The sequence below is a fragment of the Macaca fascicularis genome, chromosome 20 (genome assembly GCF_037993035.2).
Source record: "Macaca fascicularis isolate 582-1 chromosome 20, T2T-MFA8v1.1".
Classification (NCBI taxonomy): domain Eukaryota; kingdom Metazoa; phylum Chordata; class Mammalia; order Primates; family Cercopithecidae; genus Macaca; species Macaca fascicularis.
Genome location: NC_088394.1, coordinates 17,435,137 through 18,011,852, shown reverse-complemented (window position 1 = coordinate 18,011,852; position 576,716 = coordinate 17,435,137). Strand labels below are relative to the sequence as shown.

Genomic DNA, 576,716 nt, shown 5'->3' with positions numbered 1-576,716 from the left:
TTTTACTCCCACTTTACAGAAGGAGAAACTGAGCCTCAGAAGAGAAAAATAACTTGCCCAGTAGATCACAGTGAAAAGGTGGTGGAGTGGGATGTTTACCCAGACAGTTAGGGGTCTGGGTTCACATGGATAATCATGGGTAACATGATGCAACCTTGTGACCTCTTCTACCAGAAGCTTCCATAGAGGTGTGTTTGTGCCTCTTTGGGGGCCCTTAACATATTGTTGTCTGTCTATTCTAGCAGGTTGTGATATCATTGGCTAACAGCAGAAATCATGTTTTATTTATTGCCACATCCTCGTGTCATAAAACTTAAGTTATATTTATTATTCAACTTTTAAAAGGGAGAAAATTCTGACACATGCCACAGCATGGATGAACCTTGAGGACACTATGCTAAGTGAAGTAAGCCAGACATAAAATGATAAATAGTGTGTGATTCCACTTATGTGAGGTACCTATTACAGTAAAATCCACACAGATAGAAAGTAGAATGATGGTTTCTGGAGCCTAGGGAGAAGGGGGTATGGGAGTGATTGATTAACAAGCATAGAGTTATAGCCAAGGATGATAAAAATGTTCTGGAGATGGATGGCTGTGATGGTTGCACAACTATGCAAAAGTATTTAATGCCACTGAACTGTATACTAAAATTGGTTAAAATGGTAAATTTTATGTCGTGTATGTCTTACCACATTTTAAAATAAATGTTATACTTAACTTAGCGCAGGAGGTTAAAAGCCCAGGCTCAGGGTTCAGTACTATCTGAGTTGAACTATGGTTCAGCCACTTACCAGCTGTGGGATTTGGGGCTAGTCATTTCACATCAATTTCATCAGTAAAATGTGGATGGATGACAATGCGCATATCTTCATGTAGTTGTGAGGACAGAGTGAAACAAGATATGCTAAGTGCTTGGCACAATGGTTTTCATCCCCACAAATGGGGAAGACTTTTAAGACTACCGAGGACTAGACTCTCACAGATAAGTTAAATCTGGCCTCGTGTCTTTAAACTTTTCTATTTAAAAACATTTCAAAGGTACATATAAGTGATAGATAGTTCTCACATAAGCATAATGTAGACTGAACATTTATCAAGATTTTAACATTGAAATATATCACTTTTTTTTTTTTTTTTTTTTTTTTTTTTGAGACAGGGTCTCACTCTATTGTTGTCCAGGCTGGAATGCAATGGCACAATCATAGTTCACTGCAGTGTCAACCTCCTGAGCTCAAGCAGTACTCCCACCTCAGCCTCCTGAATAGCTGGGACTACAGGTGTATGCCACCATGCCTGGCTAATTTTTTTTTTTTTTTTTTTTTGTATTTTTTGTAGTTATAGGGTTTTGCTATGTTGCCCAGGCTGATCTCAAACTCTTGCGCTCAAGCTATCCACATGCTTCAGCCTTTCAAAGTGCTGGGATTATAGGTGTGAGCCACTACACCCAGTAGAATATATCATTCTTAAAGGTGAAAGAGTTACTGGGATAACACATTGTCTGGCACATAGTACTTGTGCAACAGATTTAGCTGTTATTATTACTTTTACGCTCCTCTAATTATAAATTTCATTGCTTTAAGTACCTTGATTTTGAAAAGGGATGCTCTGAATGGGAGAGGTGCCTATTGATGTCACTGTAAATGTATGGCTCCTATTGAAATTGTACCGAGAGGGTTTTCTTCCTTTGTGAATCATCTCGGAAGTATTCTGCATCTCAGATGGACATAAATCAGTTTGAACTAATAACAACTTTATTTCTGATATACCGTACTGCAGTGGAATCTGAGAGTAAGGTAAGATGGAGAGAAATAAATAGCATAGGGAATATCGAGAGGAGATATAGTCATCCAGGCCTCAGGAAAAAGTGCTTTTAATGTGGGAATGTTCTGTTATGGTACTCACCCACTGCATGCCCAGGGCAGACATTACTAATCAATGTGCTCTTTCCCACTGAACCCTAAAGGTGCATTAGAATTTTTAAGACAATGCTCTAGGCACCCACCAACAATCAATGAGACGTGGCATAGGAGATGAGTCCTATTTATTATTCTTTTTCTGTACCCTTTTCTGTGCCTTAGGTAAGTAATGCTACATACCCAGAAGGAAGAAAACACTTTCTGAGAGCAAAACAACTGTCTTTAACTTCCTCAAAATCCACCAAAAACAACAAAGTCATTTCCGTGGGGCTATCACAGGGCCATGAGCCACAGGTCATTCTAAGATGTGGCATCTTAGAATCTATCCAAAAACAGCTAAAGGAAGATAACAATAGCCTGGACCTGGCCTGGATTTCTGCCGTGTTGGCAATTGGTTTGAAATAAAATTGTACCAACACTCTTCTAGTTACAAAAATTAACTTTGCCTCATGCTGCCAAGTGGCTAAGTCTCAAATGCATATTTTTCCATCTTTAAGTTGAAGCAGTGAAAAAACTCATGGAAAAGATTAGGAAAAAATAAGGTCCATGAAACTAGTCCAATAATGGGGCTGAAAATGACAATAATAGTAACAATGAAAATTTGGTGCATATTTTCTATTTGCCAGACTTTGTGCCTAGGTGACTGATGTGATTATCCTCACTTCCTCTGCACAAATAACCTCTGAGATCGGTACTATTTTCATTTGCCTTTCATAGACGACAATCTTGAAGCTCAGGGAAGTTAGGTAACTTGCTTGAGGCCACATGATTTGCCAGTGATGAAGCGGTGGGATTTGAGCCCAGGTATGTGTGATTTAAGATATTTTACTCTTGAAACTATGCATTGGAGGCCAGCAAGGCCTTTCCTTTCAGCAGGAAAAGATGGCAACTAAGAGTTTCAAGCATCTTCCTAACCTTTCTTTGACCTCACTCAAAAGGGCAAGAACTTAAATTAATTCATCATTATCTTTTCCATTGCATTGCATAATACCTGACATGTAATCAGTTCACATTGAGCTGAATTAATATTTGGTGAGGTTTCCAAATCCAGCAGTGAACTCTGCTTGTAGAGCAATTGTGTGTTCTTCTAAATCTTCAGTTGCTTGTCTTGGAGCCAGGTTGAGTATCATTCCTGTGGCTGTGTCCCTTGTATTATTAGCACATGCATTCAACACTATTTATTGAGCACTTGCTATATGCTAGGCAGTATGGTTGCAGGATAGCAGTCAACAGAAAGACCCAGTCCCAGCATTTAGGTTTGTAGTCCAGGAGGGAAGACACTCTTGAGCAAATGATCATATTAGCAATTGATCATATGCTTAATTGCATATGGCAATTAAGAGCAGATGCTACAGAGGTGCTGAAGAAGGGTACCTAGGGGCTTACAGAAAACACTGATGGAGATGGCATCAGAATATCTAATACATACAGTGCTAGCCATGTGCCAAGCACAGATCTTACAATATTACATGGCTCACCTTTTAAAATACTCATACCATGTTGTCAATTCCTAAAGCCAACCTCTCACCACCAATATTCATATGGGGAAACTGAAGCCTAGAGACGTAAGGTAACTCACTCAAGGTCAGGACAGTAAGTGACAGAGATGGACTCGAAGTTGGGCTGTAGCTATAATTCAACCCGTCTCCTAATCTATTGTGCTGAATCTTCCCCTGGGAGGTCTGAAAAATAGTTGGAATTAGCTTTAAAACATAGGAGGGGGGACCGTTCGAGAAACAGGAGGCGGCAGTTATGAAACCCGAATTGGACAGCACTTCGGAAGCTGGGAGGTGTTCAGAACTGTGGCGGTGGCAGTGGCCCGGGAGGGGGTGAGTTGAGCAAGAGTCAGATCTACCAGGCTGCCAGGGAGTGCATCCTTCATCCTAAGGGCACTGGTGAGTTATCAGAGGGCTTTGCCCAGGGAGCGATAAGATCAGATTTATCCTCTAAAGTGCTCACTCTGGCTATTGAGGAGAGAGAGAAGAGAAGGCGCTAAAGACGGAGGTAGGGGGAGTGTGTGGCAGGGCTGGGACTAGGGTGAGACAAGTGAGGTTCCCAGGGCACTTGCACGGCCCTGAGAGTAACCCTCTCCTTCAATTTTGTGCTCTGGTTGCCAATTACATCATCCCAATCTTAGCCCTGCTATTTGGGCGGCTGCTACAAGAATCTAGGCCAAGGTGGTATAAGCCAGGCCCACAAAGGACATCAAGGAAGCTGGAAACTCATAAAAATGGAAAATCCCTTTTTCACCTCCTGGGTAATGATGTTCGTTTTTGACTGTTAGCGCTTATCACACGCAGTTCATTTTATCTTCAACATCAGAAAGGGTGGAAAGTTTCCTGGGATGGAAATCTCTTTGAGGTTCAATAGTTCTTAAAAAAAAAAAAAAAAAAAGGCAGTAGAGTCAGGGGAGGTAACAGAGGGAGAGGGAGAAGAGAGAGCAGTGGAGAGGGAGGGGGGAAAGTATGACATAGGATGAGATAAGAAACTCCTTTGCAAGCCCGAAGCCAAAGGATACATAATGAAAGCCCATTCCAGCAGAGTGGAAAGAAAACAAAATGCTACCTTGAAATGAAAGATCCATTCTAAACATGTGCACTGTGCTTTCTCAGCATTACTACAGTGTTTTTGAGGTCCTTTTGTGAAAGACACTGTTCACAAATCTATGCTTTAATCTTTAGCCACATTTTATCCAAAGGCCTTGGGAACCCGTGGGGTTTGCTAAGACTCCACCAACGTAGACGCTCCTTCAGCAGATAGGACGTTTGACGCTACTTGCTGCAAGCCCTGGGAAGTTCCTACAAATCATAAAGATTAAGGCGTTTTTTGAAGCTGATTTAAATACACATAACACGAGAGTACCAAGCCAAGTATGGGAGAATTTAAACAAGCTGCTCTTTGGAGTTGCTGACACTCATGCGTGTGGGCTCATAATTTGGGATTCTGAACTGGGGAAGCTTCTAGAATGAAGCTTAGAAGAATGAGGTCTACTTTTACCTGTTTTCATTCTATTCTGTCTTTTGTCATTTCTTAGAATGACCTGTGGGCAGCGACCTTGTGTTAGTCCCATGGGAATTACTTCGTGATTTGTGGTGGATTTTGAGGAAAAGGCAGTCGTTTTGCTCTTTTGGAAATTTTTGGGGTTCTTTTGGGGTATGTATTATTGCTTACCAAAGCCACAAAAAAGGGGTAGAAAATGACAGCTGGGTCAACCATACCTGCTTTGATTAACCCTCAACCCACTCGTCCCTTTCATCACTGAATGACATTTTCAAAATCAACCCTTTGCTGGTGCTAAAGCACAACAGCCTGGATTTGAATCCAGTTCTGTTGCATAGCCTCTCCGTGAACTTGAACAAATTTCTCAACCTCTTTAAGTGTGAAATGCGGGCTAATGATGGTACTGATTTCCTGGGCTGCTGGAAGCATTAATCTAATCACAAGAAAGTGCATGCCAAATGCTTGGAATTAGTCCTGGCACATGCTAAGCATTCATTAAATGTTAGCTTTTATTTTCATCAACTATTGGCTTTCACAAAACTTAACAACAGCAAACAAACCAAACCCTGAGGCTTCACTTTTGGGAATTAAATGATTAAATATTATGAGGTCTAAGACATTAACTTTTATTAATGCGTAATAAATGATTACATGTCACTAACAGATTGATGTATATTAATATACATTAAATGATTAGATTAATTACATTTAAAATATATCTCCAATAACTAAGAATTGTATGTTGATTGATGAAATGGGTTAAAATTAAATTAAATGCATTAATATACATGAAGCAGTTAGAACGGGACTCAACATCAGATATACACTCAACTAATTATGTTTTTAATTTGATAATATTTGAACTCTCTGGGGTGATTCCTTTAAAGTCACATCACTTTTGGGGAGAGGACTGTAAGACCAAGGAAAAACATTGGGATTTTCTCACCTAACAATTTCTCCTCAATCCATGTTCCCTCTACCCCCTCAATCTGGTTTTTCTGTTTTGCTCTTTTCTACCTTCCTGCTGGTAGTCAAAGTGAGGGAGAAAAAGCAGAAGTAAGGTGAGGTTTTACCTAACAAATATAAGTGCTTATGGTACCTAATATTTTGGTGACTTTAAATTTTGATATAATTTCAAATTTACAGAACAGTTTTAAGAATAATATAAAGAGCTGGCCGGGCGCGGTGGCTCAAGCCTGTAATCCCAGCACTTTGGGAGGCCGAGATGGGCGCATCACGAGGTCAGGAGATCGAGACCATCCTGGCTAACACAGTGAAACCCCGTCTCTACTAAAAAATACAAAAAACTAGCCGGGCGAGGTGGCGGGTGCCTGTAGTCCCAGCTACTCGGGAGGCTGAGGCAGGAGAATGGCGTAAACCCGGGGGGCGGAGCTTGCAGTGAGCTGAGATCCGGCCACTGCACTCCAGCCTGGGCGACAGCGCGAGACTCGGTCTCAAAAAAAAAAAAAAAAAAAAAAAAAAAGAATAATATAAAGAGCTTTGATTATAGCCTTTATGCAGATTCAACCATGGTTTGTGCTGCTCCACTGACTCTATCGGTTCCTAGCCCTCCCTCCCTGTCTCTTTGCATATGTACTTCTGGATACTTCAGTGTGTATTCCCTAAGAACAAGGTCATCCTTTTACATAACCACAGTTCAGTTCTCAAAGTCAGGAAATGTAACATTGATATATTACATTTATCTATTCCCATAGTCTATTTTCAAACTTTATCAAATGTCAAGTTCTTTCTTTTTCAACCCAGCCCAGGATCCCATCTAGGATCACACATGCTATTTACGTGTTTTGTCTTTTTAATTTCCATCACTCTGAAACAGTTCTTCATTCTTTCTTTGTGTTTCTTGACCTTCGCATTTTTGAAGAGCACAAGCCAGTTCCTTTGTTGAATTATTCCGAATTTGGATTTTTCTGCAATTTCTTCATCCTGAATACAAGTTATGCATTTTTGGCAGAAATACCACTGAGGCATTGTCTGTTGATTTTATAAAGCATCGTCAAGCTGGTGTCAGTAGGGGTACATTTGGTGGCAAGTAAAAGACTCAACTAACACTGGATAAGGAACAAAAAATCTGAGGGTAAGTAGATCCAGACTGGACATGGATTCTTTCCATTTTCTACTCTGCTACCCTCTTCACATTGTTGTATATGGCAGTATATGAACTGAGCATGGCAAGAGGCTTAAAGGAGGATGAAAGGAAAGATTAAAGTAATGTTTTACATTTGTCTTAACGAGGCCAACTTGTTCATTAGAATGCAAACAGAACTGTAATAAATACCTCCATATATTACATTGCCACCCATGACTGATAGCTGATGGATTAGAGACTGCTTCCCCAGAAGCAGACCCTGAGACAAGGATTTATGCACAAGTAGTTTATGTGGGAAGGGATCCCAGGAAGCACCAGTAGGGGAGTGGGGCAGGGAGGGTGAAGCAAGGAAGTATAGCAGCCAGGACAGGGTGTGTTGCTGAGCTGTTACTCCTGTGGATAACCAAGGTTTGGTCCCACTGGGAACCTCTAGGAGCCACTTAGAGACATGCTTCAGGGTCATGCCACCAGCAGGATGAGAAAGTTGGGGTACTGATGTTCCAATCCCTGCCATCATTGGCTGGAGGCTGCTACAGAAGCATCAGCCCCCACTGCGTGCATAGGCTACACATAGTTGGAAAGCCCTTGGCGGGAGGGTCTGCATGCTGACAGTCAGAAGCTGGCCACCTGTGTGATGAGAGAAAGTGATGAGGGGCTCTGGGTGGAGCCTGGGCAGTGTCTGATCTTCTTCTAGCTTAAATGGCACTGAACTCCCTCACTTCTTTGTTGGCACCCATTTTTCTATTGGGTGAGAGGGTTTATCACTGTACACATAAAGCCCTGGTCTTTCTTTTTCTCTCTCTCTCCTTGTCTCATTCAGGCTCTGTTTCAATCTCTAAGACATATGGCCATAGCCTTTCACTTAAAAAAATGTTATTTGGTTACATGCACCTGCTTTTTCTGTTTCTTCCGCAGGGCAAGTGTATGGGCATTGGAGCAAGTCAGACTTGGCTCTGACTCTCTAGGTTGTGTGAGTGCGAGCAGGTGACTGTCACTTTTCTGAGCCTCAGTTTCCTCAGGTGTAAAATGGGGATGGAATACCTGCCTTTCAGGGTTGCAGAAATGAGGACTAACTACAACATCATATATGAGTGCTTGACACATACTTAGAGGTAGTTATTACTCAGAGTAGCAACACACGTGGTAGCCTGCATTGCACTTGGCATAATAAATGCTGGGTAAATGGTGAATGTTTACAATTCAGGGACTGGGAATGTTTTTCTTGAAAGGGTCAGACAGAAATATTTTAAGTTTTGAGACCCATATGGTTCCTGCTGCAGCTACTCAAATCTGCGGTTTTAGGATGAAAGCGGCCACAGGCAGTAGGTAAACAAACAGGCATGTGTATGTTTCAATAAAACTTTATTGACAAAAACAAGAAGTGGCCCAGAAGTCGTGGTTTGCTGATCCCTGGTTTATATGATTATAATGATTATTACAACCATCACCATGATTTATATACAAGTTTACTGTCCACCAATTTGGCAGAGCTTGGTCAGGTTTTGTTATTCATGGTAGTTATGTTCTATAAAGCCACAACGAACACTGAAATAGCAAATACCAAAACATGGCTCTTCGAGGAAATACAAGGTTAGGTTCCTGGGAGCCTCTGGTTGCAACATTTTTCAGCCAATCAATACATAACCTCGTTTTATGTGTGTTTCTGTTTAGAGACACCTTATTTAACAGATGCATGTTTTTGATTCATAAACATTGAACTCAGAGCCAAAAGCAATGTAATTCATGCCTGGGCAAAGCTTATCTAACATACATGTTTTCTCTGAAAGGCATTTCCTAGCCTTTTTACTTTAAGGGACACTAGAGAGCACTTCTGCACTATTCTTGGGGGGTTGGGGGACAGTGTCACTTTAAATAATGAAGGTACCAAAAAGAGAAAGAAAATACAAAAATGTGTCACTAAGTAGACCCCATAAAAAAACACTTGTGGCCAGGTGCAGTGGTTCACACCTGTAATCCCAGCAACTTTGGGAGGCTGAGGCAGGTGGGTCACCCGAGGTCAAGAGTGTGAGACCAGCCCGGCCAACATGGTGAAACCCTGTCTCTACTAAAAATACAAAAATTAGCTGGGCGTGGTGGCAGCCACTTGTAATCCCAGCTAATCTGGAGGCTGAGGCAGAATAGCTTGAACCTGGGATACAGACATTTTAGTGAACCAAGATCGCACCACTGCACTCCAGCGTGGGTGACAAGAGGGAAACTCTGTATCATAAAAAGAAAGAAAGAAAGAAAGAAAAGGACGATTGTCCACTGTGCGCGAGCTAAAACAAGCAGACAGGGTGTCACCTTGTTCGACAGGTCGAGAAGTGCGTCTTGAATGACTCAACGTTTTTGTGCTCTGCACATATGCATGTCTGTGAGTAATTGTGAAAATGCCAGATACATTGATTTTGGGGTTTCAGATAAATTTTGGTATGTAGGCCACTTCACCAATACAATGAAAAATGAGGATCGGGCTGGGGGCATGGCTCACGCCTGTAATCCCAGTACTTTGGGAGGCTGAGATGGGCGGATCACCTGAGGTCAGAAGTTCGAGACCAGTCTGGCCAACATGGTGAAACCCTGTCTCTACTAAAAATACAAAAATTAGTTGGGCATGGTGGCAGGCATCTGTAATCCCAGCTACTTGGGAAGCTGAAGCAGGAGAATCACTTGAACCTGGGAGATGGAGGTTGTAGTGAGCCAAGATCATGCCACTGCACTCCAGGCTGGGTGACAGAGTGAGATTCCATCTCAAAAAAAAAAAAAAAAAAAGTGTGTGTGTGTGTGTATATATATATATATAAAATATATATATACTTTATGTATAATATATATAAAATACATATACTTTATATAGAGAGAGTATATACTTTATATATATATTATATATCTATGGCTTACCCCCATGGACTTTGCGTATGTTTTTAATTTTTATTTTATCTTTGGTTTTCCAGTTTTTAACTCTTTATTTAAGTAACTTCATGAATATATGTTCAACATAAAATCATTAAAATGACACACAGCTATACAGAATAAAAAGTAAGTTATTCTTCACATTCCTTTTATACTAGATTCCAGTTTTCTCTCCAGAGGTCAGACAGCTCAAAGTGTGATCTGTGTGCGATTTAAACACACATGTGTACGTATACAAAACATACTACTTTAAAAAGTAAATGGGCCGCACAAAAACCTGCACATACATGTCTAAAGCAGCTTTATCGGTAATTGCCAAAACTTGGAAGCAACCAAGATGCCTTTCAGTGTGGTAAACTGCGGAGCCTCCAGACAGTGGAGTATTCTTCAGCTGTAAAAAGAAATGAGCCGTTGAACCATGAGAAGATGTGGAGGAACCTTAAATGCTTATTACTAAGAGAAAGAAGCGAATCTGAAAAGGCTGCATATGGGAAGATTCTCACTAAATGACATATTGGAAAAAGCAAAACTATGGTAACAGTAAAAACCCAGAGATAACCCAAATGTCTATCAAGTGTAAAAATGGATAAATTGTGGTATATTAAAAAAGAATTTGCTGTTATTACTAGTATTCTATAGGTTGGATTGCTGAATCAAAAGGTATATGCGTTATAGATCTTAATATCACAAGCGCCTCATCCCATCCTCCAAAACCCTCCGGAAGAAAGGCTCTTTCAATTTCCATTCCCACCAAGAGCCATTGAGACTCCCTCTTTCCCTGCACCCTTACCAGTACTGGGTACTATCCACTAATTTACCTTTTGCCAATCTGATGGGCTCATCCTCCTTTACAACTGAAATTCTTACGACTGGGGCCTGTCATAAAATTGGTGTGCAGGAGCCTTTGAGAAGGCTGTCGGTAAATGAAGCAAAAACTCCATGCTTCTAATTTTCCACACACTGATTTAGGCTCTTTGGAAGATTAACAAATGGTTATCAGGGTAATTCTGAAAAGAAGTGGGGGCAGAGATTCCCACACAGAACCTAATGTTTTCTGGGTTGGCAGGTGGGGGGCTTTGATTTGATTGGCTCCAGGACCCCCCTGCCTGATGTCAGCAAATCACAGACATTCATCTAGCTGAAAGCCAACCTATTCAGTCTTTCTGGGGAACACATTCAGACAGAACCTGGCATGCTTGGCTCAGGGTGGTGAAATAAATAGGACTTAATTTATATTTTAAAGTCTTTTTATCTCTCCGTAAGCCCCTGTGCTTCGCTGAAAGAAAATTTGATCGAGATGGAGAGAGGTCAGAATGCAGCTTTAATAATGCATGATCTGTAATCTTGGCCCTTTCTTACTTTGCCTTAACATTTATTTGGAGGTTTGCCATTTCCCTCTGGTTCCCCTACATGATTTTTGAGTGATAGTCTTGTTCTTCTCCGAAACTCTCTTGCCTCAGCATTCAGACCGTTTTGGGTAGGATTGGAAGGTTTGATATCCACTTTGGTCAATGAGAGACTTTGGGGGCAAACTGGGGCCCCTACCCCTGTCTCCAGGAGCCTTGATCTGCCAGTCAGAATATCTTATGTTGAGAAGATTAGCTGGTAATTAACAGCCCAGCCCAGTCAAGCAGAGGAGACGACTCAATTAGCAGAATGTCACTGCATCTAATTTACTTTGCTTATCAGAGATTTATTCTCTAATGACTACAGGAAGAAGAACAGGGCACCTTCAGAGGAGGGATCAGAAGGGGTTTAAAAACTTCAATATGCTCTAACCTCTCTTTTTCAGCTGGTTTGACTGGCAGCGAGAAGGCTGATAATGCCAATTTGGGGAATTGGCTGGTCTGATACAACTATCTCAAACTTGGGGAGAAAAGAGATTGAATGTCTCTGTTATCCCTCTATCTGATTCTTTTCTTTATTTTTAAGTTTTGTGGGTACATAGTAGGTGTATACATTTATGGGGTACCTGGGGTGTTTTGATGCAGACATGCAATGTGAAATAATCAAATCATGGAGAATGGGGTGTCCATCCCCTCAAGCATTTATCCTTCGTGTTGCAAATGACCCAGTTACACTCTTTTAGTTATTTTAAAATGTAAAATTAAGTTATTGTCTATTGTCACCCTGTTGTGCTATCAAATAGTAGGTTTGTTCATTCTTTCTAACTATCCTCTATCTGCTTTATATTTTTTGAGCTAAGCCTGTTTATCATCTTTGTTTGATGAGAAAACTCATTCCATAGCTACTCAGCTTCAGCTAGAGTAGTAGTAGCAGCAATAACACCACCTACAATAATACTAGACAAGGTATTTATTAAAGCCTCTTGATACCCCAGGCATTGTGTTAAAGACTTTACATTAGACACATAACATTGAATCCTCTACACGACAGGTTGGCAAACATTTTCTTAAAGGGCTAGATAATATTTTAGTTTTGGGGACCAGTCTCTGTTGAAACTGCCTAAGTTTGATTGTATTAAGAGAACAGTCATAGACTATAGATAAATGACTAGGTATGACTTGTTCCAGTAAAACTTTATTTACAATAACAGTCATTTGGCCAGATTTCGGCTGTTGGCCATAATTTGCTAACGCTTGCTTTGAATCTGTTTCTCAAATTTCATATTGTGATCTATTTAGTCACAGAGTCAATGTAGAGGGTTGTAAAACTCATTTTTTAAAAACATGAAATAGAATAAAAACTATGTTGCTGGGCGTGGTGGTTCACACCTGCAATCCCAGCACTTTGGGAGGCTGAGGCGGGTGGATCACTTGAGGTCAGGAGTTTGAGACTAGCCTGGCCAATATGTGAAACCCTGTCTCTACTAAAAGCACAAAAATTAGCCAGCCATGGTGACACATGCCTGTAATCCCAGCTACTCAAGAGGCTGAGGCAGGAGAATCACTTGAATCTAGGAGGCGGAGCCTGCAGTGGGTGGAGATTGCCCCACTGCACTCCAGCTTGGGTGACAAAGTGAGACTCTGTCTCAAAAGGAAAAAAAGAAAAGAAAAAAAAATAAGTAAAAACTACGTGAATGCATCACTTCTAATATGGATAATTCCTATTTTGTGAAATTTTAATTTCAGATGGGCATGTATTTAGAACCATATATGCATATAGATAGAGGTGTATATGTATTTGTGTGCATATGAGTACTGGATTTGAAGTGTATATATTATTGCAGATTATAAGAGTTTGAAAAGTCCTGCTCTTAATTCCCTAAAGTAAGTCTCATTATTACATGCATTTTACAGTTGAGGAAGTAGAGATACAGAAAGAAATTCAGTGACTTGTCCCAAGTTACACAGCCTGAGGAGCTAGATTTTTTGTAAGATAGCAAGCCTCTGACATACAGCATTTTCCCATGCCCATTTGGGAATGGGTTAATAGCAGTGAAATGGTTAAAATTCCTTCCAGTGGAAGGAAAATCAAAGAAAACAAGGGACAGGCATAGTCCACAAATTGAATGGCTTCTTGCTGAAGCGAACAGTAACGTCTCTTTTTCCTTCTTGGTATTTCCATTGCAAATACTATTTATCACAATGTATTTTTCCCCCAACGCATTTTAGAAAGTCAGATGGAATTGATTCGAGGCTCTAAACAGTCTCCTGAATGAAAAAGCAAAGTGTAACCTATTCAAACAGCCCCCCTTCCTTAATCTAGAAACATGGGAGATGCAATTTAAATGATAATGTTAACCAAAACGCGAGAATGCAATGCTATAGTAGGAGTGTTTGTTTTGTTGGTTTTTTTAACCCCCACTGAAAGACAAATGGCCGAGACATTTGTATCTGCAGCACTTATTAAGGAGAAAATGCTCAACCCATTAATTTTATTGCTGTGGTGCTGAACATGAAGCAAAAATGTAGTTTCGGAATGAATGCTGAGGACTCCCACAGTCCTACAAGATGGCGGCCAGGGAGAGGGACTCTGTGGCAACGTTTGAGAAGTCCCAAAATGTCGTCCCTTATCTAACTTTTATCTGGGTGTTGCAGAACAAGTGTTTCTCGAAGTGAGACTTCTTGGAACATTTTCTCTTAAACTGAGGCTTTGGAGTCACTTTGTAAGTTTGTGTTTTAAAGCCAACCCTCTAAAACTTGTTTGCTGATCAATTTAAAGACGGGTCTCCCTGGCAACCATCTTGTACACAGGGTATGGATTATGCATACAGAAGATAGAACGTAGAGTTATCTGAAATAATGTGTGAGTTTCAGTAAGAAAAGAATTAGAAATAAAAGAAAGAAAGCATATAAGGATTTTTAAAAATGTGCCCCAATTTAAAAAGACATCTATAGGAAAGAAGGAAGAATACACACTTTGATGATTCTGCTACCTAACCAGACGGCCATTACTATTTTGTAATGGGTTTTGTTTTTCCATCTTGCTTTTTTTTTTTTTTTTTTTTTAAGTGCTTTGGTTAAGAAGCCTCACAACTCTCCCGAGTTAACACCTTCATAAGGAAAGCAAAAACACAAGATGGCAAACGTACCAATTAGGACTCAGTTTACCTGTGTTTTCGTGCTCCAGAGTGTTTGATACACATTTAACAACAAGGATGTTTAGAGGAGGGAGCCCAAACTACCTCTACGCGTAAGACTCCTCTAAAGTATCTAGGGTATTTATATCATGCCCTAATATCTTACCTGTGCCTTGCAGGTTTTTGCATACCAAGGCTTTGTTGGCAAAAGATCCAGAACTAAACGACATCTACCTAGTCTATGTTGCAGGCTGTGCCTTCCAGTGTCAAGCTTTGCTAACCATGTTTCATTATCCAACAAGCTTAGTTTTTCTCATGGCTACCATGTCCAGTGTGGCTCAGAGAACTTCTAAAACTTCCTATACTATGTACCCCCATTAATTGAATACATATACACATGCATACACACACATGCATGCATACACATATACACACATATTATTTTGCATATGTTTATATATCTTTATATATATAAACATAACATATGACCAAAATTATACATGCATCTACTTTAAAGAGCCAAGGTTCTAAAAAGCTTGTTATAAAGAGCAATAACTTGCTTCTCCTTGTTTCCTTTCATGAGGCAACCACTGTTGTCTCTTGTAGCTGATTCTTTTGGTAACTTTGGATACTTAAATGACATGTTTATAATGTGATGTCTTGATTTCTCATATTCAGGCATTAACCGTTGTTTTTTTCTCAAAGAAAATGAGAATTTTGCTTTCTTGCCCCTCCCTCCCTGCCTCCACGACCTCCACCCACAACACACACACTTCCTGTCTCTGAGTCTTTGCAATGATTTTTGATAGTTTAATATTCATTATTTCCCTGTGTCATGACCATGCCAAATGCCTTCCACAGTTGCATCATGTAATATATGTTCTATGATATTTTCTTCCTTTACTGCACAACTTTTTGTTTTCCATGAAATTAATAATAGTTGCCTTTTAAAAATTTAAGGCCAGGCGCGGTGGCTCACGCCTGTAATCCCAGCACTTTGGGAGGCCGAGGCGGGTGGATCATGAGGTCCGGAGATCGAGACCATCCTGACTAACACGGTGAAACCCCGTCTCTACTAAAAATACAAAAAACTAGCCGGGCGAGGTGGCGGTGCCTGTAGTCCCAGCTACTCGGAAGGCTGAGGCAGGAGAATGGCGTGAACCTGGGAGGCGGAGCTTGCAGTGAGCTGAGATTGGCCACTGTGCTCTAGCCTGGGCGACAGAGTGAGACTCCGTCTCAAAAATAAATAAATAAATAAATAAATAAATAAAAATAAAAATTTGCTTAACGTTTTGTATGATCTCGACACTGGTTCAGTCTCCAATTTTTGGTTGGTTCTGTAACTCTCTGTTTATATCCCACTGTATCACAAAGCTATTAATTCTACCTTCCAGGAGTATGAAGATCCTGGGGCTTCAAGCCTGCTCTCTGCTCCAGGGGTAGCAAACTCTTTCTGGGCAATCCCCTCTGTCCATCCTCTGTAGTGGAGATCCTATTTCTCAAAGAACCTATGTTCTATGTTCTTGGTTTATCCCCTCAATTTCGTACAGTACTTACTTTACTAGCCTTCTGAAAAAGGAGTTATTATTATTATTGGAGATGTTACATAAAGGTGTTGGCTATAGAACCCTAGGTTGGAAATATAAACCCCAAATATTTGGGACAGTTCCCAGTCAATTTAGAAAGTTTATTTTGCCAAGGTTAAGGACATGTGCCGATGACACTTCAGCCTCAGTAGGTCCTGACGACATGTGCCCAAGGTGGTCAGGGCACAGTCTGGTTTTTATACATTTTAGGGAGACATGAGACATCAATCCATATATGTAAGAGGAACGTAGGCCAGGTGCAGTGGCACACGCCTGTAATCCCAGCACTTTGGGAAGCCGAGGTGGGTGGATCACCTGAAGTCAGGAGTTCAAGATCATCCTGACTAACATGGTAAAACCCCATCTCTACTAAGTACAAGAAAAAAGTTAGTCGAGTGTGGTGGCACGTGCCTGTAATCCCAGCTACTGGGGAGGCTGAGGCAGGAGAATCACTTGAATCCAGGAGGCGGAAGTTGCAGCGAGCCGAGATCGTGCCATTGCACTCCAGCCTGGGCAACAAGAGCAAAACACCATCTCAAAAAAAAAAAAAAAGATGAAAACTGGTTCTGTCCAGAAAGGCAGGATGACTCAAAGTGGGGAGGGGACTTCCAGGTCATAGGTAGATAAGAGAAAAAAGGTTGCATTCTTTTGAGTTTCTGATTAGCCTTTCCAAAGGAGACAATCAGATGCGCATTTATCTTAGTGAGTAGAGGGATGACTTTGAATAGAATGGGAAGCAGGTTTGCCCTAAGCGGGTGCAAGCTTGACTTCTCCCTTTAGCTTAGTGATTTTGGAGTCCCAAGATTTATTTTCCTTTCACAGAAATCACTTTCTTCAAAATTTTGAAGACATGACTCCACTGTATTCTAGCTTTTAGAATTGCAACTGAGAAGTCTAAAGCCACACTGATTCTGACTCTTTGCATATAATCTGCTTTTTCTCTTGGTAAATGTGTAAAATTTCTTTGATCCTGGATTTCAAAAATGCCACGGCAATGTGCCTCAGTGTACCTCGGTTATGGTGCTGGTCTTTGGAACCTGGGAACACACGCTCTTCAGTTCTGGAGATTTTCTTGAGTTATCTAATGGATAATTTTCTCCCCTCCATTTTTTTTCTTGTTTTCTCTTTCTAAAACTCTTGTTATTCAGATGTCAGTTCACTATTTTTTTTTTTTTTTAATTCTTCTCACTTATTTTGCCTCCCTTTGTCTTTTTGCTCACTTCTGGAAAAATTTGTCAGTCTCCTCTTTCAACCTTTTAACTAACGCATTCATTTGTGTTATCACATTTTTAACTTCTGAGGGCTTCTTTTGGCTTCTCAGGTGTTCCTGTTTACAATCCCAGGTAGAGTATTTGGCGCAATGCCCTAAGGCTTGGTACAGTAACAGCAAGGAGGATGATGTGCTTGGAACAATGTGAACAAGGATGACTGTGGGAGTCAACAAAGCTATGAAAGATAGTTGGAGGAGGCACATCACATAGCACATTATGGAACTCTGACTCCAACTCATGAAGCTGGAGTCTAAGCCTAGCTTTGTCCCTGCTTTGAAAACTCAGTCTTTCTAAGTCTCAGTTTTCTCACTTGTAAAATTAACTGTTTGAATTTCTAAGAAAACTTACAACTCAAATATGCTCATGAATCTTTGATTACATCAGTATGCTCTCCCTAAAGCAGGTAAATCACAACACTTAAATTTGTGTGTGTATATTTATGCTTTTCTAGATGCCCAAGTATATCCGACTTCTCCCATCCAAGAAAACAGACTTTCACCCTTTAGGAAATTACAGGTTGAGAGTTAAATTCCATAATTAGTAAGTATTGTTTTACTGGAACAAAGATTAGATTTCCCCAAAGTCATAGAAATTAATGGCAAGGTCAGATTAGCATGAGGGTCTTTGGTCTTCTGGTGTTCCCAACTCCTTTGCAGAAGCTCTGAGCAAGTCAACTCTCTCAGGCATGACCAAGAAGCTAATTCATCTGAAGGAAAATGCTGAGCCTGCCTTCAGAGTCCTTCAAAGTAAACCTGCTGCACAATTAGCTGAAGGAAAGGGCCTTGCAGGGAGTCAGCACATCAGAAATACATCATTACTCAGCTAGGGGCTGACATTCAGCAAATGTCAGCCCCTTGTATGGATCCTGGAGTGGATCCCATGAAGAATGAGCCCACTCACACAGCATGGGGTTTACAGCCGCCATGAACCTGGAGGAGAGGACATTTGGACCACAGCATTTTGGCTTCCTCTGCTATTTGAGATGGATTTGTCATACCAGGAGCAAGCCTTTGCTGAGTTCTCCCTCCTTTAAAGAATTGTTTTCTCTAAATTAGTTAAATTGTTGAGAATAAAAAGGGCCAAATTGATGGCACCCAAGTGCATTTGAGAGTGATCAGAAACCGCCAGGAACACCGTACATTCCATAATTAGAAAGTATTTTCTTAAGGGGACAAAGATCAGATTTCCCCATTTCAGAGCTGGAAATGCCCTTTGATTAATTTCCTGCAGCCTGTCTCTTAATGATATGAAATGCAATCAAGATAACTAATCAAGAAAATCAAAGTGTCCTAAGTACTTTAGGTAATAATGACAATAACATTCAACCACTGCAATAACCAGAGTTATATATCATTTGTGCATTTTTAAACCTCATACTAGACACTGTACTAAATATGTCAAAAGCCTTGTCCCATTTAATACCTAGAAAACACCATGAGGTAGAAACTATTCTTCCTGCCATTTTACAGATGACTTCAGGTGACCTATTTAGAAAGCTTTGTCAGATGTCCACAGTGATGCAGCAAGTAAGGGGTGGAGCTGGAATTTGAACCCAGGCTGTCAAAATGCAAAGTCCAGTCCTCTGAACTATTATGCTATAATGCCTCTTAAAGTTTTCTTTCCTATTGTCAACTCTGAACGTCATGTTGAATACAGGAGAGGACGTGTATTTTTCTTTCCCAGTCATCAGGGAAAGAACATTCATTTTGCTATTGTTTTTAACTTCTTCTTTTTTTTTTTGTTGAGACAGGGTCTTGCTCTGTATCCCAGGCTGGAGTACAGTGGTACGATCTTGGCTCACTGCAACCTCTGCCTCCTGGGTTCAAGCGATTCTCCTGCCTCAGCCACCTGAGTAGTTGGGATTACAGACATGTGCCACCATGCCCAGCTAACTTTTGTATTTTTAGTAGAGACAAGGTTTCGCTATGTTGGCCAGTCTGGTCTCAAACTCTTGGCCTCAAGTGATCTGCCTGCCTTGGTTTCTCAAAATGCTGGGATTATAAGTATGAACCACAACACCTGGCCTATTTTGCAATTTTTTCAATGTGGCAAAATATATACAACACAAAATTGACCATTTTAACCATTGTTAAGTGCACAAGTCAGCATTAAGTACATTACAATGTTGTACAATTATCATCACACTATTTCCAGAACTTTCCATCCTCCTAAACAGAAATTCTGTGCCTATTAAACAGTATCTTTCCATTCCTCTCTTCCTCCAATCCCTGGTAACTTCTGTTTTCTGTCTCTGTGAATTTGCCTATTCTGGGTATCTTATACAAGTAGAGTCAGACAGTATCTGTCCTTTTGTGTGTGACCTCTTGGTCTTAGCATGACGTTTCCAAGGTTCTTCCTTCTTTTTTTTTTGAGATGGAATCTGGCTTTGTCTCCGAGGCTGGAGTGCATGATCTTGGCTCACTGCAACCTCCACCTCCCAGGTTCAAGCAATTCTCCTGCCTCCCTAGTAGCTAGGATTACAGGCATGTGCCACCATGTCTAGCAAATTTTTTTTTTTTTTTTTTTGAGATGGAGTTTCACTCTTGTTGTCCAGGCTGGAGTGCAATGGCTCCATCTCAGCTCCTGCAACCTCCAGCTCCTGGGTTCAAGTGATTCTCCTGCCTCAGCCTTCCCAGTAGCTAGGATTACAGGTGTGTACCACCATGCTTGGCTAATTTTGTATTTTCAGTAGAGATGGGTTTTTGCCATATTGGCCAGGCTGGCCTCAAACTCCTGACCTCAGGTGATATGCCCGCCTCGGCCTGCCAAAGTGCTGGGGTTACAGGCATGAGCCACTGTGCCTGGCCTTTTATTATTATTATTATTATTATATTTTAAGTTCTGGGATCCATGTGCAGAACATACAGGTTTGTAACAGGTATACATGTGCCATGTTGGTTTGCTGCACCCGTCAACCCATCATCTACATTAGGTATTTCTCATAATGCTATCCGTCCCCTAGCCCCCCACCTTCTGACAGGCCACGGTATGGGATATTCCCCTCCCTGTGTCCATGTGTTCTCACTGTTCAACTCCCTCTTATGAGTGAGAACATGCGGTGTTTGGTTTTCTGTTCCTGTGTTAGTTTGCTGAGAATGATGGCTTCCAGCTTCACCCATGTCCCTGCAAAGGACATGAACTCATCCTTTTTTATGGCTGCATAGTATTCCATGGTGTATATGTGCCACATTTTCTTTATCCAATCTGTCATTGATCGGCATTTGGGTTGGTTCCAAGTCTGTGCTATCGTGAACAATGCTGTAGTAAACATATGTGTGCATGTGTCTTTATAGTAGAATGACTTATAATCCTTTGGGTATATACCCAGTAATGGGATGGCTGAGTCAAATGGTATTTCTAGTTCTAGACCCTTGAGGAATCACCACACTCTCTTCCACAATGGTTGAACTAGTTTGCAGTCCCACCAACAGTGTAAAAGCGTTCCTATTTCTCCACATCCTCTCCAGCAAGTGTTGTTTCCTGACTTTTTAATGATGGCCATTCTAACTGGTGTGAGATGGTATCTCACTGTGGTTTTGATTTGCATTTCTCTGATGAGCAGTGATGGTGAGCATTTTTTTCATGTGTCTGTTGGCTGCATAGATGTCTTCTTTTGAAAAGTGTCTGTTCATATCCTTCACCCACTTTTTGATGGGGTTGTTTGTTTCTTGTGAATTTGGTTAAGTTCTTGTAGATTCTGGATATTAGACCTTCGTCAGATGGGTAGGTTGCAAAAATTTTCTTCCATTCTGTAGATTACCTGTTCACTTTGATGATAGCATCTTTTGCTGTGCAGAAGTTCTTTAGTTTAATTAGATCCCATTTGTCAATTTTGGCTTTTGTTGCCATAGCTTTTGGTGTTTTTATCATGAAGTCTTTGCTCATGACTATGTCCTGAATGGTATTGCATACGTTTTCTTCTAGGGTTTTTAGGTTTTAGGTCTTTTGTTTAAGTCTTTAATCCATCTTGAGTTAATTTTTGTGTAAGGTGTAAGGAAGGGGTCCAGTTTCAGTTTTCTGCATATGGCTGACCAGTTTTCCCAACATCATTTATTAAATAGGGAATCCTTTCCTCATTGCTTGCTTTCGTCAGGTTTGTCAAAGATCAGATGGTTGTAGATGTGTGGTGTTATTTCTGAGGCCTCTGTTCTGTTCCATTGGTCTATGGATCTGTTTTGGTACCAGCACCATGCTGTTTTGGTTACTGTAGCCTTGTAGTATAGCTTGAAGTCAGGTAGTGTGATACCTCCAGCTTTGTTCTTTTTGCTTAGGCTTGTCTTGGCTATGCAGCCTCTTTTTTTGGTTCCATATGAAATTTAGTTTTTTAAAAATTCTGTGAAGAAAGTCCATGGTAGCTTCATGGGGATAGCACTGAATCTATACATTACTTTGGGCAGTATGGCCATTTTCACGATATTGATTCTTCCTATCCATGAGCATGGATTGTTTCTCAATTTGTTTGTGTCCTGTCTTATTTCGTTGAGCAATGGTTTGTAGTTCTCCTTGAAGAGGTTCTTCACATCCCTTGTAAGTTGGATTCCTAGGTATTTTATTCTCTTTGTAGCAATTGTGAATGGGAGTTCGCTCATGATTTGTCTCTCTTTTTGTCTATTATTGGTGTATAGGAATGCTTGTGATTTTTGCACACTGACTTTGTATCCTGAGACTTTGCTGAAGTTGCTTATCTGCTTAAGGAGATTTTGAGCTGAGACAATGGGTTTTCTAAATATACAATGATGTCTGCAAACAGAGACAATTTGACTTCCTCTCTTCCTATTTGAATACCCTTTATTTCTTTCTCTTACCTGATTTCCCTGGCCAGAACTTCCAATATTATGTTGAATAGGAGTGGTGAGAGAGGGCATCCTTGCCTAGTGCTTGTTTTCAAAGGGAATGCTTCCAGTTTTTCCTGTTCAGTATGATATTGTCTGTGGGCTTGTCGTAAATAGCTTTTACTGTTTTGAGATATGTTCCATCAATACCTAGTTTATTGAGAGTTTTTAGCATGAAGGAGTGTTGAAGTTTGTCAAAGGCCTTTTCTGCATCTATTGAAATAAGTATGTGGTTTTTGTCATTGGTTCTGTTTATGTGATGGATTATGTTTATTGATTGTGTATGTTGAACCAGCCTTGAGTCCCAGGAATGAAGCCAACTTGATCGTGGTGGATAAGCATTCTGATATGCCATTGGATTTGGTTTGCCAGTCTTTTATTGAGGATGTTTGCATCAATGTTCTTCAAGGATATTGGCCTGAAGTTTTCTTTTATTGTGTGTCTCTGTCAGGTTTTGGTGTCAGAATGATGCTGGCCTCATAAAATGAGCTAGGGAGGATCCCTCTTTTTCTTTTGATTGGAATAGTTTCAGAAGGAATGCTACCAGCTCCTTTTTGTACCTCTGGTAGAATTTGACTGTGAATCTGTCAGGTCCTGGATTTTTTGGTTGGTAGGGTATTAATTACTGCCTCAATTTCAGAACTTGTTATTAGTCTATTCAGGGATTTGACTTCTTCCTGATTTAGACTTGGGAGGGTATATGTGTCCAGGAATTTATCCATTTCTTCTAGATTTTCTAGTTTATTTGTGTAGAGGTGTTTATAGTATTCTCTGACGGTCGTTTGTATTTCTGTGGGATCAGTGGTGATATCCCCTTTATCATTTTTTATTGTGTCTATTTGATTCTTCTCTCTTTTCTTCTTTATTAGTCCGGCTAGCGGTGTATCGATTTTGTTGATCTTTTTTTAAAAAACCAGCTCCTGGGTTCACTGATTTTTTTGAAGGGTTTGTCATGTCTCTATCTCCTTCAGTTCTGCTCTGATCTTGGTTATTTCTTGTATTCTGCTAGCTTTTGAATGTATTTGCTCTTGCTTCTCTAGTTCTTTTAATTGTGATGTTAGGGTGTCGATTTTAGGTCTTTCCTGCTTTCTCTTGTGGGCATTTAGTACTATGAATTTCACTCTAAACGCTGCTTTAGCTGTGTCCCAGAGATTCTGGTACATTGTATCTTTGTTCTCATTGGTTTCAAAGAACTTATTTCTGCCTTAATTTTGTTATTTACCCATCAGTCATTCAGGGGCAGGTTGTTCAGTTTCCATGTAGTTGTGTGGTTTTGAGTGAGTTTCTTAATCCTGAGTTCTAATTTGATTGCGCTGTGGTCTGAGAGACTGTTTGTTATGATTTCTGTTTGTTTGCATTTGCTGAGGAGTGTTTTACTTCCAATTATCTAGTCAATTTTAGAATAAGTGTGATGTGGTTTTGAGAAGAATGTATATTCTGTTGATTTAGGGTAGGGAGTTCTGTAGATGTCTCTTAGGTCCGCTTGGTCCAGAGATGTTTTCAAGACTTGAATATCCTTGTTAATTTTCTATCCCATTGATCTGTCTAATATTGACAGTGCGGTGTTAAAGTCTCCCACTATTATTGGGTGGGAGTCTAGGTCTCGTTGTAGGTCTCTAAGAACTTGCTTTATGAATCTGGGTGCTCCCGTATTGGGTGCTTATATATTTAGGGTAGTTAGCTCTTCTTGTTGCATTGATCCCTTTACCATTATGTAATGGCCTTCTTTGTCTCTTTTGATCTTTGTTGGTTTAAAGTCTGTTTTATCAGAGACTAGGATTGTAACCCCTGCTTTTTTTTTTTTTTTTTTTTTTTTTGCTTTCCATTTGCTTGGTCGATCTTCCTCCATCCCTTTATTTTGAGCCTATGTGTGTCTCTGCACGTGAGATGGGTCTCCTGAATATAGCACACTGATCAGTCTTGATTCTTTACCCAGTTTGCCAGTCTGTGTCTTTTAATTGGGACATTTAGCCTGTTTACATTTAAGGTTAATATTGTTGTGTGTGAATTTGATCTTGTCATTATGATGCTAGCTGGTTATTTTGCCCATTAGTTGATGCAGTTTCTTCACAGTGTCAATGGTGTTTACCATTTGGTATGTTTTTGCAGTGGCTGGTACCAGTTGTTTCTTTCCATGTTTAGTGCTTCCTTCAGGAGCTCTTGTAAGGCAGGCCTGGTGGTGACAAAATCTCTCAGCATTTGCTTGTCTGTAAAGGATTTTATTTCTCTCTCTCTCTCTCTCTTTTTTTTTTTTGTCATCCTTTTTTGAGATGGAATCTGGCTTTGTCGCCCAGGCTGGAGTGCAGTGTCGCAATCTCGGCTCACTGCAACCTCTGCCTCCCAGGTTCAAACAATTTTCCTGCCTCAGCCTCCCAGGTAGCTAGGATTACAGGTGTGCACCACCACGCCTGGCTAATTTTTGTATTTTAGTAGAGATGAGGTTTTGCCATGTTGGCCAGGCTGGCCTTGAACTCCTCACCTCAGGTGATCTGCCTGCGTCCGCCTCCCAAAGTGCTGGAATTACAGGCATGAGCCACTGTGCCTGGCCTCTATTTTTTTTTTTAAAATAGTAAGCTGCTATGTGCCTCTCTGTTTAGAAATTGCCTTAACATTGGGTTTCTGTTGACAGAACAGGGGAGGAGTTTGCCTCTGACCTTTCTGAAGCTCCCATTGTACCTGAGGCTAAGCAGCCCACAGTTAATTTTAAGTGGCAAAAGAAATGAGAACAAATTCCTCCAGGATGAGAAGTTACATTTCTGCTAAAACAGTGCTCTCCCATAGGGTATATGAACACATTCAACCCCCTCTAGAAAGGAACCGGAGGGCAGGCACGGGGTGCCAACTGCTAGAAATCTTGCAGTTAGATTAGAAGAGTGTCTGAGTTTTTAGATAATTTTAGGTGCCAGGATATGGTTAAGAGGCTATGTTCAGGGCCTACTCGTGATACTGTTGAAATAAAAACAAAAATAACTGCCTAGAGAACATCCACGCCCTAAAAGACAGAACATGTTTTCTGGGTGAAGGGATGATTTAACTCAGGAAACTCAAGAACACAAAACAACAACAGAAATAACATCCTTGAACATGTTCAACTAGAATGGCAAGGCGTTTTCCAACATAAAACATTGTAATTTTTCTGCTACTCCAAAGGAATCCAATAAATAATGTTACAAAATTATAATCATAACTGGAAGCGATGGCCAGGTGCGGTGGCTCATGCCTGTAATCCCAGCACTCTGGGAGGCGAGGTGGGCAGATCATGAGGTCAGGAGTTCAAGACCAGCCTGGCCCACAGAGTGAAACCCCGTCTCTACTAAAATTACAAAAATTAGCTGGGCGTGATGGCAGGTGCCTGTAATCCCAGCTACTCAGGAGGCTGAGGCAGGAGAATGGCTTGAACCCGCGAGGCAGAGGTTGCAGTGAGCCTAGATCGTGCCACTGCACTCCAGCCTGAGTGACAGAGCTAGACTCCATCACAAAACAAACAAACAAACAAACAAACACCTGAAAGTGACACCGGCCCCCTGACAACACAAGTTACAGGTCCTTGTGCAGTCCCAGGGTTGAGTGGTCCAAGAAAGTCACTCCTTGAGCCCAGCCTGAGGTTTCATCTTTCCCGAATGGGACCGGATAGAGGGTCCACGCTGCTTTGCGGAAGAGGTGCATCTGGTAAGCCCAGGTGGTGAGTGAAGCCAAAGATGATAACACGAGAAGGTGTCAAAGCCGAGGTTTCCTCGTGCTGAAACCAGGCCTTAGGAGGCAAGTTCTTTGGTGGGGCCTCTTTGCCCAAGCTGAAGCAAGTCCCCTGCACCTGTCATGCGGGGAAGAGGTTGGGTGGGCTTTCTCCTTAGCAAGACTTTGCTATGGGGTACTGGTAGGTGTTCTCATGTTGCCTGCTCCGGGTTGAGGTTCTGCATGTGGCCAGGCACGACTCAAAATGTTCTTCAACTGCCATGAAGAGGTTCTGGAATGCCCCAGCTGCCCAACTGGGGAAGCACTCCAAGAGAAGCTGCTTGTTGGGCAGCAGCTGCCGGGCCAGCAGCCATCACAGCAGTATTGCTTTGTGCCAGGGTCGTTGATGTTGCAGCAGCTGCTGGGCCAGCAGCCATCAGAGCAGTATTGCTTTGTGCCAGGGGCATGGATATTGCAGCAGCCGCTGGGCCAGCAGCCATCGCAGCAGTATTGCTTTGTTCCAGGGATGTTGATGTTGCAGCGGCAGTTGGGCTGGCAGAGGTTGGGCCAGCAGCCATGGCAGCAGTATTGCTTTGTTCCAGGGATGTTGATGTTGCAGCGGCAGTTGGGCTGGCAGAGGTTGGGCCAGCAGCCATGGCAGCAGTATTGCTTTGTGCTAGGGACATTGCAGTTGCAGCAGCGGTTGGGCCAACAGCCATCACAGCAGTATTGCTTTGTGCCAGAGATGTCGATGTTGCAGTAGCCGCTGGGCCAGCAGCCATCGCAGCAGTATTGCTTTGTTCCAGGGATGTTGATGTTGAAGCAGCGGTTGGGCCAGCAGCCATGGCAGCAGTATTGCTTTGTTCCACAGACGTTAATGTTGCAGCGGCCACTGGACCAGCAGCCATGGCAGCAGTATTGCTTTGTTCCACGGACGTTAATGTTGCAGCAGCCACTGGACCAGCAGCCATGGCAGCAGTATTGTTTTGTGCTAGGGACATTGCAGTTGCAGCAGCAGTTGGGCCAGCAGCCATCACAGCAGTATTGCTTTGTGCCAGGGACATTAACGTTGCAGCAGCCATTCACCAGCAAATCCTTCCTCTCACAAACATAGTTCATTCATGATGAGGTGATCCCCTCGAATGGAGTTGTGGCACTGATTGCTGGGGTGACTGCCATTGCCCGAGTTAAAATGCACTTTACACAGAATGGGGTGATCGTGGTCTTGAACCTGGAGGAGATTCCTCTCTTTGACTCTCCTCTCCTCCTGCTTGAAGGTGCTCCTGAGGAAGTAGATGACTGACAGCCCAAAGACCAGGGCGAGCACCCACCTCCTCCGCAGACATCGGTGCTACACCGTGGCCTCCTGGTTCACCATCCTGTGTTGTGGAACACAGTAGGCCCAGGGCTCCTACACATCCCGCAGCCCCATCCCTTGAGGCAGGCACTGACCCCATGGCCCGTGGCCAAGTCCCAGGTTTATTTTTCTTATCCCATATATCAGAATTTAATTTCTTTTTATGATGAACGATGTTCCAAAACATGTTCTTTTCTTTCTTTGGTGGCCATCCTAATTGGTGTGAAGCGGTATCCCATTGTGGTTTATTTTGTTCTTTTGTGGTTTTTTAAAATTATTATTATTATTTTTTTTTGAGAGGAGTCTTGCTCTGTCACCAGACTGGAGTGCAGCGGTGCAATCTTATTTCACTGCAACCTCTGCCTCCCAGGTTCAAGTGATTCTCCTGCTTCAGCCTCCTGAGTAGCTGGGATTATAGGTGCCAGCCACCACACCTGGCTAATTTTTTACTTTTAGTAGAGACAGGGTTTCACCGTGTTGGCCAGGATGGTCTTGATCTCTTGACCTTGTGATCCACCTGCCTCAGCCTTCCAAAATGCTGGGATTACAGGTGTGAACCACCATGCCCGGCCCCCATTGTGGTTTTCAGTTGCGTTTCCTTAATGATGAATAATGTTGAGCATCTTTTGATGTGCTGATTGGCCATTTGTGTGTCTTCTCTGGTGAAATGTCTATTCAAGTCCTTTTTTCATTTTTCAACTGTGCTGTTTGTTTTTTGTTGTTGTTGAGTTATAGGAGTTCTTTACATATTCTGAATATTAATTCTTATCAGGAATATGATTAGCAAATATTTCCTCTCATTTAGTGAGTTTTCTTTTCACTCTTTTGATAATGTCCTTCGATCCAAAAAAAATTATAATTTGATGAAGTCCAATCCATGTATTTTTTTCTTTGTTGCCTGTGCTTTTGCTATCGTATTTCAGACATTATTGCCAAATCCAATGTCATAAAAATTTTCCTATATGTTTTCTTCTAAGAGGTTTATAGTGTTAGCTCTTATATTTAAGTCTTTGATCCATTTTGAGCTAAATTTTGTAAAGAGTATAAAGGGGTCAACTTTATTTTTTTGTATGTGAATATCTAGTTTTACCAGCACCATTTACTGAAAAGATTACCCCTTTCCCCTACTAAAAATCACTGGGCCATATATGTAAGAGTTTATTTCTAGGGTCCTTATTGTATTCCTTTGGTGTAGATGTCTGTCCTTATGCCAGCACTACTCTGTTTTGATTACTGTAGCCTTGCAGTAGGTTTTGCAATCAGGAAGAAACTTTTCTTCCAAGAAAAGTCGGTTTAATTCACATGAGATGAAAATTAAAATGTGGGTGAGTCTTAGATTGGTTAATGCAGAGGAAGTAGCACTCAAGCTATTTTGAAGATCAAGGTTCATCATCCAGACCTCCTCAGAGCTCATGCCCACCAATCTTTAATATTACAAATGGAGGAAGGGTAGGGATGGAGACCAAGGATAGTGCTGGCAAGGGTATGAATTGGTCCAACCTTTTTGGAGGGCATTTGGAAATAAGAATCACAACCCTTGGATATGGGTTACAGTTTGACCCAGGAATTATGTTTTCAGGTAGAGTAATATCAAATGGACTTACACAGAAATTTTCCGGCAAAGATGTTCAACCCACACTGTTACCATAGCAATGAACAACAAAAAAAATTTGAGTGGCACTGGCTAAATTATGGTGCAACCCTACAATGGGATACCAGGTGGCTCTTAGAAATACATGTTGAAGCCTATTTGTAGACATGAAAAGATAAGTGTTTAAATTAAAAAAACAACAACAACAAAAACGCCATTATATGTACTACACAATTTCACAATTGTCAGATTTGGAGATCATAAAATATCCAAACACACACACACATACACACACACACTCTGGAAGGGTAGATGCTATTACTAATAGTAGTTATATTAGGTCTGGCTTTCCAAAAGCAGGTCCTAAGAGAAGGATTCATGTGCAACAGATTTATTATTTAATTAATTAATTAATTAATTTTTTGAGATGGAGTCTTGCTCTGTTGCCAGGCTGGAGTGCAGTGGTGCGATCTCGGCTCACTGCAACCTCCGCCTCCTGGGTTCAAGCGATTGTCCTGCCTCAGCCTTCTGAGTAGCTGGGATTACAGGCGCTCCCCACCACACCTGGCTAATTTTTTTGTAATTTTAGTAGAGACACGATTTCACCATGTTGGCCAGGATGGTCTTGATCTCCTGACCTCGTGATCCACGTGCTTTGGCCTCCCAAAGTGCTGGGATTACAGGCGTGAGCCACCACACCTGGCCACAACAGAGTTTTTAAGGGAGTGCTTCCCGGAGAAACAGGTAAGACACAGGACAGAAAAGGATAGGAAGCAAAGCCAGCGTGCAATTTTAGGCCAAGTCCCATAGAGCAGGGGTCCCCAGCTGGTCTCTGGGACCAGTACCTGTCCATGGCCTGTTAGGAGCTGGGCTGCACAACAGGAGATGAGTGGCGGGTTAACGAGTAAAGCTTCATCTGTATTCACAGCCACTTCCCATTCTTCACATTGCTGCTTGAACTCCACCTCCTGTCGGATCAGTGGCAGCTTTAGATTCTCACAGGAGCAAAAAGTCTACTGTGAACTGCACATGTGAGGGATCCAGGCTGTGTGCTCCTTATGAGAATCTAATGCCTGATGATCTGTCACTGCCTCCTATCACCTCCAGATGGGACTTTCTAGTGAAGGATGAACAAGCTCAGGGCTCCCACTGATTCTACATTATGGCGAGTTGTACAATTATTTCATCATATATGACAATGTAATAATAATAGAAATAAAGTGCACAGTAAATGTAATGCACTTGAATCATCCCAAAACCATGTCCCCACCATCCGTGGAAAAATTGTCTTCCACAAACGTGGTCCCTGGTGCCACAAAGGTGGGGACCTCTGCCATAGAGGATAACTTCAGCCTGATCCCACAGAGAAACTCTAAGTGTAAATTACACCTTAGGTTTATTCTAACCCAAGGCAAGGAAGCTGGGCTTTCAAACTCCTTCACTCAGCAGTCATTGGTTAAAGGCCACCCTGGGGTTAGGGACATAAACTCCCAGACAAGCTGAATGCAGCTGCTCCCGTAGCCTGAAGGCAGGTCGCCTAGGCAAAGTCACAGGTGCAGGCCACTGGGAGCAAAAGCTTACCACTGTTGAGGAAGAGATGTGAAGAAATGTAAAGGGATTTTAGGGGATCTGAGTGGAGCACGCCATTTAGCATTCTTTAAATTTTTGGAGACGAGGAAAATCCATTATTTTTGTAATAACAATATGTCATTTAAAAATTACTGTTGAACAAATACCTTTCAAAGTCCTCTGCAATCTCATATCTATTTCACAGAATTATGTTTATTATTCTGTGGGGGGGGGGAGGGAAGAAGGCTTTTTCTTCTTGGCTGAGTCTGTATATTAAAAATAAAGAACAAAAGGCTTTTTCTCATAGCCCTGCTGCAGTGACTGTCTTGGCAATATTCTAATAAAGCTATGAGGCTTCTTAATCCTTATCCCAGAGACCAACCTATATCATTAAGAGTAATAAATATAGTCAAAACAGTCATGACAACAATGACATGTGGAACTATCCTGTACATTAATATTGATAATAGTGACATGTATTGGAGTGCTCTGTGGGCTGGGTCCTGGGTGAAGCACTTTACATGCATTGTCTCATTAAATTATCTGAATAATTCTATTAGTTACCGACAGTGATTATGCCCATTTCCCAGATGTGAAAACTAAGGGCCAAAAAACGTTAAGAAATTTGCTCCAACAAAACCAGTAAAAGGCAGAGTCTGGACTCAGCTCAGGTTTGCCTGGTGCCAAAGCTCATGTTTGAAATCTCTGCACTGTGATACATCCCAATCCATGTGCTTCTCTTATATTTTAAGAAACATTAAGTCTTGAATTCTGATCATGGGCCAGTTCTTCTGTTATATTATGCTCCTTTTTACATATAATCCTGAGAATATTTTTCTGCTGGTTTTCCCAGCCTTAGTGGACAATTCATTTGAACTTCTTTCTATTCATAATCTTGTAGGGAAAGGGCTGATGTATTTGTAAAATTATAAGCAAAAACCTGTCATTGTCCATGAGAATACCTGCCCCAGTGCATGCTGGGTTGAACATTTTATAATATTCAAACTTCAATCACTGCATTCCCCAAATGATAGCTTTCTCCAATCTAACGGGAAACCTTACCTTTTTGTCTGCTGCAAATATACGTGGTAAAATGGACAGAGGCCAACAGGTATATTATAATGTGAGAAAAGCACTTTCTAGGACAGTAGAATAAGGGTGATAATTTTAGAAATTGCTAAATAGGATAAATGGGGGGTTTCTTTCTTTTTCTTAACTGCTTTCTTTTCAACTTCAGCTTCAGTCTAAATTCCTGGCATAGAACTGTACATGACACAGGTTGAAATAAATAGAAACAAGCATATAGTTTAAAAGAAATAGGATTTCTTGTCAGGTTAAATTTCTAGCTAAAGATTCATTTGCTTGCACCAGACTCATAACTTTCCAGATTTCTGTTTGCTTAGGTATGAGGGGGAGAAAAAGCTCAGCAAGGCTGAATATAGTGATTAGTTAAATTGCTCAGACATTCATTATTGAAAAACCTCAATCCCACCTGGAGCTGGGGTTTGTTTGACGCTCACTGACAATAACTTTCTAACTTTCTGCTTGACTGATGGCTACTAATTTTGATAGCGGGATGGGAATGTCAGTCACAAATAGAAATAGACACACAAACTCTAGGACTCATTAAGCTGGTTACCATGCTCACATCCCCAAATGTGTGTTGTTTCAAAATATAGGCTAAAGAGATTTAATTACATTCTGGGATAGGAAACATTTACGTTTCAAGTTTGCACTGGTTGGGGGGGATGCAACAGAGAAAAGAAGAGTAATGAAGCAGAGGGACCTCGGGGAATCAGGAGAGCATCACGCCTGCTGACAGGTGCAAAGAACAGACCTAACATCTGTGAAGGAAAAGTCGAGTACTTAGGAAAAAGGTGGTGGGAAATTAAAGCCCCAAGAGATGTTAAGCTGCTCCAGGAAACAGGCTGGGAGACTGGTTGTTTGTCTCAATCAAGAGATGGCTGCACCTAAAAATAAAGATAGAGCCCATCAGACTTTCTTTTCTCTCTCTTCTTTCAGCCCATTGGCCTTGATTTGGTCTTAAGGCATGAGAGGAATCCTCATGGAGCCCGGCTACATTATCATGCCGTGAAAATGAACACTTAAAATGTAAACAGTTCTCCCAACTGCGTGTGCTCAAGGCAAATGGATTTGGAAGAATTTCACCCACTGTTCTCAGGGAATGGTGGCTCTGTGGGGTGTCTCTGAGACCCACAAGGCCAAGGTTCTCGTTGTGTTTGTTTATTTTATTTTAGTTTTCAGATAAGCAAACCAAGGCTTAGAGAGGACAGAGAGCTTGGGTTGGCAGTCTAGTGTCACCACGCTTAAACAAATGGGCTCAAATTCTGGATCTGCCACTTCTCAAATCCCTGGGTGATTTGAGCAAGTTTCAGTCTCCCTGAGCCTCTGCTTCTTCTATGAAGTGGGAAGAAAAGATGATTGATGACTTAGCATCAGCTATTAGGATTAGCGGAAAGGAGGCATGTAAAATGTACTACGTGTATTTAACGCAGGTTTATTGAGCGCTCACTATGTCCCAGGTGATGTTCTAGTTGCTGTATAACCTGGCTTTTTCTCTGTCGTGGAATTTCTTTTTATTCTTATTTTTCATTATAAAAATTATTTTTATATTTGGTGGGTGCATAGGTGTATATATTTATGGAGTGCACAAGAGGTTTTGATATAAGCATGCAATGTGTGAAAATCACATGGTGGAGAATGGGGTATCCGTCCCTTCAAGCATTGATCCTTCATGTTACAAACAATCCAATTATACTCTTCTAGTTATTTTTAAAGGTACAATTAAGTTATTATTGTCTATAGTCACCCTGTTATGCTATCAAATAGTAGGTTTTATTCATTCTTTTTTTGGGGGGGACCCATTAACCATACCCCCACACATAACCCTTCCCAGCCTCTGGTAACCACTGATTCATTCATTGATTGATTGAGACAAGGTCTCCCTCTGTCTTCCAGGCTGGAGTGCAGTGGCACAATTTCAGCTCACTGCAGCCTCCGCCTCCCGGGTTCAAGTGATTCTCATGCCTCCGCCTCCTGGGAGGCATGTAGCTGAAACTACAGACACGTGCCAACATACCTGGCTACTTTTTTCTTTTTGGTATTTTTAGTAGAGATGGTGTTTCACTATGTTGACCAGTCTGGTCTTGAACTCCTGACCTCAGGTGGTCCGCCCACTTACAGCCTCCCAAAGTGCTGGGATTACAGGCGTGAGCCACGGTGTCCGACCACCATCCTTTATATAACCTTGCTTTTTCCCACTGGGTGAGAGATACAGCTAATAGTCACAGCAACTGACTGTTATCAAATGTCTATTGTGTGCCAAGCCACTGTGTTTATCTTTTTTTTTTTTTCTTTTTGAGATGGAGTCTCATTCTATCACCCAGGCTAGAGTGCAGTGGCGCAATCTTGGCTCACTGCAACTTCCGCCTCCCAAGTTTAAGCGATTCTCCTGCCTTAGCCTCCCAAGTAACTGGGACTACAGGTGCACGCCACCACACCCAGCTAATTTTTGTATTTTTAGTAGAGATGGGTTTTCGCTATGTTGGCCAGGCCAGTCTCGAACTCCTGACCTCAGGTGATCCACCCACCTCGGCCTCCCAAAGTGCTGGGATTACAGGTGTGAGCCACTGCGCCTGGCCTGTGTTTATCTTTTACACACATATCTCATTCTAATAGACAACAACCCTAATAAGAGGCAGGTACTGTTTTTATCCCTATTGTGTTGATAAGGAAACTGAGGGTTAAAGAGACATTGAGTCATTTGCCCAAAGTCACAATTCTAGCAGGTGTGGGACCGGGATTCATTCCATTGTCATTTACAACAAATAATTATTGAGCATCTACTGGGCCACACACTGCACTAGAAACACAGAAGGCAGCAATGAGCAAATAGGTAGGACAAGCTCTCTGTCCTAATGGCACTTACATTCCAGTGGAGACGCCTGCACCAATTCCCGGTGCAACTAAGACTTTGTTGTGAGGGTGGCAGTGTGTGAGGGCTAAGGCTGAGGATCTGACCTGGTTGGGAGGAGTGACATTTAAACTGAGTTCTGCAAAGTGGGGTGTGTGAAGAGTGCTCCAGGCTAGAGGCCATGTTCACAGTGTACTCACTCCTCATGCCTGTCCCCCCAGCCTATTCAACAACAGCATTGGCTCCAACCCTGGTTGGTGGTAACTTCCATTCTCTGCGTTGCCAATTTGTCTGACAGCCCTGGGCCCTGACAGATGTGTTTTCTTTATAAGAGGGATTTTGACATCATTTCCTAGAATCTTTTTGTTGACCAAAGGCTTGTGATTGGCCCTTGGCAAATTGTAAGACTAACGACGTGTGTGTGTGTGTGTGTGTGTGTGCGCGCGCACGCATGCGTGTGTGTGTCTTGTAGCTGTAAAAATCCCATCTTCAATTACATCTCTTCACTATCCCAGTTCTCTATCCTTATTCAGTGGGCAAGCGAAGATGGTTGTTTTGAGTGACAGGAAGAAAAACTGGTGAACTCTTGGCATGAAACCTGAATAACCCTCTTCCCTGCTTAACTACAAACAGAGAAACCCACTTAGCATCAGGGCTGAGGGACAACTGAGTTGGCAAACATGTCCAGGAGAATTAATGAGACCGTTTTTATGTTTTTCCTTTGGGGAAGAGGAAGGACAGGCAGCATTCTCAGACCCGAAGGACTTTGAATTAAAAATAAGAGGTGTGAGAATTCTTTTCAATTTTTTCCCATTCAATCCTGTCACACATTTTATGATCCTTGGTTTGGGGGCCCAATTTTAAGCTTGCCTTGGCTAAGAACTAGGGACTCAAGACATTAAAGACTCCTCTTCCCCATCCTCCCAGGGGATCTTAATTTGGTGCAGGAAATAGATACGTTTAAATAAGCTGCTTTTATACAAAGTAAACTGTGCTTAGGACTCAGCACAGTGCCTGCCCCATTGAGACTGTATTAGCTGTTCCCCTTCAGAGAAACAGAAGAAACGGAATTTATATAAGAAAATGTAGGAAGAAATGTATTGTAAGGATTGGCTTACCTGATTATGAGGGATGAGAAGTCCCATGATACACCATCTTCAAGCCGAAGAACCAGGAAAGCCAGTGGTGTGGTTCCAGTCTGAGTCTCAAGTCCCAAGAACGAGGGGTGCTTATGTCTGAGGGCAGAAGAAGACAGATGCCCCAGCTCAAGTAGAGAGAGCAAATTCATTCTTCTTCTGTCTTTTTGTTCTCAACAGATTAGATACTACCCACCCACATTGGTGAAAGTAATCATCTTTGCTCAGTCTACTGATTCAAATGCTAATCTTTTCCAGAATCACTGTCACAGACACATCCAGAAATAATGTTTTACCAGCTATCTGGGCACCACTCAGCCTGATCAAGTTGACACATAAAATTAACCATCATAGGCACTTAATTAAGTTGTGTAGAATGATTGAGTGTTTGCAGGAATGGATGGATGGATGGATGGATGGATGGATGGATGGATGGATGGATGGATGAATGGAGGTCCATGGGAAAGCGCCAGACACTTGGGTGTGCTTTTAGTGAAGTATATTGTTAGGAGTTTTACGGAGAATTGGGGGTTGATGTATGCAGGACTTTACTGAGTGAAAGAGAAGATAAAGAGATAAAAGGTCATGGAAAAACCTTAAGACTCAGATTTGGCGGCCTAATTTTAAGCTTGCCTGCATCTCTACTTCCCTTAGAATACTGTGGTGGGTAGGGGAGCACTCTGCAGTGATGCTCAAACTTGAGCGTGCATTGGAATCACTTGGGAGGTTTCTTAAAACCCAGATGGGCCGGGCATGGTGGCTCACACCTGTAATTCCAGCACTTTGGGAGGCCAAGGCAGGCAGATCACTTGAGATCAGGAGTTCGAGATCAGCCTGGCCAACATGGTGAAACCCAGTCTCTACTAAAAATCAAAAAATTAGCTGGGCGTGGTGGTGGGCACATATAATCCCAGCTACTTGGGAGGCTGAGGTAGGAGAATCTCTTGAACTCAGGAACTGGAGGTTGCAGTGAGCCAAGGTCACTCCACTGCACTCTAGCCTAGGAGACAGAGAGATTCCATCTTAAAAAAAAAAAAAAAAAAAACACCAAAACACACAAAAACCCAGATTGTGGGGCCCCAACCACAGAGTTTCTGACTCAGAAAGTTTAGGGTAGAGCTTGAGAACTTGCATTTGTGGCAATTTCTCATGTGATGGTGACGCTGATGGTCCAGGTACCACATATTGAGAACCACCAGCCAATTGGCTTAGAACAAGGACTCTGGATTCAAACAACTTGAGCTTAGGGTTGCCCGGTAAAATATGCTCAGTTAAAGTTGCATTTCACAGAAACAACAGATAATTTTTTAGTGTAAGTCCCATGTCAGAGGCATCCTGTATTTTTACTTGCTACGTCTGGCAACCCTATTGGGTTTAAGTCTCAGTGCTGTTACTCTGAAGTCATGCTGTTGAAGGCTGATCATTTAGGCTCTCTGAGTTTCAGTATCCCCCACCTACAAAACGGGGCTGGTAACAATACCAGCTGTCTCCTAAAGTAATTATGACGATGAAATAATCGTATAAAGGATTTCGCACACAGCCTTGCCTGTAGCAAGCACGCAGGAAATGTCAGCTGTTATTATTCACCATCATCCTCAGGTGAGTAACTTTGGGGGTGAAAAAAGCATTATACAGAGAGTGTTTTTTTTGAAAGGATTTTATGATTCAGCCTTTTAAATTTTAAACTAGGAAATATTTCTCCTCTTTGAAAAGGTCCTTGTAGCTGCCCTCGGTCCTTGTAGCTGCCCTCTCTCATTTCTTTAATAGTAGATCATAAAGAATGGATTGGTTGATTGCATCTAAAAGCTCGTCTTCCAACAACTCCCAACCCCACTCAAGGCCAGATTTGACTGATCTCTGGGGGGTGTGTCTGGGTGTAAAATTTCTGAGGGGCTAGTAAAGGCAGGTCCCTGGGGGTAGGGCTGGGTCCTGCCTCTGGAAAATAGGCACAGCTCCTTTCAACCTGCTGCTTGCTATGAATGAAGACAGAATGAGGGTCAGGTGTGGTAGCCTGTAATCTGTAATCCCAACATTTCGGGATGCTGAGGCAGAAGGATCACCTAAGGCCAGAAGTTCGAGATCTGTCTGGGCAGCATAGCGAGACCCTCTCTCTACAAATTAAAAATTAACCAGGCATAGTGGGGCGCACCAGTAATCCCAGCTACTTGGGGAGGCTGAGGTGGGAAGATCGCCTGAGCCTAGGAGTTTGAGAACAACCAGGGCAACATAAGGAGACTCCATCTCTACAAAAAATAAAAAGTCAAGCCACACAGGGTAATGCATGCCAGTAGTCCCAGCTACTCAGGAGGCTGAGGCAGGAGGATCACTCGAGCCCAGGAGTTCGAAGTTACACTGAGCTATGATCCTGCAGATTGTAGCTGCACATCAGCACAGGTGACAGAGTGAGACTCTGTCTCTTAAAAAACAACAACAGCAACAACAACGAAAACAAACAGAATGAGAGGGAGAGGGAGATTGCTTTTTAATATGGAATCGATTCAGGGCTGATTCCATCCCTTGGAATTACATTTTTCCCCTCAATATTTCAAACCTATGTCCATTTTGAGGTTTGGAATCCCCGTTTCCCCTCCGCTTCCTGGAGTGCCAGCCCATGTTGGAAGCTGGAGAGCCAGTGAGGGTCAGCCTGAAATGTTCATGAGCAGGCTGGGCTGCGCTGGGGGCTGAGCACTGGTCTGAAATGCCTGAACATTTCTTTATAAAGTTGACCGCATCAGTATGTTTCAACCTGTAGGTTGTGACCTGTAAATGGGTCATGAAATCCATCTGAAGGGTCATAACTAGTATCCCTGTTTTTAGAAAAGAAAGAGAATGCAACGCAATGGAATAGAAAATATCAGGATGCAGGCCGGGCGCGGTAGCTCATACCTGTAATCCCAGCACTTTGGGAGGTGAGACGGGTGGATTTACTGAGGTCAGGAGATTGAGACCAACCTGGCCAAATCCTGATCCTAGAGACAGGCAAAATCCTGTCTCTCCCAAAAAACAAAAAAATTAGCCAGGTGTGGTGGTGTGTACCTGTAATCCCAGCTACCCAGGAGACTGAGGCAGGAGAATCGCTTGAACCCAGGAGGTGGAGGTTGCAGTGAGCGGAGATTGCACCACTGCACTCCAGCCTGGGCAACAGAGCAAGACTCCATCTCAAAAAAAAAAAAAAAAAAAAAGCAAAGAAAAGAAAATGTCAGCATACACTGCAGTGCATAGGAAGGGTAAGTGTTGTAAACTTTTGATACATATGACATGTATGATAAATATGTAACATACACTATTTACATGTGTAATGAGTCATGGAATATGGTCAAAAGAATGTGGAAGTCATGAAAGCAGGTAATAGCTAAGGCCCCTTGCAATTTTGCAATATGGTGTCAATAAGACAGTGGTTTTTAAGCACGGGCAGTTTTGCTTCTCAAGGGAGATTTCGCAACATCTGGAGACATTTTTGATTGTCACGACTTTGTGGAGAAATTGTGTGCTACTGACATCTAATGGGTAGAGGCCAGGGATGCTGCTAAATGTCCTGCATTGCACAGGACAGTCCCCCACAACAGGGAGTTATCTGGCCCCAAATGTCAATAGTGTGGACGTTGAGAAACCCTGTTCTAAGAGTATGTGTGGATAGAATCACTTATCAGTAGTGGCCTTGTTACTACCAGCAAGGATTTACTGAGCACTTACTATATATGCAGGCATGCTTCTAAGTGCTTACATTAATGAACTCTTTTAATGCTTACAACAGGTGGGAGATAAAAGTGTGTTTCCTTCCTTCCCCCTTTTCAGATGACGAAATTGAGGCATAGGATGATCAAAGGTTGCCCAAAGTTACAAAGTTAGCAGAATTAGGATTCTAATCCAGGAATTCTGGCTTTAATTCCTTGAATCAGCATTTTATACTTCCATAGCACTTCAGTCTCCAAAGCCTTTTTTTTTTCTTGTAGCAAAACACATATAACATAAAATTTGCCATTTCGACCATTTAAAAATATACAAGTCAATGGCATTAAGTATATTCACAATGTCATACAACCCCGTTGATCACCACCATCAATTTCAAAATTTTTGCCACCCCAAACGGAAGCTCTGAACTAGTTAAGCAGTCATTCCACACATTCTTTCCTCTCCTCAGCCCCTGGTAACCTCCCATCTTTTCTCTGTCTCTATGAATTTGCCGATTCTAGATATTTCGTATGAATAAAGTTGTGTGATCTGTGGTCTTTTGTATCTGGCTTCTTTCACTTAGCATAATGTTTTCAAGGTTTCTACATGCTGTGGCCTGTGTCATAATTTCATTCCTTTTTATGACTGATTCATAGTCCATTGTATGGATAGATCACATTTTTTTATACATGTGTCTGTTGATGGACACTTTGTTTGCTTCCACATTTTAGCTATTGTGAATAATACTGATATGAGCCCAAAGCTTTTTTTATACTGAAGGTAGAGAAGGATTGTATCACTGAGAACAGGGGAGAAATTCAGATTGTTTTGGTGACAGACACTGTTCTCAGTCATCTCACATATGCTATCTCATTTGATCTTCACATGAACCCCATGAAGCTCCCCTGTTTTGACAGATATGAACAGAGAGGGTAGGTCACTTGCCCAGGGTCACACAGTGAATCAGTACACATTACTCTTCGTCACGAAGAGAAGTGTGTGTATATTATGCGGCAGAACTCTGAGCATTGGCTGCCTTCTAGAACAGGAGCCGAACTTCTGATTTGCACAGAAATCTAGGTAGGCAAAATTCCTTCAATACTCACATTGCACGATTTCTAGGTGCTGTGTTTAGACATATATGAAGAGGCCTCAATTGGGAGTAAATATAGTTCTCCTTGTGCAAGGAAAAATAATTAATTTTTATCTCTGAGATTCAGTGCCATGACATTCACTCATTCTTGATTTGATGAGGCTTCCTTCATAGCCGGTTTATTCCCTCTGCCTGCATTGATGAAGAACCTACTATGTGCAAGGCACTGCTCCAGACATGCAAGATGGTAGTGAATAGGACAGACCAAGTCCCTGTCCACATGGAGTTTCTTTTCTAGTCGGGGAGACAGGTAATAAACAAGTGAGCAAACACACAAGTGGTCCAGGCAGAGGTGAGGGTTAAGAGTTGCACTTTGCTCTTGAAACATATCTGCTGGCTCTAACGATGTCCACAAGGAGATACTGAATCCTGAGGCTGGAGTGTAAACTCAACTTCCCACCCTCAGCTCACTCTGTTCCCAGAAATGACCACGTGTTCATCATGATGAATTGAGCGTAACATCTTCCCATCATCCTTGGGGTTCCTATTACTGAGAGAGACAGAACTGAAAGCTAGACTCATTCATGTCTGGCTTTTTCCACTCACTTTTTTTTTCTCTGGAGTGGAGTCTATTTAGGAAAACACCTTCAGGGGTCAAGGTGATCTCCTATATCAGAAATCAGCAGACTTTTTCGGTAACGAGCCAGAAAGTACATAGTTTGGTCTCTGTGGGTCATACAGTGTCTGCCGGCGCCTTCTCAACTCTGTTGTTCTAACATGAAAGCAGCCAGAGACTATCGGTAAATGAATGGATGTGGTTGTGTTCCAATTAAACTTTATGAACCCTGAAATGAAATTACATATAGTTTTTACCTGTCAGAAAATATTCTTAACAATTTTTTTCCAGCTATTTAAAAATGTAAGAAAACATTCTTAGCTAGCAGGAGGAGGGCTAGACTTGACCCACGGGCCATAGATCATCGACTGTTCGTGTATCATTCCTCATCAATGGTCCTCTGGCATCTGAATCTTTCCTTTTTTAACTCCAGCCAACTGACTGCATCCTAAGGCAGATCATTCTGCTTTCAGAAAGGTGCTGTTTTTAGAAAGCATCAATCATGTATTGAGTCAAAATATGCCTTCTTGTATCATTCATCCAACAAACATTTTGTAAAGAAATTTAAACATTTCAACTCTATAGGATGGAAGTTTGGGGATATACATAAAGTTAGAGAGAATAGTGTAATGACCCCCTAGGTACCCATCACCCAGTACTGACAATTATCAGCATGTGGCCAATCTTGTCTCATGTCCACTCACCACCCTGAATAGATTCTTTGAAAGGAAATCTCAGATCTCATATTACTCTATCAGTGAATACTTCCATACACATCTCTGAGAGATAAGGACTAAAACATTTTAAGGTGACCTGATTTTAAAATTAACAGTAATTCCTTAAAATCATTAATATTCAACCAGTGTCTAAATTTCCCTGACTTACGTTCTTTGATTGTTAATTTCTTTCAACCCAGATCAAAATAAGATCTGGGCATTGCATTTAGTCAGCAAATCTCTTAAGTCTTCTTTTTAAATAATAGGTTTATTGAAGTGTAATTGGCACACAGTATTTAAAGTGTACAATTTGATAAGCTTTGCCCTATGTTTATAACCACGAAACCATCAACACGATCAAGATAAGGAACATTTCCATCACCCCAAAAGTTTCTGTGTAGCCTTTTGTAATTCCTCCTTCCCACCTCTTCCCACCTCACTTCACCTACCCCCTAGCCCCATGCCAGCAGTAATTTGCTTTCTGTCATTTTAGATTAGTTTATATTTTCTAGAATTTTATATAAATGGAATCGTATAGCAGGTACTGATTTTTATCTGACCTTCTTTTATAATCATAATTAGTTTGAGATTAATCCATGTTGTTGGGTGTAGATAGCTTATTCCTTTGTATGGTTGAGTAACAGTCTGTTGAATGGATATACCACAATTTATCTGTTCATCTGTTGGTGAATATTTGGATCATTCCCAGTTTTTTGCTATTATAAGTAAGGCTGTTAGAAGAATGAAAAAAAAAATAAGCCTGAGACTGGTAGAAAATTTTGCAAAGCATAGATCTAACAAAAGACTTACATCCAGAGTATATAAAGAACCCTCAAAACTCAATGAGAAGAAAATGAACAACCTAATTAAAAATGGGTAAAAGATTTAAACAGCTACTTCAACAAAGAAGATATACAGATGGCAAATAAGCACATGAAAATATACTTAGCATCTTTACTTCGGGAAAATGCAAAATAAAACCAGAAATGAGATACCCGTATTAAAATCGCTACAATAGAAAAAGCTGTGTCAGGCATGGTGGTTCATGCCTCAAACCCCAGCGCTTTGGGAGGCTGAGGTGGAAGGATTGTTTAAGCCCAGGAATTCGAGATGAACCTGGGCAACACAGTGAGACCTTGTCTCTACAACAAACAAACAAAATTAAACCAGCATGGTGGTGCATGCCTGTAGTCCCAGCTACTTGGGAGGCTGAGGTGGGAGGATCACTTGAGCTCGGGAGGTCGAGGCTGCAGTGAGCAGAGATTGTGCCACTGCACTCTAGCCTGGGTAATGGAGTGAGACCTTGTCTTAAAGAAAAAAAAAAAAAGACTGACTATGCCAGATGTTGGAAAGATGAGGATCTCTCATACATGATCTCTCATACTGCTGGTGGGGATGTAAAATGATACAGCTACTTTGGAGAACAGTTAGACAGTTTCTCAAAGAGTTAAACACTGTGGTAGGCAGAATAATGTCTCACCTTCCAAAGAAGCGCACGTGCTAATCCCTGCAACCTGTGAATATATTACATAGAAAAAGGAGCCGGGCATGATGGCTCACACCTGTAATCCCAGCACTTGGGAAGGCTGAGGCGGGCAGATTGCTTGAGGTCAGGAGTTCAAGACCAGCCTGGTCAACATGGTGAAACCCCGTCTCTACTACAAATACAAAAATTAGCTGGGCATGGTGGCATGTGCCTGTAGTCCCAGCTACTTGGGAGGGTGAGGCAAGGGAATCGCTTGAACCCAGAAGGCGGAGGTTGCCGTGAGCCGAGATGGTGCCACTGCACTCTAGCCTGGGCAACAGAGTGAGACCCTGTCTCAAAAAAAAAAAAAAAAAAAGGACATTGCAGTTGTGATTAAGTTAAAGATTTCGAGATGGGAAGATTATGTGGATTATCTGTGTGGTCCAATGTAATTATAAATATTCATATAAGAGGATGGCAGGAGGGCCAGAGAAAGAAATGTAAAGATGCTGCATTGTTGACTTTGAAAAGGAAAAGGGGCCACGAGTCCAGGAATGCAGGTGGCTTCTAGAAGTTGGAAAAGACAAGAGAATGAGTCTTCCCTAGAGCTTTCAAAAGGAATACAGGTCTGCCTATGCTTCCAAAAGTGCTTCCTATGAATTCCAAAGTTCTGACCTTTACAACTGTAGCATAGTAAATTTCTATTGTTTTAAGCCATTAAGTTTCTGGTAATTTGTTACAGCAGCAATAGCAAACTAATACATATTCCTACGTATAATCCTGCCATCTCATTTCTAATTATTTATCCAGGAGAAATGAGGACTTATGTACCTTAGCACATAAATGCTTCTAAGTCTCTTTTAATCTGTAAGAGGTCCCTCTTTCTCATGGATTTCTGCCATTTATAACAAACATCTATTGAGTGCCTACTATATCCCTAAGCCTACTCTTGAGAGAGATACAGTAAATATACTATTTTTCTTTCTTTCTTGTTTTTTGAGACACGGTCTTCCTCTGTTGCCCAGGTTGGAGTGCAGTGGTGAAATCATGACTCACTACAGCCTTGACCTCCCAGGCTCAAGTGATTCTCCTACCTCAGCCTCCTAAGTAGCTGGGACTACAGTCATGTGCCATCACGCCTGGCTAATTTTTGTAATTTGTAGAGATGGGGTCTCACTATGTTGCCCAGGCTGGTCTTGAATGCCTACGCTCAAGTGGTCTGCCTGCCTCAGTCTCCCAAAGTGCTGGGATCACAGGTGTGAGGCATCACATTTGGCTTATTTATCTTTCTTTATGGCATGTTTGGTAGGTGGTTCACACACCACGAGGTTCCCTCCCTGGCATCTAGTTTAAACAATCTCTGTTCTTCCACACAGTCTGAGTGTGTGAAAATTCCTCTTAAGGGACTGTGATACCGACAATTGTACTTAGAAATGCGATGTGATTTGCTTAAGGTGGTTCAGGATGTTATGTGAACATCTGTTTTTTATCTTCCCAGGATCCTTCATCATCTTTGGACAAAGTCATTCCAGTTTTAATTGGGAGCACCATCTTCCTTCAGTTTCCAGATCATGTGACTTTGTTGTGTCTGTGACTGACCTCGCTCCATGGCAACAGGGCAGTCACATGTCCTCGGCTGGCCAATCAGGGAATACCATTGCCCTGGCCCCAAGGGACTGGTTCAGTGATGGTCACTTGGCTCAAGCTGGATCATTGTAGAAATCTCTGGGCTGTCAGTCACTCCTCAACAGGTTACTGGGTGAGCACAACATCAGAGTAAAGAGAATTAGGTGATCCTCAAAGATGTTCACTCATGCTGGAAAGACAAGTTGGCAGCAAATTCTTCTAAAGGGACACATATCTAGTTTTGTGAGAGATGCAGTGTTTCTCATTTAGGGACATTTTTGGAGACTCTTGGAAAAAGCCTGGCAATATCAATGCTTTTGCTCAGCTGTTTGAGTGGTGCATGGAGACACATGGCCTCAGTGTATCAGTTGGCCGGGCTAGTGGCAAGGAATTGGGATTGGCTTTCAGCTTGTTGCATGTGCCCTGCTTAGCTTTCTAAGCTTGAACCTGATGCCTCCTTACCTATCCACCTGCTACTCACACTCTTCCTCCCTTAAATAGAGCTCATCTCTCTGCTTTACCAAATCCACAACACGGTGCGAATCCCTGATCAGCTTTGTTTTCTTCACTGAGAACTCTCTGGCTTCTTCAGTCTTCTAACCAGATTGCAATTAAAGACAGAAATCGTGGCGAATACTTATTTCTTACTGTTTCCTGTTTCTATCCTGGTCTTTCCAACCACATTTTAGGGACTGTACGCCAGATGTGCCTCTTGTTTATATAGAAAGTCCTGTAGTCATTTGATAAATATCTGCTGTGTGCTAAGATTCGAGATGGACAAGGTCCCTGCCTTCGTGAAGTTGGCAATACAGTGGGTGGGAAAATATAGTAAACAAGTAAATAAATGCTCTGTCATATAAGAATGAAAACAAGAACAAGATCAGATAATGGGCAATGGGAAGAGAGGAAACACTCATAAGGTGGTCTAAGGGAGGCTTCTTTGAAAAGATGGCATTTGAGTAGACACTTGAATGGATTGACTGGCTTCTCTCCCTCTTTTTGGTGTTAGCTTGGTGGCTTGTGTTAAAAACAATGGACAGTAGAATTTTTAACTTCCTCTCTTTCTGTCCTTTTTTGTCAAATCTCTTCCAAAGTGCCTGAAGTGATCCAACAGACCACAATAGACATAGTAAGAGAGCCCCTCAAGGATTCCTACATCCCAATATTCATGCTCCGTGGAATCCCTACCCCTTGAGCGTGGGCTGGATTTATTAGCTTACTTCTTGCAAATGAAATGTGGCAGAAGGCCGGGTGTGGTGGCTCACGTCTATAATCCCAGCGCTTTGGGAGGCCGAGGCGAGTGGATCACCTGAGGTCAGGAGTTCGAAAGCAGCCTGGCCGACATAGTGAAACCCCGTCTCTACTAAAAATACAAAAATTAGCTGGGTGTATTGGTGAGTGCCTGTGATCCCAGCTACTCGGGAGGATGAGGCAGGAGAATCACTTGAACCCAGGAGGCAGATGTTGCAGCGAGTCAAGATCGTGCCATTGCACTCCAACCTGGGCAACAAGAGTGAATCTCAATCTTAAAAAAAAAAAAAAAGAGGCAGAAGGGATGAGCTGATGAGCTGTCACTTCAACGTTTACATCATAAAATGACTGTGGTAATGACCTTCGGTATTCCCTGTCTTACTTCCTCTTAGATCACTCACTCCAGGTGAAGCCGGTCTCCATGTGATGAGGCAGGTCTGGGAAGAGACCCATGTGGCAGGAACAGAGGCCTGTGGCCTGCCCAGATCCACCCGAGTGACTTTGAAAGTGAATCCTCTTAAGTTGTGTCCTCAAGCGAAATTTCGGCACTGACAACTGCAACTGCCTAACTGACCTTGAGCCAGAGGCACCCAGCCAAGCTGCTCCCAAGGTTTCAGACCCACAGAAATAGTGTTTGTATTTTTACACCATTACATTTTGGGGTAATTTGCTACACAGCAACAGATAACTACTACACAATCAAAATGGAATGATCATCTATGGGTCTGCATGAGTTTGCCTCTCTCTACTGAGTGGGGCAGATGGCCATAGTATCCAGGAAAATACTCTTCCTTGGATAAAATAGGCATCTCAAGGCCTTTTCACACTGGGTCATAAATGTACATTTAGTGGATCATTTCCATTACTAAAATGTAAGATCCACAAGAAAACTTGCATACTTGTAATAATTCATATACTGTAAGCCCGTGCCCAGCATATAGTTAAGCATTGTACCTTCACCGACTTCCTTTATCTTTCTAACAATTCTATGATAAAAGTATTATTATAATCGTCATTTTTGTAGATGTGAAACTGAGGCGGAGAAGAATTAAGTTGCCCAAAGTGGTGTTACATGTAAATGGAGGAGGCAGGATTTGAACCCAGGCAGTTTGGCTTCAGAGTTCTTAGTAAATATTTGGGTTGGAGTAAATGAGGGAGTAAAACTGTTGGATGACTTCTGATTATTGCCTTGGGGGATGGGTACCTCTCTGTCCTTCATTTCTTTATTGGTGTTTTTATAACCCCTTGCATGGTATTTGTTGTCGACATCTAAAATATATTCCAAAAGCAACCTGTTCTTTTTTTCACCTCGCTGTTTTCTTTGCTAAGGCCTTCACAGGAGGCTGGGCCTTTCTCTCCGTGTTGGGATCTTTTATATTTTAAGATATTCTCTTCGCCAAGCATGTTGACATGTGAGTTGCAAGCAAAGCCTCTGAGAAGCAAAATGTTGAACAATTATCAGTTGAAGACATCATGTCACAAGGAACTTCTCTTTAAACAAATCAAAAAGTCCCATAGCAAACTCCTTTTATCTGAGGATCTCCAGGGACCCCTCTGACACTGGACCATCCCGCCGAGACATTTCAAACACAGACTCTCACCATTTAGTCCGGTTGCTGGGGCCCCAGACTTCTTTAGAATAGATAATGCGGCTTCATTATGGTTCTATGTGAATGTGCCTGGAAAAGGATCATTGCATTTCCTTTAAAAAGCGGTGGCATTTTTTTTTCCTTCCAGCCGCTTAATTGGGGTTGTGATGTAAAAAGAGAAGCGTAGAACAAAACTTCCAATGAAAAAATTTGGACTCACTCTTCATAATGTCATCCAGGCTTGCTTTGGCCTTGATGAATTCAGCACTTTAAAGAGTATGTCAACACAATCAATTTTATGCCCTCAATAAAACTTGTGAATGAGCTCAGTGAGAAATTCCAAGGTCTGGGAAGACAATTAACGTTTGAAATATATATTGAGTTGTTTACTGCGACATTTTATGTGGCCACAGAGCTGTACCCGATGTCACAGGGGAAGAATTTCCCTAGGAAATGAAAGGTTTGCTTTTCAAATAACATTGACATGTCAGATTCCTCCCCAAATACAGAGGAATGTAAGAAATGACTACCAGTGAAAATCCAGTGACATTCTCTGACCACATTGATGTGATTCTCCTTGTTTTCCATTTCAACTGGCAGTTGTCTCCAGAGCGTATCTGTTGTCAACATCTCAGCACCTTAATTTTATTAGACTAATTGTATCACTGGTCTTTGTAGTTCTGTATGCATGCGGGGTGCCTTATTAATTAATTTGACTTGAGTTCAAGCCCCAGCCCTAGCTGTTAGTCAGTGCGTGATGTTATACAAGTTGTATTACCTCTCTGGACTTTATTTCCTGTTGTGAGAATTACAGTCATGCACAGTATGACGTTTCGGTCAGTGATGGACCACATATATGACGGTGGTCCTGTAAGATTATAATGGAGCTGAAAAGGCCAGGCATGGTGGCCAAGCCTATAATCCCAGCAGTTTGGGAGGCTGAGGTGGGCGGATCACTTGAGGTCAGAAGTTTGAGACTAGCCTGGACAACAACAGTGAAACCCTGTCTCTACAAAATATACAAAAATTAGTCGGGCATGGTGGCGCATGCTTGTTGTCCCAACTACTTGGGAGGATGAGGTGGGACAATTGCTTGAATCTGGGAAGCAGAGGTTGTAGAGTGAGCCAAGATTGCACCAAGCACTCCAGCTTGGGCAACAGAGCTGAGACTCCATCTCAAAAAGAAGAAGAGAAAAAAATGGGGCTGAAAAGTTCCTATTGCCTAGTGATGTCATACATAGCCATGGCAGTGCAACACATTACTCTCGTGTTTGTGGTGATGCTATTGTTAACAAACCTACTTTGCTGCCACTCGTATAAAAGTCTAGCACATGCAATTATGTACAGTACAGAGTACTTGATGATGATAGTAAAAGACAATGTTACTGGTTTATATATTTACCATCCTATACTTTTATGGTTACTTTAGAGTATACTCCTACGTATTAAAAAAATAATAACTGTAAAACAGCCTCAGGTAGGTGCTGCAAGAGATGTTCCAGAAGTAGGTATTGTTGTCATAGGAGATGGCAGGTCTCCATGTCATAGAGATGAACACATGCCTGTTATTGCCCCCGAAGACCTTCCAGTGGGACAAGATGTGGAGGTGGAAGGCAGTGATTGTGATGATCCCGACCCAGGGTAGGCCCAGGCTAATGTTTTTCTTTGTGCCTTAATTTTTAACACAAAAGTTTAAAAAGAGAAAAAAAAGTTTTTTTTTAAATAGAAAGCATATATAGAATAAGGAGATATTTTTATACAACTGTACAATATGTTTATGTTTTAAGCTAGGTGTTATTACAAAAGTCAAAAAGTTAAAAAATAAGTTTATAAAGTAAAAAAGTTACAGTAAGCTATGATTAATTTGTTATTGAAGAAATAATTTGTTTTCTTTTGAGACAAGTTCTCACTTTGTTGCCCAAGCTGGAGTGCAATGGTGTGATCTCAGCTCACTGCAACCTCTGCATCCCAGGCTCAAACAATCCCCCGCCTCAGCCTTCCAAGCAGCTGGGATTACAGGCATGTACCACCATGACTGGCTAATCGTTGTGTTTTTTGGAGAGATGGGGTTTTGCCATGTTGGCCAGGCTGGTCTCGAACTCTGGGACTCAAGAAATTCACCCGCCTCAGCCTCCCAAAGTGCTCACAGGTGTGAGTCACCATGCGCAGCTAGAAGTAACTTTTTAAAAAATAAATGCAGTATAACCCAAGTGTACAGCGTTTATCAAGTCTACGGTGTACAGTAATGTCCTAGGCCTTCACATTCACTCAGCACTCACTCACTGACTCACCCAGTGCTATAGCCTCCATTCATGGTAAGTACCCTGTTGGGTACTTACCTTTTATATTGTATTTTTACTATAGCTTTTCTATGTTTAGGTAAACAAATGCTTATCACTCTGTTACAATTGCCTGCCGTATTCAGTATGGTAATATGCTGTACAGGTTCGCAGCCTAGGAGTGATGGGCTATACTCTGTAGCTTAGGTGTGTAGTAGGCTATACCTTCCAGGCTCGTGGAAGTATACCCTGTGATGTTTACTCCATTGACAAAACTTCCTAATGATGCATTTTCCAGAATGTATTCTTATAATTAAGCTATGCATGACTATAAATGCAACAACAGGTTATCAAATAGTCTGCTAATTACGATTTAAGAAGTCACTATTGTTTCCTTTTTTTTTTTTGAGATGGAGTCTCGCTCTGTCGCCCAGGCTGGAGTGCAGTGGCCGGATGTCAGCTCACTGCAAGCTCCGCCTCCCGGGTTCAGGCCATTCTCCTGCCTCAGCCTCCCGAGTAGCTGGGACTACAGGCGCCCGCCACCTCGCCCGGCTAGTTTTTTGTATTTTTTAGTAAAGACGGGGTTTCACCACATTAGCCAGGATGGTCTCGATCTCCTGACCTTGTGATCCACCCGTCTCAGCCTCCCAAAAGTGCTGGGATTACAGGCTTGAGCCACCGCGCCCGGCCCAGAAGTCACTATTGTTTCTTTGGGTAGTATTAACAAGCTCTTTTTGAGGAGGGTGCTAATGCACAGATTGTGAGCAGATCAAAAAATGTCAATTAATATGTATTAGTCGGTTATTGCTGCATCAATGCTGTGTGACAAATAATCTCAGAATTGCATTGGTTTACAACAATATTAATTAAATAGTGTATTTGTCATATAAATTTACCTACTTGTTTATTTTTGCTCATAGGTCTGTGGGTTAGTCAAGACAGCTCAGCTTCAGGCTGCAAATCGGGTTTAAGTTTACTCCCTGTGTACTACCTGGGGCGTGCTCTTTCATGGGCAATGACAGTGGTACCAGAATAGCAATCAGAAGTATGGCCGGGCATGGTGGCTCATGCCTGTAATCCCAGCATAGCAATCAGAAACGTGGCTGGGCGTGGTGGTTCAAGCCTGTAATCCCAGCACTTTGGGAGGCCGACGAGGGTGGATCACCTGAGGTCAGGAGTTCGAGACTGGCCTGGCCAACATGGTGAAACCCTGTCTCTCCTAAAAATATAAAAATGAGCCAGGTAAGGTGGCGCAGGCCTGTAGTTCCAGCTACTTGGGACGCTGAGGCAGGAGAATCACTTGAACCTGGGAGGCGGAGGTTGCAGTGAGCTGAGATCGTGCCACTGCACTCCAGCCTGGGTGACAAGGCAAGACTCTATCTCAAAAAAAAAAAAAAAAAAGAAGAAACACAGAATGCCTCTTACTTTGTAAACTCTAAGCCCACACTTTGACACCTTTTCCTACATTCTATTGGCCAAAGCCAGTCACATCGTCAAAACCAATACTAATGGGGCAGAGATGTTTAGTCTATTTAGGGTAAGAGACAAGGGAGACTTGGGGAAAAATAATGTCACCTACCATGGCAAGTAAGAAGAGGTAAAGAATCGGGAGACCACAAAAGGTACCTAAGAAACACAGAGTTTTCTCTCTTTCATATTCATATCTCAAATCGTTTGAATTGACCTTATTTTCTACAATCCAAGTAAAGATTGAGTTCTTTCTTTTCCTTCTATTTGACAAAATCATAGATTTTCATTCCACCAGTGATTCATTTTTCCTTTCACAAAGTCAGGTAGTTTTTATTCAAGATCTCCAGAAACTCTTTGCCTGACGGTGAAATGTCTATTGTACTGACTCGTCTTTAAATGTCGATGACCAGTCAAGATAATTAAAGAGTTAAGTATTGTTTGCAGAGAAAAGGGAACGCTTATACACTGTTAGGAGGAGTGTGAATTAGTTCAACCCTTGTGGAAAGCAGTGTGGTAATTCCTCAAAGAGCTAAAAGCAGAACTACCATTTGACCCAGAAATGCCACTACTGGATATATACCCAAAGTAATAGAAATGGTTCCATCATAGAGACACATGCACACATACGTTCGTTGCAGCACTAGTCACAATAGCAAAGACATGGAATCAACCTAACTGCCCATCAATGGTAGACTGGATAAAGAAAATGTACATATACACCATAGAATATTATGCAGCCATAAAAAAGAATGAGATCATGCTCTTTGCAGGAACACGGATAGAGCTGGAGGCCATTATCCTTAGTAAGTGATGTATGAACAGAAAACCAAATACCACATGTTCTCACTTATAAGTGGGAGCTAAATGATGAGAACACATGGACACACAGAGGGGAAGAACAGACACTAGGCCTACTTGAGGGTGAAAGGTCAGGGGAGGGAGAAGATAAGAAAAAAATAACTATTGTGTATCAGGCATAGTACCTGGGTGACCAAATAATCTGTACAACAATCCCCTGTGACATGAGTTTACCTATATAACAAACCTGCACATGTACCCCTGAATCTAAAAGAAAAGTTAAAAAAAGTTAAGTGTTTACTCATCTATTCAAATCAAGTGATACTATGGTGTGGGAATCAGGAAGAAATCCGAGATTCTAGTCTCAGCTCTGTCACTAAGTGTGGACAAGACAGTGATGTTCTCTGGGGATAATCTACAAGAAAAAAGGCTGAGGAAGCTGCGGGGCAAATCGTTTAATGACGTTAACTATTTTCAGTAATCTCTCAATGAGAAGTCATCGTCTAAATAAGCATTCCTTTCCAAATGCAGTCTAGCTATTTTGCCTAAAAGTTGGCAGATGTCACTTGCCCCGGGGTAAAGAACATCTTAAGAAAGATATTTTAAATGTGGTGTTTAAACAACCTATAACAATTATGCAGGGGTTTTCAAAGTTCATATAACAATTCTACTGCTTTTTGCTCATTGAATATTTCTGTTTTTCTCATTGTTGATCCAGTGATTTCACTTTTAAGGAAATAATTAGAGATAAGGAAAGAGGTTTATGTACAAAAATCTTCATTGTGGTACTTAAAAAAATTAAAGTAAAAAATTGGACAGAACTTAAATGTCTAATCATAAGGGACTGATTGAGTAAATTATTGTAAATCTATTTAATGGACTATAATGCAGATGTTAAAATCATGTTTTAAACCATTTTAATGACTTGACAATGTTCTCATGGTATAATATTAGATGAAATATGTAAAAGAGGAAAAGCATAATATTTTATGACCATCAATTCTTTAAAAATGCAGTAATAAGATTGTAAGGAAATTCAGAGAAACAGGAATGATGATTATCTCAGGATTGTGACATTTTAAGTACTCTGCATGTTCTTTACATGTTTCTTTTTTTTTTTTTTTTTTTGAGGCAGAGTCTCGCTCTGTCGCCCAGGCTGGAGTGCAGTGGTGCGATCTCGGCTCACTGCAAGCTCCGCCTCCCGGGTTCCCGCCATTCTCCTGCCTCAGCCTCCCGAGTAGCTGGGACTACAGGCGCCGCCACCACGCCCGGCTAATTTTTTTGTATTTTTAGTGGAGACGGGGTTTCATTGTGTTAGCCAGGATGGTCTCGATCTCCTGACCTCGTGATCCGCCCATCTCGGCCTCCCAAAGTGCTGGGATTACAGGCTTGAGCCAGCGCGCCCGGCCTACATGTTTCTACATTTTCTATTTTTGACAACAAACATTATTACATTTTTTTTTTGGTGGGGGGAGACAGAGTCTTGTTCTGTCACCCAGGCTGGAGTGCGATGGCAGGATCTTGGCTCACTGCAACCTCCACCTCCCAGGTTCAAGTGATTCTCCTGTCTCAGCCTCCCAAGTAGCTGGGATTACAGGCATGTGCCAACACACCTGGCTAATTTTTGTATTTTTTGTTAGAGACATGTTGGCCAGGCGGGTCTTGAACTCCTGACCTCTAGTGATCCACCCACCTCGGCCTCCTAAAGTGCTGGGATTACAAGTGTGAGCTACCACACCAGCCTATTTTTCATTTTTATTAAAGTAATTGTCACGTGCGTCCGTGTGAAGAGACCACCAAAAAGGCTTTGTGTGAGCAATAAAGCTTTTTAATCACCTGGGTGCAGGCGGGCTGAGTCTGAAAAGAGAGTCAGCGAAGGGAGATAAGGGTGGGGCCGTTTTATAGGATTTGGGTAGGTAATAGAAAATTCCAGTCAAAGGGGGGTTGTTCTCTGGTGGGCAGGAATGGGGGTCACAAGGTGCTCAGTAGGGGAGCTTTTGAGCCAGGATGAGCCAGGCACAAGATAATGCCATCGCTTAAGGCAAGGACAGGCCATTTTCACTTCTTTTGTGGTGGAACGTCATCAGTTAAGGTGGGGCAGGGCATTTTCACTTCTTTTGTGATTCTTCAGTTAGTTCAGGCCATCTGGGCGTATAGGTGCAAGTCACAGGGGATGCGATGGCTTGGCTTGGGCTCAGAGGCCTGACAGTAATACATTTACATACATACATAGGCAAGCCCTATAGTTTTCACATTCTGGGTCCAGGATTCAGGGTGTCAGAGAAACAGAAATTCCAGGGAGGAGCAGAGTGGAGGTAAGCTCTGATCTGGGGAGAGGCTCTGGGGACAGGGGTGTGCTCCTTGCTGGATATGGGCTGGTCCTGTGTGGATGGCTCCAGAGAGAGGTCAGAAGCCTTTGACAGAACCACTTCTGATCGAGACAGGTAGTAGTCTTCGAACCCAAGCACAGGCTTACAACTTGGACTTGATGAAGACATTACAAAATCACTCTGTATGGCTCATTCTTTCCATCAACCTCTCCTTGAATTCTAGTTGGAGGAAAAAACAAACCAACACAGACTTTAGACACAAGACGTTTTGCAGCCTCTAGATCCGCTCACACTTTGCCACCGGTGTCTACAGGGGATAAAGTCAACTCTGCAGGGCTGGCATATGGCAAGAGTTGCATACACCCAGAAATCACCATTGTGATCTCCGTTTAGAAAGCAGTGTCCCCAGAACCTGCCTGCTGGCCCTATTTTCCCAACAACATATAGGAGAGACTTACAGAGAGGTTCGGGTCTGAGGTCACATGGGGTTTCCATACTGAAATAATTTTGGTGGAAAGGAGACGGCTTCGAAACTCCTGACGCTCTCTATTGTCTTCAAGCAGCTTAAACAGAATGTGCAGGAAATATAAGCTCCTCCCTTTAAAACACTGACCTTTTTTTTCAAATTAGTTTCCCTGGAAGTTTGAACAAAGAATCAGTGGGCAGAGAAAATGATTTGGAATCACAGTTGTACAGCGGGCATTTTTTCGAAGTGTTTTATCATCTTGCCAGAGTGGACATGCCTGGCTGGAGTTAGAGTCTGCCAGTGAGGATCTCAAGCTCAAGAACTCAACACTTCTGCCTTTTTAGAGTTTGATCTACTCTAACACATACCTACTGCCAAGGTCATTGCCACACTTTAGAGGATGATGCTACAATATGGTGTTTAAGACAAACTTGCAAATAGGTTACCAGCCCTTGGAGGAATTGTTTTTTGTTTTTTTTTAAACCAGCCTCAACCTGGGTTTTTTTGTTTTTTTGTTTTTTTTTTTTTTTGAAACGGAGTTTCACTCTTATTGCCCAGGCTGGAGTGCAATGGTGCAATTCCTGTTCACCGAAACGTCCGCTTCCTGGGTTCAAGCGATTCTCCTGCCTCAGCCTCCTGAATAGCTGAGATTACAGGCATGCACCACCATGCCTGGCTAATTTTATTATTTTTAGTAGAGACGGGGTTTCTCCATCTTGGTCAGGCTGGTCTCGAACTCCCGACCTCAGGTGATCCGCCTGCCTTGGCCTCCCAAAGTGCTGGGATTACAGGCGTGAGTCACTGTGCCCGGCCCACCTCAACCTGTTTTTAAGATAAACCCAGGTACCAACATGCAATAAAGCAACATTCCTTTGTTTCCTCAACGTGAAGCTCGGTTGTGACAAGGTACTCTATTGTTACCAAAAAGGGGTTCCGATCCAGATTCCGACAAAGGGTTCTTGGATCTCACACAAGAAGGAATTTGGGGCAAGTCCATAGAGTGAAGTCAAAGCAATTTTATTAAGAAAGTATAGAACAGGACAGGCGTGGTGACTCACACCTGTAATCCCAGCATTTTGGGAGGCTGAGGCAGGTGCATCACTTGAGGTCAGGAGTTTGAGACCAGCGTGGTCAACATGGTGAAACCCTGTCTCTACTAAAAATACAAAATAAGCCAGGCGTGGTGGCAGGTGCTTGTAATCCCAGCTACTCAGGAGGCTGAGGCAGCAGAATTGCTTGAACCTGGGAGGCAGAGGTTGCGGTGAGCCAGGATCGCACCATTTGCACTCCAGCCTGGGCAACAAGAGTGAAACTCAGTCTCACACACACACACACACAAAAAAAGAAAGAAAGTAAGCAAAGAACCAAAAGAATGGCTACCTCTTAGGCAGAACAGTGACATGGGCTATTCAACTGAGTATATGAATGGTAATTTCTTGATTATATGCTAAACAAGGGGTGGATTATTCATGAGTTTTCCAGGAAAGGGACAGAAAATTCCTGGAACTGAGGTTTCCTCCCGTTTTTAGAAGACACAGGGTAACTTCTAGACATTGCATGGCTTTTGTAAACTGTCATGGCACTTGTGGGAGTGTCTTTTAGCATGCAAATGCATTCTAATTTGTGTGTAATAAGCAATAAGGATGACCCGAGGTCACTTTTATTGCCATCTTGGTTTTGGTGGGTTTCTGCCAGCTTCTTTATTGGATCTTGTTTTATCAGCAGGGTCTTTATGACCTGTATCTTGTTAACACCAGTCCTGCCGACCTCCTATTTCGTCCTGTGACTAAGAATGCCTAACCTCCTGGGAATGTAATCCAGTAGGTCTCAGCCTTGTTTTACCCAGCCCCTATTCAAGACGGAGTCGCTCAGGTTCAGACACTTCTGAGAAGATTACACATTTTAACTGGGTCCCTGTTGTGCACTGAATTACTTAGAAGATCATCAGGGCTTCCGAAGACGGTCTCAGATGGTAGAAACTTATGAGTGAGAGGATAAACTAGAAGAGAGTAAGAAGTATTACTCTTGTGGTGGGAGAACTGGGAATTAGGGTACCAGAGGTTCAGCAGGTGCAGCTAGTTCACATAAGCGAAAGAACAGCAGGTCCAGCCAGTTTGCATAAGCCAAAGAACAGCAGGTGCAGCATATAGGCCACATTCCTGCTCCCATGATAACAAGCCACTTCAGCTTCCGATTGGTCGCGGACCAGCCCTTCAAAGGGTGTAACCAATTGGAGGCCTCTAAAGGTCACCTAAGGGGTGTTGCTAAGTTGTTTTGGCTTTATAAAAAGTCTTGGGAGCATTGCAGTAAGCAGGCACTTGAGTTGCTTGCTGGGGCCTGTTAACGCTCTGCGAATTGTCTTCAGTAAATCTGCCCATCGTGTGGCATTTTGTTCAATTCCTTGTCCAATACTCCAAGAATCTGGACAACTCACGATTAGGACCTTCTATCTGATAACGTATTTTGGCGAACCAGTCAGGAGGTAAGACCACATTTTTTTTTTTTTTTTTTTAATATTCCTCTTCTCAGTGGGGCGAGGGACTCTCATTTCATGTATGAATTCTTTATGCATAAGAACCCGGAATTTAAACTTGTTTGTAGGGATGAACCCAGTAATAGTTTCACAGTACATTGCAAGCTTCCTTGTTTCATGAGTTACAGGCCGAAGAAGCTTATTTGACTCAGTAGGACGCAAAGACCTGAGCATTGCATGCGTTGACAAAGGGAATCATAGCCAATTCCATTGCCTGTGGAGGAAAAACATCCTCAGAGATGCCTGACCCCTTAGGATCAGAGGCATCAGCAACAAATAGGCTGTCCTTAGGCCACATCAGTATGGGAAACAACATTCAGACAAGTTTTTCTAGTACCAATAGACGCCTTTGCTGCTGGGTTGAAGCCTGCCCTACCAGAGCAGAGAAAGCTAAGGGGGTTATAAAGGTTCCCTTGAAGGAAATAATCTCCTGGTTTGGATTACCCCAAAACCTCCACCACAAAGTCTCCAAAGTAATAGCCCATCTTTTGTCTCCCAAGTAAGCGGTTGGTAAGGCTATTGGAATACAAGCGACTTCAGCCGCTGATTGAGTGCAGGCCAGGTTTCCACCTCAGCCTCTGATTGGTGGCAGGCCAATCCTTCATGGGGTGTAGCCAATTGGAGGCCTCTAAAGGGATAGAGGTGTGTTGCTGGGCTCTGGTTTCATAAAACTCTAAGGAGTCTCTTTAGCCGCTTGCTGGAGTCCCCTCCCACTCTGAGCTGTCTTCAATAAATCTGTGCTTTCATCACTCCGTTCTGCTGCTTCGTTTTCCATTGCTTCGTTCTTTTGTTACTTTGTTTTGTTCAATACGCCAAGAACGTGGATTACTCTACCCAGTAACACTCTTCGTACTATCTCCATTACTACCGTAATAACTACTATTGCTGCTGCTTCTGTTTCATTACTCTGACTACCACCACGTTACTATTACTACCTTTAATATTGCTGCTGCTGCTACTATTACTGCTACCACTACTCTTGATATTACTGTCACTACTGTGATGGCTACTGCTCTTATTACTGAGGTGACTACCAGCAGCTGCTGTTTTACTTTTAGCGCCTCCTGAGCGCGCATCAGTTTATACATGTGAAGTCACTTAATGCAAATGCCGGCCGGGCGCGGTGGCTGGCGCCTGTAATCCCAGCACTTTGGGAGGCCGAGGTGGGCAGATCACCTGAGGTCGGGAGTTCAAGACCAGCCTGGCCAACATGGTGAAAACCCCATCTCTACTAAAAATACAGAAATTAGGTGGGCGTGGTGGTGCATGCCTGTAATCCCAGCTACTTGGGAGGCTGAGGCAGGAGAATCACCTGAACTCAGGAGGCGGAGGTAGCAATGAGCCGAGATCGTGCCAGTGTGCTCCAGCCTGGACCACAGAGGGAGACTGTCTCAATAAAAAATATAAAAAAAAACCCCGCCAACCAGTGTGAGGAATATTAACTCCATTGTTCAGATGAAGAATCTTGAGGCTCAAAGATTATGGTAACTTGTTTAATATCACCCAGTGAGTGACAGAACTGGAGTGCGAAGCCAGATTTCTCTATTTCTTAACCAGGATGCTCTACTCAGGGTGGGGGTGGGGAGAGAAGAAAACTGTAGCAGAAGATTCACCTGCTGAATGGCTGTAATTCCCACGTGAGGAGATAGGAACAGTGAAATCCAAGGAGACCCTTGTTATAAGGATGCAGGTACAGGGCGCCCTCCCCTTCCAAGCTTCCTGGTTAGATCTCTTGCTTTTTCTCTCATGCATTCACACTTAGATATACACACAGCAAATATTTGAGCATACAATTTCACTTAGCTGACCTATTTTATTTTAAAGAGGAAATGAGCTAATGCCCTAGATTTCAGAGAAGACTGACATATCCCTGTTTATCTTTCTTGTCACTGCTCTTATTCTAAACCCGCAACCTAAGTGGACAAGTTTTCTTAATAGGCTAGGGTAAAGGAAACGTGGGGGCTTCTCTCTGCCTTCCCCTCTCTCCTTCCCCATCCTAGCCTCAACATTGACACATTATCCATTTGCTGCCAAACAGTTCATAAAAGGGAGATCTGCTAATTATTCCATTTGAGAAACATATGCATTGAGTGCCTAATAATAGCTAATACTTTTTGTGTTTTAACCATAAACTAGGCCCTTTGCACATATTATGCATTTCATTCTTACAATGGCCGTGTGAGATGAGACCATTATCACCCCTTAGAAAGGCCAGACAATGAAATCTCAGGTTAAGCGACTTTCCCAAGGTCCCTCAACTTTAGTAGAATTACGACTTCACTCTATTGTGCAAAATAATGATTTGGAAACAGTTTCATGGCATGGGAGATAATATACAGATAAATAAGGCTCAACTCCTTGTGTCAAAGATGCTGAAAGCACGGTTATGGTTAAAGATGGGGAAACAAGCAAACATAAGCTTGAACAAAGGACAAGAGTGGACTAGCAGGTTGGGGGAGGAGTAAGAAAAAGGGCTGAATCTGGGCTGCATAAGAAACTCACCAGCTTTGAGGCCTTAATTTGTATAGTTGGTTTCAGTGTTGAGGGGCCAGGGGGCTGGAGGCAGAAATAGGCAGGACAGAGGGGCCTGCAAACTGATTGTATACAATCTGCTGTTGTAGTATTCACAATACTGAAGGCAGGAATCAACCCAGGTGCCCATCAAGGGCAGACAGGATAAAGAAAATGTGGTACATATATACTGTGGAATACTATGCAGCCATGAAAAAGAACAAAATCATATTCTTTGCAGCAACATAGGTACAGCTAGTGGCCATTCTCCTAAGTGAAATAACACAGAAAACACAAAATACTGTGTGCTGTGACTTACAAGTGGGAGCTAAATCTTGGGTACCATGGAAATAAAAATGAGAATAGATACTGGTGACTCCAAAAGGAGGGAAAGAGGGACAAAGGCTGAAAAACTTCTTAGGTATGATGATCACTATCTGGGTGATGGGATTCATAGAGGCCCAAATCTCAGCCTTGCACAATATACCCATGTAACAAACTTGTATGTGTACCCCCCGAATCTAAAATCAAAATTAATAAAAACTGCCACAGTTTGAAATGGGCCAGCTCCAAGTCTCCCCCTGGGTGCTATTTTTCTTCAATATGATGAAGGGCTGCCTGTACCCCATATGCAGAGGAGAAGTAAAGGGCAGCAGCTCTTTGTCTTAGCCCAGAAACCTCAGGATATAAGCCCTGGGAGGAGATAGTCTTTAGTAAGAAGACCCTCAGAGGTCCAGTGAGCTACTTCAAATTACACCTGGCCTGTGCGTGCTTTTGGGGTTTGAATAAGAGTTAATTGGCTGGGCGCAGTGCCTCGTGCCTGTAATCCTAGCACTTCGGGAGGCTGAGGGGGGCGGATCACCTGAGGTCAGGAGTTCAAGACCAGCCTGGCCAACTTGGTGAAACCCTGTCTCTACTAAAAATACAAAAATTAGCTGAGTGTGGTGGTGGGCATCTGTAATCCCAGCTACTCGGGAGGCTGAGGCACAAGAATCGCTTGAACCTGGGAGGTGGAGGTTACAGTGAGCCAACATCATGCCACTGCACTCCAGCCTGGGGGACAGAGCTAGACTCTGTCTCAGGAAACTAAGTCAAAAGGGAAAGTTGTATCAGGCAGAAGAAACAGATTAACACCATGTCCCATTATTTCCCCTAAGTCAGGGATGGAGGGAATAGCGCCTTTCTCTTCCTCTCTCCCTGTACCTTCCTGCCTTCTCTTACCCTCTCTGCCTGTTCCTGTCTTCACTGCTTTTGGAGGGAATGGAATGCCCACTGGGTTTCTTTGAGTCATTGTTTACCAGTGAGTGGTGATGCTACTGAAACATGGGGAGTTTGGTCTGGGTCCTGTTGCTCACCACACAGACAGCCTATCACTGAGACGACCAGTATTGCTAAGGACGAAAGGTTTGATCCAGTGCTGAGATGGGAGCTCATTCTCAAACCCATCTCCCTCACCAACTAAAACTAGGGGGTTTATATAGCAGGGAAGAAATGTAACAACGTGTGAAAAAGGTAATAGTGAGGGGCAAGGAAGCAATCTCATGAATGAGGGGGTCCCACATTTGCTGTGTGAATGTGGTAATCCGGTGAGTTTCAGTTCTTTGATATTTTTTGAAAGAGACCTGAAGGTCTTTTCCTGCGGAAGAAACTCAGATAAAACAAATGCAAGAGCTGGGCCTGGTGGCTCATGCCAGTAATCCCAGCACTTTGGGAGGCCAAGGCGGGAGGATCACCTGAGGTCAAGAATTTGATACCAGCCTGGCCGACACGGCAAAATCCCGCCTCTACTAAAAATATAAAAATTAGCTGGGCATGGTGGCACGCACCTATAGTCCCAGCTACTTGGGAAGCTGAGGCAGGAGAATTGCTTGAACCCAGGAGGCGGAGGTCACAGCCAAGGTCGCGCCACTGCACTCCAATCTGGGTGACAGACTGAGACCCTGTCTTAGAAAATGACAGATGTAAGCTCGAAGCTTTAAGAACAGAAGGATCAATTTCTGCGTTTATCCAAAAAAAAAACTACTGGTGGGGATCCAACAGATACAAATGTGAATGGATGTCTGAAGTTGTAAAATTCAAGAGAGAAGGCTGGGCTGGGTTCAATCTAAGGAAAACCTTCATGTTTTACCTCCGGCAATGCATTCTGGGCCATCCTCTTCTCAGTAGTCTTTCATCTTGAAAGGGTTTCCTTGCACTATAGCCTCTTCTGAAGGACAAAGACATTTAGGGGATGATTCTTTTACTAATTAAATCGAGGCTGGGTGCAGTGGTTCATACTCGTGATCCTAGCACTTTGGGACACCAAGATTGAAGGATCCCTTGAGGCCAGGAGTTCGAGACTAGCCTGGGCAACTAGCCTGTACAAAAAATAAAAAATGAGCCAGGTGCGGTGGCTCACACCTGAGGTCCCCGTTACTTAAGAGGCTCAGGTGGGAGGATCACTTGAGCCCAGGAGTTCACAGCTGCACTCCAGACTTGGCAACAGAGAGACCCTGTCTCAAATAAAATCCAAAAAAGCAACTGCCTACTGTGGGGGTAATACCATCCATTCACAGGGTCCTGTCTTCATCTCCCCATTCATACACAGACATGTACTTTTTTTTTTTTTTTTTTTTTTTTTTTAATTTTTGAGACAGAGCCTTGCTCTGTCACCTAGGCTGGAGTGCAACAGTGCAACCTCGGCTCACTGCAACCTCCGCCTCCCAGGTTCAAGCGATTCTCCTGCCTCAGCCTCCTGAGTAGCTGGGATTACAGGCACGTGCCACCACGCCCATCTCATTTTTGTATTTTTAGTAGAGATGGGGTTTCACCATGTTGATCAGGCTGGTCTCAAACTCTTGACCTCGTGATCTGCTCTCCTTGGCCTCCCAAAGTGCTGGGATTACAGTCGTGAGCCACCGTGCCAGTCCTAGACACTTACATTTTAAGACCCCGAAACAACTTTATGTATAAGCTTAGTTTGATGCGGTGATGGACGTGAAACCTGGCAAGTCTGAAAGGCAGAAAAAGCCAGCAGAGCGGAAACTGCTTGCAGAGTAACAGATGCAGGAGGCTTGGTCTGCCTGTCTTGGGCATCTCACGCCTCACTTGCCTTGTTGCAAATATCGTAACTCTACCTTGTTCAAGATCCACTAAGACTGATTAAAACCCTTTAAAATGGCTCTTGTTGACAAGATTTACTATAGAACATCTTAATGACTAGACAAAATTATGGTGTAATTTTACTTGATTAAAGACAAAACTAAAACCTGGGCAATCTCCAGTGTATGTGTTAAGATAGCAACTTAAAAACATCTTTAAAGAATTCACAGCCTAGTTCCTGCTGGAGAGAAATGAAGATGGGAATGTGGGCATTGTTCATGAGTTTCCTTCCCCTTATGGCAGCTTCCTGTGTGGCTTTTGTTTCTTTCATCCCCCCGCTGGCTCTGTGTGCTTTTTCCCAATTGTCCAGAGAGCTTGAAGGTGATGACCGTAAAAACCCAATGCTACTTGCAAGCAGGGTTGTATCTCTAGATATTCTCTGGACTTGACTCCGTATCTGACTTCTTACATGCATTTATCAGTCTCCTGTTCAAATTCCTTCTGTGGCTCCAGTTCCAAGCATTCCCTAATATCACAGCACAACCTGTTGATAAAATAAAGCTATGAGTTTATTGCTTACTGCAGTAAAAAAAGGATACCGCCTCATGCCTCAGTAGGGATGGTAAGATCAGAATTTTTTTTTTTTTTTAAGACAGAGTCTTGCTCTGTTGCCTGGGCTGGAGTGCAGTGGCACGATCTCAGCTCACTGCAAGCTCCGCCTCCCAGGTTCAGGCCATTCTCATGTCTCAGCCTCCAGAGTAGCTGGGACTACAGGTGCCCACCAGTACACCTGGCTAATTTTTTGTATTTTTTTTTTTTAGTAGAGACGGGGTTTCACTGTGTTAGCCAGGATGGTCTCGATCTCCTGACCTTGTGATCTGCCCGCCTCAGCCTCCCGGAGTGCTGGGATTACAGGTGTGAGCCACCACACCTGGCCAAGGTCCGAATTTAATGAGAATCAGAAGCTCAACTGAACTCAGGGTCTTCCAAAGTGGGGTCTTGATGAAGGATCGGGTAGGGAGCTTGTTGTAACAACCCGGGATTGGTGGACACACTGAGATGTGGATTTTGAAAAAAGGAATTTAAAATGTTTAGAGTATCAATTGTTGATGTATTCCATGGAGGAGTTGATAGATCTTTTGCAGATTCTTAAAATGAACACCAGTTCCTCTACCTGGCAGATGATTGTTGGAAAAAGAAAGTTGTGTAAATGAAGACAGAGGAATAGCACAAAGTCTTGTTCATGTAGACAGAAAGGTGATGTTTTTGTTCTCAGTGTCCAGGCAGAGAGTGAGGCATTAATAGATGGTTTCCATTCTTACTCTTCGTGGATAAAGTTGAGGGTGTTGGACATATTCCCAGGGTCACATGTGATCTGTCCTCTGCCTTTCCATTTCCATCACGTCTCCATCTCAGCTTGTACTCTGTGACCCATCTCCGTTGACTTGCTTTTAACTTCTTGTTGATGCCCACCCCAGGACCTTAGCATGGGCTATAACTATGCCTGGAATGCCTTTTCTCCTTCCTATTATTTGCCTAGTCAACTCTTTTTATATGTCCTAAACATCACCTCTTCAGGAGAGTCTCACTGATTTCCAAGGTAAACTTGGGTCCTCCCATTCTCAATTGTTTTAAGAGGAAATGAGCTGAACCCCTTTTGACATTCCTTATGTTATCTTCAGAGCACTTATCATAATAGTAACTAAATGGCAATTTTGGAATCGGTTATTTTTTATGCTTGCCTCTGTCTTGCTGCTCACTGCTATATGCCTAGGGCTTAGAAGAGTGATTTGCAGCTAATGGATCCTCAATAGACATTTGTAGAATACATGATTTTGTGAATATGGACTGCATCTCCTTTGATTGATGGGAAAAGCTTTTGTTCCATTGAGATTGAGTGTATATTTCTTATGGAAACCTGTGATATCTACCCCCACTGCTATTGGCAAAATGGTGTCTCTCTGAAATTCATATATTAAGGTCCTAATCCCCAATATCTCAGAATGTGACCGTATTTGGAGTTAGGGTCTTTAAAGAGGCAAGTTAAAATGGGGTCATTAGCATGGGCCCTAATCCAGCATGACTGTTGTTCTTATAGGGAGAGAGACACTAGGGGTGCACATGCCTAGAGGAAAGTCCGTAGGGGACACAGCAAGAAGACAGCCATGTGCAAGCCAAGGAGAGAGACCCCAGAAGCAACTAACCTGCTGACACCTTGACCTTGGATTTTCAGGCTCCAGAGCTCAGAGAAAGTACGTTTCTCTTTAAGCCACACAGTCTGTGCTATTTTAATGGCAGCTCCAGCAAGCTAATACCCCTGCCTGAGACTGGGTCAGGATCCCCCGCTCTGGGCAGCCCTTCTGTTTCTCCACATCAAGACACTTAATTTCTCTGCATTATGACTGGCCTTATCCAACTCGAAGCTTCAGAGCAGAAGGAACTCACCTGTTCCTTCCTGGAACCTGGCACAGGACCTGGCACATAGGAAGTGTCTTCTGTTTGTAAAATGAATGAATGAAAGAATTTGGGAGTAAGGCAGGATGCTGAGGGCTAGCTTTTGTCAAGTATTGCTGTGCAGGAATTTCATTCATTTATCAAGTACTTATTCCATGCATACTATATAGCAGACACTAACCTAGGTGCTAGGACGAATGCAGTATACAAAGGAGATTAAAAAATATCCTTGTCCTCAAGAGTCTTACTTTGTGCTAGATGTAGAGAAATAACAAGCGAGAGAAGTAAACATGCATAGTGGGGCCAGGTCTAGGGTGATACACATGAGGCACTGACTCTGGGTGCAAAATTTAAGACAGCGCAAAAAACTGGAGTAATTAGGATAAATAATTTAATGCAATTTGCAACTTTAATGCAAGTTTTAAAATACAATGCAAAAATATCCACAATGGACAAAACATCAAAATCTTCGGTAAAGAGAAGATGGTCATACAGCCTGCTATGAGAAAAATAAAATTGGGAATGGGAACAGGAAATTTTGCAGAGAGACGTGTTTGAGTTGTAGGTAGAGCGACCAGAGAAGTCCCTACCAAGAAGATGCTACTTGAGCGAAGACCTGAAGGAAGAGAGGAGCAATCCATGCAAATACCTGGGAATAACTTTCTCTGCAGATGGAACAGCAGGTGCAGAGGCCCCAGGGTTGCACCACTTAGAGAGGAACTAGTGTGACTGAAGGCTGGGAGTTCGCAGGGGAAGGGGGTACAGGAGATGAGGTTAGAGGAGTAATAGGCCAAGACGCAGAGAGAATGAGCTGAACCCAGTATTGCCAACCCATTCAAACTTAGAGGCTAGAAATTAGGATTTTAAAATGGTATCTCTTAATTTTTAAAGGAAGTCTACTAATTTGAAAAAATGATTAAACACTGCATGGGCTAAAACCAGTACATTACTGCAGGCAATTTTGCCTCCCACAGGACATCTGGAGATGTGTGGCTGTCACAACTGAGAAGCAGATGCTACTGGCACCTAGTGGATAGAGGCCAAGGATGCTGCTGAAATCCAGCCTTGTGACCGGGAGCGGTGGCTCACACCTGTAAATCCAAGCATTTGGGAGGCCAAGGTGGACAGATCACCTGAGGTCAGGAGTTCGAGAGCAGCCCAGACAACATGAAGAAACCGTCTCTACTAAAAATATGGAGAAAAAAAAAAAAAAAAGCCAGGTGTGGTGGCAGGTGCTTGTAATTCCAGCTACTCAGGAGACTGGGGCAGGAGAATTGCTTGAACCCAGGAGGCAGAGGGTGCAGTGAGTCAAGATCGTGCCATTGCGCTCCAGCCTGGGTGACAGACTTCATCTCAAAAAAATAAAATAAAAAATAAAATAAATCCTGCCTCGCACAGGATAGCCCCACTCCCCCCGCCTTGCAATGAAACGACCTGGCTGGAAACATCAATTGTGCCTTAGCTGGAAAACCCTGTGCTGAATAGAACATGGCTGTGAATGGAAACTGTTCATGAGGTCAGCAATTCCAGGAAAGGATCAGATGAGCCAGAAGCTCCACTACTGCCCTGTTCCCTCCATGCCTCCCAAAATGCCCACCCGTTTCCTTTATGCTGCAGAAGAAGCGATTTTCCACCACACGCCTAACACTCCTCCTCATTAAGTAATCACTATCCAGAGCCACTCTTTTCCATGTCTCTAGCCAGTCCAGGTATAAAAGACGCCTGCCCTGTTCATAAGAGGCAGATGGAGATCAGCCAATTTCAAGGCTATTAGATGAAAATGCAGTGTTTTCCTTATCTTGCCTCTGTGGGCTGCACTCTTCAGGATGGTAGGTTTGCGCCTGTTCAGTCCTTTAGTCCAATGACTGCCCAGCCTGCTTCTCTAATTCTGGCCAGAAGAGCACAATTTCCTATTCTAAATGGAACGGCTCCACTGTTATGTTCTGAGCAGCAGCAATATTCACCCTTTTGCATACTATATTCATAGCTGATTATATGAATCACATTTCATTAGTCTTCTCATTAAAATGATTTGAAAGATAAATAATTTTGGATAGACTTATATTGTTGTGCAAGGGTATGTCTAAAGCAACTGTTTTTGGTGCAATGCACTAGAACAGAAGTCATAAACTAAAAAATCCCCACACAGCCGGGGGAGGTACTGGGAAAATGAGCCGGTCATCAAAACAGAAGGTGGTGGCAACTGGGACAGACTAGAGGGAGCTCACCTAGGCTAGAAGAAACCTCTAGTCCTCAGGTCCAGCCGATACGGCAGAATGGCAACTGGGACCAGTATGGCAAGACTTTTTTTTGACATTTTAATAGAACTAGAAATCTGATTTTTTTTTTTTTTTTTGAGACGGAGTCTTGCTCTGTCCCCCAGGCTGGAGTGCAGTGGCATGATCTCGGCTCACTGCAACCTCCACCTGCTGGGTTGAAGTGATTCTCCTGCCTCAGCCTCCTGAGTAGCTGGGATTACAGGCATGTGCCACCATGCCTGACTAATTGTTGTATTTTTGGTAGAGACGAGGTTTCGCCATGTTAGCCAGGCTGGTCTTGAACTCCTGACCTCAAGTGATCCACTCACCATAGCCTCCCAAACTGCTGGGATTATAGGCATAAGCCACCACGCCCGGTCAAAATCTGAATTTTTAAAGAACTCTGTCTGCTTTAATACAATGAGTGGGAATTCTTTGACGTCATTTATGTCGTGTAGATGTAACGTGTGGGTTATCAGATGGTGATCTCTAGATTCTGGGAACTGTCCGGGCTTTACTTGTGAGAGTAATTCAGTTCAGAAAGTTAAACATGGACTGGGTGAAGAAGGAAGGGATGGTAGATTCAAGGTCTGCCCAACTCAAGAGTGAGTGGTTTTCCTGCCCCCAAAGCAAAGCCTCTTCGTCCTCATCAGTATCATAATGGCCATTTGTGTGCATGGCGTCATAAAGGAAGGGTCTTATTGTTACCTCATGCGTTTCTTAAAACCCCCGGGACCCATTTTGCAGATGAGAGAGCTGACTCTTCATAATCACATGACAAATGAGTGCATACCCAGAATTTGAGCCTGTGACTCTACATTCTGAGCTTTGATCTATTACCCTCTGCTGACTATAGATACAGGTTGGAATGAATTTAGTAAAGTTTTAGGATACAAAAATCAGTAGCATTTCTATGCACCAACAACAGTTGAGCTAAGAACCAAATCAAGAAGACAATCCCCGTTACAATAGCTATAAAAATATATAAAATACCTAGCACTATATTTAACCAAGGAGGTGAAAGATCTCTGCAAGAAAAACTACAAAAGACCGATTAAAGAAATCCTAGGTGATACAAACAAATGGAAGAACATTCCATACTCATGGATCGGAAGAATTAATATCATTAAATGACCACACCGTCCAAAGCAATCTATAGGTGTAATGAATCCCTATCAAAATACCACATCATTTTTCAGATAAAACAGACTTAAAATATTTTTAGGCCAGGCGTAGTGGTTCATGCCTGTAATCCTAGCACTTTGGGAGGCTGAGGTGGACGGATCACTTGAGATCACAAGTTTGAGACCAGCCTGACCAACATGGTGAAACCCCATCTCTACTAAAAATACAAAACTCAACCAGGAGTGGTGGTGCATGCCTGTAATCCCAGCTACTCAGGAGGCTCAGGCAAAAGAATTGCTTGAACCTGGGAGGTGGAGGCTGCAGTGAGCTGAGATCACGCCACTGCACTCCAGCCTGGGTGACAGAATGAGACTACATCTCAAAAAAAAAAAAAAGTTTTTAAAAAAGGCCTGGAAATTGCGGCTCATGCCTGTAGTCCCAGTGCTTTGGGAGGCTCAGATGGGAGAATTCCTTGAAGCCAGGAGTTTGAGACAAGTCTGGGCAACAAAGTGAGGCCCCGTCTTTAGATAAGTAGAGTTTTTAAAAAGACAGATATAGTTTGGCAGATTATTTCCTTTACAATGTAAAGACTCTAGAGAAAGCTGAGGATGAGTGTTTCTGAACTTGAAAAAGGTGTTTTATAGTTTTTGGCCATATCGCTATAGGTGGAGTGGAACAAAGTCGATTAGACAGCCGTCTGAGAGTTCTCTAGACTCATGAAAGGCAAGAAGACAGCAAAGTCAAAGTTGGCCAAATCATTTTCCTCAATGGCTCTTAACCCATGACCTATGGGAGTTAGTATAGCAATATCCAGCTCCCTCACTACCCTCAGGTGCCTATCCTATACCATTCACCAGAGCTTTGCAGCCCTGGTTGCCCACAGGAGTCGCTTGACTGATAACACTGTACACTGACTTCTTTCCCTTTTTTAACTCACTACTTTCACCTCTCACATCAGCTACAAATGGGTGTCTTAGGGTCTGCTCCTGAGAGAACCCAAACCAAGACACAAGAAAACCTCAAATTTGGTTTTTGTTTAACTTGCATTGTGTTTGCATCTTTTTCAATGAGGCTAATCATGTCATCAAGTTTATCCATCTGCGTTCAATTAAATTTTTAGAGGTCCCTTTCTGTTGCCCGGACTGGAGAGCAGTGGTATGATCCAATCACAAATCACTGGAACCTCAAACCCCTGGGCTTGAGCAATCCTTCTGACTCAGCCTCCAAAGTAGCTGGAACTACAGGTGCATGCTACCACGACCAACTAGTTCAAAAATTTTTTGTAGAGACAGGGTCTTACTCTGTTGCTCAGGCTGGCCTCAAACTCCCAGCCTTAAGTGATCCCCCTGTCTTTGGAATCCCAAAGTGCTGAGATTACAGGCACAAACCATGCCTAGTCCCATCTGCATTTGTTATGCAATGTCTAGTGTAATCATTGGGCAGATGATAACATAATTTAGAACTAGTTTTAACTTAAGCTTACTAGTAGAATAATTCTAAAATGGAAGGGGAGGCAAGATATAAATCAACAGGATTTGGTTAAAGAGAAGATACTTGTATTGCTATAATTCCTGCCACGTTACCATTGGTTGAAATATGATTGATTGTCTACAGTGCAGCCTTACCAGTGATAAGGGGCTTTCTTTTTTAATCTTCCTTTTTAATTTGCTTCCTAATGACTTTAAAGGAAGAACTCTTTGGCACTGAAAATTACTCTAGTTTGTAACAAAAAAAGATCCAGGACCTTTTTTTTTTTTTTTTTCTATTTCTTTTAATCGTCATTCAGGGGCATAGTATAATTGAATTAAGACACTTCCAGTGGGTGAATTATAGGATAATAATTCAGACCTTTGTGTTTAATAGGGGCTGGCCTGTGGCCTTGGGTCCACTAGATCTGAAGGGTGAATTACTGCTCCATAACTCACTAGCTCCTATTTAAAGAGACCCTGGTTAAAGAGAATTAACATCAACAACCAAGTCAGGAAAAGGCAACCCAAGACCTAAGAGTAAGAGATGAGGAAAACACAGAAATGAATTTGGAAAGTTGACTTCTCACTTTGAAGAAGGCAGCCTTCAGAGAATAATATCGGACCCTCCGTAAAAACCAAAGGCCTCTCTGCTCAGCAGAGCTCTGGCTATTTTCTCACCAAAGCCTGGCACACATGCCCAGATGTCTCAAGCACTCATCCTTTCAGATCTAATAAAATGACTAACTTGGCTTTAAACCTAGCCTGGATATGGGTGAGGTGTCCGGCAGGTACCTGCACCCTGAACAGAGTGAACAATAACACCCAAAGTCCTTCTCTCTGTCCTTCCTAAAGTGTTTTCTTTATTGATTTATTTAGTCTCACTCTGTCATCCAGGCTGGAGTGCAGTGGTGTGATCTCAGCTCACTGCAGCCTCTGCCGCCTGGGTTCAAGTGATTCTTCTGCCTCAGCCTCCCAAGTAGCTGGGATTATACGCATGTGTCACCACGCCCGGCTAATGTTTGTGTTTTTAGTAAACATGGGGTTTCACCATGTTGTCCAGGCTGGTCTCAAACTCCTGGCCTCAAGTGATTTGCCCACCTCAGCCTCCCAAAGTGCTGGGGTTACAGGCGTGAGCCACGGTGCCCAGCCCCTGATGTGATGTTTTTCTAGCTGATTCCTGAAATGTCACCATTAGCATTTTTTTTTTTTAAGTAAAAGCTGACATCCTTCTGTTTCCTGTTTTTTCAAAAAAGAGTTCACAGTGGACATAAGTTAAATGTTATGGCACTTATAGATATGAATTCAGGTCTAAACTTCATTAACTGTGAAGTCAAAGGGAAATTGCCTACACTCTCTGGTTTCAAGTTTCTCATCTATAAAGCAGGGATTGTAATAGTCCCAACTTCTTAGGGCTGTCATGAAGGTTAGATAAAAGAATAGATGTGAAACATAGAAAAATGTCCGACGTGGAGCAAGACTTCAATAAAGAATAAGCATTATTCCACTGCACTCCAGCCTGGGCAACAGAGTGAGACTCCATCTGAAAAAGAAAATAAGCATTATTATCGAAAAATATCCTTTAGAGACTGAGGCTGTGAAGAATTGCATTGCTGATTTTAGTTTCTAGAATAAGAATGTCCAGTGTAAGAAAAAAGGGATCATCAATTCAATGTGGTTCTTAGATATCATTCTCTAATATGGCATGAATTGATAGTTCACTGTCCTCGGGGTAAACCCAACTTTTGTGAATTTCTAAAATCCAAGAAACAACCACCTAAGCTGCAAAGGATCTCATCTAGCTTAGGTGGTCAGTAGCCTCTCATAGGACAGCTCCCATTTTCACTTCCTCTGAGACATCTAACCTGTCTTGCCAACCTTTTGCTATCTGTCCCAAACTTTTACTTAAAGATAAAAAGAAAATGCTTATCATTCATTACAGTTCATTAAAGTGAAAATAAAATTTATTTTGCATCAAAATGAAAAAAATGACTCATTTATTATTAGCATATAAATGGCATTTTAAAATGTCACTCTGCCTCAAAATCACTTACATTTTCAGTGATCACAGCACACAAAATTAATTTTTGATAGCCTTTTGTGATTTGGCTGGAAATTCTTATTTCTTTTTGTGCTTTAAACAGCAAACTGTATCCACTGCTATTCATAGCAAATTTTAGATAATGAAGCAATTAAAAATACATGGATTTAAGATCTTATCTCATTTTTCCTTTGGCCTATTTCTGCTTCATTATTCATGAAGGGATATGTTTAATTCAGAGTTAGTAATTGCAGATATATCTAGTATAAATTGTGCCTCGTATTCTTCACCCATTTCAATTTATTTTAGCAAATAGATCTCTGTTTGAAAAAAAAGTCATTGAGAGGGGGTGAGTATGACAGAAATGCAGAAATCTGTGTGTATGTGTATATTGATTGACATATCCAAACCAGATCTCAAATATGTTAATAACCACATTTCCTGAGGTTTTACCAAGAGCCAGGCACTGTGCTGAACAATTTTACATAGCATTTCACTCAATCCTAAGAGTAACTTTAGGAGGGCTGTATAGTTACTGCTCCCATTTTTTAGATATGGAGACTGAGGCTCAGGTCACAAAACTGGCCTGAAGTCACATCATTAGAAATGACACAGAACCAGAATTGGAACTTGGTTTTTCTGTCTGGTTTGTCTGTCTCCAGAGCCTCTGTATTAGACCATTCATCTCCTGTGTTCTAGAACAAAGTGTATTAAAGCCTCAAAGAGATTTGTCAAAGGCTGCTAAAATCATCCTACAGTTCCACCTAACAGCATCTGTTCATAAAGTTGCTGGTCTTAGGAGCCTGTGACTTACTTGGTTTCCATGAGCTCTAAATATATTTTAGGAGTTTGTCCTGGAGAAATAACAGGTACACATGGTTTCTTTGTTTTGTTTTGTTTTAATTTAAGTTCTAGGATACATGTGCACAACATGCAAGTTTGTTACATAGGTATACATGTCCCGTGTTGGTTTGGTGCACCCATCACCTAGTCATTTACATTAGGTATTTCTCCTAACGCTATACCTCCCCCAGCTCCCCACCCCTCAACAGGCCCCAGTGTGTGATGTTCCCCTTGCTGTGTCCATGTGTTCTCGTTGTTCAGCTCCCACTTATGAGTGAGAACATGCAGTGTTTGGTTTTCTGTCCTTGTGATATTTTGCTGAGACTGATGGTTTCCACCTTCATCCATGTCCCTGCAAAGACATGAACCCATCTTTTTAATGGCTGTATAGTATTTCATGGTGTATATGTGCCACATTTTCTTAATCCAGTCTATCATTGACGGACTTTTGGGTTGGTTCCAAGTCTTTGCTATTGTGAATAGTGCTGCAATAAATATATGTGTGCATGTGTCTTTATAGTAGCATGATTTATAATCCTTTGTGTATATACCCAGTAATGGGATGGCTGGGTCAAATGGTATTTCTAGTGTTAGACCTTGAGGAATTGCCACACTGTCCTCCACAACCGGTTGAACTAATTTACACTCCCACCAACAGTGTAAAAGCGTTCCTCTTTCTCCATATCCTCTCCAGCAAGTGTTGTTTCCTGACTTTTCAATGATTGCCATTTTAACTGGTGAGAGATGGTATCTCATTGTAGTTCTGATTTACATTTCTCTGACCAGTGATGATGAGAATTTTTTCATATGTCTGTTGGCTACATTAATGTCTTCTTTTGAGAAGTGTCTGTTGATATCCTTTGCCCACTTTTTGATGGGGTTGTTTGTTTTTTTCTTGTAAACTTGTTTATGTTGTTTGTAGATTCTGGATATTAGCCCTTTATCAGATGACTAGATTGCAAAAATTGTCTCCCATTCTGTAGGTTGCCTGTTCACTCTGATGATAGTGTCTTTTGCTGTGCAGAAGCTCTTTAGTTAAATTAGATCCCATTTCTCAATTTTGGCTTCTGTTGCCATTGCTTTTGGTGTTTTAGTCATGAAGTCTTTGCCCATGCCTATGTCCTGAATGGTATTGCCTAGGTTTTCTTCTAGGATTTTTTATGGTTTTAGGTCTTACATTTAAGTCTTTAATTCATCTTGAGTGGATTTTTGTGTCAGATTTCAGCTTTCTACATATGGCTAGCCAGTTTCCCCGGCACCATTTATTAAATAGGGAATCCTTTCCCCATTTCTTGTTTTTGCTAGGTTTGCCAAAGATCAGATGGTTGTAGGTGTGTGGTGTTATTTGAGACCTCTGTTCTGTTCCATATGTCTATATATCTGTTTTGGTACCAGTACCATGCTGTTTTGGTTACTGTAGCCTTGTAGTATAGTTTGAAGTCAGGTAGCATGAGGCCTCCAGCTTTGTTCTTTTTGCTCAGGATTGTCTTGGCTATGTGGGCTCTTTTTTGGTTCCATATGAAATTTAAAGTAGTGTTTTTTGTTTTTGTTTTTGTTTTTCCCCAATTCTGTGAAGAAAGTCAGTGGTAGCTTGATATGGGGATAGCGTTGAATCTATAAATTACCTTAGGCAGTACGGCCATTTTCATGATACTGATTCTTCCTATCCATGAGCATGGAATGTTTTCCATTAGTTTGTGTTCCCTCTTATTTCCTTGAGCAGTGGTTTGTAGTTCTCCTTGAAGAGGTCCTTCACATCCCTTGTAAGTTGTATTCCTAGGTAATTTATTATCTTTGTAGCAATTGTGAATGGGAATTCACTCATGATTTGGCTCTCTGTCTGTTCTTGATATATAGGAATACATGTGATTTTTGCACATTGATTTTTAATCTTAAGACTGCTGAAGTTGCCTATCAGCTTAAGGGGATTTGGGGCTGAGACTATGGGGTTTTCTAGATACACAATCATGTCATCTGCAAACAGGGACAATTTGACTTCCTCTTTTCCTAATTTAATACCTTTTATTTCTTTCTCTTGCCTGATTGCCCTGGCCAGAACTTCCAATACTGTGTTGAATAGGAGTGGAGAGAGAGGGCATCCCTGTCTTGTGCCAGTTTTCAAAGGGAATGCTTCCATCCCTTTATTTTGAGCCTAGGTTTGTCTTTGCATGTGAGATGGGTCTCCTGAATACAGCACACTGGGTCTTGACTCTTTATCCAGTTTGCCAGTCTGTGTTTTTTAATTGGGGCATTTAGCTCATTTACATTTAAAGTTAATATTGTTATGTATGAATTTGATCCTGTCGTTATGATGCTAGCTGGTTATTTTGCCCGTTAATTTATGCAGTTTCTTCATAGTGTCAATGTTCTTTACAATTTGGCATGTTTTCGCAGTGGCTCGTACCGGTTGTTCTTTTCCATGTTTAGTGCTTCCTTCAGGAGCACTATATAAGGCAAGCCTGGTGGTGACAAAATCTCTCAGCATTTGCTTGTCTGTAAAGGATTTTATTTCTCCTTCACTTATGAAGCTTAGTTTGGCTGGATATGAAATTCTGGGTTGAAAATTCTTTAAGAGTGTTGAATATTGGCCCCCACTCTCTTCTGGCTTGTAGGGTTTCTGCAGAGAGATCTGCTGTTAGTCTGATGGGCTTCCCTTTGTGAGTAACCCGACCTTTGTCTCTGGCTGCCCTTAACATTTTTTCTTTCATTTCAACCTTGGTGAGTCTGACAATTATGTGTCTTGGAGTTGCTCTTCTCGAGAAGTATTTTGTGGTGGTCTCTGTATTTCCTGAATTTGAATGTTGGTCTGCCTTGCTAGGTTGGGGAAGTTCTCCTGGATCGTATCCTGAAGAGTGTTTTCTAACTTGGTTCCATTCTCCCCATCACTTTCAGGTACACTAATCAAACATACATTTGGTCTTTTCATATAGTCTCATATTCCGTACAGGTTTTGTTGGTTTCTTTTCACTCTTTTTTCTCTAATCTTGTATTCTTGCTTTATTTCGTTAATTTGATCTTCAATCACTGATATCCTGTCTTCTGCTTGATCGAATCGGCTACTGAAGCTTGTGTGTGCTTCCCGAAGTTCTTGTCCTGTGGTTTTCAGCTCCATCAGGCTATTTAAGCTCTTCTCTACACTGGTTATTCTAGTTAGCCATTCATCTAACCTTTTTTCAAGGTTTTTAGCTTCCTTGCGATGGGTTAGAACATGCTCTTTTACCTTGGAGAAGTTTATTACCGACCTTCTGAATCCTACTTCTGTCAACTCCTCAAACTCATTCTCTGTCCAGTTTTGATCCCTTGCTGGCGAGGAGTTGTGTTCCTTTGGAGAAGAGGCATTCTGGTTTTTGGAATTTTTAGCCTTTCTGCTCTGGTTTCTCCCCATCTTTGTGGTTTTTATCTACCTTTGGTCTTTGATGTTGGTGACCTACAGATGGGGTTTTGGTGTGGATGTCCTTTTTGTTGATGTTGATGCTATTCCTTTGTTTGTTAGTTTTCCTTCTAACAGTCAGGCCTCTCAGCTGCAGGTCTGTTGGAGTTTGCTCAAGGTCCACTCCAGACCCTATTTGTCTGGGTATCACCAGCAGAGGCTGCAGAACAGCAAATACTGCTGCCTGGTCCTTCCTCTGGAAGCTTCATCCCAGAGGGGCACCTGCCTGTATGAGGTGTCTATCAGGCCCTACTGGGAGGTGTCTCCCAGTCAGGCTCCACGGGGGTCAGGGACCCACTTGAGGAGGCAGTCTGTCCATTATCGGAGGTCAAACACCGTGCTGTGAGAACCACTGCTCTCATCAGAGCTGTCAGGCAGGGACTTTTTTCACATGGCATCTTTTAATACAAGTTGTCACAGGGTTTTAGATACCAGTAAAAAAGCAGGCAAGAGGAAAGAAAAAAGGAAATTTCAACGATGTTCATTTATGTGTCCTGATGCATTTATTTAGTATTATAGCACATCAAAAATGAGTTGCGAGGCCGAGGCAGGTGGATAGCTTGAGTCCAGGAGTTCAAGACCAGCCAGGGAAGCATAGACCCCATGTCCACAAAAATAAACAAAATTAGCCAGACATGGTTGCACGTGCCTGTAGTTCCAGCTACTTGGAAGGCTGAGGAGGGAGGATTATTTGAGCCTGGGAGGTCGAGGCTGCAATGAGCTAGGATGGCACCACTGCACTCCAGCCTGGGTGATAGAGTGAGATCCAGTCTCAAGAAGAGAATCTTAGTTTACTGATATGTAAAAATGTTTCTGCAGGTTATAAAAGTGCAGGTACATAAAACAATATGTGTAATGTATTCCTTTTTTTTAAAAAAAACTACATATATGTAGATATATATGTAAATTAGGAAAGAGAGAAGCTAGGACATCTCAGCTTTTCTGAGATTTTGCCCAACAAAAGTATAACATAAGCCACATAAGTAATTTAAAATTTTCTTTTTTCTTTTTATTTTATTATGTTTTGAGACAGAATCTCTGTTGCCAAGGCTAGAGCATAGTGGTGCAATGTTGGCTCACTGCAACCCCTGGCTCCCAGGTTCAAGTGATTCTCCTGCCTCAGCCTCCTAAGTAGCTGGTATTACAGGCGCCCACCACCATGCCCCACTGATTTTTCTATTTTCAGTAGAGACAGTCACCATGTTGACTAGGCTGGTCTTGAACTCCTGACCTCGGGTAATCTGCCTGCCTCAGCCTCCCAAAGTGCTGGGATTATAGGCATGAGAAATTTAACTTTTTCTTTTTTTAATTAATTTATTTTTTATCATTATACTTTAAGTTCTAGGGTACATGTGCACTATGTTCAGGTTTGTTACATATGTATACATGTGTCATGTTGGCTTGTTGCACCCATTAACTCGTCATTTACATTAGATATATCTCCTAATGCTATCCCTCTCCCCTCCCCCGACCCCATGACAGGCCCCGGTGTGTGGTGTTCCCCTCGCTGTGTCCAAGTGTTCTCATTGTTCGATTCCCACCTATGAGTGAGAACATGCGGTGTTTGATTTTCTGTTCTTGTGATATTTTGCTGAGAATAATGGTTTCCAGCTGCATCCACGTCCCTACAAAGGGCATGAACTCATCCTTTTTTATGGCTGCATGGTATTCCATAGTGTATATGTGTCACATTTTCTTAATCCAGTCTGTCACCGATGGACATTTGGGTTGGTTCCAAGTCTTTGCTGTTGTGAATAGTGCTGCAATAAACGTATGTGTGCATGTGTCTTTATAGCAGCATGATTTATAATCCTTTGGGTATATGCCCAGTAATGGGATGGCGGGGCAAATGGTATTTCTCGTTCTAGATCCTTGAGGAATCGCCACACTGTCTTGAACAATGGTTGAACGAGTTTACAGTCCCACCAACAGTGAAAAAGTGTTCCTATTTCTCGACATCCTCTCCAGCACCTATTGTTTCCTGACTAGCTGTATTAAAAAGTGAAAAAACAGGTGAAATTAATTTTAGTAACATTTTATTTATTTAAAAATGTATTTTTAAGTATTTAAACTTCAGATATTAGCATTTCAACATGTAACCAGTCTAAAAATTATGAATGAGATACTGTACTTTTTTCTTGGGTTCTAAGTCTCTGGAATCTGGCATGTCTTTGGCACTTACAGCACATCTCAGTTTGGAGCAGCCACACTTCCCGTGCTCAGCAGTCACGTGGCTGGTGACCACCAAATAGCGCAGGGCAGGTCTAGCAAGATTCACATGTACTGTTAGATACAGGGGACTGATCTCTGGCTGGTGTAGTTGTGACATTTTTCCTTCCTTTGTGCATACTTTACTGAATTTTCTGAGTTTGGTTTTTTTTTTTTTTTTTTAATAAAACAAAGCTGATCATCAGTACAGCAATAATGCTATTTCCAAGTGGGGGACACGTATCTCCCTGGATCAGGTAAATCACTTGTCCAAAGTCACATAACTAAGACTTTGTGGATGAGGAGTCTATTTTTTTGTTTTTTGTTTTTTTTGAGATGGAGTCTCGCTTATGCAGTGGTACAATCTCGGCTCACTGCAACCTCTGCCTCCCGGGTTCGAGAGATTCTCCTGCCTCAGCCTCCTGAGTAGCTGGGATTACAGGTGTGCCTCCCCATGCCCAGCTAATTTTTGTATTTTTAGTAGAGACAGGTTTTCACCATGTTGGCCAGGCTGGTCTTGAACTCCTGACGTCAAGTGATATGCCCACCTCGGCCTCCCAAAATGCTAGGATTACAGGCCTGAGCCACTGTGCCCAGTGAGGATTCTATTTTTTTAAGGCATTCTTATATTTGCCATTTATTTATATAAATGTATGATGTACAGGTGCAATTGTGTTATATGCATAGATTGTATAGTGGTCAGGTCAAGATTTTTAGGGTATCCATCACCCAAATAATGTACATTGTACCCATTCAGTAGTTTATCATCCACCTCCTCCAACCCTCCCTTTCTTCCGAGTCTCCATTATCTATCATCCCACACTCTACATCCATAGGCGCACACTTTTTAGCACCTGTTTATGAGTGAGAATATGCAGTATTTGACTTCCGTGTCTGGCTTGTTTCACTTCAGATTGTAACATCCAGTTCCAGAGGGTGAGGATTTGAATACTGTAGTCCAATCATAGAGGCCAAGCTCTTTACCAGCGTCTATCCTAGCTTACACCAAGAGGGATGTGTAACTCAGGGAATGTCCCTGGCCTTGGTACTTCTCACGGGGCAGGGCACTCACACTTTTGAGTCGTACCTTCTGCTCCACGTGCCAAGCCTCAGAGTCCTGGGCCCTCCCACCGCAGGACTGACCGCAGCTTCCTTCTCAATCCTCTCTGGATCCCAGCCCAGATCATGAGTTCTCCTCCAGCATCATGCCGCTCAGGCCTTGCCTTCTCTGTGGTGGCAAAATATCACTCTCATTTCTTACTTACACTCTGATGTGGCCCTGTTGGCATGGCTCCTGAAAGAAAACTAAATAAAAAGTATCTTTAAAAAATTATTTGAAAAAAATTATTAAGTTTTGTAATTTTTAATTTTTATGAATACATACGTATATTTATGGGGCTACATGAGACCTCATAAATATGCACACTTATGTACTCATACAAATTAATATTTTGGGGCCAGGCGCGGTAGCTCATGCCTGTTATCCCAGCACTTTCGGAGGCTGAGGCAGGTGGATCACCTGAGGTCAGGAGTTCGAGACCAGCCTGATCAACATGGAGAAATCCCATCTCTAATAAAAATACAAAAATTAGCCGGGCATGGTGGTACGTGCCTGTAATCCCAGCTACTCAGGAGGCTGAGGCAGGAGACTTGCTTGAACCCAGGAGGCAGAGGTTGCAGTGAGCCAAGATTGTGCCACTGCACTCCAGCCTGGGCGAAAGAGTGAAATTCCATCTAAAAAAATTAATATTTTGATACAGTCATGCAATGTGAAATAATCAAATCATGGAGAACGGGGTATCCATCCCCTGATGCATTTATCCTTTGTGTTACAAACAATCCAATTATATTCTTTTAGTTATTTAAAAATGTACAATTAAGTTATTGATTATAGTCACCCTGTGTGGTATCATAGAGTAGGTCTTATTTATTCTTTTTTTTTTTTTTTTTGGAAACAATCTTGCCATGTTGCCAGGCTGGGGTGCAGTGGCACGATCTAGGCTCACTGCAACCTCTGCCTCCTGGGTTCAAGCAATTTTCATGCTTCGGCCTCCCATATAACTCGGATTTCAGGCATGCAGTACCATGCTTGGCTAATTTTTTATATTTTTATAAGAGATGAGGTTTCACTATGTTGCCCAGGCTGGTCTCAAACTCCTGAGCTCAGGCAATCCACCCGCCGCAGCCTCCTAAACTGCTAGATTATAGGCATGAACCCACCATGCTTTTGTACCCATTAACATTCCCCCATCCCCCCACTATCTTTCCAGCCTCTGTTAACCATCCTTCTACTCTCTATCTCCGTAAGTTCATTGTTTTTGATTTTTGGATCCCACAAATAAATGAGAACACGCAGTTTGTCTTTCTGTGCCTGGCTTATTTCACTTAACATAATGACCTCCAGTTCCATCCATGCTGTTGCAAATGACAGGGCCTCATTCTTTTTCATGGCTGAATAGTACTCCAGATGGAAAGTCTCTTTAGTGATCTTCTGACTCAGTCAATAAAATGCATCAATATTCCCCTGGGTATGCACGCCTCTATTCTAGATGCTGGAGGTACTGGCGAAAACGAAACAGGCAAAACTGCCACCCTCACGGAGCACGAGTTCTGGTAGGAGAGACAGAAAAAAAAAAAATGCAAGGAAATATGCAGTATTTCAGGTGTTGATGAGCACTATGGAGACAAAGGAGAAGGGAGACCAAGGCATTCTAATGAAGGATGATCAGGAAGGCACATGTTAGAAGGTGATATTGTGCAGAGACCTGGGGAAAGTGAGTGAGTGTGTCTTGAGGCTGAGAGACAACCGTCTCGCAAGTCCACAGGCCCCTAAGCAGAAACAAGCTTGGTGTGATGGAGGAATCATAAGGGGCTGTAATGGCTGGAGCAGAGCTTACCCTCCCAGCTGAGGAGGTAGGAAGTAGAGATTGAGATTTTGGAGTCGTGCAGACCTGAGGTATCTAATATACAATTTTAAGGTACTGGTGTTGCTGTAATAGAACCTTTCTGGGTCACCCCAAAGTACTGACAATGACAAATATATTGGGCAGGTGGTGTGGGAATGTCAGAGAAAGAGGCTGGGTTATTCTCTGGGTCCACGCAGTGCAGAGACAAGAGAATAAATGTGAGACGGAGGGAAACGGGAGCAGGAACTTGGAGGCAGAAATAACCAAAAGAAACAGGAACCCTGAGGAATTTGTAAAAGTCTCAGCAAGCTGTTCAACTCATAGGATGTGTGATGTAAGCTCGGGTCAAATTTGTTTAAAATGCAAAGGAACAGGTGACCACAGCTTACCTCTGGGCCAAGCTTATTTAGGACACCAAATATTTGAAGAATCATTTCATCTTAATTTGGTTTGTTCTTACTAGATGCTCCCAGTGGTTTAAACCTGCATTTCAAGCTGTTTTTTTTTTTTTTTTTTTTAAAACCTACACTAAGGAATACATTGGTGGGTGAAAAGAAAAGGAGGCTTTGTGAATGAGCTTTTTTAAATAGTGAGATTCCTTGGCATGCATAAATGTTATTTGGGGTAGACGAAAGCTTGATTTGTGAAAAATCTTCCCTAGGCCACGTAGTGCGGAATCAGAGGACTGTGGCGTCGCAGCCCGGCATGCAAATAAACGTTTCCAGCAATTCTTTAGAGTATGCATTTCTTGATTTTTGGCTGCAGAAAGGATGTTATCCAAAAATTAGGTAGGTTTGGCTTTGCGTTCCAATTGTTCATGGAGCCAGAAAACAATGCCATCTGGATGTCATTCCTGCACCTAGAGTAAGGCTCTGTCACCATGCATAAGCATTACAACATAATCTCTGGGTTACAGTCCTGGCTGGCACTGACTAGCTCGGGAACTTCACCACAAATCCCTTGAGTCTCACTTCTCCCTACTGTAAAGGCAGGATAGTTACTAATTTGAGAACACATTTGGTTGTACTGAGGATTCAATAAGAGAGAATGCTTAGCAGAAAAGCTGGCCAATGGTAAATGGTATTCAGTAAATAAACACATTTAGGTCATCAGCAGAGAGCTACCTGGATTTTATTTCCTTCCTTTTTTTTTTTTTCATAGAGAAAAATTACAGGCATTCACTTTCTAAGAAATTACACTATGTTCAATGACTTCCCATCAAGAGTAGGCAATGTTCCGTATCCTGCCATTGGTAAGTATCAAATGGACCCATGTCAGACAAGTCATGGCTTTTAATCTCCCTTTATTGGCCACGTCACCTGTCAGTGACCTTGACTGTTGCCGGCTGTCTCAAGTTCTGCAGTTTCCTGATAAGTGTGTTTACGGCTTTGGAAGTTATGTCTGCCGAAAACCACACCTGGTTCACCGCCGCCTCAACAGACACATAATGAAATATAAAAGTCTAATTCTTCGGTGTATACAATCCATGTCTCTTCCCCCAGAGGACTCCAGATGGAGTGAACTCAGGAGAGGCGGTGCTTCGACGGCTGATGATCTTGCGGGGAGGAGGAGAGAGGAGCATTAGCTATGGTTTTAAGTCCTGGCTGAACTGGCGGGGGTTACATGACCTCAGACGCAGGGATAAGCAAGCAAGCCCTTGCTCCGGGAAGGGCTACGATGCCTTTCAACACCCATACGTCTCTGTTGAGCTCATCAACACCCTTTGTGCAGAGGTGGGTTGAGATTTCTCAGACTCAGAGTAGTCACATTTCCTACTCTAGTAGTCTCAATTGATAAATATAATTTTAATATGGGCATCAGAAGGAATTCTGGTATTATGAGTGGTGGGAGAAGCATTTTATACTTTATTAGGGTATGAGTGACAACATCTTTATTTACTTTTAACTTTTATTTTAGGTTTAGGGGTACATGTGCAGGTTTGTTACAGGTAAATTGCATGTCACTGGGGTTTGGTGTACAGATTATTGCATCACTCATGTAATGATCACAGTACCCAATAGATAGTTTTTTGATGCTCACCCTCCTCTTTCCCTCCCTGCTCAAATAGGCCCTGGTGCTATTTGAACATGTGAGATTAGATTTTCTGTGCCTGAGTTAGTTCTCTTAGGATAATAGCCTCCAGCTTCATCCATGTTGCTGCAAAGGATGTAATCTAATTCCTTTTTATGACTGTATAGTATTCCAGGCTGTATAATTACCTCATTTTCTTTATCCAGTCTACCACTGATGGGCATTTAGGTGGATTGATTCCACATCTTTGCTATTGTGAATAGTGCTGTGATGAACATACGTGTGCCTGTGTCTTTATGGCAGAACAATTTATATTCCTTTGGGTATATACCCAGTAATGTGATTGACAACATATTTATTTAAAAATCGAGCCCTTATTTTAAAAATCTTAAGTGCTTTCTTCATTGGCTGTGAAAACTGTATGAGGTAACTGTAAATGTCATTAGGTCCATTGTACACATGCTTAAAGAGTAAAGCAACACACCCAAAGATGGTCAGTCCTTTGAACGTGGGCTGTTTGAAGTTTGTGACTATTACATAGATGTCATTTTTACTGAGTATATGTCTAGCAGCTTTATTGCTGGGTCACAGGCTGGACATATGTTTTGTTGCTGGAGATTGCCAACTCATTTTCCAAAGCTGTTACACCCATTTATATCAATTGATTCCAAGCAGCAGAGCCAGATTTGAAGCTGGGTCTGGCTGATTCCAGTTATTTTTGTTTTTTTTTTTTGAGAGAGGGTCTCAAAGCTTTGATCTCCATGGGCTCAAGTGATCCTCCTACCTCAGCCTCCCAAGAAGCTGGTACTGTAGGTATGCTCCACCACGCCCAGCTAATGCTTGTATTTTTTATAGAGAAGGGATTTCATCATGTTGCGCAAGCTGGTCTCGAACTCCTGGGTTCAAGCAACATGCCGAAGTGCCAGGATTACAGGCGAGAACCACCACGCCTGGCCCCTAATATATGTGTATGTATTACATATGTATATATAATGTATTATACATATTTCTATATTATATAAATTTTGCATATATTTCACATATATTTATTATAAATATTTACACATATATATTTACATGTATATTTTACTTGTGTATGTTTATATATTTTTATATATTTTACATATATTTTAATATATAAAAAATTAATAGCAGGCAAGAACAGCCTCTAATATTTTGAACCATTGTACTGTATTCTGTAAAAGTACTAAGTATAAATAGGAAAGCCTTCCCAGAGAACCTTTGCTCCTGGCAAGTAGAGGGTTTGGTTTTTGAAGATGGTTTTGTTTTGTAAACATCTTTATTAATATGTAACATTCATACAAGTGCATAAATCTTAAGTGAGCTGCTCAGTGAATTTTTACAAAGTGATTATTACCATGCAACTACCACCTGACCAAGATATAAAGCATTTCTAGCAGCACTGACAGCCTCCCTCCAACTTTGTTCTTGTTCCAAATTATCTTTACTCTAGTGGACCCTTCACATTTCCACATGCCGTTTAGCATGATGCAGTCATTTTCCACAACAAAAAAATTCCTGCTGGGATTTTGATTGAGATTGCATTGAATTGATTGATTAATTTGAGGATTTTGTTAGATTGGTTCTTTCTTCCCTAAGTACTCAAAATAATTCGCTGGTAAAAACACATAGGCCTGGGGTGGTTGTGTGCGTGTGTGTGTGCGTGTGTGGTGTGGAGGGGCTGAGAGAAGGGATTAATTATAATTACAGATTTAATTTCTTTTTTTAATTTTTAATTTTTTGGGGTCAATTGTAGGCGTATATATTTTGGGGTACCCAGGATATGTTGATACAGGCATCTGATGTGTAATAATCACATTAGAGTAAATGGAGTGTCCATCACCTCGAGTATTTATCCTTTCTTTGCGTTACAAACAATCCAACTATATTCTTTTAATTATTTTAAAATGTACAATGAATTATTGACTGTAGTCACCACGATGTGCTATCAAATACAGATCTTACTATTCTGTTGAACTCTGTACCCATTAATCATCCCCCCAACCACTAGCCTCTGATAACCACGGTCCAACTCTCTATCTCCATAAGTTCAATTGTTTTTCTTTTTAGCTCCCGCAAATAAGTGAGAACATGGGAAGCTTGTCTTTCTGTGCCTGGCTTATTTCAATTAACAGAATGACCTCCAGTTTCATCCATGTTGTTGCAAATGACAGTTATGGTGGAATAGTACTCCATTGTATATGTGTGCCACACTTTCTTTATCCATTCCTCTGTTGGTGGACACTTAAATTGCTTCCAGATCGTGGCTACTGTGACTAGTGCTGCAGTAAACATGGGAGTGCAGGTATTTCTTTGATATACTGATTTCCTTTCTCTTGGGTATGTATCTAACAGGGAGATTCCTAGATCATAGGGTAGTTCTCTTTTTAGTTTTTTGAGAAACCCCCTAGATTTACTTTATTAGCTATAGGAGTATTGGGTTTTCTGATGTTTCTTATGTCAGTTTTGCTAGGTCATTTTTAGACAAAAATTTCCATTTTATCTAAATCTTCCAATCTATTGACTTACAGCTGTTCTACAATACATCAAAGAATTATTTTATGTGATGGATATGTTCTATGTGTTGATTGTGGTCATATTTACATGGGGGTATACGTTTGTCAAGTCTTATTCAGCTGTGCACTTAAAATGGGTATATTTCATTATACGTAAATTATAGCTTAGTGTAGTTCAATAAAAACTTCCAATTGATACTATTTTATTTTTACCTGTACTCACGAAAAAAGTTAAAAAGTTTAATCATATCAAGTGTTGGCAGTAAGATAGGCTACACTGCAAGAGAGGGTATACATTGCCACAACCACCTGGAAGAACAATTTGGAAATACCATTTATTTATTTATTTATTTATTTATTTAGAGATGGAGTCTCACTCTGTCACCCAGGTTGGAGTGCAGTGGCACGGTCTAGGCTCACTGCAACCTCCCCCTCCTTTGTTCAAGTGATTCTCCTGCTTCAGTCTCCTGAGTAGCTGGGATTACAGGCATGTTCCTCCATACCCAGCTAATTTTTCTATCTTTAGTAGAGATGGGGTTTCACCATGTTGGCCAGACTGGTCTTGAACTCCTGACCTCAAGTGACCCGCCCCCCCTTGACCTCCCAAAGTGCTGGGATTACAGGCATGAGCCACTGCACCTAGCCTGGAAATTCTTTTAAAATGGGAAATGATTATATGCTATTACCTACAAGGACACATTTTAGGGAGATCCTCCCACTTATGCTCAAAGAGATGATGCAACATTTGTTGCAGTTCTGTTTGTAAGAGAGAAAAAAAAAATAAAAAAATGTAACTATCATTCAGAAGGTGAATGGTGGTAAACATACGTGGTAAAATAGCTCTTAAATATAGCAAATTAGAATTCCACATTTGCAACTTGGACAAATTCCTCAAAGGAGTGAGGGAAAAAAAAAGGGATCACAGTTGATGCCCTTTATATGTACATTTTGAAAAGCACTATTTTTCCCCCTGTGTCATAAAAATTTTAGCTGGGTGTGTGGAAATCCAGAATAACGATTTCCTTGCAGCTAGGTGTGCTCATGTTCAAGCTATGTTCAACAGGATCTGAGGCATGTTGTTGAATAGTTCCGGAAACCTTCCCTAAGTGACAGCTGAGGAAAACCTTTTAAGTCCTTCACTTCCTCCTCCTACTTATCTTTCCCCCTTTTTCTTTCTGTATTGGTTTCCCAGGGCTACTGTAAGCAGACAGGAAGAGGCTCCAGGGATTGTAGGAATTTAATCCATTTGAACAATCAGCCCGTTTTACAGCCTCCTGCCCTGCAGACTGGTCTTCCCCAGCCCTGGGTAGAAAGAGGTCATCTTGTTGGTTTAAACCAGCTCCTGACAGGTGATGAACCCAAGTGAATGTTCCTTATTACCATGCTCAAGTCTCTACCCTGGGAAGAGCTATAGCTTCATTACTATAACATGCAACCTATGTGCCAGCATGATTGCTCACTGCCTCTGCACATCTATGTGGGGTGAGGTACCCTCTCTCCTCTCCATCACCCCATAAAACCCTCGTCACTTTCCCTATGAGAGACACTGCTTGGGAGAATCCTCCCAGCGTTGTCCTTATTTGAGCCAAGTAATAAAACGCCCATTGATCCAATCCTGCCTCCATGTGGAGAGTCATTTCTTACTCGTCAGGGGAATGAACCCTGGTATTTTTCGAGTAACGCTACTGTAGCAAAGAGCCGTAAACGACATGGCTTTAAACAACAGAAATGTATTCTCTGACAGCTCTGGAGGCTTTAGAAGTCTGAAGTCGGTGCTCTCTGGGGGCTCTAGAGAACAATGGATTCTGTGCCTTGCTCCTGGCTCCTTGTGTTGCTGGTGATCTTTGACCCTCCCTGGCTACAGATACGTCCACTATCTGACCCTGTCTTCAGATTGCATTCTCTCATGTGTGTCTGATTCTGGGTCTCTCCTCTTCTTATAAGGACACCTGTCACACGGGATCAGGACCCACTAAATCAGTATCTTAACTTGATCACACCTACAAAGACCTTATTTTCAAATAAGGCCACATTCACAGGTATCGGGGGATTCAGACTTTAACATACTTTTTGCGGGGACATAGTTCAACCCACAGCATCTTCCTATCCTCCTCCTATTTCTTTAATCCTTCTAAACCTTTCTGTTGGTTGGAATGTGAATGTGATGGCAGGAGCTATAACAGCCATGTTTCACCATGAAGTAAATTCAGAAATAGACTCCAGGAATGGAGAACCTAAAAAATCAAAGAAAGTTGGATTCCTAACATAATAATGAGGCCACATCAGGTCTAGACTACCTACGAAGACTCTTATATGCAAAATAAATAAATATTTATCTTTTAAACCCCTATTCTCTTTGCTCATATAATTTGTTGGACTCTAAGTGTGAACGTACTAAACTTAAGAAGTGTGGCTATGTTTGAGGAAGAGAGAGTAGAATGGGAAATGATGGTCAGAGGGAACTTGAACTTTCTCTGACATCTTTTATTTATTTAAAAGAAGATAAATATACAAAAGTTTAGTATTGATAGTTAGGACTTACAGATGGTGGAAACCTTTGATAACATTAACCTTTGAATTTAGAATTTTAAAAATTTGTCCTTCCAGAATATCCTCAAATATTGAGGACTCTATTTGCACCTTTTACTCCAGGTCACGTGAATCAGTGTGAAATTCCTGGAATGCACTGGCTTTTTTTTTTTTTTTTTTTTTTTTTGAGAGAGAGTCTCACTCTGTCACCCAGGGTGGAATGTAGTGGTGTGATCTTAGTTCACTGCAACCTCCACCTCCTGCTTCAAGTGATTCTCTTGCCTCAAGTGGTTCTCTTGCCTCAGCCTCCTGAGTAACTGGGATTTTAGGTGTGGACCACCATGTCCAGCTAATTTTTGTATTTTTAGTAGAGATAGAGTTTCACTATGTTGGCCAGGCTGGTCTCAAACTCCTGACCTCGGGTAATCCACCTACCTCAGCCTCCCAAAGTGCTGGGATTACAAGCATAAGTCACCATGCTTGGCTCCTGCACTGGCTATTTTTGACCCTCTCTGCCCCGATTGGACTGTCCTCCTTTTCCTCACTTGGGCATCTCCTAAGCATCCTCCAATCTCAGCTCCAAGTTAATGATGAGTGATGAGACATCTAAGTAAACATTTGGAAAATCAGCGAAAATTAATTTCCATCAGATTCCATAATAAAAGCCCAATAGATGGTTCATTTTCATAATTGCCTGAATTACAAAAGTAACACTTGCTCACTATGAGAAATCCAAATACCAGTATTATAAAACTTGATAACAGCAAAAATTGAAATCTGCCTTTTATCATCTCTATTGTATCCCAGACACAACTAATCTGTATAAAGATTTAAATATCTTAAAACGAAACTATAGAGCACTAGGATAAAATTGGGGACTATTTTAAAAATCCAGTGGCAGGAATGAGTATTTCTTACATGGAACTGAAGGTGGAAACTTTAACCAGATTCTTCTGTAGTTAAAACAGTTTTTAAAATCTTACATAAATGAAAAACTGGGAAAATATCTGCAACATATACAATGGACCAGAATTACGATATCCTTAATATATAAAGGGATATTTCAAATTCATACAGAAAGGACACAACAGGTATGTATGTATATATATGTGTGTGTGTGTGTGTGTGTGTGTATATATATATATTTTAAACTGAGTTGTGCTTTATCGCCCAGGCTGGAGTGCAGTGGCGTGATCTCCACTCTCTGCAACCTTTGCCTCTTGGGTTCAAGCAATTCTTGTGCCTCAGCCTCCCAAGTAGCTGGGTTTATAGGCACCCGCCACCACGCCAGGTTAATTTTTGTATTTTTTTCTAGAGACAGGGTTTCACCTTGTTGACCAGGCTGGTCTCGTACTCCTGACCTTAAGTGATCTACCCACCTTGGCCTCCCAAAGTGCTGGGATTACAGGCGTGAGCCACCGCGCCCAGCCACAACAGGCAATTTTGGAAAGCAAAAACTAAGTGCAACTGATATCTAAAAATAAATAATATCTGTAGATGGGGAGAATGTAGGGGAATTTGCACATTCATGTAATGCTGGTGGAATTGAAAATCAGCAAAACTTTCTAGGAGAAAATGTGACCCTATGTATCAACAGCCTTTAAAAAGATAGAGTATCCCCCTTTATTAATGGTTTGGATGTCTGGGATTTAAGTTACCTATAGAGAGTACAGTAAAATATTTTGAGAGAGAGAAATCACATTCACATAACTTTTATTGCTGTGTATTGTCATAATGTTTTATTAATTTTTTGCTAATCTTTTATTGTGCCTAATTTATAAAATAAACATCATAGGTGTGTACAGACAGAAAAAAAAATAGTATGTATACGGTTTGGTACCATCCTTATTTCCAGCCATCCCCTGGGGGTGTTGGAAAGTATACGCCCCCCCCCACCCCCAGTGGAAAAGAGGGCCTGCTATGCATGATTTTGACTCAATGATTTCACTAGAAATCCCCTATAAGAAAAATTGAATATGGGTGAGCTACAAACCTATTCATTTCAATGTTGCATATAGTAGCAAAGAAAATTGTAAACAACCTATTTATAATCTTCGTTAAACAAATGATGGCATTTGTTCAATAGAATAGTATGAAGGTTATTAAAGTGACTTAATTTCTTCAGAAGATGTTTGCAATGTATTAAGTGAAAAAGTGATGTATATTAATCCATCTTTTTAAAAAGGTGTCCATATATGTATATCATACAGAAGATTGGAAGAATATATATCAATGTGTGTAAGGAGGGTTGTTTCAGAGGGGTGGGACTATGGGCAATTTTCATTTCCTTTTTTTTTTTTTTTTTTTTTTTTTTTTGAGACGGAGTTTCACTCCTCTTGTTGCCCAGGCTGGAGTGCCATGGCACGATGGCTCTCTGCAACTTCCGCCTCCCAAGTTCAAGCAATTTTCCTGCCTCAACCTCCCAAGTAGCTGGGATTACAGGCATGCGCCACCACACCTGGCTAATTTTTGTATTTTTAGTAGAGATGGGGTTTCACCATGTTGGCCAGGCTGGTCTTGAACTCCTGACTTCAAGTCATCCATCTGTCTTGGCCTCCCAAAGTGCTGGGATTACAGGCGTGAGCCACTGCACCCAGCCTCATTTTCTTTTTATCAATCAATGTGTTTACAATGAGGAAAATGTTTATAAGGTCTCAGTTGAAGCATCTCATCCTTTGGGAAGCCTTCCTGCCCTCCAGTCCTTATAAATACCCTTCCTGTGTGTGTTCACTGTGTGTATCTCACGAGACTAGCAGTCTGAACTCTTCAGTATTAATTTCCTTGTTCTGTTGGTTGTTCATCACTAGAGAATAACTTCCTTGAGGAAAAGAGACACATCTTGCCTCGTCATTGCATTCTCAATTTGTAGTTTGAAGAATGTTTGTTGAATGATGAATTGAAAATATCCTTTTACTTGGTCTTGTAAGCAACTATCTGCCAGCATCCCACTGTTTAATAATTTATAAAACTGGAAATCACAAATTTCCAATGGGAGTGAGTAATTGCTTCAAACTCTGGTTTTGCCAATGGAGAAACGGAGGCTGGGGAGAGACGAAGTGACAACCGGTGTTGCATGGTGGGCTTAGGGGCAGGCTAGGATCACACCTGCTTTCATGGTTTACTCTGGTTTTGCCGATGGAGAAACGGAGGCTGGGGAGAGACGAAGTGACAACTGGTGTTGCATGGTGGTCTTGGGGCAGGCTAGGACCATACCTGCTCTCATGGTTTTTCTCCTAAGGCTTTCACAGACCAGACTGCTTAGCAGCGGGCCTCCTGATTTGCTTTTGTTATAAAAGGAAATCTGACACACACAGAATCGTGAGAGGGGATGGATGTTTCTAGTTAAGGCAGGAGGGGGCAGTGAGAAAGGGAGAAACCTGGGTGTCCATAAGAAACAAGTTTCAAAACTAGATTTTATGGTATTCCACCTGTCTCCACGCTCTGAAATCGTGTGTGTGTGTGTGTGTGTGTGTGTGTGTGTGTGCGTGCCCATGTTTACTTCATGGGGAAGAAAGTGCAAGAAAACTTTGTTTCGTGAAGCCTGGCAAATTCAACCTGAGACAGCCACTCTCAGAAATCTGCTCAAGCTGTTCCTTTCTTTTCTCTAATGCACCCTGATGGTCTCCCCACCTCTCGAATTTGCTGGGTCATTGGATCTGTTTCCACCTGGCTGCATCTGAGTAGCCGCATTGTCAGTAAGTGAATTTGGGCTCCCAGCTGGGGGCCTCAGCAAGTTTATCTCTGAAAATGGACCTGTCTTCAAACCTAATCGTGTCTCTGTATCCACCATCTCTGAGCAAACAGCTGGAAAGTGAGTTGAGTCAACCAAGTAGCTGGTCTGCACGGGGCTTTCTGTATGACACATATTTTGATATTTAATCCTCAAAAGGTTTTGATATTCCTCAAAACCATTCTGTGAGGAAGAACTACCATCCCCATTTTGCAGATAAGAATACCGAGTCCCAGGGAGAGAAAGTCACTTTCCCTGGGTTATACAACAGCAAGTGGGTGAGGCTGGCTGAGAAAGCTGAGTGTTTTGGGTAAAAGGAAGTTAAATTTGGTTTCTTTCTGGCAGGTAGCATTTGCAAGGAGCCATGTGTTTAAAAACAAAAAGTGACTTTAGTATTCATAATACTTAGGAACATGCAATAAACACTGAACCTGGTTCTTTACCTTAAATTAGATGACAAGAAATTCAATGTAGTCATTTTTAAGAGACCCTTGTCCCTTCTTGAGGCTATACAAGTATCTTAGGACTTGTGAGTTATTGGGGAAAATGAAGCCCAAGTGGGTCCTGGGTTTTCTGTGGGTGTTGTTGTAGTTATTGAGATGGGGTCTCGCTCTTGTCAGCCAGGCTGGAGTGCAGTGGCACGCTCTTGGCTCAATGCAACCTCGGTCCCCTGAGCTCAAGAGATCCTCCTTCCTCAGCATCCTAAGTAGCTGAGACCACAGATGCATGCCACCACGCCTTGCTACATTATTATTTTTAAATTTTTGTTAGAGACAGGGTTTCACCACGTTGCCCAGGCTGATCACGAACTCCTGAGCTCAAGCAATCTGTTTGCCTCCGCCTCCCAAAGTGAGGGGATCACAAGCGTTAGCCACCGCACCCGGCCCTGTGGGTATCATTATTGAAGGTGCTTTTATTTTCTATTCTGGATGGCTCAGAGGAGATCCTTGAAGAGTCATCTCCACGGACCACAGATTCAGCCACAGATACTCACACCGATGCTCTAGTATCACACACACACTGCAGAGGCCTGCAGCAGTCATTGTTTTTATTGACAAGTATTTGTTATCGAGGTTTCCACCCCTTGCAGAATATCCATGCTAGTCTTGTGGATGTATCATCCTAGCAGTGGGTCACTTCTCTATTCAGACTCCAGAGCCAAGACCCCTGCGACAGAGTAGGAGTGCCCAAACCTGCAGTATCCTACAGCCCTGCTTGCCGTCTTGAGATGCAGATAACATTTTTATCATTCTCTTTTTAAATTTTTCTTATTTTGTTGAGGTATAGCTTATAAACACTAAAATGCCCAAATCTTAAGTATACAGATCAATGGATTTGTACATAGGTATATGCCTTAGGTAATCACCATCCAGATCTAGTCACAGAACATTTTCATTATCTTAGAAAAATCACTCATGACCTATTACAGTCAGTAACTCCATTGTTGGGTGTAACCACTGTCTGATCTCAATCACTGTAGCTTAGCTTTCCTCTTTTTGCCATTCATATAAATGGCATGATCCAGAAGGTACTCTTTTATTTCTAGCTTCTTCTGCCCAAATTGTTTTTGAAAATCATCCATGTTATTTGGTTTTACCATATTTCATTCTATTAGTATTAATGTTTCATATTACATTGTATTTGCATACAGCAATGATCTTTTTTCCTTTTTATAGACCTGTGTATTGTTTCCAGTTCGGGACTATTAAGAATAAAGTTTCTATGAGCATTCTTGTACACATGTTTTTGTGGGCATTCGTGAGATGGTTTGGCTGTGTCCCCACTCAAATCTCATCTCAAATTGTAATCCGCGTATTTCAGGGGAGGGACTTAGTGGGAGGGAGGTGATTGGATCACGGGGGTGGTTTCCGCCATGCTGTTTTAGTGATAGTGACTTCTCATGAGATCTGATGGTGTTGCAAGTGACGATTTCCCCTGCTCTCTCTCTCCTGCTGCCTTGTGAAGGATGTGCCTGCTTCTCCTTCACCTTCCACCATGATTGTAAGTTTCCTGAGGCCTTCCCAGCCATGCAGAACCGTGAGTAAATTAAACTTCTTTCCTTTATAAATTACCCAGTCTCTGGGAAGTTCTTTATGGCAATGTGAAAATGGCCTAATATAATACATACTCATTTCTCTGGGGCATAATCCTAAGACTGAAACTGGGGGTCATAGGGTCTTAGTTAATTTTATTAGGAACTGGCAAATTGTTTTCCAGAGTAATTGAATTACTCTGTATTTTATATTCCCATTTGCAGTGTGTAGGAGTTCCAGTCCCTCCACATCCTTGTCAATACGTCTATTCTTTTTTATTCCATTCCAGCCTACAGGAAAACTGGATGCTTATTTTCTCCATCAGAGTTTTCTGCCATATTGTACTTCCTGCCATATTGTACTTTCTGCCATACTGTATATATGTCGGTGTTCCTACTGGCGACATATACACCAAATTTTAAGGTCGTGGTTTTTCATTTTCACTCTGGATTTCTCCTAACGGCCATCCACCTTTCCTTCTCCCCTACCTTAAATCTTACTTTAATTCTGTTTGGAAAAGTGGAAAGGAATATAGATCAAGTAGCTATCTCCTATTATATTCAAAGTAAAATGTATACTAGAGAAGTAGGTATAAGAAAATCTTCATTTAGGGCCGGGTGTGGTGGTTCATGCCTGTAATCCCAGCACTTTGGGAGGGAAAGGTGGGTGGATCACCTGAGGTCAGGAGTTTGAGACCAGCCTGGCAAACATGATGAAACCCTGTCTCCACTAAAAATACAAAAATTAGCTGGGTGTGGTGGTACATGCCCCTAATCCCAGCTACTTGGGAGGAGAGTTGCTTGAACCCAGGAGGCAGAGGTTGCAGTGTGCAGAGATCGTGCCACTGTGCTCCAGCCTGGGCAACAGAGTGAGACTCCATCTTAAAAAAAAAAAAAAAAAAAAAAAAAAAAAAAAGGCTTCATCTGGGGGCAGTCTAGTGTAATGGAAAATTCTAGGCTTCTGGGCTCAGATGGCCCTGTCCCTTACTGACTGTGACTTTAGGCACATCACTTAATAGCATGGAATTTCAGATTCATTGAGTATAAAATACAGAGAGTAAAAATTAAATGACATAAGGGATATAAAACAGTATGCTACAGACTTGGTGATTCTTCTCAAGTACATTTCAATTTTAGTTTGCATCAGTCAGGATGTGCTCTGGTAACATGTAGCCCCCAAATCTCAGTGGTTTAGCATGATGGAAATTTATTTCTTACATTCTATTTCTAACCCTGGTTGTTGGAGCTCTCTCATCAGTCACTTAGGAACCTAGTCTAAAGGAGGCATCACTTTGGCTCCAGGTTGCATGAATAATAGCATTGAGTGCTAGGGGGGAAGGGGGTGTGGTGGTAAATTCAGATGTCCAGTCGGCAAATGTGTGCTGAGGAATCTATTCTGTGATAAACATTGGAAAGACAGAAACAAACAAGCAAAAAATACTGTACCTGCTTCCAGGAGCTCACAGCATAATAATAACAACAATAACAAAGATAACAGCAACTGCAGCTGCAGCAGCCAAAAGTTCCTGGGCACTTATGAAGCCCGGCACTGTATCAAGAACTTATTTTATGCTGCAGATATTTTCCCCGTCAGAAAACTCAGATAAGGGAAAACAGAACTTTATTTTTCTGTAACTGAATTTCATTTTACTCTTAAGCACCCATTTCCACTGCAAAATTGAATTAGAGAAAATGTAATCACTTCTGGTTTAAAACTCAGTCTCTTGTGGATACTGTTCAGTTGACCCAACATTCCCTCCCTTGCATTTCTCTCTTTCCCACTGTGTTTAAAGTTCCTGGCGTGGGGTGCAGGCTTTAGTATTAAGGCATGCCAGACTTTGGGGAGAAGTACCTTCTGTTGTTACCTGTCCCCACCTAGTGTAGCTATGTGTCCCTTTGTTTCTACCACTACTGATTGATCAGGGTTCTGTAGTAGCCTTTTGTTTTGGGGTCAATATATCCATATCTCTAATCCCCAAATGTGAGAATGTTTTTGGTCCTCTGGTTCTCACGGCTGCTTCTGTGCCCTTCTTGGAAACTTAGGTGCTTCCGGCTGCTCTCTCCACACCACACTGGCATGAGGATCTGCAAGGCTGCCCTCAATCCTCCTCACCCAGAAAATCCCCATAGCCATTTCTACTCTGTGGCTTGGGTATCATGTAGGTCAAAGAACTTCTTTATAAATTGTACAGACTCCTGGGAACCGTAGCAGTGGCTCCCCTGCTCTAGGATTTCCCTAAACTTTCTTTCATCATCCTCCTCCTCCTAGACCGTAGTTATTCTGTTTATCCAGGATCAACATATACAAGCCTAATGGTTTTAAGTGACCTTAAAAAAACTGCTCCTGAAAAGACAGACCAATCAGTGTTCCAGCTGAAGATGGAAACTAATCAATACTATTTTGTAATATGGATAATAACAGTGCAAGTTCAGGACTGAAATACAATCAAAGGCCTGAAGCTAGAATCAATATGAATTAGGATTCTGTGTCCATTCATCATGAAGGCTGATCAGTTGTTGGCTTTGAACAGAAGGTGCATGCCTTGATTAGAGCTGTCAGTGGTAGGGAGTAAATTAAAATGTGTTTGTGCTCCACTAGTGTGTTTGAATTTTAAATCACTGGAAATCCCTGTGTGGCCTAAACTGGAAGTTTTCTCATATGCAAAGGGACAGAGTTGCAACAGATAGTTGATCCCTAAGTGCCTTTCCAGCTATGAGGTATTCTGTTTCAAAATAGGATGTCGGCCGGGGGCGGTGGCTCACGCCTGTAATCCCAGCACTTTGGGAGGCCAAGGCGGGCGGATCACGAGGTCAGGAGATCGAGACCATCCTGGCTAACACGCTGAAACCCCGTCTCTACTAAAAATACAAAAAATTAGCCGGGTGTTGTGGCGGGTGCCTGTAGTCCCAGCTACTCGGGAGGCTGAGGCAGGAGAATGGCAAGAACCCGGGAGTAGGAGCTTGCAGTGAGCCGAGATCGTGCCACTGTACTCTAGCCTGGGCAACAGAGAGAGACTCCGTCTCAAAAAAAAAAAAAAAAAAAAAAATAGGATGTCTAACAATCTTAACTCATTCCTTTGTAACTTAATCTTTCTGCATCAGGGAGAAATAGCAGCCAGCGCTTGGTATTTAAGGAAAACATACATTTATAATTCATTTATATGCAGTCATATACATTATAAATGGGAGTCCAAAGGATACCTCCCTTAATAAGCAAGTGAGAATTTATGAACTCCTTTGCTTCCAACCCACTACTATTATTTGTCTTATATTAATGGCCTCTCTACCCAGTAGACTATAAGTCTATTAACTTTTTTTGTTAAATGGAATCTTTCAGATTTGGTGCAAACCATTGGGCTCTCGGCTCATTTGCAATTTCTCCATTGTTTATGAATACACTGATTTATGTCATGGGGATGTCATGGCTCATTTTGGGTCTAATTTTGACTCCCACTTGAATTCAAGGCATCTGAGCACGTCTTAGGGGCTCAACAAGTATCTAGTTGAATGAATGGATTTTCGTGATGACAGTTGTAAGGGGCGATTGAGAAGGTGGTTTATAAACAAGGCCTTGGGGAGAATGACATAGTTATAATGACTGCTGGCTTTGGGGACAGACACTCTTAGTCCCATTTTCTATCTCTAATATTGAGGGAGATTAACTAGATTTGGGGGGCCTTGTTTATGTATCTACAAAATAAGCACAATTACAACCAAGCTTTTACGGTGGTATTAAGAGTTCAACATGGTAATGTATGTAAAGGGGCTTAACAACTTGCCCTGCACAGAGTAAGTGTTCAATAAACTTTAAATGCTATTGTAATGTCTACCCCACACTTGGGCCCATGAACTTATTTCTGAACTTTTCATCAAGGAGGACTGTAGGGAGAAGCCAACAGAGCTGTTTTCACAAGGGACCATGTGAAATGTTAAGGTGGGTCCAGAGGTCCTGGAATTTAAATTTAAAGCCAGGATCTAAAATAAATGAAAATTATTACTGTTCATGACCTCATTTGTCCCTCGGGCTGGTGAGGCTTAGGGGAGCTCAAGGTACATTTATATTGGCTTTCTTGTATCTATACCTTTCTTTTTGTCTTGGTGTTTTTCATATTGACAGAGCCACAAACTAACTAGAAAACTACATACTCCTCAGTAAGAATAGTGAACATTTGCAGCATGTACTATATGTCAGGCACAATCCTATGTGCTTTTACAGGAATATCTGATAGAATCCTCACAATAATCTTTTGAGGGAGATCATTATTTTATAAATGTAAAAGGAGAGGCTTAGGGGGATGAAACCGTTTTTGGTTTGTATCAATCAGTATGAACTGTGTTGTGTTGTGGTAACAAGCAGCTCCCAAATCTGTGATTTGGCATAATGGAAATTTATTTCTTACTCTTACTGTATTTCTAACACTGACTATTTGGAGTTTTCTCATCAGTCATTTCGGAACCTAGGCTAAAGGAGACTACACTTTGACACCACGTTGCACAAATGACAGCACTGAGTGCTAGCTGGAGTAAGTTCAGGTTTTCAGTCATTTATTCAACAAATGTCATCAGTAAAAGAGGGAGCTGGCATTAAAGTCTTGCCTGTCTAGAGCACCCAATCTTAGCCACCCCATTGTGAACCTAATCCCACAGCCCTCAAAGGCCTCACCTTTTCACCAACTAGTTCTGTTCCTTTTGTGATTGATGATGCAATTTCAGTATTCTAAATGTTGTATTTACATAGATTGGGGCTACTCAGATCATTCACACAAATACATCTAGCCATAAATTCCAGAGAAACCGTGCCATGCAGCTCCAAATTCCTTCACTTCTCCCACCGGTACAAGGGCTTCATATGAGCAAAGATTTGCAAATGATGTTCACATCCAGCACTTCACATTTCTTATTTTTAATCGAGACATCTTCTGCTTGCCACTTTTGGCACTCTGCTAGTGCAGCCTTCTTTAGTATCCAGACAACAGCTATTTTCTCTGTTAGCCAATTACCCTCCACTGAAGGTTCCAGTATCCTCATACCTGCAGAAAAAAATTACCTGGAAAAAATGCACTTTTCTCAGAGCCCAGATGGTGATGGATTGTACCATGATGATTTTTGTTCATCTACACTGGTGGATTTTCCTTTCCTGCTGAAGGAAAAGATCTCACTCTGCAAATGCACCAATGATGTGTAATTATCATCACTGCAAGCCTTCTACACGTCTCAGCTAATGGTTCCAGCTTCCGTGATGATTCTCATATTTTACCCAATTCCGTACTTGAATGGTTCTGTCCTGCTCCTGGTAACAGTAACAGTTGGCTTCTAGATAAACTTAAATATCCTGGCTTTATATACCTGGCTCATAACATGTGATGATAATAGCAATCACTACATAAGTTTCAATCATATCTTTACTCACAGAAGGGAGATACTCTTGGTTGAATATTTAATTCAGTTTTGTTAAAACTTGAAGTCATCTTAAAACAGCCCTGCCTGACAGAAATATTTAACATCAGGAATTCATGAGCAATGGGACCCCAAGGTCAAAAAAAGGGAATGTGTAGTCAAATCCAGCCTTGCTTGTCACAGCAGACTGGAGCTTTGGGAATTATTAAGCAGGCAGTGGGAAAAACAAAGGAGATAATGTTCTTTCCTTTGAAGTAATTTTTCTCAATGCAAAATGCTTTTTCGGAGTCCATGTGGGGTAATTTCCACCCATTTTTGCATTTAGGAGATATGCATCCAAGTCCTCAGTCTCAGAGTTGGAAGAAATATTTTTTCTTTATTGTCCTCAGTCTCAGAGTTGGAAGAAATATTTTTTCTTTATTTTCCTTATTTCTACTAAATTTCACCCCAAACTCTCAAACAAGTTGGTTAAAATAAAAAAAATTGTGGTCAATACTGAGGCTTCCCTATCCCTAGAGTTTGTTTATTATAGTATTTATTGAATTGAATACTTGAAATATGACTTTCTGTTGACATGCACATGACCTGAAACCATCTTCTATTTTAAGCTTGGAGCCCAAGACCCTTTTGTGGGGTTGCTGTCCCCTTACCCTGGGGTCCTGCTTTCAGAGGGGTACTTGATAGCTTGTCCTTTGATATCTAAATTTCTTGGGTGCTGCTCCTTCATAAAGGCCAAAGTTCCCACTGTTTGTGAGACACACTCACTTTGCAACTGCAACCCCCTTTCCATTTCTAGGGGTGGAAATCCTGCCTCTTTCTGCTAGTTTCCCCTTCCTGGGTCTGATAAATCCAGTTCAGGTCTTTATCTTGTGAATCCTTTGCAATTTGCTGTGGCAAAAAATCCCTAAGATCTCTTTGAGACGGAAGACCAAACATACAGCAGAGAAAACACAGATTAATAATTCAAAAACTTATCTGCCACTGGTAAAAAAAAAAAAAAAAAAAGAAAGAAAATTAGAATCAAACCATTAATTTCTCCCTACACTTTCTCCTGCAGCAGTGAATATAGTACAAGACTTGGATTCTATGATAATTAGAATAAGGCTTACAGAACTATATTCCATTTCCTAATTGGATCATTAGCAGTTCTTCAACCATCTTATCTCATGGGTATCCACCCTGCCTTTTATGGTTGGGGTGGTTTTCTTTTCCTCCCCCTCTTAGATCTTAATTTTGCAAATAAGGACTGAGAAGTGGCATTAAGATCAGCCTCATTATCACATTGCAGTTTGGCACCATATTTCTCTCTCTCCATCTTTATTAGCAGAGTCTCTGATTTTTTAAGCTCATTTGCATAATTTCTAACATCCTGGGTTTATTCAGAAGGCCTTTTTAATGAAGAAATGAAGGTCTTCTCTACCCCAAAGTGCTTCATTAGGGCACAGTGGAACACAACACCTAAGAACGCAGACTCCACAGGCAACTGAAAAGCCTGGATTTGAGTTCTACTTATCTGCTTCCTGGCTGCGTGACCCTTAGGAAGTTGTTCAACGTCTTTGAACCTCAGTTTCTCCATGTGCAGCAACAGCAGCTACATCTCATGACCAATTCGAATCGCTCCATGGAAAATGCAACAGTGTCCTGTTCATACTATTGGGCATTGTTGTCATTATCCTTTTCTCTTTATTAATGTAAACATTTTACTGAAGAATGACATACATACAGAAAAGTGCCTGTGTCAGAAGGATAAAGCTCCAGGGGTTTTCAGAAATTGATACCAGCATCTGAGTCACCAGCATCCAGATCAACAAACAAAGCATTAGCAAAACTCTAAGAGCACTTTCACAGCTCTTTCCTGCCACTAAATCCTTCCCCGCAAGGAGTAACCACTCTCCTGACTTCTAACAATTGCAGGTTAGTTTTACCTATTTTTGAACTTTATGTAAATGGAGTCATACAGGATATACTATTTTTGTCTGATTTCCTTTTCCTGATATTTTTCATGAGATTCATTCTGTTTTAGTCAGCAGAAATAATTCATTTTTCATTGCTATATAGTGCTCCATTGTGGGAATATGCCACAAATTTTATCCATTCTACTTTTGGTGGACATGTGGGTTGTTTCATATTTTGGGCTATGAAATATAGCAGTGTGACAGTATATTCTAATGCATATCTTTTGGATAATTTGCATATGTATACATTTTTATAGGCATGTATTTAAGCATGAAATTACTGAGTCACAAGTTATGGATCTGTTTAACTTTAGTATACACTGCCAGTGTTCCCAAGTGGTTGTAAAATTTACACTCCCTCCAACAGTGAAAAAGAATTCCAGTTGCTCTACATTCTCACCAAGGTTTGGTGTCATTGATCTTTTTCATGTTAAACAATATGGTGGGTGTGTAGTCATATCATATTGTGGGTCATCCCCAATCAAAAATCTTCAAAAAATTGAAAAATTTTTTCAACTTTTTGTTTGGAAATAATTTCAAACTTATGCTCTTCACCCATATACATCACCTGTTCATCATTTTCCACATTTGCTTTATTATTTTCTCTCTGTAGGCATACACATACTGCTTTTTAAAAATATGAGGTAAGTTTCAGATATCATGCCTCATTTACCACTAAATGTTTGAGTGTGTGTACCAAGAACCATCTCTTAAATAAACACAGTATAGTAATCAAAATCAAAAACTCAACACTCATATGATATAATTACGTAACCTATAGATCTTATTAAAATTTTTCCAAATGTTCCTATAATGTTTTTGTAGCATTTTTTTTCATGCTCTGGATTTAATCCAGGATCATGCCTTATATTTAGTTTTCATGCCTCTGTAGTCTCCTTTAATACGGAATGTTTCCTGTCTCTTTGTCTTTCAGGATATTCACATATTTCGAAAAGCCTAAGAATTACTGTAATTTTGGCTTATTGGATGTTTCCTGATTAGATTCAGGTTATACATTTTTGGTGAATTATTATACAAGTGACTGTGTGTTCTTCTCAGTACAGGATGTTGGCTTGTTCTATCACTATTGATATGGACTTTAATAACTTTATCAAAGTAATGTATGCCAAACTTCTTCACTATAAAATTGCTTTCATCCCCTTGTAATTAATAAATAATTTTAGGGGATATACTCTGAGGCTGTGTAAGTACACTGTACTACATCAAACTTTCACACACTTACTTCAGCATCTATTGATGATACTTGCCTGAATCAATTATTACTATGATGGTTGCAAATGATAACTTTCTAATTCCATTGCCCCTCCATTAATTAGTTTGCATTCTACAGTAAGGAAGTGTTTTCCCTTTCCTCCATTAATTAATCACTCATCACAATAAGGAAATAAAGACATTAAACTAAGAAGAACAACACAGTAATATATGCTAGAATAGTGGGCATGACAAACGAAGCGGCACTTGAGATCTGAAAGACAGCTAAAAATTAGGCTATCAAAGAGGACCAGAGAAAAGTGAGGCAATAGGAAAAGCACAAGCAAAGGCTGGGAGTTCAAAGAGAGCCTGAGAAAAATTCAGCGTGGTTGGGGTGTAGCAAGTAAAGGGAGACAAGTGAAGGTTGAAAGCCTGGAAGGAAAGCCTGAGGCAATCATTAAGATTAACTCCTCATTCGTGACAGTGGGTTTTTCTATTTGGAAAGAGTTATTTCACTGTGTCTGCCTATGTCAGGCCCACCCATACTCAAATTCTCATCTATTTCTTTTAACTATTGCTTTTAAATAGAAAATCTCCAAGTTTAGTGGCTTAAAACAGTGACTTATGTTTTGAGCTTTTGTGGGTCAGCAGTGAGGGCAGGGTTCAGCAGGGTGATTCTTCCCCTCCATGTGACATTGGCTGAAGTTTCTCACTTGGCTGCCTTCTTGATTGCCTGGACTGGGTTTGGAAGTCCAAGAAACTTCTCTCTCATTTCTGGGGACTTGGTGCCTCTTCACATGACCTCACTCTCTCCATGTGACAGCTCATTGGTTAGTAGTCAAGCCCAAGCTTCTTTACAGTGTCGCTGGTCCTTCTAAGAGCAAAAGTGGGAGCTGCCAGGACTCATAAAGGTTATTACTGGCACCAGTCACTTCCATTGCATTCTATTGACAAGTTACTAGGCCAGCCCAGATTTCACTGGGAGAAAAAAATGGATTTCATCCCTTGACAAGTAGGGAAGGAATCTTCAGAGACAATTTATCATGCCACCTCTTCCAGGAAGTCTTCCCTGACTTCTCCAATCTCATTTTCTACCAATCTATCACAATTACTGTTCTGGACCTTTGTTAGGCTCATTTTATATAGTGCTTTGTGGTATTTCCAAAATTTTCCAAGTGTCAATATTTTAGCTTTACTGATTCCTGAAGTAGGCCCTCATTTACTTAAGTGCAGTAATTAATACATTTAGATAATAATAATAGGCTGTCATTTATTGAATGATAACCATGTATCTGGCCTATGCAAGATACTTTACCTTAGTTGTCTAATTATATCCGATTAAGAAGATAAAACTGTCTTTATTTTTTCAGAGAAAGAAAACCAAGTCCCAGAAGGAAAACACAAATTGTTTAAGGATGTCTGACAAATTAGGGGTAGAGTCAACATTGAAACCGAGGTCTGTGCAATTCTAAAATTGTGTTGCAATCTTCCTACATATAAAATAATCATTTATTGAGCACAAACTATATGTTAGTCTCCTTGCTTAGTACTAGGGATTCAGAAATGTGTAAATGCCCTTAGTCTAACAGAGAAGGAAGACGTGTAAACAAATACTAACTACACAGTGTTTAAAGGCAAAGCATGTTAAATGCTTGAGTGGAGTTCCGAGACTCCAGACCAGGGTTCATCAACCCTGCCAGGAAAGGTTGGGGAAGGCTTGACCATGGCAGGGACATTTGAATTGCAGATTGAAGGATAAATAGGAATTCACTAAGGAGAGGAGGAGGGGAGGGGAGATTGATGGGAGATGAAATTGGAGAATTAGGTTCCAATTGTAAAGAAAGGGAAGGAAAGGAAATCAATGCCATTGAGCATCCCTTGTAAGCTTTCACATGCCTTGTTCCATTGAATCCTAAAACCTGCTCTGAAAAGCCTTTTCTCATATTTCTGTTCTTATAGATAAGAAAGTGAAGTTCAGAGAGAGCAAATCATATACCAAAGGTCACATTACATAGTTTGGACTTTATCTTGTAGGTGTCAGGAAGCTAAAAGACACTTTCAAAACCAGTACATGACCTGACCTGACAGAGAAATGAACATTGTTGTCATATGGAGATGGGAAAGAGTGGGTAGAGGGTAGTAGTGTAGAGACCAGATTTAGGGGGTTGTTCCTACTCCCAGCCATGAATCGATGAGGACCTTGATGAATTCAATGTCAACAGGATGGAGAGAAGGGGCTGAACAGAACTTAGGGTATATGCTTCCTTCGTATATTTACTATTCTCTGCAATTAACTTTGGTATTATGTGTTGTGTGAGAACAAGACATAATACGAATGTGACCTCCATAAGCACAGGAGCTTTGAGAATCTTATTTATAGTCTGTCTTCCTAAGACCTAAGAGAGTTCCTGGCCTGTGGAAGGTATCTAATAGACATTCATTGAATGAATTAATTAATAAGAGTTGATATTCATTGCCATGAGCCGAGCTTTGTGCTCAGCACCATTCGTGGATTAGCTCATTTAAGTCAGCTAATGAGGTAGGTAACACTATTATCTTATCTGCATTTTTGGGCATGGACAAGTGAGATTCAGAGAGAATCTCTGAATCTTGTGAACCAAGTAAAGGCCATCAGTTGAGCTCAATGACTCCCATAACCCCATTGATGGGGCTGAGAGATAAAGGGAAGCTGTCAGGAACGCTTTAGACAGGGAATGGGTTCTTAACTGTAAGTGACCTGCCCCACCGTCACCCAGTGGACATTTGGCAATGTCAAGAGACATTTCTGATGGTCACAGCTTGGAGGGAAGTGCTACTGGCATCTAGTAGGTAGAAGCCAGGGATGTTGCTAAACACCCTACAGTGCACAGAACTGCCCCCCAGTGCAAAGAATGATCTGGTTTCAACTGTCAGTACTGCTGAGATTGAGAAACCCTGAGACAGGGTTATGAAAGAAAGTCTTTTCAATGAGGGTATATTTGGGCTGAAAGAGAAGAGAAGGAACAGGTCATGAGAAGAGCTGACCGAGAGCATTTCAGAAAGAGGAAAGAGTAACTGCGAAGTCCAGAGGAGGGAAAGAGCTTGTATTCAGGGATTAGAAAAGAGACCAAGTGGCTCGAACACTATAAGGATGGGAGTTGGCATGTGCAGAGATGAGAGAAGTTAGCAGCTGGATTATGCAAGATCTTAGAAGCCACATAAAGTGTTTGTCTTTTATTTTAAGAATACTAGGAAGCCTTTCGAACACATTGATATAAGACGCACCCTCTGTTCAGTTTTACATTTTAAAAAACTCATGCTGGCTACATCGTGGATTAAAGAGAGTCAAAAAAAATCAGAAGGCTCTTGCAGTCACTCATGCAAGAGATGGTGATGTTGAGGCTAGCGTTTTATCAGTGGAGGTGGAGAGAAACGGACAGGTTAGAAATATGCTTTGAAGGTAGAGGAGACAGCACATAAAGACATCAGATCCCAGGGGTGAAGGAGATGAGAAATCAAGGATGACTCCTAGGTTTTTTAGCTTAAGGCACTGAGTAGGTGGCGGTGGTGTTTATTGCGTTGGAAAGATGTCAGAAGGAACAACTTTGGGAGGTTGTTTTGGACTTACAGGTTTGAGATGCTAATTTTTAATCCCAGTGAAGACGCAAGTATGCAGACAGCTGGATATACAGATCTGAAGCTACTGGGGGAGGTCAGGGCTGGATAAGTAAGTTTTATTACCGTTATACATTACAACATATTTTATAATATAATTCCTTCTTGCTGAAGCCTCCCTGTATATCATCCTGCATGCAGATGTCTGAAGTCTCAGGGAGGCATTTTCTCAGAATCATTGCCAAGCCCAACACTGTGATATTTTTAAAGTGTCACATCCTCCATGCCCCTCTTTGAATTGAGTCACACATTTAATTAAGTTTCCACTTACAACACAAGTAAAGGGGAAAAATAACCCTAAGGAATTGATCCGTGCCTGCAGAGCTTTGGAATTTTAGGTGGCTACCCCTCTCTGCTTCTCTCTTCCTTTTTTCTTTCTTTCCCCCCAGCCCCCCACTTATTTGCCAGGGACATTTTCATTCTCAATTTCTGATCAGTTTTGGAAGTGGGGGTCTTGCGTTAGACAGTATTGAGGAAGCCCTGTCCTTAAGAAGACAAATCTTCACAGATGATGTCACTGAATGGCTGAAATGCAGCAGAAGGATCTCTGGGTTCGGATTCAGACCTGAGCCCTCAGCTTGGTCTAACCACATGCTAACCATGTCAACTCAGGGCATGGTCTCAGCTTCCTGTTCTTTTGTAAAAATGGGAGATAATCCCCAACTGATATCTTTATGAAAATCATATGAGATTATATGCCTAAGGTCTGGAAAGCATGCACATTTTCCAAAAGCCATCACTTCCCCACCCCCTCCATCAACACCACCCTCATCCAAGCCTCCGCCACGTGTTCTCCTCATTACTACAATATTCTCCTGACCGCTCTCCGTGGTACTGCTCCTGCCCACTACCTCTGCCAGTCTGTTCTTTACAGCCAGAATGATGCCATGAAAATATGTCACATCATGTCACTTCTCTGCTCAAAACCCTCCCACTCATATACTACTCACCTCCCACTCACGGTGACATTCGGAGTCCCCATGCAACACTACTTACCATTCAACAGCTCTCACTCACATCCACTGCTGGGTCCACATCAGCCACACGGCCTTCTGATATTCCTGGAACACATTAGGCAGAATCCCACCCTGGGGCCTTTGGACTTGCTGTTTCCTCTGTCTAGAAAGTCCTTTTCTCAGATAGCCACGTGCTTCCAATGCCTCCTTCCCAGGGAGGCTTTTCTTGATCTCTTTAACACAGATTGCCACCTCTCCCTCCTGCCCGACATGTACTACATTCTCCTTCCATACTTTAATTCACAGTCTTTTACTTCCAGACATTTTCTCCTTCCTTCTGTCCTTCCATCCATCCTTCCATCCCTCTCTCTCTCTTTCTCTCTCTCTCTCTTTCTCTCTCTCTCTTTCTTTCTCTTTCTCTCTTTCTCTCTCTCTCTCTTTCTCTCTCTCTCTCTCTCACTCTCATTCTCACTCTCACTCTCTCACTCTGTTGCCCAGGCTGGAGTGCTGATCATAGCCCATTGGAGCCTCAAACTCCTGGGCTCATGTGATCCTCATGCCTCAGCCTCCTAAGTAGCTGGGACTATAGACTCAAGCCACCATGTCAGGATAATTTTTAAATGCTTTTGTGGAGATGGGGTCTAGCAATGTTTCCCATGCTGGTCTCAAACTCCTGGCCTCAAGCAATCCTCCCACCTTGGCTTCCCAAAGCACTGGGATTACAGGTATGAGCCACCATGTCCACCAGCCCATTTTCTTTATATCTTCTGTGTTTCATCCGTCTTCGTCTGATGAAAAGTAAGCTCAGTGAAAGACAGGACTTTTCTCCCCGTTTTGTTCAAGACTGTATCCTGCCGCGCCTGCAACAGTGCCTGGCACAGAGAGGTGCTCAGTAAATATGAAGAATGGATAGACGAGAAAATGGAAACACAAATAATTAAAATAACTTGCCATAGTTACAATTGGGAAAAGGGTGTGTTCACATCCAGACACCTCCACTTCCTCAATGGACAGGTGAAGGTGATCATGTCTTTCCCGGTTTCCTCACTGGTCATTGCTAGAAGCCAAAGGAATGTGTGCCTCATCCCCTCAGCACACACTACCACACGGAGGTACCTGGAACTCAGTGAGGCCATGAGAGGGTACCATTAATAGGCTTGTGTGTGTGTGTGCCTGGAGTATATCCCTTTGGCTCATCTAATTTCAGAAGTGGACAACTTCGAGCATGCTCCAGGTGTCTCACCTCTGAGATATATACAGGTATATATACCTCTGATATATATGCCTTGTGTATATCTCAGCTTTTCTGTCCCTGAGCATAATATACCTCTGATATATATGCCTGTGTATATCTCAGCTTTTCTGTCCCTGGGCTTTCTTTGAGCAAGGAATCTTAGTCCATGTGCAGAGCAGCCTGGCTGTGAGCAGGAGAGGATGTTCCCAGGGAACCTGTCCCTCAACCAGTGGGTGCTGGTGGATAAATGTTCCAAGGTCCTGCCCCTTGCTGGGGTGAATCTGAGGCACATGTTGTGTGGCATGTACCTGCATTACAGAGGATCTTGGCAGGATTGCACCCCTCTGTTTTTCACTCCTGGCTCTTAAAGTCCCCTCCAAAACATATTACCTGCCTCCACACCCACGTTGCAGACTTTGCTTTCAAGGAAACCCAAACTAAGAGAGTGCCTGCAAAGGGGAGCTCGGGATTTGGGTCCAAAGTTTCAAATCCCAGTTTTGCCATTTGCCCTTGTGAGCCTGAGCATGTTCCTTAACTTCTTCAAACTTCCCCAACAAGTGAAGACACTAATATGAAGCTTGCCTGCTTGGAGGAGGAAGGAATATAGGCAGTGACTTATCCCGGTGCCTGGGACATAATATAGTATTAAAAATGGATGCTGATATTACTATAATTACACAATTATATATTATATAATAATTATTATAAATATGTATTTTTGTATGTGTTCATGATGTGACCAGTCACGTTCATGTGTATGGATGCGACTCAACATATTCTTATTACTCATCTTTGTTATTCAAGGTAAGAAAGAGGACATGGGAAGGGAAAAAAGGAGGTATATCCTAAGGGAGGAGATTAAAGTACCCCTAGACTCTACAAGTTCCTAAGCTGTTATGGTAGAGAGCAGTCCACCGCTTTTTGAAGCTCTTGTCAACCCCTCAGCATCTATACTTATGACATATTCCATCAACCTGTGCATTAATATGGCTCATATTTCTAACAAGTGCTCACATGGTGCTTTCATTCTGGCAGAAATGGTTACAACTTCTTAACACAGAACAATTCTTTATCCCTATGTCACAGATGAGGAATGTGGAGCCCAGAGAGGTTGGCCAACCTTCCAAAGGTCACACAGCTAGGAAAGAGCAAAGCTGGGTTTGGACCTAGGTGGTCCGGCTTCAGAGTCTATGCTGGTAACCCCTCTGCTGTATTGGCTCTTTGCCCAAGATCAGCAGAACCTAGGGAGCAATTTGGCCACCATCCCAGCAGCCTAGGGGAAAGGAGGCATCATAGTTTCCTTATTTGGTAACTTCATAAATGATGGCATTTAGTGCAAAGCAGCGAGGTACTCCAGAAGAAGCCCAGTCTTCTCATCTCTGCAAATTCCACGGATGGCCTTGTCGTGATGTCTGAGTTGCCGTGATCTCCACTTCTGCCTTCAGTTTGTTCCCATGGCCAGATGAAACCCTCTGGAAAGAACAAAACTACTCTATTCCTGTGATAGAGAAGAGTGTAGTTTTATAGAAGCTAAATGATGTGGAACCATGGAGCTTAAATTATGAGGGTGTGTTGGCTCCTACCACCTAGCAGGTGGAGAGAGAACAGCAGATAGAAAAGGCTGACTCCTAGCAGCTATTGAGGTCTCTTCTCCTTGTCAACATAGACTTTCATGGTAGAAGTGGAAAATGGGCATTTGAAAATTATAGATAAAGAATGGCAATGAGTTTAGCGAAAGCAAAAAGATGGGATTTTTAAAAACCAACATTTTGCTAAGTCAGTCAGTGCTGGGAACGATTTTACCGGGAAGTAAAAATAAACTCTGGTTTATATGTATTATGGAATGTGTTATGTCTCTTCTGCTGCATGTTGATGGCTATGTGAGGGCGAGAGCTACGTTGGAGGCCGACTGGAGGTGCTATGTGGAGAAGAGGGATGCAGGATGTGGAATCAAATGGTCTGGATTCAAATCTTGGCTCTTAGCAGCTGTGGAGGCTTAAGCAGATTTTGAATGCTCTCTAAACCTCAGTTTCCATGTGTGTTAAGTGGATAATTTGCCTTTTCTGTAGGATTATACTGAGGATTAAATTACATAATCCACATATATTTAGCACAGTACTGGGCACACGGCAAGCTCTCAGTAATTGATAACTGTTATGATGACAAAGTTATACAATGGGTGAAGTCCTATATCTGGTTTCAAAGGATACACACTGAAAGGATGAACCACAGCAATGGTATATAACAGCACTGAAAAGAAGTCTAGGCCAGGTGTGATGGCTCATGCCTGTAATTGCAGCACTTTGGGAGGCTGAGGCAGGTGGATCACCTAAGGTCAGGAGTTCAAGACCAGCCTGGCCAGTATGGCAAAACCCCGTCTCTACTGAAAATAGAAAAATTAGCTGGGCATGGTGGCGCACACCTGTAATCCCAGCTCTTTGGAAGGCTGAGGCAGGAGAATCACTTGAACCTGGGAGACGGAGGTTGCAGTGAGCTGAGGTGGTGCCACTGTACTCCAGCCTGAGTGACACAGCGAGACTCCATCTCAAAAAAAAAAAAAAAAAAAGTTTACACAGGAGGCCATGAAACTTACTAATTGTTTTTCCTACTGAAGATTTTTATTCATTATTTATATCATAATTGTTGAGAATTTTGATCTTGACATCAGACAAATAAGGCTTTAAATTTTCATTCTATTCACTCACCTTGGGCAGTCACTTAATCTCTCTGAACCTTAGTTTTCTTACCCACAAAATGAGGATGATAGTACCAAACTCCTGGGGTTGTGTGAGGATTAACTGAGAGAGCAGATAAAAGGCATTTTGCATACGAATTGATGTTATTGATAATATTATAAACATGTATATGTGTATGTGTTCCTGACTTTTTTCCAGCTTTAAATATAAATAAAAATATTCTATACATTATGGTTCACAATGTGATATTTTAATATATGTATACATTGTGAAATGATTACCACAATCAAGCTAATTAATACATCCATCTCCTCAAAGACCTAAAAATGGAAATACCATTTGACCCAGCAATCCCGTTATTAGGTACATACCCAAAGGAATAGAAATCGTTCTATCATAAAGACACATGCACGCATATGTGCGTTGCAGCACTATTTACAATAGCAAAGACACGGAATCAACCTAAATGCCCATCAATAAGGACTGGATGAAGAAAACATGGTACATATACACCATGGAATACCATGTAGCCATAAAAACAATGAGATCATATCCATTGCAGGAACATGGATGGAGCTGGAGGCAATTATCCTTAGCAAACTAATGCAGGAACAGAAAACCATATACCACAAATTCTCACTTATAAGTGGGAGCTTAATGGTGAGAATACATGGACACACATAGGGGAACAACACACAGTGGGGCCTATCAGAAGGTGGGGGGTGGGAGGAGGAAGAGGATCAGGAAAAAGAACTAACGGATACTAGGCTTAATACCTGGGTGATGAAATGATCTGTACAACAAACCCCCATGACGCATATTTACCTATGTAACCTGCACATTTACCCCGAACTTAAAAGTTAAACTATATATATGTAGTTATATATAGTATATATAAGCGTATATACATATATAGTATATATTTATACTATATATAGTATATATACAATATATTAGTATGTAAAGATATAATTAGTATATAATATATAATTATATATAGTATATACTATATATACTATATAGTATATACAATTATATATAAATATAATACAACAGTATATATATAGTATATACTATATATTGTGTATATATATATAAAGTCACCTCACATACTTAATATTTTGGTGGTGGTAACATTTAAGATTTGTTCTTTTAGAACTTTCAAGTATACAATACATTATTAACTACAGTCGTCATTCTCTACATTAGGTCTCCAGAATGTATTCATTCTGTTTAACTGAAATTTTGTATCCTTTGACCAACATTTCCCCATTCTCCCACCTCCACCCCACCCCAAGCCCCTGGCAACCACCATTGCTTTGCTTCTACTCTTTGCTTCTGAGTTTGACGTTTTTAGATTTCACATATGAGTGAGACAATGCAGTGTCTGTCTTTCTGTGCCTGACTTATTTCACTTACTATACTATCCAGGCCCATTTATGTTGTTGCAAATGACAGAATTTCGTTTTATTTTTTTAAGTCTAAAAAGTATTCCATTGTGTGTGTGTGTGTATACACACATACACGTTTATACATGTCTATCCATGGGTGAATGGATAAAGAAAATGTGGTATTCACCCATTGATAGACAGTTCAGTTCATTCCGTGTCTTGACTATTGTGAATAATGCTGCAGTGAACATGGGAATATAGATCTCTCTTCAATTTCATTTCCTTTGGACATATGCCGACTAGAAGTGGGATTGCAGGATCATATGGTTAGTTCTATTTTAAATTTTTGGAGGAACCTCCATAATGGCTGTACTAATTTACATTCTCATCAACAGTATACAAGGGTTCCTTTTCTCCACATTCTTGTCAACACTTGATATCTTTTGTCTGTTTGATAATAGCCATTCTAACAAATATAGGGTCATCTATTTCATTGTGGTTTTGATTTGCATTTTCCTGATGATTGGTGATGTTGAGCATTTTTTCATATACTCATCAGCCACTTATATGTCATTTTTTGAGAAACATCTTTTCAAGTCTTTTGCCCATTTTTAAATCGGGTTGTTTTATTGCTATTGATTGAGTTCCTTACACATCTTGCATATTACCCTCTCATCAGATGTATGGTTTGCAAATATTTTGACCCTTTATATAGATTGTCTCTTCATTCTGTTGATCATTTTATTTGCTGTGCATAAGCTTTTTAGTTTGATTAAAAAAATTTTTAGTTTGTTGCTTTTGGAGTCATATCCAAAATATCATTGACTGGACCAATGTCAAGAGGCTGTTTTCCTATGTTTTCTTCCCATGGTTTATAGTTTCAGGTGTTATGTTTCAATCTTTAATTCATTTTAGTTGATTTTTGCCTCAACTAAAATGTGGTATAAGAATCCAATTTCATTCTTCTGCATGTGGATATCTAATTTTTTTCAACACTGTCTATTGAAGAGACTGACCTTTCCCTTGTGTGTTGTTGGCACCTTGGTTGCAGACAAATTGACCATAAACACGTGGGTTTTTATGGGCTCTTTATGCTGTTCCATTGGTCTATATGTCTATTTTTTGCCAGTACCATGCCGTTTTGATTAAGATAGCTTTGTAGTATGGTTTGAAATCAGGTTGTGTGATGCTTTCAACTTTGTTCTTCTTGCTCAAGATTGTGGTGGCTGCTCAAGTTTGTGGTGGCTATTTGGAGTCTTTGATGATTCAATACCAAATTTTAGGATTTTTTTTTTTTCTATTTCTGTGACAAATGCCAATGACATTTTCATAGGGATGGCATTTAGTCTATAGATAACTTTGGGTAGTATGAACATTTTCACAATATTAATTCTCCCAATACATAAACACAGACTATCTTTTCATTTATTTGTGTCGTCTTCAATTTCTTTAATCACACTTATACAGTTTTTAGTGCACAAATATTTTACCTCCTTGGCAAAACTTATTTCTAAGTGTTTCATTTTTTTGTAGCAATTGTAAATGGAATTTTAAAAAAGTTTTTGGATTATTTATTAGTAGATAAAACACTGTTGATTTTGTATGTTGATTTTGTATCCTGCAACATTACTTCATTAATTAGTTCTGACAATTTTTTGGTGGAGTTTTAGGACTTTATAAGATTATGTTATCGGCAAACAAAGATAATTTTACTTCTTCTTTTCCAATTTGGGTGCCTTGTACTTCTTTCTTTTGCCTAATTGTTTGGGGTAGGACTTCCAGTACTGTATTGAATAGAAGTGTCAAGAGTGGACATTCTTGCAGTGAGCCGAGATGGCGCCACTGCACTCCAGCCTGGGTGACAGAGCAAGACTCAATCTCAAAAAAAAAAAAAAAAAAAAAGAGAAAGAAAAAGAAAAGAAAAAAGAGGGGATATTCTTGTCTTATTCCTGGTCTCAGAGGAAAAGCTTTCAGCTGTTCACCATTGAGTATAATGTTATCTGTGGGGCGTTATTATGCTGAGGTACATTCTTTCTATACTTAATTCGTTGAGAGTTTGTAATTAGGAAATAATGTTGAATTTTTTCAAATGCCTTTTCTGCGTCTGTGGAGATGATTATATGATTTTAATACTTTATTCTGCTAATGTGGTGTAGAATACTTACTGATTTGCATATATTAAACTATCCTTGCATCCTGAGGTAAATCCTAATTGATCATGGTGTATAATCTTTTTCATGTGCTGTTGAATTCAGTTTGCTAGCATTTTGTTGAGGATTTTCTTATCTGTGTTCCTAAAACATGTTGATCTATACTCTTCCATTCTTGTAGTGTAACTTTTCTGGCTTTGGTATCCTGGTAATGTTGGTCTTGTAAAATGAGTTTGGAACTGTTTCCTGTTCTTTAATTTAAAAAAAAAAAAGAGAAAATGCGTTGTTAATTATGTTTTAAATATTTGGTAGAATTCACCAGTGAATGTCTTGTGTTTTTCTTTGTTGGGAGCTTTTTGGTTATTAATTTAATCTCCTTACTGATTATTTTTCATATTTTCTGTTTCTTCATAATTCAGTCTTGGTGGGTTATATGCGTCTAGAAATGTATTCATTTCTTCTAGGTTATCCAATCATTCATAGTATCTCTATGATCCTTTATATTTCTATATCATCTGTAACATCTCTTTCATTTATAATTTGAGTTCTTTTTTTCTTAGTTTGTCAATTTAGTTTTATCTTTTTTAAAAACAAAACAACTCTTAGTTTCATTGATATTTTTTATTGTTTTCTACCCTCTTTCCGCTGACTTTGGGCTTAGTTTTTCTTCTTTTCTAGTTCCTTGGTGTATAAAGGTTGTTTGTCAGGTTGTTTACTTGAGATATTTTTTCCCTTAATGTAGGTGTTTAGCACTCTAAACTTTTAGAACTGTTTTTGCTGCATTCCGTAAGTTATGGTATGTTGTACTTCTATTTCATTTGTCTGAAGTTATAATTTGATTTCCCTTTTGATTTCTTCTTTGACTCATTGGTTGTTTAGGAGCATGTTGTTTTAATTTGTCAGTATTTGTGAATTTCCCTATTTTCCTCTGGTTACAGATTTCTAATTTTATACCACTGTAATTAGAAAAGATGCTTGATATGATTTCAGTCTTCTCAAATTTATTAAGATTTGTTTTGTGGCATAATCCTCCTATTCCGGGGAATGTTTGGTGTTCACTTAAGAATTTTTATTCTGTTGCTGTTTGATGGTAGGCTCTGTATATGCCTGTTAGGTCCATTTGGTTTATAGTGTTTAAGTCTGTTATTTCCTTATTGATTTTTCTGTGTGAATAATCTACTGTTGAAGGTGAGGTAAGTCTCCTACTACTTTTGTTTTTTTAGTTTGGTTTGTTACATAGATATATTGCATGATGCTGAGGTTTAGGGGACAGATCCTATCACCCGGATAACTAGCTTACTACACAATAGGTAGTTTTTCAACTCACAATCCCTTTCTTCCTCCCAACTTTAGTAGTCAACAGTGTCTATTGTTCTCATCTGTATGTCCATAGTTACCTAATGTTTAGCTCCTACTGTGTGGTATTTGGCTTTCTGTTCCTGTGTTAATTGTTAGGATTATGGTCTCCAGAAGCATCCACGCTGCTACAAAGAACATGATTTCATCCTTGTTTGTGGCTGTGTAGTGTTCCATGGTGTATATGTACCACATTTTTTTCATCCAATGCACCATTGATGGGCACCTAGATTGATTCCATGCCATTGCTATTGTGAATAGCACTGTGATGAAGAAATGAGTATATGTGTCTTTTTGGTGGGAAGATTTATTTTTTTTTTTTTTGAGTATATACCCAGTAATGGCATTGTTAAGTCAGATGATAGCTCTGTTTTTAAATTCTTTGAGAAACCTCCAAACTGCTTTCCATAGTAGCTGAACCAATTTATATTCTCATCACCAGTGTATAAGCATTTCTTTTTCTCCACAGTCTCACCAGCATGTGTTATTTGATTTTTTAATAGTAGCCATTCTGACTCATGTGAGATGGTATTGATTTGCATTTCTCTGATGATTAGCAATGGTGAGCATTTTTTCATATGTTTAATGGGACACTTGTAAGTCTTCTGTCTTCTTTTGAAAAGTGTTCATGTCCTTTGCCTATTTTTTAATGAGGTTATTTGGTTTTTGCTTATTGATTTAAGGTCCTTTTAGATTCTGGATATTAGACTTTTGTCAGATGCATAGTTTGCTAGTATTTTATCCAATGCTGTAGGTTGTCTATTTACTTTGGTGATAGTTTATTTTGCTGGGCAGAAACATTTTAGGTTAATCAGGCCCCACTTGCCACCTTTGGTTTTTTTGTTGGAATTGCTTTCAGGGACTTAGCCAAAAATTCTTTGTCAAGACTGATATTGAGAAGGGTATTCCCTAGGTTTTCTTTTAGAATTTTTATAATTTGAGGTCTTACCTTTAAATCTTTAATCCATCTTGAATTAATTGTTGTATACGGTAAAAAGTAGGGTTCCAGTTTCATTCATTCGCATACGGCTAACCAGTTATCCCAGTACCATTTATTGAATAGTAGGAAGTCCTTGCCCTGTTGCTTGTTTTTGTTGACTTTGTCAAAGATTAGATGGTTTTAGGTGTGTGGCTTTATTTCCGGGTTCTCTATTCTGTTCCACTGGTTTATGTGCCTGTTTTTTTTTCACCAGTACCATGCTGTTTTGGTTACTGTGGCCTTGTGGAATAGTTTGAAGTGTGATACCTCTGGCTTTGTTCTTTTTGCTTTGAATTATTTGGGCTATTCAGGCTCTTTTTTGGTACCATATGAATTTTGGAATTTTTTTTCTAATTCCGTGAAAAGAACATCAGTAGTTTCGTATAAATAGCATTGAATCTGTAAACTGCTTTGGGCAATATGGCCATTTTAACGATATTGAGTCTTCCAATCCATGAGCACAGATTGGTTTTCCATTTTTTTTGTGTCATTTCTGGTTTCTTTCAACAGTGTTTTGTAGTTCTTGTAGAGATCTTTCACTTGGTTAGCTGTATTCCTAGGATTTCCATTTTTGTGTGTAGCTATCATAAGTGGGATTATGTTTTTGATTTGACTCTCAGCTTGAATATTATTGGTGTGTAGATGCTACTGATATTTGTACATTGATTTTGTCTCTTTGTCCTTCGTAATAGTTGTTTGTTTAAAGTGTGTTTTATCTGATGTAAGAATAGAAACTCCTGCTCTTTTTATTTTCAACTTGCATGGTAGATTTTTTTTTTTTTTGGGTCCCTTTACTTTAAGCCTGTTCATGTCCCTTTATGTGAAATGGGTCTCCTGAACACAGCAGAGAGTTGGCTCTTGTCTTTTCATGCAGCTTGCCACTTTGTCTTAAGTGGGGCATTAAGTACATTTGCATTCAGGGCCATTATTGATACATGAGACTTTGATCCTGTCACTGTGTTGTCAGCTGGTTGTTATGTGGACTTGTTTGTGTAGTTGGGATATGTGCGTATCCCATAGATACTATAAAGTATCTACTAAAGCAATAGTGTTTTTGTAGGAGCAGGTGCCATTATTTGGATTCCATATTTTGCACTCTTTTAAGGACCTCTTACAATGCTTGTCTAGTTGTAACCAATTCCCTCAGCATTTGTTTGTGTGAGAAAGATTTCATGTCTCCTTTGATTATGAAACTCAGTTTGGCAGGGCACGAAATTTTTGGTTGGAATTTCTTTCCTTTAAGGATGTTGAAAATAGGCTCCCAGTTTTTTCTGGCTTATAAGTTTTCTGCTCAGAGGTTTGTCTATTGCTAGCCTGATGGGGCTCCCTTTGTACATGACCTGATCTTTTTCTAGCTGTCTTTAAGATTTTTTTTTTTTTGCATTGATCTTGGTGACTCTGATCACTGTGTGTCATGGGGAAGGGCATCTTGTGTAGTATCTAGCCAGGGTTCTCTGTATTCCTTGAATTTGAACATCAATCTCTCTAGTGAGACTAGAGATATTTTTTGTGGACTATAGTTTTGAATACATTTTTCAAGTTGCTTACTCTCTCTCCTCAGAAATTCCAATGAGTTGTAAGTTTGGTCTGTTTACCTAATCCCATATTTCTTGGAGGTTTTGTTTATTTTTAAAAAATTCCTTTTTCTTTATTTTTGTCTGAATTAATTTGAAAAACCAGTGTTTGATCTCTGAGTTTCTTTCCTCAGCTTGGTCTATTCTACTATTAATGCCTCCAGCTAAATTATGAAAATCTTGTAGTCAGCTTTTCAATTCCAGAAGTTCAGTTTGGTTCTTTCTTAAAATGGCTATTTTATCTTTCAGCTCTTGAATTATTTTATTGGATTCTTTGGATTGAGTTTCAACTTGCTTCTGAATCTTGATGAGCTTCCTTGCCATCTAGATTCTGAATTATATGTCTGTCATTCAATCATTTAATAGTTGTTAAGAAGCATTGCTGAGGAGCTAGGGGGCTCATTTGGAAGTAAGGGGACACTCTGGCTTTTTGAATTGGTAGAGTTCTTGCACTGATCTGAGAGGGCTGGTGTTCCTTCAACTGTGCTGTAAGTTGAGTATTTTCAGCTGGATTCATTTCTGGATGCTTTTAGAGGGCCAAGACTCTGTACAGGATCTTTATTTGTGGGTGAATGCCTGTGCTTGGTTTCACAGGGGTATTAGCCAGATAATTTTTGGCGATGTAGTTTGAGCCATGGTCCAGTAGATGGTGCTTAAAAGTAGTGGCCAGCAGGTAGGGTCTTAGCCATGTGGCTCTTTTACATTTCCTCATGTTGGCAGGCATGCTCTGCCAAGGAGAAGGGAGATGGGGAGAGATGACCTCCTCACCAGATCCACTCCTGGGCCTTTGAGGATTCACCTCTGATCACTGGCACCACACCCACATTTATTTTGTTAGGTATTCAGGGCCACAGGGCTCCCTTGGGCAGAGGCTGTGGCAGGGAAACAGGCCACATTCTTTCTGGACTGGCCCTGTAGAGGGAGGTATGCCTCACTCCTTTGCCAGCCCATGAACTTGGAAGTTTTGCCATTCTCAGTGCTCTGAGTGTGGGGGCTCCTCTCCCACTCAAGTTCTGGCCGCAGATCTTGGCTCAACACTCACAAGCTGTGTACCATGGCTGAGACATCAGGATGGCCCAACTGTGGTGGTGGATTTGAAGTGCTCCCAGGTTGATGGGAAAGTATTCAGGTGGAGCAAAACACTCAGGCCGGGCAGTGGAGGCTGTGCAGTGCAGTCTGTGCTGTGCCCATGGTCCTGTGGGGCAGGCAGGTAGAAGTCCTGGGAAAGGCTAGTGGGCAGAAAGTCTTATAGATCACATGTGCCCCAGTCCTGTGGGAAGGCTGACCCTGCTCTCTTCTGGCCTGGTGGTCAACTGCGGCTAGAACCTCTTGGAGGGAGATGGGGTATGCGTGCCTGTGGCTGTACTCTGCCAGAACTACATTTCTGGGCTCTCTGGTGGCTGAGGCCCTGACTCTGCCTATTACCTGGGCAGATCCCCCTGCCTGCTCACATGTCCGTGGGGAATGTAGGGCCCCCTGTTCTATTACTTTTGTATTGCTGTCTGTTTCTCCCTTTAGTTGTGTTAATGTTTGCATTATATATTTAGGTGTTCCATTGTTGGGCACATATATATTTAAAATTGTTATATCTTCTTAAGTGAATTGACCCTTTTATCATTATTTAATGACCTTCTTTATCTCTATCACAGTTTTGGACTTAAACATCTATTTTTTTTCCTGATGTACATATCTCTGCTTTTTTGATTACTATTTTATTTGTTATAGCATATAGAATATCTCTTTCCAGCCCATAATTTTCAGCTTATATGTGTACTTAAAACTAAAGCAAATCTCTAGTAGGCAGCGTGTAGATGAGTTTCAGCTTTTTACTTCATTCAGTCACTCTGTCAGTTGATTAAAAAATTTAACCCATTTACATTTAAAGTAATAATTCACAGGTAAGGACTTACTACAACTATGTTGTTAATTGTTCTCCATTTTGTATTTCTTTTGTCTCATCCTTCCCCTCTTGCTATCTTTCTGTTTTGTTTTTGTTTTTTGTTTTTTGTTTTTTTTTTGTAGGGGTATGCTTTGATTATTTTCTCTTTATCTTTTGTGTATTCACTACATATTTTTTCTTTGTGGTTGCTATGAGGCTTACATAAACATCCTGTAGTTATAATAGTCTATTTGAAGCTGATAACAATTTAATTTCAAATAGATACATAAATATCTACAGTTTAACTTCTCTTCCCCCCACATTTGTGTCATTGATGTCACAATTTACATCTTTTATGTATCATGTATCCATTAACAAACTTGTACCTATATTTTTAATACTTGTGTCTTTTAACTTTTATAGCAGAGTCAGAAATTATTTATGGACCACGTTACAGTTTTAGAGTATTCTAAATTTGACTATATTCTTAGCTTTACAGTGAATTTTATACTTTCATATGTTTTCATATTGTTAACATCCTTTTCTTTCAACTTGAAGAATTTCTTTTAGGGTTTTTTGGTAAGGCAGATCTAGTGGTGCTGAGTCCTCACAGCTTTTGTTTGTCTTGGAAAGTCTTTATCTTGCCTTCATTTCGGAACGATGACTTTGCTGGGTATATATTCTTGGTCGATAGTTCTTTTTTTTCTTTCAGCACTTTGGGTAATACCATCTCATTCTCTCCTTGTCTGCAAGGTTTCTGCTGAAGAGTATCCTCAAAGTTTTAGGGAGGTGCCCTTGTATATGATCAGTTGCTTTTCTCTTGCTGCTTACAAATTGTCTCTTTGTCTTTGACTTTGACTTTTGAGAATTTGATTATAATGTGTCTCAGTGAACATATCTTTATAGTGAACCTACTTGGAGTTCTTTGGGCTTCATGGATCTGGATGTTCATCTTTCTCTTCATCCAAATATAGGAAGTTTTCTGTCATTATTTATTTAAATTAGCTCTTTGCCATTTTTTTGTTTTTTGCTCCTTCTGAAACTCTTATTATGCATATATTGGTTCACTTAATGGTGTCCATAGTCCTGTAGGTTTTCTTCCTCATTTTCCCTCATTTTCCCTCATTTTCATTCTTTTTGTCCCCTTAGCTGGGTAATTCCAAAGGACCTGTCTTTGAGCTAATTATTCTTCTGCTTAACCAAGTGGATGTTGAAGCTTTCTGAAATTTTTCAGTTCAATCATTGTGTTCTTACTCAAAAATTTTTGTTCGGTTCTTTTTATCGGTTTGTATCTCTTTACTGAACTTCTCACTTTGTTCATGAATTATTTTCACGATTTGATGTAGTTGTCTATTGTGTTCTTCTGTAGCTCACTAAGCTTCTTTAAGATGATTATTTTTTATTGTTAGGCAATTTGGAGATCTTCATTTCTTTAGGGTTGACTACTAGTCCTTTATTTTGTTTCTCTGGTGATGGTATGTTTCCCTGATTACACATAATCCTGTGGTCTTGCATTAGTAGCTGCACATTTGAAGAAGTAGACACCACTTTCAGTGTTTAAAGACAGGCTTTGGCAGAGAAAGCACTTTACTAGTTAGCCTGTTTAGAGACTCTGGGAAGGCCATCTGGCAGGGTTCGTGGGTTGCCTGCTGCTGGAATCCTCAGGTGGGCTGGGAGCATTGTTGTCTATTGGAGTGGGTCTGAACCTTGAGTCTGTTGGAGCCTGGGGCTCTGGAGACAAGCCTGGAACCTGGGATGGACCTGGTGGCTGAGCCCACAGTGGTGAGCCTGGGTCCTGGACCATTAAGAACAGTCATAGAGGTTAGATTTATAAGGAGCTAGCCTAGTGCCAGGTGGGCCAAGAGCCTAGATTTGGAGTGGTCAGCCTGGAGGCTGGGCCTACAGGTGCTGGCCTGGTGCTTGGACTGTGGTAACCAACATTGTGCTGAGGTAGGTCTGGAGGCTGAGTCTACAGAGGCAGGCCTGAGTCCCGGGCCTGTGGGAGTCATCCTAGAGCTTGGAACTATAGGGGATTCTCTGGTACTAGGGATTGGTCCCCAGGCTGTGGCAAGCCTGGAGCCTGAGTCTGCCAGGGTAGGCCTAGATCCTTGGGATTATAGGGGCTGACCTGGTACTGGGGTGGGCCTGGAGGCTTGATCTGTGAGTACTGGCCTGGGGCTCAAGGCCATGGGGCTGACTTGGTGGCAGGTTTCACTGGCACAGGCCTGATGCTTCGGTCTGTGGTAAATTCACATGTTCACTTCACTCTCCTTCCCCCACAGGGAGCACACGTCTCCCTGGGGTTGGGAAGGGGTGGAGTGGTAATGTGAAACTGTCCTTATTACCTTCTTCAGTGCATTTTTTTCTTATTTCTAAGCTACACCTAGGTGCTGTAATCTCTCACTTGAATCCCTTAGTTCTTGTGAAGGTATTTTTATGCATAGATTGTTGTTTAAACTGATGTTTCTGTGAGGGGATGAGAGCCAGAAAGTTCTATTCTGCCATATTGCTGGTGTCACTCCCCTAGGGACCTGTTCATGAATTCATATAGTGTGTAAAAATATTGCTTTTACCCAAGAGAATCAGTTTTACTAGTTTGTTTTGGGGTCTGCGTGATGGAAATCAGTAAGCCAACTCTGAGTGGCAGAGTCTGCTACATTGGTGTTAAAACCCAGTCTATGTTGTACCGGTGTTTAAAAAGATTCTGAGGTCACATTTGGGATTAGTAGGAAAGAATGCTCTGATTGATTGGTGATGTCTTGGAGCATTGGCATGGAAATGGAGAGTGATACTTTTTTTTTTTTTTTTTTTTTTGGAGATAGGCTCTGGCTCTGTTGCCCATGCTAGAGTGCAGTGGCACAATCTCCGCTCACTGCAACCTCTGCCTCTCGGGCTCAAGGAGTCTTCCTATCTCAGCCTCCTGAGTAGCTGGGACCACAGGTGTGCACCACCACACCTGGCTCATTTTTTTCTGTTTTTGTAGGAACAGGGTTTCACCATGTTGCCCAGGCTGGTCTCAAACTCCTGAGCTCAAGCGATCCGCCTGCCTTGGCTGTCTCTTGTGTTCCCTATCCCTCAATCTCTTTCTGTCTCTTGGTCTTGAATGTGTCTATTTTAGATCTCATTCTTTCTTTGACAGCTTCCTCTTTGGCTTGGTATTTTACCATTTTTCTTAGCAGCTGGGATTCTCTGGCATTTCTAAGTCTATTTTAAACACTTTGTAAGGTTTGATTTAGAGGAAAATCTGATTTCCATAGTTTGTGCATTGGTGCCTCAGGGGACTCTTAGTTTGATTATGTCCTGAAAAGGTTGTGATAAGCTTGGGCTCTGGCAGCCCTGATAGCCAGGGCTCAGTGGCCTTTCAGCTGCTTTGGTCTGGGGTATGGAAGCTTTTTAGGGGCCCAAGAGCACCAGGCTCTTTACCTCATGGTAGATTTCCAGTCTCGTTTTTGTTTTGCCATATCACCTGGGGAACTGATTAAGATGAAGGTTCCGATTCAGCACATCTAGGGTTAGATGTGAGATTCTGCATTTCTAACAAACAAACGTGAGACGGGCACGGTGGCTCACGCCTGTAATCCCAGCACTTTGGGAGGCCGAGGCGGGCAGATCACTTGAGGTCAGGAGTTCAAGACCAGCCTGACTAACATAATGAAACCCCATCTCTACTAAAAATACAAAATTAGCTGGGTATGGTGGCACAAGCCTATAATCCCAGTTATTCGGGAGGCTGAGGCAGGAAAATTGCTTGAACCAGGGAGGCGGAGGTTGCAGTGAGCCAAGACTGTGCTATTGCAATCCAGCCTGGGCAACAAGGATGAAACTTCATCTGAAAAAAAAAAAAAACAAAACAAACAAACAAAAAAAAAACAACAACAACAAACCAGGCAAGAATGCTCCTTCTGTGTTGAAACCAAATTTTCACCTGGCAAATGGAGTTTTTCCTTCTATGTGCTCCCTTTGAACCCCCAGGACATTTTATAATTTTATAGTATTTCTGATGGCCTTCTTCCCATCTTGGACTCTAATAATCTCTCTTCATTTCTCTCTCCAGTTAGATCAAGTGCCACTCCAGGGCTTGCCATGGAAAAATACAAAATAGAACATTCCAGGCCAGTACATGTAGTAAAGACCGTCATGATGCCAAACATGACAACTATAGCCTTCCCCAGTGTAGTGATGCATGTTGCTGTGAAAAGCAGCAGCCTTGTTTAAAATAGCTAAAGCTCGCAAGCAATCCAAGTGTCCCTGGATGGACGAATGGATAAGCAAAATGTAGTACACACATACAAGGGAATATTAGTCTGCCTTTAAAGAGAAGGACCTTCTTTTTCTTTTCTTTTCTTATTTTTTGAAGACAGAGTCTCACTGTGTCACCTAAGCTGGAGTGTAGTGGTACGATCATAGCTTTCCGCAGCTTTGAGCTCCCAAGGTCAATGGATCCTCCCACCTCAGGCTCCCAAGTAGCTGTGACTACAGGTGCATGCCTGGGTAACTTTTTAAAAAAAAATTTGTTTGTTTGTAGAGATGGGGTGTCACTATGTTGCTCAGGCTGGTCTTGAACTCCTGGGTTGAAGCAGTCCTCTTGGCTCAACCTCCCAAAGTGCTGGGATTACAGGCATGAGCCACCATGCCCAGCCAGGAAGGAACTTCTCACACATGCTACAACATGAATAAACCTTGAGGACATTATGCTAAGGGAAATAGGCCAGTCACCAGAGAACAAATGCTGTATGAATAGTCACATGCATACAGAAATCTGAATGGTGGTTTCCAGGGGTTTAGGGAAGTGGAAATGGGGAGTTACTTTTTAATAGGTGTAGAGTTTTTCTTAGTTTTACATGATGAAAAGAGTTAGTGAGATGGATGGGATGATGGCTGCGTATTATTAATGCTTTTTTTTTTTTTTCTTTTTTTTTTTTTTTTTTTTTTGAGACAGGGCCTTGCTCTGTCTCCCAGGCTGGAGTCAGTGGTGCAATCTCGGCTCACTGCAGCCTCAACCTCTCAGGCTCCAGCGATCCTCCCACCTCACCGCCCCTTCCTTGTAGCTGGGATTACAGGCATGCACCACCATGCCTGGATAATTGTTGTATTTTTAGTAGTGATGGGGTTTCGCCATGTTGACCAGGCTGGTCTTGAACTCCTGGGCTCAAGCCTTGGCCTCCCAAAGTTCTGGGATTACAGGCCTGAGTCACCACGCCCAGCCTATTAAGGTATTTAATACTACTAAACCATACACTTCAATGGTTATGCTGGTAAACTATATTTTATATGTTTTTTTTCCTCTCCCTTCTGGTTTTCCCCTGTGGCCTCCCACAGGAAAAAGAGAGGACCTATATCCTTCTTCTATATCATCTCTATCCTACAGCTTGTAGGATGTGGTACAGCTTGTGGGATATTTTTACCACAATAAAAACTTTTTATAAAAAAGCATTGGCCTTGCACAAACAGGCCAGAATTCCAGCCTTTCCTGGCAGGAATGCACTGCACTGGGATCCCTTGAAGCCCTAGACTAGCCCCGACATGTAGGAGATTTGGAATATCCTCACTAGACGTCAGATGAACCAGGGGTCTGTGTGACTTCTTTAATTTTCCATCACGGATCTTGTCTTGCCCTAAGTTTCCATTCCTGCTGATGCCTGGGACAGACATAAGAGAAACTGGTTTTACATAATTTTTTCCATCGTAAATTCAGTCTTGGCAAAGAATCAAATGAATTCTTTCCCAGGATTATTTCCCTTCTCTAGGTCTCTTTCTCCTTTGTGTCTTGAAGGTGACATCTGAGCTCATAAAACAGTTTGTTTCTGTCCGTGTGCTGGACATCGTCCTTTCTGGCCTCTGCTGCAGAATTCTGAGTGTCAACTTGACCCTGAGTGTCCTGCACTGGTGTCCACTGCAGAGAAACTGCTCCTTCCTGATATTTTTTGAGCATGTTACTGACAGCCCCTACTGACATTATAGATCTCTGCCATTGGCTCTGGTCCTAAGGTTGCCTCACTCTGTGATCTCCTCACCCTAAGCCAGGCCTCTTCTGCTCTATCAATTCTCTCAGAAATTCTGAGCCCCTCTAAAAGCAAGGAGGCAGGGAATCTTGTTAGGTGTTTCTGCAGGATGGCTATGTTGGGGAGACACCGTAACATCCTAATGTATGTCTGGGGTTGGCAAACATTGGCCCAAATGTTGCTTGTCTCATGATTTTGTAAATAAAGTTTTATTGGAACAGAACTACACCCACTCAGTTACATATTGTCTATGACTGCTTTTGCAGTACAGTGGCAGAGTGGATCGTGGTGACAAAGGTTATATAGCCTGCATGGCTAAAATGTTTACTATCTGGCCCTTTGCAGAAAAATTTGCTGGCCTTTGGTCTTTGTGGTGGAGTCCAGGGTTGTACAGGACATATCCTGTGTGACTGTATGTGACATCCCTGGCTTTCTGTACCAGGCTGTACCAGGTGGGACTCAGTGAGGTCCCTCAGCCATGGCTGTCTGACCAGTGCCATTCCATACCAGCTTGGGGAATGTTGCAAGGAGTTTCTTTTTGGATTCCAGCTTCCTGTCATACCATTTGGGGTTTCCAACTTCAGTTTGAGGGACCAGGCAGTATCTTCATCTTGCTTTCTCAAAATGTCGTTTTTGTTTTTTTTATAATTGGAGTCTTACTCTGTCACCCAGGCTGGAGTGCAATGGCGTGATCTTGGCTCACTGCAACCTCCGCCTCCTAGGTTCAAGCAATTCTTGTGCCTCAGCCTCCTGAGTAGCTGGGACTACTGGCACGTGCCACCACGCCCAGCTAATTTTTTTGTATTTTCAGTAGAGACGGGGTTTTGCCATGTTGGCTAGGCTGTTCTTGAACTCCTGACCTCAGGTGATCTGCCCGCCTCAGCCCCGAAAGTCCTGGGATTACAAGCGACAGCCACTGTACCCAGCCTCAAAATTTCTTTCTCCTGTTGTTTTCTCCCTTTGGACTCCCACCCCTTACCCAGGGTTGGAACTACTTATCTTCTTTGTAACAGGTAGGACCTATCTCCTTCTTCTATATCATCTCTATCCTACATACATCTTGTAGAAGTTGCTATGCTCAGAACTCTAAGGGTTGCTTTAGAATTTAGAGGTATACCTTTCTCTCTCAAGAAAGCGTGGACTATTGTCTCATGATGACACTGACAGACTATTTTGGAAATCAAAAGGTGGACATTGCTCCATTCTCTTTGTGTTTCTGCTGTAACTATCCTAATCCTTCCCAAAGCATTAGATTCTCTGATTGGGGAGGGGAGGCATTCATATATTGTAAGAACATCATCTTCTTTGAGTAATTATATCTGGCACTGTGCCTGGATCAGAGTACCTGATAAACAAATATGATCTTGTGGCAGAGGGCTACAGGAGAGCGTTAGCATCTAGATCCCTTGATCTAATATGAAACCCATCCAAAGAGAATGAGATATTCTGAAGAATCATTCTTTATAGCAGGAAACAAATTCTGCCTTAGAGACTGGACCCTACATTTGGTAAAAGGGACCTACGGCCATGACATCATCCAGGTGTGGCCAAGCTGTCATGGAACTCCAAGGAAGCTCTGGTTACAGCGACACATTCCCACCTTTCCTTTGACATTCACCCACTCATAGGGGGATAGCCTTCTTCTCTCACCATAACCACAGCCAACTTACACATTTGTCTCTTTGAAATTAATCACTCTTTAGACTACTTATTCTAATTCTTGCTTCCTGAAGGCAGAGCCAGCAGGCATCTCCACATGGTTTCTCAGTTCTCCAGCTGGAATTTCTGAAGGACACTGTGAGGCCACTTCCATTTCCACTGCCTCCTGACCCTCTCCTACATCCCGGAGTCTACCTTACATCTCATGAATGGACAAGCAGTGGCTTGTCTCTGACTGAGTGGGCTCCCTGCTGTCAGAAGGCACTTGCTGTCAACAGAAAGCAGGTGTTCTGGGAAGACTGGAGGCGCTGTGGGTGGTGAGGCAGACGCTGGGCTTGGCTCTGGAAGCCCGAACTCAGAACATTAAGCCGAACCATCTGAAGCTTCTCCACAAAACAGGTTGTGCAAATCTCTCTTCCCCCCTCTATGGGTTCATGCATATTCATAATTAGAACAACTCCAGGCCGAAGATAATGATTCATGCAGGAAGCGCCATTCTGAACATTATTATCTGGGAGTGACAAATGAATTTCTAATTTAACATGTGTATTGCACAAATAGATCACAAGAACTTTAAAGTCAAAACATCCTTTGGAGTCATGCAACTTCTGTTGTAATGTAGCATAAAATGATAGGGGAAGGAGGGGGTCTCCCACTGGTGGGCTGTGCATAGCGGTTCCCTTCAAAGCAGAGGAGAAATAAAAGGGGGTGAGATTTCAAACACCGTTTGAGTCTGCTATAGAAGCCAATAATAATGACCAAGAATAAAACAACAGCGGCAACAACAAAAAACCAGGCACTGGCACAAAGCAATACCGTTGTTTTGAGTTATTATTTGGGCATCAACAGAATCCTCCCTATTTTTTTCTCCTGCTGACAACAAAAATGGAGTGTAGGCCAGTTGGGTTCATTGGTCGCTCAATAAGAATCAGAGGGCAGTCACTGCAAGGCAAGGCTGAAGAGGGAGTCGCAGAATTGATTTGAGTTGCATTTCAATACCAGTTTCATGTTGAAATGCTAATTTATAGCATGATAATATGATAGCAACACTGTCTGCCTGGCTGCAAAGACTGGCCGCTTCCAGCTTGTCAAAGCTGACAGTCAAGCGTAAAATGGCTACTGTCAAGGAGTGGCAGCTCTTTCAAGACTGGGTCTTAAGCCATTTCTTAAAGTTCTGTATTTCTGTCATCACTGTCCCCCATCTCCCAATCCCTTTTCTTTCTAAATGCTAGAATAAACTGACTCCACATTCTCCTACGTACTACAGCATTCACCCAAAGCCTGTGGAAGATTCGTACTCTACTAGAACCTGGATATCTGCTTTTGATCTCTCTCTCTCTGTCTTTCTCTCTCCTCTCCTCTTCTCTATTTCTTTTCTTTCTTAGCTAATAATGTATTTTAAAATGTTTACTAAGTACCAGGTATTGTGGTAAAGCACATTACTTTCATGACCTCATTACATTCTCACAACAACCTATGACAAAAATGCTACCCTGATTTGCTGATGAGAAAACTGAGGCTCTAAGACATAAAGTGACTTGCCCGAATTCACAGAGCCTGTGATGGCAGAAGAGGGAGTAGTGGAAACCAGTTCTGCTTGACTTCAGAGGCCACTCCCATCATTCCTAAACTATATATATTTAATGCTGAGGAGGCATGTCTTTTTAAGAATGTTTGTACAAATATTCATCAAGTGGAACCCTGGTGAAGGACCTTGTTTGGAACTGGACAGTCAGGTTCCCTGGCTTCCTTCAACTGCCTCCCACCCTGTGGGATGAGGTGCTGACAAAGCCCGGAGGATGTGCTTGTCCGGGACATGGATCCCTTCTGCACCATGCTCTGGGAGAGCCAGGCTTGCAGCCTCACGACTCCAGCCCCGCAGAAAAGCTTCTGCTTATCTCCCGGTAGTCCCATCTCTGATTGGAGGACCTCCCCATAACTAAACCAATCACTGAGCCGAGGCAGGGGATGTGGGGAAATGGGGTGCTCTGATTGGCCAGGTAGTCACATGCCCCTTGCTGGAGCTGTGAATGAAGTTATCACCGCCTGAAAATGGTAGTCTGAGAGTAGGAGAGAGATCTCAGTATTTCTCAGGATGACTAAGGTGTTGTGAGCAGAAGTGGGAAGAGATGACCCCGACAAATACCCACTGGACTTGTGAAGCTACCCTGCCTCTCAGCTCCTCTGGGCTCTGGGATTGTAGGAGAATGTATTAGGAAGAGACGTAGAAGGGAATGGAAGATAAGAGAGAAACAGGCCAGGTGGCCTCACACCTGTAATCCCAGTACTTTCGGAGGCCAGGAGTTTGAGACCAGCCTGAGCAATATAGTGAGATCCCATCTCTAAAAAAAAAAAAAAAAAAAAAAAAAAAAAAGCCAGACGTGGTGGTACTTGTAGTCTCAGCTACTGGAGAGACTGAGGCAGGAGGATTATTTGTCTTCAGGAGTTAAAGCCTGAAGTGAGCTGTGATTGTGCCACTGTGCCCTAGCCTGGATGACAGAGCAAGACCCTGTCTCTAAAAAATTAAAAGGAGGGAAATACAAAAGAATCCTTTCAGGTAAGTTTGCTCACAAACGGAAACACAGAATTGGAGAAGAATCCGAAAGGGTTCCCTTCAACTCGAGAGAGAACACTTAGGAAGAAATGCTTTAAAAGCCCAGTTCTTGGTGGCGGGCATCTGTAATCCCAGCTACTCAGGAGACTGAGGCAGGAGAATCGTTTGAACCCAAGAGGCAGGGGTTGCAGTGAGCTGAGATCACACCACTGCACTCCAGCCTGGGCGACAGAGCAAGACTGTGTCTTAAAAAAAAAAAAAAAATCCTGTCTTATTCCCACATCCCACATACCCTGCAGACCATAGAGCGGTGGTCGTCCACTTTTGTCCTGCAGATAATTAGGGCTGTGGGAGAATTCCTCAGGATTCTCTGCAAAGAATGGAGGTTGGGGTTCAGAAGGAAGCTCAGTGGGTAGAGCTCACACTCTCTCCTGTTTCCACCAGAGCATCCTGTCATTCATCACCCATTTCTGCATTTTTCCATAAGACCTTGTTATTTTGGATTTTTTTTTTTTTTTTTGAGGTGGAGTCTCACTCTGTCCCCCAGGCTGGAGTGCAGTGGTGCAATCTCCATTCACTGCAACCTCCGCCTCCGGGGTTCAAGCAATTCTCTTGTCTCAGCCTCCTGAGTAGCTGGGATTACAGACGACTGCCACCATGCCTGGCTAATTTTTGTACTTCTAGGAAAGACGGGATTTCACCATATGGGCCAGGCTGGTCTGGAACTCCTGACCTCAGGTGATCGACGCATCTCGGCCTACCAAAGTGCTGGGATTATAGGCATGAGCCACCGCACCCGACCTGTTGTTGTTTTTACAAAGGCCCCTTTTCTAACCATTGCTCTACACTGAGATAGTCTCAAGAATAAAGTTCTCTGGTTACCTCTACCTGGTGCTTGGTGTGGTGCCTGACACACAGTAGGCACTTAATAATTGTTGAGCTGTCAAATGGAGCTGAAATGCTGAATGAAAACCAGGGAAAGGTAATTATGAGTGAAAACTTAAGTCATAGAAAGTAAAGTAACAGCCTTCAGGGCACATGGAGAACTGATGATGTCCTTCATGATGGTATGACCATACACAAGGCTGGTGTACAAAGGCAGCCGACCATTTACTGCATCCTTTTTGGCTCTGACAAAGCTGTAACTAAACAGGCTCAATGTTTGTGATGGGCCACTGGTTAATAATAATAACACTCTTTGAACAAGAACTAGATGCTTGTGCATTATCTCATTTAACTCTCATAATGGCCCCATGTTGTTATTATGTTCCTTTTATAGGCTGGAAGAGATTAAGTAACTTGGCCAAGGTCACATGCCTCTAACAGGGCAAGACCAGGGTATAAATCCACCGGTCTGATTCCAAGGTCCCAGTAGTTAAGCACTCTGCTACTTACCACATGACAGTGCCGTAACGGTGGTCCTGCAAAAGTATTTTATGGTTTAGAGTTCAGGCAACACCAGTGAGAGGAACCACTGATAAAGTATCTATCTTAGGAAACCAGATTAAAGTGATGGAGGGATGGATAGAGAACCTTTGTGGGAAACGAGTCTTTTTATCAGGGAGAATGAAAAGTCCCTCTAAGAATAAGAAGCACCTTCAGGTCCCTTGGGGACCGTCAGGGAAGCAAGACCTAGATTTGTTTTGGGTAGTTTCAGGCAAAACCTAGAAATGTCATGTTTTCTCTTAAGTTGACAGATTCCCATACAGTATGAAGGACATCTGACCCAGGGCTTCTCAAACACGAGTGTGCTTATGTATCACCTAGAGAGCTTGTTAATGCACACACTTCTCAGCCCCACTCCCCAAAGAGATTCTGATTGAGTACATCTGGGATGGAGTATGACCCATTGCACTTATGATAAGCTTCCATGTGCTGCTGCTGCTGTGCCTGGGACCACACGTTGAGTAGCAGTGCCCTAGACCAGCGGTCAACAAACTTTCTGTAAAGAGCCTGGTGTAGTTTGGAGATTTGTCTCCTCATTTTGAAATACGATCCCCAGTGTTGGAGGTGGGGCCTGGTGGGAGGTGTTCTGGGCATAGGGGTCCATCATGAATGGCTTGGTGTAGTCCCAGCATTGAGTGAGTTCTAACTCTATTAGTTCATTAAGATCTGATGGTTAAAAAGAGCATGGCACGCCTCCTCTCCCTCTCTTGTTCTCTGTGTCACCATGTGACTTGCCTGTTCCCTCTTTGCCTTCCTCCATGGTAAAAGCTTCCTGAGGCCTCACAAGAAGCAGATGCTGGTGCCAGGCTTCTTGTACAGCCTGCAGAACCATGAGCCAAATACACCTCTTTTCTTTATAAATTGCCCAGCTCAGGTATTCCTTTATAGCAATGCAAAACAGACTAATACCTAATAGTTACTGAAAGTAACTATTTTAGGCTCCCTACACAACTCTTTAGTTGTCATGCAAAAGCCGCTATACACACAAAGTAAATGAATGAGCATGTGTTTCAATAAAATTTGATTTACAAAAAAAGGCAGCTAAGCCCTTCTGCATCAGTTGGCAGCGACAGTAATCACTGGCTAGTTTAATGAGGAAATGAGTTTCTTACAGCTTCCCTTTGGGCTACCACGGAGCCTATTACCCCAATACTACTGATGCTTTAAGAAGACCCAAGTCCCAGGCCGGGTACGGTGGCTCATGCCTGTAATCCCAGCACTTTGGGAGGTTGAGGTGGGTGGATCACCTGAGGTCAAGAGGTTGAGACCAGCCTGGCCAACACGGTGAAATCCTGTCCGTACTAAAAGTACAAAAATTAGCTGGGCATAGTGGTGGTGGGTGCCTATAACCCCAGCTACTCGAGAGGCTGAGATAAGAGAATCACTTGAACCCAGGAGGCAGAGGTGAGCGAGATTGTGCCATTGCACTCCAGCCAGCACAACAAAAGCGAAACTCCATCTCAAAAAGAAAAAAGAGAAGAAGAAAGAAGACCCAAGTTCATCTTGCTGGCTAGTCATCTGCTGCATCTTAGATCTCAGCTGGAAGACAGCAGGAGGGGGTCTGTTGTGTCTGCAGGCCTGTGTGTGGCTGACACAGGATATTTGTTGCAGACACTCAGAGACTCTCCAGAGAAACCTGACTTAGAGGCCATGGATTCAGGAACATCGCTGAAGCCCTGTGCTGGTGGAATTCCCACTATTCATACCTTGGGCCAGGAACTGCATTCCAGGAACCAGCACTGGGTATGGGACGCTGTTGAAAGGATTTCTGCCTTTGTCATCTCTGGAAGCTGGACATTCCTACTGCTCCTCTCTCTGGGATAGATTCCGTGTGGGAACTAGAGGAGCAGTCTCACACAGATAAGACTAAATGGTGGACCCTATGCCATGCGCCTCTGCCCTCTCTGCAAAAGCTTCTAGGAAAGAAAGTTTAAAGCTTCTGCCACAAAGTGGGTAAATCTTCAAGTGAAAGAAGGGTACACAAAGAAGCAGAGTGCTAAAGAGGGATTTTACAGTGCCCACGATTCCTCTGAAGATAGCTTTTTGGGATTAGGTTCAAAGCATCTAGGGTCTTCATCCAGTGTTTTTTCTACTTTTCCCCTCTCTTTAAATTAACTTCAAATTTCTACCATATCCTCTATGTTCTTGAGCCCTCAACACGCAACGCACACACGCGCACGCATGCATGCACGCACACGTGCACATACGTACACGCACGCACATGCACGCACACGCACGCACATGCACACGTGTGCACGCGCACACACACACCAACTCACTACCAGTCCCTCAGGAAGGGCTTAGCTTAGTCATAAAAATGAAACCCAAATAATTAGCAAACCAAAATCTGCTTCTCTCCTTCCTAGAGAGAAGGAATCCTTCAGTTCTCAAAAACACGTGACAGATAGTTACAAAAAATTGAGAAAGAATTTGAGTTGAACAATTCATATTATAATACAAGGTTAACTTCAGACCATCTAAGGATCAAAATTGCAAGCAAATTGGTTTGAATTGCAGAAAGATAGCTTGTTGGTTTTCAGGCTTGTGGCAACATGGAATTCCTTTCCTGGAGGTCTTTAGGGAATTGGCTGGATCTACCAAGTGGGCTGGCATAATTATGTCATCTTTGGGTGCGGAGATAGAGAACTCGATCAAATAAATGGCCTTCACATGTCCCTGCTAGCCTTGCTTGAATACTGTTAGTGTGCAGTACCCACATCTAGGAGATAGCAGTGCAATGCTAAACATTCCAGCGAGGACAGACTCACAAGTGCTCACATGTCTGGTGGGAGAGGCAGAGGTAGCTGGAACCAGGAACAAAGGATGGAGTCTGGGTTTGAGTTAAACACTGCTTATTTTATTTTATTTGTTTTGGTACAGAGTCTGACTCTATCGCCCAGGCTGGAATGCAGTGGTGTATCTCGGCTCACTGCAACCTCCACCTCCCAGGTTCAAGTGATTCTCTTGCCTCAGCCTCCTGAATACCTGGGACTATAGGCACTCACCACCATGCCTGGCTAATTTTAGTATTTTTAGTAGAGACAGGGTTTCATCATGTTGGTCAGGCTGATCTCAAACTTCTGACCTTGTGATCCGCCCACCTCGGCCGCCCAAGTGCTGGGATTACAGGCGAGAGCCACCGTGCCCTGCCCTGCCCTACTGCTTATTTTATCCCCAGTCCAACCCCAATAAGTTTTGCGATTTCTAGAGACCCTGAAATTGCCAAAGAGAAGTTGAGGAGTACTCTAACTTAATTTTCTTTGACTCTTACTTAAACATTGGCAACTTTTCCGAGACTGTAAATTTGATTGGGGCCTAGCCATTTCTCTCTTTGTAGTCTGTGAAAATTAACTGAGTCTGTAGGGGCTGCAATCACCGCCAAAAACCCCAAGTGTGGGCTGTTCCTCCACACTGACAAAAATAACAGTTAATTAGGCTGCAACACCCAAAGGAAAGTGAACTTACGCCACCAATCGCAGGACGGCATGCAAAACGTCGCCATGACAACTGGCATTTACAGCTCTTCAATTTTAATATATCAAAGGCTAAGGGTAATTTCCCAGCGAGAATACGGGAGGGTGAATTTCTCCCCTCTTTATTCTTTCTGCCGGTCTTTTGCCAGTACTGCGAGTACGGAAGCTCTATTCCTGTGGCAACAGGTTTAAAAGGAAGAGAAGCCTTGTGAAAGCATGAAACACCTGGCGTGGGACTCCTGGAAATGCTGGATGCCTTGGGAGGCGCAGGGAGAAAGACATGGTATTCTTCTTAGAGTCTAGGCTGGGTGAACAGAGCTGAGAGGAGGTGAAGTGTGAGCTGTGAACTTTTGCCCTCAATTGCAGGTGAACTTTCTGTTTGCATAAAAATGTTTTCTTTTCTCCCCTCCCCTCCCCTTCCCTCCCCTCCCCTCCCCCCTCCCCTCCTTGCCTCTCTCTCCCCTCCCTCCTCCCCTCCTCGCCTCTCTCTCCCCTCCCTTCCTGGCCTCTCTCTCCCCTCCCTTCCTGGCCTCTCTCTCCCCTCTCCTCCTCTCCTCCTCTCCTCCTCTCCTCCTCTCTCTCCCCTCTCCTCCTCTCTCTCCCCTCTCCTCCTCTCCTCCTCTCCTCCTCTCTCTCCCCTCTCCCCTCTCCCCTCCCCTCCTCTCCCCTCCTCTCTCTTCCCCTCCTCTCTCTTCCCCTCCTCTCCTCTCTTCCCCTCCCCTCCTCTCCTCTCTTCCCCTCCCTTCCTCTCCTCTCTTCCTCTCCCCTCCTCCTCTCCCCTCCCTGCCCTCCCCCACCCCTCCCTGCCCTCCCCCACCCCTCCCTGCCCTCCCCCACCCCGCCCTTGCCCTCCCCTCCCCGCCCTTCCCCTCCCCTCCCCGCTCTTCCCCTCCCCGCTCTTCCCCTCCCTTCCCCTCCCCTCCCCTCCCCGCTCTTCCCCTCCCCTCCCCGCTCTTCCCCTGCCCTCCCTTCCCCTGCCCTCCCTTCCCCTCCCCTCCCTGCTCTTCCCCCCCTCCCCTCCCCGCTCTTCCCCCCCTCCCCGCTCTTCCCCCCCTCCCCTCCCCGCTCTTCCCCCCTCCCCTCCCCGCTCTTCCCCCCTCCCCTCCCCGCTCTTCCCCCCTCCCCTCCCCGCTCTTCCCCCCTCCCCTCCCCGCTCTTCCCCCCTCCCCTCCCTGCTCTTCCCCCCGCTCTTCCCCCCCTCCCCTCCCCGCTCTTCCCCCCTCCCCTCCCCGCTCTTCCCCCCCTCCCCTCCCCGCTCTTCCCCCCTCCCCTCCCCGCTCTTCCCCCCTCCCCTCCCCGCTCTTCCCCCCCTCCCCTCCCCGCTCTTCCCCCCTCCCCTCCCCGCTCTTCCCCCCCTCCCCTCCCCGCTCTTCCCCCCTCCCCTCCCCGCTCTTCCCCCCTCCCCTCCCCGCTCTTCCCCTCCTCCCCTCCCCGCTCTTCCCCTCCTCCCCTCCCCGCTCTTCCCCTCCTCCCCTCCCCGCTCTTCCCCTCCTCCCCTCCCCGCTCTTCCCCTCCTCCCCTCCCCGCTCTTCCCCTCCTCCCCTCCCCGCTCTTCCCCTCCTCCCCTCCCCGCTCTTCCCCTTCTCCCCTCCCCGCTCTTCCCCTCCCCGCTCTTCCCCTCCCCGCTCTTCCCTTCCCTTCCCTGCTCTTCTGTTCCCCTTCCCTCCCCGCTCTTCCGTTCCCCTCCCCCTCCCCTCCCCGCTCTTCCCTTCCCGCTCTTCCCTTCCCGCTCTTCCCTTCCCGCTCTTCCCTTCCCGCTCTTCCCTTCCCGCTCTTCCCTTCCCCTCCCCTCCCCGCTCTTCCCTTCCCTTCCCTTCCGCTCCCCTCCCCTCTCTTCCCTTCCCCTCCCCTCCCCTCCCCTCTCTTCCCTTCCCCTCCCCTCCCCTCCCCTCTCTTCCCTTCCCCTCCCCTCTCCTCCCCTCTCTTCCCTTCCCCTCCCCTCTCCTCCCCTCTCTTCCCTTCCCCTCCCCTATCTTCCCTTCCCCTCTTCCCTTCCCCTCCCCTCTCCTCCCCTCTCTTCCCTTCCCCTCCCCTATCTTCCCTTCCCCTCCCCTCTCTTCCCTTCCCTTCCCCTCTCTTCCCTTCCCTTCCCCTCTCTTCCCTTCCCTTCCCCTCCCCTCTCTCCCCTTCTCTTCCCCTCCCCTTCTCTTCCCTGCTCTCATCCCCTTTCCCCTCCCCTCCCCTTTTCTTCTCTTGCTAGCCATTCTGGTTTTATTGAGTGCTTACTCAATAGGCATTCTCTCATGTATTCTTCATCACTACATTGTAAGATAAACACTATTCTTATTTTAGAGATGAGGACACTGGGATGACGAGTCCTAATCTCACCGTAAGTTGCAGAGCCTGGATTTAAGCCGAGTCAGACCTCACAACCCAGGACCCTTGTAGTTTGTGTCTCCTCCGTATAAAAACTTACTCTGTATAAATGGAGGTGGATACATTTATTAAAGTCATTGCCATCACCATCATGGGTTGGCCAACTGTTGCTGCATAACAAACACCCACAGAATCTTAGTGGCATGCAGTGAATAAGCATCTACTTTGCTCCAGGATAGGATGACTCTGTGTTTATTCTGGGACTCAGGCTGAAGGGGAAGTGCTTCTAACGCTGATGTTAGTCACTAGAGGGTATGCCCAACTACGTAAGTGCATTTCAAATCTATCCCATGTTATATCTGCTAATATCCCATTGGCCAAAGCAAGTGACAAGGTTGAGCCCAAAGTCAAGAAGTGGGAAAGCATACCCTCCCTTTTGTTGAAGTAATTGCAAATTTTTATAGCAAAGGTGTGAATACAAAGAGAGGTAAGGAATTGGGGCCCCGAAAACAACTCTAGTAACTGTCTATTGTCATCATCAACTTCATGATTTCTATGAACCAAGCTTCTCTTTACCTTTGTCTGTGTTTAAATAATGAGTGATCTCTTTACAAAGTTCTTCAAAGAGGACAGTCATTCGATTGAAGCAAAATAATTATTATTGAGTACATGCTATGTCCCAGGTGCTGCACTGGGGCTACATCAGTGAACACAACATCCCATCTCAAAACAACTTACCGGGAACCCTAAAGCCCTGTGCCAGACATTGAGAAGGCCACGAGAAATTCTAACACATGCCAAAACCATTCTAAATATTTCACAAAGGATGCCTGTGCATCGAAGTCATCTGAGGAACTTGTTAAACACCAAGACTTTCAGACCTTGCCACCAACAATTCTAGGTCATAGGGTTAACTCTCAACCTATCCCATTGAAAACCTTGCCCCAAACTACAGTGGAGTTGTAGGAAAAGAAAGTTACAGGAAATAAGCTACACTTACGCCCTCTTCTTTGGCTACTTCTTGGGCAACAGGCTTTGATTAAAGTTTCCAATAAATCTCTCGCAGTCCCCAGTCCCCATTCCAGCAGTGTCCGTGAAACCAGGAAGTTGGAGCCACATGTGATGAGGAAAGACACAGGTCGCTTCTTCCTGTCCCTCTATGGAAGCTTGGAGAAATGTGGGGCTCCAGTCTTAATCTGGCTAGGAGTGAGAGACAATTTCTGTTGAATTCTAAATTACCAGACTCTGTAGTGAGCATCAGGATCATCATCATGACTCTAGAAGGGAGGTGTTATGAATCCTATTTTGGTAGTCAAAAATGCAGACACTGAGAGAAGAATCTCAAGGATCTAGAACTAGAAATACCATTTGACCCAGCCATCCCATTACTGGGGATATACCCAAAGGATTATAAGTCATGCTGCTATAAAGACACATGCACATAAAATGTATGTTTATTGCGGTACTATTCACAATAGCAAAGACTTGGAATCAACCCAAATGTCTATCAGTGACAGACTGGATTAAGAAAATGTGGCACATATACACCATGGAATACTATGCAGCCATAAAAAAGGATGAGTTCGTGTCCTTTGTAGGGACATGGATGCAGCTGGAAACCATCATTCTCAGCAAACTATCACAAGAACAGAAAACCAAATACTGCATGTTCTCATTCATAGGTGGGAATTGAACAATGAGATCACTTGGACACAGGAAGGGGAGCATCACACACTGGGTCCTATTGTGGGGAGGGGTGGGGGGAGGGATAGCATTAGGAGATATACCTAATGTAAATGACGAGTTAATGGGTGCAGCACACCAACATGGCACATACATACATATGTAACAAACCTGCACGTTGTGCACATGTACCCTAGAACTTAAAGTATTAAAAAAAAAAAACTCACTGTGATCACATAGCTAGTAACCGAGTCCAAATCAGAGTCCAGGTGTTCTAAATTCTTTCTTAGATTTCTATCCTAATAGCAGCACTGCCCATGAGCTCAATGAGCTGGGGCTTATTACTTAATTTGACCCCAGTTTCACATTTTTTAAAAATGGGGATTGGTGCACATAGTTATCAATAATTTCCAGAGTTAAATATATGCAAAGTGCAAACTACAGCCCCTGGCACATGTGATAAATTTAAGCAACAAACACCAGTGGTGGTAGCATTTACCTGTGATTTTGTGATCAACAGGTAACAAAAAGTTGATACTGCTTCACAGTGGCTAAAGACATCTCAAAATAGTATTAATGCTCATCACTTCTTCAAATTCACACTAATTTCAGACACACCATTAGTTCTTGTTATTTAGTAAATTAATGAGGGAGCACACTTGGCAAGAAAGGAAACAAGCAGCCTTCTGGGGCAAGTGAAAGATTTCCCATTTCTTTAGAAGTGTGAGTTACAGAACCATATCCATTTGTCAAAATTGTTCAGTTCAGAACTGTGGACTCGCATGGAAATTTTTCCTACATTGAAGACAATGAGAAAAGGGCAATTGGTGTTTTCTGCAAGTTTCAGGAATATATAAATACATTGCAAGGCCATGTTTAAACAGTTTTTTTTAGAGCACTTTATAGTTCAATCATCAACAATATTGATATGCCAATTTCAATGCTTTTTTTCCATCAAAATCTGTTCGTTATAGCAGATCTTCTAAAGGTTTCTTAACAGTTACTGCACTAGAACACTAGGGCAAATTTGTATTGTAAATGTAAATTTTGCATATATTGGAGATTTCAGCACCTTAAAGAGTGGCAGGATATTGATGATTGTGGAAGGTGGGAAATGGGTACGTGGGTTCATTATACTATTCTGTTTATTCTGTTTATGTTGGATATTTTCCGTGATAAATTTTTTTAGATATTTTTAATGATAAATTTTTAAAAGAATCTCATATATTAGTTTATCACAACTTAAAAAAATATTGTGATAACTGTAGTTCAATATAATTAGTTTTTTTCTGAGTTACGATGCATTTTACTTTATGCGTAGTAAAAACCTACTTTCTCTCAGATGAGATCCCTAGGCTTCACCAGACAACTGAAGATTTCCTTGACACTAAAATATTTAAGATCTCTTCTCCATTTTCATGCTTTCCCTGAGCAGGATTTTTCAGCTTGCTTCAGAATCACAGCCTTACACGTTTGCAGAGTGCTTTACAGTTTACAAAATCTTTTCCCCCATCTTCACGCATCATCTGCCTAGCTGTGGGGACTTGCAGATGGTACCTAGGACTAAAGATCAAGTTTCCAAAAGTTGTTACTTTGGAAAATGAGGCACTTAACACAAATGCTGACAATCCCAGTATCTGAACCTAATAAGTAATCTGTGAGATTAGATGAGAGGTAGTCGGTTTTACTTTGAGAATCATCTGAAAAATATACATTTTTAAAGTTAATAACAATTTCTTTGCGTGCCCTGAAGATCTATGTTTGTAAACCTCAAAATCTTGAAAACACCTCACTTGTGTTAAATTATGAAATTATTTCATAATTTTGAATTATGAAATATATTGAAAATGCAGTATTATTTCTTTTAGGTCCAACCAGACTTTCTAACTAAGTTAACAGAATGTTGCCCTAGTGTTCTAGTGTAGTATCTTTTTTTTTTTTTTTTTTTTTTTGAGACAGAGTCTTGCTCTGTCGCCCAATTTGGAGTGCAGTGGCGTGATCTCGGCTCACTGCAAGCTCCGCCTCCCGGGTTCACGCCATTCTCCTGCCTCAGCCTCCCGAGTAGCTGGGACTACAGGTGCCTGCCGCCCACCCGGCTAATTTTTTGCATTTTTAGTAGAGGCGGGGTTTCACCGTATTAGCCAGGATGGTCTCGGTCTGCTGGCCTCGTGATCCCCCTGCCTCAGCCTCCCAAAGTGTTGGGATTACAGGCGTGAGCCACTGCACCCGACCTAGTGCAGTAACTATTAAGAAACCTTTAAGCCAGGTGCAATGTCTGGCCAAGATGGGTGGATCAGTTGAGGTTAGAAAAGTTCGAGACCAGCCAGGCCAATATGGTGAAACCCTATCTCTACTAAAAGTACAAAAATTGGTCGGGTGTGATGGCGCATGCCTGTGGTCCCAGCTACTTGGGAGGCTGAGACAGAGGAATCGCTTGAACCTGGGAGGTGGAGGTTGCAGTGAGCCGAGATCACGCCATTGCACTCCTGTCTGGGAAACAGAGTGAGACTCCGTCTCAAAAAACAAAAAACAAACAAAACCCTTTTTTAAGCTGCTATAACGAACAGATCATCATAGAAAAAAAGCATTGAAATTGGCACATCAATGCTGTTTACAACTGAACAACTATGAAGTGCTCTAAAAAAGTTTATTTAAACGTTCTCTTGAAATTTATTTATATATTCCTGAAACGTGCAGAAAACATTATTTGCCCATTTTTCACAGTCTTGTTTGATATGTGTCCCTTGCGTTTAGTGAAACAGCTAGTACAGGTATATGCTCCATAAATATTGACTACATTAACGAATGGGAATTTTTGGAAGGGCAAGTTCCAGTTCTGGAATAGCTCAGATGGTTCATAGAGTCGGAAGATGTGAGTTTTCCCCGATTTGTAGGCAACTCTGCTGAGAGGGGTGGGGCAGATCTGGAATAAACAGAAAAGCAGCAGATGAAAAGGCCATCCTTGTTGCAATGACGCACATGCGATTATTTGGCACCATGCGATTATTTGTTTTCTCTAATACAATGTGAAAAGTGCTAATGGGATTAGCCTTTTGTGATGAATGCTAATATGATATGAAAACAAATGCTAATATGCAATGTGAAATTGCTAACAAAGGAGAAAATTGCTAATAAAATTCAATGGACCTCAATGACAAATGCTTCATACATCTCCCTCATCTGGCCAGGGCTGTCTCATAGCACAGCAGTGAAAGTGAACTGGGGAGAAATGCTAGCCTACGCATTGCTTGGTGACACGTGGATTTCAGTCACTTCCTCTGAAATGACCTCTGTGTGGGTGGGGACAGGAGAGAAGGTACACATTGGACACACACACATGAGCTCCAAGGGCTGAAGGCTCCAGCTAGAAGATATCTGTACAACATGCCCATTTCTGTTTCTGTATTAGGCCTTTGAACTTTTCTAGAATGCTCTCCTATCTTTTGCACTGGTTGGCCTTACTACAACCTTGTGCAATTGGTTGGGCAGACACTTAGATTTTTCAATCCCCCAAATGGAAAAGCAGCCACAGAGAGAAGGGACTTGTTTATGGTCACTAAAATAGCAGTGCCAGAACTAGATTCCACGTCTTGGGTCCTTCCCTTCCCTTCCTAACCCAACTTGCCACTTCTACATCCTCTCCCTCCTCTCCCTCCTCTCCCTCCTCTCCCTCCTCTCCCTCCTCTCCCTCCTCTCCCTCCTCTCCCTCCTCTCCCTCCTCTCCCTCCTCTCCCTCCTCTCCCTCTATCTCCTCCCCTCTATTTTCCTTACTCATCTCCTTCCTCTCCATCATTCCCTTTCTTCTCTTTCTCTTCCCTTCCCCCTTTCCCTTCTCCACCCTCCCATTACCCACCTCTTTCCTCTCCCTCTTCTCTTTTTTCTACTTCTCCTCTGTCTCTTCACCGTATCCTTCTCCATCTTCTCTTTCTCCAAAACTGTTGATTCTTGTTATTATTGTCCAAGGGTCATTGGTATACCAGCAAAAGCTAGTGATTGTGAACAAGGGCTTTGGTTGGGGAGCAGCCCACTTTGAAATCAAAGTTAGAGTGAGAACCTGGCTCAGCTACTCACAAACTCTCTGACGATGTGTAACTTCTCTTAGCCTTGGTTTTCCCATCTGTAAAATGGGTTTCTTCAAAGGATGGATGTGAATGGTTAATATGACAATGTGAACTAAAATTGTGACTATTCAAAAGTGGGCATATGTGGGGGAGAATACTGGGAAGGAACATTGAAAAGCTGAAAATAGGTTATTAGGGTGATTTTTTTTCTTCAAAAATGTCCTTTATTAATGTTTCATGATATTTTTATGATTTTCAACACTTTCAGGCACAATGCCTTCTTTTCCTTTTGATATTTATTAAATGTTTTATTTTAAATAATTGTGGCTGGGCGCAGGCTTATGCCTGTAATCCCAGCATTTCGGGAGGCTGAGGCTGTTGGATCACGAGGTCAGGAGTTCAAGACCAGCCTGGCCAACATGGTGAAACCCCGTCTCTACTAAAAATACAAAAAAATTAGCCAGGCACAGTGGCAGGCGCCTGTAATCCCAATGACTTGGGAGACTGAGGCAGGAGAATCTCTTGAACTCGGAGGGCGGAGGTTGCAGTGAGCTGAGATCGTGCCACTGCACTCCAGCATGGGTGACAGAGTGAGACTCCATATCAAAAATAAATAATAAATAATCGAGGATACATAATTCAAAATATTTATGTGGTGCATATGATACCTTGATACAGATACAGTGGCATCTGTTTAGTATCCTGAAATAAAATTCATAGATTATATAACTGACATATAATTTCATAAACATTTAATGTTCTAATGGTATTATAAAGGAGAGTGGAAGGCAAGTAATTTATATAAAATAATAAGTATTTTAATATGCAAATACTTGGCCATGAATATGGAAGACATACTGAGGTAGGTAGATGCTTGTACCTATGTTGGGAATCACCATGAATGGGAGAGCCACAGAAGCCCACTGATGCAGGTGTGTTTCATTGATAACTATAGTACCATATGTGGCATTGCCAGCAGTGGTGCTGTTTTCTGAATTGGTGCACAACAGCTGGTCAGGTTTCGAATAACAAAGTGAAATTTACGATTGAATCCCAGACCTGGAAGTTTCATTGTAAATTAAGACCGTGAAAAATAACTTTGTGTTTATGGGAAAAATTGAGTGTGTAAGTAGGTTTGCCATCTACCTGAGTGTCCAGAATGGCATTTGAAAGTTAACCAGGATATGGGACAGTTCTGCACGGGCTGAGATTGGCCTCTCTACCACATGGGCCTGAACCTCTAAATGTCTGTAGTGACCCCCTCCTACCATTTTGGCAACAAAAAGCAATCTCATACATTCCTAAAATATTCCTCCTGAGAGACAGAATCTTCCCTGCTGAGACCACTGCTGTATTTTAAAAATAATAAGAAAGCAACCAAAGAGAAAACCATCCACTGCTTTGTGCAGTCTTTGGCAAACTCTTGGCTTTTCTGTCTCCCACGCACCCCCCCCACCGTCTCTCATTGAGGCTAAAAGTAAATGAGAATGGTGGCACTGATCCCACATCTAGAAAATTGAAAAATAATCCTTTTTTAAAAAAAATTTTTTTTTATCATCGAACCTGACAGATTCGGCATGTTTCTTCTGTCACATTTCTGTCTGTCTTCAGAGTTGTTGAACAGAATCTTTCCACGGATCCATGTTATTGCTAATAGGATTTGTCTCAGAGTAAGTGTTCAGCCTCCCCTTGTTTCCTGAGACCACAGTGGACACTCTGCTCTTCTCCCTAAGCCCAACCTTCATTGTATTTCAGCTAGTAAAATAATTTCCTGCCAGATGGTGAGGGAAAACATAGCCCCTGGGAGAAGTGATGGTGCTGTCATGAAAGACTGAACTGGTCACGATGCATTTGGATTAAAGCCAGCCATTCCAAAGGTGAGATTGGCAATTGGATTTGCAACAGGCAGTCCCATCTGGGCAAAGCAGACACTCCAGGACATCAGATCTTGCCGGTGGCAAACGGGCTTTATTTCATGCAATGGGTTCATAGAAGTCTTTTCCCACATCAATGTTCTGTCTGCTTCAGAGTTCGGGGGATTTTCGTAGGACTTGGAATTTCACAGGGAAAACATTTGGCTCAAGTTAGAATTTAAGGTTCTTGGAAAAAAAGATTTGTATTCAGTCCTGTGATCCCAGCCCCAGCCTGGGAGAGGCAGAATCCTTCATTCCAAGCCATTTTCCTGAATTATATTATCTTCTAAGTTTCTTTCAGTTCCTTTTTTGAGACTTTGGACTAAGTTTCCTGTTCTTTAGAGTCTTAAAGGAAGGTATAGTTAAGGACTATTCCTCTCTCCTCAACTTTCTCCAAAATACTGTCTTGCAAGGGTTCCCATGATTACTTCTAACCATTTAAATGTTTATTAAAGGCAATCAGTCATTTCAAAGCAAAAATCTTAGATCTCAGTGAAATGAGGTTCCTTTTGTTCCTCATGACATTCTGCTCTATTTCCTCTAGGATATGATGTTACACAAATCCTGCCACTCATCCTTGAACCACAACTTAATCACTCATGCAAAAGTTAAGATTTGATCATTTGTGTGAAAATTAAACTGACCTTTTCCTTTACCTGTAAAATAGAGGCGGTAATAGTATTTACCCTTAGGAGAATTGTGAGGATTAAATAAGATTCAGGTGTACAGTGCTCGTTGCCGTGTCTGGCTAATAACAAGCCTTCAGTCTGGCTTCATGTTAAATCTGTGCAGGAAATCTCATCTCCACTCAACTCTTGGGCTCCAAGCATCCCAGTCCAAAAGTTGCTCCAGCCAAAACTTAGGATTCTTTTCTTTTGCTCATGCTCTATGCATCTAACTCATTGGTAAGTGCAGTGAGCTCTATCTCAAAAAAGTCTGAGTCCATTTCTGTTTCCTAATCTCTGCCACCACCAACACCCACTTTCCTCCTCCACCTTCCATTATCTTGGCTGTGCCAATAACATCCTAATCGATCTTTCTATTTTGACTCATGGCTTTTTAAAATCTATTTTCTTCATTGCAGCTGAGTCATCTTAATTTTTTTTTTTTTTTTTTTTTTTTTTACATTTTACTTTAAGTTCTGGGATGCATGTGCAGAATGTACAGATTTGTTACATAGGTATATATGTGCCATGGTGGTTTGCTACACCTATCAACCCATCATCTAAGTTTTAAGTCCCATATGCATTAGGTATTTGTCCTAATGCTCTCCCTCGCCTTGCCCTCCAGCTCCCAACAGGCCCCAGCATGTGATGTTCCCCTCCCTGTGTCCATGTGTTTTCATTGTTCAACTCCCACTTATGAGTGAGAACATGCGGTATTTGGTTTTCTGTTCCTGTGTTAGTTTGCTGAGAATGACAGTTTCCAGCTTCATCCATGTCCATGCAAAGGACATGAACTAATTCCTTTTTATGGCTGCATAGTATTCCATGGTGTATATCTGTCACATTTGTTTTTTTTATCTAGTCTATCATTGATGGGCATTTGGGTTCCTAGTCTTTGCTATTGTGAATAGTGCTGCAATAGTCATCTTTTAAAAATTGAACTTTCATCACTTCTTTCTTTAAAACTATCAATGAGTCCCCATGCCTCTTAGAATTAAATTTAGACTCTGTACCCACATTTTCATGGTTTCATGTGATCAGATCCCTGCCCATATCTACAATCTCATCTTGTGCTTTTCCTTTTCCTCATCATGTTCCTGCTACACAGCTCCTCTGTAAGAGACTCATTTCTCCCTCCAGACTTTGCACTTGGGTTTGTGAACCCAGAAGTATCTGAGACAGGTCTCAATCAACTTAGAAAGTTTATTTCGCCAAGGTTAAGGACACACTGTGACACAGCCTCATGAGGTCTTGATGACACGTGCCCAAGGTAGTCAGGATACAGTTTGCGTTCATAGATTTTAGGGAGACATGAGACATCAATCATTACATGTAAGATGCACATTTGTTCGATCTGGAAAGGTGGGACAACTTGAAGCAGAGGTTTCCCAGTCATAGATAGACTTAAAGATTTTCTGATTGGCTGTTGGTTGAAAGAGTTACCTGAAGACCTGGAATCAGTATAAAGGAATGTCTGGGCTACAATAATGGGTTGTGGAGACCAAAGCTGCATCATGCAGATGAAGCTTCCAGGTAGCAGGCTTCTGGGAGAATAGATTGTAAATATTTCTTATTAGACATAAGGTCTGTGTTGATGTTAATGTTGGTCAGCTTTTCCTGAGTTCCAACTAGCCTTTCCATCATGGCCTGAACTGGTTTTTCAAGTTAGCTTTGGATTGCCCTTGGCCAAGAGGAGAGATCTGTTCAGATGGGCTGGGGGGCTTAGAATTTTATTTTTCATTTACAAGTTCTTTCAGCCTAGGATGACTTTCCTTTGGATCCTCCTATGGCTGGTTTATTGTCATATTCTGCCTTGGAAGAATTGTTACCTCCTCAGGTCTTCTCTGCCCACTTACCTATGGTCTCACGTAGCTATAGAGTGACAGGCATTATGCTATGGTCATTTATAAGGTGACCATATAATTTATTGTTCAACCTAGAGCACTTATAAAGGGTAAAAGGGACTTTTACTCCAATTCAGCCAGGATGGTGAATTTAAAGCAGTATAGTCCTGGATGAATTGAGATGTGGTCACCCTTCCTGTTTATTATTCACACACTCTCTATAATACCATGCTTTATTATCTCCATAGCCCTTGTCATTAGCTGATATTTATGTCACAGGGCAAACCCCAAAATTGGGGTTCAGCCCAGAAGACCACGTGGGCTCTTGGCTTCACACAGGAAGGAATTCAAGAGCCAGTAGACAGTAAAGTGAAAGCAAGTTTATTAAGAAAGTAAAGAAGCAAAAGGATGGCTACTCCACAGGCAGAGCAGTGATATGGGTTGCTCAACTGAGTATATTTATGGTTATTTCTTGATTATATGCTAAACAAAGGGTGGATTATTCATGAGTTTTGTGGGAAAGGAGCAGGGAATTCCTGGAACTGAGGGTTCCTCCCCTTTTTAGACTACGTAGGATAACTTCTAGACATTGTCATGGCGTTTGTAAGCTGTCATAGCGCTGATGGGAGTGTCTTTTAGCATGTTAATGCATTCTAATGCACGTATAACAAGCAGTGGGGATGACCAGAGGCCACTTTTGTCACCATCTTGGATTTGGCAAGTTTTGGCTGGCTTCTTTACCATATCCTGTTATCAGCAGGGTCTTTATGACCTGTATCTTGTGATACCAGTCCTGCTGACCTCCTATCTCATCCTGTGACTAAGAATGCTTAACTTCGTGGGAATGCAGCCCAGCAGGTCTCATTCTCATTTTACCTAGCCCCTGTTCGAGATGGAGTCACTCTGGTTAGAGAGCCTCTGAAAAAGCAGGAAATACCTGGAATTGAGGGTTCCTCCCCCTTTCAGACCATATAGGGTAACCTCCAGATGTTGCCATGGCATTTGAAAACTGTCATGGCACTGGCGGGAGTTTTCTTTGGTATGCTAATGTATTTTAATTACTGTATAATAAGCAGTGAGGATGACCAGAGGTCACTTTCATCACATTTCTTTCTTTCATCACCATCTTGGTTTTGGTGGGTTTTGGCCAGCTTCTGTAGTGCATTCTGTTGTATCAGCGGGGTCCTTGTGACCTGTATCTTGTGAAACCAGTCCTGCTAACCTCCTATCTCGTTTACATACTTGTCATCTCTTGGCTTAATGTAAACTTCAGGGGGAGGAGGATATTGTCTCTCTGGTTCACCATTAAATCTTCATCTTCTTGAATATGTTTAGCACGTAGTAGGGATTCTATAAATATCCGTGGAATAAAATGTGTTGAATGTCAGGTCCTTTGATTATTGTGGGTTAGGTAGCTATGGATTAGTTTTCCTTGCTACACCTCTTTTGTCATTTTGAATGGTGAGTCGTAAAACCTGTCTGTCTGTGCTGATCAGGAATCATGTTCTTTTCCAAATCGGGAGATTCCAACCAAAGTTGGCTTGTGGAGCAAACAGGGCTTCTCTAAAGTTGCTTACTTCCCTTTAGTGAGCCCCTTGTTTGAATTAGGTTTGATAACCACAAACAAGGAAATAGTTCCAGCAGTGAGAGGCACTTACTCAACCTGCATAGAAGACGTCATATTTTCCCAGCAGTCGGGTCCATAAAATAAGTGGTCTCCCTTCTTATGGACTGGAAATGCCAGAAATGCAGTGTTGGGAATAATACCACAGGATCACTGAAATAATTAGTGTGGGTCCTGATTGTGTAAAATCTGATTATTGTGGAGTGGGGATTGGATTGCATGTTAATTAATATTTAAGTCCTTTGGAAATGGCACTGAAGGAAGAACCCTCCCAGACCATTTGGTTCCTCCAGCTCATCCCCCATGAGACGGGATTTCTTGGAACCCAAACAGAAATCCCCTTATCACATGCAGCACAGATTGCAGGCAGGGCTTGCACTTGCAGTATTTGCATTTGTATAAAGAAAGGGCCTGGTATTATGTAACTGCATGTGGGTTCTGAGGGCTTCTAATGGGCCTCCTTTTGTACAGTCTCTTAGCAACCAATTGAAGTTTGTAAGCTGAAACAAAGAGACTGGAGTCCATCACTCCTTTAGCACATTCCTCTGAGTCCAGCCTGCCTCTAAGAGAGCCAGCCTAGTGGATGCATGCCTTTTCTTCCTTGCCAAAGCTCAACAATCCTTGTTCAAGCATTGCTTCACCTGGGGAATAAAAGGAATTGAGAGTCTGAGAGAGAGGCTACGGACCAGTTGTGTTGTGTTTAGAACTTCAACTGTAGTCAAGTAAAGTCTTCAAGGCAACTGACCTGCACTCATTCATTCTTAAAAGAGGCAATATTACTTGACAGTTAAGAGTGTTCTTTAGGGTCAGAAGGAATCCTGGCTCTGCCACTCAAGAGCTGCATGTCCTTGGACAAATTACATTATGTTTCTGGGCTTCAATTTCTTCATTTTGTTATGCACAAACAAAAAAAAGTACCCTTCTCGTTGGTTCACTGAAAATATTAAGGCATGTTATTAATGTAACAAATATTCGAGGGTAGGGTTCCCTATGTGTCCAGCACTGTCCTTGGTGCTGAAGGCACTGAGGTAAATGCAACAGGCAAAAATACCTGCCCATGATATGCAAAAATAACACTATGGAGGGAGACAGAAAAGCTGATGGTATTAATGACAGCATCATGGAATATCTCATTGAAAATGTGACCATTGAGCAAGACTTGAAACACAATCCCAAGTGAAGGCCTTAACATGGTACACAAAGGTTGTAAATGCTAAGTACATGTTAGCTCTTATTTATTAACTAATGCCGTTATTTATCTACTTATTTATTCATTTGGCTAATTCTGAATTACTTATTCATCCATCCACCTGTCCATCCATCCATCCATCCACCCATTCATTCTTTCATCTGAGATTACCTGAAGGATATGAATAACATTATTTCTATATTCAACATACCAAGAGCCATAATAAAGGCAGATGTAGATGAGGTTTAGAGCAAAATTTCTTAACCTCAGCACTACTATCCCATTTGTCCTTATGATTCTTTGTGTGTGTGGGAGGGGTTGTCCTGTGAATTATAGGATGTTGACAGCATCCCTGGCTTCTATTCACTAGATTACCATAGTACTCCCAAGCCATGACAATCAAATATGTCTCCAGACATTGCCAAGTGTCCCGTGGGTAGTTGAGGAGAGGAGGAATTGTCTTCAGTTGAGAATCCCACATTTAGAGGAACACCTTTCTCAGGAAGGAAAACTAATCTGCCTTTCTCTAGAAAGGAAATGAATGTAAGACTTTAATTTCAGCAGAAATAACAGCATTTTCCGACATTTTGTTTCTTAGAAGCATATTTTCTTGTGCTGAAAAGCAGAAGGTACTTGGGGACTATTTGAAATTGAAAATAGACTCTTACCCCACAGGAACTCTTTGCATATCCTTTGAGAATTGTGGCTCATTCAAAAAACATCTCCAAGGCTTACTGAAGAAGTGGTTACAACAGGGAAATCTTCACTAACCTGAAGGAATGCAGGCTCATGCTTGGTGCCTTTGGAATTCTTGTGTGATTTTATTGATGACTCTACAACTACAAAGCTCAGCCCAAGATTCTTCAATGGAATAACAAACAGCAAGACTTTCTCTCTAAAGAATTCTGTTGAGAGCAGCCATGTGACTTGATTCCTTGGAAAAAGAACCGTGCCTCATAGAGTATCATGTTGAGGCCAGAGCAGCCATCTCTGCCTAAGGGCCCCTTTCCAGGTCAACCTCTTCCAAGGACAGCTCCTGAATACTAGGAAGGTAACTTAACTTGCCTGGTTTCTCACTGCCCTGCATATGTCTATTCCTGGAGACATCTATGGTGCAAGCAGGTTGTCTGGAAATCCTGCAGTGTTTTAAGCAGCTCTTGAATCTTACCATTTCTTTCCATTCCCACTGTATCTCTTCTTTCCTCCTCTCCCATCGTGGTCAAGTCCCATTTGGTCAATCACGGTAGCTGATTTCTATGGAGGGTTGCTCACTTCCATCTATCTGCTGCACAGCACAGTTCAGTCTTTTCACTAAACATAGACTTCAGTTCAAGCTCCTAACTCTGGCCTGCAGGGTAGTGCATGATCTGCCCTTCTCTCCAGCTTCCACACCAACCACTCTCTCTTAGTGCTCAATCTGCTTTTGTCCCCCCAGCCTCCTTAGCTCATTCACACTTTAAGACACCTATAGGATTATCTTGTCCCCTCCCAGCACCCCTCAACACCAGTCAGATCTTTTCTGGTAGCCGATTGTTTTGTGGCTAAGAATCCTAACAAGGCCTCCAAGTCCACCACTGTCTACTGTAACATCATCTTCCACTATTTCCCATCCCTGTGGTCCAGCTGCTGTGTCTCCTCTGCCCCTCAGGTGCACAGGGCTCTTCCCACAGTAGGGCTCATGTGACTGTCTACACTCTAGAAGCTCTTCCCTTCCCTGCATGCTGTTTAAGCCTTCACCATGTATCAAAGCTCAGATTCAGCCTCTATTTCTCATGAAGATTTCTCTTACCTCCCTGACAAGTTCCTGTGCCCTTATTATACATTCTTATAGCATTATATTCTCTCATTCACTACTTCCTAGTTGCAATTTTATATTTATTTACAAGCTTATTATATTAGCGCTCATCTATCCAGTTTCTAAGCACCTCAAGAGATGGGACCTTATTTGTTATGTTACCATTTTGAACTCAGTATAAAGTGCCACACACGTAGTAGGCACTGAACAAATATTATATAGTTGGGAAATTGAATAAATGCACCCCAGCACTCCTCAACTACAAAGACTTATGTTTGCAAAATTAGACTAACGTGAGCTTTTCTGGAGCCATGGGGGAAGGGTTGAGGATGGAATAGACTAGAGAATTTGTAATGGAGGAGGTATGAGAGCAGGTCAAAGTATCAGGAAATTATATTACTTGACATTTTCTTACTCCCTTTTGTGTTTGTACCTTCATCTTCCATTATCCAATATTACAAGCCCCTTGAATGTAGGCATAGAGCCTTTTATTTCTAAAATTACAGTCAGCACCTAGCCCACGACCTGGCATATAGTAGGTGCTCAACAAAGCTGCCCCGAGTGAATAGATGTCATGCATTCTGGATTTAATACAGATCTTACCGTCTAAGCTGAGGTTCATTCAGGAGGGACTGGGAAAGGAATGTGAAGGCTGATGATTGTTATTTATTTATTTATTTATTTATTTATTTATGAGATGGAGTTTCGCTCTGTTGCCCAGGCTGGAGTGCAGTGGCATGATCTCGGCTCATGGCAACCTCCGCCTCCCGATTTCAAGCAATTCTTCTGCCTCAGCCTCCCGAGTAGCTGGGATTACAGGCATGTACCACCATGCCTGGCTAATTTTTGTGTTTTTAGTAGAGGCAGGGTTTCACTATGTTGGCCAGGCTGGTCTCGAACTCCTGACCTCAGGTGATTCGCCTGCCTTGGCCTCCCAAAGTGCTGGGATTACAGGCGTGAGTCACTGCACCCAGCTGATCGTTATTTATTTATTCATTTATTTGAGACAGTGTCTGGCTCTGTTGCCCAGTGCAGTGGTGTGATCATCTGTCTCTGTACCTTCAAACTCCTGGACTCAAATGATTCCCCACCTCAGCCTCCCAAGTAGCTGGGGAGTACAAGTGTACACCACCATGCCTGGCTAATTTTTTATTTTTATTTTTTGTAGAAACAGGGTCTTGGTATGTTACCCAGTCTGGTCTCAAACTCCTGACCTCAAGTGATCCTCCTGCCTTAGCCTTCCAAAGTGCTGGGATTACAGGTGTGAGCCACCATGCCCGGCCAAGATGGTTATTTATTAGGAAAACATGGTACATTGAAGTTTTTCACAAAACATATGACAGAAAGAGCCTGGATAGTTTTTTTTTAAGCTAACATTTATCAAGAACATATATATTTTTTTTTTTGCCAGCTCTGTGATAAATGCTCTATATGCGTTATCTAGCTGATTTGTAGATGCTGCTAAATTTGCAGATGAGGAAACGGGGGCTTGGAGACATTAACTTACCAGTCTAAGGCCAGAGAATAGTGGCAAAATTAACATGGAAACTTGGGTCTGATTTTAATATTCATGGGCTTAGCAAGTTTGCTACAAGGACCCTTTCACTAAATCTGGGTTCATAAATGAGTCATCTAACACCTTTTGCCTTCATGCCGTCACCCATCAGATGGATGAATCCATTCCTACTCATATCTCAAGGCTGAATGAAAGACCGTTTGTTCGTGAACAGGCATCAGAACACATATAACTGGAAGGGGTGCCATAATTCATTCACTGGGTTCTGGCTCCACACCAGCCTAACAGGGCCTGTTATTATGTGACCTCCCATTGCTTAAGCCTCTGATAAGACAGTAAGTCTGTATACAAGGTGGCCATGAACTGCTACCTGCTTTCCAATTCCTGCTAGAAGCCCTCCTTACACCTTATGAGGCTAAGAAGCCAGAAGAGGTATTTCACTCTGGTTTTCAGCAATTTGTTCTACTCTGTGAACTTCTGTGTCTGCTTATCCAATTTCATGAAAATTAGATTAGGAAGCGCTAATTAGTGCTGACTCAGCTAGTTTAAAATGGACAGTGTCAAATGGAAGAGGAGCCTGCCAGTGTGATGTTTGGATCCCAAATCTGCTGGGAATTAAGTTTCTGCATGGATGCCAATATCATAGGTTACTTGTGGCAGCTTGCTCCAAGCTACTTTTATGGAACACGGTGTCCGCCCCACAGACTTTTGAAAGGAGGAAGGATGCTTTTTCCATTAGCACAAGAAGAGGATTTGCTTCAGATGATTTGGTCAAAATGCTCATTCATTTATTCATTCAAAGAATCTTTTTTGAGCACCTATTATATGCCAGGCTCTGTTTTGGACTCAGGGGTACCAGTGGTGAATAAAACAGGCAAAGTTCCATCCACATCAAGCTTACATTCTAGCTGAGGTTGGTAAACAATAATGAAGTAAATATATGATACAATGTTAAGCAGCATTTCCATCTGATAGTTGTATATTCATTAAATATGAGAAAAAATATATTTTTAAAAAGCTTTGTTTAGATTTGATTCATATACCATAGAAATCATCTGCTGAAAACATACAAATCAATGGATTTTGGTATATTGAGTTGTGTAATCATCACCACAGTCAATTTGAGAACATTTTCATCACTCCAAAAAGAAACTCTGCAGTCTTTAGTTATCACCCTCTTTACCCCATACCTTACCTCCAGTCCTAGACAACCACAAATCTACTTTCTTTATATATAGATTTGTCTATTCTGGACAAAGAAAATATCATGTTTTGTGAGTGAGGAGGCATGGAAGGAGACTTTACTGTCCTCACCTCCCAGATGAGGCCTTTTGGATTTAGTTTTCCTTGGAGCTCCCTCTAAGATCTGGATTTTTAATTGCTTCACAGGCTTAGTTTCTGGGGGATGGCAGGGGTACTGGCCAGTGTCCTGATACAAATCCTCTCTTTTACCACCTTACCTTTCACTTCTAAGTCCTACCTGAGATTACAGGTGCGGAGCCAGTCAGCAAATGCTGACAGTAAATATGCATACACGGAAACAGAAGACACTCCAGTCAGCTGTGCAGTCACATCTTCAAGCAATAAATAAGCACATCATGTTTACAGAAGCCTCACTGTAGTCCAAATTACTATACTCTCTTACCTGGACTGTTTCAGTAGCCTGGTCTCTGTTCTCCCCATGTTTTGTCTTGCCTCTCTCTCAGCCTGTTTCTCCCAAGATACCAGAATAAATGTTTCAAAGTGTGAATCTGACCATGTCACTCTCATGCTGATGAAAATCCTACATGGTCCTCAAGGTAGTCAAGGCTTTCCTCTGTAACCCATGAGGGCCTGCAAAACCTGATCCCTGGAAGACTTTCCAGCATCATCTATCACCATTCTTCCTCCAGTGTCTAAATCACTTTTAATTCCTGCAAAGTGTCACATAATCTCTAGCAGGCGTTTGCCCTTTCTGGAACACTCTTTCCTACCTGTATTACCTGACTAGCTTCCATATGCCCTTCTGGTCCTAGATTAGAGATGACTTCCTTCAGTAGGGGGGCCTTCCTTGTTTCTTCAGGATGTGGTTAGGTACCTGTATTAGCTTTCTACTGCTGCTTAACAAATCACCCCAAACTTAACATCTTAAAACAACAAGCATCGTTTCACATTTTCTGTGGGTCAGGAATTCAGGAGTGGTTTAGTTGGATGCTTCTGGATCATGGTCTCTCATGAGTTGTAGTCATGGTGTTGGCCAGGGCTGCTGTCATCTGAAAGCTTGACTGGGTCTGGAGGGTCTGCCTTGAAGATGGCATACTCCCATGGGTGTTGGCAGAGGGCCTCAGTTCCTCATCTCGTGGGCCTCTTCATAGGACTATTTAACGCCCTTTCAACCTGGCAGTTGACTTCTCCCATGATGCGGTTTGTGTGTCCCCACCCAAATCTCATCCCCAATTGTAGCTCCCATAATTCCCACATGTCATGGGAGGGACCCAGTGGGAGGTAATTGAATCATGGGGACAGTTTCCCCCATACAGTTCTTGTGGCAGTGAATAAGTCTCATGAGATCTAATGGGTTTTTTTCCCCGCCGAGATGAAGTCTCACTCTGTCACCCAGGCTGGAGTGCAGTGGCACAATCTCGGTTAACTGCCACTTCCGCCTCCTGGGTTCAAACGATTCTCCTGACTCAGCCTCCCAAGTAGCTGGGATTACAGGTGTGAGCCACCACACCCGGCTAATTTTCGTATTTTTAGTAGAGATGGGATTTCACCATGTTGGCCAGGCTGGTCTCAAACTCCTGACCTCAGGTGATCCGCCTGCCTTGGCCTCCCAAAGTGATGGGATTACACACGTGGACCACTGCACCTGGCTGATCTGATGGTTTTATAAAGGGGTGTTCCCCTGCACAAGCTTTCTCTTGCCTGCTGCCATGTAAGATGTCCCTTTGCTCTTCTTTTGTCTTCTGCCGTCATTGTGAGGCCTCCCCAGCCATATGGAGCTGTGAGTCCATTAAACCGCCTTCCTTTATAAATCACCCAGTCTTGGGTGTGTCTTTATTAGCAGTGTGAGAACAGACTAATACACCCCAGAATGAGCAATTCAAGAAAGTGTTGGGGGAAGCTGCAATGCCTTGTATGTCCTGGTCTCTGAAGTTACACACTTCTATCGTACTCTATTTGTTAGAAGCAATTCCAGTCAGTCCATCGCACATATAAGGGGGAAGAAAATTATGCTCAACCCATTGAAAGAAGGAGTTTCAAAGAACTGGTGAACATTAGTGCCCTTTGTATCCTGCCCTAACAGTTCCTGCACTTACCCCTAAATTAGCTATTTGCACACTGAATTGTCATTGTCTGTCTCTCTGACTGTGAGTTCTTCAAGGATGAAGACTTACTTTCTTTCACGATATTTAGAATATTTCTAAATTCTATCACGGTTCCTTAAGTACTGTTTAGTAACCACTTATTTGGTGAATCAATGACCTGTCCTAGATGCCTGAAAGGTCTAGATCGGTGCTTTTCAAACATTAATGGGCATCCCTGCAAATCACCCAGGTGTCTTGCTAAAGTGAGGATTCTAATTCAGTAGGTCTGCGGTACAGCCCAAGACTCTGTTTTCCTAACAGGCTCCAAGGGGATGCTGATGCTCTGCTCCATGGAGCACACGTGGAGTGGGTTAGGGTTTAGAATATTCTAGATAAGCTTCTAGTTGTTGAGAGCCACTTCTAGATAAGCTTCATAACCCAACTGGGAAGACACACTTCCCCCAGTAGGACAGCCCAAGGCTGGCCACGAAGCAGTGTCAGCCTAGTCATGGGCAAACCTGCAGTATACTGTGCTCACTTTCCCTCCAGCAGCCCTGGTTGATTGAGAAGATGTCAGTGAGGGACAATCAAGGAGGACGCTGTGTGATACAGGAAGCCTTCCAAATAGGCAGCACATTCTCATTTGGCTCTGGAAGGCAGAGCTGGGTGAGGATCACTCATGTATATGCCAAGGGGTTGCATGGCATGAGCAAGTGTGGAGGGAGGCTGAGTCAACGGTTTGGGGGGATCTGAATGAAAGTTGGGGTTGAGTGGTGATGGAGACCCCATCTCCACCTCAGAGAACTCATGAAGCCCAGACTGTCTGCTGTGGTTGAAGCAGTACTTTTGCTGGAGGCAAAGGGATTGACTATGAAATATATTTGTACTATTCCTCTCAGTTCTTAAGATGCGTGATTCTAAGGCTCTCATTTTAGAGAAAATTGAGCAAATCCAGATGTTTTCTGTTAATACCCTGAATCTCACTTTCATCCTTGCAGTTCTGATTTTAACAAGGTGAGGCACTGGGGGGTGTGTGTGTGTAATCTGTCATCTCAAGAGGGGCATTGTCTTCTTATCACATGAAGGGCCAGTGTAAGCATAGGGTAATAATGATCATCCCCAATGTTTGGGGAAAGGTTTCATATCCATTTAGTCTAGTGGTGCTCAGCTATAACTGCACATTGGAATCACCTGGGAGCTTTAAAAATTACTGATGCCGGCAGGGCTGAGTGGATAATGCCTGTAATCCTAGCACTTTGGGATGCTGAGGCGGGAGGATCACCTGAAATACCAGCCTGGCCAACATGGTGAAACCCTGTCTCTACAAAAATACAAAAATTAGCCAGGCATGATGGTGGGTGCCTGTAATCCCAGCTACTCAGGAGGCTGAGGGGGAAGAATCGCCTCAAACGTGGGAGGCAGTGAGCCAAGATCACACATTGAGCTCCAGCCTGGGCAACAGAGCAAGACTCAGTCTCAAAACAAACAACAGCAACAACAACAACAAAACACCTACTGATGCCTGGGTTCCTCCAGAGATTCTGATTTAATGGATCTAGAGTGTAAGTTGGGCATCAGAACGTTTTAAACCTTCCCAGGTGATGCTATTGTGTGGCATGGTTGAGAGTCACTAGTTTCATCTTACATGAATCCTTCACTAATAAAGGTAAGGGTTCATGTAAGATGAAACTAGTAGCTCTCAACAACTAGATAAGGTGATCTGTCTTTTTTATTTTTAAAGAAATGAAAAAATTGTATCACAGCAATTGATACTGCCTCAAATGAGTGACTGCCTCAAATTCATACAATCAGTAAGTAGGAGGGTCAGAAGTCAAATTCAAGTTAGTTGCTTAGTGCTCGTTCAACTTGCATCACCAATATTGCCTCCAGGTAGCTAGTATTAATGCACATGACAAAGAAAGAGAACTTGAAAGATGGAGACATGAGATATCTGGTTAAAGGTCAGACTTTGAGTTAGGGTGTAGTTAGGGCTCTGTATTTCTAATGTCCCTGTTTGCTCTTCTCCCGTGTCTTTGAAGCCAAGTTTGGGCCAATACCCATATTAGATAAATAAATCCTAGGCTCCTTTAGGACAAAGGTGATATTACTATCTGCTGATCCAGACCATGAATAGTCAAGGTCGAAAAATGAAATTGGCAGGAAGAAGTGTATTTTATTGGACCCAGACCTGGAATGTCAACGTTCTTAGTTCTGAGAAATTCTTGCTCTTGGAATTCATCCACTTTCATCTTTGGATACTTGCAACCTCCCTGCTCACAACCCATCATTGATTAAATTAGCAGATGCTGATGATAGAATGAGACTGAGGCCAGTGATGTGAAAATAATTTCTTGGCAGTGAAGGAGGCCCCAAAGGTTTTACAAAAAAAATTTTTTTAAAGCACTAACTAAGGAATAGAGCTAAAATGCTCAGACACTGCATGGAAGCCAGGGATTGTATTAAATCAGAGTAATTGGGGTGGAGAGGGAGGGAGAGTGTTTTATAGTAATAGTCATCATAGCTGGCACCAGATCTCTCAGGTAAGAACATAGACGCTCGGTACTTACGAGAGAACTTAGCTTTCCAGTATTCTTTAGGTGTGGAATGTGAAGTCCTGAGCGGGGCTGGTCTGCGAAGAGTCAGCAAGGTGAAAAGAGATAACAGAGAGTTTTGGGAGGTGCGTGAGGGCAGACAAAACAGACAGGGAATAAAGAGAGGGAGACGGAAACATGTCTGGAAGCTGGAGATTGCCCAGGCAGGTGGCCATTGAGAGATTTCTAAAACTTCCGAGAATTGAGGGTATGTAATATTCTAAATCATATGAAATCTTATGCCATCCCTTATCTGAATGCCTTGGGGAAATCTGCTTTCCACATAGCTCTACAATTGTATTTTGAGGAATAAAGGGATCAGTGTACTTATTAGGGAGAAGTTATACAGTGCAGAAAGGAGAAAAAAATAAAAACTTGCAGAATAAAAGGGTGATCTGTAAAATGAACCAATTCAGTGGAAATGAGACCCAGGGCTGTAGCTGAAATTGACTCTCCCCAAGAACCTCCAAGGAGATTGGGGGGACAATACTGTGTCTCCCTCAGTTTGGGGTGTTTTGAAAAAATCTCATTTAAATCTCTGAAGTCAAGGTGATGCCACCTTGTCGCAAATGGAGGCTTAAGGAAGATTTCCAGTCTGCAATAGAGAACGTGGAGGCCAGACTAAATGGAACGCCCCTGAGGAAATTGCGGATGTAGCAGCAGTCCAGTTCACACGCTCATTCACTCATTCATCAAACACTGGCACAACATCTTACATCGTCAAGGCATGTAATATGTGCCGAGAATATAGACACTGTCCTTGCCCTCAAGGAACTTTCACCTTTGGAGTGAGAAGGCAGGGATAACTGATATTTATCGAGCTCTTTCTGTATGCAGATACTAGGCTATCTATTTCACACACTTTGTCTTTTTAAAATTCTCCCAGCAGCTTTATGAGCAATTATTATCCCCAACATATATATAGGGAATCCGAGGCCCAGAGACATTAGGGAACTTGTCTCAAATCTGACTTAGCTAATCCATGATTAAAAAAACGAGTGTTGGCCGGGCGCAGTGGCTCAAGCCTGTAATCCCAGCACTTTGGGAGGCCGAGGCGGGCGGATCACGAGGTCAGGAGATGGAGACCATCCTGGCTAACACAATGAAACCCCGTCTCCACTAAAAATACAAAAAAATTAGCCGGGCGTGGTGGCGGCGCCTGTAGTCCCAGCTACTCGGGAGGCTGAGGCAGGAGAATGGCGGGAACCCGGGAGGCGGAGCTTGCAGTGAGCCGAGATCGCGCCACTGCACTCCAGCCTGGGCGACAGAGCGAGACTCCGTCTCAAAACAAAAACAAAAACAAAAACAAAAACAAAAACAAAAACGAGTGTTTGGACACAGAATTATCTGACCCTTAAGTTGGAGGAGGGGTCCTTATTTTGGTCAGAGGCACTTGAAAATTGGCAGTAGGTGGATCAGTCTGGATGTGTCATTTGGCAAATGTTCCCGGTGTTTTTCTGGAGTCTCACCTGATCTGCTCTGATGCCTAATAGCCTGTCCATTACCAGTGCTTTCTACCACGGGGTTAGCCATTGGTATTCTCATCAGCTCCATGTTTTGAAGCTGAACACACTAACTCAACAAGCCACAGATACCACATCATGAATGCGTTGGCTAGCACGAGCATTCTGCGGGCCTGCTGAGGGGACAGGGCGGTGGAGAGCTCAGTGTGGAGCCTGGAATGGTGATGCTCCAGAAACGTGGAGAGAAACGCTGCTCTTCATGGCAGGTACACAGGCCCTGCTTCCTGCAGCAAGTTAGAATCATCCACCATCACTAGAAAAGGGCTGTTAGAAGGGCCTTTTTAACGTGTCCTGTGCCCAGGCTACAAGGAGCAATCCATCATGTTGCATAAGCATAAACACTCCACAGCTAATTAAGTGAGGGTGAAATCATCTGCACCATCCATATAATATTTATTTAACACGATTTGCTTAAGAGAGGCCCAGAGTCCTTCTCCTTAGGGAGGTATAGGGGAACTGGGAGGAGAAAATTTGGGCACTTGAGGAGCAGAAACGAATTGGACTGGCAAGCGGAGAAGCCACCTGGGCCTGCAGTTGGCTGTGACAGTGAATGGACATCTGTTGTTTTTGTCTGTTTGGCTCCATCCTCTCCCGTTGGGGATCCATTTCTCTTCTACTCCTATCAAGTAATGGGGATGGGGCTGCCAATCACAGTTTACCATCCAATCCCCTGGTCACAGGGGTCAGCATGTGATCCAGGTTCAGCCAATCGCAGTGCCTTGTTTGCCTGATCCGAGTGATAGGTCCAGAGTTAGAGCCAGCCCTTTTGGCAATGAGGACAAAGGACACTGATATTTTTGTGTTATGGAGTTCAAAGGACAAGGAGCAGGAACTTCTGGGGCCTTCTTTATTTATCATGTGGAGTTAGCTGTCTGTAGGAGATAATATCAAACAGAGGCCAGCAAAAATGGAGGAAGAGGGGACTGTGAGTATTGGGGTGCCAGTTTCAGTTCTTGAGTCCCCCGCGTGCTGTCCTAGTTCTTATAATTTGGGTTTTAATTGCTATCTTCTAAAGTTTCATGACTCAATACGTTCCCCTTCTGATTACACTTCTGTGAATTGGGTTACTGTTACTCGAAAGTGAAAGAACCTTGACTGACGTAGATGTGAACACCAAAAATCACATCTTGGGAATATTTTCTTGCATGGAGCCGGCACCTTAACATGTTCTGCATTTTGTGCTGGGTAGGAATTGGACTATACGCTTACACGTCTGAACTTGAATGGACCCCAGGTGTTAATGGGTCCCATTCTTCCATTTATTTGGCAGTTGAGGGGGCTGAGACTCATCATGGAAAAGAGACTCGCCATGATCACACAGCAAACCAGGGGCACAACCAAAGCTGTGAAGGGCCTGGACCTCTTGATTCTCAGACCAGTAGTCCCTATCTGGGTTAGGGCTGATGAGGTTTCTGTGCCCAGCAGTGGAACAAAGGAACTAAGTATGAATGCACAGGATCAAGAATCTCCAAACCATGATGGCAGGCCAGGCATACCTCCTTCTTGCCCCAGCTCTGTTTCCACCCTTAAAACTTGCCAACACCATGTGGAGTGAATTATTCTTGGTTTGGTCTTATGCTCAGAGACCCAGCCTAGAACTCAACTTTCAGCACCTTGGCAGCAAGGCCTCAAAGCCAGCCCTACAAAAAGTCTAGATGTTTTCAACATCGGTGTGGTGTGAGTTTCAAAGCATGGTCATCTACATATCCTGTGGAGCCGTGAAAGAGGCGGGCTGCTGGGGGTGGGTGCACTGTCGAGACAGAGCTTTCTACTCCCACTTTACCCAGGGCACCCCTCCTAATCACCCATTTTTAAGTCTTTTTTTTTTTTTTTTGAAATATATATGTGGAGGTTTAAGGTACACTTTGAAAAAGCATTCCCTTAAAACAAAACAAAACAAAACACTTTTGTTTTTTTTGAGACGGAGTCTCGCTCAGTCGCCCAGGCTGTAGTGCAGTGGCGTGATCTCGGCTCACTGCAAGCTCCGCCCCCCGGGTTCACATCATTCTCCTGCCTCAGCCTCCCAAGTAGCTGGGCCTACAGGCGCTCGCTGCCACGCCCAGCTAATTTTTTTGCATTTTTAGTAGAGATGGGGTTTCACCGTGTTAGCCAGGATGGTCTCGATCTCCTGACCTCGTGATCTGCCCGCCTCCGCCTCCCAAAGTGCTGGGATTACAGGCGTGAGCCACCACGCCTGGCCTCAAACACAACCCTTAAAATCATGAATTTAATGAACTTAAACCAAGTAAATAAGCAAGAAAGAAATTCCAAGTGACCCTTCAGTAGGCCCAGAAACCTCATTATTGAAGGTAAAAATCACAGCTTACTTTACAATGACCCATATTTTGACAAATACTATCCATCAAATGATGGTTGTAAAGACAGAATCTTGGACAAATGGCCCCATACCCATATTGTTAATTAAGATATATGGTCTCATTCACTTGTCCGTTCACTAAATATTTACTGAGTGCCCATACGCTGGACTCCCCTGTGCTAAATACTGGAGGCACCACAGTGAACAAGATAGCTGTGATCCTTACTCCTACGAAGCTTTGAGAAATTTATTCTTCTCTTGCAACTGAACTCATTTTTTGAGGACTTATCTCCGGGCAGAGGAAAGGGAGTTTGGGTGTAAGGTCAGGCTGGAAAGAAGTTTTGACAAATGAATCTTGAGTCCATCCATCTTTCTAAATATGTAGTCAGTCACTATCTCTCCTGAGCCAAGCTCAAGGAGGCTGAAGCTGACACAGCTCCCCATATATTTGCCCCTCTGTCTGTCTAATGGGGAGATATCTAGCCTATTTTGTTCTAGCTGCTAAAATCCTATCTGTGTCTCAGTACCTGTCTTCCTTTAAGGATTTTGAAGGGTGAATTAGAAGCATCTTTACAATGCAGGCATCTAGGCTCCCAACCCCTGGGGATAGCCCTCAGAAACCACATATACACGTAATAGTGAGCCAGCCTCAGGGGTGGAGGAACTGGTCTTCCCAATGACTTATGAAAGTCTCATTGGAAGATGGGAAACTTTGGTTCTGGACTTGACCCTGCTGACCATGGGTAGCTTCAAGCAAATCCCTTCACCTTTCTGGTTCTCTTGTAATTTTACTTACGGAGTGAAGGAACTAAAATGTGGATTTTCCCAAAGAAACATTTAAATTTCCATTTCTGATTGGATTCGTTAAGGTAAGGCTAGCTTGCTGTAACTGAAAGTCTCAGGGGCATAACAAAATACGTGTTTATTTCTTTTCATGTCATAGTCAATAGGGGTGACTCTGGTCAAGTGGTCTTTTATGTGGCTATGCAGGGGCTCAGTTACCTTCCAATTTGTGGCTCTGCCTTCCTTTAAGGTAGAGGCTGTGCAAAATTTCAAAAAAGACCACCAGAATAGGTCAATTGAATGAATGCACAAAATCAAGGTGATTCAAAACACTTGAGCTGGCAAATGGGGAAAGATTGAGACAGGAGAGACTCCAGTGGGAAGTTTTAGGGACCAGGGCTAGAGGTGCCACGTACCTATTCTACCTACATTCCATTGGCTTGAGTCAGTCACATGGCCATGGCTAAGAGCAACGAAGTCTGGGAAATGCAGTCTAGCTGTTCCATTGGCCTGACTCAGTCACATGGCCACAGCTAAGAGCAAGGCAGTCTGGGAAATGTAGTCTCTGTGGTAAAGAAGAAAGGAAAACAGGTTTGCCAACCAACCAGTTGGGTATAGGAAACTGCAACTTTCCATGGCGGTTGCTTCTTGTTATTCTCTACTCAGTAAGGGTTTAAAAATCATATACTTCTGCCTCAACCAGAATAAATTACTTATAGGAGGTTGTTGCTATAATCCAGTTAGAAGATGACAGCAGCTTTTATGAGGAAAATCTGTCCACACACCCAGTTTTTCCCAGGAGAGGCCATGTATGCTTGTAGTCTCAGCATCCCATCCGTGTGGTACCTCCTTTTAACTCTCAAAAGTATCCAGTTTGGATGATAAATTATATAGTCATCCTATCTTCACCATGCAGACGACAGAAGAGAATATGAGATTGTATAAAGATGCACAATATTGCTGAAAAGAAGCCACATATAGCCACTGTTCCATAAAGGCAGTATTTTTTTAATTTTAAAATTCTGCATCTGAAAACACAGTATGACAGAAAGCATCTATATACACCTGCAGTGTTTTTGGTATGATACAGTATTTAATACATCCACTGTTTTCTGCAAAAAATTTTGCTTTGTCAGACAGAAACAAACTTCCCTAGACAAAAAAATACAGCTAAGGCACAATTTTGTTGTTGTTGTTCTGCTAAATAAAAAGACAGAAAAGGTGCAAAAATGGGCAGGTAATGCAATCATTTCTGAGAATCACATTCTACCTCAAGGAAAAGCATTCAGATGACTGGAACTTTGATTACTGGTCAATTTCAGATAGTTCAATATCTCTTAAAATACTCCTTTAAATAAATAGCAAAATATCTACATATTTCAGTGTGTGCCATTTGAATTCTTTTTTTAAAACTTTATTTACAGATTCTCTGTTTTTTTAAAATCAACACATTACAAAATATTTCTGTACAGTTTTATGCATATTATGATCTATAACAAAATAGTTATTTTTAAAAACTATATCACCACATGTCTTTGAAAACAACGAAAGGGACGGTAATAACTTAGAGTGAGGCCTCTAAAACAAATACCCAAACAAATGCTATTGACAACGTAATATTACAAAAAAAAAAAAAAAAAAGCAAAAGGACTACAAAGACAATTGCGCACAATTCTAGTGAATTTCCTGTGAAAACCCTGGGGTTGTCTTTGGCCTCCATCAGCACTGGAGCAATGGAAGGGTCAAGAATAGAGTCTGAAGGTAGGAGAAGGGTGATCCCTTTGAGAACCCTACCCATCCGGGAATATTTAGTGCTATCACTTTCCAGGCAGGAAGGACGACGAGATCAATGGAGAACGTCTCCTGATTTACCCTTGAATGAAGTACATAAAGTCACTCAGTCTTGGGGGCAGGGGAGGTTTGCAAAGCCTTTTCGAGCACTCTGCCGGTAATTAAGCCAGCCCATTACAGCGGCAATATGCTCTAAGAGAGTGCTTCAGGAGTTGGCTGAGCTTGAAATGAGCACCCAAGCCTTCATTTTGCCCAGAGGAAAAATATAAGAACATTTTTCTTAAAGACGACATTTGTAAGCAATTTCTATAGCATCTGCAAACTACAGATTGGCAGCCCCTCCCTTAGGAGGCTGCCCACAGAAGCTTCACGATGCTCTTTCTTCTGCGATGTTGGTGGAGATGGGAGGGAAAGGATGGATGGTCAGCTTCCCAAAAATAATGTTAAGGCCACATTTCGAAAAGGAGAAACCTAAGGCTTTTTTTGTTTGTTTGTTTTGAAGGAGGGATGGGAGAAGCAAGTTGGAGGAACATGAGGGATGGAGTAGATGGCATTAGGGATGGGGACAACAAGGTGCAGAACCCGCTTTCTGGTGGTGTCTGTAGGCAGAGGCAGTTGGAATATTCCCAGCCAAGTGGAGAGGGAAGAGAGGCCACATTCTCCCTGCATAAGCTTGGCGAGACCAGAGCCAAAGACAACGTGAGGGGTAGACACAGGTGGCGCAAGAAAGCCCTCCTCCATCTTAAGAGGGTCCTATACAGTATCTTGTTTGCAAGGTAAAAACAAACAAATAAAAAAACTTCTAAGAGAGCCAGAGAGGAAGAGAGAGAGGAGAGAGAGAATTTGCATAGATCATACATTCAGCTCAAGCAGATTTGGACAACTTCGTTCCCCCCTCCCAGGTAAACTCAGCAGACACAATGAGGTAGCGCCTGTGGTAGACCCATGGGCAAAGTAAGGTAACTGAGGCAGAAGCAAACAGGACATCCCATGAGCCAGCACAGCCCTATGTGATTTCCAAAGAGGCTTCCAGGGATGGGGCAAGATGGCTGTCAACGCTTGGGATTTGGAGAGAGCCTGGCTGTTTCACACCCTACCTCCTCCTCCTCCTAGACTGTCTTCGCCGTTTCTGCCTGGTTGGATGCAGTCCCACAAGGGGTAGCCCCAGGCAGATGTGGACCTCTGCATATCTAAGAGGCAGCAGTCCAGATCTCCAGATTCTGTTCCTTCTTCCCTTCAGCACAATCTTGGGACCAGGAGAGCGGAATGATCCATTGCCCCTCTGTGGAACTGTCTCTTGGGGAGGGGAATTTGACTTAGCAAGACGTCCCCATTTAGAGTTCAACATGGGCTGTTATTTTTGCCCTGACCTGATGCTGGCTTTTTTCCTCTTCTACCAGGGCAATGCATAATCTCACTGTAAACCACCTCGCCAGAGAGCAGAGGTTGCTGGCAGTGCACATGTGGAACAGTGGAATTTTTCTTTGCCCACTATCTGTTAAAAAAAAAACAAAAACAAAAACAACGGACATTGAAAAAATCAGATTTTTTTTCAAAAAATCTGGATTTCTGGTTTCCTTTCCAAATTGGAAGATTCCACTACACTGTGCTTACATTTTTAACATACAATGATAGGTTGGGGCCGAGTAGCAGCTGCTCATTCTGGGTAGGTCATGTTCATGTCAGTAAGACCACGGTCCCCATCCCCACTCCCATCATGCCCTTTTGTCTCACACCAACCATTTCACTCATCTGTGCTAGTATCCTGGGCTCCGTAAGCATCTGTAACCCCTACCACAGTGTGTGGCTTTGATCCTGTAGGTCTAGCTTGCTGTCTTTAAAGCGGAGTGCTTTAAAGCGGACAGCTGCTTCTAGAATGTACACCTCTCCACCCCTGGATGCTGCTGGAGAGCTGGTGCTCCAAATCCTCAGTGAAGTTGGTTGTGGAAGGGCTCTTTATTCATACCCCACTCCTGGTAGCTACTGCCCTGCTCTCTGCATCTTTCTGGCAGAAAGCTAAAGGTTCTAACCCGTGTCTTCTATTTGCCAACTAGAGAACCAGAGGGAAACATGGTCTTCAAACACCCAAACTTGTGCCCAAAGTAGAAGCAATTGCAGTGAGCGAGAAGTGGGGGGCAGGTCCTGTAGTTCTGCTCATCCTCTCTAATCCATTTGCATTTTAGAAGTTAAACCCACAATGAGAAATGAAGCCAGAAGGACTCATGATCTCACCAGGAAAGCCTTTTTTTCCCCTGCAAAGGGAGAAAGCAGTGTACTTCTTACAACACGGGGGAATTGCTCATTGCCTCCTTGGAGACACACTGCTTTATGCGTGGACCAGGAAGTGAAGGGGGATGTGGGAAGGCTGGCTGTCTCCTGAGCTCAATTTCTGCCTGAATGTCACTCAGTGAGTGGGACACTATATGGAGGGCTGCAGCCTAAGGAATGCTTCCTTCTCTCCACAAACCAATACCCCAAGGCCCACCGTTAAGCCTTCCTGAGCTTCCAGGGACCTCGTCACTGGCTCAGCTCACAGGTGCTATGCCCTGCAGGCTGTAATAGGTTTCCAGAGACCATGGCCCTATGCTTTTGAAATCTTCCACAACCCAAGCTCCAGGCTGTCTGACAATGGCCTCCAGCAAATAAATCATTCTCAGGCAGGTTAAAAAAAATTTTTTCCCTAGAAAAACATCCTCTTTTCTCAAATCATGCTGGGCTTTGTTTGGGATTTTCCTTTTTTTTTTTTTTTTTTAAACCAAATGTAATATCTGCAACCTTATTCTCTGGTCTCTAATAACATTAGAGAAGGCAGAGGAATACTATGTGTGACTTCTCAGCTCTCCGAATTAGCTGTGGTGAGGAAGAAATGAAGTCACAGGAAAAAGGGAAGGGTCCCCAGAGTCAGCCAACTCTGCCATTTCTCCACTTGTTCCAGGATAAAAGCAAAAAAAGGCAGACATGTTAGTGGGTGCAGGAGGGACCCCATCTTGACGTCCGCAAGTTCACATTATGCGCAGGGACTTGCCACTGCTGAGTCCCCAAAGTTGCTGCAAACACAAAGCACTAGTGGCCCAGCAAAGAGGGTGAAAGGGAAGTTCCTGAAGTGGCTTCAGCAGCCCCAGGGAAACCCTGGCCAGAGGCAGAGGCCGGGAGCAGAAAGAGGATGTGGTACCCAGCTTCTGGCCACCATAGAGTCTGTAAAAGAGATCATAGGGGCTTTCTGAGAAAAGTACCGTGAGATCCCTAGAATCGCTGTTGAGAATGACTATCTCCTGGACTTTGCTGCCTGGATCTGATGACCCTCTTCCTAAGATGGATCTCGCTCAGAGGAGCCTGTTTCCCTCCATTAAGGTCACATGGATGCCCATGATTAGATGGGCCATGGTAGGGCATCCACGGAGCAAGCAGGGATGGCCCAAGCTCTCTGCAGCTAGCACATTCCCCACCCACCCTCCAAGCTTTCTGCCTGTTACCTCCTCGTGCCTGTGGCGGGGGGTGAGTGGGGGGAGGATAGGAGGCTCAGGAATTCCAATACTCTTGGGATCCGAGAGAGAGATGAGGCTGACACTCTGTATAAGGAAAAAGTGAGGCTCCAATGGTCTCCAAGGCGCCCCACTCAAAGTCAGTGGAAGATGCCGGTTGGAGCTTTCTTGGCATGGTGTTCAATGCCCCTGCTTTTACTCTGAGGAGGAGGAGGATGGGGGGTAGACGCAGAGAAAGATAAACCAAGAGAGAGACACCAGAGGGTGGGAAAAGGGGCCTTTTGTGAATAAAGGCAGCTTCAGTTAGTAAGATAACATAATTGACAAGCTGCAAAAACAGCACCTACTAATTAGTCATTGACTAAAACATATAAATAATAAATATCTAAAGTGACCCTTCTCTACATCCTCCATTGCTAACAGGACATCCTGCTTTGCGAGGTTTGGGATGGGGCAAGCACAAAACGAAGGGCAGCCCCTTCAAACCTATGCTGGAGAGAAGTGTCAGGACTGGCTCTCCATGGGAAGGGCAGATGGCTACCAGCGGTGAGCCCTTTTTCCAAGGGAATCCCACCATTCAGGCGAGATGGGATTATAGGAGCAAGGGACGCCTCCTGCGAAGGGCTCTCCTGGTGAACAGGGATGACACTCCAGGGGGCTCGTGGCAGGGAAACCTTTTGGGTTTCTGATAACTCAAACACTTGAATCATACTGTTTTTCGTTGCTTAAATAACCTTCCCACTTGTATGTTGCATGTCCCATTGAGCCTGTTGGCCCCTTGGATTAGGAAGGGCATGAAATTAAAAACCAAATCTGAAATGCTATTTCCTGGATGGGAAAAATCTGGTTCATGCGGTTTGGTCACTCCCAACAGCACCGGCGTGCAACTGACAAAGGGTTTGTGTGTCTGACCTCAGAACAGAAGGGCTCTGGCAGGGGATGGGTGCTGCTATGCTATCTAGCTCAGGAGTTTTGCTCCAAGCATTGCTTTGTGAGTTTCACGGCGTTGCCTTGTGAGTTTCATGGTCACGGCCATCAAAGTTCCCATTTTCAAGGATCAAAGAAGGTCATGGTCTTGAGTTTGGTGCTCACAAACATCATCCTATTTCTGCTACTTTGTGTGGCAGCCTTGAGGGAAGGAGGCCTAGACCCCTGGACAGGTGGCAGTTGCACTTGTGGCTGGACCTTGGCCATGCCACATCAAAAGGCTTTCCCACTTACCTAGTTACTAAGGAGAATAGCTCAACCCAAGGAGGGCCACTGAGAGGCTCAGAGCTCTCCTAAGGCTGCAGTCTCCATGAGAAAGGGACCACGACCAAGGCTGGCACAAAAGTCCCTCAGCCAAGGGAGGAGCAGAAAGATGAACCAAAGGGCGGGGCTGGAGTTTGAACCCATGGTTGGTCTGGGCAGTGCTTGTCAAACTGGCATTTGCAGAGCCCTTGGGTTCTGAAGAGGTACCGTAGGAGATACCCTGGGCAAGGGGACCGACCGGAGGGCTGAGCTTTGGGAAGGGAGCCTTGTACTCTTGAGCTTCAACCAGAGCAGCTTGCATTTCGTCCGCACCCTGAACTCCACTTACGACTGTGCTCAGTAAACAAAAGTTCTGCTGCTCAAAATAAAAGTTTCAAAATCACTCGTCTGGGGGTGGGGTGGGTCACTGGACGGGGAAGACAAGGAACCTGTAGGACTTGAGGATCAACCAGAAGAGGTGAGACCGTCACAGTGCAGGGACTGAGTCGTCCCACCCGCAGCTTGCCAAAGGCAGGTTGTTGGCTGATCCTGCTTTGACCTGCTGACCTTCCCTTTCCATCATTCTATGGCCAGGAGAGACCCATTCTCAGAGGGTGCCCCCCGCAGGGTGGGAGGCCAGGGTTCAGGCCCCACAACCTCTCTGGCTGCTTTCCTGTTGAGATCCTGCTGTGGCCCACTCCTTGTGCCCAGTGCTACCTGAGCCGGCCATCAGGTTTGACCGCCCCCAGCTCCGACTTGGGGTCAGGGCTGAAGGAGCTCCAGGCCGTCTGGCTGCAGATCTGCATGACCCGGCAGGCCGTGGGGCCCGTGGCACAGATGTCCATGGCAGTCCACATCCCGCCCACCAACGAGTCCAGCCATCCCTCCAGCACTGTGCCCGCGGAGGCTGCGTTCCTCCGTGCCTGCTCCACCTGGGCGGGGCTGATGGGCAGGCTGAGGACGGGGTTCAGGCTCTGGAAGCTTTGCTCCATGTAGGCGTTGCGGAGGGGCCCATTGTGCAGCTTCAGTGCCTCCTCTGAAAGACAAAGGGAGCAATTTGAGGATTAGAACAGCCACCAGTAGGATGCCTACTCATACTTAACCCTGTGCCTGGTGCTGCACTGGGCATCATGCATCGCCTCATTTAATTCACATGACAATCTGATGAGGAAGTTCTTTTAGCAGTCCCATTTCACAGCTGAGAAAACTGAGCCCGTAAGGACAGAGCCCACTCTGTACAGGGCATGGTGCATGCCTTTATTCATTCAACACATGTTTACAGAGCACCTTTGATAGCAGACACTGGTTCAGCCAATACATATTTTTAAGCACCTACATTGTGCCAGGCATTCAGTCAACACATATTTACTAAACACCCATGGTCTGCAAGGCACTGTGTCATTTGATCAAGGTATATTAAGTATCTATTAGGTACCAGGATCTATTCTAGGTGCTGGAGCAAACCAGATAGGAAGGTTAAGATCCAGTGGAGGGAGAACAACAACAAAGAAATAAACAAGTAGATAAATAAGGTTATTTCAGGCAGTGGTAAGTGTCACAAAAACAAAAAAAAAAAAAAACAAAAAAAACAAAAAAACCAGAGTATTGAGAGAAGAGGGTTGGCAAACTGCAGCCCTTGGACCTAATGTGGCCTGTGTTTGTAAATAAAGTTTTATTGGAACGTGGCTTTGCCCATGTATTTGCATATTGTCTATGGCTGCTTTTGTGCTACCAGAGCTGAGTACTTGAGACAGAGACTGTATTTTACTCAACAAGCTGAAAATATTTTGTATCTAGCCCTTTACAAAAAAAGTTTGCTGACCCCTGGGTTAGAGAGTGACAGGGTGTTTGTTTATGTTAGACAAGGTGGGTAGGGGAGACCTCTCTGGGGAGGTGACATCTGAGCTGAGTGATGATTAACATACAGATCCTGGGGAAGAGAATTCTGGGCAGAGGGAATAGCAAGTGCAAATCTGAATTAAGCCTCTTTCCCCCAAATCACACAGATGCTGAGTGTTGCAGCCAAAGTCCGTACCCAGGTCTGTTTGGGGAGCCCAGATCTCAGCTGCTGAGTGTCCACCTTGTACTCTGCATAAGTTGGATTTCTGCTTCCTAGAAGCCTAAGACAGGGTGCATGAACTGACCACAGCACAATCACTCTGGAAGTATGAAGTTTGAACCTGGTTGAGGCGGGGTGGGAGTTCGAAGTAGCTCTCAGAACAGTGCTGCCTTGCTGGGCCCCTCCTATGTGCCAGTCACTTTGTGAAGCACTTCATACAAAAGCCCAGGTACTACAGATGCAAAGCCGTCTGGTTTTGCATCCCCACGTCCAACATACCAGGTGTGTGACTTCTGACCTCCATGCCTTGTACCTCAGTTTCCTCATCAATAAAATGGGTAAAGTACTAATACCTTCCTTCTCAGTTTGTGAGGCTTAAATGGGCTGACTCATATAAAGTGTTTACAAATGACACCTAGCATATACTAAGTGCTGGGAAAAGCTTAGCTAGTGATACGGTTTGGCTATGTCCCCACCCAAATCTCACCTTGAATTGCAGCTCCCATAATCCCCACTTGTTGTGAGAGGGACCTGGTGGAAGGTAATTGAATCATGGTGGGTTTTTCCCATGCTGTTCCTGTGACAGTGAATAAGTCTAATGAGATCCGTTGGGTTTTTTTAAAGGGGAGTTCCCCTGCACAGGCGCTCTTGCCTGCCACCATGTAAGATGTGCCTTTGCTTCTCCTTTGCCTTCCGTCATGATTGTGAGGCCTCCCTGACCATGTGGAACTGCGAGTCCCTTAAACTTCTTACCTTTATAGGTTACCCAGTCTCAGGTATGTCATTATTAGCAGCATGAGAACAGACAAATACAGCTAGGATTAATTACTGTTGATATTAGTCCATAATCCTCACATACCTAAAAAACTAGGGGGGCTGGTTTTATCATCCCTATTTTACAGATGGGGAAACAGAGGCAACGGGAGTTAGAGACAGATCTGGGGTTAAATCCAGGACAGACTAACTCCAAAGGCAGTGCTTATCACTCACCATGTTATTCTACTGCTCAGGGTCATCGCCAAGGTCTGATATTTCACTCATGCAAAAATTCAAACAATTGGGCCAGGCATGGTGGCTCACACCTGTAATCCCAGAACTTTGGGAGGCTGAGGCAGGTGGATCACTTGAGGTCAGGAGTTCGAGACCAGCCTGGCCAACATGGTGAAACCCTGTCTCTACTAAAAATACAAAAATAAGCCAGGTGTGGTAGCTGGTGCCTATAATCCTAGCTACTCGGGAGGGTAAGGCAGGAGAATTGTTTGAACCTGGGAGGCAGAGGTTGCAGTGAGCCAAGACCACACCATTGCACCCCAGCCTGGTTGATAGAGTGAGACTCCATCTCAAAAAAAAAAAAAAATTCAAAAAATTGCAACTTCAGGCATAAATGGGTTAAACAGTAACATTTACATGAGAGGGACTATTACTACCTCCCAGGGCTTCACAATGGGGAAACAGGAAGTATAGCAATTTGGGGTGAAGGAAACAAGGTATACACTTCTGTTATTTGTAATATTTTGAAGACATTCACATTCATTGCTTGCTTTATTGCTTAGTAGAAGCACATATTTTTTTATTTTATTTTTTTAGAACGGCTGGCCAGTAAGTCTGATGAGTTGTGCTTTACCAAATCAGGTTTTGCAAGAGCTGAGATAGCTAGGATTATAAGAAACCTTCCAAGATGATTGCAATGTTCAGAAGACAGTGCTTCCTGTTTGCCTGACAGCAGCTGCCACCAAAGGTGCCCAGGATAGCCTGGATGATTAACAAGTGTCCAGAGTAGGCAAGAAGAAGGAAGAAAGACCATATGCTTACCCTTCTAAAAGCAATGAGAATAGCAGATGAATTCAAAATACGCCTTGACTAACACAGACAAGATCGTCATTTCTTTAATTCCCAATGCCCTAGGAAGCAAAAGGGTTGGGTTCTGTGGTTTGGATGGGCACAAGTGGGAGGAAGGAGGTGAGCCATCATCGAGCACATCCTCTGTCTTGCAAGGGTTTAGCAAAGCTGCTTTCTCTCATGGTAGTTAGGAGCCACTGTGTTTGGAAGTCTGGTCCTAACCCATCTTTCTCTAATACAGGGTAGGGTGGGTAGCTCCAGCCCCACCTGCCAGGAGAACAGGGCCTGCCGTCTTTGGTGCAGGCCCTAATTCCTCTATCAGAGCCTCTCAGCACCTCCATTCTGCAGAGTAAGAAAGTGGAGAATGAGGAGATACCGAAACTGACAAAAGGCAGGACATTCAAAGGGAAAAGAACATCTAACAAATACGCGAACACTGGGAACCAAACATTGTGGTTGATGGAAAAAACCCTTATGAGAAATGAGGTTAATGTGGGAAACGCTATTACAATATTAGCTTGCGATGCTCGTCTCTATAATTAAATTTTCCTCAATTCCACCTCATCGGATTTCTTGCGATTACCAGGGATGCATCAATAGAAAATTACTCTTGATGAATCATTTTACAAATTGCATTGCTCCCACCTTCGTGTTCACTGTCATTCGTTGGAATATCGCTAACAAATACAATTACCGAGGACAGGAAAGCTGCTCTCGGTGGGGGTAAAATGACCCCTGGGTTATCCTGGGTGTGTGTGGGGAGATCCCTGCCTTCCTTAGAAACTCTAGAAGAAAACACTGGAAAAATCAGGACCCCATGAATGGCCCCCAGGCTACTCTACTGGCATGGGTGTGTATTCAGGAGCACTGCTTCGTTCTGTCCAGCAGGTGTACCTGAAGCAGCGAAGACACAGCCGTTTACCCCCCTCTCCTCCATGTCTGGCACTGGAAATCCTTAGGGATGCTAAAGATGTGAACTTGATCAAGAAGGAACCTAAGACCTCTAAGAGGGTGGGATTGGGCCTGGCCAGCTCTGGAGGGGCTTTCTTTTGCCTGGTTCATAGGGGAAGAAGGAGCAGGCTTCCAGCTCAAGAAAACATGGGTCTCTATCTTTCTGCTTTCTCTGCACAAAGACAGACAGCAGAAGCTGAGCCTTCACTTTGAGACTCCTATGATAGAGGACTGATTGATTGATTTTTTTTGAGAGGGAGTCTCGCTCTTGTTGCCCAGGCTGGAGTGCACTGGTGTAATCTCAGCTCACCGCAACCTCCACCTCCTGGGTTCAAGCGATTCTGCCTCAGCCTCCCGAGTAGCTGGGATCACAGGCATGCATCACCATGCCTGGCTAATTTTGTATTTTTAGTAGACAGGGTTTCTCCATGTTGGTCAGGCTGGTCTCGAATTCCTGACCTCAGGTGATCTGCCCACCTCAGCCTCCCAAAGTGCTGGGATTACAGGCGTGAGCCACCGTGTCTGGCCTATTTACTTATTGTTTTGGAGATACAGTCTTGCTGTGTCACCCACGCTAGAGTGCAGTGGTATGATCTTGGCTCACTGCAACCTCTGCCTCCTGGGTTTAAGCGATTCTCATGCCTCAGCCTCCTGCGTAGCTGGGGTTACAGGCACCTGCCACCATGCCTGGCTAATTTTTTGTACTTTTAGGAGAGACGGGGTTTCACCACATTGGCCAGGCTGGTCTTGAACTCCTGACCTCAAGTTCACCTCAGGCTCCTAAAGAGCTGGGATTACAGGCGTGAGCCACTGCACCCAGCCGTGATAGTGGTTTTTGTCCATGGTTCTGGGCCCAGAACTCCTGTAACCCTTGTTACAGTCTTTTGTTACATGTTGGGCACTTTAGGACTCAGGAAATGGAATCTCTCTCTGTCTGGCCTCCTCCTGTCCCCCTTCTCCTGCCCAATGCCGGAGTCTAATCAGATTGTGGGTCATAGGACTCTCATTCCAGAGAGGGCCCCGACACACACCCTGGAGGAAGGAATTATTGCACAGAGAGGCCAAGGAGAATCTGAACAGACAGGCCTTGCTGGGTTAGGTCAGACCCTTTTTGTCCAATCACATTTTGACGCAGTTGTCACGCTTCAATCATAGGTAACCAATGAAGTTTTCATAAAAGGCCCAAAGGATAGGGTTTGAGGAGCTTCTGGAGAGCTGAACACATGGTAGCTTCTTCACAGGAAAGTGAGGAAGAAGTTATCCACCTGCCGGGAGGATGGGCACCCCAATGCCATGGGGACAGAAGCTCCTGTACTCAGGGCCCTTCTAGACCTTGCCCTCTGTATAGCTTCATCTGGCTGTTTATCTGTATCCCTTAAAATATCTTTCATAACAAACCAATAAACGTAAGTGTTTCCCTGAGTTCTGTGAGCTGCTCTAGCAGAGTAATTGAGCCCAAAGAGGGGGTTGTGGGAACCCCAATTTGAAACCACTTGGTCAGAAGTTCCAGAGGCCCAGACTTGAGATTAGCAGGTAGGAGGGTGTGGTCTTACAGCACTGAGCCCTCACTCTGTGGTGTCTGATGCTACCTCTGGGTGGAGAATGTTGGAACTGAACTGGGGGATACCCAGTTGGCGTCCACTGCAGAACGGATTGCTTGCTTGCTGATGGGGAAAATTCCCCTACGTATTTTGCTGTCATGGAAGTCTTCTGTGTTGATTATGGCAGTGTGAGAGCAGAGGAAAAAGTGGTTTGAGAGCTTTTCCCAAACAACTCCTTTGCTGGGACTCCAGGCACCTCCTCCCCACTGCTGTGTCCCCATCCCCTTGCGTCATTAGCTAAAGGGCACCCAATCCAGAACTCTTTGAAGCTAACAGGCTGTAATGCATTTCTGGTTTTTGAGTTTGTGATCTGTTAGATGGACATCAACAATTCCAAATATAGAGAGACCCAAACATCCTGTTTCTAAAAGTTTGTGTTATAGATGTGCCTACACAGGGACATACAATTTTATGTTTAAGATTCTTCCTTGTCGGGGCTGGGTGTGGTGGGTGGCTCATGCTTGTAATCCCAGCTCTTTGGGTAGCCGAGGTGGGAGGGTTAGTTAGAGCCAGGAGTTTGAGACCAGCCAGGACAACACAGTGAGACCACACCCCTACAAAAATAGTAAAAAAAAAAAAAAAAAAAACAGCCGGGCATGGTGGCACACTCCGGTAGTCTCAGCTACTTAAGAGGCTGAGGTGAAAGAATTACTTGAGCCCAGGAGCTTGACGCTGCAGTGAGCTTGGACTGCATGACTGCACTCCAGCCTAGGCAAAAGAGCTAGACCTAAATTCCTTTTTTTTTTTTTTTTTTTTTTTTTTTTGAGATAGAACCTCACTCTGTCACCCAAGTGGAGTGCAGTGGCATGATTTTGGCTCACCCACCTCCCAGGTTCAAGCGATTCTCATGCCTCAGCCTCCCAAGTAGCTGGGACTACAGGTGTGTGCCACCACACCCGGCTAATTTTTGTATTTTTAGTAGAGACAGGGTTTCACCATGTTGGCCAGGCTGGTCTCGAACTCCTGGCCTCAGGTGATCTACCTGCCTCGTAATCCTAGCACTCTGGGAGGCCAGGTATGAGCCATGGCACCAAGCCAACCTCAGTTACTTAAAAAAAAAAAAAAAAGACTTTTCCTTGCAGTATTATCAACAACATCATTATCATCATCAACAACAAAAACTTATGTGTTCACCAATAGGGGAACAGATACGTTGTGGTTCTTTAACCCAGTGGAATATCATGTAGCTGGTAGCTTCATATCTACTGACTTAGAAAGTAAAAAAAAAAAAGCAATCTTACAGTACAAAATGTATGATTTCATTTTTAAAAAATATCAAAGGTTTTGTGATTTATGATGTGTGTTATGTTTATGCTTTAAAAGTATTGAAAAACTTCTAAAAGGATTCACACCAAACTGTTGGCAGTGGTTTCTCTAGAGGTAGGATCTGAGCAGGGAGAAAGACTTTCCCCTTAATAAAAGGAGGTGAAAAGAGGGGAAATAGAAGTATAAACGTAAACCCTTTGAATGGACAAAGAAAAAAGGCGGGTTAGGAACCGACATCCCAGTCCCTGTTCTCCATGGGGATGGAAACCCTGACCTGAATTTCGTGTTAATTTCGTGTTTCATTTCCTAACAGCTGCCTTTGACACATGAAATAAGATACTGTTGACTTTGCCTGTTTTTGAACTTGACAGAAATGCATCATAATGATTTATCTATGATATTTCCCCCTCAACACTATGTTTTAGGGACTCATCCAAGCCAACACATGCCATGCTTTACTGATATTCACTGCTGCCTAATATTCCATTGTATGAACAGGCAGCCAATTGCTTTTCCTTTCCAGTGTCAGACAATCAGACTGTTTCTGGTTTTGTGCTATTAAGAATAACTCTCATGTGAGCATTTCTGTACAAGTCTCTATAGCCTATACCTGGGAGTGAAATGTCTATTGTAGGGTGTGTGTATGTTCAGCTTTACTAGGAGATACTAAACCATTTTCTAAACTCATCTCATCTTAGCACTTCACCCTCCCACTAGCACTGCATGAATGCCTGTTACTCCTAGCCTTAGTAACACAGGTTCTTATCTAACTGTCACGCATTTCCCAATAATATGGGTATGAAGTGGAACCTCTCTTTGCTTTAATTTTTCATTTCTCTCATTTTTAATGAGGCTGAACATCTTTTTCTGGGTGAGGGCCATTCATGTTCTCTCCTTCATTTTTTTCCTCTATTGGTGGAGGAGGGTTGGTGGGTTTTTTTTTTTTTTTTTTTTTTTTGGAAAGAGCCAGATAGTAAGTATTGCTTTGTAGGCCATGCAGTCTCTGTCACAACGATTCAGTTCTGCCACTGTAGCTCTAAAGCAGAAGCAGGCAACGTGTAAATGAATGAGCATGGCGACTGTGTTCCAATAAAACTTTATTTACAAAAACAGGTAGTGGGCTGGAATGGCCAACTTCTGATTAATGGCATTTCTTTATAAATTCTGAAGATGAGTACTTTAAAAAAAATGTAGCAAGTATCTTCCACTATTAGGTGGTTCATCTTTCCCACCTGGTGTATCATATTTTTGATGAACAGAAATTCCTGTTCTGGATTTTTTAAAATAGTCAACAAGATTTGCTGATCCTTAATACCTGCCTGGGCGTATTTCCCAGCTTGTCTTCACCATGATCTAGGCCTTCTGGAAATTCAGTGGGAGAACATCTAACAAATAGGTATCTAATACCTGCACAGATGACATCTCAGTGTGCAGGTAGGAAATTAGATGGTTCTCTAGGGAAACGCAGAGAAAAGTACTGAGAGCAAGGAGTGCCGTTCTGCAAGGACGCTGCTTGCCCTACATCTGAGCAGTGCTGCCTACCAACACCAGAGACCCTCAGGTTCCCGAGGAAGGAATATTTTCCCCACAGAGATGCTGGGAGTACTCACCCGGTTTGATGGGCTGCCTGTTGGAGAAGGTCAGAGGCGCAACGAGGAATTTGGTCTCTGCAACTGGCACCCAGTGGTGGAGAATTTTCACTGTCCAGACCCCAGGCCTCAGGGGCAAGTTCAAAGGGGGCTTGTAGTGCGTGAATTCGGCAGTGGACTCAATCAGGATGTCGTAGGTGGCTGCGATGACGTTGACGGGATCCACCCAAATGACGGTCACGGTCACGTTGGGCCCCTTCCCCCACTTCTGCATACCCACCGGCTCATCCATGGGCCCCAGGAGACCCCCAAAGTTGCGGAACAGCCGCTCCTTGGCATCCCAGTCAGTGCCGACCTAAAACAGGGGAGTGAATTCTGAAGTCACTGGGCCTGAACTAGGGTGCTAGGTCTCAGAAAGGCCTAGGATCCCCTGTGTTAGCTTTCATATACCCATTTTACAGATGAAGAAACTGAGGCTCCAACTAAGTCACCTGCTCAAGGTTGCACAGCTTATAAGCAGAAGATCTGGGATCTGGACTCGGTCTGAAGGATCACAAGGCCTGTGGTCCTTTTATTTAAACCACTGGGCCTCCTGTGCCTGGTGTATGGCGTGTGCTTTGAAAAGAAAACCAAACATGGACTGAATGACTGACTGACTGACTGACTGACTGAATGAATGAATGAATGAATGCCTTGCTTGCAGGCCATTCCACAGAAACATACATCCTGCCACTCAACAGGTATAGCTAGTTTCCACTTCCATCCTTGGTTTTCCAAATCACACACCTCCACTGTGTGCAACGGTTCTGAACAAGAATAAAGGTTATGTTATTACAGCTGCTCTATCATACGCTAGAGACCCTGAGCATTGCCTGTCATCTACGGGTTTTCAAATAGGTTCCTTAGGAAGAGACAGCTCTGGCTTTCCCAAGGCACCTAGAGCTGGAACGTAAGCACGAGAGTCATCCTGCGATCCTTCCTTCCTGCCAGCCAGCTGGGGATGTGTGCGGCTGTGACCCACCGCAATCCTCTCTGGGCTTCCCTCCTTCCACTTGTGCCACCTGCAATTTCTTCTATATCCTGTAGTCAGAAAGGCCTTGTAAAATGTCCTCTTACTGCTGCCCCCAGGCTTCTTAGTGCACTCAGAGTCTGAGCTCGCCCCGTCCTCCAACTCCATGACCCCCTCCCCATCTTTCTCCAGGATGCCTTGTTTTAGCCACCTCAATCAAGGCAGGTTCATTTCCAGCTCAGCATTCCCGCACCATCTGCCCTGTGTGGAATACGCCTTCCTTGCACGGCCAGCCCCTTATGTCTAAAGCTGCCTCACAGAGTCTTTACCTGACCACTCCCTCCGCCCCAAATTTCAAATGGACCTTCAGTCAATCTGTGTCATTCCCTACCGCTTTATTTTCTTCCTACCACTGGTATAAGCACTATCTCAGAGTTGTCTGTCGATGTATTTATTCCTTATCTCCTCCAGCTGTAATGTAAGCTCTGTGTGAACGGGGGCTTTACCTAGCAGGTTCTCTGCTCTTTCTTGGTGCCTACTACCATGTTTAGTACACAGTAGGTGCTCGAGCAATGTTTGTTGAACGAACGGGTGAATGGCTTGACCAAAAAAATGAATGAACTCGGGAGATTCCTGACAATGAGCTTTGTTGCTATTTCAAATCAAATTAAATCAGGGGTCGTCTAATTTGAAAAAAGAGATCTCCCCCAGGTGGATTAATTTAGTGGTTTTGAGGACACAGCATGTAGGCATGTTGGGGCAAATAACGGGTACAGTATGAGCTTGCACTGCCTCTGTTGTCTTCCCATAATTAGCATCTCTAATGTGCGTGTGCACGAAGGTCGGGTGTGGATATACACACCTACATTCTGAGATTTCCTATGTGCAGGGGAAATAGGAGCTGATCTAGTTTCTCATTGTTCTTGCAAGAGTTACCATGTCAGTCCATTCTTTACCCAGGGTACAGAGCTCCACTGCTAATATTTGCTGAGGGATTACAGTGTGCCAGGCAGACATGTCCATTCATCTGATACTCCCAAATCCATAAAGGGGAGACCCTTGTCATTATGTTCACTTTACAGATGTGGAAACTGAGTCTCAGAGAAGTGAGATAACTCGCTATGGTCAGAGGGGGCAGAGCCAGCATGGGAACCCAGGAAGTCCAACCCCAGAGGCTGCATTCTCATCCACTATGCTACATATTGCCTCCCATTCATTAATTCATTCACTCTCTCATTCATTCACCCAACACATGTAAACCGAATCCCTACTGCCTACCAGGGGTGGCTGCCATCCGTGTACACTCACTGGCACATATCTTGCTTTCAGTTTTCATCAGGACAGAGACTAAAGATTAGGACTAAGAAAGTATCCTGAGGGCCAGGCGCGGTGGCTCAAGCCTGTAATTCCAGCACTTTGGGAGGCCGAGGTGGGCGGATCACAAGGTCAGGAGTTTGAGACCAGCCTGGCCAATATGGTGAAACCCCGTCTTTACTAAAAATATAAAAATTAGCCAGGAGTGGTGGCGGACGCCTGTAGTCCCAGCTACTCAGGAGGCTGAGGCAGGAGAATCGCTTGAACCCGGGAGGTGGAGGTTGTAGTGAGCCGAGATCAGGCCACTGCACTCCAGCCTGGGAGCCAGAGCAAGACTCCGTCTCAAAAAAAAAAAAAAAAAAAAAAAAGCATCCTGAGAGTAACAGAGGTAGTTACTGCTCTGACGTTCCTGCAGGGGCTGCCGTCCCTCCCAGACTTATGAAATCTTGGTATTTTTCTACTACCCTGTGGATCAGCAGGGACCAGCACCTTCTGTCCCCTCGCCCCTGCCCTGGTGCCTAGCAAAGTGCCCAGAACACAGTAGAAATTAAAAGGATACTATTTCTTGAAGGAATAAATGAATGATCAACAGGATTCAGTTCAGACCTTGAAAGGTCTATGGAGATTTCTCTAAAGAAGCCCGATTTCTATTTTCCTACTTATAACCGCTTTCAGCAACGCCTGGTTTGTAAGTCCAGTTTCTCACCTCTCCTGGAGACCTTTCTGGTTTGGCTCCAGCTTCACCTCTGTCATCTCTATCCCTCTCCCTCCCTTCCACTTGCTCCTTGCTCCAGGCCACCCTGGGTTACTCTCAGCACCCCGTTCTGAAGGGCTCTCTGTTTCCTCTTGATCTTCTGGCCATGATCCGCCTGTTCTCTGGACCGGTCTACCTTTCCCAGCGTCGTCCTAGCCAGCTCAAACTTGTTGTCTAGGTTTTGGCTCAGGTATCACCTCTACTCAGAAGTCTTTCCTGGACAGAGGCACCACTGAGGTACATCTCTAAGCATTTGATCATCAGAGCTTTTCTCCTCACCCCCACAGTACTGCATGTTTTAATTTATAGGTCTCTCTCTCTCTCTCTCCAGCTCTAGACTGTTAACTCCATGAGGGCAGGGCTTGCTCACCAACATGTCTCTAGTGTCTGAAACAGTGCTGAGCATAGAGTAGATGCTCAATATATCTCTATTTCTATATCTGTCTACTGTAGATGCTCAATATCTCTATAGAGATCTAGAAATAGAGATATATTGAGCACCTATTGTCTATTGATCAACTGATGATCTATGCAGATTGATCATCTACTTATGTGTTTATCATCTATCTCTATTAATCTGTCTCATTAATCAGTCAACTCTATTCTACCCATCAATGATCTGTCCATCTGTTTACCTATTAATCTATCCACCCATCTATCTGTCTGTTAATCATCTATCTAGGTATCACCTGTCTATCAATCTATCTTGAACACATACTGAATGAGTAGGGGCTGAACACATGGACTTCCCTCCACGCACTAGTTTCCAACAGATACTAACAAAACAGATGAATGGCCACAAAACTACTTTAGGGTCATATTTAAGGAAGAGATTTTTCACCAGTTAGGGGAAGATGGGAACCCTCCAGAACACTGCCCTTGGATCCTCCAAAGAAAAAATCTGAGTTTTAAAACCAAGATAACCTGGGCAGGAGAGTTCCGGAGCAGCTGATAAACAACCTGGATCTTGTTTCTCAACCGAGGAGCGTGATGGGTGAGGGGTGGGGCAGCCTGAGCTAGGGCTTTGCTGCTGTCACATCCTCTGTGACCTCCAAGACCTTCTCAAGGGGCCTCAGTGTGGAAGTTCACCACCATCCACTGCAGAATGGTCAATTACCCAAATTCAAATATACTCAAATTCAAGCTTAACATACTGCTCCCTGGCTTCCAACCAACCAGTGGCTTTCCATTGCGTTTATTATTATCTTTTTTTGAGTTTATAATATGTGTGTATATGTATATATTTCAATAGGCTTTTGGGGAACAGGTGGTGTCTGGTGACAAGAATAAGTTCTTTAGTGGTGACTTCTGAGATTTTGGTGCACCTATCGCCTGAGCAGTATACACTGTACCCCATGTGTAGTCTTTTATCCCCCATATCCCCCGACCCTTGCCCCTGAGTCCCCAAAGCCATGTATCATTCTTAAGCCTTTGTTTTGTCATAGCGTAGCTCCCACTTACGAGAACATACAATGTTTGGTTTTCCATTCCTGAATTACTTCACTTAGAATAATGGTCTCCAATTCCATCCAGGTTGCTGCAAATACTATTATTTCGTTCCTTTTTATGGCTGAGTAATAGTCCATGGTGTGGAATTTATTCACTCATTGACTGATGGGCATTTGGGCTGGTTCCATATTTTTGCAATTGCAAATTGTGCTGCTATAAACATGCACGTGCAAGAATCTTTTTTTTGTATAATGACTTCTTTTCCTCTGGTAGATAGCCTGTAGTGGAATTGCTGGATCAAATGGTAGAACTACTTGTAGTTCTTTAAGGAATCTCCACATTGCTTTCCATAGTGGTTGTCCTAGTTTACATTTCCACTAACAGCATAAAAGTGTTCCCTTTTCACCACATCCATGCCAACATCTAGTATTTTTTTATTATAGCCATTCCTGCAGGAGTAAGGTGGTATCGCATTGTGGTTTTGATGTGCATTTTCCTGATCATTAGTGATGTTGAGCATTTTTTCGTAAGTTCATTGGCCATTTGTGTATCTTCTTTTGAGAACTGTCTATTCATGGCCTGAGCCCACTTTTTGATGGGGTTGTTTTTTCCTGCTGGTTTGAGTTCCTTGTAGATTCTAGAAATTAGTCCTTTGTTGGATCTATAGATTGCAAAGATTTTCTCCCACTCTCTGGGTTGTCTGTTTACTCTGTTGATTGTTTTGCCTTGCAGAAACTTTTTAAATTAAGTCTTATCTATTTATCTTTGTTTTTGTTGCATTTGCTTTTGGGTTCTTGGTCATGAAGTCTTTGCCTAAGCCAGTGTCTAGAAGGGTTTTTCCAATTTTATCTTCTAGAATTTTTATGGTTTCATGTCTTAAAGTCTGATCCATCCAGAGTTGATTTTTGTATAAGGTGAGAGATGAGGATTTAGTTTTGTCTTTCTACATGTGGCCTGCCAATTATTTCTGCACCATTTGTTGAATAGGGTGTTCTTTTCCCACTTTGTTTTTGTGTGCTTTGTTGAAGATCAGTAAGTATTTGGCTTTATTTCTGGGTTCTCTATTCTGTTCCATTGGTCTATATGCCTGTTTTTATACCAGTACCATGCTGTTCTGGTGACTATGGCCTTATAGTATGCTTTAAGGTTGGGTCATGTAATGCCTACAGATTTGTTCTTTTTGTTTAGTCTTGCTTTGGCTCGGCAGGCTCTTTTTTAGTTCCATATAAGTTTTAGGATTGTTTTTTTCTAGTTCTGTGAAGAATGATGGTGGTATTTTGATGGGAATTGCACTGAATTTGTAGATTGCTTTTGGCGGTATGGTCATGGTCACAATATTGATTCTACCCATCCAAGAGCATGGGATGTATTTCCATTTGTTTGTGTCATCTATGATTTCTTGCAGCAGTGTTTTGCAGTTTCCCTTGTAGAGGTCTTTTACCTCTCCTTGGTGGATTTGGGTTTGTTCTTGTTTCTCTAGCTCATTAAGGTGTGATATTAGATTGTCTGTTTGGGCTCTTTCTGACTTTTTGATGTGGGCATTTAATGCTATGAACTCTGCACTTAGCACTGGCTTTGCTGTATTCCAGAAGCATTGAATTCGGGAGCACGTTATTTAGTTTCCAGGTATTGGCATGACTTTGGCGGTTCCTTTTGGAGTTAATTTCCAATTTTATTCCACTGTGGTCTGAGAAGAGTACTCACTGTACTTTTGATTTTCTTAAAATTGTTGAGACTTGTTTTGTGGCCTATCATATGGCCTATCTTGGAGAATGTTCCATGTGCTGATGAATAGCATGTATAATAGAATTGTTTTACGCAATTCTGCAGTCATTGGGTAAAACGTTCTGTAAGTATCTGTTAAGTCCATTTGTTGTAGAGTATAGCATAAGTCCATTGTTTATTGACTTTGTCTTGATGAAGTGTGTCAATATTACTGTGTTGCTGTCCATCTCATTTCTTAGGTCTGGTAGTAATTGTTTTGGGAGCCCCAGTGTTAGTGCATATATATTTAAGATTGTGGTATTTTCCTGTTGGACTAGTCCTTTTATCATTATGTAATGTCCCTCCTTGTCTTTTTAAATTGCTGTTGCTTTAAAGTTTTGTTTTGTCTGATAAGAATAGCTACTCCTGCTCACTTTTGGTGTCCATTTTTTTCACCTTTTTACCATAAGTTCATGTGAGTCCTTATGTGCCAGGAAAGTCTCTCGAAGACAGCAGACACCTGGTTGGTGAATTCTTATTGATTCTGTATCTTTTAAGTGAAGCTTTTAGGCCATTTACATTCCACAGTAGTACTGAGATGTGAGGTACTATTCTATTCATCATGCTATTTGTTGCCTGAATACCTTGGTTTGTTTCATTGTGTTGTTTTGCAGGACCTGTGAGATTTATGCTTTAAAGAGGTTCTATTTTGGTTTATTTTGAGGATTTGTTTCAAGATTTACAGCTCCTTTTAGCAGTTCTTGTCGTGCTGGCTTGGTAGTGGTGAATTATCTTAGCATTTGTCTGAAAAAACTGTGTCTTTCATTTATGAAGCTTAGTTTCGCTGGATACACGATGCTTGGCTGGTAATTGTTTTGTTTAAGGAGGCTAAAGATAGGACCCATCTGGCTTGTGGGGTTTCTGCTGAGAAATCTGCTGTTAATCTGATGGGTTTTCCTTTATAGGTTACCTGATGCTTTTGCGTCTTAAGATTATTTCCTTTGTCTTGACTTTAGATTACTCGATGACTATGTGCCTAGGCGTGATCTTTTTGCAATGAATTTCCCAGGTGTTCTTTGCACTTCTTCTATTTAGATGTCTAGATCTCTAGCAAGGCTGGGGAAGTTTTCCTCAATTATTCTCTCATTATTCAAACTTTTAGATTTCTCTTCTTCCTCAGGAACAGCAATTATTCTTGTTTGGTTATTTAACATACTCCCAAACTTCTTGAAGGTTTTGTTCATTTTTAAAAATTCTTTGTTGTCTTTGTTGGAGTGGGTTAATTTGAAAGCCTTGTCTTCAAGTTCTGAAGTTCTATTACTCATTTGATTCGATTGCTGAGATTTTCCAGTGCATTTTGCAATTCTCTAAGTGTGTCCTTCAGTTTCAGAAGTTGTGACTGTTTTCTATTTAGGTTATATTTCATGGGAGATTTTTCCATTCATATCCTATATCATTTTTTAAAAAACTTCTTTAAGTTGGACTTCACCTTTCTCTGGTGCTGACTTAATTGGCTTAATAGTCGAACTTCTTAATTCTTTTTCTGGTAATTCAGAGATTTCTTCTTGATTTGAATCCATTGCTGGTGAGCTAGTGTGATCTTCTGGGGATTCACACTTCCTTGGCTGTCCCACGGAGCCTGCAGGGCAATCCACCTCCTTTAAAGGCTCTATGGATTCTCTTGTCTTTCCTGGCATGTTTCTGCAGTACTTCTGGGAGCAAAAGGTCCTGATGTGGGGCTCCACACACTGCTCTGTCCATCCGAGTGGGAGCTGCAAGTTCGTCCTGCCTCTTATCTGCCATTTTCCCTCTATCTTTCCATTGCATTTAAAATAGAACCTGAACATCTTTCCAGGGCCTGCAAGACTCCTCCCTGAGGCCTCTTTCCTACCAGTTTACTTCTCACTTGCTGCACTCAGTGCATTGGTCTCACTGCAACTCGAGTACTCCAACTCATTCCCAGTGCCTCAGGGCCTTTGTATATGCTCTTCTCTCTGCTCCAGATCTCCCCAGGGACTGGCTCTTTTACAGCCTTTAGCTCTGCAGTGATCTCCTTAGAAAAGCCTTCCTAGATGAATCATTCTATCGAAGGTTGTCCCCATCAAGGTCCTGAGTCCCCAGGCATCACATGAATGAAGTTTTCTCTAGAATACCTGTCATTAGCTGAGCTGTTTTTGTTTATCTGTTTGCTCACTCATTGGCTGGCTGCCCCACTGGACTGCAATTCCATGACCACAGGGGCCTGGTTTGTCTGGTTCACCACGATCCCTCCTGAACCTGGCACATTGTAGGCACTCGGTGACTACCTGCAGAAACAATGAGCATCTTTTTTTTCCAAGTCAATAGCATGAGATTCCCATGGATTGGAGAAATGTATCTGAGCTGTTCAGCCACCTGCTGTGAGTCAGGCACTCTGCAAGGCCCTGGGATGGTGCTAACTCCAAGGAGATCCTAAACAGCCTACAGAGTGGCCCTGTGGTTCTTCCTTCCCTTTCTGTTCATTTGCCATTAAAATTAAGACTTTAGAAAAAATTCAAAATACAAGTGAGGGCTCTCTGCATCACATGCTGTTATTTTTGCCAGTGATTTTGATGGTTCTCGCACCAAGGGTACCAGACCTGTGTAGTGAGGACCCTCCCCCAAAGCACTAGCCATGGGGAGGCCAACATCATTTGTCACTGCCAGAAGTACCCAGTTGCCCAACAGCAGGCTGATAAGCAGGGGGAGCCCAGACACGAGGCATTCATCTCTTTAATGGGACATTAATGTTGTCAATTGGCTGCTCAGGCCCCTAGCACAGAATCCAGCTGGGGCAGTATGTAATTGCCCCCTGACACCAGTAATTTATGGAGTGGGCTCCCTTGGCAGCTCACATCCAACAAATCCACTAGGAGTCTTAATTGAAAACAGTGGCTCAACAAGAAACTCTCACTGGTGCCTGTTTTTCATGGGGATACATACATTCACTGGAGCACAGGTTAGGCAGGGCCACAGAAGCTAGAGAAGGACTGTCAAAGCAAACATAAGCAGGTGGGACTCCCCCTCTCCCCAACAAACTCTTAGCCCCTCAAGATGTACCATAGTCTACAATCAGACTCTTGGTCCCTAATCCAGCAGTCAGAACCATTGAGACAAATTACCTCCTTAGCCCTTACAGATGTGAGAAAGGCAGAAACCAGGTGCTGCAGTTCTGTGTGAACAACACGCACCAGGCTTCATCATGCTTCCCCTTCCTTCCTGCACCATGACCCAGGTACACTCACATACTCTTTCAGAAGTCTTACTCAACATCTACAAACACTATGTACTCTCTGTGTGCTGGAGATACCGCAGTGAAGAGGGAGACACAGTTCCAACTCTCCTGTGAACAATCAATGAGTGACCAGATAAAGCAACAAGATAATTTTAGATAGTAAATGCTACGAAAAAGTATTAAAATAGGGAAGGGTTGGGTGGAGAATGTAGTTATTGCAGCAGCTTAAGTAGGTGGCTGGGGAAGGCTTCTCTGAAGGTGTATCATTTGGATTTAGATCAGAAAGATCCAAAAAAAAAAAAAAAAAAAAAAAGCTAGCTATGTGACCCATCTGTCCATCCATCCTTCCTTCAATCCATCATCCATCTACTCATCTAATCATATAGTCAGTGATTGATCTGGTACTTCCCTTGAGCAAATCCATGGGTGCTAAAAACTAGGGAGACAAAACCACAACTCAGCATAGGATTTGTGGCCAAAGAGACCCAGGTTGAATTTTGAGCTAGCAATCCAGAAAATCTTTGGATCTCTATCAGCCTCAGTTCTCCATTCTGGAAAATGCGACTAATATTACTGACATTGGTTTAGGAGTCATCACTGGCTAGGATAAAATATTCAGAGGGGCAGAAATTCTACCCTAAAAAATACATCCGTGTTCCAGTTGGTTTCATCTTTCCCTGTTTAAGATGCTGGTGCCAGTGACTGGGGCCAGAGAGCCTTCTCCGGGCACGGGGTTAGCTTATCTTTAGGGCTCTCCAAGTCCTCTTCTCCTCCATCTCCAACTAGAAGTGTCAGATAGTAGAGCAGAATCTGGCCAAGGGAACCGCAAAATACAATGAAATGTGACAAGACCTGGCCTCTTACCTCGGAAAACTGAAGCCTCCCGAAGTCGCTGGGTGGGCTTGCGATCTTGAAGACTTTTTTTGGCATCACCCAGGTCTCCAGAGTCTCCAGTTTGCTCACGGCCAGATTGGTAGCATGATGCTTGATCAGAAAGCCCTGGAAGCGGTCGGCAAGGAAGTAGAGGTGGACAGATGCTGGGTGGCCCATTGGGTAATACCTGAAAACACAGGCGCTCATGGGTTAGGGCCCAAGGTGTGTAGGATCACAGTGAGGCTCCCCACCCACCAAGCTAGTTTTGTTCCTAAAGCAGTCCCCATTGTGTACAGTGCCTACCATTTTCCTTGCATCTGTCTGACAGCTGCTCCCTATGTAGCTATGATCTCAATGACTAGGCATACTTTTTTCTTTTGCTGATTATAAATGAAAACCATGCTGACTGTAGGAAAGTACCACAAAGAAAGTAAAATGACTACTTTCCATGCCTCTTCCCATACATAATGTCAATTCACAGATATTGAGTCCTCTGGTGCTTGGTACTGGGCAGTGAAAATGGGGTGTGAACACTGTCATGTTGATGGATTTCCCTTTGGCCTTATTTCCTATGCATCTATTTGCATAAATACTACATAGTTGGCATCTATCTATCCTAGCTATTATTCTGTCTTCTTTGTATAGGATTTCCTGAGGATTATCACATCTTTGAAAAGTCTCTGAACACATGGTTTTGTATGTGTTGATACTTGGTGTTTCATCATTGTTAATACCAGATTTTATAAAGCAAGTTCCCTATCATTGGATGATAACTCTAATTTTTTGCTTCTCTAAACAGTGCTGCATTCAACATCTTTGAGCAAAACCTTTCATTTGTCTCGCCTCTGTTTAAATCTCCGAGGCTCTTCGTGTCTGCAGCTTAACTGTTGCGGAAGTACTGATTTATTCTCTCACAGTCCTTACCACTCACACTGGTTATCATCATTAACAACGATTGCCAATCTGAGATAAACACACATGCAAAAGTGGCTTGTTGTTTTAAAATGCATGTCTTTGATCCACAAAAGCTTGCTGGCTGAAAGGGACAGGGTAGCGAAGCAGCGATGTCCAGAGAAAAGGGGGAAGCAGAGAGCAAAAGAGGAGAACCTTGGAGGAGGCCACCTTGGTATCTTTCCTACTTGTCAGATAAAAAGCTGCCGCTTCTGCAATGTGTAAATTGCACAGCATTAAGAAGGCGCTTGTGGATCCTTCATAACAGCATTTCACAAATCATTGTCCCTGCTCAGCTAAACGCAGCCTTCCCTCTGGTCCTGATCTGCAGTTTTAAGTCTTTATGTCCAATTATAACAGTTAGGGAAGCTGCCTTCTTGTGTTCACACATCTCCTGAAATCATTGCCTTGTTACTGGATTGCCTTCCAGGGGGCATGGAAAAAAAAACGAAACTTGAACAGTCCTCAGATTGTTTGCTGGGCATTCACAGTTCATGCAAACCTGTTTTAAATCTGGACTTTGGGAGTGGACAGTCCAGGGATTGTGCTGTCATTCCACCACTGCAGCAAAATCTAGGCAGGGCTGTCACGGAAAACCTCCTATGATGACAGAAATGTTTTATTTATTTTTGAGACAGAGTCTCCCTCTGTCACCCAGGCTGGAGTGCAGTGGTGTGATCTTGGCTCACTGCAACCTCTGCCTCCCGGGTTCAAGCGATTCTCCCGACTCAGCCTCCCGAGGAGCTGGGATTACAGGCATCGGCCACCATGCCCGGTGATTTTTTATATTTTTGTAGAGAGGAGGGTTTCACCATGTTGGCCAGACTGGTCTCAAACTCCTGACCTCAAGTGATGCGCCCGCCTCGGCCTCCCAAAGTGCTGGGATTACGGGTGTCAGCCACTGCGCCTGGCCAAAAGTTTTTTATTTCCACGGGATTTGGGGGGAACAGGTGGTATTTGGTTACATAAGTTCTTTGGTGATGATTTATGAGATTTTGGGGCCCCCATCTCCCAAGCCACTAGCAATGTGCTACTGCTGAGCACTTGAAATATGGCCAGCGTGACTGAGGAACTGAATTTTAAATTGTATTTAGTTTTAGTTAATTTACACTGAAATAGCCACCTGTGGCTACCGTATTGGACAGCAAAGATATCGTCAGGAAAGAGCCAGTGGTCGCCCGCATTCATGTCCCCAAATCTCCCATCTCCTGTATCTTATGCTCTCTTCCATGTGACTTTGCAAGTTTCCTTGTACCTAGGAGGCAGAACCTATTTTTCTACCTCTGGAATCTTCTTTGGACAACAGGCAGTGGTAGAAGGGCTGTCCTGTCAGTTCTGAGGCAGGGCCTCAAGATGCCTTGCACATTTCTGTTTGCTTTCTTGCTCTCTTGAGGTCACCATGAGAGTATGCCTGGGCTAGCTTGCTAGAGGAGGAGACATTTGAAACAGCAGAGCTACCCTAGTTGTCCCAGCTGAAGCCATCCCAGGCTCAGGCAACTATTCCCAGCCAAGGACCACAGAGCCACTTCCCGACTTGCAGTTGGCTGCAGATACAGGAGCAAGGCCAGCCCGGACTGGGAAAACTGTCCAGCTGATCTGCAAACTTGAGCGTTACATAAATGCGTATTGTTTGAAAATACTGATTTGGGAGTTGTTACACTCCCATGTGTTATCATGACAGTAGACACGTAAAGCACTGCCAGTGTGTTCTGTGAAGTGAGTGAAGCAGGAGAACTTGCTGTCTTTGGAGTCAAAGGAAGAAAGTGTTTCCGGAAAGCAGCACTCAAAAAAAATGTAGAAGTCAATCTTTGATTACTTGCCTCCCTTCACTTTCTTTTCATTTTTTGAGATGGAGTCTCAAAAATGACTCATGGAGAGTCACCCAGGCTAGAGTGCAGTGGCATGAAATCGACTCACTGCAACCTCTGCCTCCCGGGTTCAAGCAATTCTCCCTGACTCAGCCTCCTGCATAGCTGGGATTACAGGTGTGAGCCATCACACCTGGCCCCTTCCATCCTCTATTCTCCTTATACACTGCCAGAATCCTGGTTCAAGCCACCATCATGTTGTACCTGCGCCTCTGCAGCAGCTTCCTTAACTGTCACCCCCTCTTACTTTTGCCCACTATAACCTGTTCCTATAATAGCCACATTCATCGTCCCCCACTTAAATGCCACAAGCACCTTGCTTCGTGCTTGCAATAAAATCCAAACTCCTTACCTGGTCCACAAAGTCCTGCCGCTTTCTCTAGCCTCCTTTTGTTTCCAGCTACCCTAATCTACCACCTTCTGGCCACTGGGACTTTATTTTGGATTCTTGAACAAGCTACGCTCATTGCTGCCTCTGACTTGTCATTCTCACATGACTTTATCTTCATTTTTTTGCAGAGCATTTCCCCTTATTGATCTTATGTTCTGGTTTACCCGTGCTTAGGTACTGTCTCTCTTTGCACTAGAGTGGGAGGGCTTTGAGGTCACGGGCCTGGTCAGCCTGGACCAAGACTGAATTCTCTGTGCCTAACACACGGTAGCTGCTCAATCAGTACTTATTGAAGGAGTGAAAATTCTAGAAGGATTTTCTCGTGAACCTCATGCTTCTAAGTTACATCTACAGTCCCTGTAACCAAGGAGTGAACACAAAGCCCTCTGATGCCTCATCCTGACTGTATTTGGTATCTAAGTAATGACAACCGTTCATGTCTCAAAACAGAAAAATAATCAAGATGCCATGTAATCATCTACAGGAATGCAACCAAAGTATTCATCTGGCCCAAAGGTGTTTTTCTTTCTTATTTAAATATGAAGAGCACTGAAAAAAAATCAGATTTGGCTGGCAACTCCTAGTCTGCATTCCCACGGAATGTAGTGGGGTTCAGCACCACAGACCTCCAGGTTTCCAAGGTCAGCCCACCCTACAGGGGTCACACTGAGTTAAGATTCTAGTGCTTTGTTCCTGACCCTGGAGGGCATTCGGGGACCTGTAATTTATTTCTGGATGGTGGATGACAAGCAAACTTTATTTTCTTATTCTCTCAATCTGCCATTTCAGAAATTTCTGCAATGCACATGCGTTACTTGATAATGAGAAAAAAAAAATCAATAAACATGATTTAATGAAAGGTTGTATTATGGACTGGAAAGGCACAATTTGCCTAAACTATCCAGATAAAATGAGGCAAAGTTTCCACTTGCCGTTTTCTCACATGCCCCAGGGCTACAGGGCTAGGAATCCATTGCCTTCTGCCTTTTGGGATAAGGGTCTTTTGTCCTGATTTATTTTCAGGCTCCTATTCATAAATACATCGGCTTTGCCCATAGCAAGGCACAACAGTTCCATTACAATAAAAAACGAGGTGGATGCCAGAGGATTCCTGGCTCGAGGCAACGTGACAGCTCACTTCACTCCAAAACGAGTACCAGGAGAAACTTTCAACAACCCTAGATAAATTGGGGGTGTCTTTTGGAATTTCCTGTAAGATCATTTACCTTATACATTCTAGGAAGCCTGCGACTGTAATTATTATGGAACCGACATTTGCCTTCCCAGTGTCAGGCGCTGCACTGTGTTCTGGGGATACTTGCAGGGATTCTGCCTCCAGACTAGCAGCGGGGAGAGAGACTCCCCCCAAGATACCACACATGAAGGTGAAGTCCCTGAACCACTTTCAGCTTGGGAGATGGTGGGCGTGGGGTGAGCTATTTTAATAAGTGTCATAGAGGAGCCTGGTCCTTGGATGGCTTGGATGGCTTTGTTGACTCGAGCAAGATTGTGCAGTGGGAGGCAGTGAGCAAAGAAAAGCACAGGGGGAGAACGAGGAGTTGTTACCATCACACACAGTAGGTTCACTGTTGGCTGCACTGCAATGGCAACTGGCAACTAAGATACCAGCAATGACCTGAACCCCTGAGCAGTTAGGGAGGCCAAGGCGGGCGGACCCCCTGAGGTCAGGAGTTCGAGACCAGCCTGGCCAACATGGTGAAGTCCTGTCTCTACTAAAACTACAAAAAGTAGCCGGGTGTTGTGGCATGTGCCTATAGTCTCAGCTACTTGGGAGGCTGAGGCAGAAGAATTGCTCGAACCTGGGAGGTGGAGGTTGCAGTGAGCCGAGATCGCACCACTGCACTCCCGCTAGGGTGACAGAGCAAGACTGTCTCAAATATAAAGGATTAACACTGTATAACTCATTAGGTAGTTTTTGATGATTATCTCCTTTAAACTTCACAACACCTTATGATACAAAGATGATGAGTACTACTCATTTCACAGATGAGGAAACCGAAGCCCAGAGAGATGAATGCGCAAGGTCAATAGCCTGTAATCAGAGTTTAAACTGCAGGTCCTAGATTCCTAACCAACACTAGTCTCCCTTTAAACTACATCAGAAACTTTACGGAGAGAGAAGCCGAGGGATGGGAGGAGGTGATGGGACAGTGTCACAGTCCTGCAGAAACCTTGCTGGCCAGGGACAAGACACCAGGCGGGAAACCTGCCTGTGTTTTCAGACACTCAGTGAACTTTCTTCTTCCCCCGAGCCCCGTCAGAACCTGAAGATGCTAGGTTGTTTAAACAAACAAGAAAAAGAAGGAGAGTGATTAAGGAAATAATCAGAAAAGAGAATGGGAAAAAAAGGGATTTCTGCGAAAAGATATTCATCAGAACATTGTTTACAATGGCACACTACTGACAATGGCAACAGTGAAGGGCCGGATTAAGCAAACTCTAGAACTTCTGCTCAGTGGAATACTAGAGGCATTAAAAAGAATCATTATCGTTGCGGAAGCTACAGAGCAGCGTGGAGAAATGGGGGCTAAGAGTATCATGCCAAGGGAAGAAAACAGGATACCCAATTCTTGGTGCAATTATGTAAATATCCAAAATGCATATTGCTTCAGAACAAAAGAAAGGGTACACAACATGAAAGGCTCGGCTGGCTTAGGGAAAGAGACGGGAGGAGAAGGGATTATGTTGAATTATTTTCCTACCTCCCCCTCTTCTTTCCACATCTTCTAGAACGCTCTTTCCTGAAGTGTCGGCAGGTAGTGGTAGGTGAGACGATTGTAAGGGGTGGCTGAGAAGTTTCAACAATAGTTCTGCCTATTAATTTTCTTTGTGATATTTTTAGGTGTGATGACATTATGGTGAATGTGTTTCAAAGAGTTATTTTTCAGAGATACATTATTAAAATATTGATGGCTGAAATGATAGCATGTCTGGGATTGACTTCAAACTGATCTGGGAGGAGGCGGAAGGTGGGTGAAGATGAAAATGAAACAGATGAAACAAGATCAGCCCTGAGTTGGAAATTGTCGGGGCTGGGTGATGGGAACATGGGGTTCCACTGTTCTATGTTGTACATCTTTGACATTTTCCATCAAAAAAAGTTTTGTATATTCGTGGCTACCTTCCACTTAAGACAAATGCTTCATATGGTATGGTGACATAAAGCTTCCTGCTACAGTATATATATGTAGCATGAAGAATGAGTAAAATCATTGGGTACATAGGATATCTGGTATCTGAGAAAGTAAAGCACAAAGTGTGGCAATGGCTTGGATTGGAAATGCCATGCACGCTAGGAGGGTGGCGTTAGATGAATTTTGGGCAAAGGAAGACAGAAAGCATAGGGTGGCACTGCACTGCAGATCCCTAAAGAGGAGGAAGGGCCCCCGCTCTGCACCCTGAGCCTCCTCCTGCTTCTCAGCTCCTCTCCCTGCATCCCATATAGGACTCACCGGCAGCTGTTCTCCCCATCCGTGTGCAGGGATGTCTCGGCCCGTCGAAGACCCAGGCGGGCAAAGGAGTGGTACAAGGTGAGTGTCACGTCGCTCAGGCTGTGGATGCCGTCAGGCTCGTCGTAGACATTCTCCCAGTAGGAGCGGAGGCCCGGGGTACCTGCAGGGTAGTTCCCGTACAGGTAATAGTCCAGCTGCCCAATGATTTCCTGATTCACCACAGCTTCGAACTTGCGGGCAAAGAAGGTAGGCCGGGCTGTCTGCTGTACTCATGGGATTAAAAAAAGAAAAACCAAATCAGCAAGTGCTGGGGTTGGGGGGAACCTGCAGGCATATCCTGTGGTTAGAAGCAAAGCTCTGCTGGATCCATGACACTTTTTGCACTTCTGTGTTCTCAGTTTCAACATCTGTAGAATGGGTTATAATAAGGGTGTGAGGAGGGTTAAATGAGTTAGTCTGTGCAGAGCATCTAAAGCAATAAGCATCATTTAGATGTCTGTTAAATGAACTAAATTTTAGATGGTAATAGCTGGGATGGATCTCAGACATCATTTAGGTAGAGGTCACAGGCTAGTAATCTAGGGCAAATATGTATTTTAGCTGGCCATATTTAAAACATGAAAGAATTCACAGAAACTCTTTTGGCTTCTCTTTAAACAGCAATAGATCTGGCAACCCCAGGCCTATACACCATGTGGTAACAACTGGTTAAAGCGGAATGGCAGCTGTTCCTTTAGACAGCACCTAGATTTTTCTGCTCACTGCAGTCTCCACCATGCCCTATTGCCTCTTTGGTATTTCAGCCAACTTGCAGACTCACAAGATTCAGAATCTCTGGGACTTTGAAAAATTCAGATTCCAGGCCAGGCGCACACCTGTAGTCCCAGCTACTCAGGAGGCTGAGACAGGAGAATCACTTGAACCCATGAGGCGGAGGTTGCAGTGAGCCAAGATTGTTCCATTCCACTCCAGCCTGGGTTACAGAGCAAGACTCTGTCTCAAAGTAAAAGGACCTACTGAGTCAATAGCTCAGGAGTGTAGCTAAAACATTAAAAAAAAATTCCCAGGTGATTATGATTCAAACTCTCAAGGAAACAGGCCCAGAGACAGTAAGAGACTTACCTGAGAACACACAGCAAGTCCTTGGCAGAGATGGGATGAAGAGTCAGGGTCGAGGGTTAAAGAAATACTAAGCACCTGTAATCTACGAGGTTTTATACTTTATATTCAGTAAAAGGCCAGACAGTAAATATTGAAAATAGCTTTGAAACCACTCAACTCTGCTTTTACAGCATAAAAGCAGCCACAGACAAGAAACTAAATAAATGGGTATGGCTGTGTTCCAATAAAACTTCATTTACAGAAGCAGGCAGTGGGCTGACTGTGGCCCCCAGGGCTAGAGTTTGCTGACCCCTTGTGCAGGGCTGCAGAAACAAATAAAACACAGGCCTCTCCCTGGAGGAGCTTATTACAGTCTAGTGTTCATTACTGACCTAAATGTGGGTCCAGCCCTGTTTTCATGGTGGTAGATTAATAGTAGCAATAACTACTGACCACACACAATATTCAGGGCAGTGCACTTATATAATTGCCTCTCATTTTCCACATAATTTGGCAAGGCAGGTATTAAGATTTCCATTTTACAGATGAGAAAACTGAGCTCAGAGAGGCAAAGCGGTAGGTACAGACACACACTCCAAATGCATGACTCCAAAATCTAAGCTTTCTCTACTGCATCACTCCAGGATTGAGGCAACTTCGTACCCTTGGTGTTATTCTAAACATCTCATCGCCAATCTGCTTCAGGAAACCTCTCTGTGGTGGGTTCCTTTCACAGTAGCACAGTGGAGAGTTAGACCACCTGAGTTCAAATCCTCATTTGGTTACTGTCTAGCTGTGCAGGTGAAGTCACTCAAACTCTCCAGGCCTCAGCATCCTTAAAATGGGTTGCTAGCATAGTGTCTAGCACACAGTGTAGGCTGATATTTGATTGATTATTATCACTAGCCCCTTGTTGCCAGGAACCCATGTAGGGGCAGAGGACTGGCCTCGGGGGCAGGATAAACTCCTTTCTCTGCCTGCGATTCTGACCATAGCTGGATCTTCTAAAAGGGCATGTTGCTATATTTATTATTCTTTCTCTCCAAGTTCAAGAACTCTGAGTTCCTTACAGGCAGCAGTGTCTTCACTCCAGCTCTTGGGGGATACTCTTAATCTTTGCTTGCTGTGAGCACATGAAGCAGTCTTCATCAGAGGCTACCATGTCCCCGGGATGCCGGGCTAGGATACAAATGCTGGTGCCTGGGGGAGTGTGGGGCTCCGGGAATCACCACACGGAGGTTCTGTGCTCCAAGTGAAGATTCTCTGCAATTAGGACAGTGAGGGACAGGTCCTCTCCAAAGGTGGGAATTCATTGCATAGGTCAAACATTCCCCTGCAACCCTCTTTCTGCAGGGAAGATGTGGGTTTAAGCAGCTCCCTGTCTGCCAGCTTAAGGTGGCTGGAGCTGCTGGGTGGGAACCTTGAGGGGAATACGAATGAGAGATAAAACCTGTATACTCCACACTCATACAGGCACAAAACCAGGAAGGCAGCAGGGACTACTGGAAAAAACCCCTCTTGGAACACCCCTCCATGCCTCAGTTTCCCTACCTGAACAATAAAAGTGACGTCTGCCCCAGTAAACCCAATGACCACACAGCCTGGCACAGAGAAGATCAAACATGAACAGCATCCCAGTCACACATCAGGGGCACCTCGGCTGGGTTATGAGCTTGGCACTGTGTCCCTGCCTTCCCTGTGTCAGTGGTTTGGGAAATAGCTATACCATCTCTACACGGTGGCGCTAGTGACCTCAGAGTGATTCGTTTAACCATTTAGGGGCATTCATATTTGTGCTCTCTGCTGCTAGGTGTGGGGAGGGGTGGAGGAAGAAGCCACCATCCTGGCTTGGAGGGAGCAGAGCAGGAAGGGGTGCCCATCTTGGGGCCACTCTCAGGGCTCATGGTAAGTGGATGACCATTCCCCACCCTCCTGCTCTGCCCTTCCCCAGAACAGTAAATTGTTAGGCTGCCCAGAGACAGCTGTAAAGGGAATAATGTTCTACCTCTTGTTACTCTTTCAAGTATACAGAACACAATGGTTTCCAAACCTGGCTGCTCCTCAGAAAAGTACAATTCATTGAAAATACAGAGTCATCAATATCACTGGAGATCAGTGATTCTCAACCAGAGGTGCTGCTAAACATCCCACCCAGGCATGGGACAGCACCTCCTAACAGGATCATCTGGCCACAATGGCAAGAGTTCTGAGGTTGAAAAGCTCTGCCCTAGATATACTTAAAAGCATATTCCTGGGTATAAATTTAAATATTCTGGGAGATTCTGACGAAAAGGCAATAAAGAGAGGATGACATGCATATGGCCTTTGGAAACTTTTTTTTTTAACCTTTCCGTGCCTCAGTTTTCATATCCCTAAAATGGAATAATAATATGAAAGGTCAGTTGCTTTTGGGTTAATGAGTCAATGTGGTTAGAACAGCCCTGACCTAGAGTAAGTGTTCAATGAACATTGGCTATTGTTGATGCTGTTACTGTTATTTATCAGCAGCCAGGTTTGGCCACCATGTGGTAAGATGACCTGTAGGTCTGGCCTTGGATTTCTGCAGAGGTTTGTTGGAAAGGCATCATTTAGGAGGTTGGCAGGCCAGGAGAAAGTCTCACCTGGAAGCGGTGGAAGTCCTGTGGCTTGAAGTCATTGGGGGAGCAGCCACACCAGTCCACGATGTGCTTGTACTGGCACTTGCAGCCCAGCTTGCGATTCCAGTTGGTGATGCGCAGGTTGTTGTCCACCATGGTGTCGCAGTGGGGGCTGTTCTCCAGGACCGTATGGAAGAAGGACTGCAAGGGAGAGAGGGGCCTAGCCTGAGACCTCTCCCAGCCTCCCACAAAGGGACTGGGGTGGGAAAGGGTGAACTCTTGCTCTGAGTTCATGTAAGAACTGGTTGTTTTAAAGAAGCTGGGCCGCTTTCTGTACAGCTTGCAGAACCACAAGCCAAATAAACTTTTCTTTATAAATTACCAAGCCTCAGATATTCCCTCATAGCGATGCAAAAATGCGTAACACAACTACCCGACATTCAAGGGACTCTTATGTTCTCTGCATGCATTTGAGGTCAGCTGCCCATGTGGTCCAACTCAGAGTGCAGGTGGATGCTCTGTCCAACAGATTATGTGAAATCAAACGGATTCAAGTCTGAAATAGTTGGCTAACAAAGACTAGTGATCTGGAATTTCACCCCGGGGCAGGGAGACCAAATTGATGGTTGCAATAGACCCAGGGCTTCCTGCATTGCAGGACTGCAACATAGGGAAGGGAGTAGGTGGGGCTGCTTGCTGTCCATGGTACTGAACCAGGTGCCATATATTCTCCCTAACCCCAAGACTCTTGGCCAACCTTTTTAAGGGATCTAAGAGGCCATGTTGGATCTGAAAAGAAAAACTAGAGGAGAAACAATCACTGGAGTACTTGAGAGATTGCCAGAGAGTGAGAGAAAGATTTTTATAATATTTCTTATAATATTTCAACACTGTTTTATGACAGTCCCAGGCGAATATACCTCCTCCCTGTTCTCTCTCCCTAAGGGAAGCTGTTGGGGAATCTGTGTCTGCCTCTTATAAGTTTATGGGTACGGTCTTCTGATATCTTCTAAACCAGTCCTCTTGAAGTGGTCTGGGAGAATGGAGGGAAGGCAGAGATGCAGGAGGTGGGACTGAACAGAGACCCTGGAGTACATGCGCTTGTGTGTGCTGGGGCCCGGGAGGGGCAGAGGAAGCACCCACGGAGCTTTGGTCACCAGGATTGAGGTGATGTCTTGATTAAAAATAGCCAAACTCCCAAACAATCTCTTCTAAATGGATGGGTGGGTAAATGAGGCTCCACCCACCACCCCCCGCTGACCTTCCTGTGACGGTAAATGGCATGCCCATGAACCTGGATTTTAAGCTCGAATTGCCTTCAAGCCCAGGGAGGCATATATTCTCCATCAAGCAGTGGGGAAAGTACCCAATCACCAATTGCCCTGTGTCCTTTCATAATGATACAGAAATTCCCTGCAAGATAATGGATGAGGAGGTTATCAGAATTGAGAGAAGAGGTGATTTTTGCTGAAATAGGATTAAAAGCTGATTACTTAACATGTGTGCAGAATAGTAAAACCTGGCCCAGTGATGACAAGCTCATCATCCCTCTGGGTGACCAGGACGCAGTCAGCCCTCCCCGGAGGTTGGCACTGCCCCAGACACAGGCAAGAGATGTGCTGGGTGTCTGGCCTGCAGAAACACACGTAGCCTATGTGGTCCAAGGAAGGAACAAGGGACCATTCATGGGAAATGCCATAGATGCAACAGAAATGGAACCAGCTCTGCACTTTTCTCAAGCTGGTTTGCAAATGAGGATGCAATCAACCTGGAGGTCAGGAAGACGAATCTGGAATCCCCCAGCCCAGCTCTGACCAGCAGGCAGCTATGGGAATGTTAGTGGCAATCCTTCAGAACTGGATCCCCTCCTCACTTCTAGATGGGGCTGTTTTAGAATACTCTGGATTAATGGAGTATGACTCATGAAACCAACACCCTTTTCTTCAGGGAACGATAGGGCAATATTCAACATGAGAAAAGGGATGCTTGGTGTAAAAAGGTGGTCATTGCACGATTGGTCACTGTGAAGGATGTGTCAAAAGTTGATGTGGGGGCCGGGCATGGTGGCTCATGCCTGCAATCCCAGCAATTTGGGAGGCTGAGGTAGGAGGATCACTTGAGGCCAGGAGTTCAAGACCCGCCTGGCCCACATGGCAAAACCCTGTCTCTACTAAAAATACAAACATTAGCTGGGTGTGGTGGTGGGCACCTGTAATCCCAGCTACTCGGGAGGCTGAGGCAGCAGAACTGCTTGAACCTGGGAGGTGGAGGTTGCAGTGAGCAGAGATTGAGCCACTGCACTCCAGCCTGGGGGACAGAGGGAGACTCTGTCTCAAACAAAAAAAAGAAAAGTCGATGTGGGTATGTCCTGAAAAGGTCAGCATTTACAGTTGTGCAGGTTATGTGCTACATACCTTTTAGGGGTGCCGTCAGCATTGTGGATATCAGAAGGGTTTTTAAAATAACAGTTTTCTGGAAAATAGCAGTAAGATTCTTGTTCTAACAAAATCTGTATATCGTGTGATTTTTATGACCAATGAAAGCCAAGTATCTTGAGGAAGAGCTGCCTTTTCTGTTTTGCACAAAGACTGTGTGGACTGCTGGTGGTGGCACCGTGTGTCTACTCCACGCAGCCTCTGTGCAGACTGGAGGGAGATCAGGGACCCTGCTAAGACAGCAAGGATGTCTGGATGTGTAGAGGACAATGTAGGTGGACCCAGAATCTCTTTGCCAAAAATTCAGCATCTGCTTTGCCACAAAGGCTAGAACAAGCCCCTACCTTTCTTGGGAATTTTTTCCCAGATACTCACCTCGGCAGGAAGCAGGGTATAGGAGTAGAACTGTTTCATCTTGGTCACCAGATCGTCTGTGGAGAACGTCACATACTCTACAAACTTCCGGTTTAGCAGGAACCAGTCCGAGCCACCATCCACGGCGATGCCCTCTGGGATCCGCCGATCTCCCAGGCGCCACATGTGAGCGTCGCACTCCAGGAAGAGCCGATCCAGGCCCTGCTTCCGAATGAACCTGGGAGAGAGAAAGCTGCCCTTAGCCCAGAGGTGTCGTGAAAGACAGAACTCCAGCCAGAGTCCAAACAAAACAACACAATCATAGCGATGACGGCATTTTTTGAGTGCCTGCTGTGTGCCAGGCACTGAGCCAGGGCTCTGCGTGGAGTTTATCACTTGATCCCCACAAGTGAGGCACGTCACTGTATTTCTCCCTATGAGGCAGGTACTATTTGACCCCCAATTTCCATATGAGGGCACTGAGGCTTAGAGAGCCCAGGGGATTTACCCAGCACAGCCAGATGACGATGATGATCTGCTACAGCTACTCCTTCTCCAGAGAACTTTGGCAATAATCTCCTTATGCCTAGAGGCCTTGGCAGTTTAGTGAATGCAGACTATGGATCCTTATCTCAGAACAGTGCTCTTCGATGCATACGATAAAATATACAGAGTTATGAAACAGTGAATAATAAAAACCCACCAAAGTTCTGATATATAGTAATGCCTGTGCTTCTTGACTCACACATAATATACAGGATTACAACATTTTTTAAATTTTAATTTTTTGAGACAGGGTCATGTTCTGTTGCCTAGGCTGGAGAACACTGGTGTGATCCTAGCTCCCCGCAGCCTCAAACTCCTGGGCTCACGTGACCCTCCTGCCTCAGGCTCCTGAGTAGATAGAACTGATTTTGAAAGTTATTTTTGTAGAGGTGGGATCTCACTATGTTGTCTAGATTGGTCTCGAATTTCTGGCTTCAGGTCCCCAAAGCACTGGGATTACAGGCGTGCACCACCATGTCTGGCTGCTGCTTAAATTTTTGTAGAGACAGGGTCTCACGATGTTGCTTAGGCTGGCGTAAAACTCGGCCTCAAGCGATCCTCCTGCCTTGGCCTCTCAAAGCGCTGGGATTATAGGTGTGAGCTACTGCATAGGGCCTGGATTACAAAATACATTTCAAAACACTGAATGTATGATTTTATACACACACACACACACACACACACACACACACACACATATAGTTTTTGTTTTTGTTTTGAGACAGGGTCTCACTCTGTAGCTCAGGTTGGAGTGCAGTGGCGTGATCTTGGCTCACCGCAACCTCCACTTCCTGGGTTCAAGTGATTCTCCTGCCTCAGCCTTCCAAGTAGCTAGGATTACAGGCATGCGCCACCTCACCCGGATAAATTTTTTTTTGTCTTTTTAGTAGAGATGGGGTTTCACCATGTTGGCCAGGCTGGTCTTGAACTCCTGACCTCAGATGATCCGCCCACCTCGGCCTCCCAAAGTGCTGGGATTACAGGTGTGAGCCACCACGCCTGGCCTACCTCCTGTAATTCTGAAGTAGTGGTGAGCATAAATGATATTTAGAGGTATCCGCACCAACTATAATGTGATAGGAAAATAGGTGATTCCTACTGGTGACTGAGTCAGTTACTGCTAACACTACTGTGATTTGTTACCTACATTTAGCTAGATTTCAGTTGAAATTTCACTAAAAAAAGATACCATTTTCTTCTCATCCAAAGTCACAAACCTCTCCTGAATTTTTCCCATGAACCCTAGATTAATAACTCCTACTTTAGGAACTATATACATATAATCATCTTGTTTGGAATTTTGCAAGGCAGGCTGGGCAGAGTTGGCATTTCCTATTTTGTAGATGCAGAAACCAAAGCTGTTCAGGTCCCAGAGCTGGTGACATGGGCGTGTAGGAAGGGTAGACAGAGCTAGAACCAAGCCTTTTGACCCAAATGCTCAGTCCATTAGCAGTTAGCATTCATTGCACACGTAATCATCATTGCCATTACCATCATCACCATTTTCATTATCATCACTGTTACTGCCACCATCATCATCATCACCACCACTATCACCATTTTCACATATTATGTGCCAGGTACTGTGCTGGCTCATGGTGGGGGTCAACGAGAAGTAAGGATGATCTCTGCTCCCAAGGAGCTATTTAGATGGGAGCTTACAGTCTAGAGTTGAACCCAGGGATCTTTCTGCTCCTTGAGCCTGCTAGCCCTTACACATGACCAGGACTCTGGACTTTTCAAGCCCTTATAAATAACTCTATCATATGAATGCTTCTCCACACCACCACAGCTTCCTTACACACGTGCCTTCTGGTCATGGATTCTGTATGTGCTGGGAATGATCGTCCTCTTCCTCTCCCCCGAGTGAACTTCAATTCATCGATCAGATTGCAGACCAAAAGTTACTCTCGCAGTCCTTACAGTCTTACAACACTGTGATTTCTTCCACCATCATTGCCATTACCATCGTCACCATTTTCATTATCATCACTGTCACTACCACCATCGTCATTACTACCATCATCACCATTTTCATTATCACCACTGTCATCACCATCATTGTCATCATCACCACCATCACAACCATCATCACCGATTTCAGTATCACCACCATCTTCATTCCCATTATCACTACCACCATCACCATGACAATGAAAACATATGGGCATTATCATTCCAAGGGCTTTATGTGGATTATCTACTTTAACTTTCATGAAAACCCCACAGACAGTACTTTTATTAACCCTGTTTTACATGTGTATGAACTCAGCAACTTGCCATAGCACATTTCTGTGATTACTGTCTAAGACTGTAAGTTTCAGGTAGCTAGGGTGGTTCTTGTTTTTGCTTATCACTATGTGCCTGGCACACAGTAAATGCTTAGTGAGTATTCGCAGAATGGATAGATACTCAATCCATCAATAAGCAAACGCATGTCCAGCACCTACCACACTCCCAGCCTTGTGGTGGGTACAGTGGAAGACAGGAAACACTATAAACAACAGGCTTTATCTTGTAGGAATTCACAGTTTCACTGCACAAATGCGATACAGGCACATGCAACCACAGGTTAAATGAGTTTTGAGGAACTTCTGGAAAAATGGGGACTAGAGCAAGACTGAAAAGCCAGCATGCTGTGGACTTGGTCGGTGGTCAGGAATGGCGTCACGGATGAGGCAGGGCCTGAGTCAGGCTGGGAGGGCTGCAGGGAGGAGAGAAAATGGACATTCTAGACAGAAAACAGACTAATCAGCGGCCTGAGGAGCAGACCAGTTTGGCTTCATTGGGAGATTGCTCTGGGCAGATGACAGACTGGGAAGGTCATACGTTTTTAATAAAGCTGACATCCACACAATGTAAAACAACGAGAGACCAAGAAATGATTTTATGATCAATGGGATCTAAGTGTCTTGAGGAAGAGCTGCCTTTTCTATTTTCCACAAAGGCACTGTGTGGATTGCTACAGGCGGCACCAAGTGCCTATTCCATGCAGGCTCCATGCAGACTGGAGGGGAACCAGGGGCCCTGTTAGGACAGCAGTGATTTAAAATTAAGCATTTTAAGGTGTACAGTTTAGTGGAATTAGTTCATTAACAATGCTATCCAACTGTCACCCCTGCCTAGCTTCAAAACATTTCATCAGTCCCCAAAAGAACACCCCATACACATTAGGCAGCCACTCCCCATTCATGCTAGCCCCTGGTAACCATCAGTCTGTCTCCTGCCTCTATGGATTTACCAATTCTAGATAGTTCATATAAAGGCAGTCATACAATATATGGCCTTTTGTGTCTGCATCTTTTGCTTGGCATAATGTTTTCCAGGTTCATCCATGCTGCAGCAGATGTCGGTGCTCCATGCCTTGTTTTTGCCTGCTCAGCATCCATTTATGATTTCCCTGGGAACCACATGTTGCTTGACTTTGGACTCATCCTTAACTCTCAGTTTACTTGGGTTTGTATCCTCCCTGTAGCACCAGGGGTGGGAACATGACCCAGGATGGATCAGAGCATCCCAACTGTCTGGCCTCCATAAATCAGTTCAGGGATGGGCCATCAATGCAAGCTGGGTCTGAGACTAGGTCTTGGATTGTTGCTGGAGTAACTGAGAAGGAGGGGCTTTTCTATGAGATTTCTGGCACGGAGGATGTGAGCCTAGGGCTGCTGGTAGCCATCTCATCACCATGAATATATAGGTTGTCTGACAATGCAGCAAACTGGAAATAGGAGACAGAAAGACACAGTGCCAAGGGCTTGATGGGTTCACTTGCGATTCTGGATCTCACTGTGCCTGACCCTCTCCCAGACTTGTGTGTAACGTATTTAACGGCATTTTTGAGATGAGATTCCTCACTTGCGTTTGAAAAACTCCTAATACATGCCTGAATGATTTCAACTTCGTCACAACCATGATGTGTGGGGAGGTTCTCAGGCTCGAGACAGGGCAGGTAGCCAGGGCTGTGGCACAAAAATGCCTCCTCTTCCACTAGGCCAGTCTGCTTAGAGTTCTAGAGCTGTCTGCATTTCTACAACAGACCTCATTACTCTGTCTTCAGACTGGAGTCACCTGTCTCCTCGCAGATAGCATTGGTTCTCACTACAACACACCTTGGCTTCAGACTTTGTGCCTCCCTTTCAGGTCCTAGGACAGTGCAGGTCAACTGCTCAAGAAAAGTCTACTGACTTCAGGGTTTGGAAGCTGAAGATGGTCCTGCCTTGTTAGTCAAGCTGAATTCCAGAAAGAACTCCCCCGTCACTGGGCTTCCCACAAATCCACTGACATCTACTCAAGGGAATGACATGAAACCTCATTAGTAAACCTACATTCTTAGCACTTTCTTTTCTGCATGAGCAGAAAGCCTACCTCTAGACATTGGCTACTATGGAAGATAATGGCATAATACATCTAAGTCATCACAAAATGGATGACGGTGTAATGAAACGGCGATGACGATGATGCTGGCAGGGAACAGACTTAATTTGGCTGAAATGTGCCTTTCATCTACGGGGCAGTGTGGCTTTACCTGTCACCAGCTGGGCGACCTCAAAATGTTAAGGAGTCCTCTCTTGAGTTTCAGTTTGTTCCTTGGTAAAATACAAAGTTGGTGTAGATCTGGGTTGTCAAGTTAGATCCCTATAGGGGGGTCAGACAGATAATGGAAGCGTGTGAAGCAGCCTGAGTATGAAAAAACAAGCAGTGATGAAATTAGCAGAGCAATGAAGGACACACATTCTGAAATGCACTTCCATTCCTTTAAAATAAAAAAGTGTCTCTGGTTAAATAAAACATCTCTCTAGGATGAATACAGTCCATAAGCCACCGGTCCAGTCATAATGATACTGGGTTAGGTAATTCCCAAGGTACTCTCCAGCTTTGACATTCTGTAAGTCACTTTGTTATACTCAGGAGAAGGGTGTGGGGCAAACAATACATCTCATATGGATACATGGGAGCCTGGAGAAGACTGGCAACTTTTCTAAGGACACACAGAGGACTCAACATAAGGGCAGAACCAACCAAAATACCCAGGTGTCCAATGTCACGGGTCTTGCTCTTTCTCTAACATATCTTTCCACATGCAAAATCTCAGCTTATTAGCAAAGCCATGTTCTTGCTGGAGAGGAGTCCTCTCTGAGTCTCAGTTTCCCTCTTGGTAAATTACAAAGTTGGGCTACGTCTGGGTTGTAAAGTTAAATCCCTATAGGGGTCAGAAAGACAACGGAAGACAGATAATCCAAGCTCATTAGCAAAGTCATGTTCTTACTGGGGAGGAACTCAGCGAAGATTTTTCGTAATACTCACAGTATTAACCCACTGAAATGTAACCGAGCGCTCACTGGGCCATTAAAGGAAGTCCCTGAGTTTAGGAAAATAAAACCCTGCCTTGAACCTGGCTAGTGCTAATTATACAAAAATGTCCAGTCGGTGCACTTAACCATGCTTGAAACTTTCAATTTTAGATAATTTGTATTCAAACTTACATGGTTACCAGATTAACCGTGAGACAGAGAAAGAGACAAGAAATACAGGTGAGAGGACTAGCAAAATTTTTCTTTCCATGCACCAGGTTTTTAATTTCATGTTCCATTATATGGGATAATAGCATCGTCTTGCAATTTTAATGTGATGTCCCAGACCATAATATTCAAATACAATATTTATGCAGTCATCTCCAAAATGAAATATTCATGGGATTGGGAGATGGGTTGCTGTATTTACTGCATTCAAAAACGGAAATGCTGCAAATGCATGCTTTGGTTAACTAAGAGTAAACGGAGACAGCTAATTCCCGAGGTCTCAGAAGAGTTTCTGGAGTCAGAGGGGTGAACGGGGACTTAGTCTTGGACTAGGAGATGGTGGCAGAGGCCCAGCAACTGGCTATCTACCAGGGGAGAGGCATCAGCTGTTTGGGCAGGGATTTGCATTTTTTCTTCCCTTTCTTTACCGTAACTTGAAAAGGTAAAATTGGAAGGCAAGGTGAGTCAGTGAACACCTGGGTGACTTTTTATAAAATATGGCTCACCGACAAGTGGCGCACGGCTCTCTCACCTGAGGCATGGAGTGCAGATATGTAACAATAAGCACAATATACAAAAGGTGCCCAGTGATGCGCTCTTCCTCTTCATTTCCCATTGAGTAGGTTACCTGGGGCAACTGGGGCAACAGGTGACACTACAGCAAACAGACACTGGGTGATCTAGGTACTAATCCTGCCTCTGTGTTCGCAGGCTATGAGGTGTGGGGCTGGCTTAACCTCTCTGAATGCCAGTTTCCTCATCTGTAAGATGAGCCCCCTGATACCTGTCTTGACAGCCTCCTGAGTCAGCTGCAAAAGTGTGATGGATGATGCTTCTCAGAGGGCCTTGCAAAGTGTTTAGTAAGCGCTGTTCACCCAAGCAATGAACCGACTCAACCATCCCTCCCCCAAACCTGGCATCCTCCATCCTCCTCTCATGCTTTGTATTTCTCCACAGGACTTTTCACTTTCTAACACAATGTACAAGATATTTATTTAGTCTGTTGTCCATTTCCGCTCAATAGATGTAAGACGGCAGAAATTTTTGTCTATTTTTGTTCACTGCTGTATCCATACTGCTTAGATCGGTGCCTACCGTACAACTGGTGCTTGATAAATATTTACTGAATAAGTGAACAAAGGGAAGGGTAACAGCCACACCTGTTGGGCAATCAGGAAGTCACAGACATTTGTTAACTAGGTATCAGATCCTTCTAACACACATGTAACAGAAAAGAAAATTGAAGCTCAGAAAAGTTACATAACTTTCCCAAGGTCACACAGCCAGAAGTCTTGAATTTAAATGCAGGTCTAGCTGGATCCACGGCAAGCTCTTAAACTCTGCCATCTTTGATGCCCTGATTCACCATAGTCCCACCAAAAAGAGAGAAACAACAGATCTGTGATTTCTAATGCTTGAAAGAGACAATGCCCAGAAATGAGAGAGAATCAAAAGAAAAGGGCTTATTGTTGGCTTTGGAAGAATCATTCTGCCAGACCGCTAGAAGACATCTGTCTTCTACCTGAGGTCAGATATGAAATCATTTACATTCAGCTTTACTTCCTAGGCTCTGAGGAAGGGGCAGTTCACCTTCCTGATATTTTTACCTATTAGCACACTATGGGAAAAAGTCACAGCTATATATCATCCTATTGGGACATCCCAGGGACCAAATCTACTCAGCTGACCATCACAGTTAACTAGACAGAGGGTGGGAAGGAGTCCTGATTCTCCCCCATGGGAGAAGTCAGTTTAAAAAAAAACCATCTATGGCTTTTGGAAATAATGTCAGAAAAGGTGGATGATAAAGAAGTTTCTCAATTCAGTTAATTCACTGGCTACAATCTTGGCATATTCATCGAGTGTGGAATTATTCCAAAATTAAGCTGTTCCACTTTAAGTTTTAGAAGGAATAGCTCTGCTCTTCCAGTTTACAGCATGTTTGAGCAAGAAGGAATCTTCGCAAGCAGCCAATACAGCTAATGCTACAAATTAAAAAAAAAAAAAAAAAAAAAAAAAAAGCCCGAGACCGAAAGTACAAATGATACATCCAAAGTCATACTGCCTAGAAAAAACAAAATCTTCCTTTTTCTGTTTTCCTGTCTGGTAATCTGTTATTGAATCTAGATTACTCTTTCAGCTAAGTACAACGTCACGATTTTAGTTAAAAAATAAAGTCACGGAATAAATCATACCCACAACGCATGAAATCAGTCAGCTATGTGAACAGGCTCACACATCTCTTCCTAGGCTCTGAGGAATGGGCAGTTTACCTGCCTGAGATTTTTCTCTATTGGCACAAAGTCGCAGCTAAATATTATTCTATTGGGATGCAGGGGCAAGATTTTGAGACCTGGAGCCAGATTACTTGGCCCAAGTCTTGTGTATTCTACTAACCTTGGACAACTTTAATCATGTGGCACTTTGGTTTCTCACAGGGGAAACGGTGATCACAATACCTAATTCATAGAGCTGGTGTGATGATTCAAATGAGCTTGTATACAGGGAGGGCTTAGCACAGTGCTTAGCACATAGTAAGGGCTCCATGATGTTCATTGTGATGCTTTATGTTTTTTTCCTTTATCAAGGTGAATTTCTATCTGTCCTCTTCTCTCTTCTGGGATTTGGTAGACAGGTACATAGGACACCTCCATGGCTAAGAAGAAATCCTTTTGTCTGGCAGAGCAATGATATTTCAGCACCAAGGACAGAAGCCCTCATTTTTGTTGTACCATAGCCATGGTTGTGGCATGAAGGTGACAAGTGTCTTGGCCATCCTTCTAACTCTGTCCAAGCTCTGGATGAGCTCGCGGGGATTGAGCTCACTGATTTTGAAGTTTGGCAGTTCCACAGGGCCCCTGCTAGCCATCTCTCTCAGGCCCAGGGTAGGCTGTGCCGCTTCCTGGTCTGAACTGGAGTCAACTGTCATGCCTCTCTATCCTACAGTAGCTGGAAGAGCAAGAAGGCCTGGAGACTTCATTCTTTTAGCAGCACTAGAGAGCACCTTCGATATTCCGGGCCCTGCTCTATGCACTGAGAAAACGGTTCTAAATAAGATGGCCATCACCCCTGCCCTTCTCTCTCTTTTAGGTGAGACAAAAAGCCTAAATAATAACAGCTACCATTTATTGAGCATATACTACATTCTAGGCTCTGTTCTATGCCCTTAATATATATTCTTTTGTTTAGAATTCACTGCAGCCCCATGAGGGCTCATTTTACAAACGAAGGAACAGAGACACAGAAAGGTTAAGTAAATTTCCCAAGATCCACACAGCTGGTGAGTGGCAAGGAGGGGATTCAAGCCATAGTAGTCAGGCTCTGCATTCCACACTCTAGCCACAAGGTTCTAATAAGTAAGTAGACATCGAGAAATATGAAACACAAATATACAATTATATGCTACATAGGAACAAATATGGGGGTCATGGTAGAAACTAAAGAGACAGGGACTTAATTAGTGGAGATCATTAAGGAAGGCTTCACTGAGGAGCAGGTGGCATGCGAGCTCAAAGAGAAGGCATCAGTCCTCTAAGGAGTTATGGGGAAGGCCTTTATGAGTGACAGAAAATTGAAAGTGCAAGGGCCCTGTGGCTGACAAAAGAAGCTACAGAGAAGTCCTCAGCTTCACAACCTCTCTTCACAGTGGCTGCCTTGATCTGATTGGTGGAAGGGACATACCACCCACAAGTCCACGTGGCTTGGATATGGAGGGAAACTCCAAAGTCAGCACCCTGAGGGAGTCAGTGCAACACGGTGGTTAAGCACCCTGACTTCAGGCTGGGCGTGGTGGCTAATGCCTGTAATCCCAGCACTTTGGGAGGTCCAGGCAGGCGGATCACTTGAGCTCAAGAGTTTGAGACCAGCCTGGACAATATGGTGAAACCCCACCTCTACTGAAACTACAAAAATTAGTGAGGCATGGTGGCATGTGCCTATAATCCCAGCTATTTGGGAGACTGAGGCAGGAGAATCGCTTGAACCTTGGAGGTGGAGGTTGGAGTGAGCTGAGATTGCACCCCAGCCTGGGTGACGGAGCAAGACTCTGTCTCAAAAAGAAAAATAAAAAGAATCCCGACTTTGGAGTCACTCTGCTTGGCTTCAAGTCTGTGTCGCCACCTATGAGCTGTGTGTTATTTAATCTTTCCAGCCTCAGTATTCCCTTCTGGAAAATGGGCATGAGAATGATCGCACTTATGTCATGGGGTTGTTGTAGAAAGAGTAAATATCTGTAAGGTGCTTACGACAATCAGTGGCACATGTACCAGTTATAATTGCTGCCCTATGTGGAGAAAGCTGACTTAGGTTTGACATTCAAGGAGGGAAGAAAAAGAAGCTCAAGTGGAAATGCCGAGTCAGTGGCCTGAACCCTGAGGCTGGAGTACCTGCGCTTGGTGGCTCACATTCTTCACAGGGCTCACGTCTCTGAATCAGCTTGCACCGCGAAACGTCTAAGTCTGTTGAGGGCTAATTGGTTTTCCGCATTTCATGTATTTTTAAAAACATTGTTTACTGCCTTTTTTTCCGATTATAAAAGGAAGGCAGAGCCTTCATAGATGGCTTGGAACATAAAAAAATGCAAAGAAGAAAATAAAAATCATACTCTACCTTTCAGAGATGACACTGTGTGTGTACTTCCCGTCTAGCCTTTTGTCGAACTTCTTTGTGTATTGTTTGGAAGGAAGAAAAGTTCTAAAGATGACCTAAAAACACAGGCTGAGGCCCAGGGCGGTATGCGTGTGCAGTTTTGTGTGGGTGCCTACATACTGCCAGACTTTATTTTGACGTGGCTGCTATAATTGGATTAAATAAAGTGAACATGCAAACAGTCATGAACGCATCGGCTGGGTTTAAGGAAAGCAAAAGAGAAATGCAATCTGCTTTCCCTATTGGAGATGAGATATTAATTATCTCCTCGCATCAATCATGGAGCTACAAGTTAGCCAGAAAGAGCTCTTCTCTCAATAAGCAAGCTGGCACCAAAGGGCCTCCCGAAAGTGGATTTGCCTGGAGGAGGTTCCTGGCCAGGCTCTCGACTGATTTGCCAACTTTTGGTTAAACATTTGCTTGTTTATACATCAAAGGAGGTTTGGGTCTGATGATGAGTTCAATGTCAGAAAAGGGGAGCTAGGGAGGCAGCTCAGATGCCACCCCAGCCTCCAACAGGAGAGTGCTGCCTCTGGCCGATGGGGTTCAGACCGGAGAAGAGAAACTTCTCTATACCACTTCTGACCTGGGGCTGGAATCTACCTGCCTGGCTTTCGTATATTTGAAATGGTCGCTGTTTCTCTTACTATGCTTCGCCTTATTTTAAGCGTGATATCCATAACTCGTGGGTTGGAGTGGCTAATTTTATAAACTGTCGATACACGTAAGGTCAATACCTAACTCTCATCACATGCCCACTTACAAAGGGCCCAAAAGAATTTCCCATGTCCCCCGTGGACATGAGAGTTGTTGAACATAAGAGTTATTGAGCATTTTTGTAACACCTTAATCATGTGTATATTATCATTAAGATTTTTCTCCTGTCAACAACACCATCATTATCACCACTACCACCACCACCATTATGATCATCATCCACTTAATAGGCACAACTAACTGTCCCCAAGGGCTTTTCCATATATTAATTCGTGCAACAACTCTATGGGATTGGTATGATTATCATCATTCCCATCTTCCAGATGAGAAAACTGATACACATGTAACTCATCTAACTTACCCACGGTCACACACTGTGAGTGGGCATTAGAGCTGGCCCGTGAAACTTCACAGTCTGGCTCCAGAGCCTGGATTCTTAACTGCTATGTTATGTGCTTTATGTAGCATCCTATACAAGAGGCCCCTGAATATTCCGCTCTAAGCCAACTTTATTATTTTTAGAGACACGATCTCGCTTTGTCACCCAGGCTGCAGTGCAGTGGTGCAAGCCTCAAACTCCTGGCCTTAAGCGATCCTCCTATATCAGCCTCCCAAGGTGTTGGGATTACAGGTGTGAGCCACTGCACCCGGCCTCTAAGCCAACTTTAAACAGCTTCAACTGTTTTCTTTCAATGTAGCCTTATTTGAAGCCTAATATCCATAAGTCACGGGTTGGAATGGCTAATTTTATAAATTTGTTGACACACATAAGATCAATACCTAACTTTCATAGCATACCCACTTACAAAGGACCCAAAAGAATCTCCCATGTCCCTGGTGGCACATGAACACACTTTGGAAAAGGCTGACCCTAGAAAGTAGGGGAAGGACCTGTCCCTACCCATGCAAAAAGATATTTCTATTTACATTCAGCAGGATTTTCTTTCATCTGCACACCTTAAGAGCATAAACCTGCAGGTCCTCTCAAATGCAGTCACTATGGAGTAATACAAGAACACAGGCCTTAAAGTCAGACGGAACGAGGTTCCATCTCAGCTCTGTCGTTCACTAGCTGTAGGGCCTTGAGTAAGGTAAAGCGACTCTCCAATCTCAGCTGTATTCATTTCTGAAATGGGGTAACACCTGCTAAATGAGGGTGAAATGAGAAAATGGACTGGAATGCGCCCAGCGCGGGGTCTTCCCGTGGTCAGTGAGGATGCTCCATCTCCCCATTCGCATTATCATTATTTGAATTTTATAAAGATGGAGAAATAGAGGCATGGCCAGTCAAAGCCATTTGCTGACATCCCATGGCAGTGGTCTAGAAGAGCTGGCATTTCGACCCGGGCGGCTGGATTCCAGCATCTACGCTCTTGCGCTTCACACACTGTGTCCCAGGGCTAACACGGGTGCCCTGGTGACCCTGGATGAAGTGGAGAAATTAGATCAACCAGGGAAGGAAAAGGCCCAGAGAAACTCCAATTTTCACTTTCCAGCTCCCTGGAAGGGTCCTGTCCTCACACGCTGAGACTTGAACAGGTTCCAGAGATTTGAAAACCTTCTCTGATGCTCCCTGAACCAAGGCCAGAGACTTGTAGGGATGTTTCCAAAGACCTGATTATTCAGGCTGAGAGTAAATGTGCGGGCACCTGCTTCCGCAAGCCCTGCTGGGGCTGCCTGGGAAAATGACAGTTGTGCTACCTGTCTTGCAGTCTATCTAGAGACTTTACTTTTGGAGGAGAGCAAGGAGAAACAGTGAACACAACCCTCCCCTTCATTTAATAACAGAAACAATCAGGACCAATTTGGCAGCTATTAGAATACTAGTTTGCCTTTATGCCATCTCTTCACAGGGGGAGCCAGAAGTCCAAATTGGTTGCTCAAGGCTGGAGATGAAGAAAGAAGGTCAACACTGCTATTAGGAGCTACGTGGAATTAAAAACCGAGGCACCCTGTGGCCTATTCTGTATTTCACTGCTTGCCTTTGTTCCTCCCCATCTCTCTGTCTTTCAAGATCTCTGCCTCCGTCACTTCCTCTTTTACCAGGGCTGGTCCAGACACATGAAATATCAGAACGGGAAGGAAATTTGGAGACTTTCTCATTCAACCCCCTTGTTTTTCAAAGGGAGAAAATGAAGTCAAGAGAAGCAGAGTAGCTGCCTCAAAGTCACCAGTGCATTGGGAGAAAGCAGACCTAGAACACAGAGAGGCTTCATCACGCGAGAATTATGAGCTTGGACTCCCTGAACACTCACTTGGGCACGAGTGCTGTGAGTTTGACCAAGTAACTTCACCTTTTTGAGTCTCAGTTCCCTTATCCATAAAAGGAGGCTAATATATTGCCAATAATCCCCACTCAGTGCCAGAAAATTAAAAGAACACAGAAAAACAGAACTAATAGAGAGTCTGGGCTTGATGATATAATTTGCGCGGCTTGATTTAGCCATACCTGAAGTCAGCCCTAATGTTTTAGTTACCTGATCTGGCAATGTTCTTTACCCTTAAACTAGTTTGAGCTGGGTTTCTGTCATTTCCCACCAAAAGAGTACTCCCTAACATACCACCAGTGAAGGAATGTGAGCCGAGCCATGCCCACCTCTGGTCACTTGGGAGGGACCACGGATGATGGGCTACAGGTAGGTTTATTCACGCAGCAGGTGAGGCCACAGCTAACAAAGAGGAAAGTGGCAGTGAATGGGACGTTGGCTTGTTCTACTATTAAATGAATGCTAAACTACTGCCCTAACTTCCTGTAAATGAGAAAATCCCAGCTGGGAACTCATGCTCAAGAGTTGGAACTTGTGAGCTATTCTGTCAAGAGACCTTTGGGTTTAGGGTCTTGGAGGGAGGAGTAAGCAACATTTCCTTAGCCTGAGACTTCTTTATGCTGTCCTGCGACATGTGGGTACCACCTGTCAATTACGGATGCACATCAATTATACAAAATGTACTCAGGCACCTAGAGGCACAATTCAGGCCCATTCTCCATCTATTTCTTTCTCCTACCAGCAACAATTTAGTTCTATGTTCATCATAACAATGACATAATCATTGACATCACTATCATCATAGACATTTACTATGCCAAACGCTGCATATGCAGCATCTCCTTTAATCCTCTCAATGACCAAATGAGTATAGGTCTAGTAATATTTTCATATAATATTATGAAACCAGCTCAGAGAGGTGAAGTCACTCATCCAATGCAACACAGTAGATCAGAATTCCAAACCAGAAGGTGAAACCTCACAGTCCCTGCTTTTAACTTGCGCTATACTCAGCTCCTAGCACAGTGCCTGACAAATAGTGCACAGAGAATAAATCCTGACTAGGCTGAAACAAGTAATTCACAGACAAGTTAATTCATTTACAATGGGACCCCTTCTTGAGACACAACTTTGTTTGCACAAATCACCTATTAGCTGCTATCCGGAGAAGAAAAAGGGTTTTTCCTTCTCTACCTAAGGGTGGGGAACACCAATATCCGAGCCACTTCTGACAACTAACCACCTCCATGGAATGCTTGCACAGTCCTACCTTGCTCCTGTGGCTCTGGGGCCAGAAAACCGTGGGTTCAAATTCTAGCATTTAACCAGTGCGTGATCTTCAGAAAAATCAAGTAAACTCCAGAAGCTTGACAAATGGGGAGAATAATTCTTATAGCTGCATTGAGTGGCTGTGAAAATAAATTTGGATCCTATACAAAAAGGGCCCATTTAGTAGGAACACCATACAGAGTGGCTGTGATTCTTCTGACTCATCCAGACAGGCCTCTCTACTTAGTGGCCTGAATGTAGTAAACTAATCTGTGCTAATTTCCAGAGCACCTTCAACCAGAGCACCTTCAACCAGAGCACCTTCAACCAGAGCATCTTCGACCAGAGCATCTTCGACCAGAGCATCTTCGACCAGAGCATCTTCGACCAGAGCATCTTCGACCAGAGCATCTTCGACCAGAGCATCTTCGACCAGAGCATCTTCGACCAGAGCATCTTCGACCAGAGCACCTTCGACCAGAGCACCTTCGACCAGAGCACCTTCGACCAGAGCACCTTCGACCAGAGCATCTTCGACCAGAGCATCTTCGACCAGAGCATCTTCGACCAGAGCACCTTCGACCAGAGCACCTTCGACCAGAGCATCTTCGACCAGAGCATCTTCGACCAGAGCATCTTCAACCAGAGCATCTTCGACCAGAGCATCTTCGACCAGAGCATCTTCGAGTTCAGGTGTTGCAGCAAGGGGCCTCCTTTTTAATGTAAAGAAGGTAGGCTGTGACTAGGACAGGAACAATCCATAAATAGCAGAATGAAATCAAAGTTTCAATCTAGAAAAATGATACAACACAAGGATTCTAGGGTTACTTTTTTTTTTTTTTTTTTTTTTTGAGACAGAGTCTTGCTCTGTTGCCCAGGCTGGAGTGCAATCTCCGCTCACTGCAACCTCCGACTCCCAGGTTCAAGCAATTCTTGTGCCTCAGCCTCCCAAGTAGCTGCGATTATAGGTGTGCACCACCACACCCGGCTAATTTTTGTATGTTTAGTAGAAATGGGGTTTCACCATGTCAGCCAAGCTGGTCTCGAACTCCAGACCTCAGGTGATCCGCCCGCCTCGGCCTCCCAAAGTGCTGGGATTACAGGCATGAGCCACCGCATGCAGCCGGATTACTTCTTAAAAGCTCAGGAGATGGAGCTACCTGCTTGCTTTTGTTCCTCCCCTGCTGTGGATAAGTGGGTAAACTGAGTCACACAGCCCGCCAAAACGACACTCCCACCAGCAATGGCAGAGATTTAAAGCAGAGATTACAAACAGAGATGTGGTCGGGGGCTGGGTTGGGGAACGGGGACAGGCGAGGACTGAGCGACCTAAGATCCAGGAAATAACTGCCATGAGAAAATTCAGGCACAGACTTAATCGACCTTCAGATTTTTTAAGACTGGTTAGAAATCTGGATTTTCATAGGAAATACTGCTGTTTTTAAATAGGGCTATTAATTTTCAAACAAAGCACCTGAATGAAAACAAGATGCAACAAAATACTCTGAGAGCTAAACCATGCATGTTAACAAGCTGAAATTATCCCAAGCACTGCCAAGTGCAATACTAGACCAAGACCCCTGGATGTCAGAGTCACCCTGGACTGGTTTTCAATGTTTCATTTTTTTTTTTTTTTTCTGAGACGGAGTCTCGCTCTGTCGCCCAAGGTGGAGTACAATGGTGTGATCTTGGTTCATCCCAACCTCCGCCTCCCAGGTTCAAGAGATTCTCCTGTCTCAGCCTCCTGAGTAGCTGGGATTACAGGTGCCTGCAACCACACCCAGCTAATTTTTGTATTTTTAATAGAGACAGGGTTTCACCATGTTGGTCAGGCTGGTCTCGAACTTCTGACCTCGTGATCTGCCCGCCTTGGCCTCCCACAGTGCTGGGATTACAGGCATAAGCCACTGTGCCTGGTCTTTAACGGTATTTTCTATTGAAATAGGGAATCCCATCATGTGATGTCACCTACAGGGGGCACTCAAGACCCTATCCCTTCCAGCTGATGGATGGTCATGGAGACTTGGGCTCAGCTCAATGCTGAACTGTAGAGATGCTGTTTTTTGACATTGTTCATTTTAAGCGAGAGAGGTGTGAGGGATCTGGGTTGGGGTTCTGGGTGCCTCCAACCCCTGCTGATGTGTTGGGCACCAGTGAGGGAGTGAGGAGGAAATGGGGCTGGGATTAGGACCCCTGGGTTCAAGTCCATGCTGCTATGACACTCTTTTCCACTGCAAGGTCAATTCCCTGAGAGGAAGGGCTTGGTCTTGTTTGCGGCTAGAACAGTGATTGGCACATGCCCATGCTTGGTAAGTATCTGAATGACTCGCTGAATGAACAATCTGGGGACACTGCTTATATTATGGGCCTCAGTCTTCCCATCAATAAAATGGGAATTAACCGTGGATGCCCTACTGAAAGGGTTATTGCAATGAGACATTGGACTCGTGGAAGTCCTTGAGAGCAAATGACCAAAAGGGCTGTGACACCATGAGAAACATCTATGGTCATCTTTGTCCTTGGCTGACAAGAGGGACTACTTCAGATCCCACGCAGACACGGCAAAGGACAGCTGGTGCCAAGCCTTTCTCCCACCCTCAACTTTTCTGTGGTTGCATGAAACCAGCCTAGAAAATTCCCCAAATGATCGCTCAGGTTTTTGCTTCCATTTGGCACGAGGGGTAGGGGGTTGAGGTGTTACCTTGCATTGTCCCGGCCGTGTGACTTCAAGAAATTCATATCTCGGTATCGGGAGAGAAACGCCACCAACTGGTCATTTGTCCTGTGGAAACAAACCAAGGGGAGAGTCAGGCCAGAGACCGTGGGTACTATCTTCGTCAAAGAAACCCAGTTTCACCGATTATGTCAGTCTGCTCGAAGCACCTTCTCTGATCACTTGCACACGGGTTGATAAGGCATCCTCTTTAAATTGCCGTTTTTATGTCACAGTCACTGACTCTTATCACACTATGTTAAAAGGGGCTGTTTGTGCATTTCTCTCCTCTATACTCCAATATACTGGAGACTCTTTGAGGGCAAGTGGAGTGCTCTACATGTTTGGGAATCTCCAGTGCACGGCATTGGGCTTGGCAACAGCAAGTCATCAGTGTGCGGCCCAAAGCTAAATATACAGCAACCTCAGGACCTTTGCATCTGCTTGCCTGGGAAATTTCTCCCAGTATTGCTGGGTTGGTCTTGTCGTCAGGTCTCCTTTCAAATACCACCTCTTCAGAAAGACCTTTTCCGACCACTTAACCTAAAGTAGTACCTGCCTCCCCTTCTCTCCCCACCTTTATTACATCACTCTGTTTATAATAATTCACTATTGTATAACCACTTGAAAGCATTGACCTTGTTTTCATTAGAATGTAAGCTCCATGAGGACAGAGCCCAGCTGGATTTGTTCAACACTGGCATACAGTAGGAGCTATATTAATGTTTGTTGAATAAATAAATGAATCAAAGTGATGTGTGTTCAAACTGACTCCTTCAAATGCACTTTGAGCAACGAATGCATCAATGAATGGATGGATACCAAGTCCTCGATAACCACGGGCTACTGAATGAGAGAGCTTTAAAAAATATGAAGTGCAATACAAATGAGAGACACCGTTCCCAGCATTGTTATCCCAAATTTATCGCCATCAATCTCGGCACTAGCAGTGTAGTCACAGCTAATCAGCCTGCGCATACAGCTGTGACAGTGTTTTAAAAGGCAGTCACACGGGTCTCCATCTGCCAGAAACGCAGTCGCCTCTTCTGCTGAATAAACCCAAACAGGTAAATGGTGCTGATGTGACAGCTCCTTTATCACCAGCTTTCTCTGCTTCGGAATTTTTACTTCGAAAGAAAGCGTTAACTATTGTTTCAAATGGGAGGAACAGAGAAGAGGGCAGAAAGATTAAAAAGAAAAAAACATCTCTGGGGTTATAATAGAAGCTAGACCTTTGAGAAGCAGGACAGTGCCTTAGAAAGCAATGCTTGGGCAGAAAGAGGAAGATCTGGGGACAGATCCCAGCTCCATGACTGAGTCAGCAGCTGTGTGTCCAAGGATGTCATTTAACCTCACTGAATGGTAGCTTGCTCTGAAGACACCTAGGTTGAGAATTAAACATGCCCAGCACCTAGTAGGTCCATCATGCATATATACTGAATGGACAACTGGGTGGATTTTAAGGGCACACAGTAGGTGTACAATCAATGCACGTACCTGCTCTATCTGCCTCCCAACTGTTTGGTCTGAGCTGCCCCTACTGCTCACCCTCCTCCTTCATTTCCCTGCACCTCCGCAGTCTCGCCACTCCAAGCCCCTGTTCTCTCATTGGATGACTCATGTTGACCAACTCATAATTCCAGCGGAGGGGGCACAAAGCAGTTAAGAGATGCTGCAGTGAAAATGAGCGCTGCTCATGTCCCATCCTATCACTGAAATAAACACCAATTCAAAACCAGCCATTCTAGCAGCGGCAAGCGCCGTGTGTCTGCAGGGAGTTGAATACAGCGCACACACGGAAAGCTAAACCTTGCTGATGGGCACAGAGGTGAACCCAGGGATGTTCGCAAAGGGCTAACCCCACGTGGCCGTACAATGGTGCATCTCCCGCGTGGTTAAACCCCATTGTGCATGCCAAGGTAAAGTCCACTGGTGCCTCCGACTCTGTTACCTGTAGCTCGTGGGGACAGGGCCTCTTTAATAAGTCGCTGGCAGAGGTGGAAACTAAATCGGCCTATAAAAAAAATTTAAGCAATGTTTCTCTCCAAACCATAAAGAGGCCCCATTCTAACTCTGCGTTTTAACAGCTCTTATTTACCAACCCCCTCACCACTCTCTGCGACAGTTCATTATTGTTGTCCTGATGAATACGGGACAAGTTAACCTCTGAATGAGTCCCCGGCAGTTGGAATAATAAATAAGGCCTCTCAGGCACCCTTAGTGGGAGGATTGAAGGGGCCGGGCCGGGGCTCCTGGGCCCCCTTCTCGTGAAGCCTCAGGCCTCCCAGGGTCAGCGGCTGCAGTTCCATTTGGCAACCCCAGAAAGCGCCTTTCAGGGCTGTGAGCTGGGGCCATTTTCACATTTACCGCTTCACCGAGTCCCCATCTGACGGGGATGAATAGGCATTTAGCGAATTTACTTAGCAATGCTTCCACATGAAATCGTCTCAAAAGATGACATCTTAGGGGAGGGAGGGTGGATGAGGAGGGGGCTGAGGTTTCCAGGCCCAGAGCTTTTGGGCAAAGCCGCCTTTCAAAGCCAAGCGTTGTGTGCTTGGCAAAGGATCCTGATGGATTGTCTGGAAGGGTGGGGCGGGGGGACCCCTGCCTATCCCCCTTCCTAGGGGCCCGGGCCCCTTGCTCTCCCTCTGTGTGAAATGCCTGCTCTGAATGCTAAAGCCCATCCCCCCAGTCCTTCTCGAAAGGGAGATGGAAGTTGGCTGAGGACCAAATTCTCCTATTGTTGCTTTCAGACGCCTGTCGATAATTGCCTACATAATATTTAGTTCTCTCCAGATAATTAACAGCTTGCGATCTGTTGACATTTTACCCCGTTCCAGTTTCTCGCTCGCTCGCTCTCTCTTCCACTCACACACATTTCTCACTTCCCTTTCCTGGTGGAGTCATTTGCCAAATGGTTCCCATAGTTCATCCTTTGTATCTGTCTCGTCATCAATTTCCTCCTACTTTTTGCTGAAACGATTAGAAATCACATCTCTTGGTCTATGCCAGTTCCTCTGCTTCCTGAGGATAACTGGGGCCCATTGCTACCACCATTGGAGTCACTGGGAAGTCTCTGCTGAAATAAGTAAGAAATAAATATTAAAACAAACTTACTGGGAGCCATGAGAATCTTGTTGGAAATGAATAAAAAAATGAGTAATAAAATAATCTCCCAAGTCACAGCCATTTACTAAATGTGCACCATGCCCTAAGGTCATGGGAAAAGACTTTTGCCACATTTTATTGCATTTGATATTCACAACGATGCTAAAAAATGTAAATTTCGGCTGGGTGTGGTAGCTCATGCCTGTAATTCCAGCAGTTGGGGAGGCCAAGGCGCGCGGGTCACTTGAGGTCAGGAGGTCGAGACCAGCCTGGCCAACATGGTGAAACCCCGCCTCTACTAAAAACACAAACAAACTAGCCAGATGTGGGCTGGTACACCTGTAGTCCCAGCTACTCAGGAGGCTGAGGCTGAAGAATTGCTTGAACTTGGGAAGTGGACGTTGCAGTGAACCCAGATCGCTCCACTCCACTGCAGCCTGGGTGAAAGAGTCACACTCTGTCTCACAACAACAACAACAACAACAGTAATTTAACTCTCATTTTACAGACGGGCAACCAAGACTCAGAGAAATCATCCATTTAATAAAGTGCAGAACCAGAACTGGAACCCGGGGACAAATGTCACAGCTTGTGTTCTCTACGAGACTGCCTCTACAAATGATAGTGAATGAATGAGTGAGTGAATGAATGAATGAATGTATTCCACTTCAAGTGCAGAAGAAAAAAAATACAGGTGCGATAATGTCTTCCTCTTCATAGCCTGGTCTGCAGCCCACTGCTATTAGAAATGCCATACACTTCAGGCCTCACCCAATACCTATTGAGCAAAAATGTGTTTTTAAACAAGATTCCAGATGATGCACATGCCCTTTAAAGTTTCAGAAGCATTGCTCTAAGTCAAGTATGACTATCGGTAGTTAATTCTCTACTTTCCATCTTTATCTGCTCCTCACGGTTTCTTCTGGAGAGCCTGGACTATGAATGAATTACTTTCATTTCAATAAGCCTTAGGTGTTGAGAGTATTAAATAAAAACAATACACCTAATACCTGTGCCATAGTACTCGGCATACAGTAAGCCCATGATAAATGTCAGCTATTATATAATAGCACTATTATTACCATCTTGCACATCAGAAGCTTAAGACACCTTGAACTGTGGAAAACAGTATAAAGACCCAACCTGATTTGAACCTGGAAGGCCTTCTGTGCATAAGACCCATGGAATGTTCTGCAGAGCATAGTTTAAGAGATGTCCAAGGCCTCTTCCCAGCTGGTGTCAGACTTAGGGACCGGCTCCCAGAGGGCCATGGTACCACTGTGTCTGTCTTATCTGTATAACAGCTCCGGACATTAAGATATGAAGGAAGAGAGGGCAGAGTTCTCAGGTTCCCATAGCACCCAGGAGCCCATGCTGTATGGAAAAGGTGCTCTGGACACACAGAGGCAAGCAAGCCATGCCTGTTTGCTGGTGGCATGTGACAAGAGATGAAGCCTGCTCAGCTTCCACTAGGAAGGAGCCCAACACAAAACCAACTGTACCTCTCCGGGCTCCTGGTGCTCACCTGGCACTCATGCCCCAGAACCCCTTCCCCACTGCAGGATACTGTCAAGGACCCTGCCAGAGGTGCTCACGGTCCAATGGTGGAGGTGACAGGACTAAAGCCAAAGTTACATGCAGGATTTTGTGAATGTCAGGATTCAGGATTTCAAACCTCTGATGCTGCCAAGTGTGCACAGAGTCCAGGGGACACTAGAATTATTCCTCCTGGACTGCAATGAACCAGCCACTGTGGGGCAGAAATGCACATGAAAGACTATGGGGAGGCCGGGCACGGCTGTAATCCCAGCACTTTGGGAGGCCGAGGTGGGTGGATCATTTGCAGTCAGGAGTTTGAGACCAGCCTGCCCAACATGGTGAAACCCCGTCTCTAGTAAAAAATACAAAAATTAGCTGGGTGTGGTGGCACGCACCTCTAATCCCAGCTATTTGGAAGGCTGAGGCAGGAGAATCGCTTGAACCAGAGAGGCGGAGGTTGCAGTGAGCCGAAATCGCGCCACTGTACTCCAGCCTGGAGAAGAAGAAGAGCGAAACTCCGTCTCAAAAAAAAAAAAAAAAAAAAAAAAAAAAAAAAAAAAAAGACTATGCTGTTGCATGAGGGAATGTGAAATCAGGTAAGTCGAGGAAGTTGAAGGTTGAGGGTTGAGGCGCTTTCAATCTGAGCTGAGAATAGGCTACAACTGTTTCCCCAACTTCTGCTTCTAATGTATCCATAATCTTTAAGTTATTTTATATGTATATTTAATTTAAATACCACTTTAGCTTCATCTTATGCACCAATGTTTATGATATTTGATGTACTTTTTTTTTTTTTTGGAGTCTTGCCATCTTACTCATTTTTCTGAGATCAGACGAGGTAGGGTGCGTTCTGGGTGGTATGTCTGTAGACCGTCTTAACCAGTTTTCAGTGTACAGTTCACTGGTGCTAGATGGATTCACACTGTTGTGCAACCATCACCAATATCCATTTCCAGAACTCTTTTCATCTTGCAAAACTGACACTCTCTGTTAAATAATAATTATCTCTCTCTCTTTTTTTATAGCCCCTGGCAACCCCCATTCTACTTCCTCTCTACTATTTAAACCATTCTAGGTACCTGACATAAGTGGAATTGTACAGGATTTGTGTTTTGGTGGCTGATTTATTTAACTAGCTCCGTATCCTCAAGGCTCATCCATACTGTATCATATCTTAGAATTTCTTTCCTTTTTAAGGCTGAATAATATTCCATTCTGTTGTACCACTTGTATGTTATTTTTTCCCCATTACACATTAAAAGCATTAACGACCACATGTCTGTATACTTCCTAAATCAACTGGGCTGCCAGGGGCACACATGGAAGGGGTCAACTGTCCTGGTTTGCCCAGGACTGAGGGAGTTCCCATGACACAGGACTTGTAGTTTTAAAACTGGATGGTCCTGAGCAAATGAAGATGAGTTGGTGACCCCAGGCACATGGCTCCATTGAGGGCTGCACGACCACAGGAGAACTGCCCACTCCACAGAGGCAAAAAGCTCACCTTCCTATGATGAACCCAATGTACAGAAAACAAGATCACAGCAGGGCCTATTGTAACCCTTTCCTATGCTTTTAAAATCATTATGAAAGCTTAGATCACAGCAAGATAAAGACTGAAATACCAGCAATAGCAACATCATCATCATCATCTAACACTTGAGTGCCTACTATGTGGTATTTGCATCTATTAACCCACTTAATCCTCATGACCACCCTAAGAGGTAGATGTCATTATATTTGTATCCATTTGTTATTATATAAATGGGAACATGTATGTACATGGATTTTTGCGTAACGACATATGCCACTTCTGTGACTCATCAGCACATACAGGTGGACTTCACCCTTTTAACAGTTGCACAGGATCTTATAGAATGGGCATAGCCGGCCAGGCGTGGTGGCTCATGCCTGTAATCTCAGCACCTTGGGTGGCTGAGGTAGGCAGATCACGAAGTCAAGAGATTGAGACCATCCTGGCCAACATGGTGAAACCCCATCTCTACTAAAAATACAAAAAAACTCGCCAGGCATGGTGGTGGGCGCCTGTAATCCCAGCTAATAGGGAGGCTGAGGCACGAGAATTGCTTGAACCTGGGAGGCGGAGGTTGCAGTGAGCCGAGACTGCGCCACTGCACTACAGCCTGGGTGACAAGAGTGAAGCTCCACCTTAAAAATAAAATAAAAAGGCATAGCCAATGCCCTAGTGATGAACACTTAGGTCATTTCCATTTTCTCCCCGTTACAGATACTGCTCCATTGAACACCCTTGCATAACTATCTTTTCACATGTGGGCATGACAGGTTTCTGTAGGATCAAATTCCCAGATATGGAATTGTTCATTCTAAGATTATTTTTAAGTCTTTAATTTCAGAAAGCAAACTACATGGAATGAGGCTTCTCTAAGAGTTGAGAATGCCCAAGACTCACACCACTGCACAGAAATCAAGCCTGCGGCTGCCAGGAGCATGGGGAGGAAGAAGGCAATTGCATAGGTGATGGAGTTGGGATGTCCTGCAGAGCTGGCAGGCTCTTGGCTTCTCCAGCAGGCTGGTAGGCTTACGCAGGGGCCTTATGGGTTCCCCAAAGGACCAACCACCAGTGGACCCTGGAAAACAAAGGAGGCTCACATGGAAGTGGAAAGGACCTTCTGTCAAGCAACGAGGTGGGAGCAGAACCATCCTCTACTGTGCCTGGAGCAGCTGCTACAGCTGGTGCCCATCTGTCTGCCAACAGACCCAGCATCTGGACTATGGGGCAGCACCTCAGACAGTGCTTTTCAGGACCATGGCTGTAGTCCTGGGATGAGCAAGCATTGAGTCCAATTCCATTCTTTTTCTCCAGGACCTGACACATTTACTGAGATGCTCAGTAAATATTCACTGCTTAATGCATGCCCAAGTGGAGGCCCGGTATGCAGGGTTCATCTCTGTGGCTACTATGCTCAGCACAGACAGCACCTAATCTATAGGAAAGGCTCAGTCCATCATTCACGTTTTTCTTTTTTTTTTTTTGAGGTAGAGTCTCGCTCTATTACCCACGTTGGAGTGCAGTGGCACAATCTCCGCTTACAGTAACCTCCGCTTCCTGGGTTCAAGAGATTCTCCAGCATCGGTCTCCTGAGTAGCTGGGATTATAGGCATGCACCACAATGCCCAGCTATTCTTTTCTTTTTTTTTTTTTTTTTTGGTATTTCTAGTAGAGATGCGTTTTTGCCATGTCGGCCAGGCTGGTCCTGACCTCAGGTGATCCCCCCGCCTCGGCCTCCTAAGTGCTGGGACCACAGGCATGAGGCCTTGTGCCTGGCCTATCATCCACTTCTGTATCCACATCTCTGTCCATTCCACACCCTCTGCCAGGAATGCCCCTTCCTATGTCTTCGCCCAATGAACTGGGGGTGATATCGGGGAAGAAATCCCAGAGTCAGGGTACTCATGAGAAAATGCTTCATAATGACAACTGCAGAAAGATTTCCCTTTGTTGCTCATCAAGTATTAAGTGCTAGTCCTTCAATTTTACAATAACCCATCCAGGAGGTACTCATTTGCGGATGAACAAACTAGGACTGGAAGAGCTTTCACGGCTTGTGCCAGGTCTTACGAGTGGCGGAGGGGAGATGCAGACCTCAGTGCCCAAGGGCCAGAGCCTGAGTTCTTATCAATCCCGCTTTCCCCGTGGTGAATAAGCTTCAGGAATGTGATCCATTTCTGTAGACACAGAGGCCGGAAACAAACAGGAAACTGCAGCTGCCTTCTGAAGCCTCCTACTTCCCTTCCAGGGGACTTTCGTTGAGTGTAAGTTGCACAACAGGAGTTGACACAGGTAGAACCTCTGTCCAGGGTGTGTGTATTTTTCCTGTGCTCCTGTAAAATCCGAAGTCCACCAAGTTTCCTCCTCTCCCTGCCTTCCATCTCATGAATGGATTCTAACTCACCCTGCCATCTCATGAATGGATTCTAACCCACCCTTCCATCTCGTGAATGGATTCTAACCCACCCTTCCATCTCGTGAACGGATTCTAACCCACTCTTCCATCTCGTGAATGGATTCTAACTCACCCTTCCATCTCGTGAATGGATTCTAACTCACCCTTCCATCTCGTGAATGGATTCTAACTCACCCTTCCATCTCGTGAATGGATTCTAACCCATCCTTCCATCTCGGGAAAGGATTCTAACCCACCCTTCCATCTCGTGAAAGGATTCTAACCCACTCTCCCATCTCGTGAATGGATTCTAACCCATCCTCCCATCTCGTGAATGGATTCTAACCCACCCTTCCATCTCGTAAAAGGATTCTAACCCATCCTTCCATCTCGTGAATGGATTCTAACCCACCCTTTCATCTTGTGAATGGATTCTAACCCATCCTTCTGTGTCCGGAATTGCTAGGTTCTTGGTCTCGCTGACTTCAAGAATGAAGCCATGGACCCTCGTGGTGAGTGTTACAGTTCTTAAAGATGGTGTGTCTGGAATTTGTCCCTTCAGACGTTCAGATGTGTCTGGAGCTTTTTCCTTCTGGTGGGTTCGTGGTCAGGAGTGAAGCTGCAGACCTTCGTGGTGAGTGTTACAGCTCTTAAAGGCAGCGTCTGGAATTGTTCGTTCTTCCCGGTGCCTTCGTGGTCTCACTGGCTTCAGGAGTGAAGCTGCAGACCTTGGCGGTGTTACAGCTCATAAAGGCAGTGTGGACCCAAAGAGTCAGCAGCAGCAAAATTTATTGCAATGAGCAAGAACAAACCTTCCACAGAATGAAAGGGACCCGAGCCAGTTGCTGCTGGCTAGCTCCGGCAGCCTGCTTTTATTCCCTTATCTGACCCCACCCACGTCCTGCTGATTGGTCTATTTTACAGAGAGCTGATTGGTCCGTTTTGACAGAGTTCTGATTGGTGCGTTTACAATCTTTGAGCTAGACAGAGTCACAGAGTGCTAGTTAGCTAGATACAGTTAGCCAGATACAGAGTACCAATTGGTGTATTCACAAACCCTGAGCTAGACACAGAGTGCTGATTGGTCCATTTACAATCCTTGAGCTAGACACAGAGTCACAGAGTGCTAGTCCTCCAAGTCTCCACTAGGTTAGCTAGATACAGAGTGCTGACTGGTACACATACAATCCTCCTGTTAGATCTAAAAGTTCTCCAAGTCCCCATCTGGTTCAGGAGCCCAGCTGGCTTCACTCAGTGGATCCTGCACCTGGGCTGCAGGCGGAGCTGCCCGCCAGTCCCGAGCGGTGCCTGCACGCCTCAGCCCTTGGGCTGTTGGTGGGACCAGGTGCCACCGAGCAGGCAGCTGTGCCCGTCCGGGAGGCTCAGGCCGCGCGGGAGCCCACTGCAGGGGGAGGAGCTCAAACATGGCGGGCTGCAGGTCCCGAGCCCTGCCCCTGCCGGAAGGCAGCTAAGGCCCAGCGAGAATTTGAGTGCAGCGCCGGCGGGCCAGCACTGCGGGGGACCCGGTGCAACCTCCGCAGCTGCTTGCCCGGGTGCAAAGCCCCTCACTACCCTGGGCAGTCAGCGCCTGCCGGAATTCGCACTGGACCGCGAGCACGGCTCTCGGTCCGGGTTTCCGCCCGCGCCTCTCCCTCCACACCTCCCTGCAAGCAGAGGGAGGCAGCTCCGGCCTCAGCCAGCCCAGAGAGGGGCTCCCACGGCCGTGGCGGGCTGAAGGGCTCCTCAAGCACAGCCAGAGGGGATGCCGAGGCCGAGGAGGCGCTGAGAGTGAGGGCTGCTAACACATTGTCACCTCTCACTTCCATCTCGTGAATGGATTCTAACCCATCCTTACATCTTGTGAATGGATTCTAACCCATCCTTCCCCAGGGCTTATTTAGGGGAGGAGACACTGCCACTGCTCTCTCCTCCACACTCCAGAGAGTTTATGCAAGGACCTTCTTGACAACATCTTCTCACCTACTGGAACAATCAGGGAAGTCCAGGATTGGAGAGCAACAGTGAATAAAGGCCAAGTTCAGGACTTACCGAAGAAGAGACAAGAACAAAAGAACTGTAAAAAGGGCAAATCCCTGATTCAAATGTAGTCAAAGAACATGCACTTGTATGTTCACTAAAGCACTATTAACAATACTAAAGACGTGGGATCGATCTAGGTGCCCGTCAATGGTGAATTGAATAAGGAAGATGCGGTATACATACACCATGGAACACTGTACAGCCATCAAAAGAACAAAATCATGTCCTTTGCTGCTACAGGGATGCAAATGGAGGCCACTGTCCTAAGTGAATTAACAGAAGAACAGAAAGCTAAATACCACATATTCTCACTTATAAGTGGGAGCTAAAAATTGGGTTCTCATGGACATGAAAATGGGAACAAATACGGGGGACTACTAGAGAAGGGAGAGGAGGAGGGCAAAGACTGAAAAATAACCTATGTGGGTAGAATGCTCACTTACCTGGGTAATGGGGGCCTTCATACCCCAAACCTCAGCATCACACAGTATAACCCTGGAGCAAACCTGTACACGTACCCCCTGAATCTAAAATGAAAGTTGACGTTATTTTTTTTTCTTTTTAAATTTACAGAGAGACTTATTTTGCTAAGATATGGGGGAAAAAGTATGAAAAATGCTAAAAAGTATATTTTTTCTTGGATTCCATAGGCATAATTCCAGCCACCATGAACAACTGAGGAAAAGAGAAATGGATAAAATGCTGGCCTGGCCTCCAGGCTCCTCTCTACCCCATCCTCCAGGAAGCAGCTGCAGAATCTTCCTAAAACATGAGTCTGACCATGTCACCCTTTGACTCAATACCTTCAGCGGCTCTCCATCATCTGTAGAACAATGTCCTCATCCCTTCACAAGGCATGCAAGGTTGTCTGTGACCTGGCACTGCCTACTCAATCTTTAAAATTACTTGAAGTTTTTTAAATGTTCTGTGTTCTTTTATAACTCTTAAGACTTTGCAAGCACTGTTTGGTCTCCTGGGAAAAATATGACATCCACTTCTTCAATAGGTCAGGCCCTGTGACAAACGCCTGGGACAGGAGTGGGTAAGATGGTTGGGGCACCTGTCCTCAAGGAACGCAAAGAACACTGGGGGAGGCAGACATATAGGTAGGTCCCTGTGATATGAAGTGAGACAGCAGGTGAATTGAAACATGGGCATTCAGGGGAGGCTACAAAAAGTATGCTGGGGACACCAGGGGACAGTACCTCCTTCTAAAAAGGCAGGCGGCAAACTGGAGAATGACTTGGATGATACAACCCAATCAGTTTTAATTGGATTTACCTTTTTATACTGACAAAAATGATGTGGCATTAAAACACACTCATTGCATTTGAATGGACCGGCAAACCATTTCACAAAGCCTCAGTACTTTCACAGGACATTTGTAAGAAACACATTTTTCATTTTAAACATACACACGCCTTTCTAAGAGGCAGTTTATCTGAAGTTCCATCAATGAGAACTCTTAACACACCAGCCCTTCCTTTAGACAGCTGTAATGGAAAGGTAATCGACAAGAATCAGCACCCAGGGGCCATGTAGGAACCTGGGACGCCACCGGAATCATGAATGAACTAAACTGACACTCCGCTTGGTGGCTGGCGGGGGGAGGGCAGGCTGGGGATCGTGTGTGTGCAAGCATGCACATATGTATATGAAGTCTATTTAATTGTATTTTGCTTAAGTCTGCTTATCCTCGTATGCCATGAGGCATCTCAAATGTGCAGAACATTTAGTTAACCAAATTCTGATTCCCATACAATGATTTATTACAGCCAGTTATTTGATTTGATCTTCGGGGAACCAGGGGAGGTCCACTTCAGAGGGCATCGAGAGATTGAATCTTAAAAGTAATACGATTTAAGTAGGAAAGCCAAGAGACGGCTACAAGGAAAGCTGTTTTCAGAGAGGTGTTTACAGTAGTTTCTCTCTGATCCTCGCCACTTTCTTGCTGTTTGATTTTGGGCAAGTTCCACAGGCTTGCTGAGCCTTAGTTTTCTAATCTGCCAAATGGAAGCATTTAACAATGGTCTATGAGTTACTTGTGTTGTTGGCATGGTACATACAGTGCCTGGTGCATAGCAGGTGCCCAGTAACTGGAGTTCCCTGGAAAGAAGTTTCTATATTCTTCGCTAGAAATGCAGAGGGAAAGGTATGCCCACCCCTTGCTAGTTTCCTACCAAACTGTGACATTTCAATTCATACACACCTGTAGTTCCTAGCAAAAATTTAAGTTATGTATGTTCAAGTTGCTTGACTGTAAGCTACCTGAGGACAAGAACTTTATCTGGGTCATCTATGTTTCCTACTGTCCAGCACAGAGGCCTGGAACATGACAGGTTCCATCAGCCTTATGCCTATTTCTCTTGGGGTTCCCAGGCCCATTTCACTGTAGCCCACAGAAACTGCTCAGCACAACTGTGTTGTGAGACAGAATGAGGGCTTTTGTCCATCGCATCCCTAATGCCAGAAACATCCTTCCCACACCTTCACCTAGAAAACTCCTGCTTGCCTTTGCAAAAGCTTGCTCAGTGTCAGTTCCACTGGGAAGTGCTGGAGTATAAATGACCATTGAATGGCACTGAACTGTACTGACATGCCGACCTTTCTCTTTGTGCTTATGGCTGAGAACACGTACCTTTTTCACCATGCATCCTGCCCTGGGTTTGTTCAAATAATCACCATGACCTATAATACTAATTTGTCCATTTCCATTTCACCCACAGGTCTTCCTAATGCACCAACACTAATGTATCGGAATTTGGAGTGGTTAAAATAATGCATATCTGACATCAGAGAAATGTAGGTTTCAGTCCTAGTTCCACCACTTACTGGCTGTGTGGCCTTGGGCAGGTCATTTTTAGTTAGTTGATGCTCAATTTTGTCATTTTTTAAATTGAGGATAATAACACTATGTACTTCATAGAGCTGAAGATGTAATGAAATAAGAGGGAGTAATCTGTTGCTTGCAACCACAAAATTCTAGCTGATACAGAAACTGGTACCAGAGTAGGGTAATGAGCGTTGAGCCAGTGAAAACAAGAGAGATCTACTACAGCTTAGGTAACCTAGCCCACAGAATGCTAGAATGTCAGCTCTTATTATTGTTGTTGTTATTACGAATTCTCTAGGACTAGAGTCTGCACTGTGCCAGGAGTAGGATACAGCAAGGATCTCTAACTCCCAGAACTTTGGGATTGGGTCAGTTTGGATTTCAGCCCCAAGGTGAGATTGAGCTTGAAGGACAGTTGATACTGTCATCAAGCATCTCATTCTCCTTGGGCAGCTTGCCACGTTCACTAGCCTGTATGTATTGGAACAAGGTCAAAATGCATTGCAACACAGACAGGAAGTCATACATGCCATGGAAAAACAAACACTGTGGCTTCTGCAACAGAGAGGTAGATTCTGGAGGATCAGGACATGCTGCGTCCAGTATACTCTTTACTCGCAGATTTCCAAGGTTGCTTGTTTATCTCAGAGGGCTGAGGAGAAATTTAAAACGGATTTTTAAACAGATTTTTTCTTTTTAAACAGAGGGCACAGGGTTTGAAGTAACTTGACAGTTTCTAGGCAAAGAAAACTTCAGAAATGATTTAAATGAGAAGTTACCATATAGATCATCAGTTTTTAAACTGCATCTGGGGGAACCCCAGGTTGGGGCTGGGCAGCTGGGGCCTCAAGACACCTCGGATGAGGTTTCTTTACCGAGGATTCACTTCCACCTATATTGGGTGAAATTTCAATTGAGCCAAAATGCTTTAATAGCCTAAAAACAAATGTTCAAAAATGATTTTAAAAACCCTAGAAGAAAACCTAGGTAATACCATTCAGGACATAGGCATGGGCAAGGACTTCATGTCTAAAACACCAAAAGCAATGGCAACAAAAGCCAAAATTGACAAATGGGATCTAATCAAACTAAAGAGCTTCTGCACAGCAAAAGAAACTACCATCAGAGTGAACAGGCAACCTACAGAATGGGAGAAAATTTCTGCAATCTACTCACCTGACAAAGGGCTAATATCTACAACCTACAAAGAACTCAAATCAAATTTACAAGAAAAAAACAACCCCATCAAAAAGTGGGCAAAGGATATGAATAGACACTTCTCAAAAGAAGACATTCATACAGCCAACAGACACATGAAAAAATGCTCATCATCACTGGCCATCAGAGAAATGCAAATCAAAACCACAATGAGACACCATCTCACACCAGTCAGAATGGCAATCATTAAGAAGTCAGGAAACAACAGGTGCTTGAGAGGATGTGGAGAAATAGGAACACTTTTACACTGTTGGTGGGACTGTAAACTAGTTCAACCATTGTGGAAAACAGTGTAGCGATTCCTCAAGGATCTAGAACTAGAAATACCATTTGACCCAGCCATCCCATTACTGGGGATATACCCAAAGGATTATAAGTCATGCTGCTATAAAGACACATGCACACGTATGTTTATTGTGGCACTATTCACAGTAGCAAAGACTTGGAATCAACCCAAATGTCTATCAGTGACAGATTGGATTAAGAAATGTGGCACATATACACCATGGAATACTATGCAGCCATAAAAAAGGATGAGTTCATGTCCTTTGTAGGGACATGGATGCAGCTGGAAACCATCATTCTCAGCAAACCATCGCAAGAACAGAAAACCAAATACTGCATGTTCTCACTCATAGGTGGGAATTGAACAATGAGATCACTTGGACACAGGAAGGGGAACATCACACACCGGGTCCTATTGTGGGGAGGAGGGGAGGGATAGCATTAGGAGATATACCTAATGTAAATTACGAGTTAATGGGTGCAGCACACCAACATGGCACATGTATACATATGTAACAAACCTGCACGTTGTGCACACGTACCCTAGAACTTAAAGTATAATAATAACAATAATAAAAGAATATCCAAATAAATTATTAAAAAATGGCCAATTTAACTTCCAGTTCTCTTTTGGGAGAGAAAATAGGCTGGCGTCTTACTCAATAGCAGAACTGGCTGAGCTCTGCCCTCACTAACTGCCCAATCTTGGGCAGATGACAATTTTTCTGAACAGCACTGTTGCCTTTATAACAACAGGAATCGCAATATGACATGCCTTGTGGAGTTGTTTTGGGGTTAGAAGGAATGATGTCAGGTTAAGCTGTTAGCATGGGTACCTGGTGTACAGTAAACAGTAAGTATTAGCTGTGTTACTCTTGCAGCTGTGAATTAAATTTCTTTTCCTTTTCCCTCCTTCCTTCCCTCCTCTCTCCCTTTTTTCTCTCTCTCTCTTCCATTTCTCTTTCCTTTTCCTTTCTCCTTTTCTTTCCTTCCTCTTCCTGCATCCTGCCTACTCAATCTTTGGAATTACTTGAAGTTTTCTAAATGTTCTGGGCTTTTTCATAACTCTACGATTCTGCAAGCTCTATCAGCTTTCCTGGTAAATATCATTTCCCACTTCTTCAGCAAGTCAGACCCTGCCATAAGCCTTTGCTGAGCATCTTCCTGTGTGCCAAAGACTGAGTTCATTTCTTTTTTTTTTTTTGAGATGGAGTCTTGCTCTTGTCACCCAAGCCGGAGTGCAGTGGCGGGATGTCGGCTCACTGCAACCTCTGCTTCCCAGGTTCAAATGATTATCCTGCCTCAGCCTCCTGAGTAGCTGAGATGACAAGTGTCTGCCACCATGTCTGGCTAATTTTTGTACTTTTTAGTAGAGACGGGGTTTTGCCACGTTGGCCAGGCTGGTCTCAAACTCCTGACCTCAGGTGATCCGCCTGCCTTGGCCTCCCAAAGTGCTGGGATAACAGGTGTGAGCCACCACACCTGGCCAACTGTGTTCATTTCTGACTTGAGACATGAATTCTGCTTTTTCGACAGCTGGGTATCACTTTGAGTTGTACGGGCTCATTTCAATGAGGACATTTAAGCCTGGGTTTTATTTGACTCTACGTGAGCTCACACCTCCTGCTTCTTGGGTAAAAGCTATTCATTTACAAGTATTTATTTCTTTTCCCAGAGAGGAATGTACTCAGTGGCAATACCTTAGTCCTACTTCTAATGTGTTCCTATGGTGACCGATACAGCGTTTTACTAACAACAACAAAAATCCAAATTAGTAACAAATGTCATCTGGGATCTGACCACATAAACCCTGCCAGGAAGATGCTGATACAAGTTCATTGCTCGCTGATGAATTCTTTTCAGTGCCAGGTCTCTGAGTATTTAAATGGCTGCATGGTAAAAACAGGATCGTAGTATAAATTATCAAACAGGACGTGTGGTAGATGAAGGCAGATTTGTGCACACCACACTATCTCCACGTACTCATTCAGCAAACATTTATGTGACACCTGCTATGAGTCAGATGCTGTTTCAGATGCTGAAAAAACAGCAAAGATGAAGACCAAATCCTTGTGAGAAAGGAGCTTTGGTGTTCTGAGGCATCCATGTACATCCTGGATTAGCTTCCCTGTATGCATTAAGAGCGTAGTCACGTACCATCCTTGCTAGAATCAAGAACACAGGCACTCTGCCCACTTCCTGTGTTTTGTGGCTCAAATGAGGAACGTCAGTTGAGCAAGGCTTGGCTAGCACAATGTCTGGCGTATTATAGTTGCTCAATGCACACAGGGACAAAGGTTGAAAGCAATCTCTAAGTCTGTGCCGGGTTCCTGGTATGGAATTCACAAACTCAGACAGAATTCCTTTCATGCTAAGGCAGACACATCAGCAGGTCCCGCTGAGATAAGCCCGACTGAACAATAGCTTGATGTGCCACTGTTCTGCAGAAACATCATTCAGCAAAAGGTGAAGTAGGTTTAAAGCTCATCTCCACTCCTTGGTCCTTGCAGTACCACCTTGCAGGTTTCTTTATCCTTCTGAGCCTCTGTTTCCTTGTCTGAGTCGTGCAAAGATTTGATGAGACCAGGGGTGTGGAAGACTCAATCCAGTGCCTGCCACATAGTAATTGCTTGATTATCTGGTAGCCCTTGTTTTGTATTTGGCTCTGAGTGAGGCAGAAGGATGGCAGGCTTCCCCAGGCTGCAATGTGCAGTCATCAAAGGTTTTCCCAGGGAAGCTGTGGTCCTTGGGATGTTCTTGATGGACCCAAGAGTTAAGAGACCAAACCAAGAGCTACCTCTCTGTGGTTGGTTCCCTGGCTGGCTCTCCAGAGCGTGGCCAAAGCAAACAAACAAAAAAACCAACCAAACAAACAAAAAACAAAAGAAAGAGATTCATCTAAAGAAGCTGAAATCCCTCTCTTTTTCTACTTTATCTTATTACGTCTTCCCATTTTCTCCTAAGTAGCTGAACCACATATGTTAAGAGTCATTGTAATACTGAAAGGAATGGAAAACAGGTGTTCAAACAAAACTTGTACATGCTATTCATGGCAGCACTATTCACAATAGCCCAAAGTAGAAAGAGCCCAAATGTCCATCACCTGCTGAATGGATAAGCCAAATGAGGTCTATCCAGACAATGGGATATTAGTCAGCCACAGAAAGAGATGAAGTACTGATACAAGCTACAATGCAGATGAACCTTGAAAACATTATGCTAAGTGAAAGAAGCCAGATGTGAAATACCCACGTGTTGTATGATTCCATTTATATGAAATATTCAGAGTTGGCAAACCCACAGAAACAGAAAGCAGACTGGGGGTTGCCAGGAGTTGGGGGTCAGAGGGGAGTGAGGAGTGACTGCTTAATGGGTACAGGTTTTCCTTCTGGGGTGACTAAAATATCTGTAACTAGATAGTGATGATGGTCATACACCATTGCGAATGTATTAAGTGCCACTAATTTCAATTGTATATTATTTTTGGCATATTAAATATAACTTGTTTTTTGAGATGAAGCCTCACTCTGTTGCCCAGGGTAGAGTACAGTGGCGTGATCTCCTCTCACTGCAACCTTCACCTCCCGGGTTCAAGTGATTCTCCTGCCTCAGACTCTCAAGTAGCTGGGATTACAGGCATGTGCCACCAAATCTGGCTAATTTTTGTATTTTTAGTAGAGACAGGCTTTCACCATGTTGGCCAGGCTGCTCTCGAATTCCTGACCTCAACTAACCCGCCCTCCTTGGCCTCCCAAAGTGCTGGGATTACAGGCACACACTGCCGCGTCCGGCTAACATATTTTAATGTTATTATTTATGTTTTTATTTTTATGCCACAATAAAAATATGCCAGTTGAACCCCAAAATTTCAAACTGAGAAAGAAAACAACAGCTACCACAATAACCATGTTTGGTGTATCATCCCTATTTTATATACGCTATCCACCTAATCCTCACAGTCCCCCTAAAATAAGCAGCAGTAGCTCCATTTTACAATAGAACAAACTTCTGAAAATTGGGTAACTTGTCTAATAATCATGATGATAATAACAATAATAAGTATAGGGTATAATAGTTACTTGCTGAAGCACCTGTTATATATCAGCTCAGTTTGCCTTCCCAACATCATCATGATGTACATATTATCATTATCACCCATGTTACAGAGAAAGGTGAACAGAGATGTTAAGGGACTTGTCCTAGGTTAGACAGCCCACAGGTAACAGAAACAGGGATCTGCACCCAGACCATCTGACCTCAGAGTCCACACGCATCACCACTGGAGCCCACAGGATACCAGGCGTGGTCATGGAACCGGGAAGGAATGTGGACACCTGCAGAACTTACCTCCCCGTCCTCTCTCAAGGAAAATGGGAACAGACTAGGTATCTGCTCCATGACATCAAGGGACTGCATGGGATCCAGACCTTCTGCCAGGCTGCGTGGAAGCCAGACAGGTATGATGTGTGAATGTCCCTCTGGCCTGCCAGGCTCCCAGACACAGATCCTTGATATCTGTGCAGGCACCTCCAGTTTACGTGCAGAAGCAGCTGAGCCAACCTTAGGATTCATGAGAACCTACCACGGCTCATTGTCCTTTTGAAATAAACTCTCCAGCTCTTTGGAATGTTTTCCATTTTCATGGCGGTAAAATCTGAAAATGCCTCTAGGTGAAAAGACGTAAGTCAAGACAAAACCCCTCCACTGGTCCTCAATCTAGGAGTAAGCCCAGAGATGTTTTTAATAAATGGGGAATGTAGGCCGGGCACAGTGGCTTAAGTCTGTAATCCCAGCACTTTGGGAGGCCGAGGCGGGTGGATCACGAGGTCAGCAGATCCAGACCATCCTGGCTAACACGGTGAAACCCCGTCTCTACTAAAAATACAAAAAACTGGCCGGGCGTGGTGGTGGGCGCCTGTAGTCCCAGCTACTCTGAGGCTGAGGTGGGAGAATGGTGTAAACCCAGAGGGCGGAGCTTGCAGTGAGCTGAGATTGCGCCACTGCACTCCAGCCTGGGCGACACAGTGAGACTCCGTCTCAAATAAATAAATAAATAAATAAATAAATAAATAAATAAATAAATAAATGGGGAATGCAAAAAAATGCAATAAAATACCAGTGACTCTCATGGCACCTAGGAATAAAGGACCACAGTCACTGCAGCCACAGCAGTGTTACATGGAACAAACACTGAGTGCTCATTTGCTCCTTCATGCCTTACTTCACTAAGTACTGACTGAGCTCTCACTATGTGCCAGGCACTGTGCCAGGAATAAAAGACACGGTGGTGAGCAAAACAGGTGTCACCTCTCCACTTGTGGAACTGTCACCTGGGCAGCTTGAGTCACCATCACTGTCATCGTTTCTCGAGCAGTTTCTCTGGGTCAGGCAAGGTGCTGTACATTTCACAGCTTAATCCTTACAGTAAAGGCTGAGGCAGGTAACTGATGGTTCCCATTTTACAGATGAGAAAACTGAGGCAGAGATAGGTTGAGCAACGCGCCCAAGGTCACGTGGCCAGTAAACAGAACAGCTGGAAATTGAACTCAGGCTCTGCTGCCTCCTCAAGTGCACACTTTCAACCGCTTTGCTACACTGGCCTGATGGCCTGAGCCTTGGAAAATTCCTGCCGAATAGCAGGAGGAGGTTTGTAGGTCCAGTTCCAGATCCAGCTTACAGCGTCTCTCCAGGAAACCCAGGGCCACGAAGCCTAAGAATAAGGTATGCTGCGGGAAAGCTCAACACCAAGAGAAAATAATAGCAACAAAGCAACAGGAGGCATATAGCCTGGTGCAACGTAATTACCTGAGCTATAATGTACATATCCACTAGCCGGAAATACTAGCTATCATATGTTTCCCCTCCTCCAGCAGGCTGGTACAGTCTTCCACTTTTTTTTTTTTTTAATCTTTCTTTTTCCCACTGCCAAGCAACTGATTATAAACTGAAGCAATCTCATCACGGCATTTTCTAATAGGAAACTTTTCAAAGGCTGCCCATTGCTTATAGGATAAACTTGGACTCCTTAACCTGGCTCTCAGGGTCTGGCCCCCACCTGCCTCTCTGGCCTTTTCTATTGGCGTATCCCTTTGCCACATCCTGTCCACGTAAGCCTCTTTTCATTTACTGCAGAAGCCATGCTGTCTCCTGCCTCAGTGCCCTTCTGCATACAGCCCCTTCTCCTTGCAATGTTCACTGTCCCTTTTTTTCACCCAGTTAATTCCTCCTCTTCTTTCAACTCTCAGGAAACCACTGGGCAGAGGGCACTCCAGCCTGCTGCCCATCTCCTTCCTAGTTTTACCTAAAAGGAGGGGGGAACTGATGGTAGGATTACTTAGTGCCAGTGAGATTGCTTGAGACATGGTTATGGGATGGGTGCTTCTCCAGGGAAGCTTTCCCTGGTCTTTTAGAAGAGAAGGGTTATATGCATGTCTGTTTCCTGCATTATATGCATGTAAATTTCTTTCCTGACAATGTCATGAAGATGCCATTATTTAATGGCTTAATCTGTGTACTCCTCAAAGGCAGCGATGTTAATGGTTCTATTGGTGTCTGTAACCCCAGGTCCTGGCAAATGTCTGGTACACAGTAGGTTTCCAAGAAGCATCTGTGGACTGACTAGAATGTATGAATGAATGAACAAATTCACAGCGAGGCCCTACAGCTGATAGTTCATTAAAATGTATTTTGTGGCCATCACCTAGGTTAAAAATCTCTGTCTTCCTGAATTAACATTGCAACCTGAGACGGACTTCCAAGATAAATTACAGGAGGGGAGCCCAGACACATCTAGGCAGTGAGTCAGTAGAAAACTAGACACACAAGAGCAACTGGATTTATGGAAAGTACTAGAGGAACACGTGTCCAGTGACTCTGGGAAATCTCTGAGAATTAGCTGGCATTAAGGCATTAGTCAGCAACTTGCCTGGTCCACCAAGGAAAGATAAACGAGCCCTGGGTTCTAGCGGGGGAGCAGAAACCTGGGGTAAGTGCTGAAATCAATGAGTCTCAGCATTCAATGACATTCACCTTTTTGATTCAGATTGAGGAAGGTGGTGCAGGGTGAATTACAGTGCTAATGAGGACCGGGTATTTATCCTGGGTTTAGGCAGAGAAGGCTGGGTGGTGAGAAAACACAGTATGCTCTGGCTTGCAGGAACTCTGCGGGGCTGGACAGCCACGGAGGATTGTCTGTGTGCAAACTGCCTGTCTCCTCTCAGCCGCCCCTGGTCAGGCAACACTGATGGGTGAGCTGTGTTTCATGTGCTCCTTGTCAGCTCAAGGTCAGAAACGGCACATGAAGTAGGTTAGGAGAACATAAAATAAAAGGAGCCTGCTGTTTAATAAGAGGTTCAGCTACCCAGGACTGGGTGGAAATCCAGGTCAAGGCCTAGGGGAGGTAGACCAGAAGGCCTTGGGGATCTCCATCACTCATTCTCTATCCAGGGTCCTGAAGTCTGAAGCACTTGTGATTCAGATTCAACCCCATCTGGGTTGACAGAATCGTCCAAGATAATGAAGCAAAGGCCATGCCTAGGAAGATGGGTGAGTGGTTTGGCACTAAATTTGAAAGGGTTGAGATATATGTGTTCTGGGCAAGGCCATGATCTCAAACACGGCAGATCTGGCAGAATGATCAAGGGCAAACTATTGCCTGCCACCTGCTTTTATAAAGAAAATTTTACTGGAACACAGTCATGTCCATTCATTTACATACTGTCTATGGCTGCCTTAGTGTTACAATGGCAGAGTTTCATTATCCTCAGAGACTATATATATATACCATAAAACCTAAAATATTTACTATATGACCTTTTATTGAAAACTTTGAGGCTGGGCGAGGTGGCTCATGCCTGTAATCCCAGCACTTTGCGAGGTCGAGGCAGGCAAATGGCTTGAGTGCAGAAGTTTGAGACTAGCCTGGGCAACATGGCAAAATCCCATGTCTACAAAAATACAAAAATTAGCCAGGTGTAGTGACATGAGCCTGTAATCCCAGCTACTCAGGAGGCTGAGATGGGAGGACCACTTGAGCCCGGGAGGTCGAGGCTTCAGTGACCTGTGATTGTCCCATTGCACTCCAGCCAGCGTGACAGAACGAGACCCTGTCTCAAAAAAAAAGTTTGTTGAATGAATGGAGCTGGAGGCTTTTATCCTAAGTGAATTAACAAAGGAAGAGAAAACCAAACACCACATATTCTCACTTGTAAGTGGGAGCTAAACATTGAATACACATGGAAACAAAGAAGGGAACAGCAGACACCAGGGTCTCCTTGAGGAGGCAGGGAGGGTGAGGATGAAAAACTACCTATCAGGTATTCTGTTTATCACCGGAATGAAATAATCTGTACACCAAACCCCCAGGACACACAATTTACCTATGTAACAAACCTGCACATGTACTCCTGAACCTCAAATAAAAGCTAGAAAAGAAGTTTGTTGATCCCTCACCTGATAACTCTCTTTTTTGGGTCATTCACAATCTTCCTCATAACTTTCTGGCATATCCATCTCATCGAAGTGTCTTCCTGACTGCCCCCCGCAATCCTCTTTCCATGCAGTAGCTTTCCTGGTACTCATTTCTATCTGATATATGACCCGCTACTGTCTCTTTCTCTAAATAGCATGGAGGGTGCACAACAGTGCTTGCTTTCTTTACTGCTGTATTCCCAACCCTCAGCAGAAATGGCTGGAGTATAGCAGGCACTCAATAAGTACTTGCCAAATGACTGAAGAGCCACTTACCCCTTGTATTGTTGCCTTGTTAATATTTTCTCATTTAAATCAACTTTTTAAGGAAACTTCAGCTTCCAAAATCTGGGCTGAACATGTTCCTATTCCCCTCTATGTGTTAATATAGATAAACATGGACATTTTTGAAGACTCGCCTGCATTTCTCTTTAAATTACTTGCATACTGCAAGCGGCCCATGGGCCTACTTGGGAAGCCCTGACTCGTTGTTAAGGGCATGGGTGGGTTTAAGCTCCACTGAGCTCCACTTCTGGGTAGCTGAGCATCTGCTCAAGTCCCTTCTCTTGCAAATGGGGACAATGAAGGTACCATCTCACCAGATGGCTGACAGATTAAAGGAGACCATGGGAGAAGCACTCAGCACCTGCACAAACTCAGTGGCAGGGAATTCTCAGGGGTGGGGCCATCTCCTGGTCGCTCAGTTCACGACAAAGCAGTGCCCCTCGGTACTGCAGCCATCACTGTCATGAAGCCTGTCTGAGACACTGCCCCAGCTCCTGAACGGTTCCACCACAACCCGGCAAAGCAATTTGGATTAATGGGACTATTCAGCTGTAGGTGTCCAGAGAATGCATTGTTTAAAGTAACTTGTTAGAAACTTCCCCAGGGTGGCAAACTTTTAAACAAAGATTGACTCTGTAATCAAAAATTGCTTCTGCTTGGCCTTAAACCAGATTCCAGCATCCCAGAGAGCTCGATTAGACTGAGAAAGGGTGGCAACGTTTGTGCCCCTGGCTCGGTTTGCCAAGTAATGTTGACTGATGAATACGATTAAATTGCACCGAGGAGAATCCCTCCCTGGAGAAGAAAGGACACAGGACAGTTGGTGGCTTTTAGGGGCACAGTTTTCATTCCTTCTCCGTAAGAGAACAACCACCAGTGTGGGATTCCCCTTCATCCCCCACCACAGGAAAACTGGTCAGTACTACCAAATGGCCTTCCCCTTCCCATTCTCCACTTTGGGATTAACTGGTTTTATAGGCAGTGGGCCGAGACCAGAATCCAAGTTCTAGAGATACTCAATCTGACCTGCATGGGCCTGCTCCACCCAAGCTGGGTGGGAGTGGGAGGAGGCAGCAGGGGAGACTCAGGAACCACGAAAACTTGCTTTCTGCGTTGGCTTTTGTTCCACGATGATTCCCTCGGAAGCTGACCTGCCCAGATGTCCAAATCACTTTCTGACATTGCCTGGGGCTACCAGGGGAGGGCCAGAGGCACCACACTGGAGCCTGGGGATGGGGTGAGGGTCGGTGAGGTTGGAAATTGGAAGGAAGTTTCTCACTTGAAATTTCAGGTGGATTACAGTTGCATTCAAAAAGCAACTAGAGAAATGTACTTGATTTTCCAAAGTAAGTGGAGAAATGGACTTGAGAAATGGAATATGCTGTTTCACCTCACTGGGGTACAGAAGGCAAATAAACACAAGGGCTTCAAAGAGCCTTGCAGCAGGGAGGGAACATGGGGGCCCGAGTACAGGCAAAGATGGCTCAGCTCAAGGTAACCACCTTCCTCATTCTCATCAGGAACAGACTTCCTCAAAGGCAGGTGCCCCCTGTCCCATCTGCATTTCTGTATTAGTACAAGGTATAGAGACATATAAGAGGAAGAAAGGAGGAGAGGAACACAAAAGGCCAGACCATGTTTTTGTCCAGAATTAATGACTACACAGGATTATTAATGATCATTGTCATCATTACCATTATCATCAAACAATTTCCTTGTTAAAAAATTGCCCAGTTCTGGATGAGGTCCTGTGTTCCACTATCTCTCATGTTTCTAACAATCTTATGAGGAAAGTACTCTGGGGAGGGCACTCCAGCCTGCTACCCATAGCAGACTCTCCTCTGCCCATCTCTCTCCTGCATTTACCTAAAGGAAGGAGGAACTGAGGGTAAGATTACTTAGTGCTGGAGAGATTGCTTGAGACATGGTTACTAGTGGGCTAGATAACTGTTCTGTGAAACCCTTCCTCCCCCCACAATGAATCGCACTTCTTCTTCTTCTTCTTTTTTTTAATGTTTTTTGCCTCAGGTCTGGGTTGTACTTAAGCCTCTTGGGGCCAAGACCAGTTATACCAACCACTTGCTGCAATGGGGTGGGCCCAGTAAGGTCTCCCTGGTGGACTCAACCATCTCTCCTCGCTTTGCACCCATCAGCATGACTGAGCATCCTGGTCCCAATGTTTTGATGGTAAGAAGGTGGAGAGGAGGTCACATGGAGGTGCCAGACCTGAGCCACCATGCTCTGATCCAGCTGTCATCAGAGACCTTGAAATATGCTAAGCTGTGCCTGGAGTCCCACTTGGCTATTCTTCCTTTTACAGCTCCCTGATGGGTAACATGGTCATCTCCTCCTACAGGTGAGAAAATGGACTCACAAAGGTTGGATTTGTTGCTTGAGAGCATACAGCTCTCATACAGGGGGTGAAGACAGGTACCTTGGTCTGCACAGGATGCCATAACAAGACACCATAACTGGGTGGGTTAAACAATAGAGATTTATTTTCTCATAGTTCTAGAGACCGGGAAGTCCAAAGTGCCTGACAATTTGATTCTGGTGAAGGCTCTCTTCCTGGCCTGCAGAAGGCCACCTTCTTGCTCTGTCCTTACATGGCAAAGAAAGAGAGAGCGAGCTCTCTGGTGTCTGTTATAAAGAAGGACAGTACTTCTATAGGATCAAGGCTCCATGCTCATGATCTCATTTAACCTTAATTACCTCCTTATAGGCCCTATCTCCAAGTACAGGGGTTAGAGCTTCAACATATAAATTTTAGTGGGGCACGGTTCAACTCATAGCAACAGAATTCAAATCCAGGTCAGGCTGACACTGCATGACCGCTTCTACATTGTAGTGGAATGACTTGATGGTGTAGAATACACCAGCATTGCTTTGATTTTGCTTTGAAAGAATTAGGCATATGTGGGGGGTAGGGGGAGGGACAGATGCCATTCCTTTCTAATTATGCTTGCATTAGGCTAATATTTAAATGAATGAGAATTCCAGATAGCCAGTTAGGGGAGAGATATGGAGAGTCTGAGGTCCAATGGGGACAGGATTACAAAGGCATTTGAAGGCTGGGGTTGTCCTTGCTAATGCAGGACAGACGGTTCCTAGGTCTATACTTAGAGCACACAGTCAGTAAAGCTTGGATCTTCCATTAATCAGAGAAAGAAAGAGGCCATCTGCAGGTGGATCTACACTGGCTTGGGCAGCCACATCTTACCGTTGGCATCCTTGGGTGACTGGCTTTCCCTCCCTGGGGTCAACCACTTACACAACACATTGCATAAAGCACGGTGAACTTCAAGGTCAGCTGAGCCTGCATTCAAATCCCAGCTTGGCCACGATCAAGTCATGTGACACTGGGCAAGTCACTTGAACACTCTGAGTCCTGATGCTATTCTATATGTCATCTTACCGGGAGGCCATGGGGACTAAAGCAGAAAGTGGGGGCAACGTGGCAATTGGCTAAACATGAGGTGACTCTGGATCTCAGGTTCTGATGTACCCTGCTCATCTCTTGATACCTGGATTCTCATCCAGATACAGAAACCAAGGCTTTAGATGGGGGAGAAACGCATGGGAGGGCTTTACCCCAGATCTAACAGGTGAAATTATGACCTGTTGGCAAAAAACTCAGGTCCTTTCCTCTCTGCCCCTACTCCCCGCGATGAAGGAATCATGCATTTAAATGTTGGCTCCAATCCCCACCAGCTGTAAGACACTGGGAAAATTCCTTTACTTCTCACAGTCTTGGTTTCTTCATCTGCGAAGCGGGATGCAGTAACACTATCTACCTTCTGGGATTGTTGTGAGAATTACATGAGATAATACATAGAAATCACTTGGCCTAGAATCGCATGCACAGTAAGAGGTCAAGAAACATCAGTGAATATGATTAGCTACTGGAGTATGGCAGGTCTTAAAAGGCTTCCCCAGGCATCTACTTTAGGTGGCTACTATTGGCCATGCTGGACAATGACCCAGGGTGGGAGCAAGGGAGAGAAAATACTTGAATGATAATAAGAATAATCCACAGAGTCTGTATGCCTAACGATCGGACCTTAACCCTGTCGTTTGCGTCCTGTACTCAGCCAAATCTTTGCCCTCATCAATTTTTAAAAGGGTAGAAATGCTCTTCCCTCATCCCACTTTTAACACATGTGGTTCCTCCAGATTGCCCTTGAAAAGAATCTTCACTTGCAGTTAGATGTAAGGAACAGGCAAGGGAAGAATAATAGACTCTACAATAAAGACCACCCACATTGTAGACCACCCTGGGCTCGCATCCAAATTCCCAGGATGCACTTGGAGCATCCCAGCATGGATGCTGTCCATACTCTTGGCCACTGGAGAAAAAGTCACATAAAAGATTTTTTTTTTTTCTTTTTCTTGTTGCCAATAAGCAAAAATGCTCAATGCATTGGGCAGGAAGATGCCAGGTTTGGAAACATCCCATCCACAGACACATAGAAAGCCGCTGCCAAGAGGAAGGAGAATTCTGAGATCTGGAGAGGGAGGGATTCGGAAGAAAATACATCGTGCAAAATTCATTGTGCGGTCAATCTGGGATCTGGTGAGGATATCAAATTGGCAGAGGACAGAGATCACATTTATTTCTGTACTGTTTAGCCTGGACTCTCTTTTCTTTTGGGAACAGTAATATAATTCTCTCTAGTGGAAGTGTTTGTACCCCATGGCATCAATGTAAGGTCCATGAGGGCAGGGTTTTAATTTAAATTAAAATCAGATCAAATTTTAAATTTAGTTCCTCAGTCCCACAAGGCACGTTTCGGGCTGTCAATGGCCACATGTGGCTAACGGCTACCTTACTGGATGGTACTTGTAGAACATTTCCATCACCCAGAAAGTTTCACTGGACATTGCTGGTCTAGAGCATTGCCTAATATCTAGCAGAATCTCAATGAGCATTTATTTAATGAATGAATGGCCAAAGTGCTCTATTCTCTGCTAGTTAAAGAATGGATACACGACTCAAGAGAGAACTAATCACATTATTTTCCCCCAGGACTCGGAATCTTTTTTTTTTTTTTTCAGTTGTGAAATAATGAGAAAACAAATAAAACAGCAAGCAAACAAACAATACAGCTAAACGTTCTCTAAGCCAAATGATGGCATCCTGTGGGTGAAGCAGTCACATCAATTCTTGTCCTCCATCACATCCTTCCCAGAAGGTCCTAAGCCCACAGACCACTCTCGGCTTTCTGCAGAACCTTGGTTTTCATGAGAACTCCGAGAACTTTAGGCTCACTCTGCTTGTCCAGCAGATGCTCTAGGTCACTCCTGGCCTTAAGAAAGCTTAAAGAGCTGTTCAGCCTAAAATACAGCTCAGGAGACCCAGGACAACCGGCAAGAGGGAAGCAAACTGCATTTCTGCAAAAGCAGGAGTGTGTGCTCCATCAGCCTGAAAAATAACAGGGCTGAGGATGTGTTTATTTTGCGACTAGAGGCAAGCAAAACTGTTAATGGCAAAATTACTGGCATGTTTTTCCAGTCTCCTTGTGAACAACAGTCTAAGCAGATATACCCTTTCAGACTCACACATTATCTGGGTGGAGCTTTTGTTGGATGGTTTCGAACCCGTGAACTTTGGGATCTCAGAAAGCAGAGTGTGTGTCTCTGAACATCCCAAAGAACAAAAGTGGTTTGGTTGCTGAGAAAGCAGAATGCAGGGGAGATGGTAACACCTAAACATCTGAGTGTTGGGCCACCAAATATGCTTTCCCAAGAAGTACTGAGACTAACATTTTCCAACACAGCATGTAGCTTTTATTTATGTCTCTAACTATGTGACAGATTTCTCTCTCTCTCCCTGGACCAGTGGATTTCAATTCTCACTAGTACAATCACCTGCAGGGTGCGGGACGCTTTAAAAATATATAGATTCTTGGCTGGGCGCAATGGCTCACACCTGTAATCCCAGCACTTTGGGAGGCTGAGGTGGGCAGATCTCTTGAGGTCAGGAGTTTGAGGCCAGCTTGGACAACAGGGTGAAACCTCGTCTCTACTAAAAATACAAAAATTAGCCAGATGTGATGGAGAGTGCCTATAACCCCAGCTACTTGGGAGGCTGAGGCAGGAGAATTGCTTGAACTGACAGGTGGAAGCTGCAATGAGCAGAGATTGCACCACACTCCTGCCTGGGTGACAGAGTGAAGAGAGAGAGTGAAAAGACAGAGAGAGAGAGAGAGAGAGTGAAAAGACAGAGAGAGAGTAAAGAGAGAGAGAGTGAAAAGAGAGAGAGTAAAGAGAGAGTAAAGAGAGAGAGGGAGAGAGAGAAATTGATTCTTGGTGTCCCATGGCTATCACAAGGATAACCCCTGCTGTGTGCTAAGCACTTTACATATATGGACTCACTTAACCCTCAAAGCAACCCTATGGGGTGGTGCCATTATTATGCCCATTTTACAGGTGAAGTAACTGAGGCACAGGAACTGGTGTATCCAACTTCACACAGCTAGTAAATAAAGAAGCTGCAATTTGGACCGCGGTGGACTGGCTCCAGCCATCACCCTTGACCACCACGATGAGGGCAGGGCTGGATATGTTTTTCCTCACCTTTGAGTACTTGCTGCTTAGCACAGCGTCCAACACACAGTAGGTGCTCAATAAATTTTTTTTGGGTGAATGGGTAAAGTCAGAAGGAGCCCCAACTCCTGACCTCATCTGTGGGAGTACAGAAGTATCTTCACTGGGCTGACCTAAGCACTTTCCTCCCCAGAGCACCCCAAGATTGTCATCAGAAGGGGCTTGGTGTTGAGAGAAGGGAGAAGGGAAAAAGGGAAGCTTGGACCTCACACTCTACTCCTCCACATTTCCATCTTCAACCTGAATCTTCCCCGGACAATGAGAATCACTGGGAGTTCCTTTCCCGTTCAGCGGAGGTCCAGGGGCTAGCATGGGTAGAGAAGATCCGGTGTGAATGGAAAAGGTCATCAGGCCAATATGCTCCGATCTACAATCCCTCATGGCCAAGAAGTCATCACGGCTTAACAAGAGTCCTCCAGCACCACTGCTGGGCAGAGTCCCATATGATGGAGCTGCATCTTCTTAAACCAGATGAGGTCCTCAATTCAGGGCATACAGCACAGATACAACATGGCCAGGAGACAGGGGCTTTGGGAAGCTCTTCAGAATGATGAGTATATTGACTGACAATTGGACAAAGATTGTGGTACAACTATATCAACATGATAGACTATCAGTCATAAAAAGGAATGAAGCGCTGCTACATGCTACGATGCAGAGGAACCTCAAAAATATTAAGCTAAGTGAAAGAAGCAGGTCAGCAAATGTCATATACTATGTAACGGCATTTATATAAAATGTCTAGAATAGGCTGGGCGCAGCGGCTCACACCTGTAATCTCAGCACTTTGGGAGGCCGAGGCGGGTAGATCACATGAGGTCAGGAGTTCGAGACCAGACTGACCAACACAGTGAAACCCCATCTCCACTAAAAACACAAAATCAGCCAGGTGTGGTGGTGCATGCCTGTAATCCCAGCTACTTGGGAGGCTGAGCCAGGAGAATCGCTTGAACCTGGGAGGCAGAGGTTGCAGTGAGCCGAGATCGTGCCACTGCACTCCAGCCTGGGCAACAAGAGGGGAGGCTCCATCTCAAAACAAATAGATAAAAATGTCAAGAATAGGCAAATCAAGTCCATAGATACAGAAAGGAGATTAGTGGTCGCAGAGAATGGGGAGACGTCTTTGGGAAGTGACTGCTTAATGGGTACACGGTTTTCTTTTGGGATGATGAAAATGTTTAGGATTAGAGGGAGGGTACGGTTGTCTGACACTGTGAATGTACTGAATGCCATTCAACAATTAAAAGTGGTTAATTTTATGTTACATAAATTTCACCCCAGTTTCCAAAAAAAAAAAAAAAAAAAAAAAAAAAAAGATCGTGGTTCTACAGTTTACTGGCCATAGCCTTGGGTTCAAGTTTCTTAACATTTCTGTACCTCACTTTCTTCATCTGAAAAATGGGGATATCAAGAGTGCATACTTCAGAGTTGCTGTCAAAATAATGTAAACCAGCTTGTCCAACCTACCTTATTTGGTGGTTCTGTTCTGTTTTGTTTTTTTGTTTTAGGCTTTTAGCAGCCTAAAGCCATGGTTTTTAGTTTCTGTCTCTAGTGATGAGCAGAAAAGAGGGACAAGGAAAGGCTTTACTGGCCCAACCAGGAAAAGAAACTGAGGAGCCATAACTGTATTCTCTCCCTTGGACACCCCTGAATTGTAAAGCACTTAAAATAACGCTAGGAATGTACGAAATGCTACATATACATTCACTGTAGTTGTCGCATGGTCTTAACTACAGGAATTCTTTGATCCATTCGGGTCCCACTTAAGCAGACTAAAGGGATGAAAAGTCCAGGAGTGATTGTACACGGATGCTTGGACTTCCATACTGCTCAACTTCATTTCAAATCCCAGAGTGACTGGCATCTGTGCTGAACATTATCAAGGGCTTGGCTCCCTGCAAAGCTTCCTCTGCTCTGTTTTAATACTAATTTCTCTAAACTTACTTACCCAGTAGCAGTTGTGTTTTGGGGGATGGGGATTAAGACAAAATATGTGGTAAAGGGCCCTGAAGAGGGCCCAGCACACAGTAGGTGTGCAGTAAGTGTCCGCGCTGTTACTCTGGAGCTTAGTCTTGCTGGCCTGGTCCCATATAAACTCTGGTCTTTGGGAGATTGTAGAGAAGCCCTGGCCACCTGCTCCGGTCTTTACCAGCTGGTGTTTCCCACTGAGGCACCGCAGAGCAGCTCTCTCCCACTGACAGCCCGCGGCTCTGGTAGTATCTCAAGACAGACATTTGGATCTGCGGTTAATGTAACTTACATGTCCATGTGGTGGGCCCTGATGGTTTGGACTTTGTTGCTGTGGATACCCAAGAGGCAGTAGTAGCAGGAAAATGTCAACATGGATTCCCCTGCCTGGTGGTTTCTGTACACATACACTGCCCCCTGTGTGCACACTTATGTGTACACACCACAGACAGAATGTGAACCCTGGGAGAGGTAAAGGACACACTCAACCCTCCTCTCTTTACATCTGAGTTGCCCCAAGACACTGGCCTTAGGGAAAGACACAGTGTGATGCATGAGGTCTCTTTTTTTTTTTTTTTTTGAGATGGAGTTTCATTCTTGTTGCCCAGGCTGGAGTACAAGGTCGTGATCTCAGCTCACTGCCACCTCCGCCTTCTGGGTTCGAGCAATTCTCCTGACTCAGCCGCCCAAGTAGCTGGGTCTACAGGCGCCCACCACCACACCCAGCTAATTTTTGTATTTTTAGTAGAGATGGGGTTTCACCATATTGGCCAGGCCGGTCTCGAACTCCTGACCTCAGGTGATCTACCTGCCTCGGCCTCCCAAAGTGCTGGTGGTATTACAGGCACAAGCCACCGCAGCCAGCCAAGGTCTCTTACTACAAGTCCAAACCAAGAAACAGGACAAAGTGCTACTGGCTTCATCTCTTCCTGCAGCCAATCTAAAGTATGCCAGGTGTAATTCCCTGCCTCAGTAAATAGAACATACAAATAAAACCATCATACCTTTTGAGGATTCAAGACCTAGCAGGGCCTCAGAGTTTGAAAGTATCCATTTTCCACTTACATTCACGTGTTGGGTACACAACCAGCTCCAACCGGAGCCTACGTGGACCAGGAAGTCATGTCAACAGCAGAGCAGGAACACCTAGAGTCTCTAAACACTCTTGGCTTCTCAGCTTGCATATGCCAAGTTCAGGAATATTCTTTAGGTCCACAAATGAATTGGTTCTATTCTGTTTTTCTTGAAACATTCAGTCTTCACAGCCTATCTTTGCTTTTCCCTCCTTCCTTCCTTCTTCTTTCTTCTTTCCTTCCTTCCTTCCTTTTTCCCTTCCTTCCTTTCTTTTTTCCTTTCTTCCTCCCTCCCTCCCTCCCTCTCTCTCTCTTTCTTTCCGCCTCCCAGGTTCAAGTGATTCTCATGCCTCAGCCTCCTGAGTAGCTGGGGTTACAGGTGCGCACACCATACCTGGCTATTTTTTGTATTTTTAGTAGAGATGGGGTTTCATCGTGTTGGCCAAGCTGGTCTCAAACCCGTAACCTCAAGTGATTCACCTGCCTCGGCCTCCCAAAGTCCTGGGATTACAGTTGTGTGCCACCATGCTTGGCTACTTTTCCCTCTTTTGACAGAGATGTGAGTTCAAGAAATACTTTACTACTCTTTTAACTCTATCAAAGAGAAAAGGGAAAGTAACTCAAGTCCCAAGGTTACTTGTAGCCATGGAGTGATTTGGGCATTTTAGGCGGGACTTAGAGGTCTAAAATATTAGCAGGCAGGTTTTAATGGCATCAAATATCTAGGTCACATATTCTCAAGAGTTTGAGTTTTGAATTGAACCCAAAAAAGGTACAAGCGTGGAAGGAAGGCCTCTCTTTAAAGCTACAAGCAGCTTCTTTCTTCTTCACAGCATGGTCGTTGGGGGCCTTCTTCAGTCCTGGGCTTGGGGGCATCCCCCCATCTGCTGGGAGACCCTAGACTGTAGAAGGCGCTGGGGAGGCACACTCTCTGGTCAGTTTGAACGGGGTACACCTGACACCCGTGAACCTAAGAAAAATGACGGGCACTAGAGTTTTTCTCCACTCTCACATCTTCTTTTTGTTTTTTCTGTTTTTTTTTTTTTTTGAGACGGAGTCTAGCTACGTCACCAGGCTGGAATACAGTGGCACGATCTCAGCTCACAGCAACCTCCGCCTCCTGGGTTCAAGCGATTCTCCTGCCCCAGCCTCCCGAGTAGGTGGCATTACAGGCATGCACCACCATGCCTGGCTCATTTTTATATTTTTAGGATACATCTTAGGACGTCTAAGGACTTAGGATGCCTAAGTCCCACCTAAAATGTCCAAATTACTCCATGGCTACAATAACAGCGTGTATTTATCAACCACTTTCTATCATTAGACACCGCGGTAGGTCCTTATCATGCAAGATTTCACAGAAACTTCCTAAGAGCCCTGTGAAACGGGCACTAATATTGTGTTTATTTTAAGGTGGAGAATTTGAGATGCAGGAAGTTGAAGCAACTCGTGCGGATCCACATGGCCAGCTGGTGGTGAGGCAGCACCTGAAACCAGCATGTCTGTGTCCAGGGCCCAAACAAGGCTAGTGACCAGTAAAGACCAGTGCATCGTTAGTATCTAAGAGAGGAAGAATCTGCCTGCTCCCCTGCACCCTCCACAGTGAAGGTTGTGCGGGGGACACAGGGAGGTGATGTCAAATCACAGAGCTGCTCACAGCGGCCACGCCGGGCTGGCTGGGCCCTTAAGTATCCCCCAAGTTTTCAGTGCCTCTTAGAAGTGCCTGACTTGGGCACTATTGCCCCTTTGAGAAGACTCCTGAGTTTGCTCATTCTTCCTGGGATGGGAGAAGTAGTGGTTTTGGAAGCTACAGATGGGGCGGCAGATGGAAACTGAAAACCTATCAGCATTGCCCAGGATGAAACCATTCATCTGCAAAATTCATATGTTTTTGTGTAGGGCAACTTCATGAAAACAACAGCAAGAGGAACCAGCAGTGCTTGATGCATAAAGTGCCTCTGGCTATGAGGCTGGCAAAGACGAGTGGGCAAAGGAATTCATGGGAGACACCATGGAAATGAGATCAGTGAAGTAGAGGAAGAGGATGAGAAAGGCCAAGAGATACAGAGTGACCTGGGGCACTAAAGCAAAAAAGCCACAAATAAGACAACTCTCTTCTCTGAACTCCAAAATAGGTTGCACGCATGGCCTGAGAAATGATTTCTGGACCTCTCAGAGATACAAGATGAGACCTTGGATGTACCTTACGTATAAATGGCTGACATTCGTTGAGCACCTTCCAAGTGTCCAACAGGCTGCTAGGTTCTATTATTATATCCCAATTTCACAGAAATTGGATTTACTTGCCTGAGGTTACGCTACTAGCTAAGTGGCAGAATTCGGATTCGAGCATTAAGCAGTTTGAGCGCAGGCACTCAGCCTCCTGGGTGCTGAGCGGGAGCTGGATTCTTTCAGGGAAGTGGCCACGCAAAGCAAGCCAACAGTGGCCTCCAGGGGGCAGCAACGCGCATGCCTACCTGGCCTCAAGAGGTGTCTGGCTTAATGCAGGTCCCCAACCTAGCCTGGCATGACCTCTGAGGCCTCCGATGGGAATCCAGAGAAGGAAGAATGTGGGAATTTGAGCATAGCCCTTACCACTCAGGAACAGACAACGGGGGTCCTCCTACGACCATCCTGGACATCCCTGCTGCAAGGCAGTCTAACCACTATTCTGCCCAGCCACAAGCTCATGGGGTGGGACTGTTTCCTTCTGTGCTTTCAAGGTGGCCTGGGGCCATCCTGATAGTCCAGTTCTGCTGAGTTCCCTAAGAGGCCGACTTCAAGTCAGAAAGAATACCAACTTTGCAACCAGACGAAACTGGTTCTAATCCCCACTCCGCCATGCATTCATCACATGACACGGGGCCTTAGTGTGTCCCTCTGTAAAACAGGTTTGTCGTAAGGGTGGAAGCAAGTGTCTGCCACACTTGCTGCTATGCTCAGCATTTTGGGACATTTCCAAACTCATTGCTTTCATGAAAGATGGAGAAGGAATGTTCTAACCCCTCCTTGCCATGTACTTGTCTAAACTCATTTCTCCTCATTGTTTTATTATACTCTATCCATTGTTAAATTTCTCAAACGCAACAAGTTTGTTTCTGTGCTACATTGTGCCCAGGCTGTTCCGTCTATAAGAAATGGTGGTTCTCAAGTGGAGGCAATTTTAGCTCCCAGAGGTCATGTGTCAATGTCTGGAGACATCTGTGGTTGGCACAGGTGGGCAGGGTGTGGCGCTGGCATCTGGTGGGCAGAGGCCAGAGATGCTGCTACGCATCCTACAAAGCACAGGACGGCACCCACAGCAAAGAATTATCCATCCCCAAACATCAGCAGTGCCACTGCTACGAATCCCAGTCTAGAAGGATCTCTTTCACATTTCCTTCCCAGTGGATCCCTTCTTGTCCTCTAGGTCTCGGTTCAAAGCTGAATATTCAGAGGCCCTTCTGACCTCCTGATTATGGCCCTCGAGTTTTTCCCCACTCCCACATCTTCCTTTTTTTTTTTTTTTTTGGTGTTTTGAGACAGAGTCTTGCTGTGTTGCCAGGCTGGAGTACAGTGGCGCGATCTTGACTCACTGCAACCTCCGCCTCCCGGGTTCAAGTGATTCTCCTGTCCCAACCTCCTGAGTAGGTGGGATTACAGGCATGCACCACCGAGGTCAGCTCATTTTTATATTTTTTAGTAAAGACAGGGTTTCACCATCTTGGCCAGGCTGGTCTTGAACTCCTGACCTTCTGATCCACCCACCTTGGCCTCCCAAAGTGCTGGGATTACAGGGATGACCCACCGCACCCAGCCCACATCTTCCTTTCTTTATGGCTTGTTCACACCTTGCTTGATGTGTCTTTGGCATGATCATCTAACCCCATCTTCTCATCTAGGATACACATTCCATGAGCAGGGGAGAAGTACAGGAAGCTGCATTGCTTTTGTTCACAAAATGTACTACTTAGCACGCAGCACGGTAGTTGCTCAGCAAATGTTTGTTGAACAAATGAACACAATTGTGGTAAGTACAACTCTACCAGTAATGTTCTGTAACCATTCCCATCTATCCCCCTGTCCTATGGACAAAGGAAAACAGTTATCTTTCTAGTGCCCGTCATTTTTCTCAGGTTCAAGGGTGTCAGGTGTACCCCGTTCAAACTGACCAGAGAGTGTGCCTCCCCAGCACCTTCTACAGTCTAGGGTCTCCCAGCAGATGGAGGGGGGATGCCCCCAAGCCCAGGACTGAAGAAGACCCCCAACGACCAAGCTGTGAAGAAGAAAGAAGCTGCTTGTAGCTTTAAAGAGAGGCTTTCCTTCCACGCTTGTACCTTTTTTGGGTTCTGATTCAAAACTCAAACTCTTGAGAATATGTGACCTAGATATTTGATGCCATTAAAACCTGCCTGCTAATATTTTAGGCATAAGCATCATTGTGATGCTGTCTTAAAAAAGAGATCTTATCTTTTCTAGATATATACTGAAATATTTAGAGATACAATTATATGATATCTTATATTTCTTTCAAAATAATCCACTGCTGGGGGAAGAGGATGAAAGTCCAGACACAAGAAAAATGGCCATGAATTAACCTGGGTGACATCTATGTGGGAGTGCATTACACTATTCTTGGTACTCTTGTGCGTGTTTGAAAGTTGCCTTAATAAAAGTTTTATCTTTTTTAGGACTCCTTCATCTAGATCTCCTGGGAATGCTGTACCCTACGGCCTTGTGCCATTAGAGGGAGGAAGATCCCCTCTTCACTCCCATACACTTGCCTTTTCACACTTGTCAGCGAATCCAGATGGAAAACACAGTCAAAGGAAAAAGCTGCCCTCCTGAGAGAAAATATCAGCCTGGCACAATGGCTCACACCTATAATCCCAGCACTTTGGGAGGCCAAGACAGGCACATCACCTGAGGCCAGCAGTTTGAGACCAGCCTGCCCAACATGGTGAAACACCATCTCTATTAAAAATACAAAAATTAGCCAGGTGTGTTGGTGGGTGCCTGTAGTCCCAGCTACGTGGGAGGCTGAGGTAGGAGAATCATTTGAACCTGGTGGGTGGAGGCTGCAGTGAGCTGAGATCACACCACTGCACTCCAGCCTGGGTGACAGAGTGAGACTCTGTCTCTCATATATATACATACACACACATATACACACATACATACATACATCGTTCACAATATCATTCAAAGTATCATGCCAGTGGCTTCCATCTTGCTTGGACTAACAGCCAAATTCTAGGATCACCACCATCTGGCCTCAAATTACTCTCTGCCTTTATATCTCTTGTTACGCTATCCCTCACTTACTCTGTTACAGCTCCACTGAGCCCGGCTGTTCCTCACACAAGCCAAGCCTGGACCCATCTCTGGGTTCAGCCCCTGCCTTTCCTCCTGCCTGGACCACTTTCTCTGTAGGTGTCACTCTCTTTTTCATCTTCTTCTGTTCTCATCCGCGAAAACCTTCCAGGTCACCGTTGGTAAAATTACAACTCTCCCCTACTTTTGCCCTGTGCTTTATTTTTCTAAGACATCATTTAACTCATTTTGTTGTATGTCTCCCTACTTGAATGGAAGCTTGTGATGGTTACTATTGAGTGTCAACCTGATGGACTGAAGGATGCAAAGTATTGTTTCTGGCCACGTCTGTGAGGGTGTTGCCAAAGGAGATTAACATTTGAGTCAGTGGACTGGGAAAGGCAGACCCCCCCTCAATCTGGGTGGGCACCATCTAATCAGCTGCCAGCATGGCCAGAATAAAAGCAGGCAGAACATGGAAGGAATAGACTGGCTGAGTCTCCCGGCCTACGTCTTTCTCCCGTGCTGGAGGCTTCCTGCCTTTGAACATCAGACTCCAAGTTCTCCAGCTTTAGGATCCTTGGGCCTTCGACTACAGACTGAAGGCTGCACTGTCGGCTTCCCTGCTTTTGAGGTTTTGAGACTTGGACTGGCTTCTTTGCTCTTCAGCTTGAAGATGGCCTATTGTGAGACCTCACCTTGTGATTATATGAGTCAATACTCCTTAATAAACTCCCCTTCATATATACATCTATCCTGTTAGTTCTGTCCCTCTAGAGAACCCTAATACAAAGCCCCATGCGGGTTGGAGTTTGTCTGTTTAGTGCACTGGTATATCAGCGAACAGAGCTGGGAAAACCATGTGCACAGTCTGTATCTGTTGAATGCGTGAATGAATGAGTGAATGAATCAGTGATTCTCAGGTCCAATCAGAATCCTATCCTGAGAGATCCTGTGGAGACTATGTGTCGGTCTCCTTCTGCCTCATGGGTTCCCAGCCAAGACCAGCCAGAGCAGGACGTCAGACGAGGCTGGTTTGGGGCCCTTAGCTGCCTTACCTGATGGGGTAGTCGGCCGCACTGAGGTTGATGAAGAAGTCCCAGGGCCAGTCGGTCATCTCCAGGAGGTCCCGCATGCTTTGCAGGTAGGTGGAGAGGAGGCTGGCTCCCCCCCAGATGGTGGCCATTCTCCAGGGGGTGACACGGACATTGCTGTACTGCCTGGAGACCTGGAGCACTTGTCGATGCAGGTAATTAGAGCGCTTTTCCCAGAAGAGAAAGGGTGATGACATTCAGTGGCCTAGAAAACACCCAGGCATGCCCCTCACCCCATCCCCTCTCTGTCTCTTCCCTCCTGGTTGGGTACTTCTGAGGACAGTGGCCTTTGCCAAGTAAATGATCCTGAACTGGGGTGTCTTTCTGTATTGCAATTCAAACTTGTATTATTTTTTACATTTCAAATTAGCCATTTGAAATGCAGATTCCCTGGCCCCACTTCTGAGCTAACGGTTCACTAGGCTTGGGCTGGTGGTGCCCAGGACTTCACATTTTTTTAAATTTTATTTTATTGATTTATTTTTTGAGGCAGAGTCTTTCTTTCTTTCTTTCTTTCTTTCTTTCTTTATTTAGACAGAGTCTCGCATTTTTAAAAATTTTATTTTATTGATTTATTTTTTGAGACAGAGTCTTGCTTTATTTATTTATTTATTTATTTATTTATTTATTTATTTATTTAGAGTCTCGCTCCGTCACCCGGGCTGGAGCGAAATGCTGCCAATTTGAGTCTCACTCCGTCACCCGGGCTGGAGCGAAATGCTGCCATCTCAGCTCACTGCAACCTACACCTCCTAAGTTCAAGCAATTCTTCTGCCTCAGCTTCCCGGGTAGCTGGGATTACAAGTATGCGCCACCACACCCAGCTAAGTTTTGTATTTTCAGTAGAGATGGGGCTTCACCATGTTGGAAAGGCTGGTCTAGAACTCCTGACCTTGGGTGATCCGTCCACCTCGGTCTCCCGAAGTGCTGGGATGACAGGCGTGAGCCACTGCACCCGGCCAACTTTGCATTCTTATACATGACAGCTGCATGGGGTCTGAGGAAGATAAGCTGGGAAATATGGCTCTATCTAAACCCATCTATATTTCAGAGGCAGAATTTCTGTTTCCTGTCCCCCTTCCCACTCATTGCTCCTCCATTATCCTCTCACAGGTCTGCTAGAAGCCAACCTTTTGGACAAGACATCCCCCTTTGCCTTCTTGACTAAAGGCATAATTGTGTCACCAATAGAAATCTCAGGGACAAGGGAGCTCAGGATTAGCAGGGCTGATGCAGGTTTTTGTTAATAAAGTTTTATTGGTACATAGCCATGCTCATTTGTTGACATGTTCTCCTTGGCTGCTTTAGCACAGGGCAGTCCTGAGTAGCTGTGACAGACAGTATGTGCCCTGCAATACCTAAAATACGTACTACCTTGCCTTCTATAGAAAAAGTGTACCCACTCCTGGGATGGCAATATGCTTTGGCTGTGTCCCCACCCAAGTCTAATCTTGAATTGTAGCTCCCATAATTCCCACATGTTATGGGAGGGATCACGTGGAAGATAACTGAATCATGGGGGTGGTTTCCCCCATATTGTTCTCGTGGTAGTGAATAAGTCTCACGAGATCTGATGGTTTGATAAGGGGAAACGCCTTTTGCTAGGCTCTCGTTTTTCTCTCTTGCTGCCACCATATAAGACATGCCTTTCGCCATGATTGTCAGGCTTCCCCAGCCACTTAGAACTGTGAGTCCATTAAACATCTTTCTTTATAAATTACTCAGTCTTGGGTATGTCTTTATTAGTAGCATGAAAATGGACTAATACAGGTAAGCTATTCCCACAAAGTATGTGAGAGGCAGGCAGAGGGCAATGGGCAGAAGGGAGAGGTAAGAAACAGCATTTGTGGGCCGGGCACGGTGGCTCACACCTGTAATCCCACCACTTCGGGAGGCCAAGGCGGGCAGATCACGAGGTCAAGCGATCAAGACCATCCTGGCCAACATGGTAAAACCCTATCTCTACTAAAAATACAAAAATTAGCTGGGCATCGTGGCATGCGTCTGTAGTCCCAGCTACTTGGAAGGCTGAGGCAGGAGGCTCGCTTGAACCTGGGAGGCAGAGGTTGCAGTGAGTGGAGATCACGCCACTGCACTCCAGCCTGGCGACAGAGCGAGATTCTGTCTCAAAATAAATAAATAAATAAAAAATAAAACCCAAAAAACAGCATTTATGGACAAAACTGTAAGTCACAGCTGGGAACTTTGAAACCAACACACACATAGAGACAGCACTCTAGGACCACATGCTCTGTGGAGAGGCAGCTGGTCAGCTTCCAAGCCTTTTCTGAAAGCAGGCAGCCCGGACTAGCGATGCGGAAGGAGGGTATCAGAGAGGGACCGACAGACCCTGAAGGAAGCCCAGCAAGCGGCGATCACAGGGGCCTCTCACCTTGTCCACGTGGATGTAGTAGAAGTGGTCTTTGTGGTAGATGGCCTTGAACATGCGCTGCAACTGCCGAGAGGCGCGGCCGTGGACCACCAGGACAAAGGCGATTCTGACGGGGTTGGCCGGCATGTACTCTACAGAGTCCTCATCCCACTGCACGTTCTTGTTGGCTTTACCTAGGGAAAATCCAAGAGACCAGAGAGGAGAAAGTGAGGCTCTGTTATCCTTTGCAGGGGCAGGAAGTTTCTCTGGTGCTTCTTTTGGGGCCTATTTTAGGGGCACGGTCATCAAATTGAGCCCTAAAACATAATTCAATGCCACTAAGCACGTCTTAGATTCTCACACTGTCAGGCACAAAAGGGGTTAGGGGACCCTGGGGTTGTTACGACACAGTTTCCATCCTGAGGAGCTTAAAAAGGCTGGAAGCAACACATGGACACATATTTAGCTACTGAACAAGGCAGGAGGAGGTGAGAGCTATGAGATGTATCTCTGAATCACAGAGGAAGAAGCAGTTAATTTCGAGTTAGTGAATGTAAGATACATGTGTTGTTTTTGCCTGTCAAGAATTCATTCTCCCTTCTTCTAATAGCATCCAATATATTGTTTGTTTTAATGGTGGTAAGAACAGATAGCATGAAATCTACCCTCTTAACAAACGTTTAAGCGTACACTACAGTACTGCTGCCTATTAGTACAATGTTGTACAGCAGGATCTTTACATTTACTCATCTTGCATAACTGAAGCTTCATCATCCAATACCTTTTGCGGCATCATCATCCTCTCCTCTATTCTCAGTCCATATGGGTGGGGAAGACCTAACTCCGTCGTCTATTTCCGGGGTGGACCTATAGCTTAGGCCTGGCCAATGGGAACGCTGACTCTCCATAGCCACAGTATTATTTAGAGATGAACATATGTCTCAACCAAGTTAATTAACCAATAAGACAGAATGCTAGACGTTTGTTAGAACTGCTACATAAGAGAGGTTGTCTCTGTTTTTTTTTTTTTTTTTTTTTTTTTTGAGACAGAGTCTTGCTCTGTTACCCAGGCTGCAGTGCAGTGGTGCGATCTCAGCTCATTGCAGCCTCTACCTCTCAGGTTCAAGCGATTTTCCTGCCTGAGCCTCCTGAGTAGCTGGGACTACAGGCACGCAACACCATGCCTAGCTATTTTTTTGTATTCTTAGTAGAGATGGGGTTTCATCATGTTGGCCAGGCTGGTCTCAAACTCCTGACCTCAGGTGATCTGCCCACCTTGGCCTCCCAAAGCGCTGGGATTACAGACATGAGCCATTGTGCCCGGTGAGAGGCTCCTTCTCTGTTACACAGGAGACTAGAAGATTCTATGAGCCTTTCTGTTCCCACATGGAGATAGGTTGCCTGAGAAGAAAACTAACATGGAGTATGTTGCCAAGTGGGGATGAGGGTCCAGGTGCCCGTGGCCTGCCTTAAGCTCCTGCAGTAGTAAGCCTACAGATCACCCACTGTCATCTATCATGTTCTTTTAAATCCAATCCTATACCACATCCACTTGGATAAATAGTCCCAGACATCTTTTATTTCGAAAATTAGCCCTAAAGACTCCTCTCTTTCTTTCCCTTGCTTCAGATAAAAAGAACTTTCTAGTTGAGTTTATTAAAATCTCAACTAGAAATCTCCTAGCTTTCCTCAGCCTGATTTCGCTTGGGTCCAACCCAATTTCTTATGAGTTCTGGGTTTATGGGACCCAGGACATTGTCAGGGTAGTAACTGCAAGTGTCCCAGCATCTAAACCCGGAGAACTGAGATGGAGACTGCGGGGCTGGGGGATTAGGACATCGGGAGTCTAAGCTGTCATCAGAAGGCAGAATGGTTGCTGAATGAACGAGGCTCTTTCTACGTAGTTCCAGGAGACAGGACGAGATTGACGTAGATAATGTCCAAATCACACTACACAGCCTCTACGGCTGGTGTGATCTAACTACTCAGATCTCTCTGCCCTTGATTGGTGGGTCTCACATTCCATCTTGTCCCCTGGCCTTCCTTCTCTTCCTCGAACAAGCTCATTTCTGCCTTAGGACCTTCTCCCTGGCTTCCTGTGACCTGGAACACCTTCTCCCCAGATCTCTGCATGACTGCATCTTCATTAGTTCACAGTCCAAAAAAGGGACTCACCACCACCTCTTTTATTCTCTTTCACCTCACCCGATTTCAACTTTCTGCATAGCATGTAACACTGTCTGCAACTGTTTATCTGTTTACTTGCTTATTATCTGAACACACCACTAGAACATTAGCTCCAAGAGATGAGCGGCTATTTTGGCCTTGTTTACCATAGAATCTGCAACACTTGAACAGTATCTGACACACATCTGGTTCTGGGTGAAACAAAAGTTACAGGAAGGCACATTTGGGATCAGTAAAATAACAATACCTTTTATTGAGCATTGACCAGCCCTTGACATTCATTAGATAATTTAATCCTTGTAATGATCTTACAAAGTAATGCTATTATCCCCGCTTTCCAAATGAGGAAACCACAGCTTAGAAGAGGCCAAGGGATTGGCTCAAGGTCACACTACTTTAATTAGTTAAGCTGAGATTCAAACATAGGTCTGATTCCAAAGATCATGCCCTGAACCACTAATATACACCATATGATCATACCTAGAGTTTGGAAGGAAAAGTTTCTAACAATTGCTTTTAGTTGCTTGTTGCTAGCCAAATACTTCTTAAGTTAGTTGTTGCAGGCAGGTAGGCATGCACTTAAGGACTAACAGCTATTCCAGTATTTCTGTATTAGATGAGATGCTGATTCTAGGTGATTAATAAGGCTGTATCTTTTCATCCATCCATCTATCCCTCCACCCATTCATTCCTTTATCCATCCCTCTACCCATCCGCCCATTCATTCATCCATTTATTCATCGATCAAAATCCAACCACTCATCCATACACCCACCATTCCACGCATTCATCCAAATCCAACCACTTATCTGTTCATCCATCTATCCACCCATTCATCCATCCCTCCACCCATCCACCCATTCATTCATCCATTTTTTCATCCATCCAAATCTAACCACTCATCCATCCATCCATCCATTTATTCATCCATCCAAATCCAACCACTTATCTGTCCATCTATCCACCCATTCATCTATCCCTCCACCCATCCGCCTATTCATTCATCCATTTTTTCATCCATCCAAATCTAACCACTCATCCATCCATCCACCATTTCACCCATTCATCCATTTATTCATCCATCCAAATCCAACCACTTATCTGTCCATCTATCTACCCATTCATCTATCCCTCCACCCATCCACCTATTCATTCATCCATTTTTTCATCCATCCAAATCTAACCACTCATCCATCCATCCACCATTTCACCCATTCATCCATTTATTTATCCATCCAAATCCAACCACTTATCTGTCCATCTATCTACCCATTCATCCATCCCTCCACCCATCCACCTATTCATTCATCCATTTTTTCATCCATCCAAATCCAACCACTCATCCATTCATCCATTTATTCATCCATCCAAATCCAACCACTTATCTGTCCATCCATCCCTCTACCCATCCACCCATTCATTTATGCATTTATTCATCCATCCAAATCCAACCATTCATCCTTTGCTCCATCCATCCATCCATCCATCCATCCATCCATCCATCCATCCATCATAATCTAGCTACTCATCTGTCCACTCATCCATATCTAACCATTCATCTATCCAAGCATACAGCCCTCCAACTATGCAACCAGCAAAGCCTCCAAGAGCTTATCATCCCAAACACCATCCATCCACTTAAGGTATATGGGGCCTTTGAGATTAACACTTGCTTTTCCCTGTAGCCATGAACATCTTTTGCCATAGTTTTTGAATGAGCAAATTAATGAATGTGTTCTGAAGAAGAGTGGCTGCTCTGATCCAGAGGAGCTGCTGTTTCTTAAGTGCCTCCTATGCATTCACTGTTATTTGACCCTGTGAAGAATTCATTATCATCCTCTGAGTCTCAGAGAGGTCAGTATGTTTCCCAGGTCATACAGTGAGTGAGGACAGAGGTGAGAGGGGAAGCTGAGTGTTGCGGAGTCCAAAGCCAGCCCTGATACTTCCACTTGCTCTCTGCAGAAGTGGAGATTTGGGATATAGAGGATAGGTGTAAGGACTCTATGCTGGTCTTTAAAAAGGGCTTGGATGTTGATGCTGAGGACTTTTGCAACTTCTCTTTAGGGTTCTAAAAGGCAGAACTGATTTACAGACAGACAGACACAGACATGGATGCTTTTCTTTTGGAGAAAGGCAGGAGTCCTGTGAAATCAAAGACAAATCACTTCAGCAAGAGAGCTCCATTGGCTCAAATATAAAGTCATCTTTGGGTCAGACAGTTAGTCTGGGGAGCTGCAAAGAGAACGGGGAACAAAAAATCCAGAGCTCTTCTGAGTACAGCTATTCTGGGGAAGGGGTGGGTGGGAAGGAACAAAAATATCTAAAGAAAGGAGACATGCAGAGAAGGAGAAATGGAGATGGGGATGGGGGGCAGACGGGGAAGAGAGCGAGTCAGGAGAAAGATCAATCATTTACTGAGTGCCTACTATGTGTTAAGCAATTTCTGTGCATGATTTTATTCACTTCTATCAAAACTGCTATGAAAACAGAGTTATTATCTTTCTACTGTAGGCACGAGGAAGCTGAGGCTTGGAGAGGCCCCAGTTATAAAGTAGCTGAGCTGAGAATGGAGTGAGTCTGTGATCCCAGAGCCCTGTCATGGTCACCATGTTCAATCAAACTGTCCTCATTTCAAAAAGAAGAAAATCCGTCCCTAGAGGAAATGTGTCAGCTTTCAGCTGCAGGACAGATAACAATGACACGTGGTCAGAGCTATGTGGGTCTTCATGAACATGGAACTCTTTGAAAGACCAAAACCCAAATAGTGTCCAGCTGAAAAAAAAAAAAAAAAAAAGAATTTAACAATGTGATCAGATTCCCATGGCACAAAACAGAAAATAAGTGGAAAAATCGGAGTGATTAGAGGCAGCAGGAGAAGCTGACTTCAGATGAATGTTAACAAGCCAGGTTTATCGGGAGAGAACAGCAAGTATATTTTTGCAGTGCAGGTGTGAAGGGTGAGGATGGGGGGGTCCCGGAGAGCTCCCCCAGTAGATAGCTGTGCTGTGTTAGTTCCGTTACTCAAACTCCCTACTTCTTGGCAGCGCTGTGGGTCAAACAAGGACTATGTAATCCTTGGGCTCTAAAGACATAGCAGAGATGAAGGTGCTTTGCAAGGGTCAAAAGGCTGTTCCAATGTTGTGGTGCTGGCAAAGATCATATTAGCAGTGTCCTGTAATAATGATTTGGGAGCACAAAGCAAGGTGCAGGGGTTTAGAACATGACCTGTGGTCAGGCAGATATGAATGACCTTGGACTTGCTATGTAATCTCTCCAAACCTTAGTATTCTCATCTGTAAAATGGGTATGTATAATCACAGAATCCACCTCACATGGACATTCACATCCAGGAGAGAGCACAGTGCCTGCCATCTAGTAAATGCTCAATAAATTATACTGTCATAGCCATCATTTCTTTGTGGCTGCTCATCCACGATGACCAGGATTTAACCAACAGGCCCAGCTCCAGAGTTCTACCTCAAGGCTGCACTGGCTCCCAGGGCTGTGTGTACTCTAGAGCCCGCTGCTTGCAAATAAACATCTACAACCGGAATTTCCCTCTGCAGCGTCTGCCTAGACCACAATTAATAACAAATGTGAAGGAGCTGCTTGACTGGAATAGTTATTCTACCAACAAAGCCCTCGATTCTATTTATACTCTGAAAGGGCTACTTCCGGCTGCTGAAGGGGCACTTTCTGACTTGCTTCCAACTAAGAGGGTTAGGTTGGGTCTTGGGAACTTAAGAGACATGGAAACAAGGTTATATACAAATGGGGCTTGGGCTAGGAAGCTCCCAGCTGGAGCCCAGCTTCTATGCTGCCTGGGAAGGTGTGACTGGGATTCAGAGATGGGGTCTAGAATGTAACCTTGCACCGTGTGGACTCAGGAAAGACAGCGGCCCTCTCTGATTGTCAGTTCTTCGTTTATAAAGTGGGAAGAGCAGTCTGTCTCTGACCCGCTGGGTTCCAGGGTGACTCATGATCACAGATGAGGAAACGCTTCACAGCAGCAGCAGGTGCGTTGCAGGGGAGTGGGATTAGTCTTACTGGGGGAGAAAGCCTGCACGCTCAAGGTTCTTTGTGAGATCTGGGTGGGAGATGCCTTTTTCCTAGTGGGAAATTTCAAAAGAGGTTTTCTGGTGATTAAACTTGAGAGCTGTCTGGTGCCCAGAAAGAATCCCCTGCTCTCAATGGGCTTAGAAAAGGTGGTGGGGTGTGGTGACAAGAGTACTGGATAAAGAGCAACGAGGTAGGTTCAAATTCCTGCTTCTGCTATGAACCAGCCATGGGGGCCTGGGCAAATCAATTTCTTTCCTTGGTCCTGTAGACTCTCATAGACTAGTAACGCTATCAGATGCATGTGAAATACTCATTATGCTGGGCAGGGTGGCTTGCGTCTGTAATCCCAGCTACCCTGGAGGCTGAGGCAGGAGGACTGCTTGAGCCCAGGAGTTTGAGGCTGCAGTGAGCTACGAAGGTGTCACTGCACTCCGGCCTGGGTGACAGAGTGAGACCCTGTCTCTAAAAGTAAATAAATCAAAAATAAACACTCACTATGGCCTAAGCACTATCCAAATGTCATCTCATTACTTAACTGTCCCAAGGTCTCAGGAGGCAGGTGCCACGTTAGGAGTTAGCGTGAGAATGGAGACCACCACTTGGGTCTGCCAGACTCCAAAATCCGTATTTTACCAAATGAGGGAGATGAAATTTCTGGATATGTCTGGAAATTTCTGGATCGTCTGGAATTCTAACCCGATCCAGGAGTTAGCATTGTCACCTAGAGAACTGTACTCCCTTGAGAGTCAGGTTGATTTTCTTTTCTCTTTTATTTTTTTGAGACAGACTTTCACTCTTGTCACCTAGGCTGGAATGCAATGGTGCAATCTTGGCTCACTGCAACCTCTGCCTCCCCGGTTCAAGCAATTCTCCTGCCTCAGCCTCCTGAGTAGCTGGGATTACAGGCGCCTGCCACCATGCCTGGCTAAATTTTTTGTATTTTTGATAGAGACAGAGTTTCACCATGTTGGCTGGGCTGGTCTTGAACTCCTGACCTTGGGTGATCTAACTGTCTCAGCCTCCCACAGTGCTGGGATTACAGGCGTGAGCCACGGTGCCTGGCCGAGGTTGGTTTTCTTGATAGCTGTCAGTTTGTCCCCTACGAGCCAAGGTCATGCTCTTATCTTTTGTAGGATGCCAGCCTTGCCCCTGGACTTGGCACAGAGCTAAGTTTGGGGGAGACGCCTCAATGAATGATTTCTGACTGACAGATTTAGCCAGACAGCTTCATCCACATACAGGGTCCTGCTGGTGGGGGCCGGGTGGGGGCGAAGTTGAAGACTCAGGCCTGAGAGGTTGCCCATGGCTGTCTCCTCTCATCCAGCAAACTGGCTGGGGGCTAGGTGCCCTCACTTTTCCTCGAGGCTTTCCAGTGGTCTGCAGACCCTTGCCTAGCAGCACCAAGCCCCGCTGGGAGGAATCAGTCAGCGGCCCAGAACTGCTTTGCACACTCCAGCTGCTGCTCATGCAGGGCCACCAGGTCCTCTCCTGCCCAGCTTAATGAGAAGAGAAGGGCGGAGAGGACATGAACTGGGGGTCATGGGGTCCACAGAGGGGAGCTGAAAGAACACAGGTCCAAAGGTGAAAGTGGCCAGGCCAGTACCCATCAGGTCTCAGCAGAAATGACCCTTCCTTGGGGAGCCCTCCCTCTCTTCCCCATCCCTTCATTTAAAACGTATTTTTAACTACTTTTTTTTCTTTTTTTCAGAGATGGAGTCTTGCTTTATAACCCAGGCTGGAGTGCAGTGGCATCATCATAGGTCCCTGTCACCTCCAATTTCTGGGCTCAAGGGATCCTCCTACCTCAGCCTCCCAAGTAGCTGGGACTACAGGTGATCACCACCATGTGGGCTAATTTTTAAATGTTTTGTAGAGACAGTGCCTTGCTATGCTGTCCAGACTGGTCTCAAACTCCTGGGCTCAAGCAATCCTCCCTTCCTCGGCCTCCTAAAGTGCTGTTGTTATAGGTGTGAGCTACTGTGCCTGGCCCCCATCCCTTCTTTGAGTTCCCTGTCACAGCCCCTCTGAACATCCCGCAATTCTCCTTTTTTTAAAAAAAAAAGTTGTAGCCCAAGATAATACATGCTGAGTATCCCTTACGTGAAATGCCTGGACCCAGAAGTGTTTCCAATTTTGAACTTTTTCAGATTTTGAAGTATTTGTGTGTATGTAATGAGATGTTTTGGGGAAGGGACCCAAGCCTAAACACAAAATTCATTTCCGTTTCATATACATGTTATACACATAGCCCGAAGGTAATTTTATACAATATTTTAAATAATTGTGTGCATTAATCAAAGTTTGCATTAAGTATCTATGCATAGAATTTTCCACTTGTAGCGTTATGTGTCCAAAATGTTTTGGATTTCGGAGTACTTCAGATTTTGGATGTTTGAATTAGGGATGCTTTGTATGTATAACATGTAATTTACCATTTTAGCCTTCTTTTGTTTGTTTGAGATGGAGTCTCACTCTGTCACCCAAGCTGGAGTGCCGTGGCACGATCTCGGCTCACTGCAACCCCCGCCTCCCAGGTTCAAGCGATTCTCCTGCCTCAGCCTCCTGAGGAGCTGAGACTACAGGTGCCCGCCACCACGCCCGGCTAATTTTTTTTGTATTTTTAGTAGAGATGGGGTTTTGCCATGTTGGCCAGGTTGGTCTCAAACTCCTGACCTCAGTGATCAGCCCGCCTTGGCCTCCCAAAGTGTTCGGATTACAGGCATGAGCCACCACACCTGGCCTATTTTAAGCATTTTAAAGTCTACAGTTTAGTATAATAAACATACTTACACTATTGTGCAACTATTATCACCATCCATCTCCAGAACTCTTCATCTTGCAAAACTGAAACTTTCTTTCCATTCAACAATAACTTCCCACTCTCCCCTCCTTCAGCTCCCGGAAAGCCCCATTCTACTTTCTACTTCTTTGAATTTGAATCCTCTAGGAACCTCATGTAAGTGACATCGTACATTATTTGTCCTTTTGTGTCTGGCTCCTTTCACCCAGTGCAGTGTCCTCCAGGTTTGTCCATGCTGTGGCCTATGTCAGAATTTCATTCCTTTTTCAGGGCGAGTAATACTCCATTGAATGCATATAGCAGAACTGATCCACTCATCTGTCAATGAACCCTTGAGTGGCTTTCGCCTTTTGGCTGTTATGAATAACGCTGCTATGAACGTGGGTGTACAAGTACCTGTTTGAGTCACTGTTTCCATTCTTTGGAGTATATACCCAGAAATGGAATTGGTGGATCATAAGGTCACTATTTGTAAGGTTTTGTTTTTAGGAGCCCATCCTGTACTTCCTAACTCAGCTATTCCACAGAGGGGCTTAGCCTGGGTCTGCATCTCAGCCCCACCATTTATCAGGTCACTTTGCCTCTCGTGCCTCAGGTTCCTCATCTGTCAAAGAGAACTCACCTCCAAGTGATGCTGTAAGCACAGCCATAAATGAGGCAAAATAAGGCTGTACAGACTGATTGTGGAGGAGCTCATGTGATGTGACTCCAGGGACCTCGCCCATCGCACTTGAACTTGTAAGTAATCACATGGCTGGAGACTGGTGAACAGGGACCTGATCCTGAGGACTATGGCGATTATGTGTGTGTGTGTTTTTTATTTTTTATTTTTTTTCCAGTTCGTAAGACAGGATCTTGCTCTGTTGCCCAGGCTGGAGGTCAGTGATGTGGTCATGGCTCACTGCACTCTCAAACTCCAGGCTCAAGAGATCCTCCTACCTTAGCCTGCTGAGTAGGGACTAGAGGCATGCACCACCACACCTGGCTAATTAAAAAAATATATATATACATCTATTTGTAGAGACAGGGTCTCCCTATGCTGCCCAGGCTGGTCTCAAACTCATGAGCTCAAGTGTTCCTCCCTCTTCAGCCTCCAGAGTAGCTGGGACCAGAGGCATGCATCCCATGCCCACCTAATTTTTTAAAAAAAATTATTTGTAGGACGGCCGTGGTGGCTCATGCCTGTAATCCCAGCACTTTGGGAGGCCGAGGTGGGCGATCACAAGGTCAAGAGTTTGAGACCAGCCTGCCCAATATGGTGAAACCCCGTCTCTACTAAAAATGCAAAAATTAGCTGGGCATGGTGGCACACGCCTGTAATCCCAGCTACTTAGGAGGCTGAGGCAGCAGAATTGCTTGAACCCGGGAGGCAGAGGTTGCAGTGAGCCAAGATCACACCATTGCACTCCAGCCTGGGTGACAGAACAAGACTCTGTCTTAGAAAAAAAAAAATTATTTGTAGAGATAAGGTCTCCCTGTGTTGCCCAGGTTGATCTTGAACGGCTGGGCTCAAGTGATCCTCCCCCTTCAGCCTCCCAAAGTGCTGGGATTACAGGTATGAGCCACCTTGCCCAGTGTGTTCTTAAATGAGATGTCAGAGTTACCCAAGAGAAGATTCATGTGCTGCTCACTCAGGACATCGAAAGGCATTGAGTCAGAGGGGCACTGTGAATCTCTTTTCAATTCTTACCCACCTCTCCTGAGAACTCCACCAGCAAAGTCTCAGGTCAATGCAAACAATCTTCAGCAGCACTCCCCTACTGAACTTCCTTTTCCAAAAAGCGGAGTCTTACCCCCAGGACTGGCATCTCTGGCAGGTAACAGGAGTGCCGGCTAGTACTGAATGCCATTGTTTTTGTTTCACTGATTTCTTTGCATTGTTGCTGTCTCCTCATGGCAAGTAACAGCAAGATTTCCACTTATGGCTGTGATACAAAATTACTTTTAAAATAAAATGTGCTTACATAAAGGCGAGTCTATTGCAGTAAAAATATTACAAGAATAATAGGGCAGGTGGAATGTGAATATGGCAGAATTGTGAAGGCTAGAGGGATGTGAAGGAAGCTTGGGGAATGTTAATTAGACTCCATGAGCTTTGCTTCCAAACTAGGATGTGCTGAGTTTGTTAAACAAATGAGAGGAGGTAAAGGCCAAGGGCAAGGGGATGCTCAGGCAGTCCCATCCATCCTGCAAAGACCCAAAGGTCCAGACAACATTTGATTTTCCTTGATTAGGGCTCCCACTTGCTTTAGGAGCCCAGGAGGGTTTGTCAGGAGTCTCCCGGGGTGGGCTTTTGGGACAGCACCTTCCTGCTAGACAGACAGGGGTCTGCGGAGAAACACTGTCCTTTGGATTCTTACTCTAATTTGCTGAGTACTTAACATTCATGTGGTTCCTTCATTCATGAGGCTTTTACCTCTTGTAACAACGCTGCAAATGAAAATTATCCCCATTTATAGATAATCATCCCAGGCTCAGAGAGGGTGAGGAACTTGCCCAAGGTCATAGAGCCAGGAGGTGGACAGGAAATTAGGATACACATTGTTCTGAAGTCAAACACCATGCTCTATGACCAGGCTTTGGCTAGCAAGAATCTGGCATCCTCATCTTCACTCAGGCTCCCATGCTAAGCTGGATGGGAACCAAAGCATCATGTTCTCGGAATGGCTTCAAAACCATCGTCTCCCCTAGAGCAAGATTTCTCAACCTTGGCACTATTGATATTCGGGGCCAGATAATTCCTTGCTGTGGAGGGGGCTGTCCTGTGCACTGTAGGATGTTTAGCAGCATCCCTGGGTCTACCCACTAGTAGCACCCACTAGTGCTACCCACTAGTAGCACCCACCCAGTTGTGACAAAACCTAAAATGTCTCCATTCATTGACGTGTGTCTCCCTGGCGGGGGGTAGGGCGTGGAGAGGCAAAACTGCTCCCAGTTGAGAACCACTGCTCTAGGATAAGCTCTCCAGATGTGGTCTCTGGTGAGCAGCCTCAGCAACACCCAGGAATTTGTTAGAAATGTAAGTTTCAGCCCCAACCCCAAACCTTCTGATTCAGGAACTCTGCGAGTGGGAGACAAGGACTCTGTGTTGCAATAAGCTCTTCAGGTGATTCTGATACAGGCTCATGTTTGCCTAGGCCGGTGGCTGTTAACCCTGGCTGCACATTAAAATCATCCGAACATCTTTGTTTTAGAAAAACACCTTCAGCCTGGGCCACACCCCAAGAAATTCTAATTTAATGAGTTTGGTGGGTACAAGTATTGGAACTCTTTTGAAACTCCCCGTGATTCTGACATGCAGTCAGGGTTGCGAACCACATTTTGGATACCTTTTCTTTCCAACCACCTTTTAAAAAACGTATCTCTTGAGGTGGAAAGAATTTTACCCAAACACATCTTTGGCTGTTGCCTCAAATGCTCATGGCCACTCGCTCCACCAGAGACTGAAGGCTACCTCATTCATTATTTTTCTCCCACTCTGAGAAAAAGTCTCTCTCCACCCCCGACCAAGCGCTCAGGACATTTTCCTGCTCACTGATTTCCCCCCCACCCCATTCAAGTCTGGAGTTATTAAACCACAGCCCATGGCTGAACCGTCTTATTGATTTTATTGTTCAGAGCCCTGGGATATTCTAATGATGTACTGCTCAATAAATGGAAACTGGTGGGATAGATATTGATGGCGTATGGTACATTTCACCGCAATTCGCTGGGTCCCAGTCACTTGGCCTGTTACATAGCATCTGTGAAAATGCTGCGCTGTGGCCTGCAAGCTCTTATCCATCCTGCTGATGTTACCTTTTCTGTGCATCAAGGATGAAAGTGCTATTATGATAATAGCAACGTGGCCACTGTGTGCCAAGCCCCGGGCTGAGCGTTTTCTAACAGACTTGATACGGTTTGGATCTGTGTCCCCAAACAAATCTCATGTTGAATTGTAATCCACAGGGTTGGAGGTGGGGCCTGGTCCCTCCAATGTTGGAGGCGGTGACTGGATCATGGGGGTGGATCCTTCATGAATGGTTTAGCACCATACCCTTTGATGCTGTTCTCTAGAGATCTGCTTGTTTAAAAGTGTGTGGCACCTCCCCTGTCTTGCTCTTGCTCTGGCCCTGTAAGACGTACCTACATCCCCCTTTACCTTCCACCACGATTGTAAGTTTCCTGGGGCCTTCCCAGAAACAGAAGCCTTGGTGTTTCCTGTACAACTCACAGAACTGAAAGCCAATTAAACCTCCTTTCTTTATAAATTACTCACTGAGGTATTTCTTTATAGCAATGGGAGAATGAATACAAGAGCTTACCTCATTTACTCCTCACAGCAGACCTTTGGGGGAGGCATTCTGACTATTCCCATTTTACAGATAAGGAAATTAAGACTCCATGTGGTTACCTGACCTAGCCAGCTAATATGCTGCAGAAGTGGAATTCAACCCTCCATCTGTTAGACACTAAAATGGGGACTTTTAACCCCTGAGCTAAACCATGCAAGGAAACAGCTTCTACTGTATTTCAGCAACCTTTCTTTCTTTCTTTCTTTCTCCTTCCTTCCTTCTTTCTTTTCTTTCTTTTTCTTTCCTTTTCTCTCTCTCTTTTTCTCTTTTTGAGACTGAGTCTCGCACTGTCACCCAGGCTGGAGTACAATAGTGCAATCTCTGCTCACTGCAACCTCTGCCTCCTGGGCTCAAGCAGTTCTCCAGCCCCAGCCTCCCGAGTACCTGGGATTACAGGCACCTGCCATCATGCCCGGCTAATAGTTTTTGTTTTTAGTAGAGACAGGGTTTCACTATGTTGGCCAGGCTGGTCTTGAACCCCTGACCTTGTGATCTGCCTGCCTCAACCTCCCAAAGTGCTGGGATTACAGGCATGAGCCACCGCACCTAGCCATTTGAGCAACCTTTCAACAGATCAATATTTCACAGATCCTCCTCCCTTCTCAAGCAGTATTTCTCAACAGGGACTACTGGCATTTGGGAACAGACAATTCTTTTTGAGTGGTGTTATCCCATGATTACAGGCACTGAAATCCCTAGTCCCCCTAACAGCCTCTCCTCACTTGCACTTTCTGATGCCCCCTAGGGGACCAGCATGTCTATTGCTTGAGAACCACTCATCTCCCTGGGAGGCAGAAGGCTCCCTGCCAAGATGGCCTCCCTCTTTTTGGCAAACAAAGGTAGCCACTCTGGAAAGGCAACGCAGCAGAGTGGAAAGAAGTTCCGTTTTGAAATCCAATAGATCTGCGTTCAAACCATGGCTCTTCCCCCATTAACTCTGGGAGGTCGGGCAAACGATATAACCTCTCAAAGATTCTAGTTCATCATCAGTAACATAGGGATACATATTGACTCTCCTTCATAGGGAGGAATTGATGGATGGAATTGTGCTCAGAGAAGTGCCCAGTAGAGAGCAGTAGCTCTGAACCTGGGGCATTATGTCTTTCCCGTCTCCTATGTGCTCTTTCCAAACTCCTGATCCATAGAATCCAAGAGCATCAAAAGTGATGGTGTTTTATGCCACTAAGTTTGGGAGGATTTGCTACCTAGCAGAAGTAACCAGAACGAATGCCTATGATATGCCAGGCAGGCACCATTGTGGGAGTGAATAATAGTCATCCACATGCCACAAGAGCTTTTGCTCATGAGAAGCAGCCTCTCCTGAGAAAGAAGACAGATAATAAACACATAAATATCTCGAGGACCAATACGTGGTATGCAGAAAATGAAATGGTGGCCATCATTATTATTGCCTTAAATAATGACTTGCAAGTAACTACATTTTCTCTTCTCCTCTTTCCAACCTCATTTCCCTCTGTGCTCCTCCAATCACCCTTTCTGTGAAGCCAAAATGTCGTTCAATCTCACGAGACCTCTGCTTCTGTTTTTTGGTGCCAGGAGATCCTTTCCTTTTCCAAAGATACTATTTGCTAGGTCTGAATTGTGTCCCCTGACCATTCTTATGTTGAAGCCCTAGTCCGTCCTGTGACTGTATTGGAGATGTGGCCTTTAAGGAGGTGATTAAAGTTACATGAAGTTGGGCCGAGCACAGCAGCTCACACCTGTAATCCCAGCACTTTGGGAGGCCGAGGTGGATGCGCCACTTGAAGTCAGGAGGTGAAGACCAGCCTGGCCAACATGGTAAAACCTCATCTCTACTAAAAATACAAAAACTAGTCGGGCGTGGTGGTAGGTGCCTGTAATCCCACCTACTCCAGGCTGAGGCAGAAGAATCACTTGCAGAGGCAGAGGTTGCACCATTGCACTCCAGCCTGGGTGACAAAACAAGACTGTCCCTCCAAAAAAAAAAAAAAAAGTTAAATGGAGTCCTAAGGGTGGAGCCTTGGATTTAGGAGATTTTTACTCTTAGGAGAGGAGACACCAGAGAGCTTGCTATCTCTCTGCCACATGAGGTCCCAGTGAGAAGTCCGCCATCTGCAATCCATGAAGAGCGCCCTCACCAGAACCCAACCATGCTGGCACCCTGATCTCAGATTCGTAGCTTCCAAAATGGAGACAAATATCTCTGTTTTTTAAGCCACCCAGTCTATGGTATTTTTTTTTAAATGATAGCCCAGGCAGACTAATATACAACTCAAGGAGGTCAGGGATGTGCCCCTTAGGCTACAATTGACAGGTTGAGTGAAGAGTTAACTGTAACAGAAGAGGGAAAAGTGTTCCCAAGCAGAGGGAACAGCATGTGCAAAGGGCCTGTCATGAATGAGAGTACGGTAAGGAGAAGACATACAGGAAGGCCAGTGTGGCTCCAACTGAGGCCAAGAGGAAGTACAGAAGATGAGGATGGGCAGACAGCAGAGGCATCACACGGGGTCTTGGGTACCACCTTAAGGCCTGCAATGGAAGAGAGCAACAAGCCCTTTCAATAGGCTTGTTAACCATGGTTGAAGAGTAGGTGGCAGGCAGGACCTATTTCGAAATTCCCAGGTAGGGTGGCATGGAATGCTTTGCTTCACGGCATGGAGTGAAAGAGAGGCAGGAGCCCCCATATCCTGCGCTCTGTTCTTGCTGTGTCCAGAAAGCCTGCTCTATCTGGACTCCCTGCCCTCTCGACCCAGAGGCTGCTGTGTGCAAGCTCTCCTATGAGCCTTCCGGTCGCTTGACATTTTCATCTGTGTCCTCCTTTCTCTTCTCTGGAAGGGACTCGCAGGCTCAATAAACACTGCCATGGAAAAACGCAGCGACTCATCTATTTTTATTACAAATGAAGCTTCTCGAGGAGGGAACAACTCTTATTTACTTCTCAGGGTAAGGGTTTTGACAACAGGTTTATTTTCTCCAACCCTCCAAGGATTAAGTGAGTAACACTCTAAAGTTAACAGTACATTAATTAATGCCAAATTGGTTGGAATTTTCCTAATAAAAATCCTCACAGTAATCACATTATGGGCCATTAACGCTGCCTCCTGATCATAAACCATAAATATGTTCTGCAGGTGCCTTCTTCTAAAAAAGGGACATTTCTCCAAATCGTTTCCCATTTGTCACATTTATGCTGTCATGTCACATAACGCAGACAGGAATAATTATAAAAGCTCATGTGGGTAGGATTTACTCTGCGCCGGTCACTCGGCCAAGCCCTGTACACGTATCATCGTTCTTGCAGCAAACCGATGAGGTGCTGCTATCATTCTCATTTTACAGATGGGGAAACTGAGGCAGAGAGCGAGCGCATAATCTGCCCATGGTCAAGTGGCTAGGAAGTAATGGAGCTAGGATGTCAGTCCAAGCAAACCGATTCCAGGATGCTCTGCCATCCTGCCTCTTGAAAGGTAAGGACTACATCTCTAAGCACAGTGGTTCTCTTCGTCAAGCCTACTGCTAATGAAATCTCTGGTTGATCACAATAGCAACCAGCAGCAACAGTCAACACAACATCTGGTTTTGCTCCTAGAGGGCAGGGATGGTGTCTCATTTACTTGGCCTAGGAGAGTGTCTGGTGACAATGCCAGGGGCACTTGGAACACACAGTAAATTCCTGTTGAAGAAATAAATGGACATAGAAACACACATGCCACAGGGTTCACGACAGTGGGTAACAGCGAGCACTTCAAATGCCCTGAGATGTTAATATATCCATCTCCCTGCAATGGTGTGAGCTGGACTCAGCCTCAGGCCAGGGCTCTGATGCACAGACAAGGAGACCACATGACTCGCGGAGCAGCAGCTCCTGGGACAAAACCAAGGAGGAGCCTGTTTCAAACTCTGTTCTAGCTTCACTGCTTAGGTGCTTCTGATTGTTTCTTTGATTTCTCTGTCTACATAGATAACAGCTACTGTAGAAAATCCAAGCATACAGAACAATATGAAGTAAAAAAAAAAAAAAACAACAAAAGAAACCCAGATATTAGTGCCAAAATATCACCATTGTTAAGAAACGTTCAGAGAACATTTTGCAAATAGTTTTATGCACTCACATTATATATAATCCTATATGTTCTGCTTTGTCATACGCGTTCTGTTTTCAGTAATGTACTCCTGACATCTTTTCGCTGTCAGTGAATACACGTATTCTCTCTTTCCTTCCTCCCACCCTCCTCCTTCCCTTCTCAAATGTTCACAGAGCAGCTACCTTGCCAGCCACTGAGAATGCCCAAATGAACACTGATGTTGAATCTGTCTTCAAGGAGCTGATAGTCCAGTGGATGTTGGATGGAGAAAACAGATCAACATATTTTACAAAATATTGGATGCAATGGAGGAAAAGTACAGGCGGCCAGGGAAGGAGAGAGATGGGGTCAGGTGATCTGATGCCAACCAGGTCTACAGACCTTTCCAAAGAAGCCACAGTGAAGCTGAGCTGTGAAACATGAAGAGTGAGCCGGACGCGGTGGCTCACGCCTGTAATCCCAGCACTTTGGGAGGCCGAGGTGGGTGGATCACGAACGAGGTCAGGAGATCGAGACCATCCTGGCTAACATGGTGAAACCCCGTCTCTACTAAAAATACAAAAAATTAGCTGGGCATGGTGGCGGGCGCCTGTAGTCCTAGCTACTCGGGAGCTTGCAGTGAGCCGAGATCGCGCCACTGCACTCCAACCTGGATGACACAGCGAGACTCTGTTTCAAAAAAAAAGTAAAGAAATATGAAGAGTGAGCCAGGTGAAGAGATACCACTTTAGAAGGAAGGAAGACCATAAGACCATGTGTCAAGGTCTCAAGGCAGGGAGGGTCTTACTTTGAAGAATAAAAAAAAAAAGTTGGGGGGCCGGGCGCAGCGGTTCACGCCTGTAATCCCAGCACTTCGAGAGGTGGATCACAGGGTCAGAAGTTCGAGACCAGCCTGGCGAACATGGTGAAACCCCATCTCTACTAAAAATACAAAAATGAGCTGGGCTTGGTGGTGCACGCCTGTAGTCCCAGCTACTCGGGAGGCTGAGGCAGGAGAATTGCTTGAACCCGGGAGGCGGAGGTTGCAGTGAGCCAAGATGGTGCCACTACACTCCAGCCTAGTGACAGAGCGAGGCTTCCTCTCAAAAAAAGGCAAAACACCAAAAAAAAAAAAAAAAAAAAAAAAAAAAGCAAACTCAGGGGTAGGGAGAGGGAGCAGGGAGGACTTTTGTGTTTTTACTTTCCTTTGGTGCTTTTCTGTAGTTTTAAGACTTCTGTAAGGTAATGACAAGAACATACTGAGTAAGTAATTCAGGGCCTCTGGGTAATTTTTCTTAGATGCCTCCAAGGATGGAAGCCTCAGTGGCTTACATAGCAGCACTTGCGCTCAGCAGTGATTGTGAGCTATCGCTTCCAAAATGTGCCTGCTCGAAGCTTTCATACACGGGTCCTAATTTGGTCTTCAAAGATAGCGCTGCTGCTTCTGTGGCAAACCAACCCCTCAAATATGTGGAAATTGTTATTTTGCAATTCCTCCAGCCCCCATCTCCCTCCAAGTCTAAGCCACGTGCATATTCCAAGCTCATTCAATTTCTCTCCTACAACCGGTAAGGTCCCTCTGTCATGTTTCTTCCTGGGAGTGACTAGAAGATCCTCCACGGGCACAGCCTGAGATCACTGTAAAAACTTTTAAATACCTCCCAAGCATGTGCCAGCACAAATTCATTTGTTCATTTGATGAATAATTATAAATGCCCGTGGGTGTGCTATACCCTGGGGCAGTGGCAGGGGGGTGGGGGGTGAGGGGGAAGACAGCAGTGGACAGGATGGACTTATCATTTATTTGAGAAATAATTATCGGCCAGGCATGGTGGCTCATGCCTGTAATCCTGGTACTTTTGGAGGCCAAGGTGGGTGGATCACCTGAGGTCAAGAGTTCAAGACCAGCCTGGCCAACATGGTGAAACCCTGTATCTACTAAAAATACAAAAATTAGCCGGGCGTAGTGGCACATGCCTATAATCCCAGCTACTCAGGAGGCTGAGGCACAAGAATTGCTTGAACCAGGAGGTAGAGGTTGCAGTGTGCCAAGGTCGTGCCACTGCACTCCAGCCTGGGCGACTAAGCAAGACTTTGTCTCAAAAAAAAAAAAAGAGAAATAATTATCAAATGCCTGCTCCTGGGTGACACACTGGGGGGCTGTGCACTGGACCAGACGGACGTGGTTGGGGAATCTCTAAATAAATGTGAAATGAATGAACGCTACGTCTTGTCTTGAGCCATTACAGAATCATTGAAGGGATAACCAATACGCTGCCTTGGTGCTTGTATTAATCAAGTCAAGTTCCCTAACACTGGTTTGAGAGCTCTTGTCTCGGTTCACCCATCACTCTTTGACCTGCCTGGAAGACCAGAGAGACCCTGATTTCTGAATCGTGGCTTGGAAGCTTCATTTAAGCCAGGGGGCTCCTGAGAATAATGTTCTTTTTTCCCTTTCCTTTCCTTTTTCCTTTCCTTTCCTTTTTCCTTTCCTTTCCTTCCTTTCTTTCTTTTCTTCCTTTTCTTTTCTCTCTCTCTCTCTCTCTCTCTCTCTCTCCTCTCTCTCTCTCCCCCTCCCTCCCTCCTTCCTTCCTTCCTTCCTTTCTTTCTTTCTTTTTTTCTAGACAGAGTCTCGCTCTATCACCCAGGCTAGAGTGCAGTGGTGCGATCTTGGCTCACTGCAACCTCTGCCTCTGGGTTCAAGCGATTCTTCTGTGCAGTGGCTCATGCCTGTAATCCCAGCACTTTGGGAGGCCGAGGCGGGCAGATCATTTGAGGTCAGGAGTTTGAGACCAGCCTGATCAACATGGTGAAACCCCATCTCTACTAAAAATACAAAAAAAAAAAAATTGGCTGGGTGTGGTGGTGCATGCCTGTAGTCCCGCTGAGGCAGCAGAATAAACTTTTCTAAATAAGAACCTCTCTGAATGAACTGACGGAGGAAGCTCATTTTAAACATGGGCTGGCCCCTAGACCAGACAACTGCAGGGGAAACTGGGTGGGTCCTAGGATTTTTTGACAGGGTACAGTTAAGATAAGCCTTTAAGGAGACAGAACCTGTGCTACCACAGCTTGGGAAGTCCACTGACAGTGAAAACAATTTAAATTAAATTAAATTTAGTCAGCTCCAAAAGGAAACACATGTAATGTTAATTTCATGGGTGTACCAATGTGTAAACCTAACAGATGATACTTAAATGAGAAAGGCAGAGAAATGACATTTGGTTAAACAATGCATCAGTGGGTAGGATTTGTTGAAACTGCCATTAAAAAAAAAATACGAGCACAACTGAAATCAAAGCAAGCTGTCATCCAGGCCAGGCCACCTAGGTGTTCTCATATAACACGTGTGAGAGAAGCAGTGGGTAGCCGGGGTTGGAGGCAGTCTGGATAAATTTGGGGAACTCAGGTCAACATCTGTGTTAACCTTTTTTTTTTTTTCTTTTGAGACATACTCTCACTCTGTCCCCCAGGCTGGAGTGCAATGGTGCAATCTTGGCTCACTGCAACCTCTGCCTCCTAGGTTCAAGCGATCCTCCTGCCTCAGTCTCCTGAGTAGCTGGGATTACAGACACGTGTCACCATGCCCGGCTACTTTTTATATCTTTAGTAGAGATGGGGTTTCACCATGTTGGCTAGGCTGGTCTCAAACTCCTGATCTCAGGTGATCCACACCCACCTCGGCCTCTCAAATTGTTGGGATAAAAGGTGTGAACCACCGCGCCTGGCCTGTGTTAACTTCTGATGCTGTTCCTGGGATCGTTTGCCCGGGCAGATAAAATCATTTGGTTGTCCCTCCAACTATGACTGAGATCTCACCCTGGGCAGAAAGTGTGCCTTTGCTTGTTTATGCCCGTTTCTTAAAAGCAACAGATTGTGTAGTATTGGAGGTACATGAAAATGTGGAAGGACAGGCTTTCTGTTTTACCTCTGACCCTTGGCACAAAATAGGCACTCAGGCAATAAATGCAGAATGAGTGAATGATCCAGACACTCCTCGTTTTCCACCCTGTGGCTTCATGGTGGCATCAACATTTCCTTGCCCCTGTGTTAACAATCACCACCTCCTCACATATTGTTTGGGGTCCTGATCCCTGTCTGGCAGCCATCACTCCTGTTCAATATTCACAGAACTACATCCTATGGTCAATAAAGCCAAGGGAAGCTGATTGACTGGCAAGAAACAGGACTCCACTAAAAATGCTGACCCAAGAAACAACGCGTACACTGACCCTGCCAGAAATATATTGACAAAGGCCAGCACTTCGTTAAGCACTTACTATATGTCGGGCATGGTATCAGGAGTGTTTTCGGTTGGTTGGTTGGTTGGTGGCATTTTTTTCCAGTTCATCATCACACAGACACTGAGGCGGATGCCATCATTATCCCACTTTTGCCGAGGAAGAACAAGTTGAGACTCAAAGAGGTTATGTAGCATGACCAAGATCACACAGCTAGTGGCCAAACTGGGGTTTGAACCCAGGCTAACCTGCTTCCAGAGCCATTACTGCATCCTACCTTAAATGTATTAAGAATACGTTTCAAGCAGAGTGTGGTGGGGTGCACCTGTAGTGCCAGCTATTCGGGAGGCTGAGGCAGGAGGATTGCTTGAGCCTGGGAGGTTAAGGCTGCAGTGAGTTATGATCATGCCACTGCACTCTAGCCTGGGTAACTGAGTGAGAACTTGTCTCCAAGAAAAAATAAAAAGAACGTATTTCAGATGACTGATAAGAGAGGAGGTTGACAGTTCCTTTGTGCTTTACATAGAGCACTAAAATCCAGTATGAGCCAGGGCAATGCTGGGCTCAACACATGGATCCCCGAATCAGTGGCTTGAACACAACAAAGGCTTATTTCCTTCTTCTGTGCAGCTTGAGCAGCTCTCCTACAGGGCTGTCCTCCCAAGAGGTGACTTGAGGATCCATATTGCTTCAATTCCACAGTCCCACTCCTCAGCACCCTTCTCTTGCAGTGCACAGAGGGGACAGTGATTGGCATGACGAATTCACGCCCCGTCAACTGGCTTGGCCAGGAAGTAACCATCATTTCCACTCATGTCCCTCTGAGGGAGACTGAGTCCCAGGACCCCACCCAGACACCTGGGAGTTAGTACTGGAGAGAACAAGGGTCCTAGAGGAACATTTATATTTTATGCCACAGAAACATACTAAGTTATGCCCTAAGCCAGCACTTCTTGACCAGGGAAAATTTGGTCTCCCTGAGGACATCTGGCAATGTCTGGAGACATTTTTGTTTGTCACAACTGGAAGAAAGACTGCTACTGGCATCTAAGGAGGTAGAAGCCAGGGATGCCGCTAAACATCCTACCACACATGGGATGGCCCCCACAGAAGGGATTATCTGGTTCAAAATGTCAAGTGCTGAGGTTGAGAAACTGCTTGAAACCCATGATCCTGAAAAAGATTGTCTGGGGAGTGTATTAAAATGCAGGATCTGGGCCGGGCACAGTGGCTCACGCCTGTAATCCCAGCACTTTGGGAGGTGATGGCAGGTGGGTCACTTGACGTCACCAGTTCAAGATCAGCCTGGCCAACATGATGAAACCCCATCTCTACTAAAAATATAAAAATTAGATGGGCACAGTGGTGTACACCCATAATCCCAGCTACTTGGGAGGCTGAGGCATGAGAATCAATTGAACCCGGGAGGCAGAGATTGCAGTGAGCCGAGATCATGCCACAGCACTCCAGCCTGGCTGACAGAGCAAGACTCTGTCTCAAGAAAAATAAAAATAAAACACAGAATCCTGCACTCTCCCTCCAGATCACCACCTGGCAGTATTTCAGTATTTTCAGGGTCCCCTCTGGCAACTGTGGCGGCTGTTCTTCGTGAACCACACTCAGGGAAACCTCACGTGGAAGAGGAATCGAGAACACCAAGGGTGGGTGGGACCAGGCGCTGATGGACTCGCACAGAGACACCCCCTCAAACGCTTCAGGGTCAGTGTGAGGCAGCTGAGCCAGGGAAAAAAAAAAAAAAGGCTGACATTTGTGAAGTGCCCCTCTCTCTCTCTTTCGTGCAAGCCTGGAATTGCAGGGAACATATTCTAAGACTAACCTGTCAGCCAATAACAACTAAATTACAAACCTTGCCTCCCGCTGTGCCCCGTATCCCTGTCAGACGCACAGTCGCACTCAGAGGAATGCTTCCTGGAGATGTGTTCCCAGCATCGGGGAAGGTGACCATGTGGTCACATGTATTTCACAGGGGCCAGAGGGCTGGAAAGAACCCAAAGGAAAGGGAAGCAACTCTGGGCAGAGTAGTAGGGCAATCAGAGTGGTCGAGGCTCTTGGTCAAACCCATGTCTGCTTTATCCATGGCACTCACTACAACCTACTTCGTATCGTTTGCAGTCAGGTCTTGCCAAGCGGCTGTGCTTTAGCCAGTAAAATAGAAATGTGATGCACACAACTTCTAGGTTTGCCCATGGACACCTGCGCATGCTTCTCTGTGCTATTTCCCTCTCCACTGTCTGGGTGCAGAAGAGCACAGTGACCTTGGATGCTGTGTGGTGAAGATGGTGAAGATAGTGGAGTCAGACGGAAAGGGCCTGGATCCCTGAATTACAACATGGAGGGGAGTCAATCAGGAACATCTATTTTGGATGGCAGAGGATGAAGACATCAACCACCTTCACGTTAGTGGCATTATACACTGGTGGCTGTGTTCCAATAAAATTTGACTTACGAAACAGGTGGTGGGCTGGATTCAGCCCACAGGCTATAGTTTACCAATCTCTGCTTTAAGAGAAGCTCAGTCTACCAAATATAGTACTAGCCTTCCAGAAAGAGTTATCTGATTAGACATTTTGCCCTGTGTGACCTCACTGCAAACAAACATTGCTAGGTTTGATTGTTACAGCAGCTGATGTTGCCCTAATACAGTGATTCTATACCTAGGCAACGAAGGCAGAAAGGCTTGGGTTCAAACTCTGGGACCAGCCCTCGCTAGCTCTGTTATCGAGAGAAGCTACGAGAACCTTTGAGCTTCAATTTCCCAAAGTGGAAAATGTAAAGGAAATACTGAGGAGGGTTTCCCTGACATATTTTAATAGAAGGCTGTGGTATATTTGCCATCTAGGAGCTGTTGTACAGATGTTCTCACTGTTGATCACATTCTATCAGCAAAAAGACAGGGACAGGAGGAGAAGCAAGGCACTGAGATGGGTGAAGGTGAACCATTTAGAAAGCCTAAACTTTCCATACATTTCTTACATGGACACATGAATGACCCAACATACACTTTGAGCAGCATCTGCCTTCTATGAAGACCAGGCACGCGCATGCCTAATCACCCTTCGGGAGCAAGAGCCATCTGTGATTTGGCTTGTTTTCTTTCGCAATCTTATTTTGCAGTCTTATCAGTGTATCTGTGCAAAAGATTACTCAGTATACGTCCGCTTGTTAGTGGATGCAGGGAAGCTATCATAATTTAGAAAGCACATGCTTTACACTCTCCAGTCAGGCTTCCCTCTGTGTCCTGGCTCTGTCACTTATTTGATCTGTGGTCTTGGGTAAACGGCTTCACCTCTTGAAGCCTCCTCAGCTTCCAAATCTGCAAAATGGGTATGCCAGAGACAGCTAACCATCCACCAAAATCCATTCTCCCCTCTGTTATACACAATTACAGATGAGAATGTGACACTTCTCAATGCTTCTTCAACACTTCTCAGCCTCTCTTGTAGCCAGGTGCATGAGGCTCTCCCTAGACTTTAAGACAGGAATCTGAAACATTTTCTTTTCTATAAGGGGGACACAAAGTAAACACTTTGGGCTTTGCGGGTCATATGGTTCTCTGTTGCAACTACTCAACTCTGCCATTGTAGAGAGAAGGCAGCCACAGATAAGACCAAAACAAATGGGTGTGGCTGTGTTCCAGTAAAATTTAACTTACACAACAGGTGGTGAGCTGGATTTGGCTTGTGGGCTATCGTTTACCAATCTCTGGTTTAACAGACGCTCAGCCTACCAAATATAGTACTTGTCTTCCAGGAAGAGTCATCTCATTAGACATTTTGTCCTGCGTGACCTCATAAGCCACCAATTCTTATTACACATACATACACACACACACACACACACACACACACTTTCTCATTTATAATTGGTCTGTGTCTCTGAAATTCTCATCATGTCCTTAAACATCAACTGTTCCCTGCTCTTTAATCCCAGTCTCCATGGGCGATGTCTCCCCCAACCCTTCCTCCTCCTTTTTAGGACCCACTCCATAATCTGCAGGGCTCACTACAGATGAAAATGCAAGGCCAGGCCCCTTGTTCAAACAATATTAAGAGTGTCAAGATGGTGAAAGCAGAGCATAAAATCTAATGTGGGGCTTTCTGAGCATGAGCTCAGGTTACAAAGTCCAGCAAGCAGACCCTGCTTGTCTGGCTTGTATTACCACCAGCAAGCCCAGAAAGTTTCCTGCTTAACTTCTTGACAAGTCCAGAGACGTGCCACCTGCGTGCTGCTTGAAGGGTTTCGGGAATGGTTTTACACATCACAAGAAGAAGAAGGAAAAAAAAAACCCAATTTTCTTTTAGTATATTACTTGTCAGACAGCGAAATGGGATATAATTATGGTGTGACATTTCCAACAGCAAATATGTTCCAGTGTAAGCAATTAACACCGGTTCTTTTGGCAGGCTTAAAAAGATTACTCAGAGACTGTGGTAAGTTACAATGCCCCATGAATAATAAATAATGTAGAATTGCAGCTAAGTTGCATTCTACGACCAAAGTTCAAATTTCTTGATGAAAATAAATTGGGTGCTGTTAACCCTCTGTGGACTTCACGTGGCTTCTTTGGATTTTCGTAAAGTACATATTTACCTTACCCCTAAGAACATCTGCAAAAACTTAAAAAAAACTCTGCATGTATTCATTTCAGCTGCTGGAAATTTGCATGAGGTAGTGGGTTTGAAGGGGACCCCCTCCAGGATGGACAGAATTGGGGAGATGGCTTGCACTGAGAACTATCATCCTTGGTGGCTGTTATGGTTCAATGATGAAGTCCCAAGATTTAGTAGAAGGTATATCTGGACCCATGTCCCTATTCTCTCCACCATTCTTGACATAACCAAAGGGAGGGCAGCACCTTCTGAATGTATTTGTGCAGCTTGTGACTCTGAGCAACTGAAGCCAATGAAACACCAGCAGCAGTTACAGAGCCACACACCGTAGGGACATTCAAGGCCACCATTATGTGCAAAGCCTCAGGGCCATTGTACCCTGGTACTATAGCACTGCTAGCACTATGGGCTGGATAATTCTCTATTGGGGTGACGGCAAGGTGTCCTGTGCATTGTGTGGTGCCCAGGAGCATCTCTGGACTCAATCCACTAAATGCCAGGAGCATCCTTTCCAGAGTTGTGACCATTAAAAATGTTTCCAGGCCAGGCACAGTGGCTCACATGTATAATCCCAGCACTTTGGGAGGCTGAGGCGGGCAGATCACCTGAGGTGAGGGCTTTGAGACCAGCCTGGTCAACATGGTGAAACCCTGTCTCTACTAAAATATAAAAATTAGCCAGGTGTGGTGGTGGGCGCCTGTAGTGTCAGCTACTTGGGAGGCTGAAGTGGGAGGACGGCTTGAGCCCAGGAGGCAGAGGTTGCAGTGAGCCGAGATCACACCACTGCACTCCAGCCTGGATAACAGGGTGAAACCCCGTCTCAAAAAATAAAAATAAAGTTTCCAGATATTGCCAGATGTCCATGGAAAAAATAAAACACTACTTTAGATAGACCTGGGTCCATCACTGTGTGGCCTTCAGCAAATGACTTCATTGCTTTGAGCCTCAGTTTCCACATGTGCAAAAAAACTCCCATGCCTACCTTATAAAGAGATTGTGAGGCTAGGATACAATGATGCAGACAGAGTGCTCAGCCTGGTGTTTGGCATAAAGTAAGCATTCAGTAAGACAGATGCGATTTATTCCATCACCCATTTGACTGTTTACAAACAGCTACTGAGCATAGTGGAGCCATGGCAGGTACCAGGAGTGTGAAGATGCACAAGCCTTATCTCTGTCCTAGACATGCTAACCAACAATCTCGGTGCACAGGGGTGCTTGCTAAAATGAACGCCTGGGCACGGGGCAATGGGGGCTTGGAGAAAAATACCTAAATCTCAGGGCTTCATGGACAAGATGGCACTTGAGTAAAGTAAAAGTTTCCAGGCAGACGCACGTGGGGAAGGGCATTCCAGGCAGAGGGAACTGCATGTGCAAAGGCGTGGCGGTATGAATCACTCAGAACTCCCCTGAGCCCAGGACAGCTGGGAGGTGAATTCTATGATGCAGATAAGGGAGGAGGAGCAGCAGGGACAAGGCTGGCAGGCAGAGGGCAGGTGAGGAAGGATCCTGAGATGTCAAATAGTTCTCATCTCGTCAACCCAATGAATTCATAGCAAAGCTGAGTCCAAATCCTGCCTTGCAGGAAGCAATGCGGTGATTGATTAGCAATGTCTGCTGCGGCCTGGGAAGGTAGAAGAGACTCAAGTTGCAATGTATTTCCCTGTTTGATGAGGGTTTTCATCAGGGGAGCGATGTGAGGAGAAGAACATTTTTTAAAGCTCACTCTGGAAGCCAGGTTTTTTGTTTTGGAAGAGAAGACAGAGGAAGAAATGGGGCAGGAGAAAGAGTTGGGAAGTGACCGTAATACTACCAGACAGAGACAATACATGTCTAAAGGACAGAGCAGGATGGTTGGGGAGGAAGAGATGGATACAAGGCATTTAGGACCCAGAAATGACAGCGACTTTGTGGATTTAAGGGAGTAGAAATAACAGAGACTCTTGGATTTTTGGTGTGGGCAAGTTGAGAAATGACAGGGTTATTCACCTAGGAAAAAAGTTCAGCAGATTTTGGAGGCAGAAGGATGGCAGGTTATTTTTCAGACCCTTAGAGGCCTGTGGAACCTCAAGGTAGAAATGTCAATCGACTACTGTAGGTTTGGATCAGGAACCCAGACCAGTGATGAGGAATAAAGTCATTGCTTAGACACGGTGGCTGTCTTCACTGGCCAATAAGTGAGCTACAGTGACCCTGCTTCTCCAGCCCCCGGGGAAACCCAGCTGTAAACGAGAAAGATGGCTCCTTCCAGTGGGATTCTCTCCTAAAGTCATTCCCGATTGACAGGATTAGTGAAGGACGACAGAAGAAAGTCATTACTGAATAATCCCCTGCACATTTCATAGTCAACACAGCATTCATATGATCCTTGTAATCCAATTAGGCGATGCAGGAAGCTATATCTTAATTCCTGACTTCATTGTGACTTGCCTGGTCACAGGCAAACCTTGTTTAATAAGGTGTCACCTAAACACTGAGTGGTGCCTAAAGAATGAGCACAGAACGGTGGTGGGGTTGGGGGCTGAGGGGAGGAGGTGACTGCTGTTTAGAGTATGTCCTGTCTCAAGCAGCCAATAGGATACTTAGAAGTCCCATGTCCTCATCAGCGAGGCTTGTGATTGGAGGAGGCTTCTGATTGGAGGAGGCTTGTGATTGAAGAAGGCTTCTGATTGGAGGCTGCTTCATCTCCCCTTCTCTCCATCCATTTTGCTCCTCTTGACCTGTGTGTGACAACTGCCTATCTGGTGGCTGGAACTCATCTGACAATAGGAACAACAATCATTTTTACATGAGTGCTACTTACTAAGGGCCCACCTCACACCTGGCATTTTATACACCTGGCCCAAAAAACCCTTGGGCAGAGTAGATTGTATCTTCATTCTAAGGATGAGAAAACTACGTATGACTCACAGAGGTTAAGGCATATGTCTCAGGCCACACAGCTAGAGTTAGATTCAAATCCAGATCTGTTTGCTTTACTTTTATTAATTTTTTTGAGACAGAGTCTCGCTCTTTTGCGCAGGCTGGAGTGCAGTGGCGCAGTCTCGGCTCACTGCAGCCTCCACCTCCCAGGCTCAAGCAATTCTCCTGTCTCAGCCTCGCAAGTAGCTGGGACTACCAGTGCATGCCACCAAGTCTGGCTAATTTTTGTACAGATCTGTTTGATTTCTCAAGTTAGTGTCATTCGCCTCTGGCACCATGCCCTTCCAAGGCGAGATTCCAGAACTGACATGCAAAAAATGTGCAAAATGCCTCCAGAACTCTAGCCTGGGCCAGTCCTGGCCCACATGTCCGTGTGAGGGCTGGTTTACCTCCATCCTCCTGTGCGTGTGACCCCAGCTGTGGGCTTATGTGGACCAGATGAATGTGACTGTAGTTACACCTAGATCACAAAGAACATCTGAGAGGAGGTAATGCCTCTGATCTCTATCAGACCACGAGGAAACCAGAGAGTATGGAGTCTGCTCCAAGTGCTAGGCTAGGCCCCATGGAGGAAGTGCTTATGCTGGGATCTCAAATTCCAGACCACACTGGGCTGCCCATGTAAGGTCAATGAGAGAAGTAGGCCGGGGAGGGGGGCCGAGGCGAATGACAACAAGCCCATTCACCCTAACAGAGGTGATCCATTCTCAGCATCAATCATTTTACCATGGGGAATGCATTCCAACTTGCTCAATCTCCTGGTTTTCCAGAAGACTCCAGAAATACTGATTCTTATGGGCAATATCCCAATTTTAAAAGTTACTAATCCACATTTGTAAAAAAAATAATCTGTATGTGAGTGTACTGGGTTAAACCGCATCCCTCAAAAATCACGTCCACGCAGAATCTCAGAATGTGATCTTATTTGGAAATACAGTATCTGCAGATATAATTAGTAAAATTAACATGAGTTCATACTGGGTTAGAATGGGTTAGAAATCCAATGACTCATCTTCTCCTAAGGCCACGTGAAGACACGCAGGAAGGTCACGTGCTGATGGAGGCAGGAACTGCACTGGTACATCTACAAGCCAAGAAACACCAAGGAATGCCAGCAGCGACGGGAACCTAGGAGAGAGGCATGGATGCTCCTCTAGACCCTCTAGAACAAACCAACCCTGCTGATGCCTTGGGCGTGACCTTCTGATCTCCAGAACTCTCATTCTCCAGGACGAGAGAATAAATTCACGTTGTTTTAAGTCACCATGGTTGAGGCGATCTGTTAAGGTGGCCCTAGGGAACTAAAACAGAGAGCCAAACCCACCAGGGCTGTGAGAAGAATGTGCCCAACCGTCCTTCCCATGATCACAGGATCATGCTCTTGATCCTGTCCCTGTCCGCCTCCTCTTCTGAAGCTTGACTGATTCACTTCCTCCCTTGCATTGCTGCCTGTCCACCACACTGGCCTCCATCCTTCCTGGGCTAGTTCAGATGTCTCCATTTTACCAGCATTTCCTGGTATTGACCACTCTAAGCCTTCCGTGAGCAGTAGATGGTCCTGCTCTGCATCCTGAAATTTGCCTGCTATCTGTCAGTCAACTAGAGTTGTTTTCCAAAGGAAGCTGATGAGAAAATCCAAAGGCTTGTCTTCACCCATTCTCCATTTTTCTTCCAGCGCTTCTGACAGCTGGAGGCCGCCTCCTCTTTTTGGAATGCCCTGCTCTTTTGGCAGCACCAGTCCTGCCCTTCCTAGGTCATCTGAGCACCTTTCATCACTTCCCTTGGCTCCGTGTTGACCTTTTCTTTCATCCTCTGGTCCCTTAAATGTAGGGATTGCAGGTTTATTCTCTTCTCTATGCTTTTAAAAAAGCTAACTCAGTGGCCCTCAACTGGAAGTGATATAGCTCCCCAGATACATTTATCAATATCTAGAGACATTTTTCATGGCCACAACTGGATGACCTGTACTACTGGCACCTAGTAAGTCGAGGCCAAAGGCATCCAAGGGGCACAGGATAGCACCTGACAATAAAGAATGATCCAGCCCAAAGTGTTAATAGGACCACGGTTGAAAAACCCTGAGCTAACAGAACCCCACTTCGACGCTCTTGATCATTTGTCTCGTGAGCTGTGCCTCTCAAGGAACTCTAGTCTGGAATATTCTCAGAAGGAAACAGTTCATGCATTGCTTCTTGGAGATTTCCAATGTGCATTTGCCCCTGAAAGGCTCTCACAAGGTCTGCAGTCAAATACAAACTTGTTTCGCATTTGTTTAATCCACCATTTCCTAAATGTATTTGAATACAGAAATCCTTTGGTTAGGCAATAATCACTATCATTCTTCTGAAGTAAGCAGCACTATCTAACAATTTGTTGAGCATTGACCATGTGCCAGAGTGTCCTAAGCCCTTCACATGTCCTACAGGGCCTTTCTCCCCGCAGGCAGTTGGGTGCGGTGGATAACAGTGTTGGGTCTGGAGTCAGGTACCTGGCTTGGCATTTGGGGCCACATCAATGAACTGTGTGACCTTCGTAAATGCCTTCATTTCTCTGAGCCTCAATTTCCTTACCTTTAAATGAGAGTATAGTCATGCATCACAACGATGGGATACATTCTGAGGAGTGGATTGTTAGGAAATTTTGTTATTGTGAGACTTATCACAGAACGCACTTACATAAACCTAGATGGGATGGCTTACCACACCCCTAGGTTACATGCTCCTAGGCTACAAATCTGGACAGCATGTTGCTGTACGCAATACTGTAGGCAACTTTAACACAGTTTTAAGTATTCGTGCATCTAAGCATATCTAAACACAGAAAAGGTACAGTAAAAATATGGTATAAAAGATGAAAATGGTACACCTATGTAAGACACTTATCATGAATGGAGCTTGCAGAACTGGTAGTTGCTCTGGGTGAGTCAGTGAGTAAGTGGTGAGTGAATATGAAGGTGTAGGACATTACTGTACATTACTGGAGACTTTATAAACACTGTACACTTAGGCTACACTCAATTTATAAAATAATAAACTATGATGTTATGACTACAATGTCTCTAGTCAACAGGAATTTTTCAGCCCCATTACAATCTTACGGGACCACCACTGTATATGCAGTCCATTGTTGACTGAAACACTGAAACATACAGTGCATGACTGTGTGTATCTGTGTGTATGTGTGTGTACATGTACATATATACACACACATATATACATATACATATATACATATACATACATACACATAGACACACATAGACACATATATACACACACATACATACACATACATATATACACACATACATACACATATATACACACATATACACACATATATACACATATATACATACATAGACACACATATATACACACATATACACACACACATATATATACATATACATACATATATATATATATATATATCCCATGTCAAAAAATTCTGAATCTCAACTCCGATGAAACTTGTAAAGGGCTTTCTGGTATGTCCTCTGTAATGCTGATTATTGACTGATTGATGATGATGAAGATGGTGGTGGTGTTGGTAGTGATGGTGCTGGAGGTGATGATGATAGCTGTGATGATTGGGGAGGCAATGACAGTGGTGGTGATGGAGATAACAGGATGGTGGTGAGAGAGAATAAGGTGGTGGTGACGGTGGTTCTAATGGGAGCGGCAGTGGTAGAGGTGATAGTGGTGTTGGCAATGGTGGTAGTAATGAAGATGGCAACAATACGAGGTGGTGGCCTTCGTCATGGTGTTGGTGGTAATGTTAGCAGTGGTGGTGATGGTGGTACTGTGCTCTCTATTTGGACTGTCCTTCTTGACCTGGTGAAACTGTATCGTTGCCTACTTACTTATCTCAAAGACTATGACGTTTTCACCGATTGCCCCCTTTGGGCATCATTCTTCCTCTTTGGTGTCACATTTTGTTAATGCCTCCACCACATCACTCTCTGACATATGCTATCAGGACTTGTCTCCTCTGCTCTTCAGGGGGCACCTTCCCTTCACCTGCCACATACAAAGAGGGGCCATTTAATACATGCATGTTGACATCAAATAGGGTAGATTATGGAGGCACCAGAACTTTCCAACAGGCCTCTCCCCAACCCCATGGGAAAAATGACAACCGAAAGCAACTTGATGAGAAGCATCCCCTGCCTGCTTCAAGGAGACCTCAAGGCAAACTCATGCCCAGCCTCAAAACACTCAGAAAATGGGTGGTGGCACCAGAAGACAACTTTCATTGCGGGCCAGCCACTGCCCATCCTGCTTGAACACAGTGAGTGATGGATGCTGGTGCTGAGCAAAGCAAAAGGAGGGCCTGGAAAGGAAGCAGCCCGGTTTCCCGCTGCAAGCTAGTGACGGAGAAGACTTCTGTCTGCAGGAGCGAGCAAGAGTCCTCAGAGCAGAAATTTAAGTAGGAAGGTGTGGTGCAGGGCTCTGCGCATACTAAGTGGTCTGCAGATGCACCCTGCTTCAAAGCGGAGCTTGCAGGCTGCCAGCTCCTGGGCCTGCCCAGCCTGCAGACGGCTTTTCTGGGGCTCACACTCTGTTTTGCTGCTTTGTTTTAAATTAAAATAGTTGTCAGTTAAATCAAGAGATTCCAGATTAAACTCAGATTTCTCACAAAAATAATAATAAATGGAAGAGCAAGCAAGCCTGGGCCTGCAGTTCTCAAGGCAAGGGAGCCTGGGGCTTTAGACTATTGTGGAGCTAAGTCAGTGGCAGCTTCTACCTGCGTACTCCAGGCACTGACATCCTGCCTGGCCCCTTGGGGTATTTTGCGACCCTTGCTATAAATACCACCAGTGAATGAAATGCCAGCTTCATCCTGGTTAAGCGCATGTGCTTAGGGGTGCAGCAGACTCGGCTTCACATCTGGGCTCTGATTTTGCGTGGCTGGGTCACTTCAGGCAAGGTTACTTGCTCTCCCCTAAGTCCTAGTTTCCTCATGAGCCAAGCAAAGGATGCTAATGACATGGCTCCTCCATACTGAAGGATTCAAGAAGACCGGACCAAAGACACGCTTATTGAGTGATTCTCATAACTGGTACCTGTGTCGACAGTGAGGTGGGTACTGCTGCCACCCCCATTTTGCAGAGGAAAAACCTGAGACTGGAGGAATGCAGTGATTTGCCCAAGAATGCCTAGCTTGTGAGTGACAGAGCCTGGATTCAATTGCAGAAAGCCTGCCTTCTGCACCCAAGTCATCACCACTTCCAGCTCTAGATTTTTCACTCCCAAGTGGCAAAACCATCCCTCCATTTCAGCTCTTGCAAATCTCTGGGCCTCCGTTTAGCCCTGCTTAACTGTCCAGTTACGTCTTTGCCTTTCCAATGAGGCTCTGATCAATGCTACGTCTTGAGACGCTAACTTCTGCACGGCTATCACCTGTTTGCCTAATGAATAATGAATAAATGCCTAAGAAATAAATAAGCCTCAGGGGTAAATAAGCACATAAGAAATCAATCAAATCAGCTAGTGGGTAGAGAGTAGATAAAAACAGCAAAAAAATAACAGCTCATTGACCACTTTTTTTTTTTTTTTTTTTTTTGACATTTCTAAAATCTCTCGGGGATCATTACAGATTTCACAGCAGCACTCGAAGACCCCTCCCCACGTGGGAATCCAGCAAACTAAGCCACGTGATAAAAATAAATAAATAAATAAACCATCTTGTCTCCAACCCTAAGCTTCAAGTCTATCCTGAGCAAAATGAACCCAGCCCTCTTTGGTGCAGATCCACAGTAAATGATTACTTAGCCCACAGAGAAACGCCTGTCTGCAAGACTGTGTTAGTTATTATCCTATCATAATAAAATAGATTATGCTATAGTAATGAATACGACCATAATGGTTTGCTGGCAGTTTAATCAATGCATTCCTCAACTGCAATTGAGCAAAATAGGTAACGGAGGATCATGTGATCTACATTTTTATTAATTTGGTGCCATTTGTCTCCTGGTTGTTTTAATGATCTCTCATTATGAGAAAATGGGAAAACTTCCTGGAAAAAAAAAAAAAAAAAGGAGTGGGGGAGTCATCTTGCTTTATTTTATTCCTTGCTTCGTTTTAGCGTGAAAAGTAGCTCGTTCCAATTCAGTTTGGGAATGGAGGTTACTGATTCCTGATTAAACGTAGTTCTAGATTTCAGACGGCAAAGCTCCCTTATCTCAGAGAAGTCAGACAAAGCTACTCAAGTCATACGCAAGTTTAGATGTGTTGAAAGTGGCCTGGAACCACTAACAGCCAAATCATCATCATTATCATCAGGTTTATTTTTTGGAGACCTACTATGTGCTGAGCATGGTGCTGGTTGAGCTCTTCTTTCCAGACCTCCCACCCATCCTGCAAAAGGACATACCAGTAACCCCATTTACAAATGTTCAGCTAACCTGGCCAAAGAGAGGTCAGCTAACCTGGCCAAAGGTCACACAGCTGGAAAGAGGCAGTGGCAGACTCCAAACTCGAAGGACCCCGTCTCAATGCCTCTCAGTATTTCTTACACACACGAAAGGGACTGTTTGTTTCTCAGTCCCCAAAGACGCGCTGAGTCACGGTAGAAATTATGCATTCAGAATACTGAGTGGGGAATTATGACAAATGCTTTCTTTGCAGTTCCTTTAAGGACTGTGTCTCTCTTGATATAGCTTTCTGGCTTAAAAAACGTTTGCCTAGTGCCTGCATCTGTTTACAGAAAATCCGACGTGTTGGTAAATGTGCACCTTGAGTGTCCTCCAAGTAACAGCTTTAGTCCACATCCAGTTTCTAAGTGCAACCATCCCTAGCCTTTTAAGCACATATATCACTCTCTATTGTTTAATCATTATTATTATTATTATTATTATTGAGACAGAGTCTTGCTCTGTAGCCCAGGCTGGGGTACAGTGGCACAACTGCTACTCACTGCAACTCTGTATCCCGGGTTCAAGCAATTCTCATGCCTCAGCCTCCCGAGTAGCTGGGACTACAGGCATGCGCCACCACGCCTGGCTGATTTTTCCATTTTTAGTAGAGATGGGGTTTCCCGATGTTGGCCAGGCTGGTCTCAAATTCCTGACCTCAAGGGATCCGCCTGCCTTGGCCTCCCAAAGTGCTGGGATTACAGGCATGAGCCACCGTGTCTGGTCTTATTGTTATTTTCTTAATCAGAGACTGTACTTGTGGAGAAAAAGGGTGATCCAAGCCATAAAACAGTGGGGGACAGTCTGACATGAAACACTGGATGATGGGATGGTTTAATTTCTCCTTATCCTGGAATTCTAGAATCTTGTTTCTGGGTCCCTGTGTTAGAGAAATCAGGTTCTGTGATGCTGTTGGACCTCAGTAAGGGAAAATCTCTATTCCTTTTCATGCCCTACGTGCTTTACCCAAAGTGCTAGAACCCGTCTGTGATCCTGTCCACTGTTGTGATTAGGTTTTAAAGTGCAGACATCAGGCAGGTAACCTCACGAGTGAGGAAGGCCTGGTGTGAGACTGCAGCGAGTTTCACAGATCAGGAATAAGCAAATCTGTGTCCCATCCAATGGAGATGCTTTTTTTTTTTTGAGACAGAGTCTCGCTCTGTCACCCAGGCTGGAGTGCAGTGGTGCAACATCTGCCTCCCAGGTTCAAGTGATTCTCCTGCCTCAGCCTCCTAAGTAGCTGGGACTACAGGCACGCGCCACCACGCCCAGCTAATTTTTGTATTTTCATTGGCCAGGCTGGTCTGGAGATACCTCTTTCATCAACAGATCAGCTTGGTCATATGTGGCCCTGAAGGCTTAAGGTTGCCAGATCTTTCCATTTATCTTGAGGGAAGCTGGAGATCTTGAAATTTAAATACAAGTATCTGATTTTTAATTATTAGCAACTGATTCATAAAATTCAAGCGTCTAGGCTGGGCCTGGCATCTTGCTGGCTTTAGTCTCCATGCCAAGAGTGAAAGTGAGCATGCGTAGGGTCTTACCACCTCTTCTTCATTTACGAGTCTAAATGGCTATTAGGAATCAAAGAAGACACCTGAATTTTTTTGTTAGAGGGATTAAGGAGTGTCACTATCACAACTGAAATGGAGAGTACCAAAAAAAAAAAAAGGCTGGACTTGGTTGAGGGGAGAGTGTTGAAAAGCAGATGTGGGATTGTGACCTCAGTGGGACATGTGACTGGTGATGCCCATTGTAGTTTCCTGGGGCTGCCCTAACAAAGTCACACAGCTGGGGGGCTTAAACAGCAGAAACTTACTGTCTCATAGTGCCGGAGGCTGGAGGTTCAAGATCAAGGCGTTGGCAGGGTTAGTTTCTTCTGAGGGCTGAGAAGGAACGATCTATTCCATGCCTTCCCTCTGGCTCCTGGGGGAATGCTGGTAATTCATGTTCCTTGGCCTTGAGATACATCATCTGTCTCTATCTCCATGTTCCCTTGGCGTTCTTCCAGTGTGCATGTCTATCTCTGGGTCCGAACGTCCTCTTTTTATACGGACACAGTCATGTTGGATTAGGGCACACTCTAATGACCTCATTTTAACTTGATAATCTGCAAAGACCCTATTTCCAAATAAGGCCACATTCACAAGTCCTAGGGCTTAGGAATTCAATTGATTTTTGGGGACACAATGCAATCCATAATATCTACTTAGCAATTGAGTATAGAATTCTGAGATTCTGAAGAGAGGCCTGACTGAGGTATCATTGGCATTTAAGCGGCTGTTCAATGCAGAAAGTAAGGTAAAGAACAATGTTCAGGTGAGTCTTGTTTGGGGATTTAAAAGATCAAAGATTGTAAGGATGTGTAATATACGAAGTTTGGTGCTTCTCAAACTTTAACGTCCATAAAGTGGAAATAATGGTATTCAACTTACAATCCCAATTACTACATTATTATTATTTGAAGGGCTCCAGAATGAGATCTGTGTTTTTCAGTATTTTTTCCCCATTCTCATTCCAGGAAGAAGTTCAAAGATACTTTAGATAAATTATTAATTTTTTTTTTCCAAATGGACCTTTATCACCCCACAAATTGGCCTCCCTTGGGGTGACTCCTGCCCTCTCCTCTGCCTTTCCACGCCCAGCAATGTGTCTTGGTTGATGATACCGGTTGGAGGTTTAAGATCAATGCCCTTCGTCCTGACAGGCAGTGAACTGGTTTTTTCAGAACCTTTCTCATGACTCCAGGAAGTGCACATGTAATTAAACCGACTCTGTGTTGGGTTTCAGATTAGTGAAGTGTGCCTGTGGCAAAAGGTCTTCTCCTTCCTGAGAGACACAGCAGTGTAATTAGAATCCGGAGACGGATTCATCAGCATTTCTTACCAGTGTTTCTACAGGATGCTCCAATATTCATCTGGGCCTAGTTCCGCTCCCTGGGAGACCATGGGATATCATTGCTGCATGCCATCTGCTGGCCAAATGCAGGGGTTCCTCTCGGGTCACTTGGATGACACTGGGTGTTCAGTCCATTACAGGCAAGTTAGCTGAGAGCCCGGGTAAGTCAGTAACAGGCTGGTAAGTGTCTGTCCTTATTTCCAAGTCAGTATTAAAATGGTCCAGGTGTGAGGCCGGTTCCAAATCCTTCCGAAGGTCATTGTTCATGCATTAGCCATTCAACAATCATTTGCAGAGCATGTGGTATGTGTCAGGCCATTCCACCTTCACTTAGCATCCTTCCGGTGAGGGCAGGTGTATCTGGCACACAGGCTGGGGGATTTTTATCATGAGCTGAAGTCAGAGCACTGTTTCCCCTGGCCTTTATATTCATCCACCCCATCCCTAAAAGTCAACTGAAACCCTGGAGAAACAAGTTGTAGTTATTCCTTGTTAAATCTGTAATTTATTCCCATTAATCTCTTTTTTTTTGAGATGGAGTCTTGCTCTGTCTCCCAGGCTGGAGTGCAGTGGCGCGATCTCAACTCACTGCAAGCTCCGCCTCCCAGGTTCACACCATTCTCCTTACTCAGCCTACAGAGTAACTGGGACTACAGGCGCCCGCCACCACGCCCGGCTAATTTTTTTGTATTTTTAGTAGAGACGGGGTTTCACCGTGTTAGCCAGGATGGTCTCGATCTCCTGACCTCGTGATCCACCCGCCTCAGCCTCCCAAAGTGCTGGGATTACAGGCATGAGTCACTGCGCCCGGCCCATTAATCCTTTTTGAAGACAATGTCAAATTTGTAAAGTGTTCAAATATACCCAGGAAATAGCAGGGAGGAATTTTTAGCTTTTGTCTTAGAACAGGAGTCAGCAAACTTCTTCTGAAAAGAGTTAGACTATAAATATTAGGTTGGTACAAAAGTAACTGCTATACAAAAGTTTTTGCTATTGAAAGTGATGGCCAAAACTGAAATTACTTTTGCACCAACCTAATAGTTTAGGCTTTTGGAGGTGCACAGGCTCTGTAGCAACCACTCAGCTCTGCCCTTGAGGTTGGAAAGTAGCCACAGATGATACATAAAAGAATGGGCGTGGTAATGTTTTAACAAAAGCGGACTGGCAGCTGTCTTTGGACCCAGGATCTCTGTCTTAGAAAAATCAGGTTTTGTGATGCTGTCGGACCCCAATAAGGGAAAATCCTAAATTCCCTTTCATGGCCTAGAAGATCCTGCATGACCAGACCCCTGTCTTCCTCTTTGTCTTCAGCATCTATGCTTCTTATTGCTAACTAAACTTCAGCTATCCCTTCCGCCTTTTGGCTCTTAGTCATGCCAAGTGCATGGCAACTTTAGGACTTTTGCAAAGCTGTTATTTCTGTTTCAACAGCACCACTGGAGCTGGACTCCATCCTTCTCCATTTCTCCCACTTCCATCAGCTTTTGCAAAGTAAGTTGAGGAATTTAAGTGATCTCACAATAGGGTGAGATATCTCATGACAGTGAGGTAGGGCAGTCATCCGCTAATTTTCTAGATGTGGTAATTTCTCCATTTCAGTCAGTGATAGCAACACCAATCAGTTCCTTTAATGAAAAATCCAGGTATCTTCTTCGATTTCTCCCCAGCCTCATCTCTACAGCCAATAGACTGCCAAGTTCTGCCAAATTTGCCTCCTGAATTGTCTTCAAATCCAACTTTTCTTCTTTCTTAATTGAACCTATTGTCATTTTTTGCCTAGACTACCCCCAAAGGGATGCTTATTGGACTCTTCACTTGCAGACTTGGACTGCTGTAATCCATCCATCCATCCATCCATCCATCCATCCATCCATCCATCCATCCATCCATCCCTCCCATTCATCCACCCACTCATGCACCCAGTCCATTCATCCATCACCATCCATCCACCCACCCAGTCCATCTATCCTTCCATCCATTCATCTATCCATCCATCCATCCATCCATCCATTCATCCATCCATCCATCCATCCCATTCACCCACCCAGTCCATCCATCCATAATCCATCCATCCATCCACTCACCCAGTCCATCCATCTATCCATCCATCATCCATCCAGCCACCCACCCACTACCCACTGAGTCCATCTGTCCATCCATCCATCCATCCATCCATCCATCCATCCACCACCTACTCACTGAGCCAGTCCATTTATCCATCCTTTCATCTGTCTGTCCAATTCACTTATCTTTTTATCCATCCATTAATTGACCCATCCCATCCATTTTTCATTCACTCAACCCATCTTTCCATATATCCACCCATCTTCTCATTCAGTCCTCTATTTATCCATCCAGTGTATCTACTTAGTACCAGGTGGAGTAAATAGTGAAAAAAAAAAAAATTTAGAACCTGCCCTCCTGGAACTTGTAGTTTAATTTGGAAAAGGGATGCTAAATAAACACACAAATACACGTATATTAATAAACTGGAATAAATGCTATAAAAGAAAACTTTTGCCTGAGAAAGGATAACTGGGTTTAAACTCAGATCCAAGGAACTGCATGAATTGCTGGGACAGGCATGAGAACAGGGGTCTGGACAGGAAGCCTAGCATGTGGGGAAGCCTTCAGCTACAGTCTGCTTTCTCTAAGGGGATGCAGGAACAGGGAGAATGGGTGAGAATGAAGGGAGATAAGGCTGGAGAAGGAGGTAGGCCAGAGTGCAGTGAATCCTGAAGGTCTCACTGACTTGCAATGGGGAGAGTCCTTGGCAAGTCTTCAGCAGACGAGCCACACACTTCCAAGTACATCTTAAGAAGCACACTACAGATGCAGAATGAAGATTCACTTGGAAGAGGTAGGGAGCGGGTGTGGGAGAGGCAAGGAGGGGGTATGAGACGCAGATATGAGCAGGTAAATTAGAAATGTGCTGCCACAATCTACAAGACAGGGATGTTGCAGAAGAGAGAGAAATGGACCCACAGTGATATTCAGGATGTAGAATTGAAAGGTCTTCCTTCTGGTTGAGATGTGAGAATGAGAACTGACCTTTTTCAAGCTCTTCAGGACCAAGCCTGAACCAGCCTCAGTGGCCTGAACCTTCCAGAAGGAAATAATGCTTTCCTTGATGATTAGGATAGTAAATAAGATAATTAGTACTGAACCAGCACCTACTCTGTAAGCACCCGGTACTTTTTTACATATTACACATCATTCCATTTAGGAGAACCCGATAGACTCATTTTAGAGATGGGGAAAAATGAGGCGCACAGAGGTTTAGGTGACATGCCCAATGTTCCATAGCTGTCGGTAGACCCAGGATTCAACTCCGGAACTCCAACGATTAGAACCCCATGTCCTTGACCTTCTGGACAGGACCATTTCCAGCATTCCACATTTCACAGGATCCTATTCCATGTTTTTGGAGCCAGAGAACACTGGTGTAGACACCCCTCTGCCACCCCAGAGAGAAACCTCATAGGATTCCAGACGCATAAGTAAAGTCTGGAGGCTGAGCTCCGCTGATCTGCTGGAGTCTTTATTGCTGTACAAATGCATTATTAATCAGCCACTGGGGTCCTCTCCATAGAGCCTTTTAAATTACAATTAAATTCCTTGATAGCATTCCATGCACCTAATAGTGCATTTCCTGTGTTCACGACAATCAACAAGGAGAGGGAGGGAGGCCTGGATAACCAGGTTAATTGCCCTTTGAGGTTTAGGCTGAGAAAGCAATGGCAACAGCACCTCTAAATTCTTCAGGTCCCCCAATGCAATTCTAATAAAGTCTTGAAACAAACAGTGCTGTCAAGCCAGCATCAGGAGTACAGACCGCAGTTCCTTCATGCCTGGACCACTGCCGTGGCTTCGCTGGGCCTCCAGGTCACTTTGCCAGGGCCCTCCTTCTTGGGAGCTTTCAGTGTAAGTGTGTGAGTGCATGGAGATTTGTTCCTTAATGGCCATGAAATTTCAGTTTTGCAAAACGAAAAAGTTCTGGAGATCGCACGATCAATGCAACCATGAGGAGAGGGAGGAAAAGGGGCAGCATCAACGTTGGAACTGATGGGGCACCCCTGGGAACTTGCTGCTTCCTTAGGAGTCTCCTACTCACTTCCAGGTTATGAAATGGTTGACTTTTAGGGGATACAGTGTGGGGAAGAGGCAGTTAACTATCCTATCTTCTAGAACTATGTTCGCCACATGCTAGAGCTGGAAGGTGATAGCAGCCAGGGAGCTCTTCAAAGCAGGAGTAGTAGTTTTTCACACTGTTGATAGAGACATACTCGAGACTGGGTAATTTATAAAGAAAAAGAGATTTAATGGACTCACAGTTCCATGTGGTGGGGAAGACCTCATGATTATAGTAGAAGATGAAAGGCAAGTCTTACATGGCTGCAGGCAAGAGAGAACTTGTACAGGGAAACTCCTCTTTATTAAACCATCAGATCTCCTGGGACTTATTCACCATCACAAGAACAGCAAAAGAAAGACCCACCCCTGTGATTCAGTTACCTCCCACTGGGTCCCTCCCATGACACATGGGAATTGTGGGAGTACAATTCAAGATGAGATTTGGGTGGGGACACAGCCAACCGGTATGAGCAGGGGTTGGCAAATTATGGTCTTGGGCCAAATCGAGCCATCCATTTAGTAAACAACATTTTATCGGAGCACAGTCATGCCTATTCATTTATGCACTGAGTTGAGTAGTTTATACATTAAGTTGAGTAGTTAGGACAGAGACCTTCTACCCTGCAAAACCTGAACTATTTATTATCTAGCCTTTTACAGAAAGTTTTTCCATCCCTATGTTAAAGTGTAAATCAGATTGTGCCACCATCTTGCTGGAGACCCATCCAGGGCTCCCTATGGCCCTAGAGTAAAGGTCAAATGACTCATCTGGAACAAATCATCTAGCCTCACTCTACAGAAGAATCCTCATCTGTGAAATGGGAGAATGAAGAAGCCTACTTCACCAATTTAGAGCAAGATTTGAATGAGGCAATGCATGTTTCAGAAGAGCTATTTTTAAAAAATGGTAAAATACACATAAAATTTACCATCTTAATCATTTTAAGTGTACAATAGTGTTAAGTATATTCGTATTGTTGTGCAACCAATCTCCACAACTTTTTCATTTTGCAGAACTGAAATTCTATGGCCATTAAAAAACAAATCCCCGTTTCTCTCTCCCTCAAGCCCCTAGGACCCATCATCCTACTCCTGTCTCTAGGAATTTAATTACCCTAGATACCTCGTGTAAGGGGGAATCACATGGTATCTGATCTATGGTGACTGGCTTATTTCACTTAGCGTGAAGTCCTCCAGGTGCATCCATGCTGCAACACATGACAGGGTTTTTTCCCTTTTTAAGGTTGGATAGTATTCTGCTGTATGTGTACACCACACTTTGTTTATCCTTTCATCTGTTCATGGACACTTGTGTTGCCTCCACCTTTTGACTACTCCGAATAATGCTCCTATAAACAAAGGTGTACAAATGTCTCTTTAAAAAGATTCTGCCTTCAGTTCTTCTAGGTACGTACCCAGAAGAGCTAACTTTTATTGAGTGCTTTCTAGAGACAGCCTCTGCTTTAATAATTCACACAGATCATCTCATTCCATCCTCACAACAACCCTACAAGGTGAGAACTATTAAGACCATCATCATTAGGGTGACCATATAACTTATTATGGTCAGTTTATGAAAAGCTTGCCCATCCCTTTGTTAAAGTCTAAATGAGATCACGGCACTGTCTTGCTCAAAACCCATGCATGGCTCCCTAAAGGTCAAATGAATTATCTGAAACAAATCATCCAGTCTCACTCTATAGGAGAATCCTCGCCAGGTTAGAGTGAGACCAGAGAACTCCTGAGAGGAAAAGGGGTTCCGTTACTAACTATACCAGGACGGCAGGCACAGATGGGGATTGTCCTGGGCAAACCAGATGTCAACCATCATCCCCATTTTATAGATTAAAGATCAGGCAACAGAGCAGTGAAGTCCCTTGCACAAGGTCCCAGAGTGAGGGAGGGGCACAGCCAGAATTCAAACCCAGGCCAACCGACTCAAGCTTTCACGGCTAAGCACAGTTCTATGTGCTTAGTACAAGGTGCGGCAACAGCCAACAATTGATGTGAGGTGTCCCATTATGGGCTCTTCAGGCTGGGGAGAGGGGTCTTCAGGGGGCTAAGAGTCATCAAGGGCTGAGAAAGTCAGAGGGGTGAGGGGGAGGCTTTTCACGCCCAGGAGTGAGACTGCGGATGCCAATGCGTCCATATCGAATGTGAACTTGCCCCATGGAGAGGAAGCAGATGTGCGGGTCTCCCACCGTGCTTGGCCATGGCACCAGGGACATTTTGGACTGAAAAATTATTGTGGGACTGTCCTTTGCAGGATGCTGAGCTGTATCCCTGGTCTCTATGCATTAGATGCCAGTAGAACCCCCTTTCCCAGTCGAGACAACCAAATGTCTCTAGGCAAGGCCAGATGTCCCGAGGGGCTCAGTGGCCCTGGTTGCAAACCACTGAATCAGGGAAAGGGCAGAACTGGGGGGGACAGGATGTTCTCTCAGGTCTGGGCTTCTCAAAGTGTGGTTCTGGAGAGGCAGCAGCCTCTGGTAGAAGTATCACTTCTCAGATTCTGTCCTTGACCTGGGTCAGAATCCCTGGGGGTGGGGCCCAGGGGCTCTGTTTCCAACAAAAGCCCAGGCATGCCTGGCAAGCACTGTCTTTGACCACAAAAGACAATTGCTGGGATCTCGGAGGACCAGGCACGAGAGATGTTACTAACGTGAAACCCGAAGAGGGATCCCAGGCAGAATGCAGGATGGACAATGAGGATGTTTTAGAAGCTGCCAAGGTCCTGTTGGTGACCAATACAGCATATGCTGTTATAACCAGTATAGGCTTTTTACAGGGCAGTTTGATGCTGTCTATTAAAATTTAAAATGGGCAAGCTGTTTGACCTGCCAATACCATTTCTCAGGATGCTCTGTAGCACCCAGTCTCAACTCAGGGTCCCCAAGAGAATTCAGCTCGAACGCCCTGGGGCATCCACTGTAGATATCAAATTAGCTTTTCTCTGATGTATCCAGAATGGTACTAGTTATGTACATCTTTGAGAGATCTGAGAAAACAGTCACTTAGTATAGCAAAAAACTGGCCACGACCTAAATGTCCCTCAATAGGGGAATGAGCAATTACAATGTGGTGTATCCATACACAGAGTAATATGGTCAGCTACTATAAAGAAATAACTTAGGTCTCTAGCACCAGGCAAGGAAACAGATCTCAGACCTAGACATGTGCAAAAAAAAAAAAAAAAAAAAATCATGTAACTTGTGAATTCTTTCTTCCCACAGTCAGATACTATTAATATATTTTTACAAGTTTCAGATTTATACATCAGTTTCATATGATTTATGATTCCCCTGTCACAAAACCACACTCTTTCTTTTTTTGACATGTGTTGAGTTTAGATATCTAAAGAAAAACAAAAATGTACACACAAGTGCCACTGCTCAGATGGGACTGACGGATCAAGATGGATTTTCCCCTTATCTGCAATGTTTCAGTTTTTTAAAATAATGAGAATGTATACAGTCTTGACTTAAGGAATTAGATTTTAACAAACATTCTTTCTGCATTATTTGGGCAAGTTCTTACAAATTGTGAAGAGAATTCTCCTTTCTCTGCCTTCTCACCATCTTTTCGCTTTGGTCGCTGGAAACGTCACGGGGGACTGGCTCTTGGCAGCCTCCCAGTTCCTCTGAAAGGTTTCTCACTCTATCCATGCCACACTTGGAGGTGAGCTATTAATTTGCGCTTTGTGGCTCAGCCTCGATTCTGATTTAGGGCAACATAAACCCTCCTCAAAATTGCAAAGAATAAATTAGTTTACTAATTTCGCCATTAAGAGTTTATCAAAGCAAGCACTATTTCAACCGTCTCTTAATCAATCACCATTTTCCGTGTTTATCTCCTATTCAATTTTTACCACAGGGTTCTATACACATCAATTTGTCTGATGTTCTTCCTACATATGTTTTAAATTACCTTATCATTGTATAAATTTCACAGCCATTAAAAGGCTCTAATACCAGAATGGCTGACATGGTGTTAAAAATTGAATTCAATTCCACGGGGTAATAAATTGTGACCTAAATCCAATCTCTCATGGGTGACTGAAGGATACAATGAAAAATTATTGCTTTGTCATTTTTACACTAACACAAATATACCACAGCAACTAGAAACTGGCAGAGAAATGGGAGGTAACCGCGGCTGGCTATTTCTCACCCCAGGCAATGAACTGACTTCAAACACAAGTCCTTAGTGTCTTGGATGGGATCAGCGCCCCCCTCCAAAAACAGGTGAATTATCTGACTGTGTGGGTCTCTTTACAACAGACAGATTGAGCAAAAGGAGGAAATGAAAGCTGCAAAGGGCTTGCTTCAGCCTGAATGCAGGTGCTCCTACAGACACCAAAGTGCAGTGGTTAAGGCCCTTGCCATGCCACTGGAACCAAAGTCTCTGAGCTCAGAGCCTGTCTCTGCTACTGGTGAAATGTGTAAATCTGGGTAAGTTTTCTCTCTCTGTGTATCTCAACTTCCTTGAATACAAAGTTGTTAATGAGGAATAAATGAGTTAATGTAGCTAAACCTTCTTAGGATAGCCCTTGGCATTTAATAATCCCTATGTAGAGGTTAAGCATTATTATTTAAGAGCAGTTTCTTGTACAGAGACCTTAGCTCCCTGTTTTTTCTGGCTGCAGAGAAGGTGAATAACAAATACCAATAGCTAGAGAAAGGTGTTGACTAACATGCGGTGCATTTTCCTTTATCTCTGGAGAAGCTAGATCAGTCATTTAACACATCTGATTCCACATTTACTAAGGGTACCGCAGAGCAGACAAGCTAAGGCATGGGTTTTGAAGTTAGGCAGAACTGGGTTTGAGTCCAAGGTCTGTCACTCGCAAATGTGACCCTGTGCAAGCTACTTAACCTCTCTGAGGCTCAATTTCTTCATCTGTTCAACGGGACTAGAGAACATCCTTTCTCCGGGGCCGTGCAGGAGTCGCGATGAGATCACACATGAAAAGTGCTTGCCTCCACACCTGGCATTCAGGAAGTGCCTAAGAAATGTGGGTTCTCATGTCCTAGCCCCGTGCACGCAGGGGCTGGAGATCCAATGGTGGAGACTCAGGATCTGCTATAGCAGCCAGTCTCAACTCAGGGTCCCCAAGAGCATGAAGGGGACTCAGCCCCTGTGGCTCAGTGTGGGCCACGGAGGACTCTAGCAACCACGCTATCCTGTGACATGTGCCCCAGCAGGGAACAGGCAAGGTGGTTTGGGGGCACACAGCTTGAACACCTCACACAGACTTTGAGAGGTACAGTGTGGGGAGACAGCATCACAGAAGGCTTCCAGGAGGAAGCGGCATTGATACGAAATCTCAGCTCTGGACTGCCAAAAAATCTGAGACAGGAGAAAAGGCCAGCTAGTTTTGTTGACTTACGCAGAAAGGACAGATACCTAGTCCTTTCACTCTAAGGCTTTCTTACTTTTCTTTCTTTCTCTCTCTCTCTCTTTCTTTCTTTCTTTCATTGGCCATGTCTGGGTTCCTTCCTTCTTGGAGAAAGCCTGTTTTGGGGGCCCTGGGTGGCAGACACACAATCAGTTGTGCCCAAGGGAGCAAGCCTCTCCTGGAGCAAGAATTCTGTGCGCTCTTCAAATCTCTATTCTCTGCCTTGTTCTGAGGCAGCTACTGGGCAAGAATTCATGGAACGCCAAGAAAAGCATCACAAACCACCCTGCCACGGAGGCAAGTCTCCCATGCCCACCCGCAGGCTTCCAGAACCACAAGAGCTGCCAATCGAGAGGTGGCCCATTGCTGAGTTGTAACAGGTGCTTGGTAAATATTTACTGGCTAGACCGATGGAATAATGAAAGTACACTCAAATACAGTATTTCATTCAGCAACCTGAGGAGGCAGCGGAGGCACTTGTGCAATCTGTTTTATAGGAAAGACGTGAGGCTCAGAGAACACAAGTGCCTTGTTCAAGGCTTTTACAGCCGATCAAGTGGCAGAGGGGCCACGAGTCTTTTGAGTTGAGTCTGGTTCAAAGACTTCTCCTAATCCAGTGTCAGCTCAATGACAGTGAAACAGCCCAGGACACTGAGTCTATGCCATTGCTGGAGGCACTGAGGATTTCCTTCCATGGCTTGGCTGTCATGAGAAACAACAATGTAACAGGAGGCAGGACCTCCCAAGGATGTGTACCCTAAGTCCAGGGCTAAGAACTTGGGGACAGGGGTTGCTCTCCGATCCAAGATGACCTCTTGTTCAGGGCTCAAAAGTGGAAGAAGCATAATTCTGTGGAGAAAGGATGTGAGACCTGCCCCCCCAGTCTCAGCCTGCCAGAGCCCTATTTTTGGGGCTGATATGGTTGGCTGTGTCCCCACCCAAATCTTAAATGGTAGCTCCCATAATTCCCATGTGTTGTGGAAGGAACCTGGTGGAGGTAATTGAATCATGGGGGTGAGTTTTTCCCTTGCTGTTCTCTTGATAGTGAATAAGTCTCATGAGATCTGATGGTTTTATAAACAGGAGTCTCCCTGCACAAGCTCTTTCTCTTGCCTGCCACAATATAAGATTTTGCCTTCCACCATGATTTTGAGGCCTCCCCAGCCACATGGAACTGTGAGTCCATTGAACATATTTTTCTTTATAAATTATCCAGTCTCAGGTAAGTCTTTATCAGCAGCATGAGAACAGACTAATACAGGGGGGTCTACCTTCCCCTCAGGTCTCTGGCAATTTCAGTTCAGTACTGAGAGATGCCTCTACTTCCATTCTCCTTGCTCAAAGCAAACACACAGATCCTCTAAATCCAGCACTTTTAGGATTACAACTTGGCCTATGAGCAGATTAACCTTTTTGCTTAGAGCCAGAGGTCCCCTGTTGGTCTTGTGAGTGTTTTAAACTAGCAACACCTCTTCCCACCCGAGGGCCTTTGCACATGATGCTCCCTTGACCTGGAATGTTCCCCTTCAGCCTTTCCTCTAGTTAACTTTTACCACCCTTCATCTCTTAGCTCAATGATAAAACACAACTGTGCATCTCCCCAGAATTGCTGTTGCAATTCTACATGTGAATTTTTTTTTTTTTTTTTTTTGAGATGGAGTCTCACTCTGTCATCCAGGCTGGAGTGCAATAGTGTAGCCTCAGCTCACTGCAAGCTCCTTCTCCCGAGCTAAAGTGATTCTCATGCCTCAGCCTCCTGAGTAGCTGCGACACAGCTAATTTGTGTATTTTTAGTGGAGACGGGGTTTCACCATGTTGGCTAGGCTGGTATCAAACTCCTGACCTCAAGATCCACCTGCCTCCCACAGTGCTGGGATGACAGGCATGAGCCACCACACCTGGCCTACATGCACATTTTAATGATCATTTGTCCCTGTGTTTCACTACCCACCTTAAACAGGCTGCAAGCTCCCTGAGGACAGGGATTCTGTCTGCTTTCCTCCCAAATGAATCCATCCAAACTAGTTCCTGGCACGACAGGGGATACTCGATGACTAATTGCTGAATGAGGGTATACTGAAGGGAGCTGGAGACAAACAGTTTCAGGTCCCAGGTGGTAGATGCCATGCTCAGAACACCACCTCCATTGAGACTCTAGATGCCTATTTCATCACTTTGCTTGGTGCACACAGGCCTCTGTAGAGACCCCAGGATGAAGGGAGGTTGAGCCACTGAGGCCAAAAGCAACCATGTTATCTTCTTTCCCAGTGAGGGCAAGACAGAGGCTTATGATATGCCAAGCATGAGACAGTCAAAGATGAGTATGATCAGGCCCTTGGCATGTCTTTCCCCATCATCTAAACTAATGTCAGGCACAAAGTAGCCTCTTGATAAATATTAAATGAATAAATGAACTCAGCATATCCAAAGACTAGGAACTGTTCCATTCGCAAGCAGTTTAATTCTTAGTAAGTTCTTCCACAATGAGACCAAATCTATTTCTGTTCCTTCTCTATGCACCTAAGTAGTTTGTTTGTTTGTTTGTTTGTTTTGAGATAAAGTCTTGCTGTGCCACCCAGGTTGGAGTGCACTGGTGTGATCTCAGCTCACTGCAACCTCCACCTCCTGGGTTGAAGCGATTCTCATGCCTCACTCTCTTGAGTAGCTGGGATTAGACATGCGCCACCACACCTGCCTAACTTCTGTTTTGTTTTGTTTTGTTTTGTTTTAGTAGAGATGGTGTTTCTCCATGTTGGCCAGGCTGGTCTCGAACTCCTGGCCTCAAGCACTCCACCCACCTTGGCCTCCCAAAGTGCTGAGATTACAGGTGTGAGCCACCACCCATGGCCTGTAGGCACCTATCTAAATGGTCCCCACCTCACCTGTCCTCTCACCCTGCTCTATGTCTTCAAAAAAATCATTTGAGTCATATCCAAACATTAGATTGCAGATGTGACTATTCACTTGTCACCTCTGGTCTCCCCTATTCAGGTAGAAGCTCCCTGAGGGTACAGTCATCTAGATGCACAATTGATTCCCAGAACCAATGGACATGGTGTCCAAGTGGGACGAGGTGTTCTCTGCTCTTGTTCACTGTTCTAACCCCAGGTCCTAGAACAAGGATTGGTAAACCACAGCCAGTAGCTGTCTATTTTGGCATGGCCCTTGAGCTAAGAATGGTTTTTACATTCTTAAGTGGGTAGAAAACAAATCAGAAGTAGAACAGCATTTCACAACAAGTGAAAATTATGTGAAACCCACATTTCGGGGACCATAAATGACTTTAACTGAAGCATGCCCACGATGGTCATTTGTTGATGTGTGCTTATGGCAGCCTTCACGCTACAACAGTAGAGCTGAATAGCTGAGACAGAGACCACGCATTTTATAAAGTCCCAAATATTGATGATCTGGCCTTTTACAGAAACCGTGTGTGTGACGCTCTGTCCAGGAGCATAGCCTTGAACGTGGTGGCTGACCAATGAATGGGTCTGCTGATTTCCTCTGGATTTGCCAGTCTCTTGCCTTTCCCTAGAAAGCCCAAGGAAGACCTTTGGGACTAGTTTTGTCCAACTCCAGTGAACTGTTCCTAGATACCTCTTCTTTGCTGGACTCCCCAGAATGAGATGTCAAAGGGCCCAGTTGGAACTGCAAGGGTGGCCTTGGGAAAGTGAAAATTATGTGAAACCCACATTTCGGTGACCATAAATGACTTTAACTGAGGCATGCCCACGATGGTCATTTGTTGATGTGTGTTTATGGCAGCTTTCACGCTACAACAGTAGAGGTGAATAGCTCCTCCCCACCCACTTGGCCAAGCTGTTCCGGGTCAATGTGGCTTCATCACATCCCTCTCATTAGCGTGGTAACTTTTAACTTTTCATAGTTATTCCCTCATTTTCTCATCACTGGTGATACAGCAAAGGACCTGGGAGAAACTAGTATCTCTGGCTGACAAATGGGGAAACTGAGGTACTTACCTGGGGCCACTTGTGACACCCCCAGTTCTATTTTCCCTCCATTGCGGCTGTCAGTCACGCTTTCTAGAAGCTGGCTACTCATGCTGTGTAGTTACCCCACCGTCCCCAGGACAAGAGGGATATAGAAGAGACTGCCCTTAAGCAGCTGGCAGTACCACCTGCCAGTCTGTCTCTGCAGCGAGTGGCCAGCCTTCCCCCAAACATCCCCATTCCAAAAATCCATTCCTGCAAAGACTGATGGGTAAAGGCAGTTTGCTGCTGCCACAAAGGATCCCCTTCTGTTCATCCTCATCCCTATCCACTGCGCCAGGTTCCCCAGCCATGTGCAGCTTCCTTTGCCCATCACCCATTGGAGAACTGCCACCTTCACTCAGACGCCCAGACCTGGGTTCTCCGCTCGAGTCCAGCCCACCCTGCTCCCAGCCAATCACCATCCCTGGAACTTCTCACATTTTTCATTTCTAATTCTCCACCCAGATGTCTAGACCGCAGACCCACAGGTCACTTACAGCATCTATGTGGTGTCTTAACAAGACCTAGCAAGGGTGAAGAAATGCAGGAGCAACCCAAGGAGCCAGCAGGGCCTTCCTTGGGACATTTTAACTCAAGACACAGGGTAGCTGGTGGCCGTGAGCGCCACTGCACGGAGGGCGCTTGCTGACATGCAAGTGTTCAAAATGTAATGAGGCAGAAAAAGCTGTGTCACCTGTCAGCTGGTGCTTTGACAATGAAAGGGGCAGAGGTACGCCCTTCACCTAGGATCCGTGTGTTCCCTGGACCAGAGCTTCTGGGGAAGAGGTGGTCCTGGAAGGCTTCCCAGAGGAAGCGCATTCAGGATGGGATCTCGAGAGGCAAGAGGTAACAGCCAAAGTGGGGTGAGTGGGAGTTGCGGGGACAGGGAGGGGGCTGGGGAGGACTGGAAGCTACTGGGGCTGTGTCTGAAGAGCAGACCCAGCAAGATGTGGCTGAGCAATGGCTGATACTATCAAAGCAACCCTTTCCTCTCCTTTCCTCTTCTTGTCGCCCCTTCAATTATACAACTCCTCCATCGCCACTATTAGGTTGACGCAAAAGTAATCGCGGAAAAAAAGAAAGAAAAAGAAAGTAATTGCGGTAATACTAACAAGCCAAGCATATCCACTTAACTTCCCCAATGCACTCAGCATTTTATATGCGTTGTCTCATTTCAGCCAACCACCCTATAAAGACAGAAGATGAGTTTTTGTGTCCATTTTACTGTGGAGACCGAGTCACTGAGAGGCTAGGGTCCTGTCACGAGTAATGGCAGAGCCAGGAATTAAACCCCCTTGTCCAAGCTGTCCTTGACCTTCAATCCGACCTGGTTCATTCCCCTGAAACACTAGGGACTCCAGTTGAATAACCAGAGACCCTAGGGTGTGTAGCTAGAAACAAGTTTCTCTGAGGACATCCCTGGGGGCTGATGCAGCAGAGTCCCCTCCCCAAACCTCACTGCATCTCCCTCTGCATGGCTGCCAGTGGACAGGGATGTCCCCGAAAAGGGATGGAGCTAGGGCTTCCTTCTAAATCCCTCTTCTTTGGAGAGCAAAGGAGAAAAGTCACGAGAGCAAGGAATGCCTCACAGAAAGCAAACCATCTCCTAAGCTTCTGGACTCGACATTTTCCCTAGTGGTGGTGGGGCGAGGGGACAGACAGCGCGAGGGATGGGGGGTGTGGGGGCCCATTACCAAAGTCAACATTTAAAATCTATTTCTCTTCCCCTGAATGTTTCAGACTTGCAGCCATGAGGAATTGTTTCCTTAATTATATTCAACTTCCGGCATACTCTTGGCTGCAGTTTGGGTGATGTTGCGTTAAGCAAAATGAGAAACACAGGGCATCCATCTGTGTGTACGCACATATGTATATGAATAGTTACTCATATATTAAATTTCCCTCCACCCCTGTCTCCGTCTCCACATTTAGCAAAGAAATAAAAGGACCACTGGGCTGAAGCTCAAATCCCTCCTAAGCAGAGGGAAATCCGGGTGTCATGGTTTCCAGAAAGGGAACACGATCTCCGTATGGGGTGTAATTACATCTTAGCTTTCTGCAGAAGAATAGTTTATGGCTTAAATGCTATTAATTGTAAGCCGTTTTGTTCCATGGGAAGTTGTTCATTGATAACTACCCAATTAGGGTTATTTTGCAATTAGTCTATTCACAGTAAATTTATTGCAAAAGGGGGAGTCTGTGGTGTAGCAAATTAAAGCGTCACCGAGGCTGGGTGTGCAATGGCTTTTAAATGCCAATCTTATTAACCAGCTCACAGGTCCTGGGAGGGGGTATCATCCTGGCCAGTGCAGCAAAGGTCTCAGGACAATCCCCAGTAAACTCACACTGCAAAAGCCATTTGGAGATAACCTCAGCATGACCAGGAGAAGTGCAGGAACCCCTGGCCTAAGATGCTGAGGTTTTGATTTTTCTGAACAATTGTGGAGCGGTCATAAAGCAAATAGGGATGCAATGTACACTAGCACTACCAGGCACAGTTCTCAGCTGTGAACTAGGCCCTTGGAAACCCCCTAAGCTAAGGGTGATGATGCTCATCTCCCCTTTACAGATGGAGAAACCGAGGCACAGAGAAGTCAAGCAACTTGTCCAAAGTCCTACAGCTTGTGCATGGGACATCTGGGATTCGGATCCAAGTGGTCTGGCTCCACCACCCCAGGCTCTTAACCATAGACAGCACCAGCCCCCCTTGTTTCCCAATAATGCCCTGCCTTCTCCCTTGGAACTCACTCTACTGGCACCAGGGAGAGAGAGAGAGAGACCGCCTACAGGTGGGAGAACAGCTTTGGGGCTTGACAATTTGAGATAAAGTGACCCTTTTGCCTCCCCAAGAGGGACAGGCTTATGGAAAAGGATGCAGGCTCTGTAACATGAGTTCCAATACCAGCTCTGTCATCTGCTGGCCATGTGTTTCTCGCCAAGGACTCCCCTTTCTTGAGCCTCAATTTCCTCACTGACAAAAAGGGTTCACGATAGACTTAGCCTGTAGGGCTGGTGTGGGGACACAGTGTGACAAGGCAGTCTTGCATACATTAGCACAGATGACCCTTGAACAACACAGGTTTGAACTCTACGGGTCCATTTATACACAGATTTTCTTCCCTCCTGCCATCCCTGAGACAGCAATAATACCAACCTCTCCTCCTTCTCCTCAACTCAACATAAAGACAAGGATGAAGGCCTTTATGATGATCCACTCCCACTTAGTGAACAGTAAACATACTTTTTCTCCTCCTTATGATTTTCTTAACTTCTTTTCTCTAGCTTACTTACATTTATTTATTTATATATTTTTTTGGACAGAGTCTCGCTGTATTGCCCAGGCTGCAGTGCAGTGGCACAATCTCAGCTCACTGCAGCCTCCACCTCCCGAGCTTAAGCGATTCTCCTGCCTCAGCCTCCCAAGTAGCTGGGATTACAGGCATGCACCACCCCACCTGGCTAATTTTTGTATTTTCAGTAGAGACAGGGTCTTACCATGTTGCCCAGGCTGGTCTTGAACTGATGACCTCGGATGATCCACCTGCCTCGGCCTCCCAAAGTGCTGGGATTATAGGCATGAGCCACAGTGCCTGGCCTAGACAGTATATAATGCAAGTAACATATAAAATGTGTGTTTATCAACTGTTTATGCTACCAGTAAGTTTTCAGTCAGTGGTAGGCTATTATCAGTTAAGGTTCTGGGGGAGTCAAAAGTTGTGCTCTAGTTTTTGACTGCAAGGAGGTTGGCACCCGTAACCCCAGAATTCTTCAAGAGCCAACTATAGACAGTAATAGCATTTTGCAGGGATAAGAAAACTAAAGCCCAAGGGCCAAATCTGGCCCATGGCCTATTCTTTGTTTTTCTTTCTTTTTTTTTTTTTTTGAGATGGAGTCTTGCTCTGTCTCCCAGGCTAGAGTGCAGTGGCACGATCTCAGCTCACTGCAATCTCTGTCCCTCGGGTTCAAGCAATTCTCCTGCCTCAGCTTCCAGAGTAGCTGGGATGACAGGTGCACGACACCATATCCAGCTAATTTTTTTTGTATTTTCAGTAGAGGTGAGGTTTCGCCATGTTGGCCAGGTTGGTCTCGAACTCCTGACCTCAAATGATCTGCCTGCCTCAGTTTCCCAAAGTGCTGGGGTTACAGGCGTGAACCACCACGCCCAGCTGGCCTATTTCTATAAGTTAGGTTTAATGGGAACATAGCGCATTTGTGTATGTGTGGTCTCTGGCTGCTTCTGCCCTATGACGGACGGCAGACTTGAATAGTTGTGACGAAGACTGGCCCCCAAATCTTCAAATACTTAAGATCTGGCCCTTCCCAGAACAAACGTGCTATCCCTGATATACAGAAAGAGCTCAATATTATCCTCATGGAATGGCATTCAACTCAGGCCTCCAAAACTTCTCCGCCAGGCACAGGTTAACAAAAGATTCTGGAAACGCTGCACTCCACTTAATTACTGCTACACTCTATGTGCCAAAGCTAATCAAGAATATAGACAGGAACCACCTGGACCACTTAGACAAGGCTGAAACTGCAAGGGAGAAAGGAAGCTTTCCTTTCTAAATCTTTCCATTTGAAAGTATTGTGTAGGCCAGGCACTGTGGTCCAGGCCTGTAATCCCAGCTACTCTGGGAGGCCGAGGTGTGTGGATCATTTGAGGTCAGGAGTTTGAGATCAACGTGGCCAATATGGTGAAAACCCACCTCTACTAAAAATACAACAATTATCCAGGTGTGGTGGCAGGCACCTCTAATCTCAGCTACTCGGGAGGCAGAGGCAGGAAAATCACCTGAACCTGAGAGGTGAAGGCTGCAGTGATCTAAGATGGTGCCACTGCGCTCCAGCCTGGGCGACAGAGTGAGACTGTCAAAAACAACAACAACAAAACACACACACACACACACACACACACACACACACACACACACACACACACAAAACCAGATATGAAACAAAAGTACTGCATAGACACATGCTTGCTACTAGAAACTAAAATAATATAGATGCACTTGTTAAAGCTGTCCCTGCTGCCACCCCATCCCTGCAGATAGGGCCCACAAGGAAGGTTTGCTGTCTGTCCATCCAGCCCTCTTTCTGTGTACTTAGTGTATATGGCCACCTCCTATCTCATCTAAATCCTCTATTCTGTGACCAGGGCTAAACACAGAGGCACATATTTAAAATGAAAACCACCTCTAATGAACTGGGTGACCTGGCATAGGTCTCTTCCCCTCTATGAGCCTCATGTCCTTATCTGTCCAGGGAATCGAATGAAGAGTTCTCTAAGAGATCTTTCTAGGCTACTTTTCTGGGGAGCCATTCTCATGTTGCACTTCCTTTCTGCATCAAGAGAGCTGTGTGAACTGAGCATCTGCCCTCTCAGGGGGACACCAGGCAAAGCCTTTTGTAGCTCCTGGATGCACCAATGCTGGGGGAACGGAAAGCCCTTACTCCCCAGTTCTGCAGCTGGCTTGATTCTCTGACTCTATGCTTTGACATTGAGCAGCACCTCAGTGGATCCCTTCCAGCTGTATCTGTTGACCCTGACACCTCCCCAAACTCCATCTAGCTTGACTCTGACATGCCCCCAACCCCACTGGAGCCCCCAGAGCTCTCTGTTGCCTCTTTGCTGGCCTCCATGCTCATTTAAGGGTCTTTTACCCTTGGTGATAACAAAAGCAGGTGTTGGCATTTGGATTTAGAAGCAACAAGGGAGTATTGTGAACCTCTGGCCACTTTGTGAGGGACAGCTGGGCTGGCTTTGCAGTGTGGCCCAATGAGAAGGAGGGATGTCCAGGAGTCAATAGTGAAGTAGGCTCCCAGGGATGGTGGAACAAAAAGACCCCTAGAATACAAGCTGCTCCCTGAACAGATAAGAAATCCAGGACTGGAGAGCAGAAAGGACTCTCCCTATTAGCTTGTAGCTGAGCTTGAATGAAATCCACACCCGTTTATTTCAAATGCATTCCTCTCTGTTTGTTGCTAGTGGCCCCGACTCTTTGTGGGAAGGTGCCTTTTGGATGCTGTCACCCTCTCCACAGAGAAAACCACTGAGCAAACGAATTCACAAACGTTTTGCGAAGTAAGATCTTCTTCGAGGAAAAAATAAAATTTGAGAGTGTTCCCAGAGGCTGGATTATCGTAAGCTAAGGTGGCAGGGGCTAGCGGGAGGGAAGGGGGCATGCCCTAAACAACAGTGACCACGAGTCAATGACCAGCGACCACGTGGCTGGGTCATGGGTACATTGGGGTTCTGTCTACTCTGAGTGGGTCTGAAATTTCCTTTCATAACAGTAAGCTTGTAAAGGTCACTTAAAGGCCATGTGACCTTGGGAGAGGCATTTTACATCTCTCATCTGAAAAAAATTGGGCTCATGACATCAGCATCAGCCTCACAGAGTGGTGGATGTCATTAACAAATTGACTGCACAGAGCCTGGTGCGGTGTCCAGCACACAGCGAAACCTCACTAGCCACCTGCGGCTGCTGTCATTCCCCTTCCATGGGCACTAGAGAAGGGGAAAATCACCACCAAGAAATATACATCAATGGCATGATTACACATGTGCTAGTGAAACTGGTCTCCCCATCTTCAGAGGGCCCCTCCACTCTGCCTGTGAATTTCTGGATCAGAGCTCTGATCCCTCCCTATGTCTCAGCAAGAGAGCTGGTTTACCACCAGGTCATCAGCACACAGAAGAGTGCCAGTGAGGGGAAACAGGGAGGGGAAAAGGAAAGAGCAAGGAAACGTGGAAGGAAGGAAGGAAGGAAGGAAGGAAGGAAGGAAGGAAGGAAGGGAGGAAGGGAGGGAGGGAGGGAGGGAGGGAGGGAGGGAGGAAGGGAGGAAGGGAGGGAGGGAGGGAGGAAGGGAGGGAGGGGAAGAAAGGAGGGAGGGAGGAGAGAAAAATTAGGAAAGAAGAGAGAAAAAAGCAGGAAGGAATGTAATAAGGGAAGAAAGAAAACAGGAAGAAAAGAAAGGAGAGAAAATTAAAATAAGGAAGAAAGGAAATAGGAAAGAAGGAAGGGGGAAGAGAGGAAAATAAGGAAGGGAATGAGAAGAGAGAAGGAAGAAAAGGAATGGAAGAAAGAAAGCAGGAAGAAAATAAAGGAAGGGAGGTAAAAGGAGAATGAAAATAAAGGAATGGGAAGGAAAGAAGAAGGGAAATAGGAAGCAAATGAGGAAGAAAAAGAAGAGGGAAAGAAATTTTCAATAAAAAAAAATGGACAGAGCCTCTGAAGTTAATGCAACCAATTAGAAACCTCTCAAATCATAATCAATTACAGTATATTCATGTCAATTCTCATCCCAGTATTCTGCTGAAAGAGAAACCAAACCATATCAGTACAGCTCCCTTGGCTCCTGCAAACGTCACATCAGCTCCCGATTTCACTCTAATTTCATCCTTTGCCATAAACTCAATGGGTTAAAGCACCTACAAAAGGTAATCTGATTTTACAAAAATTTTCTGATACAAGACTTCAGCATTCAGGGAGTACTAGAACACATCAGATCTCGTGTGCTCATCCGGGGTTTGGAAAACAGGGCAGCCGTTCTCAGGAGCTCTGAGAAGGTGAGCAGAATGGGGCTGGGCAGGAGGAGGAAGTGGCCAGGAGATCTCTCTCTGAGCCACTGGGGCTGGAACTTACCCTCCAGGGGGCAGAACCGAGTCACCTTCTCAGGCATCAGCAGCCCTAACTTGTGGCGGCAGTAGGTCTCCCCAATCTCCTGGCGGCAGTGCTTGGACTTAGCACGGGACAGGGCAGAGATGGCCTCCTTGCCCGAGATGTCACACTTGGGGGGCTGGTCATACTTGGTCTCGGGGGAGCTGCCCCCAGTTTTCCTGGCATGAGGCAGTCTGGACACATCCTTCCCACGGCTGCTGTTGGCTGCGGCTCTGTCCCCGGGAGGCAGCACCTCACCGGGGCCTTTCCCAGGGAATGCATGTCCTTTTCCTTTCTCCTGCTGTTCCAGCTTCCTTTTCAAAAGCTCCTTCTGTCTACTCGGTGGCTTCTTCGCCAACTCAGGCTGGTGCTTCTGCTTTTGAGTCCTGGGTGCGAAGTTGCTGTTGTCAACATTCTCAAAGTCTTTGGGGACAGAGTTCTCGTTGTTGCTGTCTGTTCGCACTTTCTCTTTTGGCCGGTGAGAAAAGTAGCCATCCTGGAGAAGAGGGGAGAGAAAGAGAAGAGAAACTTGACTGAGCGATCACGCTAAGTGGACTGGCCTTAGGAGAGTGAGTCATACGCACATGGAAGCCTGGGCCATAGTTTCACATCCCACTTTTGCTACTGGTTTAACCTCTGGTAAGATGTTTCTCTCTGGACCTCAGTTTCCCCATCTGGAAATACGAGATGCTCCAACCAGAAATGAAGGCTTTTTCAAGCTCTAAAGGGCCATGACTACGATTCTCAATGCTTCTTATCAACCACACCTTTTCAAGTCAGTTTCTTTCCTTGATTGTTTCGCCACTGGGTAACAAACATTTTGTTCCAGCGTCCTGTTTAAATTCCAGCTGAAAGTGCTGTGATGGTTTACTTAAGGGCTGGAAATGATATAATAAAGTTATAAAGGGAAAAATATTGGTAGGATATTATATACATTCCATTGCCTTTAGGACATGCTCATATATCTATGCCCATAAGAGAAATCAGACCTAGCCGTTGTAAATCCTGTGGGAAAGAAACCAGCGGCTTTTTTTTTTTTTTTTAAAGAGGAATGCAGCCCTTGCAGGATAAACCTTATGCTAAGTCCTAGAGCAATGCAAACTTGTGACACTCTTGTGCTTGAGTTTGGCTCTTCATGTGTGTATGTGGAACAGAACTGATGAAGTCACTTGGGGTCGAGGCAAAGATCAGGAGTCATTCTGGAGACCACGCGTGGCATGGATGTTTCTAGAAGGGTTGGACCCCAAACTCAGCTCCTCTTTGGGTAAATGGGTCCTGGTTACTTTGATCAGTTGAATGATCAAATGCATCATTCAACCAATGCCCCGAATTGTTTCTGCAACATGCTGCTTCTGCTTGAAGCTCATTCCCAAGGCCTTAATCTGAAAGCGTATCCAGTGTCCTAGAACATGGCCCCTTGACCTCTAAAACCACATAGAACAGTAATGGCTCCATACACCTGCCCTTGTTGCTATGGAAACACAGGGGCAATGAGCAGCATCCCTGCTAGATTTCCTTTTAAGGAAGGCTGAAATATGCCTTTTACCAGTTCCCAAGGAAAAAGGCGTCAGGGCCTGACCAGCGGAACTGCAGTGGTAGCCAAGAGCAGCTGACCCTCAGCAACGCTCCCACCCCAGCAGGTCAGCAAACAACTGCCCGTGTTTTTTATAAATAAAGTTTTATTAAGATACAGCCACATCTGTCCATTTGTGTATTGTCTATGGCTGCTTCCTGATACAACAGCAGAGTGAATAGCTGCAATAGAAACTGGTCTGAAAAGCCTAAAATATTTCTATCCTAAAATATTTCTACCCTTTAAGAAAATGTATACAGACCCCTGCTCTGCTGGAGTGTGAGTTAAAAGGCTTCCTCCTCTTGGACATGGTTAACTGTTTCTCTCCTCACCATCCATATATGACTTAGTGATGGCCTGGAGAAGAAGGTACCCCTAGGACCGGGTGTGGTGGCTCACACCCGTAATCCCAGCACTTTGGGAGGCCGAGGCAGGTGGATCACTTGAGGTCAGGAGCTCGAGACCAGCCTGGCCAACATGGCAAAACCCTGTCTCTACTAATAATACAAAAAAAAAAAAAAAAAAAAAAAAGCTAGGGGTGGTGGTGCACACCTGTAGTCTCAGCTAACTCAGAAAGCTGAGGCAGGAGAATTGCTTGAACCTGTGAGGCAGAGGTTGCAGTAAGCTGAGATTGCACCAATGTATTCCAGCTTGGGTGAGAGTTAAATTGTGTCTCAAAGAAAAACAAAACAAAACAAAACAAAAGAAAACAAAAAAACAAACAACAACAACAACAAACAAAACAGATGCCCCTCTAGCCTCTGCTCCATTGCTCCTAGCTGTAAGCACGAATTTCTCCTATTTGGTGGAGGCTCTGACACTAAGACAGCTTGTGGCCACTCTGTAAGCTGAGTATGGCTATGACTTTCATTTTACAGATGGGGAACTAAGCACGCACGAACAAGTGACTTGCCCAGGGTCACCCAGCTAGTTGGTGGTGAAGCTGGAATTCAAACCAGACAGACCACAGACCCCACACTCTGGGCTACCAGGGACACCATCCACTTCCAAGAAATTGTATGATCCTTATTACACCCACCACCCAAAACCCTTAAGCACTGCAAGCTGACACTGAACTGCAAGATCTGACCCCTCCCACCCAGCTAAATGAATCTGCTCTAGGTGTGTGACCTCCAAATTGCAATCTTCAGGCCGGCCAGTGGCCTACTGTGTTGAAAAAAGTCACAGGGAGACAGTAAGCAGCAGCCACAAAGCACGTGGTGTTTGAGGCTGCAGGAGCTGGGAGGTTAACAAGGCAGGAAGAAGGAAAGAGATCCAAGAAAAAAAGAGCTGATCTGTCCCATATTGGGTCACAGGGTGGCCACTGGTGGTACACAGGAACTGCTTTTACATCCTGATCTATAAGTGAGGGCCTTCTGCTTCTGATCTGTCTTATTCTCCCACAGAGACCTACAAAAAATCCCCTTCGGTGGGTACCTAGACTACATCTTTATTCTTGTAATCTAAACAAACACTGCTGATGTTCCTCTTTTCCCGTTTTTCTATCCAGAGGCCCTTGAAGAGTCCCAAGCAGCCTCTCAGACACATTTTCTGAGCTCTTACCACCAGCCAGGCACCATAGTAAGTTATTCACAGGTATTACTTAATAGGGTACTGACAATTGGATGTATTCGCTTAGACATTTTATAGAATGAGGAGCCAACGCTGGTTGTGATACATTCTTCAATATGGATCACGTGATAGGTGCCATGCTAAGCCCATAGATGGAGTATCTCACTTAACTCCTGGAAACAAGTTCCAACGTAGGCACTGACAGAAAAGGGTGGAATATAAGGTTGGGGATGTTAAGTCATTTGCACAAATTCATCTTGGGGAGGTGGTGAACTTGCATCTGCCCGATTCTAAAACTTGCTATTGTATCACGCCTCTTGTGTTTTGCTGAGAGGTAAATCGAGAAGCATTGAGCTCCCCTGCAGTGGAATGGGAATCACCCTCTTTGCTCATATCAGCATCTGTCGGGATGAAGCTGATGGGCAGGGGTGGCATTCAATAAAGCTATGAAAAACCATTTCAGTTCCATTCCTTCTAGGCATGTGTTAGGATTGCACGTCCCTATCCCTTGCACATTAGGTACAGACAAGAAACACGGTATGGCCAAGAGCAGTGACTGGAACCCATAAGGTGTCATTCTCTGGATACCACAATATCCAGCCACCCTCCTGCTGGTGGAGGTCATGCATCCCTGAGTGAGGCCCATGTGGAGGAGTGACTCCACCAACCCTCAGGGTGCAGAAATTGACCCCTGCTTGTTTTGAGTCACAGAGATTTGGGGGATCTGTGTTACTGTAGCATGGTCTAACTCATCCTGATTAATCCAGGAGCCAACCTGATCTCCTTTCCTCCTTTGAGCTGACTTAGGTACAGGAACCAATTTTTTTCTCCCTCCAACAGACAGAAAAACCTATTTGACGACTCCCATGCTCCAAGAACATAAATTTAAATTCTGTCCCTAAGTCCATTTTCTAGAAGCTTCTAGAAATGTCTAAAGGGCAGGGAATAAGCCAGAAGAGCTACTGCCCTAATGGACACGTTCATTTTCTCTCTTCAGACGTATCCTAAGTGTTATTCTTGGGCTCTTCTCTTTCCTTATTATCAGCAAGGTTCCCCGCCACACAAGAGAAAACCTCCACAAACCCCCATTTGAAAAGCTCCTGTTCTCCATCACTGGCTGAACTTCGCCTAGCAAAACCAGAGAGAAAACACTGCGATCATCTCCCTCCACCCCCAATGGTCAATGATGCTAATCTGACAATCAGAGAATGGCCAATTCCTCTGGCTAATGTGTAATACCAGGAAGAGGCACCATCACTGATTCTAAAGAGACTCATGATTAATACCCGCCATCTATTCAAGAGAGGCCACTACAATGGCGATGATTAGCTTGTGGTGGCCCTGTGAACTTCTGCTTGGCCCCGGATGCTACTCAGCAGCCACGGGAAATAAAAAGATTATAGTATAAGAGGGAAGGAAAATATTTTGTCTTCTGGAATAAAGAGCTCACAGATATTAGATCGCTTCCAGAAAAGTCAGAGAGAGGCGCAGTCAGCGAGAACTGGAGGCCTGAGAATTCCTGTCCCTCGGAGTCACTGCCATTTTCTATAGTGACTGCTGGAGTTCTAACTTCCCCGCTCCAATTCATTTTTTTCTTTTCTTTTTTTTTTTTAGATGGAGTTTCACTCTGGTCACCTAGACTGGAGTGCAATGGCGTGATCTCGGCTCACTGCAACCTCCGCCTCCTGGGTTCAAGCAATTCTCCTGCCTCAGCCTCCTGAGTAGCTGGGATTACAGGCACCAGCCACCACGCCCGGCTAATTTTTGTATGTTTAGTAGAGATGCAGTTTCACCACATTGGCCAGGCTGGTTTCAAACTCCTGACCTCAGGTGATCCACCCACATTGGCCTCCAAAAGTGCTGGGATTACAGGTGTGAGCCACCGTGCCCAGCTCATTTTTTTATTTACTATTTAAACACTTTATTTTACTATGCAACTAGAGTCAACAATATAGTACTATATGCAACATATAGCAAATTGTATATTGTTGCATGCACTACTACATTGTTGACTACAGTACTGCACAGCAGATCTCTATGGTTTCTTTATTGTGCATGCATGATTGAGACGTTATGCCCGTCCATCAGCAACTCCCCATTCTCCTCCCCAATCCCCCAACCCCTGGCAACCACCATTTCACTCTCTAGTTCCAGGATTCTGACTATTTTCGATAGCTGATAGAAGCGGAATAAATACACGTGCTATCTGTCCTTCTGTGACTGGTTTATTTCAGTTAGCATAATGTCCTCAGAGTTCATCCACGTTGCCGCATGTTGTAGGATGTTCTTCTTTTTGAAGGCTAATATCCATTGTATGTACATGCCACATTTTCTTTATCTAGCCATCCAAGGATGGACGTGACATATCACTTCATGTTCCCCCTAACTCTTCATCTGACTGCCAAGAGGTAAACAGATTTTGGCTTTTCTGTCCTTTGTGTGGAGACTCAAGATCCAGAAAGCCAAACCCAGGATCCCTTCCCTTTACAAAACCAATCTTGGGAGATCTCCAGGCAGACCCATAGAAAACAACCATCATATGGCCAGCACCAAAGCGGCCCATGATCTGTGTCCTTTGAATCTTCTCGAAAACTCTTCGAAGCAGACAGTATTAGTCCTCCTTAAGGGGAGGAGACTAACACAGAGAGAGGTTAAATGACTTGACCGAGTCCATGCTGCTAGTAATGAAGTGACTCAAACTCTCTGTGTCTCTGTTTCCTCATTTAAAACATTGGGATGATAACCCCTTGGTATCCATGGAGATGATAATACTACTCACCTCAGGTCAGGCACAGTGGCTCATGCCTGTAATCCCAGCACTTTGGGAGGCTGAGGTGGTCAGATCATGAGGTCAGGAGATCGAGACCATCCTGGCTAACACTGTGAAACCCCGCCTCTACTAAAAATACAAAAAATCAGCCGGGCGTGGTGGCGGGTGCCTGTAGTCCCAGCTACTCAGGAGGCTGAGGCAGGAGAATTGCTTGAACCCAGGAGGCGAAGACTGTAGTGAGCCGAGATCGTGCCACTGCACTGCAGCCTGGGTGACAGAGCGAGACTCTGTCTCAAAACAAACCAACAAACAGTGCCTCACCTCTTGGGTAATTCAATGAGGAAGAGTGTATGTAAAACTACTAGAACATGTGCACCACACAAAGCCGGAAGAAGAATAAGCAGCAAACCAGACTGGGTATCTTTACCAATTAACACTCTCTCTCCCCTGACAGTCTCCGCCTAGAAGACAGATTGGTTATTATTTCTCAACTGTGATCAACTGGCGTCATCTTCTCTACTCTTAATCCAACTCTCTCACCTTGAGTTGTTTATGCCAATGCAACCCTTTGACTTACTTTATTTTAATGTACTTATTACAATGATTGCACATTCAAATGTTTGCGTGCAAGCTCCAAAACTCTAATTGCTCTGCTGTTGCCTTACCTCTAAGCTGCTGCTAGAATCCATTTTTATTCTGGAGAAATAATTAAATGCAATAACGTCCTCCGTTTCCATTCAACCTTGGGCATGTTTAGAGCCAATTTCAATCAGGTAGAAATATGCTAAACAATATGGCTCCGAGAGGCAGGTTACCTGACCCACGCTGCTATTGCAAAGACACGTGGGTCTGTTTCCATTTTTCCCAGGTTCTCTTGGTTCAGGATGAATCTATACTTAGTCTACTGAATCCCGGCTCCTTGCTCCCATTTCTGAGGGGTGGGGGAGGGTTGCTGTGATTTTTAAACTATCCACTTAGAGATAAACCTTTGCTCTTATTGTTTATGTAGAAAGAGCACCAGGCAGGGATGGGGAAGACCTGGGTACTAGTATTGCATTAGCTGGTGTCCGATTTTCTTATCTGTAAAATGATGTGTCCCGAATGTGTGTTACTAACCATTCTGAGTTAGTCATTAATCAATGTATGCAATGAACAAATTCTGCCCCTTCAGCTCATTAAAAAAACAGTCCGATGGACCTTAAGAGACCAGGAACTGAGGAAAAGATGGACGCGCCAAAGGATATCCCGTCTCCTCCCAGCCCTATCCCTCCATCATCGTCTATAGTAGCACACTGAGATTCAGAGGTCTGGATTCAGGAAGAAGTGAGCTTGACTCCTCCCTTTTTCATTTGCTGGGGTTCTTCAAGCTGGGACAGAACATTTCTCCTCTCTTTGCCTCAGTTTCCTCATCCATCCCAAGGAGCCGAAGATGGCACTTGCCTCCCAGGGACTGAATTGATCAAGCATAGAAGATAATGCCTGACATGTGCTAAGTGCTTAAGAAACATGTATGTCTTAGGTTCCGTTCCAAGCCTGTTGCATGCACTGACTCATCTCCATGATGAGCTGATAAAGAAGATGCTATATTTTCTACCCATTTTTCAGATTGGAACATTAAGGTACAAGGAGGTTAAGTGACTAAATCCACACACCTAGGAAACAGAGGAGCCAGGATTTGAGCCCAGGCTGCCTAGGTCCAGAGGTCATGCCTTTCAATACCCCACCTGCCTCTCCACAGCGATTAGGAATAGGGACAGGGCCAAAGGGAAACCCCAGCCAGGTGCACTGCTCAGACATGAGGGCGTCCGTCCCACCCGCTCATCGTGACCAGTTTACGGCTTCCTTTTGTGCCATGTGCACGCACAGCCGGCTGGGTAGTTGTTTGCTGTTGAACTCAGTGTCCGAGGCTTCGTTCCAATCACCAAGGCTACCAAGGCCACTGGGAGGGACAAACGGGGAGAGATCCGCACCTGCTTCCAAAAAGACCTCCGTGCCAGGGTAGGCAAATGGTGGAAGCGCAGCGTGCGTGGCTGTACCAATTAGGACATGCAATTACCCAGGCTGCCAATGCAAATAGACCTAACAGAGGCCCCTTGCCCAGCTCATTTGCATGCACAAAAGGTGGCTGGGCTGGCCAGCACTTAGAAACCCGTGGACGACGCTGGACACGGGCAGGCCCTGCTGTAACAGAACCCTAAGTAAAAAGCCCTTTGCAATGTAGCATCATGTTAACGGGATGCAAAACACAGGACAGGCTGAGATGGGAAGGAGGGAGACTGATAGGGCTGAGTTGGAATCTGGTCTCTGCTTCTTAACTCTGAGATGGAGGACAAGAGATTTAACCTCTCAGAGCCTCATTTTTCTCACCTACAAAAGAAGGGGGTAAGAAGACCTACTTTGCAAAGGTAAGGTGGGGATTAACTAATATGTCACACACATAGAATGCTATTTAACAAAACAACATTGGGTGAGAGGCTTGAGGTATGTTAAGCACTCAAGTGGCAGCAGGATGATATTTCAAGCTAGCGCCTTGTCACCTGATGAGCAGGTCTGAGTCTTTTTGGAGAGGCAGGGTGTTGAGGCACAGTGGGTTGAAATCTGGACCCCGCCCTTTGCTCACTGTATGGCCCGGGGCACAGTGCCTAACTTTGTCTGCCTCAGTTTCCTTCCCTGTAAAATGGGGACAATAATGCGTACCCAACCTAATCAGGCTGTCATGAGAATTAAAATCAACACATGTAAAAACACTTAGTTTAATATCTAGAACTTAATAAATATTAGGTATAATTTCTTAAAATGGAATTAACGCTTGCGATGGTGATTTAGTAAAGTGGTTCTTAAAGTGTGGTCTGGGAACTGTTGGGGGTCCCTGAGGCCTTCTCAGGGGATCTTTAATGACAAACTATTTTCACCATAATATAAAGACGCTATTTTCCTTTCTTGTTTACTCTCTTATGAGTATACAGTGGAGCTTTCCAGAGGCTACATAACACGTGATACTGCAACAGAAATCAGAAGCAAATGTGAGAATCTAGCTGTCTTCTATTAAGCCAGGTGTTACAGAGATTTGTGAAAAATGTAAAACGGTGCCTCTCTTCTCCCTAAATGTGTTTTTGTTGGGGAAAATATGCATATTTTTCATAGATATATTTTATATACACAAGTAATAGGTACTATGACTGTTTTTAAGTGAATTAATAAACATTTTAAGAATGCCTTAGTTTAAAAGTTACTGTATAGAAAACATTTGATAGAACCTACCTAAACCAAAGCTCTCTGGGGATCCTCAATAACATTTGAGAGTATTAGGCAATCCTGAGACCAAGTTTGAAAACTGCTGACATAATACATAGGCACAATCAGAAATATCTACTGATTATTAAAATTAAAAGTTTAGGATTCTTACTATGCAGCCATAAAAAAGGATGGGTTCATGTCCTTTGTAGGGACACAGATGCAGCTGGAAACCATCATTGTCAGCAAACTATCGCAAGAACAGAAAACCAAACACCGCGTGTTCTCACTCATAGGCGGGAATTGAACAATGAGATCACTTGGACACAGGAAGGGGAACATCACACACTGGGGCCTGTTGTGGGGTGGGGGAATGGGGGAGGGATAGGATTAGGAGATATACCTAATGTAAATGACGACTTAATGGGTGCAGCACACCAACATGGCACATGTATACATATGTAACAAACCTGCACGTTGTGCGCATGTACCCTAGAACATAAAGCATAATAAAAATAAATAAATAAATACATAAATAAATAAAAAAGAAATCAAAGTAATAAAGGGCACCTACAAATGTTAAGCATAAAAAAAAAGACTTAAAAAATAAATTTAAAAAAAAGTTCAGGATTCTTTTATGTTGGCTGTTTTGCTATATGCCAAGCCTTTAGATTTGTATTTTACTTCCATACACAATACACACACACACAGAATAGATAGAAATTGAAGTTGAGTGACAAGTACTTTTTTTTTTTTTTTTTGAGATGGAGTTTTGCTCTTTGTCGCCCAGGCTGGAGTGCAGTGGCACAATCTTGGCTCACTGCAACCTTTGCCTCCCGGGTTCAAGCCATTCTCCTGTCTCAGCTTTCCAAGTAGCTAGGATTACAGGTGCCTACCATGATGTCCAACTAATTTTTGTATTTTTAGTATAGACAGGGTTTCACCATGTTGGCCAGGCTGGTCTCAAACTCCTGACCTCAGGTGATCCACTCACCTTGGCCTCCCAAAGTGCTGGGATTACAGGCGTGAGCCACTGTGCCCGGCCAATAAATATTTTTATATAGAGAGAGGAACCCAGGCCACTCAAGTCCTGAATCACCCTCAGGGAGGAAGAATGACCTGCTGTCAAGAGTGGGTCCTTGATCAAACTATAGCCAGCCTCCTCTGCCCCCTTTTTCTTTTCTTTTCTTTTTCTTTTTTTTTTTTTTTGAGATGGAGTCTCGCTCATGTCACCCAGGCTGGAGGGCAGTGACCAGATCTCAGCTCACTGCAAGCTCCGCCTCCCGGGTTTACGCCATTCTCCTGCCTCAGCCTCCCGAGTAGCTGGGACTACAGGCGCCCGCCACTGCACCCGGCTAGTTTTTTGTACTTTTTAGTAGAGACAGGGTTTCACCATGTTAGCCAGGATGGTCTCGATCTCCTGACCTCATGATCCGCCCGTCTCAGCCTCCCAAAGTGCACCCGGCCCCTCTGCCCCCTTTTTCTACTGGGCCTCAACCTTTACCTATAAAGATTTGAGTGAAACACTAACATCGTTTTTCTTTTTCTATTTATTTATTTATTTTTGAGACAGGGCCTCATTTTGTTCCCCTGGCTGGAGTACAGTGATGTGATCACGGCTCACTGCAGCCTCAACCTCCTGAGCCCAAGCGATCCTCCTGCCTCAGCCTCCCGAGTAGCTGGGACTACACAGGCTTTCACCACTATACCCAGCTTTTTAATTTTTTGTAGAGACAGGACCTTGCTATGTTGCCCAGGCTGGTCTCAAACTCCTGGGCTCAGGCAATCCTTGGCTTCCTAAAGTGCTGAGATTACAAGTGTGAGCTACCAAGCCTGGCCTGAAACACTAACATAGTTTCTAACAGCTCAAGGCCCCATCCCTGGGATGACCCCAGCTCCTGCTTAAAGGGACTGCTTTAGAAAACACAAGGCTGCCAAAATAATTTACTGTTTGTTCCAGCTAACACCTCTAGACAGGGCATCATCTCCCAGCCTCTATAAGAGAGCAGGAGCCAAATTTCATAAACAGCAGTTAGCAAACCCATTTGGGTCTCACATAGACCAACCCTCCCTTCCTGCGTTTGGTAATTCTTCACTTCCCTGACTCCACTGAGCTCATCTCCCTTCCCTCCCTCCTTCTCCTATTATTATTATTAATTAATTTATTAATTAATTTATTTATTTTTTTGAGATGGAGTCTCCCTCTGTTGCCCAGATGGAGTGCAATGGCACGATCTCTGCTCACTGCAACGTCCGTCTCCCAGGTTCAGGCAATTCTCCTGCCTCAGCCTTCTGAGTAGCTGGGATTACAGGCATGCGCCACAACGCCCAGTTAATTTTTTTCTTTTTTTTTTTTTTGTATTTTTAGTAGAGATGGGGTTTCACCATACTGGTGAGGCTGGTCTCAAACTCCCGACTTCGTGATCCGCCTGCCTTGGCCTCCCAAAGTGCTGGGATTACATGCGTGAGCCACCACGCTCTGCCTCCTTCTCTTTTTAAAACACCCAGTGACCTCTGAACAAATCCAAGTTGAGTTCCGTTCCATGCTGGACACTTTTTCTATTGCAACAGGCATTACTGATTAAATCTGCCCTTACCGCTTTCATAGGGTCTGGCTTTGTTTATGTCTGACGCGGCCCAAGGCTACCTAGCCTGGACCTCAAGCCTGCAAGGCTAAGTCCCTGGGGTAAAAACCGAAGAGCCCAGCAAAGCATGCTCAGAGCCGAGCCCCTGCCTTGACCCACTCCCTCTTCCCAACCCCACCACGGAGACATGACAGTGGCAGTCACGGCGCTCAGAGCACCCAAGGGACTGCGGGCAGGTGGCAGGAAAAGATCTGAACTGGCATCTTCTGGCTCTTTCCCTATCAGCATAAGAGACAGCTGTGTGGTACAGAGATACACAGCAGAGGGCGAAATAACGGCAGACGAGAAAAAGAAGAAAAGGAAGGAAATGCGGGAGAAAATGGACCAAGAAGAAGAAACAAACATCAGCTACTGTTGACTATGTGCTGATTACCTACCAGGCACGGAGCTAAGCCCTTGGTTTGGCATCGCTATTCATTCCTCAAAACTATCTCAAAAAGTAGGTCGGGGTCAACCAAACACCCTACCACCTGTCTTTGTCAATAAAGTTATTCTAGAACACAGCCTTGCCCATTCGTGCACACATTGAAGGCTGGTGCCTTTGTGCTGGGGTGGCAGAGTTGAGTAGCTATGACAGAGACTGCATGCCCAGAAAAGCCAACATCTGGCTCGCCGCAGAAAAAGTGAGTGTCCCTTCCAATGGGGCCACTGAGGCTGAGCCAGGCTTGCCCACGGTCACTCGGTGGGTAAGAGGCAGGGTTAGAAGTGACTCGCAGGAGTCAGACTCCGGAGACAACATGAGGTTGCAAAGTCAGACCCAAGGACAGGGGGACAGAGAGCAGAGCCTTCCAGAAATGACAGCAACCATGTCTGTTTGGGAACAAAACGCCTTGCACACAGAAGGGCTTTTCTGTGGGGAGAGGCCTCCTAACTGTTTTAAAAGTGTCCCGAAGGCTGGCCTCTTCTTCGTTACTATTTGAACACGGTTTGCCTCTAATTAATTACAGCATTCCATTCCATTATTCCACAGTTATGGCCACAATATCCAAAGATACAGAGAGAAAGAAGGGGTGTGGTACAGAGACACAGAGACACAGACAGAGACACAGAGAAAGAGACAGAGAAAGACACAGAGAAACACAAAGACAGAGAGACAGAGAGAAATGCAGAGAGACAGAGACGCAGAGAGACAGAGACGCAGAGAGACAGAGACGCAGAGAGACAGAGACGCAGAGAGACAGAGAGAGAGATAGACAGAGAGGGAGAGACATACAGAGAGACACACAGAGAGAGAATGTGAACAACCCAGTCTTGCTTCAATAATGAAGCCTCTGCAAACCTCTCAGGCAGGGTTTCTCAAGGACAGCGCTGTTGACATTTGGGGCTGGATAACTCTTCGTTTTAGGGGCTGTCTGGTGCATTGTGCGGTGTCTAGCAGCATCTGTGACCTTTACCCACTAGACCCCAGTAACGTGCCCTTGTTACAATCAAAAATGTCCCCTGGAGTAGGGGTGGGACAAAATCACCTTCCCACCCCGACCCCTGCTAAGAACCAGGGCTCAAGGACCCATGCTGGCCGATCTCAGCTGCTCAAATCCTGTTCCCATTCAGAAACAGCTTTTCTCTGATTTTCAAACATGTATCCAGTCAGAGCAGTCAGAATAGGAGGGAAGCTACTATGAAGAGAGCTGGCTGGAGAAAGGGCCAGAGTTAACCAATGAAGGGTGTCCCAGAGCGGAGAGAGGGAGGAGGCTGGCAGGGGTGACCAGGTAGAAGTGGCAGCTGCATGGGGAAAGCGGGAGAAGTTAGGGTCCCCACTAGGGAAGGGTGACATAGAAGAGGAGGGACACATTCATTTGGGCAGTGGATAGTCCTTGAGTTGATGGCATGTTTTTTACTTTTTGTTTTTGTTTGTTTTTATCATTTTTTTTGAGACAGAGTCTCACTTTGTCACCCAGGCTGAAGTGCAGTGGCACGATCTTGGCTCACGGCAACCTCAGCCTCCCAGGTTCAACAAATCCTCTCGCCTCAGCCTCTCAAGTAGCTGGGATTACAGGCGCACATCACCATGCCCAGCTAATTTTTTTTATTTTTAGTAGAGACACGGTTTCACCATGTTGGCCAGGCTGGTCTCGAACTCCTGACCTCAAGTGATCTGCCTGCCTTGGCCTCCCAAAGTGTTGAGATTATAGGCGTTGAGCCACTGTGCCCAGTCATGTCTCTTAATTTAAGCCAGAAGGCACAACTGGGACCCATGGCTCCTTCAGACACACAGATGTCTGGTTCGCTCTGCAGACTGTTTTCAATTGTTTAACTTCATCTCGGCCCATATTTCATAATCTAGAGATTTCATCTAAAACTTTGGATTTCTGCCCTTTCTGGAAACATCAGGGACCTGACAACACTGAGTTTAGATTTCCATGTATGACAGTCGTCTTGAGGCTAAGTAGTGGCCCCATGGTCTCCAGAAGGGGCATGCGCTCTGTGGACCACCACAGCCCCCATCCGGCCTGCCCAGTGTCCCCTTAGCCATCTGGCATGATTGAATGCAGTGACACTGCTTCCCATCAATGACAGGCTCTTCCAGCAGGCCTTCTACCTCCTAAGTTTGCCTTGGAGATCTCAGAACCCCAACAAATCCTTGTATTCCAGAGTGTTTGATGGAGGTGGCACTGTCCCTAATGAGGTGTTCTGGAAGTGTGTGGTGGCATTTCCGGTTACCATAACGATTGGGGGATGCTCTTGGCAGTAAGTGGGTGGAAGAACATCAGAAACCCAGCAGGACAGGGGAACACGCACGGCTGGACAATGAAGAACTGTCCTGCATCCTGCATGACTTCTGAACGTCCCCAGATGTCCTGTGCGTAAACAACTCATTTATAATTATCCAGGCCAGGAGCCTAGCTTAGATTTACATATGACACAACATTATTATGAATGGTTTTAACGCAGCCAAATTTTCTAGGAAAGTAACTACTGTTTCACTCAAGAAGAGATTTTATATCACTGAGTTTGACCACAGTTTCAGAAAATTACATCATCAAAGGCCACACAAGCTGTGGCTGTGAGTCACCAACACACACATCCATTCCCCACCTGCATTTGTAACTACTGAGTTCTCACTGACTCAACATGCAGTGGCTGACCTCTTGATGTATCCTCCAGCCTCTTGCAACCAAAGTGTGGACCATCGGCCAGCAACATCTGCATCACCTGGGAACGTGTTAGACGTGCAGGATCTCAGGCCCCAGCCTGGACCACAGGAATCAGGGTCTGGATGTTAACAGCATCCCCAAGCAATTCGTCTGCACATCAAAATTTGAAAAGTACGCCAGGCGCGGTGGCTCATGCCTGTAATCTCAGCACTTTGGGAGGCCGAGGTGGGTGGATCATTGGAGTTCAGCGGTTCGAGGCCAGCCTGGCTAACATGGTGAAACCCTGTCTCCACTGAAAATACAAAAATTAGCCAGTTGTAGTGGTGGGTGCCTGTAATCCCACCTACTCGGGAGACTGAGGCAGAAGAATCACTTGAACCCAGGAGGCAGAGGTTGTAGTGAGCCAAGATCAGCCACTGTACTCTGGGCTGGGGAACAGAGTGAGAATGTGTCTCAAAAAAAAAAAAAAGAAAAAAAATTGAGAAGTGCTAATGTTGTTGCACCCATCATTCATTCATTCATTCATTTTGGAGACAGGGTCTTGCTCTGTCATCCAGGCTGGAGTGCAGTGGCATGATCTCGGGTCACTGCAACCTCTGCCCCCCAGATTCAAGTGATTCTCCTCCCTCAGCCTCCGAAGTAGCTGGAATTACAAGTGTGCGTCACCACGCCTGGCTAAATTTTATATTTTTAGTAGACACAGCGTTTCAGCATGTTGGCCAGGCTGGTTTCGAACTCCTGACCTCAAGTGATCCACCTGCCTTAGCCTCCCAAAGTGCTGGGATTACAGGCATCATCATTTAAATAATAAAACATATTATCTGTTTATAAACTGCTGTCATATATTTCGTCTTACTATTTTAGCAGTCTATTGATCTCTTTTAGAGTTGTGGGTGTTTAAGTAGGTTAGAATAAGTCTGGATTTCATTTCCGGACGTGTGAAAGGATTTTAAAAGATCTATGACATTGAGCAGGGCTGGGTCTGCTAGGGTTAAAATCACAGGTTGATTCATTCCACAAACGTTATTTGGGTGTCCACTCCCTGACAGGGCAGCGGAAAAGGATATAGGAAGGGGAACTCAAGTACGCTTCCGGCTGTTGGTGCGATTCTGAGACAAGAGAGGAAAGTGAGTATGTATGTAAGTTATTTTAACACAGGACCAAAAGGGAGTGTAGGGATGGGTGCGCTCAGGGTTTGAGTTTCATCAAGGATGTGGAGCCTCACATGGTCTGGGGTCCAAGGAGAGTAGAGAAACTTCACAGAGAAAGCAGTTTTCCCACCCCATCTCGAGAAGAAAGGAGCAAGACAGACAAAGGAAAAAAGGGCTTTCCAGGCAAGGGCAAAGCATGTGCAAAGGTGTGGTGAGAGGAGCAGCCCAACTCCTTTTATAACAACAATGATCCCAGTTAACACTTACTGAACATTTATTCTAACGACTGAGCTACATACTTTATATAGATTATCTTTAAAACTCCCAGAGCAGGGCCGGGCACGGTGGCTCATCATCTGTAATCCCAGTACTTTGGGAAGCTGTGGCGGGGGAGTTATTTGAGCCCAGGAGTTCAAGAGCAGCCTGGCTAACACGATGAAACCCTGTCTCTACTGAAAATACAAAAATTAGCTGGGCGTGGTAGTGTGCGCCTGTAATCCCAGCTACTCAGGAGGTTGAGGGAGGAGACAATGCTTGGACCCAGGAGGCGGGGGTTGCAGTGGGCCGAGATTGGGCCACTGCACTCCAGCCTGAGCAACAGAGGGAGACTCTATCTCAAAAATAAACAAACACATAAACAAAAAACCCCAGAGCGACTCTATTGGATAGCTGCAATTAGTATCCACATTTTACAGGTGAGAGTATGGAGGCACAGAGAGGTTAAGTAACTTGCCTCAAATCACACAGCGTGGTTATAAAACTTACGTTCTTACTCCTGTGGGCTGTTAACAGCTACCCTTGGCTCAGTACCCCACAGGTTTCCAAAGTCCCCCCTAGGAGGCAACACTGCTTCCACCAAAGGCCCTGGAAGAAAGCAATCACTAACTGAGCTGATCTTTGACCTGGGGTGGGGACAGGAGGAGTCGGGAAGTAGACAGTTATCTGAAAAGCCTGGGCTCCTGGTGTAAAGTCCTCTTGCCTAGCTGCCTGTGATTCATTCTCCACCTCTGTTATTTCAGATTCATTTCTAGGTTGGTACCACACACCTGACTCCTGAAAGCTCCAAACCACAATATTCTATTTGTCCCCTGGTTTTATTTCCCTATACACCTTCTCTGTCTCTCTTGATTCAACTCCCAGGAAGCCCTCTTGTCCTAACCATCATCCTGCCTCCCCAACATTCTCCAATCCAGGTCCTCTGGGATGGGGCACTTAAGGAGACAAATGGGTCTCCTGCTGATGAAAGACATCCCGTTTTCAAACTCATCCTTTGCCTGTGTGGGCCCCATCCCCCCACACATGCCCTGCCACAAGTGGGTAATGAATGGCTCACTTGTAAGCTCATTACCGCAGGGCCTCTAAAGAAATGGAAATGCACACGGAGCCAGAGACATAAATAAGGAGAGGCGCCTGTAAATAAATAAATATAGACGCATATACACACACACAAACCCAATTAATTTCTATCATCTGAAAGCCGGAGCCATTTGGGGTGGGGAGAGTGTGCAAGAAATAGGCTCCTAATATTGCCATCCATGTGATTTCAGAACTGAGCTTCCCCAGCAGCTGCTAATAAATTATTTTTACTATGCAGAGGTACAAATGAATATGCTGCTGTCACCCCCTAAATCTCCTTTATGAGCATGTGTTTGCCTTGGCCCAACCTACTGGGGACAGGGGCTTCCGAGCAAGTTTTCATTGGCCGAGTTCCTGAAGGAGGCTGCCATCTTGAAGGTCTGCTCTCTGTAAGCTGTGGGCACCCCACTGGCACTTCCTGTTTATGTCTGAGGTTGGCATGGCCTGCAGGACATCTACTGTGTACTGGAAGGCCACAGGAATCAAAGTGACAGCAGTGCCTACGCCCAAGCTTTTAGAAAATGATTTCTGCATCCTGGACTGAGAGCTGCTGTTGACAAGATGGAACGGACCCCTCTTGGCCATGTACTTCAATGGGCCCTGACATTTTCTACCAAGGTTTCGGGGTGGATATGCAAAAACCTCATCACTACCAACTTCTGTGTGCACGGTCATCATCTAGAAGGAAACTCTGGTCACCCCCTTCGGAGACAATGTATCCAACGTCCAGTTCTCCAACTGTTCAGAGCAAGAAGGCGGCCATGGAAATCATGGTGATCACGATATGCTAACCAGGACATGCTGGGCACGGTCCAATGAGGTTGTTACAAATGCGTGCTCTGGAGTCACTCTTGAGGATTTGCAATCCAGCTCTACCACTTCCCAGCTATGTGATATGACCCAGGGAAAGTTGGTTACCCTCTCTGAGTCTTGCTTTCCTCCTACGTAAAATATCTATAATATCGAAACCTCGTAGGGCTAAAAAGATATGTTGACTTAACCAGTGCAAAGACACAGGTCAGAATAGTTAGCAGTTAATAAAAGGTAGTGGTTACCCACATCATTTCACGCAAAGTCCTTCAACTACCTTTCATACATTCATTCGCAGATAACACCTGAGGTGCCGGGGACATGTCTGTGAATAAGACAGGCAGATACCTGCTCCCATAGAGCTTCCATTTTAATAGAATAAGACAGACAACCATCCTATCCACAACTCAATAGACAGATCCTATCACAATGTTGGGCATGTTATCTATTTTTATAATTTCAACTTTTCTTTTAGATTCTGGGGATACCTGTGCAGGTTAGTTGCATGTGTGTATTGTGTGATGCTGAAGTATGGGGTATGACTGACCACATCACCCAGGTAGTGAGCGTAGTACCCAATGGTTAGTTTTCTAACCCTCGTCCCGCTCTAGAAGTTCTCAGCGTCTACTATCACCATCTTTTTGTTTTTTTGTTTTTCCAGACAAAGTCTCTGTCATCCAGGCTGGAGTGCAGTGGCGCAATCTCTGATCACTGCAACCTCTGCCTCCCGGGTTCAAGAGATTCTCCTGCCTCAGCCCCCTGAGTGGCTCGGATTACAGGTGCGCACCACCACAACCAGCTAATTTTTGTATTTTTAGTAGAGACGGGGTTTCACCATGTTGGCCAGGCTGGTCTCGAATTCCTGACCTCAGGTGATCCACCTCCCTCGGCCTCCCAAAGTGTTGGGATTACAGGCGTGAGTCACCGGGTTTGACCTACTGTTGCCATCTTTATGTTCATGTGTACTCAATGTTTAGATCCCACTTCCAAGTGAGAACATGTGGTATGTAGTCTTCTGTTCCTGCGTTAATTTGCTTAGGATAATGGCCTCCAGCTGCAAAAGACCTGATTTTGTTCTTTTGTATTACCCACTGTTCCCAGATGTGGGAACTTAGGCTCACAGCGGTTATCTCAGCAGGTTTATCAGCCAGGGCTGTCCCACCCAGGAAAGTTTTACAAGTGAGAAGAGCAACCAGCAAGAGCTGCCTGGCTAATAGGTGAAAACTTTGTTTCCTCCTCCTCCTGCCCCTCCTGCCATGTTCGAGAGCGCGAGACGCCTCCCTGAGAACATGTGGCATCCAGGTCGGGTAGACAGTTTGCTACTGGAGAAGTTCCTTATTCAAGGGGCTGAACAGTGGCACCTTTTCTGGTATGAGCAGCCAGTCATGCCCAGACTTCTGAAGTCTGGCTGGATTCAGACACCGAACTCCCTTTAGTCCTCAAAGGAGGACTGAACGGTGAAACACCCAGCACAAGGTGGTTCCGAGAGACCCGGTGGACCACTGTTGTTCAGGCCACTAGATGGCTCTTTCTGTGAACTTTGCAGAGAGCAAGCTGGCAGCTGCACCTAGATACTGAAGTCAGGCTGCTTCCCTTTGGACAGACAGAACACATCTCCAAGAAGTTCTTCTTCACAGCCGCAGGCGATCACTACCTCTTCCTTTAAGCGGGTGTTCCCATTAAGGCTTTTCACTTCAGAGGAGTTTGATGAGGCGAGACTGGGACTTCCACACTGTCTACTAAATCAAAGTCACTGCCATCATGCAACTTTCTGCTAACTTTCCCAGGGGAAAAGCGGAGCTTCATGGAGCTCCACTCCATCATCTGTTGGCTTCAAATCATCCCATCAGAGACAAGCTCCGTCTGAGAGCACCTACTGTTTACCTAAGATTTTGCAGGATTCTCTTGTTTCATCCTCCCATTTATCTTTGGTGGAGATATTATCTGACGAGATAGAAAAGTAGACTGTGGCACAGAGATGGGGGCTACATGACTCAGGCAAAGTCGCCCAGGAAGCAAGGGGCAAGGCTGGGATCCATCCCAGGTCTGTCTGATTCTGAAGCTTGTACTCTTCACTTTACAGCCTCTTCTACGCACAGGGAACATCCTTCTGAGCTCTGCAAGGGTCCAAACTTAGAACGGGCAACCAAGGCTGACTGTGAACATTTCCTTCCTGGCTGGGCTTTAGGAAGAGAAGCGAAATTTGCCCATTACCTCTACACACTGGCTGAGACCAGGAGAATCCTGGGTGACACCAGGCACTTAAGGATTTCATGGTACGGTCTCTCCCTTCCTAATGCACCTTTCAGCATTGCTACTGGGACAGCATATCCTGGGCTTTTTAAAATTTAATCCTCTTCACAGCCCTCTCAAGAGGCAGCATGGCCCCGTGATCAGGAGCATGAATGCTAAAGCCAGGCTACCTGGGTCCCGAACTTAGCTGTGCCATTTTGAACCTGTGTGACCTTGGGCAGGTTTCCTAGCTGTAACCAGCGCATGGGGTTGAAATGAGAATTAAGTCAATGTTGGGAAAACACTTAGGACAAGGCCTGGAACGCAAATGGTAGCTGTCACTAGTATTATCATTAATAGCAATATGTCCTTTTTCAACATATGAGTAAACAGAGGCTCGGAGAGGTGGAGACACGTCCTCAAGGTCACACAGATCAGGGATTTAAGCCACAGCACCTGACCTGGGGGCCAAGCTCGTATTCCCTCTCCATCACAGCCCCTTCAAGTCCCAGGCTGGAAACGAGCTGCCCTTCTTAGGAGTGAAACACCCAGAAAATTGACAATTTATCTTCAGCAAGTGTGGCATTCTGGGTACACTGCGGGCTAACTCTTGGTGCACAGAATGGGTTGAGGGGTCAGCTTCTTCAGCACCTGGCTTCATCCATCTCTGGGTCACTGATGGCTTCCAGCAAGACGACCAAAGAAGACCATGAGAGTCAGGCTAGGCCTCCTCCTCTGCATATTAATTATGGCCAAGGCAAAATGTGGCCACGCCAGCAGTTATGAGACAATAGGACAGTCAGGCAGAAGGTACCCTGGGCACCCCGCCCTCGGCCCAGCACAATCTTCCATGGCATTGCCGAGGACCTCAGCAAGATGCAGACCTTGAGGGATGTCAGCCTGTCTCCTCCTCTGGGTCTGTCCTCTTTCTGTGCCTCTGTTCATCCCTCTCCCCTCTCTCAACCACCTCTCCATCACTTTGCAATCAACATCCTGCCCACGGCCAGGGGTATCTAAAAAGTTATCCAGGCTAGGCATGGTGGCTCATGCCTGTAATCCCAGCACTTTGGGAGGCCTAGGCGGACCGATGACTTGAGGTCAGGGGTTCGAGACCAGCCTGGACAACATGGTGAAACCTCGTCTTTACTAAAACTACAAAATTTAGCAGGGCATGGTGGCAGCACCTGTAATTCCAGCTACTCAGGAGACTGAGGTGGGTGAATCGCTTGAACCCAGGAGGCAGAGGTTGCAGTGAGCCGAGATCACGCCACTGCACTCCAGCCTGGGTGACAGAGCAACACTCTGTCTCAAAAACATAAATAAATAAAAAGCTATTCATCTTCTGAAGAATGGAGGTGTTCATATTTTGTCTTTATTATTTTCTGAAACGTACTTCATTATTTTTCTAACATAAATATGTACCAGATATAAAAAATTCCAATACAATCTAGATTTATGAAATAATTCAAAATGTACTAAAATTGTACAGAAAAATAATACAATGCCCTTCCACGTACCAATTTTGTTATGTTTTATTCAATTATTTAAAGAAATTAGACTTTGTAGAGACAACTGGGAAGTTCCTCCCAGCTTTCAACCACTCTCTCTCAACCCAGAGGCTACTTCTATCCTTCACATTCATGTGTTTATATTTTTAGTTAATACCTATGTGTCCACATACAATGTATAGTGTTGTTTTGTGTATTTATAAGTTTGAAAAAAAAGGGCACCGTGCTGTAAATATCTCCTTTGCATTTGCTTGTGTCATTCAATATTAGCATTTCTGCCTCCATTTCTCTTCTTTTATTTTCTCTGCTTCTCAATTCTTCTTCCCCCAGGTAACATGATGCAGAAAGAATGACAACATTTAGTTCACCAATTCTCAGCCTTGCCTTTCCATTGGACTAATCTGTGAGCCTTAACAAAATGCAGATGCCCAGGTGCCCACATGGGAGATACTGGTTTAGTGGGTTGGGGCTGGAGCCTGGGAATCAGGATTTCTAAAAGTTCCCAGGCAGTGAGGGGTAAGCACCTGGATTTGGCCCCTCTTCCAGCTTTGGGTACCTGCTGTGAATCAAGGTCACTCCTGCTCAGAGGCCAGGTGAAGGAAGCATCTGCTAGGCTGGCCTGCAGCGTCCAGGGGAGCAGCAGAAGGACAGGTACCAGAGCTGGAGACAGGCGTCGGAGTCCCAGTGCCTGGTCACGCCCGGGGTTGTGACTCTGTTTGGCTCCATGGCATTCTGTGGACCCTGCTCCCCACATCTGTAAACTGAGTGTGCTGGATGAGGGCAGTACTTCCTAACACTTCCTCCCTTCACTGGGTAATTTTACTTGGCTCACATTTAAACATAAACATTTATGTTGTTTTTTTTAAAAAAAATGATGATTGTGATTCCTAAAATTCAAACAGAAGGAAACAGGAACAATGCTATTCAACCCCGGCTAGACCAAGTTGTCTGGCTAAAGCTCTGACCCCAGAGAGCCCTTTCTCTGTTGCACAGGGAAATGTGTAAGTGCTGGCGAGGTGTGAAGGACACATCAGCGCCGTGCTGAGACTTTCTCATTGGTTTAATCCAAGAGATTGCAGGAGCATTGGAAAGGCAGTCATTTCGTCCCTGGATGATTCAAAGTTATTTAACGTCCATAGAAGCCCCACAAATCATCTTGGGTGCCACCGTGGGTCACAGACACTTCTTGGAAACACATGGAAAATTCACATGGAACTGGTCAATCCCTCTGGGCCCTTATCACACGGATGCTGTAGAGTTCTACAGGTCTATGGGCCATACCTGAGATTCCACTACAGGAGAATGAAACTCCCCTCCCTCCTCTCTCAGTCTCCTAGAATGCGGATGGATGAAGAGATCCAGGCTGAGCTACATTTCCCCTCACCCAGCCTCGATCTGGCTATCTTCCCGGCCAGAGCTCTCCACGCAACTCCACTTTCTACCTCCCAATAATGACGGTAGTGCTACGTGCAGCACTTACTGTATGCTAGGAACTGTTCTAAGCACCCTGCATGGTGCTTAGATCCTTTTAAACTTCATGGCAGCCCTAGGAGGCAAACTCAGTCAGGACTCCTATTTCTCAAATGAAGAAACTGAGGCACATGGAGTCAAATGCCTTACTGAAAACCCTCACCCCAGTCCTCCACTCCCCCACCCCCTGGCCAGTAAGTAGCCACCAACAACTGTACTACAGCGCCCTTTCGAATGGCGGGGGGCTGACAGCTGTCTATTTGCTCTAAAGACGTGGCTGCTTCAGGGAGCAAGTGAGCAGGGGGAGAAAGAGGGAAAACATTTTTAGAAATTATTTCCGACAGGTGACCAGATACTAAAATAACAACATTTGGTTTGCCTTGCTAGCTGGAGGCAAAAATCGGCTCAGGTGGGAGGGTGAGGCCGCAGGCTAAACGCAGACAAGGCTGGCTTGCCTTGAGTCGGCCCAGTTCTAGGAAGGGCACCGGCATTTCCACCATTAATTGATGCACTGGGAACCCCCAGCTTGGGTTTCTTTAAGGAGGGCTACGGTGGAGGAGGAGCTGGGTCTTCCATGGTGTAAATGTGAAAATGAGAACCTCCCAGGGGCTGCAAGACCAGGTCGTATATGGAGTCCAATGAGCTATTTTAGGGACAAAGTGTAAAACTGTGGAAAATAGTTATAACATAGAATGGGCTGTGTGTATGAATATTTTTATTGAAAGCAAGAATATTTACTGCATACTTACTATGTGCCGCTGTTGTAAGGGATTAACATCATTACATTATTTCATCCTTCCAAGAATCCTTAGATAAAGCTACTACTGCTAACCCTATTTTACAGACAATGAAACTGACACACAGGAATGTCACCCACTTCAAGTCACACAGCTAGTAAGCAGCTCGTTCGGAGCATAAAGTCCAGGGCTCATCACCTTCCAGCTTCACGTATTGCATGCATAGTCCCCCATTTCCGGAGCGCCTAAGAAATTCCCAGTCATCCAGCACGAGTGGATGGAAATGAAGGCACATCCCATCCTCGCTTGGAAGGAAGAAGGAGCTAGCCCTGGAAAACTGACAGGCTGGCACGTCTGGAGGCAAAGCTGAGCCAACGGGAGCAGATGGAGCCCAGGCAGCAGATGTTAACACAGTTTCCTTTTTCCATATGCTTTTCTGTTTAGCTGTAATAAGTGAATTGTTCTTTAATATCTGTCAGGAGCTCAAACTCTGAAGGCCGGGGGCAGTCACAGTCACTCAGAAAGACACGAAGGGAAGCTGGCCGGCCGTCTCTTCACATCTCAGAGGAAGGGTACAGAATGTTAAGAAAGATGCCAGACACAGCAAAGTCCAGGTGTTTGTGTACACACACACATACACGGATGTGCACACACAGGCACGCACATGCACGCTCCTTGCCTGCCATGACAGTCAGATTCTCAACTTACATTCTAGGGTCTTTGAAATCCCACCTCAGCGTCCTTCCCACTCAGCAGTAACAACTAAGTGGAAATTTCAGATTTTGCTTTTGAAACGACAACAATGAAAGATCCAACTTGAGGCTGGGCGCGGTGGCTCAAGCCTGTAATCCCAGCACTTTGGGAGGCTGAGACGGGCGGATCACGAGGTCAGGAGATCGAGACCATCCTGGTTAACACAGTGAAACCCCGTCTCTACTAAAAAATACAAAAAAATTAGCCGGGCGTGGTGGTGGGCGCCTGTAGTCCCAGCTACTCGGGAGGCTGAGGCAGGAGAATGGCGTGAACCCGGGAGGCGGAGCTTGCAGTGAGCTGAGATCCGGCCACTGCACTCCAGCCTGGGCGACAGAGCGAGACTCTGTCTCAAAAAAAAAAAAAAAAAAAAAAGAAAGATCCAACTTGAAATCTATAAAGGGCTCCAACAGCTTTGCTCCTCAGGACTTCCAATGCAACCACAACTCATTTCCTTACTGAAGGGCAGCAGGGCAACTGCAGAACCCTGTCTTCTGTCTTAGGGTACTTCACGTGTCTTGGGACATCTGGACCCATACTGTCATCACATAGGGGCGGGGTGTGATGGTGACGTCTGTGAACAGTATTTCTTCAATGATATTTCCATGTGACAGCCATGAACTATGACTCTCATAGTCTCACCAACTTCCCCTTCTTTCTAAGGATCCAGCTGTGATCCTGTTATCCGCACTGCCACTGTACACCCCCCAAGTCAGAGAATCAACACCAAGGGGAGGTCCCCTGGTCCTCACAGTTCCAGCTCAACATAGAGCAGAGGTTGAGTTCTGAGCTAAACCTCAGCATTAGCCCTGAAAAGCCACGTGACCTTGGGCACGTTACTTCTGACATCTCTAAGCCTCGATTTCTTCATCTATTAAACGGGAAGAAATAGCACCTTCCTCCCTCAACAGTCCTGTTGCGAAGATCAAATGTTAAGAAATGCAGGTGAAGTATTCGGCACAGCAACCGGTACACAGCAAGCACTCACGGAGGAGCAGCTACCATTTTTTAAAATTACTTCTATTTCTCATTCATTCATCTGTCCCACCAATACTGGAGCACCTTCTAGGTAACATACGTTGTGCTAGGTGCTGAGTAGTGAACAAAACAGATTCAGCTCCTGCCCTAATGGAACTTACATTCTACAGGGGGAGAGACAACAGAGAAATAATAGTTGTCCAATATGATATGACCTGGGGATGAGTACTTTAAAGAAAGACAAGACAGGAGAGAGCAGGGGATGGCATTTCAGATGGGGTCAGGTAGGACCTCTCTGAGGAGGTAGCATTTGGCTGGCCCAAAGGTAAGATGGAGCTTCTCCAAGAACAACCCGGGCAAAAGGTACCAGGCAGCAGGAATGGTAAAAGCAAAACTCTCACAGCTGGGGATAGTGCTGCGCACCTGTAGTCCCAGCTACTTGAGAGGCTGAGGCAGGGGGATCGCTTGAGCCCAGAAGTTCAAGGCTGCAGTGAGCTACGGCTGTACCACAGCCTAGGTGACAGAGTGAGACTCTGTCTCTAAAAAATAAGAATTTAAAAATTTAAAAAGCAAAGCTCTCAAGGCAGAAATGAGCTAGGACCAGTCTGGCAGCAGGAAAAGGAAGGTGGGGCTGTGATATGGAGAATATATTCATACAGCACAGGAAAGCAAGATGGGGCTGCACCTGGGTCCACAGAGAGGAGAGAAGTGCCTATCTCATTCTAAGTGCACTGGGGAGCCGCTGGGGGCTTAAGCAGCAGAGCACGCCAGATCTGACTGATGGATTGTGGAAGAGCCCACTCACCCATTGTTCAGACACACAGAGAGAAAGCAGGAGTGGAAACAAAGGTGGATACAGCCCTGGCCAAGTCCCAACTGAGATCAGAATGCATTGCCTAGGTGCTGCTCCAGCCTCTTCTCTCTGGGGGATTGTCCGGGAGGGACTAGGGAAAACACACAAGTGATGGGAATTTACTTAGCAGTCTCTGGCTGCAAGCTTGGGTGACTAGAATCACCCAGGACCCCATGATAGCGATGATCTCACACCAGCAAATGGCTTGAAATCAGAATTCAAACGAGTCTGGCATGCCCGGATAAAGCGTGTAATTTAAAGCATCCCAGAAGCCCTGGGAACTTGCGCTAGACGCTTCTCGATCTGCTCTCAGGGGATCTCCAGCATTATTCTGGAGAGATCAGGTAGCAGAATTAACGACTCTGGCATTTCCCACCTGATCTGCGGCTTTGATCCTTCCTGCCCTGCGACTGTCTCAGAACCAAAGGTTGTGGGACAATGGGCACTGCGCCTGTGCCCAGACCAAGAGTCAGCATTTAGGCCCGGCTGCAAATTTCACCCTCACGCCTGGAGGCCCTGCTCTCTGCTGGGGTCTCAGCCAGGAATGCCAGGCCCCTCACCCCTCACCCAGGCTTGCATTCAATGACCCCTGCCTGTGTCTCCCTCACCAGACTTTCTCCTCCTCCTCTAGGCCTACAGAACCCTGTTGCCAGCTCCACTACAGAATTTGCCACCTGAATTGCTTGTTAACACGGGTAGAGTCCCCTAAAAATGTGTCCTTCTGAGGAGCAGAACTTATTCAAGCTTATAACCCCCAAGGGTCTAGCCCCAAACCTGGCACATGTCTCTCTCTCTCTCTCTCTCTCTCTGTGTGTGTGTGTGTGTGTGTGTGTGTGTGTGTGTGTGTGTGTGTGTGTGTGTGCGCGCGCGCACATGCGCGTATGTGTGTGTGAGAGAGAGACAGAGAGTATGTTATGCTAGTACCAACATAAACAACAGCTAACACAATATGGGTCTGGGCCCATGTGCCTCTCTGCTAATCACTAACTTTCATGATCTTCTCTGACCCTCACAATAAACCTGTCATAGAGGATCTATTATTACTCCAAAGATACTTAAGCTCAAAAAGGCTAGGACATTTGCCCGAGGTCCCGGCACTAGTAATTGGTAGGACTGGAATTTGAACCAGACTCATGTAAGCCCATAAATCAAGATCCTTCTCCATCACACTTACTTGAAGGGGTAAACGGAGACTGAGCAATAGGTAGAAGGAGTGGGTGGGAGGCTGGGGAGGGAGGTATGGAATAAATCATCACGGAAGGGGATGGCAGATGGACATTAGAGAAATTAACACATCCAAGGATGCCCTCAGGGTTTTGGTCAAACATGGAAATGACTGACTCACCAATATACAGGCCACTCTCCTTGTCATCCCAAACCATTCACCTTCAAGTATCCATGGATCTGCACTGATTCTTAGTCACATTCTTAGCCCAGGTCAACTTGTCACCCATGTGGATCCTTGATCAACACAGCACTAAAATTGTATGTAAAACTGGCTTAGCTAATATTCATTAGCTACCCACACTTAGGCACATTACACATATTAGCTTCTTTAATCCTCACAACAATCCCCATGGGTAGGTATCATCATGACCAACGTCGTCATCATCATCATCATCATTGTCATCTTAACCTCATCAATCCCCATCCTCATTGTAAGGTTTTCCAGCAAGCAATGGAAGACGGGGACTTGAACTCAGGTAATCTGCCACCTTCACCACAAAGTATAGCCATCGTTGACTATGTCCTTACACTGCTCTAAGCATTTCCCCATGTCTTCTGTTTTACGTGAATTTAGGAGATGGGTACTGCTTTCATTCCTATTTTATAGATGAGAAAACCTACATTCAGAGTTCAAACACTGAACTCTGTTTAGGTGTTTGGGGAGGTCAAGCCCACCAACCACCATCCAGCCAAGGCCACGACCATTCATTCATCCTGCAGCTTTATGAGAATAATAAAAAGGTTCCACCTACCCGTGGGCAATAGTCTACTGTATTCCTTGATGACCAGAGTGTAGGTGAATTTTGGCTCCTACTTAATTCCCTCCTGCAGTTATATCCTGAACAAGCATACATAGAAACACTGCAGCCAGCTAAAAATAGGCAGAACTGAAGGTTCCAACCCAGGCCTGGCGCGGATCTAGTTTTTCATCATGTAGATGCTCCATCACCCACTCAGACACCACTCCCCCTCTTTTTTTTTTAACCCAGTTCGAGATTCAACCCAATCCAAGGCTGCTCAGTAAACGCTCAGTGCAATATCCTCAAGTGGGCAAGCGCTCAGAACGTAGACAGATCCCTCTAGATCACACCCCTCTCCCATCCCCTGGGGCTGTGGCCGCTTCATCACAGTCTCAGCAAAGACTCTGGGCTCGCAGAAGGTAACTCTGCACCAAGAGACAATTTGTCGAATCCTTGCAGTCAGTACTGCGTGTGGCCACATCTCCCCACCCCAATCAGGCAGCCACTTCACACAGTGACCTTTCCTGATCTGCACTGTCAGGCTGCAATTTAGCCATTCTGAGGACTCTGCTGGAGGCTTCTTCAGCCAAAAGCTTGCTGCTGGGGAGCCCTCCCTGGGCCCTGGACTCCGTTCAGATGTCACTTAGCATTAAGGACCTACCATGTGGGGCTCCCGGAGAGGAAGACAACACATCTCAGCTGAATGTCCCCAAGAGACAAGTCAAGTGAGGAGCAGGGGAGGCAAAAGAAAGACAGATGTTGGGCATCTAAAGAAGCGGTAGAGGACTGGTAGTTCCAACTGGCAGCAGAAATAATAGTACCAGGAGCTTAACATTTACCAATCACTTAGGAAAAAAGATTAAAACTAAATGAGAGTTTAAGACGTGCCAGGAACTCTATTAGGCATAATTATTCTTTATTTTTATTTTTATTTTTTATTTGAGACAGGATCTGGCTCTGTTGCCCAGGCTGGAGTGCAGCAGTGTAACTGTAGCTCACTGCAACCTCTAACACCCAGGCTCAAGTGATCCTCCCACCTCAGCCTCTCGAGTAACTGAGACTACAGGCATACACCACTGGCTAATTTATTTATTTATTTTTAGTACAGATGAGATCCCACTATGTTGTCCAGGCTGGTCTCAAACTCCTGAGTTCAAGCCATCCTCCCACTTCGGCTTCCTAAACTGCTGGGATTACAGGCGTGAGCCACTGGGCCCCACCTAGAGGTAATTCTTCAAGTGGGGGCCTGTAACACTTACTCCTCCCTTTTTCAATATAAAAATAGTGCAGTGCCCAAGCAGAGATGCTACAAGATAAATCAATTGCCAGCAAAATCCTTGGTGTATAACCTAGCTATATAGTTTCACTTCTGGCAAGAGTAACAGCAGCTGGGATTTCTTACATACCTCCCACATGTCACCGATTGTATATGATTCTTTTGTTCTTCTTGGGGCTTATTATGCTTATTGTAGACTGACTGCACTGATTGTCCCAAGCAATGGTCTGCTGCATGCACGCCCTTGGCAATGTGCCTTGCTGCTTCTCCCAACAAGAGGCTGAGTTGACTTGTCCATACCTTGAATATGGGCAGGTCATGAGACCTGCTTTGGCCAAAAGAAGGTAGCAGAGGTGACCCCACTAAGTTTGGCTTCTCTGTCTTGGAACCCTGTCACTGCTATTTGGTCTCTCTACTGGAGGATGAGAGACCACGTGGAGGAGAGTCCAAATGACTTTCCTCCCAGTTGAGATAATCCTAGACCAGCTTAGAAGCAGCCAGTCTCCAGATATGAGAGCCCAACTGAGGTCAGAAGAACCACTCTGAGACCAGAAGAACCATCTAGCTCACCCAAAGACTCTTGAACAGTAACAAATAAAAATTTCTCACTGTTTTACCCCACTGAGTGTTGAGGTGATTTGTCAAAACACCCCAAGAATATAATAAATAGATTTTTTAAAAAAAACTGAGCCTCAGACACATAAAGTCACTTGTCTAAGGCAACCCAGCTGGTAAGAGACGGAGCTGGGATTCAGCACCATTGTAAGAGTTTTCATCCATGGTGATCTATACCTGGGGTCAACAAATCATTAAAGGACTGGCTAATAAATATTTCAGGCCTTGTAAGTCATACAGTCTCCGCCTCAACCACTCAACTCTGCCATTGTAGAGTGAAACCAGTCAAAGGCCGTATGTAAATGAATGGTGTGCTGTGTTCCAATAAAACTTTATTTCTAAAAGCAGGTGAAGGGCCAGATATGGCCTGTGAATGGCAGTTTGCTACCTCCTGCTCTAGATTGCATCTCTGCATCATCACCACTTATGCCAGCTTTTTTCCCCTTTCCCCGTCTGCCGCCTCCCTCTTTCCTTTCTCTAGAATTTCCATGTAAAATCCCGCAATTGTCTTCTGCCATGTTTACGTTCTACCCTGAGACATGTGACAAGTACCTCTCAATTCAGGGGCTTTGTTTCCCCAGCGTAAGTGTGTCTCAACTCCATGATTTCATAAATCGATGTCATTTCCAGAAATCAGTTTGACTGATGTGTTTTCCCAATGTTAGGTTGATACCTCTCTGGATTCCCTAGGTATGGGAATTTAAAAAGTTCTGATTGCGTTCCAAATCCAAGACCCAACATCATCAGGGTGACAGCTGAGAATGCAAATGACTCCTATTCAGAATATTAAAAATAAAAGTTTCAGTTCTGTAGCAAGGAAAATTTGGCTCCAAAAAAAAGTTTGCAAAAAAACCAAAATGAAAACAAAACAAAGCCAAACATGCAAACAAAAACAAAACCCCAAATCCAGAGTGATGCAGAAGAAAGTCTAAGAGCTGTTTCATGATCCCACACAGCCTGTCTCTGGGGCAACCTCTAAGAAGTAAGAAAGGAAAATGACCATGAATTTCTGCAGAGAACAAAAATTTGGCTTGAAGCAAATGAAATCCCAGTGATTTTCCATTTTAAGGATATCTATCTTGTCCAAAAAAAAAAAAAATAAAATGTTATAATAGATTTCATTTTTTCCATATCTTTCTTGTTCTTTTTGCCTCTTAACTGTCCTACTTAGAATATCGAACCGTGTTGGCAATTAAAGTAGACTCTGAACTTGGCTACTTTCTCCCCAGTTAAAAGAAAAAAGAAGTCGACTTGAGTGTTTAGCAAAGGAGTTCATGCAATTTAGAGGCTGAAAGCCACATTTTGAAAATTTCATCCAAGGAAAGTCAGGGTTAGTGTCAAACTTTCCATAATTTTTAACAACTTTCTAAGTAAAACTAAAGATGTCTATCTGGACTTTAATTTTAAAAGTCTAAAGCACCAAAGGCAGCGGAAGGTCCATCTCATGTTTCATTATGGTTAAATTCTATTTCCAAGAACCACCAACCTCAGTCCCGGGACCTGGCATGGTTGAAGCTATTTCTGGAGGCTGCCATAACTCTTGGAGCCAAGAACAAAGTGGAAGGAGACGCCTTACAGGCAGGGGCCTTCAACCGCATGGAAGTACCAGCAGATCCTGTGTTCAGAAACCCCTACTGTACTCTTAGCTCCCCAAACTGTCGAATCGACCCAAGGAGGTGCCAAAGCCTACCCTGGAGCATGCACTTATAAATGTCTGCAAATGACGTGGGCTTTCTCCGTGTTAGATGTGGAATAATCACTGCTAACATAATTATCTCCATTATACAGATGAAGAGACTAAGGCCAAAGTCCAAGGCCCACAGCTAGCAAAGGGCAGAGCTGAGATTCACAGCCGGCTCATCCGACTTCAGGGCCTGTCTGAAACATGCCGAAATAACTGACTTGGTGAATGATCCTATTAATGTGGGTGATCAGATAGAGGTGGTTATAATGTCCTGGGGTGGATCAACACCCTGGCTCTGCCACCAAATCCTGATCATCCTCAGGCCATGGGACAACTGTCTTATTCATTTATTTATTTTTGAGACAGGGTCTCTGTCACCCAGGCTGGAGTGCAATGGCACAATCATAGCTCACTTCATCCTCAGCCTCCCAGGCTCAAGGGATCCTCCCACCTTAGCCTTCTGAGTAGCTAGGACTACAGGTGCACACCACCACATCCGGTTAATCTTTTTTTTTTTTTTTTTGTAGCGACTGGGTTTATATATAATTTATTGGGCACCACCACACCCAGCTAACTGGCTATTTATGAGTTTTTTGTAGAGAGGAGGTTTTGCCATGTTGCCACAGGGCTGGTCTTGAACTCCTGGACTCAAGCGATCCTCTTGCTGTGGCCTCTCAAAGTGCTGGGTGTGGGTGTGAGCCATTGTGCCCGGCCTAACTGTCTCATTTTGAAAGAAATTTCATTCAATGAGCAGCATATGTAAGATATGGGACCTGTGAGGTCAGCAGGCTGAGGTTACTTCCCATTACACAAATGTGGAAACTGAGGCCCAGGGGTCCTGCCCACTGTTACCCACCTGGTAGTGGCACAGTCAAGAATGAACAACAGATCCTGTGTGTCCAGCCCAGAACCAATAGAGGGGTTTGGATTTGGTCGGGGTGGAGCAGGCTCACCTCAGTTTTCCCAGCTTCTGTCTGTTCCAAGGCCAGAAATCCTCTGAGCCCCCTGAGCTGTGTTTTCCTAAAGCTCTGAAGGTCAAATATGCTACTGAGGACCTCACACTTGGAATGTGCTGAGAAGGGGTACAGGAATGAAAGCTGCTGGCTTAAGGGAAAGACATATACAAGAAGAGCTGGAAATTGTATTTTATCGCAATAGTTATTTATTCCTGCCGTTGGGTGTTACAAAAAGACCATGTTCCAAAAAGGCTTAAACAAAAGACAGTGTTGCATTGACCAAAAATTAAACGAATAAAATACAGTGTGGGGACGAGGTGTGGTAAGGAAGGTAATCAAGAGAAAAGAATATGATAGGATGGCCAGGAATGGTAGCTGACACCTGTAATCCTAGCACTTAGGGAGGCCGAAACCCGTGGATCATGTGACCCCAGGAGTTCAAGACTAGCCTGGGCAAAAAAAAAAAAAAATATATATATATAAAAAACTGTATATGTGTGTATATATATATTTTTGAGACAGGTTCTAAATATTATATATACATATATGATGGGAAATTCAATTTGCCACCAGAAACATTTAAAAAAATACCACAGGAGGCCGGGCGCGGTGGCTCACACCTGTAATCCCAGCACTTTGGGAGGCCGAGGCGGGCGGATCACAAGGTCAGGAGATTGAGACCACGGTGAAACCCCGTCTCTACTAAAAATACAAAAAATTAGCCGGGCGCGGTTGTGGGCGCCTGTAGTCCCAGCTACTCGGGAGGCTGAGGCAGGAGAATGGCGTGAACCCGGGAGGCGGAGCTTGCAGTGAGCCGAGATCGCGCCACTGCACTCCAGCCTGGGCGACAGAGCGAGACTCCGTCTCAAAAAAAAAAAAAAAAAATACCACAGGTTTTATGAGAGATATAACCTCTGTTTCTAAGCTTGTGAGACATGTGAGAGAGAGGAATTGTCTTTGAGCTTCCTAGCAGGCAATGCAAAGAGGGAAACACAAATAGTTATTTGAATCTGTGTCACAGATGAGATTCCTCCTTTCACAAAAAAGACTCTCCCATCCCTTATGTTTTTCGTGTTATTATCTCTTGATTGTGTTCTGTTTCTCACGTATTAGTTCCATCTCTGTATTTGCTGAGCTGATCTCTGTATCCGAAATGACCTGCTGCAGGGCTCTTCACAATTGCCCCTGAAATTCAGAGAGGCTGGCTGGTCTGGGTCCCTGTACAGCCCTGGTATAGTCAAGTGTTTATTTACTGAGCGTCACCTGAACAGACTGACGATGAAGGAGAAGTTTAAAATCACTTTGCTAGGAGATGATGCCACCAGAATAGCAATGGGAAATGAAGCAGAGAAATCCCTGACATTAAAGTTGAAATGAATGAGGAAAAGCACATTTGTGTTGACATCATCCCTGTCGGCCCACACACGGTCTTTCAGAAACACTTTCCTGCACAAAGCGGGGCATGTGCGAACACACAGGTCACTCACCCTCACGTCTCTCCACACTTTCCCCAGTCCCGCAGTCAGGGATGAGACGTTCATCCAATTCCTCTCAGCCCTGAGCACCAAGGGGGCTACAGTGGGCAGGGTCACTGTGTGGGAGCCTCAGGACCCAGGACTCTGGCACATGCTGGGCTGCGCTACGCAATGGAATCGTAAGCTAAGTTGGGCTCCCTGCAGTCATGGGAGCGTTCCAGAGCCAAAATTCCCATCTGCAGCTACAAGCAAAGAGAGTGGAGGTCCGACTTCAGCTAATCCGCAAAGCGGGCACTTCCAAGCAGACTTTTACCAGAATTCTGTGCTAGGAGATTGGGGAATTGATTCTCTGTCTGCTACCCTCACTGATGCCTAGGGGTCCTGGAAGGTTAGGAGGGGAGGAGAGGTGACCGCAGGACAGGGTTTCGTGGCATCCCCGAGTTTACCTCCACCAAACACACCCGAAACCTCCATTTAACACCCAGAGACTGGTATTTAATCTTTCATTCTGCTGACCTGCGAGCATCTCCCTAATGCAACGTCCACTTAGCATGGCCACTGTATTTCCCCAGGGACAGTTGTACCAATTAAACAATGTGACACTTTAGAGGTGTAAAGCTATGTATTTACTCCCAAACCAGAGCTTGAGTAGTTTCTAACAAAGATTTTCTCCCTCCCTCCTTTTTTTTTTTTTTTTTTTTTTTAATGAGACTGAGTCTCCTTCGGTAGTGCAGTGACACAATCCTGGCTCACTGCAACCTCCGCCTCTTGGCTTCAAGCGATTCTCCTGTCTCAGCCTCCTGAGTAGCTGGAATTATAGGCGCCCATTACCACACCCAGCTAATTGTAGTTTTGGTGGAGACAAGGTCTTACCACGTTGCCCAAGCTGGTCTTGAACTCCTGAGTTCAAGTGATCCTTCCGTCTCGGACTCCCAAAGTGCTGGGGTTACAGGCGTGAGCCCCCACACCCGGCCAGAATCCCCCTCTTAAGAGTCATCACTAGTGCCCAGTGTTTACTCTTCAGAAAGGTCACTGCGGAGCAGCTGCAGGCAAGAAACCCAGGACGCATCTTGGGGAAATGCATCTAAACAACACAGAGCAGAAGACGGGAGGGGGTCACACTCCGAGTACAGGCTCTGGGGTCAGAGAAGAACGGGTCCAGATCCCAGCTCCACCTACTGCTCCATGGTTGTGCAATCTTGAACAAGTTGCTTAACCACTCTGGGCCTCACTGTCCTCACCTGTAAAATGAGGTGTGCCTGTGGCATTAGGAACGCCCTGGGCAACTGTGCTGAGAATGCAGGAGCGGTTACAAGGCTAAGCAGTCATTCCTCTGCAGGGGTCCCCCGCTCAGCACAGCTTCAAAATTTGGTCCTGACTCTGCTTAGGGGTTTCTGACAAAGCAGGGTGGGGAAGGGAAAGGGAGGTTTCTGGAAAAGCCAGTGGCCAACTTCCAGGCACCGCGGACAGGTGGCGATGCCTGTCTGAGGACCAGGCATCTCCCAGGCTGTTTCCAGGCTGCTCCACGTGAGGGAGAAATGATGGGCTTTGCTGGCCAGCCCGACAACGTCAGAGGACGTGTTACTGCTTGAAAGTACAAAATAAGCAGAGCGCGGGTAACTAAACACTATTTTTATCGCCTTTCCGCCACTCTCATGCCACAAGCAAGAGCTGCTGTGTAAGGGAGGATGGCAGGGAGATGTGTATTCAGAGCGTAGGGTGGCCTGAATACCAATGGGGCCAGTGAGAGGCTGTGTTGTAAGGGCTTCTAGGGGACAGCGCCCAGGAGGGTCGCAGCCACCCTCAAGGCTGACCTAGGAGACAAAATCACCTTCCTCCCCAAACTCAGCCCTACATCCTGCTGCCCTAGGTGACGACCTTGTCTTATCTTTCCCCCACCTAGGAATCTGCAAAGGTATTTTTCCCTTAGCATCAGGAACAAAACTTACCCTCCAGCTCTGGGCAAGAAGGATCTGAAAATGACAGGTCTAGGGTCCTTTGGGGCAGGAACAAGCACCCTTATTCCTGGTGTCCAGACAGTGCATGGTGTAGGTATGCAGCAGGTACCAGAAGAAGATACCATAAAAGAAGTAACATGCAAGGGCTTGGGAGGCATCTATGAAGAATGGCAACAAAACCCTTGCCTTCACAGAATTTTATTCTAGCACAGGGACACAGAAAGATGACAGATACAACAAATAGTGCACAGAATAGGGTGGAAGAGAGAAGTCAGTGGTTAGGATGATGCAATGGGTGCATTTCTTAATAAGGGGGTCAAGGGGGGCTTTAGACCGAAAAGGTGAGGTATAAGCAAAGACTCCCAGTGGGTAAGTGAGCAGGCTGCATGGCTAACTGGAAAAAAGCATTTCAGGGACAGGGAACTGCTGTGCAAAAGCCCCGAGGTAAGAGCCAGTCTCACGTTGCTGGTGGAGGCCAGGAAAGAAGCCAGGGTGGAGGAAGTAAAGGATGAAAAACAGAAGCTTAGGTCAGGAAGAAATGGGAGACAGATCACATAAAGCCTTATAGTGCCGAGGTTCTTTTTTTTTTGAGTCAGAATCTTGCTCCGTCACCCAGGCTGGAGTGCAGTGGCATGATCTTGGTTCGCTGCAACCTCCATCTCCCAGGTTCAAGCAATTCTCCCACCTCAGAGTACCTGGGATTACAGGTGCACACTAATATGCCCAGCTAATTTTTGTATTTTTAGTAGAGACGGGGTTTCACCAGGTTGGCCAGGCTGGTCTCGAACTCCTGACCTCAGGTGATCTGCCCACTTTGGCCTCCCAAAGTACTGGGGTTATAGGCGTGAGTCACCACACCTGACCCAAAAGTTGCAGTTCTTAACTGGGGCAACTTTACCCACAGGGGACATCTTGCCATGTCTGGAGACATTTTTGTCATCATATTTGGGGAAGGGGAACGCTACGAGCAATTAGTGGGCCGAGGCCACAGACGCCACTTAATATCTTGTAATGCACAGGACAAGTCTCCCACAGCTAAGAATGATCTGGCCCCACATGTTGACAAGTTCACATCTAGACCACTGTAGGGCCTCTGGCTTTTTGCTCTGAATGAGCCGGGATTATGTGGTGAATGAATGAACCCCCTCCGTGCTCGCACTGCTGATAACACACACTGTAAATCCGGAGGTGTTTCATCTTCCTCCAAACCGTTCCTCGAATTCATAGAGTTAAGAAGAAAAAACACCTTTTTTTTCCCCCCTGTGCCAAAAGCAAACAGTGGAATTCCTAGTTTTGAAATGTCCTGTTTTATGTGGGACCTAAAAGGATGCCAACTGTCTTCTGGCCTAGTGACAACAGAAGTCACTTCTTGGAAAGCTGCGGTAACATGGAGGTGGCTAGGGAGCAGTCCAAGGGAAGAAAACAAAACACAACAAACCTAAACCAAACCATGTTGAGCAAGGCCTGGGGGTGTTGGGGTACCACAGGAGGCAGGCTCAGCACCTGTTTATCTCCATGTAAAGATTGCAGAGAGGGGGCTGGGGCTTTGCAGGCCTTTTCTTTAGTGCTTTCACCTCTAATCTCCAAATCCTAGCCCTGCTCCTTCCAGAAACCTACAGCCTTGCCTAAATTTCATGTGGGTGATTAAAGCAGAGGACCCAATTCCCTATTCCTGCCTCTCTGTTTGTGAATAATCAAAGGCTAATTAGCCAAGGCCCCATGGGACAAGAAATTAGACGCGCAAGAGACCAAAGAGGCTCTGAGAATAAAACTGCGACGTGAATCTGACATCAATGCCAGCAGGGGTGTCTGGGCTCAGATGGGCAGGAGCACGGAAGCTGGGGCCAACTGGGGACGGATTTCTCCAGGGCTAGGCTGACCCCTGGCTTACACCAAAGACAGAGAAGGACAGGCCGCCAAGAATCTGGCCTTTCTCCATCAGCTCAGGGATCAGTCAAATCAAAGCATCAAGAATCCAGGGTGAGCTCAGATTAGCGAGGGCAAAAGGGATGTTCTCCAGACTGACACAAACCACCGGGGTTCAAATCCCGGCTCCTCCACTTCCCGGCTGTGTTCGAGTCTAAGGTCTTTGAGTCTTAATTTCCTCACCTGTAAAATGGAATCAAATACAAATAATCAGGAATGACTTTCCGGGTTTCTTTTGGTAAAAGGGTGGAAATGAATGGAAAGGAGGAAGCAGGAGTACTATTCAGCGACTCTTGTGAGCTAAGACATTGTCCTCAATGCTTCAGATTTATGTTTATTGCATTCTCGTAACAACTCAATGCGGTATTGGGTGTTCCATTTTAATATGAAAATGCAGAGGTCTCGCAGGATAAAGCACTTGCTTGAGTCAGGGAAACAAATCCCCTTTCCGTCTGCCTCCAAATCCATGTTTTATTAGTACCACCACCCGACACAGAGCACTTTTAACTCCTCATGCGTACTGCCATGCTGGGTCCTTATAATATATGCCAGCCCGGGTGCAGTGGCTCATGCCTGTAATCCCAGCACTCTAGAAAGCCAAAGCAGGAGGATCAGTTGACGCCAGGAGTTTGAGCACAGCCTGGGCAACAAAGTGAGACCTGCCCCTGCCGACTACGTATCTAGAAAAAGTAAAAGAAAAATTAGCTGCATGTCACGGTGCACACCTGTAATCCCAGCACTCTAGGAAGTCAAGGCAAGAAGATGACTTGAGGCCAGGAGTTCAAGACCAGCCTGGAGAACAAAGTGAGGACCCCATCTCTACAGAAAATGAAAAAAATACAAAAATAAACAAACTTATCTTGGTATGAGGGTCCATGCCTGTAGTCCTCACTACTCAGGAGGCTGAGGTGGGAGGATCACTTGAGCCCAGGAGGTCAAGGCTGCAGTGAGCCATGTTCATGACACTGGGCTCCAACCTAGGCAATGGAGTGAGACCTCGTCTCTATAAAACACAACAAAAAAACAACAATATTCCTGCAGAGGGAGCCAGCGGTGAGAGCTACCACAGCTCCATTCTACAGATGAGGAAACCGAAGCATGTCCTTTAGGTCTCACTCGCCAAAATTTTTGCCTCCAAGAGAAAACCAGACCCTCCCTTATAAAACAAAGTCCAAACGAGTGTAAAATCGGTTCAGTCAGGTGACAGCCATGAGGAGAGGGATGGTGTCACATCGGGGGCGGAATGGGCTGGGGGTATATTGTGTCCAGTTTCAGAATGAAAAAACCCCAGCCCATAACTAACGTTCCCTGCACAGCCACCCCATGCCACACGCTGAGCCCAGGAGATCTCATCTCATCTTCACAGCACGCCTGGTGGCGAGTGCCCTCATTGTTCCCATTTTACAGATGAGGCAGCTGAGGTTCAAGGAGCTGGTGTCATTTAAGCCACACTGCTACTGAGTGGAGGACTGCGGAGTTGAACGGGGTTGCTTGGCACATTTCCTGCTGCTCTGAGGTCCCTCAAAGCCTCTGTGAAGCGTAAGGATGGGAGGTGGGAGTCCTGAAAAACTGGTCTACCTGCTGCTGTGCGAGATTGGGTTGGGACAGCCAGCTCTCCCCTCTCTGGCCACAGTCTTCACCTGGCAGGGAAGGGGTTCCACTGAAGGTCCTTCGGCTCTGACCTCCTCTGCTACTCTTCGTAGACCATCAACTGCGGCTTCTCAATGCAAATGCTGTCACTTGCCTCAGGGCCTGTGCACTTGCTGTTCTCCAGGCCGGGAAAAATATCCATCTTGATATCTTCATGGTTCACTCCTCAGGCAACTTGTCAGAGGACACGCCCTCTGAGAGCCACCACCCCTTCCCCATAGGCATTCCCCATCCCTCTAATTATGTTGCTCTTCAGGCCACCTATCACTCTCTGGGATATTACAGATTATAGTTATAATCTCTAACAGCTATTATTAATATATAATACATAGTTGCCTACTATCTGAATAATATATATACTAATATATATCATATTACATATTTGCTTATTGTCTACATTCTCCAACTAGAACACAAGCTACTTTGTTATGTCCCTTCAGTATCCACAAACCCTGGCACATGACAGGCATTGGGTAAATATTTGTTGAAGGAATGCCCGGATGCATTAAATGCTTTTTTGGGCACCTACTGCACTTAAGGCAGAGGGAAAATGCACGTGGTTCACCACCCCCACCCCACCACCACCAGAGCATCTAGTTTCATGCCTGTATCAATCTGGCCACCATGTTTAATCAGCAAATCTGAATTGGGGGAAATAACAGAATGAGGAGGGGGTGGTAGTAAGCCCCAGCAGGCTTCAGGGCCAGATAAAGGAGGCCGACAGATTCCATCTGCACAAAATACCATTCAGCCCTCTCCATCCCGTTAACCCGCTCTTCCTCAAGGAACTTCCAGAACAAACTATCGCCAAACACAATTGAGTTTAATTACTCAGATGATTTTAATAGTGCAGCCAGCTTTAATTACAGGCAATGCTGCTGCACAAGGGCTAAAGACACCCTCTGAATTTCTAGCGTCCTTTCCACCTCACTTCTCTAGCTGAGGTCGCCATATGTGGGAGTCGACTTAGCCTTGACTCTGCCATACAGACTTACCAGCAAGGTTGAGGAGAAGAGAGATTTTTTGTCCCCTGCAGAATTGAATGAGGACCACTCATGCTAGAAAATTTCCCTAATTGCTAGAACATAGCTCTTACATAACGAAGGCCCAGACAGGTCTGCGGAATGAGACTGGTTCGGGTTCTTAGAGAAAAGTTTCAGAAAGACGAGGGACATAGGAAGCATTTTGCTTTTCCCCCATCCTGGTGGACATGAAGGACTCAGGAAAATCTACGAAGCTGCTTTATTAACGACCCTGTTTCAAAGCACTGACCCAGGCAGCAGGAAGGGAATCTGGCCGCCTAGGCTTTCTGTTAATGAGATGAGAATTGAAGTTCAAAAATAAACTGTGGGAAGCCTGGTAGGGAAATACCAGATGACAAGAGGATAATCCGGTGACCAAAGGCATAAAAGGTGGCGGGGGTGGGGAGCCCATATCTAAATCAATAACCAGGTCAGGAGGAATTTGGGGGTCAAAAGAGTGGCTTAGTTGTTAAGAACACGGTAAAAACTGACCTTGGATGGCTCCGTAAGTATCTTAGCTTTGTGGAGATATTTCCATGCCCCTGACAAAATGCTATCTTTTAAGAAGTGTGCAGACTTCATTTCTAGGCATGTAACCTTCACATTTAACTTGCATTTAAGCAAAATGATATGCGTGTAGGGAGGATTGCTGTGGCGGGTTTTTAATTGCCAAAGACTGGAAACCACCTCAGCCTCAGCAGTAGTGGTATGGTTAAATAACTATGCTATGTGAATGCAAATGCAAAATAATCCAGCTATTTCTTTTCCTTTTTTTTTTTTTTTTTGAGGTGGAGTCTTGTTCTGTTACCCAGGCTGGAGTGCAGTGGCACAATCTCAGCTCATTGAAACCTCCACCTCCTGGGTTCAAGCGATTCTCCTGCCTCAGCCTCCTGAGTGGCTGGGGTTACAGGCACGTGCCGCCACCGTGCCCGGCTTATCATTGTGTTCATAGTAGTGACGGGGTTTCATCACCACCTTGGCCACGCTGGTCTGGAAATCCTGGGCTCAGATGACTGCCCACCTTAACCTCCCAAAGTGCTGGAATTACAAATGTGAACCACCACGCCCAGTCTAATGCAGCTATTAAAAAGAATGGGGGACATGACATATATACTGAACCAGAACAATCAATGAGCTAGGTAGGTAAGTGACAAAAGCAAGACACAAAATAACAGATACAGTTTGCTGCTGTGAGTTAAGACTGCGCTTAAAGCACAGTCTAGAGCAATCCATAAGACTGAATTCAGATCCTTTCTCATTCACTGTGCAACTCTGGGTAAGTTACTTTACCTCTCTGGGCCTTCGTTCCTTTATCTCTCAACTAGAGCTTTAATAGGAGTTAGTTTATATATCTAAAGCACATATTCCCAATAGGGATGATTATCACCCCCACCAAGCAAGCAAAATTTCGGTGAGTAATGTGTGTGTGTGAAAAAAAAATCAGGTCAGGTGCAGTGGCTCGCACTCATAATCCCAGCAGTTTGGGAGGCTGAGGCGGGTGGATTAGTTGAGGTTGGAAGTTTGAGACCAGCCTGGCCAACATGGTGAAACTCTGTCTCTACTAAAATTATAAAATTAACCAGGCATGGTGGCGGGCGCCTATAATCCCAGCTACTCAGGAGGCTGAGGCACAAAAATCCCTTGAACTCAGGAGGCAGAGGTTGCAGTGAGCCAAGAGTGCACCACTGTACTCTAGCCTGGGCAACAGAACAAAACTCTGTCTCAAAATAATAATAACAGTCTTAGATATGCAATGGTTAGTGGCCCCGCAAAGCTCAACCCTACCCGATAAAATCTTATTCCATACTATTTAATTTCTCTCACAAGAGAGAATTGAAATTAAATTAGATTTTTCTTCTTGGGAGGGTGATAATGAAAGAAAGCTTGACTAATACTGAGCTCAAGTACTCAGAACAGCGTGAAGCAGATGGGGTGACATTTACCTTGCAATGTCGCTGCCAAGCTTAAACACAATGGTAGATGCAAAGGCCACAATGCTAAGGCGTTTCATCAGACCCCACCACAACAGGTGGTGAATGCTAACATCAACTCTCACTTCTTAGATGAAGGGTCAGAGGTTTACACAAGTGGAAAGACTAGGCCAGAGGTCAGCATCTGAGCTGGAATTTTCACCTGGTCTCTCTCTCAGACTAAGAGCTTCCTCTTTATGCTCCAGTGGTGCTTAGAGACCACACGATCTGTTTGTTCTGGTAGCTTCCCTAAAATACAAATCAGGGCCGGGCACAGTGGCTCATGCCTGTAATCTCAGTACTTTGGGAGGCCAAGGTGGGCGGATCATTTGAGGTCAGAAGTTCAAGACCAATCTGGCCAACATGGTGAAACCCCATCTCTACTAAAAATACAAAAATTAGCCAGGCGTGGTGGCATGCACCTGTCATCCTAGCTACTCAGGAGACTAAGATGGGAGAATCGCTTGAACCCACCAGGTGGATGCTGCAGTGAGCCAAGATCATGCTACTGCACTCCAGCCTGGATGACAGCAAGACCCCATCTCAAATATAATAATAATAAAATAAAATACATGTCGAGGTCAACCCAGGCCCAGGTACCAGGATGCGTCCTCACTCTGCTGAGCATCAGCGTAAGACGTCGAGTCTAGACCAGGGGACACCATCACAGTAGACAGCCATGAATACCTCATCCCGTCTGCTGTTAGCAAGCTGCAAAGCCTGCTGGTCCTTCCTCTTCCTCCTCTTTTGAGGCTCTCTGGAGAAATATCCATCTGAACTGAGCACTGAGAACAGATCCACCTGTCATGAGCAATGGCCTGTGTCAATTATTTGGATGCAGGGCGGTGGAAGGGACAGATCTGTTTTCCTTGATGGCAGCCAGAAAGCTCTTTGTCAAATCTCCGGTTCCCCACCACGGTGTATACCCATGCCAGCTCCAAGGTATGAAAGTCCTATGGCTGTGTTTCCTTTCTTTGTCTCAGTTTTAATTCCTGCAGTCTTGTTCTGTTTAGTACACCCTCGCACACTGCCATAAACCCTTCCTGAACTAGGGATGGGTGTAAAGAGATGAACCAACACACACACAGAACTTCAAAAGGTTCCAGAAAAAAAACACCACTGGCACAATAACTGGTTACTCAATCCCCCAAGGCTTTTGAGGAAGGCTGGGGAAAGAAGGGGTTGACCTTGGGTCTAGAACGCGTGAGGGGAAGAGAAAAGAGAAAGTGAGAGAGAGAGAACGAGAGAGAGTGAGCAAGCGAGCGAGCCCACACGTAAAAGTGAGCTTAATGTAAGGGGATGAGCTGGGGTGGGGTTGGCAGCACAGGTAGGGAAAGGGAGTACATGGGAAAGGAAAGGGGAAAGGAAAAGAGAGGACTGGAGCTTCAGTCGTGATGATCTTGAAAGACAGACTACCCACTGATTCCTTGGTTTACTCATTCATTCATTCATTCATTCATTCATTCAAGAACTACCATGTGCAAAGAATTGGGCTCCCTGCATGAGATACAATGATGACAAAAATAATGACATGGTTCCTGCCCTCATGGAAATCATATTTAGTTCGGGGGATGGCAAACTACAGCTTTAAGACCAAATCTGGCCTGCAATCCTCTTTTGTGAACCAAAGTTTTATTGGTACACAGCCACTCCTGTTCATTTGCATATTATCTACAGCTATGGTACAGCCACCCCGGCAGAACTGCTAAGCGGTGACAGAGCCCACATGGCCGGCAAAGGCTCAGATAGTTACTAATCTATCTGGTCCTCTACGGACGGTTTGCACACTCCTGTTTTAGCTGCTGTTACTGTTGCTGTTGCATATTATTTGTGGGCATATAAAAATGTTTCCAGTAAACTATGAGACATGTTGAAGCCCCCGTGAGTCCCCAGTTTTCCCTGCCATAAAACTGGCATAAGAGGGCCATGGTGAGCGTTCTAGGAAAAGCTCTAAGAAATAAGCCCAGAACACAGACACCTGCAATCCTTTTACATTTTCATTATTAATGGTATTTCAATGGCTGGGAATAAGAGGCGGAATCATTTCACTCCACATGTCTGTCTTTAAAACATTCAGCCTCTTCACTCTGATTCTAAGAACAGGTATGATTAGTTGATCCATGGGACCTCAATCTAAATAATCCAAGCATGTTACCACATTCTCTTGATTTTTCAGATGAAGATTTTTTTTCCATCATTTTGACATTTCTGGAACTGAGGCTTATCTTATAAACACTGTGTACATATGATTTATTAATTTGTATTTAAGAGCAAATGATGCGGCAGGCACTCAAGATACGTGAACAAAATACATATGTGAGCAATGCATGTGTGCATATATACGTGTGTGTGTATAGGTGCATGCAGATATATATGATAGTTCATAAGGCATCAATTTATGCTTCACTGGAATGTAATAAGGCAAAATTTATGCTTACATTGGAATGTAATAAGGCAGTAACAGCTTAAAGTCTGTCAACTGGTAATAACCATCGTGGTGAAGGGAAAAAATAGCAGTAAATCAGAGGAACAGGGGTAGCAGAAGTTTGCAATTTTCAGAGCAATGGTTGGGATGGCATTCCCCGCAAAATGACCTTTGATCAAAGACCTGAGGCAGGTGAGGAGCAGATTTGCTGGAATTTTGGCTTCAGGCACAGGCAAGGGCAGGTGCAAAGATAACTATCTCTGCCACTGTGTCTTTTAATCCCCCTGCTTCTTTCCCAAAGCTATTGCCAACACTATGCTGTCCTCCAGTCACAGAAACGCTGTATTTGGATGGTATAAGCATGGTGCAAAAAAATGGTGCAGGGATTTGGACCGTGCAGGGGAGGGTGGTAAAGTGATTGTAACGTGTTTTATTTCAGCTAGTTCCTCAAGCTCAGCTCCTTTGAAATAGCTGACATGTTTTCTTGGCCCTAAACCCGCTGTAAGTCTATGTCCAAAAGCATCATATGTCAACAACCTGGTAAATCACAGTTAAGACTTTTTTTCTTCCACAAAAAGTCGTGGGAACCAAACAGGCTGTAACCAAAGTTGCTGGACCGGTTAAACCACTACCAGTTACTTCTTTGCCCATGGTGAGTAAGGCTGCTTGGGAAGGTAACCTGTTTTCCCTGAATACTCTCAACGCATTCAAGATAAATGTATCTATTCATTTGTATATCCCCCAACTTGGCACAGATGAGGCTTTGGGTTTGGATAGTAAAATTTAACACTACCCTATGACATTTCAATGCTAAGTTTCTTGGAAAACTCACCAAGATTGCAGCTACAGGCCCAGAAAAGAAAGGGTGACAGTTTCTAGATGGCACAGGAGTGATCTGGAAGTCTGTGCACATTTATAGCACCACTCAACGCCGTGGGGTGCCCACTGTGGGCCGGGTGTCATATTTAATTCCACTAACTCCTGCATCATCTCCCCATTGTACAAAGGAGGGGATGGGGACTCAGGAAAATGCTGACTGCAAAGCCATCCCAGTTCCCCAAGTTAGAATGACTCCTTGTCTTGACTACCCAGGACTGGATGGGACTCATTCTCCAACTTAGATTCCAGTTCACGCATCCAATGTGAGCCTAAGACTACAGTAACTAATCTCACTACTTTATCTAGTTTCTAAAACAAAATGTCCTCTGGACAAGAGTGAACAGTAGAACAGAGCGAGCGTGTGTGTGTGTGTGTGTGTGTGTGTGTGTGTGTGTGTGTGTGTGTGTGTGTGTGTGTGTGTGTGTGTGTGTGTGTGTGTAGCTTTAGTTTTCTTAATATTTATGTATAATACAGAATACCTTTTTTTTTTTTTTTTTTTTGAGATGGAGTCTCATTCTGTCACCCAGGCTGTAGTGCAGTGGTGCGATCTCGGCTCACTGCAACCTCCACCTCCTGGGTTCAAGAGATGCTGCTGCCTCAGCCTCCCAAGTAGCTGGGATTATAGGCATGCACCACCATGCCCACCTAATTTTTGTATTTTTAGTAGAGACAGGGTTTCACCACGTTGGCCAGGATGGTCTCGATCTCCTGATCTCATGATCCGCCCACCATGGCCTCCCAAAGTGCTGGGATTACAGGTGTGAATACCTTCTTTCTTAACAGCATTAAACAGACCAAGTATTGCTCAAGTAAGCATTGGTAACTATAAGGACCCGGCAAACCCCAAACTCTGACTTCCGGAGAACTTTATTTCCACATGAAAAGAGCTCACACATGTTATAAACAGCCCTGCGTTCAGATTCCCCTTCCCCCGACACTGCCGCGGCGGGGAGTCCCTGTGGGGGCGGTCACTCCTTTCTTCTGACTCATCCTCTCACTACTCTGGCAAAGGACAGAAAGAGACAGCATCCTCTGAGAACCTGCTCAGAACTGCTGTGATGTCCCTTCCCTGACCCAAACAGAAGGAGGTACCCCTGAAAAGGAGAAAGGATTAAAAAGCCAACCCAGAGAGCCTCTGGGTGCCAAAGGACTGCCGAAGCTCTTTACCCTCCCCTCTGTATGTGTAAATTTCAGGGTAACTTACCAAGTGCATTCTTCTCTTAGGAGCCACAGTCTGTGTGTATTCAGATTGGGAGAATGTAAATACAAGCGGTTGGGAGAGGGAAAAAGAACAAGAGAATAGGAGCGAGAATATTGGGAGAGAGAGAACAAGAGATAGATAATATATGAGAGGAGAAAAATTCGAGCTACACACAATTTTCACCCTATATACTGACTTTCAAGCCTTAAAGTCGGCCAGGCATGGTGGATCACACCTGTAATCCCAGCGCTTTGAGAGGCCAAGGCGGGTGGCGCACGTGTGTATAGTCCAAGCTACTCCGGAGGCTGAGGCAGGAGAATCACTTGAACCCAGGAGGCGGGGGCTGCAGTGAGCTAGGATCACACCACTGCACTCCAGCCTGGGCGACAGAGTGAGACTGTCTCAAAAAATAATAATAATAATAATTCCCTGCAAGCCTAAGATGCAATTTCTCTATACATGTGTGTTTCACTTTATGAAGTAGACAGAGCTCTGAAAAACTGGATGTGAATAAATTTTTGAAAATCTTTTTATATACATGAAAAGTCAGAACTCAAAGGTACCCCATTCATGAGGACATGAATCCTTCAGTAAGATTAAACATCCCAATTCCTAGAAATATATCCCCTTGGTAATTTGGGGTTTCCTAGTCTTGAATATCCTTACATTCATGAAGTCGAAAGGGTATTAGAGGCATCTCTTCCAGCCCCTTCACCATGCAGAGGAGGTGCAGAGAGACAAAGTGACTTGCCCAAGGTCACACAGCTAGAGTGAGTCACAGCTGAACCCTGAACCTGAGAGTGTAGTCTCTGTAGGGGTGCACGTACTGGTGGATACTCACTTGTGCTACCTGAAATAAATGGACCTGAGAATCTGGTAGTTATATGTGCCTGCAGTTTTGTGGGTTGTTTTTTTTGTTTTGTTTTGTTTTGCTTTTTTTTGAGATGGAGTCTCACTCTATTGCCCAGGCTGGAGTATGATTTCGGATCACTGCAACCTCCGCCTCCCAGGTTCAAGTGATTCTCCTGCCTCAGTCTCCTGAGTATCTGGGATTACAGGCATGCACCACCACACCCAGTAATTTTTGTATTTTAGTAGAGACGAGGTTTCACCATGCTGGCCAGGCTGGTCTCGAACTCCAGACCTCGTGATCCGCCTGCCTCAGCCTCCCAAAGTGTTGGGATTAGAGGCATGAGCCACCGTGCCTGGCCGAGCCTGCAGTTTTAATGCCCTATTTTCTGGAAGTCAAAACTGTATCACTGAGGTGTTTCTCTTTTTCATTACAAGAGTCGTTTCTATTTTATTTATATTTTGCAGTGAAATGATTTAAATCAAATGTGCTTGGGTGCAGAGGAAATCTGATCTGAAAGAGTTTTTGTGGCAGAAAGAGAGCCAGCAGATACTTACTTCCTGCCTTGCAGAGGCCAGTAACATCCTGGTACAAGGGGATTCATCAATACATCTTTCATAAGAGGGCTTCTCTGCACAGTGAGGTGGAAAATCTTTCCAATGACTCTGGCCCATTTCTAACTTTGCCCCTGAATAAAAGAAGGGACTGATTGGGGCTTGGAATGCTTCCATACCCAGGGGCCTTCCTGCACCCCAGGAGGCAGAGTCTATAAACGGAATTCAATTGGGCAATTGCTCGTGGAGAGAAAACCCAGCAGGGGTGAGCACGGCCTCTAAGGAGAGGACAGTGAAGGGTTAAAGGTGCACCGCCTTCCTCCGCTGGGGTCTGCAGAGGGACTGATATCTGGAAGTCTCTAAAATAAAGAGGCTCAAAAATAGTCAAAGAGACTTGCCATTGGGTATTCCAGGGACTGCAGATCCATCCCCCACTCTCCATGAACTACGATGTATGTTGGCGGCGGGATATACCCTCAGTGCGTCCATCAGTCAATCAGCTGGTATTTCTCAAGATCTATAACGAGCCAAAGCCGAGTGAGAGAGCTTGAAGACTTCGTAACACAGCAAAGGGGCATGGGGAATTGAAGAGTACATCCAGTTCCTGTAGACACATCCCACAACCCCAACCTCCCAAGATGGTGCCAGTAAGCTTTCTGTTGGCTGGGAGACCAGGAGACCTGAGCTCCACCCTGGACCCTGCCACTTAAGTTAGCAGCTCTTTGAGTCTCAAAAGCATGCCCAAGTTGACTAAGCCTGCTTTAAAAGTTACTTGGAGAAGTGCTGAGATGATTAAATAAAGACAGAGTCCAACACCAGGCACAGGACACGCCCTGAATGAAGAGATTACTTCCCTTCTCTTCCGAACCTTTCTTCTCCGCACCCACCTCCCTGTAAGGTGAAGATACAGCTCTGTCTACACAGAACAGTCACTTCTCTCTTCCTTTCTCTAGGGTGGTTTGGGTTCAAAGATGGAAGCTGTATTTGCACCCTTGCAAGCTGGTTTGGTCCACACTTGCTTTCCTACCCAAAGACCACCACAATCCCTAGCTACTTTAGAACTTCCTCAGCACGTGAACTTGAACAACACCCTACTCTTCTCCAAGACCCGGTTTCGGGGTAAATGGGATTAGTAAACCTAATTTAAGTCAGAGTTGCTATGAGGATTAGAAATCAACAGGCTTCCCAGAACCTGACACATGGTAGATGCCCAATAAATGAAATTTATTATTTTCTGCAGGGAAAATAACATCTATCTCCTCTAATTGTCACGAGGATTAGAAGTAAAATACAAAGAGCATTTAGCACTGTGTCTGGCGCAAAATAGCGGATACTATATACATCTTGACTGATGGAGACAAAAGACCAAAAGATGAACATAAACATGAGCAAAAGCAAAAAAAAAAAAAAAAGGTTCAAGAAAAAACAAACGTCGAGCCCAGAGCCTAGCAATCAGAGACAGCTAGAAAGATATGCACCTAATGCAAAAGTACTGGAGAGGTGGGAAGGCGGTTCAGAGACACACAAGGGTCTACAACACAGTTTCTCAATCTTGGCACTGCTGACATTTTGGGCCGGGTCATTCTGTCTTGGGTGAGTGCTGTCTTACGCAGTGTAGCATGCTGAGCAGCATCCCTGGCTTTACCCACTAGATGCCAGTAGCATCGGCTCCCCGCAGTTGTGACAACTAAAAAATGTCTCTAGATGTTGCCAAATGTCCCTTGGGGGAGCATCATTACCCCCAGTTGAGAGTTGCTAGTCTAACATAGCGTCTGACACACCGTGGGTCCTCACTGAGCAAATACTTGTCGGAAGAAGGCACGGATGGAGGTGAAAGGGATCAACGCTGCCCATCCTATACCTGGATAGGACAAGCCCTGTGGCTTGCCTGGGCTGTGTCAGTCATAATGAACAGGTGGGAGCGAGGCTCTTTGTGGACATGCACCAGCTTGGTTTCTCTGAAACAGGCGGGCGTTCCTAGAGTGTACTGTCTGTGCTGTGCCTTGTTAAGAGGGGAAATTTTCCAAGAACCTATTTTTCCAGCACTGCAGATTTCACGTGGATATGGTCGTAAACATCCACAACCCTGAACCTGCAACTCATTCCTCTGCCTTCAAAGGGATTCTTTGGAAGCACTTCTCGTCCCAAATGGTTTAATGCCTCTATTTTGAGAACGAGCCATTGCAGTCAAGATTAACAGGGTTAAGATGTGTGTTTGTGGTTCTGGGCTTAGTGGTGGAAAAAGCATGCTTCTTGCTTGTGAACGTAACCTTTTGGTGGATGGTAAGAAAGGCTATATGGGGGGAGGGGCGGAAATAAAACGCATAGGTCACAGGGGTAGGGGCCCCAGGGGTCAGGGGTGGCAGGGAAGAGAGGTCATGTGTGCTCAAAGCCAGCTGAATTTGGAGGCTGAGAGTGGGAACACATCATTCCTGTAAAGATGGGATCAGACTGAAACTTCTGAGACCTGATTTCAGGAATGAGCTGCAACAAAATGCCCGCAGACTTCCTGAACACCTTCCTCTTCCTCCCTAGCTAAAATCCTTCCCCGACTCGTCATTCTCCCTTGGGTTCATTCACTTCCCTCCAGCCCTGCTTTTCCCCTCTTGCTTCTGGACAGTCTCTTTAGTCATTACCAGGTTTCCACTCACACCAGCACCTTTGCACATGCCACCTCCTCTTGCTAAATTAATCTTTATTCCATTTACACTTCTTCCTCTCAGCTTAAATGTCACTTCCCCGGGTAAAGGCTCCTGTTCCCCTTGGGTCAAGACTCACGGCCATACAGTCTCCGTACACTGGGACTTTAGTCCCATTTCACTTATCACAGTACCACTCAGTGACCGGCATCTGTCCCCACCAGATAGTGATGTTGCCTGACAGCAGGAATTGCATCTTCTGTTCAATAACGTGCCCTCCTCCTACTCAGGGTCAGTAAACATCTGTGGAATAAGTAAGGGCATAAGTGGGGAAAAAGCAGGCCTGGCGCAGTGGTTCATCCCTGTAATCTCAGCACTTGGGTAGGCCGGGGCAGGTGGATCATGAGGTCAGGAGTTCAAGACTAACCTGGCCAACACAGTGAAACCCTGTTTCAACTAAAAATACAAAAATTAGCCAGGCGTGGTGGTGCGCACCTGAAATCCTAGTTACTTGGGAGGCTGAGGCAGGTGATTCACTTGAACTCGGGTGGCAGAGGTTGCAGTGAGCCAGGATCGTGCCACTGCACTCTAGCCTGGATGACAGAGCAAGACTCCATCTCAAAAAGAATAATAATAATAAAGGGGAGAAGGAAGAGAGAGCTTTGTTCCGAGTATAGACAAAGAGTGTTACTTTCAGGGGTCATGTCCCACGGCTCCATTCCCACACACCATTAGAATAAAACAGAGCACGGTATCAGAGCACAGAGGAAAAGGTGAACTGCCCTCTGCCTCCTTTCCAGCTCACACACATTGTTTCCAGCCCCAAACCTGATGAAGTTGGGTCCCCGCTCTCTTCCTTGCCTTCAGCCCAGGATAATCACCTGCTGCAAATTCACTCACTGTTTGAAGTACAACAGCAAGTCACCAAGCTCTTATTGTCGCAGTAGCAGAAGGGGTTACATCAGAGTAGAAGACGTGGACCTTGGCCTCAAGGAGCCCAGCAGCATCAGCGCTCAGGAGCTGGTTAGAAATGCAGAGTCCCAGGTCCCACCTCACATGGGCTGAATCAGAATCTGCATCTTAACAAGGTCCTCTGGTTCATGTGATGAGCCTCATGGGCTGCTCCTGGGTTTGAGCAGCCTGCTCATCAGAATCTTCTAGAAGATTTGTTAAACTATAGATTGCTAGAGCCCTACCCTCAACCACAGTAGGTGATTCCAGGGGCCCGGGGGTGGCAGGTGAAGCTGCATTTCTTTCCATTTCCCACGTGATGCACCTGCTGTTGGTTCAGGACCATGTTTCCAGAACAGCTACCTTACTGCTCAGACCCAGGCACACAGCTTGGTTTCTAGCCAGATCCATGGGACTGTGGGTGAATTCCTTTCTTCTTCAACAGCGTTGACGCTGCTGTCATGCTGTTTGTGCAACTTAGGCAGTAAAAAGTTTCCTTTTCCCCTTATTGGGTACATCAGTCTGTTTTCACGCTGCTGATAAAGACATGCCCGAGACTGGGTAATTTATCAAGAAAAAGAAGTTTAATAAACTCACAATTCCAAGTGGCTGGGGAGGCCTCACAATCATGGTGGAAGGCAAAAGGCACGTCTTACATGGCAGCAGGCAAAAGGAAAATGAGAGCCAAGCAAAAAGGGTTTCCCCTTATAAAACCATCAGATCTCATGAGACTTATTTACTACAATCAGAACAATATGGTGGAAACTGCCCCCATAATTCAATTATCTCCCATTGGGTCCCTCCCATAACACACAGGAATTATGGGAGCTACAATTCAAGATGAGATTTGGGTGGGGATACAGCCAAACCATATCATTGGGGGTCTAAGCAGAGGTCTGAGGCCCGGAAAGGCCTCCTAGAAGAGTCAAGGTGTGAGCTGGAGGATGCAAAAGAGCTTGCCGACAGACAAGGGGAAGAGGGGCATTCTAGACAGAGAGCACTGCCCAAGCCAAATGAAGCAGGCATGAACTCAGGCACGCCCAGAGGGTGACTCATCCACTGTGCCAGGTGGAAGGGAGATCCAGGGGAAGGGTGGGGCCTGGAGATCACAGAAGCTCTGCTTCCTGTTACCTGTAAGATCCTTGCTGGCATAGCACTGTGAAGGACTCAACAAAACATCCCTGAAATCTTCATCATCATCATCAGGGCTGGCATCCCTGTAGTGCTTACCACGTATGGGGCCTTGCCTCAAGGCCTTACCCGCATTAACATATTTTTCTTTCTAACTTAAAAAAATAAAAATAATCATAGACTCACAGGAGGTTGCCAAGATAGCACAGTGTTCTGTGTTCCCTCACCCAACTTCCCCCAATGGTGACATGTTATGTAACTGTAGTGCAATATTAAAACCAGGCAATTCACATCAGTACAATACTGTTAACTGGACTGCAGATTTTATTTTGGTTTTCACCCATTTTCAACATACTCGTGTGTGTATCTGTGATTCTATTTACTGTTTAATCTTCACAACAACCCTATCATCCCATTTCGCAGGTGAGAAAATTGAAGCACAGACAGAATAAACTGACTTGTCCAAGGAGGGGCGCGAGGCAGCAATTGAATTCAGGAAGTCCAGCTCTAAGCTGCTATGCAGTGTTACTTCTCCGGCAGGTTCTGGTAACTAGTGCAAACTCACTCATGGATCAGAGGTGTTTCTGAGGGTACTCACATTTGAAAAGGACTTCTAGGTGCCAAATGTAGGTTCCAGACCCATCCCAAAGAACCAGGTCCTCTTGGAAAAGCTCCCCCTGGCAGGGGCTGAGCAGGAAAGGTGGGAGAGAGGGCACGTCCTCCCAGGGCCATGGCCACAGATCCCCAGCCTGGTCGACTCCTGGATAGTCTCTATCCCAGCTCAAAGGTGTGCCTGTCTGCCTCATCTGCTTTCAGGTTTCTGGTCTGGTGATGTTCTCGGGCCTGGGCTGTCTGCCAACACCAGGACTAGACAAAAGTCTGCAGTTTTGAGCCCCAGCCCCTACCCCTGGAGCCCTGGCAACTTCATAGAGGCCCGCTTGTGAGGCCAGGAAGCAGCAAGCTGGGCTGCTCAGCCCTCTGCCAACCTCCAGGCCCCTGGCTGCTGGGGCTGGAGGAGGGAGAGAGAAGGGGACAGAACAGGATATCCAGTAAGGCTCTAACACCACCAAAAAAGGCCTCCCTCACAAGCCAGCCTTGGCGGCCAGCGACTTACCAGACAAGGGCCCCCTTTCCTGCTGACTTTTATGGAGTGTTGGGCTCCTTGGAAGGGAATGTTCCCTGTGCTTAGAAATATGTGGAGATGATCTATGCAGGTGGACAGGGACTGCTTAGACCCAGGCACACAGCTTGGTTTCTAGCCAGATTCGTGGGACTGTGGGTGAATTCTTTCCTTCAACAGCGTTGATGCTGCTATAATGCTGTCTGTGTAACTCAGGCAAGAAAAGGTTTCCTTTCATTAGAGGGGAAAACATTCAAACCATTAAAAAAAAAAGTTCATAGAAATCCACGACAGCATTGGGAGTGGTTCTGCCCAGACACGGGGCGACTGTGGTCAAGGCCCAATAAACAGCCTCCTCTGTTAACCTCTCCAAGCCTCAGTATCCTCAGCTGAAAAGTGTGGATTAGGCTGGAAGGATCCAGCCCAAACTATGAACCTACAGGGAGAACGGGAATAAGGGGATAAAATTAAGGTGTTTTTATTTATATTCCATCCAGAGATTCAAAATGCAGCTGCCTCAGACAGACCTCAACCATGTGTCAAGGTCATCAATGATAAATCAATCCACCCTTGGAGGGTCAACACACTGGAGAGGGTCTGTCCAGCCAGAAGAACATCAGAACTCAATTGTTTTAAGACATTCTGCAGGCCAAACCAAACTTGTCGACTCACTAGTTACTGGCTTTGAATTCTAAAGTCAACTCTTGTCCAGAAATCATTTCAGGAGCTCCAAAATCTCAAGATCAGGAGATCCTAGAGGAAGATTAGAAGAAACAGGCCTTTGTGTGTGGCCCTTAAGTTAACACAGCCCCCAGCTCCCCGGCAAGAAACCTGGTGGGCCCTGCCTTCAGGAGCCTCCCCAGGCCCACCCGTCACCCACAAAATAGCACCCTTGGGGTGCTGCAGAGGAGGAGGAAAAATGCTTAGTCAGCCCACCCTGCTGCACGTTGCCGAGTTAAAGTCACTTTTTAGAGCCCTCTAGAATCCAACAGATTCCAGGTCCTAGAATATGTACTACAGGCTTCCCCTGGAGCACAAGGAGTACCTCTCTCACTCCCATCAATTGCTTCTCCATGAATGGCAGCCATCCATTCACCTGCTGTCCAAGAGAACACATACTGGGTGAAAATGTATGCAGAATCAGCTGAGAGCAACATGCGAAACCAAATTATTATTTATATCCTCCCATTCCAGGAAAGAAAGGCCTGTGATGAAAGACACAGAGACCAGAAAACCACTACACTAGTGAGAGAAAAATCAATAACCAAAGTGAGAGAGGAGAAACTTGACAAACCAAAGCTAACAGAATAATTACAATTAACATTAGATGAGGCTCTGAGCTCCCTGGTGGCCAAAGCAAAAAGGGATGCTTTGTATTATATAACTCATATGCAACTTGACAGCTAGAAGCTTAGCCAAAGAAAAAGAGAAAAGTTCGGTCCTGGTACGAGTATGTCAGGCAGGTGGTAGGAGGTGATAAGGTAGAGAGGTGAGTGGTACCCAGGTCAAATGCAGCCTGGTGGGCCAAGGTCGGGCCTTGGTTTATACTGCAAGTGGCATGAAGAGCCAGTTGGTGGGTTATTCTCAGAGTCAAGACTTCATCTGACTCATGATTTAAAAGAGCAGCTCTGGGAGCTATGCTGGGGATGGCCTGCCTGGGGAAAAGGCAGAAGGAGGGAGGAAGATTTAGAGACTACAGTAAAAAGCCAGGCAAGTCCTTAGGAGAAAATCCATTCTCCTTCCTAGAGCTGACTTACAAAGCTCAGCATGTCCTGAATCTGCCTCTCCATTCAACCCAAACTCATGGCTCTCTCCCTCCCTCCAGATACCCTCATCTCCATCTATGTCCTGCCTTGGGGATGCTCTTTGTCACCTTGTGCATTTGTACATGTTCTTCCCCCTACTGGCATGTTCTTCTGCCCAGCCTCATCCTTTGCATCTCAGCTGAAATGTCAGTTTCCTGGAGAGCCATTTCCCAAACCCCTATCACAAGCAGAGAATTCTCGCTCCCCAATCCTCAATTCTAGAATCTTCTATCTCGGCACTAATCACAGATCATTATTGTAACACTGGTTTACCTACGTTGTTGGTTGGTTGGTTTTGTCCCGTCTCTCTACCAGGATGTCTGTTGTTCTAGGAAGTCAAAGATAAGTCTATTCCCATTGCGTTTCCTCCAGCCCCATAGCATAAGACTTGGCACAAAGTAGATGCTTAATAAATTCTGGTGAATAAATGGACCCCACGAGGCAGACACAGAATTAGCTTCAGGTTAGAAAACAGAAGTTCAGAGAAGTTCAGGCAACTTGCCCCAGGTCGCCTGGTGGTAGACCTCAAGTCTGACTCCAAGGCTAGGCCCTTTGACCCTACACGCAGTTTCTCTGAACTCAAATTAGATGACCTTGCCCTGATCATGCCTTGGCAAGTTCCTGGAATGAGGTCCTTCCCATTGCATTAAACCAAGATCTTAGTGCTTTGACAGAGGGCCAACGAGAACATGAAGAGCATCTCTAAAGTCCCTAGAGGACGCCAGGAGAAGCTTAGGAAATTGCAGCCGCACCTGGGTCAGATCCTGGCAGAGTACAAGAGCAAAGGGGCACTAGGAAAGAGCCCCCCTGGTTGGCCACACTGCCTCCACCTTTCACCACTCACAACGCAAACCATTCTGCCCGAAGCGCACAGCTTTTATCTCATCAATTTTCTAGGCTGTGGCAACCAAACAGTGGAATCCACAGGAAATTAAGCTTATTGACTCAGTCTTTGAACATCACATGGAGAAGAGATATTTACACATGTCATCTGAGCCCTGGGAACTGTAAGTTATTGGCAGCACGTATTTACGGTGTTTCACCTGACAGTGGAGATGGGGAGAAAAACAATCATGCCTCCCCCTCCATGCAGATTTGGGGAATGCAGAGATGAAACAAGAGTTAGGACCCCCTGCTATTTATTTATGTATTTATTTAAGACAGAGTCTCTCTCTGTCGCCCAGGCTGGAGTGCTGTGGTATAATCTTTGCTCACTGCAGCCTCTACCTCCCGGGCTCAAGTGATTCTCCCACTTCAGCCTCCCAAGTAGCTGGGATTACAGGCACGTGCCACCATGCCTGGATGATTTTGTTAATTTTTGTAGAGACAAGGTTTCACTATGTTGCCCAGACTGGTCGTGAACTCCTGGCCTCAAGTGATCCTCCTGTCTCAGCCTCCCAAAGTGTTGGGATTACAGGCATGAGCCACGGCACCCAGCCAGGATCCCCGCTCTTGAGGCTCTGTTTTACTTCTGCTTGGCTGGCTCAGACAGCAGAAGGATTTGGGGGAAAAGCTAATTTCACACAGACCTTGTTATCTGAAAGAGCTGACTTTGACACCTCAGGCGGATTTTATGGAGCTCTCAATGTTGCAGCGATAAACTGTGATCTGTTTCCCCATCTAGGTGTTTGACTCCTGCCATTTCTTCATGGTTCCTTGAGCTGTAACTTCTCTTTGGGTCATTTACAACTAGAGAGGGGAGGCAACCTTTGACATTCTTGATGGATGCCCTGGAAGACTGGTAAATGAATGCCCAAATTAAAATTCATCACAAATAATGGCATCAGGTGAGGCGCAGTGGCTCATGCCTGTCATGTCAGCACTTCGGGAGGCCTAGGAGGGAGGATGGTTTGAGCCCAGGAGTTCAAGACCAGCCTGGGTAACAGAGTGGTACCTCGTCACTATAAAAAATACAAAAATTAGGTGGGCATGGTAGCATGTATCTGTAGTCCCAGATACCCAGGAGGCTGAGGTGGCAGGATGGCTTAAGCCCAGGAGATTGGGTTTGCAGTGAGCCATAACTGTACCACTGCATGCCAGCCTGGGCCACAGCGGGAGACCCTGTCTCAAAAAAAAAAAAAAAAAAGCATCAGCAGCTAGTATTTATGGTATGCAGTATCTCTTTACCCTCACATGTTAAATCACGGATTCTTTTGTAATTAGAATAAAATCCAAGCTCCTTATCATAGGATGTCCTACAGGATCTAGCTACTGCCCACTTCTGTAATGTCCTCTCTCCTCCTCTCACTCATCAATATGTTTCACCACCATGGCAAGCTCATTCCTGCCTCAGGGCATTTGCACATGCTATTCCTCTGCCTGGAATGCTTTTCCCTGCATCCTTGAATATCTGTTTAGTTTATTCTCATTGCTGAAAGCTGGGATCACTTATTACCTATCCCACACCAGTCGCTACCCATCTTGTCACCCTGTTGAATCACTATCACACAGCCTTTTCACTTGTTTGAAGCATTCTTATGTATGCATTTGCTTATAGTGTTTATCACCTGTTTCTTCTTGCTAAGGTTGGTGAACCTGGGACCTTGGATTTCCAGATTTCCAGATTCCCAGAAGGTCTAATGCCTGACATGATACCAACACATAGCGGAGGGTGAATAAATACTCAAGGAAGAAATGAAAGGGAGAATGGGAACTGGACCCTGAGTTTACTTGATCTCACTCCAAAGCCGGGGCTCTTAACCACTGAGCTACACAGCCACAGCAAAGGACACTGCTGAATCAGCAGCCCCTGTTCAAACAGCTAGACTTCCAAAGTCAACACCAGCACGTGGCTTTTCGGAGGAGGAGTACATTTCATCACTAGGCCAAGATTGTGTTTTTTTTTTTTTTTTTTTTTTTTTTTGAGGCGGAGTCTTCACTCTGTCGCCCAGGCTGGAGTGCAGCGGCACCATCTCGGCTCACTGCAAGCTCCGCCTCCCGGGTTCACGCCATTCTCCTGTCTCAGCCTCCAGAGTAGCTGGGACTACAGGCGCCCGCCACCGCGCCCGGCTAATTTTTTGTATTTTAGTAGAGACGGGGTTTCACCGTGTTAGCCAGGATGGTCTCGATCTCCTGACCTCGTGATCCGCCCGCCTCGGCCTCCCAAAGTGCAGGGATTACAGGCGTGAGCCACCGCGCCCGGCCCAAGATTGTGTTTTGTTTTGTAAATCACTTCCTGAGTATTACCAAGGCTCCCACACCAACGAATGCTTCCTCCTTTCGTCCTGCAGGGTAGAAGGTCCTGGCTTGGTTCTCCAACCAGCTACAGGCCCGTTTCCCGCATGCAAAGATCATGTTCGTGCTTTAGCAAAATGCGACCCCAAGATCATGCAATCCTGGGGTCAGTTACGCAGATCCGAAGCGCTCCTAGAATTCAGAACCTGGTTCCATGAATCTGTTAACTGAGTCTATAGATGTTTATAATGAACTTCCAGACACTCAAGACAATGCAGAGAAAAACCAGAATAGTGGGAAAAGCAAGGATTATGATGACAACAACTCTATGTGGTTCCACCCTGGGCTCTGCTTACTCTCTCTCTCTCTTTTTTTATCTTCAGATGAGTCTCACTCTCACCCAGGCTGGAGGGCAGTGGCATGACCTCAGCTCCCTGCAGCCTCTGCCTCCTGGGTTCAAGCGATTCTCCTGCTACATCCTCTAGAGTAGCTGGGATTACAGGCATGTGCCACCATGCCGGGCTAATTTTTGTATTTTCAATAGAGACTAGGTTTCACCATGTTGGCCTGGCTGATCTCAAACTCCTGACCTGAGGTGATCCACCCGCCTCCGCCTCCCAAAGTGCTGGCATTACAGGCTGGTCTCAAACTCCCGACCTCAGGTGATCTGCCCACCTCCGCCTCCCAAAGTGCTGGGATTACAGGCATCAGACACCATGCCTGGCCTCTGCTTACTCTCTTGTTGGGTGAACTTGAATGAACTACCTCCACTTTTTTTTTTTCTTTTTTTTTTTTTTTTGAGACATAGTCTTGCTCTGTCACCCAGGCTGGAGTGGCGCAATCTCAGCTCACTGCAAGCTCCATGTACCGGGTTCACACCATTCTCCTGCCTCAGACTCCTGAGTAGCTGGGACTACAGGTGCCCGCCACCACGCCTGGCTAATTTTTTGTATTTTTAGTAGAGACAGGATTTCACTGTGTTAGCCAGGATGGTCTCGATCGCCTAACCTCACGATCCACCCGCCTCGGCCTCCCAAAGTGCTGGGATTACAGGTGTGAGCCACCGCGCTCGTCCAGCTACCTCCACTTTTTTAAGCCTCAGTTTTCAAGTACGTAAAATGGAGGCAATGACCATACATGTATCGGGAAGGACTTACTTTCAAGGCCACAGCAAGAAATACATGAAAAGTATCTATCAGAATGCCTGGAACTTACAATAAATGATCATGAAACATTTGTTAAATGCCTGCCATGTTCAAGGTGCAGCAGGGTACGCTGCCTGAGAGATTCTAAGAGCATGGCAAGAAGGGCCCTGTCTTTATTCCATTTCCCAAATTCCACATCGGAACACACAGACTGACCAACGATTGGTCAGTGTGAAACAGACGCCATTCAGGAACACTTATTTATTTATTTTTTGAAATGAAGTCGCTATCACTCAGGCTGCAGTGCAGTGGCACGATCTCGGCTCACTGCAACCTCCACCTCCCGGATTCAAGCAATTCTCATGACTCAGCCTCCCAAGTAGCTAGGATTAAGGCATGCACCACCACGCCCAGCTAGTTTTTGTATTTTTAGTAGAGGTAGGGTTTTGCCATGTTGGCCAGACTGGTCTTGAACTCCTGGCCTCAAGTGATCTGCCCACCTCAGCCTCCCAAAGTGTTGGGATTACAGGCGTGAGCCACCACACCTGGCCCAGGAACATCTCATATCAAGACACCAAGCCTGGATTTGAATTCCAGCTCTGACATTTGAGGTACCCCTCACCCCATTTCTGGGCCTTAGTTTCCCCCACTGAATGGAAATAATGGCCTATGTCATCTGGCCCCTTCGTATCCTTCCACCTTCTCCCATCCCCCTTTCACAGCTCTCCTCCCCACTGGACTTCGAGTCTTCAACCATGCTAAGCCTCAGGGAGTTTGCACTCTCTGTTCTTTCTGCCTGGAACAGCCTTTCTTCTGGTTCTTCTGGGATTGGCTCCTCCTCATTCTTCAACCCTCAGTCTTTCCTGGCCATCCTATATAGCACAGCTCACTCCATTTGATCTGACAGCAGCTCCTCCTTCACTTCTTTATTACCACTAATCAACATTTGTAGTGATATATGTGTTGTTTGTTTCCTGTCTCTTTCTTCCCCAGACTACGGAGGTTGTAAAACATTCAGAAAAAGGAACCCTGCCTGTTTTGATTAGCAGTGTATTTCCAAAATCCCAGCATGGTGCCTGGAGCACAGCAGGTGCCCAATAAAGGTTTGATGGGGGGTGGGTGAAAGTTTGGCATTCCCTCCAATCGATCGCATCAAGGCCTTCATCTAACCCACCCTGAAGAACCTCAAACACACCATTCCCAGTGCTTACATCAAGACCTCTTTCTGCCCCACCTCCTGAGGCAATGCGGCATGGGTTGTGAGTGTCCTTAGCTGTGTGACCTTGGAAATGCTTTTTTTTTTTTTGAGACAGGAGTCTTACTCTGTCGCCAGGCTGGAGTGTAATGGCACGATCTCTGCTCACTGCAACCTCTGTCTCCTGAATTCAAGTGATTCTCCTGCCTCAGCCTCCCAAGTAGCTAGGACTACAGGTGCGCACCACCACACCCGGCTAATTTTTTTGTATTTTTAGTAGAGATGAGGTTTCACCACGTTGGCCAGGATGGTCTTGAACTCCTGACCTTGTGATCCACCCGCCTCGGCCTCCCAAAGTGCTGGGATTACAGGCGTGAGCTACCGCACCCGGCCAACCTTGGAAAAGTTTCTTAACCACTCTGTGCCTAGGTTTCTTACCACTGAAATGAGGTTAATGATAATAGTTCCCGACTCATATAATTGTTTTTGGCATTGCAAGAGTCAACATACATAAAGGACTTCGGTAAAATACACATAAGGCACTTAGCACTTTTTATGCCTTGTATGTGAATAAATGTTATCTAGGGTAGGTGGACCCCTGTCCCTACCATTCCATGCAGGTTTCCCTGAGTACCTTATTTTTCACACCAGTATGTTAGCTCCTCATCTACAAAGTGCTGCTCAACTCTGAGGCCCACTGGAATCACCTAGAGAGCTATGAATTATCCTGGAGTTGTATCCACACCCACAGCATCAGACTCCAGTGGGGCAGGCTGCACATCTGCTTTTTACTCACCCTAGGTGATTCCAACATGGAGCTGAAATTGAAAACCACTAGAAACGCCTCTTGCTCAAAGGATCTCACAACTGTCCACTGCACATTGCCCTCCCCAAAAGACTACTATTTTTACTGTAATAGCCTACACTGGACAGTTCCCAAAGTACTAACTAGTCTGCCTTTTTTTTTTTTTTTTTTTTTTGATACAGTCTCACTTTAGTCATTCAGGCTGGAGTGCAGTGATGTGATCTTAGCTCACTGCAGCCTTGACCTCTTTGGTTCAAGCAATTCTCCTGCCTTAGGCTCCCAAGTAGCTGGGATTACAGGAACGCACCACCACGCCCTGCTACTTTTTGTATTTTTAATAGAGACATGGTTTCACCATGTTGGACAGGCTGGTCCTCAACTCCTGACCTCAAGTGATCCACCCACATCAGATTACACACATGAGCCACCACACCCAGCTATCTGTTTTGTTCTCCTTAGAGCAGTGGTTCCCAACTGGGGGCAATTTTGCCCTGTAGGGGACATATGGCAATGTCCATAGACATTGTGGATATCCTGGTTCCAGGGATGGGGTGCTATTGGAATCTAGTCAGTACAGACCAGAGAGGCTTCTAAACATCCTATAGTACCTGGGAACCCCTGCACCCAAAAAACGACGTATCCAGCCCCAAATGATATGGTGCCAAGGTTGGCAAACCCTGCTGCGGAGCTATCCTTTCTGTGAACTTGGGAGGACAGCACAGCCTTGCTAACAATGGGAAGGAAAGAAGAAGAAGTGAAGGGAACTTATCGTTACTGAGTTTCAATGCCAAACACATGCCAAGCAGATGTTTCATGAACAATGACAATAGCCACTGCTTTCTGAGCACCAAACAATGGCTTACAACAGAACAGAACCCCTGACATATCTTACTTAACTCACATGGCAACTCTGAGTTCCTTGATTCTGTTTTTGCTTCACGCCTAAGACAGCGGGGACAGCAAGGTTAGGTAACTAGGCCAAAGTCACAAGGCTTGTACACGGCAGATTTAGATTTTAGCCTATCTCGTTAAACTTCAAAGAGAAGGCTACCCCAACAGATTAATGCTGGCAGCTCACACCTCCGGGTGAGCTCACTACCTGCCGGGCAGTGCTCTGAAGACCCGACAAGTCAAAACTTAATTCATTCCCATGAACTAGATAATATCGTCATCATCATCATCTCCATCTTACATCCTGGGACACTGAGACAGACTGCTGCAGTGCCTTTTGAAGAATTTCACACAGTTAGAAAGTAGCAGAGATGGGGTTTGAACAAGGGGCTTAGATCCAGAATCTGGCTCGCTCCCACCATACTCCCCTGCAATGGGCAGAAAGAATCGAATTCCAGCCTGCCTCAGGACCTTTGCACGTGCTGTTCCTGATGACATATATGTCTCTACTCTGGCCTCTTTGCCCTGCTCTTTTTCACTCGCTGGATCTCAGTTTATACTTCAGTTATCTAGGACACCCTCCTAGCCCTGCCAACTCACTGACCAGATGAGTTATCCCTGTTAAACTCTATCCTGACTCCCCTTCATAGCATTTCACACTTTAAAAAGAACCCATCACTTGTGCAAGTGTTTGATGACCATCAGTCTCCTCCTGTAGACTACAGTCTCCACGTAGACAGGGACCATCTCTGCCTTGTTCAGTGCTGTATCTCCAGGCCCCTGGCATGATGTCTGACACAAAAGAGGGGCTTGATCAAAGCTTGTGGCTGAATACATGAAACAGAGAACCTAAAGCCAAAACAGCAGCTGGTGCCAATCCGGTCCATTTCCTCATCCCCAGAGAGGGACAGGGCCATCCGGAGGGTCCTAGCCAAATACCTCCGTGGCAAGTCAGGGCTGCAGAGCTCTCCAGGCAAGCTGGCCGTGGGGGCCATCAACCGACTCCTCAAAGCCATCTCTGCTTCATGGTGGCTGGTCTTTATCATTTTCCAATCAACACTGGTTGAATTCTAATTGATTTTCTATGATATCCCTCTCCAGAAGGGAGAAAGGCTCTGTTTATTGGGGCAGTACGTAGAGGACAGGCCTTTTCTTCCTGCTGTATTTAATGCTGCTGCTAATCACGGAGATTAGACTAAAACAATTACAACAGCTAATTAAAGAACAATGCGGTTTTTGGCATCTTCGCGCAGACGGCACCATTGGGAATTCCTAACTCGGGCAAAGCAGGGATAATTAAAACCCCGGCTCCACTCTCCCTACTCCAGCAGCTGGATCACGCTGATTAAACTGCAAATAAAACACATGAAACCAACACTTTGTAGTCTATCCAATTTCACTTAAAAGGGCTTTTAACTGATTCATAAACAGAGAAGCCGTAAACAGCAAATTATTTAACTAAAGCCAGTTATTTCATCATCACGGTTTGCTTTATTCCCAGCTCCGGACTTGTACATATAGCCCAGGGGACAGTAGGTTGATGGGGCCTCAGGAATCACTCCAGAGCTTACTGCCACTTGCTCCTGTTCACTGGCAACAGGATGTCACCAGTGAGCAGCTGCTTTCTCTGGGCTTTTTCTCCTTTTGAAAAAAAAAAAAGGTCGGGTAGTGCTCAAGTCCCTGAATGACTATGCCCAGGTCGGATCAGACTCTGCTCTTGATTCTAGGTCAAGAGCAGATGGCAGAGATACAGAAAGTTCTGAAGTGCAGATATTAAAAGCATCATATTTAGCTTTGAAACACTTAACTTATTCAGAGCTGGCCAACTACAGATCTAAAATGCAACCCATATCTACCAAAGTATGAAACAGACTCGTTCTCAAGCTATGGGAAGACATGTCACAACAGCTGGGTAGAAAGCACATTTGTTTCAGACAGGCACACTCTGAGATCCCAGCTCAGGTCCCATGCACACATGCTTCCCAACTCATCTTAACAAGCATGGTCATGGGGATTGCTAACTCTCTCTCCACCCTGCCAACCCAGAGACAACAACGGAAAAAGTGAGAAAAAAAAGAAAAAAGAAAAAGGTCAAGGGAAAAAGAAAAGGACAGAAGAGAAAGGGGAGAAAATGATAACACTAGAGACAGGCTCACTGGGAGCAGCAAGAAGAGACAGAAAAAGAAAAAAATACCCCGAGAAAGCAGACACAGGGATTTTCAGAGCGCAGCATGACACGTGCGGTGAGGACCTAGGAGCCAGCGCCTGTCCCTTTGTGGTGGCCGGGTATGATGGTCACGTTCCACGGCAGTGTTTCTCAAACCAGCTGTGGAGAAAGGCCTTTGCACGCCCAATCTACTGCAGGGTGCTAATTTTGCAAAATAAAACAAAAAAAAGAAGCATTAAAAATAAAAGATTGACTTGCTTAGGTGCCATGCCATGTCCGGTTACCATAAAAGCTTCTGAAAGCTTGTCCTTCATTTCTGAGCGTGTCTTCATGCGCACAGTGAGAAACCCTGGGGATGGCGCTGGTCCATGGACCGACCACGCTCTGAGTAGTCCTTTTTGAAAAGATCCCCCACAGTCATTGGTAATAAACGTAATCAGATTCATAGGATTCTATTTAATGTGCACCACATGTTTTCAGTTAACAAATGTAGGCTTTCAGACATACATAAATGTAGAAAACAAAGACCAGAAAGAAATGCATCAAAGATTTTATTTCAGAATAATGATTTCACCGATCTCTTTTCTTCTCTGTTTTTCAAGCTTTGTTATAAAATACTCATGAAAGTTATTTTTAAAAGAATATTCCATTTATGAAGGCAAAGAAAGATGATGCTTTATCATAACATGAGTTATAGCTATTTATATATAATTATGAATGTTATTTATTTATAAGTATCTATTATGTGGTTCAAAAAACGCTATGTAACTGCATGCAGCCTCATGAAAAAAAATTATACAGCCAATATATATGATGTTTGAAAAGAATACTCTGGGGGTGGGGGGTTGTGGTGGCTCATGCCTGTAATCCCAGCACTTTGGGAGGCTGAGGTGGGTGGATCATCTGAGGTCAGGAGTTCGAGACCAGTCTGGCCAACATGCTGAAAACCTGTCTCTACTAAAAATACAAAAAAACTAGCTGGGCATAGGTGGCATGCGCCTGTAATCCCAGCTACTTGGAAGGCTAAGGCAGGGGTATTGCTTGAACCAGGGAGGTAGAGGGTGCAGCGAGCTGAGATCGTGCCACTGCACTCCAGCCTGGGCGACAGAGCGAGACACCATCTCAAAACAAAAAGAACACTCTGATTTTAGAAGATACTTTTGTAATTTTGGTTGATCATCTAATTGCCAATATTGACCCTTTTCCGACCAATGAAAACAGCAATTTCACATAATTTAATCTAACATAATATTAAATGCAATCTAAAAGGTTCACATGAATAGAGGTTGAAATCAATTATGTAGAAAATGCACATACATGGAAAAGAAAACTGGAAAGGAATATGCAAAAAGCTGGCATGGTGATTTTATTTTTTCCTTCTTGGTCATATTCCAAATTTCCAACCATGGGAATATATTGCTTTATGAGTGGGGAAAAAAAAATTCCATTCAAACATTTAATTCAGAGACACTGCTAGCATTTTTGAGAGCCTTACCCTAATCTGGCTACTTACTCTATGTCTATGTGTACTGGGAGAAGGAGGATAATGAGAAATTTAAATTCATAAGCATTAATTGTTAGATTATTAAATTAGCTCATCATCTCTAAGCATGAACTGGGCAGGAAGCCTCATGTCTTTGCAGGGGACTCTGTTCAGGAGGGACCTGAGATCCATGTTCCCCTTGTCTGAATCTGCCATCCATTATCCTGATCGTTTTCAAACAGCTTTATTGAGGTATAACAGACATACAAAAAATTGCATGTATTTAACGTATGCATTTTGAAGAGTTTGGACACACGCATAGACTCGTGACACCATCACCACTATCAAGGTAACAGACATATCCGTCACCTCTAAAAGTCTCCTTGTGTCCCCCTTTTTTTAGTTGGCAAGAACCTTAACATGAGATCTACTCTCTTAATACATTTTTAAGTATACAACACAGTATTGTTAATTACAGGTGCTATGCTGTCCAGCAGATTTCCACAACTTACTCATCTTGCACAACTGAAACCTTACACCAATTGGACGCCTCCCCATTTTCCTCTCCCCCATCCCGTGGTAACCATCCTTTTATCCATCCTCCTGTGACCTTGGGCAAGTAACTCCCTCTTTTTGATTTCAGTTCTCCCACCTTTAAAATAAAGAATTTTGAAAGGTTGACCTCTAAGCTCCTTTTGCCTTTGGTATTCCACGCTCCTATTCCATGGTGGCTGGAATTGACCCCCTAAGTCATGAGACCCAAAGCAAAATAAAAACACAGGACCTCTTATGCAAAAATAATCAATCATTTTAGGATGCTGACAACAGAAATTCCAACAAGTGCAGAGGCCCCCTCGCCATGGAGCTGTGTGTGACTGCACAGGCCGCATGTCCATGAAGCGACCCTGCCGATGGCAGAAGGCCAAGGACAAACACCACCAACCGAAATAAAAAATTCTCAGTTATACGATAGACAAGGTCTGAGGAGCTAATGGACAGCACGGGTGGGGAATGATGTGTTTATTCATTTGTGTAATGTCATCGTCACACAAGGTATGTGTATATCAAATCGTCACACCTTGAACACACTGAACACATTCAACATTTATATTCCAACTAAATGTTTTAAATTATTTTTTTAAAAGTGTTTGAGAGGCCAAGCATGTATATTTAAGAATTATTCACAAAGCAGATAAAACATCGGTCAACAAAAACAGCCATACTTGGGATGAATGATTAAAAACGAGCAACAACTGCCTTTTCATTCTTGATCACAATCAGTTTCTATTTTATAAATACGTCTTGGAATAGGCAACTGTGCTTGGATTTCACAGGCAAGCTTGCCTTTTCCTCAAGTCTTAAATTCCATCGCGGTGAGCCAAACTCAGTCAACCTTTTCTGTGCTAACATCTGTGATCAAGATTAAAGTAACTAACAGCCAGCCCTGGCTATTGAAGCATAACCGAAGGATAAGATCAGGTATTTGCAAAGTGTGAGGCTCCAGCCACACTCATTATCTGCTTCAAGGACTTGATGTCGCCCTGACTATCGTTAATCTGAACACTGGGATGAGGGGACCTTCGTGGAGGGAGAAATTGAGTCCACCTCCCTCCTCTGAATTAATTGCAGGAGGAAACAACCACAGACAACGTAACCTCCCTTCCACTGAGCTCGGCTATGTAGAACAGCCTAGAACAGTAGGGATAGACAGGTGCCCTGCGTTTACCACCAGAGCCTATTTTCTCTGTATACATGTCTAATGAATGTGATTATTTCTAGGGTTGAGAAGCAGGGCCAGCTGATTGTCACAATCAGGCACACTAAAAGCCATGATAGGCCAGGTGCAGTGGCTCAAACCTATAATGCTAGCACTTTGGGAGGCTGACATGGGCAGATCATCTGAGGTCAGCAGTTTGAGACCAGCCTAGCCAACATGGCGAAACCCCATCTCTACTAAAAATACAAAAAAATTAGCCGGGAGTGGTGGTGCACACCTGCAATCCAGATACTAGGGAGGCTGAGGCAGGAGAAATGCTTGAGCCCAGGAGGTAGAGGTTACAGTGAGCCGAGATCGTGCCACTGCACTCCAGGCTGGGTGACAGAGCGAGACTCCTCAAAAAAACAAAAAAAAGAAGCTGTGGTAAGTAACACTGGGCAAGACATGGAAGAGCAGGAAAAAAATGATCAAAAAAGGGGCAGATTTTTCTTTTTTATAAAGGGACTCCGGGGTCACTGAGTGAAGAGCCTGCGCAACCATCAATGCTTTTAGCAGAATCTAAAGCCCAGCGCTTGAAATGATGGCTGGATTCTTCAAGGAAGGCTTCACACACATCCGGCATACTCTATTTGAGAAGGTAGGAAAATAAATGGGTGATCGAGTTTAGACAAATTCCTTAAAAGTAAAGCTTAACTCTCCAGAAAATGAGGCTCCCAAAGCCTCCAAATGGCTGAAGTTTCGCTGGAGGTATGCGTATGTGCATATTCACATTTTGTAGCATTTCTATGTACTTCTTTTAAAAATCCATCCTTATCACAGGCCGTCTTAGAACAGGAGTTTGCAAAATTTTTCAGTAAAGGGTCAGACAGTTAAGATTTTCAGCTGAGCAGGCCATGTGATCTCTCTCACAAGGGCTCAGCTCTGCTGCTGTAGCTCAAAACAGACAGAGACAAGTACGTAACAAATGGGCAGGCTGTATTCCCATAAAACTCCACTTACAAAAACAGACAGCTGGCAGCATTGGGCCCATGAGCCGTAGTTGATCAACCCCTGGTCTGCCACAAAAAGCATGGGCTCTGGACAGGGCGGGGTCTGGATCCTTTCAATTCACCACTCTGTAACCGTGAGACTCAGTTTCCCTCTTTTACCATGGGGGGGATATAATACACACATTGCTGCGTAATTGTAAACAGCCATTGGAAAACACAGTAGATATTTGATCAATGTTAGCTTCCTTCTGCCAACAGTAAATCTTTTCATCTTGCTGGTTCTTTTCTTAGTTCTTTATCTATATGGTTCTTCATCAACACGGTTCTTTTCAGTCAAAAATGGCCTTTCTCCAACATTATCTCACTGCCCTACCCTTTTCTCCTCTCTTATTCCACAAGGCTGGTAGACAGACATCACTAACTGCTCTACTGATAAGGAAATAAACACTCACGGAAGTAGATACTCTAGCCAGGGTAGGGAATTATGTGCTCCAAACCAGCAACCTGTGCCTCTGGGTCTGTTACTCGCACAAACATGGACACCCGTGGGTTTGTAGACATGCCCACTTAGAAATCTACGCATGGATGCAGAAGAGGCACTTAACCATCACAGGGAGGGGCACCAGGCTTGGATCCCACCTTGGTGACATACAGATTGTATATCCCCAGGCAAGGCACCTGACCACACAGCCTGGGTTCCCTCATTTATGAAATGAGGCTAAAAATAGGATACGTTCCAGAAGTTTCTACCTCAAAATATTGAGCACCTAACACCTAGCCCATAGTACATGTTCCATCAATAGCTGCTGAACGAACCAATGTGATGGTGAGGGTTAAATGAGAACAGTATTCATAGCCCCCGCACGCTCAATAAACGGTCACAGCTCTGCTTAGTGACAGATCTCTATGCACTACATATGGAGGTAGATACACGCACATGCGCCTGCATGCGCACGCGCGCGCACACACACACACGTACGGCTGTCAGCTCCACACAGGCAGGAGCCATATCTGACACAAAGCATTTGCTCATTACAAAACTGTGTGTTCATTTATGAATATACAACACACTGGTGCATATAAACAGATAAGTGCAAACAGCTGATAAACTGGGTTGGGCTCCCTAAGGTCCCTGGAATTCTTTATCTACATCCACCCAACCCCCAGAAGGAGCAGAACAGGCTGATCCAGACCTCGGATGATGAGATTCTGTGGGCTGTTTGCTGGATTTCAGACCACCACCACCCATACCGATCAAAGAACTGCATCGTTTCACTCCCTGGGCTGTGACTCCAGGGTCCCATGAGGTGACCCAGGCTATAGGTGCCATAGAAAATGTCCCTACTAGTCCAGGCACGGTGGCTCACACCTGTAATCCTAGCACTTTGGGAGGCCGAGGCAGGTGGATCCCCTAAGGTCAGGAGTTCGAGACCAGCCTGGCCAACAGGGCAAAACCCCAACTCTACTAAAAATAAAAAAAAAAAATTAGCTGGGTATGGTGGCACATGTCTGTAATTCCAGCTACTCGGGAGGCTGAGGCAGGAGAATCACTTGAACCCAGGAGGCAGAGGTTGTAGTGAGCCAAGATCATGTCACTGCACTCCAACATGGGGGACAAAGCAAGACTCCCTCTCAGAAAAAAAAAAAAAAGAACGAAAATGTCCCTACTCAAGGTGTAGAAGAGCAAGGGGCAGTAATAACCTCAACACACGTATTAGGTGGCTTTCGAGTGCCTGCGGAGTCTCAGGGACTGCTGCCCCTGAACTGCCGGGATGAGGTTCTGCCTTCAAACAAAGATGGTCCATGCATTTGGAAGCAAAATGCTGACAGATGTTCCACTGCCCTGCACCAAGGGAGGGCTTATGCTCAACTAGGTCCTGGCCATTCCTCTGGGCAGAGCAGGCAGCCACTGTGCACTGCCAGCCTGTCCCGATATCTCCTCTGAGTCCCCACAGCCCCTTGGCCCTGTGCACAGGCGAGGCCGCCTCTAAAGCCAAGAAGGCAACGACCCAACTCTGGAGGAGGGGGAGATGGCTCAAGCTACAGCACATAAGGCCTTCTCAGGGCTGCCGTGACCATGCCGGCCTCAATCCCAGGCAGTTGCCTTCACCACGCCAAGGTAAAGTCCTCGGAACTTGGACAGTGGCGTCAGAACAAGGGTGGAGGCTGTGTCCTCTCAGCATGACATCAACTAACAGCCTGGCTCCTTGGCCCCGAAACAGAATGAGCCAATGTCTGCCTCTGGCCATGCAAAACCAAGTCCTCATGTAGTCTGTGGAAATAGTACATGGAAGGCCAGATGTGGCCTCTGGCTTGAAGAACTGAGCTTGCTCAACTGACACGTGTTTTCCATTCAACGCTCTTTCTGATTTGGTTGCAGTTGTATTGCTGTTGTTTAAAGGAGGGAGGGATTAAACCACCCTTTTTGAGAGGATAAATGTGTGCTGGGTCTGTACATGTTGATGATAGACAGATACACACACACATATAGTAGATGTTAACAAGCCCATTTTGTTGACAGGCACACTGAGGATTGACGAGGTGAATGACATATCTCAGATTGAGTCCACAGCCAGGACTCAAACCAAGATATGATAATTCCACTGTCCACTTTTCCCCACCACACTGTGGTATAAGACCTAAAACTAATATTATGCGCTGCCTTGACACCTGGGGAAAGCTAAGAGCATGCCTCACATTGCCTGAACGTAAGTTTCCCTAACTACTTTGCTTCCTCAAATGAGGTCCTCTAGCCAGACAGCCTCCTTTATCTCAGCAAGACCAGGCACAGTGCCTGCCTATCCCTGGAGAGTGGGTTTCCGCTCCCTGCCAGCCTCCAGGATTATTTAAACAAGACAATCATAACCCCTTGTGGAACGCAGGGATTATCGCATCCTCTTGCTTCTGCACAGCCTGCCTCCCACGGTCCCTGGATGTTTACCCTGTCCCCAGATGCAACCATGTGGCCCTGCATGGTGCACGGCATCTGCTTCTCTGGGGCTGATTGTATGTGACTCATAAACTGCTATCCCTCTGGTCTGTCCAGCTTTGGGTGTTATCCCCATAGGGTGGGAATCCACTTCAACCATGGGGTTAAGGAGAAGCAATCAAAACATACACCAGGATGGGCATAGTGGCTCACGCCTATAATCCCAGCACTTTGGAAGGCCAAGGCGGGCAGATCACTTGAGGTCAGGAGTTTAAGACCAGCCTGGCCAGTATGGTGAAACCCTGACTCTACTAAAAATACAAAAATTAGCCAGGTATGGTGGTGCGTGCCTGTAATCCCAGCTACTCGTGAGGCTGAGGCAGGAGAATCACTTGAACCCGGAGACAGAGGTTGCAGTGAGCCAAGATCACGCCACTGCGCTCCAGCCTGGGTGATAGAGCCAGACTCCATCACACACACAAACATACAAACACACACACCCACACACACACACACACACCCACGGCTTACTGAGCAAAGTGGGACTATTACAACATCCACAGAATGATATTCCAAAGTCCCTCTCTAGAGGTCAGCTTGCAACATGCCTCCCCACAGGTGGACACTGGTCAGTTTTGCAAGAGACAGGAGCCAAGGACTCTGGCCTTCAGATAACTAAACCTCAAGTTCATCCGCAGACAGGCCAATTATAGTCATCCAATAGATACTCCATCATTCCATTGTCACTCTTCCTGTCTGTCCGCAGGAGCTCTGAATTCTGCAACCTCCACCTTTCGGTGTGCAGCCCAGGCAGAAGCCACAGACAGGGCATGAGCAGTAGCTAACAAGGGCAGAGTGTTTACAAACCCAGGAAGAGGTGACAGCACAGGCAATTAGAGGCAGAACCACGATTAACTGAGCCCAACTAACCAGAACCATCAATTAACTAAAATCTTCTTTTTTTTTTTCCTTCCCTCTCAGGAGACTGAGGTCAGGCATTGAGAAAATCGCAATTTAAAACGGGGGAAAAAAAATTGTGTTCCGGGCTTTTCTCTGGCTCGACTCTGACCCAGGTCCATTTCCTTCACCCTCACGCAAGACACATGTACAACTTTGAATTTTCTAGTAGCTGTGTTTTTTTAAAAAAGTGAAAAGAAATTGATTCATCTATTTGATTTAACCGACTACATCCCAAATATTGTCATTTCATCGTGTAATCCATATGAAAAAGTATCAAATCTAAACAAATACGGAAAAGCATTAAGGAGATATTTTATATTCTTTTGTTTGGGCTAAGTTTTCCTAGAGCACAGCTTAGCTGGAACCGGCCGCATCTGAAGTGCTCAGTAACCCTGCGTGGCTGGCGGCTACCATATGGGACAGCACAGATCTGGAGCTAAAGTGTGAAGTGATTGTTTAGAATGATGATTCTGGAGGGTTGCTAGGGTTTGAATGTCCATGTCACCTCCAAAATTCATATTGAAATTAATTACTTAATTTGAGATGAAGTCTCACTCTGTTGCCCAGGCTGGAGTGCAGTGGAGTCATCTGGGCTCACTGCAACCTCCGCCGCCTGAGTTCAAGCAATTCTCCCACCCTGGCCTCCTGAGTAACTGGGATTACAGGCATGCACCACCATGCCTGGCTGATTTTTGTATTTTTGGTAGAGATGGGGTTTCAGCATGTTGGCCAGACAGGTCTCGAACTCCTGACCTCAAGTGATCTGCCCACCTTGGCCTCCCAAAGTGCCGGGATTACAAGTGTGAGTCACGCGCCCGGCCTCATGTTGAAATTTAATCCCCAAGTCAAGAGTATTAAGTGGTAGGTCCTTTAGGAGGTGATCAGGCCAGAAGAGTTCTGCTATCATGCATGGGATTAGTCCCTTACAAAAGGTATGGAGAGAACTAAGTAAACCCCTTTTGCCCTTCCATCCCTTTTGCCATGTGAGGACACAGAGTTCATCCCCTACAAATAATATAGCGACAAGGCACCATCTCACAATCAGAGAGCAACCCTCACCAGACCCCAAACCTGCTGGCACCTTGATCTTGAACTTCCCAGCTTTCAGAACCATGAGCAATACATTTCTGTTGAAACTTACCCAGCAGCATAAACAACTTAAGCCAGGGGTTTAAAACAAATTGGTCACTAGCGAATAACTGCGTGCTAAGTGTTTCCTCCCAACAATGCCTCATGAATGACAAACTGGTCTTGGGCTTACATGGGTCTATCAGGTCCTGGAGTAGAGACTGCCGAGTCCCCTCTCTACAGCCAGGATCTTTCTTCACAGGAAGGTGACTGCAGTAAGAGCTACCTGCCATGACCTCCAACCCATTAACTACCTCTTTGTCTGATTTGCAATATGTAAGCCTTCTCCGTATCTTCCACCTAAATGATGAATAAACACTTCAGACAAAAAAAAAAAAGGAAATTATTTGAAAAGGCCATTTTTCTACTAACCACCCAGGAATGTGTAGGTGTAGCATTTAATAGTGCCTACAAAGTCCCTCCCCGAGGGGACCTTGCAGTCCAGCAGGGACAGTGAGAAGCACACATTTAAAAAAAGATCAACTATTATCCTGGCTAACGTGGTGAAACCCCGCCTCTACTAAAAAAACAAAAAGTTAGCTGGGTATGGTGGTGGGTGCCTGTAGTCCCAGCTACTTGGAAGGCTGAGGCAAGAGAATGGCGTGAACCCGGGAGGCAGAGCTCGCAGTGAGCCGAGATCGTGCCACTCCAGCCTGGGCGACAGCATTGAGACTCAGTCTCAAAAAAAATAAAATAAAATAAAAAAAGATCAACTATTTATGGGTCCAATAAAAACTAGCTACTGGGCTAGGCGTGGTGGTTCACACCTATAATCCCAGCACTCTGGGAGGCTGAGGCAGGTGGATTGCTTGAGGCCAGGAGTTCAAAATGAGCCCAGCCAACACGGCATAACCCTGTCTCTACTTAAGAATACAAAACTCAGCCAGGCAAGGTAGCGGGTGCCTCTAATCCCAGCTACTCGGAAGGCTGAGGCACAAGACTCACCTGAACCTGGGAGGCGGGGGTTGCAGTGAGCTGAGATCATGCCACTGCACCCAGCCTGGGCGATAGAGCAAGACTCTGTCTCAAAAACAAACAAACAAACAAACAACAAAACCTAGCAAAAACTAGCTACTGGCCATCTGGAACAAGGGTTAACCAACATATGGGCAGCCCGTTTTATTGTTGAGAAAACAGAGATCAGAAAAATGAATGAATTACAATCCACCTGCTCCCGTAGGAACTGCAGAAGAGTGCAGCCCACAACACAGCAAGCTTTCCCATTTTAAAATCATTCATCCGGTGTAATCCCAGCACTTTGGGAGGCCGAGACGGGCAGACCACCTGAAGTCGGGAGTTTGAGACCAGCCTGACCAACATGGAGAAACCATGCCTCTACTAAAAATATAAAATTAGCCAGGCATGGTGGCGGGCGCCTGTAATCACAGCTACTCAGGAGGGTGAGGCAGGAGAATTACTTGAACCTGGAAGGCAGACGTGGCAGTGAGCCAAGATAGCGTCACTGCATTCTAGCCTGGGCAACGAGAGCAAAACTCCATCTCAAAAAAAAAAAAAAAAAATTCATTCATTGAGTAACTTTTCCGTTTTTTTGCCCTATTCATGTAATGTATGTTGTTTTATTTTTCAGAGCTCTTTAAATCAGCTCATCTCTGTTTTTACCTCAATGATTAATTTAAAAAGGAAACATCACCCCTAAATTAGTGGGAAAACCAGTATAATCTGCTATAAATGGAAGGTAACTAGAAAAATAAACAGAGGCTATTAATTTCTATAAAGCCTGTGGAGGTATGGCTTAAAATCATCTTGTGAGCCACCAGTTTGCACGTGACACTTTGGAAAAGGCTGCAACGGAGAAGTTCAGACCTATGTTTTGCCTGGCTGGCTGGGAAGACTGTAAAGGAAGAGGAGGAAAGGTATCCCAGGTGTGTGCACAGCACAGAGAAACGCGCGGAGGTGGATGGAGGGCACAGCGTGGAATGCAGAGAGGAAACTGACACCTGCCTGATTAAATCACCCAAGCACATTCAGTTCCGTGCCATGGATTTAACACGGACTAACACACTTTGGAAATACTTTCAAAGCAAGGTCTGCAACAATAGTGTTTTTGTAACTCCTAGTTAACAAGAAAAACAACAGATCCAAGTCCCCATCCAGTGTTCCCCAATACTGTCGTCTGATTCTGTTTTCTGTCAGGGAAATAAAATATCCCATTTCCTCCATAACGGTGAGTTCTGAAAGCAGGTGTCCAAGGTCAGGGCAGATGGAGAGGAAAGACGCCAAAAAGAAGCAGGCAGGCAAAGGCCAATGAGAAGATGTTGTACTCTGAGGCCCCGTCCTTCACTAGTGTGTGGTTGCAGGTTTCAGTATGGGTGCGGATATGGATGTGGGTGCATACGTGTGCATGCATGCGTGTGTGTAAGAGAAAACCTCCTCCCAGGGTCACCCCAGGCCATCAGAGACACACATACCTTGCAAAAGGTCAACTTCTACATTGGTTGGGGCAAGTCCAGTCCGTCCAAATCCCACAGGGAAGGGCCAGCATGGCTTCTACTCCAGCCAAGCTGACGTCCCCCAACACGGGGACTTTCGTACGTGTGTCCGACTGGCCTCGCTCCCTGCCAGGGGCTGCCTCTTCAGGGCCTAGAAAACCTGATCATGTCATGCAGTCCTAGAAAAAATGCTCACCCGCTTTCTCAGAAGAAGTGCAGTAGGGCTCTCTGGCCTGCACAAGCCAGTGACAATTTTTTTTAAAGCCCTTGGAAAAGAAAGGCATATATTCTGCAATACAATATTTGTTGGACACTATCATAGCATTTTATAAGATCGTATGTAACGCCAACTGTGGCTAGGAACAAAAAAATATTATTCAGCCCCTGAAAGGCATATAAATCCCTACAAAGTACAGGTTTTCTTTTGTTTGTTCGTTTTTGTTTTTTAAGTGGTTAAATTCTCACAATTTTTTGCCTTTGTTCAGTGCAGGGAGATAGTGGTCTGCAAAGGTGGTTAACACTGACTTCCTGAGAATCTTTTTTCTTCGAGACAGGGTCTTACCCGCTAAAGTGCAGTGGCACAATCATGGCTCACTGTAGCCTCCACCTCCCGGGCTCAAGCCAGCCTCCCACTTCAGCCTCCCAAGTAGCTGGGACTACAAGCAAATGCCACCACACCCAGCTAATTTTTAGAGAGATGAGAGCGGGTCACACTGCATTGCCCAGGCTGGTCTCAAACTCCTAGGCTCAAGCGATCAGCCAGCCTCAGCCTCCCAAAGTGCTAGGATTATAAGCGTGAGCCACTGCGCCCAGCCTCCTGAGAACCTTTCATTGAACTTGCAGCCTTGCAATTCAGTCCAAGCTCCTACATGCAGGACTCTACATTGCTAAATCCAGGGAAGCCTACCTTGGTCACCTGGGAAAATAGTGTGAGAGGCTTCTTAGATCTCTCCGTATCCACCTGCTCCTTAAAAACCTCACAAGAGGTTGTGGGACCACAAACCGTTGTCCCCGAGAATTCCTTTTTCTCTCCAAAACTTGCCCTATTCACACATTTCTGATCTTTTTTTTTCCTAGGCCCTACTTTGTCTGTTCTACTATTTGTGTGTGTGCGTGTGTGTGTGTGTGTGTGTGTGTGTGTGAGAGAGAGAGAGAGTCTTGCTCTGTCACCTAGGCTGGAGTGCAGTGGCACAATCTCGGCTCACTGCAACTTCCGTCTCCTGGGTTTAAGTGATTCTCCTTTATCAGCTTCCCGAGTAGCTGGGATTACAGGCATGCGCCACCACGTTTGGCTAATTTTTGTATTTTTAGTAGAAATGGGGTTTCGCCATGTTGGCCAGGCTAGTCTTGAACTCCTGACCTCACCCACCTCGGCCTCCCAAAGTGCTGGGATTACAGACATGAGTCACCGTACCTGGTCCCTGTTCTACATTTTAATGGCCCTCAAATCTGTCCCCTCCTTTCCTTTCCCACTGTCCCTGCCCCAGTTCAGGCCTTTAATCATAACTCCCCTGAACTGAATGGCCCCTTTTCTGATTCCCTGCCTCTACGCTCACTTCTGCAATCCATTCCCCATGAAGCAGCCAGAGTGATCATCTCAAACTGATCTGAGACCGTGCTCTTCTGCTCCTCAAACATCTTCAGTGGCTCCCCATTACCTACACAACACATCTGAAGCTCCCTGATGTGGTCTACAGTATCTGGGCCTGTGCTTGCCTCATCAGCCCTATCCCCTGCCAAGGCCTGCTCCTCCCTTCTACATCCGACACTTTGGAAAAGGCTGCAACGGAGGAGAAGTAGAAACCTATGCTTTGCCTGGCTGGCTGGAAAGACTCTGTAAAGGAAGAGGAGGCTTGTGTTCCAAGAATATTGTATTTCCTGTGATTTTCTGACAAGGCTCAATATTTTCATCTCTGTTCTCTGTCGGAACGATCTTTTGTGTCCCCTTATCCTGGTCATTCCTGGTCTGCTCACATTCACCCCCTTTTTTTTTTTTTTTTTTTTTTTTTTGAGACAGGGTCTCGCTCTGTTGCCCAGGCTGGAGTGCAGTTAGTTCAAGCAATTCTCCCATCTCAGCCTCCAAAGTAGCTGGGACTACAAGCACCCACCACCACAACGACCTAATTTTTGCATTTTTAGTAGAGATGGGGTTTCACCATATTGGTCAGGCTGGTCTTGAACTCCTGACTTCAGGTGATCCACCCACCTCAGCCTCCCAAAGTGCTGGGATGATCATTCACCCTTTAAGGTCACGCTGTGGGCAACAGCTCCTCCAGGAAGCCTTCCAGGAGTGTTCTAGGTTATGCTGCCCACTCCTACATGATTACAGAACTGATAACACTCCACAAGGGGGAATTTCTATCTTACAAAAATTCAACTATAAACAGTCAGGAGGGAAAAAAAAGAGAGACAGATGGTGAGACAAATCATTTAAATCATGTGGGACCCTGCGCACCACTTAGCTCTGCGTCTATACCCTGTGATGAACATCTTGCTATGATTTCTCCCTCCATCTAGCCCAGGGTCATTTATTCTGGAATCTGTGAGTTTGGGGATCTATGGAGAGAGAATTCTGGGGGTCTTTGAACTTGTACATATCCACTGATGAACCTGTACATATTCATAATTATTTTCACTAACTCTAACCGAAATTTAGCATGCCCTTCAGTTATGAATATAGGCAACAGACTGCAGTAGTATGAGCAATCCGAGACTTTGACACCAACAGAAATTGCAGATATTTTCATGTCACATTGCTTTGGTGGCAGATGTCTCCAAATATTATTTATACTTGTCATTATTTCAAAATTAGGGTAGTTATTAGAGCCGATGCCAAATCTAGTTTAATGTATTAATAAAGAAGCAAATGCATTATTACTCCACAAATTTCTGATTTTTATATATAGTTTGATAGCTATACTTCAATATAACCACTTTCCTTTTTAATCCTCTGCATTTTTTTGCATTTGAAAATATTATTCAGAGCAGGGGAGCATTATTTTGACCAGATTCTGAAGGGATCTACAACACAGAGAAGGTGACACTGTCTGCTCTAGACAGTGAGCTAACTGGAGGCAGGGCACCAGGTCCTTCATCTTCCAATCCCCAGCACCTAAAGCAGTGGTCAGTGTGCAATAGCAATTTTTAAGAAATGAACTATTTTATCTATCTTTCTTTCCTTCTTCCTTCCTTCCCTCCTTCCTTCTTTCCTCCCTTCCATCTGTGTATCAATCATCCATCACCTACCCATCCATCCCTCCCTCGCCCCTCCCTCCCTAACCCCTCCCTCCCTCGCCCCTTCCTCCCTCCCTCGCCCATCCCTTCCTAACCCCTCCCTCCCTCGCCCCTTCCTCCCTCCCTCGCCCCTTCCTCCCTCCCTCCCTCGCCCCTCCCTCCCTCCCTCCATCACCCCTCCCTCCCTCCCTCCCTCCCTCCATCACCCCTCCCTCCCTCCATCCATCCAGGATGCATCTATCACCCCTTGTCCACCCATCCCTCTATCCATCCACCCATTCATCCATCCATCCATTATCCACTCATCTATCTACCCACCCACCCCTCTATCCATCTACCCACCCATCCACCCACCCATCCTTTATGCACTCATCCCTCTATCCATCCACCCATCCCTCCATCAACATCCATCCATCCATCTGATTCAATCTACAGTTCTAACAATTGACACCCCTGTACTTGGTCTCCCAGATCCAGTTCTGCAGCTCAACTGGAGACTCCCTAAGAAGGAAAAGTGAGTCACTGTGGAAAGAGGTGATACTATTTCCTTGTATGGCCACGGGCATGTCACAGAATGTGCCTGCAGCTCAGCTGCCTTTCACAGGCTGAACACGGAGCGCTGTCTCCAGCTGCCACCCCATGGGCTGGGGCCCCAAGCTCAGGTACAGCGCCATGCCTGTGTTCAGATCACTTCCTTACCCAGGAGCATTGTGGTTTTCTGCTTTCAAGGTATCCCAGAATGGTTAAATCTTAAAGAACAATCGCCAGCCACCATCAAATACAGAAACTGCATAGAATGGTGGTTACGAGTTCTGTGTAGGTCCAAAGACCAGCTCCCCACTCACTCTTACACGACCTTGGGTGACTTAGTTAACCTTCTCCTCTCTGTGCCTCAGTTTTGTTATCTGAAAGAAGGCGTAACAACCACACCTCACTTACACAGGTTTATGGGGAGATTAAAGAGAATCTTCCTTATGGGAAGATGAAGTGAGTTAATCCATACACTGTACTTAGCACAGAGCCTGGCACATAGTAAGTGTTCAACAATTTTTAGCCATCATTACCCACCATTTCCTCCAAGGAGGCAGACAATCAGAACATTAGGACCCAGAATCCCGAAAAATGGAGCTATAGAATTCACAAACACCCCATGTTAAAAAATGCTTACATCCACTCACATCTAACATTCAAATCGAGGCAGCAAGATAGTTTTTACCCACTGGTTTGTTGAAGATTATAAAGACTGATAATCACCAGTGCCTTTGAAAGGGGAAACAGGAAATCACATAAGGCTTTGACAGGAGATGTGAAGAAACCTCCTCATAGGACAATATAAAATGTAAAATGCACACACCCTTTGAGCCAGCGTTGTTAAATCTAGTCACTTACACTACAGAGGTACATTCCCAACGGAGCAAACATGTATTTACAAGAAGGGCTAAAGGCAGCATAATTTAAAATAGAGAGGAAAAAACAATCTAAATGTCTATCAACAGGAAATCAGTTAAATAGATGATGAAATAGTTAATGCATTTAATTAATCTTTACTGAACAGCTACTACATCCCAGAGACCGTGACAGGTGCTGAAAACCGAACTCGACAAAATAGAAAAGTTAAAAATAACGAGGAAGAGTGATACATGCTGACAGGAGATGAGTGAAAAGATACAGAGGAAAAGCAACTTACCATAAATTATGTTTCATAAAACATGTATCATAAAATATGAGGTTCCATTTCAAGGAAACAAATTCCTGCCAATATGCACGTGCATACACTCACGTATATATATTAAGTTGGTGCACAAGTAATTGCGGTTCTAGCTATTACTTTTAAATGGCAAAAACCGCAATTACTTGTGCGCCAACATAATACAAGTTAAAATGCAAAGGAAAACTTCGGAAGTAGTAAAAAAAAAAAAAAAAAAAAGTTAACAGCAGTTATCTCTGAAGAATAGTCATAGGAAGTGATGTGCTTTTGAATTGTTTCCATCATGTGCTTGTATTGCATTAATCCTCTGTAGGTCCCGTATGCTCCATCTCCTCTCAGAACACATCCAGCACCAAACTATTTTATTTTTAATTTTTGTGTACACGGAGTAGGTATAAACTACTTCTTTCAGCTTTCACTATTAACACTCTGGTCCAAACCAACCCTGCACACCCCCTAACATATTACAACAGCCTTCCCCCTCACCCATCCCCCCGTTCTTGCCCTTGACCCATTACAGTACATTTTCAGCAGAGCAGCCACCAATCCCATTTTCCAAGGCAAGGCCATGTCATTCCTCCGTTTAAAATCCTCTGAAGACTTTCCAGTGTGGAGCAAAGGAAAGACCCTTTTAAGTTTCCCGAGGTTCTAATGATCTAGCTCCACCTCCACCACCCTGCTCTCCCTTACTCATGCTGTTCTAGCCATGCCAGGCTATGCTGGTGACCAACACACCAACCACATCCTACCTCAGGGCCTTTGCCCTGGTCGCTCCCTGTTCCTTCCTCTTTCTACAGAGCTCTACCACTCACGCTTTTGAGATCTTTGTTCAAACACTGCTGCATGAAAATGTCTCCACCAAAGGAAAAGGGCAACCTATCTCCAACTGGCCTGACCTGGCCCACAGACCTCTGCTTTGCTCTCCCATGCTCTTATCGTCATCTCACATGACATATCAACATGCATTTCTCGGTTGGGCGTGGTAGCTCACACCTGTAATCCCAGCACTTTCGGAGGCCGAGACAGGCAGATCACACGAGGTCAGGAGTTCGAGACCAGCCAGGCCAACAGGGTGAAACCCCATCTCTACTAAAAGAAAAAAATTAGCTGGGCGAGGTGGTACGTGCCTGTAATCCCAGCTACTCAGGAGGCTGAGGCAGGAGAATCGCTTGAACTCAGGAGGCGGAGGTTGCAGTGAGCCGAGATCACAGCACTGCACTCCAGCCTGGGTGACAGAGCAAGACCCTGTCTCCAAAAACAAACCATACATTTCTAATTTACTACCTGTATAGAACATGAGTTCAGGAGAATAAGAACTTCTGTCTTGTAGGCTGTTGTATCTCCAGCCCCTGAAACAGTATCCAGGACGTCGTAGGCACTCCAAACATAATAGAATACACTGATCAATATTATAATAATATAATATGATATGCTACTAATAATAGCAAGGATGAAAAACAAATCCAGAAAAGAACTTCAAGTCCCAAAAGAAAAATTTTTATAAAAACAAAACATACATTTCGAAAAAACATGTTTCCAGTCACAGCTGCCCGCAGAGAACAGGGTGGAACACCCAACAAGAAACTAACACGTAAACACCTCACGGCCAGCACAGCACACAGCAGCCTGGTTGTCTCAGGCAGCCGCTCTGCACACAGGACCCTTTCACAGAGTCCAGGGAGTAAATGCCAGCCGGGTTTGAACATGTTACAATGTCAGCCCCTGAAGCCACAGGCTATTTTCGGGTGTCAGGCAAACCCACAATCTTCTGTAACAGCCAAACTACTGCAAATCTGAAAACCAGCTCCCTGCGGTCTTTAAGGGGACAGGACTCTGGGATTGTCTAGAACTCCTCTAGCTGAAAGGAACCTAGTGCCTGCTGCATTAACAGTGACTCAGGCACGGGTGGGCTTGGGGTCTCCATCCCCCAGATGTGAGCTGGAGGCCCTACATTCTTTTGTGCCTCATATTGTGCTGGCTTTTTATTTTTAAAATAAAAAATAATAATAATAATTTGAGACAGAGTCTTGCTCTATCACCCAGAATGGAGTGCAGTAGTGCAATCACGGCTCACTGCAGCCTCCACCTCCTGGCCTCAAGTGATCCTCCCACCTCAGCCTCCTGAGTAGCTGGGACTAAAAGCACGGGCCACTACGCCCAGACGTTGTTTTATTTTTTATTTTTTGTAGAGATGGTCTTGCTATGTTGTTTGGGCTGGTCTCAAACTCCTGGCCTCAAGAGATCCTTCCACCTTGGCTTCCCAAAGTGTTGGCATTACAGTCAAGAGCCACCATACCCAGTGTGCTTGGCTTTTTAAATGAGGAGAGGAGCCGGGCACAGTGGCTCAAGCCTGTAATCCCAGCACTTTGGGAGGCCGAGACAGGTGGATCACGAGGTCAGGAGATCGAGACCATCCTGGCTAACACGGTGAAACCCCGTCTCTACTAAAAAATACAAAAAACTAGCCGGGCGAGGTGGCGGGCGCCTGTAGTCCCAGCTACTGGGGAGGCTGAGGCAGGAGAATGGCGTAAACCCGGGAGGCGGAGCTTGCAGTGAGCTGAGATCTGGCCACTGCACCCCAGCCTGGGCAACAGAGCAAGACTCCGTCGCAAAAAAAAAAAAAAAAAGAGAAGAGGAACAAGATGGCGTTCTTCCGTACCTCATCACACCCACAGTGAAACACTTGGCACATGCTATCTTGTTTGTAACTTCAGCTCTCATGAGGTCACTTGGAAGCAAAAAATTAAAACCCAATGACATTTACAGGGAGGTGTTCAACCAGCAAACGTCACCAGCTCCGTTACATTCCAGTCAATGGGTGTTGATTGTCACACAGTCTCTGCATCCCATGCTTGGTTAAGACAGCGGTTTTCAGCTCAGGGGTGATCTCCCAGGAGATATTTGGCAATGTCCAGAGACATCTGTGAGACAACTGGAGGAGGGAGTGTCATTGACATTTAGTGCGTACAGGCCAGAGATGCTGCTAAACATGCTACAATGCAGAGAACAGCCTCGCAATAAAGAATAATCCTGCCCCAAATGCCAGTAGTGCCCAGATCAAGTGACTCCAGGTTAGTCAGTCCACATAGGTGAATAAGGTTGCCCTGGGGAAGGGAGACCTTAAGCACTGCAGTGAGGCTGGAGGGAGAATGGGGTTGATAAGATCTGGTACACCTTGGAGCTTCTGAGATATGTCTTCGCAGTCAACTAAGGATTCTTTTCTTTTTTTTTTTTTTTTTGAGACAGGGTCTCACTGTGTCACCCAGGCTGGAGTGCAGTGGTATGATCTCGGCTCACTGTCACCTCTGCCTCCCAAGTTCAAGTGATTCTCCTGCCTCAGCCTCCCAAGTAGCTGGGACTATAGGCATGCGCCACCACGCTTGGCTAATTTTTATAATTTTAGTAGAGACGGTGTTTCACCATGTTGACCAGGCTGGTCAGAAACTACTGGCCTCAAGTGATCTGCCTGCCTCAGCCTCCCAAAGTGATTACACACAGGCATGAGCCACCGCGCCCGGCCTAACATAGGCAAATCTACTACCTGGCCATGTCTGAACATACCCCGGGCCAGAAAAGGAGCTTCCTCAGCCTGTGGGTGGCAGAGGTGAGACCCACACGGCCAGCTGTTGGCCCATTTTTATTTCCTTAGAGGATGTCTCAGCCTCTGCTACTCTTACCACTCAGCATCCAGGCAGTTCTTGGCTTCACTCATGTGGTGACAACACAGTTCATCTCCGAACCGCACACAGGCAAAAAATGTCCCAGCTTGCTCGTGAGACAAGCACCTAGCTTGGCTGCCAAAAACATTCTGGTATTTCAAGTCATGCTGCTTCCCTGTCTGCAAAGAGGAAACCAGCTACCTAAACAGAGGAGGAGGAATATTGCAGAGAGGGCACAGAGCAAATCTCTGCAAAGAATGCCAACGTCTTTGCCCTCTCTGTGGCACAGGGATGCAGGAGGCAGTGCATGGAGGCACGGAGGCTGGAGAGCCTCTGCTCCCCAAGCCTGCTACTTCCGCAAGACGGAAAAGGCGGGGGGGTCGCAGCTTGCATTCAGAAGTGACAAGAGAGTGTCTCTAGCTTATGCTCTTAGCAGTCCTCATGGCTGCTTTAACTAGTTGGGAAACTGAAGCTCAGAAGCTTAAAGCCTTTCTCAAAGGTGATGCACTGAGCAAGTGAAAGAGTTGGGATTTGAAGCTAGGACTACGAAAGTAAGTGCTTAGTCACCAGGCACTGTTCTGTTGCTTAATGCATGTTAAGCCATCTGATCATCCAAACAAGTCTAGGAGGTGGCTACTACTGTTACTTCAACCGTTTTTGGTTTTTGGTTTGTTTGTTGAGACACAGTCTCGCTCTGTCACCCATGGAGGAGTACAGTGGCATGATCTTGGCTCACTGCAACCTCTATCTTCCGAGTTCAAGCAATTCTCCTGCCTCCGCCTCCCAAGTAGCTGGGACTACAGGCGTGTACCACCCCTTGTGGTTAATTTTTGTATTTTTAGTAAAGACGGGGTTGCGCCATGTTGCCCGGGTGGTCTTGAACACCTGACCTCGGGTGATCCACCTGCCCTCGCCTCCCAAAGTGCTGGGATTACAGGCATGAGCCACCGAGCCCAGCCTACTCCGACCATTTTTAAAGAAACTGAGGCACAGAGGGATCGCTGGCGCGTGGAAGGTCTCACAGCAGCTGAGTGGTGAGCCAGGGGGTCTACTGCAGAGACCATAACCTGCCCCCACGAGGCCCGTTCTCACCTCCCCAAGGGGCTGCTTGGGGTGACCAGGTCCAGACGGCCCTTGTCCACTTTGCAGGCGAGACCCTAGGAGGATCCAGAGTCCCGAGTGTGCGGGGGACAGGACAAACAGTACCCGGGGGACTGTCACTGAGGTGAACGAGCGCAGCAGGCCAGGTGGGGACTTCTATGAACCAGTGACCCCATCCCGAGCACCCATCCAAAGAGGCAGCTGGTGGTCGCCAGTCACTGACATCTAGAGGCTCAGAGTGGTTTTTACCAACCAGTTTTGCAAAAATCTTCCAACCCCACCCTTCCCCTCTCTAAAAATTTAAACAATTTAAAAATCTTCCCAAGGCCAAAGGCAACCCATACGCAGGTCAGAGATGGCACAAGGAGGCCCATGGCACAACTCTGAGTCCAGGGCCAGGAAATGAGAAAGTCACCTCCCGCTCCCGTAACTGGTTCCGGATTCTAACTGGGCCAGTGAACGTGGAGACAGGTCATCTGGCCATAGAACTCTCTTTAAGTCCGTTTTATAGCTGAAAGTTCCTTCTAGCATTGAGCTGGCAGGACTCTTCCTTCTCAGGACAATAAAACTGCATTTCTGTCCTCGACCCCACCCATCTGGCACCTGCACCACAGCAAACTTCAGTTTTCCACCCAGTTCTCTTTTGTTCAGCGGAAAAAATGAGCTACAGTTCCCAGAAGAAAACGAGAACAGGGTTATTATGAAGAAGATGCTCTTTTTCAGAAAGGCAGTTGAAGGCAGTGGGGAAGGTCACATTGAGGGCGGAGTCGGGGCGGCCCCACTGCTACTCCCTCCTGCAGGACCACTTGGTCTCGAGAAGCAGCTACGCGCTGGCCCTCCCTGTTGGCTCTCACAGGCACAAACCAGAGGCGGCGGCGTTTCTAAGAAGTCAGATTCAAACTCTAGGACAGTTACCATTTCCTGGAGGTGTGACTGAGAACTAAGAAGGGGTGATTTTGTGAAGGCCTTGCTTGCAGGCAAAAATAACCTGTCTTCTCTGTCTGTTTGCTCTGGGGGCTACAGGAAGGAGATGAAGGTCTGTCCCCCACCTCTCCCCACGCCACCATGCCCTAGACCTTAGTCCCTCCCCAGTGAAGAACGCCTTTACCACCGTGGGAGAGACAGAGGAGCATGAATGAATGACAAAACCCCAAGCTGACCCTGCCGGGGGCATCTCTTCTACACATGTGGCTCCTGCGGTGCTTTATTTAGCACGAGACTGTTCAGAATGTTTATTTTTGGCTCAGTTTGAGGGGACAGTTTTCACAAATAGAATGACAGCTATGATCTTCTCTTTAAGAAAAGAGCTTGGACAATCCACCGTTGGGCATTCCATTTCAAGAGCTTCACTGTCCCCTGGTTCCATTCTGGGACCTCCCCTCCATTGGAAGACCCTCTCCTTTAATCAAAACATGACACAAGATGACAGTGACTCCCATTGGCAGTGCTGAGCCAGTGAAGGGGGGCCCAGTCAGGGTCCCTGAAGGAAAGAAATGTTACTCTCCAAACTGAGGAGACTTTACAAAGAGATTCTTTATAAGGGAAACTAACAAGGGAGGTGCTATACATCAGGGCTGGCTACAGCCAGGAGCTGTCACCACCCTGGGGCCTGAAGGGAAGGGAGCAGTGTTCCCGGACCATGGAGACAGTAGCTGCAGCCACGGGAGAGGGCAGCCCCACAGCAGCTGTGGCCCGGCTAGGGGGGCACAGCCAACCCATGGAAACCCTCATCTCATCCCTCCATCCTTCCTATCTCCTACCAGTTCCTCTCCTTGGCCAAAGCAAAGAGAAGTCCTTGCTGATGAAGCCCACCAAGGTCAGCCTCTGTAGGCCCAGAGAAGAAAGGAGAGGGGTGGAGAGTAGATCTGGGGCTGGGGGTTGGGGGGCAGAAGAAACCCAACATATTTCATCTCGCTAATGCCCAACATGGAGACCGCAGGAGGAGGCACAAAGAGGGCGTGCGGGGCTGTGGATCTTCCAAGCTGAGTCTCCACCTCCCACTGTCCCTAAACAGCAGAGGAATACTGGTTTCCTACTAAAATGCTGAACGACTGGGCAAATTGCTCAGCAGCTCTGGGTCCTGGTTTCCTTCCATGTCAAGTATAAAGGTGGAACCCACAGCCAGCACTGCAGAAGAGGGAGGCCTACGTGTGGGCCCTCTCAATGCCACTCCAGAACTCTGTGGTCTCAGACCAGGGACGGAGCCTCTCCATGCCTCAGTGTCCTCACTTGCAAAGGAGGGGAGTGACAGCACCTTCCCCAAGGGCTGTGGTTATGAGGAAACGAGGTCACACACATAAAGTGTTGAACAACATCCCATGCACACAGAAAACATGCAATCCCCCCTCCAGCTCTCACATTCCCCAAGTTTGGGCCTTGTCTATGGATTTTTACACGCTTTATACACCTGCACCTCCCTCGTGCTGCTATTTTTTGTGAAAGCAATTTTCTTCATTGAATGATCCCATTAACTAGAACCTGCAAACCCAGCCTGAACATTCTAGCACCGAAACCTTCTCTTTTAAGCTCCGCAGTACGCACAGCCCTGCCCCAAAACCCCACGGAGAAGATCGCTTCTGCTTCAAAGATCTTGGTGCGTGTGCTATTTATGCCAAATGTTAGCGATGCCTCCTCGCTGAGCCTCCGGCTCGTAAGTCAATGCAAAACCAGCCACACTGCCTTGTCGCTCAGCGGCAGCACCACGGGCTTCTGCCTCAGTGCTTGAAGTGAATGGCGGAGGGGGTGCCCTGACAGAAGATGCGTGTGCTGGAAGGGAAATGAGACCACTGCCTCCCCAAGGCGCCACTGCTGTGCTCACCGTCTGCAGGGCAAACCCTGCCACAGCCTGTGGCCTCAGCTACTCATCCTAGAATCCACTCTGTATGGACAGATGTTTCCAAGCCCATGTGCTCTGGATTGCCAAGTGAGTGATCTACACCAAGCTAGAGCTAATCTATATCCACATCTAATACATATCAAATCTCTGTATCAATAAATAGATACCAAATCTCTATGTCAATTCTTTGTGTCAAATCTGTCTATATCTAATCTCTAATCTCTCTCTCTTTTTTTTTTTTTTTTTAATGGAGTTTTGCTCTTGTTGCCCAGACTGGAGTGCAATGGCATGATCTCGGCTCATGGCAACCTCCACCTCCTGGGTTCAAGCAATTCTCCTGCCTCAGCCTCCTGAGTAGCTGGGATTACAGGCATGCGCCACCATGCCAGGCTAATTTTGCATTTTTAGTAGAGATGGGGTTTCTCCATGTTGGTCAGGCTGGTCTCGAACTCGTGACCTCAGGTGATCCGCTCACCTCGGCCTCCCAAAGTGCTGGGATTACAGGCGTGAGCCACTGCGCCCGGACTCTAATCTCTTTCTATATCTTATTGCTATCTATATCTATCTTGCAACATAGCAGTGAAGGAGACAGTATTTCCTGTGTCACCTGGCTCTAGTTCAGGTTCTATCTCTTACTGACTATACAACTTTTAAAAGGAAACTTGGTCTCTCAGGCTTTAGCGGGCTCCTCGGTAAAATGGGGTTAAGGTTAGTATCTCCAGGGGTTATTTCCCAATATACGAAAGCTAAACTGCTAGGTTCAAAGGTTCAAATCTTGCTGCCTTTGCTACCTGTTGGGCAAGTAACTTAACCTCTTTGAGCCTCAGTTTCTCATCTATAAAACGGGGATGACAGTAATACTTCCCATATCAGACAGCTGTAAAATGCAAATGAGCAAATCCATGTAAAGAACTTAACTTAGAAGAGTGCCTCGCATGCAGTATAAATGCTTAATTCATGTCACATAAAAGTGCTAAATGTACGAATCCATGTCCAATGTACACTTCCCATCTCCATGAAACACCTATTCAGTGTATATAATCATTACTGACAAGAGCGATCTTTTTTTTTTTTTTTTTTTCCCCGTGACGGAGTCTTGCTCTGTCGCCCAGGCGGGAGTGCGGTGGCACAATCTCGGCTCACTGCAAGCTCCGCCTCCCGGGTTCACGTCATTCCCCAGACTCAGCCTCCCGAGTACCTGGGACTACAGGCGCCCACCACCACGCCTGGCTAATTTTTTTGTATTTTTAGTAAAGACGGGGTCTCACCGTGTTAGCCAGGATGGTCTCGATCTCCTGACCTCGTGATCCACCCTCCTCAGCCTCCCAAAGTCTTGGGATTACAGGCGTGAGCCACCGCGTCTGGCCAAGAGTGATCATTTTAAGTGTTCTGAGTTAAGGTCTTAAATTCAAACCTTCAATGTCTCGGGTGAAGTCCACCCCCAACAAGAAGAGAGGAATGGTGATCTCAACATGATCTATTTTTTGAAATGGTGCATGTGGCTGCACTTTGGGGAACTTGTTGGCTATTTGAGGAATGTTGTTTCATATCATTGACCCTGAGTCATACAGACTAAAAAGGATCCCGTGGTCAGGGGACTGCAGATCCTCCCTGAGAACGACTCTATGCTCCAGGTCCAGACTCCCCGTCCGCTGAGCCAAGTCTCTGCCCAGGCCGTGGTCTTGCTGGTCACCTACCTGCCCCACCAGGACTAAATAGAGACGCAGCAAATCAGAGCCAGAGGAAAACATAATAAAATGATCCGGTTCCTCCCCAAACTAGCCTTCTCTGCCCCAGAGAGGTTCTTCTGCCACAAGGAGGCTGACGGGGGGAAAAAACAGATGGGCTGAGAAGCAATTTAGTCTCACCATCCTCTCAACAGATGCTGGGCACCGTAAGAATTAATGGGCTGGAGACTCAGGTAAGAGCCATTCAGAAGCTCCCTGATTACTCCAAAAACCACTCTCTGCGGAGGAAAAGGTTAATCGAAGCCCAGAGCCGGAAGAGCGGAGAGGAGACAGAAATTGCTTTAATCTCGGGAGTGGGGAAGAGCTTCACAAGAAAGAAGTTTGCACAAATGAGCCTGTGGTCTATCCCTGAAAGAAGAACCAGGCCTAAATATCAAGATATTTGAACGACCTTCTTCAGTCCAGAAACCTTGGCAAACCCCTCTCTAAACCCCAGCCAAGTAGCTGGATTAAGAAAAAAAAAATTTTTTTAACTCTGCATGTTCTCTGCACTATTAAGCCATAAATCTCTGAGGAAGCCATCTCCTCATGAGGTTTCTTCTCCCATAACGATCCAACAGGATCCAGTTTTTACGCACGTGATGCACGTGTTCCTGCGTATCATGGGTTATTGTGTACCTAGAGTCAGACATGTCAATGCAGGCCTGGACACATTAGCAGATGAATATGTCGGCCAGGCACAGTGGGTCACACCTGTAATCCCAGCACCTTTGGTAGCCAAGATGGACGGATCACGAGGTCAGGAGTTCGAGACAAGCCTGGCCAATGTGGTGAAACCTCATTTCTACTACAAATACAAAAATTAGCCAGGTGTGGTGGCACGCGCCTGTAATCCCAGCTACTCAGGAGACTGAGGCAGGAGAATTGCTTGAACCTGGGAGGCGGAGGTTGCGGTGAGCCGAGATCACAGCATTGCATTCTGGCCTGGGTGACAGAGCAAGACTCTGTCTCAAAAAAAAAAAAAAAAAAAAAAAAAAAAAGATGAATGTGTCACGACCACAGCCTACAGCTGGCTAAAGACTGCACTTAAACCAGAAAGGGTGATGTTTGAACATAAACAAGAGAACAAACAAGGAAGTCACAATTGTATGACTGGAAGTGTCTTTGTAAAATAAACTGTCCTCAGAACAAACGAGGTTACTCTGGGGTTTCCTAACCTTGCCACTACTGACATTTGAGGCTTTTTTTTTTAGCAGGAGAGGGTGCTTTCCTGTGCATTATAGGATGTTTAGTAGCATCCCTGATCTCTACCCACTAGATGCCAGTAGCATCCTTCACCCCAAAGTTATGACAATCACAAATGTTGGTACAGTGGCTCATGCCTGCAATTCCAGCACTTTGTGAGGCTGAGGTGGGTGGACTGCTTGAGCCCAGAAGTTCAAGACCAGCCGGGGCAACATAGCGAAATCCCAGCTCTACGAAAATTACAAAAATTAGCATGCACCTGTAGTCCCAACTACTCGGGAGGCTGAGATGGGAGCCCAGGAGGTTGAAGCTGCAGTGAGCTGAGATGGAGTCACTGCATTCCAGCCTGGTTGACAGAGTGACAGAGCAAGACTCTCCAAAAGAAAAGGAAAAAGTCTCAGGTGATTGTCAAATGTCTCCTTGGTGGTCAAAATTGACCTAGTTGAGAACTACTGGTTTATACTGAAGTTTAAGTTCAGCTGAACATCAGTCAGCTAATTAGCTATTAGCCAAATTTCAGACATCAGCCCCCAGCTCAGCATAACACTGCTGAGACCTAAAGTTCCTTCAGTCTGCCAAATGCTCACATCAGACATTAGTTCGACTGGATGCCCCTGAATTTAAGCATCTCTCCTTCTCTCCTACCCTCCTTAGTCCTTTTCTTTCTCCCCTGCCTGATTAAGTAATTCTTTATTTATCTTGACATTATAATGACACAAAAGCATTGAAGGAGCGAACGCCTTAATTGAATCTAAGAAAAACTGGCATTATTTTTTATAGGAATCCAGACATACTATGCAAAAAATTCAGAACTCTGTCATTAGGGTCTTTTTGCAAGGTTAACTCTTAACTGTAAGCTCTTCAGCACATCTCACCTCCCCGGCTCGGAAGCTCAAACCTCACCTCTCCAGCTCTGATTCCCCACTACCTGGGAGATTTTACAACCACCTCCACTCTACCCGGTCACTCTCTTACAAACATGTTTGTCTTATTTCCACCCACTTATTACTATCTGAAGTTACAGATGCATTTATTAATATCTTTTTGTATCTTTTTCATCTGACTCGCCTAGAATGGATGCTTTCTAGGTAAGGAAACTTCTGTTTTCCTCTCTGCTGTATCTTTGGCATTTAGCACAAGGCCTGGCCTCCACATGGCCCAACAGCGATTTATGGAATAAGGAAATAGATGAATCCCCTTACATAGATATAATTTCTCAAGTGTTAACTTCCATTCACATCCACTACTCATTTTCTACAGCAGCCTTGTTCACAATCATCATGGCTTCAGCAGCATCTTTAAATCATGTGAATGTCATTCCCTTCCCTCTACCCCCAGTTAGCTGATCAAAGAAAGTCAAGTAACTGGTTGGTTTCAAAAAACGAGAAGTTGGGAGTTTTCCTCCTGATGCCTTTGATCTCCAGGTCCTGAGGGGGATCTCAGCATAACTGAAGACCTGCTCCTCCTCTAACTCTAGCCAAGTTCACAAATACCCAGATTGACAAATCTTGACTCAAAAGAGCTCCTTTTATTACATCTCCCAAGGTAACTTCCGTGTTTGAGTGGAGGCCATTAGCTAATTGACAGAGAGCCTGTTGAGGGTGGGGGGAGTGGGGGCAGGAGGAGGCAGAGACGCTAAAATTAAATGACACGAGACCTTGCCAATTGGAGTGGATTCAGAAATGATCAACTGTCTTGGGGATCGATGAGAGAGAGAATCAAGTAATAATGATTCAAATTTATCAAAACACTATTGATGTGCAGGGACATGTTTCGCTTTGGTTCTTTTAAAATAAATTTTCATTTGGGTCCACTACTCAAACCATTTTACCACCAAGTCCTCTGACAAACTGTCAAAGATAACTCACTGTGCAAAGCACTGTATCTTTCTATCCATCTACCCATCATGCATCTCTCTACCCATATATCTAAGGACATCTGTGGATAGTTGTGCTAAGCACTGTCTATCTGTCCATCTGTCTATCTATGGACGTTGGATTGCATATACCAAGCCCATTTCTCCAGCTTTGCCTGAACGTTAGCAAATCTTTCCACTCGTCAAGGCAACTTTATTTTCTTTCAAAATAGGAAAGCAGTTGAGAAGATAAGATTCTGATGTCATGCAACCCTGAGTCTAATGTGCACCAATACTATCTGCTTCCTGTGTGACCCTGGGTAAGTTACTTAGCCTCTCTGACCCTCATGTGGTACCGCAGTTAACACCTGTGTAACTATGGCATTTGAGGATAAAATGAGAGAAGTCAGTGCTTGGCAAATGGTAAATGTTAGTAAGAATGGGGATAAGAATAATGCCACCAAGCCACTCACTGAACTCCTTTTTTTTTTTTCCATTTCTAGGTCACCTGATCCCCTGGCAATCACCATCTGGAGACCAGGGAAGCATTCACCACCACAAGTCGGGGCTTCCTTGGTGCCTCCCCACGGGCAGCCTGCTGAGGCGGGAACCTGACACCAGGGATTTAAACCTTCCTCGGCTTCCTCATTCTATTAATCTGGCCGTTAAGCAGAGAGTCCTGCTGATGCCAACAGATGCAAAGCTCTGCTGTGCTAACGGCAAAGAGCATTAGAGGAGTCCTCGGTAGCCAATCAATCCATCTCCCCCAACTCAGAACAGCTGCACAGGGACAGATGAACCAAGCGGTGGCTGAGGACCGCTGCAATTCACACGAGGGAGAGAGGGATGCAGGAAGGAAAGGGCCCCTGCACAGCCCAGTGTTCTAATGCAGGCCAGGTCTTGGGCAAGCAAAGCAGCTGATGCATTGTGCAAGGACACAGCGCTTGGTGACATCTAACAGGCACGCTAACCTGTGACAGCTGGGCTCAAGGATGGAGCAGGCAATGCTGTCCTTAGAAGCCAAGTGCACTGGGGGAAAAGTGGGAAGTGACCCAGGGCTCAGGGCACATCTGTCACCGAACCCCTGCAGAGTTGGTTCTTCCAAGGTTGGCCACATCTGCCATCGTGTTCATGGCATATGGGTAACATTTGAGGCACTACTTCCTGCCAGAAAGGGACCTGACCCCCTTGTCTGACCTGCCTGCAGGCAGCTGAAGAGGATCCCATCACTCACTTCGCAATGGGCTGAGGCCCAGCACAAAGTCAGATCTGGCCACAGGCTTGTGCCAACAGTCACAAAGAAACATTTGCACTTTGCTTGCGTTCCCACATCTCTTTAACATGGGAAATCAGAACTCGGGGAGCGACAACAATATTCCCAGGCTCCCCAAAGACAGAGAACCAAATGAGACTGATGGAGCATTGTTTGGACAAATTGAAGCCCTTCCCCAGTGGCATAGCACAAATGCTGAGAGTCTACCTTGTGCCCCTGCTGGCTGCAGATGGAGGCTCAGGTCCCTTAGGCTAACAGATTGGATTTTAAGAGTGGTCACTGTGCGAGGAGCTGCTGCTGGAAGCCTCAGGTGCTGGCCAAAGCCACTCGTCTGCAACTCCTCTTTCCCATGCGGGTTTTGAAGGGCTGACGGGGTGGTGTCCAGAGTGAAGGGTACAGCAAGGTCAAAGACAGAACCATCCAGGGGTGCAGCTGTTCCCCTTCCAGGAGATAAGATGTGACTTCCAGAGTTCGGGACGCAGATGTTTGCCCATGGGTCTTCCTAAGTCTAACAGGCTATCCTTCCGGGGAAGGATAAGGAAGAGAAGGACCATCATTTTAAAAACACCCCGGAAGTTCTCTCATAGTCCATGGGGTAGACTGGGGAGAGACATTTCCCAAAGGATAGCACACACATCTCTGATAGGAAGTTTAGGTGACATCAGAGGGTGCCTAAAGGAACCTTATTTTCACAGTTTAATATTTATTTTAATGTGGTGCAAAAAATATATAACTAGCCCTTCAAACTTGTGGTTCCACGAATATTATTGCTCGAGACAGTGTTTCTCAATCTCGACACCATTAGTATTTAGGGCTGGATCATTCTTTTTGAGACGGAGTCTCACTCTGTCACCCAGGCTGGAGGGCAGTGGCTCAATCTCGGCTCACTGCAGCCTCTACCTCCTGGGTTCAAGTGATTCTCCTGCCTCAGCCTCCCAAGTAGCTGGGATTATGGGCACATACTACCAAGCCCGGCTACATTTTGTATTTTTTTTTCAGTAGAGATGGGGTTTCACCATGTTGGCCACGCTGGTCTCGAACTCCTAACCTCAAGTGATCTGCCCACCTCGGCTTCCCAAAGTGCTGAGACACAGGTGTGAGCCACTGTGCCAGGCCCAGGACCGGATATTTCTTTCCAGTGGGGAGCTGGCCTGTGTGTTGTAGGAGATTGAACAGCAACCTGGATCTCTACGTACTAGATGTCAGTCGTAAACCCCCCAACCAGATGAGACCACCACCAAATGTCTTCAGACACTGCCGAATAACCACCGGGAACCAAAACCACTTCCTGATTTAGACCCACTGGATTAAGGTAAGTCTATTTCTCAAAGCGAAGTGAGTTACGTTAAGGAAAAAGGTATTTTTAGGTGACTTTATAGAATAGATGAAATTCACATGAGGCAAATGTGGTCAAGGTGGTAAGTACAGACAAAACCAAGCCAGAGAGCAGCCAAACAGGCAGAGGCAACGGAATCCTTTTCCTCCTCAAAGCTGCACCCTCTATACCTCCCTGCTGGCCCTGCTGCCTGGTCAGCCCTGGGGCCCATATGGCTACACGTGTGTGCCAGAGAAAGGGAGGACAGAAAAGCACAAGGAAACCCTGAAGATCTGCTGGCCTTCCCCAGCAGGGAGGAAGCAAGGAGGGTCTCCTCATTCCTCTTAGGAGGACCCAAGCAGAGATGCCAACGAGAGGGCAAGGACCCAAGGTGGAGGGGGCAGAGGCCAGGGGAGCAGCTGGTCCTTTCCAGTGCACCCCAGAAACCCCTGAAACTCCTGAGCTGTCATTCAGCCTTGAAAGGTTCCCACAGGTTTGACTGTGACTGACACTTGCAAACTATTCCCTGTGGGGCTCTGAATGAGGCCCGTCCTGTCTATCTTCTCTCTTGCCTGTCAGCCAAACTCAAAGAGCTAAGGAAAGAATCAGTCCAAAGATAAGACACATCCCCTTCAAACCCAGCAGGAACGGTAACAGTTCTATTGGTTTAAAATGCTACCACTCACAAGCACTTAGCACGCACCCCGGACCTTATAAACATCATTTCCTGTAATCCTCAACCACAACCCTGCAAGGTGGGCACTACCACTGGGATGACATTTCAGATGGAAGGACACTGGCTTAGACATTATGTGGCCCCACAAACGTCGCAGGGTAGAAGACACAGAGGTGGAATTCCGCCCGGCTCTGTTGAACTCCAAGGCCTACACTCATAGCTGCTGCAGTGTCGTATCTCCCAGGAAGGCAGCGAGCAGACAGTCAGGACCGTGCCCTGCCTTACAACACCCACTGGTCATCCTCCTCTCCACACGGAAACACCACTGCAACCATGATTCCTCAGAATGGCCTAACACGCAAGCACATGAAAGGATGCAACTTCCCTCCGTCTGCCGCCCTCACTGCCAAGGAAAAAAAGTCCTCCAAGTTCAGGCATCAAAGAGCAGCATCTTCTCGCTTCACGGCTCCCCTCTGTCTCCTCTCTCCTTTGCATGAACCTCCGCACAATGGTTGGGTAGGAGCGAAGGACAGAGGAAAACTCCAAAGAAATGATTATGGTTCTTGTCACAGGTGGGAGGGTCCTCAGACACCTGGGTGCGAATATGTACACATGTACACCCACACCACTGCACACACGTGTACACTAGCTGCCAGTGTGGATACACACACGTGCAGGCACACACACATCCAAATGGGACAAGGGGCAGCCATGGGCCTGTCCAGCCTTTCGGGGCCAGGGGACAAGTCCCCTCGAGAGCTGGAATATCAAGGCTAAGTGGCCAAGACAGGAAAGGTACTCACCTGAGTCTCCAGGGTGATGAGCGGACTCGGGTGTGGCTCCTGTGGGATGAAAGGAGAAAATGCACGTGAGGAGTGGAAAAAAGTTAACTTACTACCCCAGCATCATTTTCTTTCTTTCTGGTTTTTTGTTTGTTTGTTTTTTAAAGAGACAGGGTCTCGCTTTGTTGCCCAGGCTGGAAGGCAGTGGCGTGATCACAGCTCACTGCAGCCTCGACCTCCAGGGCTCAAGTGATCCTCCCACCTCAGCCTCCCAAGTAGCTATGACTACAGACATGTACTATCATGCCAGGCTTTTTTTTTTTTTTAATTATTTTTGTAGAGATGGGGTCTCACTATGTTGCCCAGGCTTTTCTCCAACACTTTGGCCTCAACGATCCTCCCACTTTGGCCACTCAAAAAGCTGGGATTATAAGCATGAGTCACCATGCCATGTTCTCAGCATCATTTTCAAACAAAGCTTGATTTCCTCAGTGCTCAAGCCACCCCATGGGGAGGGCAACCCAATCTGTGTCCTCTATTCTACAGAGATGTCAGGACAGCACAGCCCAGTCTGCACACTGCCCCAACACTTCCTCTCATGCCCAAGTGATGAAGGAGGCTCAAGATTTTGTGAAGGAAACACCCACATGGAGATCACACAAAACAACAAAATGTAAAGAAAAAAGAAACAAGGCACCCTTGTCAAACAGCTCAACGTGCATCCAAACCCTCTATTCGGAGGAGAGTTTGGCTCCGTAAGAGGATTAGGAATAAACCAGAAAGAATATAAAGTCCTGACTAGGGGCAAGGCCATCATCAATTTGTGTCTGATCTTGGAAAGAATGAGGGAAGGAATGAGCGCGAGCAGCTTAATTTCTGGTTTGAGTGGCACATTCCAATGGGCTGGGGAAGGTCTTTTTTTAGGATAGAGAAGGCCAGAGAAATGTCCTATTCATTCACTCTCTACAAAAGCTGATTGACCGGGAATGCTTGGTGGTACTGTCTCGGGTCATTAAGCATGAACCCTTTGGGTTGGCGGAGACACAGGGCGGGTACAGGAGGAGGAAAAGACTGAGGGGAGGAGCTGGTGGTGTCCAGTGAGTGGTTTCCAAAGAAAACAGGAAACCCAGCATATGAAGGCTATTTCTGTCTACACCATGTCTGCTCTGAACTTAATCACCTTGGATTTATAATTCTGGGAAAAACAACCTTAAGCTTCCTCCTACAGAGAATGGGCATGATTTCAGGGCCCTGAAGTACACCCAGTTTGAAGCTTTGCTTTCTCTTAGCAGATTTTCCACCACAGGGTTTTAGGAAACCATGCAAATTAGCACCAGCCCACTGTCCCATAATGTGAACAAGAAGGAAATGCAGGGAAATCGGAACATTCTAAACTCCTCCTCTAGGTGAGCTGCCATTCACTGTCTTGATGACTGTTCTATGATATCTTTGTAATGATCCCCAATTCTGAGGGGTGTAAGAGGCACGATCTCAGAAACATGGTGAGCTCTGCTCCGCTCTGTCCTTTAGGAAGAAGAATTCGTCGTCCCCCAACTCCAATTCTGAGTCGAACTCCCAGTAATTGTCCACTGGTGTAACTGAAAGGAAACTGCCAAGAGAACATCCCACATTAATTCTCACATTCCCCCAGGCATTGAGTCTTCCTCATACCCAAGAAAACATTGAGGGAAACATGTTCTCCCCGTCTCCCCACATTGCAGCCTTGACCTATACAGGAATCTGGAGAAGTCATGAAGGAGCTGTTTGGGGGCCTGTCTCTTCAAATCCTTACTGATTTCTTCCCAGGGGTGAAGAAGTGACAGCTAAGATTGGTAAAACCCAACATTCGTAGAGCAACGTTTTTTTGATCAGGCAGGTTTTGTATCACTCATACGCAGAAAGAGTCTATTCTGTACTTCCTGTTTCCCTGTGTCAAGCAAGCAACTGGGGCAGGACCCATTTTTGTCTTTGGGAAGCAAGACCATCCTCCTGGTCTGTGGGTGGCAGCGTGAGTCAGACCTGGTATGTGCCTAGTGGGTGAGAGCATGCAACATCTGCTATTCAGGTCAGAGTAGTCTGGGTCTGTCTGTCTGTCCATTCAGATCTTACCACCTCGATTTTGATTTTAAGATAAGAAGCTGCATCTCAGCCTCGAAATTAGCCTCAATCCCCAAGCCAAGTCCTCGCAAAGCACCAGACTGGGGTGTTGGGTGCATGCCCAGATTAATTAAGCTGTACTTCGTAGACCATTTGGCTCTTGTCTGAGACTTATGCTTCATTGCTTAGAATCTCCACAAGGTTGAAGAGGGGAGAATGCCATCCTGAACCCCTAAAAGCAGCTCCAATGGACAAGATTTTCCTTGGGAAGTCATAGGAAATCTGTCAACTGTGTTGACAAAACCAAGAGCCTGATTTCTAGATGCAATGAAGCATCAATTCTCTATTTGATGTTCCAAAATCAGAGACCTTATCAGTGCATGGTCAGGGATCCAAGATTAAGAAGCTTCTGGAAAGCAAAAGCACAAATGCTATCTATTTAGCATCTTCATTAACTAACCGGGAAGAAGATAAAATCCTCACAAGTGGTCACATCATTAATACTTAGGATTCACTTGCCAACATTATTAGGCTCTCCTCCCTCTGTGCGCACTGGAAATGGAAGACTCTCCCTAAAGAGCCTCAGCCCAGAGGATTCAAGGTATGACTATATATCTGTGCGGTCTTGCTTTCAGCAACATCCTCCTTAATTGGAAAGGCTAACGAAGTGGAACCAGGTCAATGATGCTGTCTGCCTAATCCATCGTATCTGTCTAAATTGGGACTCTTTGGTTTACAGTAGAGTAAATTCCTGTCCATCAGAGGAAAGCCTCCTGGAGACCAAAGGGGAATTTGCAATGTGCGTGCATGCTACAGTGGAGTGCTTTCAGAATCTTAATGCAGGTACCATGGAACTGCCCACAACAAGGAAAGCCCTTCCATATCATCTATCGTAACAGCTCAGTTGGGGAAATGAAATGGGGAACTAGGTGCACTGAATTGGCAGCCCTTATTCATCACAGCTCCTAGATCCACACCCTCTGGTCATGTGACTTGGCAGTTCTTTGCTGTGTGCTTCTCCGTCCCTTAAGCGTGGGTTTGCCCATTTGACTGCTTTGCCCAATGGAAGGTTAGTAGATGTGGCATAAGCCGAAGCTTGAAATATGCTTAGGTGATGAAGTGTGGCCTACTGTGTTTTTGCCATTACAAGAGATCACGTCCCCAGTACCCTGCTGGTGCAAGGAGGATGACAGACACGTGAAACAGACCTGTACACAATCTGCAGCCTGAAGCCACGCCCAGCCTAGATCAGCCGACCCCCTGCCAACACACAGAAAATATATGTTTGCTATTTCAAGCCACTGAGTTTTGAAGTCATTTGTTATACAGCATTATTGTGGCAGTAACCGATATACTTATTTATTTATTTTTTTGAGACGGAGTCTAGCTCTGTCTCCCAGTCACCCAAGCTGGAGTGCAGTGGTGCGATATCCGCTCACTGCAAGCTCCGCCTCCAGGTCTCATCCCATTCTCCTGCCTCAGCCTCCTGAGTAGCTGGGACTATAGGTGCCCGCTACCACGCCCGGCTAATTTTTTTGCATTTTTAGTAGAGACGGGGTTTCACCATGCTAGCCAGGATGGTCTCGATCTCCCGACCTCGTGATCCACCCGCCTCGGCCTCCCAAAGTGCTGGGATCACAGGCGTGAGCCACCGTGCCCGGCCAGTAACTGATACACTTTCTAAACACTGACCTCAATAGATCAAAAAGTGTTGTCACAAACACTCACAGACTCAGCACCTAAATACTACTCATGCTCTTTCTCTCAGTCTGCAAATGCATCCCAGGAACCTGAAATAACTACAGCTAATGGCGATCATTTATAGAGGGCCTCCTAGGTGCCAGGCCCTGTGTGCTAGCTATACCATTACATCAAGCAAGGAAATAAGTGACCATCAGGATCTTGCATGCCTCTGAACTAGCCCTCAATCCTGTGTGCCCAATATACCAGTCCTTCTGAATTTATTATTTAAATACCATCACAACATGACAGGAAAAGATTACTTAGAATCCTTTCGCCTGGAAATACATACAGTTTTCATTCCTTTGGTTTATTCTTAACTTTGTCCTACGGGCATATTACTTGACTGAGACGCTAAACAGTTGAATAGTAGCAATAAATGATATTTGTTAAGTTCTCACTATGTTCCAGGTACTGGGCTTAACTTCTATGCCTGTATCATTTCGTTTACCCCTGTAATAACCCTAAGAGGTAGATATTATCATGATCACTATCATTAGTATAGAGATGGAGAAACTGATGACCAGAGAGACTGGTAACCTGTCCGAGCCACACAGATGCTGTTGAAAGCCTGGATTTGATCCCAGCATCTTACACTGGAAAACTCTGGGATCCACTCTTTTACAAGAGCTCTGTTGGAAAATACATTATTACTTTGGACAAAGTAATCCTGCAATTTTTGGATAATGTCTATCAAAATCAAGAATACTTATAGCAAATAAGCAGTACCACCTTAACAAATACCGAAATCTTTTTATCATCTGTCTTTTTTAAAAAGGTAGTGGACATGGCTGATAGAAATTAGCACACATATCATGACTAAAAACAAAACAGTCACTTTGCCACAGCAAGGAACCGTGTAAAGTTAGCTAAATCAATCCACACGTGTTTACTAAGTTCCGATTCAGTAGCTAGCTCTATGCCTGGCAGGCACCATGAGGGAGACAGAAATGAGTTTAAAGTGACTCTGTGTACACCGCTATTCCCAAAGCTAACTGTTTAACTAAGAGGCAGGAGCCTGATTACAGGTCTTAGAGCAATGAAACTTGTCTACACCTCAAAAGTCTTGCTTGTCAGACCAAGAAGCCAGGATCAAGGCCAAAGGCGTAATTTTAACAAGCAATTAAGCCCCAACAAAGAAAGCAGAGAGAGGAGGAAGAATTTGTTCATTATCATTCCACGCATGCATCAAACCTGTCTGGCTCTCCTAGCAGATTCTGAGCCCTGAGCTAAGCCTCAGCCATTATAAAGCGTGTTCTCTTCCTTTGCTTTGAGGATGTTCAGAAGACAGCGCTTGCTCTTGGGTATTAGGCAACGACATTGGTATAGGGATAATGATCCCGGTACACTCATGCCTTCAGGGCCAGATGTCTCCGTGAGGCCCGCCAAATCAATGACATAGACAATGGACATTCACATGCCACCTTCTCCCAGAGACGCTCCCAGGGAACACTTCAGAAGGTTGGCTTGGTGCTTTCTCTCCCCAAGAGCCCTCTAATTAAGGCCAGAACTGGGAATCTTCCACCATCAAAAGATGGTGTCTCACTGTCACTCATCATCCCACCACCAGATAACTTGGAAAATCTAAGAAACTCTTCTTGGGATCACAGATCACAGCAAGTGAAAACTCACTCATGACTCGAGCCTGCTGGAGAACGTCCAGCTCTAGCCAACTCTGAACGCCCAGCCAGAAACCTAAAGGGACGCTGTCACTTAGCTGCAGGCCTGGTGCAGGACAAAGATATACTGTTCAGTGGGAAAAGAGTGCGGGTTTAGGGGTTACCCCAGGGTTCAAACCATACATAACCACTGTATTCGTCTGCTAGGGCTGCTATAATAATACACAGGCGAGGTGGCTTAAACAACAGAGATTTATCTTTTTACAGTTCTGGAGGTTGAAAGTCCAAGACCAAGGTGTCTGCAGGTCTGGCTTCTGAAGTCTGACGCTCCTCTTAGCTTGTACACATGGTGTACTCCTCACTGTTTCCTCACACAGTCTTTTCTCTATGCATCCCTGGTATCTATGTGTCCAAATTTCCTCTTCTTTTCTGGGAGGGCAGAGATGTAGTCTCATTATGTGGCCCAGACCAGAGCGCAGTGGCACAATCCAAGCTCACTGCAACCTCCGCCTCCTGAGGTCAAGTGATTCTCATGCCTCAGCCTCCCAAGTAGCTGGGATTACAGGTGGTTGTTACCACGCCCAGCTAATTGTTTAGAATATTTTTAGTAGAGATGGGGTTTCATCATGTTGGCCAGGCTGGTCTTGAACTCCTGACCTCAAATGATCCACCTGCTTCAGCCTCCCAAAGTGCCAGGAGTACAGTTGTGTGCCACTACTCCAGTCTAATTTTTGTATTTTTAGTAGAGATAGGCTTTTGCCATGTTGGCCAGGCTGGTCTCGAACTCCTGACCTCAGGTGATCTGCCTGCCTCACCCTCCCAAAGTGCTGGGATTAAAGGCATGAGCCACCAGGCCTGGCTGAAATTTCCTTTTCTTATTAAAAAAAACCAGTCAGATTGGATGAGGACACCATTACTTAAATTTAATCACCTCAGTAAAGGCCCTATCTCCAAATAGTCACATTTTGAGGTACTGGGGGAGGCAGGGTTTCAACATATGAAATTAGGGTAGGGATACAATTCAGTCCATAACCACCACCTAGCACCACTTGTGACCTTGGGCAAAGTCCTCAGCTTCTGTGCACTTTATTTTTCTCACTGACACTATATAAACAGGTAGGATTACACTTGCCAACACAGCTACTGTTAAAGTGGAAAACAGATTTTCTGAGACCTTTTCGTAAGGGACACTATTAATAATTACACAAGCTTAACAGGTATAAACCCAGACTGTCCCAGCAAACCCTAAGGTCTCCTCCTTGTCTTGAACACGGGATACCACTGACATCATGAATTGTCATGAACATTAAATAAAAGTAGATACTGTACATAGTTACAACCTCAAAAATGATTTTCTCTTTGATTTCTTCCTCCAGGCTTACAAAGGCTGAGACATATCCCTCTATACTCAACCCTACTAAACCACAAGCCTTCTGAACTGCAAGCTGCCGTAGACACGAGTGCAACCCATGTCATGTGACGGCAGCGAAATGAGCACATTTACCTAATTCGTTTTGAATGCTTACTTTGTGCCAAGCATATGAAATTCCTGCAACCCTGCCAAGGGAGGTATCATGATCCCCATTTTATTGATCAGATAACTGATACTCTCAGAGAATAATTTGCTCAAAAACACAGGGCTAATCAGGAATGGAGCCAGGAACAGTAAGCAAGTTTGTCAGTTACCAGAAACTACTCTTTTAACTGATATCCTGGTGTTAATCAAAAGTATGAACTTACCGAATCAGAATCTCTGGGCAAGGGTCCAAGGAATCTACATTTTTATTAAACGCCCTTGGGGGATTCTTATGTACACTGAACCCAAGAGCCTCCACATGCTACCTAAACTATACCATGCGTAATGCAAGGCTGAAAAAGCTTCCAAAGTGACAAAGAATACAATTCCTGCTTCTGATCCCCAGCCAGCCATCGAGTGTCGGACACATGCATGAAACTCTTGAGTGTTGGTGTTCATGCTCTGCACCCCCATGAAATTTCCAGGACGGGTGCAAAGTGCTCCCTTTTCCCCACTTTGGTGAAGGGATCTGCCGTGCCCTAAAAACCTGGTTACCAACCTCCTCTTTCCAGCATTTCCTCCCGAGGGAAGTGGGACTCTTTCAAGTCCTCCTTCTTCGGGCCTCATTGCAGCAACCAAGGTGTTGCATAATAGGGCTTTCTCTTCAGATGTCCCCATGGGATTTCACAGTGGCTCCTAAGACGAAGGCTGGGCACGTGCAGGGCAGGCGGCATGGGGTGATGAGGGAGGGATGCCAGTGACACAGAAGTATCCCTGTTCTCTTAAAAAGGCTGCATGTGGAATGTGAATGCAGGCCAGAATCACACAGCCCTCACCTTGTTGGAAAATGGGAACTCACCTTCAAATAGGACTCGGAGGAGAAAACAGAAACTCCACAGAGAGAACAAGGGGATTCTCCATGTTTTACAGAAATGTTGGCAGTTAAAACTGTGTGTATCGCTCTCTCTCTTTTTTATTAAAAGTTTAAAAAGTTGGTCTTTTTTGCTATCTTACATTCAATTCAATATTTTTCAGCCCAGACCTCAGAAATGAGCAGTAGAACCTGAAAATGAAGCTTAGGCCCTTGGAGATGGTAATTAATCACCCACAGCCTTGGAAGAGAGAGAAACCACAGACTCGTGGAAACTCAGGAATTATTTTAACACTTCTCCAGCCTGGTATGTGTATCTTTGAGCACAAATGGTTATCAAAATTCTAAACTCCTGTATATAATACTTTGTTCTGTGTGCGCCTCGAGAGGTTTTGTAATTCTTTAAAAAGCACACAGAATTACCATCTTAGAATTACAAGGTTTTGAAGAAACCTACCTGAAAAGATCAGAGGCGTGAGCTACAGACTGTTAAGACAGGAGTGCCCAACTGGTGGCCTGTGGTTGCTTCAAGCTGGTTTGCTTTTTATTTCGGCCTGTGGCCTTGATGAAATACTTGAAATCATTGCCATTTTTTCTTTATTATTATACTTTAAGTTCTAGGGTACATGTGCACAACGTGCAGGTTACATATGTATACATGTGCCATGTTGGTGTGCTGCCCCGTTAACTCTTCATTTACATTAGGTATTTCTCCTAATGCTATCACTCCCCCTCCCGCCATGACAGCCTCCGGTGTGTGACATTCCCCACCCTGTGTCCAAGTGTTCTCATTGTTCAATTCCCTCCTACGAGTGAGAACATGCGGTGTTTGGTTTTCTGTCCTTGCGATAGTTTGCTCAGAATGGTTTCTAGCTTCATCCATATCCCTACAAAAGGACACGACCTCATCCTTTTTTTATGAATCATTGCCAATGTTTTAAAACCAGGATACTTCACATGCAAATCCAGATTTCTCACTTCTCCTTTAAGAACAGAAGATTTAGCAACACTGGATATGTATTCTTGCAAGAAAACAGCTCCAGACTGAGTAGCTGGCCTGGCTACTGCGAGCAACAGAACTTTTCACCCCCATTATTAATTCAAATTGCCTAAGGTCACATAGCTAGTCAATATTGACAACAATCAAAATACCAGCTAACACTGTTCTCACACTGAATGCCAGGTATTACTGTAAGGGGTTTGCAAATACTATCTCATTTAAATCTTACAACTGGCTGGGTGTGGTGGCTTACGCCTATAATCCCATGGAGGCCAAGGCGGGCGGATCACTTGAGGTTAGGAGTTCAAGACCAGCCTGACCAACATGCTGAAACTCCATCTCTACTAAAAACACACAACTTAGCTGGATGTGTTGGTGCATACCTGTAGTCTCAGCTCCCCGGGAGGCTGAGACACGAGAATAGCTTGAACCCTGGGGGCAGAGGCTGCAGTGAGCCAAGATCATGCCACTGTACTCTAGCCTGGGTGACAGAGACTGTGTCATAAAACAAACAAATAAATAAACCTTACAACAACTCTAGGAGGCAGGCATCAAAAGCCCCCTTTTACAGATGGTGCAATTGAGGCTCAGAGAAGTAATTTTTTCAAAGTCATTTATTAGTGGGTGGTGAAGGCGGGATTTGAAACAGGGCATTCTTTTGGACCACTAAGCTACACTGCTACCCAGTGGTACAACCATGTCATGAATTGGAAACACTAAACCACAGTTCATGGTTCTATCAGCATCTGGCGCTACGAAGCCATAAGGAACACTGAATTGGATCAGATGCTCCTCATACCAGAGGTTCTCATCTCCTTGCTGCGAGTCTTCAGGTTGACTCCTTCGCCTGTTCCAGTGGTTAAAGGTAATAATAATCACCAACATCATCTCACAGTCTTTGTGGAGCACTGACTGAGACGTTCAACCAGAGCCTGGCTCAGTCCTGACAGTGGGTGGGCCACCGAAGTTAGTTCCTCTTAAAAGACAATTGGTGACACTTTACAGTGCTTTGCTTTTCACAGCTCCGAGGCATTTCAGACCATAAACAAGACCTGCCATGTGCCAAGAAGGCAGCCTTTACCCTAGACGGCCCAGACAAGAAGTACTGGCTAAATCCCACCATGCTGCAAATCTTTCTGAAGGCGGCCACCCAGGCTGCGTTTGAACACACATCCTCCTGGAGCTGGGAAAACAAGCCACATCTATACTTCAGCCCGATAATTAGCTTTTCCCAGGAGCAGGCCGCAGCACCTATCAATTTTGCACCCACTTGCTGTGGTCACAAGATGGCAGGTAGCCCAACTGGAACCAATACTGCCAAGTGTCCCACAGACATTGTCTGGAGTTCCAATGATACTATGTGGCTTCTGGGACTGCTGGGCGAGTTCTCTATTCCACAGGAAAACAGTTCAGATTTGAGCTCCAGAATCCAAAATTGTGAGTTCAAGGAAAGTACTTAGAGGTAGAGACCAGGTATGCAGCAACTTCACAGTAAGGTGCCGGAGGCAGCTATTACTAAGCAGGCCACCTGGCCTCAAATTCTCAATACGGCCCGAGGAGCAGATATTATTAATAGATTCCAGTTTCCCTAAATGTCCATCCCTGACCTGAATCAAACCCATCACTGTCTGCCAAGGCATGGGAGATCCAGGAGGAAAGGCCTATTTCCTAAGGGCCACACACAGTTTGGATTAGAATTCAGTGCAGAATTTCAGTTTTTTGATACCAAATCTGGAGTTCATCCCATTTCGCCAAAATAAATTTCTATACACACCCCTCCCTGCTTTTCTTCACTTCCTCCTCTTTCGCTCCTTCACAAGAGCCTCTGACCAGGACATCTTTTGTTCGAAGATACAGGAAAACTGTGATTCAGCAGCGCTTCGCGTCTGGAATGTCTCCAAGAGGCCACACACAGAACTGCCGACACAAACCATGGGGTGGGGGCGGAAAAAACTATCCCAGGAGGTGGGGAGTGGAGAGCTTTGCAGTCCCAGGCTACAGCTCGGGATGTGGAGCTGCCTTCCTAGGCCAGAAGAGAGATGCTGAGAACACCAGGCTGGCAGGTAGGCCTGCAGGGGACAGATGGGCCCTCTCCATTTAGGTCAGAGTAGAGTCAGAAAGAAGCTTCAGCAGGGGACCGATTCTGCCTGCAGCCTGTCCCCTCAACCTCCTGCAATATTTCTTAATGAAAAGATAGTGACAATGAAGATGACAGCCTTGATGACAGTGCCCCGTATACCGCTATCATTGGTTAAGTCCTTATGAGATACCATAATTAACCCTTTATGGGTATTACTTCAATAAACCCACATTCCATCCTCATGAAGTGGCTGTTCCCGGAAGGCCATAAAGACTGGAAAGACAGATGATTTTTTCGGTTTTTACGGAAGGAAGGAAGGAAAGGAGGGAGGCAGGCAGGGAGGCAGGGACAGGGTCTTACTCTATTGCCCAGATTGGAATGCAGTGGTGTTAATCATGGCTCTCCACAGCCTTGAACTCCTGGGCTCAAGCAATCCTCCCACTTCGGCCTCCCAGGCAGCTGGGACTACAGGCCTGTGCCACCACACCTGGCTAATATTTCATCTTTTTGTAGACATGGGGTCTTCCTATGTTGCCCAGCCTGGTCTTGAACTCCTGGTCTCAAGTGATCCTACTGCCTTGGCCTCCCAAAGTGCCGGAATTACAGGTATGAGTCACTGTGTCCAGTTTGCTTTTTCTCTTGATGACGTTATGTATTTCCTTGTTCCTGGATTATGAATACCCTGTAGTACTGTTCCTAATGTATATAGGAAGAAACTGAGGCTCAGAGAGTTTCAAGACTTGGTGGAAAGCCACAGAGCCAGGCCCATTTAACCTTAGTATCTTCAGAGACGTTTTTTTAAAAAAGAAAAAAAGGTAACCAGAATGCTTGGATGTGGTATGGTATGATCTGCATGGTGCACAAAAATACCTTTTTTTTTTTTTTTAGATGGAGTTTTGCTCGTCACGCAGGCTAGAGTGCAGTGGCGTGATCTCGGCTCACTGCAACCTCCACCTCCCGGGTTCAAGCAACTCTCCTTCCTCAGCCTCCTGAGTAGCTGGCATTACAGGCGCCCGCCACTAAGCCTGGCTAATTTTTGAACAATTACGTTTTAAAACTAGGTGCCAGCATTTAAAATTTAGGGTGAATTCACGATATTCTGATTTGTGGCTTTTCGTGAAACGTGGAAAGATCTGACCCGCTGGGTGAGCAGGTCCACTTAAGGCAGGCACATCCCCTTCCGTTTGCCGCCACCCCACCCTGCCCACCTGGGCTGAGCCCTGAAAGCACCCAAGTTTATAACCTCCCTATCCGTTCACCACCATACCTTACCCCTGCCCCACAAAGGAAGGTACCATGTTACCCAATGAACATGACTCCAACCCTCACCCCCCAATCTCAAGCAGAAAAGTTCGAGATCCCATGGCTTCACAGCAGAAACAGAAAAACTCAATCCGTAAGTTGATCACTGAGGTTAATACACACAGGATCGTCTTCCTGTAGCTCAACGGTCTTGACTTTTCATGGTCGTGACCCAGGAGGGAGGCGCCCGTGCAGAAGGCAGAACAGGAAGAGCTTCTTAGCACCCACTGTCTTCTCTTCCTGCACAGCCGCCTTGGGCAGCTGCCTGTGAACAGCACGGCTGTTTTTCTCCTAGCTCTCTCGGAAGGAAGTGCTCTCATCACCCACGACAACAGAGTTGGCCTGAGGAGCCAAAAACGTGCACAGGGGCTCCAAGCCCAGCTCTCCTTCTGTTCAGGGCAGCCCCAGAGACAGGAAGATGGGAAGAAAGTACAGCCTGGGATAGAACATCCTGCGAGCCCCTTACAAAGCCCAAGCTGTGGGGGAAGGGAACGAGAGGAGGGGGCCAGAGGAAGGGGGTCCAGGACACACCGATTTTGTACAATGAGCTCCTTTCATCCATGAATAGAGGACTCTCCTCAACTCTGTCTCAATGGCTTTGTTTCTGAAACGATCAATTCTACACCCAGAAAGCCAAATTTGCCAGACCTCGTGCCAAGGTCAGGCAAGAGCCTGAGATCCCCCAAGCAAGTTGATAATCAACACGCAGGAGACGTCACTGTGCTAAGTCCCGTTTGGCAGATCCAAAGCTTACAACGATCCACTTTTATTTCCACGCTTTCTGCGGTGGGGCGGGGTTGGGGGACCCTCGCTCACATGCATGCCACGCTTGGTGGAACTGTAGGCTCTATTCAGGAGAGTAAGTGTTACTTTCCCAGGGACTTCATTGAGACATCTGCGGGGAGGGCAGGATGAGAAAGAGCTGGAGGAAAAAGATGCAAGGTAAAATGTGTGGTCTCGAATTGAACACATTCATGAAGTGGCAGGAAGCATCCCTAGTGACTCAGCAGTGGCCTCTGTTTAGCCAACACTTTGAGAACACGATCTTCATGGGCTGACGGCAGAGGTGGCCAACAGAAACTGGAATCTACAAGCAGTATTCAGCTCAGGCATAGTTTGTTCAGCCTGCACAATGTTTTCAAAAGAACAACAAAAACCTACACAGCATGCCAACGCTTCACATTCAGGACGTTTCACATAAACTGCAAAGTTCTGGCATTTTTTTTGGAAAAATCAGAAGACCTGGCTACACAAATCCAGCATTTTCCTAAGAGACTGCCTCTCTGGCACTGGGACGCAGTTATCCCTCTCGGAAGGGTCACAGGCCCTCCAGCTTGCCACGGTCCCTGCCCCAGACACATGTCCTTTACTTATTATGGCTGCCGGTGTGGCTGCTGTGGGCATTGGAGTTTGTAATCTCTGGTTCAGTGGGTCCTAAGCTAAGCCCAGCACTTTCAGCTGGAGGACCTGAACTTAAGAGAGAAGGACCAGATATGAACCATAGACTGGTTGTAAAGTAACGTGGCTGCAAAGTCCAAGAATAATTTAACTCAAGAAGCACCTATGAATGCAAACCCAGGAATACAAGGCAGAGAGCACAGCTGACTCCCATGGATAGGGTTGGGAGTCCCGTCTTCTCATCAGCCCCTGTTATATACTCTTTTAACAACGTGTCCCACTTCCCCAAGACCAGGGACTATCTCCTCTGTTCTTACGCTTAATGAAGTCCTGAGACTGCCACATAGAAAGCACTTGGTAAATTCTTGTTGAACCCAAATCAGTTGAAACCCAAGTCATGTTATAGGTGGAATCTGACAGATGTATGCTGAGAACTCAGCCAACTTGTGAGCTGTAGGATGTTTTCCTGACTGTAAGTCAAGGCAACTCCTCCCTATAAAGAAGAGTCTGGGGTGTAAATGACACAGCAGAAGGAGACAAGCTCAACCTACCGATTGGCTAATGTCTGAGATGAGGAAGCAGAAAGTTTAGTCTTTACAGGATACGTAGTCCCCAGGACCAGGGACCAGGACCACGATGAGCTATGGTCTGTTAGGAAGGTATTACATGTGTTGACTTCATAAAATTAAAGCATGTTCCAACTTATCAAAGGATGCAAAAACTCCACAGAAGGAAGGAAGGACCTCACGTGGTGGCAGGTGCAGCATATTTTACTGTAGCCTTTCTAGGTCTAAAAAGGTAAAATGAGGTTTATCACATCTGCTTTTGCTGTGTGTAGCCATGGCTAGTTTTCTCCAGTTCTGTATATGAGAGAGAGAGAGTGTGTGTGTGTGTGTGTGTGTGAATACACATGTGTGTACACATACATTTGTGAGCGTTCACACGTACATAGAGGTATGCATGATGTGTGGTCTCTCTCATTCAACACCCCTCCCCCCAAAAAAGAAAGCTGCTATGGGATCCGTAGATTTTGTTTGCTGACTATCCCTAATTCTGGAATTCCCTGTTCTAAGTTACCCCACTCCTGGTACTAATTTCAAATGGCTGTGGGGGAGGGGAAGCTAGCTTCAGGCAAGAATCCACTAAGCAGTTTTATTTCTGAGCTGGGATAGAAGCAGGAAAGAATAACAGGAAAAACATGCAGCATCCCATTTCTGCACTTTGCATTTAGTTGTAATTATTCATGCAGGAGCATCTTTAAACACCAAACGAGGGAAATATTACAGTTGTTCTGATTTCACATGCTAACTGTGTTTACATGCTAACAGCATTTCTCAGGGACAATTATCTTATTACTAGTGCACTAATCTTTTCAATCTTTTCAACACAGTTTACAGCTGCAGACTTCAAAAATTAAGGCTAATTAAGACCCTGCGTTCAGCAGGTACAGTAAACTACTCACATTCCAACAGGGTAAAAGAAAATCAGTTTAGGAGAAAGGGTGTTAGAGGGGCACAGTGTCAATGGCAGACCGAAGACATTAGAAAGCGTCCATCAGTTTGAGGTCTACAACTCTCCCAATGCTAACGTTCAAGAACAAGTTCCATTAATGGAAAGGCCTGTAGAATGCAGGACCAAGGACAGCTGGTCTGGCCCATTTTTAGGAGAAAGGGGGTATTTTGCATTCAATTATCAGTTTCCAGTCATTATCTTCTTCCGTGTGACTTTAGCATAGAATAGTGGCTAAGAACATGGAAACTTGTACCAGAGCATCTGTGTACAAATGCCAGTTCAATTATTTTCTCGAGCAAATTACTCGAGAGCTTGGTGCCTCAGTTTCCTCATATGCCAAGTAGGAATAATACTAATGATATATACCTACTTCCCAGGTCTATTAGGATTAATTGAATATCTGTAAAGCACTTACAATCATGTCCGATCATAATCATCACATATGTATTTCTTCTAAAAAGTGTGGTCTATAAGGACTAACAACAAACATCTGTTTTCTAACACATTCTTGACCTCACATGTACTCACTGCATTATGGGCCACTTGAGGGCTGCTAATATATAATCATAGCTATATTTATTGTGCCTGTTAGCAATACATTCTCCAGTTACTTGCCCTGCTATCTCATTAGCTGCCATATAAAACCAGCACCTTGGATCATCTAATATTATTTTTTGTTTTGTTTCATTTTAAATCACAGAGAAGCAGAATGCTCTCTGAAGGGCTGTTGTTGGAATCCATATTCACAGTCCAGCTTCTCAGATCCCAAGCCAAAGCTCTGGCATCCCAAGCTGTGGTGTCTGAGAAAGCAGTAATCAGCGTCTACAGTGCTCGGGCCACGGACGTTCATCAGGCACCTACTATTGCCTGGACCTAGGCTTGAGAGGCTGCTTCTTGAATGCTCACACCAACTCTCTGGGGTAGGTAATGCTGGCCCCATTTTACAGATGAGGAAACTGAGGCTTCAGACAATTCTATAGTCACAAAACTTGGGAATAAAACAAAGTTATCATGTAATACATGTGTTTCATTCTCTCTAGCAACATGCTTTTAAGCTAGCTGGCGGAATTTCTCAAGATGATAAATACTATTATTATCACTAGTTGTAGAACTCATCATAAGGGTTGTTATCAACACTAACATACACTCTGTGCCAGGCACTGACATATTTTACTCATGTAATTCTGACAACTGCCCTTAAGGAATGGACTCCTATTAGCCTCTATTTACAGATGAGGGACCTGGGCTCAGAGAGGTTATGCCACATGCCCAAAGTCACACAGCTGCACAGTGTTGAAGCTAGAATTTGACCAAATCCAGGAGATCTGGCTTAAGAACACCGCTCATGAACACTCTGTTCTCCAGAATCTCGTAATACCTATAAAATTCAACAACTGTCTCCTTTTCAGTGGACACATAAGGTATATATATAACAAGTTAGCTAGAGGGAGTATTGATTCCGCCATCTTGTATCAAACAACTGATTGCAAAATTGGTGATTTTAGTTAGATCTGTGATAAATGCTGCCAAGGGGGAGAATGTAGGGACAGAAAACACAGGAACTTCATCCAGGAGAGAAGATCAGAAAGGTTCTTTCAGAAAGGAAGAAATAAACTGGCCGCCAAAGAATGAGTGAGAATCAACTTGTCCAAGGTAGGGGAGAGGACAAGCATTTCAGGCAGAAGGAGAAGCATGAATAAAGGCTCTATGGTGGGAAGGCACTCATAATTTGGGAGGACACAAAGAAAGGAAGTCTGAATCTAGAATCAACATTGCGAAGGTGAGTAGCATAAGATAAAGTGGGAGGATTTGGTGTAGGGGCCGCCAGGTCAGGGATTCCCTTTGGGTGCTAGGAAGGAGCTTGGATCTTATTCAAAGAGCAACAGGGAGTCACTGCCAAAGTGCATGGGTAGATCGATTTGCACCTTCGTCAGAATCAGCTTTCAGTCTTACTACCTAGATTATAATATTTGTCTTTTACATAATCAGACCCAAAGGTACTTCTGAAAAACCAACTCAGTGAATCAGCACACTGAAGAGTTGCAAAATGAGTTTCAAATAATTCCTATTCCCATTTTTGGGGATCACGCTACAACCCACACAGTCTAAGACATTAGGTTGCCACTACCTACCGTGCCTTACTAATTATTCGACCCTCAGTATTGTTATTACAGACTGAAAAAAATCAAGAGGTGATTTTCTATAACATATGCAAGTCGAACAAAATCTTTTCTCTGTCTAAAATAGAAGGACAAAAAAAAAATCAATCTAGGTTAGAAAACGTCAATTTGCAACTGAGTTCTGTGGCTTAGGAAAATGGCATGAGCATTTGTAGGTTGAAAGAAATGAGTAGCTAAGACATCCCCCCACCACCTCCCACACATAACCAAACTGTACAGACTACCTCCGGCATGCTTCCATTTACTGATACCTACAATGTGCTAGGTGCTATGGTTTATTTCAACCCCATAACCAGTGTGAACAAGCATCCCGGCTTGCCTGGGACTGAGGATATGGGAAGTTCAGCACTAAAAATCAGGCATTTCCCAGACCAGTTAGGACACATTGGTGGCTCAACCTGCGACAACCAGAGTTATTAATATAAGGCAGACACAGGCTCAGAGAGGTAGAGACACTTGTTAACGTCACACAGCAGGTAAGGAGCAGAGACCAAGATTCAAGTTCCAATCTGTGTGACTTCAAATCCTTCTATAGTAACATTTCTTAGGCACGTACTATGTACGTGCTTTAAGCCCTTTAGAAGCATTATAAGCACTAATTCCTCGCATCTCTATGAAGTACATACTCATTCTGGGTCTTGTTTCATAGATGGAAAATTCAAGGCTAAGATTAGCTAATGACTCATCCAAGATCCCCCAGCCAAGAAGAGGGACCTGGTTTTAGTGTCTATATTGTTAACCAGCCCATCCAACAGACCCCTGGGCAAACGCCCACCCCCTGTTGCAACGCAAAAAAAAAATTTTTAGCTGTTTTCTTCTTCAAGATAACATTTAAAACACACACACACACACACACAGAAAAGATTAGACTAGAGGTTTGAAAAACAAGTTGCTCTGAGTCTTAACAGCCACCACAAAGCAGGAACTGCTAGTGGCCGCTGATTTACAAGGCTCTCTGGCAAATCACAAAAGGGGAAATACAGTCAGATGTGATAAGGCCTGGTCAGGTTCGGTGCTCAAGGGCAGTCCATGCTCCAGAGACGCCTGGAACATGCTCCCGGGGCCTCGTGCCCATCAAATCAATCCCCACCGGCCAGGTGGATGGGTCTGCTGTTGGGACAGGCAGCCTGGAACCACATTTCCATTTCCACGCTTCAGGAACCTGGCCTTTCAATGCCATGCCCTGGGGGCACCACAGGCAAAGGCCCAGACTTGAACGGCCGGAGCCACTGGTGTCCTTACAATGTGTGTGCAGGGGGAGGTGGCAATGTTGAAAAGGGACGGTCACCACTGCACCACCACCATTACCATTGATCACTGAGAGTTTTTCCTTGTGTCCGAGTCTGTACTATTAATAAGCCCTGACCTGCGTAACAAACCACTTTAGAGAAGGAAGTGGGACTGTGGATCACAGCCAGTGTTGCCCTAGGGCTTAGAGAGGCCCATCCCACTGAGCTTTCATGATCTGGTGACAGTGGTTGGGGTGGGGGGTCGTCCCGCAGGGAACATTTGACACTGTCTAGAGACATCTCTGGTTGTCATAACTCGAAAGGGAGGGTGTACTGGCATCTAGAGGGTGGAGACAGGGATGATGCTCCATATCCTACAATGCACCGGTCCGCTGCTTCTTTATCCAGCCCCAAACATCTACAGCGTGGGGCTGAGAAACCCCGACCTAAGAGGACAGAGGCAGATCAACCACAGCCAGCCGAGCTTGCAGGTTGTATCCTTCCAGACCCTTCCCCAGGGTACCAGCCACTCAAACTAGAAGCCACTGCTCAAGAGGATGGGTGAGGCCTCTTTTGCTCACAGCTGCATCTGCAGGGCCTAAAACAGATTTGGTGACTTGTCTTTTCTGTTAAAGAACAGGGACCTGGCTGGGCATGGTAGCTCACGCCTATAATCCCAACACTTCGAGGGGCTAAGGTAGGAGGATCACTTGAGGTCAGGAGTTCAAGACCGGCCTGACCAACATGGTGAAACCCAGTCTCTACTAGAAATGCAAAAATTAGCTGGGCATTGTGGTGTGCACCTGTAATCCCAGCTACTCAGGAGGCTGGGGCAGGAGAATCGCTTGAACCGGGGAGGCAGAAGTTGCAGTGAGCTGAGATCGTGCCATTGCACTCCAGCCTGAGCAAGAAGAGCAAAACTCCGTCTCAAAAAAAAAAAAAAAAAAAAAAGAATAGAGACCAAATGACAAATGAACAAGAAGAAATGCACCCAACCAGGCCAGGTGTGGTGGCTCACACCTGTAATCCCAGCACTTTGGGAGGCCGAGGTGGGCGGATCATTTGAGTCAGGAGTTTGAGACCAGCCTGGCCAACATGGTGAAACCTTGTCTCTATTAAAAATACAAAAATTAGGTGTAACGATGCATGCCTGTAGTCCCAGCTACCTGGGAGGCTGAGGCAGGAGAATCACTTGGACCAAGAGGCAGAGGTTACAGTGAGCCAAGGTCTCACTACAGCACTCCAGCCTGGGTGACAGAGTGAGACTCTGTCTCAAAAGAAAAAAAAAAAATGCACCCAACCTAAGGCGTGCACAAGCTAGCCAGGTGTCAGAGATGACAATAATTAGCACGGGAAAGTGTTTAATAGGGATGGGGGCCCAGGGTTTTGGCAACTACCAGGTGGGATCTCAAGCAATTTATTTAATTTATGTAATTCAGTTTCCTCATTTGTAAAATGAGGATAATAATACAGTAACAGTAGGTACGTGATATAATCGTCATGAGGAATTAGTGAGACAATGGTTGTCAAGTACACGGTAAATGCCAGATAAATCACTGCCTCTTCCTACCATTCTCCAAATTGTTTTTATTTTAACCATCTAAAATAATTGCTATGATGGAGCTACACAGAGGGTACAGTGGGAGACAAAGGGAAAGACCCCTTTTTTGTTTTCTGCTCCCCTGCAAAAGAATGAGGATCTTAAATACTTATTCACCCATATGTAACTGCCAGGGAGAAGGGGATTACTGGAGAACTGGTGGAGATCAAAGAAGCCCAGCCAGGTACGGTGGCTCACGCCCGTAATCCCAGCACTTTGGGAGGCCAAGGCGGGTGGATCACTTCAGGTCAGAAGTTCGAGACCAGCCTGGCCAATATGGTGAAACACCATTTCTTTTAAAAATACAAAAATTAGCCGGGCATGGTGGCACACACCTGTAATCTCAGCTCCTCAGGAGGCTGAGGCAGGAGAATTGCTTGAACCTGGAAGGCGGAGGTTGCAGTGAGCCAAGATGACACCACTGCACTCCAGCCTAGGCAACAGAGTGAGACTCTGCCACACACACACAAAAGTAGATACTATTCTGGGTCTTGTTTTTATAGATGGAATAGTCGCGGCTCAGATTAATAACTCACCCAAGATCCCCCAGCCAGGAAGAAGGACCTGGTTCTAATGCCTATGTTGTTAACCTGCCCATCAAACAGACCTGTCAGGACCTCATGAGGCCAGACAACAACCCCCCGTCCTCAGCTAGACATGGCGATACAGTTTCCATTGTCTGGATGGCAGAATCTTCCCATCACTGCAGTGGTTCAAGATGTTCAGGCTCTTTGGCGGGACAGCCAGCCTGCTCTATTCTCAGGGAAAGGGCTTTGAGAATGGCTTATTTAGCTCACTCTTGCCTCCAAGATGCTTATCACCCCAATCCCACTCTTGCACAACAAACACATTCCCATCAGGAAGGCTGGGTGACCCTGCCTTCCACGGAATGGAAGCTATGATCCCATCCATTCAGTACAGCCTCTCATAAATGCTCTGTTCCAAAGATAACTAGAATAATCAGGGAGTCCTCCAAACCCAGACATGACTTATTTTCTATTTCTAGCTGAACCACGTGATGCCTGTGAGTTTCAAGGACTGGAGCATCCCCATTCACGCTGGAACCATCTCAACTAGAAGGGGGAGGGTGCACAAGCAGCTCTGGATCAGCCCACTGGGGTTCAGAACAAGAAAAAGAATTTCTTTACCTCCCCTGAGTTTCAGCCTCAAAGAGCGGCAAAGAACCTGGAGACGATTAAATCCAGCTGTGCTCATTGTACAAAGGGAAGAACTGAGGCTTTGGAGGACAAAGAAGATACCCAGATGATTTGCATTGCTCTTTTTCTCCCTTGCTTCTTTCTCTCTTGTTGAACTGGAATAGGTCAAACCTGTCTGCAGTACTCAAATGTCACAGGGGTTTCCTCCACTAGGCACGGGTCAGAGCTTATTCTCAATCAATGTTCAGAGAATGAAGAAACGTCAGCAATTACCTAGTAGGCAACTTTGGAGAGGATTTCACTTCCTCTATAATTAAACACAACAAATGGCACGAATGCTGAAGGGACAATATGCATGGGTGTGTGTGAGAGGGAGACTGCAGTTCCCATACCAAATGGGTATTCGTTTGTTCCAAGATTTTTTTTTTCACCAAAAAATGCTTTAATATCATCACCTTTTAAATAATATACACTGTCATCTTGATTATGTCTACTGGGCTTACTCAAAGAGGCCAGGACCTTGCAGAGAAATGAGCCTGAGGTTTCCTTCTGCCAGGTCACCAGTAAATGGATATTTCCCAAAAGGCAAACCTTTTAACATACGACTGCATAATTTAACCTCAAATCCTACTTAGTATTCTAGCAAGATGTCTCCTTCTAATTGAGGTAATTTCTAGAAATATACTGCTAAAAGTTTCCTTTTCTTCAGATAAAGCGATAACTGCCATTTATGAAGCATGTATTAGGTGCCAGGTACTTCATTGGCCTTAACTCTTTGTAACTCGCGTTTTCACCGTCACGACAACACCGTAAGGCAAATATGGCCAGTTCACAGCCAGGAAAACTGAGGCTGAAGTGGAAAAGTAACTAGCCCAGTGCTGCAAAACCAGTAAGAGACTGAGCTGGAGTTGGAACCTAGGAATGACTCTCTTTATACCATACTCTCCTAAGCTCAGATTAAAACCCACTCCATCCTCTTTCTTAATATTTCTTCACAGAATATTTCTAAGAACTTAACTTTTACCACAAGGGATACAAAATAAGGAATCAGAGGAGCTATCTTACCTCAGCTTTATCCCAATCACTTTGCAAAGTTACTGAGATTCAACTGCTTTGTCTGCTAAATGGACACGTCCCCCTTCAACTCGCCCCTTTGCTTTGTTGCCAAAAACAAAGGAAAAGGCAGAAAAAAAGCATGTATGTCTTCCAGAATTGTCAGAGGCCAGCAGATCTTCCTGCAGGATGTCAACCTAAGCAATCTTTCAAACGCTCCCCGGGCAGGCAGCCCAACCCACCACACTCCGCTCCAAGGAGACACCTCCTAAAATAAACCCTGCTAACTTCAGTTAGCTCACCCTAAAGACTATATATAGAAGAAAAAGACTCAGGAGTTCCCAGTTGGCAGCAGCTTCTCCAAAACTCAGCGCAAATGGCTGATTTCTAACTTAATCTCCAACATCTGACAGGCAGCTTTAAATCAGGGAGGCTGACTAAGAGACGGAAAACCCCTGTGAGGCCAGCCCAGTCTGCCTGGGGGCAGAGACGCCCCCGGGCTTTTCAGCAAACTGGGGTGGTATGAAAAAGGCAGGCTGGCCCCAGAGGGTGCGGGAGAGAAATCAGACAAGGTGTGGTGGGTGGGAGCAGGATGGAGCCCAGCCAGGCCACTGGGCGTGTTGTGGGGTAGCTGGGCGTAGAGGGTAATGATCTGTACCGAGGCACTGCTGTGAATTCTGAGTGTCCTCTGGGCCTCATGTTATCACAGGGAACGACAGGAAGCCAGGGCAGGCTTTGAGTCTCCCCATCTATGAAATGAAGGTTATCTCTCTCACACACACACACACACACACACACACACGCACACACACCCCTTACATCCAGAGAGCCAGATATTCACTCTAAAGACACTTTTGGAAATACTGTCTTTCCAAAGACCAACATTGGCATTTGTATTTGAAATATTGCTTAGGCTGAATTCCGCAGGAAGACCTGCTGGCCTCCGACAGTTCTGGAAGAAATACGCACTTTTGTCTGCATTTTCCCTTGTTTCTGGCAACAATGCCAAGAGGTGGTTAGAGGGCTGGGCGCGGTGCCTCACACCTGTAATCCCAGCACTTTGGGAGGTGAAGGTGGGTGGATTACTTGAGGTCAGGAATTCGAGACCAGCCTGGCCAGCATGGTGAGACCCCCGTCTCTACTAAAAATACAAAAATTAGGCAGGCGCGGTGGTGCACACCTATAATCCCAGCTATTCAGGAGGCTGAGGCATTAGAATCGCCTGAACCCAAGAGGCAGAGTTTGCAGTGCACTGAGATCATGCCACTGAACTCCAGCCTGGGCGACAGACCCAGACACTATCTCTAAATAAATAAATAAATAGACAAATAAATAAAGGTGGTTGGAGGGAGATGTGCCCATTTAGCAGACGAAGCAGTTGACTCTCAGTAACTCTGCAAAGTGGAAGGATATACAATAAATTTTAGCAATGATTCTTTTAAAGAGAAAGACTGGAAAAGAAGGAGAAGTCTCCTATTTTATATCCTTCTCTCATGGGGGAATTTTGTTATCACATGCTTATACTCCTTACATTTAAAAAGCAAGGGTCACTTACAGATGGATGGATAATAAGGTGGTTTCTCAAAAAATTAAATATAGAAAAATTAAGGGCCGGGCGCGGTGGCTGAAGACTGTAATCCCAGCACTTTGGGAGGCTGAGATGGGCGGATCACGAGGTCAGGAGATCGAGACCATCCTGGCTAACACGGTGAAACCCCGTCTCTACTAAAAAATGCAAAAAATTAGCCGGGCGAGGTGGCGGGCGCCTGTAGTCCCAGCTACTCGGGAGGCTGAGGCAGGAGAATGGCGTAAACCCGGGAGGCGGAGCTTGCAGTGAGCTGAGATCTGGCCACTGCACTCCAGCCTGGGCAACAGAGCGAGACTCTGTCTCAAAAAAAAAAAAAAAAAAGAAAAGAAAAATCAAATATAGAATGCTATATAATCCAGCAATTCCTCTTCTGGGTTCACAGCTGAGTGAAAAGCAGGGGCTTGAACAGCTATTGGCACATCTATGTTCAAAGCAGCATTACTCACAGTAGCTAAAAGGGGAAAGCAAGCCAAGTATCCATCCTGAAAGATCTGCACGGATAAACCAAATGCAACATACACACACCATGGACTAGTCAGCCTTAAAAACGAAGGAAATTCCAACACGTTCCGTGATAGGGACAAACCTTGAAGACATTATTTATGCTAAGCGAAACCAGCCAGTTACAAAAGGACAAACGCTGTGTGATTCCACTTATAGGAGGTACTTAGTGTAGTCAAAATCAGAGAGACAGAAAGAAGAATGGCAGTTTCCAGGGGCTGGGGATGACAGTGGACAATGAGGAGCTATAGTTTGTTGTTATTGTTGTTGCTGTTGTTTGTTTATTTGTTTTGGCCTGCAAAGCGTTTTAGAACTTTTCAATTAATCGCCAGTGTTTGAAACTGAGAAAATGTAAAAGAATCTAGAGAGAGAAAGCTCATCAGCTGTTGCCTGTGGATGGGGTTTGGGAAAGAGGGAGGTATTTATTATACAGAGAGGTAAGAAAATTCTGGGGGTGATGTTCATTATATCCATTAATTTGGGGTGATGATGTCACAGGTGGATACATATATCAAAACTCATCAAATTTTACACTTTGAACATGCACAACTTATCACAAGCCAATTACATTTCAATAAAGCTGGACAATTTTTTTTTTTAATTTCACACTATTCAACCAAAAAAAAAAAAAGAACAAATAAAAGGCAACATCTTTTTTTTTTTTTTTTTTAAATGGAGTCTCACTCTGTCACTCAGGCTAGAGTGCAGTGGCATGATCTCGGCTCACTGCAACCTCTGCCTCCCAGTTTCAAGCAATTCTCCTGCCTCAGCCTCCCGAGCTGGGATTACAGGTGTGCGCCACCATGCCTGACTAATTTTTGTATTTTTAGTAGAGACAGGGTTTCACCATATTGGCAAGGCTGGTCTTGAACTCCTGACCTCAAATGATCCACCTGCCTCAGTCTCCCAAAGTGCTGGGAATACAGGTGTGAGCCACCATGCCCAGCCGCAACATCTTAATAAAATAAATGGAGATTGAATTATTAATAGAAAATGTCTAACATTCTAGCTCTGACAGTCTATGAAATTATGATTCTAAATCCAAGGAAACACTACAGAAAGAGAACCTAAGATTTCTAGGAATGAATTTATTTACTCAACTAACAGTGGCAATAGATGTGGGCTAACAGTACACTTCAACTTTATCTCAGTTAATCCTCACTGTAAGCCCATGAAGCAGCTGTTGGTATTTTCCCCATTGAACAGATGACAATACTGAGGCACAAAGAGGCCACCTTCCAGAATTGGGACCAGGGCAGGGATGATTCCAGGGTCCATGCTCTTACCCACTGTGCTATGCCCCCTTCCTCAATTGTCATTGGACCACTATGTGCTGGGCACTCTCTTGGCCAGATTCACCGTGACAGAAGCCACTTTGGGCCAAAAGGTTGCAAGAAGGGGCAAATGGAGATGCCGGTATTTGGGCATCTCCATTTTTCTGGGGTGGAAAGCATCACTGCACATCAAAACAGGTACACAGAATGCTTCACGACGGGCCCATTTCAGCAAGAGGCACGTTAAGGTCCCAGGAATTGTCCAAGGCACTGCTGCCCCATAGAACTTTCTGTGATGATAGAAACAGTCTCTGTCTGTACTGACCCCAGTGGATCTCACTAGCCACACGTGGCTGCCGACCACGTGGCTGTTACAAACATGGAAATTGCATTTCTAATTCTATTTAATATTACTTAATTTCAATGTTAATGGGGCCCCACATGGAGTGGATTGCAGTGTCACTGTGTCAGCAGAGCACAGCCTGGAGATCAGAGCCCAGCACAAAGGTTGGGATCTCAGGACTTGGGGCAGGCCTGCCAAGAGTGCAGCCAGCACAGCACGTGGGAGATGAACTTGGCCCTGCAGAGGAGACAGTGTGACTGCCTCTGAATGCCCCCTTATCTATGCGTGAGTCAACCAGGATACTGAAGGGCATGCGGACCACAACACACATGCTTTAGATAACAGTCCCCATACTAGCACTCACTATCCCAGAGGTCTTGTGCAAGATGCTTTAGTGCATTACTTCCTAGAGACCCCAAGAAGGAGTAACTCCCATCCCCATTACCCAGGTGAGGAAACTGAGGTACAGAGAAATGAAGCAACATACTCAAGGTCACAGTCACTGGCAAAGCCCGGATTTGAACCCAAGAGGTTTGACTGCAGAGGACAAATTTCAAACAACTACCCAGTCCCACCTCCCAAGACAGAGTCACACCTTGCCGCCTGTCCTGAGACCCATGTACTCACTTCCAACAAGCTGCAGGCACAGGCTTTCATTTTGGTGGAAGGAGAAAAGCCAGGCGTCCCATGGAGAGAGCTGAGAAAGGCACAGTCAGAATCCCAAGCGCAGGGATAGACAGTTCCTTCTAAACCACCGTCACTAGCCACAAACACAGGAAATGCATTGCAGCTTCACATCTTCCTCCTCATTCTGCACGGCCCATTCTCTCTGCCAGGAATCCCTTCCTCTCTTGCCCACCTGGAGAATTCACATTTATCCTTCCCAATTCAAGACTTTTTCCTGGAAACCCTTCCCGACTTCTGAAGATAAGCAGGCCCCTCCCTCCTTAGCTAGCTGGTTGCGGTCACCGCCACCACGACTCTATCCCGTAATTACTTCTCTCTAAGCACCCATCTTCCTCACTCCACTGTAACATTCAGGATTCCTTGTGGCAGGGGCTAGGTCTTAGCCACTTGTTTTCCCAGAGCCAAACAGGGTGTCTGAGGTCCTGGCTCAGCAACTGTTGATTTGCAATGGCAATGATAAGATGAATGATTTCAACAAAAGGAACATCTATATTTTAAGCGCTGAATTAAGAACTGGCTTATGTTAAAGGAAGAGAGCAGTGAGTATCCCTCAATGTCTTGGGCCCTGGAAACAGGCCAGGGTATGTTTTCCAACTCAGCTACTTCCTGTAATAACTGTGTGACCCACAGTGGATTTTTTTTATTTTTTATTTTTTTTGAGATGGAGTTTCACTCTTGTTGCCCAGGCTGGAGTCCAATGGCAAGATCTCAACTCACTGTAACCTCTGCCTCCCAGGTTCAAGTGATTCTCCTGTCTCAGCCTCTCGAGTAGCTGAGATTACAGGTGCCCGCCACCACGCCTGGCTAATTTTTGTATTTTTAGTAGAGACGGGGTTTCGCCATATGGGTCAGGCTGGTCTTGAACTCCTGACCTCAGGTGATCTGCCCACCTACAGCCTCCCAAAGTGCTGGGATTACAGGAGTGAGCCACGGCGCCCGGCCCCGAAGAGAAGTTTTAACCTCTAAAAGCTTTCCGGTTTCCTTCCACAAGATGAGGATAACATCAGGATCTGCCTCTGGGGGTTGCTGGGAGGATCACCTGGGCTAACAATGTATGTAAAACACTTGGCATAGAACTTGGGCTTCTATAAAGCAGTTCCAGCCCTGGGCCCAAAGGATCAGATTGAAAGTGAATCGGCAGATACGAGCTGATGCTGTAAAACAATTCCAGGTAAGTAAGTGGTTTTGCCCATTTCTTCTCCTTTAGTCCCACCAAGTTCTGAGAGATCCTGGACCCATTCTATCACTCGGCTGGCCAGACCTGGTTTTCAGGGGCCCTCAGAAAAGAGGTCACCCACTGATCACCACCCCCTTGCCCCCCACTGAATCTCTCAGATACATTTTGTTTTGACCTGCAAAGCGTTTTTAAATTTTTCTATTAGCCGCCAATGTTCGAAGTTCAGGAAGACTGTGCAATTCAAATTCTGGATATCTAACCTTCTTTGCAAAATTAGATCTGGCCTCACTGGGTCCGTACTTTGAATTGACTGCGTCTGAGAGGCAACTGTGCGCTTCAGATGCGGTGTGGGGGCGCCCAGTCCCCATGTGGCCAGGACACTTGTTCTCATTACCAGCACCGCCCAGAAAACATCGAACTTTGCAACTCCTGCCCTAGGGAAGGAAGTTGGCCAGAAATAGCCTGTTTTATTTAGCAAAGCTGTAAGCTAAAAGCAGGGAACAGCTCCCAGGGTGAGTAAAAATCCGCATTCCAAACTCATCTGACTTCTCTTGGACAGCACCGGTATGTAAAGATACAGATGAATTAATGATTCTGTTTAGTAATAAACTAACCCTCTTACTGTCCCTCTCATGGAGAAAGCGAAAAATCAATCGCTGGTGGCAGCACTCTCAGTCTACACCTGACAGAGGGGCGACAGTTAGTGCTGTCCTATTCCCAGCATCGGGCCTGGAGGAATTCCTGATTGTAGGTGCCTGCAGAGTCCTTGAAGGAGGTAAAAGCTGCTCACAAACACGAGCATGACAGTTCTCTGCATTTACTCCCAAAGAGGAGATGACAGAGCAGACAGACATGATTGGATGAAGAGACAAACCTGTCCATGTCACTCACCTTCATGTCTTATCTGAAGTGTCACCTCTTCATAGATGTGACAAATGAACCTAGTAAATGCAGGCCCCCACTGCCTGCCCTGTCCCCATAACACACATAAACACACACATACACACATACACACACACATACACACATACACACATACACACACACACACACACAACACACATACACACACACACACAACACACATACACACACATACACACACACACGCCTATGCACTCCACTGTCGGCCTTCCTGGAACATTTCCCAGAGGCTGTAATATCTTATTATTTGTTCTCTTGTGCACTCTTTTCAGCTAGATTATACGCTGCACGAAGGCAGTAGCCTTGTCTGATTTGGTCTGTTTCCAGCTACTTGTCTGTTTCTGGCACCTCACATAGTCCTTGGCACCCAACGAGCCTTTCCTGAGAATTTGCAAATGCATTTTTGACACAATAGATGGTATTCTGCAACGTTTCCAAACTTCCAATGCCCGTGCACTAGTTTCACGGCTTTTGCCATATATCTGTACTACCCAATCCAGTGACTTAGTATTTTCTTCAACCAACTCTCATTTTTTTATTGAATAGATCTCTTTTAAAAATAAAGCTTTACGGCCATGCGTTTAGTCAACAGAGAGACACCTGTAATTGATGAGCTCTGGAGTTGACAGTCACCTATGAGCAGCGGGACCCTGGACAATGAGTTCACAACGTGGTGCCTCAGTTTCCTCATCCGCAAAACAGCACTAACAATAGCGCCTCCTGAATACAGAGGTTGTTCAAGGGTAAATGACTTAAAACATGTAAAGTTAATTCATGGCAAGGGCTTCAAATAGTGCCTGCCACAGAACCAATACAATATGAATACTACTTGTATTAGTATTATTTAGGGGGGAAAAAACGATATCGCTTTAAATAAATACATGACAAAAGAAAATCACTTACGTAACAACTGAGAAACACTTTTGGAGACATGGGCTAAGCCTGAGTTTTACTGCTACCCAGATGTGAAAAGCACCCCCTTCCTCAGGTCCTCATCTCCCATCTTTTAAATGAAGATGTTGGGCCGGGCACTCTAAGATTCCGTCCATCTTCCAGTTCTGAATTTCTGACTCTCAATCATGGATAGCACTACCTTAAAAGAAATAAAGTAGGAAAAACCTGAATTTACACAATAAGCTCAAAAGGAAAGAGCTGGAGGGGGCGAGGTTATTCGCATTCCCAAAGGATTTGCTTTTACAAAGGGATTAACAGCAGAGTTGCTTTAAATAGCAGCTTAAGCCTTGTTTATGGATTACTAGATACTTGATGGAGAGGTGGAGGGGCTCAGGAACTTGGAACAAAAGCTTGACTATACCCAGGCAGAAATGAAATCGTGCATATGTTTTCTTTAAAATTACAATACACATCAACAGGAAGAATGATTCCATTTCAAGGAATCTGATTCCTACTCAGTATTTCCGTTGCATGTCAATTGCATTCAAGAAGGTACGCCTGTATCCCTGTATCCACGAACCAGTTTACAGCAGTAATCCGGTGTTCATGTTTTTAAGCCCCTATTATAAGAGCATTGATAATTTATTAAATGTCCCAGGCACTGTTGAGCATATGACATGCATTACCTCATCTAATCTTCACAGTAACCCAATAAGGCAGGTGTAGTTGTCATCATCCTTTTACAGATGAAGAAACTGAGGCTAAGAGAGGGGAAGTGACTCACCCATGACAAAAGATGGCAAATTTAAGAGTCAAGCCAAAGCGCATGAACTTGGCACTGAGGTTAGATTATAAAAGGTAAGATCCTTGCCTCAAGGAGGGCACAGAACAGCCACGGAGGTCAGCCGACTCAGAGGAGGATGATAAATGCCGCAAGAGACACCTTTGAGGGAGCAGAAGAAGGGGATATCAAGGTCTAGGGTGTGCCCAAAGCCAGGAGTGACTTCATCTGACTCCCAGGTGTCCATACTCGAGCATCTCTAAATACTCAGTGTATAGATTCCTCTCCTCCATCCTTCATACACAAGAGACCCTCTTATCTGTACCTGCCTGTGCACAAACCAACCTGTCCTAGGCCGCTCTATTCCCGAAAGGTGGGCTGTGGGTCTGGAGGCGAAGAGAAAAAGAGGAACTGTTGCAGAGTCTCTCCCAGCACCCACACTGCTTCACTAGTCTACCTGAGAGCTTCCCATTGCCTGGTTTTCCTCCTTTGAAAAATGGGGATATTAGCCACCCCCCACCTCCCTCGGCAGGGAAGCACTAGTGATTAATTAGGTAACATCTGTGAAGCACTCCCAGCTTTCCAGAGAAGGGCACCTTGGGAGAGGAGCTATAAAAACACGAGACACAGGCTATTATCGGCGTCATCATTATTATCATCATTGTCATTATGACATTCTCCTGCCCAAAGACCTGCAGTGGCTTACCACTGCCCAGAGAAGAAGGTGCCATTGGTGCCTGGCAGGCAAGGGAACCGCTGCTACCCCTTTTTGGACTCCCCCACCCCCATGCATCTCTAACCAATAATACCCTATATGCGAGTCCTGCAACTTCCACATGGAACCCATTCTCCTCAGAGCAGCTCCAGTCTTGCCCGGTCCAAGAAGCTTTCCTAACCACACAAGCTGGAAGTTCAACATTCACATGCCTGTCTCTGTTGTAGACACCATGATATTTCTTCTCCTGAAGATTCTATTCATAGGAATACACAAGTGCATAAAAAACAGTGAATCTGCATGAGTTTCTCTTTTCCCAGGGCTATAAAACAAAGACGCTACACAAACCATGACTCAGTATCTTAGACTGATGCTCGTGACTTATAATGGGTCACATCCAATAAACCCACTGTAAGCTGAAAATAGCCTAAGTTGAAAATGCATTTAATGCACCTAACCTACCGAATATCACAGCTTAGCCCAGCCTGCCTTAAACTCGCTCAGAACACTGACATTAGCCTACAACTGGGCAAAATCATCTAATACAAAGCCTAGTTTATAATGAAGTGTTGAATACTGTACACGGATGTTTTGCAGACATGACAGGATGCGAAAATACAAAACACAATATCCAGATACATCGCTAGCCTGAGAAAAGATCAAAACTCAAAACTCGAAGTAAGGCTTCTGCTAAAGATACATTGCTTTGCACCAATGTAAAGTTGTAAGTCAAACCCATCGTCAGTCAGGGACTGTCTGTGTCTCTCTGATTAGATGACAAGCATGTAGAGGACCACAGAGATAAAGTCTACAATTCATGAACAGAGCCTCGGGAACTAGTTAAGGGAACAAGCACAGTCTCTGGGTTCAGACAGATCAGAGCTCCCCATTCTGCCTGTCACTACCTCCCTGAGTCCCAACTTCCTCCTCTGGAAAATGGAGACCATCATACTTAAGACAAACTGTTAAAGAAAAAACTAATCCGGGTTAAGGAAGGAGAAACATCATTGGAAAGGATTATTGCGAAGGGAAGAAAGGAACAATTGCACTAGGGAGGGTGCTTTACCATAAGATCTTAAGGATCCTGCAAGCATCTCAAAGGCTAGGCAAAAAGGAGTATTCTTTTACTAAAAGGAGAAAGCAAGAGCAGGTGTGGGGAAGAAAGGATGGGGTAATCAGAGAATGTTTTACCCTGATGCCAGCCTTTTTTCAGGAGGGGCTATGTGCTGGCTTAGGCTCGGCGTGGGTCAAGGTACAAGCACGTGGAAGAAGAAGAGAGTCTGATCCAAAGTCTGGTGATCAAGCATGTTGTTCTGATTGATCAGTGGGAACGAGCAGCCAGGTAACAAATGGGAATGTGCAGGGTCTGAGTCTAGCCCCGTCCTGGGGAAACAAAAGGGTATCCACGAGTTGTATCTAAGTCATATGGGGAACACTGGTTCTTTGCAGTGAGGCATTTTCTGCAACACAAATGGGTGGGGGGATTCCTTTGACCTTTGTTCTTCCCCAGGAGCAGAAGGCTCATGTAAAATTCAGTATTGTTGATCCCCAACAAAGTGGCTGTGTAGATTCAATGTGAAAATGCATAGAAAGCCTAAAGGCTTTTATCGTTTTTATTTTTCTTAGAGATAGGGTTTCACCCTGCCACTCAGGCTGGAGTGCAGCGGCACGATCCTGGCTCACTTCAGCCTCAAACTCCTGGGCTCAAGCGATCCTCTCACCTCAGCCTCCTGAGTAGCCGGGACTACAAGTGCACGCCACCACGCCTGGCTACTAGTTTTGTTTAATTATGGTTTACCTGCAGGATAGTACAGAAGGATCACTGTAAGAGGCAGAAGGTTGAGAAAGGAGTATAGACATGCTGGAGGTGTCTTGCAAACAAATATGTAGCCCCAGAGTGGATCTGTGTTTAGCCAGCCAGGCACAGAACACTTCTGACTCACACTGGACTTTGTGTCTAATCAGCCCCAGGCCATTTTTACACCATCTTCTCTTAAGCGAGACAGGTCTTCAACCTAAAACACATCCAACATAGTCCCTAGCCATTGAAAAGTTCAAAGAAAAATAAAAAAGTGAAATATGCAGCCCACCATTGCAATCCATCCAAGAATCAAAGGGTGTAGGCTCCAAGACAGGATGGAGAACCAGGAGTTAAACAAAATTCTCCAGTAACTTTTTATCCTCTGCTATAATCAGTGGCACGCAAACCTGTTTTAAATTTACCGACAGCTTAAGCTGCCACCCAGCTCTTGAGGTATTTTTAGTCAAGTAGAAATTCATTTGGAGCCTGAAGTCAGGAAAGGGAATCATGTCAGGTGTGGCTCCTGCAGGATTCAGATCGTGCCCTGTACCTGCTTTAGTCACTATTCCTGATTTGCACACAATTAAATACTCACTTCACCCCCCACCTCTTCGGCATCTTCGGCATCTCCCCCACAAAGCAGCGGGAGGGGGGAATAAAACAGCAGGGAAGTCAACCCTCGGTTTAAGAGATCTGTTGTTAATCCGAACATCATTTCCATTAGCAGAAACAAACTCAACTGGAGGAGGAGAATACAAGGAATATAGGGCCCTGAGTCGAACCAAAAGAGAACAAATTCCTCTTTCCCCACTCAAAACAGGCTTATCCAATAAAGCTGAGGCTGTATCTACACGAAAAAGCTGCCAGCAAGAATGAGGCAGACACAGGAGGAAGGAAATTAATACTTTGGGGTGGGGAGTGGTAGGAAGGTGCCTAAGTCGAAAGCAAAACACCATAGTGTTCAAGCCAAGCATGGAGGAGGAACCTTCAATGCCTCTTTATCCTTCAGGCCCCTGTGGCCAACACATCTCCAATTCACTGGTAAGTCAACACAGTATGTCCAAAACTTGAAACTGCCTTTGCAAAAATGGTAACACAGTGAGAAAATCATGACAGTGAAAGAGGTCTGATCTAACCAACCCCCATCTTGCCTTTAACCTCCCAACTGCTCACGATCATTCCTGGGCTTGGGTCAAGCTCACTTTCAGAGACGTTTAGTTTATACTTTAAAAGATAACAGTCCTTCCCCAAAACTAAACCACCTTTGCAAAGCTAATGTAGGCCTATTAGGTTAGAAGGATTAAGAGAAGCCTTGGCCGGGCACAGTGGCTCACGCCTGTAATCCCAACACTTTGGGAGGCTGAGGAGGGCAGATTGCCTGAGCTCAGGAGTTGGAAACCAGCCTGGGCAACATGGCTGAAACTCCCGTCTCTACTAAAAATACAAAAAATTAGCTGGGCATGGTGGTGGGCGCCTGTAATCCAGCTACTCCAGAGGCTGAGGCAGGAGAATCGCTTGAACCCGGGCGATGGAGGTTGCCATGAGCCAAGATCACCCCATTACACTCCAGCATGGACAACAGAGCAAGACCCCATCTCAAAAAAAAAAAGAAAAAAAAAAAAGCCTGAATTCTGCTAAAGTGTAAAGGATTACCAGCCATTATTCCTGAGGTCTCAAGATTTGCAACTTCCCTGATTCCTCCTGCAGATAATGTCACTCTTGTAGAACCTAAGATTGGCCTTTTGAGATGTCTTTTCAGGTTTTTGCATTTCTTTTATTTAACACTTGATATGGACTAGGGGAAGATTTTTGCATTTCTGACCATGATGGCTCAACCCAGACCCACCAACCAGTACTGTGGCCTCGCCCAGAAGAGGATCATTTTCCACACACCCCTGTGATTGCATCTCCAACCAATCACCAGCACCCATTCCTTTGCCTGCCAAACTATCCTTGAAAAACTCTAGCCTCAAAATTTCCAGAGAAATTTCCAGAGAAACTGATTTGAATCATAAAACTCCAGTCTCCCATTCGGCCAGTTCTGCATGAATTAAATTCTCTCTATTGCAATTCCCCTGTCTTGACAAATCGGCCCTATCTGGACAGTGGGTAAAATAAACCCATCGGGCAATTACAAACTGTCCGCTCTGACCTTGACCACCACTATGCTAACCCAAGTCCCAGTCATCCTGGATCCCAACATCCCTTTACTCCCAGGGTCCTTTCTTCTTCCAGCAGCCACCAGAGGGACTGACAGGGTTTGGTTGTGTCCCCATCCAAAACTCATCTTGAATTGTAGCTCCCATAATTCCCACATGTGGTGGGAGGGACCCAGTGGGAGATAATTGAGTCATGGGGGCAGTTTCCCCCCACACTGTTCTCATGGTAGTAAGTCTCACAAGATCTGATGGTTTTGTAAGGGGTGGTTCCCCCTTTCACTTGGCTCTTATTCTCTGTTGCCTGCCCCTATGTAAGACGTGCCTTTGCTCCTCATTTGCGTTCCACCATGATTGTGAGGCCTCCGCAGCCATGTGGAACGGTGAGTCAGTTAAGCCTCTTTCCTTTATAAATTACCCAGTCTCAATGTCTTTATTTAGCAGCATGAGAACTAATACAGGGACCTTTATAAAATCATAAACCGAAGAACACACAACATAGCAATTCATAAATCCAACATGACTTCCCCATCTCACTGGAAATAAAATCTAAACTTCTCACCTTGATCAAAAAGCCCTACAGGAGCTTATCCCTGCCTGTTCCTCAAGCTCATCTCATACCATGCTTCCTTCTTCCTCTGTGCTCCGGCACTCATGGCCTAAGGTTTCTAGAACATTCCATTCTCTCTGCCACCTCAAGGCCACTTCCCTCTGCCTGGGAGGGTTTTCATCCAAGTTTTCACATGGCTTCTCTGGTCATTCAGGTCTAGGGCCAAATGTCATCTCCCTCAGGGCTCTCTTAGGACCACCCTCTTCAACACATCCTCCTGTTTTAATCCACTTGCCATGTTAATAGGTTCTACTTTTTTGGTCTGTTTGATCTCTGTGTCTTATTCATTGCTGCATCCTCATCGTGCACACTAACTGACACTCCTAAAAAATATTTATTGAACGAATAAATGACCACCAGAAGGAGAAAGGAAACCTTCTGTCTCAGGACCCCAAATTCACTATGCCAAATGGGAGAGTTATGCTTGGAAACTGAGTCATGCAAAACACTGCCTTTCCCTTTGTTCCTAAACAGACAGCTGCAAGATAGAAGGCCACATATCTCTCCGGGTGGCCTCCCTCACCTTGACAATGTAAATTAACAGCTTATCTTCAGAGGCATGGACAAAGACAAGACTAGAAATCGTCCCCCTGCCCATCTCAAGACAAATGTATATTTGACAGTTCCCTCCACTTTATGTGTACTTTATCCCATGTAAAATACGGATTTACTGAGCTTGAGATGAATACATAAGTGACTGTTCCCCTACCCCCGCCTTTCAAATGCAACATGTGGATCCGGGGAGAGTTAATCAAAGCCTCATAAGAATGTGACCTCTCACCTCACTCCCTACCTTCCCGTTTCTTCTTTCTTTCCTCCTTCCCCTTCTGCCCACTTTCGTGCCTTTAAATACAGAGTCCTCAAAGCCCTCTTTGGAAAAAGCACAGGCCAGATCCTCCAGTGACTTTCGTCCCTTTTTCCTGGGGATGTCCTCAACCTTGGCAAAATAAACCTCTAAACTGATTGAGACCTGTCTCAGACACTTCGGTTTGCAGAAGAAACCACGACTGTAGTACATGATGTGAGTAGATGGCTCTGAAGGTGACGGTGTGTATTTTACATGATGGCGTACCTCAATGTATTTATTTTTTATTTCTATAAATGTAAGGGGTACAGGAGCAATTTTGTTACATGGATAAACTGTGGAGTGGTGAAGTGTGGGCTTTTAGTGTATGCCATCATCCAAATGGTGTACATTATACCCATGAAGTAATTCTCATCATCCCCCCCCAACCACCCTCCCACTCTTCACAGTCTCTAGTGTCTATCATTCTACACTCTATGTCTGTGTGTACACACATTTAGTTCCCACTCCCACTGATAAGTGAGATCATGCTGTCATATCTCAATGTAGATGCAAATTGTTCATCAACAATATATGCTACGTCTTTAGAATTCAGAAAAATGTCCTATGAGTCTGGGTGTGGTGGCTCACGTCTGTAACCCTAGTGCTTTGGAAGGCCATGGTGGGAGGACTGCTTAAGCCCAGGAGTTCAAGACCAGCCTGGGAAACACAGGGAGACCCCATCTGAAAAGAACTAATTAATTAATTTGTTTGTTTGTTTGAGACAGAGTCTCGCTCTGTTGCCCAGGCTGGAGTGCAGTGGCGTGATCTCGGCTCACTGCAAGCTCCGCCTCCCGGGTTCACGCCAATCTCCTGCCTCAGCCTCCTGAGTAGCTGGGACCACAGGCGCCCGCCACCATACCCAGCTAAATTTTTTTTGTATTTTTAGTAGAGACGGGATTTCACCATGTTGGGCAGGCTGGTCTCAAACTCCTGACCTCGTGATCCATCTGCCTCGGCCTCCCAAAGCACTGGGATTACAGGTGTGAGCCACCATGCCCAGCCAACTAATTTTTTTTTTTATATGTCAAATGAAGAAGTAAATTCTCAGACCCAAGTTGTTCCAAATTTATTTAATAACTGAATCAGGTATCAGGTTTCAAATTTAAATTAATGAAAATGAAATAAAAGTAAAAACTTCAATTTCTCACTGCTGTAGCCACATTTCCAGGGCTTCTGATATAGCCCCATGTGGCTGGTGGCCACCACACTGAACGGCACAGGGGTGGTTCATGTCACCCACCACAGCAGCGATCATCATTACAGTTCATGGAGAAGAGATTTCTACTCAGCCTTCGTGGAGGTCTCTTCTCCATGGGAGGCAGAGGTGGTCTCCACATGATCCATCATGTCCAACCCTGCCAGCTTTTTCCTTCTGCTCTCTCAGAGGAGCTGATACGGCCCAGTGATTCTAACAGGGAGCATCTGGGCGGAGTGCCCTGGAGGCAGGAGTCCATCCTCACTGACATACAGCACAACTTCACCCACTCTGCAAGAAGCACCTGAGCTTCCATGTCAGACCATGGAGGAGGACAGCATTTCTGGAGATAAATAAAGCCACCACGCTTAGAGAAAACAACAGAGGAGAGTGGGAAGAGCTCTGGCCCTGGAGCTAGACCACCTGTGTTCGAATCCCAGCAATGCTACTGACCAGCTATGTGACCTTGGGCACACAATTTAACCTATGACTCAGTTTACCTATAGGCAAAAGGTCAGCACCTACCCCATAGAGGAGTTGAAAGGAACAAATGAAACAGAGGATATAAAGCATTTGTTGGGCTGGGCTCGGTAGCTCTTGCCTGTAATCTCAACACTTTGGGAGGCCAAGGCAGGAAGATCACTTGAGGACAGGAGTTCAACACCAGCCTGAGCAAGAGAGTAAGATCCCTGCCCATCCCCCCGTATTGGTCCATTTTCACACTGCTATCAAGAACTACCTGAGACTGCGTAATTTATAAAGAAAAGAGGTTTAATTCACTCACAGTTCCACATGGGCTGGGGAGGGCTCAGGAAACTTACAATCGTGGCAGAAGAGGAAGGAGAAGCAAGGCACATATTATATGGCAGCAGAAGAGAACGAGAGTGAAGGGAGAACTGCCAAACACTTTTAAAGTATCAGATCTCATGAGAACTCACTCACTATCATGAGAACAGCATGGAAAAAACCTTCCCCCTCATCCAATCACCTCCCACCAAGTCCCTCCTTTGGCACATAGGGATTACAATTCGAGATGAGAGTTGGATGGGGACATAGAGCCAAATCATATCACCCCCCACCCACAACAATCTCTTAAATATTAAAAAATGGAAGAGTGGCACATTCCTGTAGTCCCAGCTACTTTGGAGGCTGAGGCAGAAGGATCACTTGAGCCCAGGAATTCAAGGCAGCAGTGAGCCATGATCACACCACTGCACTCCAGCCTGGGCGACACAGCGAAACCTTATCTCTAAAAAAATAAAAATAATTGCATAAAACAAAGCATGTGTCACAAGTGCCTGGCACATCACAATGACTCCCTATAAATAATCATAATAATTATTCTTGCTCATTATAATATTTTGAGCTCTGCTCACACAACACAGGTGCCCCTGTTAAACTGAAGCCAAACTTCTAAAGCAGATCAATTACCAGGAGATCATTCACGGTATAAAGGATTCTCATCGGGGACTCCTTTAAATACAGCGAAATCTGTGAAGGGCTTTTCAACTAGGAATCAATTTACCATATTGACATGGAATTCTTCAGGGACCCTTCGGGAAAGGACTCAGATGTAGAGGGTCCTCTCTGTCACTCTCATCTGTTGGTTGGTGAACAGCAGACTCTGTTCACCACTCCTCCAATCAGCCATGGTGGGAGCTGTGATGTTTCACAAGGTGCCGCGGCAGAGAGATGAAAGTTGTTACGGGTGCTGTTGGATTTTAGGGATGCTAAGAGAACCAGATGTTTAAAAGTAGCCCTGTGCAAGTCCAAGTCAGAGCTGCCAAATTCTCCACGCAAGGAAAACAAAGGCGTCTGGCTTGGGAACATTTGCCCCAGGCAGATTCTGAGTCTATTTAGAAAGGGTTACAAAGCAATGTTTGTATCTATACCCCTCCTGTGCAGGTTTGCAAAACCAGAAATAATGCCTGTCACTCACGCAGTGACTCCTGGGTACAACCTTAGAGCCAGTCCCTGCACTGGGCACCAAGGAAATACAGAGATGAAGCAAAACATCTGCTAGGTGAGCCATAGAAACAAAGTGTTCTTTGCTTCTGAGTCTGAAAGCTCAGCTGGGTGACCTTGGGCATGTTGCTTAACCTTTCTGCGATTCAGTCTTCTCATCTGTGAAATGGGGATAGCAGCAGGACATTCCACATGAACTCACTGTGAAAAATGAGTAAAGATAAATGAAGGGGTTGGAACAGCTACTGGCACACAGTAAGTGCTCAGTAAATGTGTTCTTAGTTGTGGTAGTAAACTGCTGATAAGGGGCTAAATTTGGAGTGTTAGGGTAGTACATAAAAAAGCTATCTAGGCTGGGTGTAGTGGCTCACACCTGTAATCCCAACACTTTGGGAGGCTGAGGTGGGCAGATCACAGATCACTTGAGGTCAGGAGTTTGAGACCAGCCTGGCCAACACAGTGAAACCCTGTCTCTACTACAAATAGAAAAAACTAGCCAGGCATGGTGGCACGCCCTATAATCCCAGCTACTCGGGAGTCTGAGGTGGGAGAATGGCTTGAACCCAGGAGGTGCAGGTTGCAGTGAGCTGAGATTATGCCACTGCACTCCAGCCTGGGCAACAGAGTGAGACTCCACCTCAAAAAAAAAAAAAAGTATCTAACCAGGTGATCAGGAAATGATTACTATCCCATAGCCAGATTCAGCTCGTGACCTATTTTCACAAATAAAGTTTTATTGGCACACAGCCACATTCATTTGTTTACATATTATCTCTGGCTGCTTTCCTGCTGCAGAGGCACAGTTCAGTAGTTGCCAAGGAGACTGAAGGGCCCTCAACATGTAAAATATCTCTTATCTGCTCCTTTAAGAAAAGGCTGGCCAACCTCTGATCCAATTCAATTCAGTAGGGATGTGATCAGGGAAGGCTTCCTGGAGGAGGTGACAAGGTAAATTTTCCTTGGTTAATATTGACTCTTGCATTTCAGAGTTATTGAGGAGGATACGTGGATCGGCAGGTTTGGGTAACAGAAAGGAAATAAGCATTGCCATCGACCTCTATCTGAATCAAATTCTATAGCAGGCGTCACAAGATGGTGGCTCATGGGCCCAGAAATAGTCTTCAATCTAATTTGATATGAACCTATGGTGGTTAAAAACACCTGAGACAACATTGAATGACTGGGATTCATCATAATAAACTGCCTTTCTGGCTTCTATTAAAAACTCTGGCGATCTGGCAACCCTGGAGGCACCCTTCCCATGGAGACCCCTTTTGCTGGGGTGCCTGTTGTTCTCCAGATCACCATGAGAACCTTTTCAATCCCCCCTTTTCTCTATGTCTACAGTCTCTGCTCTGATGCTATCAAAGGCCTCTCACACACATTCTTGGTTCCCTGCAAACCCATGAGGCAGACAAGGCAAGCTGAGAAAACCGAAGTTCAGAGAGGTTAAGTGACTTTCCCAGGGATAGCCAGCTGGTAAATGATAAAGCTGGACTGGAACCTGAGCCTTTGAGTCTAGCTCACTGTCCCTCTTCAGACACACAAACAGTGGAATCAGTCATTGCTACAATTTTACTAGGGCACTCCATAGTTTGAATAGCTTTTTTTTTTTTTTTTTTTTTTGAGACAGAGTATCACCCAGGCTGGAGTGCAGTGGCACAATCTTGGCTCACTGCAACCTCAGCCTCCTGAGTAGCTGGGATTACAGGCGCGCACCACCATTCCTGGCTAATTTTTGTATTATTCATAGAGACGGGGTGTCACTACGTTGGTTGGGCTAGCTTGAACTGCTGACCTCGTGAACAGCTCTTTCACATCTACGAGTCAAAATTGGAAAATGCAGACCTTGGATCCACAGAGGCCACATAAATATTGAGGGGCATACAGTCACCAAAGGACTGACAAGGCAAGAGGCTAAAACTCCAGAAATGACTGGAAGTGGATGCATCTCAGGACTCAGAGTGGGCAAATCTACTAGATCCAACAAGCACACTGCTTAAGTGCCTGCTGGAATCAAGACACAGAAAGAGGCCCAGCTCCCCCTCTGGGGCTCAGAATGTCATAGGGAGGGTGTTACCTGTAAAGTAACAATGTAAGACCGACTGTGTTTCTGCAAGACTAAAGGGCAGTGACAGCTGAAACTTCGGTGGCCTACACGGCAGATTTAAGGACTTACTCAGGGCACAGGTGGAGACGTGGATTTGAGCGGATATGAGTGATTTTTTTCGGAGAGTAGATGATGGGTGAACCGTGGCCCTTGGATAATGTATTCATTTCTCACCAGCTGCCATAACAAAGCGCCACTAAGTGGCTTAAACAATCGAAATGTATTGTCTCCCACTTCTGGAGCCTAGAAATCTAGGATCAAGGTGTTGGTAGGGCTGGTTCCTTTTGAAGCCTGTGAGAAAGAACGTTCCACGCCTCTCTCCTGGTGGTCTGCTGGGAATCTCGAATGTTCCTTCGCTTGTAGATGCATCATGCCCATCTCTGTCTTTGCCTCCCTGTGTGCATGGCTATGTCCAAATGTCCCCACCCCCAACTGGGTTTTGTTTTGTTTTTTGACAGAGTCTTGCTCTGTCACTCAGGCTGGAGTGCACTGGCACAATCTCGGCTCATTGCAACCTCCACCTCCCAGGTTCAGGTGATTCTCCCGCCTCAGCCTCCTGAGTAGCTGGGATTACAGGCGCCCACTACCATACCCGATTAATTAAAATGCCCCCTTTTTATAAGGACACCAGTCATATTAGCTTAGGGACACACCCTCCTCTAGTATGACTGCATCTTTGCAAATTACATCTGCCAGGACTGTCTTTCCAAATAAGGTCAACTTCTTCCAACGTACAGGAAATCGGGACTTCTACATATGAATCTGGGGACAGGAAAGGGACGTCGTTCAACCCATAACAGATGACATCCTCAAGGTCACTGGGAAGCACGGCAGTGGAGGCTTAGATGCTCAAGGCCGTCCTTGAGGCTCCTCCCCACAAAGAGTAAAGATCTGTGTTCTCCCTGGTCTTTCTGGGCAGAATGAGAGTCCCCAGAGGTTCTGGTGCTGTGGGAAGGATCCTAAGCGTCTAGGGAAGGGGTGTGGACAACTCTAGGCCCCCAGCACTGAGAAGCAGGAAAGCCCTGCTCCCTCCTCATTACACCGTGAAAAACAGAAAACTCAATTTACTTAAAAATAAACAGGCTTTAACCTGAAGTTCATTCTCCCACTCCATGATGCTTTAGCATCTACATGCAACCGCAGCTGCCAGCATCACACCCCGGTTGCACAGTCCGAGGGACCTATATTGGAAAAATAATGGCATTTTCTCAACAAATTATCTCACGGCTGAAGTAATAACTTGTTTAGAGATACACCAATTCAGATTTTCATCCCCTTAACCTGCCACTAAAAGAAAAGAGGTGTCGTCCCTGTGGCAAAATGGGAGCAGTTTAATCACTTCTGCACCCGTCCTCCGGCCCTCGCCCTCCACTCCAGCCCCCCCCGGCCCCGCCACCGGCAGCTGCACGTTTATTAATTTTGAGCCATTGACAGAGTCTCTTTGGAAACCATGTTTTTTGACTTCTCAGGTCAACATCCTCCAGCTCTGTTATAATAAAGTACACACTGCCAGAGATAAAGCAAATATTTCTTTGGGAAAGGAAAACAAAATAGAGCGGCTGTGTTTTCAACACAATGGCTAAGGATCCAGCCAGTGGATCTCTCCAATAGCGGCCATCAGGTTAACTGGCCCTGACCGGGCTTCTCATTTATTTGGCAACAAGGAAATCACAGCTTCAAACTCTCTCCTGGCACTGGCAGCTTTCTTGGTCTTCGGCCAGGTGGACGGGAAGGACAGGGGATGACAGTGAAAGGAATGCTGGGAGACACATCAAGCATTCAATCAACAAACAGTGAGTGCAGCTGACCCTGTGCCTGGCACTATGCTAGATTCTAGGTACCTCAGTGACTAACACAGATTACAGTACCTACTGCCCTCATAGAACTTGCTGTTTAGGGGCCGGGCGCCGTGGCTCACACCTGTAATCCCAGCACTTTGGAAGGCCGAGGTGGGCAGATCATTTGAGGTCAGAGTTCGAGACCAGCCTGGCCAACATGGTGAAACCCCATCTCTACTAAAAATACAAAAATTAGCTGGGAGTGGTGGCACACGCCTGTAATCCCAGCTACTAAGGAGGTTGAGGCATGAGAATTGTTTGAACCCACGAGGAGGAGGTTGCAATGAGCTGAGATCATGCCATCACACTCCAGCCTGGGTGACAGAAAGAGACTCAGTTTCAAAAAAAAAAAAAAAAAAAAAGAGACAGAACTTGCAGTTTAGGAGGAGACACAGGCAACGAATCAACCCATCAACCTTCAAAGTCAGCTTGTAATGAAAGCCACGAGTGAAAGAAACAAGGTGTGGAGTTAGAGTGAGGAAGGCCAGCCGGAAGAGGGGACACCTGATCTGAAGTTTGAAGGATGAGCAGGAATCACCCCTACATTGGGAAAGTAATAACCTTATATTGGGAAGAGGAAAAAAGGGAGAGAAAAACAGAAGTAACAGCCAGGGGAATGACATAATTCAGTTCTCTCTCCTCTCTGTCTCTCTGTCTCACTCTCTCTTTCACACACACACACACACACACACGTCTACAATCTATTCTTCAGAGTCAATTCTTTAACATTAGTACTTGACAAAATGCAACTCTCCCCGGAATGAATTCCAATCAGCTCCAGCTCAGCGTGGATGAGTTTTTTCAGAGACTCTGGAAAAACGGCTGGAAAGGTTGGAAGGGAGATGATAGCGCATAGGGACACTGGGCCCTTGGGGTGGGGGATGTTACAAAGGAAAACGTACAAGGAAGCAAGGGAAAAGGACTTCAGATCAATTTCCCAAACTCCCGCCATTCTGCCTTGAGGTTGCTGGGACCGGAGCCACCTGGGGTGGGAGAATCTTCCAGAAAAGCCAGAGGGACTTCCTGCAAGTGGAATCACTGCCTAAATGTATACAGGGAGATATACTTATGGGCACATATTTAGCATTTGCAAGCTGAAGTTGTGGAAATGGTACAAGAACTGGCCAGGGCAACTTTGAGCTTGCCGCGGTAACTGTGTAGTATTCTGCAACTGAGTTTTTTGAGGGAAGGGATGGCTTCTTCAACATCCTTTTCTATGTTCCTGGGCAGGTAATTTAACCTCTCTTTTTCTGTGTTCCTATATCTGTAAAATGAGAATAACATCCCCACCTCAAGGAGCTGGGAGAAGTAAATTGAAAAATGTATGCTAAGCACTCAGATAATTCCTGGCCTAGTTGTTCAATGAAGGGTTAGTGGCTATGGTGGTTGATATTATTATATTATTATATCAACTTCCACAACATTTAGGAGCACTAAACATTTATGGAATGTTTCTTGGCCAGTGAGCTCCTGCTTAAAAATTATTACAGAAATAATTAGAAAATAAAATAAAATAAAATAAAAGCCATAGGCCCAAAGATATTTGCAACATTATTTACAATATCAACAAAAATCTAAATGTTCAACAACTGAGCGATGGTGACATTAACTAAGGTGCATCAACTCAGTGGTGAATTATGCACTAATTAGCATGATCAGCAGAGAGATGACAGAAATGCTTTAAAAGTGTTTACAGGCTGAGCACGGTGGCTCATGCCTGTAATCCCAACACTTCGGGAGGCTGAGGCGGGTGAATAGCTTGAGCCCAGGAGTTGGAGACCAGCCTGGGCAACATAGCAAAGCCCTGTTTCTACAAAAAATAAAAAACACAAAAAATTAGCCAGGCATGGTGGTGCACACCTGTAGTCCCAGCCACCCAGGAGGCTGAGGCGGGAGGGTTCCTTGAGCTGGTAAGGTCAAGGCTGCGGTGAGCCCTGATTGCACCACTGCAGTCCAGCCTGGGCGACAGAGACCTTGTCTCAGAAACAGAAACAAAAAAAAAAGTGTTTACAAAGCAATATTAAGTGAATATGAAAAAGACAAAGTGTACACAGTTTAAAAACAATGGGTATAGATAAATACAGGAAGAAACGGAAGATGTGAAAATTGCAGTTGGGTTGGAATGGTGGGTTATGGATAATATTTTTTAAAAGATGGTTTAAAACATGAGAAAATACAAAATAAACTGCTTGTGGAAAAAATAGGATTCAAACTTATGAGGGCTTTATTTAGGGGCTGTTGGAACATACATTTCCTCCTTCGAGACATGGACAAAAAGAAGCTCGCTCCCTTTTCTCCATGGTAAACACCTAAATGGAAGGTGAAAATGTCCATCATTAAGCTCTCTTGCTATTGAGCTTTTCTTATTTTAAATACATGGGTGTTTGTTTTACTATATCCTATTTTTTTCTTTCTTTCTTTTTTTTTTTTTTTTAAGAGATAGGGTCTTACTCTGTCACCCAGGCTGGAGTGCAGGGACATGATCATAGCTCACTGAAACCTCCAACCTCCTGGGCTCAAGCAATCCTCCTGCTTCAGCTTCCTGGAAAGCTGGAACTGCAGGGAACTTCCACCACACCTGGCTATTTTAAAAAATTTTTTAGAGACAGGGTCTCACTCTGTTGCCCAGGATGGCTATACCCTATTTTCTGATGAATTTTATAGATAAATGAATCACAAACTATTCACCAAGTGCTTATGATGTCAAAGGCCTGTGTGGAATGACCACCATTCCGGCTTCCAGAGCGAGAAGATGATACCTAGAGACAAACAAGTAACCGATGGTAATAAGCCAGCCACAGCTAACAATTACCAACGCTTCCTGCATGCCAGGGATCACTCTGTGGGTTTTATGGGAATAACTCCCTTTAATTCTCATATCCAACCTTGGATGCAGCTATAGCCATTTGACAGATGAGGAGACATGCTCAGAAAGGGCAGGCGTCTTGCCCAAGTCACACAACCAGTAAGCGGCAACACTTGGCGTTGAAGGTACAAATCTTCCTCCAGGGTCTGCGATTTTAACACCTGGATTAGTCTGTTTTCACGCTGCTGATAAAGACACACCCGAGACTGGGTAATTTATAAAGAAAAAGAGGTTTAACAGATTCACATTTCCACCTGGCTGGTGAGGCCTCACAATCATGGCAGAAGGTGAAAGTCACGTCTTACATGGCAACAAACGAGAGAATGAGAGAACTTGTGTAGGGAAACTCCCCTTTATAAAACCATCAGATCTCATGAGAGTCACTCACTATCACAAAAACAGCACCAGAAAGACCTGCCCCCATGATTCAATAACCTCCCATTGGGTCCCTCCCACAACACGTGTGAGAATCATGGGAGCTACAATTCAAGATGAGACTTGGGTGTGGACACAGCCAAACCATATCACTACTGCAGAAGAAGAGCCATGAAAGCTGTTCACAGCAGGAGAGGCAAAAGGCCCTTTCCTCAATGCCCATCTGGGAATACCTCACCCTTGTCTCCATTCCAGACACAATTATCCATTGAGAGCCGTCCTCCAAGACCCCAGGTTCACAGGGGCTAGAAGAGCAGCTTGAAACACTGGACATGCCCTTTGGAGCCAGAGGTCAGGCCAGGTGGGAGGTGTCCACTAGCAGGTGAGGGACAAAGAGATTCTCTCTGTGCAGTTCAGACCACAGCCACGGAGAATTATTTAAACCCCTCATGGGAAATCGCAGCAACGTCAGACAGATTCAATGTGCGTGACTGTACGTGTGTGTGCCTATGTGTGGTTGGGGGAGGGGCTCAGGGAGGAGGTGTGACAAGCCTGAGTGACCCAAGAGGGACACAGGGCCCAGGGAGGGTAGGAGACTCCTCTGCCATCCAGGGAGGATACAGCAAGCTGAGCAGTCCCTGATGAAACCAAAAGAGTCTCAGATCCTGTCCCTTTTCCTCCTCAGAACTCAGAGCACTGGATCCTTCGTTCAGAAAGCAAGAGAAAACACCAATACAATTCCTGCTACGGCTGAGGATGAGGGCGTGGAGCAGGTCACACAGACATACTAGCAGGCCTGCAAAGTCGAAACCGTAACAGCCACAATAACTCACACATGTCAACAACTGACCTGGCGCCAGGTGTTACCCCCATTTAACCTCCAAGACTCTCCTGTGAGGTGAGAACCATGATCATCCCCATTATACAGGTGAGAAGACCGAGGCTGATGGGAGTTCATCACGTGGTGCACAGGGAGCAAAGCCATGATTCGAATCCAGGAAGCCTCTCTGTCTTAGGAAGACACACACGCACCCACTCGTCATGCAACAACAGATGCAGAAGTAACAGTCAGAGTTGGCCAGGCACAGGGGCGGTTGCCTGTAATTCCAACAACTCAGGAGGCTGAGGTGGGAGGACGGCTTGAGGTCAGCAGTTCAAGACCAGCCTGGGCAATGTATTGAGACCCTGTCTCTAAAAAGTAAAAATTTAAAAAGATAAACATTCAGAGTCGTGTACATTCGCAAAAGGCATGCAAACATAGCATAGGGATAGAAGGATAGGCATAAACGTGTGCAGAGAGCTGCAACCACGCGCATCTGCCCCTCATCTCCAAATAAGGGCTGCCTCTTTGCACGCCTCCGAGGGGTGCCGTCCACACAGAATACAACATAAACTTGTAATATTGCCGCACACAAGCACGTAACTTTCTGGAGGGACGACTCAGATTAGAAAAACAGCATTTAGAGTGCCCCCGGTTAATCAAACGGCCTCGCCACCCCGCGCCACCTCTCTACACAGCTGACATTGCTGATCAATGTCGCGGCTGTGCAAAGGGGGCATTTGATACCACAAAAGTAGCCAAATCCTGCTGAGGAATGAATGTGGTGCTTGTCAGCTCTGCCCCAGGCAGCAGCACAACACGATGCCCTGTTTCCCCTGGAATCGGGACCCTGCGTCCGCTCCAGCCCTCATTTTCACATCTTTCTTCCCAACAGACACAAGGCCGGCTCAGTTCTGGAGAAACGGTGTGGCTGCCAAGGCCCAGTGGAGGGAGAAGGCCTTGAAAAGTCACTTTATAAAGCATCCCTGCTCGCAGCAGCCAAGCCACGAGGCCGGAGCGGCTGACTTTCCATTCGCCACACACCCCACCCAAAGACGAGAACTCTGCCACAGCCAGCCCTTATTCTCACCCGCTGGGAGCCCCGGGGAGCTGGAATCACAGGGACGGCAGCAGGGAGCCCTTGGCAGCAAACCCAGCTCCTGGCATCTTCCTCGGGGGCTGTAGCTTGCTACGGTCACCGAGCCAGCCTGATGCAAGAACTGAATGATGCCCATTCACTGTGGGGCCCTCATGAGCCGGGAGATGCCCAGGCTGAGACTGGGGCAGGCAGACTGTCACCTGCGGAGGCTGAGACAACCTCGAGGTAGGAAGAGAACGCAGGGCTTGAAGCTAGCAGAAGCCAGGCCCTGAGGCCCCTGATGCATGATGAGCGTGAAAAGAAAGGCATAGTGATGGAAAGAATTCCTCCATTTCCCCTCCCTGCCCTCAGTTACTTCCTAATCATACAGAGCGGGGATGAAGACTTTAAGATTCCACTATTCAGCTGGGACTGGTGACTCACGCCTGTAATCCCAGCAGTTTGGGAGGTCGAGGTGGGTGGATCACTTGAGATCAGGAGTTTGAGACCACCCTGGCCAAGATGGAGAAACCCCACCTCTACTAAAAATACAAAAATTAGCCGGGCGTGGTGGTACGTGCCTGTAATCCCAGCTACTCAACAGGCCAAGGCAGGAGAATCACTTGAACCCCGGGAAGTGAAGGCTGCAATGAGCTGAGATTGCACCACTGTAGTCTAGCCTGGGCAACAGAGTGAGACTCTATTCTATAAAAATAAAAGAGACTCCACTATTCATGCACTCACACGCTCATTCAACAAATATTATTGAGCACCTACTATGTGATGGTTGTTATTGTTTTAGGCACTGGGAATACGTTAGTCGAATAAATAGTCACCACCTGCATGGAGCTTGTTCTCAAAATTCTCAAGCTCTCCCAGCCCTCCCCATAATGAACAGCTGTGTGACCTAGAGCACACTGCTTCCCCTCTCTGTGCTCCAGTGAAGTCTCTCTCTGGGAGCCAGTAAACTCCCCCGTGGAGCCTAAACCAGACTAAGTTGGTTTCCATCACTCACAGCCAGAATTCTGCCTAAGAAATCGGGAAAGAGAGCGGAGAAGACAAAAAGCAGGTTTGGGAAGGCTGCAGGGAGCTGATGAGTCATTTGCTCATCTGGAAAGCAGATGGGAAGACACGTGGAGACCAGGAGGCCCTGGGGAAGAGAAACTGTATTCACACCAGCCTTCCCCAGCAAGCCTCAGAAGCTGGGGGTCAAAAGGGACCACAAGGCCCACTTAAACAAGGAGGAAGATGCTGAACAGCTAAAGGGCTCATTCAAAAGAAAAAAAAAAAAGGCCATTTCTTCTCCTTGTTCAATGTTCCTTCAACGAATTATTCTGTGTGCTTAGAATATACGAGGCCCTGGGTTGGGTGTGGTATGCAACAGAAAAATAAAACGTAAGAACATAGTATATCTCTTCCCACAGGATCATATGGTCTTTTGAAAGTCCCCCTTTTAATTTTAAACCTTTTGCTGCTTCTTTTATTTATTTTTATTTTTTAATTATTTTTCTGAGACAGAGTCTTGCTCTGTCACCTAGGCTGGAATGCAGTGACACAATCTTGGCTCACTGCAACCTCCGCCTCCTGAGTTCAAGTGATTCTCCTGCCTCGGCCTCCCAAGTAGCTGGGATTATAGACCCCTGCCACCATGCCCAGCTAATTTTTGTATTTTTAGTAGAGACGGGGTTTCACCATGTTGGCCAGGAGTCTTGAACTCGTGGCCTCAGGTGATCTGCCCGCCTCGGCCTCCCAAAGTGCTAGGATTACAGGCGTGAGCCACTGCGTCCAGCCTATTTATTATTTTTAAAATTTATACATATATGTGCGCGCGCGCGTGTGTGTGTGTGTGTGTGTGTGTATATATATATATAAAATGGGTATAACACAGCATTATTTTTAAGGAATAAGAGATATTCTGCTTTTCAAAGTGCCTGCTAAGCCCAGTGACATACGCTTGGTTAGCAATCACTAAATGTGGACACATTATAAATCTTCCATATATTTTATAGAGATGGGGTCTTGCTATGTTGCCCAGTCTGGACATGCGTTCCTGGGCTCAAGTGATCCTCCTGCCTCAGCCTCCCATGTGCTAGGATTATAGGCATGAGACACCAGCACCCAGTCTCTTTTTTTTTTGTTTCTCTGCCTGCTCCCCACCCATCTGTGGGACCCCTACTGAAATAAGAACTGTACGGTGTTCAAGAAGGGTATGGCCTTGGGATTCAGGCAGGTCTGCATTCTAACCCAGGGCCTTCTACTTTCTGGCTATGCGCCCCTGAGCAAGTAACTTGGCCTCTGCTATGGCTTAGATGTGTTTGCCCTCCAAACCTCATGTTAAAATTTGATCCCCAGTGTTGGAGGTGGGGTCTAATGGGAGGTGTTTGGGTCTTGGGCGTGGATCCCTCACGAATAGATCAATGCCCTCCCTCTATTAGTTCTGAAAGAGCTGGATGTTTACAAACAGCCTGGTCTTCCCCCCCCCCCTCTTGCTTTCTTGCTTACCTGTAATCTCTGCACATGCCAACTCCCCTTCACCTTCCACCGTGAGTGAAGCTGCCTGAGGCCCTCGCCAGATGCAGATGTCTAATCTTGAACTTACCAGCCATCAGACTCATAAACCAAATAAACTTTCTTTCTTTATAAATTACCCAGCATCAGATATTCCTTTATAGTAATACAAAACATACGATGATAGCCTCTCAGAGCCTCAATCACCTGCCCTGGAAAATGGGTACAACACAGAGTTCTTTTTAAGGAATAAATGATGTTTTGCTTTTCACAGTGCGTGTTAAGTGTAGTGACATATGCTTGGTAAGCAATCATCAAGTGAGAACATATTATAAATTCTCATGAATTCTAAGAGCCAAAGCCCTGTGAATATCACAGTACTGATCTTCTAAAGTCAATATCAACTTTCTCATGATTCAGACTCACTCCTGAGTTTTGTACTTGGATACTCACAGTTTCACTACTAAATTTCCTAACCAGTTACCTAATTTTCAGCTTCAAACTGGAAAAATTCCTCCAGTGTTTTGAAAACTCACTGCCTAGCACCACAATATGCTTGGTTGATGTGCTTCTAGCTGCCAAAACAACAGGCCGGGGGCAGCGGCTCAGGTCTATAATCCCAGCACTTTGGGAAGATGAGGCGTCCTGAGGTCAGGAGTTTGAGACCAGCCTGACCAACACTGAGAAACCCCATCTGCACTAAAAATACAAAAATTAGCCAGGTATGGTGGCGCACGCCTGTAATCCCAACTCCTCGGGAGGCCGAGGCAGGAGAATCGCCTGAACCCAGAAGGCTGAGATTGCGGTGACCCGAGAGATTTCGCCATTGCACTCCAGCCTGGGCAACAAGAGTGAAACTCCATCTCTAAAAAAAAAAAAAAAAAGAGTAACAAGTGTTAGGTATTGGTGGGGGTGGCATCAGAAGGACTTTGTGTGACATTCCCAGGTCTGTTCTGAGCACAGAGCGAGCGCAGAGGCCAGATTTAGATAGCACTGAGAACCCAAATGAGGCTCTAGAAACTGAGCCAAACAATGTGGCCATAATGACACATGTCAAAACTGAAGAAGGCCTTAGGGGAAAAAAGATGCAAATTACAAAGACCTTCTTCAGAGCCACCTTCTAAAAGTGAACAGAAGGAGTAGGAAGCTGCCACAGTGTACCAGAACCTCCTCCTTCGACGCTAGAAAGAGTAACAGGTCAAGCTCCAACTTGCAATTTAGTTCTATTTTGAAGTTTACTGGAAAGCAGAAAATAAGAAGGAATTTGAGAGACGCCGGCAGTTTGAAGGCAAGGAGGAACTGAAATATACACATTAGACCCAAGAACACAAAAGTCCTAGCAGCTTGGACCTGCTATTTCTCGACACTTCCTCAAGGCTCCTCATGCACCAGCCAATCAGCAATGATGTGCATATTTTAGCAATGATGTGCATAACATTGATCTTGAACCACAGCTATCTTCCTAGTTCCTTTTGTCAGGAGAAAAGATGGGGGTGGTCACACATTTGAGCAGGAAAGTCCATTAACATTACTCAATTGGTTTTGAAGTACTGAGACACTTTTTTTTTTAGATGGAGTCTCACTCTGTTGCCAAGGCTGGAGTGCAGTGACGCGATCTCGGCTCACTGCAACCTCTGCCTATCGGGTTCATGTGATTCTCCTGCCTCAACCTCCTGAGTAGCTGGGACTACAGGTGCCCACCACCACATTCAGCTAATTTTCGCATTTTTAGTAGAGACAGGGTTTCACCATGTTGGCCAGGCTGCTCTCGAACTCCTGACCTCAAGTGATCCACCTGCCTTGGACTTGCAAAGTACTGAGAATACAGGTGACAGCCACCACGCCGAGCTGAGACACATTTTTAGGGTGTGTGTATGACAAAGTTTTATGGTTGCAAACAAAAGACTCCATGCTGCCCATTTCAGGCATAAAAGGAATATCCTGAATGATACCAGATGATCTGTAGGATGCTTGGGACAACCAAAGACAAATGTGGAGGCTCTGCTGTGGGAGATCACATCCCAACCACACTGGCACTGACCAGCACAGACCCTGTCCCTGCTGCTAATGAGTTCACACTGCCACCACCAAGCACAAACCCCAAACCTTGACCGCTATTGGCTGCCCCTTTTGCCAGAATGGATTCTGTACCAGCCTGGTTTCCCCACATAACTTGCTCTTTCAGAAAATCCAAAAGTATTGATACAAAAGGTGTATTAGAGCCATAAGTACGTAGAGAGAAAAGCGGGTACAGTAAGCTTTGATTCTCCATTGTTTGTTGTATTAGTTTGTTTTCACGCTGCTGATAAAGACACACCTGAGACTGGGCAATTTACAAAAGAAAGACTTCACTGGTCTCACAGTTCCATGTGGCTGGAGAGGCCTCACAATCATGGCAGAAGATGAAAAGCACATCTAGCATGGCGGCAGACAAGGGAAGAGAGAGCTTGTGCGGGAAATCCCCCTTTTCAAAACCATCGGATCTCATGAGACTTATTCACTATCACGAGAACAGTGCAGGAAAGAACCACCCCCATCCTTCAGTTACCTGCCACTGGGTTCCTCCCATGACATGGGAGCTCTGCGAGTTATAATTCAAGATAAGATTTGTGTGGGGACGTAGCCAAACCATATCACCTGTCATTACTTCTTCTTTTTTTTTTTTTTTTTTGAGATGGAATCTCACTCTGTGGCCCAAGCTGGAGTGCAGTGGTGTGATCTCGGCTCACTGCAACCTCTGCCTCCTGGGTTCAAGCGATTCTCCTGCCTCAGCCTCCTGAGTAGTTCGGATGACAGACATACATCACCATGCCCGGCTAATTTTGTCTTTTTAGTAGAGACAGGGTTTCACCATGTTGGCCAGGCTGCTCTCGAACTCCTGACCTCAAGTGATCTGTTTGCCACAACCTCCCAAAGTGCTGGGATTACGGGTGTGAGCCACCATGCCCGGCTGCCTGCAATTACTTTCATTAGCACCAGGCTTCTTGCATATTTTACAGATTGCTGTCAATGGGCTAATAAACAGGTGTGTTAACACATCCAGCAGTAAAGAATCGGGGCCCTGGAACCTGCCTGCCTGGGTCTGAACCCTGCTCCCCAACCCTTACTTGCTGGAAGACCTTGGGCAAATTATTCAACTCCCATCTGAGAATATTATTCATAACAGCACCCACCTCATGGGCCAGTAGTGAAACTTACAGAAGTCAATTTAAACCAACCACTGAACATAGTACTTGTAATATGAGTTTGTACAAAAGTATCAGTTGATATTGTTGATGTTGATAATAAAAGCTAAAATAACATTATAATCCCCTTCACAGTGGTAGTTTCTTCATAAGCTGCCATTAAAGCAAAGAGCTACCTACTCAATGCAATTTGCTCCCTAATTAATTAATTATATCCAAATTGCATTGTATTGTGTCACTCTGCAAGGAATGCTGTTACTATCACCTGGGGCTGCTAAAAAAATGCCCAGTCACTAAAAAGAAAATTGCTTAGACGGTATTCCCTGTCATTTCTCCTGATGAATGGGCAGTTTATTATTTTTTGAAGAAGTCTTTTGGCTGTGACAACGAGGCCTCATAACACTGAATCGAGAACAATCACTTCCAAACAGCAGCTGAAAACATCCCTTGGTTGGCTCTGAGTTTGGGGGTCACGGATCAAGAGGGTGACTTTTCCGGGGCCTCTGAGCTCTTAACTGTTGTTCACCATGTTGTTCAGGTTGGTCTTGAACTCCCGGGCTTAAGCCATCTACCCGCCTCAGCCTCCCAAAGTGCTGAGATGACAGATTTCCCGTATTGTAGATGCTCTAGCATTAGGGGTCTTACAACCTCGGGGAAGACATCCCCTTCCAGTTCTAGCCCATTCTTAGAGATAGCAAAAGGCTCAACCAGGAGCAAGCCTCTCATATGCAAACCAACCAACCCAGAGTCCATACCCCCTCGGCCATCAGCTTATCTAACTCTCACACACACACCAAGCCAATCTTCCCCTGCCCTAAACCATCCTGGGGCCAGGTAGCAGGCAGCTAGCGACCCCTCTAGAACCCAGAGCCCTCCTGAAATTATTCAAACTGGTCAATCCTCAACTGTTTGCCCTGCCTTGCCTCACCCTTCCTGTGGGAACCCCAGTAAAGGTTCTGGCCTAGATTTTCTCTTTACTCCTGTCTTCTGCCTCCAAACCAAAAACAAACAAACAAACAAACAAACAAAAAACCGGAGCCTCCTGCTGTGGTCCTGCAGGCATGCTGTGCCTCTTGTTTCTATGGAAACTGAGTCACACTAACATTTTATTTCCAGGGTATTGACCTCACTGTGTTGTCACCCAGACACTTTTATTTATTTATTTATTTATTTGGTGGGCTTTATTTATTTGACCTCGCTGTGCTGCCACCCAGACACCTTTATTTATTTATTTGTTTATTTATTGAGTGGGCTTCATTTATTTGTATTTATTTTTGAGAGACAGGGTCTCGCTCCATCACCCAGGCCAGAGTACAGTGGCACGATCATAGCTGACTGCAGTCTCGACCTCCTGGGCTCAAGCAATCCTCCAGCCTTAGCCTCTGGAGAGGCCAGGACCACAGGTACACACCACCATGCCTGGCTATCAGACATCTTCATAAATTAAGACCCAGCCACAAAAGGGATGGCCCCATGGATGGGTCTCATTGTAAGCGCCTTGCTTTCTCTGCTTCCTCCTATACTCCACTGGGCACCCACAGGAAGCCCTAACACATGTCATGAGAAATGAGCAAAAGAGCTTTTCTGCAAAGGGAGACGAAAAACACACCTTAGAGGAGTGGCGGGTGTCCTGGTTAAGGCTACGGAGCCAGGCAGCCTGGGTTTGCATGAAGGTCACCTCTGCCACCACGCCACCTCCTCACTGTGTGTACCAGCGCAGTCCCTCACCACCCAGCACTGCTGTTTGCTCAGCTACGGAACGGGGACCAGGACGACACAAGATGCTGTGAGATTAAAGCGCGTGAATACACAACTAGGCCGGCATGTGGTGAGCGCTGTGTGGATGGCAACCGCGATGATTCCTCACTCTGCCTTCTCCAAGGGAATCACAACTCCAGACCCCCTACACAGAAAAACAATTACACCCTTTATTCAGCACTTCCCGTGTGTGAGACACACACACACACACAGCCTGCGGTACAAACACCAAAACCATCTCAGAGAGGGCGGGATGATCTTCATTCCCATTTTGCAGAATGAAAAACTGAGGTTCAGACAGGTTAAGCAGGTTTCCCCCAAAACACAAAGCTGGAATTGGTGCATGCAGCCAGGATTTCTGACTCTAAAAACTCTCTTTTCCTCTCCCTACTTTCAGCCTCCCCTATTTCTCATCCCCCCCCACTGCAACACATATATATTGAGTGCCTACTGTATGCCAAGAGCTGGTGCAGGAGTTGAGAACACAGCGGTGAGCAACTCTGCTGGAGTCTGAGTCTTTATGAATCCTACAGACCAGCAGGAAAGAGGTCACTGAGGGGCAATCTCAGAAATAAATGGAGGCCAGGCACGGTGGCTCATGTCTGTAATCCCACCACTTTGGGAGGCCGAGGCGGACGGATCGTCTAAGCTCAGGAGTTCGAGACCACCCTGGCCAACACGGTGAAACACGGTCTCTACTAAAAAATACAAAAAATTAGTTGTGTGTGGTGGCACGTGACTGTAGTCCCAGCTATTCGGGAGGTTGAGGCAGGAGAATCGCTTGAGTCCAGGAGGCAGAGGTTGCAGTGAGCTGAGACAGCACCACTGCACTCCAGCTTGGGCTACAGAGTGAGACTCTGTCTCAAAATAAATAAATAAATAAAAATAATAAATAAATAAATAAATGGAGAGTTCAGATGGGGATAAGAGCTATGGAGAAAAGGAGAAGCTGCTGTGGTGAGCGGGAATACGAGATTCCATTTGCTGTGTGTGCGGTGTGTCAGACACACGGGAAGTGTTGAATAAAGGGTATAATCATGGAATCCAGTGGATTCCTGATCATGGATCAAGAATCACAGACAGCTTCTGTGGGGAAGAACATTTTGGAAGGAAAAGCAAGCATGAAGGTCCCCAAATGGGACAGGGTTGGGTATGTTTGAGGAACTACCAGAAAGTCAGTATGGCAGTGACACAGTGACAAAAGAAAAGCAGGCGATGAGAGGAGAGCAGGGGTCCAGCCAAGCTTGGCTCTCCCGACAGTTTGGGCTGGATCACTGTTTGCCGTGGCGCTGTCCCGCAGTCTGTAGAATAAGATGTTTACTGGCACCCCTGGTCTGTACCCACTAAATGCCCATAACAGCTCCCGCCCTGTCCTGTCAACCAAAAATGTCTCCAGACATTGCCAAATATGCACCTCACACCCCTTCTGGAATAAATTGTGAGACTCCACCACGATGCTATTTCAGGGACAAAAAGAAGCTTGTGCTTATGGAATAGAAACTGGCCTTGCCACAACCTCATTAGTGGAGAGGATAGGCCCTCCACTCATTTGGGGGATTATTTGGGGAAAAGTATAAACTCCCTAGCACAGCAGACTGCGAGCTCCCTGTGAAAGGCCATGGTCCTGGTTCCTCATATGGGGCCTGAGACACGAAAGCACAGAGGGTGCCTGGGAGGGACTGAGAAAGGAGGGGACTGTGGAGTCCAGTGAGCACATCCCTATCACAATCAGCCTGTGCAGCTAGAAGGCTGCCACGCACGTCGGCAGACTCTGGCTTCGAAAATGACCCTGGAAGGCCGGGCGCGGTGGCTCAAGCCTGTAATCCCAGTACTTTGGGAGGCCGAGGCGGGTGGATCACGAAGTCAGGAGATCGAGACCATCCTGGCTAACATGGTGAAACCCCGTCTCTACTAAAAATACAAAAAACTAGCCAGGCGTGGTGGCGGGCGCCTGTAGTCCCAGCTACTCGGAGGCTGAGGCAGGAGAATGGTGTAAACCCGGGAGGCGGAGCTTGCAGTGAGCCGAGATCGCACCACTGCACTCCAGCCTGGGTGACACAGCGAGACTCCGTCTCAAAAAAAAAAAAAAAAAAAAAAAAAAAAAAGAAAGAAAATGACCCTGGAGGAGTTGTGGCTCCTGCTGGCATGTCAACAGGCTTTACCCTCCCCAGGTCCTGGAATGCTAGAATTTAGACTGAGTTCTGCAGGAGAGCAGCACAGATTTACAGAATTCTCAGCTGCTGCCTCCACCAGGCGTTGCCAGGGGCACGCATCCGCACCGTGGTGAAACATCTCTTTGAACAAGGAAGTGAGAGTGAAGATGTGCGTTAACTACTGGAGATGTGGGGGAGAGGAGGAAGCCATGCAAATGAGCGCGGACAGCCAGCAGAGACGGTTAACCTTGGTGCTGCTAGAGTACCCACAAGTGCTAACGAGGTGGCTGCTGTTGCTTTAATAATCAAATAATAACCAGGCAAGGGTTCAGATCTGTTTTGGACCCTTCACAAGTCCCAGGACTACACTTAACAGTTTGGTAAGACTTTATGGATAGCTTGCAAGTTTGAAGGCATAATTTGTAAGCTCAGTTTTGACCCTGGAGAAAGGAGGTCATGAGTAAGACAGGGACACCAAAAAGAGGTCAGGTGATATGTGTTTTCCATTGACTCACGGCCATTTCCAGGAGAAAAGAAAATATCACTGTGCAAGGCTCTACTGACTTTTTCTTAATTTATCCTCGCAACAGCCTTGTATAGTAAATATTACCCTATTTTACATGGGAGAAAAATGAAGTTTAGAAGCTTGGGAAATTTGGTCTTCATTATTCAGCTACTACCCCTTAGCTTCCACCACAATCCTCTCATTCTCTCAGCTCTAGTTTAGGTCTAGAACCTTTTGCAGTCCTGCCCCAGGACGCTGGCAAAGATTGTTTCCTGTGCCTGGATTACTCCGACCTCCCTGCTTAACCTTCCCATCCCTGCTTACGCATCTCCCAGAGCCTCCTCTGGGCTTTTTCCAGGCCAAACTACTCTATCAAAAGCTCTCTTAGCATCAAGACAGCTTCCTCTGCATCAGGACTCTTCAAAGTTACAATTTAACAAAGAAGCCAGTTCACCACCATAGGCATATGGGTCGGATTCAAGATGACCTCAAATTCCTTGGCATGCCCTTCATCGAAAGGTAGGGTCTTATTCCCCTCCTCTTGAGGCCAAGACTCAGCTGACCAACAGATGGCAGTGAAAGTGACGTTCTGGGAATTCCAAGCCTCAATGACAACATACATACCTTTGCAGCTCCTGCTGGACCTCTCAGAATATTCACTCTGGGGAAACTCCCTCTTGGAACCCAGCCGCCATGAGGCAAGAAGCCCAAGACACACAGGATAGACCACGTCTGATGCACCCAACAGCTCCAGCTGAGCTCCCAGCCAACAACCCTCACCAACTGCCAGGCATGTGCATAAGACACCTTGGGTATCCACCACCGCCAAACCTTCAGACGATCACAGCCCAGCCCATATGTGTCAGTAACATATGCAGAAATCCAAGAAAGAACCATCCAGCCATGTCTAGTCAGCCCACAAAACTTTGGGAGACGATACTAAAGCATTGTTTTAGCCAATAAGTTAGAGAACTATTTGTTACACAGTAGTAGATGATCAGAACCCTACAAGATCCAGCATAATAAACAGTTGTTTGGCTTGTACACACCTTAGGCAGCAGCTAGGACCAGATGCTTAATAAATATATTATTTATGGATTAGACGAAGAATTTACTGTGTAAAAAGATGGTGGAGGCTGGATTTATACCAGATTATATACCTCCAAGTTCCTCCTCTCTTTCCTTTTTAACCATAGCCTAATGCTCTCTTAAAAACAATAAAACCATTTTATTTCCAGCCTATCAGATTTGATGCAGGTTTTGGAGGAAGAATACAATACTCAGACTAAGCCATGTCTCAACAAAATGGCAGCTTTGGTTGCTTGTCATGTTTGGAAAAAATTCAGAGTTAAAAAAAAAAAAAAAAAAAAAAGTAGCTTGAGGCTGGGTATGGTGGCTTACGCCTATAATCCCAGCACTCTGGGAGACCAAGGTGAGTAGACTGCTTGAGCCTAGGAGTTTGAGACCAGCGTGGGCAATATGGCAAAACCCTGTCTCTACAAAAAATACAAAAATCAGCCAGCCACGGTGGTGAATGCCCGTAGCCCAGCTAGTCAGGAGTCTGAGGTGGGAGGCTCGCTTGAGCCCTGGAGGTTAAGGCTGCAGAGGGCCATGATGGTACCCCTGCACCCCAGCCTGGGCGACAGAGCAAAATCCTGTCTCAAAAACAAAAACAAAAACAAGACAGACTGCTCATTACACTCACTGACACAGTTCAGGGGTCTCTATGGCCTCTATGCAGTTATAGCATGAGCACTGTTACAGACAGTATGTAAATGAATGGGCATATCTACCCCCAAGTGTTTTGGGCCCGGAGTGAGGAGAGTGGCACTCTTGTGCGGGATATTGATTTCACGGAGGATGGTGGGTAAGGGACCACTAACTGAGGGGGGTATCCGTGGTGACGAGGATTTATTTGACTTAAATGTGCTATGTCCAATGAACGACTGAATGTACTATGTACTATCAAGGATCTGTAATACTGGTTGATATTCCTGGGGTCGAGAGTTGACTTTGAAGGTCCAATGTTATGTTCTATAGTTAGTTAAGTAATTGAAGTGCTTGCTTATAAGCATGTCTAATAAGCATCGGTTGTACTTATGTATTTGTACGTACTATGTACAGTTAAACATTTATAGTACTATATAATATTCATGTTGGCTAGCAGTAATGCACGATATACATAAAATTATGGGGTGGATCAATACTTGGGTTGTACCTAAAATGGATACCCCATCAGAATACAGAGAGTATTTTAAATTAGAATTTTAGCTTTGGGTGCTGATGGTCAAGTAAAGTACTTTCTCTCCGAGTTGTCCTGGGGAGAGAGTTTTCACTTCTGGTTTACAAGACCGATGTATTAGTTTATTGTTCCAATAAAGCTTTATTTACAAAAACAGGCAGTGGGCCAGATACGCCCATCCCGGATACACGGCATAATACAGTGGTCTTTCAATTTAGCAGTAACCATGCAGTTTGTAAACTAAATGAAACAGGCAATGCCTTCAACTGAAATGACTCTTGGTACTGAATTTTGCATTTTAGACAACATCTTTCACTGCATTTTCACATGCTGAAATGAGTTCAGATGCTAAAAACATAAGAAAAAGTTACAGTAAAGCAAAGCAAAACAAAACAAAAAAACAAAACAAAACAAAAAAATATATACGGAAAAGTTAATCCATTGACCTTTTTCCTTCTGTAAATCGAAAGAGAGGGAGCCCGCTTCCTTTGATTTGAGCATGGAATGATCTTGGCTAGTTCATCAAGGCAGCAACATTCCATGAGACAGGAGTTAGGAAACCACTGGGTCACTCATGGCAAGGATAATTTCCCCGCATTGGCCCTCAAAGAACTATTTGTTGACAAATAATGAATCTAAAATCTACTGGAATGAGAGTAATCCACTCATTACTGTTAGTCCATTCAATAGGGTGCAATGACTGGGTGAAGTTTATTTAAAGCAGCAAAATCTCATTTAGTGGCTTACTCTTTTGTCTTTGTAGGATCAAGCCTTTCATCATAGAAAGTACTACCCACGTTATCCAAAACTGGCAAAAATAACTTACTTAATGTACGTATAAGCCACAAGGGCCCAAATTATAGCTTGTGCCCAAACCCTAGGTAATGCTAGAGTTATACAATTAATTTTTTTAATTTTGTATTTTCAAGAAATGATAGACCCTATACATTACATTTTTAAATAAGCCAGGAAGTAATGGCTAATGTTAATTCTTAGACAACAGAAACGTGCTATGCTAAATATTATTAGCAATAATGGCTCAATAGGTAAAGAACTTTTGAACTAACAAAGCAATTTTTAAAAACTGTACCGCATTGTTTCATACCTAAAAGAGTCCCAGGGTTAGGTAAAATAGGTGTAATTTTTTCATTTTATAGGTGAATAAAGGGAGACGCAGGGTAGGTACCTACTCATAGTCATAGCTAAGTAGCCAGGCCTCGGTTGCAAGCCAAGCCGCCTTCTATCTAGAATACTTCAAGAGAACAGGGCAACTCCTCTCCAGATATAATTAATATGCAACCTCTCTTCCTATTATTCTTTGTGAAGTTTAGCACTATCCAAAAAAATGTACTAGGCTAATTATTCAGATTTTTTCACCAAGGGTACAAATGTTCTTTCTACTGAACGTGTGTGCACGTCATTTATTACACCATATTTTTACAGGGAGACTAATATCTAGTAATGACCCCAGGGTTTAGCTTTGAAGAAAATTCCAACCAAAAACATCAGTTTACTGTCTGAATCTGTCTTCATTTCAGCAACTGAATCTTTGTTGCTAGACTCAGTAAAACACACTTCAGATTTCTAACACTCGGATGAGAGATGAGTTGGTCTAAGCTAGATCCTCTTGTCTTTGGGCCCACACCAAACACCAAACATGAGTCAACCACTCTTGCACCACCACAGGTATGCATGTATTAATACCTTCTTCCCTTCTGCCACAGCTGTGATTTGTGCTGGGATTATTTCTACTCTGCAAGTTTGTTTACCTTATTAGAGTCACTTTTCAGCTCAATCATTAGGACTCCATGAAGAAGCCAGGGAAAATTAAGACTCAGACATATATTTCGATCTTAGGAGAACATGCCTATGCTTTGTCTGTCATTATTCTTTTTATGGGATTCTAAGGGAGTCCAAGATAGGAGAAGCACCATGAGGCTCCTGAAAAATCCCTGCCAATTAAGGAGTGACAGACGGCATTTTCCAAAGATGACCGCAGCTATATTTCCTATCCCATATGTTCTTCTGCAAGGTGACTTTGCCACCCCCATCCCTTCAAGAGGTGGGACTTATTTTTCCCATCCTTAGAATCTGGACAGGCCCTGTGACTGCTTTGAGCAACAGAATATGGCAGGAGTGACGCTGTGCCAGTTTTAAGTGTAGCCCTTAATTTTCTGGCAGCTTCCACATTCCTACCTGTTGGAGGCCAGCCACCACATCAGAAATGACACTAACCTGAGGCCAACCAGCTGTGAGAAAATCAAGCCACAGGAATATGCATGATGCCACATGGAGAGAAACAGAGAGAGGGGTCAAGGAGGAACAAAGCACCAGACAGATGGATGAAAAATTCTTAGAAGTGGATCCTCCGGCCCCAGTGGACACCACGTGGAACCGAGACAAACCTCCCAGCAGAGCCCTTCCTGATGTCCTGATCCTCAAAATTAGGAACAAAACAAAATGAATGTTTTAAGCCATTCAGTTTTCAGATAGTTTATTATGGAATACCAGAGAACTGTTAACATTTTTTTTTTTTTTTTTTCCGAGACCGAGTCTCGCTCAATCACCCAGCTGATTGAGTGGTGCAATCTTGGCTCACTGCAGCCTTGAACTCCTGGGCTGAAGCAATGTTCCCACCTCAGGCTCCCAAGTAGTTAGGTCTACATGTCTGGCTAAGTTTTTAATGTTTCAGAGGTGGGGTCTCACTCTGTCACCCAGGCTGGAATGCAGCAACATGATCACAGATCACCACAGCCTCAACCTCCTGGCATCAAGTCATCCTCCCACCTTAGCCTCCTGAGTGGCTGGGACTACAGGAGTGTGCCAGTATGCCCAGCTAATTTTTTAAATTTTTTTGTGAGATGAGGTTTTACTATGTTGCCTAAGCTGGTCTCAAACTCCTGGACTCAAGTGATCCTCCCACTTTGGCCTCTCAAAGTGCTGCATTACAGGTATGCACCACTGTGCCTGGCCCACAGATTTTTTTTTTTTTTTTTTTTTTTTTTAAGACAGAGTCTCACTCGGTTGCCCAGGCTGGAGTACTGTGGTGCGATCTTGGCTGATTGCAACCTCCGCCTCCTGGATTCAAGTGATTCTCCTGTCTCAGCCTCCTGAGTAGCTGGGCTTACAGGCGTGCACCACCACGCCTGGCTAACTTTTGCATTTTTAGTAGAGACGGGTTTTCACCATGTTGGCAAGGCTGGTCTAGAACTCCTGACCTCCTGACCTCCTGACCTCAGGTGATCCGCCCACCTCGGCCTAGCAAAGTGCTGGGATTACAGGTGTAAGCCACTGTGCCTGGCCTCACAGATATGTTTTATTGAAACACATGTTAGATCTTCTTTGGGGTCACTGCAAATGGTTGTATGATTTGTGTACCGCAAAGTGGCAAGTAGCGGCTGAAATCCACCCAGTGCTTTGCTCACCAAGCCCTGCATCGGTGAGCTCTGGTCTTCTGCTAAGACCTTTTTAGCCCTGCAAAGTCACCATACAGACTAGCAGTACGTCTGATCACAGTCATCCAAATGTGGGATCTTCAGTAACGATGACCTAAGAATTTGACGGAACAACGGGTTGCCAAATGCAGTTTTTCTTCCCTGCTAATATCCTGGTCACCTCGCTGGGCTTGCCAACTTTATCTGGTCCCTTCTTCCTCTGCCCCAAGCTGCCACCCTTAAACTGGAGTCAGTGCTTTCACTGCCCAGTGGGGCCGCCCATCTCAGCAGGCCTCCCCAGCAGTGCCTGATGGTTCATCTCATGTGAAATTGCCCCAGAACACAGGATCAGCTCTGCACTGGGCCATCACTGCCACTCCTCAGGGGCAGCTGGGTCTCCTCCCTGTGGCCTTCCAACAATGGCTGGCAGTAGGGCTCATCCCGAACCTATTAAGGTGATTTTTTTTTTCCTCCAAGGTACTTCCTTGAGGGCTGAATACTAATCAGCCTTCGATACAAATGAGGGGCCCCCTGTCATCCTTGTGGCTGTGCAGTGGCTCTGTGGGGACAATCCCATGTGCCATCCTCCCCACAACTTCGTTCTCCTGGGTTTTGTGCAAGAGCCAATATTGATTACTGTTTTTGTTTGTTTGTTCGTTTGTTTGAGACAGAGTATCACTCTGTAGCCAGGCTGGAGTGCAGTGGTGCAATCTCAGTCTCGGCTCGCCTCACTGCAACCTCTGCCTCCCAGGTTCAAGTGATTCTCCTGCTTCAGCCTCCTAAGTGGCTGGGACTACAGGCACATGTCACCACGCCCAGCTAATTTTTGTGTTTTTAGTAGAGACAGGGTTTCGTCATGTTGGCCAGGATGGTCTCGATCCCTTGACCTGGTGATCCGCCTGCCTTGGCCTCCCAAAGGATTACTGTTATTTCATGAGATGACTACAGGCTCATCATGCCACAGCAGTGGTGCCCCAGAACACTTCTCACAGTACAAGCAAGTCCTATAGCAAAATCCACGGGAACCTACAGGACAGTGGTCGAAGCCATCTCTGCCTCCCAAGAAGAGGCAGGAAGTCTCATTGGCCCCATCTAACCATTTATGCCTGTTCTCACAAGCTCTCAATCTGTCCATCCAACCCAGGAGACACTTGGTCATCAACCACCCTTTACTTCCTCTGAAAAGCTGATGCAAATAACTTGGGCTTTAAAACCCAAAAAGATCTGTGTTCCAATCCAGACTCTGCCACTTCTTAGCTGTGTGAGGTTGGGTAACTGTCTAAACTTCTCTATTTCCTCACCTGTCAAATGAAAGCAAGGACACCTTCTAGCAAACCTGAGAGAACAGAACAAGATAAGGCCACGTTACAAATAACCAGTTATTCCATGCGGTTCATGAACAAACCTTTTATTACAAATTCCAACACTTATGTCTTTATGCTGATGTGTTAGAAGATGATAGGCTTCATGAATACCGTGATTTTACGGACATTATAGCTTAGGTTGAGCTAAGTAAAAAGTGAGTGGATGTAAAGAAAAATATGAAGTAAACCATTACCGGGAAGTTAAATTATGTGGATGCTGTAGAAATACCAAGAAAATAAGATACATGGACACGGCTGGGCGCGGTGGCTCATGCCTGTGATCCCAGCACATTGGGAGGCCAAGGCAGGCGGATCACAAGGTCAGGAGTTCGAGACCATCCTGGCCAACACATGAAACCCTGTCTCTACTAAAAATACAAAAAGTAGCTGGCTGTGGTGGTAGGCGCCTGTAATCCCAGGTACTCGGGAGGCTGAGGCAGGGGAATTGCTTGAACCCAGGAGGCGGAGGTTGCAGTGAGCTGAGATTGTACCATTGCACTCCAGCCTCGGCAACAGAGCAAGACTCCATCTCAAAAAAAAAAAAAAAAAAGATATGTGGAAACATACCCCGACACTGTACCACATGGTAAGTACAGACATCACCACCAGCCGGCACATTTTAGGTGCTGAATAAGCGTCTATATCCCTCTCCTGTGACCTCCTGTGTCATCAGCCTCCACCCTCAAACTTGGCTCCAGCCTCATTAGGATTTGGCCAAGCCTTGGAAGTTGGAGGTGGACTCCCCGCAGTCTTGGGGACGGTTTCCCTCGCCAGGGTGGTAAGGAGGAACAGTCTTTAGCTTTGCAGGTCATGATTTCCCTTGAAGCACCTCATAAACAGCAGGGCTGGCCCACCTCAATAAAATTTTACTCAGCGCTTGCAATTCCCCCCCACTTCCTTCCACAGCCAGATGCTGCCCTTTGCTGTGTGCTTAACTCCCCGCTGACAACTGATGGGATTTAGACGCATCGCAGGGTGAGACCCAGAAGACTGTTCATTAACATCGCCTATATATTTTAAGAGCCAAGAAACCATTTTTCTTGGACCTACCAATTATATAGGACACCAGGTAGCTGCCTTCCAAATATCGACCCACTCTAGATAGTTGAGGCTAAATCAACCGACAAGGCGTATTAGCTTTCACCAGACCCATGGACAAAGAATTCTTCTTATACTTCTAGGTAGCAATGTAACATTTTGCTTCCCAGAAACCAAAACTCACATTTAAATACATGGCACCCAAGCCCATATTTCAGGAAAGGCCCTTCGTTAATTGTTCATAGGAAAGTAATCCAATAGAGTCCCCAACTTCCTGCTGCCGTTCATTCTATCCGCTGCTACACTTGGGCTTATTTATTCCATCCACCTTGAATGGTTTTCTCTCCCCCAGCACACAGTCAGGCTGGTTCCAGCCTCCGCGCCTTGCCCAGGCTGTTCCCTGGGTCCAGAATGCCCTTCCTGCTCCCCACTGCCTACCAAATACCTTAAATACATCCTTCAAAGTCAGCTCAGATGGCGCTCCCTCCAAGAAGCCACCTCTAATTTCCGAGAGTTAATGTCCCGCCACCCTGTGCCACTTCCTACGTTGTTTAGTAGGTCATGTTGTACCATAACCGCTTCCATGTCTATATGTGTATTTTGCCACGAGATCTGTTTCCAATGTTTTGCATAAGTCAAGGAACAAAGTAAGGGAGCAATGCATGTCTGGAGAATGAATACATTTAGGAATCCCATCAATGACAGTATCTATTTGTTTAACAAATATTCATGGAGCACATACTAAGTGCTAGGGACTGAGGATACCACATTAAACAAGAAGAAAGGACAGATTCCCGTCCTCGTGGGGTTTATGTTCTAGATACAGGGAGAGAAAGTTACATACAAATAAACAAGATTATTTTAGATAGTGATAAATTTATGACAACAGTAAAACAAGGCAATAGCATTACGGCCGGGCACGGTGGCTCATACCTGTAATCCCACCACCTTGGGAGGCTGAGGCTGATGCATCACCCGAGGTCAGGAGTTCAAGACCAGCCTGGCCAACATGGTGACACTCAGTCTTTACTAAATATACAAAAAGTAGCCAGGCATGGTGGTGCACACCTGTAATCCCAGCTACTCAGGAGGCTGAGGCATGAGAATTGCTTGAACCCAGGAGGCAGAGGTTGCAGTGAGCTGAGATCTCACCACTGCACTCTAGCCTGGGAGAAAGTGTGAGTGAGACTCTGGCTCAAAAAATAAATAAATAAACAAAACAAGGCAATAGCATAGAGCAGAGACTGGCAAACTTTGGCCAGTGAGTCAGATCCAGTCTACCACCTGTTTCTGTAAATAAAGTTTTATTGACACATAGCCACACCCACTAAGTTATTGCCTCTGACTGCTTTTGCACAACAATAGCAGAGCTGAGTAGGTGTAACAGAGACCCTATGGCCCATAAGCCTACAATATTTCCTATCTGGCCCTTTACAGAAAACATTCGGAGATCTGTCACATGACTAAGGAGAGAGGAAAAACTTTAAGTAGGGTGGAAAGGGAAGGCCACTGTAAGAAGAAGATGACATTTGAGTGCAGACCAGAATGCTGAGAAGGTGTCAGTCACACAAAAATATAGGGTAAAGCATCCCAGATAGAAGCAGGAGCAACTGCACGGGCCCTGAGGCAGGATAGAGACAGAGAACGGAGAGTGTGGCTTGGGCGTAATTAGGTGGTGAATGATACAGAACTAGGCATCATGGTAGGCGGAGCCCACGCAATGGAGAACCTCACAAGCTGTGGAAAGGGCTTCCTGCTAACACTCATGAATAATTCAGAAAGGCAGCGAAGGTATCTGGGATTTGGGTAACAAGTGGTGAAATCGTCCCCACGGAAAAGAAGGGGTGACGGCAACACCATCATGAATGAGGAAGTCTAAAACGTTGACGCTTGGCTCAAGACTTCTTTGCCACCACAAACAACGTCTCCAAGTTAAGCTCTGCTTTTTGTTGTTGTTTGGTTTTTCTGAGACAGAGTCTGGCTCTGCCACCTAGGCTGGAGTGCAGTGGTGCGATCTCGGCTCATGGCAGCCTCCCAGGCTTAAGTAATCTTCCCACCTCAGCCTCCTGAGTAGCTGGGACTACAAGTGTGCACTGCCACACCTGGCTGATTTCTTATTTTTTGTAGAGACAGGTTCTCACTATGTTCTCCTTGCTGGTCTCAAACTCAAGCGATCCTCCCATCTTGGCCTCCCAAAGTGCTGGGATTACAGGTGTGAACCACCACTCCCAGCCTCAAGCTCTGCTTTTCAAATGCGTCACCCCACATCCTCAACACAAGCTGGTTCCAACTGTGCACAGAAGATGCTTCTAGAACAGCCGAGACAGCATCCACATGTGTCCTACCCACACTCTTATTTGTACATAAAAGACTCACTGTTTCTTTTCTTACATTCATGTTTTAAAAGGAACCATTAGTTCACTTTAAAATCACAAGTTTAATAAGCCAGGTATATAGATTTCATTTAAATACCAAAAGTTTTTTTTTTTTAAACATTCACCTGTCTACCACCTCAAATCATCTCAGCCATACTCTGGGGAACAATTATTTAGAGTTCCAACCTATAGGAACCTCATTAATTTTAATCCACACCCAACTTCTGACACAGTACTATTGGATAGGCGGGGTCTGGAGGACCTTTTTCTAATTATTATTTTATTTTATTTAAGACAGCGTCTCACTCTGTCACCCAGGCTGGAGTGCAGTGGTGTGATTTCGGCTCACTGCAACCTCCACCTCCCAGGTTCCAGCGATTTCCACCCTCCTGAGTAGCTGGGATTACAGGCACGCACCATCACGCACAGCTAGTTTCTGTATTTTTAGTAGAGACAGGGTTTCGCCATGTTGGCCAGGTTGGTCTTGAAATCCGGGCCTCAGATGATCTGCCCACCTCGGCTTCCCAAAGTGCTGGGATTAAAGGCATGAGTCACTGTGCCAGGACTGGAGTAGCTTTTGACAGGGACAGCAAGGACAGAAGGCAGCTTGAGGGTGCAGCACAAGGTCTGGCAGCAGAGCTTACACCTGACCCTGTCATTTTTCGGCTGTGTGCTCTTGATTACGTTAAATTTGAGAGCCTCAGACTCCTGTCTATAAAATGAGCCAGGCCGAGGGGCTGTTGAGAGAATTAAGAGATGCACCTGACTTGGCCCAGAACCTGACCCATGGTAGATGCTCAATAAATGGTCACAGCTCTGATTACAAATGCGTAATTATTTACGGTCATAATGATGATCATCAAATGTCCTTTGGTCTCTCCAAAAGTGCTAAAAGCATCTCTTGTCATCAGTGTGTCTGAGCTTTTGAGACATCTGCAGCCCCAGCCCACTCACCAACTGACATCCCCTTGCCGCCAGGGGTTTTGGGAAGCTTCGACCATGTGGTAGTTTTCTATTGGGTTCACCAAACTAGGTCTCCCTTTTCTTGCTTTCCTTTTTTGTTTCCAAAAGGTTCCTGATTAACAATCTTTCAGAGGGGGAGGAGGAAAGAAATTACAGCAAATGTTCCTTTACTCTGGTCCCTGCTGGGCTGGGAGGCTGCTATTTCAGACTCAATCAGCTACCTGCAGGGTCAATGGATGAAATGCCTCCTCATAAGGATCAGGAGGATACAGGGCCATTGGGAAGCTTCCACAAGGGACCTGTGGCCTAAAAATTCCAACTGCTCAAAAGACTCAGGGACCTCAAACCTAAAGGGGATGGGAGCTCAATTTCTTTAAGAAGCACCCGTCTTTGAAAAGCAGCATTTCTCAATCTGCCTCTGCAGGGGGGAAAGGAGCAACATACATCCCCTGAAATTAATTACCTTCAAGTTGTGAGGATCAAACACCATCCTTAACTGGAGATAATCCAAAATTCACTTTGAAACCCCCTCTGCCCGAGCAGGCTTAAGTCTCTAACTGCTTAATTCAAGAAATCATTAAAAGTGGTCTTTCTTCCCTTGGCACAAACAGAGTAAGGTAAGAGACAGCCAGCCAAGAAACCTGTTGAGTTGCTGATGAGAAATGCAACAGCAATAAAATCACTGGCCCAAGAGAATTTTGCCGCAGGTTAACTCAACGGCAAGTATGTTGCTCTAACCTCCAGAGATGGTGAATTCTTAAGTTCTTTTGCTCCAATCACCATCTTCCAGAAATGGCTACATTAAGTTGCAGGGCCTCATGTCAAATAAAAGTGGCAGCTAGGATGGTTACTTTTGTGTGTCAACTTGATTGGGACACAGGGTGTCCCAATTAAACATGACTTCTAGGTGCATCTGTGAAGGTGTTTCTGGATGAGATCAGCATTTAAATTGGTGAACTCAGTAAAGTACACGGCCCTTTCCAACGTGGGTGGCCATCAGCTAGTCCATGGAGGGCCCACAAAGAGGAAGAGAAAGAAATTTACTTTTCTTGCATCACCACTTGAGCAAAAATCCATCCATCCATCTCACCTTCTCCAGCTCAGACCGGGATTTACATTATTGGCTCCCTTGATTCTCAGACCCTTGGCCTGGGACTGGATTTCATGACCAGCTTTCCAGGGTTTCCAGCTCACAGAGAGCAGCTGCAGGGACTTCCCAAACTCCATAACCATGGGAGCCAATTCCCATAATCTTTTTATTTATTTATTTATTTATTTTTTAGATAGAGTCTTGCTCGGTAGCCCAAGCTGGAGTGCAGTGGTATGATCTTGACTCATTGCAACCTCTGCCTCCCAGGTTCAAGCGATTCCCCTGCCTCAGCCTCCTAAGTAGCTGGGATTACAGGTGCCCACCACCACGCTCAGCTAATTTTTGTATTTTTAGTAGAGACTGGGTTTCACCATGTTGGCCAGGCTGGTCTTGAACTCCTGACCTCAAGTGATCTGCCCACTTCAGCCTCCCTAAGTGCTGGGATTATAATACACAGATTGAGCATCCCTAATGCAATCATCCGAAATGCTCCAGAACGTTCTGAGCACCAACATGATGCTCAAAAGAAATGCTCACTGGAGCATTTTGGATTTCAGAATTTCAGATTACGGGTGCTCAACCAGTAAGTATAACACAAAATATCCCAAATCTGAAAAGATACAGAATGCACAAAGATTCCGGTCCCAAGCATTTTGGATAAGAGACACTCAGCCTATACATGGTTCTGTTTCCCCGGAGAACCAAACTAATACAGGTGCCTTGTTCAAAAATTATAAATTTCAAGATGGCGGCAGCAGAACATTAAACCAAGTGCAGGCCATTCCTGGAGGGGACCCCAGTCTTGCCTGCTTCCCTTTCCAAGGTGCCTCCCATGGCTCGTCTCCCTATATTTTCCCAACCTAACCAGACACTATGATTTGACAAAGGAATTCTTTTCTTCCCCATCCTAATTTGTGAATGTTTATATATGGTCTTCCAGATTCACAATCCACGAACCCCCTTGCTTGCAAAAAAAATACAATGACATAAAAACAGAGCTAACCAGCCACCTCAGGGATCCTCAAAACGTTTTAGTTTGTAGACCAGAATCTGAAGCCTGAGCTTCTTCTAATTTTCATTATCTCATTCTAAGGGATAGTATCTAAAGTAAACTGGGGTTGAACAGCACTCATAACTTAGCTGAAAAAAGAAATGTAAAATGTCCCAAAATGTAAAATAAATGCAAAATGAGTAATACTAAACAAGAAAAAGCTAGTAATTTAAAACATACATAAGTAAATAAAAATAAAACCATCTCCAGAGCACAGGTGGGCAAGCATTTTCTGTAAAGACCCAGGAATACACATTTTTGGCTCTGCAGCCCGTCAAGTCTCCGTGGCAGCTACTCAGTTCTGCAGGTGAATGCCGAGTAGCCACAAAACAACAACACATACATGAGCGGGCGTGGCTGTGTTCCAATAAAACTTTATTTATATAACCACTGAGCTGACTGGATGTGGCCTTCAAGGCCTTATTTTGCTGACCCATGGCTTAGAGCAGTGCTTCTAGAACTTCCCGTGCACATCCATCGCCTGGGAATCCTGTTAAAGTACAAACTCGGACTCAGAAGGTCGGGGGTGGGGCTTGAGATTCTGCATTCCTAACAAGTCCCCAGGGGGTGCTGATGCTACGTGTCCGAGGATCCCACTTTGAGAAGCAAAAGAGCACCCCCAGAAAAGAATGAAAACCTACTAAAGAACCCAAATTGATGAAGCACTTAGCCGAACACAGTGTAGAAAAGTAATTTATTTTCTCATCACCAAGGAACAGAGTTATGCAATTTAGGTCTATCTTCAGAAGGGGAATACCATGTCATTGGCGATCAAAGATGGAGTTAACTATCATTATCAGAAAGCAAAATGCTACACCGTTTTTAAGCACCGCTGTGCATTTTCTGGTGGCAGTTAACACCGACATACAGCAATCAATGCAGGTAAATGAATCCATTCGAAGGCAGGCCACGGATGGTAAATCACGTTGTCCAATAAAGTCGCTAAATTAGCAAGAGTGTGACACAGAGCATCTTTTATAAAAGCGAATCCTTTTTGGAAGGAGATGGACTGCAGGGGTGTGTGGCTAGCAAGACTGGAGGGGAGAAGGGAGAAGGAGCCATGACTATGGATCCTTTTGCGGTCTGGAAGCTCTGAATTTTGCTGGGGGAGCCAATGTGAAAACCGGTGTGGAGGCTTTTCCTGTGTGTTATCAAGGCCCCAGTGAGGGTCTGCTGCCCACAGGCAGATACCAATGGTTGCATTTCACACGCAGCGGTGTCTAATAAACCTCTTCACCACCCAGTTTATAAGAAGATAAAAAAAATTGGCTGGTTCCACTCAAACACTGCTGGCAGGAATGCAGAATGGCACAGCCACTTTGGAAGACAGTTCAATGAGTTCTTAAAAATGTCAACATAAATTTGCCATGTGACCCAGGAATCCTGCTCCCAGGAATCTCCCCAAGAGAAATGAAAACCTATGTCCACACACAGACGTCTATGCGAATGCTCACAGCAGCATTATTCACAACCGCCCAAAAAGCAGAAACACCCCAAGTGTCCATCAACCAGTGAATTAGTAAATAACACGCACTATGTCCTTACGGTGGAATACTATTCAGCAATGTATCACTACATGTATAGACCTCAAAAACATCACGCGATAGCCGGTGCAAAACCCACATATTGCAGGCTTCCATTTATATAAAACGTCCAGAATAGGCAGATCTATAGAGACAGCAGATTAGTGGCTGCCTGGGAATGGACTAGGATCAGCATATGGAGTCTTATCAGGGTTATGAAAATGTCCCGGCTGGGCACGGTGGCTCAAGCCTGTAATCCCAGCACTTTGGGAGGCCGAGACGGGCGGATCACGGGGTCAGGAGATCGAGACCATCCTGGCTAACACGGTGAAACCCCGTCTCTACTAAAAAATACAAAAAACTAGCCAGATGAGGTGGCACACGCCTGTAGTCCCAGCTACTCGGGAGGCTGAGGCAGGAGAATGGTGTGAACCCGGGAGGCAGAGCTTGCAGTGAGCTGAGATCCGGTCACTGCACTCCAGCCTGAACGACACAGCGAGACTGTGTCTCAAAAAAAAAAAAAAAAAAAAGAAAGAAAGAAAGAAAGAAAATGTCCTAAAACTAGATTATGGTGTCGGTTGCACAGCTCAGTACATTTACTAAAAATTATTGCGTAGAACCCTTGAAATGTGTAAATTTTACACTATGTAAATCATATCTCAATAAAGTTGTTTAAAAAAATGGTTCCCATTGTATCTTTCCCTTTTTCATCTCTCACCTCTCTAGTGCTTAAATAACTTAGAGATCCTGTAAACTGCAATAAACCCAAAGACACGCTGGTTGTTCTAGAGGAGGTTGAAGCAAGTCCTCCAACCCAAGCAGATACACTGGAGGTGGCACATCAATTGTCTCGTCAAAAGAGGAAGGGGGAAACCATGCAAGGACCAGGTATTTGATTTTTACAGTGAACGGTGAATTCGTCTGTGGTCAGAGCATCACTCGGGCAGAGACGGGCAGTGCCCTCGAAGATGCCTCCAAACCCACAGCCTCCAATCCCAACCCAAACCCAGTCCAAGAGCTTCCAAAGACCTAAGCCCTAAGGAGAATGGGAATCAGGAGTGAGGGTAATGATGACAAAGACTCAGCCCATCAGCTGTGTTAGAAAAAAAAGGAAGAGAAAACTTGCCAGGTGGAAGCCAAATTCACCTCGCCCCACACATAGCCACACCCAAAACCTCCCATACCCACCCAACAAGTCATGTCTTTTGAACCATGCTGTCACCCCGAAAAGTGACTCTTTGAGGTCACACTCTGATGGCAGAAAAAACTCCCATGTGCTTGGAAGGAAATGAAAACTCTAGCGATATACCTTTGGCTTGCCACCAAGTAGTGCAAGAAAATCTTAAGAAATGTTGAGCTATTGCAACATCCCATTTCTGGGAAAAACAGTATTTCCAGCAGATGGAGAAACAGAAAAAAGTAAGGAAGCATGGTCGGGAAGGGTTGCCTGGAATGATCCACAGTGTCTGCAGTGGCCGTCTTCCCCTAACTCACTTCAGAATCCACGAACACCCACGATGGTAGCAGCCAGCTCAGAGTCAAAGGCAGAACTTGGGGCTAGAAACTAGGACTTGGGATGGCCCACAAGTGGGTCCAGCCATGACCTTGGTCATCTGGGTGCTGGGTAGTTGAGTCTACCAGGTACAGAAGGAACCCCACCTAGGAGGCTCTGGGGTCTGAAGAATGGAATTTGGGCTCCGGCGAGGGACTTAACAGCATTTCCTGTGAATCAGGAACACTAGCTTCACAGCCAGAGGCCTGATAATCTCCTTCTCCCCTTTCATTGAAAAGGAAAATATCTAAGATACTGGAGAATACAGTAAAATCCTTAACTCCCTTCCCCCACCCCACCCCCCTTTTTTTTTCCTTCACTCCTAGTGGCAAGGCTGGATAAGCTTATCAAGAGCAGGCAAACTACATCTTAGCTCTGATCCTTTCGAGCAATCCATTTGGCGCCTTTAACGTTTCATTTGGCAGATTGAATTTCGGACGTGTATTTATGGGGCTGGGTTTGCCCTTAATAGAGTATTGCATAAATCCCATTACAGTATCCACTTTAGCGTGTTTGGGGTTTTCTAAGCCAGGACTTTATCTAAGTGGACGGCATGGGAACGACCCAGTCTGGCTCAGAAACTCCCTCCTCTACCCTGGAACCAACATTTGCAGATTGTCTCCATCATCGTCAATGTCAAACGATGTTTTGGGAAAAGTTCTGGGTACGGCCAGAATGAAGCACGTCCCATCCACAAAGAATATGGTGACAAGCGTGTCATCACCTGCCAATAAATTACAGGATTTCCTTCCAGGACCCACCACGCTCCACATCTCTCTTCCTTCTGGCAACAGCCAGAGAAAGTCTGTTATCCACACAGTGCCTTTCTGTCTTTCCTAAGTATGCAATGATGAAGATGCATTACTTGTAATTTCTGAAAACAAAACAATTATCAAGAAAAGTGAGCTATAAACAAAACAGATCAGGCTTAGCAACCCTAGATAAGCCAGTTCTCTGTAACCCTCAATCATTTAAAAAAAGAATGGAGCCAGGCACAACGGCTCATGCCTGTAATCCCAACACTTGGGGAGGCCAAGGCAGAAGGATCACATGAGACCAGGAGTTCGAGACCAACCTGGGTAACATAGCAAGACCCCATTTCTACAAAAATAATAATAGTTACAAAATTAGTCAGGTGTGATGGCACACGTCTGTAGCCCCAGCTACTTGGGAGGTTGATGTGGGAGGGTCTCTTAAGTTCAGAAGTTCAGGACTGCCGTGAGCTATGACTGCACCATTGCACTCTAGCCTGAGCAACAGAGCAAGACCCTGTCTCTAAGAAAAAAAAAAAGAAGAAGAATGGAATTAGCAATCCCAACAACACAGGTGTGGAGTTTTTTTCTTGTTTTGTTTTGTTTTTTTTTTTTTTTGAGTCTCGCTCTGTCGCCCAGGCTGGAGTGCAGTGGCACGATCTCGGCTCACTGCAAGCTCCGTCTCCCGGTTCACACCATTCTCCTGCCTCAGCCTCCCGAGCAGCTGGGACTACAGGCGCCCACCACCACGCCAGGCTAATTTTTGTATTTTTAGTAGAGACTAGGTTTCACCATGTTGGCCTGGCTGGTCTCAAACTCCTGACCTCAGGTGATCCGCCCACCTTCGCCTCCCAAAGTGCTGGGATTACAGGCGTGAGCCACCATGCCTGGCCTCTGCTTACTCTCTTGCTGGGTGAACTTGAATGAGCTACCTCCACTTTTTTTTGTTGTTTTTTTGAGATGAAGTCTCGCTGTGTCGCCCAGGCTGGAGTGGCACGATCTTGGCTCACTGCAAGCTCCGCGTCCTGGGTTCATGCCATTCTCCTGACTCAGCCTCCCAAGTAGCTGGGACTACAGGCGCCCACCACCATGCCCACCTAATTTTTTTGTATTTTTAGTAGAGACGGGGTTTCACTGTGTTATCCAGGATGGTCTCGATCTCCTGACCTCGTGATCCGCCCGTCTCGGCCTCCCAAAGTGCTGGGATTACAGGCGTGAGCCACCGCGCCCGGTCAGGTGTGGAGTTTTCATGCAGATGAAAGGAGGGAGCATGCTTAGCTCACAGGAGGTGCTCAGTGACACTTGGCTCATGCACTCACAGCACACACCTCAGTTCATCTTCCCTAGCTGGCTCTCTCTTGGCAGGGCTGGACAGGCCGCTTACTTCCCAGACAACAAGGCAGAGATGCCTGTAAGATGCCTTCTGCATACATGGCTGGGTCCGGCGTGGCACACACCACATGCAAGAGTCAGGGGTTACACCAGGCTGAAGTATCAGGACATTAAGAACCATTTCCATCCTCCTGGGATCTGTCCTGGAAGCACACACAGAGCTCTCCGTTCACTGATTTTTCACATAAATAGACTCCAAAGCAGAAATGCAAGGAAAAGGGCTGAGAGTGGGCCTCAGAGCCCCAGGTGAAGCTAAAGGAAAGCCATCTGGCCTTCTGGAACCTTCTTGTACCAAGGCACACTCTCCCCTCACCCCCTACAAGAACCCAGCAATCCAGTAGCTGGTCAGTTTCTTCTACGACACAAGCAAGTTTTTTAAAAAGGCAACAGCAGCTGCAGTAAATGAAGTGTATGTGATGAGGGCCCTCTGGGCTATTTCAGGCTCTGCCCCTGCCTGAAGGTGGCTGTGGGTTTGGTTACATCTAAGTTGGGCCTCAGAGCTTGTGAAGGTAAATGCTTCCTGATGAGAAGGAAAAAAAAAAAAAAAAAACAAGTTTAAGGAGTCTTCATTGATTCAACCAACATCTACAAAGTTCCTACTATGTGCCAGGCTCCAACAGGTGGCCAAAGGGAACCTGGTATACTAAAAACCTGGTGACCTCTCTCCAGGGCTTAATCCTCTAAGGATTCTCTCATTGACTTTATTTTCATCTTATATCACCCGTGAGCAGCTGTGGGTAGACGCTGTGCAGTTACTGAAGAATTTGCATGTACTATAGGAGGCATGAAGAATGCAGGACTTTATTTACTTCCAACTAAAGTCAGGAGGTATAGTAATGTCTCCATGTGACACGGTTTGGCTGTGTCCCCGCCCAAATCTCACCTTGAATTGTAATAACTCCCCATGTCAAGGGCGGGGCCAGGTGGAGATAATTGAATCATGGGGGCCATTTCCCCCATCCTGTTCTCATGGTAGGGAATAAGTCTCATGAGATCTGATGGTTTAAAAAATGGGAGTTCCCCTGCACACTCTTTCTTACCTGCCATCAAGTAGGACATGACTTTGCTCCTTGTTCGCCTTCTGCCATGATTGTGAGGCCTCCCCAGCCATGTTAGAACTTTGCGTCAATTAAATCTCTTTTCTTTATAAATTACTCAGTCTCAGGTATGTCTTTATTCGCAGTGTGAGAACAGATGATTACACCGTCTAACAGATGAGCACGTCAAGGCCCAGAGAGACGAAGTGACTTGCTCAAGGTGATACAGACAGGAAGGGGTAAAGGGATTTGAACCAAGGCTGTCTGGCTCCGGAGTCCCCACTCATTGCCATGATACGACCTTGTCGTTCAGGAGATTGCTGTGGTCTGATCTCAGCACTACCATCGTGGCTGGCACATAGTAAAGGCATGGCTGGCACATAGTAGGGGCGTGGCTGGTACATAGTAGGGGCATGGCTGGCACATAGTAGGGGCATGGCTGGCACATAGTAGGTGCGTGGCTGGCACATAGTAGGGGCGTGGCTGGCACATAGTAGGGGCGTGGCTGGCACACAGTAGGGGCCCAGCCAGCCCTGGTGAAACTGAATTTGATCATCTTATTTAAAGCTACTGCAATCACACTCAGCTTTTAAGCTACGGGTTGGGAACGAGGTCATTCTATAAAAATGGAAAGCAGAAACTCACCCTGAGGAATTTTTTAGAGTGAGGGATAGAAATCCAAAAGAGAATCTACTTCAAATGACCAGAGAGCTAAGACATGACCTCAATACAATATGATTAAATGAGATGCAGCACAGAATTACATAACAGTTCAGAAACACAATTTAAATCTCCACTGGTGCTTTCCTTTTTATTCAACTAGCATCTCTGTGACGCTGACAATACAGAAGAGCAAGGTCTTCTGGAACTCCGTGGCTCACACAGGGGCGAGAGAAGTGAAGGCTTATTCCATTCAGTGGGTAACATATATGTGTTTCCCAGAGGGAAAGTCCACGAGGCCATGCATGTGAAACGGGTGATGATTAACAATAGTAATAGCTGACCCTCTTGAGTCCTTCCTGGGGGCCAGACCTGTGCAAAATGATCCACCGGCATTATCTCATTGAATCCTCATGAGAACCTTCTGTGGCAGGTAAACCGTATGGGTACCATTTTACAGATCTGAAAACTGAGTGAAGCTGAGCTCTAAACTCAGGCCATCTGTCTGAGGCTCTCAGTCCTTAGATTACATTTGGAACATTTTCCTCAAAGAACACCAAAGTTTATAAGAAAAAAAAAAATGATGCTTGCCAAAATCCAGACATCTCAGACATGAAGGCAAGAGATCCAGAACCATCTGGGCCCATGTAGGGTACAAGCTGCTGGCTTCCCACTTTAATACCATTCCCTTGGGCTAAACTCCCACATGTGGCCACAGAAACCCACTTTTCAAACCCAGCATCCTCCGTCTCCAATCATATTTGGCTTCAAACAAGCCAAGAAGGCATTTGGGGACAAGCAATCTTTATCTGTACCAAATGTTTATTGGAGCCGCTCCAGGAAATGGTCCCACGTGAAGCCAATGTGCACAATGTCACCCACATCTGCTTAGAATGCACTTGTATCTACATTGCAACACTCGGAGTTATATCTCCCTTGAAACACCACCCTGGACAGCTATCACCTGGTCCAACAAGACTAAGAGCCTACTTTTCTCGGAGTGGTTGTTTAGATAAAGAGAAGAGAGGGAAGGAGGAATCAGACTGCTCCTTCAAAATACCTCTCCCCATGCACCAATTACAGAAAATTGTTCTGGGAGGCAGGAGGACCTTTCCGAAGTGTTTAGGAACACAAATCTGGCAAGTTTTAAAAATACAGTGAAGTTCACTTTCCTGAACTCCAGCGTCATGTCCTCAAAGTTAAATCATACTTTGCAGTAGTTGCAGCAAAGAGGCTGAATACTGGTTGCCGCACGGTGCAGTCAGCCTTTCTGGACAGGATCATACATCCCTTGCCAAAAGAATTCTTGAGGTTTACAGAGGAACCAAAACTACAAACTATCAGAAGAAGAAAAATCCTCACATCAAATGCCAATGGACCATTCAGGAGGATAGAAAGGATTAAAGAAATGGAAAAAATGAAAACCCTTCCCACTGGATAGAAGGAAGGAGCGCTGGTTTCCAAAACCATTAAGGGGCCTTTAATGGCCAAAGAGGGAGAATATTTTAAAAGCTCTGCAATTCCAGAATTTCCCCACAGATGAGATCAGGCATCTGTGAGATGAACCTAATCACAGAGGAAAACAGGAAGAAGATGATGATGTTAATAGCGCTATCCCCTAACTTTGGTTTGGTGACTGACCCATCCCAAAGCATTTTTATAGCCATTATCTCATTCAATATGGTAATTGTGAAGGTAAGAGATAGCATGAATAACCACTACTCTTTTACTTCACCAAAAAAGTCTATTGTATGGGACACTGATGTCTTCATTGGGGGCAACTATGGCCAAGGTAAATGTTAAGTGGAGGCCAGATTAAACCATTCACTACCTAAGAGTACAGAGCTGTTGGATGCTCGACTATATGTAAGGTAGACACTGATAGCATGGGCTCCTGAATCAGACTACCGGTGTTCACATCTGTATCAGTTCATTCCTGCATCCCTAGAAAGAACTACCTGAGACTGGATAACTTATAAAGGAAAGAGATTTAATTGACTCAGTTTCACAGGCTGTACAGGACGCATGGCTGGGAGGCTTCAGAAGACTTACAATCATGGTGGAAGGTGAAGGGGAAGCAAGCATATGGTGCCAGGAGAGAGAGAGTGAAGGGGGAGGTGCTACACACTTTTAAACCATCAGATCTCATGAGAACTCACTCACTATCACGAGAACAGTAAGAGGAAAGTCCACCCCCGTGATCCAATCACCTCCCACCAGGCCCCTCCCCCAACATAGGGAATTTTAATTCAACATGAGATTTGGGTGGGGACACAGAGCCAAACCACATCAGCATCCAAGCTCAACAGCTCACTTACTAGGTGATCTTGTATGAGTCAGTCAGTACACCTCCATGTCTCTGTTTTCTCATCTATAGATATGATCACTGAAGTTAAAGAATTGTCATAAGGATGAGTGCAATGCCTGGTAAATACAGAAATTTAAGCTGTTATCAAATCATTGTCATCATCATAGTGGCTAAAAGTTAGTGAAGCAATGATTTAGATCAAGTATGGCAGGTACATGGCATACATGGCACTATTTCTTCCTCCTGCATCCATGGCAGACATGGCTAGTTGACTGCAGAACTTTGCCTTTAAACTCAGATGCAGCCTCAGAACTCATGACACAGAGTTCTGGTCATCCCCAAAGTAGATGGACAAATGGGTGAAAGATTTTTTGCTACCCTCTAGAACCTCATCAGAAACCAGATAAAACCAGCCACTCCCAGAGAAATAGTCACTTCTTGTTGGATAGTTGAAAACAGTGGCTCCCTAAATTACAATCATCCTTCCAAAGACCTACATAATTTTGCCATATCTGCATAGATTGTGTGCTATTATTTATGCAATGTTTATTCGAATAGATTTAAAAGAGAAACTTATACCTGTGAGCCAAATGAAAAATGAGTTGACACAAGCCCTAAACAGAAGACAATGTGGAAAGAAAGAAAAGAAAGGAGGAATGGTATTGTTGTAATCTGGCTAGAAAACATTGCAGCTGTAGGTTCTGAATGTCTGTTTTCCATTGTTAAAAAGGGAAACTGACAAGTTTTAGAAAGGTGGTAAAGATGTGTTAATAACAAACCGAGACTTCCTTCTTTGACTCAACCACTTCCTATAAGATTAAATGTTATTTAAATTGTGTCAGGGTACCTGTAGTAGGCAGCTCCTAAGACGGCCCCAAGTATACCCACCCCAGTAAACCCACTCTCACCCAAATCCATCCCTAATGTAAGGCAGATTTAGTCACTCACTTCTAGTAAACAGAAAAAATACAGAAGTGGTGGTATTCCACATTCAAGGTTTGGTTATAAAAAGACTGCAGCTTATTAGGTGCATCTTAGGTGCCGTCTCTCCCATATTATCTCTTATATCCTTGGCTTTTCGGAAATCCAACTGCCATGTTGTGAGCTGCACTATGGTTAGGTCCTAAAAGGGGCTTCCAGCTAACAGCCAGCAAGGAACTGGGGTCCTTGGTGCAACAATGCATGCAAAAGCAAGGCCAGCTAACAACTATGTAAGTGAATTTGAATTTGGAAGTGAATCCTCCCCAGTAGAGCCTTCAGATGAGACCAAAGATCTGGCCATCACCTCATATGAATGCAGAATGAACTGATAGCCTTTATTACATTTTCTAATTAACACATATTCATTGAGAAAGTAAAGATTCAAGAGATGCACTGAACCAGAGCACCCTGCTTGCTCACTCATACAGGTAAACAATAAGTGGTAAACATCAGAATGACTTTCTGGATGAGAATTTTCATGTACATATACACACACACATAATTACAGTCAGCACAACTGTATTCAATGTCAGCCATTTCTATCAGCTCTTTCTCGTTCTTTGATCTTAATTACATGGACAAGTAGCAGACCATGAGCCTTAGAGGCCTGTGGACCTGAGTTCCAGTCCCCCCTCTGCCCCTAATAAACTGTGTGGCCTTGAAATAGAAATGGAATCTTGTCTGTTCATCTGCAGAATCTGGATACTAAGTTCCACTTCACATGTCAATGAAAGGATTAGATGCATTTGTATTTGAATGTGATTAGCATGGTTTATGGTTGCCTAAATAAAATATAAGCTTCCTAGTGTAGTATCCTTCAGGGACTACTGCTCTCTGCTATGATCTATGATAATCCAGTAGGGTTAAGTTTCACACTTTGGGTCAAGGGAGTCAGCACTACATAGAAATCTAAAGCAAAGGTAGCTGAATGAGAAAAGCTAAGTTCCAACACTTACTAATGGCGTGGCCGTGAGCATGGTACTGACCCTCATCTGTAAGATGGGCATAATCAGTGCCTACCTATGTTCTGATGACTGAATGAGATAATATAGTTAAGGATTCAGAGTAGTGCCAGGCACACAATAAAACAAACAAATGTTAGATATTTTGTCAAAATTATCTTTTTTTTTTTGAGATGTATTCTTGCTTTGTCACCCAGGCTGCAGTGCCTCAGCTCACGCCTCTGCACTCCAGCCTGGGTGACAGAATGCCTCCCAGGTTCAAGTGATTCTCCTGCCTCAGCCTCTCGAGTAGCTGGGACTACAGGAAAAATTATCATTTATTGTTATTATCACTATCATAATTTAATTCATAAGTGGTTATATAGAGACCTTTATGATAAATCCAGCTCACTGAAATGTTTTGTTTGGCCACACACAGTGTTACTGAAAAAACACAAACTTGAATTAGTTAATATTTATCAAAGATTGCACTAAAAAAATGGAAATTTCTGGTTGCTTTTAATACCTGAAAGAATGGATAACCCTGGGCCTGATTCTCTTATAGTCACAGGCAGTGGAGCCAAGAAGCAATCGTCCACTGCCTCTGCTCTTCTGTCCACTGAAGTCCTCACCATTCCCTATCACCCTGCACCTGTCCTGGAGTACCTACTTACCTCTCCTGGCCTCAAGGGAATTGGGACTTTGGAGTCTTGTTTTAATTCCTTAAAGTCCTGCCTTAAATTTCAAATTCTTGGATGATTTTTTTTTAATACCATGTACGCTAAGTAGCAATTGCAAGAACAGATCTTGAACAAGATTAAGTCTCCCTCAGGAAATCCTCGGCAACACTAAGTGTCAGATAATGGCTGAGGATCAAGATAGGATCATTATCAAAAGGAGGATAAACACCCAGCTCTCTACAATAACTCTCCACACATGACCCAAAAATGAGCTTCCAGAGCTTAAACATCAAAGTGTTAAAGTTATTTTTGCCATACCCTTCTGTGGATGGTTAATTTTATGTATCAACTTGACGTGGCCACAGAGTACCCAGATACTCAGTCAGACATTCTTCTGGGGTGTCTTGGAGGATATTTCTGGTTGAGATTAACATTTGAACTGGTGGCTGATCCACCCCCATGTATGGTGAGCTCCTCTGCCTGGATTCTTGAGCTGGGAAACCTGTCTTTTCCTGCCTTTGAGAAACACTGGCCCTTCCTAGGTCTTGAGACTGCTGGTTTTCAGACTGGAACAACATTCTGGTCCTCCTGGGACCCAGCTTGCCACTGCAGGCCTTGGGACTTCTCAGCCATCATACTTGTGTGAGCCAATTCCTTATCATGAAACTGTATGTATGTGTATCACATATATCCCATTGGTTGTTTCTCTGGAGAACCCTGACTAAAAAGCTATTATAAAATTGATAGTGCAGAGCTTACCAACTCATGGCAGATCAGAATCCAAAGTGTTAAAGTGATTTTTGCCCACCCACCCCCCACCTCCATGATGGTTAATTTTAGGTGTCAACTTGACTGGGCCATGGGGTGCCCAGATATTTGGCCATTCTTCTGGGGTGTCTGTGAGGGCGGTTCTGAATGAGATTAACACCACATATTGCCCCACATATTTAAGTTGAGGAGCCTCAACTCTCTGCAGGCTTTTCACTGCCACAGGCTGCCTGGAGCACTTTTAGACCCTGGAGGTCCCACAGCTCTGGATTCTCAGTGAGCCCCTGGATTCCCTCGCCTTGAGAGAGGGGCAAGGACCACCCCAGGGGATGCTGGGAAGAACTGCAGAGCATCCTCCCATAAGCCTTTGCGGCTCTCTTCCCATCCTGATGTCTTCCCCATCTCCTGAGCCCAGTTCTCCGCATCATCATTCTCTTGGAGGAAAGACAAAAACAAGATCGCCTTATTCCTACTCAAATTAGCGACTTCATGGCTTAACCTTCTTCCAAAACTAAACTGAGAGTGGCATTATGGGGGATTTAGATTTTCTTCTTCACATACTCATCTCCTAAATGTTTCTCAGTGAACATGTGTTACTTTAATCAGCAAAGATGATACAAATTCTTGATTCATTCTGCATTCACTCTATGAGAGGCAGAGTTAGCTCAGCATTCGAGGACTGGAAGCACTGGAGCAGACTGCTTGGGTGCAAATCTTGACTCAACTCTGTGACCTTGGGCAAGGGTCTTAAATTCTTTTATAAAATAAGTACGAAAATTGTAGTTACCTCACTGGGTGGCAAAGATTAAAAGTTAATTCAAGCAAAGGGCCTGGCATGTACTTGACAAATAGCAAACGCTCAGTACTTGCTACCTCTATTGTCATTGTTTTATGGTTGTATATATAGCATGATATAAAATATAAACATACAAGATATAGTATCTGATATGGTGTGGCTCTGTGTCCCCACCCAAATCTCACCTCGAATTGTAATCCCCATGTGTCGAGGGAGGGACCTGGTGGGAGATGATTGGATTATGGCGGTGGTTTCCCCCATGCTGTTCTCATGACAGTGAGGGAGTGAGGGAGTTCTCATGAGATCTGATGGTTTAAAACTGACAGTTTCCCCTGCGTTGTCTCTCTCTCCAGCTGCCATGTAAGACGTGCCTGCCTTCCTCTTTGCCTTCCACCATGATTGTAAGTTTCCTGAGGCCTCTCCAGCCATGCAGAACTGTGAGTTAATTAAACCTCTTTTGTTTATAAATTATCCAGCCTCAGGTAGTATCTTTATAGCAGTGTGAGAATGGACTAATACAGTATATATTAAGTTCCTGCTACATGACAGGCATTAGAAATATAGTAACACAACTAATCACCTAACCCCATGGGTCTTAACCTATCTAGCAGGAGTGGGACATTATATAAATACACAACTCTTTCTGTTCCAGGATCCAATCCAAACTCCTGTGCATTTTGTCATCATATCTATACTACAGGGTTTTCTTTTTGAAAGTTCAAAGCTGATCCTTTTCCTGCTTTGAGCTCCCAATACTTTTTTGTGACACTCTGAATAAAATCCAAACTCCTTGCTTTGGTCTCAATCTCAAAGCTCCCCACATTTTCACCCACTGACCCATCTTCTCTCCCCTACCAGGCTCCCCTCACTCAATGACCACCAGGCACACTGGCCATTCAACAATTCTTTGAATTCCAAGCTTCCTCCAGCCTTTACATTTTCTGTGCCTTCTGGCTGGAAATCTGTTTCCTCAGAGGTCCTCATAATGTTTCCTCTTCATGTTCAGGTGTGAGTGTGAATATCACCTCCTCAAGGAGGCCTTCCCTGGTCATCCCAGGCTAACAAGTCTCAGCCCACCTTAGTCACCGTCTAATACACACTGGTCTTTAGAAGACCACTAATTGTTACCTGAACTAATCCTATTTATATTTTTATAATTTACAGTCTAACCCCCAGTACTGGAGTATAGGGACCTTTTCTATCTTGTTCACCACTTTTTTTGTTTTTCTGAGATAGGTTCTCACTCTGTCACCCAGGCTGCAATGGTGATCACAACTCACTGTAACCTCAAACTCCTGGGCTTAAGTGATCTTCCTGCCTCAGCCTCCCGAGAAGTTGGGACTATAGACACATGCCACCATGTCCAGCTAACTTCTTTCTTTCTTTCTTTCTTTTTTTTTTTTTTTTTGTTATAGAGACAGAGTCTCACTATGTTGCCCAGGCTGGTCTGGAATTCCTGGTCTCAAGTGATCCTTCCACCTTGGCCTCCAAAGTGCTGGGACTACAGGCACAAGACACCACGCCCAGCTCACCAGTTTATTGTAGGTGCCTAGGAGAGCATATTGCATATAGTAGATCCTCAATAAATATTTGTTAAAATAAATACTATTGGAAGGAATGAATGGATGAAGGACAGGCATATGTTTTCAAATGTTCACAGATGTGTCCCAAGAACCTAGTACAGTGCCTGGCACATACTTTAAGTGCTCAATGAGTACTTGTCAAAATACAGATTGAAGGAATGAATGGATAAAGGGCAGACACGTGCTTTCAAATGTTCATTGATGTGTCCCTAGAACCTAGCTATGGCACCTGGAGCATAGTAGGTGCTCGCTAAATATTTGGTAAAATAAAAATGGGTGAGAAGAATGGAGAGGACATCATTTGTTTTTTGAGACAGGGTCTCACTCTGTCACCCAGACTGAAGTGCAGTAGCACGATCTCAGCTCACTGCAACCTTCACCTCCCAGGCTCAAACAATCCTCTCACCTCATCCCCCCAAGTAGCTAGGACCACAGGCACCAACATGCCAGGGTAATTGTTTGATTTTTGGAAAGACAGAGTTTCACTATGTTAGCCAGGCTGGTCTCAAGGATCCTGAGCTCAAGAGATCCTCCTGCCTCAGCCTCCCAAAGTGCTGGGATTATGGGCATGAGCCATCATACTTGGTTCACTGATACATCCCTAGAACCTAGCCCAGTGCCTGGCACATAGATGGTGCTAAATAAAAATTAATATTTGTCAGATGAATGGCATTTGAGTGAGCGCCATCCATTGTCAAAGAAAGAGGTGACCACATAGAGTGAGTCTGCTGGAGGCCACTCTTCTGGCCAAGGGCCTCTCTCAAAAAGTCACCACAGCAAGGAAGGCTGAGAGCCCTTCCTGACAGCCGCCAGAACATCTGTCTAGACAGGCCCCCGGCTCACCTGGGCTACATGGAGGCCTGGGCTGGGCTCTTTTGAGCGACTCTCACTACTGGCTCAGGAAGTTCCACCCAGTGCCGCCCCAGCATGGAGGCTTCTCTGCAGCCTCAATGCAAACTCGCCTCAGAAAAGGCAGCTGATGAATACGCATGGAGGGTCTATTGTCTGAATCCTGTCACTAGCGGAGAAACAGCTGTTTGCAGTTGTTTATTCCTCTCCCTTTGGAGCCTTGGGAAGAAACGCAAGGGCTTGTTCTCCGGGGCACCACTCAGCAGCTGAAGGGAGTGAAGGGAGTGCTTATTTTTTTTTTTGAGACGGAGCCTTGCTCTGTCGCCCAGGCTGGAGTGCAGTGGCCGGATCTCAGCTCACTGCAAGCTCCGCCTCCCGGGTTTACGCCATTCTCCTGCCTCAGCCTCCCGAGTAGCTGGGACTACAGGCACCCGCCACCTCGCCCGACTAGTTTTTTGTATTTTTTAGTAGAGACAGGGTTTCACCATGTTAGCCAGGATGGTCTCGATCTCCTGACCTCGTGATCCGCCCGTCTCAGCCTCCCAACTTGCTGGGATTACAGGCTTGAGCCACCGCACCCGGCCAACGGTGCTTATTTTTAATAGGATAAAGAAGTGGAACTCTTACGAAGTTTGGACGCTAGCAGAGAGACCACTCTCTGGGAAGTGCCAGGCCTTGTGGCGATGTGTTGCACCCTGCCTCTTGAGGGATGCTCAAGAGTCTATTCCAACTCCCAGCTGGAAATTCAGGCTCAGGCCATGGTGGTCGGTCAAACAGTAGGCTCGGGTGAGCACCTATAGATATGAGAGATCTAGAAAAGCTCTTCAGGCTTGAAAATAAGAGAGCAAGATTCCTATAGAGAGCAACCACCTGCTACTTAATATAGGTGACATCCTACAAAGGGCTGCCAAGCTCAGTTGTGCAGGCTGGGCACTGCACAAAGGTGTCCAACTGAGGGAGAAATCCAGCCTCTGTGAGCTGCTCACCAAGCCATGCTCCACAGTTTCAAAAATAAATATATAAATAAATAAAGATGACTAAGTGAGACAACAGCAGTCTCACAGATATACACATGTATCTATGTACTTCATCTTTAAATGCTCACTTATCGAATCTTCGCAATAACCTTTCAAATTAGGGACCACAGACGGCACACTGAGGCAGAGACAGGTAACCTGACTGCTCTAAGCTCATCCAGTTAGGAAGGGGTGAATCCAGGATTTAAACCTAGGCTCTTGGTTCCCATCAACAAGTGATGCTGCCTCTTCTAGAAAAAAAAATTGGCTTAACAAGTCCCAAAGTGTCATATTTAGAAAACACAGTGTCCCTCCCAGTCTTGAGTGAGACCTGCTTTCAGAAACACCCATGCCTCCCCTCGATTCTGCAGATGATCAGGCTGAAAGGAGGTAGGAGAAAACTCATCATCTGCATTACAAGGAACCCCTTCTAAAGAGTCCAAAGATTTGCTCTGAACTGGTGACAGTTTGGGGACCCCCACTCAGCCTGGAGACTCAACCGACCCTCAGCGGGGAACAGCCCAACCCAACCAGAGCCGAGGCCACCCGCTCCCTCCACAAGGCCCAGGGTCAGCCAAGGCCATTTCTAAGTGCGGGGGACCGCAGCCAAACTCGCTGAACCAGACACAGGGGAGCCCCAGAGGGACCCTCGGACTCACGGGAAGAGGACGCTCTCATCCCTGTCTGCTTCCCCACCCTCCCACTCCCCTCCCACTCCCCTCCATCCCTCCCTCCTTCGGAGAGCCTCCACGTTGGAATCTCCGAAAATGGTTTTCACAACTCAGTTAGCAGCAATCAATTATTCACGACCTCGCTTCCCTACAAACTCATAGACTGTCACTGTTAGCAACATAATTTCTGGACTCTGCCCAACAGCCCGGCTCTAAACTGTCAGGCAGCCTGCTGTTTACTTCCTCTCTTCCCTAAGACCCTCCCAAAGCCCACCAACCACTACCACTCTCAACACAGGACAGAGAGACAGACGGGAAGTCCCCTGGGTACCTGCAGCCTGGAAGGGACCTGACAGCCAGGGGCTGCTCCCAGTCCGCGTGATACATTTCAGGCTCGGGGCAGAATGTCTGACCTTAGTTTAATCCAACTGGAAAATAGGACTCAAGCATTCTAGACCCCGTGCCAGGCTCTGGGACAAATCCCACATTATTTTATAAAACGCTTTAGGCTCTGAAAACATTGTGTTCTGCACAAAGCATGACTTGGGAGGGTCTCCCAGACACGCCATCCTGCTGCTGAGTTCATGGTCAAAGACATTTGGAACTTGGCAGGAGCTGATATGTTAAGACCACCACTAGCATTTCCATCCCCAAAGCTTGAAGCTGTCTTTAGGAACACATTCCTACATCCCAGGGAGAAGGAGAGAGGTGCTTACGGGATGCTCTTGGAAAAAGAGTTTCAGCCTATGTCGTAAGACCCATGGAGGGTGGCTGGATAGCAGCTCTGCTGTGTGAACAAGCGACCTTCCATGAAAGCCACTTTTTCACCCTCTAAGCCTCAATGTCCACATCTGTCAAATGGGAGAATATGAGTACCTACCTCTGGGGCTGCAGTAAGGATTTTAAACAACGAGGCATTTAAAAAACACTTGGTACCTTGCTTGGGACACTGTGGACACTGTGGCCTCTTCACTTCAGTGTAAGACTCTGTCGCTTGTGAAATGCATCATGAATTGAATAACAATTTGGGGGCAAAAGGGTGTGTGCTGAAACATTAAGGAAACATACACATCAATTGTAAAATTCACCCCAAATTTCAGAAATGCTATTTACTAAATATTGAAAATGTGTATCTTTGGCCGGATGTGGTGGCTCACACCTGTAATCCCAGCACTCTGGGAGGCCAAGGCGGGCGGATCACTTGAGGTCAGGAGTTCGAGACCAGTCTGGCCAACATGGTGAAACCCCATCTCTACTAAAAATACAAAAATTAGCCAGGTGTGATGGCACATGCCTATAATCCCAGCTACTTGGGAGGCTGAGGCAGGAGAATCACTTGAACCCGGGAGGTGGAGGTTGCAGTGAGCTGAGATTGCACCACTACACTCCAGCCTGGGCGACAGAGCGAGACTCCGTCTCAAAAATAAAATAAAATAAAATGGCTGTGAGCCTGGGTGACACAGTAAAAAATGTGCATCTTAAAATGAAGTGTGTTAACATTATTATAATTGCTGTATTCATTTTAGGTGGGAAAATGCATACAGAGAAGCTATGTGACTGACCTCAGGCCACACAGCCAGCAACACGATCTAGTCCCCACACAGCTCCAGAGGAAGGAGGGAGACAAAGAGGCAGAGTTAACCAGGCACATCTTCTTCCTTATCCAATTCCTCCTCCTCCTACAAGAATCAACAGTAATAATAACAATGGAAGATGAGGATGAGGGGAGGGGAAGGCGGGGAAGTGGAGGGGGGAAGGGGGAGGGGGAAAGTGGAGGGAGGGGGGGAAGTGGAGGGGGAGGGGGAAGTGGAAGGAGAGGGGGGAAAGTGGAGGGGGAGGGGGGAAGTAAAGGGGGAGAGGGGAAGCAGAGGGGGAGGGGGTAGCGGAGGGGGTGGGGGAAGACGGAGGGAGGAGGAGGGGGAGGAGGGCGAAGGAGGAGAAGGCAGCGGCAGCAGCAGCATGTTAGGTGCTAAATACAGGCCCAGGCACTGTGCTAAATGAAGCGCATATATTAACTCATTTATTCCTCCTGACAACCCTGTGAAGTGGGTACCATCATCACCCCCATTTTACAGATGAAGGAGCTGAGGCACAAAGACTTCAGTCACACAGCTGCTCGGTGGCAGAGCTAGGCTTGCGAACTCCGGCACCCTGGCACCAAGTCCCCGTGCTTCTCTACTGCATTGCACTTCATTCCCCAACTGAGACAAAGAGGGACATTTTGGTGGAGAAGGAAGTGGCATATAAATGTCATGCCATGCCTGTTCTCACCCACACGCCCGAGGAAGTTCCTCTGAACCCACAGAGCACGCCCCGGGCTCCCTCTCACAAAAGCAAGTTCGTGCCTCTCCTCCACTCTCCCCTGCTGCCCCAGGCCAGCTGAGCAGGCCATAGGAGGGCTGGGGCCAAGTCTGCAGCCCCCTCCTGGGGAAAGGCTCTGACCACAGCAGCCAGCTTCTCACTGCTGTCTGCAGGATCTCAGCAATTCCACAGGCATGGAGAACAGGAGCCCCTGGACAGGGGAGGAAGGGGTTGCATGTCTGCCAGGCCTGCAGCTGTCGACACTTCCCCTGTGGGCTGTGGGGACGGGGCAGGCCCAGCACCTGGGAGAGGGCCCCTCCCCTGTCTGGCTGGTCCTCAGTCCCAACAAGGGGACTTAGCGTCAAGTGACGCGGTGGTTAGGCACACAGGCTTGCGGGGAGCTGTGCAACCTTGCGAGAGCTACTTCCCCTCTCTGTGTCTCACTTCCTCTGCCCATAAAACAATGACTCTGACAATGCTCACAACACAAGATGTTGGAAGCATTAAACATAAAATGCTTAGCATGTCGTATGTGCTTAATAAATGGCAGCTGCTATTACTATTATTTATCATCATCAACAGGACTACACATCAACTACTAAGAACACAGGTAGACCTTAAGGTGCGATCAATATGCGTGAGGAGCTGACAAGAACCCATGGAACAAGGCATGATTCCTCATTCTAGAATATCTTCGGCCTTTGGATCTTAAAATGTCACCTTAAAGTGGGGTTCTATAGCTCTCGCTTTTAAGGCATCTCCTCATCTGATCTTTCAGGCAATTTCTGAAGGAAACAGAAATGTTTACTGAGCACCTACTGTGTGCCATTCACTGTTTCTATCACTGGGAATACCCTGATGGAGTTAATGGATCCAAGACCAGCTATGATGGTGATGGCAGCTACTAATAAAAGGGCAGAAGGGGACCGGGCGCGGTGGCTCACGCCTGGAATGCAGCACTTTGGGAGGCAGATCACCTGAGGTCAGAAGTTCAAGACTAGCCTGGTAAACATGGCGAAACCTCATCTCTATTGAAAATACTAAAATACTAAAAATACAAAAATTAGCTGGGCATGGTGGCAGGCGCCTGTAATCCCAGCTACTCAGGAGGCTGAGGCAGAAGAATTGCTTGAACCCGGGAGGCAGAGGTTGCAGTGGGCCAAGATTGTGCTACTGTACTCCAACCTGGGCAACGGAGCGAGACTTCATCTCAAAAAAGAAAAAAAAAAGAAAAAAGGTGAGAAGGAGTCTAGAGTTTATTATTAGGTAGAAGGGGGAGGTGCTGGGAGGAGAGGACCCTTTTCTGCGGACAGTCACACCAAAACAGCCACGTACACATGGAGGTGGGAAAGGACACGTGGGTCACACACATGGCTGGAAGAAGAGACATGTGCAATCAGGGCACAGGTAACCACAAGAGAGCTAAAAGTTCCGAGCACAAGGGACCTAGAATCCCTTAAGCTATTTTAAAGATGGGGAGACAGAGTCCCTGAAAGGCAGGCAGTCCAAAGCCACACCAAGCAAGATGCAGAACAGGTTCTGGAATCCAGTTATCCTGACTCCTGAAAGTCCAGATTACTTTGTCTTGCTTTGTAAACAGACTAAGACATTCCAGCCCAGCACAGCCCGCCAACACAGACAGACACTGCTGCCAGGCCAGGCAGCCCCCTCTGCCATCTCTCTAGATCAGTGTTACCAACCTAGGGGCAGTGCAAGACACCACCACCCTCACAATCAGACACCTTGAGCACAGGGCCCAGGACAGCACGTTTTGACATGGAGATGAGGGAGAGCAGTTCCGAGCTGGGGACATCATCATTCTGCAGGGGCAGGTGGGGAATCGGGAAAGCCGTTGCAAAGGACAAATGTTCTTTCGTTGGAGGTGGAGTGACAATAACTGCAGAGGGACTCTGGGATGGTTGTTGGACACACAGTGGTTCTGTCTCCAAAGAAAGTGGTCAACTTTTTGCAAGTGTTCAAGCTCCACCTCCAAATCATGTCATTTCTAAACCAGTGAACTTTTCTAGGTTTTTAATAAAACAGAGATGGTGAACCCACTAGCACAGCTGTTGGGAACCTCACCCCAGAGAACAATTGACAGTGGGCTGGAAGGCCCTGCAGGCTCTGGCTCCTGTCCCTCTTCCCAAATGACTTTCACGTCCTTGTCATAATGATCACACGTTTACCTCCTCTTCCCACAATCCATGCCCAACTATCCTCTCTTTGTTTCATCTTAAATGTCACCGTGTTGGAAAAGCCTTCCCAGATGACCCTCGCCTTCTCCATGACTCACTGTCCCCTCTATCGGAACCTGAGCTGCAGGAAGTCAGGGACCCTGTTTTGTCCACTCCTCCAACCCCAGCTCCCACGCAGTGACTGGCACCTAGTAGGCTCTTGGTAAAATCTTGAGTTGACTGAATAAGTATCCGCAAACATCCTGGGTACATCTATAAAGCAATACACTCACAGAAAACTCCTACTACGTGACACACCGTAGATGATCAATGGCTATTGCTGGGAGGACATCAAAGTCAATTCCAAACCAACAAGGTTGGCTTCCCATTTCCGCTGTGGAGTAGCCTTGTGCTTAGTGAAACAGAAGATTCTCGCCCGTCACCCCAGGGACCTGCTCCCCAGGACCCCGCCCACCCCAACAAGGCACCCAGTAATGAGGAAAACCCTGGCTTTACAAGATACAGGAAGGCGTGAACACTGGGGGGAAGGTTCACTGGGAACCTGTAGGACACTGAGGGTATTCTTCAAAATGATAAGTTACGCTGCCATTCTTAACTGTTCTTAAAAATGAGAGGAAATTGATCAGCAGAAAAAAGGTACATGAAGTGTGATTTACTTTGATGTGGGCAGGCTAATTGATAACTTCCCCTAACCTGCCCATCCTAATAACATGAAACTAACGGTGCCTCCTGCTACTGACGGGTTCCCTTACTCAGTTGCTGTAAGAGAAGCATTGAGTAAGCATTGAGAATCAAGGAACCTACAGTCTATTCATAGATTCTAACCCTAAGAGGAATGAAATTAGGACTTTATATGGTTAGGTCATTAAAGGATCTCATGAATTAATACTACTGTGTTTGCATTCTATTTTGTGAATTTCTGCCTTTATTTTTATTAATGTCCCTTCCCTACTTTCATTTTATTCTCAATTCTCTTTTCTTTTGTTTTCATTTTTTTTGTTAGAGACAGGGTCTCAGGCCTGACACGACAGCTCACACCTACAATCCCAAAACTTTGAGAGGCCAAGGCAGGAGGGTGGCTTGAGGCCAGGAGTTCGAGACCATCCCAGTCTCAATTTTTTTTTTTAACGGACTTTCATTTTAATTATTTTACTCTTTCATATTTAATGTCAAAACCTAAAGTGCTTTTAAAATAGACTACCAGTTTTCCTCTGGGCACAGTGTTAGCCTTATTTCAAGTTTTGATATGAAGTATTTTCATTTTTGCTAATCAATATATAATCTGAAATGTCAAATTTAATCTATTCATTGATCTAAGAATTACTTAGAAGAGTTTTGGTTGTTTACATTTCTATGTGATTGTCTTTTAGAGGCTAATTTTCAATATATCTTATTGTTTTATGAAGGAAGCCTGGAAGATTTCTACTTTTGAAATCTATTAAGTTTCTTTTTAGACCAAGTTAACTACCGGTTATAATTAGCATGTTAGAACATCTAGAAAGTAGTCTTTAAAAACAGAAAGTCTTCCCCTAGAATACACACACACACACACACACACACACACACACACACACACACACACCTTTGTAAAGAGTTTCAGTGAATACTTACAATTCTAAAGTCTCACCTTTTCAAAAGTAAATATTCCAACAGAGAAAGACAAACCATTAAGCTAAAGGGAAAGGAAGCAAACTGCCAGAATGTAAGGGTTAAGTTTCTCATATCTGGGAATTCCACACCCTAGAATCATAACAATAGCATTACAGCTTTGCACCCCTATTTTAAAGACGAAAACTGAGGCTTCCAGATCCTGAGTCAGAGAGAAAAGATTTTAGCCGAGACCAAGGGTTTCAAGTGCACGAATCCTTTCTGCACTAAATTCAAATTTCGTTCCAAAAGTAATACTAAAATAGCAGCTGACCAGCTTCTCTTGTGATATTCCTTAAGTTTGTTCATCGCGCCAAGCAGAATCAGAAGACGGACTCCTAGAACAGCTGCGGCTTTACTCCTGGTAAAGTGGGTTGGCTTAGGAGAGGAACTGACAGGACTCTGACAAGCCCCCGAAAGGATATTAAGTCATTTTTCAGCCAGTACCAAGCCAACCTGAAAGACGGGTGGATCCCAGGGTATCCTAATGTTATTCTCCCAACCCTGTCAGTGCTAGTGTCCAAAAAGTGGAGCAGCAAATGGGAAGTGACCGGCATTCAGAAACTGACACAGGATCCCGCATTTCTAAACAACGCTGCCAACACACACCGAGGCAGCTCCTCCGGGCAATCTCTGTGCTCCAATGCTGTGGCCGTGTACAGCGTATGCAGTCCCCAAAGGGACATTTCAGCACAGAGTTTCAATGTAAAATGACACACGCTACTGCAGGCTAGAGATCTTACTGGGGACACAGGGCTATATTCATCTGTTTCCCAGCAAGAAAACCAGAAAGCCAAAGATAAACAGAAGTCAATCAAAGCAGAAAGTGACATCTAGAAAAAAATGCCTAATTCTGCCAGACCTGTTTTGCTGAATAAAGATAAGAGCCCCGTGGACAACATGGCTTAGGTATAAGAAATTAAACGATGGCAGCATTCCCAAAAGCAACCAAAGCAGTTGACATCGGGCTTGTTCCCAACAGCCTGGAAGGGACTGAGAATGGAAGAACAATCGACAATTAAGAAACCGTTTCTACGGACTCTGAATTTTGCAAGACTAATTAGGAAAATAAGCCTTGTTTCAGAGTTTCAGCATTTGAAAGTATTACTGCACTTTACCTCCTTCTCTGAAAGGTAAGACTTCCAAATTAAAATATAATTGTCAAATCAATTGGTTAAAAAAAAAACAGTAGTTAAATGAATTCCGTTCCTAGGTATATACTCAACAGAAATGTATGTATGTGCTTACCAAAAGATACGCACAAGAATGTTCACAGCAGCACTATTTCTGATGGCCCAAATTGGGAACTTCCCAAATGCTCATAAACAGAATGGATATGTAAATTGTGGTATAGTCCACAATGAAATAAACAATGCAAATGAACAATTACAACTCTATGAAACAATATAGATATAGGGTTAGCAAACTTTTTGGTAACGGGCCAGACAGTAAATATTTTAGGCTTTGGGCCCATACAGTCTTTGTTGCAACTACTCAATTGTGCTGTCACAGCACAAAAGCAGCCATAGCTGATATATAAATGAAATGGACGTGGCTGTGTTCCAATAAAGCTTTATTTCTGGCCGCAATTTATTTATTTATATTTATTTTTTTTGAGACAGAGTCTTACTCTGTCATCCAGGCTGAAGTACAGTGGCACAGGCTTAGCTCATTGCAACCTCTACCGCCTGGGTTCAAGTGATTCTCCTGCCTCAGCCACCCGAGTAGCTGAGACTACAGGCATGTACCACCACACCCAGCTAATTTTTTTTGTATCTTTTAGTAGAGATGGGGTTTCAACCATGGTGGTCAGGCTGGTAGCAAACTCCTGGTTTCAAGTGACCCACCCACCTCGGCCCCGCAAAGTGCTGGGATTACAGGCATGAGCCACCATGCCCGGTCAATTTGTGGACACAAATTTGAACTTCATATAATTTTCACACGTCACAAAATATCATTCTTTCTTCCCCGTGGCAACTATTTAAAAACATAAAATCCATCCTTAGCTCAAAGGCCATATGAAAACAGGCAAAGGACCAGACTTGGCCTGCAAGCTGGGTTCACCAACCCTGGATAGAGATATAACTCCAGATGCAATGTTAACCAAAACAAACCAGGCACAAAAGAGTACAGACTGCATGATTCCATTTCTGAAAAGAGGCAAAAGTACCTGATGGGGTTAGAAGTCACGATAGAGACCCCACCTTCGGGGGCTGGATACTTGGGTGTGATCCCTTTCTGGAGCTGTTTACTCATGATTGCTGCATTCTTTCTCAGGCATGTTGTACTTCGAGAAGTTTAGCAAGTTTTTATAATAAAGTAGCTTACAATTCAATCAGCTTCAAAAACAGAAGTGTAAAGAGAACCAGAGCAATCAAATTAAATTAGCTATGACTTCTTCATGATGGCCAGGTACCCGCCAATGCTAGAGTACTTAAGAATATTTAATAACAATGGCTGGGCACAGTAGCTCACACCTGTAATGCCAGCACTCTGGGAGGCCTAGGTGGGCGGATCACTTGAGGTCAGAAGTCCAAGACCAGCCTAGGCAACGTAGTGAGACTCCATCTCTAAATAAATAAATAAATAAATAAATACATACATACATAAATACATAAATAAATGTAGATTTAAATTGTTTTCCCCTATTATTGTTTTACTTCCAGGGTGGGGCGTGTTTCATGGTTTAAGGGATGGTGGTACCATCAGAATCTGGCCAGGCTGTTTTCTGTGGCGTCTGTGCATAAAGATGATGTCCACCCAATTGCCAGTGACTCCTCGCATGAAATCTGCCATCAGTACTATTAACATAAACAGCATCTGGCAAAATACACGGCCTTCAACCCACAGCAAAACCTGCACGGTACTCTCACGAAGGAAAAAGGCCAGGTCTGGCTTCCATTTGATTTCCAGAGAATATGCAATGAATTATTTTTTCTCACCGTCAGCAGCTGAGTCTCAGTGAAATCCGTGCTTGTAATTATTGCTGTAATTATTATTTTAATACAAATCAGCAACTTATCAAAATATTACGTGTCAGGTGCTACCTCTCTGCTCCAAGACTATGGATGGAAGTTGGAGGCCGTCACTCCAGCTTCGCTCTGTGCACACAGAGGATGGGAATCACGGTGAGGTCTCTTCTACCACAGCCAGACTTCCAGCTTCACAGATGCCCACGTCCACAGCCAGTTTCACACTCGACCTTCTTTTACAGGCAATAAGTCACTCTGTGCATTTTATGTGGTGGTTTGACCTTCGGCAATTCAATTCACTCACTGCAGGGTCTCAGTGGTTCCATCTTTGCAGGGGGCAAACAGTACAAACCTTTTTTTTTTTTTTCTTGAGATAGGCTCTTGCTCAGTCACCCAGGCTGGACTCCAACCACGGCTCACTGTAGCCTCAACCTCCCAGGGTCAAGTGATCCTCCCACCTCAGCCTCCCAAGTAGCTGGAACTACAGGCATACTACCATGCCCAGCTGATTGACTGTTTTATGTTTTTGTAGAGACGAGGTCTCACTATGTTGCCCAGACTGGTCTTGAACTCCTGGGCTCCAGCAATCCCCCAACTCCTAGGTCTCCCAAAGTGCTGGTGTGTGCCACCATGCCCAGTAACAGTGCCAGCTTTCTGGCAGTGCCCTTCTGAAGAAAACCTAGTGAGAGTTGTTTGGTTACATCTTTCTGTGCGGCACACACATGGCATTTGACACGCAGGCTCCTGAGTCACGCTGGCTGAGCTGAAATTCCAAGTCTGCTCTGTGACTGTGAGTGATTTCTTACCCTCTCTATGCCTCAATTTCCTCATCTGTACATGGGAATACTATCAGCAGCCACATCATGAGGCTGATATAATGATTAAAATGATAATCTAGGAGACGCTGCTTAGTACAGCACAGCACCTGCCATATAGTGACATCCAATAGATAATAGCGATTATTATTATTATCATTCTGAGAGTTGCAAACTCAAATCCCAACAGCCATCTTGTAGGTAACACAGATAAGCAAAGTGACCTGGTGGGCCCGTGTAGAGGGGGCAGCCACATCCCCCCTCACTCAAATGGTTACCTCTGGGAATGAAAACCAGAATTTCAAATTTCTTAATAGGCACTCTAAATTTGATGTGGATTGGAAATCACTGATTTTGGCTACCAATTTAAGTTTTGATTTTAAAATTTACCTTTTCTTTAATTAAGAAAGAAGGAGGAAGAGGACCCCATGCTGTCATTATTCCATCTGGAGCCCAGACCTGACTCACAAAGCTCTAGGTTTCCTTCTGGCTTACGCATTCCCCATCGCTGCTTTCTAGCACCCACTTTCGTTGGAGGGCTGTATCCGCCTGCTCACTCCAATAAACAGTCAGTTTCCTCGAAATGCTGCTGTTGTGCATTTTTTGTTTGCTTTCATCCTAAAAGAAAGCCAAACAGGAGTCAGCCTCTAGGCCGAAGAAGAATGAATAACCTAACTTCTACCCATTTCCAAAAACCCAGTCTTTCACCGAACATCCTTCCTTAGGAGATGTTTAGCTTAACATCTCTCCCTGCTCTCTGTCTTTAACTCACCTTCTAAACAAGAGAAAATCAGACGTCACAATTTGAAAACTATCCCTCCATAGGATTACAAGAAAAAGCAGGCAATAAGAGCATTTTACATCGACAACGGAATCATCTGCAATACTCGATGACAAGCAAAGGGGGTTCTCAGTGTCTTTCATAACAGCTGCCCCTTTTGAGCTGGGATAAAAGAAAGTGCAAAAGAGAGACAATGAATAGGCTTTTATTTCAAAGAGAACATCTGCAAAGCGTGGTCCTCCATTAAAAAATAAACAGAAAACAGCCACTAGTCTGGGGGAAAAAAAATAAGATTTCCCACTACATCTCTAATTAATAAAGCCCCATTTCACCAGGAAAAAAGACGAAGAAGAAGAACTTTTTCACATCCCCAAAGAAAGGATGCTTAATGAGGTAACTGTTGTATTACTTGATCCATCTAATCTGGTTTTAATACTATCCTTAAATAATGTATACATTAGCTTTCCATTACCAAAAACATTTGTTTATTTTATGAACGTGAGTCTGGTTGAGAGCTGAGACTCTGCAAAATTATCATGCCGTCCTTGGGCTCCCGGCTTTTATTGCTTCTCCCCTCGCTCATTATGAAATGATGAGTTGTCTCCGTTGCCCTTTTGAATTGCTGCTAACGTTGCACTGCGGTTCTGTTACCCTAGTTCTGAATAGGAGAGCCTTGGTTCAGGGTTAAGTTAATGCAGTCATTACTGGCCCATTTGGGGACCCATTCATCATGCTAATTTCATGTCCAACACCTGGAGGACTAGAGTACAAACACTCAACGCGAAGCAAATGCACAGTGAATCCAAAAGATGCACATGAAATGTCCAGACCTCAGTCACAGAAGACAGGGATGGGGAGCCTCTGGGACCATTACTTTCCAGAATTCTGGGAGCAATGCAGACATCAGAGAGGGCCTCCAATGGGCAATTCTTTTCCAATGGACCCAGAGCACAGTTCCTCCTAACATCTAACTTCAATCCTTTCTGCTTGAACTTCAGAACAAAACAGTACAGCTGTTTACCAGAGGAGCAAAGACTCTTCAAACGGGTTGAGTTGACATTGACCAAACCTTGGCCATCTCAGCACTTCCTTGACCATCATTAACCAACCAAGTTGCAATCAGAATTTGAAATCCAGTTAGGGTTTGCTTATGTGTTTTCATTTTGTTAACCCCACTTCTTCTTACTTAAATGCCACTTTACCTGCACGTTAAACAAGAATAGTGTTGAAACTGCCGTTTTGACTGGCTGGTTATATTTCTGTATTTTCCAAAATATACATTTAAAGAAATATACAGCTATTAATAATTTCTTTAAATATTCATCCAAGAAGCAGAAGAGAGGTGCATCCGGGATGTTGTCGGTGCTATGACTCCTGGTCTAGGATACTCAGATGTGTTCAGTTTGTGAAAATTCATCACGTTGCACCTTTAGAGTAATGTTTATATCATATGGGTTTGTCAGGAAAAAAGCAACTAAAAGAATGTAGGCAATATTTAAGAAGTGAGCCAGACATGGTGGCTCACGCCTGTAATCCCAGCACTTTGGGAGGCTGAGGTGGGAGGATCACTTGATCCCAGGAGTTCCAGACCAGCCTGGGCAACATAGCAAAACCCCACCTCTTCAAAAAATACAAAAATTAGCCGGGCATGGTGGCACGCACCTGTAGTCCCACCTACTCAGGGGGCTGAGGTGGGAGGACTGCTTGAGCCTGCAAGGTCAAGACTACAGTGAGCTGAGATCAAACCACTGCATTCTAGCCGGGGTGACACAAGGAGTCCCTGTCTCAATAAATTAATAAATAGATTTAAGAAGTGAATAAATGTTGTACAGATATGAAGAGCAACTCTTTATAAAAAGCTTTTAGAGAATATCTACCCCTGTAGCACCTCCAACCACTAGTGCATCAAGATTGGTGTCTACACCATATTTTGGATTCCTGGGGCTTGTTTAGGACTCCTATGGCAGAAGGCATGATCCAAAATAAATCCTTACCCCCAAATAAGTAAAATAAATCCACCCATCCAAAACAAATGCTTATCCACAGCTCTTTCTTTTTATACAGCTCCCTAATCGTTTCCTTCACTGCACTTATAACAATTTGATTTTTTGCAATGTTCTTGTTTGTTTTTATTGGGAGGTCATCCTGTCCCCAAACCATAAACGGCATGAGGGTAGGGTCACATCTGTCTTTCCCCTCGCTGTGCATAAGGCCTGGCACACAGCAGACCCCAACCAATATCTGATGAATGAATGGATGAGCAGGTGGGAAATTTCCAGCGGATTTCACTCATTCATTCTCTCCCTGTTCCCCGCGGGTTACAAGACGCTGTGAGGAAGGCAGACAACCCCGTCTGAACACTCCCACATTCTGCTGCTTGAAGACATGAGCCCCATCTTCCACTCACATGAGGCTTTCTGAGCTTCAAAGCACTTTCTCATCTGTTTATCAAATTTAATCCTCACAACCCAGGGAGGGAGGTAGGCTTATTAGCATCATCTGATGAAGCGCCAAAAAGACACAGAGATGAAAGTCACGGTCCGTCCCTGACAGCGTTGGGACCAAGCCAAGGTGCTCAGGAATGTTCTACTTTTCCACCCCCCCCCCTTGTCTCTCAAGACTCCCAACTTTCCAATGCGTGTTATTGGGGGACAAGGTCACGGGGAACACAGAGGGAGGGGCAGATGAGTCAAAAGCAGCCTGTCACTCACACTGCCTGCAGAGGGGAAACGGGTTTATCAAATTGCAGAACGCATGATTCTATTTCTGTCGAGGACATTTGCCTTCAGGATGGCCTCATGTTTATAAGAATTTGCATATTTTGGGTCTCCACCACCAGCTAGGCGAGGAGGGAGACTCCATCATGCCAGGGCAAGGCACAGGCAGTCAGAGGCAAATAAGTGCAGTGAATAAGCCACATGGGAACAGGGTAACCACAGATGCTCAGTTTTACGTCTTCATAGTAAACACAGAGGTCTTCCAAATGGGCTGCAAACTCAACAGCCAAGAGAGGCCAACCAGGTGGCACAGGTGACAGGAGAGATCTTGGGGGGACTCTTGGGGACCCAGTGGGTCTGCAGTGTCACCATTCCTCAGCGTGGCTGTTTAACGCCAAGCGAGCACCATGGACCCTGTATTGCTGGATCTTATGACTTTTAAAAGAATTCCAAAAATCTACACTGTCTCACGGCATATCCTAATCTTTAAATTCCAGGGCCTATTTATTCTAGCACACTGTGTGGGCAAAATCAAACCCACCCATGGGCCATGGATTTGAAAGTCCTCCTGGCTCTAGCAAACATCTCCTATCATGCGGCTGCATCAGGGGGCAGAGCAGAGCACTGACCATGACCCAGAGCTGCGCCTCACCATCAAGCCCTGCCAGGAAGGTGCCTTATGGCCCCTGGGCTTCAGACGAGGACACTGAGCTCCAGAGAGGCAAAGTGCCACACACCGATGATGTCCGACCACTGTCTTCTTCCTCAACATCACACGACCCTCCTCCCAGGCCCCACAGCATCTGCCCACCTGCTCCCCTGGATCATTTCCGGGGTTGTTTCCTCAGCTACAAGAAGAGCTTGGGCCCCATGAGTGGAGCAGCCCAGGCCTCATGGACGGTTCTGGGATGGCACAGACCTCAGGGCTCCCAGGGCTCTGAATCATATTACTTACTCCTCGCCCTGACCTTCCCAGAGGACACCTCCCTTGTGTGTTCAAGAGGTCACCATGAGAAAGGGTACCGGCTAGGATGTGAGAGTGATCTCCCTAGAGATAGGCCACTTATCAGCACGGGCGCTAACTCTTGCCTGCCAGACTGGTCCTCCTGGAAGGCAGGAGGCACATTGGTCCTGTTCACCAAGGTAGTTCCAGTGCTGGACACAGGGACTGGTACCTTCTAACTGCAGGAGTGGAGGATGGTAGACAGGTGGATGAATGGATGGATGGGTAAGTGGATGGACAGATGGATGGATGGACAGAGGACGGATGAATGGACTGATAGATGGATGGATGGTCAGACAGATAAATAGATGAATGGACTGACGGATGGATGGATGGATGGATGGATGGATGGATGGATGGATGGATGGACAAATGCATGCATAAATGGATGGAGGGAAGGGGAGAATGAGGGGCTAGAGTCAACAGACTTACTGAACACAGCCTTTGGAGACACCACCCAACTTCAATTCCTAGTTTGGACACTTCACATCTGTGTAACTTTCATCCAACTTATTGCCTTAGTTTTAATTCTTTCAATCAGTAAAACAGAGACGAAAATAATAGCTCTTAACTTGCCAGATGTTATAAGGATTCAATAAAAGCATGTCTTTTTAGTCCTTCCACAGTGTTTGGTGCATTCAATAAATGCGAACATTTGCATCAACCTCTCAGTCCCACAAACCCATCTTAAACCGAAACTACGCCCCTTGTGGCCAAAAATTATGGCAAAGCGTGACCTGCGAGGAGAAACAAATGCCTCACACCACATTACCTCATCAGCATCCACTGACACATTAGCCTGGATTAGATGTCCACATATGCAGTAGTCACCTGGCTGGGACAAACCAGGCCTGGGACAGGACAAATCCATTCATTGCCCCTAGATGGCCCTGAAAGATGAGTCACCCTCATCCACACACACAAAGCTTGAGAATGGGCCCCACCCCTTCCTCATCTGGCAGGGTGTCTGAGTTCGTAGTTCCTGATACTAATAATGCCAGTGTCCAGGTTCAGGGCTAAGGTGACACCCCGCCCCACACCCATCTTCTTTGTGATGCCTCTGGCTTCCAACCGGGGGGACGGGGCAACCGAACCCAGAGGGCACGTGGGCACCATCTGATGAGCATCTGCGGGCAAACGGGTAGTTTCTGTTGCAGGCGGAAGGAAGTGTCCACAAGATGATCCGCACTGCATGTTCGTTGAGATAGCTCTCCAGCGTGCTGCAGACCCAGGCTCCCAGGTACAAGTGGTGGGTTACTCAGTGGGCCAACCACAGAGCGGTCTGAAGGAATGGAGCAGCAGGAAGTCTGCTGTGGTTGAAAGAAAAGCCAATTTCCCTGGCCAAAGAACCCTGCACAATATCCTCTTGCTCCCTCCTCCCCTTCTCCCTTGGTTAGAGAGAGCTGAATTCAAGACTCCTTTCTCTAGCCAATTTCAAGTTCAATTCTTGACTGCTGAAAATATAATAGTACACAGCTTGAAAGATTAAACGAGTTCATGCACAAAAAGGGTTTAAAACAGTGCCTGGTAAACAGAATAAAAAACCCAGAAATAAACCCACTCTTTTACATCAACTCATTTTTGACAAAGGCATCAAGAACAGACGCTGGTGAGCGCAAAGTCTTCAATAAATGTGCTGGAAAAACGGGATAACCATTCCTACGGATAACCTTAAGACTGAAACTAGGCCCCATCACTCACCATATACAAAAACCAAATCAAAATAGATTAAAGACTTAAATCTAAGACCTGAGACTATGAGACGACTAGAAAAAAACAATGGGGAAACACTTCAGGACCTTAGCTTAGGCAAGAATTTTTTTGGGTAAGACCTCAAAAGCACAGGCAACAAAAGCAAAAACAGACAAATGGGATTATATCAAGCTACAAAGCTTCTGCACAGCAAAGGAAACAATCAACAAATAAAACAATCTACAGAATGGAAGAAAGTATTTGCAAACTACCCATCTGACAAGGGATTAATAACCAAAATATATAAAGAACTCAAACAACTCTCAACAGCAAAAAAACACAAGTAGTCCAATTTTTTAAATGGGCAAAAGAGCTGAATAGATATTTCTCAAAAGAAGACATACAAATGGCCAATAGATATATAAAAAAATGCACAGCATCACTAATCACCAGGGAACTGAATATCAAAAGCACAATGAGATACCATCTCACCCCACCTGAAATGGATTTTATCAAGACGACAAAAAATAACAGACGCTGGTGAGGACGTGAGAAACCGGAACCCTCATACGCCATTGGTGGGAATGTAAATTAGAACAGCCACAATGGAGAAGAGTATGAAGGTTCCTCACAATCTAAAAACAGAACTACCATATGATCTGGCAATCCCACTACTGTGTCTACACAGGAAAGGAATTAATTATCCAAAGGAAAGGAAATCAATAAATCGAAGAGCTATCCGCACTCCCATCCTTACTGCAACATTCTTCACAATAGCCAAGATATGAAATCAACTTAAGTGCCTATCAATGGATGAATGGATAAAGAAAATGTGGTGTACACACACACACTGGAATATTAGTCAGCTGTTAAAAAGTGAAATCCTTTCATTTGCAGCAACATGAATAAACCGGAGGCCATCATATTAACTGAAATAAGCCAGCTACTTAGAGACAAGTATCCCATGTTCTCACTCCTATGTAGGAGCTAAAAAAGTGGACGACAAGAAGACAGAGAGTAGATACGTGATTAGGTGAGTGAGGGGAGTGGGGAGGAAGACAAAGACTGGAAGGTATAAAAATCCAGTTAGATAGAAGGAATAAGCTCTAGTGTTTGGCAGTCCAGTAGGGTGATTATCGTTAACAATAATCTATTGTATATTTCAAAATAGCTAGAAGAGCCGGGCACAGTGGCTCACATCTATAATCCCAGCACCTTGGGAGGCCGAAGTGGGCAGATCACCTGAGGCCAGGAGTTTTAAGACCAGCCTGGCCAACAAGGCAAAACCTCATCTTTACTAAAAATACAAACAAAATTAGCCAGGTGTGGTGGCGGGCACCTGTAATCCCAGCTAATCGGGAGGCTGAGGCAGCAGAATTGCTTGAACCCGAGAGGTGGAGGTAACAGTGAGTCAAGATTGTGCCACTGCACTCTAGGCTGGGCAACAGAGCAAAACTCTGTCTCAAAAAAAAAAAAAAAAAAAAAAAAAAAAAAAAAGAATAGCAAAAAGAGAAGAATTTCAGTGTCTCTGACAAAAAGTAAAGCTAAATGTTGGAGGTAATGAATATCCCAATTACTTTGAGTTCATCATTACACATTATGTGAACCTATCAAAACATCACATGTACCCCCAAAATATGTACAACTATTATGCATCCATTTTTAAAACCACCTAACACACCATAACTGCTATGCGAGCATTATAATTATTATTATTATCATCATCATTATTATTACCCCTGTATTTGCATCATGAGTTAGGGGTCTGATTCAATGTAAATTGCATGTCTGTTTCTTTTCTAGGGTTGGTACCTTTTTAGGAATCTGCAATAAGAAGTGAGAAAAGTAGAACAAAGATTTTTGAGACTGGGCAAAGTGGCTCAGGCCTGTAATCCCAGCACTGTGGGAGGCCGAGGCAGGCAGATCACGAGGCCAGGAGTTCGAGAGCAGCCTGGACAACATGGTGAAACCCTGTCTCTACTAAAATACAAAAATTAACCAAGCGTGGTGGCGCACACCTGTAATCCCAGCTACTCAGGAGGTTGAGGCACAAGAATTGCTTGAACCCAGGAGGTGGAGGTTGCAGTGAGCCGAGATCACACCACTGCACTCCAGCCTAGGTGATAGAGCAAGACTCTGTCTCAAAAAAAAAAAAAGATTTTTGGGAATGGCATGGTTGCATTTAGGGTTTTTCAACAAACCATGCAAAAGAAACACAACTCAGAAAGGTGGCATCTTTGGAAAGGGGCAGGTCTGGGTTTGGATCTCAGTTCTGCTACTCCCCAGCTCTGTGAACTTCATGAGCAAGCAGCTTCACTTCTTTGAGCCTCAGTTTCCTCCCGGGGACAGGAAAAGTCCTATCCCACAAAGTTGGAAGAAATCAGTGAGACAGTAAGGTAATATTTACAAATCCCTCCATTATTCCTGCCATGTAACAAGCCATCATAACATCAGTGATTTCTAGCCGGGTGTTCTTAGTTTTAACTTTTTATCAGTTGTATAATACCGTCTTCCTTCCCAGAATTTTTTTTTTTTTTTTTTTGGCAGCGGTGAGCATTTAGTAACCCAATGTATGCAAAATACCTAAAGGATGCCTGGCACACAGCAGGCACTCAATAAATGTCAGTACTCCTTCCTCTACCACATTCCGTCCTGCTCACACAGAAAGAGCTGTATTCATTCTACTGCCTTGGATTTACTCGCACCCTATACTGCGTGGGAAAATGAATAACTGCAAGAAATTCCTTATTTTCAAATATACCAAGAATTTCCTCTTAAGAACAGCTCACTTTTGAGCACTGATTAGGCCCACACGAGTTCACATATATTGCTACATTTCGTCCTCATACATCCCTATGAGGTAGCTCAGATTCAGAGGGCCAAAATTACAGTGACTTGCCCAAGATTAGAGGCATGAGAAAGGGCCGAGCCAGGAGGTGAACCCAGGTATGTCAGGCCTGAGGGTACTGAACGGAGGCCTCTTTCATTGGCGCTGGGGCCTCGCACACACTTCGTGGGACGTTTTCTCCTGTTCCCACCCCCTTCCTTAGAATGTAGGTTTTGTTCAGATCAAGTTTGTTTTTTACTTATTTTTTATTTTCCCCAAGGCATTCTCTCATTGTTTCTGGTAGACGGGGATCTGGGTCCATAGAAATGGGGAAATGCAAAAGAAAGAGAAAGAAAGATATCATAAGTGGCAACTCTTAAGGCAGCACTGGTCAAAAGACAGAGACTTTCAACCTCACCTGTGCAGTCCAACAGGTGTGCGTGTTAAGTTCTTCTGCACTGAAACACTCATATAGATGGATTTATGACCTTATGGATCATAAACAGCTCTGGAGTGGGGGGTGGGGCAGACTCTTATTTCAGAGATATCCCTAAGGATATCTTTGCTTTCTGAGGTACACACACACACACACACACACACACACACACACAATGACGCGATGCTAAGCATCTGCTTTAACTCAAGCCGCCAAATTTCCTGTTCTATTAAAACCATGAATCAAAATTGAACAGTCACCAGTAAGTAAGAAGTTATGCCATGGCTGGCTTCCTAGGTGAAAAAGAGCAAGCGTTTCACCACCCAACCTTCTGGAAGATTTTCAAAAAATGAATTGATAAACTATAGATATGTTAGAATTTATCTCACAAACATATCTATACCTAGGTATATAATTTCTACTTTATCTATTTTAACATTTTCCAGTATATGATTTAAACAGATGGCAACATTTGCAGTAAGATAAATATTATTCAATGATGCATATTTCTGTATACAAAGTGTAATGCATCGCTCAAGCAAAATAAAACTCCATTGGAAGCGTGAAAAAAAAAAGGGAACCATCAATAAAACACCCTGTTTTCTGTGGTTGCAGAATATTTGGATAGGAAGAAAAGCTACACCTCTGAGGCTGTTAGAAGCAGAGGTGATCTAAAGCCAGTGAACCGATCTTTCAAAGTCACAGTTGATGTCTAAAAAAGTCCTGAGTTATCTGAGTAATGTGAAGTATGAGGAATTTCTGCCGAAAAATCAACATTTCAAAGGGGTCGGATAATACAGAAACCCCATTCTACTTTGTGTGCTTATGTGGGGCGGCAGGCAGGGGGTGGGAAGGGTAATAAAAAATTAGATGTCTTAAATGAAACTTACTGAGTAACAGTTTATCTAAGCACACAAGCAATAAATGTGGGGACTTCAAGAAGAGAGTCACTAAGGGAAAGAAAATAAACATTCATTACATTAACACACACAGCTCTCTTTCATTTTCTCCAAAATCTATTCAGAACCTGTAGGCTGATCCTCATGACAGCTCTCCCAATATTTTTCCTCCCTTTATAAGGGAGTCTGTCTGTTTCTGAAATTCTGAGATGACAGTAAAATCCACAGTTTACTGGAGACCCAGTGAAGGAATCAGAGTCACAGCCACAAAACAGCTGCAATCCACCCAATAATTCTAATATTTAAGAGCTTTGAAAGAGGCTGAGAGGAAAAGGAGAGCTTGCAAATCTTCTATGGACATGCCCTCTGACTCTTTCTACTTGAGAAACGGGGTGTTTCCTCTTGGCTTCTTAAGTGCACCAAAAATACAATCAGGGCCTTCCACCGAAGCACAGCTCCCCAAACATAAAAAGGACAAATGCTCTGAGGCTGTGGGCATCAGGAAGCAGGAAGATCTGGCTTAGGAAATGCCCTCTACACAATGCCCGCCTGACACTCCCTGCAACACACCCACCAGCAACCCAGGACACAGGTTCCCCCCACGTGCAAGAGCCAAGACTGTCTACCCACCCCATATCCGCCTGCAACAGAGCACTGAGAGAAAGCATCTTCTTCTAAGCATGTGTCTAAGCATCTCTCTAAAAGAGCCATCTGGAAAATCACGGGGATTTGTTTCTTTAAATGTCCCACTCCTGAATCTCCCTCCAAAGCATCATCCTGGCAGCCCCAGCAGGGTTTGGAAACAAACTGCACATTTCAAGGGCCTCTATTGCTTGTAAAAAGGCCTGGTCCTCTCCTTGCCTGCAACCCAAGCTCCAGCTATACCAGACTTTAGGAACAGCCTGCCCCCTTCTGGTCTCCTGGAGCTCCATGGAAGGGCAAGAACTGGGTGGGTACAGACAGAGTAGGACAGACCCCAGGCTCCATCCAGCCAGCCTGTCTGTACTGTGATTTCAGGATTTAGCAGGCTATGCAGTAGGTGTAGGGGGAGAGGAAAGAAAGGAGAGAGACAAGCAAATGAAATAAAATACAAATCCCCGAAAGACAACAGTCAACAGCATGGTAGACAGCTACCAAGAAGAGAAGAGAACCAAAAAAAAAAAAAATACATAAATGTCTACCTTGGAAGGTAAAGAAATCGACACTAGGACATGCAGGTTTGGGGAGAGTAACTGAACTTGCAGTTGGAAACGGAGTTTCAGAAAAGCAAAGCAACTCCGCTGCTGGAACTGAAATTCCAAAAGGAAGTAAAAAGGAAAATAGTGTGTTCCCACCTACCTCCCCAACCGCAGATCTCTCAGAGGCTGAGCTGGGTGTGAGAGAGTAAAACACTGAGCCGAACACACAGACAGGCTGGGGATGGATGCTCACAATGCCGGGACCTTATGAAGAAATCAGCTAGCCTTGCCTCCTTCCTTTTCTTCATTTGTTTCAACAGGTGCTGTATGCATCCTAAAGGTACCTCCTGAACCGACTCTGAATCCCAGATGCAAAGCCCCAGGCTTCCCCCACCACATCTCCCCTACACCTTCCTACACTGGACCAGCAGGACATGCCCCACAACCCTCCCACCGCACCTCCTGGGCTCTGGATGCACAAAGATCTTCTAACTGCATTTCAGCCAGAACCCATCCCTATCAACTCCAGGAGTTCAAAGGCAGCGTTTCAGAGTACCCCTCTCTGTAAGAAAGAGATCACAGGACACTAGGAATGTTCTGGTTCTCCATCAGGCAGCTCTGGCCACTATCCTCCCTGCAAACGAGGGAAATACTTCTCCCCGCTACCCACACGGCAACGTGAAATGCCATCACTTCACGTCTTGGGACTGGCTCAGCTCGCAGGCAGGAAGAGCTGCACTCCGGCAGAGAGGGTCGCACAGACTCCGAAGAAGTTTAGCAGCTCACAAAGCATCACGCTGTGTACGAAGGCAGTCTTCAGTGAGGACTTCCAAAGTGACAAATGATAGAGCTATGCATTCAGTCCTCAGGATCCTGAAACCATCCCCCCTGGTGTCTAATACCCTTTTAGCAGCTAGGCAAACCCTTGCAGACAAGTAGTGTGCCGAATAAAGAGACAGACACACAACATATTGGCTATGCCCTAAGGCAGAACTCACGCCCCTGGGAAACTGAGACCTTGGCTCTGAACTGAGGACTCCGGCCTCCCGCCCCAGGTGCTCCTAGTTCAGCAGGCTGGGCAAGGCAGCCCAGAGAAGGTGGGAAAGGTATCCCTGGAGAAGTTGGGGACAGGGTAGGAAGACAACTCAGTTCCCCACCCAGCCACCCAGACGGCCCCAGATCTGCGGAAGAAACAGTTTCAGAGCCCTGACTGTTCACACCCACGGAGGGCAAAGTAATCCCACAGGAGTAGAAGCCCTGACGGTGTGGTCGGACACACAGCTGGTGACCCGAACCGGCCGCAACAAGACAGAGAGACAGAGACAACCAGCTAGGAGAAGGAGCCATGCCCTGAAACTGGAGATGGGGAGGAGATAAAGTCAGAGAGGGCACGGAAGACGGCAAGGTTAGAGACAGAGAAGGTGAACACGGAAGGCTCAAACATCCAGAGAGGAGAAACAGAACACCCAAAGTAAGACCAGACACCCCGGACTGAGTATTGATTCAGGGGCATGGTCAGGGACTTGGGACGCCCAGCTCAGCCCTCGTCGCAGGCCAGGACGAACAGAGGGCTCATCTGTCTGCATCCAGCTCGGCAAAAACCAAAGAGATGCTGCTGCGACAACCGCCCAGGATCAGCGGCTGAGGATCCGGCGCGATCCACTCACTCAGACAAGGGAGCGAGGCACCAAGACCCACACGCACGGAGCAAGTCAGCTGGGGTCCCCAGCAAGAGTGTTGGGGAACAGGAACCCAGCCAGGCTCCGGTAACCCCCAAAGCGCCCCCACTGGAGATAACTTCCCCCAGACCCCAAAGGGTCCGTGTTCAGACTCTGAAAGGGGCAGCCCACGACCCCTGAGCCTTGGCAGGGACCCCACCCGACCGCCCCGGGCAAGAGGCGATGTGGAGTCGGTAGGCTTGCAGAGTCCCAGTCTGATGACCGGGTTCAAGGGCTAGAGGGGCGCGGGGTCGGGCTGCCTTCTACCCTCCCTCGCCGCGGGGCGCGAGCCGAAAGGGCATCTTACCATACCCCGGGCGGGCAGTGCCCCCCGGCTGGCCAGCTGCTGTGCCCGGGGTTCTCCGGGGCCGCCTCCCCGCGCCCGCGCCAGGGGCCCCCGTCCTCCTCCTCCTCCGCCGCCGCCGCCTCCTCCTCCTCCTCGGGCTGCAGCCGGCTCGGCGGGCAGGTCCCGGCGCTCCCGGCGCGGGGCCGGGGCCGGGGGAGGCTGCTCTCCGCCGCCGGCCGCTGCGCCCCCGCGGCGCTCCCCGGCCCCGGAGTCGAGGCTGCTGAAATTCCACACGACCAGCGTCTGCAGCAGCAGCACCGTGAGCGCCGCGAGCAGCGCCGAGTGCGAGCGCCGGGCCAGCCTCCGGGCGCACGGCGCCGCCACCATCTTCGGAGCGCGGCGGGCGAGCGGGGCGCGGGGACCCCGGCGCGCTCCGGGCCGCCCCCGCGCTCCCCGCGGCTCCCGCGGCCGCCGACTGCCGCTCGGGCTCCCGCTCCGGCCGCCGCCGCCGCCTCGGCTCGCCGCTGCTCCTCCTCCGCCGCCGCCGCCGCTGCTGCCGCCGCCGCCGCCGCCGCCTCCACCGCCGCGGCGCGGAGTTTTCAGACGGGCAGGGACCCGGACGTCACCAGGAGGAGGAGAAGGCGGGGAGGCGGGAGCGGGGAGGCCGCGGAGGGGGGCGCCGGGCACGCGCTCGGGGACTGGGCGCGCAGGGAGGGGCAGGCGCCTAGCCCGCGCGGCGCCCCCTCCCCACACCCCTGTCCCCGCTGGAGGGGAGGGTGATGGGGAAGGGGCCGGGGAAACGCGGGCCGGGGCGGAGAGGGCGGGGCCTGGGGGCGGAGCCGAGAGAGGAAAAGGAGGAGGGATAGGAAGGGGGTGGGGGCGATCAGAGAAGACAGACACCCCTCAGGACGAAGTGGGAGTAGGATGGGGGGCGAGGGGGACAATTCCCAAGGCGGAAGAAGAGAGGCACGGCAGCAAAACAGGGGAGCTTTGGTTGAGGGTGGGCCCGCTCAGAATCTAGGGGAGGTCAGGAAGAGAGGGGGTCCCGAGGTCCTGTTTTCCATGTGGGCCGCTGGCAGGAGGCAGTGCGTAGAGGAAGCTCCTGGCCCCGGAGTTCGTGGTCCAGGGATCTTCTGTCGATACCAGACCGGTTGGCAGGTGGACACGTGAGAAACATTTCAGGAGTGTCAGAGCCACAGTCTGATCCCTTCATCCTGGGCTTGAAGGGGTGGGGAGGAGGCTTTGGGTGAGTTTCTGGAGTTAATCAGCACAAGCTCCGTGAGTGACTCCTGAATCACACACAATCCCCGGTGCCAACGATGTACTAAGCGTTCACTGAGTCACTTCTCTGGTCCCTGAGGACTCACAAGCCAAAAGACTCCAAACCCGGTTGGCAAGTGGTTTAGCGGCAAAAGGGAGACCCGTGGAGTTACTCAACCTTCGCAAGATGCAAGCCCCCAAAAATGGCCCCAGAGCCTCCCAGCATGTCCTTTTCCCCATCCATCCTGAACTCCGCCTTCCTGTCTGCACAGGGCCCAGGTCCTGGGGAAACAGGTCTTGCTTTTGAAAGGGGAATTATTTCCCATCCAGACTGGTCTGTCCCAGTGACCTTGAGCCAGGAGGAGGAGGACTCCTCCCTGGCCCCAGGCTTTCTCCTCTGTGGATGGGGGTTTAGGCAGAAGGATCCCAATGGACTCAAATTTCATCCCGAGCCTTCTCTGACTCAGTCTTTCCAGTTTTTCCCTCCCTTGTCCTCTTGCCCAGGGCTTTATACACAGCAGCGCAGAACAGTGAGCATATGGGATGGAGCGGGTGTCCCATACGGGACCTAGCACTCTGGGAATACAACAGCAGATCAAATCCTCAGTTTGTGAATCGAGGACTTGGCGTGAATACTTAGCATCTTGTCTGCTGTGCTTTTTCACCTCATCCTAATTTACAAAGGGAAAGAAAGTGGAGTATAATGAAGGCTCATCAGACAATGAGGCAGGGAGTGGAAAGAGATTGTTTCATCCATTCCACAAGCATCCGTGAATACAAAGCTTGTGTCAGACACTGGGCCAGGTGCAGGCATCCAAAGGTGAATGAGGTTTAATCTCATCTTCAGCAAGCTTGAGGTCTAGAGAACCCTGATGTAGATGTTAATAAAATATAGTGAGATAGGCCTAGCCACCGTGGCTCATGCCTGTAATCCCAGCACTTTGGGAGGCCGAGACAGGAGGATCACCTGAGGTCAGAAGTTGGAGATCAGCCTTGCCAACATGGCGAAAACCCGTCTCTACTAAAAGTACAAAAATTAGCTGGTGTGGTGACACACACCCTGATCCCAGCTACTTGGGAGGTTGAGGCAGGAGAATCACTTGAATCTGGGAAGCAGAGGCTACAGTGAGCTGAGATCACACCACTGCACTCCAGCCTGGGTGACAGAGCAAGACTCCATCTAAAAAAAAAATATATATATATATATATATATATATAAAAATATATATATATAAATATATATATAAATAAATATATATATAGTGAGATAAGCATTGCTATAGAGATGTGCAAAAATGCTAAGGGTTCATGAGGGCAAGACGGGAGTAAGCACCAAGAAAATGCTTTCTGAACCCACGTAATTAACCAACCCACTTGCCTGAACAAGGGAAGTATAAAATTTCTGCTAGTGGGGGTTCTGAACTCCAAACCAGTCAGCCTTAGTTATACCTAAAGCTTAGCCAGGCATGTAGCCAGGCATACAGGCCTTCCCTTTGGGTCCAGCACCCCTAACCAGGAGCAAAAGACCAGAGGCAAGTTTCTAGGGCCACCAGTCATCTGTTTATCAGTTGGGGATATTTTGTTTACAAGTGATAACATCTATTACTAAGCCTTTTTTTTTTTTTTTTTTTGGACACAGTCTCACTCCATTGCCCAGGCTGGAGTGCAATGGTGTGATCTCCGCTCACTTCAACCTCTGCCTCTTGGGTTCAAGTGATTCTCATGCCTCAGCCTCCTGAGTAGCTGGGATTACAGGCACGTGCCACCACACCCAGCTAATTTTTGTGTTTTTAATAGAGGCGAGGTTTCACCATGTTGGCCAGGGTGATCTCAAGCTCCTGACCTCAAGCAATCTGCCTGCCTCAGCCTCCCAAAGTGCTGGGATTACAGGCATCAGCCACTGCACGCAGCCCTGTCTGTCTTAAAAATAGACTTTACTGGATCATGTACCTGAACATTGCAGAGGAAAGGCTTCAGGTGAAGTTTGATCCAGAAACTCAGAACTATCACCTGGGATTCCTTTTCTTTCCTTCTCTCCTCTCTGCTTTCCATGGAGTCTACCTTATTCTCTCTTGATGTCACATGATGCCTGGCCTCAGCGGCTGAGACCACTTTGTGTCCTGTATTCATCTGTAGCCCAGGGAAAGAAGGATCAGTATTTCCCAGGATTTTCCTCAAAGGTTCAGAGATTTTTTTTTTCTGATTAGACCAGCCTTAAGTTCTGGGTCACTCCAAGACTAATCAATGTGGCCAGGGAATTAGAAAATGCGGGTCAACTTGGCCAAGATCCCATATTTCGCCTCTGCCATTGGGGTGAAGCCAGCCTCCCTGCAACAACTTGGCTGCCCTATAGAGACCAGGGTCTGATGAGAAGGAAGAAGTGGGTGCAGGGAACAGATTCCATCATTTATTCCACCACACAGCCTCCTCGAGGCTACATGACCTTGGCCAAGTCACCTCCCCTCCCAGGGCTTAGATTTCTTTAGTGCCAAATGAGGGGTTAGAGGAGACAGCCCCCAAGATTTGACATGTTGCCACAACGCTTAGTGTCTAAGCAGAGCTTCTCAACCCAGCAGAGCCTGCTCTGGTGACTCTTGGCAACCCTGCCCTCTGGCTCATCTTTGCTTCAAGGTCTCTGGCCGCATTTTCCCCTTTAGCAGCAATGATGTTATCTGCTTCCTCCACACGGCACGTTTAACCACAGTCCTTTGGGGCCCACCCTCTGGCTCCGCTCCCTCAGGGGCCGTGGGCTTAAGGAGTGAGGTTAAGGATCTGGGCTCCAAGTCCCTGGGGAAAGAGAGTGGTTTGTTTATCTCAGACTCATAAAAAGCCACGCAAGAAAGAGGTTTAAAAGCTCCAGGCGGGTTATGGACACCATAAACAGCTTATGTGATGGTTTTAGGATGAAAAATCACCCGAGATTGGAGAACAGGAAGGCAAGCTTCTGGGGTCACTGGGGCTGTCTTCCTGCACCTCAAGAATCTTTGGGTAAGGAGGTGAGGCAAAGCTGAGATCAGAACAGCAGATGGCTTGGAGTGGGAGAAGGGCGTGAATGTTGACGAATCTGAAATGCACATACATCTCAGTACCTGGGGTGCAGTTGGTTTGGGCAGTGCCAGAACCCTCGGGAGCAGGGGCCGGGCATCATGTCTTCTAAGCCAAACCGAGCAAAAGTAGCCACTTTGCATTCGAAGCGGCCCTGCCTTTGGCTTCCCCTGTGGTGTAAAAGCGAGACAGGCAGAGCTTGATGTATAAGACAGAGCCGAAAGCACCGCCTGAGACGCCAGCGGCAGCCCTAGCAACAGCAGTGAGATTCCTTAGAATTTTTAAAGCTCATTCAGTCATTCAACAAAGATGTATTGGACCCTATTATGTGCCAGGCATCATGCTAGGCAAGCAAAATATAGGCGTGTAGAAGATTCCCTAAGGAACTCTGCTCTTAAAATATCGTTCCTAATCTCACTTGACCAAGAGCCAGAGCTCTAAAGAAGCCCCGAGCTGATCTGTGGGATTCCCTCCCCACCTCCACCCCAAATCCTGTGTCATCACCACTTTCCAGTGAAGGCGGAGTAAAGCAGTTAATAAGTCGTTTTCAGCTCCCTGGTGTGCCCAGCACTGAGCTGGGGGCTGTGAGAGAAAGTGGGAGGCCAGGGGGACAGGCGGCTTCTCTCTCAAGGAGCTGTCAAAAGCAGTCGGAGGACAAGACAGGCACAGGATGGGGTCAGAGGAACGGGCAGCCACAGCCGAGCCCGTGTGCAAAATGGTTAAGAGCCAGATTTCCTGGGTTTACTCAGCTCTGCTACTTTTTGACTCCGACTTCTAAGTATCAATTGTTTACCTCGAGGCCTCAGTTTTCTCGTCTGTAAAATGAGGCTGATAAAGGGGCCTTTCCTGTAAGTTTCTTATCAGGATTCACTGAGATAAGCCCATAAGAAAGGCTTTTTCCTATTGTGACTGACACATTGTAAGTGCTCCATAAATGTTGGATGACATGTGTTTTACTTCATTTATTTTTACGTATTTATTTTGAGACAGGTTCTCACTCTGTTGACCAGACTAGAGTGCAGTGGCACAATCCTGGCTCATTGCAACCTCAAACTCCCAGGCTCAAGCGATCCTTCGGACTCAGCCTCTCAAGTAGCTGGGACTACAGGTGCATGTCACCATACCTACTAATTTTTAATTAATTGTTATTAATTATTATGTATTTATAATTATTAGTTTTTATTAACAACAGTAGGGCACTGCCATTTATGACTGTCCAAAGGTATCCAGGGCTGCCTGGAGGAAGTAGCACTAAACCTCATCCTCGAGTTTGGCAGAAGATTGCATATACCCCCAAGGGTTAGGACCACATCTCATTCATCTCTACTTTTTCTGGTACTCTGTACAGTGCAGGGCACTGAATAAATTTTGGTGGTGGAATGAGCACTGATCATATGGGGCAGGCAGTAGTGAGCCTGGGATGCTGGCGGTTTGGAACCCAGTGCTTACAAGTTCAAGGAACCCAAGTTCAAACACCATCTCGGCAACTTGTTAGTTGTGTGATGTTAAGCATGTTACTTAATGTCACCAAACCTCGATACTCTCAACTGTAAGTAGTGAAGAAAAATAATATGTATGTTTTAAGGCTGGGGGGTTGGAGGCAGGGAAATGGGGCAGTGTATACAGCAGAGTGTCATAAAGTTTATATAAAATGACAGCACTGGCCAATCGCAGTGTTGAAGGAATATTAGCCTGATTACATTGGCAGGGTGGTCTGTAAAGCAATGTTCTCCCCTTGCCTCAATGCTCCTGCCCCAGGTGCCAGAGAGCTAGGGCTGGACATGCCTTCTACATTTAAATAAACCTCAGCCTAAGAGTTAAATTTAGCCAAATACATTCTTTTTTAAAATTTCAATCATGCATTTCTTTCTTTTTGGTTTATTAGAGCCTGTTTTTACCCAGACTCTACAAATTGACCCTGACTTTGCTCTTGAAAAATTAAAAAACTCCCCCTAGGTTTCACTTCTCCTTCAAGAGAGAAATCATGAACAGGTGGGTTCACCTGTTTCCAAGTGTCAGTGAGTGGTGCGAGGACGCCCTCCCAGCCCACTAGGAATCCCAGAGTCTCTCCAACAATCATTTGCAAGCACAGGGATTCCACATGGACGTCAGAGGAGCCAGGACCTCGAGTGCCCCTGGAGCCTCACCCACAGCATGCGAGGTCAGAGAGCCAGGCATCACCTGTACCTCTTTCCCCCATCCAAGAGAAAGAAACAGCCTCTGATCAGACACAGGCATAGGCAGTCGACAAACCCCACCAGGAGCCCAGCTGTGCTTCTGCTGAAATCCACAGGCTTCCAGGCTAATAATCTACCCAATGCATCAGCAGAGGGAGCTCTAGGTAGTAAATAACTTTCCTCTGACTGCAGAGTTTCCTGTAAAAAAAAAAAATCTGGAGACAGCAAAGGAAAGCAAGGTCCTATGCGGAGGGGGCGCCTATCGTGTGCAGAAGAAAATCGAATCAATTTGCAAGACTAGGGTGTTGGGGGCAGGAGTGGGAGATGGGAAGGAGAGAAGAAAATCAGAAAGCACCACATTGCTTAAGAGATTATCTGAATTTGTTTTGTCTCAGCACTTTGACCTTCTGAGGACTCAGAGCCTCCATGCTACCCTTGCAAGGCTCTGATGTTTGTGAAGGGGACACAGTCCAAGTCTCAGACTACATTGGCAGACTTTTTTTTTCCTTTAAATGTTGATCGTGGGCTGGACGTGGTGGCTCATGCTTTGTAATTTCAGCACTTTGGGAGGCCCAGGCGGGTGGATCGCTTGAGGCCAGGAGTTTGAGACCAGCCTGGCCAACATGATGAAACCCCGTCTCTGTTAAAAAGACAAAAATCAGCCAGGGGTGATGGTGCATGCCTGTAGTCCCAGATACTTGGAAGGCGGTGGTTGCAATGAGCCAAGATTGTGCCCCTGCACTCCAGCCTGGGCAACAGAGAAGAACCCCATCTTAAAAAGAAAGTTGATTATATGTGTTATGGGTACCTAATCCAACCCCTGGGGCCATAGGCTTATTTATGACTGTGCCAGTGACAATGATGACAATGACGGCAATGAGAGCGAACATTTATTAAGCACTTACTAGGTGCCAAGCCGTATATTGAGGACTTCAACAAATCATATTCACCAAATGTTTATTGAGAATGGATTCAATAGTTAGGACAGTGTTCATGCGAGGGATTCGTGGGAATTCATCCATGGATAAGACACAGAAAGTCCCTCCGGTCATCAAGCTCGCATTCTAAGGAGGCAGACAGGTCAAGACAAACAATTATATAAACCAGTAATATCAGACAGTGACAAATGCTTTGAAAAAAATAAAAACAGGCTGAGCATGGTGGTTCATACCTGTAATCCCAGCATTTTGGGAGACTGAGGCAAGGCGGGAGGATTGCTTGAGTCCAGGACTTTGAGACCAGCTTGGGCAACACAGCCACACCTCTTTTCTACAAAGAAAAAAAATTTAAAAATTAGGTATGGTGGTGCTCACCTGTAGTCCTGGCTACTTGGTTCCTTGAGCCCGGAAGTTCAAGAATGCAGTGAGCTAGATTGCACCACTGCACTCCAGCCTGGGTGTCAGATAAAGACCCTGTCTCTAAAAGAAAAAAAAAACAAAGAAAAAGAAAAGGAAGCTGATTTGCTAAAGTGACTAAAATAGGCCAACGGGAAACAGGCTGGTCAGGGCAGACCTTACCCAGACAATGACACTGGAGTGTTCATAACCTTCTCAAGAAATGCAACTGTTTTAACAACTCTTATTCCATTTATGCATCAAGCATCATCTATTGACTGAACAAATAACTGTAGATCCATTTTGCAAATGTGTGATGTATAAATGATGCTAAATTCATTGTCATTCTTTGGGCATTTTGGATTTTCTTAAAGTGATTAACTATTTGCATGGGCATGATGGGAGCTATGGAATGGGTTAGGAAAAAGTTCACCAAAAGAGAAGAGTTAAAAATATCCATCTTACCAAAGAAGAACTGAAAGCAACTGATGTATTAGGTCTCAAATATTTTTGGTCCAAATACTTTTTAAATTTCTTAACTTTACCCTCCTCACCCCTCTCAAAGGTTCTGTATGCCACAGCTGTTTCTTTTTAGCCCCTGTATCTTTAAGTTGGCAGGCTCAGCCCTGTAGTCCCCAAATCACCTCTCCCATCTTGTTTGTAGCTTCTTCTCTGCACCCCATTGTCAACCCATCCTGCACCTATTGCTGTTTCTCTCTGTGTCTCTCAAATCTCTTTTACCCGCACCCCTAAGAGCTCTATTCCACAAGGGCTAAGTGTAGGGTGTTGGGGGCGGGCGTGGGAGATGGGAAGGAGGGAAGAAAATCAGAAAGCACCACATTGCTTAAGAGATGACCTGAATTTGTTTTGTCCCAGCACTTTGACCTTCTGAGGACTTACAGCCTCTATGCTACCCTTGCAAGGCTCTCCTTGCACCTGTGCCTCAAAGAACTCCATTCCACAAGGAAAACAGGAGTTCTCTGGAAGCCTGTTTGATATGCCAGAGTCTGTTAGCTGCTTCTCAAATACCCATTCTTCCTTTGTTTGGTCAAGAATTCTGATTTTAGTTGGGGTGACAATGAGCCCAAACCAAAAGCAATGCTTCCCAGCTTTCCTGTAGTTAGGAGTGAGCAGAAAGAGGACAGCAGATACAATTGGTGGAGCCCCCCAAGAAATCCTCTGGGGTGGGAGGGAAGATCCTAAATAAGTTGGGATTCAGTGCCCTTTGTGCCTTGTCATTCTTTTTTTTTTTTTTTTTTTTTTTTTTTTTTAACTTCAGACAGGGTCTCACTCTGTCACCCCAGCTGCAGTGCAGTGGTGCAATCTCGGCTCACTGCAGCCTCAACCTCCCAGGCCCAAGCAATTCTCCTGCCTCAGCCCCCCAAGTAGCTGGGACACAGGCACATGATACCACATCTAATTTTTGTGTTTTTAGTAGAGGTGGGGGTCTCGCCATGTTGCTCAGTCTGGTCTCTAACTTCTGAGCTCAAGCAATCCTCTCACCTCAACTTCCCAAACTGTTAGGATTACAGGCATGAGCCATGGTACCCAGCCGTCATTCCCATTCTTTTGGACTGAAATGTAGAAAGGATAGCTGGAGCTCCAGCAGCCATCTTGTGACCATGAGGACAGAGGCCAGTCCTACAGGTGGTGAGCCAGAAAGAAAGCAGCAGCTTGGGTTCCTGGTGCTGTCTCTGGTCCATCCTTAGACTTTTCTTCATACCCAAGAATGAGCCCCATATTAGTTGCAGCCACTCAGGCTGGGTTTCTGTCTCTGTAGCTGGTACAATGACATGTCTGATAGAATGAAACAGTCTAACTGAAAGAAGTTCAGGGATAGAGGTGGGATTTGGGAAGAGTTGGAACCGGGGACCCAAATACAGAAGTAACCCTCTTTATCTCTTGCTCTGCTTCCTTCTGCCTGTTTGATTAATTCTCCCTCCTGGCAGAACAATGCTGTCCGCATGGTAAGAAGCATAACTGTCACAGCTCCTGAGTGCCACACTGCACAGTCACCATAAAGGAGCAGGTTCTGCTTCTATGGCCATGAGCTGTAAGTGGGTCCTCAATGCTGTCTCGATCGCTGCATTTTGCTGGTCTGGTCACTCTCCCAGGCACGAAGCCACTAGCTCTCTCTCCCCTTCTGCCTCTGACTTTCCTCCTTCCCCACTTGCCTGAGAACCTTGCTTCCTAGGTTGATGAGGGAGGGGGAAGGAAGCAGAAGGGGGTTCCCACCAAGCTCCTGCCATTTCATTTCCCCACTTTTCCACATCAGTGTCGTGGACTGTTTTTGTGAACAAACTTTCTAGGCTCCAGGTTGAGACCTACTCCTCCATCTGCCAGAGACCCCCCCACCCTGTGTCACCTATCTGCGGACATCACTCCAACACTTCCCTTTTCTCTTTCCTTTATCACCAGTTCTTCCTCCTGAGAGCAGCATTTCCTCTAGCATTGGAATTTCCTCATATTTCTCTGGTTAAAAACAAAAGTTCTGACCAGGCACGGTGGCTCATGCCTGTAATCCCAGCACTTTGGGAGGCTGAGGCGGGCGGATCACCTGAGGTCAGGAATTCAACACCAGCCTGACCAACATGGTGAAACCCCATCTCTACTAAAAATACAAAATTAGCTGGGCATGGTGGCACATGCCTGTAATCCCAGCTACTTGGGAGGCTGAGGCATGAGAATTGCTTGAACCCGGGAGGTGGAGGTTGCAGTGAGCCGAGATTGCACCGAGCTGAGATTGCGCCATTGCACTCCAGCCTGGGCAACAAGAGCAAAACTACCATCTCAAAAAAAAATAAAATTGAAAAATGTCTCTCCTGGCTCCACAGCCCTCTACAGCTTCGATCTTGTGTTTCTTTCTTTTGCAGGAAAACTCCTCAAAAGCATTGTCTAGCTCACCATATCTCCAATTCTTCCCTTTCCATCTTCTCCTAAGTCCTTCACACACACACACACACACACACACACACACACACACACACACACACACACAGCTGCTCTTAAGCTCATCAGTGACCTCCTTATTACCAGATTCAATAGTTACTTAGCCTACTACAACAAAGGTCACAGTTGTCCCTTCCTTCCTCCTTATTTCTTTGACTTCCAGGATGCTACTTCTCTGGGTTCTCTCCTATCTCACAGCTGCTCCTTCTCAGCCTCTTTAGTTAATCCCTTCTTTTCTTGCTGTCCTCTCTCTTTCCTTACCCCAATTTTCTGTGCTGGCTTTTCCCAGGCTTTAATTTTGTGACTTTTCTTCTCCACCATCCAGATGCATGGCTGTAAAAAAATCCTCTAACTCACGTGTTTATATTTCCAGCCTGTACTCCTCCCCGAACTCCAAGTTCATGCACCCAGTTGCTCACCCAGCATCGCCACTTGGATGTCTAATAGACATCTCTGTCAAGAACTGAAAAGGAGCTGCGGATTTGACCCTACTTGCAGACTAACAAGGTATTCTGCCACAGCTTCATGAATACTGGCAGAAGACATGAGACTCCTGGATCAGAGACAAAAGATCTTATTACCCACCTCACAGCAGGCAGCATGAGTTTCATGTTTGCATCAGTTCCCTCCCCACATCCCCCACCAAGTCTCTGCGGTGGTGCAGAGGGGGTCAAGGTGGATATTCTACACATGCCTGAGAAACCTGGAGCTTAGAAAAACCCTGTATTTTATAATGAGCTGCAAGCAAATCTGCTCAACCTTTGCCCCAGAGGGAGACATTATTTTTATTAGACAGAACAGCAAACAAATCTGCCCTCTGCCCGGAAGGGAGACACTGTCTCTGTCTACTAAGGCTGTTCACTATACAAATATAAAGTTTATATGCCTTTTGATGTCTTGAAAAGGTCAACTAGAGGCCAGGCATGGTGGGTCATGCCTGTAATGCCAGCACTTTAGGAGGCCAAGGCAGGTGTATCACTTGAGCCCAGAAGTTCGAGACCAGTCTAAGCAACATAGAGAAACACCATCTCTACAACAAATACAAAAATTAGCTGGGGCCAGGCATGCTGGCTCACATCTGTAATCCCAGCACTTTGGGAGGCCGAGGTCGGTGGATCACCTGAGGCCAAGAGTTCAAGACCAGCCTGGTCAACATGGCAAAACCCCGTCTCTAGAAAAAAATACAAAAAAATGACTCGGGCATGGTGGTGAACGCCTGTAATCCCAGCTACTTGGGAGGCCGAGGCAGGAGAATCGCTTGAATCCAGGAGGTGGAGGTTGTAGTGAGCCAAGATTGCCCCACTGCACTCCAGCCTGGGCAACAGAGACTCTGTCTCAAAAAAAAAAAAAATTAACTGGACGTGGTGGTTATGCCAGTAGTCCTAAATACTCAGGAGGCTGAGGTGAGAGGATGGCTTGAGCCCGGAAGGTGGAGGTTACACTGAGCCAAGATTGCACCACTGCATTCCAGCCAGGGTGACAGAGTGAGACCCTGTCTCGGGGAAAAAAAAAAAAAAAGCCATCCAGAATAGAAAGCCACAATGTGCAGAAATACAAACAGCCCATGGAGAATTATTTCCTAACAGTATTAAACGTATCATATCCAAAATGGAATTCTTGAACTTCCTTCCCAGCTCTTGCCACCAAAAGCACACCCAATTCATCAGCAAATCCTGTTGGCTCCGTGTTCAAAATATTTCCCAAATCGGATTACATCTCACTGTCCCCACAACCATCACTTAGGTCCAAGCCACATTGTCTCTCCCTTGATTCTGCAGTCACCTCCTAACTCACAGCCCTGCCTCCAACCTTGCTCTGTTCTCTCCACAGCAGCCAGAGAAAACCTGATTAAACTTAGCTGCAGTGTGGTCATTCATGAGTTAACAGCAGCATCAAGGGGATCCTCATTTCTCTTAGAAATAAAGCCAGTGTTCCTATAAGAGCCTGCATGGCCCCTCCCATCCAGCCCCCAGCATCTCTCTCACCTGTACAAGCTATTTTCCTGCCTTTCCTCACACCCTTCCATCACCCTCGCTTCCTTTCAGTTTCTTAAACATGCCAGGCAGGTGCTCACCTGGCGGCATTGCCCTGGTTGTTCATTATGTCTGGAATGCTGTGCACCCAGATATCTGCCTGTCTCCCTCCTTTACCTTATCTCCCTGCCTTTTTCAAGCTTCTGAAGAAGGTGTCATCTTCTAGTTACAGGAGTTAGCTAGTCAGACATGAGCAGGGCAGGAGAGGGCTCCTCCCCCACCACCAGGAATGTCAGGCAACCACAGTCCGGAGGCTGTTAACTGTCTCTCTAAAATAATAATTGGTTGCAGCCAGCACCAGGGAAAGGCAGTTTCCCAATGAATAGAGACACCTGAAACTGGTGATCAGCAGCTTCCTGATAAGATCTCAAGAGTTGGGCAATTAGGCTCAAACATGCACATTAAGAGGCAAAATGGCAGAGTTTAACTGGTATATGACCTCCTGGGGACATTTGACTGGTAAGGGAAGAACGCTTTAACTGAGCATGCGTACAACTCCAGTGAGCACACTCAGCATGCTCCTCTCCAGGCTTTAGCAGGCCACTGCTCCAGATGCCACCCCGCCTCAAGGGAAGAATCAGGGGAGAAGGGATGAAAGACCCCAGAAGCATGCCAGTGTATGACCCCAAGTCAAAGGTCAAACAGTGCACTTGATCTCTCAAGTCACCTGCTGGGTCCTCTTCCAAGTGTACCATTCTTTTTTTTGTTTTTTTTTGAGATGGAGTCTCGCTCTGTCATCGCCCAGGCTGGAGTGCAGTGGCTTGATCTTAGCTCACTGCAACCTTCCCCTCCTGGGTACTAAGTGATTCTCCTGCCTCAGCCTCCCAAGTAGCTGACATTACAGGCATGCACCACCACACTCGGCTAATTTTGTATTTTTAGTAGAGACGAGGTTTCCCCATGTTGGCCAAGCTGGTCTCAAACTCCTGACCTCAGGTAATCCACCTGCTTTGGCATCTCAAAGTGCTGGGATTACAGGCATGAGCCACCACGCCCAGCCATTGCTTCTCTAACACCTTTTTTTTTTTTTTTTTTTTTTGAGACTGAGTCTCCCTCTGTTGCCAGGCTGGAGTGCAGTGGCATGATCTCAGCTCACTGCAACCTCCACCTCGCGGGTTTAAGCGATTCTCCTGCCTCAACCTCCCGAGTAGCTAAAATTACAGGTGCCCACCACTACGTCAAGCTAATTTTTTGTATTTTTAGTAGAGATGGCGTTTCACCATGTTGGCCAGGCTGGTCTCAAACTCCTGACCTCATGATTCGCCCACCTCGGCCTCCCAAAGTGCTGAGATTACAGGCGTGAGCCACTGCACTTGGCCTCTAACACTTTTTAATAAACTTTCACTGCTGCTCTGAAACTTGCCTCAGTCTCTCCTTCTGCCTTATGCTCCTCAGTTGAATTCTTTCTTCTGGAGGCAAGATTGAGGTTGCTACAGACCCGTATGAATTCACCGCTGGTAACATTTCTCATTTAAGCCTTTCCCAGCTATCCCAGCGGAATCACAGTGCCTCAGCCAGCACTCCCAATTGCTTTGACTTTGTTTTATTGCTCTCCGAGCACTGACCACCTTGTTCACTTATTCTATTTATTGCTGTCTGTGTGTCTGACCCCATTAGATTATAAAGCCCATGAGGGCAAGGTTTTATCTGCTTTGCTTACTGCTTAGTGCTTGGCACATGGTAAGAACTTGATTAATGTTTGTTGATGAATTGAAGTTTAAGTCAGAGTCCAAAGACATCACAGAAAACAGCATTGATTATCCTGACTCACCTGGGGCCCACTGACTGGAGTTACAGGAAAGGGTCACGTAAGAAGACAGAAGGATCCAGTGTGATGACTCACACCTATAATCCCAGCACAACAGGAGGCTGAGGTGGAAGGATGGCTTGAGCCCAGGAGTTCAAGACCAGCCTGGGCAACATAGTGAGACCCTGTCTCTACAAAAAATTTAAAAATTTTGTTTTAAATTTTACTTTAAGTCCTGGGATACATGTGCTGAACATGCAGGTTTGTTCCATAGGTATACATGTGCCATGGTGGTTTGCTGCACCTATCAACCCAGCACGTAGGTTTTAAGCCCCACATGCATTACGTATTTGTCCTAATGCTCTCCCTCCCCTTTCCCCGCACCCCCGATAGGCCCCGGTGTGTGATGTTCCCCTGCCTGTGTCCATATGTTCTCATTGTTCAACTCCCACTTATGAGTGAGAACATGTGGTATTGGTTTTCTGTTCCTTTGTTAGTTTGCTGAGGATGATGGTTTCCAGCTTTATCCATGTCCCTGCAAAGAACATGAACTCATTCAAGCTGGGTGTGGTGGTTGTTCACCTGCAATCCTGCTACTCAGGAGGCTACAGTGGGAGGACTGCTTGAGCCTGGGAGGTCGAGGCTGCAGTGAGCCATGATCATGCCACTGAACTCCAGCCTGGGCAACCGAGGGTCTCACAAAAAAAAAAAGGCAAAAAAGAGGAAGAGGAAGAAGAAGAAACAAACAATCTATGTTAACCATGTAATGAAAAAGCCATTGGCAGGAAGGGAGACCAACTGTGCTGTTGATGTCAGAGGCAGGGCAACAATGGGGGAACAAGACCCTGGACCCAATCCACTTGGGTTTGAATCTCCCATCTACTTCTTACTAACTGTGGCGTGTTGGAGACATTGTTTCATTTTCTCCTTTCTTTTTCATCTGCGAAACTGGGGGACCATGGTATCCTCCTCCTGCGATTGTCAGGGGGCTTAAAAGTATGAATTAATGTTAAAAAGCACTTGAAGCAGCACTTAGCACATAGTAACATCAAATACGACATCTGAAAACTATTAGAAAAACAATGAAGACTTGATAAAATAAATACATATATATTTGAAGAAATCGATATGCTTCTTTTCCATAGCAGGTAGATAAATAGAAAGAAAAATCAGTAAGGACATAGAGAAATTGCACACTGCAACCTACAAACTCAATTTAATAGATACATAGAGAAACACTTACCTTAACAGAAAGTAAATATTATTTTCTAATATCCACAGAATCTGTCATATACCTACAGGTAAAGTAAACCTCAACAAATAAAAAAGATTTTTCTCAAGCCAATTCTCTCTAATCATAATCCTAGATATTTTATTTTGTTTGAATAACTTAAAAAGTGAGAAAAACCACCCCAGATAATGGAATTTAATCTTTTTTAAAAGAGCAATAAGTAAGAGAATATCACAAAATCAACAGAATACAACAAAAGCTGTAGTCAGAGGAAAATTAATAGACTATAAAACCTTCATTATAAAGAATGACTAATAAGACAATGAAGAAACATATGAGCCCAGAGGTTAGAATAAGAAAATTCTGTATTTTAAAAAAAAAATGACAGAAGCTGAATGTAATGAAATGGAAAGCACAAACAATAGCAGAAAGTAAAAAATCAACTCAAAAGCTCATTTTTTGAAACACCAGATTAAACCCCTGGCAAGTCTGATTTAAAACAAGAAAGAGAGAAAGAAAGAGAGAAAGAGAGAAAGAAAGAAAGAGAGAAAGAAAGAAAGAAAGAAAGAAAGAAAGAAAGAAAGAAAGAAAGAAAGAAAGAAAGAAAAAGAAAAGTATAGCTATGTAAAAAAGGAAACCTAGCCAAAATCACAGAAGTAAAGGAAAATTGAAGAGAATATCACATGCAATTCTATGGCAATCCATTTGATAACCTGGATTAAGTGGCTAATTTCTTGGGGAAAAAATAAACATTAAAAATGGCCCAAGACAAGGCAGAAAACTTGGAGAATCCAATGACCAGAAAGAGATGGAAAATTTACCAGATCAGAGATGTTCAAAGCTGAGTTGTATATAACCTTATGTGTGATAAAAAAGATTGCTCCAGTGTCACTTATTTCAAGTTGTACACAGTTGTTCTCAGACTTGACTACATGGTAGAGTTACCTGGTGAGATTTTTAAAACCAATGATGTCCAAATCCTACCCCAAGAAATATCTAATCAACTGGTGTGGGGTGTGCCAGCTATCGGCATCTTGAAACAGTTCTCCAGGTGATACAAACGTGCAAGTCAAGTGTTAAATTAAGTGTAGCCTAAAGCTGTCTTCTTAGGTATTCAATTTAGGCCTAAAGGTGTTTCTGTACCTGGTGAACTGTAACAAGTGGAGATGTAAACAGACCATAGCTTCCACTTGTGACAATCACCGAGTTTTGGCCAATCAAATGTAGCCAACTGTTTGAACCATGTTCAAATAAGGCAAACACGAGCTGTAACCAATCCAGCTGTTTCTGTACCTCACTTCCATCTTCTGTACGTCACCTGCCTTTTTCTGTCCACAAACCTTCTTCCACCCCGTGACTGTGCTGGAGTCTCCAAGCCTACCCTGGCTGGAAAGGCTGCCCGATTCACGAATCGTTCATGGATCAATTAAACTCCTTTAAATTTAATTTGCCTGAAGATTTTCCTTTATCACAAGGTTGCTAACCCCTGCCATAGAAAGGAATGCAGAGCTTTTCAATTAAAAAAAAAAAAAAAAAACCACCTTAGTTCTGGTAAAGGTAGCACCAGAAAAGAAAACTATAAGTTAACTTTACTTGCGAATAAAAATGAATCTTTTGAATAAACCACCAGCATCAAAGGAATAATGTGTGATGACCAAGTGGTTGATTCCAGGAATTTAAGTCTGGGTTGAATCAACATAATCCATCAATTCCATTACTCTATTAAAGATGAAACTGAGAAACCATTTGATTACACTTGGGAGACATTCCTAAGAAATCACCAAATAAACCATGAATAGAAGGAAATTAAGTATAATGCAGGTTATCAAACAAAAAATTACTCAAAATGGCAAAAACTAAAGGATTTAAAAGTTCTTTTAAATGCATTAAGATAAAAAAATAAAATAATCTGTAAGTATTGCAAAAGAAAAACTAAAACTCTCTTTTGGCTGTTGGTTTGCTTGTATACTAGAGTTCTCCATAGATATAGAACCAGTAGGATATAAATATAGATAGATACAGATATAGATATATGAGAGGGGCTTTACTGGAGGCTTTAGCTCTGATGATTACGGAGGCTACGTCTCAGGACAGGCTGTCTGTAGGCCGGAAAGCCTAGGATGCCAGTCGCATGGCTCCATTCAAGTCCAAAGCCTCAGTGTCAGAAAAGCCAGTTTAATCCAAGCCCAAAGGCCTGAAACGAAAGGGGCATTGAGTAAGTGCTGAAGTCCCAAAGCCAGACAACCTGGAGTTCTGATGTCGAAGGGCAGGAGGAGAGCGGCCCACCTCCATGAGAGAGGAGAGGAGGTATATTAGCCTGTTCTCATGCTGCTAATAATGACATACCTGAGACTGAGTAATTTCTAAAGGAAAGAGGTTTAATGGATTCACAGTTCCACATGGCTGGGGAGGCCTCACAATCATGGTGGAAGGCAAGCAAGTGCAAATCACGTCTTATACAGCAGCAGGCCAGGGAGAGCTTGTGCAGGGGAACTCCAATTTATAAAAGCATCAGATTTCATGAGACGTATTCACTACCACGAGAACAGTATGAGGGAAACCACCCTCGCGATTCGATTATCTCCACCTGGCCCCACCCTTGGCACATCTGGATTATTACAGTTTTAGGTGAGATTTGGGTGGGGACACAGACAAACCATATCAGAAAGAGAGGAGGAAGGTGTTCCCTTCTCCAGGAGAGACTGTCCATTTCTCCAATAAAAGGAGAGGAAATTCTTTCCTCTCATGTTTTGTTCCACCTGCGCTCCCCACTGATAGGATGGTGCCTGCACACTTGGAGGGTAGATCCTCCCCAGTGAATCCACTGAATCACGTGCCAGCCTCCTCTGGAAGCACCTTCACAGACACTCCAGAAGCAATGCCTTATCAGTTCCCTAGGCCTTCCTTAATCCATTCAAGGGTACACCTAAAATTTACCATCACATATACTAAAGAAACCTGATAGACTCTAGTTTAAAAAAAAAAAAAAGACTCTCCTAGAATCAATAAAAATTTGTAAGGAACTTGAAACAGTAAAAGCATGCAAATATTAATAACCTTTCTCTATACTAGCAATAAGAACCTTGAAATGGATATGGTGGGAAATTAGATGGAAAAATATTCTAGTTACAATAGCATGAACTATAAAATAACTTGGGACCACTTAAGAAAAAAAGACTTGGGAATTATAAGAAAACTATTTGTAAAATAACACCCAAAAAATCTCATTGAATTTCACAAAACACAATCCACACAAATGAAAATAAATGCTAAGTCTTGCATGGTCAAGTTGATATAAAATATAAATCTTACAAAAATCAATAAAGTTAACTTCATGCTCCAATATCAATACAAATATCAACAGCTTGCTTTTAATGGTGGGTTGAGGGGAAAAGTGAGATTGGATTAAATAAATGGAGGAGGGAATACCCCTGAATGACCAAATGGAAATAAATACATACACTCATATAAGTATTCAAGGCAGACATATACTTGCCTTAACATATATCAGAATATACCATAAAGTCAACTATAAACAAATAAATATGTTGCTAGTTTAGAAATAAAAAAATAGATCAATATAACAGAACTCAAAGACAATATTTGAATTTGGCAGGGAAATATGGTTTATTTTGATGTATGTTGCTAGTCCAACTGATTGTCCATTGGAAGAAAATAACATTGGACTCCTATCATATACCATATATTTAAAAAAATCAAGGCTGGGCATGGTGGCTCACGTCTGCAATCCCAGCACTTTGAGAGGCTGAGACAGGTGGATCACCTGAGGTCAGGAGTTCGAGACAAGCCTGGCCAACATGGTGAAACCCTGTCTCTACTAAAAATACAAAAATTAGCCAGGTGTGGTGGTGTGCGCTTGTAATCCCAGCTACTCGGGAGGCTGAGGCAGGAGAATCGCATGAACCCAGGAGGCAGAGGTTGCAGTGAGCTGAGATCGCACCATTGCACTCCAGCCTGGGTGACAAGAGAGAGACTCTGTCTCAAAAAAAACAGACTACACATTGGGTACAGAGTACTCTGCTCAGGTGATGGGTGCAACAAAATCTCAGAAATCACCACTAAAGAACTTATTCATGCAACCTAAAAAACAAACAACGAAGAATTCAGAAGTGATAGAGAAAACAAAATGAAAACAAAAGCAGCCCTTTTGGAATAAACTATGAAAGGAGGTAGTGGAGGTTATGAGAGGCTTCAGAAAGGAGAAGACAATTTTGAACAACGTGGGCCCTATAAACTGAAGAAGAATGAGAAAGATGTGTAGCATAGTGGACCTGTGCTAAAATGTGTAGTGTAGCATCGTGGACACTGGACTACTATTCAGCAAAGTAAAGGAATGAAGTATTGATTCATACTACCACATGGCAAGTCTCAAAGACTTGCTCAGGAGAGAAGCCAGGCACAAAAAGACCACATGCTGTATGATTTTATTTATATGAAATGTCCGGAAGAGGCAAACCTTTCCAGGCAGAAAGTAGACTAATGGTTGCCATGGGTACGTTGTTTTGGGGGTGATGGAAATGACATAAATAAAATTAGGTTGTGTTAATAGTTGCATAACTCTATAAATACACTAAAGCAGGTGAATTTTATGGTATGTAAATTATATCTCAGTAAAGCCATGAAAATATTAATGCCACTACAATTACATTTGTTTATTTTTTAATTTTTTAAATTTTTTTATTTTTTTTGAGATGGAGTCTCGCTGTGTCTCCTAGACTGGAGCGCAGTGGTGCCATCTCGGCTCACTGCAAGCTCTGCCTCCCAGGTTCACGCCATTCTCCTGCCTCAGCCTCCCGAGTAGCTGGGACTACAGGCGCCCGCCACCACACCCGGCTAATTTTTTGTATTTTTAGTAGAGATGAGGTTTCACCGTGTTGGCCAGGATGGTCTCAATCTCCTGACCTCGTGATCCACCCGCCTTGGCCTCCCAAAGTGCTGGGATTACAGGCGTGAGCCACCGCGCCCGGCCACATTTGTCTATTAACTATGCAAAGCATAGAATGTCCTATTTCACCAAGAGTATCAAGTATAGATTTTGTGTGTTTGTGTGTGAATGGGTACATACCATTTCAAATAGGTCAATTGTCAGAAAGTGAAATGGGACATCAGTAAACTGCCATCACCTGAAACTTCAAAGAGGCATGTGACATGGCGATGAAATATGCCAGCTCTGGGGGCAGACCGCACTGACTTCAAATCTCAGTTCCAAAACTTACTCCTTGTGTGGCACATGGCCTCAGTTTCCTCATCTGTAAAATGGGGAGAGGGTGGTTGTGAGAATGAAATGAGGTGATGTGTGTAAATAACAGGTAATCCTTAGCACACAGTAGGGCCTCAACAAAACTGATGGTGGTGGTGGTGGTGGTGGTGGTGGTGGTAGCGATTAAGATTAGAGTAGAGAAAGGATCAGAGAAGTCTTATGAGATGTATTTATTTTAATTCATTATTACCTTTTATTTATATGGATATATTTGCTTATGTGGACATTTTGCTTTAAAATTCACAGTATTATCCAAGGTAAGTTGTCATGTAAAAGATCCAAAATTGCTAGAGAGAGAGAAAATTGCTGGCTATTGCCAAAGTCATTTATATACTGGGAGGAAAATATGTGCTATCTTTAAACTCTCATCAGTATACCTAGGACAGGGGGAAGAGGACTCCATGCCATTTGTGGTGTTGGAACAGCACCATCCCCCACATGCCACGGTTCCTTTCACAGACAGTGGAAATAGCTCTGAAAAGCTGGCTTTGGGAGGGATATCCAGCATGCTGAGATGCCACTGCGGTGCTAAAGGAAGCTATCACTCATGCTGCTATAATCTAACACAGTGATGGGGTTCTGGGTCAGATAAGACACTGCTAATTCTTTAGGCCAAAGAGATGTGTTTTTCTGTAGACTGTTAAGTGTTTGTTTAAAAATCATGTCATTCCAGCTTGGGCAACCTAACAAGACCCAGCTTCTCCAAAAAAAAAAAAAAAAAAAAAAAAAAATTAGCTGAGCTAACAAATACATCTGTTGACCCATCTGTTCAGGAGGCTGAGGCAGGAGGATTGCTAGAGCCTAGAAGGTTGAGGCTGTAGTGAGCCATGTTTGCACCACTGCACTCCAGCCTGGGCAACAGAAAGAGACCCTGTCTCAATCAATCAATCAATCGATCGATAAAACATAAGAGGAACTGTTTGGGAGTGCTGGAAATGATATATACCCTTGGTTTGGGTGGTGGTACACTGATGTATACATGTGTAAAAATTAGCTGAGCTCTATACTTAAGTTGCATATACTTTATATATTTTATATTTCAGAGACAGAGATCAGAATCTAATTCAAGGAAACATTCCTATACATACACACACAAAAAAGCTTACATGCAAAGATAGTCATCATAGCATCTTTGCTGAAACAATCTAACTTTCAACAATATTGTCTAATGGTTAAGTAAATTATGACATATCTACTAACTGGAATATTTATGTAACAACTAAAATGTTCATGAAGAGTTTGCAAAAATATGGAGAAATGTTATCAAGCTAAACGAAAAAAATCAAGAGCTAAAGTCTTCATATGTGATACATAAACATCATTAAAATATGTATAAAAATAAAAATGATGAGAGAAATGCCCCAGGCTTTAATACTGCCCGTCTTTGAGTGGTAAAACTATGGAGGATTTTCCTTTCCTCTTTCAAATTTTCTGCAGTTATAATAAATATATTTGGTTTTCATAATTGTATAAACATAACTAATACTTTTAAGTTTATAATACCAGAAAGCAAACATTGGACCAGGAATCAATTTTGCAGTGATTAATAGCATGAGATGCTTGCAATTGCAGACTTGGTGTCTGATGCTGGTCTTTTTGCTTTAAAAGGGCAGTCATTCCTACGGCTAAACCCAATTTCCTAAGGAGATCACCATCAGGCTTGGCATTACAGCTCTATTGAAGCCTCGTGGCATACAGTTTTGAGATGTGCCTCCTGGTCAGAAAAGAGTCGGCTATGTTCTACCAATTAAGGATTTCTCCTTCATCACCAGAATACGCTCTTCGGATAACTTATACTTCCAAGAAGTTTCTGTGCAGCCAGCACTAGATAAAAATGCTATCACTAACGGAGTTTTAATCTCCCAAGATGAGAATATATCAATATATAGTCATCCTCAGTGTCCGTGGGGGATCGGTTCCGGTCCCCTCCCTCCAATACTAAAATCTACAGGTGCTCACACCCCTTATATAAAATGCCATAGTATCTGAATGTAACTTATGTACATCTGCCACTATACTTTAAATCATCTCTAGATTACTTATGATACTTAATACAATGTAAATGCTATGTAAATAGTTGTTATACTGTATTTTTTCACTTGTATTATTTTTTGTTATATTGTTATATATTTTTCCTGAATATTTTTGATTTGTGGTTGGTTGAATCTATGGATGTAGAACCCAAGATATTTCCAGAGAAGGCTCCTTTATACCTAAATTTATGAGCATTCCAGGTATCCTTCAAAGCATTCTACTACTAAAGGAAGATACACATTTTGGGAGGAGGAACTTGGAGGAATTTGGGCTTGATCTTTGAACAAGATTTGTCTGATGAAGACACAGATAGCAGCATTAAATATCCTCACTGCATTTATCCTCTAGTCTTCTATTTATTAACTATTTATTGAGAAGCAGACCTTGTGCTAAACTCCATTATTTTTAAGATTACACCAGGGGTTGGCAAATAACTTTCATCCAGTATGCCTAATTTGATGGACTGGTAGTGGCGCTCTCAAGTGCTCTCCTGGAAAAGATGCTGGGACAGGGTCCAAACTCAAGTGAGAAGAGCAATGATTGATTAGTAATGTCTGCCATTCTTGCAGAAAGAGAAATGGTGGTATATATGCCATGCTGGCTGGATGTTTTTCTGCCAGGTTAATGACTATCACTTAAGCCTTGACACATGCTCTATTTCCTTACACGTTGAAGGAACCAAATTTCTATCCAAGTTAACATCACTGGAGAAGCACTAACAGAGGGGGAAATAGAGATATGTTTGTTAGCAATCTGCTACATTCTAGACCTTGCACAGTACTCTTTACATATACTGAGTCATATAATCTTTAGGATATCCTTTCAAGGTAAGCATCCTTATCTCTTTTTCACAGATAAGGACCTAAGCAAAGAGAAGCAAAATAACTTTTTGAAGTCTCACAATCAGACACAGCAGAATCGCTCTTCCATCCAATGAGAAACCCAGGCTTAATATGGAACCAAGTAAGGTAAGACAGTGTCCCCTTCTTCTCAGAAGGTTATAAAATTAATTCTACTAATTTTTTATAATTACTTGAGTTAAATAGGTCCCTTTGGAGAAGTATTCAATCCAGTTTGTTCATCAAGACAAAAGGAGGCATGGTCATTTCCACTTTCTCTTTTTTTTTTTTTCCTGAGACAGAGTCTCGCTCTGTCACCCAGACTGGAGTGTACTGGCACAATCTCAGCTCACTGCAACCTCCGCTTCCCGGGTTTAAACAATTCTCCTGCCTCAGCCTCCAGAGTAGCTGGGATTACAGGTGTGTGCCACCATGCCTGGCTTTTTTATTTTTTATTTTTAGTAGAGACAGGATCTCACCATGTTGGCCACGTTGGTCTCGAACTCCTGACCTCGTGATCCACCCACCTCAGCCTCCCAAAGTGCTGGGATTACAGGCATGAGCCACCGCACCCAGCCCATTTTCACTTTCTGCCCACTCCCATACAGACAAGCACTAGTGTCCTTCAAAGAGGGTGGTACTCTTATCTAAGCAGCAACATCGGAGCATTTTGATCCTGGATACAAATGCACACTCTATGGATGAGCTCCAGCAAATTCAACTGACCCTGTTTTTCAGTGTGGTTCAAATGTCTGTGATTATTTGGTGGAGCAGTCATGATCTCATAAAATTACATATAATTACAAATTTACTAAGTGCCAATTCCTCTGCTAAGGGCTCCAGCTGCACTATGGTGTTGCATCCTCACACTATCTCTGTGACAGAGGTACCATCATTATCCTGATTAGACACATGAAAAACATGAAACTTTAGAGTTAAGAAAGAAACTTAGTCAAAGTCACAGAGCTAGTGAGGTAGGGCTGAGACTCCAACCCAGGCCATCAGACCTCAAAGTCTATGGCTTAACTTCAATTTAAACCGTTTAATCAACTTCCAGTTCTGGCTAGTTTCCAGTAGGTCTTCCCTAGAAGAAAGGACACTTATTTCAGTGGACAGTAATTTCAGTGGAAGTTATATAGTTGAGTAGAGATCCCAGGAAGCATCAAAAGGGGACTGGGAGAGTGAGACAGGGAAGGGAAGGGAATTTAACTCATCAAGCAACTTACTCTACGGGAAATTGGAGTCCAATATTGCTTGGAGAATTTTGGGTAACAATGTACTAAATGTAACCCCAAAACAAGGGAGCTGAGGTATTTATACACCCTTTCTTAGTAGTTATTGGTTGAGATCTTCTCTCACAGAACATGAATTCCCTGGCACTTCAAGTCTGCCACAGATGTGGAGAGTGGATGCTGGTGGCCAGAAAGTACCCTTAGGCAAAGAACGCTAGGACTGGAGGCAGAAGCCAGTGAGCCTATGTAGAAACATGAGGGCCTAGGAAATGTGGGCAGCAACAACTGCCAAAGTCTACCTTTGCTTTCTTTTTCATTTCAATTTTCAATTTTTGTTTATTTTTGTAAACAGGGTCTTGCTCAGTTGCCCAGACAGAGGTGTAGTGGTGTAATCTCAGCTCACAGTAGCCTCGACCTCTTGGGATCAAGTGATTCTCCCAGCTCAGCCTCCCAAGAAGCTGGGACTGCAGGTGCATGCTGCCAGGCCCAGCTAATTTTTAATTTTTTTTTTTTTTGTAGAGATGGGATCTCACTATGTTGCCCAGGCTGGTCTCACCTCCTAGGTTCAAGTGATCCTCCCACCCAGCCTCCCAAAGTGCTGGGATTGTAAGCATGAGCCACCACGCCTGGCGCTTCTCTCTTTTAAATAAAGGATTTGGTGAGTTGATGGCACATGTATACCTATGTATCAAAACTGCATGCTGTGCACATGTATGCTAGAACTTAAAGTGTAATTTTAAAAATCTATTGAATTACTTAAATTGGTGAATGGTATGGAATGTGAATTATATCTCAATAAAGATGTCTAAATCTGATAGAGGTACAAATTATAGATCATAACATTTACCAACTTTAAGTGTATAATTTAACAACTTTTGGCAAATTTGCTGAGTGTGTAACCACCCAACATCATCTATTTTTAGAACATTTTCATCACCCAGTAGGATCCCACATACCCATTTACAGTTACTTCACATTTTCACTCCCAGCCCCAGGAAACCACTAATCTACTTTGTCTCTATGGATTTGCCTTTTCTGCACATTTTATATAAATGGAATCATTTAATATGTGGTCTTCTGTGTAAATAAGAAAGTCCCTCTCCAAATGGATAACACTGTAGAAATGAAAAAACAAAAAAAGAGTAGCCAAGTAACTTCCAACAAGTGACTTCTCCATATGGGAGGTGGGAATGTTCTAGATGAAACAAACAATGACTATAATGCAACTGGCAATGAAGAGACACCCCCTGATCACTGTGGAATCTCATCTTCCCCAGGATGCATTTGCTTATACAAGCTTTTGAGTGAATGTATTTTGAAGAAATATTTTGCATACAAAGGACTAGCAGGCAGCAAGCTGTGGGTTAAGAGGCTTTGAAGCCCATTAAACCATCAACCTCAGCATGGAAATGAATGGGATCAAACAGTTTCTGATGGTTTCAGGAGGTGAAGAGGGTCAGCCTTTGGGAGTGACTGATGTACAAAGGAATCTCGGTTTCTTCTTGGGCTTGCCAATCCCTTTAGACTTGTAGATATTAAGGAAATTGACACAATATTAATGGAAGGCAACCAGAGCAGAAGAGCTGGCCAACTGGTCAACCACCTTGTGTCTCCAGAAGAGCCATCATCCAGGCAACTGAAGCCTCCTGTCACACAGACGTTGTGTCTGTTGGGTAAACTGGTTAAAATTCCCCATGCACAAGGCATAATTGGCTCATGACTAACCGTCTGCAGAAACAGCCACTGATAAATGCAAATAAGATGTGGGATGTGGTCCACATCGTCTCACACAAAACAGACTCCAGCCTCCTGCTGAAGGTCAATTTCTCCAAGTTGTTTCTGCTCCTTGATTCTGGACAAACCCACCAAGTAGAATTTTGACTATTGTCCCTCTGGGGATCACTGCCATGTGCTACTCAGGAACACCCATTTTTTTTTCTTTTGCATTGTGAACAAATTGAGGAATAAGCATAACGAATAACTGGCCAAAATACCAGCTTTATTGTTGGTAATGCCAGGCCAGAAAGTAAGGCTTATACCTACAACCACAATGTGGCTCCCTGATACATACCCCTGAGCCTGGATCCTAAAATCCGCTAAAGGGAAGCAGCAGAACAGCTGCAAAGGAGCTAGTCTGGGCCCCAGGAGTAGAGACAGAAAGAAGTGGATGTCTATTCCTTTCTCTACAAGACCAGCACCAAGCCCTGACCCAGGCATGCTGATGCCACGTATGACACCCTCACCCGGGGACAAGCCCAGAGCTCCAAAAGAAGGTCAAAGAGACTGATGCCCTCCACCCTGAGATTTCATCTTTCCAATCTTTCCTTATCAGATATGTGATTTCTCCACTCTTGTAGAAAAGACAGAGACCAGGCGAAGGGAAGGATAGAGGCTTCCTTTTGAATAATTCCAGGAGGTAGAGGTTGTGGTGATGAAAATTCATATTCTTTGGACTAATAAAAATATTAGATTAGAAAAGAAGGGCCAGGAATAGTGGCTCATGACTGTAATCCCAGCACTTTGGGAGGCAGAGGCAGGCTTGAACCAGGAGTCCAAGACCAACCTGGGCAATATGGCATGGCCCCCGGCTCTATAAAAAATTAAAAAATTAGCCAGGTATGGTGGCATGCACCTGTGGTCCCAACTACTCAGGAGGCTGAGGCAGGAGAACTGATTGAGCCCGGGCAGTTGAGGCCGTGATCACACCCCTGCACTCCAGCCTGGGTGACAGAGCAAGACTTTGTCTCAAAAAAAGAAAAAAATAGGCTGAGGTGGGCAGAGCACTTGAGCTCAGTACTTCAAGACCCGCCTGGACAACATGGTGAAACCTCATCTCTACGAAAAATACAAAAATTAGCTGGGTAGGATGGCATGCTCCTATAATCCCAGCTACTCAGGAGTCTGAGGTGGGAGGATGGCTTGAGCCCAGGATGTTGAGCCTGCAGTGAACCTTGATTGTGTCACTACACTGCAGCCTAGGGGACAGAGCAAGAGCCTGCCTCCAAAACAAACAAACAAACAAAAAAAAACAAAAAAAAAAAGAAAGAAAAATTTGCCAGTAAGGGAAAAACTTTCTCTCTTATTGCTATCTCCCCGCCCATACACACATGTGCACATGCACGCACATACACACAAACATGCGCACACACGAGGAGTTGAAGACTTGGATTCTGGCCCTGCAAAGGATTGTTTCAGCCCTACTTTCCCATGATTTCAGAATCTTTAAGAGGCTTATCTTAGAAAGAATCTAGCAGCTGCAGAGTACACTCTTTGCTGATGCCATGTCTATCTCTGCCGGTGCTTCCAGCAAATGTGTGGCTCAGGACTTGTCCACTCAAGCCTCTAGGGTTCCGGCAGGTAACCAAAGCCAATGGAAGGGGCCAGCTGTAGGAGAAAAGGCAGTGCTGGGGACTTTGGCGACCTGGAGAGCACAGGCTGCCCCACTCCAGCTTATTACTGTCCTGTGGGAATGCAGGCTCACTGTTGCCCAATCTCTCAGTCTCAAGAGAAGGAAGTCATTAGCGTTTATTTTTGTGTGCAAAATCCTTAGATGTTTAACAGCTGGCTCTGTTTTTAAAAACATTGCTTGTTTGGGCCAAATGAAATGCATCTGCCAACTCCATTTAGCCCATGGTCAGCTGCTTGTGATTCTGGTGTAGAATGGCCACATGGGCAGTGACCTCCACCCTTCTGACATCCTGTGCCAGCCATGGAAGGAAAAGTAGAAACTTGCTGTGAGGGCATCGGTTAGAATGAGTAGTCCCCAGAGCTCCTCACTATTGCCTGTGGTAGTGTCTTGAATTCCACCGTTAGAAGTGTGTTCCCTCAAGGCTGGGCTCGATGGCTCATGCCTGTAATCCCCAGCACTTTGGTAGGCTGAGGCAGGCAGATTACCTGCGGTCAGGGGTTTGAGACTAGCCTGGCCAACATGGTGAAACCCTGTCTCTCCTAAAAAATACAAAAAATTAGCCAGGCATGGTGGCGGGCGCCTGCAATCCCAGCTCCTTGGGAGGCTGAGGCAGGAGAATAGCTTGAACCTGGGAGACGGAGGTTCCAGTGAGCTGAGATTGTGCCATTGCACTCTAGCCTGGGCAACAGAGCAAGACTCTGCCTCAAAAACAACAACAACAACAACAAAGTTTATTTCCTCGAATCCTCAGGGATTATCTATGTCCAAAGGCCCCAGAGGACTCCAAGTGTCCCTGAGTCATGTCCCACACTTTGGGAGGCAGAGGCAGGTGAATCCCTTGAGCCCAGAGGTCCAGTCCACTTCCAGAGGGGTGCACACATAAAATTGTGCCATCGGCTTCTGGGGGCTGTTCTTGCGGTCATCCAGGGCCTGTCTTGGAGATTGTAACAGCATCCCCCAACCCTCAACACACAGACTCACCCTTAAAAACATTGATAAATGGCAGATTTTAGTACAATTTTCTAGAGAGATGGAGCAGAAGCTGACAGGGTCCCATGGACATAAAACTTCCTCCTAATCCCCTGTGAATATTCCCCATTTAGAATGCCACATGCAGGATTAAAAAAAAAAAAAGTCTCTCTTCTTTTTCCTTCTTAGGCAAAATGCTCCCTCTGACCAACACCTTCCAAGAAATAAACACATAAATAAAATCTCCCCGGCCAGTGGCTTCTCCAGCCAAATTGGTCCCATCAACCTTCATATACCTTCAGGAAAGCAAACATCTGCTAATTTTCATACTGACAGCCAATATCTACGGAGCACTTCATGAGATAGGCACTGTTACTAGCACTTTTTAGGTATATACCTATATATGTATGTATAATTATTTCCAATCTACAGATGAGAAAATGAAGGCACAGAGAAGTTAAGTACCTTGCTCAGATCACACAGCCAGTAAGCAGAGGAATGGGGATTGGAAGTCAGGCAGTCTTACTCCAGAGTGTGTGCTCTTGAGACAAGGTTGGCAAACGTGTTCTGTAAAGGCCTCCGTGGTAAATATGTGTGGGCCATCCCATCTCTGCTGCAACTACTCGTCTCTGGTGTTGTGGCATAAAAGCAGCCATAGACAATATGTAAGTGAATAACCATGTTTCAGTGAAATGTATTCACAAACATAGGCAGCCAACCCCTGTTCTTGAGACAGCATGTTATCTAACAGGACAAACCTCAGACTGGCCGGGCCCCGACCCCCTATTCTTCCTTCTACCACTCACCTTCCTCCACCACCAACAATAACAGCGACCGCCGCAGCATTTGTAGAATGCTGGCTTGAGATGGTCATGCCTGGTAATCATATGTCAGGGTAGGAGTAAGGGACCATGATTTATCTCACCACCCATTAGCAGGTATGATGGTTAATTTCATGCATCAACTTCAAGAACGCTTCTGGATGAGATGAACATTTACGTTGAGTAAAGAGGATTGTTCGTCATATTGTGGGTGGGCCTCATCTAATCAGTTGAAGGCCTGAAGAGCGCAAAAGGCTGGGCAGAATTCTCCAGCAGACCGCCTGCAACTTCACCTGCACCATCCTCTCCTTAATCCCCACCTGCCAGCCCACAGATTTGGACTCAGCCGCCTCCATCATTTATGGAGTTAATGGCTCATCATAAATTTGCTTCCATACATATACATATCCTATTGATCCGGTTCTCTGGAGAACTTTAATACAGCAGGTAAGATCTTAGCTAGATGGTTGAGGATACAGACCTGCTTGCGAGTTGGGGAAAGGGTAACAAGTGCCAGAAACAGCTGAGCATCGGCAGAGAAGGTTGGATGACTCCAGATGTCCTCTCCCTGGTTTCCCTAAGGTCTGGCTCAGGTCACTGCAGTCATCTCTCCATGGAACAGTCTATCACCCCAGACCGCTGCTGGGCTGAAGCAAGCCCAGGATAGCATTTGCTGTCTGATTGGCCCTGGGTTCCTGGTTTGTTCTATCCAAAGGGGTATGGATGATAGGGCAGTATAAATACCTCCTGTTGCCATAATCTCTCCCTTCATACACATTAAAAAAAAAAATTTTTTTTTAAAGAAAAGTAAAGATAATCCATTCCCTGGCCTTTTTCGTTTTTCCTTTTTTTTTTTTTTTTTTTTTTGAAAGAGTATCTCACTCTATTATGCAGGCTGGAGCTGTTTTTTTTTTCTCTTTTTTTTCTTTTTAAGACAAAGCCTCACTCTATTACACAGGCTGGAGTGCAGTGGCATGATCTTGGCACACTGCAACGTCCACCTCTTGGGCTCAAGCAATACTCCTGTCTCCACCTCCTGAGTAGCTGGGACCACAATATGTACCACCATGTCCAGCTAATTTTTTTTAGAGACAGGGTTTTGCTATGTGGCCCAGGCTGGTCTCAAATTCCTGTGCTCAAGCGATCCACCCATCTCAGCCTCCCAAAGTGCTGAGATTACAGGCATGAGCCACCATGCCTGGCCCCTCCACACACCTTTTAAAGTAGGGTTTCTAAAGACCGTTTGTCTGTAGTTGCTACATTCCATTACTCCACACTTACAGGCAAAATACCCCAAAATGGCTTGTAATCCCAACGCAGGCAGGCAGATCACTTGAGGTCAGGAGTTGGAGACCAGCCTGGCCAACATGGTTAAACCCTGTCTCTACCGAACATACAAAAATTAGCCGGATATGGTGGCACACGCCTGTAATCCCAGCTACTTGGGAGGCTGAGGCGGGAGGATCACTTGAGGACAGGAGGTGGAGGTTTCACTGAGCTGAGATCGTGCCATTGCACTCCAGCCTGGGCGACAGAGTGAGACTCAGTCTCAAAAACAAGCAAACACACAAAAACAAAAATAGAGAAAGAGGAAAGATGCCAGGGAGAGATGAGAGAGAGAGAGACCAGGGAAAAGTTGAAGACAGACCTGAGATGGGGAGAGAAAAAAAAAAAGAAAGGAAGAAAAGAAAAGGGAAGAGAACCAGAGCTAAGGAAAGGAGAAAGGGAATAAACAGAAAGCAGGACCACCAGGGAGATTAATAGAGACAGAGAGAGAAAGGGAGAGGAAAGGAGGCAAAGGAACAAGAGACATGGAGAGAACATGAAAGGTAGGGAGAGAAGCCTACAGAGAATCACAAAGAAAAGAAGAATCAGAGGAGGATAGAGACAAAGACGAGAGAATGAACAATCTACTCTAACAACAAAGCCTTCTGAGTACCTCTAGGATTTCTTAACTTTAGCCTATTGATATTTAGGGCTGGATACTTTTGTTGTTTTTTAGACAGAATTTTGCCCTGTTGCTCAGGCTGGAGTGTAGTGGTGCGATCTTAGCTCACTGCAACCTCCGCTGCCCCCTGGGTTCAAGCAATTCTCGTGCCTCAGCTTCCTGAGTAGCTGGGATTACAGGTGCATACCATCACACTCAGCTAATTTTTGTATTTTTGGTAGACACAAGGTTTTGCCATGTTGGTCAGGCTGGTCTCCAACTCCTGACCTCAAGAGATCTGCCTTCCTTGACCTCCCAAAGTGCTGAGATTAGCATCATGAGCCTGGATCTAATCATGAGGATTAGAATCCAGCCTGGATTCTTTTTTTGTTTTGGGGACTGTCTAATGTCTTGAAAGCTGTTTAGCAACATCTCTGGCCTCTACCCACTAGATACCTGTAGCACCACTTCCCACAATTGCGACAACCAAATATGTCTTCAGATATTTTGTAAATGTCCCTTGTGGCAAAATCACCCTTTGCTGAGAGCCACTGAGTTAAAGGGATGCAATTTTTCAAGCTTTTCAGAGCTTTTCAAATTATATATAACCAAGGGAATGATGGGCCCATGGCAGAGAATACTTAAAGCCCATTTTCCTGGAGCACTAATTGTCCTTGATGGTAATTTAAAGCATTATTTTTATATTAAAACAAATGTGGATATATTACAGAGTAGAATCTCAAATTTAAGGCTTGGAAGAAATTTTACGTCTGAGGTGGGGTGATTTTGGCTATATTCCCAGAATCCTTGGCAGGTACAAATTTACATTTCTCTGCCTTGGAGGAAGCTAATAATAGCTACCATTTATTGAGCTCCCACAGGGGCCAGGAGCTTTAGAAACTGTTTCCCATTTGATCCTCACTGGATTTTATTATTAATCCCATTTTACAGATGAGGAGACTGAGGCCCAGGGAGGTCGTGAAACCCCAATTCAAGTACTGACAGTGGCTAAATGATGGAGCTGGCATTGGAATCAAGCAAAGTCTGTTTCGCTAAGTGACTCCCAGAAAGCTTATGGGAAGGAAGAGGTGAGCAGTGATAAACCACCGAAGTCAATATCCTAGTCCTTATCGACAGGATGGCTTAAGAAAAAGAAAGGCTCTGTTGAAACTGGCAAACTTTTAACTTGTCTTGGGTGGAGAGCGAGAAAAAGGAATAGGGGTTGAGAAGGAAGAGATTCCCAAGGTAGGCACCACCTCTCAAGTAGGAAATAGTTAATCAACTTGATAGCATCAACTTCAAACTCCAGGCTGGGCATGCTGGCTCATACCTCTAATCCCAACCATTTGGGAGGCAGAGGTAGGAGAATCACTTGAGGCCAGGAGTTTGAGACCAGCCTTGACACAAAGTGAGACCCTGCCTCTAAAAAAGTTAAAAAACTAGTTTACAATCCCACCAACAGTGTAAAAGTGTTCCTATTTCTCCACATCCTCTCCAGCACCTGTTGTTTCCTGACTTTTTAATGATCGCCATTCTAACTGGTGTGAGATGGTATCTCATTGTGGTTTTGATTTGCATTTCTCTGATGGCCAGTGATGATGAGCATTTTTTCATGTGTCTGTTGGCTGTATGAATGTCTTCTTTTGAGAAATGTCTGTTCATATCCTTTGCCCACTTTTTGATGGGGTTGTTTGTTTTTTTCTTGTAAATTTGTTTGAGTTCTTTGTAGGTTCTGGATATTAGCCCTTTGTCAGATGAGTAGATTGCAAAAATTTTCTCCCATTCTGTAGGTTGCCTGTTCACTCTGATGGTAGTTTCTTTTGCTGTGCAGAAGCTCTTTAGTTTAATGAGATCCCATTTGTCAATTTTGGCTTTTGCTGCCGTTGCTTTTGGTGTTTTAGACATGAAGTCTTTGCCCATGCCTATGTCCTGAATGGTACTACCTAGGTTTTCCTCTAGGATTTTTATGGTATTAGGTCTAACATTTAAGTCTCTAATCCATCTTGAATTAATTTTCGTATAAGGAGTAAGGAAAGGATCCAGTTTCAGCTTTCTACTTATGGCTAGCCAATTTTCCTAGTTCAACCATTATGGAAAACAGTATGGCGATTCCTCAAGGATCTAGAACTAGATGTACCATATGACCCAGCCATCCCATTACTGGGTATATACCCAAAGGATTATAAATTATGCTGCTATAAAGACACATGCACTCGTATGTTTATTGCAGCACTATTCACAATAGCAAAGACTTGGAATCAACCCAAATGTCCATCAGTGACAGATTGGATTAAGAAAATGTGGCACATATACACCATGGAATACTATGCAGCCATCAAAAAGGATGAGTTTGTGTCCTTTGTAGGGACATGGATGCAGCTGGAAACCATCATTCTTAGCAATCTATCACAAGAACAGAAAACCAAACACCGCATGTTCTCACTCATAGGTGGGAACTGAACAATGAGATCACTTGGACTCAGGAAGGGGAACATCACACACAGGGGCCTGTCATGGGGAGGGGGGAGGGGGAGGGATTGCATTGGGAGTTATACCTGATGTAAATGACTAGTTGATGGGTGCAGCACACCAACATGGCACAAGTATACATATGTAACAAACCTGCACGTTATGCACATGTACCCTACAACTTAAAGTATAATAATAATAATAAATAAATTAAAAAAAAAAAAAGTTAAAAAACTAGCTGAGTGTGGTGGCTCCCACCTGTAGTCCCAGCTACTTGGGGAGCTAATGCAGGAAGATCACCTGTGGCCAGAAGTTCGAGGCTACAGTGAGCTATGGTTGCATCACTGCACTCCAGCCCGAGCAGCAGAGCAAGACCCTGTCTCAAAAAACAAACAAAACAAAACAAAATACCTAAATCTTAGCCTGAGATCCCCCATGCAATCCCCAGGTGGGACATCCCTCAGGAATTTTCTCTCTTCAGCCTGTGACCTATGGATTCTTTGTTTCAGACGTGCCTGTGGCTGCAGTGTCTCCCCACCTCCCATCATCGCAGGACCATCGACCCAGGCTGTCACATCCATGGACCACTCACTCTGATTTGCTTACTACTTTTTTTGCTTTAATGAACTCAGTCTTTTACAAAACATAATTATTTAAACGAAAAGGCTGCTTTTCCTTACCCTGACCAGATCACTAGAAAAATAAATGCAGCCAGGCACAGTGGCTCACGCCTGTAATCCCAGCGCTTTGGGAGGCCGAGTTGGGGTGGATCATTTGAGGTCAGGAGTTCAAGACCAGCTTGGCCAACATGGTGAAACGCCATCTCTACTAAAAATACAAAAATTACCCAGGCATGGTGGCACATGCCTATAATCCCAGCTACTTGGGAGGCTGAGGCAGGAGAATCGCTGGAACCCTGGAAGCAGAGGTTGCAGTGAACTGAGATCATACCACTGCACTCCAGCCTAACAACAGAGTGAGGCTCTGTCTCAATAAATAAATAAATAAATGGGAAACTCCACTTCAGTATCTGAAACGAAAAGTCTGCTTTTCCTTACCCTGACTAGATCACTAGAAAAATAAATGCAGCTGGGCACAGTGGCTCATGCCTGTAATCCCAGCACTTTGGAAGGCCGAGGTGGGTGGATCACTTGAGGTCGGGAGTTCGAGAGCAGCCTGACAACATGGCAAAACTCCGTCTCTACTAAAAACATGAAAATGAGCTGGGCATGGTGGCGGGCACCTGTAGTCTGAGTTACTCAGGAGGCTGAGGCAGGAGAATCACTTGAACCCAGGAGCCCAAGGTTGCAGTGAGCAGAGATCGTGCCATTGCACTCCCAGCCTGGGCAACAGAGGGAGACTATCTCCAAAAAAATAATAAAATAAATAAATAAATAAATGCAATAAAAATAAACAAGGCTAAAAAAAAAAACAACAAAACCAAAACAAACAACCAAGGCTATTCAATTTAGTTAGTTAGCTAAATAGCTGTCTTTGTTCAAAGGGGAGACTTGTTAGCTTTGGAGAAGTGTTGAAAGTCCTTAGCACCAGCTAAGATATTCTTCTTGGAGCAGTCAGAGTAACTGAAAGAGGTTTGAAAAGGGAATCACTTTAGCTGGATATAAGTCACTGCTGTTAGTGTTCAGGTTATACCCGAAGCCATCATGCTTCAGCGATGGTATGTGTCTCATACCTGAGGAAATACTGGCATGGGGTTCATTCTGGGCTGAATTGTGTTTCTAGAAAGTCATACATTCAAGTCCTTGCCTAACTGAGAGTGCTCAGTATCTCAGATCATGACTGTATTTGGAGAGATGGTGTTCAAAGAGGTAATTAGGTTAAAATGCGGCCATTAGGGTGGGTCTTCATTCAGTCTGACTGGTGTCCTTCTAAGAAGAAATGCGGACACAGAGGGGGCAGCAGGGATGCATGCAGAGGAAAAGCATGTGAGGATATGGTGAGGAGGAGGCCAACTGCAAGCCAGGGAGAGAGGCCTCGGGTGAAACCAACTCCCCTCTCACCACCATCTTGAACTTTTAGCCTCCAACACTGCGAGAGAAAGTCAATTTCTGTTAAGTCTGTGGTCCTTAGCTATGGAAGCCCTAGTCAACTAATACAGGGATTCCCTGAGACCCCATATGCATTCCAACAGAGGCAGGAGAATAGGGTTTGGAGACCAGGAACCTAAGGACTTCCTAGAACTAAATCAAATGGAAACACTTCAGCTGTGACAGGAAATATCTTCTCCATTTACACAAGGCATAAGCCAAATAAATGACTTTGTAACTTTACTCCATCCTCTTCATTTACATAAGGCAGACACCAAGTAACCAATGGAAATTTTGGGGGGTATTTAAGCCTTCAAAAATTCTGTAATGGGGCTCTTGAGTTCCTGTGCTCTGGCCCACTCTCACTCGGTGGAGAGTACTTTAGTCTTTGATGAATTCTGCTTTTGTTGCTTCATTCTTTCCTTGCTTTGTGTGTGCATTTCATCCAATTCTTTGTTCAAGACGCCAAGAACCTGGACACCCTGCACTGGTAACACAGCTACCTGGATTTGAGTCCTGCCTCTGCTACTTATGAGCTGTGAGACCCTGAGCAAGTTACTCTACCTCTCCAAGCTTCGGTTTCCTTATCTCTAAGTTAACACTCCAATCTGCATTCTGTGTGAAAGTTGGTCATAGAATTGGGTCATGCTTGTCATAGCCAACTAAAACAGAGTCAATTGGCTGGGGGGGGAAAGCAGTGAAACCACATTGCATTGCTTCCAGAAAGTAATTCTCAGAAAGCCTGGCTGCTGGAACTGCCTGCTGTAACCTGAAGCCAGTTTTACCTAATGGCTACTGGAAAAACCTGCTGTGACCTTAAGACGAGTTTTGCCCACTGCCATCACTCACCAAACAGAGCTTGCCAGCTCCCACAGCCTTACCATTGCCAAGGAACTTTCTCAAAGAACAGTATGTAACATTTCTCCTTTTCGAAAACACTCTAAACTTCTCTTTGTTCTTTGGATGTACTGAAGCCCACCTGATCTGCATATACGCTCTGAATTGCAATCTTTCCTCCCAAATAAAACATTTTAATTTTAGAGATTCATCTCAATATTTGACTTCCACATATGAAATTGTTAACAGTATACACAACATATCCAAGGTGGTTAACAAAATTTCTGGCACAGAGTAGGGCTCAAAACAACAAGACCGGGCATGGTGGCTCACACCTGTAATCCTAGCACTTTGGGAGGCCAAGGCAGGAGGATCACTTGAGGCCAGGAGTTCGAGACCAGCCTGGCTAACACAGTAAAATCCCGTCTCTACTAGAAATACAAAAATTAGCCGGGTGTGGTGGTGGTGGGCACCTGTAATCCCAGTTACTTGGGAGGCTGAGGCAGGAGAATTGCTTGAATCTAGGAGGTGGAGGATGGGTGAACACAGATCGCACTACTGCACTCCAGCCTGGGCAATAGAGTGAGACCCTGTCTCAAAAATAAACAGCAACAACAAACTACTATGATAACAAATGTTGGCATACTTCCTGGCCCCTGGTAGATTTAAAGATGTTGATTTTCTTTATCTCCAACAAGGTAAGAGATAAGGATCGTGGTATTGTATCTTGGATGCTGTACTTGGTACTAGGGTCTAAGGGCTCTATCTTCAACACTAACCAACTATGGGGGCACATAGCAAACAAAATAATCAAAGCTCTTGCTTCTTCACCGAAGTAACCCAGATGTTTTATAACCACCCAGCTTGTGTCTCCTGTACTCTTTCCCTATTTATTCCTCTCTCATCAGGACTAGTCTGTTTCACTGTCCCCCTGGAAAGCTTTTCAGCAACTTTTTGACCCTCTGTTTAACATCTCCACCTCCCAGACTCCTAAAGCATCTTACCCAGGTCTCACTGCCTGTAAATCTGCAAAGCCAGGCTTTGAACCCAGGCTTCTGTGATTCATCACACATCCCACAAGTGACAGAGAGATGCAAAGAGAGCTTTCACTTGCCAATAATAATAATTAGTCACCCATTACATACAATTTATAATCATTAATTATAGTGATTCATATAATGATTAAGTATAATGTGAAGTTCTTGCCTTCCACAGTAAGGGCGGTTATGGCTTCGGTGACTGGAGCACTTGCTCTGCGCCTACTGTTCCCATGTGTCATCCCATGGATTCCTCTCACCATTTCTTTACAGCAATTATTTTATAACTCCCATTTGATACACAAGGACACTGAAATGTAGGGAGCCCCATGTCACCACCAGCACATCCACTGCTTAAGAGACTCTGGGAGAGATCAGAGGGTAGAGAAGAAAAAGATGAAGATGATGTTAGAAGGCAGAAGGGGGCCGGACGCGGTGGCTCACGCCTAGAATCCCAGCACTTTGGAGACCGAGGCAGGCAGATCACTTGGGCCCAGGAGTTTGAGACCATCCTGGCCAATGTGGTGAAACCTTGGGTGTCTCTGCTAAAAATATAAAAATTAGGTGGGCGTGGTAGCGTGTACCTGTAGTCCCAGCTACTGGGGAGACTGAGGCAGGAGAATTACTTGAACCTGGGAGGTAGAAGTTGCAGTGAGCCGAGATTGTGCCACTGCACTTCAGCCCGGGCAACAGAGTGAGACTCTGTCTAAAAAAACAAACAAAACAAAATAAGAAAGAAGGCAGAAGGGAGAGGGAATGTTGTCCTCACCTCGTCTTGAGTCTCCTCAGCAGGGCTATGGCCTCCAGATTTCTCCGCTTTAGGAGAGTCAGCTAATCCTCCACCCTGGAGGGAGGACAGTTCATAGGATCACTTAGTCTTCTCCTGATCTAATCCAGCTGGCTTAGTTTGCTGCAACTGCTGTTAACAAAGTCCCACAACCTGGATGGCTTATGCAACAGAAATTCATTATCTCACAGTTCTGGAGACCAGATGTCCAAATCAAGGCATCAGCAGGATTGGTCTCCTCTGAGGGCTATAAGGGAAGAATCTATTTCCAGGCTTCTCTCCTCATCATGTAGATTGCTGTTTTAGTCTGTTTGGGCTGCTATAACCAAATACTGTAGCCTGGATGGCTTATAAACAAAGAAATTATTTCTTGTGGTTCTGGAGGCTGGGAAGTCCAAGATTAAGATGTGGGCAGATTCACTGTCTGGTGAGGGCTTGCTTCCTGGCTTGAAGACAGCCACCTTCTTGCTGTGTCTTTGGACATGGCCTTTCCTTCGTGGGTACTCATGGAGGGAAAGAAACATCTCTCTCCCTTTTCC

General features: G+C 45.0%; 2 protein-coding genes and 3 long non-coding RNA genes across 8 annotated transcripts; 3 read left to right on the top strand and 2 right to left on the bottom strand.

The window, feature by feature from the left end:
• Positions 1-25,959: 25,959 nt before the first annotated feature.
• LOC102135653 (SREBP regulating gene protein-like) lies at positions 25,960-27,130 on the bottom strand. The gene is made up of 3 exons (XM_065536701.1): positions 27,051-27,130; positions 26,721-26,898; positions 25,960-26,139 (listed from the first exon to the last, which is right to left on the bottom strand). The coding sequence occupies exons 1-3, from the start codon at positions 27,128-27,130 to the stop codon at positions 25,960-25,962; spliced, it is 438 nt and encodes a 145-aa protein (XP_065392773.1).
• Positions 27,131-166,118: 138,988 nt separating this feature from the next.
• On the bottom strand, positions 166,119-537,287 carry XYLT1 (xylosyltransferase 1). Of its 3 annotated transcripts, none has more exons than XM_005591807.5 (12): positions 536,733-537,287; positions 423,192-423,230; positions 323,963-324,473; positions 264,272-264,444; positions 261,844-262,046; positions 222,132-222,212; positions 204,487-204,703; positions 201,701-201,877; positions 197,979-198,241; positions 191,287-191,482; positions 180,961-181,294; positions 166,119-172,670 (listed from the first exon to the last, which is right to left on the bottom strand). In XM_005591807.5, the coding sequence occupies exons 1-12, from the start codon at positions 537,096-537,098 to the stop codon at positions 172,348-172,350; spliced, it is 2,883 nt and encodes a 960-aa protein (XP_005591864.3). In that variant the 5' UTR covers positions 537,099-537,287; the 3' UTR covers positions 166,119-172,347. The 3 variants fall into 3 exon arrangements, with proteins under 3 accessions (XP_005591864.3, XP_073883914.1, XP_073883913.1); XM_074027813.1 differs by lacking the exon at positions 536,733-537,287 and adding an exon at positions 445,537-445,813; XM_074027812.1 differs by lacking the exon at positions 423,192-423,230.
• Positions 270,122-274,163, top strand: LOC135968988 (uncharacterized). Its single transcript, XR_010584035.2, has 3 exons — positions 270,122-270,453; positions 272,205-272,328; positions 273,892-274,163. It is a non-coding gene; the product is annotated as an uncharacterized lncRNA (long non-coding RNA).
• LOC141409320 (uncharacterized) lies at positions 332,163-336,287 on the top strand. The gene is made up of 2 exons (XR_012429311.1): positions 332,163-332,297; positions 335,997-336,287. It is a non-coding gene; the product is annotated as an uncharacterized lncRNA (long non-coding RNA).
• Positions 433,998-445,198, top strand: LOC135968987 (uncharacterized). Of its 2 annotated transcripts, none has more exons than XR_012429310.1 (4): positions 433,998-434,076; positions 434,607-434,699; positions 439,006-439,225; positions 444,321-445,198. It is a non-coding gene; the product is annotated as an uncharacterized lncRNA (long non-coding RNA). The 2 variants fall into 2 exon arrangements; XR_010584032.2 differs by having other exon boundaries at positions 434,982-439,225.
• Positions 537,288-576,716: the final 39,429 nt, after the last annotated feature.

Excerpts from the sequence above, each read along its gene's own strand:
- LOC102135653 (XM_065536701.1), bottom strand. The coding sequence starts at position 27,130 with ATGTCTGCGGAGGAGGTGGGTGCTCGCCCTGGTCTTTGGGCTGTCAGT. Across the intron at positions 26,899-27,050 it reads CAGGAGCACCTTCAAGCAGG|CTATGTTTGTGAGAGGAAGG; the intron begins AGGAGAGGAGAG and ends ATCATGAATGAA. Across the intron at positions 26,140-26,720 it reads GTGGCTGCTGCAACATTAAC|CTGCTGCCCAACAAGCAGCT; the intron begins GTCCGTGGAACA and ends CTGGCCCGGCAG.
- XYLT1 (XM_005591807.5), bottom strand. The coding sequence starts at position 537,098 with ATGGTGGCGGCGCCGTGCGCCCGGAGGCTGGCCCGGCGCTCGCACTCG. Across the intron at positions 324,474-423,191 it reads TCATCACCCTGGAGACTCAG|GATGGCTACTTTTCTCACCG; the intron begins GTGAGTACCTTT and ends CCTCTTCTCCAG. Across the intron at positions 198,242-201,700 it reads AGGACTTCCACCGCTTCCAG|CAGACAGCCCGGCCTACCTT; the intron begins GTGAGACTTTCT and ends CCATGAGTACAG.